The 490480-nt window shown below is 45.7% G+C and overlaps 2 protein-coding genes across 2 annotated transcripts; both read left to right on the top strand.

Annotated features, from left to right (window-relative positions):
• Window positions 1-66098: 66098 nt before the first annotated feature.
• Window positions 66099-336720, top strand: XKR6 (XK related 6; the record flags this gene model as incomplete). Its single annotated transcript, XM_082656789.1, has 3 exons — window positions 66099-66832; window positions 314909-315105; window positions 335756-336720. 3 exons carry the CDS (start codon window positions 66099-66101, stop codon window positions 336718-336720), a joined length of 1896 nt encoding a protein of 631 aa, XP_082512915.1.
• A 46554-nt stretch (window positions 336721-383274) lies between these two features.
• PINX1 (PIN2 (TERF1) interacting telomerase inhibitor 1) lies at window positions 383275-466743 on the top strand. Its single transcript, XM_082656845.1, has 7 exons — window positions 383275-383405; window positions 387681-387790; window positions 389360-389452; window positions 391194-391272; window positions 402026-402118; window positions 408169-408245; window positions 465962-466743. Exons 1-7 carry the CDS (start codon window positions 383387-383389, stop codon window positions 466433-466435), a joined length of 945 nt encoding a protein of 314 aa, XP_082512971.1. The 5' UTR covers window positions 383275-383386; the 3' UTR covers window positions 466436-466743.
• Window positions 466744-490480: the final 23737 nt, after the last annotated feature.

Here is a 490480-nt window from a genome sequence, read left to right as displayed (position 1 = left end):
GAATATTCTCCAGGATATACTGTATGTTATAACATAAAACAGGCCTTAATAAAGTTAAAATGATTAAAATAAACAAGTATGTTCTCTGACCATAATGGAATTAAATTAGAAATCAATAATAGAAAGTAAAAAAAAAAAAAAATAATAGAAAGTAATTTGGGAAACTCACAAATATGTGAAAATTAAATAACATAATCCTAAATAACCAATAGATCAAAGTATAAATAAAAATGAAAATTTTAAAATATTTTGATATGAATGAAAATGGAGATACAGCTAAGGCAGTGTCTGTAGGAAAATATATAGCTATAAATGTCTATATGAAAAAAGAACAGATCTCAAATCAATAACCTAACCTTCCATCCTAAGACACTGGAGGAATAAAGCAAACTAAAACTGAAGCAAGAAGAAGGAAGGAAATAATAAATATTACAGCAGAAATTAAAGAAATCAAGAAGACAGAAACAATAGAGAAAAATCAATAAAACCGAAAGTTTGTTATTTTAGAAGATCAACAAAATTAACAAAAATTGACAAAGAAAAAAAGAGAGAATATTCAAATTGCTAAAATCAGAATGAAAGAGTGGATATTACTACCAACCTTACATAAATAAAAAGGATTATAAAGAAAAACTATGAACAATTGTATGCCGATATATTAGATAACATATGAAATGGGCAAGTTCTTAGAAAGACACAGAGTGCTGAAAATGACTCAAGAGAAAATTTAAAAATTTGAATAGACCCATATCAAATAAAGAGATTAAATTAGTAATCAAAAACTACCCACAAAGAAAAGCTAAAGCCCAGATAGTTTCACTGGTCAATTCTACCAAACATTTAAGAAAGAATTAATAACAAATCTTCACAAACTCTTCCAAAAAATACAATAGAATACTTTCCAACTCATTCTGTGAGGCCAGCATTACCCTGATACCAAAATCAAACAAAGACATCACAAGAAAAGAAAACTACAGACGAAATTCCTTTGTGAATATCAATGCAAAAATGCACCCTCAACAAAATGCTAGCAAACCAAATCTAGCAACATATAAAAAGAATTACACACCATGACCAGGTAGGATTTATCTGAGGAATGCAAGGTTGGTTTAACACCTGGAAGTCAATTAATGTAATACACAATGTCAATAGAATAAAAAACAAAACCCACATGATTATCTCAGTAGATGCAGAAAAAGTTTTTGACAAGATCCAACACCCTTTCTTTTCTTTCTTATTTTTTAATAAATTTATTTATTTTATTTTATTTATTTTATTTTTGGCTGTGTTGGGTCTTTGTTGCTGCACACAGGCTTTTCTCTGGTTACAGCAAGCAGGGGCTACTCTTCGCTGCAGTGCACAGGCTTCTCATTGTGGTGGCTTCTCTTGTGGAGCACAGGCTGTATGCATGTGGGCTTCAGTAGTTGTGGCTCACGGGCTTAGGTGCTCCGCGGCATGTGGGATCTTCCTGGACCAGGGCTCAAACCCGTGTCCCATGCATTGGCAGGTGGATTCTTAACCACTGTGCCACCAGGGAGGCCCCAACACCCTTTCTTGATGAAAAAAAAAACCACAACAAAAAACAAACAAACAAAACCACTCAACAAACTACGCAAAGAAACTTCCTCAACCTGATAAAGGGCATCGGTGAAAAACCCACAGCTAACATCATACTTAATGGATCCAATAGATCAGGAATAATATAAAGTGTTCTTGCCACTTCTATTCAACATTGTTCAATGAAAGGTTCTAGTAAGGCAATTAGGCAATAAAACAAAATAAAATCATCCAGATTAGAAAGAAAGAAATAAAATTACATCTATTTATACTTGACATAATCTCGTATAGAGAAAATCCTAGAGAATTCACACACACACACATACACACACACAAAAAAAACCTCACAACTATTAAAACTAATAAACAAGTTCACCAGGATTGTAGGATACAAGATCAAACACACAGAAATCTTTTGTATTTCTATATGCTTGCCATGAACAATCTGAAAATAAAATAAACAATTCCATTTACAATAGCATCAAAAAATACTTAGGAATAAATTGAACAAAAGAAGTATAAAATTTGTATTCTGAAAGCTGTAAAACATTGTTGAAAGAAAGTTTTAAAGATCTAACCAAATAGAAAGAATGTCATGTTCATGGATTGAGACCTTTAATATTGTTAAAAAGGCAACATTCCCCAAAGCGATCAGGTTCAACGTAATCCCTATTGAAATCCCAGCTAGCTTCTTTGTAGAAATTGCCAATCTGGTTATAAAATTTATATGGAAATGCAAGGGACTCAGAATAATGAAGACAATCTTGAAAAAGAAGAACAAAGTTGGAGGGTTCACACTTCCTTAATTCAAATGTTACTGCAAAGCAATTGTTATCAAGACAGTGTGATATTGGCACAAGGATAGATATACAGATCAATGGAGTAGAACTGAGAGTCCAAAACTAAACTTATGTGTCTATGGTGAATTGATTTTCAGCAAGGGTGCCAAGACCATTCAGTGGGGAAAAATATACATTTATTTATTTATTTATTTATGGCCACACACTGCATGTGGGATCTTAATTCACTGACCAGGGATCGAACCTGCACCCCCTGCATTGGAAGCGTGGAGTTTTAACCACTGGACCACCAGGGAAGTGCCCAAGAATATTCTTTTAAACAAACAGTGCTAGAACAACCGGATAGACAAATGCAAAAGAATGAAGTTAGACCCTTACCTCACACCATATACAAAAATTAACTCAAAATGAATCACAGACCTGAATGGAAAAAACTAAAATTATAAAACCCTTAGAAGAAAATATAGAAGCAGAACTTCATGATATTGGATCTGGAAATGGATTCTTAGATATGACATGAAGAAAATGAACAACAACAATGAAATATAGATAAATTATGAGGCAGGAGATAGATGGGCCCCAGGCTGAACAGCTGGAGTTTTTCCCCTGTGGACAGAGACTCCATAACAACAGGATAATTGAGAGAGGAGGCTGGGCCTTGCCCAGATAAAAGATAAGAGACCACATATTTCTCATTCTCAAAGTCAAGGAGACCTTTCTGTCTATAAAGGTCCTTGGAGGTCAAAAGGGGAGTGATGTCAAGCTACCCATAGGCCTCTTCGCTGGAATCCATCTTGGGTGAGAGATGCATGTGCACACATGGGAAGGTCCTGAAATATACCAAATACGGACTCAGAACCTGTCAAACCAAAATGATTGGCCAAAGGAAATCTGGAAGAAATACTCATATAAGTGATTTAAACTACCACGAGGACACAACTCTCTGAGTCTGCCCGTGTGTCTATCCACACATACTGTACTCTTTTTCCTCCTAATAAACACTTTACTTGTTTCACTACTTTCCATCTTTGTGGGAATTCTTTTCTGCAAAGCTGAAGGGCCAGGGCCTTGTCACTGGCCAGTGGTCTAGTAGCTAGGATTCAGTGCTTTCACCGCCGTGGCCCGACCTCTATCTCTGGCCGGGAACCAAAACCCTGCTTCAAGCCACTGCAGGCTTAGGCCACCTGAGATCAATTGGACCTCATCAGAATTAAATACTTTTATGCTATAAGGGACACTATCAAGAAATTTAACAGACAAGCCACAGAATGGAAGAAAATATTAGCAAACCATATATTTGATAAGGGATTATATGCAGAATATATTTTTTAAAAACCTTTTACCAATAAAGAATAAAAAGACAATCCAATTTAAAATGATCAAGGATCTGAAAAATATCACTTCTCCGAAGATACAGAAATGGCCAAGAAGCACATAAAAATATGCTTGAAATCAGATAAATGTAAATCAAAATCACAATGAGATAATACTTAAGCTGGCTAGAGTCAAAAAGTCAGATAAGGGCTTCCCTGGTGGCACAGTGGTTGAGAGTCTGCCTGCCCATGCAGGGGACACGGGTTCATGCCCCGGTCCGGGAAGATCCCACATGCCGTGGAGTGGCTGGGCCTGTGAGCCATGGCCGCTGAGCCTGCGCGTCTGGAGCCTGTGCTCCGCAATGGGAGAAGCCACAACAGTGAGAGGCCCACGTACCACAAAAAAAAAAAACAAAACAAAACAAAAAGTCAGATAATATGTGTGAGGATATAGAGAAATTAGAATCTTCATACGTTTCTGGTTGGAATGTAAAATGGTACAACCACTTTGGAAAACATCCTGCCAGTGCCTCAGAAAACTAAACACAGAGTTACCATTTGACCCTACAATCCACTCCTACAGAAATGAAAACCTATATCCACACAAAAACTTGTATAAGAGTGTTTATAGCAGCAATATTCATACTAGCCATAAAGGTGGAAACCCAAATGTCCATCAGCTAATGAATGGATAAACAAAATGCGGTACATCCATATGTCGACTGAAAAACACCTGCACAACCTAAAAGTTGAGAATTATGTTTTATTTGCCGGACTTTCTGAGGACTCAAGCCCAGGAGGCAGCCTCTCACACGGCTCTGAGGGACTGTTCCAAAGAGGTAAGGGGGGGAGCCAGGACATATAGGGGTTTTTGCAACAAAAACCAGGTGGTCAGAACATCAAAAGATGACAGTTAATTAAAGAAAACCAGACATCCCAAGTTAATGAATTGTATGGGAAGATGCAAGAGTCTGGGCTCACTGAAACCATTCCTTTGATATGCACCTTGCACCTTAGCTATCTAGGGCAAGTCTCCTGCTCTTTCCCACCCTGAGTCCCTTCAGGGCTCACCGTAGCAGGCAGCTTTAGTGGCTGATGGCCTGATGGCTGCAGCATCTTTTGTTTTGCTGATACGACAGGCGCATTCTTAGTCCACGCGTAGGGTAGGATAGGATACTGTTTAGCCATAAAGAGGAATGAAGTACTGATACACGCTACAACATGGATAAACCTTCAAAACACCGTACTAAGTGAAAGTCACCAAAGACCACATATTATGTGATTCCATTTATAATTTGCAAGCAGCTTTTAGCAGGAAAAAGCTTTTGGCAGAAAAGAGGTGTCTGCAGGAGGCACCCCTTTGTCTTGTCACTAATCTTAAACCAGACACCCCCATGCCCTACTCATCTCTGGCCCTAGCACAGCTTTCAAATCTGTTGATTACGCAATACTTCGTCTAACTTGTTGGTTATCTCCGTAGATCAAAGAAGTAGAAATGAAAAATAAGTATGTAACAGATGACCAGATCTCTTCTCTAGCTTCCCATTCAGTAATCTCGCAGAGAAACCGTGTGAACAAGACAGCACCTAAAGAAATATCATGAGGAGTCGACAAGCCTGCGCTGAAGCCTGCACACAGCGGGGTATGAAGAGGACTCTGACCCCCTATCTCAATGATTAACTGATATTACGTCCCTATTTCCCTTTAAAAGCTTTCATGGCTGAGCAGAATCTTGAGAGGTGGTTTGGGGGGGATGTTGAGTCCACCATCTCCCCAGATTGCCAGCATTCTCATTAAAAGCACCTTTCCTTTCTACCAACATCTGTGAGTATTGATTTTGTAAGCAGCAAGCAGCGGGACCCGATTCGGTAACAAAAAGTCCAGAATAGAGAAATCTATAGAGACAGGAAATAATTTGGGTGGTTGCTTAGAGCCGGGGGTATAGGAGGACTTGGAGGCGATCGCTAAAGGATGTGGGATTTCTTTTTTGAGGTGGTAAAAATGTTCTAAAATCGATCATGATGATGGTTGCACAGCTCTGTGAATATACTAAGACCCAGTGAACCGTACAGTTTAAATGAGTGATTTGTGTGGCATGTGAATTATATCTCAACAAAACTGTTATGAGGAGAGGGAGAGAGAGGGAAAAGCTTCTGGTAAGGGCAGAGAAGCACATTAATGTAGGGTTAATGCTTAATCTGCATGAAGCCATGTTTCAGAGAATATGGTCTAAACCTCCATGTCCGGTAGAAATTTCAGAGATGATGGAAATATTCCGTGCTCTCCACTAACCACACATGACTACTGAGCAACTGAAATGTGTCTAGAGAGACTAAGGAACCGAATTTTCAAATCTGTATATGTTGGCACGATGGGTTGTTCTGTCCTAAGGAAACAAATCTCTCACCAAAGAAACTCCTGATTTTTACATGATCATACATTATGCGAAAGATTCTTACACCTAATCAGAAAAATGGAACCAGTGTACCAGTTAGCCCATACAGAAGGCCATGGCCTTCATAGGGATAACTTCATAAGACCAAAGTAATTGAATTCCAAGAGGCATTTAAATTTAAAGGTGTGAAAATGCCCAAAGTCCAGAAGGTGCCTTAAGTCACATCAGGAACTACTGTTCCGCCTAGAGCTACTCCCGTCCCCCTTTCCATGCCTCCTGCTATGGACTGAATGTGTCACCCAAATTCCCATGTTGTGCTCTAACGCCCAGTGTGATGGTATTAGAAGGTGGGCCTTTGGAAGGTGATTAGGTCGTGAGGGTGAAGCCTTCAAGAATGGGATTAGTGCTCTTATAAAAGAGACCCCAGAGAACACCCAAGTTTCTTCCACCACATGAGGTCACAGCAAAAAGGCACTGGCCATGAACCAGAAGGAGGGCCCTCACCTGACCAGGTTGCCACCCTGATCTTGGACTTCCAGCTTCCAGAAATATGTGCAGTAAGTGTCTGTTGTTTATATAAGCCACCCAGTCTGCGGTACCTTGTTATAGCAGCCCGAACAGACTAAGATACCACACAAAGGAAATTCCCCTCACCAACCTCTATAACTGTGACAGGAAATCAGGCTCTGATCCAACAACACCCTTTCTCAAAAATCGCTTACACAGATGGGTCTCTGCTGTCAACTAACACATACCCATTGGAAGCCCACCTTCAGTGAAAGAACAAGTTGTAATCTATAAACCTTGGTCATGAGCAGAGTTGGGAGCTATTTTTAAATCTAATTAAGAGCCCTTAAATTAAAAAAAAAAGTTTGTATTAAATTTATAAAACTTACAATACTAGCCAATCCATGCTGTACCAGATGTGTGAACAAATTCCAAATTACACCCCTACTACAGCTCCCAGAATTGTTGAGAAATGCACGTGGGAATCACCTGGATAGCCTGTCTCCCCAGAGCCTTAGCAAGTGCAGTTGGAAAGTCTTTCAAATTCAATACAGCTCCTATTTTGATGGTTTCTGGGAGTTACAAAGAACATAAATAAACAAGATAAAGACTCTCAAAGACTCCCCAAAGAGTAAAAACGTTGAAGAAATTATGTCAAAACACCTAACGCTTTAAACATGCTGGCCCTTTAAGAAAGGCTCTTCAGCCATGAAAAATAAAATGTCCAATTTCCGGGAGAGAGTCAAGCTGCAAATTATGTACTGTAACCACCTATATGTGTATTTCAAACAGTTTAAAGAAATCGGTCTTCTAGAAACTGAAGCATCCAACAGTTTCCTTTGTGGAAAGGGAAATCTCCAATAAGAAGACTTCAAAAGTTAACATAGTTATTAAAAGATGGATCAAAAGGTATATTTTTTCAAAGCAATGTGAATATACTTAACATCTATAGCTGTACACTTAAAAATCGTTAACATGGTTTTTAAAAAGGTATATATTACCCTAACTAGTAAAAATTTTTAAAAATTTAAAAATAATGTCTAAGTAAGTCATTAATAAAAGTGTAAAAATTATTCCTGTTGGGCTTCCCTGGTGGCGCAGTGCTTGAGAGTCCGCCTGCCAATTCAGGGGATACGGGTTCATGTCCCGGTCTGGGAAGATCCTACATGCCGCGGAGCGGCTGGGCCCGTGAGCCATGGACGCTAAGCCTGCGCATCCGGAGCCTGTGCTCCGCAACGGGAGAGGCCACAGCAGTGAGAGGCCTGCGTACCGCAAAAAAAAAAAAAAAAGTTATACATCTTCTCTCTGATTTTATCACAGTGTGCAATTTAATTTAAAGATAACAGTCTATGCAAGACTTTGAAATTATTATCCTACCACAAGCTTAACTAAATAGAATATCCTAAATTCCTTACAGTTATCAGGTTATCATTTCTTACATGAAATATTTAAGACTGTAAATATAAGCATGAGTATTTAATGAGAGTTACAACAACTAATGGCTTCATGTAAAACCCTGCAAATTATGTGAACCTATGGAATCACTCCATTTCTGCCTGGATAAGTTTTCAAGTGTTGTATTTCTCTGACAAATTTTTAATAATAACAGTGATTATATTTTTGAAATGTCAACTAAAATACATTTCCTAAGATCCCTAATTGACCTGAGACCTTTAAGTGCCAACTGAGGAAATTGGGGAGTAATCTCTGCGTATCTGGAAATTTTCCAAAGAAAGAATTTTAAATTTATAAGAGAAAGTAAAGTACATGCTCATGTGGTTTTGGCTTATGTATTCTTGTCATATAAACACATATATCTTTGTGACACTCATGAAGATAGTAAAAATCGATTATCAACATTGCCTAATAATATGCTAGGTAAGATGGATTATGTGGATAAAATTAGAGTTTCAAAAGGGTTAATTAATGTTGGCCTTTAAACATTGTTTGGGTACAAGGCCATTAGGAGCAAGGCATGGAGAAACCCTGGGGAGTAAGATGTGATGGCCCCTCAGAGCCTGCAGGGAGGGGTCCCTGCCACTGCAGTGGCAGTGGCGCAGCACCTGTACTGGTCTAGCCCTGGGGCCTCTCAGGGGAGCGTGGTGCCCACCCGGAGCACGGTACCCACTTCGTCGCAATGAATGAGTTAGCGGCACGCAGCTGATCCAGCCGAGGACTGCGCGCTCCCAGCCGCGCGCTGGCTCCTGTGCCCCGCGGTGACACGTGATGCACTGTGTGCTGTGCCTACTGCATACCCTGGGGTGTGCTCGGGCTTCTTGAAAGGTCTGCTAACGTTTGTACAAACTCGAATTCAGCTCTTGGATACTCCCCACTTTATGCAAATTCCTGATGGTGGTGGTAATATTACCTTCAGACGTCTATTAGGCTAGGGCTCCCCCCGGTGGTGCAGTGGTTAAGAATCTGCCTGACAATGCAGGGGACACAGGTCCGGGAAGATCCTACATGCCGCAGAGCAACTAAGCCTGCGAGCCACAACTACTGAGCCCACGTGCCACAACTACTGAAGCCTGTGTGCCTAAGCCTGTGATCTGCAACAAGAGAAGCCTGCACTCCGCAACAAAGAGTAGCTCCCGCTTGCCCCAACTAGAGAAAGCCCACGCGCAGCAACGAAGACCCAGTGCAGCCAAAAATAATAAATAAATAAAAATAAATAAATTTATTTTAAAAATAAAAAATAAAGTCCACAGTTTACATTAGAGGTCACTCTTTGTGTTGTACCGTCTATGGGTACAACACAACATATGACATATGTCCATCATTATTGTATAATACAGAATAGTTTCGTTGCCCTAAAAACTCCCTTCCTCTACTTTTTAGTTTAGTTTTAATTGCTCTTTCCAAGATTTAGCCCCAAATTGAGAACCTGTCGAGTTTTTTTGGAATTCCCACCATCTTTGATTTTTCCCAAAATGGCCACTAGGTGGCACCTAGACAATTCGTACACATATCCCTCTGGGCACATACACAGGCTAGAAAGGCAAGAATTAACACCTGGGTACAAACAAACTGGTGTGGAAATTGTACTAAATCTTCATTTATATACATAGTTGTCTCATCTGCAACCAGCATAACCCTAGAATATCTATAAAGGTGTGGCAAAGACATCAAGCAGCACTGCTTAGGGCCATGTGAATCGGGTCCCCTGTACTTATGGACTATGTCCTTCCAAGAGGGTGTTATTTTCACTGGGTGAAGGCACTTCCTTGTCGCAGAGCACCCCTTTACCCTGCTTCAAAGACATTAGTATAGTATGTCGTTCATTCCAGCCTGGAGAATACCTTCAGTGCATCCCACAGACACAGCTCTCTTTATGGAACAAGTTCTTTTCAGCTGTCAGGCAAGCCAATGGGGCCACTGAACAATTTTACTACCCATCTCTATATCCACATTTCCAAACTTGGAACGGTGATCCGGATTGATAGAACTGTCAAAACCAAATTGGCTAATCTAGTTTGTGAAGCTGACATGTCTCGGGTCTTTCGTCTTTCATGATCAGGAGAATTCATTCCTCTGCACGAGAAAAATACTGAATCCTTATGAAATAGCTCCTGCACGGCCTCTGCATTTTAGGATTATATCCTCTTTAGAGGACTCCACTTGGGGTAACCATACATCCTTATTTTCCCAGGACAGCCCCAGTTTATGCTTGTTGTCTGTAATGGTTAATTTTATATGTCAGCTTGACTGGGCCACAAGATGCCCAGATATTCAGTTAAATATTATTTTGGTGTGTCTATGAGGGTGTTTCTGGATGAGATTAGCATTTGAGTCTATAGACTGAGTAAAGCAGACTGCCCTTTCTAAAGTGGGTGGGTCTCATCCAATCAGTTGAAGGCCTCAACACAGCAAAAAGGTGACTAAGGCACAGTTCTCCCCCACTCTCTCTCTCTATTTCTCTCTGTCTCTCTCTGACTGTTTTGGCTGGACATCAGTCTTCTTCTGCCTTCAGACTGGAACTTACACTGTCTGCTCTCCTGGTTCTCGGGCCTTTGGATTTGAACTGAAACTACATCCCCACCAATCCTGGGTCTCCAGCTTCATGACTGCAAATTTGGGACTTCTCAACCTCCATAATAATATAAGCTAATTTATAGATAGATAGATATAGATATAGGTATATAATCCCTATTGATTTTTTTTTTCTGGTAACTATTCAGTGTAACTATTCATACCAACCCCTCATTTTACTCCCCACAGTGTCCCAGTTTGGATGAACCCTCTCAGCTGTTAGATTCTGACATTGTCCACTTTGGTAAAAGCTAGACTGAGCTGGTCAGTGTTCTCATCAGCAAGTTGCCACTATCTTGCCCCTTACCCCTCACTGAGGGCCATGCCATGAACTACAAATTGGAGACAGGAGGTACACCCAGCAAAAAGAACATTCAGATCCCAGTGAAGGACACGTTAAATCTACGCTCAGGTGCTGCAGTAACTGCACAGGGAGTAGACCCGTGAGTACCCACCAGAGAGCAAGTTAACTCTGTGTCCCAAAGTTAAGGCTCTTGAATGGCACAACCTTCCGGTTATTTAAAACCAAACCTCTTCAAGATGAATTCCGTCAGGGTGCAAGCGTAGGATCTACCAAGGTTGCTGGACCCAGATGGTCCAGAACAGAGCTGTTGTAGGTTACAGACAACCTAACAGAGGCGACACAAAAGATATTCTGTGTTTGGAGCTTTTCTGTTCTTAATATTCCATCTGCTGCTACTATCATGATATTCTCTCACTTACATCTAGTCTTAATTCTGCTCACATGTGTAATGCCTCAAATTGGGATGCCCACCCACAGATAAAAATTCATAAAAAGTGGGCATTAAATGCTAAATTCACACATGATGGTTGGACTCTATTAAAGATAATGTCAAGGACTTTCATTGACTATTGCAGTGAAGACAACTGGATATATATTTAAAAGGATGGCTCTTCAAATTTTCTAGAGGACACTGTAAGGGTTCCTGTGTATGAAAACTTTGTAGTTATCAAGCGGTTATATGTTACCCTTTACAACACTGGCCTTGACAATAAGACAACTAAGGATTACGGAGGTTAAGAATTTTGTCCACGTGCCGCAGCTAATAAAAGGCAGAACCAGGATTTGATTCAGTTCTGTCTGGCTCCCAAATCTACCAGCTATGGGCTAAACATTCCAGATCCTTCTATTTTTTCTTATAGGATGTGAGTTTGGATGCCGTTGCCATCCTGGTCACGTGCTCTGAATGTTCTTGAATAACCTCTGTCTGCTTACATTGTCCGGCCCAGAACGGATGGCACTGCTCCCTGGAATGTTCTGTGCAAAACACAGCAGCCTTCCATCACAGGCTGTTTCTGCAGGGTCCCATCCATCCCATCACCAGCTTCCCATTGACATACATCTTCCAAGTCTTTGCAGGTTATGATGCTGCTCTTAAGACATCTTCCCCACATCCTGTGCTCATTTGTGCCATTGACCTAAGTATATATAACCTTTCACACGTATCCCTGTTAAGCTTCAACTTTTTTTCTTTTTGGCTGCTCTGCATGGCATGCAGGATCTTAGTTCTCTGACCAGGGATTGAACTCGTGCCCCCTTCAGTGGAAGCTCATAGTCTTAACCATTGGATCACCACGGAAGTCCCAAGCTTCACCTTATTACTTGAGCCCAGCCTATCAACTCCGTGAGATCTTGTGGGATCCCGATTCCACCATCCAGTCACTCCCAGCTCTACCCCATCCACCAGTTTCACCAACATGTCTGTCGTGTGCTGTTCTTCCTTCACTAGTCCATGTGACATACTGACTGACCATCAGCCGTGGGTCAGCACCATTCTAGGCAGTGGGAACACGGAGACAAGAAGGCAAACCCCTGGCCTTGTGGAGTTCACGTTCTAGTGATGGAGACAATAAAGAGATTGATGACTGGTAAGGAGAATGCCAAGTACTGAGGAAAGTTATAAAGAAAAATAAACTATGATATGGGAGACAATAAAGAGATTGATGACTGGTAAGGAGAATGCCAACTACTGAGGAAAGTTATAAAGAAAAATAAAGTATGATATGGGGTTTGTGGGATGTGCCATTGTAGATCTAGTGGCCAAAGGAAGTGATGTTTGTGCAGAGTCCTGAGTGAAATAAAGGGACGAGCAGGGCAGTCATCTGGGAGAAGAGCCTTCCATGCAGAGGGAACAAAGAGCGAGTGCAGAGGTCCTGAGACAGAATGTGCTGGGCTGGTAGGGCTGGAGTGTAGGGCCCTCTCAGCCGGGGGAAGGGATTTGGATTTTATTCTGAATGAGGAGGAAAACCATGGGGGGCTCAGAGAAGACATGCAACATGGTCTGATGGATGTTTCTTTTTTGTGAAATACACATAAAATGTAACCATCTTAAGTGTACAGTTCAGTATGCTAAGGCTGTTGTCTACCATCACACCATCCACCTCCAGAACTCTCTACTTCTTGAAAAATTGAAACTCTGTATCTATTAAACAACTTCCCAGTCCCCCCACCCCTCCAGCCACTGGTGACAACCATTCTACTTTCTGTCTTTATGAATTTAACTATACTATGTACCTCATAAAAGTGGAATCTACAGTATCTGTCCTTATGTGATTGGCTTATGTCACTTAGCATAATGTCCTCAAGGTTCATCCATGTTGTAGCCTGTGTCAGAATTTCTTTTCTTTTTAAGGCTGAATAATATTCCATTGTATAAGTAGACAACAGTTTGTTTACCCATTCATCCATCGATGGACACTTGGGTTGCTTCCGCCTTTTGGCTATTGTGAATAATGTTGCTATAAACATGGATGTACAAATACATCTTTGAGTCCTGTATTCAATTCTTTTGGGTATATACCCAGAAATGGAATTACTGGATCATATGGTAATCCCACGTTTAATTATTTGAAGAACTGCCATACAGTTTTCTACAAAGGCTGCACCATTTTACATTCCCACAAGCAGTGCACAAGTGTTCTCATTTCTCCATATCCTTGTGAACACTTATTTCCTGTTTTTTTTTTTTGTTGTTGGGGGAAATATCACTTCATACCCATTAGCCACCCTAATGGGTATGAGGTGATATCTTATTGTGGTTTTGATTTGCATTTCCCTAATGAATAGTGATGTTGAGCACCTTTTCATGTACTTATTGGTTGTTTGTATGTCTTCTTTGGAGAAATGTCTATTCAAGTCCTTTGCTCAGTTTTTAATTGGATTATTTTGTTGTTGTTATTGAACTGTAGGAGTTCTTTATATATTATGGATATTAACCTTTTTCTCAGCTATATGATTTACAAATATTTTCTCCCATCCATGGGTTGTCCTTTCACTCTGTTGATTGTATATTTCAATGCACAGGTTTAGATTTTGATGTAACCCATTATCTATATTTTTTTCTTTTCTTGCCTTTGGTATGATATCCAAGAAATAGCTGATGTCATGAAGTTTTCCCCCTGTTTTCCTCTAAGAGTTTTATAGTTTTAGTTCTTGTGTTTAGGTCTTTGATTCATTTTCAATTAATTTTTTATTTTTGATATGGTGTAAGGTAAGGGTACAACTTCATGATTTGCATGTCAATATCCAGTTTCCCAACATCATTTGTTGAAAAGATTGAGTGGTCTTGGCACTTTTGTCAAAAGGCATTCGACCATATATGCAATGGTTTATTTTGCCTCTCTATTTTACTCCACTGGTCTATATGTCTGTCTTTATACCAGTACCACACTGTTTTGATTACTGTGGCTTTGTAGTAAGTTTTGAAGTGAGGAAGTGTGAGTCCTCTAGCTTTGTTCTTCTTTTTTAAGATTCTTTTAGCTATCTAGAGTCCCTTGAGATTCCATATAAATTTTGGGAGAGATTTTTCTATTTCTTCAAAAAAACACTGTTGAGATTTTGGATAGGTATCTGTAGATCACACTGGGTCATATTTAAACACTACTAAACACAACCATACAAAATTTCCAGGATGCAGCAAAAGCAGTTCTAAGAGGGAAGTTCATAGTGGTACAGGCCTTCTTAAAAAAACAAGAAAAATCCCAAATAAACAACCTAATCTAACACCTAGAAGAATTAGAAAAAGAAGAACAAAAAAAACCTAAAGTCAGCAGAAGGGAGGAAATCATAAAGATCAGAGAGGAAATAAATTAGAGATTAAAAATAATAGAAAAAAATCAATAAAACCAAGAGCTGTTTTTTTTGAGAGGATTAACAATATTGACAAACCTCTAGTTAGGCTCACCAAGAAGAAAAGAGAGAAGACCGAAACAAAATAAGAAACGAAAGAGGAGAAATAACAATTGATACTGAGGAAATATAAAATTATAAAAAGAAAATATTATAAAGTTATATGCCAACAAAATGGACAACCTAGAAGAAATGGAAAAGTTTCTAGAAACATACAGCATACCAAAACTGAGTCAAGAAGAAAAAGATGATTTGAACAGACTAATCACTAGAAGTGAAACAGAATATGTAATAAAAACAAAAAACAACTGCCTGCAAACTAAAGTCCAGGACTGAATGGCTTCACTGGGGAATTCTACCAAACATACAAAGAAGAAGTTATAGCAATCCTTATCAAATGCTTCCAAAAGATGGAAGAAGAAGGAACACTCCCATAGTCATTCTATGATGACAAAATCACCCTCATACCAAAACCAGACAAAGATAGTAGCAAAAAGAAAATTATAAGCCAATATCTTTGATGAATATAGATACAAAAATCCTTAACAAAATATTAGCAAACTGAATCTAACAACACATAAAAAGGATCATATACCATGATCAAGTCGGATTCATTCCAAGGTCACAAGGATGGTTCAACAAATCAATCAATGTGATACACCACATCAACAAAAGAAAAGACAGAAACCACATGATCATCTCAATAGAGGCAGAAAAAGCATTTGATAAAATTCAACATCCATTCATGATAAAAACCCTATGGAAGTGGGCATACAGGGAACATATCTCAACATAATAAAAGCTATTTATGACAAACCCATAGTCAATATAATACTTGACAGTGAAAAGCTGAAAGTCTTCCTGCTAAAATCTGGAACAAGACAAGGATGCCCTCTCACCATTTCTCTTCAACATAGTACTGGAATTCCTAGCCACAGCCATCAGACAAGAAAAAGAAATAAAATGTATCAAAAGTGGAAGGAAAGAGGTAAAGTTGTCATTATATGCAGATGACATGATGCTCTATATAGTAAACCCTAAAAACTCCATGCAAAAACTATTATAACTGACAAATGAATTCAGCAAGGTAGCAGGATACAAGACTAGTATACAGAAATCAGTTGCATTTCTTTACACTAACAATGAAATATCAGAAAGAGAACGTAGAAAGAAATCCCTTTTAAGATCACATTTAAAAGAATACCTAGGAATAAAACTAACCAAGGAGGTGAAAGGTTTATACACTCAGAACTATAAAACATTAATAAAGGAAACTGAAGATGATTCAAGGTAATGGAAAGATATCCATGCTCTTAGATTGGAAGAATTAATGTAGTTTAAATGGCCATACTACCCAAAGTAATCTATAGATTTAATGTAATCCCTATAAAATTACCCATCACATTTTTCACAGAGCTAGAATAAATAATCCTAAAATTTATATGGAACCACAAAAGACCCAGAATTACCAAAGCAATCCTGAGGAAAAAGAACAAAGCTAGAGGTATAACCCTTCCATTCTTCAGACAACACTGCAAAGCCACAGTAATCAAAACAGACATATAGATGAATGGAACAGAATAGAGAGCCCAGAAAGAAACCCACACACCTACAGTCAATCTTTTTTTTTTTAACATCTTTATTGGAGTATAATTGCTTTACAATGGTGTGTTAGTCTCTCAGTCAGTTAATCTTTGACAAAGGAGGCAAGAATATACAATGGAGAAAAGACAGTCTTTTCAACAAGTGGTGCTGGGAAAGTTGGACAGCTGCATATAAATCAGTGAAGTTAGAACACTCTCTCACGCCATATACAAAAATAAACTCAAAATGGCTTAAAGACCTAAATATAAGACAGGACACCATAAAACTCCTAGAAGAGAACACAGGCAAAACACTGTCTGACATAAATCATAGCAATGTTTTCTTAGGTCAGTCTCCCAAGGCAATAGAAATAAAAACAAAAATAAACAAATGGGACCTAACCTAATTTATAAGCTTTTGCACAGCAAAGGAAACCATAAACAAAACAGAAAGACAACCTATGGACTGGGAGAAATTGTTTGCAAATGATGTTACCAACAAGAGCTTAATTTCCAAAATACACAAACACCTCATACAACTCAATAACAAACAACCCAATCCAAAAAACGGCAGAAGACCTAAACAGACATTTCTCCAAAGAAGACATACAGATGGCCAATAGCCACGTGAAAAGATGCTCAACATCACTAATTATCAGAGAAATGCAAATCAAAACAACAGTGAGGTATCACCCCACACCAGTCAGAAGAGCCCATGACCTCGGTTTCCTCATCTGTAAAGTGGAGCTGGTGGTAATAACAATATCTGCTTTATAAGATTTGGGGCAGGAGGAGAGGAAAGGAGGGGGAGTTAGTTAATGGGTACGGAGTTTCAGTTTTGCAAGATGACAAGAGTTAAAATGGCTCACTTGGCAAATTCTATGTTATGTGTATTTTACCACAATTGAAAATAATTTATAAAAACCAAAAAAAAAAAAAAATTGGGAGGAGGAATAAGGAGCTCATTTCTACCTGGTACCCCTGCGCCCTTTGCCCTCTGCTGGGGCTCGTGTTCACATCATTACCTGGTAAGGGTCAGCAACTCTGCTTGCCCTCTGGGCTTCAGTTTCCTCACCCTTAAACTGAAATCACTGTGAGAATTAGAAATAAAGCGGAGACAACTGTTAGACCGTAGTCCCAGCCTTAATAAACGGTAATAGTCGTGACTAGCCTGGAATCTATCTGGGAATGGGGTTGACCCAGCCGCCGGTGACCCACACCGCAGACCTGCAGGGGTGGTATCCAGACAGCCCCTCGTTCGGGGGCGGGAACACGGCTTCCAGAGCAAACCAGAGGGGCAGAAACATTGTAGCAATGCCAACAAGAAGACAGAAATGTGGTCAGTTTCTCTCAACGGGTAAAACCTGACCAAGTTCCACGGAGCGCGGAGCATGAAATTATAACTTATTTTTGAAGCACGTGTGCAGATTTAACAAGACGCGTGTATCACTCGCGGTCGCGGTCAGAACACACTCACCGCCGGGCTTTCAACGGGTCTTCCCTCCGAGCCTGCCCCTCTAGCTCCAGGCCTAAGCTGCTAATTGTCAGTTGCTCTGAGATCCTCGCAAATACGGCCTCCTTAAATGAAGGGAAGGCTCAGGAGGGGGATGGGCCTGACCTCGGACAGGATTAGGAAACTGGACCGTGGTCTCCTCTGGCCTGAGGGCGGGAGGGCGGCGGGAAGGAGCGCGCTGCCTTGGCTGGAGCTGCCCACCCTTCCCTCCTTCTCTGAGATTCTCCTCCCAGCCCAGCACTGCTCTCCCAGCTTCTCTAAAGCAGGATCCAGTTTCCTGATAGAAAAGCCTTCCTTCCTTTCTTGAATGGCTGTCAGCAGCTGGAAGGAAATTCTTTGGGATTTAAGACCAAGGCGGACCTAGCATAATTAACACCTGGAGTGGATGGTTTTTAACACTTCCCCTTCCATATACAACAAAATTACTTTTAGTAACAATAAAATAATATTCAGTAGCTATTCAAGTTTAGAACATATTTCACATATGAACAAAATTTGCACTTGCCAATGGAAAATATTAGATATCACAGTTCTCACTCTATTTTACTGTTTAAAAAAAATTTTATTGAGATATAATTGAATATAACATTGTATTAGCTTTAGGTGTACAACCTAACAATTTGATATATGTGTATATTAAGAAATGGTCACCACAATAAGACTAGTTAACAACCATCACCACCCACAGTTACAATTCTTTTTTCTTGTGATGAGAACTTTTAAGATCCACTCTCTTAGCATCTTTCAAATATACAAAACAGTATTGTTAACTATAGTCACCATGCTGTACCTTACATGCCCAGGACTTTTTTATGCTATAGCTGGAACTGTTTTTAATTTTAAACACAACCAAAACCTCCAAGTTTGTATCATGTAGAATGGCAAAAGTGAAGTAACTCAAGGCCTGTTCCTTTGTCTTTGCAATCGCTGCATTATCATGGTTCATTTTGAACCTGCTATTTAAACAGGTGTTGGAGACAGTTGCTGCTCAAGAATTAATCAAGAATTAAACCCCAAGCTCTCAATGTTTCTGAATCAAATGGAACTTACCCTGGAAGGAAAATGCACGAAGCCGAGTCCACGGAGCAGGAACTTCAGCACAACGGGGATTTCTCTGGATTAACTTCCAGATAGGATACAATTATTAATGGATAAATAAGGAAATGTACCAAGTTGAAGCTTACATATGTATTAATAAATCACAAGCATACCTGCCAGAAGTTTAGAACTTCAAACAATGAGAGATTTATTCTTTATTTTGTGTGTGTGTGTGGAGTATTTTACCAGAATTGCTGGCACGTGGTGATCTAAAAATATGAAGTGACTTCTGGTCGGTATTATTGTGTGGAATTACAAACGATGTGTCCCTTACTGCCTGCACCAGGACAGGCGGCTTCCCCAGCTCTGCCCTTTGTTTGCAGCTGATTTAGAGAGGCAGCCTCAGTGCTGCAAGATTACACATCCGACTTCATTTAAACGAACAGTCTCGAAGTTGAGTGCTTTTATTTTAGGTATAGGACCTCTCAGCGGGGAAGGGGAAAACGAATGGAAAGTCGCTGAATCCCTTTTCTCAGATACCAGCGCTTAGGATTTTTAGAGCATGTTTTATAAACTGAGAATTTGGGAGCAACGCTGGACAACAGCTTTTTCAAGTTCCAGGACAGTGTTTGGCGCGCCCTCTGGTGGACAGTTTGAAAATAGAAAGCTCAGATACTATATAAATTAATAACAGCTTACGTTTACATTGTTTATTAAGTGCTCTGCTTCTGGCTAGGCCTTTTGCGGGCATTCTCTCATCCTTACAAATGACTATAATTAGGCATCTGATTCCAATTTTACCAATTATAGAACTAAGAGAGGCCAAGTAAATTAACTACAGCTACCCAGCTAACAAGTGGCAAAGCTGGGATTGAATCCAGTTTTGTCTCATTCCAGAGCCCGAGATGTTAACCACCATGGACTGACTTGCTACCAGCTCCACATCTTAGAGCCTGGGGGCTTGAGGAGTGCCTACCCCAAACTGTGCTTCCAGAACTATAGCTGCTTGCACAATTGTAGAAGTTTTTGATGTTCACTTAAAGGTGGTGATTGGCTCTCAAAAAATCACTGTGGCTTGGTTTGTCACTCCTTTCTTCATATATTCTCATTGCCTTTGTGTCTTAACATGTTCTGGCCAGTTCACGGCAATGGACTTTGGTGTCCAGCAATAGTAACTCTCAGACTTCAAAGAACATTAGCAATATACCTCATCTGTGAAGCCTCGGCCATCTCAGAAGCATAGAGTTGAGGCAAGCTGGTCCTGGGAGCAGGTTGGGGTCATCCAGTTTAGTGGTTTCACAAGGTGGGCATCTTGAAAACCTCTGGAGGAAGTTTTGGTTGTCACGTGTTTGGAGGGGGCTACCGATGTTTAGTGGGAGAGACACTGGATGTCCTGCAATGCCCAGAGCAGGTCACACAAGGAGTTTACCCAGGTCCCTTAAGACTTTCCAACGTCCTGCCGGACATTCTGAGCTAGAACATCTGCTTCAACTGTGTGTGATGGGATTTCAAGATCTGGGATATCTTTTCTGTGACATTTTAAAATTTTTTTATTGGAGTATAGTTGATTTAAAATGTTGTGTTAGTTTCTGCTGTACAGTAAAGTGAATCAGCTATACATATACATAGATCCACTCTTTTTTAGATTCTTTTCTCATATAGATCATTACAGAGTATTGAGTAGAGTTCCCTGTACTACACAATAGGTCTTATTAGTTATCTACATGATATATAGTAGTGTGTATGTCAGTCCCAATCTCCCAATTTATCCCTCCCCCCCCTTTTCCCCCTTGGTAACCATAAGTTTGTTTTCTACACCAGTGACTCTATTTCTGTTTTATAAATAAGTTCATTTATACCATTTTTTTAAGATACCACATGTAAGCGATATCATATGATATTTGTCTTTCCCTGTCTGACTTACTTCACTCAGGATGACAATCTCTAGGTCCATCCATGCTGCAGCAAATGGCATTATTTCATCTTTTTTTATGGCTGAGTAATATTCCATTGTATATATGTACCACATCTTCTTTATCCATTCCTCTGTTGATGGACACTTAGGTTTCTTCCATGTCCTGGCTATTGTAAATAGTGCTGCAATGTTTTCTGTGATATTTCATCCCTCCCACATCCCATGTCATCACAAGGAATTATTTTGACACTGCACTTACACATAAGGCCTGGATGATTTGCAAAGAAGTCATCCTTTCTTATTTTGCTCTGCAATCTATGACTTAGCTCGGCATCTTCTCTCTATTTAACTTAAGGTATTTTCCTCTTTCTCCTGCCATGTACAAATCAGTCAGCTCTGTTGATATTTAGCACTAACTTTTATCCCTTTGTCTAGCTGTTCTTTGACTTTCTCATTCGCTGTCCTTCTAGGAAATGAATCCTGATCTTTGACCTTTTTTTTTTGGCCGTGCTGTGAGGCTTGTGGGATCTTAGTTCCCTGACCAGAGATCGAACCCACGCCTCCTGCAGTGGAAGTGCAGGGTCTTAACCACTGGACCGCCAGGGAAGTCCCTGACTTTTCTTAAATCTAAACTTATTCATTATAAGTAGGGGCAATAAACCATTTCCTAATGTCTTGTAGTCTAGTTCTGTTAAAAATATAGTGTATTAATATAAAATTTGAAGTATAGTAAGGCCAACAGGCCAAGAGATGACTGCCATTGAAATCATAGTTTGTTACCCACAGTTCCCAAGAGGGGGTACACCACGCCATGGGGGTGGGACACACAGGGAAGCACCAGGGTGGGTCAGGAGGCAGAGGGAGCTAGGGGGAAATGTGGGCAAGAGTCTTCACTGTGGTTTCTATGGAAAAGAACAAGTGAGGCAGGGGAAGCAGGCTTAGGACTGGCTAGTCTGGATAATTTCAGTGGGCTCTGGGGCATGGGGGCTGTCCCTAGTGGTCTGGTACCTGGCTCTGGGATGATTAGGACAGGGGGATAGTGGCCTACTGGGAACGTGAGAGCCTGAGAAAGGAGGTGGCTGGGTTGTGGGCTCTGAACTGGTTGGTTTGAATTTTAAAATCCTACTCTTGGGAATTCCCTGGAGGTCCAGTGGTTAGGACTCCTGCTCTGGGGCAAGTTGCTTACTGTCTCTAGGGACAGGCTAGCAGCCCTGGGAGGCGTAGTCTCTCCAGGAGCAGCAAGGCCCCAGATGTCAAAGCATCAGAATACAGACAATAAAAGACAGGTTTAGTACACTGCCCAAGCCTTTACAGATTAAAATACATATTATTGGTTACAACGTATTCACTTGAATTTTCCACTTAAATTACAGTTAGGGCACCAGAGTGGTTTTAAAAAATTATGTCTATAGGTGGTTATAGCTACAATTTTCATTTTAGAACAGCAAAGAAGATGTTACAAATGTTTATTTCAAAGCAGGACATAGGGGACTTCCCTGGGGGCCCAAGTTCAATCCCTGGTCAGGGAACTAGATCCCACACGCATGCCGCAACTAAGAAGTCCGCAGGCCACAACGAAGATCCTGCATGTCTCAACGAAGACCCAGCGCAGCCTAAATAAATAAATATTATAAAAAACAAAACAGGACGTAGGATCGATGAGGCCAGGAGCCACAGATGTTTTACAGATGAGGAAGCTGAGGCCCGGGGATCCCAAGTGGCTCTGCTAGGGTGCACAGTGTGTTACGGGAAGGGCTGGTTCCAGGCACAATCTCCTGGTTCCCCAGGGCTTTCTTTGGCAGTAAGCAGCCTCAGTTGAGTAAAAGCTCTAGAAAGACAGTATTAACGTGCTCTGCAAATACCCTCGATAAATACCTAAGATAATGCTCTAGTGTGAAGGCCAAGTGTAAATGATGAATTACAGCAAAAACGTGCCAACAAAATCGAGTCTGCGTTTCGTCTTTTGGTAATACTGGGGGGACAGAGCACCTGTGTTCCATCTGCTGCATCCTCTCTGCTTTTTCTTGCTTCCTCTGCTTCTGTGTTGGTCAAATAGAAGCAGTGGTTCACTCTGCCTTTTTGACCCTCTTAACAGCCCGACTTCTCCATGAAGTCTTTCCTGACCAGCTAACAGTGAGACCATCATGGTCTCCCAAAAACCTCCCAGGCGTGTGAACACCCTACACCAATGCCTCCCACGTTTTCCTGCCAATCGTCTGGGGAGCCTGTGAACATGCAGAGTGGGTGTTTCTAACAAGCTCCCTGGTGAGGGCCCTGGCAAGGAGAGCACACCCAGGCCAGCAGAACTCTCAGGCGAGATCTGTGGTTTACCATCACAGGCATCTGAGCAACTTTTGAAAAATACAGCTTCCCAGCCCCACTGCAAAGCTGGATCGTCGTAATCTCTAAGAGCAGAGCCTAGAATATGAATTTTTAGAAACTCTCCAGATGACTCTGATAACTAACCAAGTTCAGAAGAACCACCTCCCTATAACAACCACCATAAAATTTTGACCTGATGTTTGTGGGTACTACACACACCTTATAACTTAATCTGAAATCGCTTTGGAAGTAAGCACCTTGCAGGCTGCTGAGAACCTAGAGTGAAAGTGATGTTTTTTTCAGGCCAGATTCCAAGAACTGTACCTTCCCACACAATTACAGGACCAAACCAGATGGGGAAATGGTCTAAAACAGTCTTGTGATGTTAATACCTTATTTACATGTATTTATACATCTCTTAAGATGATCACAGTCGTTGCCAGAACCCAAATTGAAACATTTTACTGCATCAGAATTTAAAAACTAGGGCATTGATGTATATTTCACCAGACGCTCATATTTGCATAATTATGAGTGGCCTGCAATTTCTTTCTTTTTAATATTTTATTTATATTTATTCATTTTCAGCTGCGTTGGGTCTTCGCTGCTGCACGCGGGCTTTCTCTAGTTGCGGCGAGTGGGGGCTGCTCTTCGTTGTGATGTGCAGGCTCCTCACTGTGGTGGCCTCTCTTTGTTGTGGAGCATGGGCTCTAGGCGCGTGGGCTTCAGTAGTTGTGACACACGGGCTCAGTAGTTGTGGCTCACGGGCTCTAGAGCGCAGGCTCAGTAGTTGTGGCGCATGGGCTCAGTTGCTCCGCAGCATGTGGGATCTTCCCGGACCAGGGCTCGAACCCGTGTCCCCTTCACTGGCAGGTGGATTCTTATCCACTGTGCCACCAGGGAAGCCCAGCCTGCAATTTCTTAAGTCTATCTCTGTGTCTTAGTTAAAGGCTTGAAGTAGCCCTAGCATCGGGCCCAATCTTACAGAGGGAAATGCTTTTTTTTTTTTTCATTCAGCAAACATTTATTGGCTTCTTACTTATTTGACCACTATTACACTAGGTCCTGGAAGTTAATGATAAACGAGACACAGCCCTGACTACATGACTCTTACAGTCTAGCACAGGGCTCAGCAAACTACAGCCCATGGGCCACATCCACCCTCATTTTGTAAATAAAGTTTCATCGGAACAAAGCCACACCCACTTATCTACCTGTTGTCTATGGCTGTTTTAAAAAACTAGCTTTGTTGACATCTAGTTCACATACCATGAGATTCACCCCTTTGCAGTGTACAGCTCGGTGGGTTTCAGTACATTGAGATCCTGAGGTTGCTTGCTGATACGTTCTCCCCTCCCACCAGCCCCTGGACGCCGCTCATCTATTTTCTGTCTCTATTGATTTGCTTATTCTGGACATTTCACATAAATGTAACCATACAATACACAGACCTTTGTGCCGGGCTTTTTCTCACTTAGCATCGTGTTTTCAAGGTTCATCCTTGTAGCTCATGTCGGTGCCTCTTTCTACGGCTCTCTGGCAGCTTCTGCACCGGCAGAGCTACGTAGCTGGGACAGAGCCTCCCCGGCCAGCAAAGCCTAAAATATTTGCAAACATTTATTAAATATTATCAAAGGAGTTTGTGACCCATGGGCTAATGTGGGGAAAAAAAGACATTTTAGAATCAGAGTTGGAGAAGAGTTTAGGTCAGCAAGTGCTATCCCTCACTGAATTCTGGAATCTCTTCATTGGCCCCCGCGCTGGATGTCGTAGTCTGCTGAGAGCATCTGATAGATTCTTTTTTTCTTTAATTTCTTTTTTTATTGAGGACACATTGGTTTATACCATTCTATGAGTTTCACGTGTAAAACATTATACTTCTACTTCTGTGTACACCACCGTGTGCGCACCAACAAAAATTTAGTTTTCATCCATCACAGAGGGAAATTCTTCAAACAGTCTCTTCCGCACCTCCAGAAAAGGTGGAAGAGGGTGGGAGGGAGAAGAACAGTGGAGAAAACCCCCCAAATAAGAATGCTGCTATACTCTACTCAATGCTCTGTGGTGACCTAAATGGGAAGGAAATGTATAAAAAGACTGGATATATATATATGTGTATAACTGATTCACTTTGTTGTACAGCAGAAACTAACACAACATTGTAAATCAACTATCTAATTTAAAAAAAAAAGAATGCTGCTGTAGACTGAATGTTTGTGTTCCCCTAAAATTCATATGTTGAAAGCCTAACTCCCAATGTATTTGGAGATGGGCCCTCTGGGAGGTGATTAGATCAGGAGGGTGGAGCCCTTTTCCCTCCCCGAGGTGGGGACACAGAGAAGTTGGCCATCCATGAGCCAGGAAGCGGGCTCTCACCAGACACCGAATCTGCTGGCACCTTGATCTTGGACTTCCAGCCTCCAGAACTGTGAGAAATAAATTTCTGTTGTTCAGAAGCCACCCGTCTATGGTGCTTTATTACAGCAGCCCGAATGAACTAAGACAAATGCCCCTCTGAGCTACAGAAACACTTACATTTCTTTTCCGGAAGAGCACAGTAGAGAACCGCGGTGATGGACGGTGCCTGCTGCAGACAGAGCTTACACAGTCTGACAAAGAAATAACGCTGAGGCCCGGATGCGAGGATTCAGACAGGTCCTCGGGCTGCTGAGAAAACTTTGGAAATGCCTCTGGTGGAGACTAGGAGCTCCAAAAGGCAGGGTCTTCCTTCCCGCCCAGCACGCCATATAGTGAGAGGTGCATGATGTCCTGGGGCCCAAATGTGCCCCAGAGAGACACGCCTCCAATTTCAGATGACAAATTGTAACAGGGAAGAGCTAAATTGGACTCCATGTTGGATCTGTTTCTTTGACTTTAACCTTCGCTTTTCGTTGCTTTTGTTATTATAATCACACAGAGTGGCCTGACTGGGAACCGGGCCCCTCTGCCTGAGTGTTAAGTGCCTTTGTTCCGCTCACCGGGAGACAACCTGACCCCCACTTACCAGTAAATGGCTGAAATTAACACAATTCCGCCCTCAGGCTGGCCATTCCAGGAGATGTTTTGCAAGACTGATGGCCCTTTTTACTTTACTTCCTCACCCCCTCTCCCTCTCTGATTCTGTAAAAGAAACTGGCATCCAGACCCCGATAAGATGGTTATTTGGAGACCTTAGTCTGCCATCTTCTTGGTATGCCGGCTTTCCGAATAAAGTGGTATTCGTTGCCTCGACACCCCGTCTCCGATTTACTGGCCTGGTAAGCGAGCTTGGACTCGGTAACAAATTGAGTGGGGTGGGTTGGGGTGGGGCGGTCATTAGGCTCCCCAGGGAGCTGCTGAGGACTTCACGTAGCCGGTCCCTGCGAGGGCTTGACCCCAGGCTCCACGAGGCAGGGCCGGGTCTGTTTAGTTCACCCCGTCCGCCCAGCACCCAGCACGGTGCCTGGCTCGTGGCAGCTACTCAGAGAACACTTACGACTGATGGACTAACTTGAGGGAGAAATGCGTTTTAGTTCTAGCAGTGCCTTAGCTGACACGCCTCCTCATTTCCACATTCTTCTGGCGTCGCCTTCAGAGCCACGTACTGCTTTCATGTGACTTTGAATTAAGTATGTCTTTTTACTCCGATGCTTTGACATCTGGGGCCTTGCTGACCCAGGAAGGACCCTCTCCTGCCCCCAGCGCCAGCCGGTTCTTGGGCAAAGTAAAGGAATGGAGTAGGTGCTCACCTTTCATGTGCAAACCAACCAATTCCAGCCCCCTTCCCCAGCCACGTCCTTTAACCAGCGCCCACACTCTGGGCCACTGTCCCCCTGTCCTAATCACCGGAGGCCCAGGTACCAGACAAGTAGGGACAGCTTTGGGCCCCAGAGCCCGCTGAAATAATTCAGACTGGCCTATCCTAAGCCTGCTTCCCCTGCCTTGCCTGCCCCTCTCTGTGGCAACCATGATGGCCCCTCACTCCCTCTGCCTCCGGACAGACCCTGGCGCTTCCCCGTGTGGTTCGGTGGGTGTGGCCCCCTCCTCTTGAGAACCGTGAGTCATAAACTACTGCGTCAGTGCTGAGCCTTCTCCTGACCTGTTAGCCATACCATACCCGAATCATAATAAAACCCGCATTTTAAAAGCAGACATATTGTGAAGTTGCAGGATATCAGACCCATGCACGTTCAAGTGTAGGTTCCAGGACTGCTTCCACTACGTAGAGTGAGTATCTACTGTGGATCAGAAATAGTGCAGCTTCTTGAAGCCGTGTGTGGGGCTGTCCCAGGCAGGGTTCCATCAGTGCAGCAGAGCCACTAGATTCTATATCTCGCTGTGTCTCCTACCAGGGTGCTGGTATGCAGATTGCCTGGAGAGAGAGGGGTGTGGCCCCCTGCGGCCAAGCGCAGGTGTGTTGGCTGTCTAATGTAAGAGAGATTCACATTTGGCCCTGGGGAGCAAAATTCAGACCATCTTCCTGCCCTTTGGAAATGACTTGGGCTCACAAAGCTCCTTCCCCGTTAAGCCACCTGTTCCTGTGCAGGCAGCACTGACCCCATCACAGCACCCTCTGGGAACGGGGTGGGGGAAGACAAGCACAGATGCTGATACCCTGTTGTTGCTCTGAGTAGTAGGATCCTTTGTCTCTGACCCAGAAGTCTCACGTCTCCTACCAGCAAGCAGAAAACTGGCAGGCTAACTCACTAGCTTGTGAGTAGGGTAAATCTTAGACACTCCCCCGCCCAGTTGTTGGCCCTCCCTACCCAACACCAGTCTCCTGGGTCAGGGGGAAGGGGTCTTGCTCCTCCCTCTGTCACTGTCAGTGAGGATGTTCTCCTTGAGGAGTGGCTCTATGTCCACCTCTGAAGGGACAGGTGTCAGGAGGGGTCAGAGCTGGGCTGGCTGTGCTGACCCAAAGGAAGGGTCACTGACCACTGGGCCACACAACCCACCCACCACCAAGCCAGGTGACAGAAGAAACTCCCTTGGGGCGAGCCCCGCTATGAGAGTTCCCATCACAAAATGCCACAGACTGCGTGGTTTAAATTGCGGAAATCTATTTTCTCAGTTCTGGAGCCTGGAGGTCCCAGGTCAAGGTGTTGACAACTTCAGATCCTGGTGAGAGCACTCTTCCTGGCTTGCAGACGGCCACCTTCCCGATCCGTCTTCATACAGCCTTTCCTCTGTGTGCGCACGGGGAGAAAGAGAGTGTGCCAATGTCTCTTCCTCTTTTTATTTTTATTTATCTTCTATTTTTAATTTTTTTTTTACTTTTTGGCTGTGCCACCCGGCATGTGGGATCTTAGTGCCCCGACCAGGAATGGAATCTGCGCCCCCTGCAGTGGAAGCGTGGAGTCTTAACCGCTGGACCACCAGGGAAGTCCCACTTCCTATTTTTATAAGAACACCAGCCCTACTGGATGATGGCCCCATCCTTATGACCTCATTTCACCTTAATTACCTTCCTAAAGGCCTCACCTCCAAATATAGTTGCATTGGGGGTTAGGGCTTCAACATATGAATTGGGGAGGGGGATGCAATTCAGTCCACAGTAGCCACCCAACAGCTGTGAGGTAATTCACTTACACTCATCTTAAAACATGACCAAGCATCTTTTTTTTTTTTTGACCAAGCATCTTAAAGCATCTACCTGGGGGAGGAGGAGCAAAAGGTAAACAAGGCCACAGATATTTTACTGTATTTGTCTTTATTTCATTTTTAAATTGTGGTTAAATAGACATAACCTAAAATTTACCATTTTAGTCTTTTTTTTTTTGCGGTACGCAAGCCTCTCACTGTTGTGGCCCCTCCCATTGCGGAGCACAGGCTCCGGACGCGCAGGCTCAGCGGCCATGGCTCACGGGCCCAGCCACTCCGCGGCATGTGGGATCTTCCTGGACCAGGGCACGAACCCGCGTCCCCTGCATCGGCAGGCGGACTCTCAACAACTGGGCCACCAGGAAAGCCCCATTTTAGTCATTTTTAAGTGTCCAGTTAAAATGTCATTAAGCACATTCGCCTTATGAACCATCAACGCCATCTATCCACAGAACTCTTTTCATCTTCCCAAACTGAAACTGTGCACCCATTAAAACTAGCTCCCCGTTTCCTCCTCTGTCCAACTCCTGGTAACTCTACCCTCCTCTCCGTCTCTGTGAATCTGACTTCTGTAGGACCTCATGTAAGGGGCACATACAGTATTTGTCCTTTTGTGACTAGCTGCTTTCACTTATCATAACATCCTCGTTTCACTTATGTTGTAGCCTGTATCAGAATTTCCCGCTTTTTTAAGACTGGGGTTTTATTTCTAATAACGGTGCAGCCCTGAATATATTATAGGCAGAAGAAAAGAAAACACTAAAGAAAGACAGAAGATGAGAAGGGTGAGGGTCTTGGAGGAAGGTGGGGGAGGGCAGAGGGAAGGTTTGCTTTGGAGCCAAGCAGATCTGCGTTCAAATTCTGAAATTTCTGCTGCATGATTTTTTGAGTAATTCACGTCATTCCCTCCCCCAGCTTCCTCCGATGTGAAATACAGTTAGTGATGCCCTTTGCTAGGATCACTGTGTTCGTCCCACAGAAGGGAACCCACATCTGCTGAGTATTTGCCTTGTGCCCTCCTCCATGTTTGGATCCCTGGAAAGGATTGTCTTACTTAAGGGAGGGTTTGCCCTTGTTTTCTACAGGAAGAAACAGAGGGGTAGAGAGGATATATGACCTGCCCAGGATCCCCGAAATGAGGAGAGAAAGAGCTGTCATTGGAGCCCCACATTTTCCTGGCTCCCAGCCCCCCTCCAAGGGCACCAGGCTGCCCTGTGCACCACCCTGTGAAAAGCAGGAATGTGCACCTGTGCTTTCCTTTTCCCCTGGAGGGAGAGGCACCATCCACCTGTCAAAGGGAAAGGGGAGCAGGTGGTAGTCAGCTTGAAAAAGAATGTAAGGATCCCATCACTATGGGGGGAGGGGGGAGCTTGGTAGACAGGGAGAGGCGACAGGTAGCTGCCCCAAAACCTACGAGAGGGAGTCTGGGGAGAAGGGCATCCAGGATGCAGGATTAACACCAGGAAGGCTTGTGAGACTCGGTGACAACTCCAGAAGCTGCACAGAGATCCTTGGTTAGCTGGGTTCAGTTTGCTTGGAGGTACCACATAGATGGAGTCAGTTAAGACCTTTCCAAATGCCAACGGACAGAGGATTCTGAGTAGACCCTATCCTGGGTTCATACTCCACAGGAGAGAAGTCAGGGAGGAAAGGCACAGAGCCCCTTGCTGCATGTCTGGAATATTTTCTCCAGGACAGCAGCAGGGAGCTGGCGTATGTGTGCTTTCCAACGTACATAGAGGACTTCGGGTGCTTCACACAGACATCTGCTCAACGATCTCAAGCACCTGCCAGCCATGGAGTTTCAGATGCATTTCTTATATAAGCAGAGGGGTTTTTTTATTCCTGTTACAAATCACTGAGTGACAAAAGCACAGATTCTTTCTGGGACTGGGGAATGCTGGCAGTGTTATCCCGAGGCTGCTATCTAAGGAAAACGTTCTGCTGAGGCCTGTGGACAACATGATTTCATGCGCTCATTTGTTTCACGCCCATGTTTTAAAATAATTCTTTTCAGCTGAAAATGTATCTTCACCTAACATAATAGAGGGACGTTGTGAGCAGGTTACATTCCCCAGTGACATTAGTATATGGACTGCCTGTCCTCCAGAATCCCACCCCCTCTTTCTGCTTTTCTGTCTTTTTCTGGCGCGAAGGAGGAAAATTTGAAAAGAGAATATTACCCGTATAATATACCTCTTACTCACCTCCCTTTCCCCAAACTTTTTACAGGAGAAGGTGGAGGATCTTCCTACTCAGGTCCTTACCTGTCCCCACCTCTCCATCCCCACGGGCTTTGCCCAACTCAAGCGCTTGTCTTCTCACGCCTGGATCATTACAATATCCTCACCCTCTCCTTCTGGTCCCTCGGTCTTCAGTTTTGCTTTATAATCCATCCTCCCCACTGCAACCAGAGTGATCTCTCTAAAACTGCACACTGGGTCCTGCTACTCTCCTGTTTCACCCTTCACTGACTTCCCATTGTTGCAGGATGCATCCAACCTCCTTACCAAGCCATTCACCTCTCACCCTTCACCCTCCTCCATCTCTCCACCTGGTGTCAAGCTGTTCTACTCATGGACATGGATTTTCTATCTTCCCGAAATGCTTTTGCCTTCCTTGCCCCGCTGGCAAACTCCTAGTCGCTCGCTGGGATGTGGCTCAGGCATCACTCACTCTTGGAAGTATCTCAGGTCCACCCAAGCAGAGCTGATCACTTCATCTGAGGCTCCTCCACCAAGCATGGACCTGCCCCCCGGAGTCTCCGATGTCGCCCCTGCCTGACAGAGCATCTGGCTCCCAGGACTGACCTTCCTCTTCTTCACAACTCCAGCACACCAGTCCAGTGTTTGACTCAAAGGAGACTCTTTAAAAATGTATGTTGAATTGAAGAGCTATGTTGAAGTTTGGCTGGCTGGCGGCAATGGTAAATCCTACCCTCTATGGTAATTGGAAGGGTCACTCCAATTCAACAAACACATATGGACTATTCACTCTGTGCCAGGTGTTCTTCTGGGCACTGAAGATACCCAAGTGAACAGAATATCATTCCTTCTGTTAATGAGCCTAGAGCTACTGAAGGCAAACCAGCGAGGAACATTCCTAATACACAATGCTTGTGACTGTACCAGGGGTAGGAGCAAAATACTATGCCAAAAGTCCTCAACATGGCTATACAGCCAACTCTAGGGAGTTTAAAAAAAATATGCATGATTCCAGTTATATTAAGTATCTAAAATAGTCAATCCCAGGAATTCCCTGGTGGTCCAGTGGGTGGTGCTCCACGCTCTCACTGCTGAGAGCCCAGGTTCGATCCCCGGTCAGGGAACTAAGATCCCACAAGCCATGTGGCGTGGCCAAAAAAATAAATAAAATAAAAAGTCAAACACCTAGAAGCAAAAAATGTAAAGGTAGTTGCCTGGGGGAAGAGGAAATAAGTTGCTAGTCAACATGTATCAAATTTCAATTATGCAAGGTAAGTTAGCTCTAGAGATCTGATATTTGTTGTACCTATAATTGAAATCATACAATTTGTACTCATTTCTGTGTGGCTTTTTTTTATTCAACTTTATGCTCAAGAGAGTTTTCCATGTTGCTATGTGGCGGTATTTGTTCATTCTTATCACCATAAAGTAGTCCCTAGAGTAAAACACTCATTCTCCTGTGTTCCAGTGTTTGGCTACTGTGACTCGTGCTGCTATGAACATTCTTGTGTCTTTTGGTGAATACATGTACATTTTTAAAAATAAATTTATTTATTTATTCATTTATTTAATTTTTGGCTGCATTGGGTCTTTGCTGCTGCAAGCGGGCTTTCTCTAGTTGCAGTGAGGCGGGGCTACTCTTTGTTGCGGGGCCCAGGCTTCTCATTGTGGTGGCTTCCTTGTTGCAGAGCACACGCTCTAGGCGCGCGGGCTTCAGTAGTTGTGGCTCGCAGGCTCTAGAGTGCAGGCTCAGTAGTTGTGGCACACAGGCTTAGTTGCTCTGCGGCATGTGGGATCTTCCCAGACCAGGGCTCGAACCCATGTCCCCTGCATTGGCAGGCGGATTCTTAACCACTGCGCCACCAGGGAAGCCCCATGTACATTTTTATGTAGAGTATACACCTAGCAGTAGAAATGCTGGGTTATAGATTATGTACATGTTCAGCTTTATAGATAATGTGAAATGGTTTTTTTCAAAGTGGTTGTACCAATATACACTCCTATCGACAGTCTATGAGAGTTTCAGTTCCACATCTTCTCCAGTACTTAATATGTTCTGTCTTTTTCATTTCAGCCATTCTGGTTGGGATAAGGTGGCATCTCATTTTGGTTTTAATTTGCATTTTCCTGATGGCAAATGAATTTTAGCCCTTTTCATGGGTTTATTGGCCATTTGGATGTCCTTTTTTTGAAGTGAATGTTCATGTCTTTTCTGCATTTTTTCTATTGAGTGATATTCTTATTTCTTATAGATTCATAGGATTGTTTTCTATATATTCTAGATAAGAATTTTTGTTTTGTATACATATTACAAATGTCTTCGCCCATTCTGTGAGTCACATTTGACTCTCTTATGGCGATGTTTGATGAACAGAAGTTCTTAATTTTAAAGTAATCTAATTTATCTATTTTTTTCCTTGATGGCTACTGCTTTTTGTAACCTGTTTTAAAAATCTTTATCTACTTCAAGGTCATGAAAATGTTCTCCCATTTTTTCCTAAAATCTGTGTTTTACTTTTCATGTTTAGATATTCAATCCATTGGGAATGGCTATTTTGTTTGGTGTTAGGTAAGGATCATGATTAATTTTCTCTCATATGGAGATCCAATTGATCCAGCACCATCTATTGAAAAGCTCACCTAATGATTAGAGAAACAAATCAAAATTACAATGAAGTATCACCTCACTCCAATCAGAATGGCCATCACCAAAAAGTCTACAAATAATAAATTCTAGAAATGGTGTGGAGAAAATGAAACCTCCTACAATGTTGGTGGGAATGTAAATTGGTACAGCCACTATGGAGAACAGTATGGAGGTTCCTTAAAACACTAATAATAGTTACCACATGATTCCTCAATCCCACTCCTGGGCACATATGCAGAGAAAAGCATAATAAGAAAAGGTACATGCACCCCAGTGTTCATTGCAGCGCTATTTACAATAGCCAAGACATGGAAGTGATCTAAATGTTAGATCACTTTATCCATTGATAGATGAATGGATAAAGAAGTTATGGTATATATATATACACCATTATATGGTATGTGTTATGGTATATATATACACCATATATATGGTATATATATACACCATTATGTTATGGTATATATATATTCCATTATATATATATAATGGAATATTAGTATATTATATATATTATATATCATATATTTTATATACAGTATATATTATATATGACATATCATATAACATCTAATATACAAATTATATCATATATAATATATAATATATTACACGTTGCATATTATATATAATATATCGCATAATATATAATATGCAACATATATATTATATAAAAACATATCACATATTACATATTATATCACATATATAATATATAACATATATAATGGATAATATATTATATATCATATAATATACTATGTATTGCATATCATATATAATATGCATGCCATATTATACATAACACACCATATATAATATGACACATATTATATACAATATATTGTATATTACACACTATAGTATATATCACATATTATATAATATGATATGTGATATATTATATAGTTGATATATAATGTATATCATATATGATATGTGATATATTGTATATATAATATGTGTTATATTATATATGGTGTGTTATATGTTATATATTATGTGTTATATTATATATTATATATTATATAATATTCCATTATGTATATACAATGGAATATTAGTCATAAAAACGAATGAAGTAATGCCTTTTGCAGCAACATGGATGGACCTAGAGATTATCATACTAAGTTAAGTAAGCCAGAGAAAGACAAATATTATATGATATTGCTTATATGTGGAATCTAAAAAAAACCAAAAACGATACAAATGAACTTATTTACAAAACAGAAGTAGATCCACAGACATAGAAAACAAACTTATGGTTACCAAAGGGAAAGGGGGAGGGGAGGGATAAATTGGGAGGACGGGATTAATATATACACACTACTATATATAAAATAGATAACCAACAAGGTCCTACTATATAGCACAGGGAACTATACTCAATGTTTTGTAATAAGCTATAAGGGAAAAGAATCTGAAAAAGAATATATATATATATACACACATATACATATATATGTATGTATAACTGCATCACTATGCTGTACATCTGAAAGTAACATGACATTATAAATCAACTATACTACAATTACAATAAATAAATAAATTTTTTTTAAAAAAATAAAAGATCTGGGGTTCCCTGGTGGCGCAGTGGTTGAGAGTCCGCCTGCCGATGCAGGGGACGCGGGTTCGTGCCCGGGTCTGAGAGGATCCCGCATGCCGCGGAGCGGCTCGGCCCGTGAGCCATGGCCGCTGGGCCTGCGTGTCCGGAGCCTGTGCTCCGCAGCGGGAGGGGCCACAGCAGTGAGAGGCCCGTGTACCGCAGAACAAAAAAAAAAAAAAAGAAAAAAAGAAAAGATCACCTTTCTCCACTCCACTTCAATGTCACCTTTATTGTGTCTCAGGGGACCATATATGTACAAGCCTATCTCTGGACTCTCTACTCTGTCCCAGTGGTCTACTTGTCTATTCTTGCACCAATACCATATGTGACTTAATTACTACAGATTTCAACAGGTCTTAATACCGGCAGTGTAAGCCCTCCAGCTTTCTTTTTGAAACTCCCCCTCCACCCCCACGACAAATGAGGAGCAACGCGAGATTATCCACAACCATCACTTCCACTCCACATCCCGGCTGCTGTAGACCATGGAATAAGGCAAGGGGGGAGAAGGTTCTGTTATCATCCCATTTTACCAGATGGGGAATCTAAGGCAAAGAGATGTTAAGTGACTTACCCAAACCAAAGACACAGCTCATAGGACGTCTTAGAATCTGATCTCAACAAGTCTGGCCCTTGAGTCTATATAGACTCTATTTTTATTTCTGTGATATGCTGCTTCTCAATATTAAATCTTCATTTGAAAGTTAACTTTGGCAGCAGTAGGAGGGCAGTTTGAGCCTGTGACGGGAGAAAATTCAGACAGAGAGATGACTTAGGAAAGCATCAGTGGCAAATTTCTGAAACAGAGCAACAGCAACGGGAATGGAGAAGAAGGTGTGGATTTGACCGACATCACTGAACAAGGACAAGATTTGGCAATTCACTGAGTCGCAAGACGGCTGAGAGTAGGAGGAAGAAAAGGCGGCCAATGACTAAACTCTGCCGGAAGGTTGTACTGTTTTCTTACACAGCACTTTGCTGGGGAAAGGACACGGATATACCTATGCTCAGCTTTGTAGGTGTAGGAGCCCTTGCAGTGGGCTTGGGAAGACAGGGGTTTTAAGTTACAACAATGAAAACCACTCGAAGTTCAAGTTTATGTAGTCCAGTTCCCCAAAAGTCCCTAAGTTATTTCTAAACCATGGCTCCAACCTCCCTTTCTATTTCTCTGTAGCCCCATCCTTCATTCCTTCTCATTTTTCTTTCTCCCTTATACGATTTAAATGCAGAACAGTTCAGCAATTGTTTTTTGTTTGTTTGTTCTGTTTTCTGGGTTTGTTTTTGTTCTTTTGTTTTGTTTTTTTTGGCCGTGCCACGCAGCTTGCAGGACCTTAGTTCCCCGATCAGGGATTGAGCCCTCGCCCTGGCAGTGAAAGCATGGAGTCCTAACCACTGGACCGCCAGGGAATTTCCTTTTCTTGTTTATGATGCCCCCTGGATATCAGCATCCAGTGTCAACAGGCTTATCAAAGACAGTTTCCTCTCCAAAGAGGAATTCTGGTGCCAGGTGTTAGGAGCCCGCATTTGTTACTCCATTACAGAACATCTGGTCTTTCATTATATATAAATTCGACTCTAGAGAGGTCCACCCTGGGGCCTGATGTCCTCAACTATGAACGGTTATATTCATGTGTTGACTCTGTATTTTAATTTATAAACGGAAACCTAAATACAGAGCTCTTAAACATTAGCGTGAGTTGACAATCACTTGGGGAGCTCATAGAAATGCAGGGTTTAAGGCTTCACTCTTCAAGAGTACTTTAGTAGGTTTGGAGTAAGGGCCCCAAATCTCCCTTTCTGGCATCTTATACTCAGCCCTTATCCCAGACAGTTTTGAGAAAGGTGGTTCCGGCACCCCGCTCAGAAGCAAGGCTTTGGTGGGTGTGGAAATGCTCTGGTACTCCACCCACAAGGCAGCCAGCCTGTTTCCACTGCCCAAGAACAACTGGCCTTGGATAAGCACTAGACGTAGTGGATCACTCTCCCAACAACCCTGTGGAATAGGTACTATTATTATGCCCTTTTCACAGGTGAGGAAACTGAGGCTCAGAATCCTTCACTTGCTCCAGGTTTCACAGCGAGTACTCAGCCATTCACTGACTCACTCATTCATTTCTGCACCACCGTACGCTCTGCACTGTTCTAGGTGTCAGCAGGTGACAGAACAAGAATATTAACTCAACTCCGGGCCCATGTTCTTCACCGCAATGACACTATTTCTTCCTAAACATTGTTCAGACAGCTTATAGACCGTGGAGGCTGTGTACATTGATACGGCAGAGGATGCGGGTAGGAAGGAGGCTTCATTGCACTGGGCCAGTGCCTGTGGCGACCTGTGGGCCTGCAGGGGGCATCCGTGGGTGCAGAGGCATGAGGAGGGGCCCCTCCAGTCCTCCAGGATGGTAACACCAGGAACAGCGGGACCAACTCCCACCAGAGCTGGGAGAACTGGGATTGAGGATACAGGGGGGAGTTCCTGTTCAAACCTGTCCCCCTTCTCGGAACTCCTGTCCCCCTTCCATTTCCTCTCTCTTCTTCCTTCTTCAGCCCCACCTTCCCTTTCCCATTTCTCCCTTGATCTCCTCTCCTCTGGCTCTCTTGCTAGGTGTTCCAGGAGGTCTGGGTTCCTGGGAACGTATCTCCTGGGAGGTCCCCTTCTCTGGGAGTATGTTACAGATTCGGTCCCACCCCTGGACCCCAGGACCGGTCGTAACAGGAGACACTGTGAAATTGCTCAGCCATCTCTCACCTGAGCTCCACTTGGGTTCAGGGACCACGTAGGGGGCTATGAGAGCCTGAGGGGAAATGAGGTCTCTGCCCCCAAGAGGCCAAGGACACAAAACCCAGAGGGGGAGGATGAGACGATAAAGAAAGTGGGAAAATGTTATGAAAGAGATACAAAGGGATTCCACCCAAATGCCTTCTCGATCTGTCGCCTTTTCTACATTCTTACCACCACTGCCTTGGTCTTTTGTTTAACTGGATCCTTGTTCACCTGGTTCACTGCAGGGGCCTCCTTTAGACCTGCGGGCACCAGCATCACCTGGAGGGCTTGCTGAAACACGAGAGTGGGGCCCCATGTCCAGGGTTTCTGATCCACCAGGTCTGGGTTGGGGCCTGAGAACTGGCATTTCTAACAAGCTCCAGGTGACCTGCTGTTGCCACCCAAGCACCCCACTTAGAGAATCCTCTATCTTCCCCAGCAGAACCACTTGCCGATCTGCTCTCTGCTGCCTCTGGGCCTCTGAGACTGGGCTCATGCCGTTCCTGCTCCCTGGGATGCCCTTCCTTACTCTCTGGCCACCTCCTAGCAGTCTTCAAGACTCCTTTTAGCTCTCCCTGCAACCCTTCCTCCCGTCCCTCTGCCGCCACGCAGCCCAGCACCCTCTACTTTCAGGCATCCGTCACGTGTCACACTGGCGTGTCTTCTTTGCCTTTCTGTCTGCCTCTCCCACTAGACTTCCAGCTCTCCAAGTACAGGGACTGAGGCAGGAGATAGATGGGCTCCGAGCTAGACATTTACAACTGGCCTCCTGTTCACACTTCCTGGGGTGAGAAGAAGATGGCCTCCAGCCCAGACATTCATTACCAGCCCCCTGTTTACATCTTCCGAGGCAAGAGACAAACGGGCTCTGGACTGCATATGTATGACCGGACTCCTGTCTATATTTCAAGACCCGCACTTCGATATAAGAAAACAACAACAGGAATAGGGTAGATAACTGGACACTGGACACTTTTATGGCAGGGACAGAGAGGGGCTAAACCCTGTTAAAAGATCAAGAGGTCATACATTTCCCATCCTTGGGGCAAGGGAAACATTGCACATGTGCAGAAAGGCTCCTTGGGGGTCAAAAAGGAGGGGGCACCACCCCATAATATGTGATGCTAAGGCCGTCCCATAGGCCTCTGGGCTAAAATCCATCTTGGAATAAAAGTTGCACACGCATGTTGGAGAGGGTCCTAGGGCAGGGCAGGTGTGGAAAAAGAAATCAGGTAACTGGCCAAAGGTAAACAAGGACCCGGAAGAACTGCCCTATATCAATGACTTAACCGTCTCTTTACTGAGCTTCTCCTCATTAGGGAGGATGCCCACACCCTTTCTCTCCGGGTATGCATCTCTGCCTTGCTTCTGTCTTAACTAAACAAACTGTTTCTCTATGTGCTCTCCCGCTTGTTGTTGTGCTATGTCTCTAACAATAAATTTGGTACCTGTTTTTACAGTTTTTGCCTCCGTGAGAAATGCATTTTTCACTGGGGGGCAAGAGCCAGGGGTGGTGGTGGCCAGGATTCCTGGTTTTCATCCAGGCTACCCGGGTTCAGTTCCTGGGCAGGGAAGTAAGATCTCGCTTCACGCCACCACTCACTGCTGCCTCTCCAGGACGAGAACGAGCCCAGAAGAGTGTCTTGGAATGGACACTTCATCCATGTGCCCAGACTGGTCCTCTTCTGTCCCATCTTTCTCTCCGGGCTCCCACAGTGCATGTACTCTTGTGTTTATCTGTTTATCCAGGGCACTGAGTATCAGTAACCTACAGAGCTGTGCACCACTCTCCTTCTGAAGTATCAGCCCTGAACCATTTTTGGTCCAGTCTCAGCGAGATGGGGCCCAGTGTCTGAGCCTCTGCCTTTGTGTGAATTCCCCTCCCAGCCTGCTGTCAGTTCACCTGCCTGCCACTGCAGGTCCCTTCTAGAAGCCACAGCAGATATCTTAGAATGTGCCCCTATGCTTCTGATGTGGCAGCATTTCCAAAAGCAAAGCGTATCAGCTTACTGAACCCTCTCCATCAGGCCAGCTAAACTCAGTCCTGTGGCCCTAACGAGAATGGGGATTTCAGAGAAGACGGGAGAGGTGAGCTGCACGTGTTAAAAACAAAAAAAAGGCAAAAATCTTTTCCTTAACATTTTCAGCAGCACTATAGCAGTAGGCACTATTTTAAAGTCTTGGATAATTCAATCTTAATTATATGATATGCAGAGACAGTAATAAGTTTACAAATCTGCCAGCAACACGAAACCCATATGTCTTAGAAAATGTTACCCTTTCCCTTGCTTATTGTAGGACTAGGAACTTGGGTAATTGTGAGCAATTAAGAGGGAGTGACCACATGGTGGTTCAGAGGAATCCTCCAGAGACAAGGAAGCCCGTGGAAACGAGTCTGGCTGGGTGGGTGAGGGGCACCTGAGGGCTAGAGAGGCAGCATGGAGCTCACAATTGTGGATTGATCCATCACAGCTGAATATGATCCAGAAAAGCGGGTCAGGAGAGCCAAGAGGCCTAACATGGATGCCAAGAGGCCTGTGGCAGCTTTGAGAAGGAAAGCGCTGTGGGAGAAACACAAGTGTCTCCGAGCGCCTCGAGCCTTGCTGGGTAAAGCTGGTGTGTGGACCTTGGGATCCAGCAGTTCACAGGGCTCCCAACCTGGGTCTCCACTCATCAGCCAGATGTCATTGTATAAGTTACCATGGGTGTCCCTTGGCATTGTAAGGTCCCTTGGCCCGGGTGAAAGGAGGCCCGGGGGTAAGAGAAAACATCGACCAGTATGAGGTAGGAGAGGCATTGGGACATAACGACCTCACCTGTTCTGGGAATCAACAAGAGACTCTAACTTCCTGCCCAGAAAACAATGGGGCTGAGGGGAAGGGAAAATGGGCTTAAGCTCCACAACAGACCAACCAACACCTGGCCCTGCTGCATCCTCACCAAATAAGGAATTACCCTGTATAGCAAACCACCCCCTCCCCTTGCAAGCCGCCTTCTGCTTTTACCCCAGTAAAAATCCCCCTCATCCAGTACTGGGAGCAACTTCTCTGGCCCCTTTCTCTCGGACCAGTGAACCTCGCCCGGGAGCGCTCCCTAATAAAGCTCACTTGAAGCTTTCCTTCCTTTCGCGGTGCCCTTTGTTAAGATCCGACCTTACAGGCATCTTCCTTGCAGAACAGGGTAAATACCTCCCTCTTGGGAATCATGTTGGAAGTAACTGACATAGCACACGTGCAACCACAAGCAGATGTAGGGATGCAGTTAATATCCATTCATTTCCTTCCTGGCCTCCTTTCTTCAGAAGAGGATAAAATGCTTTCTCTAAGGTCATCTGTGATTGATACATTTCCTGGCCCGTGGAAGGTACCTGGAAGGTCCCTACTGGCTCCAGGAAGAACAAATAACTGTTTCCTACTAAATCAAAAAACCAAAAGCACAGAGAGGCTAAGTAAGTTGGCAAAAGCACACAGTAAGTAGATAGTAAGCTGGACTTTAGACCTAACAGCCATCCAAATTCAGCACAGCTGAATTCAACATGAGAGAACAAAACTACAGTGCGAGGCTCTGTCCCTTCATCTTCATTCTGAGGTTGCACTATTTTACAAGAATGTTTATTTCAAAGAGGATGAAAAGAAACACCCAAAGAGCTGAAGGAGTGTGAATGCCTGATTACAGTCTTCTTTGGATAAAAAAGAAACTTTGCTTTTGTGGTATGTGTGTTTAGGCAGATTAAATTCATGTTGATTACAAACCCCAGGGTAGAAGGAAAATAAATATGTTCATAAAGACTAGGAGTTCCCAAAGGGGAGGAAGAGGAAAAACTCATTAGTTAATACCCTGATGCCAGCTGTCTTTAGGAGAATCCAGATAGATCTCACCATGGCACCCCTGTGCTCAGAGACCCTCTGTGGATGGCTCCCCATTTCCCCAGAATACCCATACTCCCATGCACGGCACTCAGGACCCTCCTATCTGAGCCCAAAATATTTTCTCTTGCACCTCCTCTTGCACCCTCTCCTAAGTCACACAGCAGAGGGCTTACTGTGCCCCGAAAACCTTCTGAGCTTTGCTGCCTGAGGGTCTTTGCCCCTCCCCTTCTTTACCTGTTGGGAAATGCTAATCAATCTTTAAAGCCCAATTGAAATAGCTAAATTCTCTCTAAGTCCTTTCCTAGCACCTTGGCAGGGAATGATTTCTTCCCCTGCAGCTCCAGAGCACTTGGTAGTTTTCTTGTTCCATTCATCGAAATCTGCCTTTTATTGAAATGACATTTATTTGTGAACGTGTCTGACTTTCCCTCTGAATCTGTAAACACCCTCTTGGTCCCCCACCCACAAGGCCCCGCACATTATAAGTGTTCAAAGAACGTTAATTGATGGAAAATGATTCCAATAGAGGCCCAGATGAATCGGGTACGGATCAGTCATGCAGTGGGGTCATGCCTTTAAAAGATACAGAAGTATAGCTATTGGCATTTGCATTTGTGCGACCCTGGCGTGACCACAGCTACTCACAGGACGTTCCGTCTGCTTTCACGCGTCTTCCTGTCTCCTTGCCGTGGGTTAGGTGGGACCATGCGCGTATTTAGCCAATGGGATACGGCCACAAGTGATTCCACTAAAGCAATGGAAAGCCCACGTGTGATCCGCCCAGGTTTTCCTCTGCTGCTGCGGTGACTGACACGGCCGTGGGGTTCAGACAGTGCAGCTACCAGATGGCAGTGCTTCCATCACCTGGACGCCTGAGCGACCCATGTGCAGCAGAGGGACGATGCACAGGTTTCAAAAATGAGAACTGAAGCTTTGTTGTGTTAAGCCGCTGGGATTTTGAGCAAAACACAAAACAAAGATGCCAATACCACCTGTAGAGTCTGTTGCGACCATGAAATGATAGCACAGAACCTGCCACAGTCTTTGCATATAGTAAATCCCTGCTCAATACTAGCTCCGTCTCCCCTTCTATTCTCCCATGTGGTGACCTTTAAACTTTCCATTAGTAGATCCAGTTATTTTGCAGAGTGGAAGTTGCGATGGAGCCCAGAACACGTGGTGTTCTGCTCTGAGTGTGGCCCAGATGAGTGGTCTCGGAGGAAACTCCAGCAGGACTGGAGGCTCTGAGCCTCCAGCATGGATGTGGAAGTGGGGAACCCAGGGGTGCCCCCAGTTTGGTATTTTGGCTTCTGGCTTGTTTGCCCTCTATTACATCATGGAAACAATGAATCCTTGCCTGGGTGGGGCAAGAGGGTGAGGCAGACAGAGGCATTTCTGGGCGTCCAGTGTGATGGACAGGGCAGAGAGCTAGGGGGCTGTGTCTGGGGTTAAGAGGTTGTGAAAAGAGGTGAGGCTTAGGAGGTTCCTGGAGAAAGAAAAGCGTCTCCTTTAATCCTATTTGTCCTGTGGGAGTTTTCCCAAGCCAGACAAAGGACATCTTATCTAACGCTCGGTCACATACAGACATCCAGGGCGGTCTTCATGTTCTCTTTATACTCTCCCACACTTGGCTGCACAGATTTTAAGAAAGACAAAGGTTGTTTTAATAGCATTAATGAGGGGTGATGGGCAAATCATAATCTTATAACCAAAACGGTTCACTCATTTGTGTCAGTTATTGAAAGCAAAGACTCTTTGGTAAGTAAAGAAGAAAAGGACTTGAAATTGCTTGCCACCCACCTCCTCCACAGGAGAGCTGTGAGCATTAATGAGGGAACATCTCAGTGCTGTGATCACCCTGGAAAGCAGCTGCTTTGCCAGTTTCAGATGTTCCTGTGACTTGCTTAGGCAGAGCTGAAGGAATGATGGGGGTGGGAGGCTGGCCACTACATGTGGTGTTTTTGTTCTGGGGCTCCCAAGTCACTTCAGAAGCAGAACCATCACTGAGAAAAAGCCCAGGGAGAATGGAGCACATATTCCGGATTCTTTTTCCCACAATGCACTTGCCTTTCTGGGGGACCCTGGTCTCCATGCGGTGCCTTGCTGTGAGTTCACGTGGCTTCAGCGGCTGGCTTTTAGACACCTTTGGAGGGACACATTCAGAACTTGCAAAAGCTTGTTGGAAACATGTAACTAAATAAATACCATTAGCATAGTAATGAAATGAAGATAAAGCATAAAAATGTTGCATCCTCTTTCTTGCCAAACAGCTTAAAATGCTTCCAAGGGAGGATTTCATTGGTGGAGAGCTGTGTGTATAACTACTGGAGTGAAGTTGGGTGGCAGAAAATAATCACAGTAATAATAACTGTCTTGTCTTTGTAAAGCAGTTTAGAACTCACAAAGCACACTCCAGGGCTTCCCTGGTGGCGCAGTGGTTGAGAGTCCGCCTGCCGATGCAGGGGACACGGGTTTGTGCCCCGGTCCGAGAGGATCCCACATGCGGCGGAGCGGCTGGGCCCGTGAGCCATGGCCGCTGAGCCTGCGCGTCCGGAGCCTGTGCTCCGCAACGGGAGAGGCCACAACGGTGAGAGGCCCGCGTACCGAAGAAGGAAAAAAAAAAAGCACACTCCATGCACTTTATCTTCTGCAGTCCTACAACGCTGAATTCAGGTAAGCAGGTGAACCTGATCGTGACTGCCTCTATGTCACAGGTGGGAACAACCACGCTCTTCAAAGTGAAAAGTCTGAGCAAAATAGCTAATAAAGTCTTCTGGTTTCAAATGCCCCCCCCAACCCCCGGCTTTTTTTGTCCTACCAAACAAAAAAAGAAATATACCAAAATAAAAAGCAAAATATACCAAGAAGAATAACAAAGACACATACTCAATGATTTAAAAGAAGGGCTTCCCTGGTGGCGCAGTGGTTTAGAGTCCGCCTGCCGATTCAGGGGACACTGGTTCGTGCCCCGGTCCGGGAAGATCCCACATGCCGCGGAGCGGCTGGGCCCGTGAGCCATGGCCGCTGAGCCTGCGCGTCCGGAGTCTGTGCTCCGCAACGGGAGAGGCCACAACAGTGAGAGGCCCGCGTACTGCAAAAAAAAAAAAAGAGAGAGAGAGAAACAATGTCAGGAGTGATGGGGAGAGGCTTTATAGAGGTGTAAGACGTGATTTTTAAACAAATTTTGTTTGTTTTTTTTGCATAAGGAAACTGGTATATTTTGGTGGAAGAGAAGAGAACACAGACTTTTTTCATGTGGTAGAAGAGAACATGGGATCTCTAGAGGCAGGAGAGAAGCTAGTGCTTTGCTAATCTGAAGATACAATGAAACCTCTCTCGGTGCCAAGAGAGGGCACTTGGATAAATTACAGTAAGTCCCCTACATACAAACCTTCAAGATGCGAACTTTCAAAGATGCCAACGTGTGTTCCATCAGCGTCAGGTGTGAGTGAAATTGCAGCCTGCCCATCGTCTCCTATTGCTGACCATCCTTCAGCTCTACCATCTCCCACCTCCTCTCCCTCTTCCAGTCAGTAACTCTTCTTAACTGTTCACTCCATGCCAGCCCCATATGCCAGCTGTTTTACTGTACGACTATATTTTTCAAAGTACTGTACTATAAGATTAAAAATGTTGTCTTTGTGTTTGTTTTGTATGTATTATTTGTGTGAAAAGTATTATAAACCTATTACAATACAGTATTATATAACCGACTGTGTTAGTTGGGTACCTGGCTAACTTTGTTGGACTTACGAACAAATTGGACTTACACACACACTCTTGGAATAGAACTCGTTCATATATAGGGAACTTACTGTAGTGGAAAAACCTCAGAGTGCATAATTAGTTTAAATTTGACTCAAGAAGCTATTAGAAACCTGCGTAAGTTTCTAAGAAGGGTTGTGACAGGAGCAAAACGCTTGAGGGAGATGATTCTGACAGCACATGAAGCCATGCAACAGGAGGAAACAGGTGTGTAATTGGGAGATGTCGTGGAGAGAGAGGTGACAGAATGCACTCCCAGGAAGACAGACAGGAGTTGCACTGGTCTTTAGAGAGGTACCTGGGGTGGAGGAAGCCGTATTGGAGATGGACAATCAGAGTCACCTATGAACCCACTTGAATGACAAAAACCTCATGCTTGGGCTTCCCTGGTGGCGCAGTGGTGGGGAGTCCGCCTGCCAATGCAGGGGACACAGGTTCGTGCCCCGGTCTGGGAAGATCCCACATGCCATGGAGCGGCTGGGCCCGTGAGCCATGGCCGCTGAGCCTGCGTGTCCGGAGCCTGTGCTCTGCAACGGGAGAGGCCACAACAGTGAGAGGCCCATGTACCGCAAGAAAAAAAAACAAAAAAACTCATGCTCTACTCCCCTGCTTTCATGCATCTCTTCAAGATTCCAGATAGACTTTCTAGGGGTTGGGTGTGTATTGGAAAAGGCACTCCAGGTGATTCTGACATCGGATACAAAAAAGGATGAAAAATAAGACCCCAGTCCCAGGAGAGTTGAGGTCTAACACATGAGTAGCTAGATAGTGAACCAGAACTGCACGATGCTGTACCATGTGGTGTGACGGAGGTATGCAGAGAAATCTCTGGAAAGTCACGTGAAGGAATGATTCATCCCACATAGAGAAGAGAAGGGTCACAAAAGGTATAGATGAGTCGTTCTCATCCCTGGCTGCACATTTCAAAACACCAGTTAAATCAGGCTCTCTGGGGTGGGACTTGGACAGTAGTATATTTTAAAAGCGCCTCAAGTGATTCTAGTGCAACTGGGGTTGAAAATAGTTGTTCGATATCAAAGTTATCCCAGCCTTTGTACAAGGAGTAGATGTTTTCTAGGTAAAAAGAGTAATGGAATTGCTAAAGGCACAGAGATATGGAAGGAGCATGTTTGGAGAATGGAGAAGAGTCTAGTGTGGCACTTTGGTGATGTGGAGGACAGACTGGAAAGGTAAGCTGGGGCTACATGGTGAAGATGCTGGCAGCAGTGACAGAGGAGAAGGAGACAAAGAGGGAGGGGGAGGAGGAAGAACATCGTCCTCAAAGTATTGGCAGCATGTTTTTCAGAAGAGTGATAAGAGAGACCCATTTTATAACAACTCTAGAGGGTGAAGATGGACAAAAAGAGACATAAGGATATCTAACTTTGTCTTAATTTCTTTGGGCCAGGGGAGCCGTTTTTGCCTGTACTATAGTTGTGATAAAGCAATGGTCATGGAGTCTTGGAAAGTATTACGCTTGATAGTCACAAAGATGAATGTCTTCATTCTCCATTACGTTATTTTTTTAGTAGAATGAAAAGTGTCGGCGCCCACGTCCCTACCAAAGTACCAAAGTGTGAGGTTTTTCTCCCTTCCCCCTCCTCTGAAGATTAGAAGTGATTTCAAGACTGCCAGTCCTTTCAAATTTAAAAAGAGGAATTTAACCCCTCTGCCCCAACCCTTGGTAACAATTTCAAGCAGTGCATTCCTATCCTACACACTTAAAGGCAGGCACTTCAAAGGCAGGCAGACAATGAGGCAGATCTTTGCCCCGGGGTCCAGGGAGTGCTACGTGGGCTTTGAGTCTTCCCTCTTCTCTGTCTTTCCCTTTCTTTCCTTGTCTTTCTAAGTGGTCTTAATATTACACTTAATATTAGCTTTTACTGAATAATTTTATTTCTATTTTGAAATTTAAAAGCTGGTGAATAAAAGTCCATATTTAACCCTTTTTAAAACCTTTCAATTAAGTTGATTTTTACATGTATGTTCTTGGATCGTGTGCTTTTCCTCTTTCCTCTCCTTCTGTGAATCCTAGTCGTTCATGCGAAGTGCACAAACACAAACAATTTCCAGATGGTAGTAAAAGTGTAATGGTGGGTAGGAACCCTGAGGACCTGAGGTTTGCAGATGCTTGATTTTATTTTTAGACTCAGATGGATTTCCTTCTTCAAGGCACCCTTCAAGTATTCATTGAACACCCACTGAATACCCACCGTAGATCAGGCCCCCTGGGTTGGGGTGGGGGACACAGTCAGTCCTTGGTCCCATCTCATCTTCCTAATAACTTTAAGATATAAGTAGGGGTGGGCTTCCCTGGTGGCGCAGTGGTTGAGAGTCCGCCTGCTGATGCAGGGTACATGGGTTCGTGCCCCGGTCCGGGAAGATCCCACATGCCGCGGAGCAGCTGGGCCCGTGAGCCATGGCCGCTGAGCCTGAGCGGCCAGAGCCTGAGCGGCCAGAGCCTGCGCGTCCGGAGCCTGTGCTCCACAACGGGAGAGGCCACAACAGTGAGAGACCTGTGACCGCAAAAAAAAAAAAAAAAAAAAAAAAAGATATAAGTAGGGTACAAGATTATTTTTACATAATGAAACCGGGGCCCAGAAGGGTTGAGGGCACAGATGGAGGCTAAACAAATGTGGATCCCAGATCATTCTATCTTTGGAGTGGTGCTCAAAGCAAATCCTTACATCATGTGACACGTCTCAATAGCACCTGAGTTACTGCGGAGGTAGTGGTAACTAATAATTTACATTACTGTAATGGAAAAAGTGACATTTCTATTATGTATTATTGTTTTGAGATTTTAAAACATGGACTGAAAAAAATGATATAACCTGGTAAAGCAATTATTTAACATAGGGAATTAAATACTTCATCCCTAACTGTTGCCTGTTGGAAAAGAACAAAATGTTTTAATAAGACACTTCAATAAATATATTTTTTAAATTTAATATTTTAATAGAACATTTTCCTCAAAAATCCTTTTATAATTACAAACCCTTAAAAAGTATTCATTGATCCAAGGACTATTAAATTCCATATGGTTTGTATTTATATTTTTAAAATTTTAAGTAATAGCACTGATAACAATGAGGATGATTTTTTATTTTCATATAACTATCTTAAAACGTTGAAGTACCTTGAAATCATTAGACACTAAAATATGAAAATTCTAGACTACAAGGAATCTTTCTGGCTTAACCCATACCAGTGTTTTATACCTTAAAAAAAAATTTTTTTTTTTACCATATCCTAAGGGATCCTGTAATTCTTTATAATCTCAACTCACTCCTGAGCTTCATTTAAAAAAAAAGCAACAGCAAAATTTCTGAGCTATTGAATAGACACATAAATAGTTACACTTTCCCATTTTACTCACTGCTATGTTCTGTTCCTTCACCATGCCATGTCTTCCTTTTTCCATTGGGTAATAGAGGCGATTCTGATAATTTCCTTAAATAAATTGAGGTAGCTAAAGTGTAATTCATTAACTTCATATTTTATGTTTTCAAAGTTGAAAGTTTACCCGTGTGGGGCTTCCCTGGTGGTGCAGTGGTTAAGAATCTGCCTGCCAGTGCAGGGGACACAGGTTCGAGCCCTGGTCCGGAAAGATCCCACATGCAGAGCAACTAAGCCCGTGCGCTACAACTATTGAGCCTGCACTCTAGATCCCGCAAGCCACAACTACTGAGTCCGTGCGCCTACAGCCCGTGCTCCGCAACAAGAGAAGCCCACTGGGTAAGGAGCTAGGGCTAGGAGCTAGCTCTTTTTGGTTTTAAGCCACAAATCACATTCACAGTCTCTTCATCCTGAATCAGACATTTTCAAATGCACATGCCATGAAAGCTGGGTTCTTATTTCTATATCTCTAGAAAAAGAGCAGCTGTATTAACTCTCTTCTCCTTTGCGAAATGCTAGCTTTCACTTCATAAATCAGAACCTTAGGAGGTTGGATTAAACATTTGAAAAGTCAGTTGGGTTGCAATTTTAAGCACATTTAAGTAAGTTAAAAATATATTTTATTATTTCTTTCTATAATAGTGAACACTAAAGATGGATGCTCTTATCAGTTGGGAAACCAGCCATGGGTATAAATGATAAATCTGTTTGTTCTGGACTTTTATGAGATTTTCCCTTCTCTTGGGAACCCAACCTTTCTGTGGTTTACCCTGTAATGTTCTTCCCTGACTTACTCTGCCCTTCTGCCCCAACCATGATTGATTGGCCCAGGAGAGGGCACCTGGAAGTAGAGCCAATGAGTCTGTTTTCTAGGGTTTTTGGCCTCAAAACAAAAGAGGTCAATTACAGTTTCTCTACTGACACAAACTATAAGATGTGAAACTTGAGACTCACAGTGGACATATTTCCCACCACTTGGATAAATCTGGTAAAACAAATAGGGATGAAAGATCTTGGATGCCTCAGGCACCAGTTGCTACACCCTTTCCCAAGTGAATTTGTAATCCTCCAGTTAGCCATCCTTGGGGATCTGCTTTTCTTTATTCCCAAGATAAAGTATTTTGATTGTGGAGGTGGGAGAGGAAAAAAGGAGGAAGGGAGATCAAGTCTTCTCTCCTTTGAGAAAATCTTCTCTGGAGGTAGTTGATTTTATTTATTTATTGAATTTTATTTTATTTTTTTTATACAGCAGGTTCTTATTAGTCATCCATTTTATATATATTAGTGTATACATGTCAATCCCAATCTCCCAGTTCATCCTACCACCCCCACCCCCACCACTATCCCCCCTGGTAGTTGGTGTTAAATCAATCTACTCATGACAATGCAGCAATCACCACAGGTGATTATTTTAAAGTTTGCAGGCTAGAGTCTGCAATCAACTGTTTACTGAGTTGTCTGCCTCCTTTTCATCAACTAATTGACCCATACCTTTGATAATAAAATCATTTTGGGTGAGGATCAGAAGACAAAAAGTATGTGTTCACGTGTGTGTCCTAGGACATCTGGAGCACAGGTGCTTCATGATTAAAATGAAACGATAGTGAGTACTTACTATGTGCTTACGTGCATTGTTCTAAGAGTTTATATGTAGCAACTCATTTAATTCTTACAATATCCTACATCAAGGTAGTTGTTGTCTTCCCCATTGTATAGTTGAAGATACTGTGGCTGAGAGAGGCTAAGTAACTTGTCCAAGGTCACACAGGTAAAATGAGTGTGGCGTCAGTATTCAAATCAAGACAGCCTTGCTTCAGAGTCCTTGCTCTTACTGCCCATGGCACATAATTTTTTATGATAGGATGCAGGATACAGTGCTTCACAGGAGTGCTTTCAAGCCCCAAGGGATCACTGGACTCCTCTTGGGGAAGGAACGTTGTTTTAGACCTGCGGCCATTACCTGCCCATGGTGGGTCATGGGCTCAAGTATGTGTTTAATCATCATCATCTGGGGCTTGTTGGAACAACCTAAGCTGGAATCCGAAAGGCATTAGCCAACTCTGTTGTCAGAAATTCTGCATTTAGGGAGTTATTAGAAGCACAAGGATTTCCTTACGCATAGTAGCCATCTAATACACAATTGATGAATAAACAAATGAGCAACAACTAGTTATAAAGACTGTCTAAATGTATAACAGGGATCTAAAACTTAATGGCCCACTTCTGAGTGGTAGGATTACAGATGATTTTCACTCTATGTTTTCAGCTTTTTAACCAAGAACGTGTAAACAGACACGTTTACCTTTTTTTAAATCAGAAAAAAAGTATGTTTTAAAAGAGGAACATTCAGAGGCAATAATGATTGTGTTGGGTTTTGTTGCATCTTTGTGCTTTATACCCCAAGGTCCAGAAATATTTCATGTGTCCTCAGTGTAAAGTTTAATATAGGTCCTCAACAAGTACTTGTTGTCATGATATTTATTAATAATATATTCCATTTCTATAAGACCCTGTCATTCTTGATTGAAAAAAATCATACAGTTAGAAAATACTAAATGGAACTCTTAGAACACTGGAATTAGAAAAAGTACAAACGCTCATGGACACGTGTATTAATTATATGTAACTAAATAGTAGTTTGAAATCCTAATTTTTTCTACATTTTTTGTATCTTTCAATTCAAGCACATCCTTCGTCACCTTAGGGAAAGGCAGAGGCAGGTAGGAAGTAGAAAGAATCTATCAAATCTCCAGGCTTGTGTTTCAAAAAGTCTAATTCATTAAGGATGATAGAGTCTGAGGTAGAGAGGGCCCTCCCAAAACCAAAAAGAAAACATTCCCATTTGGATGACAGAATCGAGGACTGGAGTGTTGGAATAGCAGAGTCCTCTCTGTCATTACCCTGGTGGGGGGGCAGGGCAAGATGTGCTTGGGACATGGGACCATGGGCACCAAGGGATCGTAGCCTTAGGGACCCAACCTGATACCCCAACATGGCTTGAAAGCAGTTGGCCTGAATGTACCCAGCCCTTCTTGGCCCGAGATAAGGCTCTTACCTCTGCATGGAAGACTGGCTGATGGTCAGAAGGAGTTACCCCAGTCTAGGCTGTTATGGCCTAAGTTGTGTCCCACACCCACATTTATATGTAAACGTAACCCCCAGTACCTCAGAGTATGACTGTATTTGGAGAGAAGGTATTAAAGAGGTAATTAAGGTAAAACAAGGTCATAGTGGTGAGCCTTAATCCAATCCTACTGGTGTCCCTATACGAAGAGGAGATTAGGACACAGACATGCACAGAGGGAAAACTTGTGAAGACATAGCAGGGAAACAACCATCTACAAGCCCAGGAGAGAGGTCCTCAGGAGAAGCCAACCCTCTTGACACTTTATTCTTGGACTTCTAGCCTCCAGAACTGTGAGACATAAATTTTTGTTGTTTAAGCCACACAGTCTGTGGCACCTTGTTATGACAGCCTGAGCAAACTAACACACACTGAGTCTACATGTGATCTCAGGACCTTATCACATCCCTGGGAGGACCACTCCAGGACGATGGAGGCAGAAAAGCTGCCAATCTTATAGGATTAGGGCTTGGAATAGAAACTCAATTGTTTAATGGAGAATAAAACCTTATTTCTTCCACACCAAAACTTGAGTTCTATGATTCAAACTTATTACTCACACTATTTTGTTTCATGTTGATTTTGCTGCATTATATTTGAGGGATCTGATTTTATTTCTACTATTTATTATTAATTCTTTTTTTTTTTTTTTTTTTTTTGCTGTACGCAGACCTCTCACTGTTGTGGCCTCTCCCGTTGTGGAGCACAGGCTCCGGACGCGCAGGCTCAGTGGCCATGGCTCATGGGCCCAGCCGCTCCGTGGCATGTGGGATCCTCCCGGACTGGGGCACAAACCCGTGTCCCCTGCATCGGCAGGCGGACTCTCAACCACTGCGCCACTAGGGAAGCCCTATTATTCATTCTTTTTAATGTGTCTCTCTTAGAACTCATTATTTTATGACCCATTGTGAAGTTGTTCGAAATCATCTAGTACATTTCTCACTTTCTTTTTTTCCAGTAAGCTAGGTTATAGGAAAATTTGTGTGAATTGTTCCAAACTGTATATATATATATATATATATATATATATATATATATATATATATATATATATATATATTCTCCATAGGAAATCTTCACAAAGAAATTCCACTATAGAGACAAGACTTGGGAGAAGGAATTGGAAACCAGATCCCCCAGTTTGCAGCTGATTCAGCTGATGGAAGGCAGAATAAACCACCAATAAATAGTGAGAACAATGGAAAAGGCTTGGAGACTTTTGTGATTTTATCAGCAGATGGCAAGTGTAATTTAATATAGACAAACTAATAATTAATTGGGGAGCAAGGAGGCCAGTCCAGTGATGTGCCTAGGCAGAAAATAATCCTCTAACACAGAGATCAAGAAAAGGATTTAGGGATTATTCTTGAAAAATCATTAAAACCCTCAGTCTAGTGCATAGTTCTGGGAACAAAAGCGAACACAGTGGTAGCAAAGAGAAAGCACAGAAACTGGAGGTGGCAACCGTTAGTTTGAAAAGGACTTTGATCTAGTCAGGAATCTCACCATGTTAGCCATTAGGATGCAAGGAGGTGACAGAAGAAGAATAAAAACTCAAGAATCAAACGTATTCACTTACATAAGAGGGACATGAACTCAAATACCTCCACGGACCAAGCAGGTGAGTAAATGTGTGAGTTGTCATGGTAAGACTTCAGGGAAGGGTGGGGACTGGGTCAGAATGGAGGGTGCTTAAAGGCTTTTAGATTCACGTATGTGAGCACGCCTCCTCCCTAATCCGAAGGTCCCTGGAGGATAGGGCTGTGTCTTACTCAGTCTTGTATCCTGCACTGCATTAAGCATAGTACTTTGCCCCATGAAGATTGGTTGAATATGTTGCAATGAAGAAGCTGCTCTATGCCATACATAGCAGAAAATGCTGCTGACAATTGCTGCGTCTGTTCCTCTCTGGCTGCTGCGTCTGAAGTTGCGCGTCTAAAAGAGCTTGTGAGTGGGCCTGAAAGCCCACTCTGTGCCTGGCTCAGCCTCACAGCACCTGATTTGCATGCAGTGTGTAAATTATTTCTGTCTCTGTTATGTATAATACTGCATTTTCTCTCTTCTGTCAGCTCCTCCCATTTAGCTCGGCCTTCCTTCATCCCAGATTTTCCCCTTTCCTTTTTTTAGCAACATAAAAAGGAATTTCTCAGTTGGTTTTTCCTTTTCTGTCTTCTCATCCTGTTTTGTTTTGCTTTGTACTCTTTCCTTTTTCTCAGTATACCTATGCTACAAAATATGGGAAACAAAAACCATCTCAATGAATTATGTCCTCAGGTTGTGTGATATTCTGGTTAGCAGAGTTTGTGTTTAACTGACATTCTACTCTTTCAAATGGCACAATCCTTTTACGGTAGGTAAGAGAAATAGGTTAACAATTAAGAAGTACATTAGGCTGATCTTAATGTTTATTTATATTTTTTGACATTCACTGATATATACAAAAAACCTATGACATATATATGTAAATTATAAAGCATAATAATAAATGAATAGCTATGAACCCACCTCTTAAGAACTAGAATGTTAAAAATACAGTTAAAGCTTTTGTATTTTACTTAGTGTTTCTTTGGCGCCTACCAGTCCTGCCTTGGGACCGTTACTTTGAGCATCAGTTACAAGTGTACGATACTCTGGATGCACAGCGTAATGCTTTTGTCAAAATATAAAATAAGGACTTGCCTGGCAGTCCAGTGGTTAAGACTCCATACGTCCAATGCAGGAGACATGGGTTCAATCCCTGGTCAGGGAACTAAGATTCCACATGCTGTGAGCACAGCCAAAAAAAAAAATGTATATACATATGTATATAATATATATATACACACACACACATATATATTATATATATAATATATATTTTTATATATGTATATTTATATATATATATGAAATAAGAGTCTGAGTTGTTCGTTGCATCTGTCTCCTCTTCTCCTTCCAGATTCCATTGCTGAGGCCCAGCCTGGAGACATTCATCTAGACCATGACACCAGCCCCTTTACTTCTCTCTCTGTCTCTGTCTTCACCCAGGGTTGAAACTGCAGCTGGATGATGGGGCAAGCCAATAGGGCAGTTGTGGATGGGGAGATTCAGTCTATTAGAGACACAAACATATTTGAACCAATTAGAAATATGGTGCCAATTAACTGAATTTTTATACAACTCTAAATAACCAGTGAAGTGTGAATTGATTCTATCTACCTGCTATATTAGTTTTCTATTGTTCTGTAACAAATTACTACAAACCGAGCAGTTTAAAACAACACACAGTTACTCTCCCACAGTTTCTTGGGGCAGGAGGTCAGGCAGAGCTTGGCTGGCTCCTCTGCTCAGCTCTCACACGGCTGTGATCAAGGCATTGGCCGGGCTGCATTCTCATCCGGAGGCTCAAATGGGGAAGGATCTGCTGCCTAGCTCAGGTTGCTGGCAGAATTTGTTTCCTTGTGGTTTTATCACTGAAGGCTGTAGCTTCTAGCTCTCCGTTAGTATGAGGCTGCTCTCCCATCCTAGAAGTCGTCTTGCCACATCCAGCCCACCAGGGGAGTCTCCAGCTTCAGCCTGATGAGATGGAGTCATATATAATGTAATGTAATCCAGAAGAGTGACATCATGTCACCTCTACCACATTCCATGGGTTAGAAGCAAGCCACAGTTCTTTCCACATTCAAAGGGATGGGATTGCACAAAAGTGTGAACACCAGGAGACAAATCCTTGAAGGTCATCTTTTAGGGTCTGTCCACTACATATGCCCAAGTAGACAGTGATTTGGAGTAGGAAAAAAAAATCCTAGTCAGCCATATATATATATATTTTAAAGTCTCTTCCCAAAGATTATGTGTGATTATAATTAACTGAAAGTTGGCTTTCCACGGAAATTTTAAAACCAAAGAATGCATTGCATAGTGCTGACTGTTTGGAAGGAGTGACTTATTTTAGTATCTAAAATGTAAATCCTTTAATGTGCTCTCCCAAAAGTTCTTTAGTTTAGAAAGTCATAAAATAGAACTGATAAATGCAAGAGAACTATATACAGAAGGAACTTTTTTGCCAATTTTTTTTTTTTTTTTTTGGTGGGCCTCTCACCGCCACGGAGCACAGGCTCTGGACGCGCAGGCCCAGTGGCCATGGCCCACGGGCCCACGTGGGATCCTCCCCCAGACCGGGGCACGAACCCGCATCCCCTGCATTGGCAGGCGGACCCTCAACCACTGCGCCACCAGGGAAGCCCCAATTTTGCCAATTTTTTAAAGGACAATTGATTCTGTTTGGGCTAGGAAAATTTAATCTGTTTATGAATATTATTTTTATCAAAAAGAATATTAGTTTCTTCCTGTCTGCACTAATAAAGGTTGAGCCAAAAAATACTGGTTTATAGAGATGCCAATTAATTCGTCAGCTTAGGATACCTGCATGTTGTCAGCTTTTGCTCTAACTTCTACACTTTCATCAAAGCTGTTGGTCTAAAACAAAAACTTAATTTTGTCATTTCTCTGAATCAAAGCCTCTGATGATTTTCCACTGCCCTATACAATCAACTTTAAAGTCTTAAACCTGACTTTTATGTATCTTCAAAAATGACTCCAGTCTACGCTTACCATCTTCCTCTTCTTTCACACTTCTACCTGCATCTGATGCTGTAGGCACACTGAAGAGTTTCAAGAGCACCAGAGCTCCTTCATGGTGCTGCCTCTGCATCTGTTACGTCCTCAACTTGGCATACGTCCATCCCCTTCTCTGGGAGTTCTAGAGATTTTGCTTTGTTCTACTAGATTCCTTGGGCAAAGTGCTTAATACTTAGTAAGTACTCAATACATATTGCTTGAATAAATGAGTCTCAGACTATTCTTATGTAAAATGAGAGATTGGATGAAATGACGGTTCCTTATGGCTCTCTTTTTAAAATAATTACACGAACTTAGACAATGTAAGAGTACATATAAATAAATGAAAATTTGTGATTGAAATTCTAAATGCTACAGGATTTCAGAGGAAGGAGGTATCATTCTGTGTTGGAATAATCAAGGACTTTTTTTTTTTTTTTTGGTACGCGGGCCTCTCACTGTTGTGGCCTCTCCTGTTGCGGAGCACAGGCTCCGGACGCACAGGCTCAGCGGCCATGGCTCACGGGCCCAGCCGCTCCGTGGCATGTGGGATCTTCCCGGACTGGGGCACGAACCAGTGTCCCCTGCATCCGCAGGCGGACTCTCAACCACTGCGCCACCAGGGAAGCCCTCAAGGACATTTTTTGCTGAAGAAGGTGGGATTTGAAACAGGTGTTGAAAGATGAGAGTGATTTTGAGCCGTTGCTAGCATGATACCTTCTTCTTGTAGGCCTTCATTAAGTTTATTGATTTGAATTTTTGAATTGAATGATAGACAAAGGGGAGGTAAATAGACTTTGTGAATGAAAAACACAACGAGATCAGAAGCTCTAGGACAGGAATGAGCCAGATATGTGTGGACAATGAGAAAATTTTCCTGATAAGGGTGTGTTCTGTTCAACAGTGAAGATCAATTTTGACTATGTAGGTTGGGAACAAGATTATGGAAGATCTGAAAACTAAGGGGTGCAGACTGAATTTTGTACTGTAGTAAATAGTGAGCTATCACATGTTTTCACAATAGCATTATAGAATTTTACGTTTGTTAGCCTGGTGATGGTAAGCAGGCTGGGTGGGAAAACAAGAGAATAAAGTCATGGAGATTAGGTAGGAAGCCTCAACTTGGATAAAAGTCATTCCTTATATTTCTTACGTCTCTTTATGATTTAGAAAGCATCCAATAAGCCTATAAGAGAACTTCTCACAACAAGCCTCAGAGGAAGGTAGGGCAGATATTAATATTCTTATCCTATATAGAACTGAGATTCAATCTGGATTTGTCCAAAGTCACAGAACTGGCCAATAGTGTTCCTGGAACTCAAACCTATTTTGTGCCTTTTTAATCTCTAAGACCAGTATTCCTGTCATTAAGAAAGAGAAATGAAAGAGGAGATATCAAAAACTGAAAATATACAACTTTATAAGGTATAATTCACATTATGTAGCAGTAAGTTGTGGCCTGAATATCAGGAAATGTAAGTCCTAATCCTTGAGTTAATGTGATCTAGTGTGACCTTAAATAAATGTCTCCTACGGCCAGCTTCCTCTTCCTCATCTGTAACATGAAGGTTGTTCACAAAATGCTCTTTAAATTCATTCTGGCTCAATGGTCTTGGAGTTTGTGAGTGAGTCATCAGCTAGGGGTCTGGATGACCAAGTGAGGCTGGTATCACGGCAGTATGAAAATTGGAGGACAGCATCAATTTGAGGGCCAGGAATGATGAAATCAGGTTTGCACATCAGGAAAAAGTTAAAGGGAGTTGTTGGCAGAATAACAGTCTTCCAGATATGGCCACATCCTTATCCCTGGAATCTGTGAACATGTTACCTTACATGCAAGAGAAATTGCAGATGTAATTAAAATAAATATTTTTTTGAGATAGGGAGGTTATCCTGGATTATCTCAGTGGGAAGAGGGAGGAAGGAGAGTCAGAGTTAGAAAAGAAGATTTAACGACAGACGCAGACGTGAAGTAATTGCTGGCTTTGAAGACGGAGGAGGGATATGAGCTGAGGAACGCAGGCAGCCTCTAGATCTAGAAGAAGCAAGGACATGGCCTCTCCCCTAGGACCTCCAGAAGGCCCACAGCCCTGCTGACACCTTGACACTCGCTGAGACCCCCTCTGGACTTTTTTTTTTTTAACGATTTATTTATTATTTATTTAATTTATTTTTGGCTGCCTTGGGTCTTAGTCGCGGCACATGGGATCTTTGTTGAGCCATGTGAGATATTTCCTTGCCGCGCGCGGGCTTCTCTCTAGTTGTGGCACACAGGCTCCAGGGCGCATGGGCTCTGTAGTTGTGGTGCGTGGGCTCTGTAGTTTGTGGCACACGGGCTCTAGTTGAGGTGCACGAGCTCAGTAGTTGTGGTGCGCGGGCTTAGTTGCCCCGCGGCATGTGGGATCTCAGTTCCCTGACCAGGGATCGAACCTGCGTCTCCTGCATTGCAAGGTGGATTCTTTACCCCTGGACCACCAGGGAAGTCCCTCCCCAACCCCGGCTCCCGGACTTATGACCTCCAGAACTGTGAGGCAATAAATCTGTGCTGGTTCAAGCCACCAAGTTTGTGATAATTTCTTACAGCAGCCTCAGGAAACAAATCCAGGGAGTGTCTAGGGAGGGAGGACTAATATTCACTGCCACCTACTGTATCCCAGGCGTTGATATCACAATAAGCTTGTGGGGGAATCAGTGTGCTCACTGTTTTATCCATCAGGAAAGTAAACCTGAGAGCGGAAGTAACTTGCCCAGGTGACACAGTAAGAGTGGGAATTCAGATTCCGGGCTGTGTGACTGACGGTTCCATCATCCAATTTCCGGTATGAAAGGCAAAGTCCACAAGAAACCTGCATGGTTGCTTAATCTCACAGTGCTGGAAAACCAGAGGAAATATGGTAAAAAATCAATGAACTAGGAGCTTGGGAATGGCGATGATCTAGCAACATTAAGATCTAGCAACATGAGGCAGGGATGGGCCAGCATCAACACTAACTCAATGGCAGGTACATTTTACACTATTTCAATTAACCGTCACAAACCATGCTATGAGGTACATTTTATTCTCCCTGTTTTTACGTCTGAGGAACTGAGGCTTAAATAAGAAACTACCTTGCCCAAAATCCTTTAACTAATGACAGAACTGGGATTTAAATACAAAGCTCACCTTTTTGACTAAAAAAAAAAACAAAACAAAAAAACCCCAAAACTTTTATTTAAAAAAAAATGAGGGGCTTACCTGGTGGTGCAGTGGTTAAGAATCTGCCTGCCAATGCAGGGGACACGGGTTCGAGCCCTGGTCCAGGAAGACCCCACATGCTGCGGAGCTACTAAGCCCGTGTGCCACAAGTACTGAGCCTGTGCTCTAGAGCCCGTGAGCCACAACTACTGAGCCCGTGTGCCTAGAGCCCGTGCTCCGCATCAAGAGAAGTCACTGCAATGAGAAGCCTGCGCACCGCAACGAAGAGCAGCCCCCGCTCGCCACAACTAGAGAAAGCCCACACGCAGCAATGAAGACCCAACGCAGCCAAAAATAAAATAAAATAATAAATTTAAAAAAAGGAAGAGCCAGAGAAAGGCATAATTTAATTAACACTTGAAAGTATATGACACACACACAACCCCCACGCCAAACTCACACGGAAGATTGTAATTGGCTTGAGGTCATGGATGTTCATATCATTATTTGCTCTCCAGGGTGCTTAAAACAGTCTTGAGTAGATTGTAGGCACCCAATGTACACTCACTAGATGGAATCTGTCAGCGGGATCGAGGGGATTCTGTATAAGGATGACTGAAAAGACTGAAACCCCGAAGTCTGGAAGGATGAAGGTTGAGATCTGATGGAACCCAAATGTAGCAGAGTCCCCGCTCCCCCTTAAAGCTTTTCTCTGTGCCTCCATCCATCACTGATTTCCTCTTTCTCCTTCCTGATTTCTCCTTCCTGATTGCCCCAAGTGCTTGGGCACTTGATCACTCAGTTTTGCACTTCATTCTGCTGCACTGATAGCAACAGCGCCTCCTGCCTCCTGTATCAACCCAACTTTCTAGTCTCCCCATCCCTCTCTCTCATCCTTGCTCTCCAGCCTGATCGCTTGTCTATGCAAATCCTTGTCTCTGCACTGCCTGATGCCCTGACTAGAGCCGGTGGAATCCCTGCCTCACACCAACCTGTATCTAGATCCTCCTTGCCCATTGCTCCAACTTTTGGGGTTAATTCTCCCTTCCCCCACAATGCCTTCTTTAACTCTTCCAGCTCTTCTCCTCCACTTCCTCTAATCCTTATAGAAATATAAGAAAATTCAAGAAGGGTTTAAGTCAATTCACAGATGGCAGAGTTCTTAAGAGACAGAAAGATTTACAAAATACTCCTCAGTGGAGCTGCTGTCCAAAAATACAGATGTGCCTACCCCTTCATTCCTACCTGTCTCTGCAACCCTGCATGTGTGTGCACACTCTGCATCCTTCAAAAATAAAACCCTCCCTCAAACAATTATTGCCTTTCTCCCATCCCTCCCATTTCTTCCTACCACTACCACCATCCTATAGGTATCACTGTAATTTTTTGGAAAAATACAAGCAAATAAGAATAGATAACCTTATCCCTTCCCCTTCCTTACAGAAAACATAGCAAGCTGTATTGTTTTGCACCTTACTCTTTTTGGAGAACAAAGTATACTGCAACTCTTTCTATATCACTAAAAAACAATAGTATAAATTTACAATATCACTGCATGTATTCTGTAGTGTAGATATGCCACAGTCTAACTAATTTAACTAGTCTCCTTTTGGATTGACACTTCATTTTTTTTCTCTCCCATCTTTTTTCTTGCTATTATAAACAATGCTAAATGAATAATCTTGGCCACATGTAATTTCTGGCATGTGCATGTTTATCTGTAGGATAAATTCCCATAAGAGGGACTGCTGTCTCAGAGGGTGATTGCATTTGCAATTTTGATAGATAGTACCTAATTCCCTTCCATAGAGGTTGTACCATTTTGTAACACCAGCAGGAGTGTGTGAGAGGGCTTGTTAAAATTTCAGTTCTTAACATCAAATATAGAAATGGAGCTTCTCAGGATAATGGGTTCTCTGTGCTTACTCTGCAGTGCTCAAAGAAGTCCTATTTCTATTGAAGACAATTGGATACGAGGAATAGATTTGATAAGGATGACATCCACCTACTGGTTGTGAGGCTTTACCTAGGCTCAAAGTAGGAAAATCTTGTGAAGAATGTAGGAAGCCCCTTTGCAATGCTTTTGCTGGGGCAAATCCTCGTGTTGGAATTCAAGCGTCCTGTCTCTCAGATGTGTATCAGCATCTTACATAATAGGGTCCCTCCAGTGACTAAACCAGTGACACTGACTTCATTTCGAGGGGCCAATAGCTGTCTGGCCCAGGGCAAGGGTAGAGTAAGTGGTTTAGGCTTTCGAGTCTAATCCATGCCTACCCTACCTCCTAAGGGTGAGACTCTGGGTGTCATGAGACTGATTCAAGCCTGTTTTCTAGACCATTAGAATGGGGACACTAATGTTCATGCCTTTTTGGACTGTTGTAAGATTAAATGGAATAATGTTTGGGATAGTGACTAACACACAACAGTATTCGACACTAACTTTCCCTCTTTACTTTCTGAAACTCACAGAGAATTGGGACAAAAACCCCAAAGTTCTCTCTAAACAGCCAAAACGTATGCCACAATTTCCATATATTAACTGTCTCACTTTACTCATAGAAGAGGCTCTAAAAATCTATTTACTGTTATTTTACATGTTATTCCAACATCTTTTGTAGTTTGGCTTCCCAGCCTATATCCGAGTGGAAATAACAGGAGCCAAAGCTGTTAACAGACTGATGAAAAGCAGAGCTTAAAAAAATTGTTATTTCGAAACAACAATAACAACAAAAGTGACCAGTAGGCCTGGGTGCCTCTTTAGCAGGCCCATAGACAGTCAGAGTCTCTTAACATAAGGCTACCTTAAGGGCAAATCATCAAGAAAGGGTTAAGTGGTGTGCTGGTAAGAAAGCAGACCAGTGGGCAATGCATTTCTTTTATTCCCTTCCCCACCCCCGGTTTACTAAAGAATTGAGATATCTCTGTAATATATCAATTGAGTTTTATGAAGATTTACATCATAAAATGTAAAGTAATGCAATGAAAGTCACTTCAAAGGGTAAATTTCAGTTACGTGAAAAATTAATTAATTCACTCATTTAACCAATATTTATAGAGTGCTCACTAAGTGTTCAGGACTGTGCTAAATGCTGCACTGGCTTGGACATCTAATTGCCCCAGAATTCTAGGTTAAAAAAAAAAAAGGACCATTCATAGCACAGTCCAAATTTATGTTAACCTTTCAATGAGTCTTCATGAGAGGTTTATTACCATTGATTTCAGTTTTAGAAACTCCTGGGTTCTACAAAGTATCCCTTCCATAAAAGGCAGAATGGTAAAATTTTTGAAACAGCAAATGTAAAGTTGAAATCACTTGACAGTCTGTGAATCTTATATATGTACTTTAAACTTCAATTGTGATAAACCTTTTTGACTTAGCCTCATTTGTCCCCGTTATATAGTGACTGTAATTTACTTAGCTAATTTCACTAGTAGATTATGTTCCTTCAGGGCACAGAGAAACAGAAAATCGTAAATATGTCATTGCTGCTTGCTCTTTTATCTCATTTCACAGGCTCACAGGCTCAAATAGAGAAAATGTATTTAAAAACAAATTAATTGCATCTATTTCCTAGAATTATTTGAAAATGCTTTCATTTATTAGAGATACCAAATCTACTGAATGATAGAATTTAAGTAACTATATGTTGGCATATGTGAACATAGCAATAACAATAATAGCAATAGTAATAATAATAATAGTTATTATTAATCCAGTGCTTACTACATATCAGGCATTGTGTTGAGAGCTTTGAATAGACTATGATCTTTAATCTGTCCAACAACTTCTTTTTAAAATAAATTTATTTGTTTTATTTATTTATTTTTGGCTGCATTGGGTCTTCGTTGCTGCTAGCGGGATTTCTCTAGTTGCGGTGAGCAGGGGCTACTTTCTGTTGTGGTGGCAGGCTTCTCACTGTGGTGGCTTCTCTTGTTGTGGAGCATGGGCTCTAGGCACACGGGCTTCAGGAGTTGTGGCACACGGGCTCAGAAGTTGTGGCTCACAGGCTCCAGAGTGCAGGCTCAGTAGTCATGGTGCACAGGCTTAGTTGCTCTGCGGCATGTGGGATCTTCCCGGACCAGGGCTCGAACCCGTGTCCCCTGCATTGGCAGGCAGATTCTTAACCACTGTGCCACCAGGGAAGCCCTGCTGAACAACTTTTCAAAGAAGCCACTGTTATATTCCCATTTATATAATGGAGGAAACTGGGATTTAAAGAGGCTAACTATCTTGTTCACTTTATTCATGTTTTAGTGGAACTGGAATCCAAACCTGGGCAGTCCTACTCTACACCTATGCCATCTTTTAAAGGTGTTATTAACTCAAATTCAGTAAAGAAAGAAGTAGTATCTCATCTAAATGCAGAGTAATCCTTACCTGCTGGCTATAAGTTTTACGCCCATAGGAACAAGGAGGCTTAAATTATAGTGTGAAGTAAAAGGATACCCTTATGTGACATGTTTCCAAAAGTAGATTTTGGATTATTTCTTCCCCCCCTCCCCCCTCAAATGGCAAAGGTAAAAATTCTCTTTGAGTACTTTCTGTAAACGTCTTTACAGGTTTTAGCTTGGCATAAATACCCATGAAACGTTGTGTACCAAAATGTGGAATCCTCACCTTGCCCTGCCACCCCCAAAATTTAACTAGGAGCTATAGTGTTAAATATTATATATCTCAAAATAATGATACTGAAAATTTCAAAGGCATCTTTCTTCCCCGAAACCTCAATGCCATACAAATATTACCTAATTTGTCCTATTTGAAGGAAAATTATTGGCATCATTAGAAGGTTTTACTGAAGAAGTAGACAGAATCAGAAAAATGAGCACAAAAATCCAGAGAGGTCAATGAGAAAATTCAGGGTTAGAAAATTTTTTCTTTTAACTCCAAAATGTTCCATTCACCTGATCAGTAACAATTGTGACCATGTAGCTTTCTCTATCTGGCTTCAAATATACTTTCACTAGAAGATCATTGTAATTCAAATCCATTCAGTGCTGCTTCACTTTTGTAAACTGTTAGTTAAGTAGTGTACCCTGCACCTATTTTAATCATATAGCACATTGATAACATTTTCACTTATTTAAAGCCATGTTTACTGACAGATCCTTAGCACCAAAAAAATTCTGAAAGGCAATTTTCACACATCCAAAAGCTTGAAGAAGTAAGTGACACAGCTTAAACCCTGGCTAGTTCTGAATTTTCCAAGTTAAGGTCACAGAATTGAAAAACTGCATACTTAAAAAAAAAGTTGGTAGAAATACATTTTAATCGTGAAGAAAATACACTCAAGGTCACAATATGCCAATTCAGTCTTCGCTGTAATTTTCAAGACCCAATCAGGCTGGTTATCACTGGATTTTTGCCTGCACTTTTCTTAAGGGAATGGTGAAAACTTTATTGCAAAAGATGGTAAAGTTATCAGTGACAAGAAAATCAGGGGGTCAACAGAGGTAAAAGAGGAGGGTTGTCTAAATAGAAGTGAGAATCAGTGTGTATGGGAATCTAAACTGACTTATACAATTTCTAAAGACCCTCAAAATAAGAAAAGGAGACAAATTTAAAAGAAAAAAATCAAAAAAGGAAAAGAAACAGCCAAAGAGGTGAGAGACAGCCATTTTGATGGGGGGGGGCGTCTAACTACACAATGAGGTCATCCTATCTCCCGGAAGTGACACGTAATCACCTGCTTTGCACTAGCTCCGCCCCTTCCCTCACAGGTCCCGCCCCTCCGCCAGCAGCCGGGAGGGTGTTAGGGGGCGTTTCTCCAGGAGGAAAGCTGTGAGCTGCGACGCTGAGGAAGGGGACCCCAAAACGTCTGGCACTGCCCCCTCCAGGGATCACTTTGGACCGCCTCACTCGGCCCAGCGGGATTCAGAAACGCCGAGGGGTCAACCTGATGGGTTTCGGGGTCAACGGAAGAGGGGAAGGGGAGCCCTGGCGGGGTGAACCCCCCGGTCCCCCGCCCAGCAGCTGAGGCACAGGAGGGCGGCCATCTTGGCCGGGAGGGTAGGGCTGGGGAGCTGCGGGCGCCGTGCGATTGGGGGGCTCGCCCGGAAGTGACGCCAACTACCCGGAAGCGGAGGGGGTTCCCTGGCCCACTCCCCCCTCGTTCGTTTGCTCCCCCGCTTCCTCCCCGCCCCCCTTCCTCTCCATTCGTTTCCCCCCCTTTCCCTGCCTTCTCCCCCCCCCCCACCCGTCCCTCCCCCCCCAACCTCCGGAGCTGGGAAGAGAGTCAAGATGGCGGCGAAATCCGATGGCGGTGGCGTGGGGGTGGGCTTCGCCCAGCTGCACAACCTGGACGAGGCGGTGGGCAGCGGCGGCGAGGAGGACGGGGAGCCCGGGGGAGGCGGCTGCGGCGGCGGCGGCGACGGCAGCGAGCCCGGCGAGAGCAGCTCGCTGCACATCTGCCACTGCTGCAACACTTCCTCGTGCTACTGGGGCTGCCGCTCCGCCTGCCTGCGCTCCCTCCTGGGCAAGAAGCCGCGCCGCAGCGCCGCCGCCGCCGACGGGGGGGACCAGCCGCTGCAGCCGCCCGGGGCCGCCGGCCGCCACCCCCCGACGCCCTCGGCCGAGCGGCCGCAGCCGCCGCAGGTGGAGCGGCCGTGGCTCGACTGCCTGTGGATCGTGCTGGCGCTGCTAGTCTTCTTCGGGGACGTGGGCACCGACCTGTGGCTTGCCCTCGACTACTACCGCAAGGGGGACTACGTCTACTTCGGGCTGACCCTCTCCTTCGTGCTGGTGCCGTCCCTGTTGGTGCAGAGCCTGAGCTTCCGCTGGTTCGTGCAGGACTACACGGGCGGCGGGCTGGGCGCCGTGGAGGGGCTCAGCAGCCGGGGCCCCCCCATGATGGGGGCCGTCTACGGCCATGGCGCGGGGGTCCCGGCCACGCCGGGGGCGCAGCGCCTCTGCCGCCTCTCCGTGTGGATCTGGCTGTCGGTCATCCACCTGCTGCAGATGGGGCAGGTGTGGAGGTAAGAGCACTGCGGGGGTGGGGGCGGGGGCGGGGGCCTGGCCAGCTGGCCCTGCAGAGGGCCCCGCGGGCGAGGCCGGAGCCCTCCGGAGTGCGCTCCGCCCTCGAGGGGCCCCGCAGGTGGGCCCCTCGGACAGGCCTGGCACGGGGTCTTGAAGGAGGGCTTTGCCACGCACTTCCCCTGGCGTCTCAAAAAAGACCATCGTGCGGTCTGGATCCCTGGCCACGCCTTTTGGCCCGGGGAGGCCCAAGTCCCGCTGTATGTCTTCATCCCTGGTTCGCACTTAGCGGAGACCCTGCCTCATCCTCCCTCTCCTCTGTCTCTGTAGATCTCTATATTCCTGTGGTCCCTTGCCCCTGTATCCCAAGGTAACCAGGCGCTAGCGCTTTTTATCTGCACTCTAGCTCGCCTCCTGGGGGAACCTTCCTTCTTCCAGCCGGTTTGCACTCGGTTTTGTGCCCCGGTGAGACACCTTCCCCTCTTTCCCCGTCTTCTCTCCGCAGTGGCCTGTGTGGGGCTCTGTGCAACTCCCCTGGCTGCCTCTCCTTTCAGTGCTCCGTTATTCCACGCCCCCTCCCCCCTTCCTGCGACCCCCATCCCCTGCAAAGGACTCCAAAGCGCTGCTCTCCTTGAAGGAAAAATGACTTTTTTTGCTGGATTAGACGTGCCCTTTTCTTAGTGACAGGTAAAATTGTATAGTATGTGATAGGTGTAAGCGTTTGTTTTTAACTCTCAACCTCCGAAAATCACTTAGCCACCTGGACATCTCTTCTGGTGGAACGTTGTTGTTGGTAGCCAGGCCAGTGCGCAGGTGATTTATGTTTACACAAGCCCCAAGCTTAGCCCTGGGGCTCTTTCCCTTCTTGTAAATTTCCCATGTGCCAGGTGAATCCCTCAAAAACCACTTGCAGATTTTTTTTTTAAAATAGCTTAACTTTCTAAACTAAGGAAATGATTTCATTAAAACGTTGGTAAATCTGTGCCCTCCAACTTAAATCAGCTTGAGTGTATTCTGCAAACAGTGAGTTGTGGGTGAGAGCGTTTGCAACAAAAAAAAAAATCTTACTGAAGAGAAATTATACAGAGCTCCTCAGGTACGTTGCTTCTGTGAGAAGACATTTTGCCTACACTGCTCAGGCACCTATTCCTAGTAGGAGATATTAGGTGCTCAGAATTTCAGTTTACTGGTATGTACTCAGGTTAACTGAAATGAAGTTCAGTGTGTTTTGAATTGTTTGTCTAGGTCTCTGTTCAGAATTTTAAATAAAAACATTTCAGAAAGCATGGGGAGGAATTAAGTCGAATCACGAAAGAACAAGAACTTTGTCCTGCAGAATTTACATGCAAATTCAGGATAGGGGACATGTGAGTGGTTCTTGATTTTTCTGGTCCTTGCAGGGTAGTTTACTGGTGTTCCTAGATTGAACCAAGCAACTTTTTTTCCTAGCTCTGTTTGTCTGAAGATAATTTATTTCCTGCTGATAGGTTTGAAAGAAGAGAAGGAATAAAATAGAAACAAAGATTATTGATTAACTTTTAGCGATTATGAGCCTAATATGGGGTCAAGGAAAATTTTGACATATGTTTTGAATTTGAAATCTAAATCTAAAAACTCCCCAGTCCATACTGAATCAAAGATAGTGTGTTTAACATAGGGGATACCTTTTTTGGTTTCTTGCAGGTTGGTAAGATGCAAAGGCATGAAGGGGAGAGGGACAAAAAGTATGGGGAGAGATTTTGAAATAGTAGTAAAATTGAACAGCATCTAATTAATAAGTAGGCTTGTACCGAAAGTCACCTATCTCTCCGTGTTAGGCGTGGAGATGTGGGCAATCAAAACCTTGGTGTCAGGTTAAAATTCCTGAGAGAATTGTTTCTAATGTAATCCATCATAGATATTTATTAGCAGTAAGCTTTTGGGACATACTGAAATCGGAGTTCTGTTTCACAGATTTTTTAGGCAGAGTAATCCCCCACTATTGACCTAAACCTTAATTGTATTTGGTAAAGTAGTAGAAGTCCCGGTTGTGGACAAACTGAAAAGTATATTTTAAATATGAATTTAGCTTTTATAATTGTTTAAAACAGCGTTGTGTATTATTTTTCCAGATTTTTATTGAACTTTCAGAGTCTGTAGTGGTAAATATATATATATATATTTTTTTTTTTTGAAAAGGTGCCTGTGATATTACTATATCTAAAGTTTTTGGTCCTTTTTCAAGATTAGAATATATGTCTAAATATTTTATGAAGTTAAGGTATTAAAAGGCATGCTAATTCATCTAAGTTATTTATTCCAACGTACTATACTTCAAAAGAAATATTTACTGAGGAAGGATTTTATTTTTTTTCAGTAAGCTTGTTTACTTGAAATACTCCAGGAGCAGAGTCTGCTCTTTAGTACCTGCTAGGCATGTGGCTTGCATGGAAATCATTCATAAGTAAAAGCTTTGGAGAAAGGTATTTATTCTTTTCTAGTTTTAATCTCTTGGCAAACTTGTCAGTGTGTATAAACATACATCATCTCAGTTTTTTCTGCAGATCTTTTGGGGTTACAGTTTGTTCCCTTAATCATATTTGCTACTTAAATTTTATTTCATGTGGTCATGTGACATAAAGGTTAGGGTCTAAGAATTTGATTTGGGCCACATTTCTAAGAAAAGATATTGGTGAAGTATGTTGTCAAAACTGATTGCATTAAACCATGAAGCGTGTCTCTTCATATGCTTTCTTTTAATGTAAAATTATTTGACTCGCGTGAACAAAAGCACAGTGCTTATTTAAGAAAAATTAGTTTCTCTTGACATTAAAGTGGTAAATTTCTATGCATGTTGCCTTTGCTATCAAGATGGAAAATACTTGACATCTCTTTCACCAAATGACTTCACAGAATGTAAGAAAATATTTTTGGCTGGGCCAGAGTTGGAGCGTGGAAGAATAGTTGCCTGTAGGATGATTTGGTTTCATGAACCTTGTTTTGCAGAGCACTACTGTGTGATTAAGGTCTGTTTAATGGATGCTTTACCTTCCCTAATTAATTACTTAACGTGGAACTTACCGTCTACCTTTATGTGCTCTGTTTTTCAGGTGCTTTTCCCAGGGATAGCGGGTCTGTGAGTCACTCATACCAGGAATAGGGGTCTCACCAGGCTTCAGTTTAGTACAATGTGGTGTTATTAGAAAGTGAGATCATTTCCTTGGAGGGTTAGAGCTTAGAAACAGGTTTGCATATTGCATTTTTGTGTGTAAATTTTTTCCTTCAGTGTATCGGCTTTTCTTTGCTTCTGTGCTACTTTTAGGGGGTGCTTAGTGTTGGCTTGGCAGTTCACTGCAGTCAAGAAGCAAGTTCTTTGACTAAAATTTCATGTAATGTCATGATGTTGTAGCCGAATCATTAATCTCCCTCTTTATGTATTTATTTTTATGGGTATGTTTTAAAGACTTAAAACTTTTAATTAAGATTAAAGCCTGAATTTTATCTGCCATTTTTAAAGTGAACGTCAGCTGTTCTTTATCTTGGGAGATGAGGTGATGGAGAAGGTTGCCTTCAAGTGAGAGGAAGGAAGCGGTGTTTCACCTGCCGTAATGGGGTCATCAGTCTGTAAACAATCTAAAGCTTTGTTGTAGCATTTTTTCCATTTCAAGACTTTGATGTAATATAGGGATACAACTCTCTAATCAGCAGCAAATGTTGCTGGGCTGGTGAAGATGCTTTTTTAACTTATCTCCCCCTACCCTCCCTCAGTGTAGGGATACTTGGAAAATTATGGGGCTTTGTTCTTACTGAATATTTTAGAATAGCGGTTCTTAACTCTGGCTGAGAATAGAACCTACTACAGCTTAAAAAATGCCTGAGCATTGCTGGACCTGCTGAGGAAGAATCCCAGGGCGGGACCCAAGCAGTCTTAGTTTTAGAAGCTCCACAGGTGATCAGATGGGCAGCCAGGCTTGAGAAGCACTTTTAGAATTGGGTTTCAGGCTTATTCCATTTCGAGATTGTTATTGGGTTTATGTTCTTAATAAATAGGATGGAACAGTCGAGAATGGAATGCTTTGGTATTGTGAAGCTTGGTTCCTGGACAACACCATAACAAAACAACTTTACCTTGGAAACATGAGTGTCTAAATACAGTACTTGGGGCTGTCTCAAGTGTATGCACTTATAGTACTCAGTGTTTTTTTCTTTGAGCCTAAGTATGGATCTTATTCTAAAAGGATTCCTAGATTCAAAGCATTCTTCAATAAATGTAGCTCACTTATCTGACTTTTATGTGATTCAAATAGCAGGTTTATGATTGTGTTGCATGTACAAGGGAAATTAATTTTGAAATGATTCTCTTAAGTAGGCTTGAGGTAAACAACGCGATTACGAGAGGTGTTGGACTAAGTGATCTGTAATGTCCCTCTAGCTCTAAGATGTTGTGATTTAGGAATGGAAATGTTACCTTTCAAATAAGAAAATTCACTCATGGGGCCAGAATACCAGCCCTAGTCACGATAAAAGATTGTATATGTGTATTTGTGTGTGTGTGTCCGTGTGTGTAGGAGACTTTATATAGTATCGGCTTATTACTGGATGAGAATCTCTATATTGTAAAAATCTTTTTTTTTTTTTCCCATTTTGGTCCATATGTTTAATGGAATTCTGGTTCAAAAGAAACTCAGTGGGATTTTTTTGAGGGGAAACTTGAGGAAAATTGATTGGAGAAAAGTAATGTGTTTGAGTAGTCAAAAAAACCTTTCAAAATTCAAAAGAAAAGTGTTGAGAAAAATGTTCCTCTGTCAAGAAGTGAATGTGCTGTAGTGTCAGTAATTAGATCAATGTGCCACTGGCAGAGGAATTAAGCAAATAGGTGTTGAAGCAGAGTAAAGAGAGAAATTGACAGGTTTGTGGGAATTTAGTAGGTAGTAAAGGTGGCATTCCTAATCAGTGAAGGAAAAAAAGATTATTTATCAAATGATATTGAGGCAATTGACTACGCAATTGGGGGAAAAATAGCTCTCTACCTTACATAAACAAAAATTCTAAAAGAATTAAAAGTGTAAACATGAAATATTAAATTGTAAAAGCACTAGAAGAAAATGTAGGATAATAATTTTATAATCGTGAAATGGGCAAGATGCTTTGACACCATCAAGGAGAAAAGGGATAAATTCAACAACATAAAGTCTCATCTAGTTACTCCCTTCCTCCTCCCCCTACCTGAAAAATCGTGGAAATACGTGATGAGTTGTGAGGGTAGAAGAGTTATATTTAGACAACGAGCTACTTACCTAAAGGAGAGCGAGTATGAAGAAAGCATCTCTGAAGATTATTTCTCATTTTTGAGTGAACAGAAACAGTAAAAACTTGACATCTATGGTGAATTTTCAAGGGAAGGTGATGAAAAAATGGCACACTTTGAGTAAAATTGCAAACAGTGCTGAAGGATAGTATTTCCAGAATGATCTAGAAACAAAACACCAAATTTGTATTGCAGAAGGCTAGCATTCCGGAAACCTAGTAGGCACATGTCAGAAATCATGAACAGTTCATTTCTGCCTTTTAACATCATTTGCTTTGCTTTTACAAACTTTATCCCTAAAGCCAATTAGTTAGCAGTATGTAATGGATAAATTCTGGAGAGTTGGCAAGATTAGGTGGGATGCAAAAAGAAATAAACTGTCTCAATTGTTGCTATTTTCATCATGGGTTGGTTTGATTTACAGTATGCTTTCTGCAAACAAGATTGTGGTTAAAACTTTACTCCTTGTGATACTCTGTTTACCTAGTTCCCAGTCAGAAATTGTGAATTTCAAAGAATTAATTTTTTTTAAATCATGAAAATATAGCCTCGTTTAAAAAGTTCACTGGCTTTTGTTTTTTGCCGAAAGACAATCCACTATTTACCACTACTGGAGATACTCAAACAAAACAAAACAAAACAAAAACGAAGAAAAACACCACAGGGCACAGCAATAGTATAAAGGGAACATTGGAGTTAAGAAATCAGGTTTATCATTCTGCAAGTTCAAAAAAATCTCTGGCCTCCATTTCCTCATATTTATCAAATAAGGAGTTAAACTAATTGATCTTTCAGGTCCCTCAATTTTAGAAAGTCTATTATGCTATAGGTATTAGCACTCCGAAGTTTTAAACAAGGAATTTCAGACTCTAGTTTGAACAATTAAAATATTTAAAAATGTGGATTTCTTAGGAACTGCTTTGAAGTCCTATCATGTATTATTTTGACTTATTAATTTAAAAAATTTTCATCACTTGTAATCACTTTGCTACCTATAGAGGCATTATGTATATATTGCTAGCTAATGTCAAAATTTATAGCAGATAAGACTTTCTGAAAAACTTGGTATCCTGGTTTATTAGCTACTTTTGGGCACTTGCAATTTCAGCTAAAATTACGTTAAGGTGTCCTTTTATAATCCTATGTTTAAAATTTTTTACTGTCAGGTTAAGCTAAAGCAATGCATATATCTAACATATATTTTGGAGGTTTTTCTGAGTCGTTTACCTAGATTAATTTCTAATTGGGGAGGAACCTCAAAATCTCCTACTGCAATTTATCGTTTGATATGTATTCTCTAACTTTGAAAAGTTAATGTTTGTAAAATTTTTTTTTTTAATGATAGCTTTTCTGTCAGTTGTGAGCTGTTTTAGGAAATGATTCTAAGTGAGTTTTTTTTGTGTTTTGTATTTTATTAGATTAAGGTATAGGTACTTTTTTGGTTTAAGTTGAATTTGGGGAAAAAACGTGATTTGCTTGAAGGATTCAGTGAATATTACTATGACAAGAACACATTTGTACATAAAATTCAGCTTTAGGTTTTTTTCTGTATGTCTAACATAGGTGGATCTTGGTATATTGCATTACTGTATTTTAATATACTTTAAAACAAATGACAGTATCCTAAGGTATTTTGTATATTGCTAACAAAAAGGGTCTTTACGAGTATATTGCTTTTATCCTGAAATATCAAACAAGTGGTTTTAAAAATAACTTTTGTATGCAATATTTTGGTCTTTTTTCTTTTTAATTGTGAGAAAGCTATTTCTGTTTTATATTGGTCATTAATATACAGAGCATGGATTATATGTCCATCAAATCATTTCTAGGAAGAAATTTGAATATTCAGTTTACAGAAAGGTAAACATATCAGTTTTCTTCACAGCATCCTGGGAAGGGAGGAAGAGTTGATAGTTATTGTTTACCCTGGCCAGATGTTCTCAAAGAATCATAGGTACATGAAGTAGAAAGTTTCTCTTTGACCATTATGTCCGCTTTTTCATTCTGTCTTAAACATACTGTACACATGAAGAAAGACGGCAGAGGTGAGGAAGACACCAAATTCATGGCTTGGAAAGCCTGGTGATAAAATAGAGCCGGCAGGAAATTAGGAACCCAGGCCCTTCCAGACAGCAGACACTTTCTGCTTTCTCTCTTTGGCTGTGTTTCTTAGAGTGGTCAGAGAACCTCTTGTATTAGGATAGGCCTGGGGCTTGTTAGAATGCAGATTTGTGGGTCTACTATGGGCTTAAAGAATCAGAACCTCAGGGAGTTGGACCAGGGAATGTGTATTTTTGCTCTCTTTATTATGGAAACTTTTAAGCATACAGGGAAATAGAGGAGTATATTGAACACCCAGTACCAACTACTTGGATTCTGTAATTAACATAGATAGCTTTATGTGTGTTTAACATGTATCATGAGGTTGCACCTCTCCATACTTTGCCTCAAATACTAAATAATTAGACTAATTCTACATAGCTGTAATACTATTATCCCATCTTAGAAAATTAATGGTAATCCCATAATTATTCCATAATTGAAGAAAATCATCTAATAGTTGTTTCACGTTCAGATTTGCTCATTTGTCGCCAACAATGTCTTTTATAGGTTTTCTCCCTCCCAACACGGCTTAATCAAAATTGCTTAATGAGCATTGCTTTTATGTTTCTTTAATGCTAGAATGATTCTTAAATTTTTCTTTTCTTCATGATGTTAACTTTTGCAGAGTCTGGGCCACTTCTCTTGTATGTTCCGTATTTTGGATTGCCTGATTGTTTCCTCCAAGTTTGATCTGCCCTCTGTATTTCGGGTAAACTTGAAGGTGCTTCTAGGGGCTTGATTATATTCAGACTACATACTGTTGTCAAAAGTACTGCTTTCCACTTCATATTTGCATCATATCACATTATAACCTGATTCATCTCACTGTTCGTGATGCTAAGTTTTATCTCTTGGTTAGGGTTCTGACTGCCAGATTCTTCTGTATAAAGGTACATTTTCCCCTTTGCAGTCAGTAAGTCACTTGTGGAGTAAGACTTTTGGCAAGGTGTCAAGGCCTATTTCCTGACAACCTTTTACCTAATAGTTTTAGTGGCCATTGAGAATCCTTGCCTGAATCAATTATGAATTGCTGGTGGGAGGTGGGATTTGTATTTTAAACAAGCTCCCTAGGCGTTCTTAGCTCTCTAAAGTTGGAGAGCCATTGCTGTACTGGAATCAGGAACTGAGAGTTAAAGAAAAAAAAAATCCGTCCTGAAGAAGTTACTATGAATCTAGGCACTGGTGGGTTTTCAGCTGGTTGTCAGTAGACAGAGTTTAAACTTCATGTTAGTTTTGGAGGAACAAATTTGAAATATGTCTCATGTGTTCTCTGTATGTAACAGCAATAACCTGATATAAGGGCTAATATAACAGGTTACAGTGTATGACTCAAAGGAGAGTGGAGGATGCATAGAAATTACTAAGGTGGAAAGGAAACAATATTAGAAATTCTTTTTTTACAAATATCTCGTTTAAATTTTTGTAAGTTTTTTTGGTGCCCATTTTCAGATGAAGAAATGGGTTTAGAGAGGTTAAGTAATCTGATAAGTCACTGGTGACTGGTGGAGGAAAGTTTTGAAGCCAGATCTCACTGACGGCAAAATATATGCAGTTTTCTATATCTCTTGTAAGGATCCGGAGCCTCTTCTCACTAATTACTTTACTTTACTTTGGGACTTCGCTGTTTTGGCTTATTGAAAGTGGAGGAATGATATTCTTGAACCACTGGGGCCTCTTCATGTACACGCTGAGGTTCTTTGAGACCTCTGATTTCAACTCTAGTGTATTAAACTCTGCAGACAAGATGCACCCATATGTTGATTCTCTGTTTACCTGTTGGAAATACCAAGAGTAGTAGCTCTTTCCTTAAGGTTATAAAGCAGTTTTCAAACTTGACTGTGCTTTGGGGTCACCTGGGGAGTCAGATATTTGGGTTTTACCATAAGAGATTATGATCCAGTAGGTCTGGGATGGGCCTTAGAATCTATTTTAAAAAGCCTGTGTTTTCAGAAAGATCCCCAAGCAGTGCACAGACAGGGATGAGAACCACATTTCTATAGGCTGATTTCTACCAATATTTACAGCGGTAGTTCTCCGGGAGAAGGAGTTTATATTAGAATCACTTGGGAATATTTTTTTGTGTGTGTGAACTTGAGCACTAGGCGTATCAGATATAGAGGGGTGGAATGAATAAAGGAAGCTCTGATGATGATTTTAATGGAACACCAGTTTTAATGGAAACAGTCTCTGATTGGACCGTACTCTTAGCTGGAATGGTTGGTGAAAGTGTGTATTAATCAAATGGTAGCTATATTTGCCATATACTGTGGCATATGGGTTATACATAAGTTTTAGAATACTGTAAAGGCATTTTACGTTAAAACTGTACAGCATATAATTGAATATTCTTTTGATTCAGAAGCTTCTTTGGAAGTTTGAAGTACTTCAAGGTCATTATTAACACAAATGATCACTGTTGGTGCTCTAAAAGTGCCAGGTTAGAGGCATTTCATTATGTTGGGAAAATTGATATTCAGTGCAGAGTGAATTTCATGTCTCAAATTTTCAGAAATGTTATATTTGTTAAAATTGGTGCCAAGGATAGGATTCCTAAAAAGAAACTGGTGAATGAAAGGGGAGAAGTGTCCTAATAGGTATTAAATAGGTGTCATTAGAGACAGGAATGAAGGAAGCAGAGAAGGAAAATGACCTAACTACATTTTGCTTGATGGATTCACGGGGAGGAATAGCTAGGGGAGGGGTTGGGAAGGGGTTTTACAGTCTTTACTTTTCCCTGTTGTAAGTTATTTAGTACAGTGGATCAACAGGGACCCCTAAACTCTACAAACACCAAAATAACATCCTTTGAGCTCCATCTAGCAATGGAGCTCAAATGTGGCAGTGGTGAGAAAACCCAGGCTCCTTGTAACTCGGAAGCTCAAGGTCAGAACCTCTAGGAGAGAATACAGCTGGCAGAGAGGGACACAGGATGTATGGGCAGGCACACCGTACACTGGATTGGATCCTCTGTGATTCTGGATAAAAATGAACAGAACTCCAAATCTGTCATTTTGCTTGGTTATAAGGAACACAGCTTTTGAGTAGTAAACTAAATAGTAGTTATAAATAGCCCTGTTATAATAGTAGTTATTAATAGCCCTGTATGTTTAGGATGCTGCCATTTTGCCTTTTGTAAGGCAGTTTTCATTAAAGCTTTCTCTGAAGGAAAAGATATGCATTCCAATAGAGAAATTATGTATTCAAAATTTAAGCAACCTCAGATGGCTTTGCTTAGACCTAGTGCGTGATGGCGCGTTTTGGGGTTGGAAGAAAAGAGAAGCTACATGAAGGACTTTTTACTCTGTTCACAAATTAAACAAAAGTTATCAAAACGAAGCTGAAGTTAAAAGCAATTACATTGTAAATTTGGAAAAATAGAGAATTACAACATGTTTGTAGCATTTGTGGACCGTATTTGTGGTTTCCACTATTTGATAGGGACCACATAATTTTTAGGTAGTTTTCAAGATGTAGTCTAGGATTAAATGAGATGGTATTTGTCAGGCATGTTACAAGATTTTGAATAGGGCCCTGTGAGATTGGAATGTGTCATTCTATTTGTTTGGCATCTGCAATTCACTCTCTCAATTCGTGGTATAATCATATCTACCATAATGTGATAGTCCTGAAAACCCTCTCATTCTGTAAAATCACACAATGCAAACAACAGGGCTGTGGGAAAAATAGGATTAAGGCTAGACTACTTAAAACCATGTGACTTTGTAACCAGAACACTAACAAAACAATGACAGTCCAAATATTAGCACCACAGTATCGGGGACATTTGCACTCAGCTTCATATCCAGATGGTTCAAGGCCTTATTTTATCCTGGGACATGCTTTTCCTTCTTTGATATGTAGATTCTTGTAGGTATTAGCTTCTACTGGAGGCCATTTTCACCAAAATTGAAGCTGTGGTCCAGGGTTTAGCCTTCATGTGTGCCCACAGCATCACTAGGTAGAGGAAAGGATAAGGAATATGGAAGACACTAAACCAGCCACCACTGCTTGTACAAAAGGAAGGTATTTTGGTAAGATTCTCACCGGTTTTCTTATTCTTGTTTTTTCCTAAGTCTTTATTATTTGTGAAAAATCTTGCCCTTGATAGCTTCAAAACATTAACATGCTGGGAAGAATCACTTACAAACCAAAACTATTTCCCCATTATACTATTGTCGTTCCCATTTTGCCAGTCATGTGTGAAATAATACATGTTACGGGAGCATGCATTGTGGCATAACTGACATGTTTTTGAATCTGTGATGGTGTCAAGATGCAGCTCTTGGAGTTGTCAAGGTTCTATTGTTTTGCGAAGTTCTAGTTTTGGAGATAGTACAGCGTTTCAAGGTTAAGTGAAAGTTATTCTTCTCATGCTTTGTTGGCCTTTATATACAATAAAGAAATGAAGAGGGGCTATTTCAATCCACTTTTAAATTTCTGCTTCTGTAACATAGTCATTGGATGGAATGAGCTAATGTCTCAATGCCACATCAGCCCTTGAACTACATGTATGGAGCAGGAATGGCTTTAAATTTTGGCCCATTTGAAATGTAGTTATAGTGAGGCTTTATATTAAAATTCATCTGAGTGTACAGTAAATGGAAAAAAGAGCAACAGTAGCCAGTTGTCAAGGAAAAAACTGATGGGTTTAACAAACACGGCTTTCAGCAATATAAACAATCTGTTTTCATAGGGTTGTTTTGTTTTGTTTTAGGATTGGGAAAATGTCCACATTAAGTCGAAGTTAGTAAAATGTGAAAGGCAGCAAATATACAATGTGTATGTTGAGTATTACAGTGTTTTTCTTCACTAACTGTAATAACAAACATTTCAGTGGCTTAACACAAGAGGTGTATTGTCTTCTGTGGGTGGTCCTGGCTGATCATGGCTTTAGCATCCTTTAGAGACTCAGCGCCCTCAGCATTCAGCCAGAGAAAGGAAAGAAAATATGGAGAAAGCACAACTGCTTCTTAAAAGCCCTGGCTTGAAGTGACTCACATCACTGGTGCTATCATCCCACAGGGAGAACAGCCCTGTGACTACGCCCATATAAACGGAAGCCGGGGGAATGTGGTCCTGCCCAGGGAACAGCTTTGTACTACAGAAGAGGGAGCTTGTGTTTTGTTGACTAGAGACTGAGGAAGAAACAATTCTCTACTTAGGTCAGGTATTCTCCGGATTAGATTGAGGGAGGGAGGGAGGGAGGGAGGGAGGGAGTGTGTGTGTGTGTGTGTGTGTGTGTGTGTGTAATGTAAATTGCTATTGATTGGAACATAAAAGAGACAATTCCTTTTAAAACTTTGATTTATATTTAATATTTTAGGATTTGCTAGCCATGTCAAGTGTCTCATTTTACTTTTTTTAAAAATCTTTATTGGAGTATAATTGCTTTACAGTGTTTTAGTTTCTGCTGTACAACAAAGTGAATCAGCTATATGTACACATATATCCCCATATCTCCTCCCTCTTGAGCCTTCCTCCCACCCTCCCTATCCCACCCCTCTAGGTCGTCACAAAGCATCGAGCTGATCTCCCTGTGCTATGCAGCAGCTTCCCACTAGCCATTTATTTTACTCTTAAAAATGTCAAAACTGTTCTTAGCCTGAGTGGCATACAAACACAGGTCAACCCTATTTTAACTGGTCAGGTGAAACAAGTAACTCTATTTAAATTAGCTTTTAAAAGTAACAACTACGTTTAATAATTTTAAGTGTGATCTGTGCTAAATATACTAAATTAAAATATAATGAAATGGTACAACTAGAGTTTTGAATAATTTTTCTTCAGATGAGATTTCATTGAGGTAAAAATGGCCTTCATAGACTAAATAAAAAGTACTGTAGCCTTGTCAGTGTTTCATGTCTTAAATAGATCATCTGGTTTAGGACAGTTTGGGATCTTGACATGTGCTCACAGAGGTTGTAACTTTAACAAAACTGTGTCCCATACTTAGGGAACTTGTTGGCTTCTATTCCCCAAATAACTGCCCCCCAAAATCACTCCTTGTTTTTTGTCTTTTAATTGTACAGGCCACCAAATAAATACGTGTGCAAAATTCATACCTAAATTTGGAGATTTACACTAAAACTTTGTTAGTAAAACTGATTGGATTCTATTTGTTTTGCGTGTTAATAATCACTGGGAATGGATTAAAATTATCTAAAAATTCCTTATAAAGGTGTTAAAGCATCTAAATATGATTTAAAGTAAAACTGAAATGTTTTCATCAAAACACGTTGATATGTTTTATAAGTTCTTCTAGAAATCATAAAATATTAAAATATAGAGACCTGTTAGTCTAGCAGTGAAGGTTTAACGGTCAACTGTTTTAAGATGCTTGTTCTGTTAATTCCAAATATGACTTAGGTTACATTTTCTGGTATTCTTTGTTTTTTGTTTTTGCCTTTTTTTTGCGGTACGCGGGCCTCTCACTGTTGTGGCCTCTCCTGTTGCGGAGCACAGGCTCCGGACGCGCAGGCTCAGCGGCCATGGCTCACGGGCGCAGCTGGTCCGCGGCATGTGGGATCTTCCCGGACTGGGGCACGAACCCGTGTCCCCTGCATTGGCAGGCGGACTCTCAACCACTGCGCCACCAGGGAAGCCCCCCATTTTCTGGTATTCTTAATTGGCTTTTAAAAAGTAGGTTGCTAAAGCATTAAAATAATAAATATACGTATTTATTTAGAGGCTATTTAATAATTAAAGTTTCTCTACATAATATTATCACCAGGTGAGACTGTACCAGGGTCTAGATGAGGATCCTTTTTTTTTCCTTACAAAGCCAAAATCTGTGACCTGTATGGCTAATACATAATTAATATCTTCTCAACTATTGTGCTTGAGAGATAAAACAGCAAATTATAATTAGAATAAAAATCAGACACTGAAACCTTTAATAGGAGCTGTATGGTGTTACAGGTCAAATACGCACTACTTGAGATAAAATTTTTTGCCTGGTTGATCTTATTAATATAATTTTAATACTTTTAATGTGTTTACTTATATTATCTGGTGCTGGCTTAGTCTTTCACTCCCAATATTGCATCTGTTGTATCCAGACAACATTGCCCAGACTACAAGCAGACGTGACTCCCCAATGTCATAAGAAGCCACTGGGTGACCCTGTCTGAGCTTGATCAAAATAATTACTGTTACGTCCAGGGATTCCAGAATGTAATACTGCTGCAGATGTTAAAATGCTTACACTGTGTTTAGAAACTTATTCCTAAGCCTTTTCAGTTTTCAATTCATAAGCCCACTTGGGTGGATGCTCCAAAATCTTACTTAGTGACATTGTAGTAATATTAATCAACACAGATTGTAGGACTTCTCAAGACCAAAGGAAAAATGAATTGCTAAACTTCACGATAGTCTTAAATAATAGTGTTTAAAAAATCCAACAGGAAAAAAAAAAAAAAAAAAAAAAAATCCAACAGGGACTTCCCTGGTGGCGCAGTGGTTAAGAAGCCACCTGCCAATGCTGGGGACACGGGTTCGATCCCTGGTCTGGGAAGATCCCACATGCCACGGAGCAACTAAGCCCATGTGTCACAACTACTGAGCCTGTGCTCTAGAGCCCATGAGCCACAGCTACTGAAGCCTGCGTGCCTAGAGCCCGAGCTCTGCAACAAGAGAAGCCACTGCAATGAGAAGCCCGCACACTGCAAGGAAGAGTAGCCCCTGCTCTCCGCAACAAGAGAAAGCCTGCGCGCAGCAATGAAGACCCAAAACAGCCAAAAAATATAAAATAAATCATTTATATAAAAAAAATATATGCAGGGCTTCCCTGGTGGCGCAGTGGTTGAGAGTCCGCCTGCCGATGCAGGGGACACGGGTGCGTGCCCCGGTCCGGGAAGATCCCACATGCCACGGAGCGGCTGGGCCCATGAGCCATGGCCGCTGAGCCTGCGCGTCCGGAGCCTGTGCTCCGCAGCGAGAGAGGCCACAGCAGTGAGAGGACCGTGTACTGAAAAAAAAAAAAAAAAAAAAAAAATATATATATATATATATATATACACACACACATATATGCACAAAAAAATTCCAACAAATAATACTTCACACTAATTAAGATGGCTCCTAACTACATCTGAAACTAGCATGATATTGTAAATCAACTATACTTCAATAAAAAAAAAGATGGCTCTTATCAAAAACCCTGAAAATAACAAGTATCGGTGAGGATGTGGAGAAATTGGGACCCTTGTGCACTGTTGCTGGGAATGCAAAATTATGTAGCCATCATGGAAGCAGAACGGTGGTTTCTCAAAAAATTGAATATAGAATTATATATGATCCAGCAATTCCACTTCTGGGTGTCTACCCTAAAGAACTGAAAACAGGAGCTTGAAGAGATTTGTACAACATGTTCATAGCAGCATGACTCATAGTAGCCAGAAGGTGGAAGCAACCCCGCTGTCCGCAGATGGATGAGTAGGTGAAATGTAGCACACATGTGTAATGGAATATTATTCAGCCTTTATAAAGGATGGATATTCTAACACATGATACAGCACTGGATGAACCTTGGTGACATTATGCTAAGTGACATAAGCTGGTAAAAAAGAAGGACAAATACTGTATGATTCTACTTTTATGAGGTAACTAGAGTAGCCACACTCAGAGAGACAGGAAGAATGGTGGTTGCCAGGCCCTGGCGGGGGGGTGATGGGAAGTTAGTTTCAGTCTGGGAAGATGAAAAGAGTTCTGTGGATGGATGGTGGTGATGGTTGCACAGCAGTGTGAATGGACTTAATGCCTCTGAACTGTGCACTTAACAATGGTTAAGATAGTAAAGTTTATGTCATGTGCATTTTATCAAAATTTTAAAAAATCAACAGACCTTTCGGATAGTTTCATTTCGTCATAGTCCTACTCACTGATTAAACACAGAAAACAAATGAACAAACAAAATCTTTTTCTCTTCCTTTCCCAGTACTGTTGTTAATTTAAAAAACAGAAGTAATATTAATTATGTCCCCACAGCCAATCCATTTGGATCAAGGCATACCTCTTTTTTTTTTAGTAAATTTATTTTTTATTTTTACTTTTGGCTGCATTGGGTCTTTGTTGCTGCACACGGGCTTTCTCTAGGTGTGTTGAGCGGGGGTTACTCTGTTGTGGTGCGTGGGCTTCTCATTGTGGTGGCTTCTCTTGTTGCAGAGCACGGGCTCTAGGTGTGTGGGCCTCAGTAGTTGCAGCACACGGGCTCAGTAGTTGTGGCACGCGAGCTCTAGAGCGCAGGCTCAGTAGTTGTGGCTCACGGGGCCAGCTGCTCTGGGGCATGTGGGATCTTTCTGGACCAGGGCTTGAACCCATGTCCCCTGCATTGGCAGGCGGATTCCCAACCACTGCGCCACCAGGGAAGCCCCAAGGCATACCTCTTACCAGTGTTCTAGCCACACTGTGCAGGTGGGCACCGGCTTCAATTGTGTTACCTAAAAATATTATTTTGAAATTGGTCCCTTCCACTTCTACGGCACAGTGCAACCGTTGTCCGGTAAGAAGTTAGTGTTCGTCTTCACAGTGATACTCATAGTCTCAGATTGGAAAATGAGAACCCAAGTGTTTTTAAATCTGAAATGACTCCAGTAAAGGATGGGTAGGTAGTATTTTAAATCAAAAGAGAGCTCTTCCGAGTTCTCTCTCCTACAGCCTGACCTGTGGTGATGAGGCACTGCCTGTAAGGAGGGCCAGAGAAGCCCAGGCCTTCAGAGCATGCCTTTTGGAGGCCAAGTGCTGGGTCTCAAGCCTGCCCTGGACCAGCTCTTAACTGGTTACAGTTATTTAACCACTCTGTTCTTGGGTTTCCTCACAGGTAAAATGGGGCTTATTTTGGGTAGAAAGATCAGGAACAGCTTTGTGGAGGAGGATATTACTACCTTACAGGGTTGTTTTGAGAATTAAGACTTAATACATGTAAAGTCTGAGGATAAAGCTTTGATACACTTACGTACTAAATGTTAGATATTAACAGCTCTTTCTACCTGGCCCACAGGATTGAAAATTGTACCAGACATTGATAAGGTTCTACCTGGCCAAATTTTCTTTCTTTATTTAACTGTATCCAACCCTCTTTCTACACGTAGAAATATGCCTTGCTTAGGTGTTCAAAGTAAATCCTCCAAATAAAAATGTGATATTGTTAAAGCAGTTTGAACTGTGTATCTATTAAATGATTGTAAGTGAAATGATTGTAAGTTCTCATTGTAAGTGAAACCAGGGAGAAAACTATAGTCACTTTGTAATTTATTTACATATTGATAAATGCTTGAATAAAAAGTGGATTGTCCATGTTCAAAAATACATTAGGTAGGCAGTCTTTTGAAACAGTCTTGTCTAAATGTCAAAACATATTATGTAGCACCCAAAAAATCTAAAATGTTTATATGAGCTTTCTTAAGGAAAAAAATGTTATTATGAAATATGCATGTATAAACTTTTGATGGATAAAGAGTTTACCACCCTTTAGTTGATAAGGAAAATATTACGTATAAATGGTGTAACTATGCAACAATTCTTTAAAATCCCCTCAGTAAAGAAAGATGTTAACCAGCCATTTTACACCCTTTCCAAACAACATTGACAGATCTTCGTTCTGTGAACCTGTCAGCAGATCAAAGACCTTCAGTGGTCCCTGTTTGTTCACAGAATGTACCCCAAACTTCTAAACCCAAAGTGCTAAGTACATGGTTCCAGAAGACTTTTCTAACCCCATATTTCATTCCCTCATTACTCCACTGTCCCATTTTCATGATGAAACATTCTTACAACACTATTTCAACCAAACTATTCTCATGCTCTTTATTGTTTGTCTCCGTGCAACCTTGTCTCTATTGCAACCTTGGAAACAGCCTTAGCAATTTGGGGAGACGTTTGCTGGTGACCGTTTCCCAGGGTCTGGTTGTTTCAGGCGGTGGTTTTGATCTCTTGCCTGGGAAATGTTACACAAACTGGAAGTATGTAGAGGTTTATTTTAGTCTGTTCTCTATGTGTGGTAGCTACAGTCCAGGTGGGAATTGGTAGATTAATAATCAGTTACTTGCTTTTCATAAAGAAGGCATCTGTCAACTTGTAGTCCAGCTGTTAACCTTAGATGTGTCTTCTCTAGCTAGATGCCTGTTCTGTGGGCGACTGGTCTCCTGTAGGCTCAGGCAGAACCAAAACCAGTCAAAAACTGGAGAATTAAAGAGCAGAGGAAGAGTTCACTTGGTACTTCAGCAACTGTCTGTAAGTGCTTTGTCTCACTCCTATTTACAGCCAAAATTACAGTAAAACTAGAAGTTTTTTGTTTGATCCAAGCTCCTCTCCCATTTCTTATTTTTTCCTAACCTCTCAGATGTTTGTACTTAAAAACTTGGTATTTTTTAAAGTGATTTCTCCACGGTTGGGATATTTTGTATCCTTTTTTTCTCAACTTCAATGTGTGTATATAACAAGTTCCTTTTTGATTGGAATTCAGGTTGTTCTCTTCCCTAACTGCCTGATGACCACATAAGTAAGACTATTTAATGAAGTTATCCATTTTTAATATACTAATTTGGGGGGCCCACTTGTAATTTTCAAAGTTTCATAATATTATATTATTAATCCTTGAGGTTGTTACAGGTCACTCGATCCCAGAGCTGATAAACTTTTGAAAGATTAGACTAGAGGCGGCTAATTCATTGTTGAGCATGTGAAATTACTGATTTGACTGGAATACATATCTGTGGTCTGTTTTTGGTAATTCTGCCTGTAATGGTGTTCATTAGGGTAACCTGTCTCTCTGTAGGACGGTTTCCTACTACTTCTGCCTGTTGGTTGGAAGACCTGGCTTCCACCTGGCCTCTGTGGCTCGGTACCCTGCTCTCTGTGCTGTAGTCAGCTCTCGCCTCTGTTATAAAACCAAGTGTGATGGGATCAGTTCTGTGTAGCTTACAGTTAAGAAGGACCTCAGACTTCAGGCTTTCTATGTCAGAGAGGCCTCAGTTGGGCAGTACCTTGGAGTGTACATTAGCCCATTGTATTAGTTTCCTCCTAAGGTTGATGTGACAAAGTGTCACCAGTGGGGTGGCTTAAAACAACAGAAATTTATTCTCAACAGTTCTGGAGACTAGAAGTCTGAAACCAGAGTGCCAGAGGGCTGTGATCCCTCTGAGACCCTGGCTAGAATCCTTCCTTGCCCCTTCCTAGCCTCTGGTGATGGCTGTCAGTCCGTGGCATTCGTTGGCTTGCAGCTGCATAACTTCGTTATCTGCCTCTGTTGTCACATGGCATCCTTCTCTCTGTGTCTGTGTCTAAATTTTCCTTTTCTTATGAGGATACCAGTCGTATTGGACTAAGGCCCAGCCTACTCTAGTATGACTCTATCTTCACTTATTACCTCTGCAACTACCCTGTTTCCAAATAAGGTCACATTCAGAGATACTGGGGTTAGTTAGGACTTCACATGTTTTTTTGGAAGACACAGTTCGACCCGTAACATCCACGATTTTTTCTTTAACCTAGTAGGTTTGGAAATTCTCTTTTGTGGTTGACCCAATGTCACTCTGACTAAAGATGAAGGCAGTTTGCCTGGGTATAGTAACCCTTCAAACAAGGAAATTACGTGTTTGTGAAAATGTGCTGTAATGAAGATTATGAAAAAGGTAAAAACTACAGCTTTGCCATGGGATAAGTGAGGGTCTTTGAGCTGGACTGTTCTGTGTGATGTTATACATCCTGTTCCAGCTAATGTCACACTGTAACAAATGGAAATACCGTGGGGCTTCCTTATGCATCACTTTAACCCTGCAGATAACGCATTTTTCTCAGTTCCGTAGTGCCATAGGCTTAGGTTTTGGAACAGATCGCTGAGTTCTCAGAGCCTTGGTTTGCCCCTCAGTGGAGTGAGAACACTACCTCCGAGGTAGGGTTTTCAAGGTTTGGATGAGTCGATGTTGGCGTAGCGTCTGGCACGCATGGCGTGCTCGCTCTGTGGGACTTGCCCTCTCCCCCTCTCCGTCTATCTTCTCATCGTCTCGGCTACGGTGAAAGTGGCTGTCAGTGGAGCAGCTGGAGTCCACCACGCTGCCAGCAGTAACATCTTGCTGCCAGTGGTGCCATACTTTGCCCAGTGTTGAGATGTCTAAGAATAGTAACCAGGAAGACGGCCAGAGGAGGCCTCTCACTCTGATCTAGAGGCTTTGCGCGGGTTTTCTTTCAGAGGGATGCTCGTGCTTTATTACGGTGCACTGATTGCTGTGGGTCTGAGTGCCAGTGGGTGCAGTGCTGTGGGTGCCTCGAGTGGACCTCATCTGCCTTCTCACCCAGATTTTTCAATAGTCCTTGGATTTTGGGGTGGCGGGGAGCACTGTGGGACAGTATCTTAATGCTTCGGAAAACAGTTTAATATGAAATTTAGCTTGACGTAATTTTAAAAAAAATACATATTTATTTTAGAAATAAAGGGACATTGTAATAAAAACACCAGTTTACCAGTATATTTGAACCATTTTTTGCCCTTTGAAGCGTCAATAACATGCTTAAGTGTTCTTTGGAGGGGAATTTATTCTTGACATAGTAAATATGTTTGATCCTCACTTATCTGTTTTGTTAGGCCATTTCCTCAGCTCACCCGCAGTTTCTGATTCTGTAAATTGGAAATGATAGTACCTATTATACTGACCTTAAAATTATTATAAGCATCAAAACAGGATATAGGCATATGCTGGTCAGTTGGACTAGGTCATTTCTCAGGTTTATTTCAACTGTGAGATGCTCCAGTTTTTTGGAGTTGGATAACTTGTAAAAGTGCTTGTGTAAAACAGTGATAATGTCCGTTTGGGAACACTCGGCACACAGGTTGGGAACTTGTAAAATGAGTTTTACACTCACAGAATAGTGTGTGAGACAATCTCTCTCAGAGGTCAGAAATTAGTATTAATTTGTCAGGCTTTAAATGCAAATCAGCATTCCTCTAATTCTTTGACAAGGATAAACTTGCAAGCCTGTACTTTTGTACTTGCATTATGCTATTTGTACAGTCAAGAAAAGATCACGAAAAATGCTGAGTAGCACGGTTGGTACTGTTGACGCTGCGGGAGGTATAGTGATGATGTTGAGGTGTCATTGGTCTGGTAGGAGAGGGAAGCATAGTGAACAGGGTTTGAAAAACCATAAGTTGCTTTCAAAGTGAAATAATTATCTTCAAGTAGATAATCAGAATAAAAAAAATTTTTTTTTTAAACCTACTACAGAGGGATCTGAGGAATAGATCTCGTAAATGCTTTCTATTTACTTTTTTTCCTCCTGTATTTTTGTAAAATAAATTTTCACTTACCTGTTTTAGAAAGGGCGTAGGGGGATCCTGATAATTCTAAATTCCTTTGGAATTTTAGTTAAATATTCTCCTATCCAGAATGTGGATTGGGGGTGTTTGAGAAAGTGGAAAGATCCTTTGGTTGTCCTTTCTCCTTTGCTTCCCTGGATCTTGAGGAACGAGTTACTGAAGGGAGCTGTGGGACTTGTCAGGAGATCTCAGGTGAGAGCTGGAATTGGAGCAGTGCTCAGGGCAGGGTCTCCACGACTTAAGGCAGTGTAACCTCTCAATGGATTAATGAGCCACCAAGGGAAGGCATGTGTGTTCTTTGCTACAGTCAGAGCCACTTTGTTCTTTGAATCAAAGGAAAGAACAGAATGTCTAATTATAATAATCTGCTAATAATTACAATATTTTGCATTCATTTTCTTTAAAAAATCTATTTGAGTAACTACTAGCCTTCAGAAGATGTTGGAAAATAGTATTTAGGCAGCAGCTGGCAGCTACTAGTGTTGGAGTCTGTGCAGTGCTCAGCTCGTAAAAGATTTCATTAGTTGGACATATACTTTGATTTCCTTATTGCCGCACAAGTACATTCTTTTGAGCAGCTGCTTTGGAAGGGAACGTACAATAAACATTTCTACACTTGTTTCAAATATGTGGGTTTTGTTGGAGTGTCACTTGCCGTCTGGTAGAGAGAGGAGTGGCTTACTAGTAGAGAGGAGTGGCTTACTCGTAGAGAGGAAGTGTCTGGAATCTCTGCATGTTCTCCTAATGCAATTTCAGGTCCCCTCTTTGTCATTCACTGAGAGGAGATCATTGACAGCTGTAGTTATTTTGTTCCCTTAGATCCTTAAGAAGAATTACATGTAGGATAGAATTTATAGAAATGTTTTGAATTGTACCTGATCAGTAGTTGTTTTAATTTGAAACTGAATTTTTTATAGTGTTTATTGAAACTTAGTATATTCTAAACAAAAAATATATTGTAAACAAGTCAGACGAAAATACTGATATCTGTAAAAAAAAGTATAAAAGAACTCCCCTCATCCCCAATCACCAACAGCAGAAAGGTGCCACATTCACCCTCCCCCCACCTTTTTTTCCCCGTGTCCCAGCAACTAACAGAGTGATATCTGAGCGGAATTCTTCGAATAGTGACTTGTGGTCGTGTCATAACCACATTGATTGCTGTTGATAAGAGCGATCACACATTAGTTCTCTGGAGGCTGCAGGGGCATTAAGGGACTGGTGGAGGTGGGTTGAATAAAGGAAAATCCTGCTTCAACAGAGAAGTGGGCAGGAAGGGTCATTGTTCAGGAACTTACTCATATTTGGAATAACCACCGTCACAACGACTGACTTATGTTGAGGGTCTCCCACGGGCAAGGCATTAAGCGCTTACATACATCTTACTGAGTCCTCACGGCAACCCTGTGAGGTGAGTACTCTTGTCCCCATTCATTTTACAGACGTGCAAATGGAAGCACAGAGACATGAGTGGCCCAGCATCAGACAGCTTAGTGACAGGTTTGAATTTAGCTAGTCTGGCTCCAGAATCACGTTCTCACAATGTTGTGCCATCTTTTGGAAACATACCTCCGTTCTCTGGAAGCTGTTATATTTTAAAATCATACCTTTTGGTCCCCAGATGAGGCAAATGGAAATTATAGATATGTTAATGACTTAAATAGCAGATGAGAAAGTTGGTATAATTAATTAAATCTATGACTTGAAACAATCCCACTCTTGCGAAGACTTGCAGGAATCCTCCTTCTGGTTTCGCTTGTTAAAGTAAATGTTTTCCCCCATGAGTCTTCTGTAGTGTTTTATTCTTGGTGTTTTTCTTTGGGGCCTGCATGCTTTCTGGCTTTTGCTCCTGCTGAGTAGGCAGACATATCTGGAGACAGCCATGGAGTAAAGGAAAAGAAAAGCTTTGCAGTTTAGAATTGATTTATGGGGAAGCTTCTTCTGTGGTTAAAAAAAAGGGAAAAAAACCCCCAAAACCCTACCCTCCTTTCTATATTAATCATCCCGTTACAGTAAATGAAACTCATTTTATTTGGGGGGCAGGCATGAATGTGTCAAAGCACTCAGAACAGGGAGGTTAGTGCCACTGTGTTAATCATGTGATCGCCATGAAAAGTTATTGTTGAGAAAATGTACTTGTGTGGATGCAAAATGTGGAGGGAAACCCCCCTGATGATGGGTAACCTGACCTAAAGTATGTGCCTTAGTGAAGGAATGGTATTTTGAGGGATGCAGCTCCTTAACCTCTGGTAATTAGTAGTGAAACAGGCAATATTTCCTGGGCTGATTTTTCTTTTTTTCGCTCAGCCATTTTTTGAATTAGCTTGGTTTCTGTATGTGTGTGTGCACATCTGTGTATGTATATACATGTCCTTAATTCTAGTACCAGCAGAATTCTTAATGGCATTTTTTTTTTCTGAGGTGCCCGGTGTTCAGTTGATTTCTTTGGTGGCCCGTACTCCAGCAAATCCTTTCTTCTTTATGCAATCTGTCCCTTCACCTGACAAAGCATGTTACATTTATGACAAAATAGACTTCAGGAACTCAAGAACAATGTATGTAAAGAGGACAAAATATTTTCTTTTTCTTTTGTTTTTTTCTTTTGTAATTTCTAAACCAGTTAGAGTCAAGAAGTCAAGGTTGCTCATCTAAATCCTTAAGTTGGAGTAGCCATTGTGAAGGGTGATAGAATAGAATATCATTTAAATTATTCAAACCTAGGAATATTTTCTAACATTGCAAAGAGTTAAAAAAACAAACAAGAGGGTTTCCCTGGCGGCGCAGTGGTTGAGAGTCCGCCTGCCGACGCAGGGGACACGGGTTCGTGCCCCGGTCCGGGAAGATCCCACATGCCACGGAGCGGCTGGGCCCGTGAGCCATGGCCGCTGAGCCTGCGCGTCTGGAACCTGTGCTCCGCAACGGGAGAGGCCACAACAGTGAGAGGCCCGCAACAAACAAACAAACAAACAAAACAAAACAAACAAACAAGAGTTGAATGTCCTGTGTGTTCAGATGCTATTGTTTTTCCCCTCTGAGATTTTGCTTTAGCACTTGAGATGATGATCAGAATGTTGACTGGCAACAGTTATTTTTAGCAGCGTTAGATATGTTGACATCATAAAATTTACCCATTTGAAGTGTTTAATTCTGTGTTTTTAGTGTATTCACAGAGTTGTACAACCATCACCACAATCTAATTTTAGAACATTTTCATCCCTCTGAAAAGAAACCCTAACGCGTTGTAGCCACTCCACCTTCTCCCTTTCCTGCAACCCCTGGGAACCGCTGACCTACTGTCTCTACAGAGTAGTTGCCTATTCTGGACATTTCATATAACTGGAATCATACAATATGTAGTTTTTTCTGAATGGCTTCTTTGACTTTTACATAGTGTCAAGGTTCATCCCTGCGGTAGCCTGTATCAGTACTTCATTCCTTCTTATGGCTGAGTAATATCCAGCTGTATGGATATACTACATTTTGTTTATCCATTTATTCGTTGATGGACATTTGGGTTGTTTCTCCTATTTGACTGTTTAACAAATAGTGCGGTTAAAATTTGTGTGCAGGTTTTTTGTGTGGGCTGTTTTTATTTCTGTTGGACATATACCTAGGAGTGGACTTGCTGGGTCCTGTGATAATTCTGTGTTTAACATTTTGTGGTATTGCATATGGTAGCAAGTTAGCACTGTATTTTTTGTTCAGTACAAGATATTATCTAATAATCAGGAGCTTAAGTCACCCTTGTTTAAGGTTACCCTAGGGTACTAGTTACTAACCCAGACCTAATATCAGATCCAACTAGAAGCTGCAGACTTCATTTTTATGTCTGTACAGGAGAAATTTTATTACACACACCTGTAAGATCACAGACTTTATTTTCTTGCTTCCTCTTTGTTTCTATATTGCAAAAATACAGTGGTAAAATACTAAACATAAAATATGCCATTTAAGATTTTTATCATTGTGGTAAAATACGCATAAAACTTACTGTTTTAACCATTTTTAAGTGTAGTTCAGTGATACTAAGTCCGTTCACAATGTTGTGTAATAATCCTCACCATCCATCTCCAGAACTTTTTCGTCTTCCCAAACAGAAGCTCTGTACCTATTCAGCAATTCCCCATTGCTTCCTTCCCAAGCCCCTGTTCTACTTTCTGTCATTGTTTGTCTATTCTAGATACCTGATAGAAGTGGGATCATACATTTGTCCTTTTGTGTCTGGCTTATTTCACTTAGCGTGTTTTTGAGGTTCATCTGTCTTGTAGCATGTATCAAAATTTCATTCCTTTTTAAAACTGGAAAATATTCCATTGTATGGATATATACCACATTTTGTTTATCTGTTCATCCGTTGATGGACATTTGGATTGTTTCCACTGTTTGGCTTTTGCAAATGATGCTGCTGTGAACACTGGTGTACAAATAACTGTTTGAGTCCCTTCTCTCACTTTTGGGTATAGGTGTGGAATTGCAGGATCATATGGTAATTCTGTGTTTAACTTTTTGAGTAACTGCCAACTGTTTTCCTCAGCAGCTGATGAACAAGCGTTCCAGTTTCTCCACATCTTTGCCAACACTTGTTACTTTCCTTGTTTTTTTCATTAAATTCATCCTGGTGGGTGTGAAGGTATCTCACTGTGATTTTGATTTACATTTCCCTAATGACTGATGATGTCGAGCTTGCTTGTTGTCCATTTGTATATCTTCTTTGGGGAAATGTCTGTTGAAGTCCTTTGCCTATTTAATTGGCTTGCTTTTCTCCCTGGCAATCACTACAGTTTCTGTTACTCTATTTTCAGTAGTGTTGTTGACTGAATAGTAGTGTTAATGTTTTTTTCCTATCAAATATTAGATTAAATAAATAGTAAGTACTACATATAAGATTTTTAAAATTTTTTATGTATTTTATTTATTTTCGGCTGCGTTGGGTCTTTGTTGCTGCACGCGGTCTTTCTCTAGTTGTGGCGAGCAGGGGCTACTCTTCTTTGCGGTGTGCGGGCTTCTCATTGTGGTGGCTTCTCCTATTGCAGAGCACGGGCTCTACACACGTGGGCTTCAGTAGTTGTGGCTCGCGGGCTCTAGAGCACAGGCTCAGTAGTTGTGGCGCATGGGCTTATTTGCTCTGCGGCATGTGGGATCTTCCTGGACCAGGGCTCGAACCCATGTCTCTTGCATTGGCAGGCGGATTCTTAACCACTGCACCACCAGGGAAGCCCAACGTATAAGATTTTAATTAGGTTTGGTGCTGTGTGATCTTTATAGCTTAAGGCCATATTTTTGTTTTTTTTTTCCCTCTGCGTAAATGCACCTCTGAAATAGCCCAAGGCAGTGGTAAATATGATTTGATTTATTGTTTTATAGTTATGCATCTACTGGCAAAACTGAAATATAGCTAGAATGTTTTTTTATCTAGTTGGTAGATAGTATGCATTTATAATCAGCTTGCAAATATGGCATCACTTGGCAAAACATTAGACAGTGACCACTGCATGTGGCTTTTGAAGACCTTACTGCCCTCTTATGTAACATGAGACAGTATAGCACAGAGTGTATTCAGAAGAAGACAAATTCTAGCATTATACATGAACTAAAAATGACCATTTGGACAAAAATTTGAGGCCCTTGGATGCAAGAATATATAATGTTCTTCTGCTCTTCTTTGTCTACTTTTGTCCCTGATCAGTCATTTTAATACTGGATTGGAATTCATTGTTAATTTTTCAGGAGTGTTACTTAGGAGTTAACTCGTTGCCTTTATTCTGAAGACTGAGTTGGAGAATAAAAATAGAAGACAGTTGGTAATAGGTTATGGTTTGTACGAAGTGAACCTGAAGCTTGCTGTGACCGTAGACGGCATGCCATCTTCCCAGCTGTGCCTCATTGCCCCTCACTTTGCTTGTCCAGGCTTCAACTTGAAATGTAATTTGGTTCAAATTCTCCACAAAAGCATAGGAGTTAGTGGGTCTGCACTTCTCTGCTTAGGATAGTAATTACCAAGGGAAAGGTTGGATTACTTACTATACATGTTGCTTCGGGGGATTTTTTTTGGACTGAAGGTATGTCCTAACCCTTTTGGCACCTCTAGTTCTTTCGTGACACATCTCCTTTGAACACTCCATTGGGGAGGTAAACAAAACTTTAATGACATTAAAATGTTTCATAAGTAAGTGATGGTGGTGATCTAGGAGCCACGTCACAGAGGTCCAAGGCTGATGTTGCTTCTAATATTTCAAATCTGACAAATGGATTTTAAGAAATAGTTGATTATGTGATTAGAGAAGAGCAGTGTAGTTAGAAACTAGTGGATAGAAAAAAAGGAGGGATCCTAAGAATGAAAGACGACCCTGACTTTTATGGCATATATGTGTGTATTTATTTACTATACTTGGGCCGTATATTCCTTATGTTTTGACGCTTGGTTTATTTGAAAGGAACAAAGCCATTATACCTGTTGAAACAGTGACTTAAAACAAGACTTTCTTGAATTTTCATTTCATTTTATTAGTTCTACTTTTCCTCTCAAACCTTTCATTTTCCCCACAGGAATCCATAGGGGAGAAGACTTAGAATAACATAAATGTAGGAGCAGTAAAAACCAAGGGGAAAAGGCTAACGACAGCTCTGAGTAGGTGCTGGGAAAAGAGGCTGAACACCAGGGATGGAGAAAAGGGAGAAGTCTAGCAAGTGCCTAGAGTAATTGCCCTCATTCTGGCACGGCTGCTATGACACACAATTGCAGAGTTTGATACTGTAAAGGATCAGAGAACTGTTGGCTCTGCTTGAGGCACTTTCAAACCTCACTCGTGCACCTGAATTGAAGTAGAAGCCTGCGGGAAGGTTGGCTTTATGGCTGTGAATAGGCCAACTCAGTAGGGGAGCAAGTAGGAAGTAGTGCTGGCTTGGTCATGCTTATTCTTCCCATTTTAGAGGGGAGATGGTAAGGGGGGACCTAAGATGAGAGACACTCCTCCAGACACTTACCTTCACGTTACCATTCAGAAGCATGTGTCTGTAACCTACCAGAACAGTGAGGCTGAGGAAGGGTTGTCTCCCCCCGCGCCTCCCCGCTCCTGGTGCCACGCAGCATGTGGGATCTGAGTTCCCAGACCAGGGATCAAAACCACCACCCCTGCAGTGGAAATGCAGAGTCTTAACCACTGGACCGCCAGGGAAGTCCCAGAGTTGTCTTTTTTATGTTTGTTTGTCCTTTTGTTTTGCATGCATTTTTCAGAGAGAGCTGGGCCAGGGACAGCAGAGAAGATTTAGAACAAAGTAAAATTTAAACCCTTCATTTAACTCTGTGACTGTGGGTACCTTGGACATCAGTGAACTCTCTCTGCCTCAGTTCCTCAACTGTGAAATGAGGTAACATAGGTAAAATAAGTGAGTTGATGTATCTAAAGTGCTGAGGCAGTGCCTAGCACAAAATAAGTACTACAGAAGTGGTGGTGCTGTCAGAGACTAAAAAAAATGAGTAACAGACCATGTGAACAACAAAATGATATGTATTCTATCCCACCTGAATAAGTACCACTACCAAATTCAGTATTCATGTATTTTGTTACTCACTATGCGTTTTTAGAGTTTCGCCCTCAGATTTTATTATGGAACTTAATTTTATCATGGATGTCTATCTCCAGTAGATGCAGGACATCGTTAGTTGTGTGACCAAGTTAAGACATGGTACATGCAGATTTGGGTGGATTTTTTGAGCTCTTTATACTAGGTGAGAACTCAGAAAATGACAGTGGAAACATAAAAAAGACAAAGTCTCTGATGTGCCAGTCACATTTTTCCTGCAACAGTAAGTTATTAGAATTAAGTGCATATGGAAATAGGCTTAGTAATACATTATCTTGGGTAATAAATGCTGTGCAATGCTTATACTTTATATGCAACTGTATTTTTAAAAGCACTGTATTTAAAAAAAACTATTTTTAAAAAAGTTTGAAAGAATGGTAATTATTAGGACTGACCCTCACAGAGTATGACTTAATGTGTTCTAACAATTTCTAAATTATTTGTTGATTTCTTGATCATTTTACATGTCCTTGGTTTTATTAGAAAATAATTTTAGGTTATGATCACTTGGCTTTGGTATGATATTGTATTAGTAAAGGGTTCTACTCTCCTTGTTTTCATGTAAGGGGAAACAAATTGGGTAAAATAAACCATTTCTCTTTAAAGAAGAGCTGTTTCCTTTTTCCTAAAGTGACATTTTTGGAGGCCCGTGGTCCAAACAGATTAGCTGGACTGAGAATGAGATCTCTGATGAATGCATAAAAATGTCTCTGAGGTCTTACATGCTTGTCCTACGGAGTTCTGCTAGGACTTGGCCATTGGATGTGACATCTAAGTAAATGGATAGTGGTTTCTGGTTCATTACAGAGTTCTTTTTCTGTATCCCAAGTGTCAGCCAGACAGACCACCTTAAAACTTTGAAGTTCAGTGTCTCACTGGGTTAATCAATAGGCCTTTTGTAATGTCTTAAAAATTTTGGAAAGTCTAAAGTCACACTTTTATATAAGCCAAAAGCAAACAAATAAAATGAGTTTCTTATATTGTAGTTTGTGGAGAAGAAAGTATGTTCTGTAAATTTTCACTGTCACAGTGTCAGTATAAAACCATTTTCAGATTCTAATTTAGCTGCCTTTAAGTGAAATTGGAAGTGAAACTATGTACTACCTGATTATAGTAAAAAAATTAGGATATTTTTCCCTTTCCACAATTGGTCAGGAGCATTCTACTTTAAGTCGTGACCTTGGTGAATCTTTATTCACCATTTAGAATGTTAAGGCCATAAAGCTTCAGAGAGTTCGGGATATCTTATGGACTAGGAGAAGGAGACATTTTTTCTGGGTTTACTATGTGGTAGGCATATATATTCCTATTTAATTTAATACAGTCCACTTGCATTACCTGCTTTTCCCTCCTTCCCTCAACTTTTTGTACCCTTAACTCTTAGATTCATTTCTCTGTTCATTCTTTTAAAACACTCTAGAGGCTTCCTTTTTTAGTTTTTTTTTACAATTAGGAAGGTTCCTGACTTGGAAAATAAAAAAAAGGACCTTTTTTTTTTTTTTCCTTTACTTTGGGCATATCACTTAATTTTTCTGAGTCACTATTTTTATATATAAAAAATGATGGAGTTGGATTACTTTTCAGATATGACATTCTGTGGAGTAGGATAAGATGAGATTGATCCTTCCGTAGTTTGCTTTCTTTTTCCTTTTCATTTATTCAGCTTCATGTATTTGCCAAGACCTGGATAACTAAGTACAATTCCTTTTTTACAAAGGCCTTTTATTCTTTACTTTCCTTCTTTGTTAGTTTAAGCCCACCAGAATTTTGAGTCACAGGTACTTGATGATATAGTTTAATAAATGTTTTACCATTATATAAATATATTAAATATTAAACTCCTGAAAGATCTGTGATAGTTTCTAAAGTGATTGACTAATCAGTAAGGTTTATTAAGGGCTTAAAATGCTCCCAACATTGTAAAGAACTGTGGGGGCCCCTGATTGTGTTTACATTATAATTGGAAGAATAAAAACATCTGAAAGAACAGTCAGGTGCTCAGTCTTGCCCTCTTGAGTAAGTGCAGTCTCAGTCTAGAGGGAGTTGTGTGCTGTGCATTATGGGAGTTGTTGGCAGTTACTGGCAGGAGAATCATGGGGTCCATCCTAACCGTGGGACTGGGTATTTTGGTTGCACTTTTCAAGATTTACAAATTTCAGATGGGCAAAAGGGTTAATGCCATCCTAGGTTTGTAGGGACATCCTGAACAAAGGCACTAGATAGGAATTAGGCTGAGGTGGGTTTAGGGGAAGGTTATGGATAACTTGGAATGTGGACACTGAGTGAGTAGACTCCTTTTGGAGTGGAAGCTGTGTCAAGGTTAACTTTAAATCCCAGCCACAGGAGTTTAGATCGGAGGTGGGTAGATCTTTGAAAGTCTGTGTTTTTAAAAATGAACATAAAGAAGGGGCCTTCTTTCTTCTAGCCTGTAGATGTTGTTGCTTGTTGACTTGATGCTTAGAGCTGCTGTAGTCATCTTATAACCCTGCGAGGGTTGTGAATTCTACGCCTCAAAGATATCTTGATTTCTTGAATTTAATTTCTCCTAGGTACTCTGCCTAGATCAGGTCCTACTGGCAGTTTTGATTTGATTTTGTGTTTTAATGAGTTTTCTTACCTTCGCTATATTCTAGTATTTTAGAATCTTATAGTTGAAAGGGTCCTTGGAGGTATTCATACCCTTAGTTTTTCAAGTAATTGTTATGTTTCTGCTGGAGCGCATGGACCTTTTTAAGACAACTCTTCCATTGGTAGATTTCATTCCTTAGGTTAAAATCTGCCTTTCCCAGCTTTATCTGGATAAGGTCTAATCCTTTTTTAATATTCCAGCCCTTCAGGTATTTGAGGACAGTCATGATGCCCTCTTCTAAATGTTCTTTTCTCAGTCTAAATATTTTACTTTCTCTTACTTCATATTTCAAGATTCCGCACCATTATTCTTGCCCATCTTTCATGTATTCTGTGTCTTAGTGAAGACCCAGAATTGAAAATAATATCCTTTTAAAACAATTACGATGTTTTTATAGCAGTAAGCAGCAGGAAACCCCTTCTTATTTGGCTTAAACAATAAGGAATTTACTGTTTTCAGTTGGGAGATGTACCTTTTCTTCATATCTGAACATTCCTGAAATTGAGACATTTTGAACATTTAGGTGAATAGCATGTCAGGGTAGTTGACAGCACCCCCCTTCCTTGATGACTTATAAAATAGTGATGCATTCTACCATTGCTGTATCTTACATTTGATGAAACATGTTATTATCTCAAATAGCAGGAGGTCTCATGGAAGAGTAGATTCACAACTGGTTATTTTTTTCACCTTGATTATATCAAGGACCCGGTGTGGCAGATAGACTTGGCTTACCCTCTCAGAGTTACAAGATGGCTGCAGAAGTTCTAAACATCAAACCTCTAATCGACAACATTTAGAGGCTAGAAGAGAGAAGGTCCCTTCTTTGTGTTCGTGTGTGTGTGTGTGTGTGTGTGTGTGTGTGTGTTCATTTTAAGAATAAGCAGAATTTCCCAAAGTACCCTTCCTAGGTCAGAACTGTCACATGCCCATTCCTAAACCAATCAATGACAAGAGTTAGAAGTTACCATTATTAGCTCAGTGGTTCTTGGTCAATGATTCTCAAACTTGTGTACACCAGAATGACCTGGAGAACTTAAACACAGATTGGTGGGCCTTATCCCGAGGTTTTTTGATTTAGTACATTTGGATTGGGGACTGAGAATTTGTATTTTTCCCAAGTTTGTGGGTGATGCCAGCCAGTGCTGCTGGTCCAGAGAGTGGAGATGGGCCCAGTCCCCCTTAAAGTGCATGGCCAGCTGATATCCAAACAAAATCAGGGTTTTGTTAGCAAGAGGTGAGGCGGGGCAGTGTGAGGTAGGCAGTTATCCATTTCTGTCACAGTCTAGATCAGCATTTCTCCTAGATGTTGTAACACTGAAGTGTGGCTGTTACTGTGTACAGAATATATTATCATTAGTAAACTAAGATTTGAGAATGACTTACTTAAATCATACGGAGTAGATCAAGTAGATTCAAGATAATGGTTGTTACTCTCTGACATACTTTCTTGATGGAGGAGAGGACAGGATGGCCATTCAGTGAGGGCACAGAGAATATACACTTTTGGTAGTATCAATATATAGTGCCTATTAATAATAGCTGACAATGATAGTTAATAGTGTATTAACTACATTTAGACATCACACTGATTCATTAGGTAGGGACTGGTAATATCCACATTTCACAAGGCAGGAACTGAGGCACAAAGAGGCTAAGTAATTTGCCTAGTGTCATAGAGCCAGTTAATAGTAGAGTGGGGCTTCAGAACCCTGCAGTTTGGCCTCACGACTCCATACTTTTAACCATATGTTCTACTGTCAGGTGGGGCCTCTGATGCGGGAAGGGGGAGGCTTGAGAGGTTTATTTTATATTTTTGGCTTGTGTCAGTATGGTGAGATTAGTGTGGTGGTAATTATTCTTTCCCTCCAGTCCTTCCTTTTCTCCTGGTTCACTTCTACCTGTGTTTGTGTAATTGATACATTTGAGCATAAGTGCAGGACTTAAAACATTGTGTTAGCAATGTCTGCCATCTATAGATTTTACAAACCTGCCTTCTTTGTCTTTTTGCACATACTGGGGAGAAAGATAGGAAAGTATAGAAAGTAGATAGGATTGAGCACAGAGACCTATGGTTAAACGCTAAGTTTTTGTTGTTTTTGTTGAATGTTATGGTGTGGAGGCTAATTATCTTCATAAGAGCAGTTTTGTTGGTCAGTCTTTATGGCAAATAATGAACTAAATACAAAGGTTTAAAGCTGCTTCAGAATTCTTGGGAAAGCTAAAGAAACTCTAGGCCAAGCTTCTAGGCACAACTCCCAAAAGCAGAGTGAAAAACTGAGCTGCCTCATTGCTTGTCATGCCCTGCTTAGCACTTTAGGCTGAAGCCCTACTGAACAACTGGCCATGTTCTCTCACTTGTAGGTCTTTGTGTAGGCTGTTCCCTTTGCCTGGTACGCTCAATCCACATTCTCTTGGCAAATGCTTCCCATCCTTCAGATCTCATTGTAAACTTTACTTAATTTTCCTGATCCTTCCGCCTTACTCTCCCTCAGACAGCCCAGTGCTCCTGCTCTGGCCCCCATTGCACCCGCTATCCCCCTGTCGTGGCACCTAAGCGTTTATTATTGTTTGTTGGTCTGTGTTTCCCCGCTCATTGTGTTGTAGTGCATTGTGATGCTTGAATGTAGAGAGTTGAATGGTTCAGATTTTAAATGTCACTAATTACACATTTGAAGCTTCATTATCAAGAAATAGATGCCAATCACTAAGTTCTAAGTTGTAATTTCTAATTTTCATAATTATAATTGACAGATTTTTGCTTTGGTTTGAGTAAAACACTCCTTATGGCATGTCTAATGTAACTTAATGGAGATCGGACAGCCGATCTGTTAGCTAATAGTTCTTTGAAGTTTGGAGACTATGAATCTGAGAAGTTTGTAATTAGGTGAAACTAGACTCTTAAAAAATAAGCTTTTTATTTTTGAATAATTTCAGGTTTACAGAAAAATTGTAAAGAAAGCACAGAGAGTTCCCATATACTCCTCACCCAGTTTCTTCCGTTGTTAACATCTTACACTATCATGGTACATTTGTCCCAACTAAGAAACCAGTGGTGTACATTACTATTAACTAAACTCCAGACTTCATTTGGATTTCACCAGTTTTCCTATTTGTATCTTCTCTCTGTTGCAGGATCCAGTCCAGGGAAGCAAATTGCATTTTGTTGTCACATCTCCTTAGTCTCCTTTGGGCCGTGACAGTTGCAATATTTCGTTGTTTTTCGTGACCCTGACAGTTTGGGGGAGTACTGGTCAGGCATTCTGTGGACCGTTCCTCAGTTTGGGTTGGTCCGATTTTTTGTCATGGTTATCCTGAGGTGATGGATTTTGGGAAAGAATACTAGATTTTTTTCAAGAAGGAGTGAAATGCCCTTCTTGACACATTGTATCGAGGGGCTCTGATGCCTACACTACATCATGGGTAAGGTTAACCTTCATCACTAGTAAGGTGGTGTTTGCCAGGTTTCTTCACTGTGACGTTACTCTTTTTCTCTTTTGCCGTTCTGTTCTTTGGAAGCAAGTCACTAAGTGGCCCACCCTCAAGGACTGTGTGAGCACATGTGCATGGGGGGATTAAGCTCCACCTCCTGGAGGGGGCAGTGATGACATGTTATTTAGAATTCTGTAAGCAAGATTTGTTTCTTCTCTCCCCGCAAATAAATATTTAGATTCATCACTGTGCAGTCACTTTGCAAGTATATTGATGACAATTTTTTTTAAAACATGTTTATTGGAGTATAATTGCTTAACAATGTTGTGTTAGTTTCTGCTGTATATTGATGACAATTTAATAGACACTTAATGGGTCTCTGCTATGTGACAGGTACTGTGCTAATTTAGGGGGAAGTATTTTTAAATTCTTTGGAGTCACATGCCTCTGTGAGAAACTGATAACTGCTATAGACTTTCTCTCCAAAAACAAAAGATATGGGAAATTTTGCATACAATTTTAGGGGTTTCACAGATCTTTGACTTCCTTTAAGACAGTCTCTGCCTTCCAGTAATTCAGTTCAGCTGAGGAGACAGGCAGGCAAGAAAATAGAATATGACGTATTGCCTGCTATCAGGGAAGTCTGAGTTAAGTGTTTTGAGAACACAGTTAAAGGAGTAGTTTTATTGGGGTGAGAGGCTGGGGAAAGTTACAGAGAGGAGATGCCATTTGAGTTTGGGCTTGAAGAATGAGAAAGTTAAATGAACAAAAGGTTGGAAAAACATTCTAAGCAGCGGGAACCCAAGGAGCAAGACCTATGCAGAAATGCATGGTGAGGATTTAGGTCTTGCCACCGTATAGCTAAAAGCGAGAGGTAGGTGGGCTAGATAAAAACTTGAAGTGGTAGGAGAAGCTCTAGCTGGGAAAGAGACTTGGGTAAGTTTCTGTTTATAAATCTTGAAATGTTTAAAAGTGTAATGGTTTTGTCCATAAATTATTTTCATCTTCAGTTTTATGGCTCAGTAATTTACTACTTCACTTGCATCATGCATATATGATTAAGGAGTGAGTAGGAGGTGAAGAAATGCAGACCACTTTCTCAAGATGTTTGGATATAAAGGGACTTGAGGAGGGAGAGAGCTAGAAGAGATCATGGGGTCCAGAGAAGTTTTATTCAAGTTGGGAGAGACTTGAATGTATTTAAATAAAAGGAAGGAGCCAGTAAAGAAGGAAAGAGGGTGATTGAAATAGGCTGCTCAAAAGGTAGCAGGGTTGATCCAACACCGAATTGACACTTGGCATCAGGAAAGAATGGGTAAATAATCTAATTTGTAATGAATGGCTTGTGTACATTGTATTTAGAACTATCGGACTTATATAAGACTTACAGTTGGCTTATAGGTAAATTTGGGCTGTGGCCTGACCTACTATCTTGCTGTTATTGTATTCATTGTGTTCATTTAATTCCTTTTCTTTGCTAGGTTCTGGTGATAGGAGAATGTATCAGAGAGTCCATGCCCTTGAACTTAGTTGAGGTCATTAAGGATATAGGACAGATATATGAAAGGATCAAACATAAATATAAAGTGAGAACTTCCACAGTTCTTCCTCATGCTTTGGGCTGTAGGCTTTGGCATTTTTTTTTCAGGGTGTGGGGAAAATGAAGTTGGGGTCTATGGTAGTTTATCTTGTTCTAAATAGTTTCTCATTTAGAAGTGAATTCAGCCGGTTCTACACTTAGTAAATCCTTGCTGGGCATTTTTCTTTTACTCTTAGATAATTTTAACTATAAACTATGAAGAGGATTAATTTTTATGGTGACCTGTTTTCTTTGTTTTAACTTAGGCCACAATGTTAATCGCTAGTTTCTAATCTCATAGATACTATTTATAAAGAAATCAGCTTCTTATGAGGGAAATTCTTCCTAAGTAAAGCATTAAAATTTAGCACATGTTTGAACATAGATTTGACCCTATGCTTAACAAAAGGAGGTTTTTTGGTTGTGGTTATAATGCCCTTTGGGCATGGTATTAATTGGCTTCAGAAATTAAAATGAAACTTCATTAGGCGGCCATTACTCTTGCATTTATATTCTTTCTGCTCTGAATCCTTAGTGAAAACATATGCTCTTTAAAGACTCAAAAATTGTATACTGGTTTTATTGTTACAAACCTGTGTAGTATTTTAATGACAAACTTTCACTTGAAAGAAACCTCTTTTGTGAGGGATTCTTGAAAAGAAATTTTAATAAGATTATATAATTAGTACTAATAATGGACTGAAGCCTTTAAGGTCAGTATAGTTTATGCTTCTAGACTCAATTCATTCAGCAAAATATGTGCAGAAGCACCGTGTACATAGCAGGGGATAAGAAAATCATGGTTTCTGTCTCAAGCTTCCTGTCGAGCGGAGACAAATTGAACAAGAGTAGTTGGTGCTGTGAGAGGTGGGTTGTCTGATTTGGGCACGTGTGGCTGTTTATTACTTCGTTTGTGCCAGCAAAGACCTCTTCGGTACTGTGAAACCTGCAGCCTGAGGGATGGGTAGAGTCTGGCGGAAGAGTGGGGGAAGGATGTATGAGGCAGAGGGCGCAGTTATGAGGGAGGGAGCGTGCCTGGGGAGAGTGGGGTTCCTGTACAAGCAGACCCAGAAGGCTGAAGTGTACGTATGCAGGGGGAGAGCAGGACATGGTGACTAGGGCCACATGGTGAGGGTCTTGTAAGGATTTTGGCTTCATCCTAAAGGCTCCAGAAGACCATTGCTGGAAGAAGATCAGGTTCTTTTATTAAGTTTTGGGGAAGATCACCCTGGAGTGGAGTGGAGCGGAGTGGAGCAGAGATTGATGGGAGGTTTGAGCAGATGTGGGGAGGCCAGTTAGCCTTGTGTAATAATAGTCTGCAAGGGGTGATGATTGGTGCTTTGTGAGAATTAAGTATTAAACTCTCTACTCTGAGAAATCACTGAAATAGGTGGAAAACTGCATACTTGTGTAAAACAAACAGCATGTGCCTCTTTTCAGAAGTGTAAAGCTTTAGATAGTGTGTATAGTTCTTGAATCTCATTTAAGGATCCTGAATTCTGCTAAAGATCTGTATCCTAAAGATAGTACACGACTCTTGTGAAGTCTTTCATTTTTTTTCCCTCGGAGGGGGCGGGTGTCCCTTGTTTATTTGATTTTTTTTAATGAAGCTTTAATGTTCAAATTATAAAGTCTTTGGTCATACTGATTTAAAAACAGATTTTTCTTTTCAGTTTTGAACGTATCTGACTACCACTCTGGAATACTTGACCCTTAATTAACTAGTAGGGCAGGGAATTCAGTCTGCCCAGATGTTAAGTAGTGCTATTTAAAATTTGGAAGCCTGAAGCAAGACAAGGCTGAGGTGACTATAGCCAAGCCAAGCAGCCTCTTTTTGAGTAATAAAATAAGCTGTTAAATGAGCGCAGTTCCAGGGAGTATGTCATGTCGAAGACTGGAGAAGCAGGTGCCAGTGGTTGGGGGCCTCAGGATGAAAACATGGGCCTGGCCAGAAGATTCTTAATTGTTTTCATCTCTTATTGCAGCTCAGATAAATACGAGACTGTGCCTGTAGAAATCGTTTGTATTCCCTATTTGTCTTTCCCTTCCAGGAGGAGTAGAAACTTTATATAGCAGGTTTATGAGAATATGATAAGAAAATTTTAGGGTTCAGTTTTGAACTTCTCTTACTGAGAAGACTTGAAGAGAAGGATTGAAGCAGTCAGTGGAGAGAAAAGAAGACAGAGGGCGTGTGCTTTCATTTTCTCTTAAAGAATGGGATGATAGGCCATATTTATAGGCAGAGAAGGAACCAGCAGAAAGGAAGAGATTACATGTACATTAGAAACTCTTTTAATTTGCAAGAAAACTGCAAAAACACACTGGCTGATACCCTCCCGGAGTTAGCCAACTGCACAGTTTGAGGGCACAGTCCCCAAGACAGCCCTTATTTCTGACACCAATTGTAAGTTCATGAGTTTTATTTTATTTATTTTTAAAATTAATTAATTATTTTTCGGGCTGCGTTGGGTCTTTGTTGCTGCGCTTGGGCTTTCTCTGGTTGGGGCGAGCGGGGGCTACTCTTCATTGCGGTGTGCGGGCTTCTCATTGCGGTGGCTTCTTCTCTTGTGGAGCACGGGCTCTAGGAGCACGGGCTCAGTAGTTGTGGCTCACGGGTGCCAGAGTGCAGGCTCGGTAGTTGTGGTGCACAGGCTTAGTTGCTCTGCGGCATGTGGGATCTTCCCGGACCAGGGCTCGAACCCATGTCCCCTGCATTGACAGGCGTATTCTTGACCACTGGGCCAGCAGGGAAGTCCCAGTTCATGAGCTTTAAATAACATGTCATTCTGAGTGATGAAATCTTGTGCCATACAGCCAGGGACACGAAGCATCCCTTTGTCCAGTGTATCCCGTCTGTTAGTCACTCAGTAGCTGTCTTGGTTATCAGACCAACTGTCGTGGTATCCCAGGGCTTATGCTCATGGGATATGACCCTTATTTTACTTTATGACCCCAAAGCGCGAGAGTAGCAATGGTGGCAATTCGGATGTACCAAAGAGAAGCCATAAAGTGCTTCCTTTAAGTGAAAAGGTGAAAATTCTCAAGGAAGGAAAAAAAATCATATGCTGAGGTCGCTAAGATCTTCAGTAAGAACAAATCTATTTGTGAAACTGTGAAGAAGAAGAAATTCATGCTGGTTTTGCTGTCACATCTTAAACTGCAAAAGTTGTGGCCACACTGCATGAGAAATACTTAGATAAGGGACTTCCCTGGTGGCACAGTGGTTAAGAATCTACCTGCCAATGCAGGGGACACAGGTTCGAGCCCTGGTCTGGGAAGAGCCCACATGCCGTGGAGCAACTAAACCCGTGCACCACAACTACTGAGCCTGCGCTCTAGAGCCCGTGAGCCACAACTACTGAGCCTGCATGCCACAACTACTGAAGCCCGCGCGCCTAGAGCCAGTGCTCTGCCACAAGAGAGGCCACTGCCATGAGAAGCCTGTGCACCTCAACGAAGAGTAGCCCCTGCTCGCTGCAACTAGAGAAAGCCCACATGCAGCATCGAAGACCCATTGCAGCCAAAAATAAAAAAAACAAAAACTATAAAAAAGAAAAGATGGAAAAGGCATTAAATTTGTACAATATTTTGAGAGAGACCACAACCATATAACTTTAATAAAAGTATATTGTTATAATTGTTCTTTTTTATTGTGTTACTGCTGTTAATCTCTTACTGTGCCTAATTTATAAATAAAACTTTAGTATGTATGTACAGGAAAAAATATTGTATATATAGGGTTCCATACTCTCCGAGTTTCAGGCATCCACTGGGGTTCTTGGAACATAACCCCTGCGGATAAGGGGGGACCACTGTGTACAGTAAACAGTACACATCTTTGTTATGGTTAAAGGAGGTAGACAGAATAAAAGAGAGGGGAAAACAATAAAGGACTTCAAGGTTGGAAGGAATTTTAAGTGATCATTCTGTTCAACTCCCTTTTTTCAGCTAGTCAGATATTCCAATTTAAGAAACAAGGTGGAATCAGGGAGGAAGTAACCCAGTATGGAGGATGTGGGTGTAGAGAAGGAAGTCCTACCTAATTAAATTCACTTTCACCTTGTTTCCTACTTTTATATGAAGGATGAAACAGCAGTGGGTTTTTGAAAGATTTAAGCATAGACATTCTGGAAATGTTTTCATCTCATTAATTTTTTATATAGTTTTTCACATTACAGAAGTGTGATACGTATTTGGTTGGCCAAAAAGTTTGGGTTTTTCCATAAGGTGTTATGGAACCCAATACTTACTTCAAAAGTAGAAGCCATTCTGGACATGAAATATACAGAGCAAAAATTTCCCATAATTTCACCCTCACAGAAATAACACTATTAGAAGTTTGTTGAGTGACCCTCTATATTATTCTTACTCACTTTTATTAAAAATGGGAGTATACTATACGTATCATGTTACAATTTGGTATTTTAACTTAACATCTTGCATGCCTTTCTGTATCAGTATATATAGCTCTGAGTATGTTAAATGTATATGTAGAATTCCATTGTGTTGTACATTGTGCCATAATATGTTAATTCCTTATTGAAAATATTTAGTTAATTTCTGATGTTTTTATGAATGCAAAAATTATACATATGAATACAAAAAGTTCTTCAGTAAACTTCTTGATACATATTTACCTTTTGTACTTGTGTTAGTATTTAGTAGGGTAAATATTTCTGTATCTCATGAAACAAACATAAAAAAACACTCTAAATAGGTACCAGTTTGCATATACTTCAAAGAAGTATTATCAGTCTTTTAATCTATTTAGTAGCCAAAATTTATATATTAATTTGTAGTCCTTGTTGAATTCAAGTGGCTTTTTTTACGTTTTCGCTCAGTGAATTTTGACAAAGTGAGTACTCCCATGTGAGCAGCCTCTAGATCAAGAAACCCGGACCACAGAAATATCCTTGGTGACCCTTTAGTCACTAAAACTGCTCTTCATCTCAACTTAAATATTCTTCTGTGTTCTTGGTTTTTTACTTACTCCATCTGTCAAGGCCTGGAAGAAGTTTATTAGAAACCTTTATTGATGGATGATTTTATGTCCATTTCTCCTTTGTAGTATTTAATGTGTAATATGCACATATTTAACTTTTTAACAGGTTCATTGAAGTATAATTGACTTACAGAAAACTACACACATTTGAAGTGTGTAATTTGATATGTTTTGAAATGTATATCCTCACCCTTGGGATCCACAATTAAGATAACCAACATATCTGTCACTGCCCATAATTTCCTTGTGCACCTTTGTAACCCCTTCCTGTCACCAAGCAACCACTGATCTGCTCTTTCACTATAGATTAGTATACCTTTTCTAGAATTTTATGTTAATGAAATTATACACTGTTTTCGTTTGTTTGGTTTCTTTTACTCAGCATAATTATATTCAGATTCATCTATGCTGTTGTGCATATTAATAGTTCATTCCTTTTATTGCCCAGAAGTATTCCATTGTAGAAACCCTAGTTTGTCTGTCCATTCATCTGTTGATGGATGCTTCGGTTGTTTCCAGTTTGGAGCTATTACAAATAAGCCATGAACATTTGTGTACAAGTCTTTGGGCTTTTACTTTAGGTGGTAAGTACCTAGTTGTGGAATGGCTAGATCATATGGGAGGTGTACGTTTAAGGTTTTAAGACATCGTTACTGTTTTCCAAAGTGGTTATACCATTTGGCATTAACATGAACTGTGTGAGGGTTACTGTTGCTTCATATCCTTGCTGGATCAGTTTGCTAGGGCTGCCATAGCCAAATACCATAAACTGAGGGACTTACACAACAGAAATTAATTTTCTCGTGGCTCTTGAGGGTGGAAGTGCAAGATCAAGGTGTTGGCAGGGTTGCTTTCTCCTGAGGTCTTTCTCTTTGGCTTGTAAATGGCTGCTCTGTGTTGCCTCTTCACATGGTCTTTTCTTTGTGGTCTTATTTTGTGTCTAAATTTCCTCTTCTTATAAGGACACAGGTCAGGTTGGATTAGAGCCCACCCTAACCTCGTTTTTAACTTAATCATCTCATTAAAGACCCATGTATTCTGAGGTACTGGGGGTTAGGGCTTCAGCTTATGAAGTTTGGGACACACAATTCAGACCATAACACTTGCCAACAGTTGGTATGATGAATTGTTGTGATTTTAGCCTTTCGAAGAGATGTGTAATGGTAGCAGTCTGCATTTCTCTAATGACTAATAATGTTGAGCATATTTTCATCTGCTTATTGCCATCCATATATCTTCTTTGGTAAAGTATCTGTTAAAATTTCATGCCCACTTTAAAAATGGGGTTGTTTGGTTTCTTACTGTTGAGTACTGAGAAATGTTTATTTTGGATACAAGTTCTTTATCACATACATGCTTTGAAAATATTTTCTCTCAGTCTCTGGCTTGTCTTCTTGTTCTTGTAACAGTATCTTCTAATGAGCAGAAGTTTTAAATTTTGATGAAGTCTCTTTTATTAATTTATTCTTTTATGGATTGTGCTTTTGGTATTGTATTTTAGAGATCTTTTCCAAATCCAGGAACACAAAGATTTTCTTATGTGTTTTCATCCAGAAGTTTTATAGTTTTAGGTTTTACATCTAGGTCTATGACCCACTTTAAGTTACTTATTGTATATAATATGAAGTATGGATCAGTCCTTTTTTTTTTTTTTTTTGTATCAACATCCAATTGTTCTAGTATCATTTGTTGACAAGGTTATTCTTTACTGAATTGCCTTTGCACCTTTGTTGAAAATCAGTTGACCATAAATGTGTGATTCTATTTCTGAGCTCTGTTCTGTTCCATTGATCTTTTTGTGTATCTTCATGCCAATACCACACTTGCTTTATTACTGTAACTTTAAAAATTAGTCTTGAAGCCTTGTACTGTAAGTCCTCAAATATTCTTCTTCCTGAAAGCTGTTTTGGCTCTTCTTGGTCCTTTGCATCTTCACATGCATTTTGGAGTCAGTTTATAAACTTCTACAAAACAGCGTGTGAGGCTTTTAATTGGGATTGTGTTGAATTTGTAGATCAGTTTGGGAAGAATTGAAATGTTAACAATATTGAACCTTCTGATCCAATAACACAGCATAGTTCGCCATTTATTTAGGTAGTTTTTAATTTCTCTCAGCATTATTTTGTTGTTTTCAGTGTAAAGTTCTTGTGTGTCTTTCATCAGATTTATCCCTAAGTATTTTATATTTTCTGATAATATTATTTAATGGTATTTTGTTAATTTCAATTTCTGTTGGTTTGTAGAAATACAATTGATTTTCATATATTGCTGTATCCTGGAACCTTGCTAAAATTAGTTTTAGTAGCTTCTTTGGTAGATTCCATGGGAATTTTCTATGTAGATGGTCATGTCAGCTACAAATAAATTTTATCTTTTCATTGTTTGTTTTGTTTCTTGGCCTTTTCAGCAAAGAAAATCATTATCTTCAGTGTTGGGAAAATTTTCTAGCACTACTCTTTTAATCTTTTTTTCTCTTTCTTTCTTTGTAGTGTCAAACTGAGCGGTTAGTATTCTAGTGTATGAACAAGGAAGGGCTCTGGAGATAAGGGCTTTTATTTCTCTTGTGGAGTCAAAATAGAAGGTAGTTGTTTGGTATATGCTCTTCCCAGTCTCTCGATGGTTTTTAGTAGTTACACTGTGTCAACATATAGCCATTAAATATTATAATCTGTCTTTTAACTTTCATTTAATCTTTGTTCTGCAAGTAACCATACAGTTAGTTGATGCTCATAGCAGTCTTTATATATGTCTTTGTAGTCATTTTAGTTTTCTAAAGCTTATTCTCTAGTAGATTACCCAGGAAGTTGTTGACAACTCTTCTTGAGTTCTTTGCATAGTGATAACTGTTCCCTTAATACTTGAAAGTCACTTTTGCTGGATATAAAATTTTTGACTTGCATTTTCTTTCCTTTAGTATCTTAATTACGTTTCTCTGTTTTCTTCTGTCATAAAATATTGCTGACAATATCAAATGATATTTTCCTCTGTGAGTCATTTGTTCTTTTTGCCTAGAAGTCCCAAAGACTTTTCTTTCAATCCAGTAATTTTTTTAAAATTTATTTTTATTTTATTTATTTATTTTTGGCTGCATTGGGTCTTTGTTGCTGCGCACGGGCTTTCTCTATTTGCGGCGTGCAGGGGCTACTCTTCGTTGAGGTGCGTGGGCTTCTCATTGTGGTGCCTTGTTGCGGAGCACGGGCTCTAGGCATGCGGGCTTCAGTAGTTGTGGCACGCGGGCTCAGTAGTTGTGGCATGCGGGCTCAGTAGTTGTGGCTTGTGAGCTCTAGAGTTCAGGCTCATTAGTTGTGGCACACGGGCTTAGTTGTTCCGCGGCATGTGGGACCTTCATGGACCAGGGCTTGAACCCGCGTCTCCTGCATTGGCAGGCGGATTTTTAACCATTGTGCCACCAGGGACGCCCAGTGTTTTTTTGAGAGTATGTCTGGTGTTGTTCGTTTGGGGTGAATAGTCTCAGATAAATGGTATGGTCTTTCGATATGTAGGTTTATATCATTTTTTATTCAGGAAAATGTTCTTGTATTATAATTTTCAGTATTTGTTCTTTTCCATTGCTTTGTTGTTGTTTTAGTTAGAGACTTCTATTTTCTGTTAGATTTTCCTTTCCTATCTTTAATATTTGTTATGTTTCTCTTGCATCCTTTTTATTTATCTGTTTTATTTCAAAAAATTTCTCTTTTTAGCCATCTGTTTCTCTTAAAAGCATTTTTGTGTTTATTTGCTCTCGTCTTCTAAAATAATGTTCATTTCTAAAATGGTGTTTTCTTTTATTTGTTGTTCTTCCTTGAGTTTTCTGAATCACCTCTTCTGTGAATTTAAAAAAGAATCTGATAGTCATTCATGCCTTGTATCATTTTGATATCTTTTATCTGGTTCTGAAATTGGGGGTGGACGTGCTTTTATTGTCTCTTGGGGATATTAGCTGTTGAATATCTTTTCTTTACAGTAATTTTGTATGGCATCTGACATCAGTAGATTCTGTTGCTCATTTTTATGTGAAGTTAGTTTTCTCCATCTCTTAGAAGGAGGATTAGTTTAGTTTGTTTTCCCCTCCTCATAGTACTCCTTCTTTTGTGGTTTTTGCACAGACAGCTTACTTTCTGAGATTTTATGGTTCCTCTCTCCCAGTTTTACCTAGACGTGTTCTTTCTTTCATCTTGTTGTCCCTGTTTTGTCCAGTTTTGATTCCACTCACTGCATTTTCTCCTCAGTGTGGGTCCTTGTCCCGGAAGGGGGGTCCTGGAGGGTCCGTTTCATTGGTCCATGGAGGCACACTGCTGCAGCCCTTTCAGACCTGCATTCACCTGCTATTGGAGTGGGCAAAACCTCTCCCTGTTTCAGCTGCTCATCTGATGTTGGTCCATTGTGCTTTCCAGTGGGCTGGAAACTCGAGGGCTGTGGGGTTTCTTCTGTTCGCCAGCCGCAGACATCCCCTTGCTTTTCTCTGCTTTCTTCGGCACAGTCATCGGTAACATGGTCTTACGGCTGCTGGTGGTTTGTCCTCGCCTGCTTGTACTGTGGAGTTGGTGAGGATTCTTGTCATTGAGTTACGTCATAAATGTTGTCTGTGAGCTTTTGGTTTTGCTACCTAAACTGCTTTTATAGTCTGTTTTTATATTTCACTTAGAGAAAATTCTACTTTTCTGTACAGAAAAATGAAGAATTTTTTGTTATTTCACAGAGAAAAGGATCTGCTTTTATGAAGTAACAGCCTTGTGAGGAAGGCCAAGAGGGTAAATTGCCAGTTAAAACATAGCAATTTGTGTTTAATATTTACGGTTAATGCATTGTTTTATTGTGAAATCACCATAGAATGGGTTAGAGTACTAATTGCTTTTATTAGTCACCAACAAGTAACTAAAAATCCAGAATGTGGCAACTAGCTGACTATATATTAGTATGTTATTGGAAATTTAAATGTGAGGTTAATTTATTATCAGCTAATAAGTGATACAGATACTTCAGTGGGAAAAAAAAGTGCTTCTTCCTTGGGATATAAGTTATTTCTTTTATATGGTTTTGCCTATTTTGAGAATAGAAAACACTTCAAGTAAAATTAGTCATTTTTGAAGACTCAGAGAACTGAGAACTTATCTAATTGTCCTCCCTATTACATCAATCCTGATTTCCCCTTTTTCATCACCTTGAAGACCCCCTTGGTTGTAATTTTGATTTTTTTTTTTTAAACTGGCAGCTTCCTGTGTTATGTAGAGCAGGGGAGGGCCTAGAAGGGAGAACTAAAATTAAATGAGATAATTCTGCTTCTTCATACCTTCTCAGTTTAATTATTTCAGTAAGAATCTGAAATCAAATATAGAATGGAAAAATGAATGTAGGAAAACCATCTGAGAACCAGTAGTATAGTTTAGACATCAAATCATAGCATTCTTTCAGTAGCAGTTTGGGTACCTGTGACATTCTATATTGAATAATTGTTTTGAATAATAAACTTGCTTGAAAAATGTAGTTTCTTTTCTTATATTAGATATATAACCAGTGTTCTGTTCCTCAAATAAAATAAATTCTAATTCTAATCCTTGGTTATTTATACTAATTGGAGAAGATGGTGGGAAAGCCGTACCTGCCGATGTTTTGACATGAGATCTGTCCTAAGTATAGGTGATTCATTGTGGGAAGTACGTGCAGGATCTCCTTATGATCCTTGCATTTATAAAATTTTTCTGGAATGGATTTTAAGGGCAGAGTTTTAGCAGGTAGTCAGTTTCTAAGGTAGAGGCAAGTGTTTTAAGAATGTTGTTTGAATGAAGTGATAAGAAGAGCCTACCTGACTGACTGCTCTTCTGTCTCGGAAGATGGAAGGGGTTGCTGCCGCCTCAGGCAGGGCAGTTAGAGAGAAGGGCTAGTGCGTTTACCGTGGGTCAAGGGAGAGTTGTTTCAAGAAATAAGATTTTGGACTTAAGTCTTATTTTTTGGTATGTTTTATATGTCAGCCTTGTTCCAGTATTTCTTTGTTAATTCTAAAGAGCTTAGAATTCTTGTACAATTCAGAAAGCCTGAGATTTAAGAGGAGAAGATAAAAAGGAAAAAAAGACTGGAAGGAGATTCAGAGCTAACCTGTTTTCTTCTTATTTCAGTTCAGCAGAATCTCTCTGCTGCTTGTGCTTTGTACATACGTTGCTCACCTTGTAGAATGGTATTTTTCCATTTAGGAAAAATATTTTTTCCTTATTCCATTTGACCCAGAAGAGCAGGTTTTAGACCTTCTCCATGCTCTCCTTTTCTTCCAGAAAACTAGGGGTGGCTGAGATATGGTGGCAGTTTGCTTGACCCTCCCCTAGAGTGGGGTAGTAGAGAACCTAGTCTTAGATAATGACTTTAAAGAGACATTTATGAAGTCTTGAGATGTGAGGGCTACTGTCTAGGTTTGAGAGAGAACTTCTCCTAACTGTTCTGGCTAGAATATGCAAATGAAGAAAGGTTTCTATTAGCCTTGACCCCCTGTAGTCTTTATAATCGTTTCTTTTTTATTATCTAGTATGTATTGGTTTCTTGGAAGAAGTAAAGCATAATTTCAGTAGACATTTCCTCCCTGCATACAGCTCTTTGAGAAAACTCCATGGTAGAATGGTGGCTCTGTTCTGCTGCCATGTAGCTGCACGGTTTAGCATGGCCATGGGTTGACTGGACTGGAGCTAGCAGCAGGGCTAATTGTGCCCTGCCCAGGTTTCAGAAATATCAGAGAGGAATGTGGAGACATTTATGTTTTTTATTTAGGTTTGAGCCTAAAGGATGCTTTTGGGGAAGTACAGGTGATTTGAGGATGAGGCTTTTTCTAGAAAATCAGGGCAAAAGGTAGGAGGCCAGGTCATGAATGACCTCATAGGCAGATTCTGTCAGTGAGGGGAAGTCATTGCTAGGTTTTAAAATAGGAGATGGCATGATCTGATTGGGTCCATGATATAATGGAAGGCATGGAGTTAGTGCTTTTCAAAGTGTGGTCCTGGCATAGCAGCATCCCATCACTGGGGTGCTTGTTAGGAATGCAGATTCTTGAGCCCACCCCGGACCTGAACCAGAATCTCTGGGGTGGGCCCAGTCATGTTGAAGTTTAAGGTCCAAGTATTACAAAAAATATGGCTCTTTGGATCAGTAGTGCTAGGAAGTAACGCTAGTTATGTACTCTGTACTCTGTTTTAGAGATTCTTTCTCCTGGGCAGTTCTTTTTTGCTCCAGTAATCCTTATTTGTACCTATAATTTCGATGAAAAAATAAAATCCAGAGACTCGATGTTGTATTAAATTGAGTGTGTATGTGTTCGGGTTCCACTTAGCAAACAGCTTTCATTTTCTATATCTTTACAGCTTTCGGCCTTTCTCTGTATTTGTTATATAGATGGGAGAAGTATACCCTCGTTCTGTTTCCTTTAGATTCTTAATCTGGATTATGCCTTTTTAGATTTCTGTGTGGAAATGTATGTGTGATTTTAGGAATTGAAGTTTACTTGAAAGATATAAGTAAGATACAAAGAAGAGAGTAGTGATTAAAATAGAGAATTGGTGGAAAACCTTTTATTGAGTTTTTCTTTTAAATTTATGAGGAGGGACAATTCCTTAGAAACATAAATTTCATGGCCTAACTAAAGGTAATAGGTAAAAATTATTTTGGAATGGTTTAATGATATAAAATACCTTCAGAAGGTAAACAGGGATTCACAGTCTTCCTTTCATCCATGTCCCTCAGCCGCTGGTTCTCTTCCCCTGAGGCAGCCAGTGTCGTTTGCCTGTACACACGCGCGTGCACACACACACACCTTTGTAAATATATTACCATTAAAGTATATTTATTTTTGCCATAAACAGTAGCATACTATACCTCTTATGATGGACAGTTACATTTTTTGAAATCTTTTGCCGTTGCTGCCGTAATATGGTAAGTGTATATGTATACCACACATGCATACACATAGCACATCTAATCTTCACACATGTGTTAATATATCTACAGAATAAGTTTCTAGAAGTCCACTAGCTGTGTCAAAGGGTATGTGCATGTGCAGTTTTGATAGCTATTGTCAAATTGCCCTCCATAAAGGCTATTTACACTAGAGCAAGGTACTAGCATGGTAGGTCTTTAAAGGGAAATTCAGGGTTTCTCTTTTCTAGTACCAGTTTGAACTCCCGCCAGCAATGTGAGGAGGTTATTTCTCCACAGCATGACCAACAGATTGTTTTGAATGTTTGCCAATGTGGTTGGTAAAAAGTAATTTTTCAGCAGAGCTTAATTGTGTATAATGTTGATCATCTTTTTATTTGTTTCTGCTCCTTTCCGATGAATTGCTGATAGCTTTTGAGTATACCTCATTTACTCAACAAATATCCTTTGAGGAACTTCTGTCTGGTACTTTGTGGGCCTGGGAGATACCAAAAGGAAAAATTTGCTGTGGGAAAAAAAAAATTTGCTGTGGGGTTAGTTTTTGTTTTTAAGACGGGAGACACTTTGAAATGAAACATGCTGAAGAAGACAAGCCAGGAAAAGAGTACCCCGGTATGCCTGAAGGTACACGAAGCGAAACGACTGGTTGATAGAGGATTTAGGGGACCAGGAAATGCCTGTTTAGTCAGAGATACATTGTGTGTGATGTCATGACATCATTTCTGGGTCTTCTGCTCAGAGTTCAGATAGTTTGACTACAGAATTTATTATTTGGGAACACATTTGTTTTTCACATGATTAGTGGTAACATTGCTGCAGTGAAGTGGAATATTAAGAAGGACTGAAGGTTCTGATGATGTTATGCTGATTCTAGTAGGTGTGTACATACATGGATCCAATGTTCTTTATAAAGGCCCCTAACTTAACTTCTCATTACCATGTCACTTTCACATTGCTTCTCACTTTGTCTGGGTGTCCCATGGCTTGTGATGGAAGGTCTACAATCTACCTTAGTCTAAAGGGGATATATATAGTATTTCATACAGGGTTCTCAATGACTGTCCTGTAGGCAAAGTGCCCAGAGCAGAGCTAGGTCAGAGCAGTTCCCAAGTAGGTAGGAATGAGAACCAGTTGCAGAGTAGCCAAAGAAAGATTTTTTTTTTAAGGACCAAGTATTAGCCATAGTGGGGAGGTCCTAGTCCCTTAGCCTAAAGAATTCCAAGGAGACCATACCATTTAGGTTCAGACTTTGAATGACCCTTTCCTTTGTATCTCAGTGCCCTTGGCACTGTCTCTGTGTAATGTCCAGGCCCTGGTTTTTGCCCCAGATCCTGATGAATCCAAGGAACATGGATGGATACTGCGAGGAGAGAAAAGAGAAACCCTGAATTTCCCTTTAAAGACCTACCATACTAGTACCTTGCTCTATTGTAAATACCATTGTAAAATGCTTGTTCTTTGGGAAACTTAAAAACTTCAGATGCAGGTCTTGACTATAAAGTGAAGAGGAACTGAATTTACATCTTTGCTTAAAAATATATCATTTTGGAAGCATTTAAAATAATTAAACTTTGAGAGTGAACAGTTTAACAGCAACCCAAAAATAAATTAAAAAGTGAAACCACCCAACAGATACAAACTACTGTGCATAAAATAGATAAGCAACAGGGATTTACTGTACAGCACAGGGAACTATATTCAATATCTTGTAATCACCTATAATGGAAAAAATCTGAAAAATATGTATAACTGAATCACTTTGCTGTACACCTGAAACTAACACAATATTGTAAATCAGCTGTATTTCAACAACAACAACAACAAAAATGACACCAGCTGCTCAGTAGTTTTACTTTATCTTAAGTGCTAAATGCTAGTCTGAAAATGACTTACTTGTCTTTTTTCTAGAAGTATATGTTTTGAATATGTAATGAGATTTCTTTTTCTGTGGCTTTGAAGAATTAATTTTACTACTTTATTGTCAGACCTTTCATGTAAGAAGTGTGATCAGGGCTTTCCCATGCAATCTGGCACAAGAATGAAGATTGACACTTAAGCTTTGTACCTCAATATCCCTTTTCCTTATCCCCTTTTATTATATATCAAGTAGATGAGATTTTTTAAAGTGAAGATTGAATTGTTTTCTCCCATTTATTGTGAACTGGCAGAAAAATGGAAAGGATCGTTCTTTGAGACAGTTGACTTGGCTGGAGGAGAGGAGAAAATATTCCTCTCTGTCTTATTTTCCTGTCCTCCTTTTCACCTCGATTTTAAAAATTAGGTGCAAATGCAAAATTCAAAAACAATAAATTTAGGATGAATTACAATTCAGGTAGAATTAAGATATTGTAATTAAGTTATATAGCATTTGACACTAAATGTACGTAAATCTTTTTTTTTTAATTAATTTATTTTTGGCTGCGTTGGGTCTTCGTTGCTGCACGCAGTGTTTTTCTAGTTGTGGCGAGTGGGGGCTACTCTTCATTGTGGTGCGCAGTCTTATCGCGGTGGCTTCTCTTGTTGTGGAACATGGGCTCTAGGTGCGCGGGCTTCAATAGTTGTGGCTCGCGGGCTGCAGGCTCAGTAGTTGTGGCGCATGGGCTTAGTTGCTCCGCGGCATGTGGGATCTTTCACGGACCAGGGCTCGAACCCGTGTCCCTTGCATTGGCAGGCGGATTCTTAACCACTGTGCCACCAGGGAAGTCCCTGTAATCTTTTTAAAAATGGTATTTTATGGTGTTTGTGTCCCGTGAATATTATTCAATTTCTAGAGTCAGTTATTAACTCTTGAAGAAGAGATGGTTTGGGCATCTAGTGGGCTTCCTGTGGAAATGGAAAGCAGATCTATATGCTTGGTAACATTTAAAGTCAGGGATGAACCACTCAAGAAATGTGTGATGATCAGATTTTTTTTTTTTTTTTTGGTGTGTGTGTTATGCGGGCCTCTCACTGCCGTGGCCTTTCCCGTTGCGGAGCACAGGCTCCGGACGCGCAGGCTCAGCGGCCATGGCTCACGGGCCCTGCCGCTCCGCGGCACGTGGGATCCTCCCGGACCGGGGCACGAACCCGTGTCACCTGCATCGGCAGGCGGACTCTCAACCACTGCGCCACCAGGGAAGCCCCAATGATCAGATATTTTTTAAAGTCCCATCAGTGGACTTTAAAAGTCACTTAAATACCTGATTTTGCAGTGATAAACCTTTTTTTAAAACCAGTATTTTCCACAAAAAGGAGAGAGTCTTTCTCTCTCTCTTCGCCCCCTCCCGCCACCCCCCAATAATATATCTTTCTAAATTGAGGAATCACTTGGCAAATGAAGAGGAAATACTCCTTGAAGGCAGAAATTTATCTTACTCTCACTTTTGAATTGTGGTATCTGTTTTAAAGCACAGGTACGATAGGAAATACTCACTAGGGTGACTGTCATTAAGGAAAGGTTAATCTGTGGTGTGCACTCTGCTGTAGAGCAGGGAAATGTGCACAACACAGGAGCTTGCTTTCAAATAGGTTACCACGAAGAGCTTCTGCATTTAGAGTGATTTAATTCTGAAGGTTAGAAGAGACCTCAGAGATCATCTAATTTAGCCAATCCTCCTAATTGTATAGACACAGCAGCTGAGACTCAGAGCATTTAAATAGCCCACGCAGGCAAAGCTGGCATTGTAGCCAGAGCTCCTCGCTTGTAGCGCACTGTACAGTGCTTGAGGGGTGGGGCAGAATCCCCCTGAAATTGACCTGTGTGCTTTTCACCTGAAAACTCTGCATTACTACCTCATAAAGCAGGGCTGGCGAGAATGGAAATTTTAGGTAATAGTAATATTTTTGAGTCATTTCATGTGTTCACTGTGCATTGAACTCCTGCAAGATACCTACATTGTGGCTTTGACTATGTTCCACAGTACGAAGTAGTCATCTTTGCACTGTTCATTCCTAATTAGTTAAAAATACTCAGTTTTATATCCTCTTGAATTAAAAAATGGTGTTTTACATTTCCAAGTAAATGGCTGTATTTAATAGCCTTTTGTTGTTATTTTCCAGTTCCCTTGCAGTTTGGCTAGCAGATTTGGTTTTTCTTGTGGAATATGTTGAGATTTTCTTCATGGCCTAATATGTGATCAGTGTTTGTGAATATTCAAATGTATATTTGGAAAGAATGTGTGTTTTCTGTTAAGTACACGTGTGTGTGTGTGTGTGTGTGTGTGTGTAAAATGTAGCTTATTGATGGGTCTTTCAAATCCTTTATGTCCTTACTTAGTTTTTGCCTGCTTCATATTTTGATTTCTCAGAAGGGTTTTGCCATAGTCTGAATGTGTCCCCCCCAGATTCTTATGTAGAAGTCTAGCCCCCAAGGTGATGGTATTAGGAGGTGGATCTTTTAGGAGATGATTAGGTCATGAGGGCAGAGCTTCCATGAATGGGATTCGTGCCCCTATAACAGAGGCACTCGAAAGCTTCCTTGCCCCGCTCTGCTATGTGAGTATGCCAGCTCTGCCCCGGGGAAGAGGGCCCTCACCTAAACATGCTGGCGTCCTGATCTCGGACTTTCAGCCTCCAAAACTGTGAGAAATAAATTTCTGTTGTTTATAAGCTCCCCATTTATCCAACTTACCCATTTTGGTATTTTGTTACAGCAACCCTAACGGACCAAATTTGTTAAAGCCTCCCTCAGTGAATGTTAATTTGCCAAGTTTTGTGATACTTTTTACCAGAGCTGTGTTGGTGGGTATATAAAATTTATTATTTTTATCTTCTTAGTGGATTATTCAATTTATTATGGAATATTCCTTTTTGTCTTGTTTATTGCTTTTTTTAAATTCTACTATGAAACTAGTACTGATACACCTATTTCTTTTGGTATATCTTTCTTCCCCATCAATTCTCTGCACAGATGAACCCTCCGTAGACCCAGCCTGGTGACAGTATAAAACCTTCTGTCCCTCTCTATCCCTCTAGTCTGCCAGCGTCTTATCCCCATCGTGTCTTACCTTTATACCACTCAAGTGTTTCTTGATTTGCTTATGGTCTGCCTCCCACTTTTGAGTGTTAGCTTTGAGAGAGCAGAGGCGGTACTTGGTCCCATCCTCCCACCCCCATCTTTGTCTTAAACATCTTGCAGAGTCCTGGCATATAGTGGGCATTTTATGAATGTTGAATGAATGAATGGGGTAATGGTTAGCATAAGAAGTGGTCAGCAGGAGGCCTTCATGAGGTTGGAGCGTCGCTGGTATGTTTAAAAGCACGATTTTGGAGGGGGTGCAGTTGTTGGTGATGGGGCTGTGCACTGACCGCAGCAGTGGGTGGCTGAGGTTAGAGGCAGAAGGGGTGACTGGAGCCCCGGACTTGAAAGGCCCGATGGCTGGGATGGGTTTTCAATGTAGGCGTTGAAACCCCTGACAGATCACAGGAGTCCTTTGGCTTTTATCGCAGGAAGGTGAAGGAAATGTTCACTCACGGGTGCTGGGCTCCCTGCACCCTTTGTGCTTCAGACTGTCTGTGGCCCTTAGTTTTGGAGGAACTCCTGGAAAGGAGGTTTTAATGTTCTCGGTCATAGTTTCTTCTTGGAACTAGAGAGGTGCTGCTCTGTTGCCTTCTGCCGGTTAATGTGGCTGCAGGAAAGTCTGAGGCCAGCCTGATTTCTTTTCCTCCTGGTGGGGATTGCTTTTTCTCCCTGCATGCTTGAAGAAGTCTTCAGTTATAGCCTGTCTTTTCCTTTCTTTTGAGTTGAGAGCATTGTATGTGAAAGAAGACGAAATGCAGCTGCGTTAGGTAATTGGCCTGTGAGCCCCCTTAATTAAATCTTAAAGTGACGAGAACTCTTGTGTTTCTGAATATTTATTCCTTTACTTGTACGAGGCTCCTGGGCATTGGCAGAGATCAGAAGAACTATTCTAGGTCTGGGCTGCGTCTTCCTGCAGTCACTCAGCTCTCCAGGCCTCCTGTTGGATGGGCTCTGATTGTGACCTGAAGTCCAGACTGGCCGTGAACCAACAATTGTATTTCAACCAAGTACAATCAACATGATTCCATTCTACAATTAATCCCTTCAGTCTGTCTAATAGGGCTCCCCAGTGTTAGAATCCGATTTTTCTCTAACAGTAAGACCTTTGGTTAGTTACACACCTTCTGAAATTGCACTCAATTGGGTTTAGAATCTAGGAGGACTTAGGACCCTAGAATTTCCTTCGGGGCTCAGAGGCGGCAGGGTATAGTGGATGGAGTATGGGCTTTGAAGTCAGCCCCACCTGAGGTCAAGCTGCAGAGGTGCCTCTGATTAATTTGATTCAGCACAAGTTGCTTGGCATAATGGGATAGTGCTTGGATGTTATGAAGAATGCAGATAATATTCGTAAACTATGTTGCACGGTACCTGCCATAGAGTTGGTTAAGTGATCATAGTTTTTATCAGTATTTTGTTAATTTGTGTAGCTGTTGCATATTGAGTTTTAAGGACATTTAAATTTGAACATGTTAAATCTAGTTAGTGCTACTTCTAGATGGCTAGTCTTATATGTTGGTTAGTGTTTTTCCTTGATGTAAGCAAATTACTGTAGTCAAACTCTAGTTTGTTAACCTGTGTTAATTGAGATTAAACTTTGAGATGGCATAATAGTTGGTCAGCTCCCTGTTTTATCTCCTGCGCACTTGGGGCTCTTTAGCTTATGGCTTTAGGAAAGTGGCCTCTTTTATCTCAGGTAATCTTTCTTCAGCCCCTCTCAATGGCAACACTCTCAAGCTCGTTTTGAGCGCAGTGTTAAATCATTGACTGGGGCACCGGGGATAATCTTACGTATGACTCATGACAAGTTAGGTCATCATAGAAGCCAAAGGAGGACAGTTTGCTGGTGTGTCTTGACTTGGAGCCTCTTCTCTCCATCCTTATAAGACTAGCTCTTCAAAATATTTTTAGCTGCCTCCCTGAGACCTGTATTCATCATTGGCCTCCCAGTCTGAGCATATCCCCTATTGGTCCTAATAGAAAAGATGGTTAATTTTTTATGCCTAGCACTTTACAAAGTATTTTTATTGTCATTATCTCAGTTAATCCTCACAACAGTCCAGTGAAGGATCTTCCTTTTACACATGAAAAGAAACCCCAGAAGTCTGCAGAGTTGAAGAGACTTGCTCCAGACCATGTGGTTTATTGAAATGACCCAACTCACCCACATACAGTGGTGTTGACACAAGGTTTTGTGTTGTCCTAAACTGCCTGAGTGAGATTCTGTTTCAAATAATATAAAATAAAATCCTGTGTGTGGGGTGTTTTTTTGGGGGGGAGGGGTGAAATTCACATAACATAAAATTAACCATTTCAGAGAGAACAGTTCAGTGGCATGTAGTATGTTCAGTGTGGAGCAGCCATTACCACTACCCAGTTCTAAAACATTTTCATTGCCCTAAAAGAAAACCTGTACCTGTTAAGTAATCACTCCCTATTTTCCCTTCCCCCAGCCCCTGGCAGCCATCAATTTACATTCTGTATCTATGAATTTACCTATTCTGAATATCTTATACAAATGTGATCTTTGTGTTTGGTTTCTTTCACTTAGCATAATGTTCTCAAGGCTCATCCCCATGCAGCATTGTATCAGTACTTCATTCCTTTTTATACCTGAATTATATTCCATTGTATGGAGTTACTGCATTTTATTTAACCATTTATCTGTTGATGGACAGTTGGGCTGTTTCCACCTTTTGGCTGTTGTGAATAGCGCTGCTGTGAACATGCATGTACATATTTCTATTCTGTTACACAGCACTTCATGCTCCTAGGTATTTACCCAGGGAAACCATATGTCCTTGAAAAGATTTGTATAGGAATGTTCATAACAGCTTTATTCATAATAGCCCAAAGTTGGAAGTATTCCGAATCTTGATTGGGGTCTTGGTTATATAGTGGATATACTCATAGAATTGAAACCTAAGATCTGTTTAATTTCACTATACATGAATTTCACTTTATTTTTAAAGAGAAAGAGAATAGGGCAACCCATGAACCTTAATTAGAAAAAAAAAATTCTGGCTGCTGTATTGTTTTAGTCTGTTTGGGCTGCTGTAATAAAGTACCACAGACTGGGTGGCTTCTGAACAACAGAAATTTGGTTCTTATAGTTCTGGAGGCTGGAAGTCCAGGATCAGGGTGGCGGCATGGTTGCGTTTTGATGAGGGTCCTCTTCCTGGTTCATAGTGGGAGCTTTTTCCTTGTGTCCTTGTTCCTTTTCCTTGTGATGGAAGGGGTGAGGGAGCTCTCTGAGGTCTTCTTTTATAAGAGCACTAACCCCCTTCGTGAGGGTTCCACCCTCAGGACCTAATCGCTTCCCAAGGGCCCCATCTACTAATACTGTCACCTTTGAGGGTTAGGATTTCAACATAATGAATTCTGGGGAGACACAAACATTTAGACCATAGCATATATTAATATAGGGGGATAAGAGTGGAAGCAGATCAGTTAGCAGTATGGCTTGGCTCAAGATGGTATCAGTGGAGCTGGTAAGTGTTCAGATTCTAGGTCTATTTTGAAGGTAGCACTAATTGGGTCTGCTGATGGAAACGATGGTGGATTCGAGGAGAAGAAAGTTGTCAGGGGTGATGCTAAGGTTTTGGATGGGATGGAGTTGCCGTATACTGAGCTGAGGAAGACTGAGGAGCAGGCTTATAGGGAAATGAGGGATTTGGTTGGGGACATGCAGAGGCACCTGCCTGACATCTAAGAGAAGGGATGGAATAGGCAGTTGTGATCTAGGAGGTGGCAGTTCAGGGCTCTGATCTAGGCTGGAATGTAAAATTTGGAGTTTTCAGCACAGATGGTGATTCAAGTCCTGAGACTGAAGGGCTTTCCCAAAGGAGTAAATGTAGACAGTGAAGCCTGAGAACTGAACCCTGAGGCACTTTTAACTTTTAGGGTTAGGGAGACGAGAGGAATCCAGCAAAGGGCAGTGAGAAGGCCTGGCCAGTAGGGTGGAAGGAAAACCAGAATACTATGGTGTCTTGAAAGTCAAGTGTGGAAAGTGTTTCATGGAAAAAGATTCATCATCTTGGCTAAATAATATGAGTACCAAGAATTGACTGTTAAATTTAGTTGCACAAAGATTACTGATGACCTTGATGAGAAGTTCCTGCCGTATGTTAAGGGCGAGCACCTGGTTGTGTGAGCTCTGGAGAAGATGGGAGGAAGGTGATTGGAGGCAGTGCGTGTGTGATGGGGAAAATTGCAGCCTGTTTGTGTGCTTATAGAAATGATCCACAGAGAGGAAAAATTTGATGAAGCAGGAGAGAGGGGAGCTAGAGCTAGAGCTGCAGCCTCAAGTTGGTAAGAGAAGGGAAGAGGCCAAAGGCTGAAGTGAAGAAATGGCAATTAACCCAGACCAACGGGAGGGAGAGGAGAGTATATGGGCAAGCCGCAAGTCATTGGGTAGAGGATGAGGGGAGATGGGTCTGTTGGTTTCTGTTTGCTGAGTGAAACAGGAAGCAACAGCTATCAGCGGAGAGTGAGGATTGGGGAAGAAAGGTTTTCAGGGTTGCAGAGAGGGAGGGTGTGAGATAATTACCTGGGAAAGTGGAATCGGTGGATTAAGGAAATGTAGTTTGATTAAGGGGCAGCTGTAAGGGGCCATTTGAAGTTAGTGGTGGAGGTTTTTCTCCTACCATGTTAAACTGTTCTTGGGCTGGCATGAAGTAGGCAGAAAGTTGGGTATTAGAGTGTTGGGTTTTTGCTAGCTGGGGTACCATTGAGATGAGAGAGGGGAGGGGCGAGAGTGTATTCAAAGGGAGTGATTACAATGATGGATTGTAAGGTCTACACTAGGACGTGAGGATCAGGACAGAGTGTGGATAATGAAAAGGTGGTAGGATCAATGAGTTGAAGGATCCATCAGGGTTGGGGAATTGTTGGCGCTGGCATCTCCAGGAGGAGGTAAGCAGCAGTCAGGACCACTGCGGTGGAGGATTCGGTGGTGGGCAAAGGGCGTTTGAAATTGAGATGACGGGAAAGGTTGCAATTGTTTGGTAATGACAGAGTTTAGGGTATGATTAATAAACTCAGTAGCTTGTTTCCATCCTTTGCATATTTCCTATTTTTAATAGGAAAAACTCAATAAAGCATTTAGATTCCCTTTTATATATTAACTTCATTCTGGCTAATTTGTCCTGTATTAATTGGTACAGTGTTAAGGCTTTAGTGATTGCTTAACCCATATTTTCTTTTCTCCTCCATTGATAAATCAAACTTCTGCCATTTTGTGTGTGAAAACTGAAATAGAAAAATGCAGTCTGATTTTAGTATGAGCTATGCATGGAAGTAGCCATGTCCTCCTTAGTTAATAGTATAGAAGTTTCAAGATAAGCTGAATTTTTCCACCAAATTTAAAATGGCTAACATAAAATCAGTGGTGAGACTACAGTACAGTAGCTCTGTGGTAGGCAGAAACATGATCTTCCAATGGTGTCACATCCTAATCCCCAGAAACTGTAAGTATGTTACCTCACGTTGCAGAATGGACTTCACAGATGTAATTAAGGATTTGGAGATGGCGTGGTTATCCTGGATTAGCTAAGTAGGGTATGTAATCTAAGGGTGCCTGACGAGTGGAAGGAGGAGGCTGGAGGGTCAGAGGCAGAAGGATTTGAAGACGCTGCACTGCGGCTGACGCTGGCTTTGAAGGTGGAGGGAGGGGCCGTGAGCCTGTGAATGCATGTGATGCAGTCTCTAGAAGTTCCCCTAGAGCCTCCAGAAGGAAGCGTTGGCCTTGAACTCAATCAGTATGACTCCAGCGTCTATAAAACAGACTAACTTGCAGGCCAGCTGAGCTTGATCATAGCCCCATGGGGTAGGGTACATTATATCTAATTAAGAAGTGGGACTGTCAGAGGGGAGTTGGTTAGTCAGATAACGGAGGCAGTTTTTAACACTGTTTATTCAAATACCAATCAGAGTAGCCCCATCTGCTGCTCAGTTGTACTAGAGCAATAACCCTGTGGTGGAGAATGACACACAAGACTGTTTACCCTGAGGTTTTTAAATATATATTAGATAACTGTTTTTAAATATATACATTAGACAATATTATATATATAATAGCTATATATAGATAATATATATATTATAAATATGTATTAGATATATTAGATATTCTTTTGCTTAGATTTCTGTGCTCACTAAACAAATGCTTGATTATGATTTGGCTTCCCGTGCTGCACGTCTACATGGAAAGAGCTCAGTGAGCAGATGATTCAATTATCTGGTTCCCTTTGATTAATATATGGGTTTCCAATATGGTTTGTCTGTGGACAGGCGTGGGTGAAAATACATTGGCCAGAGGGCTCTCATTTCTCTTGGTCCCCTTGGCTGTTGTAATTTTCACTTAACATTGCTGAATTGGTATTCTGGTTTGAGTTAGTCCGTTGAAAGTCAGTTGGTCCCTGGGAGATGGCTGTACTCGATACACTTAACGATCATTTTGCTGACCCTGTGAGGATTAGTCTCTGGACCTTGAAAATTCAACAAGCTAATCTAACCCCAGAAGGCTTGTGTGAGACATAAGATGTTTTCGCCAGGTGACATAGCCCTGCTTCTTCAAAGCTGAGAGATAAACATGAGCGAGCTTTGCTTAAATCTGAATTTCTGTAATTGAAAACCAGGAAAGAGGCAAACACGTTAGTTTTCAGAATCAAGATAATTGCAACACCTGGATAGGTTGGAAAAATAGGCCAAAAGTAAGGTGAAATACAGCATAACCAAGTGTAGAGTTTTGTACCATATCATTTTTAAAAAAACTCGAAGTGTTGGTTGTAAGAAGATAAAGTTTATTGGAAGCCAGGAGAAGGATGGTACCAGAGAAGCAACATAATGTTAGATGGTATTGATAGAAGTGTAGTATTAAGCACATGGGAGGTAATTAGCATGTTGTACTGGTACAAAACATTTTAAGAGGATCGTGGGCATTTTATAAGGGCATTGGCAAACTGCAGAGCGATCAAGATGGTAACCATGTAGATATGAAGTCATATACAGTCAGCCCTCTGTACCTGTGGGTTCTGCATCCACAGATTCAACCAATCTTGGATCTAAAATATTAGGAAAATTCCAGAAAGTTCCAAAAAGCAAAACTTGAATTTGCTGCCTACTAGCAACTATTCATATAGCATTTACATTGTATTAGGTATTATGAGTAATCTAGAGATGACTTAAAGTGTATGAGAGGATGTGCTTAGGTTATATGCAAATACTGTGCCCTTTATATAAGGGACTTGAGCATGTGCAGATTTTGGCATCCATGGGGGAGTAGGGGGGAGGGTCCTGGAACCAATCCCCCATGGATACCGAGGGACACCTGTAGACAGAAATGGGAATATTTAACCTAGAGAAGAAGTTAGGGTTGAGGAGGAGGAGGTGAACCTAATAGTGTTTTTCATATACAGAATTTGTAGTACAGTTAAGGAACAGGGATTTCTCCAGTTAGATCTAGAGGTTAGAACTAGTGCCAGTAGGTAGACATTAACTGAAAGACAAGTTTTTGATGCCATACACCCATAGCAAATGTTGGATCACCTATACATATCCCTGCCCTTCCTCCCTCCCTTCCTCCTAAAGGAACCTTGATTTTGTCTCTGTAATCTACCCTCTCTGTAGAGGTTTGTCTTTCAAGACAGGCAGACCCTAGCTTCAGAGGGGCAAATCATGATTAGTCTTAGCCAATCATGATAGACCCCTTTTCCTTATTGGTGACTGGCCAGACGTAGTTCTGGTCAGTAAGATGTGTGCCAGCAGTCTTCAGACACAAGCATTCCTCTCTGATAAAAAGATTCAGCAGGGAAGAAATAATCTTACACTGGACATTGTTATGTCTGCACGTGAAGCCTGGAATGATAGGTGCCATCCTGAGACCATAAGGAGAGCTAAACCAGTGAGCTAGTGGCTGAGTGAAAAGAAGGATGTAGCCTTGGGTGACACTGAGCCACTGAAATAACAAACCTTGGAGAGACAATGACCTCAGGACTTATTATTATTGAACAATAAAAACAGGTGAGTTATTCATATATCCTGACATTGCTGATTTTTCCTGAATTGTATAGGACCAAAATGATGCCCAACAGAGCTGCTCTGAAATGAGAAAGATTATTTTCCAAGGAAGCAGTCTTTTTGTCTTTGGAGATATTTAAGCAAAAGTTGAGTGAACATTTGATAGACTTGGGATTCCAGCACTGGTGAAAATTTGGACTAGTTGACTTTAGCTCCTTCCTAATTAAAAGATTCAGGCTTTACCGTTCTAAAAACAAAATAAGGAAGCAATCCGCAGTTCAGACAGAAGAAGTTGGGACTCACTTAGCTTCTCCATTTGGTGCCCTCTTAACTCTCCTAGCATCTCTACTGCCCTGAGGGATGAATGGGGAACATTGTTTCTCATCATTCTGGATAGCCCATGATCTGCTGCTTTATATCGATAGCTTCCAGAGGGAAGGAAATAGGACACAATTGTGTTTTAGTGTAAAAGACCTTTTCTGTTGTTTAGATGCACTGATTTATGGAGAGAAGAAAGTATCTCAGAGTAGATATTAGAAGTTTTGTTTTATTGTAGTAAAATCTTTTAGCTTAGTTTTTTTCCTTTTGGAAAATGGACCACTTACTCCAGTGTTATTACTAGAGGATGTTGTAGAGACACAATGAAATGATATAATACATTGGAAAATAGTTGTAGTGGTGGGCATTTATTAGAAATGTTTTCTGCTGTTTGAATAGTTTATGTCTTTATTAAATTGAGGCCAAAATAAGTAGCTCATTATTAAATTGATATCCCTGAATTTCAAGATGATAGTGAGAAGCTAAGTGATTTTAAAAACAGAAATGAATACAAATGACTCTACCTTTATTCATTATGGACATTATCAGAAACACTAGAGTTAAGTCCTTCTCAGTGTTTAACTGGATTGTCTTACTGTATTTTAGAAATAAAGGCAAAAGAAGGTTTTAATTCAGGTTTCAATTTCTAACATGACCCGAAGGTGGTATAGAAAGAGAGGAGTGTCCACATATTATTGTGAAGTTTCTTTTTGAACTTAGTTTTTATTTTCTCATAAAGCATGTTTGGCTTATGCTATCAGGAAAATTAATTAACATTTATGGTTACGTTGAAAAAAATGACAAGCTTCTCTTACACATTACCACAACATTTCAGAAGCTATAAGAATGACTCAAGAGTAGACAAGTTTGATTTCTGGAATTGTGACATAACTGGTAGTTTTGGGAGCTTCTCGTTTTTCTTCTCATTTTAGACTTCTGTTTCATTAACTTTCCCAAGACCCACTCTGATATTAAAACTTTTTCCTGTCCAACCCCGGATTCCTCCCTCTCCTTGCCTAACAGGATATTTTTGAACCACGGCTAACCCTGGGCACTTAGTCAATAAGGGAAAAGTTGTCTGTGGTCTTTTCTGTCCCTCTTCACGTTGCAGATTTCAGATAAAATATATAGGGCTCTTGTCTTCCTGCTCTTGGGCAGCCATATTGATCTTTCTTGGGTATTGATAGACGCCAGATCTTCTTCATGATGCCTTTCACCAAAACGTAGCAATTCTATATTTCCTGCCTACTGTGCTCCTGTCTGTTCGGTGGTGATTAATCTCATTTTCAGCCATGAACTGAGTTAATAAGATGTTTGCTTGTTAACCCTCCACCCCTTTATTTAAAAGCAAACGGACCTGGGAATGCCTGGAGATACATTTTGGCCTTGATATGCCCTGTGAATTGTGCCCTGGACGCCGGTGTCCTCTGTGGGCGCCTGCTGCACTGAGACGTGGCGCTTCTCCTGCCTTTCCCTCACCCTTGCTGCTGGGAGCAGTGCTAGTTGCCCTGCGTCCTGTCTTCAGCTCAGTACGTAGGGCTGGCTTCCTGGGCCAGCGACCTGTGCAGTTGAACAGGGCCCCGCACTTGACTTAATGTTTTCCTGTTGCCATCCTGAAATTCTTAACTTTTTTTTTTATAAGGGCCCTGCATTTTTATTATGCACTAGGCCCTGGAAATTATATAACTTTCTCATCAGTAAGCTTTGAACTCATTGCCTGCTTTCTCTCCTCCATTTGCTTCCAGCTTTCCCTGTGGGCTTTCTGTGCTGCCTCATAGCTTCTGCTCACCCCACTTACTTCACCCCCCACCCCATGTACGACTACCTCACATAGTGGAATCTGCAGGAAACATAAAGTCTGAATTACCTAGTAACTGTCTAGCTGGTATCTTTCAAGGCTACCTGTTAAGATCCTCACAGCTGTTTTTTGTTTTAACGTCTTTATTGGAGTATAATTGCTTTACAATGGTGTGTTAGTTTCTGCTTTATAACAAAGTGAATCAGTTATACATATACATATGTCCCCATATCTCTTCCCTCTTGCGTCTCCCTCCCACCCTCCCTATCCCACCCCTCTAGGTGGTCACAAAGCACCGAGCTGATCTCCCTTCGCTATGCAGCTGCTTCCCACTAGCTATCTATTCTACATTTGGTAGTGTATATATGTCCATGCCACTCTCTCACTTCATCCCAGCTTACGATTCCCCCTCCCCGTGTCCTCAAGTCCATTCTCTACGTCTGCGTCTTTATTCCTGTCCTGCCCCTAGGTTCTTCAGAACCTTTTTTTTTTAGATTCCATATATATGTCTCACAGCTGTTTTAAGGTTAGTCCCCTTGGGATCGACAATACCATTCTATTATGTTTACATTTCATTTGGGTCCTTTAAGTCCCTCACTATTAATATTTTTAGCGTTTAGCTATATACATATCTAATATTGTGTAATATAGTCTGCTTAAACCAGTCTGATTAGAAGAAAACATTTATTCAGAAATACGGAGAGAGGTGACATTATTAAGAATCTGAATACTTGCCAAGAGATCAGGCCTCCAAGCTAGTCAGCTGTGTTTGAAGGATTATGTACTATAATGTATATGAACGTACTTTGTAAACTCTACATTTTTGCCAAGTGCCAGTTTTCTTAAACATAATTGTTTATCATCCTGTGTACTGTTGATGGGAATGTAAACTAGTAGAGCCACTATGGAAAATGATGTGGTAGTTCATCAAAAAATGAAAAATAAAATTACCATATGATCCAGCAATTCCAATTCTGGGTGTATACCCAAAAGAATTGGAAGAATCTTGAAGAAGTATTTGTACACCCGTGTTCATAGTAGTGTTATTCACAGTAGACAAAAGGCGGAATCAACCAAGTGTCCATTGATAGATGAATGGATAAGCAAAATATAGTCTGTACATACGAATGAATATTATCCAACCTTAAAAAGGAAGGACACAAAAAATAAACACATGAACCTGGAGGACTTTACGCTAAGTGAAAGAAACCAGACAAAAAAGGGCAAATACTGTATGATTCTGCTTACGTGAGGTACCTATAGAGTAGTCAGATTCATAGAGACAGAAAGGAGAATGGTGGGTGTTGGAGGAAGTGGGGAAAGGGGAATGGGCAATTACTGTTTAGAGGCTGAAGAGTTTCAGACAATATGAAATGAATTGTGGAGACGGATGGTGGTGGCAGCACAACAGTATGAATATATACTTACTACTGCTGAGCTGTATACTTAAAAATGGTTAAGATGGTTAAAAAAAACTTAGTTGTAACTTTTATCTCAGGGGGAAAAAAGGAAAGTAATAATCCTCATCAAGTTGGGGAGTGAGGAGTGTGTGGAGAAACAAAAGTGTCAGAATGTTGATAGTTATTGAAAGTGAGTTGAGGGTACATGAGGATTCATGGCACTAGTCTGTTTACTTCATATACATTTGAAATTTTCTGTAGTGAAAATTTTTTAAATGGTTGCCATTCAGTTTAGAAGACCAGATTTACTCATCAGGGGATTCTAGTGGCTGCTGCAACCCTCCATAACGATGGACATTTCCAGTGATGAGAGAGGGATATGGCCGGTGAGGAATGGAACAAATTGTGAGGATTTCTGACTAGAAGGATGATGTCGCTTTTCACAGAGAAGGACATTGAAAGGGCTGTAACTTCAGAGGGCAAGAGTATCTCATAGGAAGTTAAAGTACCTGAGTCCTTCTTATTTGCTTTCCTTTTACTAGAACAGTTACTGACTGAGGCCAGGAAAACACTAAAAATTTTTATTGTGCGTTAGTGCTCTTAATAACTGTATACCTTCTTCTTATGAGCCCAGACCGGGCTGTAGTTGTTGCCTGTGTCGTTGGGAATTACAAAAAAAGAATGACACTGTAAAGTTAATAGTAAAACCGCGAATGGCCTGCACTTCATTGAACGTGGACTTGTCATAGACATCTCTGCATTAAGACAGTGTGGTTCTGTTTTCCAGCACAGGCACTTTTTTCTATTTCTGTTTCAATGCCAAACACAGGCACTTTCTTTCCCATCATGGGCAAAGTGACCACCCAGTTATAAAATGTTTCAACTATTAGTCTGATCATTTCTTTTAGATAACACAATCTCTCTTCGCAAGGCTGAAGCATCTCAAAGAGCTAGAAACCTTTTAATCTACTTCTAAGAAAACTAGACATCAGAAAGCAGAAACATTCTGATATGTGTATACACATTAAACTTCAGAATGTACAAATCCGGTCTTCTAGCCATTGTAAAACAAAGGATGAAGGAGAGGAGAATGTTTTTATCATTTACATTTGAATTTTATAGAGTTCTCACTCTTGGTTATAAAAGATACATAATGTGGGGAATTTGGTACAAGAACAATGGAAGTACATTTTGTTCGCTTTGTATAGAAAATATCTAATTAAGCTTAATTATATGATGGGCTGGTTGTGGACACAACTCAGATCATTCTGTAGACATAAAGAAAAGGCTTGCAAAGAGGTAAAACATCTACAGCTCACGGTAGAGGAAGCATATTACTTTCTAAAATAAACAGATCTTACATTTCTTTCTAGATCAGTACCAACAGTTCTAATAGAATGTGGGCAGAACCCTTAAATGTTGAACCTAAGAAACTTGACATCTTGCCCCACCTACCAGAATAAGGTGAAATTACTCGCTGCTTGTTTTCATTTACTAGAACATAAGTATGTTGATTTCCTGCTCAGATCTATAAATGTGGTGGCCATTGACTTTTAGCATTTGCTAAAATTATCAAAAATGAAAGGAATAGCATATTCTACAAAGTTTCAAAACGAATAGCCCATACATACATACATGTAAAGGGAAGCATACATACAATAACTTGCAGGATATAATGGCTAGTTGGTGGGGGATGGCATCAGCTTGTATTCTTTGTAACAGGAATCATACTTTTCAGTTAAATGTCTATTTTACCTGGATGTCTGTTATCTAATTTTAATAATTTCAGTATGGGAGAACTAGACCACTGCCATGCACCCAGCTACTGCGGTAAGCACAAATGAATGGCAGTGTAATCTGAACATGCGTTCGCAGACTGATCAAATTATATTACGGCATTTGTTTAAACGAATTTCTTGCTTGAGTTTGTACCTGTTCCATCACTGTGAGAGAGAATAAGGCATAAGATAAGGCAATTTCAAATATACTACTAATAGGGAATCTTATTAAATATGCTTGCTTTCCTGTACTGTTGTAATTAACTTTTCGTCAATGTGTTTTCTTCCAAGACTGATTTATCCACTGTGTACATTTTGAATACCTACTATGTATAAAACATTAAGCTAAATACTGAGAGAAGTGGAAGATACAAAAATCAATGACAGCTCGTGCTTTCAAACTTAGGATAGAAGTCATTTCACAAGCTGAACTGTCAGTTGAAGACTGAAAAGGTGCTACATGTTAGGAGCACATATAGAGCCTGTTAAAAGAGTGTGGGAGGAGTAGAAGTCAGGCTGCAAAGAGCTAAGGAGTTAAGGGTGAGAGATGAACACAGTCCCTGGTGCACTTAGGATAAAGCCACAGCCCTCATCGGGCCACGTGAGATGGCTGGCCTGGCTGGTGCCTGTGTGCTCTCCGTCAGGGTCTGTTGACGAACCACTCTTCTTTCTGGTCCTCCCAAGTCACGGTGTTCTCTGCTGTCCAGCGCTTTCACATATCTGGTTCCCTCTGCCTGGAATGCTACTTCTCTTGTTCTTTGCCTGGCCAGTTTCTGCTCAGCCTTTAGATCTCATGAAATGTCACTCCTTTCAAGAGACCCCGCCATTGCTGCTATGCAGTGTGTAGGACCACAAACACACAGGTCGTACGGAATGGCAGCCCAATCTAAACTAAGCCCCCCAATGATACTGTTATAGACGCCAGTGTTTTTCCTTTGTGTCAGTTAACATTTTGAATCCATAAATGTATCTGCTTATCTGTGTAAATGGAATCATAAGCTCCCTGAGGGAGGGGGCCTTGCTAATTTGTGTCCCCAGGCTCTGGTACATAGTCACTTTTCAGGAAATATTTTTGAGTGAATGAACAAATGTAGCTCACTCTTCAAATTTGGCATTTTGGCAGTAAAGAAAAAGAGGAAGAAGGACATTCTAAAGTCAGTGATGTGTTCAAGGAAATGGATCGTGCCTCAGTCTCAGGATCAGGAGATCTGAATGTGTCTGTAGGCAAAAGGAAAGGAGCCATTGGAGGGAAAACAGAAGATGTAAACGAAGGATTAAAATTCCACAGGAGCTGTGTGACAGAGGAAGAGTTAGCCTTAGAAGAAGATCCCTGTGTACCCTTAGATAAGAGAGAGAGAAGGGTTTGGAAATTGTGATCTATTAGTGAGGGCGCAAGTAAAATTAATATTAATCTGCTGATAATTTCCACAACACTTTCAATTATAGTGGCCTAACATCTAAAGAAAAATGAAGGTTGAAAATGTTCAAAATTGTGTACGTGCCAGTGGTTACGCACCATGGCTCCCAGTGAGAAGTGATGCATCGTGACTGTTAGGCCCATTTGCCGTAAACTTTTGAGGGTGGAGGGCTCCTGCAAGTGCCAGCATCTAGTCGTGCCAGGGTGGACGCGCCTCCTTGACCTGCTGAATAATTCAGGGATTCTGCCTCCGGTTAGTGCTGATTTGGAACAAATGTGAACAGGATTATAGAGTAAAGACCATTTTTAAATGGACAAATATTTTTTTTAGCATTGTTTGTTTCTCCTACCTAGGAGGCTGATTTTCTTCAGTGATGTTTTACTGGGAAGCCTGACCAGTTTCATGTATTGTTTATAATAGTGGGTATCACATAATATAGCAAGACTGTAATTAAAAAAAAAATAATTGATTTTTGGCTGCGTTGGGTCTTCATTGCTGCACGTGGGCTTTCTCTAGTTGCGGCGAGCCGGGGCTACTCTTCGTTGCGGTGCGCGGGCTTCTCGTTGCAGTGGCTTCTCGAATGTTGCAGAGCACAGGCTCTAGGCGTGTGGGGTTCGGTAGTTGTGGCACGCGGGCTCAGTAGCGGCGGCTCGGGGCTCTAGAGCGCAGGCTCTGTAGTTGTGGCGCACGGGCTTAGTTGCTCCGTGGCATGTGGGGTCTTCCCGGACCAGGGCTCGAACCCGTGTCCCCTACACTGGCAGGCAGATTCTTAAGCACTGCGCTACCAGCAAAGTCCCAAAACTGTAATTTTGAAGGAGCTGGGTTTGGAGTCTAAGATCACTGGAGAAGTCCAAAGCAACAACACACTTTTACTGGACTGGCGCCGGCTCTCGGATGGGAGGGTATGGTAAACAATCAATAACTGACTTTGAGGCACACGCACACTGAGCTATTGGATAGCCCATTAGGTCCTTAAAAGTAAACTCAAAACCTCGCAACCTGCCCCTGGTATATAGGAGTCAGGAGTGAAAGTGAACTTTGCCTGCCACAATGTGGTGTGCAGATTTAAGAACGTGAGAAGAAGCAAGCGATGGCCAGCTTCAAGAAGCACAGTGCCCAGGACCATGTTGACAGTATATATCAGGAGTGACAACTGAGTGCCTCTGTGGTCCTCAACAATTCTCACATTCACAGGGTGGCTCTCAGGACGTGACTCAAGGCTATAAATTCTTTTCCATTTTGAGAAATCAATCCATAGTCTTGAAATGCTGAAATAGGAAAGCATCCTTGAAAAACATTTTAATTGTAATTATTACATATATAACAAAAATTACTTTATAAGTAGACAGTCCTTCTCCCCATTCTTATATGTTTTAAGAGTTTCTTAGATAGCTTTTCGTAATTTTCGTGTTTTTCCCTTTCTTACTCATACTGCATGCCTTTTAAAAATTATTTTTGAAATGAACATTATATTTCTGTTCAGCAGTGTCATTTATGCACTTAGTAATACAGGTATTCCCCAGTTTTCAAAAGTTCGCTTTATGCCACTTCGTTTTTAAGAAAGTCCTACTTAGTTCCTGTTTTCACTAACCAGAAGAATTCTGAGGAGGATTTTTGCTTTTATGAAAAAAGACAGAAAGCAAAATAGGGTTCAGTGTCTGTTTTCCAACTAGCTGTGACAGAGACAGTGCACACCCAAAGCAGGTAAAGCGGCCCCACTGAGCTCCTTCCCCAGGAACTGCACTCAGCATCTCGGCATGCAGCCACCATAGCTTTGAAATGTATGAGCATCTGTGCTTTATCTCGATTTATTTTGTGCATCTGTTAGCAAGATTGCTTCCTTGCTTTATGCCATTTTGGCTTGTGAAGGGTTTCATAGGAACACTGTCCTTTCAGATAGATAGTGGGTGAAGCCTGTATATCTAGGACACCTCCCCACAGCTATATGAGATGACACATAATATTTTGGAAACAGCTTCCTTTTGACCGATGTTAGGATTGTTTTCCAGATTTTTTCTTTCATTTTTTGTATATTAATATTACTGGTGTAGTATTGTCATTATAAATAGTCTCCACGTACAAATAATTTTGCTTACATGAAAGAAGAAGTATAAAGGATCCTAGTCCCCGAAGTCAAATTTGTGGGTTTAAAGCATGTGGGTTTCTACACTTCTATAGATATTGCCATTGTTCCACAAAAATTTAGCACCAGTTTACACCTCTCCCAGTGGTAAATTTGAGCACCACATCCCCCAGATTCTTGATAATCATTCTTCATCTGTTAGTATGTTTTAATTTGCATTTCTTAAGTTTTGAGTGAATTTGAAGGTATTTTCATATGTTTACAGATCATTTTTATTTCTCAGTGAATTGTCTATAATCATTGTCCATTTTCCAGTGGATTGTCTTTTTCTTAGCAATTTGTAAAAACTGGATATTAATATTTGATGCAAATATTTACCTTGGTTTATTGTTTGTTTTTGTTTATAATTGATTTTTTGTTTGGTTTGTCTTTTGTAAAATCAATTGTAACTTCTTTTTGACTTCTAGTTTTTTTTAATCATAATTAAAGTCCTTCCTGTGTTTCAGAATTTATTTAAAAAATTTTTTAAAGTATTTTTATAGTCTCATGTTTTAACTTTAAATGTGGTATACCCAGAATTTGTTTTGGCTTAAGGAATGAAGTTAAAGATTTGGCCTTAAGTTTTCCAAATTGCTAGAATTGTCTCAATGTCATTTTTTGGAGCATTTTCCCTTCTTCCTATAGAATCCTTGAATCTGAGATTTTCTGACTGATAAATGTATTTATAGTAACATCTAAACTAAGGGACTGATTTTCATGAGAATGTATTTTACATTGGATGCTCTTGAATAGATAGGCATTGTTTTTAAAGAAGTTTGATTCTATGATTTGTTGAAATTTATTTTTTTTTAAATAAATTTATGGGCTTCCCTGGTGGCACAGTGGTTGAGAGTCCGCCTGCCGATGCAGGGAACATGGGTTCGTGCCCTGGTCCGGGAAGATCCCACATGCTGCGGAGCGGCTGGGCCTGTGAGCCATGGCCGCTGAGCCTGCGCGTCTGGAGCCTGTGCTCCGCAGCGGGAGAGGCCACAGCAGTGAGAGGACCATGTACCGCAAAAAAAAAAAAAAAATATATATATATATATATATATAATTTATTTATTTTGGCTGCATTGGGTCTTTGTTGCTGTGCGCGGGCTTTCCCTAGTTGTGGCGAGTGGGGTCTGCTCTTCGTTGTGGTGCGCAGGCTTCTCACTGCAGTGGCTTCTCTTGCTGCGGAGCATGGGCTCTAGGCACGCGGGCTTCAGTAGTTGTGGCCCATGGGCTTAGTTGCTCCATGCATGTGGGATCTTCCTGGACCAGGGCTCGAACCTGTGTCCCCTGCATTGGCAGGTGGATTCTTAACCACTGTGCCACACCAGGGAAGCCCTGTTGAAATTTATAATTAACTTACTGGCACTCAATGATTTTATTAAATGGGAGACCTCAATGTATCAGTCTTGAAGTGACAAATGGAGTTTTATGATTAATATAACAAGACTGAGTATAAAATTACTTGCCTTAATAAGCTATAAAGCATGTCTTCTGAGTATTAAAATCTCACTACTTTATCATTAAAGGTATTGACCAAAGTGAGAGTAGTGAAAATTGTGGAATTCAAAGAATAGGGTCAAATATTTGTTGTTGTTGCATTCTCTGGGTTGGATGGATTGGTTCAGGGAATATGATAGAACTGTAACTTGTATAACAAGACATACTGTGATTGAAGCAAAGGGGGGAATGAAACTGTGAACATAGTATGGATGAGGATAAAAGTTACTTAAGGGAAAGACCTGAGTTTTGGAGAGGCAGCTACTTTTCGTTTTTTTGCCAAAGAATGCTAGCAAATATGAATTGAGAAGAACTGTGGGTTCTCTTTGTTGATGTAAGACACAGATTTGGAATTTACAGATAAGTGAATGTTTAAGGCTTATAGCAAAAGTGTATCTATCAATTATTTACGTCTTCTTTGAAATTTATTGCAACTGGAAAAAGCAGGGATCTATGACATACATGATACATTGACTGTTTACAAATCAGACCAGCATGCAGTTTTCCTTGATGAAGATGTGAATGCATCACAAGATAAAACTTACAGAATCATCTTATGAACATCAGTGGGAAATGGACTTCAGAGCTCATTGATTTTGTTTTTAATATTTTCACTTGAGGCAAGCCTTAGCCTAAACCTAGATATGACTCAAAACAGTTCTTTTCTTCTTTTTTCTAAATACTTAAGTGTAAATTACAGTTTATTCCTCTAAAGTGTGGTTCTGAGACCTAGAAACTTCAGAGTCAAACCTTTTAACTTTGTACCAGTTGTCCAGATATTAAATTTAGTTGGAATTCACATGAAAAATGAAGGAAGATAAGCTAACTCAGACGTGTTTATAGACCCTTGATTTAAGACAAACATAGAGCTTAAATTGAATCATGTGTATATATTTTGATATTTTTTGGTAATGTACCATATTCCTACACAAAGAATTTCATTGGTATAGATCAAGCAGAGAAATGAAAAACATTGAACAATGTTAGTATAGACTCTAATGGTAATTTATGTATTTAATTTAATGGATATGTATGAATGGTATAAAAATTTATGAGATACTTGTCTTCATTACACTATAGTTAAGGCCAACTCTTTAAGTAGCTTTGGCAGCAGAATTTCTGATTTTAAATTGTGGCTTCAGGTGAATGAAGTACTCTTCTATTAAGTGATTTTAGTTTCTTGGCTGACATAACCTTACAAAGTAGTCTGAGATGTTTATACTTGGGGTTGAAACCACCAGTGCTCTCCAAATGAAGGATAATTAATTTTCAGGATTGATGTAGGGTTTTGAAAACACAAGCTTCACATGGGAAGAGACCGACTGGTGACTGGCGTTCACTCGCAGCATGAGCGTGGGGCTTCTGAGTGGGTTTTGTTTCCAGTCCTGCAGTCTCATTCAGCTGTCGTGTGATACATACCGATCTCCTCCTCTCATGGAAACAGCAATCCTTATTTTCTGTCCCCTTAGCATTATAGCCAAGACCCGAGACAAAAAGTTAGGAAATAAAAGGCTAGGACCCCACTCGCTGAGGTTTGGAACCATCTTCCATATTCAGCATTTGACTTCCAGTGCTTCGAAACGTTCAATATTTGTGGAATGAGTGAACGCTCACTTTGTAGAAACAGGTTAATTCTCACTTACTACTAGCATTACTGTTGGACTAGGAGTTCTAAATACACAAAAATGTGTTTCTTAGGGCCAGATCATTGTTCTGGTTCAGCGTTACACTTTACTTTCTTGCCTTGGTTTATGTGCGTAAAGAAGTGCTAAGTTGCTGTCTAACATCATTAGCTTCGTTAATGATATTGTTATATTTAACTCTGTAAGAAATAAATAAATGTTTCATAATCTCAGGAGATGAATAAAATATTACTCTTGCTTTGTTGAACCACCTTGGAATTAAATTGTCATTATTGTTATACCCAGCAAGCTGACAGGGTAAGAAGAGCACACTTTCTAAATAAGGTTGTGGTACTCTGGATGGAAATGTGTACATTTTCATTTTTCTGAGATTAATAATGCCTTCTAATATTTTACATTTTAGTGTCATGTTCAAGGTTTCATTTCATGACCATTTGTTCATTCACATGTATTTTTATTTTTAGCTCTAAGCGAAAGACATGAGGCCTAAGACTGAAATGAGGTTGTTTTGAGGCCATCTGATTTCTGGCTAGAAGGTGTGCGATCGCCTCGTCCTGAAACCACTGCAGACAGAATGGTAATGGCAAAGCCTGAGACAAAGAGAGGCCTTCATGTTTTTCCATGTCTCCTCTCCTACCCCAATTCCTTTCTTTTTAAGCTTAAAATTTTAAGTTGTGAACAAAAGGTATTAAACAACATGCTGCCATTCTAACTAAACTGGTTCAAGTGTTTAATAACAAAGGGATTAATTATATAAAACTACATATTAATTAAACCTTTTAGAGTTGTTTAAACATAACTTTAAAAAAAATGAGCTCTTGTGAGGTACTTAAGTAACAACAAAATATTTATTATACGAAAGCACCTGAGCCCATTAGGTATTTGCAGATTGAAATAATGTTTTTCCTTTGAAAACCAATACAACTTGCTCTTAACAGGGACTACGGGCTTCATAAGGTTTTCAGAGTAGGAAGTAAGGATTCTTGCCACAGCTTTGCTTTTCTGTCATAAAGAATTTTGATGTTTTATGTATGTGTGTGTTTTTTGCTTTTTACTTTTTAAAAGGTAAAGTGCCCATTAAGAATGTTAGTTGTATCAGTTAAACTCTGCTCTAATTATTACATGTATCTTAGTTCAAAATATATTTTATAGTTGAAGATAACAGCACTCTATTGTAGAAAAACATTTTTCAGGGAGTGTAGTGGCTCTCTTTATTAAGTTTATTCCAACGGACCATGTCCTGTTAAATGTGTTGATATAGCCGTGCTGATAAGGCAGTCACTATCCCTCCACCCCCCCAGAGTAGAATTTCAGTAGATTCTTTGCTCAAGTTCGAATTTTATACTAAGCCACTTTTTCAGAAGAAGTGGCTCTTCATATTATTTCATTTCCTGTACTACATGTAACAGCATTAATAGCAAAAATAATATTATAAATGTACTTATATTTAGTCTAAATTATGCATCAGTTTGTTTAATTGATGAGGTGCTGAGAAAATGAAATTGTCATCCTATTCCAGAGAGTAACGCAGAGGGCAAATTCTAAGGAACTGACAACAATAAGAATTATTATTATTTTTTTAAGTCATGCTTATTTTCATGTTCTCTTCTAGAGGCTCAGTTGTAATATAGTTCTAAACGTCACCTCATTTCCTTACAAACAGTGTTTTCTTAAAAACAGTATTACAAATAGTATTTTACTGACAGTATTTTCTCAGATGTTGAGAGTGACTTAAAATTTATAAAATATATTCTTCTTATTCATGTATGTGACTTTCTATGATAATAGACTTATTCACATGTTACGTAAATCCAGGCACTGTTTTGGTTGACTGGAGTGCAATGACTATATACCTGTGACCTCAATTTATACTTAGATAATTCAGCCTAGCCTTGTTCTAAAGAAAAGCAATGTACAATAGGTTGTTTCCTTGTTTTATCTTATCTCTTAATTTGTTGTTTTACTCTTCTTTTGGAAATGTGAACTCTGAACTCCTGATTTTCTATGGAAAAATTAAATAGGCTGGTCTAAATAGCATGGTTTTTAAGCCTGTAGTCAGAAGAATTGTTCATATAGTTCATTTTTGTGTATTAATGTTTTAATGAGAATTACTGATTATTTTTATTTTTAGAAATTCTCATTTCTTGTATTTTCCCAAACAAAATTGTTTTTCTTTTTCAAATAAAGCCTATCTAGATTGACCCTTTTTGAGCTTACAAGAACTTTGAAGGTCATCTTTCTTATTTCATGTGCTAAAAGTTAATGAAATAGAAGCACAAAGACTTTCACCACTACTAACTGGCTAAAACATAGTTTCTAAAGGTATGAGTTACATAAGAATGAAATCAGTAATTTCGTTTATGCATCTGAATGTCTGTTACCTTAATGGTAGTTTTTCAAAGAAAATAAAGACAAATCTAATACCACTTTAAAGCCTGAAGCTGTACATATGAAGATATTTTGACCCAGTAAATATTTAAATAGGTAATGTGTATGAGTATAGTTTAATATTTATTTTGTTATAAGTAAACTGCCTTGTTATTAAGGAAAACTTTAATATTAGACTTACAAGCATATAACTGTAAATGAGAAAAAAATTAACTTTAAAATGTTTTGAAAATTATAAAAGTAAATATTGACCTTTTCTAAGAAAGTCTTTTCCTTTTGACATTGTTTAATTTTTTTTCCTTTTTGTTTTTTAGGTTTGCAATTTTTTTTGGTGATGGCATGTTCAGAATCTTGGATCCCTAAGTTGAATATGTTGGAAATATTTAGGAACTCTGGAAATTGTTGTTTTTGTATATATAATGACTTTTTAGGTGAACCAATAGATTTAATAAAAAGTATATAAAAGAATAGGCATTATAATTTTGTATTTCTAAGTTAGCATGCATGTCTCAAATTCTCAGCTATCATTATTAGTGTCATACTCTGGAGACAGTTATCTTTTGAAGATTTGGGGGCTCTCATGGACCTCATATTTTTCCAGGCAGTTTATGTAATCCTCCCGTGCCAATTTGGTCAGCTTCTTTGCCTGCCTACCTTGTAGTGTAGCTTACATAGATCAGAGGTAATTTTTGATCAGGAGGAGAGAAGATAAAATAATCATCAGGTGAGTGCTCGCTTCGGCAGCACATATACTAAGATTCAAACGATACAGAGAAGATTAGCATGGCCCCTGTGCAAGGATGACATGCAAATTTGTGAAGTGTTCCATATTTTTTTATTAATTAAAAAAAATCATCAGGTGACAGTCCTAAAGGTAGTAATTACAAAACTTCAACCTGGAAATGGCCTCAACATGGTCTATATCAGAATATGCAAATTCTATCCGATATATCCAAATACATTTGTGGCAAAATGCTGCCAGTTTTCAAGTTAGATATTATTGTGTGGGACGGAAGTGCCAATGAGGAGGGAAAGGAGCTGCTCAGTTTCACCTCCTCCTCTCCCCCTGTTGTTGAGTGAATAAATTTGGAGAGGAAAATGCCAAGAGGCAGACTGTGTGAATGAAAAGGAGAAGGAACAAAACCTGACTTTCCAAGAAGGGCTATTTCCCTTAAGAAATTGAAAGTTGCCTATATTCTATGTACACTGTTCTAAAACTATAGGCTACTTTCATGTAGACCCAGAATGTGAACTAGGTCATTCTTGACCCTAGAAATGGGTGGAGATGTATTTGATAGGAGAATCAGTGCTTGGGTGACTGGAGTTCCATTATTGGTGGTTATCTTCTCTGGCCTGTTCCTGCTGGGATTAGGAACTTGAGGAACATTCTGGGTGGGTAGTTATTTTGATGGTCAAATATGATTGCCTCCCTATCGTTTTGACCAAAACTGGAGAAAGATTGATTTTTTTTTTTTAAAGACCGTATTCAGAGCAACTTGAAAAAGGATTAAAGGGAAAGGATAAGTAGAATTCAGGGAACTACAGAGATTGAGTGGTAGCTCAGTAGGATGTTAATTATTTGTTTATTGCAAGTTTTATTATTGGTAGATTATCCAGTAATACAGAAATTGGTGTAGAACAGAAGTTTTCATAACATTTCTATTAGAAGGCGTTTAGAAGCTAAATAAACTACACTGTAACCGCACCCTCCCCCCTCCTCCCTTGCTTTGCTTGGTTAAAGAGGAATTGGCTGATATATATTTAATGGCACAATGAAAACATCAGATAGATTTTTTAAAAAATCAAGTTATATTTTAATCTAAATGTGTTGCCTATTTAGCTGCTTTCCCATTACAACTGGTTTTAAAAAACTCTCTTTCTGTGGGGCTTCCCTGGTGGCGCAGTGGTTGAGAGTCCGCCTGCCGATGCAGGGGACACGGGTTCTTGCCCCGGTCCGGGAAGATCCCACATGCCGTGAAGCAGCTGGGCCCGTGACCCATGGCCGCTGGGCCTGCGCGTCTGGAGCCTGTGCTCCGCAACGGGAGAGGCCACAGCAGTAAGAGGCCCGCGTACTGCAAAATAACAAAACAAAACTCTCTTTCTGTGATACTTTTGTCAATAGAGGCGTTTCCTCTTAGCCAATTCTAGCCACAATATTGGCCGGGCCTAGGCATTTGTTATACCCTAAAGGAATTAGGCAGGAAAAAACTTGGTCCCTACTGGAATGAATATTTTAAAGATCTTCTTAGATTCTGTGAACACTGTGAGTACAAATGAAAGAGACCCAGGAGAGGGGAAAACTTAAAGAGCCTAAGAATAAAAATGATGGTGGGGATGGGGGCGGGGTGGTAAGCTCTTATATAACTAACCGAAGGTGCACTAAGGGCAGGGAATTCGTTTCCTGGAGGTTATGAGGTAGCGTGTGAAATCCCTTGGACAGGAGGCATTCCGATTTAATTTGGGTACTTCACACTGGCATGCCGTAGTATTTTAAGGATAGTGGCAGGTGATCTTGGGAAATATCAGTGCATTTACTAACAATGAGTTTGATTTTATTCTGGTATGTTATGAATGGGCATGTAGCTCAAAGATTAGCTTAATTCAAAATAAATATCTTAAATATTAGAGAAAATATTTTAAAAATGGGTTTTTCATCCCTGCTGTATAACTTTAGGAAATAATGCAGAATACTGAACATAGTAGAGAATTGATGGCATGAATATAATCAGAATTTGATGGTTGCTTTCTAGAAACTTCTAAATAAAACCTAAATCTGTTTAAAGTTGTACTACAATAGCATTTCTAGTGTGTATGTCTCATGGGAAGGTCTGTACCTTCTTGGATCACTGCACTTCACGGCCTTGCACATCGCTGTGAGGATTCAGAAATTGACTCAGTTACCCAGGGCTCATTAGATCTTTGGGTACAGTCAGTACGTAGGGGCACATAGAGAAAGTGAGCCTCGAACGATGGCTATTTGTATTTTGGAAGTTTTAAACCCCATTTTGAAAACCGGCAGAAAGCTATGGATCGTTTCCCCAACAAAACTTCCATTTCTGAGGGTGGAGGGACGGCCCTTGGTTGTCATTCAGGAAGCCCTGATCTAAAAGACCATCTTCATTTTACTTCTGACCTTGCTCCAGCTTTGTTGTCACTCTCCGTCTGTAGTTCTCTGTCACCTTTGAATGGAGCGCCAGATCCTGAAGGATGCTTACTGCCTTACCCACTGAACTGAAGCCACAGTCCAGAGCTTTGTGATGTCATGGAGCAAAAACTCTGCAAAGGGCTGCCCCAAAGGTGCAAATGGTAAGAATAGGGCCTGAGGCATGGGACAGCCCTCCTAGGTAGTACCTACCTCCTGCTGGTTTAGGGGCATTTATTTCATAGTCAGTTGAATATTAATGTTTTGTTTTTAAAAATGAGCGTATTTCTCCTAAAATTTTTAATCATTATAAAGGTGTTCTACCTAAATGTAACTTTTTTTCTCATGTTTTAGGATATCACATTCATGGTGTGAAATGTGTACTTCAAATTAACATAATGACTGGAAATTTGGGATTCTGTTATTTTGTGACTCTGAAATTTGTAGCACATTTTCAGGAAAATTGTTGAGGTTCCTAGATATTTTGTTCTTTATTCCTTTCAAGTTTCCTGCGTGTATGATTATTTCTGAATTTTATTAATCTATTTGTAACTTTAGAGAAAACTGCCTTCAGTTCATATTTTGACACAGAGGGATGCTTTGATTTATCTTATTAGAAACGTGTTTTGACAAAAAATTCCATTTGAGTGGCTCTAATCTCCATTTCGGAATCTCAGATCAACTGCTTGTTACGGCATTGATTGGGACTTTTCTGCCAAATACAGCTTCACTGAGAAGGTCATCCTTGAAAAATCAAGAAATCTGAAGGAAGTAATTTTGGGACCGGTAGAAAGATGGAAGATCATCATCAGATTACAGCACAGCACACTCTGGAAACATCTTAGACTTCACCGCTTTTGTATGTGAAACATAATTTGAATGTCTTTTATGAATTGGACCTGTAGACAGATAACATATATCTTGAATGTAAGAAAAACACAACTCTAGCCTCTAAAACACTGCCGTCAGTACAGTCGACTCTTGATCGTTCACACTGGTGGAGGGAGCCTGGGTCCTTCAGCTTAACTAAAGTCAGACGTCATGTGTTCTGATTCAAAGGTGTTTCTGGGTTCCTTTTGGAATATAGTGTTTGGACTTTTACAACATGTGCCTCCCAATTTCACCTGCCCTGAGAGAGGAGCCTGAGTTCATCTGTGCCCAGATGCTTGTTCTCTGTCCTTTTTTTTCTGTACTGTTGACCTAAATGTGGGGAAAACGTTGAGCATATAGGATTCCAAAATTGATCAGAATCTGTTAAATCTATCCCACTTCTCCTTCCCAGGTAACTTTATTCCTTTTCAGCTCTTCTAAATGTTGCCCAACTTTAGGCCCTTTGTCTTAGGTCAGGATAGAATTATAACAGCACTGTCCAGGCTTCTTCCCTCTTGTCCTGTTTTGTTCTGCCTGTGATGGGAGGTTTCCGTTGCTTTCCTCTGAAGGAGTCTACTTGTGTCCTTGCATTTCCATCTCCCTCCCTGCCTGCGGGGAAATAGAATAGATCCAGACTTAGCAATCTTGGCTCTCTAAGGTTTGCCTATAAAAGTTCATAGTATTGTATTTAAAATAGAGCTTTTTTAGCTGTGGTGTTGACAGGTGTCTACATTGGCCGTCTGTTCTGATGCTCAGCTGGGTGTGACTGTCCACTCTTTCTCTCACCACCCAGGCCTCTTGAGGCCAGGAGTGAACCCTCACCCTGCCTCAGGCACAGGATGAGCCAGAACTGACTTCTCTGTGAGCTTGCCTAGGTCCTAGAGTCATGAGTTAATGAGATAGTTGGAGAGATCCATATGTTTCCCCCAGATGCTAGTGAAACAAATCATGTGCAGAGAAAATGATCACATCAATAAGATTTTGAAAGCAAGATTCGTCCAAAAATATGCCAGATTTGAGGTTAACCCACATGAACCCACATTGACCATCCAGGTATGTCTTACTTTAAAAAATACACAAAGTAACATAACCCTTAGAAAATATTACCAAATTATCCTGACATTTTCAAAATGTGATAGTACTCTAAACGTTTTTTTCTTACAAGTAGCTTTCAGAAACACGTGCAAATGTGTTTTGTGTAAAGGAGTATATACTGTATATAATATTCTGACTCTTGCTGTAATAAAATTAAACTTGAACAGTCTCATTATTTAAAGCCTAAGAGTTTGAAATTATTGTTTTGAGTAAACTTTTACAGCATACAATACTATGTTTACTTCTCATGGAATGTACAAATATCCTTAGAAGCTGCTCTTGTGTGTTTGTTTTCTGCACATTCCACATAAAATAAAAATATTGTAAACAGGGTCCATGTCTCCAGTAAGAGTTTCCAAACTTTTGGCTGTAATTACCAAATGCTTGGGATTGGGCTGGCTGGAAATGCATATCAAGTATTTCTGTGTATGCAGCAAACTTTGTCAAAATAAAGTAGCTTTGTACTCTGAAGGAGCTTTTAGTAATGATACTTTTGTTAAATAAAATGTGTGAGTTAAAGGAAAGGAAATGAACAAAAAGATCTGTAAATGTGATGGTCTAAATAGGAGGTTTGTGACCATTTTCTGTCCAAGTTAACAGCAGTAGTAAGTCAGTAGGAACGGGGTGGAGGTGGGATTTATAGTTTGAAGGGAAAAGAAAGATCCCCATCTGGAATTAGCAGTGGTGTGGGTCAGTGTGTGTACGCTGTGACCCGTGGACCCTGAATGCAAGGTCAAGCTTCGTACTAGAAGTCTATCCTCACAGTTCCTGAATGAGCAGCAGAGGAAGGGTGTTGATCTGAGGCAAAATAGGAAAAAAAAAGCAAAGACAGTGTAAGGACTTCAAAATATTTTTTCAGTTAAAAAAAAAAAGAAATGTCCTTTAAACTTCTATGTCCTCCTGTCTACTGTATGCCCTTATTTGGTAAAAATGAAAAGCTTGCCATCCCAAGTTAGTTCTCTAAAGATATTTAAAAATTTTTGTATTGGCCTGTGAAATCGGAAGGCTGGGAGCTGCTACTTCTTGGAATGTTAATTCCAATGTTCTGTGCAGTATTAGCATATTAAGGTCCCAGTTGTTTATCCCACAACCCATAACTCATAGGACACTGATTAGGGTGCCAGAGAACAGTTTGGGAAGATGTAGATAATTACTTCAGCACTGCTGTGTCATGGGAGTCATTGTCATAACCTTATTATGGGTAGCAGTTAAAAGGATAGCTGGTATCCTGTTTCAACCAGTGGTTGTCTGGAAATCTGTCAGACAAATTGTCGGTAGTTTTGTGTGAAAATGAACTGATAATGCAAAGATCTGCTACAATACAAACTTTGAGGAAACCATTTTTACTACTTTGCAGGTGATTTTTCAACCTGTGAAATAAATAGTCATCAACATGCAGGAAATTCTACACTAATATGACCAGGAACTATGCAGTGGTTATAACATTTTTATTTCCGCTTATCTCTAATATTAAAGTTCAAGATTGAATAGTCTTGTGTGACCAGACTACTTTTATTAGTTTTAAAAGAACCGGAGAAAAGAATCCTGAAGAAGGAGAAACTAAGGATGACTCCGAGATGTGTTTGGGCCGTAGGGTGATCACCTTCATTTTCCCCCACCAGAAGGGCATTTTTCAGAAAAGTATAAGCCACACAATACCAATTTTTATGTCTCGTCTACTTATGTGCTAGCCGCTCGTGTAAGTGACATATATATATATAAAAGGTGTCAAGGAGTGAATTTCCAAGAAAGATACTGAGATTTCTTCCTTTGGCAGCTTTAAGATGAAGGTCGGTATCCTTCCTGAACAGGTGCTTGTAGGCAAGTTCGGAGGAAGTCAGTGATCTCTAGTCATGGTTTACAATACTCCAAAGTACCTCCCTTTATCTCCAGGGATGTTGCAAAATTCTCACTGAATTGCTCATTAGGGAAAGCTTGTCATATTCTACATTAAATGTTTTCCTTAGAGACTTTTTCTTAGGAGACCCAACTTTGAGTTATTAAACCCAGGGCTATGATGAGTTAGGCAGACACCTGCTTTCTGTATTCACTGGAACTTGAAAGCAAGAATGAAATTACTAAATAAGATGAAATTGGTTTGAGAGAGATTTTGGACTTCATTTGCTATGTGCTGTACGTCCGTTCCCAAGGGTGGAAAACAATCAGCAAGAGTTTTAAATTTCTCAATACTGGAAGGCACTACTTTCCCATTAAAATTTTGGATTAAATATTTTGAGCATTCTTAATTTTGTAGCAGAGAAAGAAGAATTGATTGAAACCATTTCACCTCAAATAGGACCCAAAATTTTGGTAGATCTGCAGTTTTGTATTCTGAAGAGAAAGCACACGTCTCTTATTATGGGCCTTTGATAACACAGGTGTAAGTCCGGGATTTAGTTTTTTTCTGTCATCAATATCTCAGTCTTGCTCCAAACCAAGTAACAGTTTTAGTCAAGTAATACCGCAGGAACTTTCCCTTAGGAATTAAGACTTTCTTTAGCTCTTGAGTTGCTCTCAGAGGCTCCTCCAGGCCCCATTTTGACCTTAGAAAACCACATCACAGAATGAGTTATGCAATTTTCAAAGCCCCATTTGCAGAATCTGCTAGCAAATGTTAAAATATTCACATCATTTTAGGCTAGTTTTCCCACTTTAAAAAGGGAGGGATTATTCTAAGTACCAGGCTAAAGACAGGTGAATGGGTGGTTCGTGGATCTCGTTTGGGACCTCCCCTGGTTCTTGTTGGCCCTGATTCAGCAGGACTCCACCTGGTGTCGGGGCTGAAGGCCATGGCTGGATTTTAGGAGGTCTGAGGCAGGTGTTGGAGCGTGGCTTTTCACATCTACCACCATAAGCAGTTCTTGTTTGCTTGTTTTATAACATCCTTCCAGGAAGTCATTGTAGCAAATTGTTGTTTCTCCCTGCTCCTAGATTATTTAGATTAATGTGGTTAAATTGAGATTAACAAGTAGAGTTAATTCAGTGGTTGCCATTTCCTCTAAAAAATTGCTGTCAGCTGCTGATCTAGAATTCCATCTTCCATGTCCTAAATTCTGATCAAAAAAATATCAATTTGGTCTGAGTACCGTGTAAAACCTTGTAATAGCCCTTTCTCTTGTCTTTCCATTCTTGGTCTCCTGCCCCACAGATCTTTCTCACTACCAACTTTTTGTAGTGAAGTTGATGAGCACCTTAAGGATTTGAAATTTAGAGCAAGAATCAGAGGTGATAGAAGGGAAGTGGCACAGGGATGGGTAAAAGTTCTTATTAAAGTGCAGCAAATACTGGATTAGGATACAGTTATCACTGGTTTATCAGGATGTTTTTATGGCCAAACAGCACAGAGCTGAGTACTGCACATTAACTCTTGCCTCTTCCAGTTCTGTTTTTGTCCTCATCTTCCTCCTGCTGATGGAGACTTGAATCCTCACAAATGAAATGTCTGAGCACTGGATTACCCTGGTGCCCAGCCGGGCATCAAGTGGGCAGAGTTTCTGCATCCTTAGACAGCCGAGTGAATGAAAAGGCCACGTTTCTCAACAATTGGAAGTTGTCGCTTGCCAGTCTTGTTTCCTGTTTCTCCCCACCTTTTTCAGTATGAGAGTCTCCAGCAAAATCATTTCCTCTAAAAGCTATTCCGTAGGGGATCTTGAGAAGCGCAGTACAGTTGGACATGGCACCTAAGTAAGTTATTCATTCCTCCAACATACTGGACGCTTACTGTGCTCTGGACTCTTGGGAAACAGAACACAGAAAGCGTGGAGTTTACATTCTGGCAGAAGTAAACAGACACAAGTAAATTATCACACTGTGGAATAAACAGAAAAAGAGAATGGGCTCAGGACCCTGGTGAGGGATGGAGGGGTAGGTGTCAGTTTTCAAACAGGGAGATCAGAGGAGACCTCCCTGGAAAGTGTGATTTGGGAAAGACGATGTTTGTAGTAATTGGAGCTGAGCAACAGGTTTATCATAAGGAAGAGAGAAAATATTGAAACATTTCCAACAATGGTGTATGGCTTTTCTTGCCACTCCTTGATCTATGCTAGAGGCTTGCACTGCGTCTAAGACCAGCTGTGCACATTCCTCCTTGTTTCTGCCACTGTCATTCCTTCTGCCCAGAATCTTTCCCAGGATCCAGCCCAGATGGCATCTACATGACGTTATTTGTGGAGATAGGCAAGGTCATAACAAGCTGGACTGCGTGGCAGAATCTGACACTGAGAGTCCTGAGGGCCCACTAACAAAGGTTGGGCTTTTAGAGGGGGCCCCAGGGGCCACATACTTCGCAAGGGGGTTAGAAGGACAGGCCAGGCTGAGCAAGGTCAAACTCAAGGGTGGTGAAAATGAGACAGATCATGGAGGACCCCAAATGCCACGGAGGGAGTAGGGGTTAAGTTCTACAGGCAGCAGGGGACCACTGCTGTCCTCTGGGGCTTCTCCCATGTGGGAGTTTCCACTGAGTATAGCAAAGATTCATTGGCTTTTGGGGGTTCGCAGTTTATAATCTCTGGCAAGTGAGGAATGGAGAAGAAGGTGGTTAGTAGTAATTTCCTCTTTTCCATCTCTTAGTACCTGTGTTTCCAAAAGCGTATAACTTTTTTTCTCATAAAAAGCATATGATTTGTAAAAATTTCAGCTGGCACAGAAAAATAAAAAGCAGAGTTCACCATCTCACTGCTATTAATATCCTGATCACCGTCAGTTTAGACTTCTTTCTTCTCAGGAGTATACAGTATTTGCTAACAACATCCTTTGTAATGGGTGCTCCATGCGGATATAACCAACACTATTGCTGGAAGTTTAGTGGTTTACGATTCTCATTATTCAGGTTCTTTCCAGTTTTCACCCTTATAAACTCAGTTTCAATAAATAACCTTCTGTATAGTATCTGCACTAACCCAATCATCTCCTTGGTGTAAATGATGGACAATTCCAAAAACGGGGATGCTTATAACTGAGATACAAGATATTAGGATTTTGCGCTGTAAGACGTTACCTGGGAGCAGAGTGTGTGGGCGGGGGGGGGGGCGGGTGCGTGCGTGCGAGTGCGTGTGCGTGCGTGCGTGCCTTGCGTATGCGTGCGGGCATGTGCGCATGCCTGCCCTTTCCTGTGCACTTCAGCGACGGCTTACGTCTTCAGACCTGCGTGGCGACAGCAGCAGGTGGGTTGAGGGCTGTGGCCTCTGCGTTGGGCGCGGAGGGAACCGCGTCTCGTGTCACCTCGCGGTGGGAACACCTGTGGCTCACGACGCGCGTCTGCAGCCGCTTCCAGAGCCCTGACTCGCAGGCGGCGGCCCGCAGAAGCCTTGGGTATGTAAGTGCTTAGCCCGTATCGTAGCCAGACTCGGGACTTTCTAGCTTCTTCCCATGAAGCTCCTTTGATTCCACGGTTTACCGTTCTCATTAGGCGGATGAAAGACAACACATTCTCCTAGGAAGTTGAACATTCTACCACGAAACCCCGATCTGTTTCTCAGTGTAGAAGTTTTTAGGAGGGTTAAGTTTGTTACTTTAGTTCTTTCAGGGAAATGTCCTCTCTGGAGGTGGTCGAATTGGATTACTCAGTGGGTTTTATATCTATGCCATCCTCCCCAGCCACTTCTCATCCTCAAGGTTTTTAGATGGTTCCTAGATTGAGCCATTGTGCACTAGACACAATGAGCAGAACTCAAGGAGTCCAGGACTCAGAGCCCTGTTACATGGAAGGTTTGACTTAGGTTGAAGTCATAAGGTCTATTCCCTCTTCTTAAAAATGGGTGCTACTGGGACTTCCCTGGTGGTGCAGTGGTTAAGAATCAGCCAGCCAACGCAGGGGACATGGGTTAGAGCCCTGGTCCGGGAAGATCCCACAGGCCGTGGAGCAACTAAGGCCGTGCGCCACAACTACAGAGCCTGCGCTCTAGAGCCCGTGCTCTGCAACAAGAGAAGCCACCGCAATGAGAAGCCTGTGTGCTGCAACAAATACCCAACGCAGCCAAAAATAAATAAATTTACCCAAAAAAATGGGAGCTACTTAAAAACCATAGCTATGTCACCGGTTCTGCTCATCAGCCAGCCCCGTTGGTGATTACCACTCCTTTCCATCTCAGGGCCTTTGCCCTCGCTGTTCCCTTTGCCTGGTAACGTGCCCCCAGGGGCTCACAGGGCTCCCCGCCTTGCTTCCGTTAGTTCTCTGTAAATTGTCTCCTCATCAGATGTGCAAAGCAGCGTCTCTGGTATTAGCTCCCTTATTTCCTCCTAGCAGCTATCGCAACCTGGCATGAAAAACTTGTCTCCTCCACTAAGCCATAAGCTCAGAGAGGGCAAGGTCTTTGTTTTGTTCCTGGATGTTTCCTCAAAGCTAGAACGACACCTGACATATGTTAGAAACTCAGCAAATGCATAATATTCGAAGGAGTGAATGAATGAATCCCCCACTGCTCCCACTTTGGGAGTTGTGAAGAAACTTGGAGCTTTTAAAGGCTCTGGAAGAAAGCAAAAGACATACAAAAAAAGCCCCAACTGCCGTAGAAGAGCCTCGGGGCAGGGTCTTCAGGCCGGGCGGCCTGGCCAGCAGGTCGTTCCTGCTTCCAGCCCCTTCTCTGCCTGAATGTTCCCTTGCAGCTAACAGTCCCCCAGCTGGATGGTGACTGTGCCTTTAGAAAACGTTTTAATGGATGACTACAGTCAATAGATACTTTCTGGGCAGCAGCTATGGTGCCAGGTATCGTGCTGGAGGCCAGGGTTACAAAAGTCATCTGGACAGACTCACTGAGCCTGCAGTTTTTCAGGGTGTGAGTTTGGTTGGACAAGACTGCCCTTCTGCCATCCTCACACTAAGAGAAGAGCTCTGAGGGAGGGGAGCTTTGTTCAGCGGGAGGGGGGCTGTAATGTGGAGCCAGGTGTGCATGAGGAGGTGGTGGCTGCCCGTGTGGTGTGTGGTCCTTGTGCAGGAGAAGGGCACAAGTGGGAGGAAGACAACATGCCCGGCCTCAGGGTTTGCTTTGACCCCCTACCCCACAAGCCGGAGGCCCAGGGGAGAGGGAGGAAGCTCGCAGTATGCCTGTTTCCTCCTGCGAAATTCTTAAGGCCCACCACTTTCCAGCTTAGACTTCTACAGATGAAATTCAGGAGCTAATAATGATTTTAAATATTTTTATGGATGAATGTTCTAGAAAGTTCCTAGACTAGAAAGTCTATTTAAAAATGACTTTTGAAACGATGAATTTGTATTTCTCCTCCCACTTAAGACTCAAGAGGAACAAAGAAGACTGTTCCTCCAACAATACGAATAGACTGAAATTTAAGGGAACAGGATTTCTAAGTGATTTTGCTCACTTGTTCAAGCATAAATAAATAATCAATCCTTCAACTACTCTAAAGGAGGTATCTTGAAGTTTTCTGTAAGGAATCTTTAACTGAAAAGGAACGTAGTACAAACATGCATGACCATGTAATCCAAACTGTAAGTGACTCAGAGATGAGCATGGAGACAGAATTTCTGCCCTCTAGTTAGGAAATTAGTGAAATACTGTTTTCCAGTATTTAGACATTAGAACGTTAGAACACATAAAATTCTAAGGATGAGAAGTACACATGACATTAATAGCATCAGGAAAAACCATAGACAGGTAAGAATAGGACTTCATTTTCATCCTGTCCTCTGGGTCCTCTAGATCAGCTGCCAGCTTTCAGAAATAACACCCAGCTCAGTCCTTCTGTGTGTGTGTGTGTGCGCGCGCACACACATGCACACAACTTGGGGACCTAGTTCAATTGCAAATTCGGATTCAGTGTTTCTGGAGTGGGACTTGGGATTCTGCCTTTCTAACAGGCTCGTTGGTGAAGCCAGTACAGTTGGTCCACAGATCACACAGAGTAGCAAGACTCTTGCTTACCAAGAACTTTCACAAGCATTTGTCCATGGAAACTTTGTAACTACCCTGTGAGTTGAGCAGTGCCTGTGTGACCTCCTTTTACACATAATAAGACAGGTTCCAAGAGGTAGAGTGACTAAATTTGTGTTGGAACCCAGGTTTTCTAACTCCTCATGGAACCTCTTAGGCTAGTTCTAATTTAGTTGTTGCATCGTGAATACAGAACAGGGAGGGGGTGTGGAACTAAAATACCATTTTTGGAAACCCAGTAGAGAAAATAACGTGGAATTTTATTACGACGGTGGTGTCTCCTGAGGTCTCCTGAGCGGCGCTGATGGACTAGGGGGGTATCAAGGTCATGTGTGAGTTCTTAGACTTGACATTTGTAGGCAACAAGGAGACACAAGCAGATGGTGAGCGCCCTGGTGGTGACAAACTTAACTGTCTTTGGGAAAATCGGATTTACCTTGACTAGAGGCTACCTTCCACATTCCAGATGGAAGTAGAGCTCTAGGGCTCAGTGGCGTTGATTCAAGGAGCACTGTACTTGTCACATGGGGCAAAGGATGTGCAAATCCTGTGCAAATGGTCTCAGTCTCACTCAAGATTTGCTGACAGGAAACACAGTGTCTTTATCTCAGCTAGATTTTAATTGGTCTTAAGATAACTTTCAGTGAGGTCTTGAGTATGCTTATTCTTCATATGGATTATGCTGAGAAATCACTAAATATTGTCAAACAGGGAAAGATACCTGCGTGGAAACCCATTGTGGCCTCTGTGAGCCTCGGGTCTTGGGCCCCAGCTGGCAAGAGGAGGCCGGCTGTCCCTGGGTCCATGAGACTGGAGGCCATTGACTCTCATACGGCCTTTTACTTTCATGATGACTATTTTCTAGGGAAAGCCTGCTTTATTATTGATGTTGGTCTGTCTTCCTTCCTTTTCCAAACTCTCAGGCATTTGCCACTGAGCAATCCAGTGGTAGCATAGAAAGATTTGATTTGTTTGGCATCTGTTCAGCTCGAAAACACGAGTGCCTTGATTTTGCAGTGTTCTGATGGTGTCTTGTTATAGACATAATACACGTTCACTGCAAAAGTTTTGGAGATTAAAGGAAAGTACAAAGAAAAAAAACACTATACGCCTACCACCCAGTGATAACTATTGTTACCATTTTGGTATCATTCAAGAACATGTTTTAACAAATTGACACCATTAAAGTTTTTTTTTTTTTTTTTACTATTAAGTTTTGTAACCTATTATTTCGCATAAGAATATTAGAATGATTGTTTTCCCAAATTTTGAAATATTATTTAAGAGGGTTTTTTTTTGGACTAGTTGGTATTCCATCACACAGATGTACCCAGTCATCCCTTATTGATGAACATTTAGTTTGTTTCCTGTTGTTTAATATGTTATGCTGCAAGGGAGATCCTTGTACCGAATCTTTATACACACCTCTGGTTCTTCCCTTAGGATAAATACTGAGAATTGGAATTACCAACTCTAAAGATATATTTAAAATATTTGTTAGATGATTGATGCCTCTTGATAAATATTAACAGAGCATGCCCCAGAACAGTTGTCCAATGTATACCTTTAACTAACATGCACCCTGGCTATTTTGGGGCATTGTTTTTAACTTTACCTCTTTGACCGTTGAAAAAGGTATCCTTTTGTTTTACTTTGCATATATTTGATTTTCACTAAGACTGTATTTCTTACATGTTTTTCCTTTTGTGAAATGCCTCTTAGGTCCTTGGCTCATTTTTCTCTAGGAGTTGTGTTGTTGTTGTTGTTGTTTTAATGATCCCTGAAAGCTCTGTATATTAACATATTAACCTTTGTCACTTGTACGCATATTTTCCCTCATTTGTTATTTAAATTTGTTTATAGTATCTTTCACATTTAGAAAAATTTACACTTTTACTTAGTCAAATTTTTCAATCTTTTATTTATTTATTTTTACTTTATTTATTTATTTATTTTGCGGTACGTGGGCCTCTCACTGTTGTGGCCTCTCCCGTTGCGGAGCACAGGCTCCGGTCGCGCAGGCTCAGTGGCCATGGCTCATGGGCCCAGCCGCTCTGCGGCATGTGGGATCTTCCCGGACCGGGGCACAAACCCGTGTCCTGCATCGGCAGGCGGACTCTCAACCACTGCGCCACCAGGGAAGTCCCAATCTTTTATTTTATGCTTTCTTCTGCATTTATACTTTAAAATGTCTTTGCAGTCCTGAAATAAAATGACTGAAGTTAGTTTTAATTGTAGACTTAATTGGAAGACAGTGGAATTAGGAATTGGCAGCAAGCATTTTGAGGAAAATACAACCACTAATTAAATGTGAGCTAGTTTTAACCAAATGTGTACATCAAAATCACCCATTACGGCTTTTAAAAATTTACCAGTGCCTGAGTTACACCCCAGAGCCACTGAATCTGAAGCTTAGAAAAAAGTACCTTACACAAGTCCACAGACTTAGGAGCAGAGCCAAGTCGCACATGATTCCCACCCCACCCCTTGCTTTGAGCATTAAATTTTACTAGTGTGGTGGGTGTGTTTTGTCTTACCCTTTACAGTCTGTTAATAATGAAGAGCAGAGTGCTTTCATGAAGAAGGGGATTCAGAGCAGAGTGCTGGGGAGCCCCCTACAATGTTATGACGGGTCTCTGGAAGCACCAGTCTCCCAAGTCCACATTTAGTGCACATGCATGTGATTGTGTCCAAGCTCCATGGCTGACCCACACGCTTGCCACTACAGTATGACAAGTGGACTTTTTTTTTTATTGGAAGAGATAATATATTTACAAATGTAATATATCTGAGGAATACATAGAACGTAATCTATTTGAAGAACATCTAGAATATATTAGAAGATACACTGTATTTATAAGTTATGAATGTAATACCTCACATTTATATGTTTCTTTTAACCACGATTCGTTATTCTTTGATATATGGTAGTATCTCATTTGAAATGGGGTGTAGACCTTGCAAATTAGTGATAACAACTCGGGAAAAGAAAGTCAAACCAAAAATGGCCAGTTTTATATCTCTGAACAGATTTGAATTATGCTCATAGATCAAATAGGAGTGAAAGTACACTCCTGTAGCCTGGAGTTGTCTCATTGAAAGGTTTTATAAGGAATTTGCCCACAAATCAACCTATGTTTTTTTAGTGTCCACCCCATAAGTAACATCCTGCGTTCTAAGGAGCAGCCAGTCTACCCATGGGAGGTGAGAGGAAGACACAGACCATCCTTGGCTTTGGGCCAAGAACTTGGCATCTCAGAGCCTCGGAAATGATAGTGATGATGGTGATGGTGATGATGACGATGATGATGATGGTGGTGCTGCCCCACAGGGCTGAGAGGAGGACTAGGTGGTAACTTAACTCCAGTGTCTGGCAGCTGGCAACTACCCCACTAAAGTTGGTGCTACCATCCCGCAGTCTGCTCACTGCTCCAGATGATTTGATGAAGGATATCTGGGTGTTAGGGGCAGGAGGCAGAGGGTTCCAAGGAGAGGTCCCTTTGTGTGTTTGAGTTCCCCTGATCAGTTTGAGAGAGAAATTACATATGCCCCAAACAAAAAGAGATAATATAAAGACACTGAAGTATGAAGTGCTAAATTTCATGTTACAGATGATACATTTATTATTTATAAAAAATCAAAAAAGGGAGAGACAGATGTGGCCTGAAGTACACAATTTTTAATATCATTTTCATGTATAAAATGCTTAAACCAGATCTGAATGCATCTTAGGTAATTAGAAGAAGAAGAAGAAAAGATCATGGTGCCTAAAATTTCTATCATAACTAGGAGGTTGAGAGTGTATGAGGGGATTAAGTGCTGGTGGGCGAGATCCAGTCCATGGTAGAGCTCAGGGAGCAAGGGAGGCACCGAACTTCATGCCAGAGTTTTTCCTGCATCACCATCCTTGTGCCGTGGTGGAGGCTATGGCTTGAGAGAAACGTGCAGCACAGCTGGACGCCATGGGCGTCCCGGACAGGCAGGCAGCCGGCTGGGTCTTCTGCACTGTGAGTCCCAGCGCCAGCCCCCAAGGTCTTCCTGCCTGTACTGCCTCCCGTGAGATGAGGGGACCGACTGGCTGATTTGTGTGGTCTTTAGGCCCCTTTCAGCTCTGATATTTCATGATGAAAAACCAATTTATTGATGATTGCGGGCCAGAAGAATTGAAAGAGGTTGAAAGGGATGCTGAGTTCTTTTCTGGCCGAAGTTCCTCCAGAAGTAGAGCAAAGTGAGCTTCTTGATCACCATCCAGGAGGAAGAGTATATCTTTGCACCTCTTTCTGGTTTTCTTGCTCATCTTTGCCGGGCAGGACCATGGCCAGCTCTTGGCAGATTTGTGAACTAAGCAGTTTCTCTGTCTTTTATGACCCAGGATATCCCCCATCCCTCATATCCTGGCTTCCAGGGGATACAGATCTTTACTGCCAGGGTCCCCTCCTAGCTACCCAAAACCTAGAGGGGGTCTCAAGGTCAGAGTGTTCCATGTACAAAGTCCACAGTGCTGTTTGTACAATTATTACTCTTCATTTTGCTCAACAGACGCTTATCCAATAGCTATTGTGTGCAAAGCACTGTGCTGGGCTCTTGGGCAGTATTTTTCAAACCCACTAGTGGGCTTTGACCTCAATTTAATTGGCTACAATCAGAATTCTAAAAATAAAAAATAGAATAAAATAGAAAATGTCAAAGTGCCTCACATACTGTAAGGGAGAATTATTTAATAAAACATTTGTTTCAGCTTTACATTCGTAGTGGTGTGTGTGTGTGAGTGTAATGAGTTTCAGTGGAAAATGTATTTCGACTCTGCACTGTAGTGAGAAAAGCTTACGAAACAGTGCTCTGGGCTCGCGATCCCTTATCTGCAATTCCACGTTACAAAACACGAAACTGTTTTCTTAAGTTTGGCGCAAGTTCATTTGGCAGCAAAACATGACCTAAATGCTTTAAGGGTATTTATGGTCTCTCTTTATCCCACTTCCTGTGAATATGTGTACACTTAACTGCAGAATGGAGCTGTACCTTAAACTCCAGTGGGCTGTTGTACTTACTTACTTTCCTAAGGGCCAAAAAATTCTGAACCATAGCGATTGTGGACCTGTGTAACGGATAGAACAGTTTTCATTCATTTAGCAAACGTTTATCGAATGCTTCCTGTGAGCTTGGTGTCGTGCTGGGTGTCAGGTGTGAAAGGAAGAAGAGTTTGCGTGAGACGAATTCTTGGGGAATTTCACGACCCCGTGGGTGAGATAGAGTTGGGGCCACCAGAGCTGGACTTGATTCCTCTCCTTCCACGTTCTCTCTCTCTGTCCGTTCACCCAGACCCTCAGCGGCAGGGATTCTCTGCAGGAGGCCTCGAAGTCTCCGACACCAGGGATCCCCAACCCCCGGGCCTCGGACCATTACGGGTCTGCGTCCTGTTAGGAACGGGCCGCAGAGCAGGACGGGAGCGGTGGGCGGGCGAGCGAAGCTTCATCTGCCGCTGCCCATCACTCGCATTACTGCCCGAGCCACGCCCCACACCCCTGTCCGTGGAAAAATTGTCTTGCACGAAACCGGTCCCTGGTGCCAAAAAGGTTGGGGACCGCTGTCCTGCACCACGTTTCCAACACCACTTCACGCCAGCACTTCAGCATGTTAAAAATCAGGCTGCAAACACCTTCCTCCTGTATTTCTGTATCCTTAGAAGTACCTCTGTCTCCTGCACCTGGATGCAGCCGCATCCTTGTCCTTGGCCCTGTCACCCGGTTACTGGTCAGTTTCTGTGGATTTTTTTCTGCCTGTAGCCCCTGCCTCTTTTCCCTTCCATCCATTCCCAGCACCATCTGTTGCTGCCAGAGTGGATGATTACTTCTCACCAGAAAGAGAGGATGGTCTAGAAGTGTAGCTGGGGGAAGCCAGGGTCTTAGGGTCATGAAGACCTGGGCTCAAGTTGTCCCTCTTCCCCAGTCTGGCCGAGGGGTCTCAGGCAAGTCTCACAGGACCAGTTTTCTCATCTATAAAGCGGAGGCAATGATAACAGTTTTCATGAGCTGTAGTTAGGAATTGAAGCATGTACACCAAAAACAATACTAAAAGATAAGCCACAGACTGTGTGCAGATATCTGTAGGGCATGTAACTCACAAACGGTTAGTATTCAGAACTTATAAATAACCTCCTTTAAAACAACAAGGGAAAAAGACCCTGTTTTTTTAAATGGGCAAAAGATATGAACAGAGAGTATCTAGGCAGGAAATCAAAAGACCAATAAATATATTAAATGATGTTTGATCTCATTAGCAATCCAGGAAATGCAAATTAGAAAAAAGAAATTTGGGTTCACGCCCATCATATAGCACCACACGTAGGCGCGGATGTCAAGCAACAGTGACTTGCGTTGCTGGTCCACCGTCTCAGAGAGCAAGAGAGCAAGGCCGTGGGTGCCCACCGTGCAGCAGCCCGTCACCAGGGGTGCTTTCCACAGCCTTGTTTTTGATGGCAGGAACATCAGAAATAACAAAAATATCCGTTAAAAGGAAAGAGGATAGTCCTTCAGTGGAATACTCTACAGCAGTTCTGTACTGTGCAGAACTGCATTTGTACCCTCATGGCTAAGTCTGAAGACAAATGTTGAGTGAAGAAAGCAAACACAGACTATCTACAGTACGAAACCATTTATATCACATTTTAAAACATGCCAAACAATGTTTATTTATATATTATATATAGTTACATATATATGTGTATATATTTATATGTGTGTGGGTACATATATGTATCTAGCTTATGAATAAGTGTCTATCTAGCAAAAATATTAAAATATGCTCGGGAACAATTAACAACAAATTCATGCAGTGGTTATGGAGTGGAGAAAAGTACAGAGAGGCTTTCAATTGTATGTTAAGTGATTTGTTTCTCACAAAGGAAATGAAGCTATTCATGCAGAATGTTAAGTTTTGACAAAGTTGGGTGGGTACATAAGTGTTCCTTGTATTATTCTCTTTTCTTATGTGCTTGAAATATTTCATTTTTAAAAAGCACTTAGCTCTAGCCTGGCACTCAGTGAGCATATAATAAATATTCCTTCCGTCCCATTCAGAAGGTTTCTAAGATTTCCTTTTTCCTGACTAGTCAAATTCCATTCCCTCCATCTGGCATTCCACATCAGACAAGGTCTAAACCCCCTGATGAGGCACTCTGACCCTCCACTCCTGGGTCCCAGACGATTTCTAGCCTTTACTTTAGCGCTTCCCTCATTGGACCTGCTGCCATGGGGTCCCAAGTTATGCTTGATGCTTTCCTGCCCCTTTGTCTTGGCCTGTGTGGTTTTCTTGGCAGGAGTTTCCTTGTCACTTTTCCCTAGCTATATTAACCCAACCCCCCTCCCTTCCTTCCTTCCATCCATCCATCCATTTCTCTATCCACCCACTTCCATCTATCCATTCATCTGTCCATCCATCCAGCCACCCACCTGTTCATCCATTTATTGAGCCTCTTTTATGTGCAAGGCACATAAAGCCTACCCAGATTTACTCTGCCACAAATAATCACAACTTTCACAAAAGCCCCTGAATGCCTTATACCTCTAAGATGGTGTTTATCATATTACAGTTTATTTTATTTTACCAAATTAGGCACCAAACGGCAGGTACCATCCTATTCATTTTTAACGTTTTGCACTTGTGAGCAAGTACAAAAATATGCTTATGTATTTAATATCATATACTTAATATCATTAAATATACTTGAAGAAATAAACAAATTTCAGAGTGTATGTCCAAAACGTTGAAAGCAATGTTAACATTATGGTTTAATCCTCCTTGCTCGAATCGAAGTATTTAGTGTCTTCAGCTCATTGGATTTAGTGAGCGTGTCACGCCTTCACTTCCATCTGTCACCTGAAGGAAGGAGGGACATTCTTCCTGAGCCATTCTGCCTCCACATTTACTGAGAACCCGACTCCAGGGCACCAGGCATAATCTCACCTTTCTAGGGACTTGGCATGAAGTTAGAAAAGGAAGATGGTGCCACAAAAAATTAGTAACGGGACAAGGCAGTGTGAGGTGTGGGTCAAATAAACGGTGTTGGCATCATGATCTGAATCCGTCCTTAATGAAACACCTTGTTTTATGCTTGGCTGCGTAAGACTGGTTCTGAGAGATTTATTCTTTTGCAAAGGGATCTGGGTCAGAATTATCATTTTATGTCAGATTGGGTTTCTGTAAAATCCTTTTTTTTGGCTCAAGTAGATATTTAACAACATCTTTATTATATGTAAGCTGATACACAGGTGTGGATTTGAAGTTGTCTTCTGATATCACAGTTTTATGAGGTGTGAGTCTGAAATCTTTCTGACCTCACACTGAATGGAATTTTCTTAGCACTTTTTCAAAACAGGTGTCTGTGAATTCTGAAAGCTACTAATGTTCTTTGCACCCCTTCCTTTTCCAGTACACTCCCAGGAAACGGTTTTCAGTCTAACTGTGGCTAACTTTATGTTTCCAACAACCAGTCGCAGGTTGGTTGTTTGTTTTTGTGGTTATTCTTTACCCAGGGAGGCTATTTGAAACTCAGAGTTGGAAGGAGTCTTTCCGGGACTTTGCTCTTCCCAGAAAGAAGTCTCTCCTCTGCCTTCTGTGTCAGGTTGAATCTTTCTAGTGATGGGAAACTCATCATTTCTCACTGTTGATGACCTCACTGTGGGATTAAACTCCATGCTATCTAAACGTAGTGGAGGGCTGGGCTTGCCCCAGCAGTGGTGCCCACGTAGCATTCCAGGGAGACCTTCTCCTCCTTGCAGGATTCAGGATCTGCTGGTGGATCCCAGTCTTTTAGAACAGTGGGTCTGTTGCAGCTTGTTTTGAGTCTTGGCATTAGTGGAGCCCTGACCTCAAGAATGCTGGGCCTGTTCATTTACCATTAGTGTGAATGACGCGTCTGGCCTCCGCAGTGGCAAATAATGGGATCCAACTTTGGCTGAGTGGGGGAGGGGTGGGAAGAATGAGCATGAAGGTATAGGGAGAATCTGGGTGCCTGAATACGGATTGGACAGGAGACAGATGACCAGGGAGAAGCTGCAGAGGCCCTGACAAAGTCACCCTAGCAGGAACAAGCTCTTCAGAGTTGCAGGTGTGCCCCTGGAACCTCCAGGCATCCTGCGGCCTGGTCAGCGCATCTGATTGGCTGAGACCGAGTTACGTGTCCTCTCCCCAAGGCTTGTTCCCAGCGTAGGAACTGGCTGGGGCTTTCCACCTGCAGGGTGGGCAGCGGCCACCACCTGCTACCAAGACGGCTGACACTGGAGGCTAGGGGCCCAGCCAATGGGGAGAGGGCTGCTGGACTGCCAAAAACCAACAGGGGTTCCTTTTCAGTAACAAACTTTGATGAAGTCCTGAAGTCACCATATTGAGTATGACACCGTCTAAAAAAGAAGAAAAAAAATAGTTTTCCTCTTCCCTGTTCTTTGCTTTAAGCTTTGGCATGTCTGTTTTATTGGCCAGAGAGATAAATGTGAGTTTGTAACGGAACCAGTGCCAGCTTAGCCCTGCCTAACAGGGTCCAGAGGCCGTCTGCCAAGACCAGGCCGGCGCTGGCATTAGGAGGTGTACTGCAGAACGTGATCGAGTTCCTACACGGCTGCGGGCTTCTCACTGGTACAGCACCACCCCTCCCTTACTGGGTAATCTCAAAGCGTGGGCAACATTGTTGTTGGAATTTAAGTGTTGATGTGACCTTCCTAACACTCAGAAGCGCGTTTTCTGTGTCTCTGGGTTGTGTGAGGTGGGACAGAGCCCCTAGAGACCCAGGAAACCCAGCCCCTGCTGCCCCCGCCACTTGACTGAGCCCCTCCTGCCCTGCTGCATCTTGGCATGCTTCCTGCCTCGGTTTCTGCTCTCCCCCCACCTTGCTTCTGGGCCTTCTGACCACACATCTTTCTGCTCTGGGCCTCCTAGGTATTTGATTCACCAGTTTGACCCAACAGAGAGGTCTTCACGTGGGACAGGGATGGTGACTTGGATTCTAGAAAGAGTCCAGTTCCCCAGTCTTGATTCTCTAAGGAATGTGAACATAAATAGTACATGTGCTCTTCGGCATGTGTTTAAAAGGCCATCATTGTAAATGCAACTGGGGCTTAAAAGCTTAGAGTAAGTAATGGCTTCACAGCCAGCTTGAGTGAACGCATGGGAGCTGGTTGCTGGATAGTTAATGGTCACAGTTGACTGAATGGAAGGCTCTTATAGACAGGAGTAATATTTAAACTACTGTAAGACTTGTAAGGCCCCTGAATCAAATGATGCTCCCTCAGGCTAGGGCCCCTGCTGGGCCAGGACAGCCCTTTAGTTGCAGGACTGCGATTAGTTCTGGGGCCCCAGGGGTGGGGCAGGGTAGCAGGAAGAGCACTTGGGGGTGGTAGTTTACCAGGTGGGCAGAAGAAAAATTGGTTCAGAGTCACTATCAGCCCTGCTTTAAGACAGAGATGCAGTCTGTATTCCCTCTGCTGCTTTTTCAGGGAACTGGGATTTTTTTTAAATTTTGGTTTGTCATTCTGTTTAGATGGGTGAGTTGGATTGTATCACCAGCGGACACATTGGCAATTTTCTCCTATGCCGTCCCATTCTTCTCGCCCCTGTTAACCCACCCCGCCTGCCCCGCACAATGCTGTGTGATATCGTGGAAACCACTACCCTCTGTAAAGTGGCCCTGAGGGTGCTTCCCTTTCGGGGATGTTGCTAGGACTCAGTAGGATGACATAGGTGACAAAGCATCTAGCACTGTGCCAACCACTTCAGTCATGTCTTGGGAGAAGGTGCTGATAGAGTCAGAGCAAATTGTTTTTCACATCTGAACACTGGTCCCAGACAAGTTCTCAGAGGTCAGCTCACTAAGTCCCTGTGCTGCCCTGACGGGGACACTGAGGTCCCATAGCTACTGCATGGAAGAGCGAGGACCAGCTCCCACACATCGTGTTTCCCAGCCCTTTCCCTCTTCAGTGGCGTGCAGGATCCTTTCACGAGGAGCCTCATACTTAGATGGAACATGAGACAAAGACAGAGGCTCCAGTTATGAAGGGCTTCCCTTGCATTAAAATGGTGCAAAAGCCGCTTAATTATTTTATCATTAAAATATTGCCAGATGCAGATATTGCCCGGAATCTTTTCATCTACATATTTTTCATCTTCTACACTTGAGTCTTCATTGTATGTGAGGCAGTAGTTCTTTAAAAATCAGATTCATGTGTATTTTTCTTTTGCTTTGAAATTAGAGTGGTCCCTTCATGAAATGAAGTCTTCTATGTCAAGATCTAAATCGGGAGAATAGGATCTGTCCATAAATCTGAAAATATTGTCTGGTAGCCCTCTAAGTCCTGCCACCACCGTACATTCAGGTTTAGATGGAATTCCAGGGAGGGGGGATGAAAGAGGTGGAGCTGTAGCCTTCCATGCTTGGAGCTAGAACAGTAGGATCAGCCATCCTCCAGTCTCCAGCCCCAGTAATACCAGGTGCCTCCTCAAAAAGAATGTCCCTGCAACCCCTGCTGCTGCCACCATGACAGCACACCTAATAGGCAAGGGAAGGGCAAACATGATAATAACTGCTACCATTCATTGGTCTCCTTCTATGGCCTGAGCCTTGTGCTAGCCAATTTCCTATATCATCTCCATTCATCTTCCTGACTCTATGAGACAGGTGTGAATTCCATTTTTAAGTTGAGGAAATGGAGACTCAGAGAAGTTAACCTGCCTGAAATCACAAATGTAGTAAACGGTGGAGTCGGGATTCCAAGCCAGTCTTGTCTTTCTTGAAAGGCGATGCTTCTAGAGAAACAGAGAAACAGAAGGCTTCTCTTGGTTGACCATGGTCAGGCACATACGTGGCTCCAGGTTCTGTAAACGCTGCCCTCTGAGCTTCTTAGGCAGCGGACGGACATGCCACCATTTCTTGACACTTTCAGGTAGGGTCGGGCAGCCCCACCCTTTCTCCCTGCCTGAGTCCCACTCCTCTTGCAGTTGAGTGTGACTTCCTCCCACCCTGGGCAGTGCCTGCTCTTCCCACCACCTGGGCCCGCCAGCATCTCCCACTGGATGGCAGGAAGCACATCTCATTCCCACTGTATCCCTGTAGAGCCCACTACCTAGTGAGCTTTCATAAATACAGCATCTGTTGAATGAGTAGCCAATGAGGGTGTGGCCAAGAGAAAAAAAATCGCACGGAAATGTTGAGCTGGAATGGGATTTAGAGCCTCTCTCACTTTACAGATGTGCAAGGTGTTCCCATGGATAGGGTGGGCGGAGCTGAGCCTGGCACCCAGTCTTCTCAGGACTCCCGGCACAGTGCTCGCGTCATTGCAGCCCAGTGCCCCTCCCTGGTCTCAGGCTCAGCACGTGGCTTCAGCGCCCCCAGTGCCATGGTTCTTCACTGGCTCTCTCTGTGTTGTCCTTGTTTAAAAGTACAGTGCAGAGCTATGTTTGTGCAGCAATCTGTGTGAAATCCAGATAATAGATGCTGTGGGAGTTCAGAAAGAATACGCAGCACTCCCGGCTGGGTTGGCAGAAACCTCTTCCTCCCAGTAGCCCAGGTATAATCTCCAGAGGGCGAGCTTGGGAGTCACCCAACCCCATCCCCCATCCTGCAAACCTGGGCTTCATTTTCTGGTTTGAGGGACTTTGTACTGGGTCACAGTCTCTTAGGCTAGAAGGGGAAGTCAATTTCCATTTTCCTCCATTGTCAGGAACTCAGATACAAGGAGGATGAAAGCAAGTTCCAGGTCCAAAGAAGGATAACAGCTGCACATTAATCCATGCAGCTTTCTCCGTGTCCCTGCTTACACTGGAGCCTACAGAGGCACTGATTATTTGTCGCATTCCTTTTGTCTTAAAGTCATGGTTTGACCTCCAGACTGTCTAACCTCAAGCAAAATTGTTTGTGTTTTCCTGAATTTAAACAATACCACAGTAAAAGGAACACAGTCTTCGGTTAATATTCAGCTTCTCCCTGTCCCAGGGAGCCTGCCGGCTTATGTTGATAAACAAAGTGACACTACGTGACTACCCTTTCCCTAGAGCTGTAAACACCATGAAAACCCTTCCCGTTTACCATCGGGCCACTACTCTGGTTTAATGTAAAAGACTCCACTATGGATTTAGGTTTTAGAAATGAAGGAGTTCAACTTACATTCCAGTCATGCAGGAAAAATTTCTAAAATGTTAAACACTTACACTAACGTGTAGTATGTTGGTCCTATACATAGTTTGGAAATTCATGTTGGTTATACTCTGTCTCATCAATTAAATGCAAAGACCATATTGAGAAGAGAGATTGCTGATCAGGGTGCTTTGGGCTACAGGTACAGAAAATGCACTTCAAAGTAGCCTATGTAATAAGGAAAATGTGTCATGTCATTTAACGAGAAGTCACTAGGTAATGTTACTCTAGGATTGGTTCATTCAGTAGCTCAAAGATGACATCACAGACCCAGCCTCCTTCCGTCTTATTGCTCCACCATCCTCAGAAGGTCAGGCTGGGTCCCACTGGGGCTGCAAAGTGGCTTTCAGTGATCCCAGTATAGTATTGCGATATGACAGTGGCCAGAGGAAGAAGAGAAGGTCTCTTTCCACGTGTGTCTCTTTAAGAAGTAGGAAACCTTTCCATACTTCCCGCAGTGGGCTTCCACCGTGCCTCATTGGCCAGGACCCATCATGTTACTATGCCTAAAGTTAATCCCAGGAGGGATGGAGTTGCTGAGATTTAGCAGGCACGCTGGAATCCACTCCAAACCTGATATCTGCCGCTTTCCCTGAGGGGAGGAAAATCCTCGAGATCAGAGTTCTGCTGGCAGGGAAGGAGGGGAGGAAGGAGGTGGGTGGTCAACCAACAATGGCAGCCCAAAGTGCTCTTCGTGGAGACACTGTCGCATGCCTCCTCAGAGGATAGGTTCAGCCGTCTTTGAACAGTGCAGCCCCGCCCTGATTTTACAAGATTTGGTAGGAGGAAAAGAGGCAGCTAAAGAGAAGGACTTCCAGACCCTGGAACAGAGGGTGGCGAGGGCAAGACAGAGGAGAATGAGCGTGTGTTGGGTGGAGGGTGTTCCACTTGTCCACACTTCAGCCCTGAGCGAAGGCAGACGCCTGCAGGGGGCAGCCTTGCCGCGGAGCCACTCCCTGGCGATCTCGAGGAAGGGCAGGCCCGAGCCCTGTGGGACGGGACTGGCCAAGTGACCTCCGAGGCCTCTGTTCTGTTTCAGATGTTTCTGGCGTTAAATCTTCTCAGAGGATGCAGGCAGCAGCCGCACCACTGCCTCTGTTGGTAGCGGAGCAAACTACTGCACTGACTTTTTATTTGAAGTCTCCCCTTTCACCGAGGAGGCAGCAGGATCTAGAAAGGAGATGCTATCAGAGTGGGACACCGGAGACCTGGATTATATTCCTGCCTCCCCTGGGGATTTACTTTGTAGCTGAGGTAAGTCACTTAACCTCTGCATGCGGCTTTCTAGTGTGTACAGCTCGACTTGAGGCCATTGAAAGCTTTTTACTCTTTCTGACATTTCAGAGGTGTCGGTCTCTGGTTGCCTTTATGTGGGCCGGGCAGGATATAGTGTCTTCATCCCATTAGGATCCTTTTCAGTGACTGCACTAATAAAGTGACAGGACACAGATCTGATGAGCACCTCCATGTTTGATGGCCGCCTCTGCCGAAGGCTGACAGTTACCGATAACAGCGGTAACAGCTAGCACTGCTCGAAGACCTACTGTGTGCCAGGCTTATCTGCAGCCAGGGATTTGGGCTCATTAGTGCTCAGACTTCCAGAATATTCCATAGGTCAACCGAATTAAACCTCTGTGTTTTACCTGTAGTGTGATTTTTTTTTTCTCAAATACTTTATTTACATTTAAGCAAACATTCATAAACCACCGAGGCAGTGCATTAGCACGAGTCTGGGTTAGGGACAGGCAGCGCATTCCACTGTTTTTTTTTTTTTTTTAAAAAAACACGTTTGACTTCTGCTCCTAATTCTTCCCCTGAGGGAACGTGGACAGCTGCGGTGCCCTGAGCACTTGCTGAGTGTCCTCCAGGGGACCCAGGCCCACCTGGAGACTTGGTTCCTTCTGTAGGTGCTGCTCAGTCTTCAGTGAGCATGAGAATCCCCCGGGGAGTTTGTGAAGCCCTGGGTCCCCACTGCAGACATTCTGACCCGGTAGATTTGGGGTGAGGCTCAGGTGCGTCTTCCCAGCTCCCCAGGTGATGCTGAGGCAGGACATCTGCAGATCCCAGTTTGGCAAACACCAGTCTTGCTGATGTGTAGAACACCAGCCCACGGAAGCCACCGAAAAGACCTGACAGAACAACTGGACTAGGACAAACCAACTCACTTAATTCTCCAGAGAGGTGGGCACTGATGTAAATGGCAGGGGGGCGAGAGCTGAGTCTTCTTGCCCAGCAAGGCTTCCTCTAGAGAGACAGTTTGAGCTGAGGTGGGAAGGAGTTGGGGGAAAGATGGCAGGAGGGGGAGGCCACTGCTGTCCCCAGGTCCACACCAGCAGCCCACGGGTGAGAGTCTTTGAGGAGAGGTCTTGGGTGGCTGACCTCTCTCCAGAAAAGAGGGGTTATTAGCAGCCTGACCTCTGGCAGGCTCTTTCCTGGGCACCATGCTGGGTCATTACCCACCCTGGCACCCTCCCACCCATCACTGTCCACTGCACTCTTCCACCCTTGGCCAGTATCATTCTATAAAATGAGGAAAACTAGCTCTTCTCATGGGATTGGTTTGAGGATTAATGCAGTCATCACACACACACACACCCCTTTCACATCTAACACACATGTGCTCAGGCACTCTCCCCGGGCCAGGTCCCCTGCACAGGGCTGTGGGCTCCTTGAGAGCAGGAACAGTGCAACCTGGCACCTGGCACGCAGGGCAGGCATGCCGTGAATACCCATTGAACTGAATGAACCGTGCTTGTTGCCGGGGATACAGAGACAGGAAGATGTGGCCCCTGCCCTTAAACAGCTCACCTGGCACAGGGTTGGGGGCGCGGAGGTAAACTTGTGAGGGTTGTGGGATGAGGCGAGTACTGATGCTTGTAGAGCTCTTCTGGGGTGACAGAAGGCAAGGCAGTGCCTAAGGGTCAGGAAAGCCAGAAAGGAGCGCTTGGAAGAAAGAGAAGGAGGTGACCGTGGGGACAGAGGAGAGTGGGGACGGGGCGGTGAGGCCATCCCCAGCAGAGGCAGAGCTGGGAGATGAGAAACAGTTTAGGGGTGCAGCTTGGGGCCCCAGACCCCAAAGGCTTTTTTCTCAGGCAAAGGAGATTGGGATTTGCCTCGGAGATAGATGAGGGCATCCCCTGGATTCCATTACCCGGCAGGTGCTTCGTCTCATAGGTCTAAGCCGGTGTTTCCGTAGGAGCTGACCGGTGGTGAATGGGTGAGGAAGATGAAGGGTGCTAGAGTTCTCTCCCATTCAGTGTGAGTAGCTGCCCCTTCCCTCGAAGCTGGCATCAGTCCCAATACTGACAGAAAAGGATGGAGAACCTTCTCTCAGTCTTGAGAAATAGCTAAACTGTTACTGGCAAGTGCCTCTTTGTAAAAGGGGAAAAAATAGATCCCACACATTAACTCTGAAAGCTGGTGATGTCTGGTAACTTATTTCAAACAGATTTGGACTGAATCAGAAATAACGCCAGGCTGGTGGGTGGAGCTCTAAATTTACACCTTCATCTCACCATTAAGATCCGGTAGATGTTTCATTAGTGTGAGGTGCTATGTAAACATGAAGAACTTTCTGAATAAGTATTTTCTCTTTCCCTCCCAATCAGGATATGCTCTCTCGTAAACAGTGCAATTCTTAGAGACAGGAGAGTTTTATTTTTAAATGATGATAGTGTAAATCATACCTAAATTCTGGGAAGAAGTGCTAAGTGATCCAGCGTCGAAGCAAGATAGTAGCTTCTATTTGTGCAAAGTCGAGCGCGGCTGAAATCGTATGTGGCAAATTGCTCTGAGCTCTTGAGGGCACAGTGCGCACAGATGGTGTTCCGGCCAGATTTCCATCTCCCTTGGTTTGGTAAATACTGATGGTCGAGGCCATAGTTTAATTAGGTCAGTAAGCACTGTTTGCGGGTGGACAAAACTGTAGAAAACCAGAACTGGAAGATACACTGGCAGTTAACACTGTGTAACTTATTACTCAGTGTATGTGTGGAAACTGAGGCTCAGAGAGGTCTGGGCAGGGCCACATGGTGAGACCAGGCAGAGACAGGACTAGGGAACCCCACTGAGGGCCACCTTTGCACCAGATTCCTTATTTTTTTTCTTTTGTTGTAAAAATATGTTATTAAAGGAGTTTTTTTAAAACTTATCTTCCTACCTCAAAAACTTTAAAATATAGATATGTATTACTGCATTTCTTTACAAAAATTTAAAATATGTAGTTGCAGTCATAGTAGGCATACAAATTCTGTGTTCCCCTTCTTAATTAATATAATACAAGTCACTTCCCTTTACAGTTGTGTCTTTTTTTAACATCCATTTTATTTATTTATTTGTCTGCATCGGGTCTTAGTTGCGCTACGCGGGGTCTTTGTTGAGGCGTGTGGGATCTTTCGTTGCGTTGCGGGCTCTTTGTTGTGGTGTGTGGGCTTCTCTCTAGTTGCGGCGTGCGGGTTTTCTCTCTCTAGTTGTGGCACTCAGGCTCCAGGGCGCGTGGGCTCTGTTGTTTGCAGCTCATGGGCTCTCCAGTTGAGGCGCTCGGGTTCAGTAGTTGCGACACGAGGGCTTAGTTGCCCCGAGGCATGTGGGATCTTTGTTCTCTACCAGGGATCGAAGGCGGATTGGAAGGCGGATTCTTTACCACTGGACCACCAGGGAAGTCCCAGTTGTGTGTCTTTCGTAATTACTTTTAGTTATGACAGTTTACCAGAGCGCCATTGATACTGAACATTTCCTTCTTGTTTGGCCACTTAGATTGTTTTCAGATTGTTAACGTTGACATCTAATGCGGGTGTGGACAGCTTGGTGCGTTTGGCTTTTTCACATTGAACAAGTTCCTCGCCCTCTTCCCCCATGGAAACAGCCCCAGGCCCTGAAGGGGAAGCGCATGCAGGGTGAAAGGGAAAGCTTTGACTGGGGCTTGGGGAGAGCCCACCCAGGAGCGCAGTAAAAGCACACAAATAAAGCCCGAACCCCAGTGAGGATGCCACAGCCCGTCAGATCCCACAGAGATGACATAAGAGAGGAGATGACGGTTCAGGCCTGTGTGCTCCGCTGGCCCTCGGTGGCGGGGAAGGGGGAGGAGCAGGAGGGTGGGGAGAGTGCTGTGGTCACCCCTCGCCCCCGCCCTCCAGCTGCACTTGGGGCTCCCTGCCAGCCTGGCGCGGGGGTGACGGCAGGGGCCCCCACCGGCTCTTGTAGGCAGCCAGGCGCCCCCCCGTCCACCGGCCACTGAGTCTCAAAGAGGGCGGTCCTGAGATTGGCCTCGTTCTGTGGTGGGAGCCGCGAGTTCCAGGGCAGGGGCATTCGGAGATGTCAGTCCGCCCCCTGGCTTTGTAGAAAGGGCCGGGAGCCCAGAAAGCCTTGCTCACTTGCTCCTGCTCTCGTTCATGGGAAGGCCACCCCCAGGGACCTGTTGTTATCCTTTCTGGCTTCTTCAGCTCCTTTTCAGTCCTTGAACCCTGAGTTATCAGAGTAGCAGCACGGCCCAGTCCCTGTTCAGGAAAGTGGGGTGTGTCCACTAAATCCTGGGCTTTGTCAGATCGTGGCAGAGTGTCCCAGTCCAGAGGGACTCAGGAAAGCTGGGTTGCCGAGGGCAGAAGGGAGGCTTTGGGGCCACTCTTGGAGCAGAGGGCCCTTCTTTGACCTTGTCCCAGGTTGCAGGTTGAACCCCCGTTACTTCAGCTCAGATTTTGAGATTCACCAGCCATTTGGACTGTGCCCCTTCCAACTTTGCCGGGCTCTTGCTCCTGACTTATGGTGAGGTGTGGACGGCTGGCATGTTATTATTTGAGCCCCATCCCAAGATGAGATGTTCTGGATCCCGCTTGTCAGCGAGATCTTACAGAGAGTGAGGCTGCGCTTTGCAGATGCCCCCGCAAGCAAGGCTGGACAACCTTTTCTGTGTTCAGGGCAGAAATACCCTCCTCAGATTTCCTACGCCCAGCTCTCTGCTCCTGGCCACGTGGTAGCATGTTCTGGCGGCAGAAGGAGCTGTCTGTCAGCAGAGCCCAAACTGCCCTGCTTTGACTTTTGACTCCCCTCCACCTGGGGTCCCTGGCCATTCGTTCCTTCCAGGTCTTAGCAGAGAGGGCGGGCAGGCAGGAGCATCCTTAAGTGGATTCCCTGAACTGTGCACAGCCTCTCTGGTCTGTTGGTGCCCCATCTGGCCTCGAAGGACCAGGAGCATGTGCTTATGCTGCCTTTGACTGCGGCCGTAAGGCTGCAGCCCGACTGACACTGAGGAGAACAGTGGGACTAACGCTGACTCCTAATGAACTATTGCAAAGTAAACCCCCTACTAATTAACGCACGTTAAAGCTTCTCTCTCTCCCCATTAAGCCGACAGGGCTTATTCTTGTTTACATCTTCTTTGATTGTGAGCTTCCCTTTCAACTTGATGGTCAGAACTCGGGGTAGAGAGCCGTGGGGAAAGGAGGGAAAATCCAGGCTGAGCCACGTTCCCACTGAGGGCTCACCTGAGCCTGCTGACGTGGGAATTTCTGGGATGGAGCAGCCCCAGGAGAGAAGGCAAGGCAAATGCATTTAATTTCTCATTTAAAATGCGTTAAATGCCCACAGTTTTGGTGTATGATCAAATCATATTTGAAATACACTGGACCAAACAGATTTGAGATGAACGGCTGTGCAGATAATGGACATCATTTCAAAAAAACTCTCAGCCATGCTAAGACCTTAATCAAAGGATAACCTATTTGACATTGGATCACAGAGAACTGTGTAATTCTGCCCCTGCAGGAATAGATTTATTCCATTTGAGTCATTATTGCATTAGGAAGCTTAGGTCATGCTAAAGTTACAGTCCATCTTCTGGATTTCTCGGGCACCTTCGCTTTTCTCAGTAATCTTAGTTTCCTCAGAATTTGGTCTTTTCTGCATGGAAACTATGCCGTTTTGAGGTAGATAGCCTGGAAAGTAGGGGCGACCTCTCCTGGTTCCCTGTATTACTTTTACCTAAACTTAGTCCTTTCGGCTTAACCAAAAGTTTTGCTGTGGAGGGCTTTGTCCCAAATAATCACAGACCCCTGAGTTTCCTTCATGATTATTTACCATTGATGTGTCCTTTACATTTTGTCATTTTATTATACATACCTTATTCAACGAGCCTTAGTTTCCTCCTGTGTAAAATGCGGTTGATAATATAGATCCATTCTCCTTCCCAAAGAGGTTGGCAACACAGACGGGCAAACAGAGCCTGACCGGCTGGTGTAAACTGCCGAGAACAGCCAGACACTGCTCTCATGCCGTTCCCTCTGAGTTCTTCTCTTTCTGACTAGGTTATATGCTTTCTGGGGGCGGGGGCTGTCTGTCTCCTCCCCCAAATTGTTTCCTGGCACGAGCCAATGCTCAGCAGAGACTTCTTGGCCGGCCAGCTGGACAGAAGTGGGTTGTGCAGACAGCTCTGGAGAGCAGCCAGGGAGGCTTGCAGAGCTCGTCCTCAGCACGGCAGGCTGGGGACAGACTCGACCCAGTGGCAAGCACTGCCTTTACATCTCCAAGGTTTCGATCATTACATTCTGCTGGGAGAAATAGATAAATAGTTAAACTGCTAAAATGGGCCCGATAGTCAGGTCAGTGGAATTGCAAGCGATGTCTCTTTTGACGTGTTCTGATTTCTTTTTTCCTCTTTCCTTACCTTCCTCCTAAAATCTGTCCTTTCTTATAAAGAGACAAATCCCTGATTTGGCATTTGGACGAATTGTGTGAGAAGAGACGTCTTTTTGTTAGTTTGCTTAGGAAGCTGTCTTATTGTGGGGATGAAAATGACTGGAGAGGCCGGGCTCTTCTAATTAGGCAAAGAACAAAAAAAGATGTCAATGAAAAATTGCAAGTGGGCATTTTTTCTTGCTTTTTGATGTGGGTCTCTGCAGATATATCAGGGTGTGGGAGGACGCTGATCTCAAGCGTGTGCTCTCCTTTGGGGGTATTTGGGTACCTTCTGGAATTTTTTTACCTTATTGGTTTTTTTTTCTTTTTTCTTTTTGGCCGCACCATGTGGCATGCGGGATCTTAGTTCCCCGACCAGGGATTGAACCCGTGCCCCCTGCATTGGGAGCGCAGAGTCTTAACCACTGGACCACCAGGGAAGTCCCCCTTTATTGGTTTTTTAATTACAAAATGTTACCTGGTCTTTGTAACAGAATTCAAAGATGTGTATAAAGCAAAACCACATTCTCCCCTTTCTTCCTTGCCCCTCCTCCCGCCCCAGCCTACCTTCCCCTCCGACAGGTGACAGGTGTTAACTGCTGGGGTGACGTGGACTTCCTCACTGTTTATGCTTAGTGAAACTCATATACAGAGCACAGCTTTTATTTCACAAAAATAACGTAATAAGAGACATATCACCTGCAACTTGCTTTTGTCACCGTGGACATATCTCCAGTCAGAAATACAGATCTATTCAATACTTCCTTATTTTTAAAGGCTGCATTTATTCCATTGTTCGATATAACCTGAATCAAACTGTTTGATGGTGCGGCAAAAGTATTCATTTATTTCCCTGCTGATACATATTTAGGTCGTATCTCCCTACCCCTTCCTTCTGCCATTGCCGACCAACAAGGAGAAGCTGCCCATGCACGGCTGTATACACTGGGCGTCTGCTCAGAAGTCACGTTTTCTGCCGGGGAGAAGGAGTTCTCTTCCTGTAAGCGGTGGCTGGAGATTGGCCCCCAGCCCTCGGGTCCTGCTTCCTGCCCTGGAGGAGCAGCGTGCAGGCTGCAGAATGGTTGGAGTTTTAAGGCCCACTGGTGCCCTGCTTCTCCGCCTTGCTCACTTTCCCCTGTGGTCTTGGTTCGGCCCATGGGTCCCTTTGCCTTGGCTGTCAGCTGAGGTTGGTTGGAATAGACTGCTCATGGGGATGGGGCCACCTCAAGGAGGGGATGTTTGCCTTGGGGGCTGGATGGCATCACTCTGAGATCCCACCTGCAGGGCTGGCTGAATGGGCACCCCCTTCCTCTCTCAGCATCCTTGGTGTGCCGAGAACCTCCAGATGGGCTCTTAACAGCCAACTGCTAGGACCTCCCTGGATTGCCATTGAGACCAGCCTGGACCTCTCTCCCGGGGGCGGCCTCTGTCAGGCACAGGGGACCTTGGGCCAGAGAGGCTGGGTGACTCTGCACCAGTCAGTCATGAGCGCCCATCAGTGCCGTGCCTAGTGGGCCTGCAGAGCTGGAGGAGAATAAGTAGGGGCTAATTCAGAAGACACTGAGGTGGGGACTTTTGTTAGAGAAGGTAGGTGTCAAGCCAACGGAAAGGAAGAGCCAGCACGGGGTGAGCTCAGAAGCCTGTTCCAGGAAGGGTATAGGGCGTGCAAAGGACCTGGGGCGGGGAGATCCATAGGCTGGGAAAACAGGGCAGCTCTAGGACCTGGCAACAGGACAGGGCGCTGGACAGTAAGTGAGGAACACATGCAAAGGGACCCGATGGCCAGCGTGGCGTGCCGGCAGGCCTGGGTCACTGTCAGGGCCCCAGTGCACGTCCTGCCCTGACGCATTTCTGGTGTCAGACTTCCTCTAGGATGAAACTCCTTCGTTTGGGGGTCTTGGGGGTGGAGTTAGAGAAACGCACACTGCTGGCTCTGAGGTGAGAATGCTGAGTGCTGGGGGGCTGTCAACAGTACGAGGGGGGCGGAGCTCCGGGCACAGTGGCGCCCCTGCTGCGGGGTCTCGAGGGTGGGCGTTGGGGCCACACAGGCACTGGAACAGACTGCTCGTGGGGGGCGTGCCTGGCAGAAGGAGCATGCAGCAAAGGTCCCGGGCTTGCGAGCAGGGACGGGTGTGGGGATGGTCACGAGAGCTCTCTGGGCCTCTTTTCCTCATCTGTAAGATGGTGACAGTGATCCACAGGCTCTCAGTGCTGACTGAAGTTGATGATGTTGATAAAGGCTCAGGGTGCAGAGTAAGAAATTCAGTCAGTGTCAGCTCTCCTTTCCCTCTGGAATTCCCTCCCCTACTTTATCCTTCCAAATGAAGTTTTAAAAATAGGTCTGTCTTCCCAGTAGACTCAGCAAGACTCAGTAAACCCTAGAATAGGGTACCAAGGGAGGTTGTAGAATACCTTTCCCCAGAGAGCTCTAACAACACAGCTGTCTGGGATGGCCCGGGGTCAAGATCCAGGTCAACGGTGAGGCCCTTCCAACTGAGGGTAAGTGCTCTCCTCACCCCTGCCCCCCTGCCCACCCAGATCTCACCCCTGACCCCCAGGGCCAGCTCGGGCCAGCGCACTTAGACCCTGAGGCTGTTCCCGAGCTCAGCTTCTCTCCTGTGAATCCCCTGGGGTCCTGATTCTGGGAAGCAGAAAAGGCTGAGCGTGCGAGGGTTTCCCCCTCCTGTAATTTTAGCAGCAGCAGACTCTGTTGGCGTTCACACTGACACAGATTGGAGCGGTTGCCATGGAGACCAGAATCCGTGCCCAGATTCGCTCTGGAGCTGGGAAGATGGTGCAGGGTTTCTACTTTATAGAGGCGGCTGGGGGGAAACAACCCCAGGCTCTTTCCTTGGCTGTTCTAGCTGCTTCAGCCAAAGGTGACCCAAGGAGGCCTGGGCCTGGAAAGTCCCCTCCTCCTCTGGGCCCTGCCCGGTGCACAGTGTCGCGCTGGGCCTTCACCCACCCGGGGCTGCCCATCTTCCTCCTACACTCTTTTCCTGGCATGCAGTGAGGATGAGGACGAAAGGTTTATACTGGGGGGTCTGTGGTCCCTTATCCAGAATGCTTGGGGCCATTCGTGTTTGCGATTCAGAATTTGGGGTTTTTGAAAGGTGACATGGTGCATGTGTGTATATCGCACAACTCTTGAGTGTGAGGTTCTGGGCAGCACCTCGTAATCAAACCCGTGAATGTTTCCCCAGCAAAGCACAAGAATGTGCAAGCGCATAAAGATTATAAATAACCTGTCGGTTGGGGGCAGATCTCGCCTCCAGGAATTATGAAGAAGCTGTTGGTGTTTCGAGTCTTTTAGATTTCGGAGCTGTAAATGCGAATGTAGTTCACAACTGTTTCTGCTTCGCCAGCACTTTCACATTTGTCTTCTTGTTTTATTCTCCTGCAACCCTGGGTATTACTCCATCTATTCAACAGATGATACAAGTGGGTCCTAGGATAAGGGACTTGTAAGATCACAGAAAGCGAGGACTGGTGTCGGCATTCAAACGTGGGACACGTTAAGTCCAAATTCCAGGTTCTTTCAGTTATTACCAGATTTTATGGAACTTGGTGGAGAAGCGCTTTGCTTCTGAATAACAATAACAATAATAATAATGGCACTGGGACTTCCCTGGTGGCGCAGTGGTTAAGAATCTGCCCGCCAATGCAGGGGACACGGGTTCGAGCCCTGGTTCAGGAAGACCCCACATGCCGCGGGGCAACGTAAGCCCGTGCGCCACAACTACTGATCCCACGCACCTAGAGCCCGCGCACCGCAACGAAGAGTAGCCCCCTCTCGCTGCAACTCGAGAAAGCCTGTGCGCAGCAACAAAGACCCAACGCAGCCAAAAATAAAAATAAATTTATTAAAAAAATAATAATAATGGCACTTAATTAGGAGCTAACATCGATAAAGCAGTCAGGGCAAGCTGGGTGTCGTGCAGAATGCTTTTGTGTGGCGTCCTCAAGCAGCCCTGCAACTACCCTGTGAAGGGTGCTTACACTGAGTATTTGTGTCCACCTCAAATTCATGTGTTGAAATCCTAACCCCCAAGGTGGCCATATTTGGAGGTGGGGCCTTTGGGAGGCAATTAGGTCTTGAGGGTGGAGCCCCCAATAATGGGATCAGTGTCTCTATAAAAGAGACCCCGCACAGCTCCCTCGCCCCTTCCTCCGTGTGAGGATACAGCAAAAAGACGGCCGTCTATGAACCAGGAAGCGGGTCTTGATCTTGGACTTCCAGCCTCCACGACTGTGAGAAATAAATGTGTGTTGTCTATAAGCTGCTCAGTCTGTGGGATTCTGTTATAGCAGCCTGAATGGACTAAAACAGAGGGGTGTTATTCAGCAGCGTGGTCAGCTTGGGCCTCATAGGAAGGTGACCTTTGTAGGTGGAGATGGAGTCAACCCTGTGGAGTCTGGAGGAAGAACACTGCAGGCCTGTGCTTTCCAGCATGGTAGCGGGTGGCTGTCGAGCGTGGTCGAAACGTGGCCGGTGCAAATGAGATGTGCTGTAAGTGTCCAATACACACCAGATTCCAAAGACTTAGAATGAAATTCAAGATTATGAAATAGCTCACGAATAATTTTTATATTGGTTACATATCAAAATGATAATATTTGGATATATTGAGTTAAGCGAAATTAATTTCATCTTCCAGAAGAACTTTTTAAATGTGGCTATTAGAAAATTTAAATTTACATACGTGAAATGTAAGTTTAAATTACACACGTGTGAAAACAGTTATATCTGTGGCTCGCATTTGTGGTGGACACTGCTGTGCTAGGTGGGAGCAGCCCGTGTGGTCGGGGATGAAGAGAGGGCCAGGGTGGATGGGCACAGTGGGCGAGGGAAGGGGGGCAGAGATTCATAGGATTTTGAGCAGAGAAGTGATGTGGGCCTGATGATATCCTGTTGTCTCTGCTTGAGCTGCCACAACAAAGTAACACTGACTGGGCAGCTTAAGCAACAGACTAATTCTCTCGAAGTTCTGGAGGCTGGAAGTCCAAGATCGAGGTGTCGGCAGGGTTGGTTTCTGGTGAGACCTCTCTCCTTGGCCTGTAGGTGGCCACCTCTCTGTGCCCTCACATGGCCTTTCCTCTGTGCACACATCCCTGGTGTCTCTTCCTCTTCTTATAAGGACACCAGTCGTCATGGGCTATCACCCTTACCACCTGATTTAACCTTAAGTACCTCTGCAAAGGCGCCACCTCAAGGTACAATCACATTGGGGGTTAGGGCCTCAGTACACTTGGGGGGACACATTTGGTCCACAGCACACGCTCAGCAGCCGTGTCCATTCTGCCCAGCTAGCATGAGGGAAGGTCGCTTGTGGGCAGGACCCTCCTTGGCTCTTCTCCCGTCCCCAACGTGGGTACTCGGTCAGCCCTAAAACCTCCTTTCTGCAGCTGTGGGCCCTGGACACCCCCAGAACCTTCTAGGAAGCTCTCCAGTGTGCTTCTCAAAGGAGACAACCTTACTGAGCCCCCCTCTTTGCAGACGCTCAAAGCCCAGGACCCCCTCTAACCCTCTCAGTCACCCTGAGGGGGAGCCATCATCCCCGGCGCTTCCCCGCGGTGCTTGAAGAAATGCAGCGACCTGTCCAGGGTCACACAGTGAGAGGCTGCGCTGAGGCCCCTCGGCCCCCAAGCCTGTCCTCTGGCCACTGCTCGCTGCTGCCTGGGCTTCCCGGCAGCTGGGCGTAACTTTCTACTCTTTGAAGCAACAAGAGAGTGAGACTCTCACTTGTGAAAGACTGGACTTTCTCACCCCCGTGGCTTGGGAGGCGAGGTTGCCATGGATGAGTGGACGCTCTTCTGCCCATCCACTCCTGGGCAGGTTGAGGACCCAGGTCCTGGCTGGACTTAGCCGGACCCATCCTTAGCCCACTCTGACTTTCACGGGGTGCCTGCCTGGGGCTTGGGATACTTTACTCCATTATTGTGTTTCAGCTTCAATGTATAGCTTAGAAAATTGAATCTCAGAGAGGCAGAGACCAGGTCACAAGGCCAGTGAGACTCTCACCCAGCTGCTGGTCTGATCCAGTCTGTGTCTCTTCCTGGTGTCCGTGCCACCATCACTCCTCAGCTGGTGGCGTAGAGAGCAGGCCTGTGACCTGATGGTCAGGACATCTCGGTTCAAGTCAGTTTTTACAAAAACTTAAAAAAAATTTAAATTGTAAATACACATAACAAAATTACCATCGTAGTTATTTTGAAGTGTATAGTTCAGTAGTGTTAAGTAGTTTCACATTGTTGTAAACCACCCCCCTTCTCCAGGACTCTTTAATCTTGCAAAACTGAAACTCCATACTCATTAAACACCAACTCCCTGTTTCCTCTCCCCAGCGTCTGGCAACCGTGCTTCTACCTCCTGTCTCTATGAATTTGACTACTCTAGGTACTCTGTATAAATGGAACCATATGGTATTCTGTATGTGTGCATGTGATTGGCTTCTTTTACTTAGGTTCATCCACAGTGTAGCCTGTGTCAGAATTTCCTGCGTTTTTAAGACTGAATAATATTCCATTGTGTGGATAGACCACATTATGTTTCTCCATCCGTCTCTTGATGGACGCTTGGGTTGCTTCCACCTTTTGGCTATTGTGAATAACGTCACGATAAGCATGGATGTGCAAGCGTCTCTTGGAGATCAGGTCACTTTGTTGAATTGATAAACTGGGAACAATAGCACCTGCTTCTCTTATGTACCTCCCAGGATTGTTTCGAGGATAAAGTTGTGATCGTGTATGGAGTCCTTTGTGAGTGTAAAGGACTGTCTCGTGTGGGGGCTTCATCATAGTCCTTCTCGTCACCAACCTTGACTGGCAAGAGCCAACTTTCACCAGGAGGAATCAAGCTGGGAACATTTTCCCTAATCCCAACCCTGGGAGGAAACTGACCCCGACCCTAGTAAAGCGGTCGGCTTAGAGGGCAGACTCAGGCCCAGCTTCGTTGTCTATACCCAGTCTCTGTTTATTTCTCGGATAGGATAAAGTAGGGGGAACTTGGCTCATTTCTAACCAAGGGACCCATGGCCGGTGTGGACCCATCATATTCTTCCCGGAGCAAGGCTTGACAGTGTTCCCACATCCCACCCCCAGATGCGATGGGCTACCTTGTGGGATCCCCTGAAGGGCTGGGGCAGCTTCCCCTCCCCTCCCCTCCCCACCTTGCCCAGTGCCTCGGCTTCCCAGAATGGTGCCACCGGCTGCATCCTGTGGGCCATTTGGAACCTCTCCTGTCCCGAGGCTCTGCTCCGAGTCCAGGGCTGGCCCACCGCCCTGTGGGAAAACGACTGTGGTTTCTGCCGAAGCTCCAGCGGTTTTTCCCGCCGCTCTGTCAGCCTTCCTCCCTCGTCCTGGGTCTCAGCGTTGTTGGCTCTCATCTTGCTCCCAGAAGACTGCTTCCTACAGATGCTCTAGCGTTAGAACTTCATTCCAGAACAGTTCGTTATCGCCTCACTGGGGCCTGGCATGCGGCCTCCACTTGGAAATTTCTCCTTGGGGGCCAGGGCCCCGAGGCTCACCCTGGGTAGCATATACACTTTCCGCCCATCTCCCCCAACTGGACTGTGAACTTCCTGGGCAGGGGTGGTGTCCCCAAGTGCCCAGCGGAGCTCTGGGGCATAGCACGTGCTCAGAGAGTGTTTGCCGAGGGAACGCAGGTCTAGGCTGTATTCTCCAGGGCAGGGCCTGTGAGTCAGGAATCATCTGCATTTCTTTATCCATCCCCTACATCCAGCGCAGTGCCTGGTACACAGCCAGGGCCTGGGAAGTGACTGAGTGAGTAGATGAATGCATGAATGAATCGTGAGGCCGCAAGCTCTGTCTGCTCAGGCGGGGCTGGGCAGTGCTGCAGGGCGGATCTCAGATGTTGTATCTGGCAACTGACAGTGGGCCACGGGCCGTGTGGGTGCTGCTGAGGGCGGGGAGACCCGAGGTGGGAGAAAGAGCGTAGCTCCTGCTAACCAGAGTTGTGCGTGCCCTGGCTCCGTCCTTTCTGCGGCTGCTGGAGCTGGTACACGGCAGACCTGTGGCTGTCGCCGGGAACCTCAGAGACAGGACTTTGAAAAAATGGCCCCGAGAGTAGGCAAACCTGCCTCTTTGAAGTCTTACCTTCCTGCTCAAACACCCTAAACGTCTAAAATTCCTAACCTTCCATGATGTCCCCCGAATCTATGTTTCAACACTTTTTGTTTTCCCTTCCAATTCTTTGCTTCAAACCAGCCAAAGAGACCACTGGGTGTTTTCCGTGTCTCTGGCTTGTTTCCTGGCAGCAATCCAGAACCTACTTCCTGCACTCTGGGCCTCTTGAACGGGCCGTAGAGCCCGGGCCACCTGCCCGGGAGCGGCTCCTGAGTGGCCGCTGGACAGGACTGTCCACCTCAGGGCCTGTCGTTTTACTCTGAACTCCGAGGTCCACTTCGGCCCCTCTCCATCTGCCGAGGGCCAGCGGAACAGCTTCTTGCCAAGGGTTTCTACTTCTTAATCTAGTCTCACAACCTGTGATTGAACTCGGTACAATGCGGGCCTCAGAACTTAGTGGCATCGTTTAATTCTCTGTCGTTGATGAAATTTTTGGTCTGGAAAGAAAAGCTGGCTTTGGGATTGATTTTCATCAGTTTAATTCATCTTCGGCATTGATCGGTGCCTATGTTAGGATGAAAGGCTACATCTGGGCTGTTCCAGATGGACGGGGGCTGTTATTACAGAGTGTCTCCAATTGGGGGCAGTTATGGGACACTGTCACCTTTGGGCACGTCTCCCTTTCTGCCTTGGACAGAGTCCTTCCTGTGTGGGTCTCCTCTCCCATGTTCGACTGTGGATCTTTGCAGGCAGGAGGCATCTCTGAATTACCCTTCTAACCCCGCCCCAGACCCAGCACGGTACCTGGCACAGAGCTGGCTCTCAGCCAGCATGTGTTAAGCACATTTGTTTAAACACAGCCTCCAGAATTCATTACAGTCCTTAGGTACTGCTCATCGGGAGGGAATCCCAATATTCAAATCGTGCAAGCATGCATGAATTCCGTAGGAACGGGGGTTTGGGTAAAGGTACTGGATATCAATTGCACAGCTGATGAACGATTACCCTTCTCAGGAAAACGCCGACAGGACCCTGACTTCAGACTGTGCCAGTCACAGGTTCTTGTAGCACAAGGTGGCACCGCTAGCAGGCAGCTCCTGGCACAGTCCACATATCTGACCACAGATACAACGCCTCTGCCACCAGCGTCCCCCCAGGCCACCTCCACACCCTCATGCTGTTGCCTGATAGGTGTGGCCCGCTGTCCCAGTACCCAGAGTCCCGGGGGCAGCGCGGGGCTCTGGGCAGACTTGGAGTTCCCTTCCTTCTCTCTCCCTCCAACATGAGACCTGTGCTGGACTCTTGGATCCAACCGTGTGGGGCCCACCCCAGGGACCCAGGGATCGTCAGATTCAACCCTTCTGATATGAGAAGGGGACTCTTGTGCTCAGAGGGGAGGTGACTTGGTCAAGATAACCCTGGTCCAGGTGTCTGGGATTCGAGGGAATCCAGGGAAGGATGCAAGTTCAAGCCACATATGCAGGTTTATTCTAGAACCTCGAGCTGCCACGCCATGCTCTTGCCCTTGCCCTGCTGGGACAGTCAGAGCCACCCCTCAGCAGCCGAGTGAGTCAGACACCAGCCTCCGCTGCGTCTGCGCTCCCCACCGGCCTCCGTCGGTGCCCTAAGCCACGACTTCCACAGGCCTCTCTCGTGCTTGCAGCCCTGTCCTTACACTCCCCCTGGCCTGGGGTCTTGTCCCTCTTTCCTTGCAGCTTCCGCCCACACCTGCGCAGCCCCATCTCGCTCCATGGCCTCACAGCAGCGGGAGGTGAGGGACGACTCGTAGCTCCTGCCTCTGGGAGCTGAGGGTCCAGGGAAGAGGCCACGGGAAATAGGCAAAGGCAGAGCAGAGTGACGAGCCCCAGACGGGAAGCAGGCCTGACACGGACCCAGGGAAGGGCAGTTTCATTCCACGTGGAGGCCTGGGAAGGCTCCCTGCGAGGTGCCAGCTGAACTGAGTCGTGTAGCAGGAGAACCTGCAGCGGCGGGAGAGGCAGCCCTGGTCTCACCCCGGCCTGAGGCCGCTGGAGCTGCCGGGTGTGGGGCGGCAGTGGCCAGACATCCAGACCGTGAGGACACTGCAGGCCCCAGGAGCCTGGGGGCGGGGGGACAGGAGGGCTCAGCTGGTCTTGGGGAGAAAGGACCGCCCTGCCTGAAGGGTCCTCTGTGCTGTGGCGAAGGGCGGGAGGCTCCTGCCGGGACCCTCGGCGGAAGAGAGCCCTGCAGGGAGACGGCAGCCCCCCATGTGCCTCAGTCCGTGTGGGAGGACAGGGGTCTGGGCTCTGGGGCCCTGTGTGCTCACACCTGTGGCTCAGGTGTACCTCTCGTGCTTCCCCAGGGCACTGGGGGTGGGAGGTCGGGATTTTGAAGACCTGGATGCATGTCCTCAGTGAGCCTCTCTGAGCCTCAGCTTCCTCATCGGGAAGATGGCCACATTGATTATAGAACTTCGTTTTAAAAATTGGACTGGTTGGATAGCTTTAAAGAGATTTTTGATTGTGGTAAATTCCACGTGACATAAAATGTACCATCTCAACCATTTTTAAGTGTACAGTTCAGTGACGGTATGTATATTCAGGTTGTCAGACAGCAGGTCTCCAGAAATTTTCCATCTTTCAAAACTGAAACTCTGTCCCCATTAAACAACTTCCCATTTCCCCCTTCTTCCAGCCCCTAGTAACCACCATTCTACCTTCTGTTTCTACGAATTTGACCTCTTTAGATACCTCACAGAAGTGGAATTATGCAATACAGTCGTCCCACGGTGTCTGCGGGGGATCGCTTCCAGGACCCTGTGGGTCCCAAAATCTGCAGATGCTCAAGTCCGTCATATAAAGTGTTGTGGCATTTGCATATAACCTGTGCACATCCTCCGGTGAACTAAATCGTCACTAGATTACTTACAACGATACAGTGTAAATGCTATGTAAATTGTTGTGGAACCCTCGTCATATAGAGTGTTGTGGCATTTGCATATAACCTGTGCACATCCTCCGGTGAACTAAATCGTCGCTAGATTACTTACAACGATACAGTGTAAATGCTTTGTAAATTGTTGTGGAACCCTCGGATACAAAGGGCTGATGGGGTTTGCCTTTTTGTGACCGTCTTATCTCACTTAGTATAATGTCCTCAAGATTCATCCATATTGTACTGTGTGTCGCGGTTTCCTTCTTTTTAAAGGCTGAATAATATTCCTTTGTACCTCAGTTTGTGTGTGTGTGAGGATCAACGGACTGTGTATGAGAAAGTGACGTGTAAACTCTAAAATCCGTGCATGTGTTTTAGGGGAAAAGCTCTTCCCGGAGTTGGCCTCATTAGATTGTGGGGTTTGGGGCTGACTTGAGCTGAGCCCAAGAAGTAGCAAGGAACAGAGGTAGGACCTGCAGAAAGCCACACCGTGAGCAGCATGGTCTCGTCTGGTAACTAAGAGACAGCCCGGGCAGTGTCATCCCTGTTGGATAGATGTGGAAACTGAGGCTCAGAAAGGTTAAGCCAAGTTCCCAAAGGTACAGAGCCAGCAAGTAGGTAGAACTACAAGTAGAATGCCTGTCGTCGTCAGTCCAATGCTCTGTGGCTTGTGTGCAGAAAAAATGGTTTATGTTTATACGGGACGAAAATGTCAGTGTCTTCCTAAAGATGCCATAGAAATGGAAACAGGGAAATTGAACAGAGAAATTGGAGGTTGCAAGTAGTCTGGGTACAAGGAGCAGATACTAAGGGCGGTTTTAGAAGGAGGGTCAGGGACAGAGGACTGTCCGGGATGCTGGGATGTGCCTGCCATGAGCAGAAGGCGAGAAGCAGAGAGAGCTGTTCTACAGACAAGAACAGCTACTGACTGCTGAAGATTCCACTGGAAGGACACACCAGTGGGAAATGCAGGGCGCGCTCGCAGCAGAGAAAGCCAAAGTCAGGGTGCACGTGGGGGAGTCCACACAGCCGGCAGTGTGGCACCACAGAGAGCAGGAGCAAAACGTGGGGGCAGGACGGCAGGGGCCTCGGAAATACGAGGTCCCCTCTGCCAGCTTCACTGCCGTGTTACAGCTGGATAAACAGAAGCCTGACGTTGACTTACCCAAGAACCCAGGGCTCCTGACCCCAAATTCAGTGCTCAGCCCTGGCACGTGGCCGTGTTTCCTGGGCATCTAGTATGTGCTTAGCTGCTAGAGCGTATACACAAGAGCTTACTATGTATTTTAGGCCCGCTGCTGGGAGCCAGGGGAGTGCTGTTGGAAGTGCGTGGAAGCAAGTCCAGGTTCAAGGTTGATACCAGGAATGACTTCATGGAGAAGGTGGGACTTGAGGAAGAGGCAGAGTTAGGGTGGAATGTGAGGAAGGAGGAGGTCATTCACAAGCCAGGAAGGAATAAAAACGCTTCCATTAGCTGCGGAGAGGAAAGGAGGATGTCAGCTGTGATGGTTTCTGACACCAGCATGGGCAGAGTTGAGTGGAAGCTCGAGGGAAACATTCTCAGGCAAATGTTCCCTTATGAACTGTCTTGGGACAAAGCAAAGAGGAGGAGAGCTGGTGACATCAGACTTGCACTTACAGAATCTCAAGAATGGTATCTGTATTTATAGGCTTCTATCTGTATTTATAGACTCTTTATTTTTGGGCATTAGGGAGAACATCCTGCAGCTAGCACGCCAAAGCTGTGATTTCCTAGGATGACATGAAATTTATTAAGTAAAATGCAAGTAGAGTTAAAGGAAAACAATGTAGACACGACAGCAGTTGGTGTGGCTAATCTGGTGCAAATCAAGGCCAGGGTGCCAAAGTGGCTGGGGAACACCCAATCAAAGGATAAAGTCACACTGGAGGCCGAGTCGGGTAAGATGACGAAGCCTTTGGACAGTGAAGTACACCAAGAAACTTGAGGATTACGTGATTAAAAAACATAGCTAGGAGGCAATGCTCTCTGTAACTGTAGTTAGGAAAAATCCAGCTCCGTGAACTCCCCGAATTCCCATCTTTACCATGGGTGCTGGGAAGCTTCCAGCTAAGTTCTGCACTCATATTGTGTTCATCCCCTTGAGTCTAGCTTTTAAAAGAAAGTTATAATTATCCCTCCTTCCACATATATATTCCCACTTAGCATGTCTCTTGTCTTTATGATAATGATTTTTGTTGTGTCGTATCCTTTTAGCAAATAGGCAGGAAGTGAAGAAATATTTTAAAAGTATTTCCAAGACTTTATTACAAGAATAACAAGACAGTCGTGTACGGTATGCTTCCTAATATTAACCATTGAGATCTTTGTCACCCCTCCTGTCTCCCGTTCTACTTTATCATTAACTCTACTTGCATCAGAGTTTAGGGCTCAGTTTTATGCCCAATGACAGTAAGAATCCTTGGTCTAAGGTACACAGATTCATAGATCTTATCCCTTCCTTAATTGGTTTATATTCTTTTGTAAGTTATTTTATTATTTTTGTGCCTTCTTGTGATCTATCTTTTTGGAAGTGGAAGACGTATAAATACCTGGAGAAAAAAAAGGAATGAAAGGATGGAGGATGCAAGTATTTGACATGTAGAAGGAGATCTGATAGAAGTTGATATGTATATTTCTTAAGATGGCAGAAAACGGAACGTTTAAAGAGGTAAAAGTCGAGAACGAATCCTGATGATTCTTGCAATATCCTTTTGACTAAGCAGTTTATTTTCTTCCCTACAAATTGTTATGCTTCCTTTCCTGAAAGATGGAGGGTTTTTTCTCCCCTTAGCGTGATGAGAAATTAGGACGTATGAGATCAGAGGACAATGGGCCACCACCACAGGAGATAGGGGAGTACGAGGGATAATGGCCAACTGATTTTTTAATAGTTATCTACATGTCTCGACAGAGATGAATAGGGATCGGAAGGGAAGCTTTAACTTTTCTTTCCTAGTTGGCAGATTAATGGGGAGGGAATGTGTCTCAGAGAGTGAGCGGGGTTGTGGTGGGAGGGCTAGGAAGGGGGGAAGTGCACTGAGTATGGAGGGAGCCATTTATAGGAAAAGAAATGGGAAACAGGGCAGAGCGGAGGAAGAGACTGGAGGGCGTGAGGAGGCTGCCGTGTAGGGAAGTGAAGCATGAAAGAGATCTAACCCAAAACACGGTGTAAATGGAGGGGTTGATGGGCGTCGCTATAAAAGGGAACTTTAGAAGGCTGAGAGAAATTGAGGGATGGAGCAAGGCACTCAGTAAGCTTTTTGTCAGACCCGACGGCAAGTTTGGAAGATTTTAAGGGAAATTATTAGCTCAAGGAAGAAGTTCGAAGAGAAAGAGATGCAGTCACTAATCCCTAATTGAAAAAGAATGGGGATGTCAGTTAAGTCCAAATGTCTGGCCGGAGAGCCGCTAAGGGGGAGAGTTGATCAGAGGTGATTAGTGAGTATCTGTGGCCAGGTCCACATTGCAGCTGGGGAAGGGTGGGGGATGGGCAATGTGCCCCAAATTTGCACTGAGCCAAAAGTCTCTGGGGACGTTCCTGGCGTGGCCCCTGCCCCACATGTTCAAATTGGACTCTGACTTGTACATATGCCACCCCAGCCTGACTCGCCATATACTGTGCACATAGAAGTGCTTCTGGGAGTAGGCTAATGTTGGATGCTGTAATAGATAAATGCCAGCGTGTCAGTGGCTTAACAGAATTTAAATTTATTTCTCGTCCACATAGGAGTATAGTGGGGTAATTCGTGGCAACCTTCCATGGGTGATTCAAGAACCCAGACTACTCACTCTTGTATCTTCAGGGGTGCTAGAGTCCTTCCCTTCTAGCCAGTGGATGGGGAAAAAGGATGGACAGCTACCCATGGGAGAGTTTTATGGGCCAGACCTGGAAAGGATGCTCACCTCCACACACTTCCCAAGAACTCAGTCCTGTGGCCACACCGACTGCTAAGCAGGCCGGGAAATGCAGTCTGACTGCATGCCCAGGAAGAAAGAGGGAAACATTTTTGGTAGATACATAGCTGCTTATATCATAGTATTAAAAAAAGGTTTGTTCCATAAAATAAATGAAACTCACACTTTAAGACCATGTCTCATGAGGGGAAAATTATGTTTATTCCTGTGGGATTCTTTGCTCTTTTGAAGAACTCAGTGAAATTGCCGTAAAAGAAACTCTCTATCTGTAGTGCATTTAATCAGGTGCTCGATCCCCATTTTGTTTGGGTCCTATGTTGTACCAAGCACGTAGAGGAGAGGTGGCATTGAAGAAATGACTCCTGACTCATGAAGCCGGAGACCTTGGTCTCTGCACACGTGATTTATAAATTCTTACTGGGGGATTGAGGGAGGGTGGGGCTAAGTGAAGGAACATAGAAATCAGGCATCAACCTCACTGGAGATCTGATTCTGCCTGTGAACATTTGGCTCACAGATCACATGTTCACCCCCTGGGTCTCTCAAGAAGCCCAGCAGCTCCTCCTCACCCTCCGGCCTTGGCTCCCCAGATTTCCTGGGGTACCTTAGTTGGTGTTGCTTCCTGAAACCCACACCCCAGCCGGTGGCAGGCACCTCGTATGCCCTGGGCAGAGTGCCTTTCCAGCCAGAAGGCCCCAGCCAGGTGAGGCTGGGCAGGAGTCGGGATGCAGGTGGGGAGGAGAGATGCAAGCAGCCTCTCCTCCCGCCCTGTCTCATCTCCAGATCAGATCTAACTTGCTGTCTGCTGTCAGGTCTGGTTTCTCTCAGCATCCTGGTTATCCCAGCCTGTCCCTGCCGTGAAGTCCTGTGTTTTCGGATTGCTTTCCCCTGGTGTATTAGCCTGCTGCCGTCCTGCTTTCACCCTGTTACAATTCCTGTCTGCTCTTCAGAGGGCCGAGCGCAGCTGAGGGACACAGGCCAGGGAGCTAAGGGCAGCAGCATCTAATGCCGGCTGCGTCCTCGCCTGACCCATGCACAGCGACTCAGACTCATTTTAACGGCCTCAGGTTAAGTCCTCGCTCTGCTGGCCGACAGCTGTCCTCCCGCCCTCCCTCTTCCTCTGCCCAGCCTCCTCCTCCTTCTCAGTCTATGGGCCAAGGAGGTTGAATGGGCCTACTCTGCTCTCAGCCGCCGGCTCCCCGCTAGAGGGGACTGGACTTTTAACCCTCCTTCCTCTTCTGTCCTCCCTCAGCACCCTGGACAGGGCCCTTCCAGCCCTGATAACCTTGCGTCCGCTGTGTCTCCATCTCCCGGATTGGGGCTGGAGTTCTCTAGGCAAGACAGTCTTTCAGGGTGTGTTGAGTGACAGAATTGATGAGTGGATCTGCACAGAGGGAGAGTGGGGAGAGGCTTCTCTTCACCTACCCAGACCTGGGAGTGGGCCCGATGGGCCTCGGCTTCTGCCAGACGGGACTGTCGGATGGTGGCTCCTAGTTACGTTTTTACTGGTTCAGCATTTTTTAAATGGGCTCCCCAAGTGGACTCCTATTCTGCTTTAGCCTCAGCGAAGAGTTTTCACCATCCACGGTTTGAATGTGCTCCTATAACCCAGCTGTTCCAGTCGGGAACCAGGAAACTGGCCATTTCCACCCCCTCCCCCAGGCAGCTGTTGCAGTCAGAACATGGCTTTGCACCTGACTCCAAACCCCGGCTTGGAGACTGGGGATAAGTTTTCTCCTCTTTGAGTTGTCATTTCCATATCTGTAAAACAGGGATAATCATACTTACTATTCAGCGTTGTTAGCAAGTTGGTGTCCGGATTAAAGGAGGCATTCCCTGATGGCTCATGTATTGTCACTGGAATTATTTTAAATGCTTCTCCTTGACTACAAGACATCCTCAGGGCCCAGTGCATGATGCAGTAAGTATTTATTACCAGAGAAACACCAAACTTAGCACTGGGCACAGGGTGGGTAGACAAAGAATAGTGGCAGTTCCTGCTTTTTCTGTCTCCCCCGCTAGAATGTGAGTCCCTTTGTGGGCAGAAGGTATGACCTCCTCTTTGTCATCACTTTGTAACCTCTTCAATCTGTAACAAAAACCCGAACAAACCAATAATCATACAGAAGCAAGCCCCTGGGTACTGAAAAATCCAGGGCAAGCACGAAACCACCTCTACCCTTGGAGAGCGTATGGGGAACACCCCCAAGTCATGCCCAGTTCTGGCGCCATGGAGGCCCCGCCGGCTTACAGAGAAAGCAGGAGATCTAGACACAGGCGCTGTCTGGGGAAGGTCTGTGGTAGAGCCGGTGGGAGGGGGTGGTGGAGGGGAAAGTGGAGGGCTGCCAGTATTGCCCTCTCATAGCTGTCCCTCCAAAGTCTTGCTCGCAGCCACCACCGCCCAAAGCCATTTGGAACCTGAGTGACCATCCTCACCTTTGGGATGGAAGCCAGCCCCCCTCTCCAGACCTGCGCTTAGGAGTGGACTTTGCCTGGGATTCTTCCCCTTAGTCACCCACCCCCTGCTCCCCTCCCCAAACTCTGAGCTCACCCTGGGGCTTGTGGTTGCAGGGTGGAATGGCAGCCACCATTCCATACCATGCCATCCCATACCGTACTGTACCATACCGTACCCAAAATGGGAACACTAGAAACACACTTATATCAGAATGATTTTATTTTTTGAAATGAATTTTTTCTTTTCCTGCGTGAATATTAACCCAGGCCTTATCATCTGCACCTGGGACTGTCTGAAAGGGGATTCCTGAGTTGGGGGATAAATCAGACTAGAGAGACATTTTGTGAAATGCTTAAGCTCCATCGAATCACCCACAGTGACACCACAATAGCTTAATAAAATGCCACTGTGTGCATTACCTCACTTAATCCTTAGCGCGCTTTAATAACATAGATACTGTTGTTACCACGGTCCGTGTTCTGGATGGGGTAGCACGGCTGGTTGCGGGGAGCGGGGGGACTGGACCTCGGGCCCTTGCCCGTGGGTTGGAGCGCGGGCAGGAGTGGAGATGCAGGAGAGGCAAGGGACAGGCGGCATGCTGGCCACGCCCTACCGGACGGTCCCCGGCCCCAGCCCCCGGCCCCTGACGGCCCCTCCTCCTGGGCTGGCAGCGGCTGCCGCGCGCCTGGAAGAGGAGCCGTGTTTCTCTCGCACGCAGAGCCGGGTTTGTAAACAAACACTGGGGCGGGCGCCGCCGCCCGCGCAGCAGATGGCTCTGCAGCTGCCCGCCCGGACAGTCCCCTCCCTCTCACTGCGACGCCCGCCCACGCAAGGGGCCGGCGGCGCCGCCCAGTGCCCGGGGCCCAGGGGACTCCGTCCCATCTCCTTACGAGAAGAAGCTTAAGCCAGGGACCTGTGGGATGCTCATGCTGTTTATTTCATCCATTCGTTGGTTCGTTCATTCATTCAACAAAGATCTACAGTATAATATGAAAGGACCAGTGCAGGGACCAAGGTGGTCCCTGCCTTCACCACACTGAAGTGAGACGGAGAAGTAAACAGGTCTTGCAGTGCAGCGTGGCGAGTGCTATGATAGAGTGCGAGGTCAGAGAACACTAACCTGCCATTTAATGGATCCAGGAAGGCTGCCTGGAGGAGGCGCTGTGGAGCTGAGAAAATGAGCAGCAATTAGGCAAAGTGGGAGGAGGATGGGGAAGAACTGTTCCAGAGGGAGGTAAGGGAGCTTTCCGCACATTTGCAAAGAGATCCTTAGGAGGAGGAACTAGCTTGGGAGGAGCTGGGCTTGTGCCTGAGAGCAGGAGGGAGCCAGTCAGGGTTTGATGCACAGGGCGAGACCCTTCTGGGTCTGTGTTCTCATCCCATAAAATGAGGGGATTGAACTCAGTCTGAAAGGTAGTTCCCAAACAAGGCTGGCCCTGGAGTGTCTGATAAAAAGTCAAGTTCCAGGCCGCACCCCAGACCCCTCCAATCAGAGCCTTCTGCGACAGGCTCTGCAATCTGTATTTTTAGCAGTCTCTCCAGGTGCCTCCTGGTGAAGGCTTGAGGTCTGGTGGTCTGAGGAGGTGGCAGATGTGGGGTGAGTAATCGCAGTGTTGGATGAGGGCGATCTATAGGCGATCCATGGGCAGAGTTCCGATTCTCCCAGTGCTCAGCTCCTGAGGCAAATCACAGAGCGAATGGTGTCTGTCCCTGGAGGGCATCACAGCTGGGCCAGCGCTGTGGATGAACAGGCGATAGGAGAGGGTTGGGCCCCAGCTCTCTCTCTGGGCCTCTGCTTCATCAACAGTGAAATGGGGATGATAACACCTACCGGCTTCATGGGAGGATCGGGGAGGGTCCAATATGGTAAATCAGCCCAAGGGGCCTGACCGGAGAGAATGCTCTGGCCACGTGGGCAAACTGTCAGCTTTGCCAGTGATTCTCAGATGCTTCATCTGACCTACACCTGACCGCCCGTAGGAACACACTGGCCGCTGCTCTGAGGTTCTGAGCCAGCAGGAGGACAGACTTCTTTAGGCTACACGGATGATGCTGGTACCCCCCAAAGTGCAAGAGCACTGAGCAAGCTGTCGTTCACTGAAGGAGTGCACTGAGCTCTCTCTTAAGTGTTTGTGCCTTAGGTTTACCCAGTGAGGGCACGAACGGAGGTGACCAGTAGCACCAAGGAGAAGAAAAGTATGAATGGTCTGAACCCATAAATCATACCAGGTCTCACTGTCTCACGGTTTCTGGCTACTGAGGAACAAACAGCTCTACAGTCGTGGATCTGGGTTCAGCTCTCAACTCTGCTGCATACTAGATGGGTAACCCTGGGTAGATTATTTAATGCTCTGTGCCTCAACTTCCCCACCTTTAAATAGGGGTAATAATATATGTCATAAAGTTTTAATGTAATTAACTAAAATGATGCACCCAGAGTACCTGAATCAGGGCCTGGCACTATATAAGTGCTACCTATTGTTATTAATATCTGCAGAGTAAATAACCAAATGAGAGTCAATTATCATTTAATTTACCATTTGGGGCAAAGATTCTTATCTTGCCCAGTCCCCCCCAGAATCCGTCTTCTTCTTTCTAGGCACACAGCTGGCCTGCTCAGCTAGACCACATTTCCCAGCCTCTCATGGGCACGGTGTGTCCATGAGACCAAGTTCTCATCATGGACCCTGAGCAGAATTCATGCTTGCAGCTTCCTTACGTGGGAAGGACATGTAGGCTTTCCACCCTTCCTCTCCACTGGCTGGGAAAGGCAGCAAGTATAGCAACCTTGGAAGCCATGGGTTGAGAGGGGCACAGCTGACCCATTAGCCAGTCTTGATAGGATGGCTTCTTTTTTTATTTTTTACAATAAAAAACATTTTAAGCATATATTTTAGTGGTTTTACCACTAATTCCAGAACATTTTCATCATCCCCCAGAGAAACCCTGTCCTCCTTAGCAGCCACTCCCCTTTGCTCCCCTCCCCCCAGCCCCTGACAACCACAAATCTACTTTCTGTCTCTGTGGATTTGCCTGTTACGGACATTTCGTATAAATGGAATCTTAGAATACATGGTTTTTGTGAACGGCTTCTTCCACTTGGCATAATGTTTTCAAGCTTTATCCATGTTGTAGCATGTATCAGTACTTCATTCCCTTCATGGCTGAATGCTATTCCATTGCATGCATGTACTGTATTTTGTTTATCCATTCAGCAATTGATGGGCATCTGGGTTTTTTCCACTTTTTGGCTATTATGAATAATGCTGCTGTGAACATTCTTGATGAGTTTTTGTGTGGTGGGTACAGAACTAGGAGTAGAGTTGCTGGGTCCCATGTAACTCTAGGTTTAACTTTTCAGGACCTGCCAGGCTGTTTTCCAGAGAGGCGACACCATTTTACGTTCTGATAGAACCTCTTGGAACAGAGCTGCCTATACACCTGGACTGTCACATGCAAGAGAATCCAAATCGTATTTTGTTTGAGCCGTTGCCTTTGGGGTGCCTTTGATGTAGCAGCTCAGCCGTCACCCTGATGTACCGTCCTACTGGAGCTTCCTACCCGTTGCGGGAATAAAAGGACTAGAGCAACACATTTGGCCTGGTATAAAACCTACACATGTGGAATGGTCTTGCCTTAAGGTGGGAGAATCCCACAGTCCATGCATCCATTCATTTGTCTATTCATCCATCAGAAAATTTTGAGCTCTGAAGATTTGCCAGACATTATGAACCAGGGTCCCTGCCTTCGAAGATCTCACAGTCTAGCTAGAAAGCCAGGCAGGCAGTTTGGCCACCAGGATAGACGCTGGGTGTGGAATTCAGGCAAAACTGGGTGGGGTCCAGATTCTGCCTCACTTGCTGGATGAAGGGTTCTGAGCAGGTTACTTCAGCTCTCTGAGCCTCACTTTTCCTCATCTGTAAAGTGGGGATACTAACACCTACTTGCAGGGAACTTGGGCCGGTTAAGAACAATGTGTGCTAAGTGGCAGGCATGAGCTAGTTGCTCTCAGTGGTTATTTTTAATAACCCCTCACTGTGGAGGGCACAATGGGTTCTCCTCCAGAGCTGGGGTCGGGTGGGGGGCAGGGAGCGGGATTCAAAGAGCTTCACAGGGGAGAGCATAGTGCAACTGGATCTGAGAGCTGGGGAGGGGTTTACCAGGTTGAGGGGGTGTGGGACGGGCAGAGGGGGCCACTAATGCAAAGACGGAGAAGTCTGGAAGTTCACGGCCTGGTTGGAGAACAGTTCTGAGCCTTAAGTGGGTAAAAAGCAGAGTCTACTTCCCTGCACTTCCACCCCAGCCCTGCTGCCCCTGCTGTCCAGCCCTGGCCTGGCCCTAGGGCCTCTGCGGCCTCTGCTCAGGAGGCCTCGGTTTCCCACCCCACCCCCCTCCCTTGAGCCCTCTTCTCTCCTCCCCACTCTGGAGACCCGAAACTCTGCTCATTGAGATGCGGGCTTTAATCAGAGCTTAAGACCAGTCGAACCCCCAAGGATCCTGGTTGCCTGACCTAATTTTTGAAAAATCCAGTCTCCATCCGGGTTTGGGGGCTGTCGGTGCTTTCTTACTGCACTGGGGACAAAGGAGTGGGGTTTTTCCATTCGCATGAAAATCGGGAAGATGACGATGATGTTGACAGCTGTATTAGTATTAATAAAATAATTTCCTATTGAATCACTCAGGGCGGTGGGGTGGGGAGAGCACAGTAAGAGTTAACAGGGGATCTAGACTGCGATCCTGATTCTGTGAGTCATTCTCAGCCAGTTTCCTCTTCTGAAAAATGATGGACTCATCTGGATGCACTCCCAGGGTCCCCCCACCTGACAGTCTGAGGCTCCATGCAGGGACCCTAGGCTCTGCCACCCAGCTCCCCATCACTGGGAGCACTGGTCCTGTGATGAACTCAGCCTTACCATCCCCCGGGTGACTGGGGCGAGTCCTTCACTACTCTCTGTCCTTCCCGGGAGTGGCCTGAGGATCGCAAGCAGGTGTGTGAACCAGCCCGGCCTTGCCCCCGGAATGGAGGCCGGGGGAGCATTTTCCTGGAGGAGAGTGGTCAGGCCTAGTGGGGCCTGGAGGCCCAGGGCTAATGAACCGGCTCCTTGAGCCCGAGAGCGTGTGCCCCCTCAGAAGGGCTGTGTTACTGTCATTTACTGCCTGTGCTTCGATGCTTTGACATCTGGGACCTCGCTGACCATAGAGGGAGCTCCCCTCCCAGGGATAGCCCATTCGTAGAGATAGTGAGAAGCTCACCTGCCGGTGTACTTTTCAGATACAGTCCCCGCCGCCGTCACCTCCTTTACCCAGCCCTCACATTCCAGAGCACTGTCCCCCTTCCCTAATCACCCCAGGGCCAGGTACCAGACAGCTGGGGGCAGCCCCGTGCCCAGCACGCACTGGAGTGATTCAGACTGGCTGGTCCTGAGCCTGCCTACCCTGCTTTGCCCTTCCTTCCTGCAGAAACCACAGCAGAGCCTCTTGATACACTCCCCCACTCCTGCTGCCTCCTGGCTGACCCTGGTGCTCCCCAGAGTGGTCCCTCCTATTGGATCTATGAATAATCAAGTATCTTTTCAGTGCCAGGCGTCTGTTGGAAACCCACATTTTCCAAAACACTGTATTTTAAAACATGGGCCCCCTGCAACGACGTTCACACCTTCTGAGCTTCCCGCACCTCCAAGTAGCAGAGTTCCCCTCTGGCACTCAGCTCTGTGTGAAGCCAGGCAACCTCAGGACCTCCTGGTGTCTGCTGCAGCTGTGCCAGGCCGGCCTGCACCGAGGCAGCCTTACCCGCCCATCCCTCTGGTCCAGAGGCTAAGTCACTGCGCCGTGCCAGGTGGTCCGTGTGCTAGTACCGATCTCAGGGCGATGGGATCCAACGAACGCCAAGGTATTTCTGTTTTCCTCTGTATCCTTTTCTGTGTCTTCTAAACGTCCTAAAGTGAATATACATTCCTTTCAAAATCAGGAAGAATGTTGCAGAATATTTACTCTCCCTCCACGTTTAAAGATTCATCCAGTTCGACTGAAAGACACTGCCCCCTACCAGGTACTCATGCTGTGTGCTGTTGGAACACAAATAGAATGAGGAAACCATACTCCTTGCTCTCCAGGAGCTTTCAGTCTTGGAATATTCTAGAACGGTGCATGGGAATCAAATAAGCCAGGAGGATGAAGATGGTCGTGTAGAATTAAGGCAACAAACATGTGACAAGACACAGGCAACAATTTGTTTTCTTTTTATGACCACCTCCACCCATTTTGTTCACTGCCCCACTCCCCCATCTGCCAAACAATTTTTTTTATTTGGCTCAAAGCAACGTTTTTGCTATTGGTCAAGACAGAAGTTATTTACATTGACTTGCAAAATATGAGTTTAAGAGAAATACTTAGATGTTGAAGAGGAAGGTTAGGGTTGAAATACTTACAGGAACAGTGTCATGCATGACAATAATTACAAACTACCGTAGAAGTACCCTTAAGTAACACGTGAAGAATAGCGTGAACTTCGATGTGTGAAAATTGTGAAAAAGTGTTAGCTGTATTTATGAGAAACTTCGTATGTATTTTACCCATTCATCTGTATCTGTTGCCATCTTCAAAATTTATTATGCACTGACTCTATTATGGTTCAATCAGCCCAGACAAAGCAATTTTAAAGCTGTTTTCTTTCATTTCATTCATTTAACAAGTGCTTATTGTATGTTCATTATCTGTAAGATGCTGCATGTGCTCTGGGCTGTGATTCAGATGCGGCATATGGGGAAGGGAGCTCAGAAGCAGAGAGTGATGTCTAAGGGCTTGGGCATTGGGGTCAGTCGGGCCTGGGTCCTTCCTCATTCCTCTGAGCTCGGGGACCATCACGCTGAACAAAGCTACAGTGGGCTCCTGAACCTCCCTGCCGACTCTGTGACTTGGGAATTCGCTGAACGTTCTTGCCGGTGTGACATGAAGACAGTAGAAGTTCCTACCTCATAGTGCTCTCACAAGGATGAGCTAAGATGATGTACATGAAGAGGGGTGCTTTCTGGACATGTGTCGCTTCTCGTTGTATGTTCGTTCATTCATTCATTCATCACTCAGTGGTTGAGCCCCTACTGTGTGCCAGGCCCTGTGTGGTTCACAACAGTGAACAAAACAGACAAAGATCCCTCCCTTGTAGAGCTTCCATTCTAGTGTGCAGGGGAGATGGAGAACATGAGAAATAAGTAACGTGTAGTGAGTTAGGTAGGGGCAAGTGTGATAAAGACAAATAAAGCAGGGGATGAAAGAGGGCGGGAGGGAGGATGTTACTTTTGTTTATCGTTTCATTTGGGTGGAAAACCGGGGCACAGGGAGTGGGGGTGAGTAGCAGGCAGGTGCTTGTGAGATGGGTTGGGTCTCTGGGCGCTGAGCGAGGCTTTCGAGCAGCGTGGGGCTTCAGCTCCTTGTTCCAGGCTTGAAGTGGGTGGGGCCAGGCAGTGGGGAGGCCGCAGCAGCCGTGGGAAGGGAGAGAGCAGGAGCGTGGGAACTGGGCCGCCGAGAACCAGGCCCCAGATCTGGGCTGGTGGGCACCGAAGGTGGGGGATGCCACCTTGCCTGTGGGCTCCTCGGCCGGGTCTGGGCCATCCTGGGCTGGGAGAGGTGAGGCCGGGGGTGAGCCAAGAGGGGTGATGCAGGACACAGAAAGCTTCCTCTTCCCAGCTGACCACCTGCCTGGAGCCTGGGAAGGTGAGAGGGGCAGGAAGGTAGACACAGGAGGCCGGAGGGACATGAAAAAGCGGTTAATGTCTCCCTCTTCCATTGAGAAAAGCTAGTGGGTTGCGAAGAGGAGGAATAATCCTCAGGTTTTCCCCAGATCAACAGAGGTGTTCATTGTTGCACGGGTGTGGCTGCTTCTGTGGACCACTTGGGTTCTGGAACTCAGTGGTCCCAACACCCCGTCACGGGAAAGCTGGGGTCCAACTCCGGCTGCGAGAGATGCTTTTATGAGGATGAGTCTGTCGGCGGAATTGCCTTTGGGGGAGCTGTTCGTCTCTCAGCCATGAGCCCAGTTATTTGTAGAGAAGCTGCTGCCCCCTCTTTCGCCACTTTCCCAGTGAACTCGGGGACTGTTTACCCAGCAGTTCTCAGAAGAGCCTTGTGAGCTGCTGGCAGTCGGCAGCAACTTGGTAGTTCCGCATCATGGGGAATGGAAGGGGTCTGGGGAACCAAGGAGCTTGTGGGAAATGAAAATTTCAACAGTGTAAGTAAAGAACTTCCCAGTAAACGCATAAATAAAAGGCAGGCAGTCTCCTGGGAATAGCAGTCAGGCTCAGCTGAGTTCTGCCTTCCCAGGGTTTGATGGAAGTGGCAGGAGGCCTCCTTCTGTTTTTAACAGAATCACCTCCATGTAAGGTTACTGCCTGAGCTACAGAGCAGAACTCGGGCAGGAGAGCTGTGAATGCAGGGCGGGGCCTGGAGGCGGGGCCTGGAGCTCTCAGGGAGGGTGAGCCCTCTTCCCACAAACGTCCAAACAAAAGCCCTGGATGTGCCCCCTCGGGCTGCCCTCTGGCTTTCCCCTTTCAATTTTAATTTTTTAAATTTTGTATTGTTTTTTGTCCACACCACACGGCATGCGGGATCTTAGTTCCCGGACCAGGGATTGAACCCAGGCCCCCTGCATTAGGAGCGTGGAGTCTTAACCACTGGACGTCCAGGGAAGTCCTTGGCTTTCCCCTCTCACAGAGGAGAGTGCAGGCCCGACCCCCACCCGGGCCTCTGCTAGCCCATAGGGCCTTTGCATGAATTAGGAAGCGGGCCCTGTCTTGAGTAACTCTTGTAAGTCATGTACAAGGTGGTCCAGCCCACTGCTGCCTGGGGAGCTCTCAGGGCCCGGTGGGCAGCAGCCGCGGCAGCCCCCACTTCTGGCTTCACACACAGGCCAGCAACGTCACACCCTATCCATTCCCCACCCCGCACCTTCTTTCCACCCACCACCAAGGTGAGGCAGCCATTCCATGTTGTTCTCTCAGAGGGAGCAGGAATTGGGCTTCCGGAGGGGGTAGGCAGGAGAAAGAAATGACTTCAGGTCCCTCCCGGGGCGTAGTTGGGATATGGTGCCATGACGTGGGCACGTACTAATGAGTGTTCCAGGTGGATGTATGTAGGAGGGCTCCTTCTCCTGCTGCCGTGGGACTCAGTCAGGAGGCCTGGAACCACAGTGCCCACCCACACACTCTTTAGATAACTTGGCTTATGTTTACAGTGTAAATGGCACACCACCCCAAGACATTACATCCTTGGGCAGTGCACAACCTGAACACCTGTACATGGGTGACATTTTTGTCCAGGGCACACAGCTTCATACTCAGGCCTCATGGCTTCTAATGGTCCTCAGTGGGGAGTTAGTAGTTAAGACTGAATCCCTTGAGCAGTCTTTCTCCTCCTCTGGTCCTGCTCAGCATTCAGTCTCCAGATGTTGCTTGCCTTGGACGTGGGAAAGGCCATGTCTAGTGGAAGAAGGAGGATATGGCTCCCCTCACAGTGCCTTCTTTCCTGTGGAAGGAAGTTCCATTCCCTTAAGCTGCTAACGTCACTGAAAGACGTTGATTTATAAGATATCATTGCTGGGTGCTGCCTACCCAGCAACCATGACAGTCTGTGTTCTTGGAACTTGGACCCTTTGATTCCATGTTCACTATTCCCATCCTATTTTATTTCTCATAAAACAGTAGAGAGAATTTAAAGAAGAAGAAGCATCCATCATGATTCCACCTTTGTAGCACAGTGGTGCAGCGGCTCTTTCCCTTTCCCGTGTTTCTGCCGGGGCTTGCCCGTGTGCACGTGTATTTGTGTGTGTTTGAGAATGCTTTTAAGTCACTGAATTCTAGGAAGCTGAAGGAACTAGAGAATATCTCCCGACACTCCCTGCTTAGGTGGGGTGTGGGGGGTGCCTCCTTTCTCCTGGGGTGGGATGTGTTTGTTGGAGAGAACAAAAGAAGAAAAGTGTTTTGTGGACGGGGGGTGTTTTTCTTCGCAAGGCAGAGCTAGTGAATCTTGGTCCCCGTGGGGATTCTCAGGAACAGAAGGCTAGAAACAGAGTTGATCAGTGAAAGTTGTTCCAGAGAGAGGGAGCCATTGATAAATTCCCACATGCCCAGAGGGTGGTTGGAGCTCCTATGTTTGTGGGAGCCCACGGGAGCTGGGAAGGGGAGCAGGGGGACCGGGCCGGGCTGTGGTCCTGCCTGGGAGATGCTGCCACCCGCTGCCCACTCTGCGCTGTCTAGGGATGAGGGAGAGGTCCAGCTCCCCAGAGCCAGCTTTCGTTCTAATCAGTGCAAGAGCATCAGGGATTGATCTCTGCCCGTGACTGACGGGTCCACCCAGGTCCGTGGGGGACGGCGACTCCCAGGAGAGGGAGAGGTCCCTGGAGGGCTCGGGGTTACTTAGACATCAGAGGAGCCCCACCTCCCGTCCTGCCCCTCCTTTCTTCAGAGCAGAGGAGCAGGAGGTGGTTTATCCAAGAGGACACACTGCGCCCATCCCAGGTCACTGCAGGGCAGGGGAAGGGCCAGCCGGGAGTCAGCCCCTTGGACGCCTCTGCAGGGCCCACCCCTGACTTAAAGCCTCTTCAGTGCTGCCACCAAGCTTCTAAGTCTAGACCCCAAATGGCCCTGATGGGCGAGTGACAGTTTTATCTGCGCGGGTTGAGCCCTGGGGGTGCTGGTGTGAGGGGGCAGGTAACCGGCCAGAGATCAGGCAGTGGTGCACAAGTCCCCGAAGCTCTGGTTGGGTAGGGCGGGCGCCCTTCTCGGCAGAGCCCGGGCTGGTTGTCCCAGCGGCTCTGGGTCAGGCTGGCAGCTCTCTGGGTGCAGGGAAGGGATTGCCACCGGAGGAGCTGCACATGCATGGGTGTGTACACGCACACACGCACGGGCACACACACAGGCATCATCGTTGCTGTTAGAGGTGATGGTAACATAGGTATTAACAGGGACCTTTCACCAGGCGGGTGCCTTGTACATTTTCACTCCAGTGACTGCGGCGCTGCCGTCTGAGTGGCGGCTGGATCCTCACGCTCCTGCCCCTGCCCCTGCCCCTGCCCCTGCCAGGCTTTCTCTGGCTCCCTCCACCGTCTCTCCCTCCTGTCCCTCCTTGTGCTCTCATCTGGGGCACTGAGTCCCACACCTGTTTACCTCTTGATTTGCCAGCTTTGAGGACAGAGCATGCGTCACTGGACGTGTGGATGTGACCGTGTCTCATTTGGCAGGTGCAGGGAGGGGAGGCAGTGGGGCTGAGCAAGAGGGGAAAAGGTGGAGGTGTGTGAGTGGCGAGTGGGGAGAGCGAGCCCCAGGGCCTTCCTGCACACAGGGCAGGCACACAGTCATAAATCAAAACCCGGCATCTGCTGCTGCAGGGCTGTGTGTCCCTGAGCAAGTTATAGAACCTCTCTGAGCATGTGTGAAGTGGGACTCAGGCACGCCATCCGCCTCCCCCAGGACGCTCGGGCTGGGAGGGTGAGGGCTTTGTCGGGAGCGCTGCCGTATGCCCCCTGCCTGCACGGTGCTCGGTGTGTACAGATGCTGGTCCAGGTGCTGAAAGAAGGACTCTGAAGTAGCAAGTGGAAGACAGTGGAAGCGTGCTGCCCGAGAATCAGGAAGCCGGGCTTTGGTGCTCGTGTGGTCCACGATGTTCTATTCTGGGGCTCTCCCCCCAGGGTGCTCTGGCCCTGCATTCTTCTCGCTTCCCTTCCCTCTTCTCACCTTCTAGTTCCCTGAAGGGTGTTCATAGGCAACTTACTACCCTCCATTCATTAATTCAAGAGCTGGTTATGGGGCACCTGCTAAGTGCCAGATGCTGGGGACACAAGGGTGAACAAGGCACATTCAGTCTCTGCCCGGATGAGTTTGCCTTCTAGTGGGAGCTTCTGTGGGACAGGCAGCTAATAAACAGACTCATATGCTAAATAGTTCAACTTTGCTGTAACTGCTGGGAAGCAAAGAAGCAGGAAAAGTGGATGGATGGGTAGGGAGGGTCTGCTTTGCATAGAGGCTGAGTTTCCTCACTCGTAAGACCAGAAGGGGGACTAGGTCTCACAGCTTTCTCTACCTTGCTCTGCCTGGATCAGTAGCTGGTTGGGAAGGCAGCTGGAAGGGCACCACAGGGCACTGATGGCTGGTCAAGTTTGCAGGGTTTCAGCAATGGAGATGTCTCCAGCCCTGACCAACAGCCCTCAGGGAGCCCAGAGGGCTTCCCGAAGAGAGGAAGCCTGCAGTGATTGGAGTCTCAGAAGCGAGGAACCTGGTTCATGGAGGTCCCCAAGCTTTCCCTCTGGGCCAGCCCCGGGTGTGTGAGGTGATCCTTACCGGAAACGGAGAGAAGGGAGGAGAGACAGCCAATTGTGACTCAAGGTGGGGGGGGGAACGGGTGGAGAAAACCAGAGTGAGAGCAAAGCGGGCCGGGCCGGAAGAGATGCCCTCTGCCCTCAGCACTCCTTCCTTCACTCCCTCCTCAGACAAGTACTTACCAGGCAACGTCTGTGCGCCAGGCTCCGTTGTAAGCACTGATGGTGGTGAACCAGACAGAGAAGATTTCCACCTTCATGGAGTCTCATGGGGAAGGCAATAAACAAATATAATAAATCGTTTATAATCTCTGATGATAATAAGTGCCATGGAGAAAAAAGCCAGCCTGTGGGGCTGGAGGTCAGGGGAGGGCATCTAGGCTGTGACATTTAAGTGGAGCCCTTAGTGATGGGAAAGAGCACATGAGATCTGAGAAGATCTGGGGGTGGACCTTCCAGGCAAGGGAAAAGCAAATATTAAGGTCCCAGAGTGGGAACATGCTTGGAATGTGCGAGGACCAGCAAGGAAGCCAGTGTGGCTGGAATGGAGAGCGCAGACGGGAGAGATGTAGGGATACAGAGGCAGGAGAGGACTTGGGATTTTGTGGTAAATGTAATCGGAAGTCATGGGTGGGAGGGCTTTGGCTGTGGGAGGACATATTAGTCAGGGTTTTCCAGAGACACTGAATCAATGGGATATATATAAATACAGGGAAAGATTTATTATGAGGGATTGACTCGTGCAGCTGTGGAGGCTGAGGACTCCCACAGTCAGCCATCTGCGAACTGGAGTCCCAGGAAAGCTGGTGGGGTAGTTCAGTACAGGTCCGAAGGCCTAAGATCAAGGAGCACCAGTGTCCAAGGGCAGGAGAAGATGGGTGTCCCAGCTCCAGCAGAGAGAGAGAATTCACCCTTCCTCTGCCTTTTTGTTCTATTCAGGCCCTCAATGGATTCGATGATGCCCACTACAAACCCTACCCCACAATGTGATGGTATTAGGAGGGGGGTCTTTGGGAGATGCCTAGGTCATGAGGGTGGAGCCTTCATGAATGGGATTAGTGCCCTTATGAAATGTACTACTCTCACAAGAGAACTTCCTTCCTCTCATTGCTTTCTGCCATATGAGGATGCAAACAGAAGAGGGTCCCACCAGAACCCAACCGTGCTGACACCCTGATCTTGGACTTTCAGCCTCCAGATCTATGAGAAATAAACTTCTGTAGTTTATAAGCCATGTGAGCTATGGTATCTTCGTTATAGCAGCAGTAATGGACTAAGTCACTTGGGCAGACATAGAACTTGGAGACATAAATTTGGGAGTCTTCAGTGTGTAGGTCTCTGAATGAGATCACCTAGGGAGAGAGTAAAGAGAGAGACCTGTGCTCAGGTCTGAGCTCTCCAGCATTTTGGAGGACAAGGAGAAGAGGGGGCAGCAGGGAGCCCAAGCATGGCCAGTGAGCTAGAAGAGACCTAAAAGGCTGTCTGAGAACAAAGAGAAGAAAGGCTTTCAACAGAGAGTGGCCCACTGGTTATTGCTACAAGGCCAAGTGAGATGGGTACTGAGAGTTGATCATCGGACTTGGGAAGACTAAGGTCTCTGCTGAGTTTTGGCAAGAGTGGTGTTGGTGGGAGGCGTGGACAAAAGCTTGAACGGAGAGAATGACAGGTGGTGGCAGTGGGTATTGATGGTTTCTTTGAGATGTTCTGCTCCAAGGGGAAGCTGACAAATAAGTGTGGTGGCTGGAGGAGACTGTGAGGTCCAAGGATGGTTTTAAGTTGTTTTTTTTGCGGTACGAGGGCCTCTCACTGTTGTGGCCTCTCCCATTGCGGAGCACAGGCTCCGGACACGCAGGCTTAGCGGCCATGGCTCACGGGCCCAGCTGCTCCACGGCATGTGGGATCTTCCCAGACCGGGGCACGAACCCGTGTCCCCTGCATCGGCAGGCGGACTCTCAGCCACTGCGCCACCAGGGAAGCCCCCCTTTGGGTTTTATCAGCCGGGTGTTTCCCTCGGAGCCACCCTTATGAGCCCCTGGGGGAGATGGGAGCATCCAGCACCTGCACAGGTTCCTGCCTCGCAGAGGTTGGTCTGAGTGCCCAGGCTGCTTTGTTTAGTTTCCTTCTCTCTTGTTTAGCCTCCTCCCCTCGGGTTTCCCAGTAAAGAATTGGTGGTGGTGGTGTCGGCAGATGCCAGGGGCCTGAAAGGCTTGGGTCTTCAGGCCCTGGACGGTGCTATCCTGCAGCCCCAGCGGAGTGGCCTGGGGAGGGGAGTTGGGGAGCTGGGGCGGGGGGCAGCCAGCCTCAAGCCCGAGGCTGTGTTCGCAGCATCTGGTTCTGCTTCAGGCATCCATCTCTCTACAGATAAACAGACTAACCACGCACAGCACCAGCTTAAGGAGAGCTCTGAGCCCTCTGCCCGATCGTGTCCTGAGAAACAGGGAAACAGACAGAGGTTCTGGCTGCTCACCAGACAAGAATGAAATGAGGCAGTGGGAGAAGCCAAGGGAAGATTTCATGAAGCCAGGAGGTCTGTTCTAGCCAGGAGAACTCCATATAAGACTTTTACAAGAATAAGCTGCCTCGCAGCGAGCCAGCGAACAGCGTGCCCATCCCAGGGAGGGCCTCTGAGCTCCCCAAAGCCCAGACCCACTTACCCTCCCCAGAAAAGTTTCCTGCCGCCAAGGCCAGCCACTTCTGCAGGGTGACCTCCACAGTGCCAGCCAGGGCAGCCGTGACAAGGAACCTGTCCTGACTCGTTCCCAGCAGACGCCCTGTTGATCCCATTGATAAAAGCTGGCAGCTACTGCCACTGCCGTGTGCCCGGGCAGCCAGCCAAGCCCCGCTTCCTTCACTTGACAGGCGGCCGGGCTGGGGGGAGTGTGGTAGGGAGTTACAGGGGGACTCGGGCCACGGAGGAATGGAGCAGAGGCCAAGGTCGGCCCCAGGGCTCGGCGGAGCCAGGAGTAGCTCCAGTCCCGAAGGCCATGGGCCTTGAGTGAGTCCAAGAGTAACCCAGAAAGGGAGCCCACCCCCCCGTGGCATCTTCAGCCTGAAAGGGCCCTGTGAGGACTGCCTGGATCAGTTGTTCGCAAACCTCGGGGCTCATCCGAATCCCCTGGGGTGCTTGAAAAAATACAGATTTCCCAGTTCTACCTAGAAAATCAGACACCTGGGAGTTGGCCCCAGGACTCTGTATTTTTAACACATTCCTCAGGTGTTTCTCAGGCGTGCATGCAGTCCTGGCCTGGCCTTTGGCGACCCTGAAGCTGGCTATGCCCCCGTCCAGGCACGAAGGTGGGACTCAAATGGAAGCCAGCTAGGAAAGCTACAGGACTGGACAGGAGTGCACTTCGGAACCTGCAGACTGTTCAGTTTAGCTCCCCAGCCGTCTCGTGGTGGCTGTAGGAGGGTAGATGTACAGACCAGCCCTGGCCTGGAAGGCTGGGCTTCAGGCACTGCCTGTAACTCTATCACATCACCTAGTTAATTATTGTATACACAGTGCTCAACACTCTCTGAAATTATCTTACTACTTGCTTACCTGCCTGGGCAAGTAATTAGTTGTCTGTCTGCCGCCATTGAGATTGTGTTTCCGTGGGTTCGTCTGTTTTGCTTACTGCCGTCTGCCTCATACCCAGAAACAGGCTGGCACGTCACTGGGCCTCCATTCCTGCTTGTTTGTTGATTTGAGTTATGAGGTACAGGAGGCTCTCGGGAAAACTCCCGAAACTGTTGAGGTTTTCAGGGAAGCCCCTGACGTTCCGGGTCCCATTTTCCCTCTTTAGCCCCGTGACTTCCTCAGGAGTAGAGCGGGAGGGTGTTGGGGACGATGGAGCATATCGGCTTGTCTCAGAGTCAGGACGTCCCACTAGGGCCTGGATGGGGGTGTGTTTGTTTGATTGTTTGTGTTTAAAGTGAGTCTACCTGCAAATGTCATGTGTGTCTCATGCAAGTCTACATTCAGCAGCATTCCCGGAACAGACAGACATGGCTCAGGCCCTGTCCATGAGCCAAACCACCAGGCGTGTGAAGAGATCTCTGTGGGTTTCTGCAGGTCTGAATCCACTTCATCAGAGGGACGCAGGGACACAGGCGGGCAGGGAGCGAGTAGGCAAGGCTTCCACAGAGACAGTAGTTCCTTTCCCTGACAGGGAAGAGCTGAACTTCCTCTCTGACAGATCCGCTCTAAACAGTGTGTTTTTTCAGAACTGCAGGCGAATAAAATTGAAAAACAGGGACAGAATGCTGCTTGCTGATGGCGTGTCATGACCAACTGATAAGGCTTCCAAGGTCAACCCTACCATCCATGTAGGCGCTGATTTTCCACATGACTGAGTGTCACCAGAGCAACATGTGACCTCTGGCTACTGCTTTGACCGTGGGTGTGTGTGTATGTGTGTGTGTGTGAGAGAGAGAGAGAGAGAGAGAGAGAGAGATAGAGAGACAGAGACAGAGAGACTAGAGACAGAGAGAGACAGAGACAGAAAATCACTTTGTTATTGCAGAAAAGGTAGTCCTGTTCATCGTGGTCAAGAGAACGCAGGCTTTAGGGTCCAACAGGCTTATGCTTGAGAACTTCTTAGGAAGGCAGTTAACCTCTCTAAGGACAGTTTCCTCATCTGTAAAACTGGGACTTTTACCACTAGTCATAAAGTTGTCGTAAGGTGCAGCTGAAAAAAGCATGGTTCACTTAGCAGAGTTCCTGGGACCATGTAGTTCTGTCATAGCTGCTGTTGTGGCTAGTTGTGTGTGTGTGTGTGTGTGTGTGTGTGTGTGTGTGTGTGTGGTAAAATACACACAACGTAAGAGTTACCAAATTAACCGTGTTTAAGTGCACAGCTCAGTGGCATTAGGTACATTCATATCGTTGTGCAACCATCACCACCATCCATCTCCAGAACTTTCTTATCCTCCCAAACTGAAAGTCTGTACTCAGATAACTCCCCACTTCCTTCTCCCTCCAGCCCCCATTCTGCTTTCTTATCCTCCCAAACTGAGACTCTGTACTCAGATAACTCCCCACCTCCTTCTCCCCCCAGCCCCCATTCTGCTTTCTTATTCTCCCAAACTGAAACTCTGTACTCAAATAACTCCCCACTTCCTTCTCCCCCCAGCGCCCCCCAGCCCCCATTCTGCTTTCTGTCCGTGAATCTGACCACTCCAGGTACCTCCTAGAAGTGGAATCATGCAGTATCTGTCCTTTTGCGACTGGCTTATTTCACTTAGCAGAATGTCCTCAAGGTTCATCCGTGTTGAAATGTGTCAGAATTTCCTATTTAAGGCTGAGTAATATTCCGGTGTATGTATAGACCACACTTTGTTTATCCATTCATGCATTGATGGACACATGGGTTGCTTCCACCTTTTGGCTATTGTGAATAATTCTGCTGTGAATGTGGGTGTGCAGATATCTCGCTGAGACCCTGCTCTCCATTCTTTTGGGTATATACCCGGAAGTGGGATTGCTGGATTATATGGTAATTCTTTCACTTTTTGAGGAACTGCCACATGGTTTTCTACAACAGATGCACTGTTTTACATTCTCACCAATAGTGCACAAGGGTCCCAATTCTCCGCATTCTCACCAATACTTATTTTCTGTTTGTCTGTTTTTAATAATAGTCACCCTATGGCCGTTGCCTTTTAACTTAGAAGTGTTGAGACATATTAAATGTTTCTATTCTTCCAGTTTCCTTGGTGGTGTCCACTGAGCCACACCAGCATACTGGATGTGGTGGAGACCACAGAAATTCAGTAAAGAAGGGGAACAGGAGAAGGCTGGGGGGAGCACTTCGTAATTCATCAAGAGCTAAGGATTATCTATTTTGTGGCGTGTGTAGAAGGTGGACGCCCTGTCAGAGGCGCGTCAAGTGGGCGGGGCATCGGTCTGGGAGGAAGAACTAACATGTATTAAGTTCCAGTTGGTTGTTAGGCCCAATGTGGGGCATTTACTCTTGCTAGTAACTCTGCTTGGGAGGAGGTGTTGGAAGCTGAGGCCCCGGGAAGCTGAGGCTGAGCAGGGACTCCCACGGCTGGTGAGCGGCAGAGCTGGGACTTGAATCCGGGTCCTGGGACTCCACATTAGTGCCGAGGAGGCAGCCCTCAGCCCTGGCGTTAGCGTACGATTTGGCCTTAAAACAAGTCGCGTCTCCCCCCGGGGCCTTGCCTCCCTCGTCAGTGATGTGGGGGCGGAGGGCCGCGTGAGCCCCAGGTTCTCCGCTTCTGTGAGGCTCTGCCCTCCATCTGGTCTCGGGAGGGTCCGGGCCTGGGGGCAGCTGGTCGGACGGGTGGAAGCCTTATCAGTTGGTCATGACGCGCCATCAGCAAGCAGCATCCTGTCCCTGTTTTTCAATTTTATTCGCCTGCAGTTCTGAAAAAACACACTGTTTAGAGCGGATCTGTCAGAGAGGAAGTTCAGCTATTCCCTGGCAGGAAAAGGAGCTCCTGTCTCTGTGGAAGCCTTGCCTTCTCCCTCCCTGCGTGCCTGTGTCCCTGTGTCCCCCATCCCTGCAGGACGGTGAGCGTTGAGGGCTGCACGTGTGTGTGCGGGTGTGTGTGCTGGGTGGGGAAGGCCAGCTGACAGGGAAGTCACAGTGGGGACCACCAGAGGAGCCTTCTGGACATGTCCATGGACTCTGGGCAGGCAGCGAGGGCTCTGCTTTCTGTATCAGCTGCAGACCTAGATGCTAAGTGGCCGCAGGCTGGTGGCCTCCGTCTCCCAGACCCCGTGCTTCTCCCCGTGGCTAGGATGATGGGGATGGCCAGACCAGCTGGGGCAGTCCCTGTGCGGCGCTGAGTGCTATAGATGGGTCACTTAGTCCACCCCTCCCAGGAACCAACTCTGCGAGGTAAGTAGTCATAATACCTCCCTTAGAGAGAAGCTTAGCGTAGTTAGTCCCACCGACCAGAGGAGGTAGGGGCTGGGATGGGGGTGCCTGCCCTTCCTCACCTCCTGGGGTTATTGGGACAATCAGAACTGGATGGATAGAATTAACATTTATAAGAGTGAGTTTAGGGTGGAAAATATAATGTGAAGAACAAATAAGATATTTCCATGGGGAAGCAAAGGTCTTTGGAGTTGAGGTTAGAAAGCTAATGTCTTTTAGCAAGTTGCTCATCTTCCCCAAGCCTCAGTTTCCTCATCTGTAAAATGAGAAAACCATCACCCCATGTACTTACAAGACAGAGCTGGTGGCAGGGTGATGTGAGAGAACATTTGTAGATGTGTTTGATCAGCCACAAAGCACACTCCATGCTGGCTGTGGTGACAGAGAGAGGCCTAGGGCTCAGGCCATTGGGGGTGGGGGGGGAGTTCATTCATATGGTGGAAGTTTCTGGGGCTGTCTCTGTCTATAGGAGGACGCATTCAAAGACGTACAAGATCCAGTCTCTGCCTCCAGGGGCTCTGTGGATGGCGGGCAAAGAGACCAGGACATGCATAACCAAAAATTAGCTCCTCAAGCCAGAGAGTGGGAAGTTTCTTAAAGGCAGAACTTCCGGAGAGCCCTAGGTAGGTGAAGGAAGGAGAAGTCAGGGCAGGCTGCATGGAGGAGGTGGGCAGCCTGGGAGGGGGAGGCTTGAATTCCCATTAGCAGTTTCCACGATGGCCTGCCTGGGAGACTTCCCCAACCCTGGCTTCTCATCCTTGTCCCACTGCGAGTCCTCCCACTTAGAGCGTTTGTCATTTTTCTTTTTCCCCCTTTTTCTTCAGCAGAAGTGCATTGGGCATGTATTATTTATGACAATTAAGTTAATACTTTATATTTTATAAGCTTAAATCTTTTATCGTCTCATAATGCATGGAGTCCCTGGGGAGCCAGCGTGCCCTGGGCACTCCATGGAGGTCCCACCTGAAAAGGAGCCCCTCTGGGTGGGCCTGGGCCATCCTGGGCTGGTGGGGGCACTGTGGCGCCCGGGGACCTGGCAGCGTGGAGCGCAGGCTGCGTCCACCCCTGGACTGCAACTTGGCAGCCGGGCCGCGCTCAGGCCGGGCTAGCTGGCGGGGCGGCCAGTGTCTGCCACCCACGTTCACTGAGTTCCAGAGACCCGGCAGGAGGAGGCATGTGTAGGGCCTTCTCAGGGCCCGAGTGCCAGGGGCGTCCGGCAGAGCTGCCCTACTTCTGTAACGTCAGGGGCCACGACGGGCCAACGCTGGGGACCCCGGTGTTAGTGGTAAGTGGACAAAGTGGTGCGAAGTGAAAAGGGCAGAGTGCAGGTGTGTCTCAGATGCTTCCTGTTGGTAAAGAGACGGAAATCAGACAGCGTGTTCCTCTTTGCTTGTGTGGGCATAAAGGGCTTCTACAGCGCTGGAATATGGTGCTGGCCTATGGGCCCCGGGGGCCGAGGTGGCAGGAGGGCCTTATACACACGTATGTGTAGTTTCTGTATTTATACACATAATCATGTGTGTATATATCTATTTGTATATCTATAATTTTTGGAACAGTTTGAGTATATTAAAGCCACCTTTAATGTCTTATTCCACCAATGGTGTGAAGCCCCAAGGTCTTGCCTTCCCTGGCCTGGGCCTGATGGAGGTGGGCTTGCCCTCAAGCCCCTGCCCGTCCCCCACTTCCCAGGGCTCCGGCCCTGCTCCCTCCTCTCCTGGGCGCTGACCTCCCTCACCATTCCCTCCTTCCCAGCCCTCTGCTCCTCCGCCCTGTCCTCGGGTCCTGGCCGGCTCCTGCTCTGGGACTGGTATCTTCTACCCCAACTCCCCTGCTCACTTGTCTCGTCTGGCCCAGCTGCTCAGCTGGTCTGTCCAATCCGTTTGTTCTGAGATGTTCATAGCTGATAATGATGTGTGTCCACCAGACCAGGCCCCTACCCCCAGACCGTGACAGCAGTACGTTCTCATGGGATGAAACTCGGAAAATATCAAACCTTGATTTCTGAATGACCCACAACCCCTACCCAGAGGTCATTGATTTTCACCTCTCGTTCCTTTCCTTTGTTTTGTTAACATTTGCTCGGTCAGCGTTATTTTCAAAAGCCAAGTTGATATTGTGCTCTCCCTACACTTTTCTCTTCTGCTTGTTTCCCCTGAATATTCTGTTACAAGCATTCTCCAAGTTTTTATGAACGCTTCATGAAAAACATTTCTAGAATTTATTATAGAGATGCACCGTACAGCGAACTGCTCCCTAGTTTCTAAACAGCATTTACACTCCAACAGCGGCTGGGGAAGTGGCCTCTAATTCCGATGGAAGGGACAGAATGTGCTGATGTCCGTAAAGAACCCAGAGCAGATGTCCAAGATGACACAGAGGGCCCTCATGTGTCCGCCTGACCAACACACACACCTGAATCTAGGAGGCCTCTTCAGGCCCCCAAATTCTGAGGTTTGGTTTTCTCTGTGAGAAAGCGACACATATGACCAATGATCCCCTTTAGATGGGAGGACAGGAGGCTGCTGGGGCCAGGAAGGAAGGAAGGAAGGCAGGAAGGGAGGGAGGGAGGAAAGGAGGAAGGAAGGGAGGGAGGGAGGGAGGGAGGAAAGGAAGGGAGGGAGGGAGGAAAGGAGGAAGGAAGGAAGGAAGGAAGGAAGGGAGGTGGAAGGGCAGTGGAAAGGGGGGTCTCCTTTGCCTGCCGGCTGCCCACCTTGTGCTTCTCATTGCAAAGCCTTGGCCTTTCTAAGGAACTGCCTGGGGTTACTCTTTCTTCATACTTCCTCCCCTCCCTAAACTGAGGGAGGTGGGGGACTGGCTGGAGCCAGGATGGAAAAGGTGAGTGATTGTTGAAAGGTGGGAAACCCCAGCCGTGGAGGCATGAATAATTCAGTGCATGAGCAGTTAGCAAGTTATGCTTTTAAGGAGTGAATGGGAAGCTTGTTCTGCTAACGGGCTGACATCCTTTTGCTCTTTGGAGAGCAGCTTCCCCGAGTTCCGTGGACTCCGGCGTGAGCACCCCGGTCTGCGTGCTGAGTGGGAGCACGGGCACAGGGAGGGCCTGGGACAATCGCTCATTCATTCAACAGACATGTATTCAAGCACCCGCTGTCCTGGGGGCTGTGCTGGGGAAGGGGTGAGTACAAATGAGAGTTGGCACAGATCCTTGTGGAGGACGTGTGGTCCTCAGGTGACCTCTCCTCCCCTCATACCCAGCAATCTCTTTCCTCCTGCTCACCGTGGATGAGTCTCTGCTCCAAGTGCTTTGTTGGTACCAGCCACGTCCCTGTCTGGGTTCCACTGTCCTCATCTGTAAAAGGACAGAGGCACACAGAGGTCCCTTGCGTCCTTCCAGCCCATAAACACTCGTCCCCCCCCCACAGGGGGTGTCTGGTAAGAGGGGAGGGGTGGGCTTGGCCCGACCATAGTGGTTGCAGGGCCCTCGAGGCTGCAGTTCCGCTTGGTTTCACTGGCCGGTCACTCCTTGTCACCCCAGGTCCTCAGCCTCGTTCCTTCGGTGGTGCCTGCCCCTGCCTTTTCTATCCCCACTTCGCCTCTTTTCTATTTCAAACCTGTAAGGTAGATCTGTAATGGGTTTTTGAGACTTGACTGCATTTGCATGTTTCCTCCTCTTGGCCTTTCATTGGTAGAGTGGGGTTGAGTGGTGAGCTGTTTCCTTTCTGGGCCTCTATGGCAGTTACCACCCTTCACTCTTCCTTCTGCCAAAGTCTCCTCCGGTCTCACTGGCTCCGGCTGGGCTCTGGTCCTCCCTGAGCCCGTCGCTGTGGCTGGAGCTGAGAGACCTGCCCTCCCTGGAGCGGAGAGTGTGTGTGAACTGCGAGTTGGGGTTTTGGGGCTTCCATGGTAGAGAATGGGTGAACGTAACCAGGTAGCTAAAGCCACAGAAGCCCACCTAACCCCCTCTGGCCAAACTGAACAAAGCTAGTTATTCCTCCAAATCCCTGGAGGATGAGAGCCACGCAACTCATGAAACGACTCAAATTGCTTCTCCGAGTGCCTGAAGTGTATTCTTCCTCCCTCCCCTCCATTTATTAGTGTCCCCTGCACAACAAGTATTTCCCTGCTTCCTAGTTTAATTATACTTTAAAATACCTGTGTCACCTTGGGTGAATCCCCAAACCTCACGGGGATGCGGATCCCTTATCTATAAAATGAGAGGGCTGGCCTGAATTAGTAATTTTTTTCTAACACTTTTAAAACAGAGGCATCTTTTTCTCAAATTAAATCCGACACGAAGTCCCAAAATACAAAACAGATACCAATAATGTTCTCATTAAGAAAAAGGGTCCCCACCTTAAGACTTGGAATATTCACTTTTTATCAAATCAGTAAATGAGAAAAATGGGTCCATCCAGACAACACTCATATTCGAAATTAGGGATTGTAGTTAATATATTTACACATCAGTCTTGGCATTTAATTACATCCATTGTGTGTGTGGGTGTGTGACACAGTCTTAAGAAAATCCTCATCAGCTCAAATCAGTAGTTGTAAGAGTTTTCTAACAGCTCAATTGATAATTGTTGAGCTGTTTCATCTTGAGTGAAACAGATCCAGAGACGCGATGGAGGGTATTGCATAATTGTCTTTTCACAGTAGAATCTCTAACCCATGTCCATTCATTATCACGCATGTGAATAGGATACTAATCCAGACAAAACGCCACAGAAGGCACTAACGTCATCTGTGGAATGATGAGAGCATGACGGGTTGCGTTTTATCTGAGGCTGCACATCTGCCTTTCATGCTGAGTCTGGAAGATGTTTCAAGCTTATACATGCCTGGCGTTCTCTGAGCGCAGCCCATGGGAGCCTTCGGAGTGCCCAGGCTCTTGTGTTTAACAGGGCTGGGTGTGCCCAGTTCTGTGCTCACTAAAGACCTCTACACGGCCACGGCCATGTTCCAGGGAGTTCACATATGAGGGGCTTCCGGGTCCCACTGCACAAATGTGACATAAGCCCAAGTTAATGGTATTGGTGGCCTCTGAGGTGTCCAAATTTGGCACATAACTTAGAGCGTTAAGGTTGCTTTTCTTGTGGTTTGAAAACATAGTTATATCGACTTAATGAGACTTGCCTTCAACTTCTTGAGAGCAGTGTTTCTCAGCTTTTATCGTGCGTCAGGTTTGGCGTGCCAAATTTTCAAAACGTAGCGTGCAGTCGCCTGGAGGGTCTGGTAAAGTTCAGATTCTTGGGCCGCACCCACAGCGATGTGACTCAGCAGGTCTGCGGGAGCCTGAGAATTTGCATTCTTGACCGGCTCCCGGGTGATGCTGACGCTGGCCCACAGTGAGTGGTGAGATTCTAGTTCAACAGCTTGAAAATGACCTGGTCAGAGATCTCTGTGGGGTCCTTCTTACTTTAAACACATATGACTCGCTGAGGTGGGACACAGAGGGTATTTCTCTAGGTCCCCCTCCTTTCACAATTCCAGCACAGATGACCACCTAGGAGAGCAGACTAGAAACTTTCTGAAAGTCCTGTAAGCTCTAAAATGCTCTTCTCTTTGCCAGTGAGGAAGGGGCTTTCACAGGTAACTTTCAGTCAGACACAGAGGAGCACTAGATGCAGAGTCAGACCTGCCTTTCTCCTTGCCAGGAGCTGCGGCGCTTCGAGGAGACCCCTCACCTCGCCGTGCCCAGTGTCCTCGTCTGCAGCGTCAACTGACTAATCTCCTCCTGCCTTCCGCACAGGAGGATGGATCTGAAAGTGTTTTGTATGCAGACCTACCACTGTCCGTACACCCGTGAGGAGCCCTTACTATCAATATCTGTGAAACCCTTTCTCCTGCTATTTCTGGGCAGCACGGGACACTTGAGGCCTCTGAATTCTTTCTTTTTCTCTTTTTTTGTTTGTTTGTTTTTTGCGGTACGTGGGCCTCTCACTGTTGTGGCCTCTCCCGTTGTGGAGCACAGGCTCCGGACGCGCAGGCTCAGTGGCCATGGCTCACGGGCCCAGCCGCTCCGCGGCATGTGGGATCCTCCCGGACCGGGGCACAAACCCGTGTCCCCTGCATCGGCAGGCGGACTCCCAACCACCGCGCCACCAGGGAAGCCCTGAATTCTTTCTTCATCAAGAACCCCGCGATGCGGCTCAGGTTCCAGAAGTGTAGCTGCAGAGCAGAACTCACTCTCGGGCCTCGGGGTCCCCCTCCAGGATACCCTTTGTGTGGGTGCACGGAGCCCAGCTCACCCCACATGATCCTCTGCCCCAGGGGGCGGGGTCAGACAAGCCTGTCTGGGTGCCGAGATCCGCCCTCGTGCTCCACTGCTCCTGGAGCCACACTCTGCTCAGGGCCCGAAGCAAAGGACCCCGTCGGTGACTTGGTCTCCTGGCTCCTGCGGGCTATTGAGGGGCGGGAGCGGCCGCGACTCGGGAAGATGACTCGATGGTACTGCTGATGCTGGCGGTGATGCCGATGGTGCGAGCTGGAAATGGGGTGCTACGTCATCGCTGTCATCGTCATCATCATCATCCGAGCAGCCACCAGGTTGTGGGGCTGGGCACCGGGCTGCGCGCGTCGTACTTTGTCTCTCGACCTCAGGGCAGCCCCTTAAGGTAAGTGTCATCATCCCCATTTGACAGATGAGGAGACTGAGGCTCAGAGAGGATCTGCAACTGACCCAAAGTCACACTGCTACTAATCACGTATGGATCTGAAACTCAAGAGTCTTTGGGGCACCTGCCGGTGGCCAGCACATCAGCAACGCACCCCAGGGGAAGCCTGTGTTGATTCATTGGTGCAAGGGAGCAGGCAAGGTTGGGCTGGGATATGTGGAGGTGAGCATGCTGAGGTCATTAAATGTCACACGTACACCCTTGCCATCTGTCAGCCCTGTCCCCATCAAAGGCCGGGGGACGGGGAGGTAAGAGGGTAGACAGGCCTGGCAGCCACTGGCCTCCCTGGGTGCTGGCGCCCTTAGGGGCCGGAACTCAGGGCCAAGATCGTCTCCCATCCCGTCCAGTTTTAAGCTGCCATCAAGCTGACCTCCGTAAGATGCACGCCGCCCCCTTCCTGGAAAGCCCCCTAGGGCTCCCTGTTGCGTATAAGATCAGAGCCAGGCTGCTCAGCCCAGCGTGAGGCCCGTGTCTCTGACTCGCTGGCCCTGCGCCCTGTGTGGCCCCGTCCCACCTGGAGCTTCCTCTTGTTTCCCATAAACGTCCTCAACACTTTGCCTTTTGGCCTTTGCTCATGCTTTCATCTCTGCCCTCAGTGTCCTTCTCCTTATTTAGTTTGGGCAAGTCCTCATCCTGCAAAGCTCAGTTAAATTTCCTGTGCTCCATACCGTCTTCCTTGACCTCTGAGACCCTCCAGGCTTCCTGCTTCTCTCCTCTGGACTCCCTCAGCCCCTCCTCTGTTACCCTCACCTCGCACTCACCACTTTCCCATAGTCTCCTTTCCTCCTCCGCCCAGGATGTGTGCTTGTCGAAGGTGGGAACTTTGTCTGGTTTGGTTGTGGTCCTGGACAGCGATCTGCAGACAGCTGGCACTCAGCACATCACTGTGGAAGAAATGACAGGCGATGCTAGGGTGGCAGGCACACTGCTCTTGGAATTTGAGGATCTGGGTCTAGTACTGGCTCCCTGTGTGGATCCGCGTAATTCACCCACAGAGGGAGCTTTCCGATGCAGGTGTTCTCAGACTGCTCTTGGAGCAACTCTGGTCCAGGTGGACTTTGGGGCAGGTCCTTTCTTTTTTTTTTAATTGAAGTATAGTTGACTTACAATGTTGTGTTAGTTTCTGCTATATATATATATATACACATATATATAATTTTTCATATTCTTTTCCATTACAGGTTATTACAAGATATTGAATATAGTTCTCTGTTCTATACAGTAGGACCTTGCGGTTTATCTATTTTACATATAGTAGTTTGTATGTGCTAATCCCACACTCCTAATTTATCCACTCCCCTCCCTTTCACCTTTGGTAACCATAAGTTTGTTTTGTATGTCTGTGAGTCTGTTTCTGTTTTATAAATGAATTCATTTGTATCATATTTTAGATTCCACATATAAGTGGTAGCTACCACTTATATGTGGAATCTAAAATATGATACAAATGAATTCATTTGTCTTACTCTATCTGATTTACTTCACTGAGTATTGTAATCTCTAGGTCCATCCATGTAGCTGCAAATGGCATTATTTCATTCTTTTTTTATGGCTGAGTAGCATTCCATTGTGTATATATGTACCACATCTTCTTTATCCATTCCTCTGTCGATGGACATTTAGGTTGCTTCCATGTCTTGGCTATCGTAAATAGTGCTGCAATGAGCATTGGGGTGCATGTATCTTTTCTAATTATGGTTTTCTCCAGATATATGCCCAGGAGTGCAATTGCTGGATCATATGGTAGCTCTATTTTTAGTTTTTTGAGGAACCTCCATACTGTTCTCCATAGTGGCTGCACCAATTTACATTCCCACCAACAGTGTAATAGGGTTCCCTTTTCTCCACACCCTCTCCAGCATTTATTGTTTGTGCACTTTTTAATGATGACCTTTGTGACTGGTGTGAGGTGATACCTCATTGTAGTTTTGATTTGCATCTCTCTAATAATTAGTGATGTTGAGCATCTTTTCATGTGCCTTTTGGCCATCTGTATGTCTTCTTTGGAGAAATGTCTAAGTAGGTCTTCTGACCATTTTTTGACTGGCTTTTTTGTTTTTTTGTTACTGAGTTGTATGAGCTGTTTGTACATTTTGGAAATTAAGCCCTTGTCAGTCACATCGTTTGCAAGTATTTTCTCCCATCCTGTGGGTTGTCTTTTCATTTTTTATAATAGTTTCCTTTGCTGTGCAAAAGCTTATAAGTTTGATTAGGTCCCATTTGTTTATTTTTGCTTTTATTTCTATCGTCTTGGGAGACTGACCTAAGGAAACATTGCTACGATTTATGTCAGAGAATGTTTTGCCTGTGTTCTCTTCTAGGAGTTTTATGGTGTCCTGTCTTATATTTAAGTCTTTAAGCCATTTTGAGTTTATTTTTGTGTGTGGTGTGAGGTAGTGTTCTAACTTCATTGATTTACATGCGTCTTTCCAGCTTTCCCAACACTGCTTGACGAAGAGACTTCTTTCTCCATTGCATATTTTGAGGCAGGTCCTTTCTGAGTCTGAGGGGCTAGTAGAGCTGTGAGGGGAAGAAGGGGCTATGGAGCAGTGCCCACAGTGGGTGAGGCAGGAGCCATCACCATCGTTACCATCATGATCATTATTATCACCTTCATCATCTCATCGTCACCCTCATGATTATTACCACCATTATCATCACCATCATCATCATTATTCCCGTCGTGGTCATGACCATGATCATCATTATTATCACCATTACCATCATCACCGTCATGATCATCACAGCCACCATCACCAGCAAAGCCACCACCACTCCTCAGTGCTCACTAGGGGCCATGGCTTGTACTAATGCCTCTATGGACATTGTCTCCTTCAGTCTTCTCAAGAGCCTTGTGAGGTGGGTCCCGGGAGTACAGGAGGGGCAGGGCTCAGAAGGATGCCTGGCCATGCCCTGGAGCAGACGCTGGGTGCTCGAGTCTGTGGATGGCTCAGGTGCCGAGCCATCCTGCTGCGGAATGAGCCTGCGCCTTCTCTGGTGAGCCTGGAGTGAGCATATGGGGTGCTTGCCCCTTGATATCCATTCCTTCGCCCAGCACATCTCTATTACAAGCCGTCTTCGTACCAGATGCCAGGTTTGAATTTGATCCAGGCCAACATTTTTTTTTCCATTTTCACAAAACAAAGATTTTCTTTTTCCTTTCCTCAACCTCTCCCTCCCCAACGTAAACTCCTGTGAAAATAGCACGCGTAGCTGAGCCTCAGGCCAATTTGTGTCTCGGTGCTCAGCACACACACTCCATCTTTCACACCACAAACAGCTTTGCTCGGAAGAAATATGTTTTCCCTCTGCAAAACTGCCATTTCAGGCCAACACATAGAAGGCAGAAAGAGACTACTTCACTTTTTCTTCCCCTGGAAGAACCCACCAAGATGTTGTTTTCCCTTGCTTTTTCTGGCGGGGAGATATTCTTTGACAGCTTTCGTTGCTATCTGGCTCTCAGCCCTACGTCTAGTGCCAAGTTGTGAAGGAAGCAAAGGAAAAACTAGATGAGCAAAGGCAAGATTCCCCTAGAGGGGCACCAGAACGCTGGAACTCAGGAGTTATAAGGGACCTCGTGGTAAACCCTGTCTCCTGACCCCCCACCAGGAGCTCCCTCTCAGAAGCCCTGGATGGGGATACCCCTATGGCAGGGCACGGGCTACCTGCTGGGGGTCCCGAGGTGCACTCATTCAACACACATCCTCCCACACTTTCTTCCTACAGGCTGGAGACTGGGGGCCAGGGGCTTTGGGGTTACAAAAATGAATCAGTCATGGATTCTGCCTCCATTCTTTCTAGTCTAGTAGGGAGTGAAGATTTGTATATTTATTTACTGTAACGTTGAGTAGAAATGAGATGTATTGACTGGGAAGTGTGAATAAAGTCCTAGTTTCACATGTGAGGTTCATTTTAGCCAGGGAAGTGGTGGTGGTGGGGGTTTGGGGGAGGAGCTGGCACTCAATCTGAGCGTGACTTTCCAGCGGGGTCCTTGCAGGTGCACTGGAATTGGCTGCTGTGAGCCTTGCCTTCATTTGCCCTCCCTCTTCTCCCTCGTCCAGCTCGATGTGAATCCCTCCTTGTGTGTATGGCAGGTCTTCAGGTGCTGGCGGACAGCTGCTGAGTGTTCCTGAGTCTCCACTTTTCTGGGCTTGTTTCCTGGACCCTCACAGCCTTGTGGTTCTGTTCTCATGGCCCGTCTCCATAGTGGGAGTGGAGTGGCTTCCCGAGCCAGGAGCCCCTGTGGGCCATGCTGGTCTTTGCAGGGCTTGTGTGGTCAGACCTCATCGCTCAGCAGCCTTCTAGACGCAAGAGAAACACAAACCCAAAGGAGCTATCCCATGAGACCCATGAGACCCAAGGCAAGAGTGCAGCTTGGGCCTTGGGGTCACCATGGACCAGGAGGTGGACGTCCAAAGGATCCCAGGCACCTCCCTCCGCCTGCCCCCCTCAGCATTTTCTCTTTCAGTGCCAGATTCTGTTGGGCTCAGTTTGGGTCAAGTGCTCTTCTGGTGACAGGGAGGGATCAGGGGAAGGGCCTCTGATTGGCCCAGCCTGAGTCAGTCCGTTTCTGGCCAAACCAACAGTAGCCAGTGGACAGGGTCATCTCCTCAAGGCTGGCAGGGCCCACCCCATGGTGGGGGAGGGGCGGTTAGAGAGATGGGAGGTTCACTGTGGGCCGGGGAGATGGCCGCTGGGCGTCCCCTATGCCAGCTCTGCTTTTACCAGTTGTGCCTGGGTCTCCATTTTCTAGCCTTTAAAATGGTAACAGGACCACCTACTCCATAGTGTTCTTGTAATAATTACATGGGACAGCACTCAGAGCGTTTCCATAGTCCTGGCACGTGGCTCCCATCTGTTAAACGGTAGCGACCTGTGTGCTGGATGATGGGTCTGAGGGAGGCTTTCCCTGGCTGGTCTCCCCATCCGGGGGCTTTCAGATGAGGGTATCGAAGTAGGGAGGCTTCAGCTCACACCATCCCCACCTCCACACCTTGGAGATCGTTGTTATGGCTGGTTAGCAGTCTGTGCCATGAGTCTTCTGACGTGCCCAGCAGGGCCCGCTTCCCTCCTGCCCAACAGGAGGCTGAGCCAGGGGAACCTGGTCCTGTCCTCAGAACCACAAGGACATCAACTGAGTCGTCTGCCCACACCCCCAACCCACTGCCCCGCCAGAAACATCCCTTCGACTTGCAAGGTCTCAGGTTCTAAGGGACCCTTGCAGGGGGTCATTGCTGGTGGACTGTCGTTCAGACACAAGCCATATTTCTCAAGAGGAAGGTTATATTTTACTGGGGCTTGCCACTAGAATTATTTTCTGCTTTTGAGTTGATTCGGGTATTCAGTCTGAGGATTTCTGGGTGCCTCCTCCCTGTAAAACACCCTTTTGGTGCACAGAGGACTCCGGCTACTAGGAGTTAGGCGAAAAGAAAACAATGGCTGCACAGGGTTCTGGCTTCAGGCAGTCTGGAAGGAGCAATCCCGTGAGGCCGACGTTCTCAGGACAATTGTCCTGGCATGGCTGGATTTGGGACCATTCTGGAGGACCTGTTGGCATCCAGATGGAAAGGGAAAAGGGATGAGGGCATTTCAGGCCAGGGGACGGTATGTGGAGCCAGTCGGAGAGGGAAGTGAGCCCGGCTTGGGCAGGAGAGAGAGAGGGAGCTGGCTGGGCTGGGGCGGAGGTGTGTGCAGGGTGAGCTGAGACAGGCACAGGGTGGGAGCCCGGATTACTGCAGATCGTGACTACCGAATAAAGAATGGTCTTAATTCAGCGAGCACTCGGGAGCCATAGCAGGTTGTGGAGTGACGTGTGTATGTGGCTTGGGTGTTATTATTGCTGCAGATTTGTGTGTAGGATGGACTGGTAGACCAGTTAGACCAGCGGTCCCCAACCTTTCTGGCACCAGGGACTGTATAAGACAATTCTTCCACAGACGGGGGTGTGGGGGATGGCTCAGGCGGAAATGCGAGCGATGGGGAGCAGCAGGTGAAGCTTCGCTCCCCCGCCCTCTGCTCACCTCCTGCTGTGCAGCCCGGTTCCTAACAGGCCCTGGGCCACTACTCCGGGGGCTGGGGACCCCTGAGTTAGACTATAACAATTGTTCCAAAGTGGATGGAAAATAGCTCCAACCAGCATGGTGCAGCAGGGATGAAAAGGAAAGGATTAGTCCAAGAGCAGTTTTTTATTTTTAATTTAAAAAATTTTTCTTTATTGGAGTATAGCTGATTTACAGTATTGTGTGTTTCTACTGTACAGCAAAGTGAATCAGTTACATATACATCTATCCACTCTTCTTTAGATTCTTTTCCCATAGAAGCCATTACAGAGTGTTGAGTAGAGTTCCCTGGGGTATGCAGTAGGTCTTTATTGGTTACCTATTTTATATATAGTAGTGTGTCCAAGAGAAGTTTTGAAGGGAAAATTGCGAGGTGAGAATATGAGTAAGAGGAGTTAGAGAATCTCAGGTTTCAGACAGGCAGGAGGGCAAAGGGAAGCCCACTGAGGACATGGGGGTGGGTGGCTTGGCGAGGGAGACCATGAGGTCCTTTACTTGACATGCTGAATGTCGTCGTCTACTTGGGCTGCTACAACAAAAACCATAGACGGAGGGGATTACACAACAAACGTATTTCTCATGGTTCTGGAGGCTGGGAGTCCAGGATCAGGGCGCCAGTGTAGTTGGGTTCTGGTAAGAGCCCTCCTGGTCCACAGACAGCTGCCTCTGGCTGTGTCCTAAGATGGTGGAGAGGGGCAACTCTGGCTCCGTCATCCCCTTCTAAAGGCCCTGGTCTCTCATGACCTCGTGGAACCCGAATCACCTCCCAGTCACCCACCTCCAAATCCCGTCTCATTGAGCGTTAGGGCTTCAGCACATGAATTTGGGGGGACACAGCATTTGGTCCATAACACTGAATATGAGGGGGCAGCAAGGGCCTTCTAAAGGGAGAAACGCTAAGGATGGTCAGGGTTATCAAGGGAGTTGCAGGTCCTCACACAAAGCCAGGTTGGGTATAGGACTTGGGGGGTCATCAGCCCAGAAGGAAAATTGGGGCTGCGAGGGTGCAGGGCCTGGGAGGAAGGGCCGTGGAGAGAATGGCAGAGAAACAAGGCGGGATTCTTGGGGACAGCTCGTTTAGGAGGAGAGAGCACTGCCTGTGACACAGGACTGGAGGGTCATTGAGGGCTCAGGCAGCATCTGCTGACGGCTGCCGGGGAGGCACCAGGCGCAGGCATGATTGCAGGTGAGTGAGGTGTGGTCCTGGCTCTTAAGGAGCTCACAGCTGAGAAAGATGGAGAGACACGTACCAGCAGCCTCCCAACCCAAGGCTCACTGGAGAGGGTTCAAATCCCACCACTTCCACCCAGCAGCAGGGTGACCTTGGGCAAGCCACTGGACATGTCAGAGCCTCAGTTTCTACATGTGTAAACAGGGAGAATGACAGTCCCACCCACAGGGCTGCTCTGAGGATTGATGGGCTGGTACATGGGAAGAGCTTTGCCCGGTGCCCGGCTCTTGTTAAGTGCTTGCCATTAGCATAATCATTATTAAGGAGCAACGTTATATAGTGTACTGAGTGCTAAATGCAGCCTGCAGGGGCACCTGTAAGATTGGGTAGCTGGGTAGGCAGGGAGCACAAAGCCGGAGTCCCTAGAAACAAGAAAACATGGTGTCAGCTCATCGAAGGTACTGTGGTCTCATTCCCTGCTGCTGGGAGTGCAGAAACAGTGCAGCCACTTCGGAGGACAGTTTGGCAATTTAGACAAAACTAAATATATTCTCACCATACGATCTAGCAACTGCGCTCCTTGGTATTTACCCAAAGGAACTGAAAACTTATGTTCACACAAAAACCTGCGTGTGGATGTTTATAACAGCTTTATTCATAATTGGCAAAACTTGGAAGCCACCAACATGTCTCTCAGTAGGTGAATGGGCAAATGCACTGTGGTACGTCCAGACGATGGAATATTATTCAGCAATAAAAAGAAATGAGCTCTGAAGCCACTGAAAGACATGGAGGAACCTTAAAAGCATCTTAAGGTGAAAGAAGTCAACCTGAAAAGACTACATATCGTTTGATTTCAGCTATATGAGATTCTAGGAAAGGCAAAACTATGCAGGCAGTAAAAAGACCAGTGGTTGCCAGAGGTTGGGGGGAAGGAGGGATGAATAGGTGGAACACAGGGGATTTCAAGGGGGCCGAAACTACTCTGCGTGATACTGTAATGGTGGATACATGTCATTGTACATTTGTCCAGACCCACAGAATGGACAACACCAAGAGTGACCTCTAATGCACACTGTGGACTTTGGGTGACTATGACGTGTCAGTGTAGGTTCTTCCGTGGTACCAAACGGACCACTCTGGTGGGGGATGGTGATAGTGGAGGAGGCTGTGTGTAGGGGAGCAGGGACTATTATGGGAAACCCCTGTACCTTCCATTCAGTTTCACTCTGAACCTGAACCTGCTCCATAAAACAAAGTCTGTTATTTTAAAAATAGCAAAAAGGAGTGTGGCCGTGCAGAAGGCCAGTCCTCACTTTAAATAGTGAATTGATGAAGCAGTCGTTTGAGCATTGACGGTTCAGAGACCGCAGCGTCGAGCCCGGGGGATGCAGAGAGGAGGGTGGGCCCTCAGGAGCCACTCTCATTGTGCTGATGATGCCGCACAGAGGGGGCACCATGATATAGGGGCGCGGGGAGCAGCACCTGGAAGAAGGGGGCTCCCAGCGCAGCCTCGGGGGGCTGTAACTGTGGGCCTTGAAGGCAAGAGGCACTGGACGGAGGGGTCGTTCTCAGGCTGTGCCACAGGACGGGCACTGACACCGCCCGAATGCCACGTCCTCCCTCTCCTTCCGTTCTTCCTGCACCACGTCAGGGATGCGTGAGTCCCGTGGCACAGGTGAGGAAGCCGGTGAGCCCTTGAGCCTCTGACCCAAATGAGCTGTGTGGTGTGACGTGGGCCAGTTCACCACATCTCTGAGCCTTGGTTACTTTGGCTTTAAAATGGGGCCAATGCCTGCTTTGTAGAATTGTGGTGAGAATTAAATGATGTAACAGATACGAATGTTCTAGATCTGTGCTGGCCAATAAAATATAACGTGGACCAGAAATGTGAGCCACGTTCGGGATTTTACATTTTCTGGTAGCCACATTCAAAAAAATAGAGAAGTAGGTGAAATTAATTTTAATAACATATATGTAAAATGATGTTTCACTTAATCCAGTGTGTAAAAAATTATCATTTAAATGTCATCAGCATAACATTTGTTCATGAGATAGTTACACTTTTTTTGGACTAAATCTTTGATATCTGGTGTGTGTTTAGTGCTCACAACACATCTCAGTTCGGACCAGGCACATTTCCCAGGCTCACTGGCCACGTGTGGCCAGAGGCTGCCATACTGAAGAGTGCAGCTGTTCATAAATATAGGCAGTTTATATTTCTCCCTCTACAATATCACAGTCCAGAGCTTCGCTAATCACTCATCCAGTCACAGTCTATCTAGCGTGTATTAGTATTATTAGATCAAGAGCTCTATTTCATGCACCATGATTGTATATTCATAAATTCTAACTCATGAATTCACAAACTTGCAATCACAGGCCTGTGCAAACACAGGAATTAGGCTTTTGTTCCCGAAGCAATTTGTGTTCACCTCTTTGGGAGTATTCACCAAGCTGGGCATGTGTTCAGGCTAGTGTGTGAATCACTGTCTCCCCTGACACTGCCCCAACTCTAAGCCTCTTGGAGGGAAAAGATGTGTCTCCTGCATCCCTCCATCTCCGCACCAACCCCTCCCTGCATCCAGAGTGTCTAGATCCTAGCCGGCCCAAGCAGGTTTTCAATAGGCATTTTTTGAATAGACTCCATCAACCAAAGTATCAGTTCCTTTTAGAAGTGAAGCATATTGTAAAGAAAAGGCTCTAAAGTCAGATTATGTAAAAATGTGTTGAAAGGCAGCAGGGACATCAAATGTAACCAGTGGATTGAAGTTTCTTTTCGAGTAGACGTGCGTCTGGCAGAGGTGAGTGCAGGGTGCCGGCAGATGGGTGTGTGTGCGGGAGGTGAGGCCGGAACAGAAGTGTCTGGAAATTTGTCGCAGGCATTTGAACTTTTGATGAAATGAATTCTGTCTCACCCCCTTGTGACACACTCCAATCAGCTCAAAGGTCTTATAGAAGGTGGGAGCTCCCTGTTCTCCCTGTTCATGTCAGAGCCGTCATCCGGGGACATCTGACCCCTTGACGCCTCCTGCACCTTCAGTTGCTGGTATCCACGGGGACTCAGAGACAGCCATGCTGGGGAGCAGGCTTTGATCAGCTTAGTGGTGACCGTGCAACCGGGCCAGCAATGGCTGCTACCCCACCCCAGGACATGCCTGCAGCCCCAGGGAAGGAGGGACAGCCCAGTTCTGGGCGTTCCCAGGGCTCAAAATGCCCATTCTTCGCAGCCCTCTGCTCACCTGTACTGTCTCTTTGAGAAGCATTCGTTCTACACTCTCTTCCACATTCTAAGGGCCGCCATGGGGGCCAGCAGAAGCGGCACCTGCCAGCAGGTAGTGGAAATGTGGGAGGGCACCTCATAGAAGCCTGGGTCATTTGGCCTCATGGACAGAGGTGGGATAGTCCTGGCAGGAATGAAATCCTGGTGAGCAAGGCATGAGGCGGGGCTGAGGACAGCCACATACGTGGTGTACGTTGGTTCGTTAATCCCAGTAACAAATTTCTACTACCAGTTATCGAATGTTTATTATGTACCAGACACGTTGCTAAGCACCTTACATGGATTACGTCCTCTGATCCTTGGCGCATCCCTGCAATAAGGTTCTGTTGTGTTCCTGTTTCACTGATGAGGAGACAGACTCAAGGTAACTTGTCTCAGGTCACCCAGATGGGCAGCTTTGGGTGATGGGGGGCAAGGGGACAGGGATCAACAGCCCAATGAAAAATGGTGAACATTTGGATGGAGAGTCAGAATACACACACACACACACACACACACACACACACACAAAATCTCTTAATAGGCATGTTGTCTGCAACAAGGCAACAATAATTTATCAACATTTCATGAAATCTCTGGGAGAGGGAATTCCTGAACCACTTCCGTGGAGCAAAGGGTGGAAACTGGAAATTAATGGTACGTGATCTTTCATGACTACTTTAAGATGTGTAAACGTGTTTGGTAGAGGACTGTGTGTGCGGCAATGTGTTTATTGTAATGTAGGTGAAGATATAGTCATGAGGACTTTCCCAGGTTTGATTGCAATCATGATTCACCCTGTAAGCTTTTAAGTTCCCCTTCTGCAAATGTTCCCACCTGCCCAACCCACCTAGCTGGGGAAAGACGATTACCTCAGTAGTGAAAGAAGGTCTAGAGTGACAGGCAGGCCTGAGGAGGGGAGCAGTGCCTCTCCAGGTGATGCAGAGGCAGGGGAGAAATTCTCAGTGGAGGAAGGCTGTCTGTGGAGGGGGCACCTTTGGGAAACGGTAACTGAAAGAAAAGCAGCTCTGAAAGAGACTGAAGGCATCTTCTCTGGGTGTGGGTTTCCTCCCCCCCAATAGAGCTGGGGTGGCCTAGAAGCTCTTTATGCCCCTCCTGCCGCTCCCATCCCCAAGGGACCATCTTAGATTCTAAGACAGAAAGCATCTCTTTAGAAAGTAATCACCGCCGGCTGACATCACATGCCCATCCACCGCAGCCGCCTGCCCCAGCCTAGGACCCGCATCCCCTGCCCCCTGCAGTGTTTTTCAAACTGGGGCCTATGGAGCATCAGATGCCTTGGGGGGGCCTGTGAGGCACCCCAGCCACCCGCCGGGAAAGAGCGGGGTGGGTCAGGGGTCTGCAGGTGATTCTGGCACGCGCTGGGTCTGAGAGCAGCGCCCCCCAGTGGCGGCCAGGGCGGGACTCGGGGCGGGGGTGGTGGTGGTGGTTGCTGCGCGACCCGGGGAAACGTGCCGCCACCAGCGCTGTCCTCTCCGCCCCGGCACTTTCTCACCACCACCCTGACTCACTGATTGAGACAAGTTCCTGCCCCTGTTTGTTGTTCAGCACGTCAGAAGCTGAGTCTGAGCCTTCGGTCTGGAGTTTGAACAAACTGGAGCTGTACTGTCAGCGCCGACGCGGTGCGCCAGTGGAGAGGGAGTGGAGGAGCGGCGCTTCCCTCCCTGGGGCCTGGCGATGCAGGAGCTTTGGGTTAGAGATGCCTGGCTGCCGCCCTAGGACACTGAGGATGTTTAAGGGGTGTCTGATGAAGTAAATATTAATTAAATATTAAGAACAAATATAGAAATGGAAATGATTGCTCTATTTTTGTAGGCTGTGTGGTATAGTTGAAAAAACTCAGGCTTTAGGGATAAAAAAACTCTTTGTTCTACCACTTAACCACTGAGGAGCCTTGGGACAAATAACCCCTTTGAGCTTCAGTTTTTGCATCTGTAAAAGGGGAATAATCAACCTTAATTGTGTTGTAAGGACTAGAGAAGAAAACAGGTGGAAGCATGTCAGTCCTCCTCTGCTTCCACTGCCCACTTCATCCCTTGATTGATGACTCAGTCTGGCATTTTGATGCCCAGTCTTTGTCCCATACACTGTATCCAGGACCTGACTTCTGGCATTTGTCTAATGTCGTCATGTGCTCTTGCACTTGGAGTGGACCTTGCCTTGTGGACTCTTCTTATCTGCAAGCGTTTTGGCTCATTGATCGCAGAGGACAAAAACCCGAGTCCACAGTGAAAAGTGCCGCTCCTCCTAACGATGGCCATGGTAACCTGGGCAGACGGTGGGCTTGGCATGACCTGCAGGCCTTTCTCAGGAGTGCTCATGGGAGCACTGTTCTGCAGTCCCTTTTTCTAGACTTGTGCTTTTGGCCACCGACTGTCTGTTCCATGCATAATCACACGAGTAAGAAGGGTTAGATTCTCTAAGAGAGGGACCATTCTGTCTAGGACACACTGCCTGGACAGGGCAGGGGCTGCTTTGGTTACATTTCTTTAAAAGTTCCCCAGTGGGCTGTAGGCTCCTCAAGGCCAGTGCTTTGTTTCTTTTCTTCGTTTTCTGCAGTGTCCAGACCAGTGTTCAGCCGGAGGCAGGGGCTACGTAAATGCTGTTGCGGACACAGAAGCAGTTGGTCAGGGTTATTTATTTGCTTGAGACTCTGTTGTGTCTTCTCTCAGAGGCTGCAGTGTCTTAGGACACAGAATCTCCAGGCTGAGTTTGTAAGACAGCCTCTTTCCCAAGGAAGCTGTTATATGGAGGTTGGTTAAGGCCTGGGGAGACCAGGGCTTGACGTGTCTTAAAGCCAAGCGTTTGTCCACTAGGCTCCCTTGGGTCCTTTATAAAATGTTAGCTTGAATCCTCCCGTCCCACCGGCAGATCTCATCATGGTCCTAAGTAGCTCACCTTTACATAGTACCCACTGCGTGCCAGCCACTGTTCTAAGCACCCCATATATATTAACTCTTCAGATCCTCACAGCAGTCCTGTAGGACAGCTACCCTTATTAGTCCCATTTTACAGATGAGAAAACTGACACACAGAGAGGCCAGCTACCCGCTTAAGGTCATACAGCAAATTTTGGGGAAGAATACTTTTGTAAAAGTCTTGAAAATGTAAACTAAATCCTCATATTAGGAATAAGTACAAAGTTGGCCTGAGAAACTAGCCCGTAAATGCCAATCAAGGGCTCCTTGGCTGGGATTGCACGGACCAAGGGAGGGGAAGGAGTCCCTTAGGGGCTGGAACATTCCTCTCTCGGAAGCACCCAAAGGGCTTCTCCCTGTCAAAGCCATACCTCATAACACTTCACAGGCTGCAAGCACATGGCAGTTGTCTTCTCGTCTGATTCTCACAAACACCCTACGAAGCGCAGGCAGAACCGTTGCCGTTTTACAGGGGAGGTCACAAGGAGCTTAGCGCAGGGCTAGGTACAGAGTAGGGACTCAGTTCTTACTTGTTGAATTAATTCTTGAATGAGCTGATACTTGGACGACTGGACGATGGATGAGCTTCTGTGAGGATGGAGGAATGGCAGGGGAATGGGCTGGGGTCTCTGTGTGGAGGTGGGGGGGCACACACAGTTGCCTTTGGGGACCTGTTAGAAGACAGAGTCTGCCATGAATCACACAGGCTTGAGTGTATCTGTCACCCCCAAAGGCAAACACGCGGCTTTGTTTATTTTCATGTCCCTCTACTTCTCGGGGGTCAAGCATAGGGCCAAAGTTAAAGGCAGGGTTTAACTTCCTGCGTTAAACTGCATTAAGCGGGGCCAGTCCCCGTCTCCCCCAAGAGCCCAAGCTCAAGTGCCAAGACCTTTACGTGAAGTCCCCTCTTCCTGTCCCCAGCCCGGAAGTCCCCGTGTTGCAAGAGTCAGGGCAGATGCAAGCCCTTCTGAGACAGGCCAGGGGACTGGGGCTGGGCAGCGGGAACGTGGCTCATTGTGTCCTGTCATCTGCTCTGATTGGGCCTGGCTCTTCCCTGAGAGGCAGCCATGCCCCGCCTTGGGGAGGAGAGCCATCATCCCTCCTCACCATTGATTTCTTAGTGGTTGCTCCTCCACTATTTATGCTTCAGCCCAGCTGGGAAGTGAGCACCACGACCTCTGATCGTATTTCCCTTTTCTCGGTTCAAGCTTAGAAGGAAGTGAAGCATCCGCGGAGGTTACAGCTTCTGAGCCCCACGGGTGCCCAATCAATGCTCATACTCCTAGCCGAAGGTTGGAACCAATTAACTACGTTAGCCTCGCCTCCAAGAGCTCTGTGTGCAGGCTCAGCTGGGGCCTCTCGGGGTTGCAGCCACAGCCTCGGCCAGCTGTGTCCTGGGGGCCAGAGCCTGCTGCCACCTGCTTAAGGCCCCACCACTCGGTGGGATCCGTGCCCTGGGGCTGGGACTGGGTATAGCTGGAGCACCATGCATGCATTCTTGCAGCCCATTTCCCGAGTCTCTTGCCACCTTTGACTAATGCCAGGGAGCCCTGTCTCCACCCCCAGAAGAGAATGCCCAGCGGCCCACCTCCCCTCAGGCAGCTGCAGCTCTGGAAAGCTGGGATGGAGGCAGTGCCACTTCACTGGGTCTGGAAGTCCCCGGGTGAGGGATCTATGTGTGAGCGTGGAATGACGGTCCGACCGAGGTCTCCTCATTTATCTTCGGTGGAGGTCTTCAAAGCCTGCCTAGAGAGGAGAGAGAGGGTGAACCAGTGCCATGCAGTTCCCGTTCACTTTGGCCCTGTGCTAGGCCCCCTGAGAAGCAGAGGGACACAAAAATAAACAAAACCATGTGTTTGCCTTTGGGGGTGACAGATACACTCAAGTCTGTGTGATTCATGGCAGACTGTCTTCTAATAGGTCCCAAAAATGCAACCAGGAAGAAGGAAAGGGGGATGAAATTTTAACTGGGGATAAGAGAGGGGCCGAGGGCCTGAGGAATGGGGCTGAGCCTTGAGGCTGAGGACGACTTGAGAAAGTGACTGTGCAGTGAAGCCCAGGCAGATGGTCAGCTGAAGACAAGCATGGCAGCTGGAGACCCTTTGGGAAGCAGGAAGCAGTCTGCTGAGGCTGTGGCATGGGGCGGGGAACAGCAAGTGTGGTCACTAGGTAGCCTGTGAGAGATTTAAAAGGGGGGCTGAGGCCAGGGTGAGGAGTTGGTTTGAATCTTCTTTCTCGGCACTGGGGAGCTATGGAATGTTTGAGGCAGGAGAGTAATGGGCCACGTGTCAGGAAGAGTATTTTGGTGCTGTGAGCATGGGTGTGTAACTCTGATAAGAATGATAACCTTTGACAAATAAGCGTGCATCTCTCCCAAGTGTATTTGTGAAGGATACACATGTGTTATGACCTGGAATAGTGGAAAGTCCTGGTTTTTCCACAGACAAACTGGATGGTAGATCTCAGCTCCTGCCTTCATGTGCTTTGTCCCCCTCCCTCTGGAGACCCGCATCTTATGGAGAGAAATACCAGCCTAGAGTCCCCGTGGTGGAGGCATCTGTCATTGGTCTCCCGCTCCCTACCGCTGCCCCCACCCCGGGTTCGTGCAGGGGGGGAGGGCCCTGAGATGCCGCCTGACACACACCTCTGCAGGTGAGCAGCTGTGCCCAGGCATTCCGTTCAGGAGCAATTTAGACATCCAGGTCTCAGGAGCAATTTAGACATCCAGGTCTCATCCGGAAAGACAGGTATGAACCGGGCTCCTTGCGGTCACCATGGTAACCGGTCACACGTCTCAGCTGGTGGCAGGAAGGGAAGGAGCCAGGAGCTGAGTCACCCTGAGGGGGAGGCCATGCCTGGATGGGGGTGAGGGGATTAAAGTCAGACAGATGGAGGGCCTGCTGACAGCAGTGCAACCCTGTGACATCCGGAGCTTCTCCAGTAGGAGGGCCGATTAACTCTCGGATTGTCATGTGTCCATAGTTTGAAGAGCTGGCCCAGAGGCCTGGGGACAGGTCTAGCAGAGGGCACAGGAACAGAAGAAATAAGCTGGTGGTCAGGGCCTCTCTCAACCTGGCATCAGCCGACCTTCTCCTCTTCTCTTGGACGCTGTCTACTACCCACCATCACCTTAGGGAACTGTGATCCGGTCCCACCAATCTGCTTCCCATCCCGGGAAAGATGGGGCACCCACTCCTATGGGTGCATCCTGGTGCATCTGCCTGAAAGGCCATTTCTTCTGGAAACTCCCAACCCTCTCTTCAAGACCCAGGTCAAATGCCTTCCCTCCAGTGTTTCATAATTCTCCATCCTTAACCTCTCCCAGGGCACCTGTCACATGGAGTTACTGTGGGGGGGTCTGATGCCCACCGGAATGTCAGCCCCCAGTGAGCAGGCACATGCCCTGTCGGTCTCTGGGTGACAGGACCCGACAGTGTGTGCCTACAGTGGGCTCAGCGGGTGCTGGTTAACAGAACAGATGAATTAGTGTGGTGATGTTGGTAGGCAAGCCTGGCAGAATCGGAGCTGTGCCCAAACAATCTGCAAGCAGAACTTGGGTTTCCAGTCTAAGCTGCTACTGTGGTTAGTTAGAAAGGGGCATAAAGCACTTTACAGTTTGCACAGCTTATGCAGCCGGAATGCTGCAGCTTCATTTCTATTAAGCAGGTTGTGAAAGCCTGGGTGCTGTCCTGGGCAAACTGGGGTCCTGGGTTGTCCCTTCAGTATACATTCGTATCTCTATCTGTCCCTCGATCTATCTATCTATCTATCTATCTCTCTATCAATCATCTGAAAGGTGACTTGCTCAGGATTTGGGCGCTGGAGGGTCTGAGAGAAGGTGGAAACTAGGAAGAAACTGGGAAACTAGAGGAAGAGAAGGGTAGATTGGCTCTGGGCCTTCTGGGCTCGGGAAGAGATGAGGTGGTGGGTAGGAACGATGTGCTGTTTCCGAGCTAAGGTGTGGAAGAGAGGGGGCACCGGTGGGGCTCGGACGCCGGCCGCAGAAGGCTAAGACGTGGGGACGAGGGTTCCAGGGGAATGATGCCATGCACGGCCGTGACAAGGGAGGCGGGGGCTCTCGAACGCCCCCGCCGAGGGCTCCGCGCATCCGCAGCCAGACCCCGGGAAGCGCTCTCGGGACGCGAACTGGGACTTCCTGGTAACAGCCCTGGCGACACCGGGCAGGAGTGTGCAGGCAAAGGCGACGGGCGCCGAGCGGAGCCGGGAGGAAGGTGGCGGGCTCCCGGGCGGAGGGGCTCGGGAGCGAGCGGGATGCTCGCGCCGCGCGCGCACACTCACCCGGGGTAGCCAGCTTGGGCGCGCGACGTCACCAGCGGCCGCGGCGCTGACTTGCTTGTGCGGACCGCAGACTCTCCCCACCGGGGCGGGGTACGAAGGGGACGCGGTGGGGGCGGAGGAACGTCCCACCTGGGAATTGGGCTCTTTGTGGAGCCTCTCTCCCTTTCCCCGCCTCCGGGGCGCGAGCCCCTCGGAGGCCCGGCTGCGTGGAGTCTGAGGAGGTGCCCGGAGGAGGGCGCGTGGGGCGGACGGCGCAGGGCGCAGGGGGCGAGGCCAGTGGGCTGGGGCGGGATGTGTGTGTGTGAAGCAGGAAGGGCAGGATGTTGGCGACGGATCCGCTGAGAGTCCCGAGTGTCCAAGTTCCTCTGGCCTCCCCATTTGCTGCCGGCCCCGCAGCCCGAGATGTAGCGGGAGAGGCCAGAGTCGGCAGGGTTGCGCTGCCACCCACCAGCGCCCAGCTGGCTCTCAGAGCCGGTCAGTTTCCCCCCTTCCTCTCTCCTGCCTTTCCTCACTCCTCCCCCTCATTCCCTTCGTCTGCCTCCTCCCCCCGCCTCCCCAGCTTTCTCTGCCCCCTCCTTCCTTCTGGTTCTGAGCTCAGCCAGTCTCTGGAGGGCCTGGCAGTGGGTCTCAGGTTATCCAGCCCTGCAGCCTGCCTGAGGCTGGAGAAACCCGGCACCACCTGGCCTGGCCCATTCCCAGCTTCAAAGACACTCAACAGGGAGACATCCGTCTTTGCCAGACCTGACTGAGTTTCTTTGCCAGCTGCTTCCACGCCTTCCCACCGCCAACCCCCCATTAGGTACTCCTCTCTAATGTGGTGGGGTTTCTAGCAGGTGTGGGAGTTACGGGGCAAAGAACGGCAAAGAAGCCCCTCGTCCATTTAGAGATGTCCGTGTTACTATAAAGACCCCCCACCCTTCCTAAATCCAAAATCTGGACAAAGGAGGAGTGACCCTTTTCACAGATAGTTGGGCATTCTGGATAAATAAGGTGCAGCAGGAGGGGATTTGAGAGCCATGCCAGGAGAAACTGGGGGGAGGTTGAAACTGGAACTAAGGGGATTTGGATTACCTCCAAAAAGAAAAAGTGTATCGCTTTGTGCATTTCCCCAGAGTGAACACACCCAGGGAGACAGCACCTAGATCAGGCTGTTACCTGTGCCTGAGAAGTGCCCCACGTCTTCTTTCTAGCCCCAAACCCAGGGTACTCCTGGTCCTGGCTTCTCTCATCGTAGGTTCTTTTTGTCTATTCTAGAAGTCTATAGGAACGAAGTCATACAGTATGTACTTTTCAGGCCTGGCTTCTTTGGCTCAACATTCTGTGTGTGTTTGGGGAGGGGGGGCGGGGTGCCCATGTTTGACTGTGGTTGCAGGTGTTTTGGAATTTGGATGTCCTTCCTAACAGGACAGATTGTTTTTCCATCCAAGAGAGTGGAGGGGCTGCAGGGGGCGTCTTTCTTGTCTTGGATTCATCTTTCTGGGGGCTTTTTCTCACTATCCCCTGGGGCTTTCTTCTGCAGGAATCAACTTTCCTGTTGCCCACAGGGTAGAGGCTTTACCCAAGATTCCTGCTGAACAGCCCACAATCCTGACACCTAAGTTTCTCCTGGCAAATTTCCGTTCCTTTCTGCAGGAAGGGCTTTGGGCTGAGACTAAAACTGGAAAAGTGATCCTGAAAGAGATGTTCAGGTGAAGCTGTGTTCTTAGAGGCTCCAGGAGGGAACCAGTGTGGGAGCGGGGAGGGCTCCAACCTTCACTGAAGCATTTGCAGGGGCCAGTGTGTAATTAGTACCCCTAGGAGCCCGCAGGGGAGTTTCCTGCCTTCAAGGAAAGAATATTTGCAGGCCTACACAGGTTAACAGCTTCCCTTTAAATATTTTCCTTTTGTGGTTAGCTCCGTGCCTGCTTTTGAAAACGTGGTCATTTTTGAAAACAAGAATCAATTCTCCCAGAAGGGTTGTGAAGGGCTGCTACACTCCTTGGAAGCCTTTTCTTTCTCATGCATAATAAAGATTGAGATTAGGAAGGCAGGACACATGCTTAGGGGCTCTGAAAATATGGATTATGCAAATGAGCTATTTAAGGACCTTTAAAAATGCTCACCCGGTCCCAGAGTATTTACTGGCTGTTAGAAAATGGGGATTGTCTAAATGGGCATTGGGGGACCTTTAAGCGCTCAGATTATGATGGATCTGGAGAGCCGAACAAATCCCTTCTGGCCCGTTAGGCCTGTCTGCTGGGTGAGGAAAGGCATGGCTGGGCAAAGCTGAGGTTTCATGCCGTGGCCGGGGATGGGTTGGGGGTCTGTCCTGCCGGCCTGGATGTTGGAGGAGGAGGAGAACGGACGCTGGAGGAGTTGGGTGGCCTCACAGGGAGCCCTCCGCATGCGTGGCTTGGGTACAGGTGGGCTGGAAGACAGAGCCATGGACAGGGTGACTCCAGAGGTTCTTCTGTGGCCCCCAGACTTCATAAAGCAGATCCCTACTCCTTAAGGAACCTTCTGAAGTGCGTTTTGATTTTTGTTGAACTCATTCTGCCAAGCAAAGGCAGAGCACCCATGTAAATGTGCGAGCACTGGTTTCCATATGCGTTGTGGGGACTGCTCTGTCTGCACTAGTTCTGGGTTAATGGGTGGTGTTGGTTCCCATCAGCAGCACAGCTTCGGGGCCAGATCTAGGCACTGTGGCATCACAGAAGGGGGCCAGATATTAAAGGATCTCTCTTGATGGATCTGTGGCGACAAATTGCTGGTGTGAAAGTCAGTCCTTCGCTGTCTGGAGCCTGCCTCTGCCAGGCAGACCCAGACAGAGCCCTCGGGCAGGAGTATGCATCTCCAATAAATACACACGGCCTTGTTTCCTGATGCGTCACTTTTGTGGCCTTATGAGTCTGTATCCCAAGAGGTCACTTTGCGAGATGCTGTGGTAAATCCTTCTCGTCCCCTTCCTGTCCCACAGACCCCCTTTCCTCTGCTCCTCCTTGACCGAGAGACTCCTAGAAAGCCTCATGGTAGGTAAGGTCAGTCTCCTCAGTCTCCTCCCTCTGCATTTACCTACAACGGCTATCAGGAGACGTTGGGCAGGTCCTTAACTTCTCTGAGCCTTGTTGTCTTTCTCCACACAGCAGAGGTACTGATGGTACCTGCCCTCGAGGGTCATTTGAGGATTAAATGCCTGCTGTGGAGCAATACATGCTAGCTTGGAAGCCCAGGTTCCCACTGACTTGGCGCCCAACCTGCTGTGTGACCTTGGGAAATTCACTTCCCTCTCTGGGCTTTTTTTTATCTTCAAGCTGAGGGAAAGGGTGGTCTACAGATATGTAAGGACTCTTATAGCTCTTATAAGCCCAGATACTGCAACTCAGCAAGGCACCACCTCTTTCCTGGGGGCCAAGGGTTGTCAGAAAGGCCTTGGATGAAGGATGCTCTGGGAGTGCAGACGATTATTAGAATAGAATTGCATTTATTACAGCAGTTGATTAGACATGGCCTGACATGAGGCAAAATGTATTCGTTTGTGGTTGTTAATGAGCTGCTAATGTATTTACAGTGCGTTCCTGGGGAGCGCTATTGACACCAAGAGAAAAGAGGGACACTAGATTGGAGGAGAAGGAGTGAATGGGCGGGGGGAGGCACATAAGCTGGGTAGGTGGTGCGAGGGTGGAAGACAAGTTGAGGGAAGGGGGTGTCTTTTCCATTGTCTACGTTTCTCCAGTTCTTCTCCCTCCCCGGTGGTCCTGGAAACCCTTAGGTAGACTATGAGTGTAGTTTGGGGCTACTGTCAGTAATATTGATAATAATAATAATAGCAGCAGGAACAACCACCCTAATAATGGACAGCCACTCACAGCTATTGAGTTCCTATTATGTGCAAATGGTGTTGTGAAGACTTTACATTTATTAAGTCATATCATCCTTCTTAGGAAATAGGGGCCATTATTATCCCCATTTCACAGATGAGAAAATAGAGGCCTGGAGAGGTTTAGTAACTTGGCAGGTAAAATTTATCTGCATGGCAGTTCTCCAGCAGCTGAGATCCTATAGAGGCTTGGGCCATGGCCTTCTCATGTGTCACCATGCCGGCAGTCAGGGTTGGGGTATTGGGGTGTGATGGGGGGTCCTGGGACCTGGAATGTCAGGCCAGGGGTGGCTCCTGTGGGGCTGGCCCTAGCCATAGTTGAATCCCTTCACCATGTGCTCTGATAGGGGCTTCAAGGCCCTGCCCACCATGTTCCAGATCCTCCCCACCAGGGTCATTAATGAGCGTGAAGATCGCTAAGGCTCTTGTCACTGGCATCTGGTGGTCCTGAAGCGGGCAGCATGGTGCCCGGCACGAGCGTGCCTGAACTGTTTTGTCGCACACGTAGGGATAGTGTGCTGCTCCCATGGTACCAGTGCGGCCCCTCAGCGGCCCCTCAACTGGGCGCTTCTTGCCTTCCAGCCTCAATTTACCCTTTGCCTCGGCTGCTTCCTCCACCTGGAATGTTCTTCCCCTGCCACTCTCACTGCCAGCCACCCTCACTCCCTCCTTCAGATCGTTACTCAAATATCTCATCCAGGCCTTTCCCTCCCTCTGGCTCCAGGTATTCCCTGTCCCCTCTGCTTTATTCTCCTCCCTACACTTAACTGCCATGCGTATCAATTATTTATTTATTATCTCCTTCCCAGTTAGATTGTAAATTCCGTGAGGCTGCCGTCTGTGTACCCTTGTTCTCTGCTGTATCCTTAGCAGCCAGGACAGGCCTGGCACTTAATAGAAGCGCCACGAATATTTGGTGAGTGAATGAATGAATGGGCAGATACAGAAATGAATGCAGACTTTCAGGACCCTCCTCATCCCGGTGCCCACCTGCTTTCCCGTCTCATCCCCTGTGCACCTGTGTCCTTCTGGCGAAGGCACCTTTGCACTGTGGCTGCAGGACAGGATGCTGCCCCCTCCCGGGGCCCCGCCTGCCCCCTGCCTGGGAAGGCTCTCTGGTATCCCCCGAGGCTCCCACTTCCTTTCTCTTGGTTCCTGTGGTGTCCCCCACTTGCTTGTGTGTTGGCACTTTTGTCATTGTATTGTTGTAATGGCTTGTTTCCATGCCGGTCTCTCCCAGTAAAGGGGAGCTTCCCTGAAAGGACTGTGGTTTTGGTTTTTGGGAAGGAACCTGAGTTTTGAGCCAGGGTTCAAATCCCAGCTCTGCTAGTGACTGCTGTAGGACTTTGGCAAGTCACTTAACTGTTCTGAGCCTCAGTTTTCTCATCTGTCAAATAGGGATAATGGTCTTGACTTGATAAGGTTGCTGAGAAATGTGAGACAATGTATACAGTGTCCTTAGTAAAATGCATGGTGTGTGGTAGGCAGGGCGTGGCTTAACAGGGGGTTGGAGTGAAAAATGACCACATCGCTCAAGCCAGGTTTCAGCTCCCACTCTGGTGGGAAGCTTCTGCTCTTCGACCTCCTGGGAATGTCTGGTTTAAATTTGTGTCAGTGTCATGAAAGAAAAAAAGGGAAGGAGGGGGCCACTGTTTTAGACTAAAGGACAATAAAGAGGCCTGACAATAAAATGGAATACATGAGCCTTGATATTGGGCCAAGAAAAACGTTATAAAGGACATTTTGGGGAAAACTGGAAATTTTAAATATGGGTTAATTATTTGCTGTTATTGAATCTTAAATATATTTCTTGGTTGGGACTTAAAAAAGGAATGTTTAATGAGTGCAGATTGTGTGCTAGGCATTATGAAAACATTCTACACATGTTTCATCACCCCCATGAGGTAGTTATTATTATCCCATTTTATAACGTGGAACTGAGGCTTAGGGAGGGGAAATCATTTTCCCAAAGTTACACCACTATTAAGTGCCTGGGACCAGTTATTATTATTATATTTTAATAAACGTTTAATTTCAGAACAGTTTTAGATTTACAGAATTATTGCAAAGGTGTTACAGAGAGTTCCCATATACCCCATACCCAGTTTGTCCTGTTATTAACACTTCACATTAGTGTGGAACATTTGTCACAATTGATGAACCAATATTGATACATTATTATTAACTAAAGTCCATACTTTATTCACATTACCTTAGTTTTCTCTAATGTCCTTTTTCTCTTCCAGGATCCCACCCAGGGCACCACATTACATTTAGTCATCATGTCTCCTCAGACTTGTCTAGACCGACAGCTTCTCAGACTTGTTTTTGGTGACCTTGACAGTTTTGAGGAATGCTGGTCAGGCATTTTATAGAATGACTGGGACCAATTCTGAACCCAAATTTGTCTTACTCCATAACTCATGCTATTTCCATCAGGCCCTATCTCATTTCATGGAGAGAGAGAGAGAGAGAGAGAGAGAGAGAGAGAGAGAGAGAGAGATATTACCCTGGAGCAATTTGCCAGAGGCTGTGGAGCTCTGGAATAGGACCAGCCCACATCCACTGACTTGAAGACAGGTGTAAATCGGGGCCTGGTTCCATGTCTGTGCTAACGAACCCCTTACACAATTTTAGACAACAGTTTAAGAGGAATAATCCTTCAGGCCTTTGCTCTTTATGAGCTCGAAGGTCCTTGTGCACGTAAGCCGGTGTCCCTCAGCTTGGGGAGCCCCCCGGGGCCTGCTGTGGCTGCTGGCGGTGGGGGTGATTGGAGCAGCTTGGCCTGTGGCTCACCCAGGGCTCCCGGCAGCACCTCAGCCCAGACAGACAGGCTGCGTCCGGCGTGGAGCCCCAGTGGCCTGAGGACAGGAAGTGGCGAGGGGCGCCTCGCTGAGGAAGAGGGAATCAAAGCCCTGGGGTAGTTCGCAGGGTTTCCGTGGGCTGCCTGAGAGCCTGCGCCAGCCTTTGGCCTTTGGGTGCACACCGGAGCCGAGTGGGCGACAAGCCCTTAGTGGTGGGGGATGTTGTGGAGGGCCGGGCGAAAGGGAGTGGGCTCAATTCTGTAGACAGCAGGAGCCACTGAGGGTGTTTGAGCAGGACGGCCGCCGTGAGAGCGACATGCGAGCGTGGTTAAACCAGGCCGCTTCTCCCCAGGTGCATCACAGTGCGTGTAGGAACCGCGCGGCAGGACCTGGTTGGTGCAGGGCTGCATCGTCCTGCTCCCTGGGTGAATGCAACGGTCAGAAATGCACTTCAGTCTCTGAATAAGGCAGACACGTGCTCCGCTCTCTTCTCTCCCAGGCAGAGCCCACTCAGCCCTGGTTGCTTTGCTCTTGGGCCCTGCACAGCCCAGCTCTGCCATCTGTCCCTATGATCTCAAGCTCCTTGCCTGCCGGTTGCCTCATTCACCTGAGTTTTGCCTCTTCTGCCTCTAGGGAAGGGGAGCAAGGGCGTCTAAAAGGAAGGCAGGGCCTTCAAAGACGGCCCTCTGGTACCCCTGGTGCAGACGTGGCCACCCTTGCATCCACAACGAGTAGATGAGATCCGGGTGGACTTTTTTCCTTTTGTTTTGTTTCCTGCTTCTTTGACCGAGTGTGCTTTGTTTAGGGGAAAGGAAGAGCTGGCTGCATCAGCCCATCTTCCTCTGTGGGTTTGGTATAATCTGTTCTGCGCGCAAGTCATCAATATTGAGGGCAATGATGCTGATAGCTGGGTGGAAAGTACAGCTTTATTAACAGTCAACAGCTTTATTTCTTTGTGCATGTAGAAGGCTGCAGGGGAGGTGTGACCTGATGGAAGGGAAATATTGGCTTTCAGGCGTCAGATGACCATCGGGATCACATCCCAGTGTGCCAGACCCACAGAAGCTGTCGCGTTAGCTCTTGGTCTTGAGGCAGGCACAGAATAACCAACGTAAGGTGCATTTGGCGGCAGGAACAGAATAACAAACGAGCAGAGGCTTAATGACAAAGGCATTTAATTATCTTACATAACAGAATGCTGGAGATGGGCATTTCTAAGAATGGTCTGCAGTTCAAAAATATTAGGAGGTTGGACCCTTGTCTCTGCGACTCTCCTAGCCTGTCCCTCATGCTCCTAAATTGGCTGCCACAGCTCCAAGCATCAGAGCAGCATCCCAAGCTGGATCTAAGGGGGCAGGTATAAAATGAACCTTTTCCTTAGCAGCTCTTTCCTCTTACTGAGGAGCAAAATCCTAACTAGAAGCCACCTAGCAGGGTTCTTCTAAGGGTTCATTGGCCAGAATTTTGTCATATATCTACTTCTACACTAATCGCCGGAAAAGGGATACAGGATTAATTGCTTGACTTAAACCAATCATGTTCATCCCCTGGGTTAGGGGAGGAGCCTACTTTCTCCACTTTGCAGCCAGATCAGAGATGAGCTTCTGTAAACTAAGGGAGAAGAGGGAGATGGCTGCTAGATGGGTAACGTGCAGAGGCAGCCGCAGAAAACCCCGTATCCAGCTGGGCAGGGATGTCTGTTCTGTAATGTCTTCAGGGGAAGAAATCCTACAGGTTCTGTTGGTATTGTACGGCCAGGCTCTCTTGTGACCTCTGAGCATTTACACTGTGCTCTGTGTCCTCTGCTTGGAACACCAAACTCCACTCCCCTGGGGCTGGCCTGCATGAGTCTGCAGGCCCCAAGCTCGCAGAGGAGTCCCGTTTAACTCAGCTCCTGTGTCCCTCTGCCGTGTCCCCAGCACTCTGCACATCCACGGATGCCTTGCTCCGTACCACTTGGTGGCTTATCTTTCTGTCTCCCAACACAGAATGTACATTCTGGGAAGACAGATAGAGTATCTTGGTCACACTGGTGTCTCCAGTGACTGGCTCTGTCGCAGGCATCCAACATACAGGTAAGGAGTGAACAATGAAAATTGTGATACTGTTCCTTCTGCCCCAGTTTCCCCCAGGTGGGCACTGAATGAATGAATGAATCAAAGTCCCGCTGCCAAGGCCGCTTCACTGGCTCTCCTCCTTCTGTTTTTTCCTCCCCAGCATGTTTCTCATCCCACTCCCTAGTGAATCCATCATTCCATCAATCTGTCTTGCATATTTTTCTTCCTCCTCTCTTTAATTGAAAACATTTCTTATTATAAGTTATAGTGTCCGTTGTAGAAACTGAGAAACACAGATATGCGGAGGAAGAAAATAAAATGTAATCTCAGGGCTTCCCTGGTGGCACAGTGGTTGAGAGTCTGCCTGCCGATGCAGGGGTCACGGGTTCGTGCCCCGGTCCGGGAAGATCCCACGTGCCGCGGAGCGGCTGGACCTGTGAGCCATGGCCGCTGGGCCTGAGCATCGGAGCCTGTGCTCCGCAACGGGAGAGGCCACAACAGTGAGAGGCCCGCGTACCACAAAAAAAAAAAAAAAAACAAAGTAATCTCATGGTTCAGAAATAACCACTGTTAACACTTTGATTCATATCTTTTAATATTTGGGCTAGCATATACATATATGTTTAAAAGTAGGATTAGGGGGACTTCCCTGGCGGTCCAGTGGTTAGGACTCCACGCTTCCACTGCAGGGGGCACGGGTTTGATCCCTGGTCAGGGAACTATCCCACAAGCTGCATGGTGCAGCCAAAAAAAAAAAAAAATTAGGATTATAACATAACATGTGTTTTTCCTTAACCAACATGTTACAGCGTATTTCTGTGTTAATGCATGCCCATATCATCATTTTTTATTGTGGTAAAATACACGTGATATAAAATTTACCATCTTAACCTTTTTTTTTTTTTTTTTTGCGGTATGCGGGCCTCTCACTGCTGTGGCCTCTCCCGTTGCGGAGCACAGGCTCCGGACGCGCAGGCTCAGCGGCCATGGCTCACGGGCCCAGCCGCTCCGTGGCATATGGGATCTTCCCGGACCGGGGTACAAACCCGCGTCCCCTGCATCGGCAGGCGGACCCTCAACCACTGCGCCACCAGGGAAGCCCCATCTTAACCATTTTTAAGGCTACGATTTAATGCTGATAAGTACATTCATATTGTGCTCCCATCAGCACCATCCAGCTCCAGAACTTTCCCATCATCCCAAACTGAAACTCTGTCCCATTAAAAACTAATTCCCTCTTCTGCCCTCCTCCCAGCCCCTGGCAACCACCATTCTACTTTCCATGTCTATAAATCTGACTCCCCCAGGTCCCTCGTGTAAGTGGAATCATACAGTATTTATCCATTTGTGTCTGGCTCATTCCATTTAGCATAATGTCCTCAAGGTTCATCCACGTGTCAGAATTGCCTTCCTTTTTAAAGCTGAGTGGTAGTCTACTGTATGGTTAGACCACATGTGGTTTATCCATTCATCCATCCACGGACACTTGGGTTGCTTCCACCTTTTGGCTGTTGTGAATACCGCGGCTGTGAACACAGGCGTACAAATATCTGTTTGAGTCCCTGCCTTCACTTCTTTGGGATGAATACCTGGAGGATGAATTGCTGGATGCTACACATCACCGTGATTAATGACAGCAGAGCATTCCATTGTGTGGATTAGCAACAGGTTCACTGGAGCAGTTCTCTGTTCCTAGCCTGGTAAGCAGTTGCCACTTTTTATAAACATCAGACTCATAAACATCCTTGTCAATATATCTTCACCCCGCAGTGAACTTTTTAAAGTAGATTTGAGCATTTCACTGCCCTGGCCTAAGACTCGAGGTTTCCTCCTAACACACAGGCTTACCTCCATTTCAGCGGCTCAGGGGGTGCGGCCCTCGCATCCTGGTCCCAGCTGACACTACTCTCGCTCACCCACTCATTACTCACTCCTGCAGTGTTCCAGGACTGCTGTGCCCTGATCGCCCAGCATCCTTCCCAGTCTCCTTGGAACACATGGCCATCACTCTTTCCACCAGGACTCGAGAGCCCTCCCAAGGTTCACCTCGACTATATCCTCGCCTGTGAACTCCTGGCTCGCCATCACAGCAGAATTAACCAAAGCTCCTTGCCTATGTCTGTTAGAACATTTATTACATGTTAACGTAACTATTTGTTGATGGAGGTAGCCTGGAGGGCAAAAGAGGGAAAGTTTTGCAGTCTAGCAGACCTGCTCCAGAATCCAAGTTCTTATAGTACCACTTTGGGCAGGCTGTGTGCCTTCCCTGAGCCCCACTTTGCTCATTTGTAAGATGGGGATTATAATTCCTACTTCAAAAGGAATATTTGAGCATTAAAGATGAAGAATGTAATCCACAGTGCTGACACAGATTAGGTATTAGAGTATTAGTATCAGGACGGTAGCTATGATGGCAAGGCTGTTGATGGTCATATGGTATTGATGTTGGCGATGATGACAGAGATGATGGTGGTGCTGTTAATGGTGGTGATGATGACGGTGGTGATTCTGGTGGTGGTGATGATGAGGGTGGTGATGACGAGGGTGGTGATGACGACAGGGTGATGATGATGGTGGTGGTGATGAAAATTGGTGGTGATGATGACAGGGCGATGATGAGGGTGGTGATGGGAGTAGTGATGAGGGTGGTGATGATGGTGGTGGTGGTGATGATAATGGTAGTGATGATGACGGTGGTGATTCTGGTGGTGGTGATGCTGGTGGTGACGATGAGGGTGGTGATGACGACCGGGCGATGATGAGGGCGTTGATGATGGTGGTGGTGGTGACAACGAGGATAATGCTGTACTCGTCCTTCTGTTAGAATGTGATCACTACTTGGGCAGGGGCTGTGCAGCTTCATCTCTGCTTCCTCAGTGTCTTGCATAGAGCAAATACATAGTAAAAAGTACATCAGTTACTTCAGGGCTGATTTGCTTTGCCGGGGGCTGTGGTACCCTTCCCGAATTAACCTGTTCAGTCCCAGCCGAGCCTCCTTGGGGTCCTCCCTGGCTGTGAATGTTGTGAGCTGAGGCAGCACAGGGGGTAGAGCCTCCACCTTGGAGCTACAGAGTTGGGGTCTACCCTCAGCACTGTCCTTAACCGGGCCAGTCACCTCCCTTTTCTGGCCTTTAGAGCCCCCATGAGGCCCTCCCGTTCAAACCCCTGGTTTCCATCCAGAAGTGACTTGCTCTGTAACTGTGCCCAGATTATTCCCACAAATGAGTTTTCCATCCCAGCTGGAGTAGGCACCAGCACCTGAGGATGGAGACTGCGTCCCGCTTCCCTTTTGCCTCCTTTTCCTGGCACTCCAGGTGCCCAGCGTGCTACTCACATCTTGGCGCTGAGGGTGGTGGGGCTGAGTGGGAGGCCACAGCACTCACAGTCCCTGAACTCACATGTCCACCGTGGCCTGGGCTGTCCCGTGGTCACCGGTGGGGAGAGCCGTTAGTTGTCACCGGTGCGTCACCTGTCAGGGACGGTGCTGGGTGGGAGGGGAGACAGCCTCTGGGATGTGGACGGTTCCTACACCTCCGTCCTTTCCACTTGCTACTGATACTGGACAGTGTGTATTCTCTGCCATTCTTTTCTCCTACCTTCTTCCCCTGGCAATGGAAAGAACTGCAAGCACTGTGAGCATTTGGTCTTGGTAAGGATTCTTTTTTTTTTTTTTAACATCTTTATTGGAGCATAATTGCTTTACAATGGTGTGTTAGTTTCTGCTTTATAACAAAGTGAATCAGCTATACATATACATATATCCCCATATCCCCTCCCTTTTGCGTCTCCCTCCCACCCCTCTAGGTGGACACAAAGCACCGAGCTGATCTCCCTGTGCTATGTGGCTGCTTCCCACCAGTTGAAGGTTTTACATTTGGTAGTATGTATAAGTCCGTGCCACTCTCTCACTTTATCCCAGCTTACCCTTCCCCCTGGCCGTGTCCTCAAGTCCATTCTCTAGTAGGTCTGCCTCTTCTTTGTAAGGATTCTGAAACCGCTGTGCATGTGCACTGAGTGATTCTTCCCCCAGCAAGCTCCGTCTAAGAGGGAAGATCCTATGTGGACACAGTAATTTCCAGACAAAGAAAGAGGCCCGCAGGTAAATTACTTTGGAGTTCAGAAGGGAGGGTCTTGGAGGAGGATGGTGCTGGCCACCCAGGACAGGGGCAGGGGAGGCATTCCTGGCCTCTAAGACTTGCACAAAGTGTACAGAGGAGGAGGTGGTTTGAAGTGATTTGTGCTTTCCGGGCAGGAGCCCGGAATAAGTCTGCATTTGGGGGAACCCACATAAGGAACAACATGGATTTATCCGTCCACTAGAGAAGAAGGGCAGAGTCATCCTTATAATCCCAGAGGTCTGACTAGGAAACAAGGTCTGTTGGAAGGACGTGCTGTGAGGAACAGGGGCTGATGAGAGAGCGAGTGGGGACTGGGGCAGCCTGACGTGCCCAGGGCCAGGGCGCCTGGAAGTCCCAGCCCTGGGTGGGCAGGCCTCGGGCTGAGCCGCTTGCCCCTGACTGGTGGTGAGCGGCCTGCAGGGGCTGCTCTGGTGACCTGTGGGGACAGGAAGTCCGCCTTTACCTTGTCCCAGCTCCTCTTCAGCACACGGGCTCTCTCTTTGCGCCCCTTTCCTAACTCCGAGATGGGCAGTGGCAGCAGCCCTTCATCCCTGCAGCTGCCTGATGCAGGGGGACCCGGAAGCAGTGTCTGAGTGGGCCTGGCTGGCCCAGAATTGGCATCTGGGGGCCGTCTCTAGGAAGCAGAGGAGACTTTCTCTTTTTCTTTTTTTCTTTATTAATTTTTACTGACGTCTCGTTGCTTTACAATGCTGTGTTAGTTTCTGCTGTACAGCAAAGTGAATCAGTTATACATATACATCTATACCCTCTGTTTTGGATTTCCTTCCCATTTAGGTCACCACAGAGCACTGAGTAGAGTTCCCTGTGCTCTACAGTAGGTTCTCGTTAGTTTTCTGTTTTATACATAGTAGTGTGTATATGTCAGTCCCAATCTCCCGATTCATCCCACCACCCCCTTCCCCCTTGGTATCCATATGTTTGTTCTCTATGTCTGTGTCTCTATTTCTGCTTTGCAGATAAGTTCATCTGTACCATTTTTCTAGATTCCACATATAAGCGATATTATACGATGTTTGTTTTTCTTTCTGACTTACTTCACTCTATGACAGTCTCTAGGTCTACCCACGAGAGGAGACTTTTTCTTTACACAGTAGACAAATTGCTGCTCAATTGGAATCAAGTATCACTGCTGTGAGATAATAGTTTAAATATATGAGAACCAAGGCTCTGCGCCTCCCTAGCTGTCTACCTCAGCTTCTATTTGCGGGAGCCTCAGGGCAGTGCGTTATAAGAGGCCGCTTCCTAACTGGGTGACCCTGAGCAGGTGACTTTTAATCCTCTGACCCTCAGTTTCCCCATCAAAAATGGGATTCTTCCTTCACAGGATTGTTTTTGAATAAGAATAGAAAATATATGTGTGGCATCTAACATTTAGCCTATGATCAATAAGCATTAGCTCTGTTTCTTATTTCCCATATGCTAAATCATTAGAGAAAGCCAGCAACTATTCTGTTGTTTCCTCCCCCTAAATCCAGATTTCAGATACGTATAGAGTTTCTTTAAAGTTGGGGCACGGGGTGGGGGGACTTCCCTGGTGGCTCAGTGGTTAAGAATCCGCCCGCCAATGCAGGGGACACGGTTTGGAGCCCTGGTCCGGGAAGATCCCACATGCCGCGGAGCAGCTAAGCCCGTGCGCCACAACTACTGAGCCCGTGTGCCTAGAGCCTGTGCTCTGCAACAAGAGAAGCCACCACAATGAGAAGCCCGCGCACCACAACGAAGAGCAGCCCCTGCTCAACACAACTAGAGAAAGCCCACGTGCAGCAACAAAATCTCAATGCAGCCAAAAAAAAGTTGGGGGAGGGGTGCACCTTCCTAAGCAGAAAGGCAAAGGCTTGAGGGCTTGAAATAGCCGAGAGAATCTCTAGGAAAGAATAATTATGCTCTAAAACATATATGTCTATCCAAATGCAGCTGTGTGTTCAGCGAGGAAGAAAACGATATGTCGTGATGCACTGTTTCTCACTGAGACACCATTTCAGCCTTGTGCGCTGCTTAGCTGCAGTGACCTTGTTTCTTCACCTGAGGGCACCAGGGCAGTAAGGCTGCATGTGGGCTCTGCTCCTGCTCTTTCACGCAGAGCTTCAAACACGCCTCTTGGCTTGACTCTGGGGAAAATCACTTCACCTCAGTCAGTCTGTTTTCTCATCTGTAACTGGAGCGTGTTGGGTTAGGTGTTCCCTGAGGTTCCTCCGAGGACAGAGCTTTCTGCTTGTCCTCACAGATGGACATGTCTATTAACTAAACCCATGGAAGGGTCAGACAGTTTCCTCTCTCGTATTTCTCTGAATCCTCTGAATTGTCCGTTTATAAGCCACACGAGAGTTCTCTAGGTTGGCCTTAAATCTTGGGGTCCTGGGAGAAGACTTCCTGACCCTGCCCATGACTTGCATAGTGGCCTGGAGCTGAGCATCTCCTGCTGTCCCAGGAGTGACTGATGGGGCTCCGTCTACACACGTTGATTCCCTTGCACCCCCGTCCGCAGGAGGAAGGCTAGTTACTTTGAAGCTTCCTCTCAACTCATTTATACCAACCAAACCAGGTGTAGAACAAGACTCATTTCTCCGTCTCCTTGGGCTACCTCACTGTTTGGTCAAATATGGCAAACAGCATTTTTTCAGAACTTTAAATTAATTTTGTCATCTAGGAAGAGACTGTTTGCCCCCCATGATGGTGGCCCAACTCTTCTCTTTTGAAACAAGAAAAGGCCGTCGATTTCTTTAAGCATTTTTGTTCTGGAAATGAAAAAGCATAAATAAAGAGAAAGCGCTCACTGATAAGTCCTCTGCCCAGAAACAATCTGTCAACGTTTTGCCTAGCTTTATTTTCATGTTTTCATTCACATTACTGAGATCACACTGTAAATACAATCTGCATGCTGGTTTTTTCTCTTAACATCATGTTATGAGTGTTTTCTCATGTCAGTAAAATAGAACTTGAGTGCTTGCACACGACTTCATAGAAGAGATGAATCATAAGTTAGCCATTTCCTCAAGGTTGGATGTTGAACTTGCCTCCGGTTTCATAAATGATGCTATGAACTAACTGAAATTTCCCTGACTTACTGTTACCTAAGTGTGTTTGAAAGAGTAAGACAGCTGGGCTTAGGAAGGGGAAGAAAAGCGTTTCTGTTACCTTCCAGTCGTGGAGTGTAGGGTACCCTGTACTTTACGTTTATTCTTTTCTAAAATAATTAATTAATTAATTTACTGGCTGTGTTGGGTCTTTGTTGCTGCAGGCCGGCTTTCTCTAGTTGCGGTGAGTGGGGGCTACTCTTTGTTGCGGTGTGTGGGCTTCTCATTGCGGTGGCTTCTCTTGTTGCCGAGCATGGGCTCTAGGCGTGCGGGCTTCAGCAGTTGTGGCATGCGGGCTCAGTAGTTGTGGCACGTGGGCTCAGTAGTTGTGGCTCATGGGCTCTAGAGCGCAGGCTCAATAGTTGTGGAGCACAGGCTTAGTTGCTCCGCGGCATGTAGGATCTTCCTGGACCAGGGCTTGAACCCGTGTCCCCTGCATTGACAGGTGGATTCTTAACCACTGCGCCACCAAGGAAGCCCCTGTGTTTATTCTTAGAATGATCATGGGAGCCAGGTTTTACGGATGGGAAACTGAGACTGCGAGAGATTTAGGAATTTGACTGTCAAGTCATGCAGCTAGTTAGCAGCTGTGTGGGATTTGACCTTGAGCTTGTCTGCCTGCAGAGCTGCCTTCTCCCTTGCTGCCATACTGCTTGGAGGCAGAAGGAGCAGAGTCTGTGGGGTCTGGGCTGCAGGGAGCTGATGGGCCCACCACCAAGGGGTGTTGAGATCTTAGCTGTTGGGGTGCTTGTCTGCGAGGGTCCAGGAGACCTGTAGCCCCGGGGGCAGTGGAGGAAGTGAGTGCCCAGCTTGATGAGCTGGGGAAAGTCAATCCACGGGGGTGTAGGGCTGAGGATCCGCCAAGGTTTCCAGCCTGCTTTGCAGAAAAGCAGCCCAGGTCCCTGCATCTTCAGCTTCTGCTCCTGTCCACCACTTTCCTCTACCACTCCTAGTAAATCTGAATCACAGTGTTTGGCTTTGTACTCATAAATTTTAAGTGGAGTTCTAACCAGGCCTGTCAGTAAGATGGAGAAGGGCGGGTGAGGAGAACTGAATTCTAGGAATCTGGACTATTTTTAAACACATCCTTGTTATTCTAGATCTTGCAGGTCATTGGTACCAGAGAAGAATTTTGCAGACCTGACAGCTGGTGTTAAAACAATTAGGCTCAAAATAACAACCAAGGGATGTGTGTGTGTGTGTGTGTGTGTGTGTGTGTGTGTGTGTGTGTGTGGCACCACACTTCCTCGTTCTCCTCCTTGAATCGTGGGGAAGCTTTCCTAGGCATGTCTTGAGTGGGGCCAGCTGGGTTGGTGGGAGGATGGGTGATTTGGGGAGTGAGCTCCGGACTGTGCTTTGGGGGAAGGTGGTGACAACCCCTCTGTCGCACACACAGATGTCACCCCAGACCTGCGCTCCCCTCCCTGGCCTCAGCCTTCTCTCCCATAAACTGCAGGGCAGGGTGGGGAGGCGGGTAGTTAGGACCTCTCTAAATTCCCCTTCATCTCTAGATCTGGATCCTGTGATTGGGACCACAAATGCCTCTTGGCATGCTATTTTATGGTCACTGTGGGTCCCTTTCCAGTCGTCCCCGACATTCTGCTCTGAGAGTCTATGGCTTGGCCTCTTGTTAACAGGAATTCTCTTGGGGGCGGGGGGCAAGAGACAGCTTTGTCTAGCTCCTTATCCTTCATGGCCTCCATCATTATCTGGACACAACGTATCTTTTATTTTCATTTTCCCCAGCACTTCCCAGGGTTCTCCAGAGAAACAGAACCAATAAAAATAGAGATAGAGACAGAGTCAGAGAGAGAGTTATTATACAGAATTGGCTCACACAGGTATGGAGGCTGATGAGCCACAAAGTCTGTAGCTGGTAAGCTGGAGACCCAGGAGGGCTGACGTGTAATTCCAGTCTGAGTCTGAAGGCCCAGGAGCTGGTGGTGTAGTTGGCAGTCTGGCAAGCTGAAGACCTGAAGAGCTGATGTTTCAGTGTGAGTCTGAAGATGGGAAAAAAGTCATCCCAGTTCAAAGGCTGTCAAGCAGGAAGAATTCTCTCTTATTTGGGGAAGGGTCAGTCTTTTTCTTCTATTCAGGCCTTCACCTGATTGGAGGAGGCCCACCCACATTAGGAAGAGCAATCTGTTTTACTCAGTCTACTGATTCAAATGCTAATTTCACCCGGGAACACCCAACATAATGTTTGACCAAATGTCTGGGCCCCCATGGCCCAGTCAGCTGACACATACAATTAACCATCACACCACCCAATATTCTTTACCCAGCCATACTCTCATGGCTTTTCATGCCCCCCTGCAGATGTTCATGTCCATAGGCCATTGCATGTGCTATCCCCTCCCCCTGGAATGGCCTCCTCTCCGTAACTCTCTTCTGTAAGAAGAAATTCTACCCATGGTGCCTTAATTATTTGTTTAAATGGTAACTCACCAGCTAGAAGGAGAGAACAGGGTTTGTGATATTCTGAGGTGGCTGAAAGCATAGACTCTGGGTTCAGAGCCTGGCTCTTCTGCTTGCTGGCTGTTCTGGCTTTGGGTTAATTTGTGCTCCATCTTCTTGATCTGCACAGTGGAGATTATAATAGTACTTCCTTCCTGGGGTTGCTGTGAGGATTGAGGGAGCTAAAACATGCAAAGCTCTTGGAACGGCATCTGACTCACAGAAAAGATGAGATACTTATAGGTCATATTGTTGTTGTTGCTGCAGTCCCTGGGCTAAGCAGGTGCCTGACATATACTGGATGCCCCGTGAGTCTTTGTTGAGTGGAGTCATTTACAATAAAGTATATATAGAAAATATGAAAGTCAGTACAGATGTTGTGGTCTGAGAGAAAAACTATGAAGACATGGGGTGTCTTCCTTGGAGAAAAAGTGCATATGATTAGAAAGGTCATGGTGAGTGCCTGTGTGTGTGTGCGTGTGTGTGCGCGCGTGCGTGCATCTGTCTGGCTGGTGGGGAAGGACTTTGCTTATTTCTCTCCCCCTCCCCTAAGGCCAGTCCTTTTCTCATGGACAGAAGTTGTCTTTACACAACCACATATGCACGATTCTGTTGACACCGCCTCTGCGTACAGAAGACAAAAAGCTAAGAAAATGGGGATGGGTGGGTGTCATGTTTTATTCTTCTTCAAAGAGGAAAATTGCAGAGGAAACCTGTAATTGGGAAAATTTTATTTCTTGCTCTCAGCAGAGTAGAGATGTGTTCCGTTCCTTCACACTTAACTTCCGCCGCATACGAAGCACGTAAGAAAAAAGTAGAGTGTATAGAAAAGCAACTCAAAGCCTCTCCTCACATTAGCTGGAGGCCATCAGAAAATATTGTCAGGAGAGGACAGAAATCACTGACAAAGGAGGAGAGTGAGCTTTGGAGCTTTGGAACTTTGGAGACACAGCTATGGTGAAGCTTAGTGTGCTCACTGGTCCCCTCACCCCCGGAAGTGCCCCTCAGTAGACCAGAGAGAATCACAGTGAGTTACAAAGGTATATTTTAGTCAATATCTATGGAAAATATTATTGATCTGAGAAGTTGATAGTAGATAATGATGACCAAAGAAAAACATTAAATTTTCTAGGCATTGCTTCCTTTAAAAGTTCTCTCTCCATTTAGATTTATGTGCACCTGAAGCATAGAATCCCAGAACTTAGTCCTGAAGGAGTTTTTGAGAGGATCTGTTTCAACCTCCGTGATCATGTAGGTAAGGAAACTGAGGCCCAAGAGGGTGACTCACCTGAGGACACATGGCCGGTGTAAATTGCAAATCTTTCATTGATCCATCACGTTCACCCAGTCCTCAGCTGACTGTGTTCAGCGAAGAGACGAGATATTGTCAAAAAGTTTCCAACACTTGGGGCTTCCCTGGTGGCGCAGTGGTTGGGAGTCCACCTGCCAATGCAGGGGATGCGGGTTTGAGCCCTGGCCCGGGAAGATCCCACATGCCATGGAGCAACTAAGCCCGTGCGCCACAACTACTGAGCCTGCACTCTAGAGCCCGCAAGCCACAACTACTGAAGCCTGCATGCTTAGAGCCCGTGCTCCACAACAAGAGAAGCCACCGCAATGAGAAGCCCGTGCACCACAATGAAGAGTGGCCCCTGCTTGCAGCAACTAGAGAAAATCCACACGCAGCAACAAAGACCCAACTCAGCCAAAAATAAATAAATAAATAAATAAATTTATAAAAAAAGATTCCAACACTTGGAGCCAAACCAAGTCGGGGAGGGTATGAGATTTGTGGGTAATTGATGAATGGCGTGCGAATGTGCACAGATGCGTAACCTCTCCAGACGTCACCAAACAATAGAATAATATGCTGATTCCTAATCACTGGGACCCTGTCGTGATGGTCCAGCAGTATTGCCCCCAGCACCATTAGTCACAGTGAACACCAGCCTAGGCGGAGAACTCACTCTGGAACAAACTAACTTTTGTCCAGTTTATAGGCTGTGTTGGTTAATTTTATATGCCAAATTGCCTAGGCTAAATGGTGCCCAGACAACTGGTAAAACATTGTTTCTGGGTGTGTCTGCGAGGGTGTTTCCAGAGGACACTAGTATTTGAATTGGTGAACTGAGTAAAGCAGATGGCCCTCCCCAGTGTGGGGAGGCCCCATCCCGTCCACTAAGGGCTCCAATAGAACAAAAAGGCAGAGGAAAGGCAAATTCACTCTCTGTTGAGCCGAGACCTCCATCTTCTCCTGCCCTTGGACATCAGCACCCTCGGGTTCTCAGGCCTTTGGACTCGGACTGAAGGAATTACACCACTGGCTTTCCTCGTTCTCCAGTTTGCAGGCAACAGATCACGGGACTTCTCGGTCTCTGTAACCATGTGAGACAATCCCCTCTTCTGTATCTCTACCTATGTCCTACTGGTCTGTTTTCTCTGGAGAACGCTGGCTAGTACATAGACATAATTCCACCAGATCTTCACAACTACCCAGGCAGTAGGTAGAGTGAGTCATCCCCTACCCCAGACCCAGTCACAGAGCTCAGCCCCCTGCCCTGCTGCATCTCTGAATATCATCCAGGCTGGAACGAAAGTCATTCCCATGAGTGTCTCACGAGGTAGCTCGGATTTGTGGTAGACATGAGGGGAGAGAGAAAGATTGGAGCAAATGCAGATTAAAGCTCCCAGCCCAACTCAGTCCTGGCCATGCAGTCGTGTCCTGATCTCATTGGTACTGATATTCCCATGAAGTTCCTTGAAGCCTGACAGTTCCTTGAAGCCCGGCATCGAATGTAAACATGTAGGTCATTGTGCGTAGCTGTCTTATCCTGCAGAGAGTGGCCACTGCTACTCTAGGATTCTCAGCAGGTGACTGACCCCCACTAAAAAGACTGGAGACCCCGTCTGGGGGTGCAGTATTTTGGTGGTGATGTGAGGGGGGGAGGTAGCCCTTTCCTTGGGATGTGGGGACCTTAAGGCCCTCAACAGTAGGACCAATCATGAGGAAGCATCTTGAGAAAATCCCGAGGATATTGATCATGGGGGACATGGGTTGCCCCCAGAGCCTGTCTTTGAAGGAACTAGATGTTGACTGGGAGGACCTTGCTGGGGCCGACCTGCTCGCCATACCTGGAGGAGGGGCCGCACCCCTGGTGGGCTTATTGCTCTCACATTTGTAGCATCCCCCTTGAAGGAGGCTCCCCTTCCTCCGGTAATTTCACCCTCTGCTATGCTATAGCCTCCAGTTGGGCAGCTTTCCTGATTTCTGGCTCAGCCTCGCGAATTAACACACCAAATTTAATAGCTCACAAATTGATTTTTCTGATCTCCTGCCTCTTACCAGCATACACTGGTAGCAAAGACAAAAATGCTTTCTTGTCTATACATCTTGCGTGGTCTCTGCTTGATGAGGCAGGTGGCTTCTTACAATGTGGGTCTAGCCTAAGTCCCCCTTGTTGCGGAATTTTCTCAGACAATGCTGTCTGAATACAAGGGAGACCTTGCCACCAGACTGGTGAATGTAGCTCAGGGGTTGAACGTACCTCTTAAACTGGCCTTGGCAAAGATGTGACTTGTGATAAAAGAAGTTTGTTTCTGTACATCACCATTTTCTTTTCCCTACCCCTTTGCTTTTTTTCTGTCCTTTTCCTGGGCTAAGAGGGAGGAAGACATCATGAGCTTTGGGATTAGACAGATTTTTATTTGCATTCTGCCTCTACCATTTATTAGTTCTCGAGCTCAATTTACCAAAGTCCTCTGAGTTAGTTTCTTTATCTGTAAAATGGGTATGATTTTTCTCTTTTCTAGCTGTTCTGCTGATTAAATGGAGTAATACATGTGTAAGTGGAGGATAGGTACTTAATAAATATGTCTCCTTCATCCTCTGAGGCACCTGCATATGGAGATAATGTGGAAGTAACACACAGGTCGTTTCTAACTCTAATCGTTGAGCCTAGCTTCCAGATTTGGTTCTTAGAGTAATGGTGACCTTGTGACCAGGCTGAGGACAGTCAACTCATGGGGCGCCCCCCTCCACCTTCCATGTGGCATGGAGTCTCCTGCAGGTTTCCCACAAATCCTGAACTTTGAGCCCAAGACCTGCAGTTGAGTCCTGCCTGGGAAGCATCAAACTCCAAGAGGCTTAGCCGAGTGCCACCCTCAGGAGCAAGCCAGGAACCAGGCCTGGGGAACTGGCCCAGTGAGGACAATGCAGTCACTCAAAAGAACAGTGTCTGGAGGTGTATGACAAGCTCAGGCTGGAGTCAGATCGGTGCGGATTTCCCTGGAGCTCCCAGGTTGTGATGTTGGTGGGTGGCCACGTTGCATCATGGGTGCTTAGAGAGGGACCTCAGCTCCCAGCTAGGGGTTGAGGTCAGGGCCCAGGGGCTGGCAGGGCTTTCAGGTGCCCAGCCAAGGAGAATGCAGTTTCTAGTGTTTCTGGCTGCAGCAGATGAGTGGAATACCACGCGGGATCTAGGCCACATGATGGGGGCCGACCCAGGCTGGGTGAGCACAGGGGTTTGCTGAGCTCAGACTTCACCCCAGATGCAGTCCTGCCAGCTTGGGGTGGCTTGAGGCTGCAGATGTGCAGCTTGTGTAGGGCTGAGTGGGGTGGGGAGCCCGAGACCCCCTTTGCAAGAGCCTGGCTTTTGGATGATTGAAACTCCAATGGAAGCATTCCAAAGGACCACAGAGGAGGAGCCCCAGGGTGTGTGAATGGGTTAGGAGTCAGGTGGGCTGGGGGCAGGGCTGCTCCATGACTACAGGACTCCAGGCCAGGGATGGGCTCAGGCTGAGGCAAGGAGGGAGGAGTGCAGCAGGGGGAAGACTCAGGGGGCAGCCACTCGGCCTCCCACCTCCTCTGCAGCCCCTTCTACCCTCCCTGCGTCAGGAGCTTCAGTTGCAGGGGTACCTGCTCCTGGAACCTGAGCTTTGAGGTGTGTCCCCCCTGAAGACTCAGGCCCCTCACAGCTCACCCTCGACCGGCTGGGCCGGGGCCTCCTCCCCCACGTCAACAGCTCTTTCTCTCCTTCCTTCCTTTTATGACGTCACCTCTCGCCACTGCCCTCACACCCCGTCCCCTCCTGCTGTCTGTTCCTCTGCCTCCTGACTGCAGGGCTGCCGCGAGTGGTAGGTGCTGATTAAGATGGATGGGTTCGTAAGAGGCGTTCAACGTGACTAGAATAAAAAGCACCACAGCCTCGCCTGGACGCCAGGGCGTACGGCCAGAAAGTAGCATCACTCGGGAGATGAGTTTACGACTGCAGCTTGTCCTTAAAATAGCATGTGCCCCTCCACGTTCCACTTTGGTTTCTATTTATATAAATGTAGATACGCACACGTTGACATTTTTAAACAGAATCTTTTCTCGATTTCCCGCCTACCCTCTTCTCTTCCTCCTTATTTGTTAAGAGAGAACGGCACCAATTTTTAAAAGAAGTGTAAGGATCCAAGGTCACTGGGGAAAGGTGACATCCTCCAACCTTCTGAGGTGGTGTTCAGCTCCAGGTCAGCATGAGGGTAGCACCATTCAGGAACTTAGGGGAGCTGAGCTTGAGATCACCATCTCCATTTGGCAATGCTCTCCCAGGGGCTGTGGGTGTGCCCCAAAGACCAGTCCCAGCATCAGCCATCCTCTTGGAGACTTGCTCTCCAGATACAGAATTGACTTGCTTGACACACAGTGGCTGCTTGGTTAGCAAGATGGAGGAGGTCAGGACACCTGTTCAAGGTCGTGTGGAAGTGGAGGCTTCCCTCCCAGGTCCTTCCTCCTGATGTCCAACCTAGGCCTCACTTTATGTTGGGAACAAGAGGGATGAGAGTTCCCTTTAACACGTCAGATGTATTTTAAAGGTTCACAGACTGCTACTCACTCAAAGTTGAACCCCGAGTTTCGAGTTTCTCAGTATTCAAAGAAATCGAGACCTTGTTTATGGACAGTGCCACTGAATTATCAAGAGAAGCACACCTGCCCCTCTAGGCAAGGAGGGAGCATTAGGAGCTGGTTAGACTCAAGATCCCCAGCATACAATCGGAGGGGTGGGCTAGATGAATTCTTCATTCTAATCAGTAGCCACTAAAATCTGTTGGTCTGTGGGGTGTGTGTGTGTGTGTGTGTGTGTGTTTATGGTTAAATGCAGCTATAGAATTTACCACCATCTATTAATTTTTTTGGTGAGCTCTTTGATAAATAATTGATAGCTGAACAGCAACAGGCTGGGAGATGATGATATCATCACTCTGCTATTTATAGATCTCCATCCCCTGAAGAGTGCAGATCTTGATATTTAGATTGTGAAGGCCTGTGGGTAGGACTCCTGCCCAGTTCTGTGCTTCCTGCTGTACCCATCATATGGCTGTCTCATGATATCCGTTGTCAACCACCTGTTTATAAACAGGAAGCTGAAATATGGAGCCAAGATCTAAATGGAGACTGGAATTACCCAGTTCTATTTTCCCACTAGGCTTTACTATATCTATCTATATCTATATCTGTATATGTATGTATGCATATATTTGGCAGCAAAACCAGAGAAGAACAGTGTTTGAACCAATTCCAATCTAGCTGTATGGTCAGGAATAAAAAGAAAAATGCTATCTTACACAGGATGAGGAAAGAAAGTTGAGTCAATAGAGATAGATACTGAAGATAAATTACTGAAGACAGTAATCCTGCAACTCTACCTTTAATGAAGTTTAGACTAGAAACCATGATTCTACTCTGGTCTGGGTCTAGAGGTTCACTGACTGCTCACTCAAGTCCATAGAAAACCTTTCTGGAACCTGGGTCATTCTTTGTGTGGAAGGCCCCTTAGAGTCTGCTTTTATGTTGATTTGAATGGTTGTTTTGCTGCAAATTGGGACCTGTAGCAATCCTGAGGACCCAGAAAAGATAGACTCATCTTGTTCAGATCTTAACATCCAAATTAATCTTGAAATAGAACGTGCTTCTTTGAACCCCCTGAATCAGAATGATCCCCAGGCTAGTCTGTGAGGAAGAGGGTCAAGGAAGAACTAACTAGAACTTTCAAGGGGAAAGGGGACGGCAACTTCAGCTAGGACAAATCTTTGAACTCTGAGAACAAGAGTGAGCTACAGTGGGTTGTGACCATGGACAGCTCCTGTTTGGACCAGAGAAGGCTTTTCAGAACCATGGTCAGCAACTCCTGGTGTGAGAACAGCGGTAAACTATTCTGCATCTGCTCCGCACTGTCTCCCAGCCACACTGGCTTGTGACCGTGGACAGCTACTGGGTGGGTGGGTGGGGAGTGAGGGCACAGAGCAGATTTTTCAGAACCATGGCCAGAGGTAGCCCCACCCTAAAAGCCCCTGGATACCTCCATTGTACTGGAGCAATTCTTTGCTAACACTGCATTGAAAATTACTGTGTGTATAACCACTACCCATCCAGATACCAGGCTGTTGCAAAACTTAATGTGTGTGTGTGTGTGTGTGTGTGTGTGTGTGTGCGCGCGTGTATAAAGGGTCTGTCACCTTTACAACCCCTCATGTGAGGTGGGGAGTATCATGACCTCAATCAGCATTTTACAAGGAATGCCACTGCTTTCTAGGAGAGAATGATAACCTCCTGTAGATCACATTGTGCAATGGTGACCATAACCTGATTTCCCAGTTTGTGATCTTCTGTGTAGATCATCTGATCACATGAATACTGACTGATCAAGACTGAATCATGACATTTCATCTGATGCCATCACATGTAACAAACAGAAGTTAGTGAAAAGATACCAAGAGGGAGGGACTGGCTTGGCTACGTTGTTTCTCACATAATCTCTGCCAGACCACTTCCCATTCATAAGGAAGCACTTTTTTCTAATAGTCTGTAAGCTAGACAGGATATTTACATGTGTATTTTACATGTGCATCATTACAATATTATTAATAATACTTTTTCAGCACCACCTATGTGCTAAGCACTATTCTAAATGTTTTACATGCATGATCTCATTAATTTTCATAACTTCAGTTCTGTGAGATACCGATATTGGCTCACTTTATGGATAATTTAAGACTAAAACCGAGAGGCTAAGCAACTACTAAATGTTACCTATCCATCAGATGGTGGAGCCAGGATTTGAACCTATGCTTCCAGCCACTCTGCTATATTGAGAGCTGTTATTTTAGCCTCCTCTCTCTTCCCTGTGACTTCTTTCAACTACTGAAATGGATTTGGTGTTTAGAATTATGTCTAATGTAGATATTGGTGATCTCATGTCTCACATGCTTTGTGATTTTGGCTTAGCCAAGTTTCAGCTAACTTGTACGTCCAGTTGTAAGTCATTGTGTAGTGACCCCTCTGGCTATCTTGTTTTTATCACAGACAGTTCAACCAAAGGAATGATAAGAAAAGTATTAACCCATGTACAATTTTTGTCAGACTTGATGGTTCACTATTCATTTCCCTTATTCCAAGCAAATGAGTCAATTATTCACTCTTTCTGTTTAACCACTGGGTTCTCTGGGTGGTTGCACTCACCTGGATATTGGCCCTGTTGGGCATTACCCAACTCCCTATATAATATAACCTTCATGGAGCCCAGGCCCCTTACTAGGCTGTAGTCTAGTCTGTTTCTTGGTACTTAACACAGGTAATTGTGTTGAATCAACAGAAGAATGTAGCTGGGTCCCAGTGGTGTTCAGTGACTGTCAGGACTGAATCTCATTGCCAATGTCAAGTAAATCCTTCATGTCCAGGCTGGTGTCCTCTGTCTCTTTTGTGAGTCATCAAGAATGCTGTGACTTTTTGTCCTCGGAAAACACTCCACAAGTCACTGAACGGAAGGGTAACTTTGCAACTTCAGTCCACAGCAGGGCCTGTGGCAGATTGTAGACCTTAAATTCAGAGAGCCACGGTTCTCTTTTGTTTTCTTTTGCAAGTTTGTTTTGTGAAGAATTGGGACGAGTAACTCTCTCTGACCTCTTTTCTTCCTTTGGCATCCTAGGTTGGGGCCAATTTCTGTGACTGTGATACATGTTACACCTCTTGGCTCTGAGTTACTGATGGACCTCAGAACAGGCCCAGATCGTTCCCCTTTGTATGTAATATGCAATGAATTCTATACAGTCCACTCCTCAGCAGCTCCCGTGTCTGTGTGCGCCTTGCATGGAAAAGCAGAAAAGGGTTGGGGGGAAATGGAATTGAGCTTAGAGTCCCTGCTCCTTCAGATTGTGGGTGACACTTGCATGACAATGGGGTTCTCAGCTCTCCGGGAAATGATGGTGGTGTCTATAGGTCTACATAATGTCTATAAGGCCTGTTGGGGATTTCCAAACAATGCAAAGCAAAAGGTTCCAAAGGAGACCAAGATTCACCGAACAAAATCACTGGATGTCTCAGAGAGAATGGCTGGGCGTATTCATCTACTTGCTTATTCAGCACAAATTTTCTGGGCACCTCTTTCGTGCCAGGAGCTGTGCTAGGTGATGGGGAGTCAGCAGCAAACAAAACAGATTAAAAGCCCATGCTCTCGGGCTTCCCTGGTGATGCAGTGGTTGAGAGTCCGCTTGCCGATGCAGGGGACGCGGGTTCGTGCCCCGGTCCGGGAGGATCCCACATGCCGCGGAGCGGCTGGGCCCGTGAGCCATGGCCGCTGAGCCTGCGCGTCCGGAGTCTGTGCCCCGCAACGGGAGAGGCCACAACAGTGAGAGGCCCGCGTACTGGCCCGCGTACCGCAAAAAAAAAACAACCCCCCCCATGCTCTCATGGAACTTATATTCTAGAGGGGAGTCAGATAATAGATAAAATAACTAAGAAAAATGTTAGACAGTGACAAGGAACAAAAAGCAGGGGATTCATATGTGAAGTATTGTTGGAGGGAGTGCTGAAATTTTAGATGGGATGGCCAGAGAAAGCCCCATTGAGAAATTGACTTAACTAGTATTTTAGTGGAAAAATTTAAATACACTCCAAAGTAGAGAAGACAGCATCACTCACTTCGTGTACCCGTGACCCAGAGAAGGTGGTTCTCGAGTAAACACCTGAGAGTAGTGAGGAGTGAAGCATGCAGATGTTGGGGAAGGAGTGTTGCAGGTTCCTTCAAGGCCCTGAGACAGGAGCTTGCCTAGAATGTTTGGGGAGCAGCAAGAGGCCATTCGGGCTGGATGGGGGAAGAGGACAAGGGAAGGTAGTGGGAGATGATGTCAGAGAGGAAATCGAGCCCATATCATTGGAGAGGAGGGGGGTCTTGGGAGCCATAGTAAGGACTTTGGATTTTTTTAGAAAACTATATTGTGACCACCTAGAGGGGTGGGATAAGGAGGGTGGGAGGGAAACGCAAGAGGGAGGGGATATGGGGATATATGTATACGTATAGCTGATTCACTTTGTTATACAGCAGAAACTAACCCACCATTGTAAAGCAATTATACTCCAATAAAGATATTAAAAAAAAATAAAAATGTACACCATGTTGTACATTAGATACTCAGACCTTATTCATCTTACAGCTGAAAGTTCGTACCATTTTACCAACTTCACCCTCTTTCCCCCACTCCCTAGTCCCTGGCAACCACTATTCTACTTTGTTTCTATGAGTTTTATCTTAATTCTTAATTTTAATATTAAGATTCCACATATAAGTGAGATCATGCAGTATTTGTCTTTCTCTGCTGGCTTGTTTCACTTAGCATAATGCCCTCAAGGTCCATCCATGCTGTCACAGATGGTAAAATTTCCTCTTTTCTCATGGCTGGGTAATGTGACATTGTGTATATACTCACCACATTTTGCTTATCCGTGTATTTGTTGATGGACACTTAGATTGTTTCCATATCTTGGCTATGGTGAATAATGCTGCAGTGAACATGGGGCGGGTACAAATATTTCTTTGAGGTAGTGATTTCATTTCCTTTGGACATATTCCCAGAAGTGGGATTACTGGATGGTATGGTAGCTCTAGTTTTAATTTTTTGAGAAACCCCCATACTGTTTTCCATAGTGGCTGTGCCAATCTACGTTCCCACAAACATTGCACAAGGGCTCCTTTTTCTCCACATCCTCGCCAACACTTGTTATTTATTTGTTGTCTTATTTTATTTTTAAAAATTTTTTTGTGGTACGCAGGCCTCTCACTGCTGTGGCCTCTCCCGTTGCGGAGCACAGGCTCCGGACGCGCAGGCTCAGCAGCCATGGCTCACGGGCCCAGCCGCTCCGCGGCATATGGGATCTTCCCGGACCGGGGCACGAACCTGTGTCCCCTGCATCAGCAGGCGGACTCTCAACCACTGCGCCACCAGGGAAGCCCTATTTGTTGTCTTTTTGATAATAGTCTTTCTAACAGGTGAGGTGATAGGTCACTGTGGTTTTGATTTCCATTTCCCTGACGAATAGTGATGTTGAGCATCTTTTCATATACCTGTTGGCCACTAGAATATCTTCTTTGTAAAATTGTCTATTCAGTTCCTCTTCCCATTTTAAAATCAGATTGTTGTTATTTGTTTTGTTTTGCTCTTGAGTTGTATGTGTTCTTTACCTACTTTAAATATTAATCCCTTATCAGATTTATGCTTTGAAAAATTTTTTTCCCATTCCATAGTTTGCCTTTTCATTTTGTTGCTGGTTTCCTTTACTGTGCAGAAGTAAGGTATTTGTATTTTGAAGTAAGGTCTCTGGATTTTGATCTGAGTAAAACAGGGAGTCGTAGATTTTTGAGGAGAGAAGAGACAGGACGATTTACCTTTTAACAGGATCCCTCTCATTTCAGTGAAGACAGACTCTGAGGACAAGGGTAGCAGTTCTTTCCTGCAGGCAGTCATCCAGGTGAAAGAGAAGGGGATTGGATTAAGGCAGTCACATGAGGACTGGTGAGAAGTGGTTAAAATATGAAGATATATTTGAAGTCTACAATAGTAATAATAGATTGGATGTGGGTGGTGTGAGAGAAAAAAGTCAAGGCTGACTCCAGGGTTTGGGGCCTGAACAGGCGGAAGGATGGGTTTCCCCGTTTCCTCAGCTGTAAATTGGTGCTACTTGCTGCTGCTGCTCTTATCAGATGGATCATTGAGAGACTTTGAGTGAACTGATGAACTAGTGATGCCGCTTGAGATTCCTCGGACAGAAGGCACCTCTTCAGGACATAGTATTGTGGCACCTAATTGTTCACCTATACCCATATGTGTTTCTCTGTCATATTTTGGAGTTTCTTAACGATTTAAAGCTGCTTAAACATTTCTTTCTTAATACATAGGGAGTGTTTATAGATTACTATATATCATGCACTCAGCTAAGCCCATCACATACATTTCATTTAATCCTTAAAGCAAACCTGTGAAAAAGATCTTAGTTAGTATCATTACTTTATAGATAAGAAAACTGAAAAGAGGTGAGATTAAAAGGAATACTGCCATATACACACTGCTATATTTAAAACAGATAACCAACAAGATCCTACTGTATAGCACAGGGAACTCTGCACAGTATTCTATAATCACCTAAATGGGAAAAGAATTTGAAAACGACAAGTTTATGTATAACTGAATCACTTTGCTGTGCACCTGAAACTAACACAACATTGTTAATCAACTGTGCTCCAATATAAAATAAATAAATATCTTGCCATATTTGCTTTATTTATCTAAAAATAAAAAAATTTAAAAAGGAATATTACCCACATTCACTCAGCTCATATGTGGTAGAGCTGCAATTTAAGCCCAGGTGTGTCTAATTGTAAAGCTTTTTCTCTTTAACCGTTCAGTCTGCTGCCTCCCATTTCCTTTTCTTTCTCAAAAACCACAAACCTCAGGGCTGCCCTGGTGGCGCAGTGGTTGAGAGTCCGCTTGCCGATGCAGGGCACATGGGTTCGTGCCCCGGTCTGGGAAGATCCTACATGCTGCGAAGAGGCTGGGCCCGTGAGCCATGGCCGCTGAGCCTGCGCGTCCGGAGCCTGTGCTCCGCAGCGGGAGAAGCTACAACAGTGAAAGGCCCGCGTACTGCAAAAAAGCAAACAAAAAAAAACCCCCACAAGTCCCTCTCTTGTTGATCAGAGTTCAACCACCTCTTTGTAGCAGAATCAGTTTTTAAAGCTTCTCCATAGTACCAAGATTTTGAAATATAAAGATGATCGTGGTCCTTTTATCTTTAATATGAGTTACAAAATTTTTCCCAGTTGGTTGTTTGCCTTGATTTTATGGTATTTTTGTTTCATGAAAAAATTTATTTAAAGAAATCACAGTTAGAGATCCTTTTTATGGTGTGGGGCATAATGTCATATTTAGCAAGGCTGTCTGAATGATGAGATTATAAAGTATTTTCCTAATTCTAATATAATTTCATTTTATGTTTAAATATTTGATCAATCTGAAATTTACTTGTTGTATGTTGTGAAGCAGTATCCACTTTTCACTTTTCCAGAAGTCTAGTGATCTGTGTTACCATCATTTATTGAACAATCCCTCTGCATCCCCAATTGACTTGAAATAAACGCCACCCTTGTGGCCATATATCCCAATATGCTTTTCAGTCAATGTCTGGCCTTTCTAATCTATTCAGTGGATCTGTCTGTATCTTAAGTGTCAGGACTACACTGTTTTAACTATTATGTAGCTTTGTAATATTTTTTAGCTATTAGTAGTCTCTTCTTATTACTCCTATTTTTTCAGAAATTTCCTAAGTATTCTTTATGTTTATTTTTCCATGTGAATTTGAGAACCTGCTCATCTAGGTAATCTGTTGGTATTTTTATTGGAGTCAAGTTAAGTTTTCAGATTAACTTAGGGAGAATTTAAAATTTTTTGCGATGTTGGGACTTCCTGTCCAAGGGCACAGGTCGCCTTTCCATTTGTTTAAGTCATAGTCGAGCTTTCATATTTTCTTCATACACATTTCCTGGTGTGTATTTTGTCTTTTGTGTTACTATTATATGGTACTTTCTTTCATTCACTGGTTGTTTTCATTTGGAAAGCTGGTAATTACTGCTTATTAATACTGTAGTCAACAACCTAGTTGGATTCCTTTACTTATCAGTTGATTCTCTGGCGTTTTCACCTGAAAATAGTAATGGTTCTACCTCCTCCTTTCCAGTTTTTATATTTCTTTCTTTCTCTGTCTCTAGCTTGAGTTCACTAGTACCTTTGGACCAATGCTAAAAATTTGTATTGCTAATAGACATTCCTGGGATACTTGTAATGTTTCCCAGATAAGCATGATACAGCCTTTTGAGTTGAGAGGTGTGTGTGTGTGTGTGTGTGTGTGTGTGTGTGTGTGTGTGTGTGTGTGATTGTGTATGCAAGTTAAGAATTTTATTGTAGTTTAAGATAAAGAGTTTTATTTTGATTGAGAATGGATATAGAATTTTATAAAATGCCCTCAGTGTCTATGGAGATGATCATATAATTTTTCTCTCTTGATCCATTAGTATGGAAAGTTATGGTAATAGACCTCCTAACACATCCCTACGTTTGTGGGCTACATGACTCGTCTGAGACAATGTCTTTCTTTTACTGTCCTGCTGGATTCTGTGTGCTAATATTTTATTTAAGAGTTTGCAATGTTTCTAAGTAAGATTGGTCTATAGTTTTATTTATGTTTTTGTCTTTCTGGTTTTGTTGTCAGCGATATACTGGTATTATCTGAAAAAAATTAATAAGCTTTCCTTCTTTTTCTGTGTTCTAGAACAGTTTAAATAGCATGGCAGCTGTCTGTTTCTTAAGGATGAGATAGAATTTTCTATAAAACCAGTTAGGCCCAGTTCTTTTTAGTACGTTCAGCTCTGTAACAACTTTCTTTCTATGATAATTATTTTCCTTACCTCTTCTATCTTTCTCAAGATTGGTTTTGGTAATTTGCACATTTCTATAAAATAATTCATTTCATTCAGGTTTGCAGATTTAGCTGGGTAGAATGGAGCAAATAAGTCTTAAATGTTTCCTTTAATAACTTCTGTGATCATTTCCCCATCCCATTTCTTATTTTGTGCATTTGTGCTTTCTTCCCTTCTTCTCTTGATTATGATAGCTAGCAATTTATTTTATTTTTTCTCAAAGAAGCAGTTCTTGAATTCATATACCATTTAAAAAATTGTTGATTCATTAATTCTTTATCAATATTAATTCTGCTTTTACTTTGCTTAGGTTTATTTTAGTACATTATTTTCTTCTCCAGATCCATCTCAGAGCTTACATTTGCACAATACTATTTACAAATTGCAAGACATATTCATATATATTCTTTCATCTGATTCTTACGAACCTATAAGGTAATTGGCCTGCACCCCCATTGGACAGATAAGAAAACAGGCGTAGGGAAGTTAAATGGCTTGCCCAAGGTCACACAGCTGGAAAGGAGCAGAAATGGGGTCCAGATGGGGCCACCCCTCCCCAGGGGTCTTTTCCCAGCCTGTCGTTCCTCCCCAGGGGCTCTTTTCGCACCGTGTCCTTGGACCTGCAGTCACGCCGCCCCCCACCAATACTTTCCCGTCATTGTGCCGAACTCCACCCTCCTTCCGCCACCTCAGCATCTGCAGGTGAAGATCACAGCGTGCGGAGGGGTTGAGAAATGCCAGGGGCTCTAATTCCAGCCACAAATCAGTTTCTTATTCTTTTCTTCACTTGCACCCAAATCCCTCCCTGTAAGCTCATGAAACTGACTCCAGAAGGATCTCTCCTGGACTCTGGCCTTTTCCCCAATACTAACTTGACAGCGAATAGAACATTTTCCATATTTTTCTCTTCATCACAACAGAGCCGCTAAAATTCCTTCTCAGCCTTGGGGGGTGGATCAAACACAGGTTCAGGGCCCACGTATGGAGGCACAGAGCAGCAGAGGTAGGAGAGGCGGGTGCTTGTAAAGAGCGCCGCGCGTCCCGTCTCACAGAGGTGGGGCGGCACCTGGGGAGCGGCGGCACCTGGGGAGCGGGTGTGCCTGTCACTTTTGCACACATTGTACAAAGGCATCTTAGACAGGGGAGCCGGGACACAGGGGACATCTCCCCAGACTCCCTTCTTTCTTGTAAAAGTAAACGTTTCGTTTGCTCTCTTGGAGATGATTTTCAACTGGGAGAAATCAAAGGGAAAGTGCAGTTCTCACTGTATCTTTTATTTATCTTTGCTCTGCTGCCACATATTAATTTTGCCACCTGCCATTTGCCTTTGAAAAAGAGCTGATCAGAGAGACATCATAAAGAGTTGAGTTGACATGTGCAGACTTCACGGCGACAAAATGATTGCATCTCCACTTGAAGGTCCTTTACTCGTGGCAGCCTTGCCGTGGGGCAGCAACTAAGGCTTCTGTGTTGACTGTGGCCTTAAGTGCACGAAAGTTTGTTTGGATGGGATGAGCCTTACTCTGTATAGGCTTAGCAGCTAGCCTTATTCCAAGCCAGAGCTTTTCCTAAACAATTAGTCTTTGGAATAAAAGCACAATTCATGGATTTACCCATTTTTTCATTAGCCATCCTTTGGCTTTGAGATTTGACATCTCTACATAATAATAGGTCCTATTATTAACCATGAAATGGTAGCAGTTCCACTGGAGAAAGAAGGAATAATCAAAGAAAGACTTAAACTAGAGCATGAAGGATTAAACTTAGTTATAAGGAAGAAATTGCTAGACACGGAGATAGTCAGCCACTGGAACAAGTTATAGAAGGTAGCTGGGCAATGTCACTGCCTGGACATCTTTAAAAGAAACGGTGTTATATTTTATTACTTGGGAAAGTATAGTCAATGCTAAATTGGGAGGTTTATTCTAGATCCCCTGTGCCTGTAATCTAGAAATTTTTAGATTTAGGGTTAAAAATGGTAGACTCTCTCCTCCTCTTAAACTATTGATACTTCTATCCAATCCCCCTGCCAGTGGGGTTCAGCAAGACCTGGGCTCTTCCTGAAACCCCTTCATCCCTTCGCAAAGCCTTCCTCCTCCTCACCCTCATGTCTGATCTGTCACCAGGGCTTGCTGGCTCTTAGAAATGTCTCCTCTTCTTGGTTGGTCCTCCTTTGCTGTGCCTGCCGGTTCCGTGCTGTGCCTTGATTCAGAGCACGCCAGGCCCACCTGCAATACTGCCATGGATCCCAAACCGCATGGACGATTGATGGAATTGATCCTTCCATAGGAGCTCTTAATGATTTCACTCTCAGAAAATTGATTTACTTCCTGTGTCTGCACTCAGACGCACATCCACGAGCGCACGGGTCTATCTCCAGGTTTGCGGTTTGTGCATGAGCTGTGGCTCTGCTCTTTACTCGTGCATCCTCTTACCTGGGCCTACCTGACAGTGGATGAACAGTAGCAGATGACAAAGGTTTTGGGGGCAAATGGGATAGGAATTTAAAGGTGAAAAAAGTATCTGCATTCATCTGGTATTTTCTCCCTATGAACTTACTTTTAGGACTGGCTCTAGTCCCTCCAGCCTCAAGGTGGCTAGAGCAACCTTTTGTAGAGGACCTGGCTGGCTGGGGAGGAGACTGTCAGGGGGATTGGGTCTGACATGGTGACACTGCTGCCTCTTCTCATTGGGAGTCACCTGGGCTCCAGACAGTCCCCTCAGGAACCAGGAACACGCTGGCTGCTGGGTGGGGCTGAATGTACCTGGGGCCACCAGGTCTCCTGCACCTGTCATGTTCCTTTTTCTGCAAGTACAAAGGAACATCCATTAGTTTCCTTTATCTGTTACTTCAGCAAATGCGTATTGAGCCCCACGGGGCCCTGCAGGGGTTGGGGGGACGGGGTGAGCGGGCCTCAGCCCTTCAAGGAGCCCTTCCTGGTGGGAGAGGGTGGGAAGAGGGGCAGAGTCAGGTACGCTCCCCCGGGAGACCCGCAGGGGAGGACGAGCTCTTTTCCAGCTGGGGATTCAGAGACACTGCCGAGAGGAGGTTGAAGATGGGGCTGGGTCCTGATACTCAGAGGGGACTTCGACAGGAGGAGGGGAGTGGCGGAAGTTCCAGGCCAGGGGAAGGTCAGAGGGCTGGGTGTAGAGGTGGGAGCCCCGGCCGGGGCTGGGCATGGCGGCAGGGTGATTCGCCCAAAGGGGACCTTCTGTGTGGGGTGAGAGCTGTGGCTGGGAAGGTAGCAGGACGATGTTTGGGAGGCCTGAAATGTCCAGCTGAGGAGTGTGGCCTTGCCCATAGGCCATGGGAGCCCCCTGATTTCATAGTGGCAGAACAAGGCTGTACACCAACCTTTGGGGGGTCGGGGGGTCGGGGGAGAGTTGTCCAGCTACCTCTGGGGCCGGGGAGGGTGGCCGGTGGCCACGGCCCCGCAGCTGCACCAGTGCGCTGAGCCTGGGGCGCTGATTTGGGGTGGGGAGGCCTCAGCAGTCTGTGGATGTGGGCGTATCCACGGGCGCTGAGGATGAGCGCCTTTGTCAAAGCGAAGAAGCGATGCAGAGAAGAGAGGAGGGCCCAGGACAGAGCTGGGCAGGCAGGGCAAGAGCAGCCCGTTTCCTTCTGTGTTAGGGTCAGAGGCTAACACTGCAGCTCACGTAGCCACCGCAAGCAGGGTGCCTGGGGTGCCGCGCTCTCTTTCTTTGGAAGAGAATGCATGAGTCCCTAATAAGCTCATCAAATACACCTATTTCCTATTAAATCAAGCTTTAATAAATTGTTCAAACCACCCCCCCATATTACATGCATTATTTAATTTGTTTGAGATGGAGTATATTTCCCAGGATGTATAAATCCATGGAAATTTATTAAGTTTTGACAAGAGTTATTGAAAGTTACATTACGTTTTTCAAATTAGCACATGTTGGAGGGCATAAAAATTATTAATTAATGCATAACATTAAGTACCAATAAATTGCATGGTGTATTTATGAGCTCTCTTTGAAGGTCATTAAATATGCATATCAGGCAATAAATCTATTCTCTCCTATAAATCTGTTCTGAATTGGGGCGAGTTATGGTTTGGGTGGTAGTGGGGGAGAGGTGGGCGTCACTGGATGTCCCTGGGGTGCCAGGTGGTCCACGGGAACAAGGGACCAGTCTCCTTCGTTTCCATCACTCCCTCTAATGGAATGGGAAGCAGGCTCAAGTCGGTGGGCCCTTTAGGTTTCAGATGTGGAGTCAGAAGAGCAAAAATCTGGAAGTTGGAGAGATGCAGGCGACAGTTTCTGCCCCCAAAAGCTGTGTCTTCAGTCATCACCTGCACCACTCTCAGCTGCTGCAATAAGAGCTGCCATTAGTTAAGGGCCTGCTGTGTGTTCTCATGGCACTTTTCAAGAACTCACGCACCTCAGCCTAACCCAACCGCGGAGGTTAAGTGCCTTTCCTAAGTAACTCGCTCATTCCAAAGCCCTGCCTCCCCATCCCAGAGCCTGCCTCCGTCACAGACCCTCAGAGACAGAGGGACTCCAGCCGTCATGCCTTCTTCTGAGAGTGGTGACAAAAGCGATGATTATTCGGGGTGCACAAGCGCAGCCGTCCTGGTGCTGTGACGGCTGTTGGTGACGATTGGCTGTGTTTGTGTAGGATCAGTTGTTACATATTTTGAGTCACATCCAGGGTTGTCATGTAGTCTGCTCCCAGATTCCCCCAATGATGGGGGCCTCACCCCCTCCCAAGGCCCGCGGACAGACTGCTTGTATCATTAGAGACGCTCTTCTTTCTTACCCTGCGCAGCAGGTTAGATCATTTCTCTGGTCGGTCTTCACGTGTCTTCTTCCGGCGGTCACCAGAGGGCAGTGTGGGCCGGGGCGGAGACCGGAGGCAAGGGTTCTAGACTCTGCTCTACCACTGGTCAGCCAGGTCACTCTCCCCGGGCTCCGTCTTAGTCAAACGAGAGTGCTGGCCCGGACAACCTCCGTGGTGCCAGCCAGCCTTGGGAGGCCGTGAGACTGCTCCTAATGGGAGCTTCCAAGAGACGAGGTCTCACGGCAGAAGCACAGGGTCCTGGATGTGAGCTCAGAAAACCTTACTAGCTTTGTGATCTCGGGCAGGTCACTTGACCGTTGACGTCTGTTGCATTTGGGGGGCATCCTTAGACGCTAGTAGTCATTCAGCGTTTCGTGGCCCAGGCCTCAGGAAGGTGGTGGGCTGAGTGACACAAGCAGAGGAGTCGTCACTGCCTGGGGTCTTCGAGCTCAGACACTTGATGGCGTGTGTGCTCAGACTCCCTGTGTCCACACACCCGTTCCTCACTCAGGTGGGTCCTCACGTAAACTGGCTCTCGGTGGCTTTCGGGGGGGCCACGTCGGTTTGGGAGGGATTGAAGCAAAGGTGTCTTAGGTAGCCTGCTGTGAGAGTGAGACAGAGGGCTAGAGACAGAAACAGAGGCAGAGACCAGGAGTGAGAAAGTCGGTGGGTGAGCCGCTTAGGAATAGGGGCCGCTGAGCCGCTTCAGTGGCTCTGTGACGCGCGCTCATTCAGCAAACGTTTGTTGGGCCTCCCATGCCAGGCCTGAGAACGCAGAGGAAAAGGCACAGTTTCCGCTGCTGCTCAGCCTGGACTGGAGTTGGCCCTCCTGGGGCAGCTGTCCCCTCCTGTCCCCCTGTGCTCACTGCTGGGCGCCTCGTGGACACTGCTAACCGCTTGCTGGATGAACGAGAACAGGACAGTGTCCAGAGAGCAGCTGGCCGTCGGGTGGGGATGGCCTGAGTGCACGTTCATTGCCCTGCCAGACCAGGTGGGATGCACGGTGGTCACCTGCCGGCTCCTCTGGCTCTCGGGTCCCCGACCAGCATGTGGACCTGGACCAGCTGCCATTCGAGGCCCCCTGCGGCCTCCCCATGGCAGCTTCCCATGTGCGGATCCCCTCGTTACACGGATGATAGAGGACGATGTGGGCCCTTCCCTTCTACCCTCTCATCCGACAAGTGCATTTTGCCATTCCTGACCTCATAGATCCTCCCACAATGTGGGGGCAACTTCCGGTGCTTCCCTGTTCCTCATGAAGGAGACTCAGAGACTGAGTGGATAGCCTGTGTGACCCAGCGGGGCTTTGAACCTAAGTCTCCCAGCGGGACGTGGTGGAGGCAGTGAGGCCTGAGCAGAGACCATCGGCTTGCCCTCATCTCCCAGCTGGGATTTGCATCCCGGCCTCCTGACTCTCCCCGACCAGGGCTCCTACAGGGGCTGTGCCTCCCTGTCTTGAAAAGCTCGTGGACCGGATTCTTTGCCTTTTCTCCAGCCCACAGAGGAAGGGTGGGCTGAGCAGAGAGCTTTTCCTCCTTCCAGCCGTGCGCCCGGATTGGGCTGGTGGCCAGGGCGTGGGAACACTCCCCAGGGGGAAGGCGCCAGGTCCTGCCCTCTCAGGGCATGAAGGGTGGGAACACATTGCTTCGCTGTGTCTGCTTCTCAGTGCAGCTTTATTTGAACCTGCCGTTTCAGAGAGCTGGGGGATCTGCCGGAGTTGCTTTCTTTCCTGGGCAGCTGTCGGCTGACACTGCTGCGCTTTTCCTCCTGGAAGAAACAGGTCTGTGGCTCCTCGTGAGTGTGAGGTCATGTCAGCCACACCCCTCTGCAGCCCTCTGTCGGGGCAGCTCAGGGGCTCTTGGCCAGCACGTGGCTACTGGTCCTCTCTGGTCCCCTGTAGCTGTTGACCCACCTGTGGGAGGCTTGCTCAGGTCAGGATGGGACCACTTGACGGAGGAAGAAACTGAGGCTCAGAGAGGCTAGGCAGCCCCCCACTCAGGTCACCTGCCACCAAGTGGCAAAGCTGGGTTTTGAACCCAAGTGCTGTTTTAAAATTTTTATTTTTTAAATTGTGGTAAAATATACATAAAATGTGCCATTTTAACCACATGTCAATGTACAGTTCTATGACATTAAGTACCTTCACACGGTTGTGTCATCAGCCCCGTCCATCTCCAGGAGTCACCTACTCAATGGAAACTCTTGTACACACTAAGCAATAACGCCCCATCAGTCTCAGTCAGCCCAGGCTGCTGTAACAAAAAAAATAGACTGGGTGCTTTAAGCAACAGACATTTACTTCTCACAGTTCTGGAAGCTGGGAAGTTCAAGATCAGGGTGCCAGCAGATTTGGTTCCTGGCGAGGGCTCTCTTCCTGGCTTGCAGGCGGCCGTGTTCTTGCTGTGCCTTTCCATGGCCCTTCCTCAGTGTGTTCACGGAGGGAGAGAGAGCTCTCCTCCTCTTCTTTTAAGGGCACTAATCTCATCATGAAGACCCCACCCTCATGACCTCATCTAGACCTAGTCACCTCTCAAAGGCCCCACCTTTTAATACCATCGCATTGGTGGCTAGGGCTTCAGCATATAAATTTAGGGGAACAAACACCATCTCCCCTCCCCCCATGGACCCTGATGCGCTGACATTGAATCCTGTGCTCTTTCCTCTGTTGCTTGGTACAGATGGAGCCTCTTTGCACGGAAGCAGCTCTTGGAGAAGAAATAGAATCTCACTAAGGTGACATTTCTTGGCGAGAGGGAGAAGTGCAGAACGAGGCTGAAAGTGAGACCATTTTCTAGGCACCCTAGATGGCAATCCAGCTCTTCACCTGGCACCTCTCCCTCACCAAAGCTGGGGATGGGGGTGAAATAAATAATTTTTCCAGCAAAGGTCCGAGCCCAGGATGTGGCTGGGCTGCCCTGTGACCAGGGTCTGGCAGGGCATGTGGTCCACGTTTCGGGCTGAGGAGGGGGACCCTGGCCTCTCCTGTGATATCTTCCTCCCCCAAGCTGGTGGTCACCACTCTGTGCTGCCCATGCGCTATTTTGAAGAGAAACGCAGGAGAGGATCCAGCAACACTGGTCCCACTGGGTGACTGTGGGAAGGTGCTGTCCTCTGTGTCCATCCATCTTCCTATCAGTAGGAGGCCTTGCTCATTCCACACTCCTAAGGAGACGTGTTTCACTCTAATTCCTGGCTTATCTGTTAAAGTTAGAAACATACAGCACAGTGTTCTCTTAAGACTAACATATCACAGTCCACTAGCATCCGTGGAGCCCCAGCTAGCTGCCAGGCCCTTCCTGAAATACCTTCTCCTCCCTCCTGCCCTACTGTCTCACAGTGGCCACTGGGACATAACACGAAGCACCACTGGGCAGTTGGAAAGATAAGAATTCCAATTTGGCTTTATCATTCACTCACTGTGTGACCTTAAGCAAATGGCTTCACCTCTCTGAGCTTCAATTTCCTACTTGTAAACAAAACAAAACAAAAAAAGGAATGATGGTAATATCCAGAAAATGGAGATCCCATTTGGAAAGCACCTAGCCATGGTACCAACACAAAGTGGGCACTCAAGAAATACCAGTAGCCTTACACCTTCCCTGGGCCTCAGTTTTCTCATCAATGAAGTGGGAATTTCAGAGGGAGTTTGGAAAGACTGAATGAAGAGTGTGTGGGAAGTCTGGTACACTGAGGCTTAGCTAATATCACTCCTTCCTCCCTTTGCAGTTTGGAGCCCAGCAGACACGGATCCTAAAAGTAGGGGATGCTTTGCAGGCTTTCTGGGCAGTGGGCATTTCGATGACTGTCCTGGGAGGCATGGCGCCTGTAGTGTGTTCCTCCTCCACCATGGTTTTGTTACCGCTTGGTGGTGTTCACCGAGATACTGGGACATCCATGGCAGTTAGTAAGGGGTAACTTTAAAGTATTCGCTTAGAACATGGGTCAAGTTCATTCTTTCAGAATAAGTGTTCCGTCCATTCCTGTTAATTGGATCTCTGGTCCTGTGATGTGTGTTCTCAAGGAATACTTCTGCGTGATGTACAGTAATACCCTCCTGATCCAGAAGAATCTAATCTGAAGCTTCATCTATTAGGCATGTTCTCAAGGAATGAGAAAGAGCAAAACTACTACTGAATGACCAAATTAACTGCTACAAACTCCATGTACAAAAACTTAGGAAGCTTCCTCCCAGAGGTGCCAGGCTTTCCCTTGGGACTTACAGAGTGTGACTCTTGGCATAGTTCTCTTTTAAGTTGTGTGTGTGTGTGTGTGTGTGTGTGTGTGTGTGTGTGTGGTAAAATACACATAACATGAAATGTACTACTTTAACCTTTTTTTTTTTAACTTTAACCATTTTTAAGTGTACAGTTCAGTGACATGGAAGACATTCACTGTTGTGTAGCCATCACCACTATCCAGGTCCAGAATTTTTTCATCTTCCCAAACTGAAACTGTACCTAACTCCCTATTCCTCCCTCCTCCAGCCCCTGGAAACCCCCATTTTACTTTCTGTCTCTATGAATTTGACTACTTTAGGTAACTCCTAAAAGTGGAATCATACAGTATTTGGTCTTTTGTCACTGGCTTGTTTCACTTAGCGTAATGTCCTCAAGATTCATCCATGTAGCATGTGTCGGAATTTCCTTCCTTTTTAAGGCTGAATAACACCCTGTTGTGTGGATGGACCACATTTAATTAATTGGTCTGTCACTCCCAGTGCAGTTTTAACGAACTTGCTCTCTTCCCTCTGTGCTGATACATCCCAAGACCATATGACTTGACAATAACCAGTGGTCCCTTTAGAGTTTACAAAGCACTTTTACGTGTATGTTCTGTCCATCTCCTATCTACTCTGTAAGGCAGATAGAAGGAGGTTAAGTAATTTGCTCAAAGTTCTACGTTAGTAATTAGCAAACCACATACTCAAACTCCATCTAATGTCAAACTCCAAATTCCATGTTATGTCTCCTAGAAAGCTCTGTTCTGCTGAGGCCGGGCTCATATTCAAAATATTGAACAAACGGTGAGGCACAGCCATCAGCTGATCTCCTCAGGAGGGAGGTCGCCCCGAGGCCCCTGCTGTGCCAGGATGAACCCTAGGGCAATCAGGGGCAGGGGTGCTCAGGGTGTTCCAACCAATGGCTAATCGGTGCAGGAATATTTAACAAATACTTCAGGTCCATGGTCCGGAGGCGCGTCACTGATTGTCACTCCTGGGATTGGGTTCTAGTGGGATTTACAGAGGTGGAGGGAGTGTTGTAAGAAGGGGCTGATAAATCCATTTTTGGAAATCAAGACCGGAAAATGTGCCCCGAGAAGTGCTTCCTTCGAATCTGTCACCCAGTGCAAGAAGTGACGCAACTGCTTCTTTTTTTTAACTTCATTTGCTACTGAAGTATAGTTGATTTACAATGTTGTGTCAATCTCTGCTGTGCAGCAAAGTGAAGATACTCCCACCCCTCTGTGCACAGCAGGACTATTCACAATAGCCAAGACATGGAAACAACCAAAATGTCCATCGACAGAGGAATGGATAAAGAAGATGTGGTACATAGATACAATGGAATTCTACTCAGCCATAAAAAAGAACGAAATAATGCCATTTGCTGCAGCATGGATGGACTTAGAGAGTCTCATACTGAGTGAAGTCAGACAGAGAAAGGCAGATATCATATGATATCATGTATATGTGGAATCTAAACTATGACACAAATGAACCTATCTACAAAACAGAACCAGACTCTCAGACACAGAGAGCAGACTTGTGGTTGCCAAGGGGTCGGGGGCAGGGAAGGGCTGGGAGTTTGGGGTTCGCAGACAGGAATGTTTCTGATTGGGTGACTTATTCCCACGGTGGGCTCCATGCTGGCGCAGGGTCTGAGCAAGAGCACATGGGATGCCGGGCCGGGGGGGCGGGCAGCCAGCACCCCGACGTGAATGTGGCTGGCACACGTCCCTCCCCGTTTGGGACCTCAGCTTCCCCACTGGCAAGAGGGGGTATCGCCAGGGTCCCCAGAGAAGAATGTGGAAGTGTTAGGAATACTGGGCAGGGGGACCTTGACTTGGGTCCCTTTTAGTCCCAAACCACTGACTAATTTTAGGAGGTTGCTTACCTTTTCTTGGCCCAAGAGAAGGTCTCTTTCAATTTTCACAGTCTACGACTCTCTGAAATATTTATCCCTACTCAATTCCAAAATGTATTAAGCCTGCTCACAATTGTACAGGAAAGTTAAAAGAATACAGAATAAAATCCCAGTTACAAGAGACCAAAGAGGAGATGGGCCAGGGTGCCTGAGTTGAATGAGGCTACGGTTGAGAGCTCCGTTTATCTCTGAGCTTTCCGGCAGCTGAGGCAAAAAGGGAAACATATCACACTCTCTGATCCAAGGGTGCTTCAGATTTTCCTTAAGAGGGAGAGACATCTTCCTGGCACTGAAGGGGTTTATTACCCGAGTCCTCATATCAAAGGCCGAAGCAACAAGGTCTGGCTGAAATTTTGTTACAAATGGACAGCTTTCATTTTGCTCCCTCATAAAACCTGAGGGCAAAGACCTTAAATTTTATCCCAGGGAAGGCCTTTCTATAGTTAAAATAATGAACTCTATGTATGTGACCTGACTTAAAACTGAGGCCTAACAAATGAATTAATAATCCGTCTTGATGAGGGCCAGCACTGAGAATCTACAGGAATGAGCAGTTAACAGACAGTATCTTGCAAACATCAGCGTCTCGGTGAGTTTGGGGCAATTCTGAGTCCCGGTCATTTTGTGTTTATATTCTCTGGGGTGGGCCTGTTATGTTGTTAGTCTGCAACTCTGTGCCTTGGCACCAGGCAGCACAGGTACGTGCTGACACTCCATAAATATTTGTGGAATCATATGTTAGGTTCCAGACAAGGATTCAGGCCACAGAATATCTGAGAGCATGTTTGGTTCGATGCCCTCGTTTTACAGACAGGAGTCTGAGGCGCGGAGGGCGTCTCGACCCGCTGGGATCACGCTGTTATCCAACGTGGTGGGTTCGGGTCCAGCACACAGGCTTCGTCCCCCAGGCCCCGCTCAGCTCTGTGTTGCTGCCAAAGCCTGGCACCCTGACCTTTTAGGATGGCAGTCGCTTTTGTACAATCCGGGAACGTGTCCCGCTCCCTCCTGCTTGACTCAGAGGGAGACCATTCATCTACTAATCGATACAATCCAAACCTGGTTTGTGTAGTAAACCTATTTTACAGATGAGTAAACTGAGGCTCAGAGAAGACAAATGCTTTGTTCGTGGATCATGCTTCCAGTAGGTATGGGCGGAGGGGTGTCCCTAGATCAGTGGAACTTACACTTGATTGTACACACCAATCACTCAGGGGTCTCTTCGGAATGCAGATCCTGGTTCAGGAGATGTAGGGCCTGAGAGTCTGCATTTCTAACCAGCTCCTGGGTGATGCTGACACCGCTGGTCCCAAGACCACGCTTGTGTAGAACCACCTAGACCGGTGGTTCTCAGGCTTGCCTGTGCATTGTAATCACCTGGGGAGCTCTGAACACGAAGGGGCCTGTACCCCACCCCCCGAGATCAGCGTGCAGCCTGAGCACAGGAAGTGTTCCCTGGGTGATTCTAATGTGCAGTGAACGGTTAAGAACTGCTGCCCTAGCCCAGCGCTTCTCAAAACGTCAGGGTGCATCAGAATCGCCTGGAGGGCTCGCTCAAACCCAGATTCTTGAGCCCCGCCCCCAGAGATGCTATTCTCGAGGTTCTGAGAGCAGGGCCTGAGAACTCGCGTGCCTAACGGATGTCTAGGCGGTGCCAACCGTGCTGGTAGAGGCCTGTGCTCTGAGTGGCAAGGTTGTGCCCGCCAGCGTCTCAAAGGGTGGTCCCTGGGTGAGCAGCACCTTTGGGAACTTGTTAGAAATGCAGATTCTCGGGCCCCACCCCAGACACACTGAATCCGAAACTCTGGGGGTGGGGCCCAGCAGTCTGTATTTTAGCAGCCCTCTCCTCACCCGCCAGGCAATACTGATGCACTCTGAAGTTTGAGAGCCCCCGCTGTAGACCTTTAGGCATCACTGCACCTGAAAAGGATCCCGGCTCCATCTGCCCAGCTTGGGCTGAAAGGTGAGCTTGGTGCCCTGGAGGAAGCCTAGTACTCGGGATGCGGAAGATGATTCTTTGGTTCCCAGGGAGCCAGGCGGCCCACACCTGCTGGGCGTGAGACAGCACCACATGGAAATCAGAAGTGCCTCTGCTTGGCCCAGACCAGATGCATCACAAGCTTCTCTCCATCGTCTGAACTGTCAGAAGCAAGAACATCTGTTAAATTGTTCTCACTTTCATGTTCTGTGCGGAGTAAGAGTTAAATTGCCAAATGCTGTCAGACAGCCTTCTGTTGCCCCGGCAACACCCTGCAGCTGCTGGAGAGGGAGAGATGGTGCTTTCAGGCCCCAAGCCCTCACTCCCCCATGTCTCAAGTGAGCTGTTTGTTGTCCTGGTTTTCCTTCTGGAAAGAGCGTAATCCAGAACGGCTCCCACAGGGCCCCTGAGTGCCTGCGATTATCCTGTAAAATGACCAGAAAGCCAGAAGGATAGCCATATTCTTGTATTCTTCCTCCCTGCGTCCATACAGCAAATTATCCGTGTGCACAGGCGCTGTGCTAGGTGCCAGCGGTCCACAGCGAGCCCGGCAGCTTCTCGTGTAGGAGTGTCTGTGGGCCCTCAGAGCCCTCAGGGACCACGGTGCTTAGGGAGGGGTGTGTGTCATGATTGTTTTCCTGCCCCGAACGTGGGAAATCTGGGGTCCTGTGACTGGGAACTGTGCCTCCACCTGTGCCTTTGTGCCTCTGGGGCTGAGCTCCGGCCCTGAGCAAGGCTGTGTCTTCAGGACAGACCTGGGGGTTCAGTGTGCTCAGTCCTGCAGAGCTGAGAAGACCGGTGTCCTGGGAGCCCCCTCCGGAGGCCGTGGGGTGGAGGGTTCAGAGAATCAGCCACTCATGTCTCCCACAACTGCCTCTCCATGCAGGCTGTCTCCTGGGACACATAGATGCAGCCCTGCACCGGGGAGGTTAGTTGGGACAGTGAATGCAGCCCAGGCACCCAGGAGAAGGTTCTCAGAGTTCACAGACCGCAGGTGGTACGCTGGGCTGATGCCTGAGGGCTGGGGACGCCCTCCCGTCTGTGGATTCTGGGTGGCTGGGATGCCCCACCTGGGGTACCAGGCACACTGGGCTCTTCCACCACTACTGACTCTGCAGCCACTGAAGGTTGGGGGTGGGAGCGTAGCAGGAGATGGTGGAATTCTAAGATCGACTGCGTCTCTGCTCTGTGCCACTCACTGTGCTGGATGGTTCACACACTGCGCACAGCCACCCTCTGAGCGGGTACTACGTTGCCCATTACAGAGACACAGAAACGAAGGCTTAGAGAGGGGTCCAGTAGCTTCCCCAGTGGCACGTGGCTGTGAGCTAGGAGGTGAATTCCCGACTGACCTCAACGTTCATTTTCTACTCATTTCATTCACTGAATGAATGATTAAGAGCCTACTTTGCACCAGGCACTGTGGTAGGTGCTGGGGATTCACACCAAGCAGAACTCCCTGCCCTCGTGCCGTGATATCCTAGTGAGGGCAGACTGACAGTAAACAGGTACCTAAGTGAAGTCGTGGGAATAGGAGAGATAGTAAAGATGGCTTGGAGAAAAGTAAAGCAGAAAAGGGGACGAGGAGTGTTTGGCGGGGGCTGGGGGGTGGGGGGCAGGGAGCTGCGCTTTGAAATGGGGTGGTCGGGAGAGGCCTCGCTGATACACAGGCCTGAAGGGGAGAGCTGTGTGTGCCTCTGGGGAAAGAGTGTTGCAGGCAGAGAGAGCAGGTAGTGCAAAGACCCTGAGGCAGGAGCAGGCTTGAGAGCACCTGTGGGACTAAAGCCAAATGAGTGAGGGGGAGAGGTGGGCAAGGACACGAGGAAGCAGGGGGCTTTTGTTGAGTCCGTGGCCGTGTGCCTCTGAGTGAGTAGGAGGCTGTACTGGGTATTCAGTCTACCGTAGGGGCCCAGGGTGGTTGCGGGGGGACCAGTGAGGATGCCCAGGTTCAAAGGGCAGTCGTTACTTAGAAATTCAGACAGGGGCCAAAACAGATCCTATCTGCTTCAACAACAGGATATATCAGCTTAAATATAGGGGAGCAGGGGAGATAAGTGCTATTGCACCAAATCCCCTTGCAGGTTCCAAAGAGGCAAAATATAAAAAGAAATAATAATACACGTGCACCCTCCAGAGAAAGTCCTCCCTGGCCCACAGCTTCAGAAGGAGGCAGTGAAGCCCTTCTCCCTCTTAGAGCACCAGGGGGCATCCCTCTGAGGGTTGCTACAGCCGAACTCCCAACCCCTCAGTGGCAAATTGGGCTGAAGAGAGAGTTGGGGGGCTGTAGAAATGTAGCAGGAGACTGCGTCACCCAAAGCGGGTTGAGGAACTGAGTCGCACTGGGCGATTTAATAACCTCTCCACCGTATGATAATATTATGCTTCGGAAAACAGCATGTAAGCCTACTTATGGTTTGCATTTTCTTACCTCTTAAAAAAGATTGAAAATATGTCCCCTCTGTGCTCTCAGAAGGTACCCCCTGCTCGCCACTCGGGCACCAACCCCCGACCACCAGAAGTGAAAGTGGCAGTTAAACCAAGATCCTTCGTTGTACTTCAGAGAGCAGTGCAGGCAGGGCAGCACTTAAGGGAGAAGGTGCTTGACACTCTCCCCTGAATAAAAGGTACCGCTTTTACTCTAGAAAGGTGGTGTGTAATTAGACATGCATTTGTATCTGATGAGTGAGAAATGCCCCCATTTTATCACCAGTGAAATAACTATTCTTGTGGCCCTTGGCATGATGAGAGGTCCCAGCCACAGTCCCTGGCCTTCCTTCTTTCTCTCGAGACACCCACACCCTCACGTTAAAAAAGTGAAAAGAGGCAACTCGGAGAACACATTTCCTGTTTTCCAGCCCCCTGGGCCAGGGTGATCCTGATGGTACGCTGGAGCCGTTTCCATCCTCCATCCAGGTGGGTCCCTGTGCATGAGGTTCTGCCCGAAGGGGCAGTCTTGAAATTCTCCTGGGTTTCTTCATTTATTCGCTCATCGGAGGTTTCCTGTTTCTCCCTCCACGTGTCAGCGGTGTCTGCATTCCGGCTCATAGCGAGTCCCACCCCTGACTCCTGTTTCTGCCGCCGGCCCCGGCCAGGCTGGTAGGAAGTCACACGGCTTTCGGTCTAAAAGCCGTTCTGTGTCATGACGTCTGTCCTCCCTACTGCCCACCGTCACTCACACCACTGCCCTCTCTTGTCTAGAATGTGGCCAAGAGCCAATTGGCTACCCCGTGGCACCCAGCTTCCCCGCTGGTGGGCACACAAAAGACAGAGCCAGCTTCTTAACTAGTAGATTGGATCTTGCCACTTTGCCGTTTAAATCTTATCATTCTAAAGCCTTCCCTTTTTACTTAGGAAAAAACCCACCTTCTTGTGGGGGCTCATGGGTCACCTCTGCTTTCCTCTCTGACCTCGTGTCATGGTGTTTGCTGTCCCCTGCTCACCGTGCCTCAGCCATTCCGGGGACCTGGGCCCTCACCCTGCCCTCTGCCCGCAGCGTTCTTGCCCTGGACCTCAGGTCTCAGGACACGTGTCCCTTCCTCAGAGAGACCTTCTTATTGGTCAGTCCAACCTGGGCACGCCCAGGCATTCCCTGTCACATGGCCCTAGTTTTGTTCTCTTGATGCCAGCTGTATCCCAAGCGCCTAGAGCAACTCCTGCTGTGTATCAGGCTCTTAAATACTATTTGTTGAAGGTGTGAGTGGTTAAATGGTTGAGGGAGTGAGAGTGAGTGAAAATTCAGGCCTTGGGACGTGACGCGGCTTTGATGTCAGACCCGAAATTCTGATTCTCTGTGACCTTGGACACATCCTTTGACACCTCTGAGCCTCTGCTTCCTTATCTGTAAATGGAGAACAACCCTCCCTCGCTGGACTATTTTGGGGATCAAATCAGATAACCATGCCTCAGTGGCAGACCCATGGTGGAAATTCACAAGATTTCTTTCCCTTCCCCTCCAGCAGAGGTGCAGGGTTACTCCCTGATCAAAGGAAAGGCCTCAGCTCACGCTCTAATCTGCTTCTCTCCTGCCTTTGGGAGCATGTGAATCCTTTCCCCGGGACTGGGCTGTCAAGGGTATGCCTCTAATACTGCGTGATAGTCATGGGTTAATGGGTTTGAGGCTTCCCTTGACATCCTGGAAACTATACCTGGACCCACCTCCCTGGGAAGAGATCTGTGTGTACTCCCCATCAGGAGGCAGCCTGGACCTCGGGCAGGTTGAAGACAGGGCCCAGACGACGTGAGGTGAGCAGGGCGCCAGGGCACAAAGTAAGGAGGCCGTCACTCTTGGGGCTGTGCAAGGGCAGGGTCGCACCTGAGAGCGGGGGACACCTTGAATTCTCTCCCTTCACCCCTCATGGCTCCAGCCATTTGTTTGGAAGGGACCCTGAGAAGGACCTCCCACCCATTCCTGCCCCTGGAACGCGGGGTATCCAGCTCCGTAGACGGTTGACTCTTCTGTGTCTTCCTCCTGTCTTCTCTGAACTGGGTGGTACGGACTGAAGGCTTGTGTCCCCCCGCAAAAGTCATGTGTCGAAGCACTAACTCCTAAGGCAATGGCATCCTGATTTGGGAGGTAATGAGGTTTAAGTGAGACCATGAGGGTGGGGCCCCTGTGACGGGATTGTGTCCTTATAAGAAGAGGAGGAGACCAGAGCTCTGTTTCTCCACCGTGTGAGGACACAGTGAGAAGGTCGCCATCTGCAAGCCAGGAGGGGAGCCCTCACCAAGACCTGAGCCTGCTGGCACCTTGATCTTGGACTTCCCAGCCTCCAGAATGTGAGAAATGATGTCTGTCTGTTGTTTAAGTGCTCCCCGCAACTGCAGTCTACGGTATTTGGTTAGAGCAGTCCCAGCTGATGGAGACGGTGGGCAAGACCGGTCTCCCTATAATGTCGATCCATTGCTCCCTGCCCTCTGGGGTCACAGGGGACAGGGGGCAGCAGAGGGAGCCCAGTTCCTCTGTCATTTCTGCAGTCTCCATGCCAAGCTCACTGCAGAGGGGTGAGAGGAGAGGCACCGGAGGAACCCTTCAGCCATCCTGGAGGGTGGGGAAAGCCACGTGGACTGTCCTTATCCCTGCGTGAGTCCACGTGCAGGAGCCCCAGAGCAAGTGGAGCCCAGGGTGAGCAGGCAAGGTGGTCAGAACTCAGGGTATCAGCACCCCACTTCTGGCAGCAGGAGCCCTGGAGAGGGGTGTCCTCCGGCCTCCGGGAAGTTTGGGGCCCCTTCTTGGGCTTAATGTTTTCCCGTTGAAGCATAGACGTGTCTTTTGCACAGAAGGAGGGACCCGTTTCCCAAAGCAGGTGCTGCTTCCAGGCCTGGCTGCCCAGCCCTCAGGGCAGGATGCCCACAGCACAGTCATCATTCCTGACGCCTCCCCTGTGTCCCGTCTCCAGGGACTCTCAGACTTGGTGTTACTTTCTCAGCTGCGCGCCTCGTGCCTTGTGGGATAGAGACGAAGGAGTGAGTCAGCCCGTGCAAAGATGAGAAATTGCAGCTGAAACGGTACCGCCTTTGTCAGCTAGTGACCGGCCTGCTTCTCCATCTGGAAATGGAGAACGGGGGTGGGAGTGGCCTCAGCTCTTCCCACCCCTGCTTCTGCGACTCTCACCCCTGACAGCAGCGGGCACGCCCCTTCCCAGGTGACAGACGTCTCCGAAACTGCCCGTCCTGCCAATGGATATTCGTGTCTTGGGATGACCCCCGCCCAGAATAACTCTCCGTGGGCCCTTCTGGGAGAATGGTGTCACCCACCAGGCAGCTCATTGTCACTTTTGATGTAACCACGTGAAGCACAGTGAAAACCAAGATGAACGTCCTAATCACATAATTACATTAGTGCCGGCTCCAAAGAGTCAGCAGGCTCCCCGAGTCCCAGGGTTCGGTCCCGTTTCCCAGGCTCCTCACAGATGGCACGTATAGAACATTCCTTTTCCAGACGACTTGCCTTGGTTATCATCCAGGCAGGGGAACTGAATCTCATGGAAGGGCTGTGCAGAGTCCACTTGGAGACTATTTTGAGATTCAGGGGTTAGATAAGCAGGGGCTAAGAGCCATTTAGATCTCTAGCCTGACGCAAATGAGGGAAACTGAGGCCCAGAAAGGGCGAGTGACTTACCCAAGGTCACACAGCACATCCCTGGACCAACGGACTTTACAAATCACCATGATTTCTTCCACTTGTTTTGGTCTAGTACATATAGGAAACGTCTGTGTTTAATTACGAATCTAACTATAATAACTTTTTTTTAGCAGTTAAAAAATCAGCTTAAAAAAAGAACAATCTACTGGGGTTCATTCTGAGATTAGGTATACTTGTCGGCTCTTCATGTGGTTTAGTTCAAGTTTCTGGACCAAACACGACCAATTCTGATCTGAATGGATTTCCTCAGTCTCCAGTTCGGCTGGTTCGGAGGAGGGAAGGAGAGGCCTGCCCTGGGTTGGGGTGAAGGTCCCCCTTGGCGAGCCCCATCCTACCCTGGCAGTGGGACTGGACGCCAGGGAGGGATGGAAACACGCCACGGAGGGAGAGTGGGCCTCGGCAGGTGGAGTCTCCATCTGTCCAGCCGCCCGTCTCATCTCTTCTTCCTGTCAGTGACTGTGGCATCGGTACCCCAGGGCCTGCCTGTCTGTCTCCTGGGAGGCCGCCAGACGTTAACACTTAATCCCTCAGTCGCTGGGAGCCTGTCACTGCCAAGGGGGAGTGAGCGGGGTAGGGGACACGCAGGGGACCTCAGGTCTGCTTCTGGAAGCTCCCTTCAGGCCTGCGATGCCCAGCTGAGTGGAAGGACCTGTCTGGAGGGAATGGGGTCTTCCTTCCCATGGGGACGCAGCTGTGAGAGAGGCCTCACCTGTACCCAAGAAGCTGAAGGCAGTTTAATTGCAAATTCTGGTCCAGTCTCTCTCCCCACCCGCCAGTGGGGTGGAGGTGGTGCGGGAGATGCAGAGGGGGCAGCGGCCACTTTGTGGCGGATTTTGGCCGTGGCCCCTTTCTTTGGCCCCTGCTGCTTTCTCCTGGGAAGCCCCCTGCCTGGCTGAGAACCCCTCACCCCCTGGGGCTTGCCTGGCCTCTCGGCGCCAAGGTGGGAAGAGCTGTCCTTCCAGTGGTGTGTGCACATCACTGCCTGAGTGTCCCTCCTGCCCTCAGGTGAGCTCTCTGCCCCTTGGGAGATGTCTCCTTCGAGTGTGGGGCAGGCTCGCTCCTGCCTCGTAGAAAGGGTAGAGCTGGCGCCCCAGGGCCAAGAAGATGGACCCCAAGTCAGGGCTAGAGGCGTGACAAGCTGCCACCCAGCCAGGTGGGTGGTGCAGAAAGTAAAGGGGAGTGAAGGCAAGCCAGTGACCACTGGGTTGAGGGGGGTGATCTGTCCCCCAGGCCCCAGAGGAAGGTTCTGCAGCTTTCCTTTCCAGCCGGAGGCAAATTGTGAGAGTAACATGGTAGCCAGCTCTCCTGCCCGCCCCCTTCCCCCCCATAGCGCCTGACCCCAGAAGAGGACCCGTGAGAGGAGGCAGAAGACGGCAGAGAAATGCAGGCCGGGAGCTAGGAGACCTGGGCTGCATCACAGCCAGGCTCTTCTCTTGGAGCCTCAGTTTTCTTTGTCTGCAAAGGAATTGGTTGGATTTCTGCCCCTTCTGCCTCTAACTCTCTGTTGTTCTTACAAAGCAAGACAGGATATGCTACCTCCTTTGGCTTAAGTCAAAGGAATGACTGTCTTAACAGCAGGAAGGGGGCCGGAATTTGAACCCCTGAGTTCAGAGCCCCTTCACCCACATTCTGCACCCACCCACCTCCTTGCCAGACGACCACAGGGCCGGCACTCGCCCAGAAACCGTCAGCTGAAGGAACAAACAGAGATGCCCCTTCTCTATGGACGGTCCTAGGACTCCATTAGTTTGCCAGGACTTCATGACAAAGTGCCACAGACCGGGGACTTAAACAACAAGAACTTATCTTCTCATCGTTCCAGAGGCTGGAAGCCTGAGATCAGGTGCCAGCAGGGCTGGTTTCTGCTGAAGCCTCTCTTCCTGGCTCGTGAATGGCTGCCTGCTCCCTGTGTCCTCACGCGGCCCTCTGTCTGGTCCGGGTGAGCACAGAGGGCGAGATCGCTGGTGTCTCCTCCTCTTCTTATAAGGACTCCAGTCCCATCAGGTTAGGGACCTCATTGAACCTTAACCACCTCCTTCATTGCCCTGCCTTCAGATGCGGTGGGGGTGAGGGCTTCGACATATGAATCGGGGGCGGGAGGACACAGCTCAGTCCCTGACAGCCGCCTCCTTGCTGTGTCCTCACATGGTCACCCCTTAGTCTGTGTGTTACCTGTGTCCTAATCTCCTCTTCTTACAAGGACACCTGTCACATTGGATTAAGGTCCACTCCTATGGCCTCATTTTACCTTAATTTCCTCTTTAAAGATCTTATCTGCAAATATACTCACAGTCAGAGGGGTTAGGACTTCAATATACACAGTTTAGCTCATAACAGAGTCCTAGGCAGACATTTCTGGGAGTGACTTCCCTGTAAACAGGGTGACAGTACTCCAGGGTGATGATGATGATGGACGGGGCTGCGGGGAGGTAGCAGGAGCAGGGAGCCACGTGGCTAAGGAGGGTGATCTTGGAGACGCCAGAAGACCAGCCTGGGCTGCTGTGCCTGACCTCAGGTCTTGGTAGGTGAGAGTCAGTGAGGCAACCTCACGGCCTCGGTGTTCTCATCTGTAGCAGGGGAATGATGAAGCCCACCTTGCCTGTGTCACAGACACACAGGAAACGGGACAGTATGATGCGCTGCGTACACTGGTTGCTCTGTCTGCTTGGGGGAAACACGTGTCTTTTGGGTTCAAGGACGAATTTTTGTGGCTGGTCAGATGGACTCTTCTCTACAGAAAGGTGGCTTTGGAGCGAGGCAAGGCCATTCTTCGCATAGAAGGAAGGATGGGGGGAGGCGGGGGACATGGCCCATGCTGCGACGACGGGAACCCTTTGGGACGCCAGGAGCCATCATTCCTTTTATTTGAAACATTCCTCTCCCTTGTTTGGAGGGATAGTACCTTAAGCCACTGTCATCTTAGTGTGAATTAGCTTGATCATTTTCTCTTCTGTGACAAAAGGAATTTGAAGAACACGAGTCCCGACTCTGGGCTAAGGGGGGTGGGCCGGGAATGAGGAGATGGGCTCCCGGCTGGCCCCTGTGGGCTCCTGCAGGGGTTCCAGGAGCCTTGCTAAGCTGCGTCAGTGGGGAACTTGGGCAGCAGTGATCCAACGAGCTGCGAGAGACCCGCTTGAACAACGGGGTGACTTTTCCAGTGCTTTCCCGGGGGCGATCCACCGCTGATCCATCCATTGATTTAACCAAGACTCATTCATTCATTCACGCACAGAAATTAACCGAGCACCAGCCGCGAGCCTGGCCCCGTGTGGCCCAGTCCTTGCTCTAGGAGCTCACGTTCTCATGAAGGAGGCAAAGGAAAAGCAAAACAAGCAACACAAAATTACAAGTACGATAGAGTGTGCTGAGCGCCACGGTGACAGGTGCCGGGGCGGGAGGGGAACAGAGAGGGTGCCACACACTCCCCAGGGGAGCGGAGGGGAGGGGAGGAATCGGACAATTCCCAGAAGGGATGTTGGGGCTGGGTATTGAATAATGAGGAGTGAAAGGGAGAAGGGCAACCCAGGAGGCCACAGAGCGTGAACAAGGGAGTGAGGAAGGGTTTGGCCCTGGACGTGTTGAGGAGGGTGTCTTGGGATGGCCAGGAGGGAGGTGCTGGGGCAGGTGGCTCAGGAGTCAGGAGCCCACTTCCTCTCTGGGACTGCGGGGGGGACGGGACAGGGGAGTCTCAGCCACCCCAGCCCGACCTTGCTGGCCTGCTGGGCCTGTCGTTCTCAGACAGCTGTGGCATCAGTGCCGGGCTCTGCCCAGTGGGACCCTCTGCAGGGCCAGGAGGGGCAGGGAGGTCTCACCCAGCGCTCGTGAGGTCCAGGCAGTGCGAATCCAGTGAAAGCTGCTGACTGACAGCTGCGAGAGACTAGCACCCAAATGGGGGGCCTGTAGCACCGACCTGGTCACCCCGTTCAGCCAGCATCAGCCAGAGCTGCTGGGTCCCTGCCAGGGTCTGGGCTGGCTGCCGCAGGGTCACAAGCATGGGAGACGGGGCCACTAAGCTCCTGGAGCTTATAGCTGCTGGCCCAGGGATGGTACTAGATGCAGAGTGATGGGCACAGTGACCCCATGCAGTCCCTGTCCCGGGCCCCTTTCACTGTGAGAAGGACCATGGATCTGTGGAGGGCTGGGCCCAGCATCTTGGCCCCACCCTCTTGCCCAGGGGCCAAGGGAATCACTGCACGGCCACTGTGCCCCTCCCAGCATTTTGACAAGTTATCCACATTGAAATGAACATGCAGGACTGCATGGAAAGAGGAGGTGGCCAGCGGGGGCAGAGACCAGGAGCTCATCCTGCCTCTGTCACACTGAACCTTGGACAAGCCTCTTTGAACCCCAGTTCCTTCTCTATAGAAGGGGAGCCCCAGACTAGCTCACTCCATGTCTGGCATCTCTCTGGGTGTCTGTCAGGGAAACAGGAGCCACACGGCTCGGGTTCCCCTCCCAACTCTGCCACCTACCACTTGTGTGACCTTAGGCAAGTTATCTGACTTCCTTGTGCCTCAGTTTCTTCATCTGTAAAGTGGGACTATGATAGAACCTATCTCACAGGTCACGTTAAGTGAATTAATACACACAAGGCACTTAGACCTGCATCTGACATAGGTCTCCACTCAATAAATGTTAGAAGGCAGAGAGAGAGTGAGAGAGACAATCTTGAAAAAGAATGACAAAGCTGGAGTAATTAAACTTCCTGTTTTCCAACCTTACTACAAAGCTATAGTAAACAAAATAGTGGTGCTGTCATAAAGGCAGACATGTAGGTCAATGGAACAGAATTGTCCAGAAATAAATCCTTACATTTATGTGCAGTTGATATTTGTCAAGGGTTCCAAGACAGTTAAATGCGGAGAGAATATTCTTTTCAGCAAATGGTGCTGGGACAGCCAGCTCTCTACAAGCAAAAGAATGAACTTGGGCCTTACTTTACATCTTACATAAAGACCAACTTCAGTGGGTCATCGGCCTAAACATAAGAGCTATAACTATAATACTCTCAGAAGAAGCCACAGAAATAAATCTTCATGGCCTGGGGTTAGGCAAAACCTTCTTAGACGTGACACCAAAAGCACAAGTGACAAAAGAAAAAATAGACAAATTGGACTTCATCAAAATTAAAAACTTTTGTGCTTCAGAGGACATCGTCAAGAAAGTGAAAAGACAAGCTACAGGATGGGAGAAGATATTTGCAAATCATATATCTGATAAGGGACTAGTCTCCAGATTACACAGAGAACTTTTACAAATCAGTAATAAAGAGATGAATAAGCCAATTAATAAAGGACAAAAGATCTGAATGAACATTTTGCCAAAGAAGATATACAAATGGCCAATAAGCATATGAAAAGATACTCAACATCATTAGTCATTAGGGAAATTCAAGTGAAAATCACAAGATACCACTTCACACCCATGAGGATGACTAAAATTAAAGACAGCTAATAACAAACGTTGACAAGGATATGGAGAAATTAGAGCCCTCCTGCATTGCTGGTGGGAATGTAAAATGGTGCAGCCACTCTGGAAAATTGTCTGGCAGTTCCGCAAAAAGTTAAACCTAGAGTTACTATATGACCCAGCAATTCCACTCCTAGTTCTGTACCCAAGAGAACTGAAAACACATGTCCACACAAACATTTGTACATGAATGTTCACAGTAGCATTGTTCATAATAACCAAAAAGTGGAAACAACCCAAATGTCCATCAACCAATATATGGATAAACAAAGGGTAGTATATCCATGTAATGGAATATTATTCAGTAATAGAGAGGACTAGAGTACTGACACATGCTACAGTGTGGCTGGACCTTGAAAACAGTGTGCTACGTGAGAGAAGCCAGACACCGAGGGACACATATTACATGATTCGATGTATAGGAAGTGCCCTGGGTAGGCAAAGCCATAGAGACAGAAAGTAGACTAGTGCTTGCCAGCTGCTGTGGTATGAGGGGTGGGGAGTGAGTGATATTGGGTCTGGAATTTCTTTCTGGGGTGATGGAAATGTTCTGCAATTAGGTAGCAGTGTTGGGCTGGCCTGGAGGCAGGTGGGGCTGAGGCACGGGGTGGGAGCTCTGGAAAGGCCTGAGACTGGCTCACAGAGGCAGTGGGAGGCCATGCTGGGGACCTGTGCTGAGCCCAGAGGAGAAAGACACACCTGTACATCTGGCCCTTCTCCTTCCCAGCCACCCAGTCCCAGTTCCAATTCACGCTGAAGCTGATCCCAGTTTCTTAGGGGCTGGATGCCCACTCCTCGCTCTGACCCCCTCCCTGGGCTCAGGCTCCCCACACCCAGCTCAGTTTGGTAAGGAGGAAACCTCGTCCCTCCAGTGAGCTCCCCACCAAGGCCCCCTACCATGCACGGCCCATTTCACGCTGGACCAAGCAACAGTGGACCGTGGAGGGGCACAGGGCTCCTGGACATCCCAGCACGTGCAGATGTCCATCGGGGTCCCCTGCCCAGGAGGCGCTCGACAGCCTCCTCCCTGAGGACGTCACCCGAGCAGGGAGCACAGGTCGGGCTGCATGTCCCCAGGGGAAGGTCAGTTCTGGTCCCAAATGCCATTGATGGCCAGTAGATATGGAGTGAGATGAGGGGCGGTAAAGGCCACGTGGCCAGGCTTCTCATTTTACAGGTGAGGACACTGGGGTCCTGAGAGGTCGAGGGACTTGTGTAAGGAGGTGGAGAGACCGGGTCACAAAGATCAGAAGGGAACAGTGCGATGTGTAATACACAAGAAGCTACTACTGTTATTGGGCACTAAAACCAAGTTCCTCGGTGATGATCCCCAGGTCATCCCGTCTCCCCGCATGCCTGCCCAGCCTGCAGACCCGCCGCGTTCCTGCAGCCCCTGCCCAAGCCCGTTCCCGTCTCGGAGTTGTGGACCATCTGTTCCTTCTGCATGGCTGGGCCCCTGGCTCCACGCCTGCGCACACGCACCCACGCGCATTCCGCCGTCTCTATCCCGGGGCTTTGTTCGCGCCAGGCACTTACCACCCCGGGGATGATGTTACATAATTATTTGCTCCTTTGTTTATTGTCTGCCTCCACCTGGAACATGAGTTCAAGGGCTGGGGCCTGAGATGCCGTGTTCTCCAGGCTTCCCGAGTACCTGGTACGAGGGACTGCGCAGGGTAGCTGTCCCTGGGGAAGCTGGTGGACTCTGGTTGGGTAGCTCGTGGCGGTTTTGAAGACACCATCACAGGGAGACAGTAGAGCATGCTGCTTTGGTTCTGGGGCTGAATCCCAGCTCTTCCATCCTTGCTGTGTTACCTTGGGCAGGTAACATACCATCTCTGGGTCAACCTCAGATTGCTCATGTATAGAATACCACAATAACAGTACCTGCCTGATGGGGCAGCTAGCTATGAGGGCTGTGTAAGGTGGCCCATGAGAAACTTCTAGCAAACTGCCTGCCTTGTAGAAAACGTCCAACAATTACTCATGGGCAACCTTGGGAGGGGAATGGTTTGGCCTGCGAGCGAAGGGTCTGTGGTGCCGTTCAGCTGTATCATACGCTTTTGCATCTCAAATTCTGTTCAGGATGTGCTGAGGTATGAATTAATGAATAATTAAGCATTCTCTGTCTGAGGCTAGGCTTTATAGTCTTGTTACATATTCTTAGACCGAGACTTGTACGGACGTATCACTTCCTTCATTTGCACCTGCAGGAAATCAAAAGCGAAGCCACAAGAGACCCTTATCCCCATTTCATGGATGACGCGATTGGTGCTTAAGATGTTGACGTGATTCTGGCCATCTCAGGCCTGGTCAGTGGGGATGACAGAAAAGGCCTGGGCCCCTGGGCCCTGTTGCAGCCACCCTCTGCCCTGCCTGGGGCTGCTGGCCCAGGGAGGATGCTCTACTCTCACAGGCTCCTAGGAGGGGCGCTTGCTGCGTCCTGGTCTCGGGAGCCCCTGGGGGCTGAGGCATCTGAGACTGGGCTGAGAGGGTGCCCTGTGCCACACTGGCTTCAGGGGGCACCCTGTTAGCAGGGCCTAGAGGGTCTGGGGACTGAGAGCAAAGAGAAGCCCCCATACTACCCACTGGCCAGGCCGAGACCGCCTGCAGGAGGCAGCGGAATCCCACCCTCCCCCGCTCAGAAGCCGTTCCTCTCTCTCAGCATTGGCCTCCTCTGGTCCCAGCCACCCCCTCCCCATCCATCCTACCGTCTGTCCGTCCGTCCATCCATCCATCCATCCATGGGCTAGGGAGGATGGCAAGGTGAGAACAACCCAGCTCGTGACCTCAGAAGGCTCCCAATTTCAGCCCCATTAGAAAGATCCAGGAGAGGGCCATGGTGGAGGAACCGTAAGCTCAGCCTGTGCGCCCTGGGTCAAGGCAGGCGACACTGGGAAAGGGGCTTGTGGCTGTAGAATTGGTCCCTTTGGTAGCTGAGGTTCCGCCCAGACTTCACTTCCTCCTGGAACCTTCCTCACTCGCCCACATTGGGTTAGGAGCTCCTCTTCTGTGCTCAGAGCCCCTCCTGCTTCAGGGTACAGTCCGTAGCCTCTGGCCCTTGACTCTGTGTCGTTGGATGAGTTATTTATGCCCATGTGTTTCAGTTTCTTCATCTGCAAAGTGGGGGTAACAATAGATGCGCCGTGTTCAGTAGCATCGTTCCACTTAGCCTTAGGTGCCCTTGCCTGTCTCCCTGCTGGATGGGAGCTCCTTTGGGGCCCGATTGCACCTGGCTCTGTGTCCAGCACGTGGGAGGCCTCCTGAACTCCTGTCAGGTGACTGTTCCATGAACGACATGCCCTCCCGGCCACAAGAGCAAGAGGTCAGAGCCGCAGGGAGGGGACTGGGCCCAGGGCTGGGCCCCCGCACTTACAGCCTGTGCCCTGTGCTGCTGGGGGCCACCGCCTTCTGCCCTGACTGCAGGGGAGACTCCAGACCACTCCTGGCTGGAACCTTAAGAAGGTGACGAGGAAAGGTCAGTGCAGGTGTGTCGGAGGGAGCGGCGAGTGTACACAAACAGAGAGAGAAACCAGAGAGCCATTGTATTGTTTATTATTCTTCTTAAGCCCCGTCTGGTGTGGGCCTGAGAGGTAGTGCCACTGCCTGAAAGCAGGGGATCTGGTGAGATGGACCCAGAAAGCGCCCCCCACCCCCCGCAGCAGGTGATCTGAGCTCAAGGCCAGACGCTGCCTCCCAGCCCACCCTCCCCCAGCCCAGGTGGAAACGGCCAGCTCTCAGCCTGCCTACATGTATGAGGTGTTGCCCCGCCTCTGTGGCCTCGTCCCAGGCACTGCAGCCGTCACCAAGATGGGCCCGGCCCCCTGCAGGCCATGGAGCAGTTAGAGAGAGTCTGCACGGCTGCCCCCTTGGACGTGGAGATCCGGAAAGAAGTTAGAAATGATCGTTCAGCTCTTTACGGATGGGGAGGCTGGGGTCGGGTAAGGGGGACAGAGCCCCTTGCCAGGCTCTAAAGCCAGTCACCTGCAGAGGCAGCCCTGGCTGCCGGGCGTCCTTTCAGCCCAGTGCTCTTCCTACATCCCCTGTGTCCCCAGCAGCTCACTGGGACACCGTCGCGGAGAGAGCAGCACGAGTGTGGGCTCACACAGCGAACTCTGGCCTGGGTGCCCTCTCTCGTGTCTGACTTTGGCGGCCTCCCGGGGAGGCTGGACTGCCCAGGGCGTTGGTAAGAGAGCTGGGCTTGGGCATCACCTGGAGATGGCCTCTAAGATGTGGAAACGTCACTGGCCTCACTCCTGGTGCAGTGCAAACTCGACTAAATGTCACCTTCTATTCCTATTTCTAGCCTGCTTCCCTGAAAATCTCCAGGAAGCAGCACACGTGATGTTGTCTGGCTTCCCAGAGTGGGGATGGGGACCTGAATACAGAAGTGGGCTTGGAGGGGCAGAGGCTGCTCTCCCGGGCAGCCCTGAGCCTCTCCCATGCAGGAGAGTAGCCTGCAGGGGGGTTTGGGGGGGGTGTCCAAGAGGAGATGGCCCAGGTCCTCCAGGGTGACCACTGATCTGGAAAGATCTCTGGGAAGCAGACCAGGCCCTACGAGGCCTGTGAGGTCAAGGTAGTGCCAGGGCCTGAGAGTTCATCTGGTCTTACCTGCTCATTTCACTGAGAAGGAAACACGGGGGAGGAACGTCCCCAAGGCCACAGAGCCAGGACATGGTGGCAGCAGGACACAGTAGAAGAGCCTTGAAGCCAGGGTCAAACCCATCAGTGAGTGGCCCCATGGCTTCCTCCTCGACCCATCCCTCACCCTCCAAGGGCAGCATTCACAGCTGGAAGGCAGTTTCCGGAGCCTAAACCACTAACCATGCCCGACACTGGTGCAGAGATTGTATCTCCCGTGGGTCAGAGAGGCAGCATGATGCAGAGGAAGGACACGGGGACTCGGGCTGGGTCCCCCGTGCCTGGCGCAGTGCCTGGCGTGCAAGAGGGGTGTACATCTGGGAGGGGGCTGGATTGCAGCAGTGAAGCCCTCCTGAGAGTCTGAAAGGGACAAGTTCAGGGCACATGAAAGGACAAGACGGCCCACAAGGAGAATAAGCCCCAAGAGGTAGTATCAGGAAACCAGAACACCTCCTTGAACGTTTCAGATAAATTCGTTTGCCGCAGACCCAGTATGGGCTAGAAAAGGGGCGCTGGGACATGCTAGCCACACCCTGCACGAGAGGCTTATGACAAAGGCACGGGCGTGGCCTCCTGCCAAGTGCCCAGGGTTCCTCAGGGCCGCTGCCCTGGGGCAGGCTCATGTTTATATGTTGATCGCGTGATTCAGAGCTCCAACCGAGGTGCATGTGGCTTTACTGCGGGCCACTGGATCCCCGTCAAGGTCATGAGGTACTTTGTCTTGTTTTCGTTTTCAATTTTTAAATTAATTTCTTTTGGAGTCTAGCTGCTTTACAATGTTGTGTTAGTTTCTACTGTACAGCAAGATGAATCAGCTATACATATTCGTACGTATGCGTCTTCTTTGGATTTCCTTCCCGTTTAGGTCTCCACAGTGCATTAAGTAGAGCTCCCCGTGCCATACAGTATGTTCTCATTCGTTGTCTATTTTATACATAGCATCAATAGTGTGTATGTGTCAATCCCGATCTCCCAGTTCCTCCCACCTCCCTTCCCCCTTGGTATCCATACATTTGTTCTCTACGTCTGTGTCTCTGTTTCTGCTTTGCAAATAAGATCCTCTATACCATTTTGCTAGATTCCACACATATGCGTTAATATACGATTTTTGCCTTGGTTGTGAGGTACTTTGAACACACACTAATGTGTCCTTTTTTGGGTGGAGCCGACCTCCTCCCAAACTGCTCAGGCAGCTGGGTGTGGACCGGCTGCCTCGGATCGAGCAAATCCGCTGCACCAGGATGCAGGCAGAGCAGCACGGGCTGGGCCGTGGTCAGAGTCTTCAGTTCTAGTCTGGGGGAAGGTGAAACGGGCTTTCCCACGGTGGGCACTGCAGTGGTTCCAACTCAAAGCAGAAAAGCACAAGGGCGGCGCCAGTGATGGGCTTGCTCTCTTGGTTGGAAAGAGTCTGTGCCAGCTGGAGAGAGGAATGCAGTCACGCATTCATCCAGGACTGGGGACTCAGCTGGCCAGAGAGGGAGGCTTGAAGACAACTTAGGGGTGGGGGGAAGAAGAACAGGAGAGAGGGCCCCAGGTTCTGCCACTGCTGCTCCCGGAGGATCCAGGCTGACCTGAGCTTTGAGAAGAGGGGGGCTTTCCTTACACCTGCCCCGCAAGGTTGGACTATAAACTTCCTAGAGGACAAGGATTTTACTAGCAGCCTGCCCAGTCGCTTCATGCATTCATGAGACAAACACCAAGTGCCCACCGAGTGTCTGACAGTGTGCCATGCACCAGGTATGCAAAGATAAACCCAAACTGCAAAACTTTGGTCTTGGGCTTCCCTGGTGGCTCCGTGGTTAAGAATCCGCCTGTCAATGCAGGGGACACGGGTTCGAGCCCTGGTCTGGGAAGATCCCACATACCGCGGAGCAACTAAGCCCGTGCACCACAACTACTGAGCCTGCGCTCTGGAGCCCGCGAGCCATAACTACTGAGCCCATGTGCCACAACTACTGAAGCCCACGTGCCTAGAGCCCATGCTCCACAACAAGAGAAGCTACTGCAATGAGAAGCCCGTGCACCGCAACGAAGAGTAGCCCCCGCTCGGCAACAGACCCAACACAGCCAAAAAATAAAGAAAAAACAAGCAAAAAACCCCCCAAACGCGTTGGTCTCTGTCCTTCTGGGAGTTTATAAGGGGGAACAAAAAGCATTTCTCCAACATGTAGGTTTGCAAAGGTGTTTTGATTTTTTAAATCAGGTTTCTTGCAGAGTCTCAGAGAAGGAGCAGTAGCCCAGGCCCCACTGTGCCGGTGGGAAAATGAGGCTGGTGGGGAAGTTTCCACCCACGTTCTGCTGTGCTGAGCCCTGGGGTGTTGAGGGATGCTTAGGCCACCTTGCCACCAAGACCCTATATCCAGGAAGACTACCAGTGGTACCCACTGCAGCCACCTCCCTTCCCTGAAGCTTTGTGGAGCTTTTCTCTGCTATCTCCCCTGGGCCCGGCAAAGCCATGCCATTTCACGCCTGCTTTCTCGGATGCGTGCCCCAAGCCGGCCACCACTGCTCAGCTGATGTCAGATGCTGGAGAGAAGGGCTAAAAATAGCTCCGATTTGATGTGCTGCTCTCGGGGGCTGAGCTGGCAGCTGGCCCCTCCATCTTTCCTACACGCTGAAGGCATCTCAGCTGGAGTTGGGGGGGTGGGCGGGAATGTGAGGTGGGGAATCAGAGGGGCTTCCGGGCCAGCCTGGCAGTGGAAGGTTGCAGAGTCCATTCTCAGACTCAGAAAGAGCCCATGGCCCACAGCCAGGGCTGCATTGGTGCACTGTTCCTGCTGTGCCAGCTTGGGGGCCCCTTGAGCCACCCAGACCTGCATTTGGGTGGTTTGAGGGGGTCCTCGGCTAGGACTTGTGTATGAACACACACATGTGTGCCCAAGTGGACACTGGGTACACCGCGCTGCGCCTACGATAAATTGAGAGGACACTTGCAGCCCCTGTGCTCCGTGAGTTGCGAACCTCTGCCATCTGACAGCCCCGTAGCTTTGCTTCTCTCTGAAACTGTCCAGAGAGGGGCAAAAAACCTGCCTCGTTGTAACTTATCCCGTCAGGCTGGTTGGTAAGTTATCTCTTGTCTCCAACCCAAATCCTTCCTGATTTAATTGTGCTCCTTGCACCCATTCGGGTCGTCTGCCTCGGGGAACATGTATTTTACGTATTTGAAGGTAGTGTTGCAGGCATCTCTTTGGTCAAATGAGACCGTCAGAGTAGGGGACAAATTCACCTTAGCGCCTCTGATTTGATGTTTACTATGGTGGGCTGGGGGCAGCGGCTGTACAGACGTCCCTCCTGGGGGTTAAGATCTGGCTGGAGACGCATCTCTGTACGTAAGTGACTCCAGTACAGCGTGGGCTGCGAGGAGAGCTGTAACAGGGGAGGGGAGGGGTTCTAGGGGTGGAAAACAGGCGTGTAGCACAGCCAAACAAATCGAGGCTGAAATTTGGCTTTCCAACTTGGCATGCCATTTAACCCCTCTGAGCCTCAGTTTTCTGATGTGTAAAATGGGGCTAATAATCTAATTCATAGAATTGTGGAAAGAAGTAAGTGAACTGAGGAGAGAGGGAATGAGAGAAAGATAAGGAACAGGAGAGTATAGTGTTCTGGGTTGGAAGCACCCTCTCTGAGTCCAGCAGCCTGGTACGAGTCTCGGTAGTGGCGTCCTCAGGTGCTTCAGTTTCTTCATCTGTACATGACTGTAAGGTTCTCATGTTAAATGACTTAATACATGTAGAGAGTTTACACTGTGTCTGGTTTGTAGGGAGAACCCAGTAAATGGAAGCTATTACTATACTGAGGACCCAGTATAAGGGGAGGATGGGAGGGAAATACTTGGACGTAGGCATGGGGTAAGGCACGTGGGGAGAGCTGGGCCTGGCCCAGGGGTGGCTGCTTGGGCATGGAAACAACAGAAGCAAAGACACAGAGATGGGCACATGCTGGGAAGGTCTGGGATGGGAGGGCCATCACGTGTGGCCAGGGGTCGGGGGCAGGTGTGGGGCGGGGGAAGGCAGGAGACTGGCCTGGCTGCACAGCCAATAGGGAGCCACCCAGGTTACTGAGTCCAGGTTAGCCTTGATTTCCTCATCTGTAACATGGGAATGGCGATGATAATAACCTGGCAGATGCTTGCAAGCTGAACCCTGATCCTGTCTGCGACAGCTCGGATGCTGGTGCCCCTGAGATCTGTGATGGTCTGGAAGAGCTTGAAGGACTTTTCTCTATCCTGACCTGGGACCACAGGGAACAGCCGCGGGGGTTCCTACCTGGGCACAGAATCTACGTCATGCAGGTGGGAGCACAACCTTTTTGACATAGCAGCCTTGGAGACCCCGTTAACGCCTGGTGACCCAGCTCAGCAGTCCTCAGCGGGTGACAAGCCCCAGACTGACAAGGTTCCTGCACAAGCCCCATGTAGCCCGGGACCCTGAAACCTCCCCCACCCCCCTTTTGGGCCACTTTCTTCTACAGCCACTGCATGGCCACCTGGCCCTAGATCCCTGGGATGTGGTCAGCAATGGAATGGACACAAGGGGGGAGCTCCTTCACCCCTCAAAAGATGGACCAGATGAGAGTGCAGATCACACAACATCACAGTAGCCCTCAGTGCCTTTGCTGCAACCACAAGTCAGGATTCCCGAATCAATCAGGCACAGGTGGAGGTGAAGCGGGACAAGTGTGAACAGGGCTGGGGGCTGCGCACGTTCAGATGTCAGTGAACCCTCGGGTGCTTCGGTGGCAGCTGGCCCAGCTCTGTCCTTGGTGTCGGGGGCAGGATGCTGTCTGACTGGTAGCTGCAGTGCCCCGTCCTCTCTAGGGTGGGTTCCCAGCTACCAGGAAGTGATGCGCGTTTGGCTTTCCTCTGTGCCTGCTGTGATGACAGCGGATGGTCGGGGCAGGCAGGGACCCACCCCCTCAGGGATCTGGGGTTGGATCATGTTGACACAGGGATGTGATCATGGGCTACAGGTGTCTCTACAGGTGGAGCCCTGGACGTGTGCAGTGTGTTCGTGTGCGTGGTGGTTGGTGCATGTGTGTCTGTGTGGTGTTTGTGTGGAGTGTTCATGTAGGTGGTGTGTGTGTGGCTGTGAGAGTGTGTTCCACGCCCACCCAGGATAAGGGTCCAATGCCCCTGGAGGTGTGGCTGCTTATATTGAAATACAACAAAAATATAGAGGTATTTTTAAAATTGAAGCATAGTTGACTTACAACATTATATTCGTTTCAGGTATATAGAAGAGTAATTTGATATCTTTATAGATTATACTCTGAACAGAGTAATTATAAAGTATTGACAGTATTCCCTGTGCTGAGCGTTGCGTCCTTGTGATGCAAGGGGCTCTTAATCCCCTTCACCTATCTTGCCCCTCCTGTCCCCTTAAGGGAGCTAATTTAAGTGGTAGGTATGTTTTTAAATTTCAATTTCCAATTGTTCATTAGTAGTCTACAGAAATATATTTAATTTTTATATGCTGACCTTGTATCATGAGACTTTGCTTAACTTGCCAATTAGTTCTAGGAGCTTTTTGTGTATATTTCTTGGGATTTTCTATCTAGACAATCATGTCATTTACAAATAGGGACAGTTTTATTTCGTTCCTTGCAGTTTGTATATACTTTCTTTTTCCTGATTTATTGTACTGACTGGGACTTCTAGTATGATGTTGAATAGGGGTGAGCTTAGACATTTTTGCCTTATTCCTGATCTCAAGAGGAAAGAAATCAGTCTTTTTATCATTAAGTGTGATATTAACTGTTAATTTTTTTTTTTCTTTTGGCCTCACTGCATGGCATGCAGGATCTTAGTTCCCTGCCCAGGGATCAAACCCACACCCCCTGCGGTGGAAGCGCGGAGTCCTAACCACTGGACCACCAGGGAATTCCCTGTTAATTTTTATAGCTATCCTTCATCTATGTCAGGTTAAGGAAGTTCTTTTCTATTTCTAGTTTGCTGAGAGTTTAAAAACAGAATGGATGTTGAATTCTGTCAGATGCTTTCTTTCTGCATCAGTTAATGTGATATGTGGTTTTTCTTGTTAATATCATTGATTACATTTATTGATTTCTGAATATAGAATCAGCCTTACATTTCCAAGATAAACTCCAGTTGGCTATGGAATATCATTCTTTCTGTATATCACTGGATTTGTTTTGCTAGTATTTTGTTGAAGATATTTGCACCTATGTTTATAAGGGATATTATCTGTAGTTTTATTTTCTTGTATGTGTCTGGCTTTGATAGAGTAATGCTGACTTCATAAAGTGAACAGAGAAGTGTTCTTTCCTCTTTTATTTTTTTTGGGGAAAAAAGTGTGTAGAATCGGGCTAGTTCTACTTTAAATGTTTGGTAGACTACTTTTTTTCTTAAAGCGAATTCTCTAAGCTTCAGGCCCCACAAAACCTAGACTCAGTCCTGTTTGGGGCTTTGAGGATGAGTTGCTGTCCACAATCGGAGATTTCAAAATGCTGCTTCAGGGGCCTATAGGTCCAGACAGGTGAAATTATTCAGCCTCCTGCTTTTGCAGAAATCACTCATTTCCCTTAGATTTAGGCAGAGCTATAGCTGACTCCCAATGGGGTAACACGATTTGGGCAAGACCTCTGATTCGCCTGAACCATGACTGACTGTGTGACTTTGGGGAAATCACTTATCCTCTCTGAGTCTCAGATGAACCAACGGGAAAAAGATGACAAATGTGTCTCCTTCACAGAGCTGCTATAAAAGTGAAAATGTGCTCAAAAAACTATAGAGAGTTCTCCTGGAGGTATAAGGAACTTTAAACAGTTCCATGGTTTACAAAGTAAGGGGAGGATACAGACTTGGAAGGAGAATAGAGTGGACGGAAGGAAAGACAGGAGGAGAGCCCCTTTGGGGGGGGGGCATCTATTTGCTCAGCCTGTCCTAGGGTCCTACTCTGGGCCAGGCATTGTATAGATGAGGACACTGAGGCTCCCTGAGGGTAGGAGATGTTCCCCAAGGCAACCCAGCCAGTGACAGACCTGGAAGAGAGCCCAGGTGTTGGGGGCAAACAGTGATTTTCCACTGGAGTGAAGGGAGCAAGTTGGACCAAGTTTAAAAGAGAAGGGACAACTGGTCTACCTCTGAGGGGGCGTGTGGGTAGGAGTTGAAAAGCACTGGCCCCAAAGCAGACTGCTGGGCTTGAAGCCCTCCTCAACCCCTTACTTAGCTGGGTAGACTGAAGCACATTTCTCAACCTCAGTGCTTCCGTTTACCATATGTTGAAGTGAGGGTAATAGTGCATCTACCCCATACATTTGTTGGAAGGATTAAATGAGCTAATAAGTACAAAATGCTCAGAACAGTGCCCGGTACATATATATGAGCGCCACATAAACAGGGGTATTATCTGTAAAGATGCTAGGCCATCCTTAAGGCTCTAAGAAGCCACAGAAGGATGGAGTTAACGAAAGGTAGGCAGAAGCTTAGAGGTCCTCCCGTCCGCCCTCTGTTTTGGATGAATCCAGCAGGCCCGGCCTCGGGGGTGACTCGCCCAAGGTCGTGCAGCCCTGCAGACCATAGGCCAGGCCCAGCTTTCCTGAGTCCTCACTCCATGGGGACACGCTGTACCCCTGCTTTTAGATCCGTGCGTTTCATGATTCTTAGGAGAGAATGGTGTGACAGGAGGCTACACAAAATCCAGGCGGAAGCAATTCAGGAGGAGGAGAGTTGCGTGTCTTCTCTCCCGCACTACCTTTCCCGGGGGAGGTGAGCTTTCTGGAACCTGCCAGGGAAGGGGAGAAGGTAAGGGAGCAGCAACCCACCGTGTGTCGCCTGCAGATGCCGGGCTTTCCCATGGGGACTCGTCACACCTGGGCCTGCCCCCAGGCCTCGCCTGCTGCCCCCTGCACCCCAACGCTGCCATCGCGTCGGAAGGTGCAGGCCTTAGGGGGCCGCTAGCTGGGGATGAGATCAGTGCGCGGAGCAGCCTTCCTGCGTGGCTTAGGGTCTGGCGCCACCTTGTGGCCACGGGCCAAGGCTGTCTTTGCACAGGGGCTGAAGGCTTAGCAGGAGGCCGCTGGCTGGGCGGGCGGAGAGATCACCTAGACCCACTGTGGACTTTACAAGGTCTACTGGGAACCCAAGGACTTAAGGATAGAAGAGAGGGGTGCAGGAGCCAGAGGGGGTGGAATAGGCCGAAGGCCCTTGATAGGGAATTTTGAACTGGACTCTGATTTAGCTCCTCCTCCACGGTGGGTGACTGTGTGAGCTGGTGTCCCTGCGAGGCAGGATTTCCAGTTTGGGTCTTGGACTCGATCCCAGTGCACTCTGGGCTCCTAGCATCTGTTTGCTCATCGGTGGGGAGAGGCTCTGGCTTTGTCCACTCCCACCCTCATCTACTCCCATATTTGGGGATGTTCTCACAGAGGAAATGCAAGCTTGGTTTCTCTGGCAGGTGTTACGGTTGAACCAGCATTTCTGGGCTCGTTGTCTTCCACTGCACTGGCCAAGATGGGCAGAGGGGCTTGTGGCTCGGGGAACATGGGGATGGCGGGGCGGATCGAGTTGCTCCCTCTGCCCTGGTAGGGCAGACCTAGGTGAACCTGAGAGTCGCTGTTACCGTGGCCTGGGACCTGGAAGCATAGGCTTGGCTCTGCTACATAATCATTCCTCCACCTTGAGCCACCTTCTGAGTCTAGGAGAGGTAGAGGCTGTGGTCCGAGTGCACCCCTGAGAGAATATGGATTTGTGGTCTGGCCCCTGTGGGAGTCTGTGGCCCACAGTACTGTGCGTTGCAGGTGCCGCATCTGGGCAGAGCTGAGGTTTGGAGCACAGAGACCACAGCTGACCTGGGAGACCCATGGCACCAAGGCTCCGCCGGCCACAGGGCGGTTCTGGGTGCTGGTGTGGAGCCTCTGGACCCGAAGCCCTGCTTCATCACCTTCACCTGTGCGCCTCGTCCCCCACTGCTCTGCCTCCCGGGCCATCATCCAATCTGATTAATCTGACCCTCCCCTCTGCCCTAGATTCAGAGTCGGACTTCCCAGCGCCTCCCAACTACTTGTGACCACAGGTCCTTAGGGCCAGCCTCCCACCCAGGCTCTTCCTACTGCCACCTCATCTAGTTGGTCTTCTCTTTCAGGCCCCAAATTCTGATGTAGCTTCCCTCTCCTTTGTCTCTTTCTCTTTCCATTCTCTCCTGCAGAGCTCTGTCTGTCTCTCTGTCTCTTCTCTCTGTGTGTCTGTCTCTGTCTCCCTCTCTGTCTCTCCATCTCTGTTTCTGTGTCTCTCTGTCCTTGTCTCCGACTTTGTCTCTTTCTTTCTCTCTGTTCCTCTGTCTTTCTGTTTCTGTCTCTCCCTATCTCTCTGTCTCTGTCTCTCTGTGTCTCTCTGTCTCTGTATCGCTCTATGTCTCTATGTGTGTCTCTCTGTCTCTGTGTGTCTCTCTGTCTCTGTCTCTCTCTGTGTCTCTCTGTCTCTGTCTCTCCATGTGTCTCTCTGTCTCTCTGTCTCTCTGTGTGTCTCTCTGTCTCTGTCTCTCCATGTGTCTCTCTGTCTCTCTGTCTCTCTGTGTGTCTCTCTGTCTCTCTGTGTGTCTCTCTGTCTCTGTCTCTGTGTCTCCCTGTGTGTCTCTGTCTCTCTGTCTCTGTCTCTCTGTGTGTCTGTCTCTGTGTGTCTGTCTCTGTGTCTCTCTGTCTCTGTCTCTCTGTGTGTCTCTGTCTCTCTGTGTGCCTCTCTGTCTCTCTGTCTCTGTGTCTCTCTGTCTCTCTGTGTGCCTCTCTGTGTCTCTGTCTCTGTGTCTCTCTGTCTCTGTCTCTCTGTGTCTCTCTGTCTCTGTCTCTCTGTGTCTCTCTGTCTCTGTGTCTCTGTGTCTCTCTGTCTCTGTGTCTCCCTGTGTGTCTCTGTCTCTCTGTCTTTGTCTCTCTGTGTGTCTGTCTCTGTGTCTCTGTCTCTGTGTCTCTCTGTCTCTGTCTCTGTGTCTCTCTGTCTCTGTGTCTCCCTGTGTGTCTCTGTCTCTCTGTCTCTGTCTCTCTGTGTGTCTGTCTCTGTGTCTCTGTCTCTGTGTCTCTCTGTCTCTGTCTCTGTGTCTCTCTGTCTCTGTCTCTCTGTGTGTCTGTCTCTTTCTGTGTGCCTCTCTGTGTGCCTCTCTGTGTCTCTGTCTCTGTGTCTCTCTGTCTCTGTCTCTCTGTGTCTCTCTGTCTCTGTGTCTCCCTGTGTGTCTCTGTCTCTCTGTCTCTGTCTCTCTGTGTGTCTGTCTCTGTGTGTCTGTCTCTGTGTCTCTCTGTCTCTGTCTCTGTGTCTCTCTGTCTCTGTCTCTCTGTGTGTCTCTGTCTCTGTCTTTCTGTGTGCCTCTCTGTGTGCCTCTCTGTGTCTCTGTCTCTGTGTCTCTCTGTCTCTGTGTCTCTCTGTCTCTGTCTCTCTGTGTGTCTCTGTCTCTCTGTGTGCCTCTCTGTCTCTCTGTCTCTGTGTCTCTCTGTCTCTGTCTCTCTGTGTGCCTCTCTGTGTCTCTGTCTCTGTGTCTCTGTCTCTGTCTCTCTGTGTCTCTCTGTCTCTGTCTCTCTGTGTCTCTCCGTCTCTGTGTCTCTCTGTCTCTGTGTCTCCCTGTGTGTCTCTGTCTCTCTGTCTTTGTCTCTCTGTGTGTCTGTCTCTGTGTCTCTGTCTCTGTGTCTCTCTGTCTCTGTCTCTGTGTCTCTCTGTCTCTGTCTGTGTGCCTCTCTGTGTCTCTGTCTCTGTGTCTCTCTGTCTCTGTCTCTCTGTGTCTCTCTGTCTCTGTCTCTCTGTGTGCCTCTGTCTCTGTGTCTCTCCATCTCTGTGTCTCTGTGTCTCTGTGTCTCCCTGTGTGTCTCTGTCTCTCTGTCTCTCTGTGTGTCTGTCTCTGTGTCTCTGTCTCTGTGTCTCTCTGTCTCTGTGTCTCTCTGTCTCTGTCTCTCTGTGTGTCTCTGTCTCTCTGTGTGCCTCTCTGTCTCTGTGTCTCTCTGTCTCTCTCTGTGTCTCTCTATCTCTGTGTCACCCTGTGTCTCTCTGTCTCTGTCTCTCTGTGTGTCTCTCTGTCTCTGTCTCTCTGTGTGCCTCTCTGTCTCTGTGTCTCTCTGTCCCTGTGTCTCTGTCTCTCTGTGTCTCTCTGTCTCTGTCTCTCAGTGACCCCATAGCTTTACGGGTCAGGTACAACAACCTCCCTGCCCCTAGCCCCTCCCCTGGTCCTTTGATTTTGGGAACTTACAGATGGAGGCTCAGAGAGAGGCAATGACTCGTGGGAAGTGGCGCAGCCAATAAATGACAGAACCTGGAACGGAACGGAATTCAGGGCCCTTTTTCACTTCAGAGCCTCAGTTTCCCCAGGTGTTAAATGATGACAACCAGACCTGCCCCACAGGGCACGGCGGGGCCTCCGGAAGATGCCCGGCCTGCAGTGCCTGGCGAGGCTGGCGCCCCCGGCCTCTCCACGCTGGCCCCGGCACCGTCCCCGCTGCAGTGCCTCCCTCCCCTTAGTTTTCTGCAGGGTTGTTCTCCACTCACTCCAGGGAGTGTATGTGCAGAAAATAAGGTGTCCGTCCCAGCCCCCCGGGTGGGTCTTTTCAGAGATCCCATCCCTTAAAGGCTCTCAGGAATCTAGAGAAGCAGCCGTCAGGTGTTCGTCAGGTGTCGGATGGGCTCGCCGTCACCAGCACGTGTGGTTCAGGTCACACCGATGGTTCAGGTGGGCTGCTTTGTGTCCCGATGCCCACTCTGGGGGACCCAGATGCCCACTCTGGGGGCCCACTCGTTCCTCTGTGGGTCCAGTACACGCTTAGCGCACAGGAGGGAGGCCCACTGTTTTGGACCTGGAGAGGGCATCAATTACAGTTTTAAATTATTTTACAAATGTATGTTTTTGCGTCTTTGCCTCTAAAGCATGGGCTTCTCTAACGTCGATGCAAGGTTCTTGGGCAACACCCACTTCTTCCTTTGCTCCCAGGGGGTGGGAGGTATAGAGCCCCTGCCTGTGAGCCTCTCAGGAATCCGGTGTAAACGTGGGCATGAGCTGCCTTCGCCGTGTTGTGACAGTGCTGCCCTGCAGGAGTCTGAGCACTGGGGGCAGGAGTCTTCCTTCTGCATCCACAGCCACTGGGGACATGGCGTGAACACAAACAAGCTCAGGTGTCCGTGAGAGACAGAGAAGACACGAGAAGGGGGCGTGGGGAGAGAGACCGGGCGGTGGGACAGGAGGGGCGGGCAGGACCCCATGAGCCGAGGGAGGGGCTCGGAGTTTATTCTGAACGTGACGGGAAGACACGGGAGTGTTGAAAGAAGGTGGTGACGTGATTGCATTTGTGATTTTCACAAAGCACCTTGGCTACTGTGCAAAGAATGGGTTGTTCTGGGGCAAGAGTGGACCCTGGGAGACCAGTTAGGAGGCTTCTGCTTCGATCCAGGAGAGATGGTGGTGGCGGGGACCAGGCTGGCGGTGGTGATGGGGACAGAGAGAAGGGACCGTCCAGCAGCCCCAAGTAGGCCCCTGACGGTGCTTGAGGACAGTGGGGACTCTGTAGGGGGGTCGACCATGCTCTCAACCTCTGTGATTCTGGCTCGGCCGTTTAAAAGACACAATGATATACATTCCCAGGGGGCGGCCAGGGGCGCAAGTGTGGCTCTGTCCTGTTGTCTGTGGCCTCAGTTTATATGCGTATTCTTGATCCTAACTAGGCCCGCAAAGTGTGCCTTCTGAACCCTGCTTTTGTCCCGGCACTGCCGGCTCCTCTGGGCCTGGCCTGGCCCCAGAGACGGCTGGCTGGCTTGGATGCTACCTTCCATCCTCCCCTTGACTGTGGCTTGGAGACAAGCTTCCGAAGTTTAGGTGACAGTGAGGCAGGCCTGGGGCTTTCTCATGTGGACCTGGATACGTGCCCAGCACGCGGATTATCTCCCTAATCTTCCCACCAGCCGTGTGATGCTGTGATTCTGCCGTGTGAAAGAAGAGTAACGAGGACACAGAGCTGGGTAATTAGTCCAAGGTCCCACAGTGAGCAGATGACAGAGCCGGGATTTGAACCCAGAGCCTGTGCTCTCTGCCTGCACCTGCTCCCTTTGCCCCTTGTCCCTCCCGGGTGGAGTGGGCTCAGTGGTTTGTGTGACTGAGTCTTGGGCTATACCTGGATAGAGGCTCCATTGCAGGCCATCCCTAGTGTAGAGCGGGGCACGCACGAGCTTTGGTGTCCAGCAGCCTGGGGCCGCCTCCTGGTTGCTCCGCCATCGGGTCTGGAGCCTGGGCAAGTGAGTCCCGCCTGTCTGTCCTACGTGGGAACTACACCTGCCTGTCGCCTGGGACCCAGGCAACATGCAGTCGCCAGCCAACCAATGATACTTAGTAGGAGCTTCATAAATGCTAATTCCCTTCCCTCCTCCTCCAGAGACGTGAAAACCCTGCAGGAAGGTTCCCCCTGGGACCCGGAACTTCGGCCAGCCCACCTGCTCCCTGAGCTCACCTGTGGTGCTTCCCTGGCAGGCCTGTGAGATCACCTGGTCCCACTCTTCCATTTCTTATTTTACAGATGAGCAAAGTGAGGCCAGAGAGGGGACAACTTGCCTGGGACCCGTTCCCTGGCCTGCCCCCACCCCACCCCACCCCGAAGCCTCAGCACCCCGTCTGTGGTCCGGCAGAACCCCTGGAGCTGGTCCAAGCACCCGGAAAACCTCAGCGCCAAGGAGGGGATGCTAGTCTGTGGGGACGGCCTGACCCTCCCACAGCTCCCACGCCGACCCACGCTCTCTGTGTTCTGTCCCGTCTCTCGGCAGGTATATCCGCACCATGTACCTGGGGATTCAGAGCCAGCGGCAGAAGGAACACCAGCGACGCTTCTACTGGGCTATGATGTACGAATATGCAGACGTTAACATGCTGCGCCTCCTGGAGACCTTCCTGGAAAGCGCCCCCCAACTGGTGCTACAGCTCTGCATAATGATCCAGAAGAGCCGCGCCGAGACGCTGCCCTGTGAGTCCCCTCCCCCTCCCCGGGGCTGGGGGCGTCGCCCTGACCCCGAGTCCTCACTCCCCCGCACAGGACTTCTGCGCCCCTGCGTGCGAGCCTGCCCCGCCGTCATGTGAGCAGAGGAGAGCCGGGTCTCCGTGTCCCTGGAGCAGCAGGGCGGAGGGCCCTAGTCTCCCAATCCTGGGGGGGGGAGAGGCCCCTTATCTTGGCGCTGGCCTGAGCCACGGTGTTTGCACACATGCGGGCTATGGGGAAGATGCCTTAGCCGAGAGGCATTAGCAGTGTTAGACGTTTGTAAGCTGTGGTGCTCCTGCTTTAGACCCACGTATAAAAGGTAGAAGCCCCACTTATAAAACAGGCTCGAAGCTCTGTTCTAGGTAGATGCGGATGGGGGTCCAGAGCCCAGCGTGCCCCGCCCACTGGCCGCACCTCCCCACTCCTGGCCATTGTGGCCCCAGATGGTCTCGGAGCGCCCAGGGCCCGGTCTGGACACTGGTCTCTACAGCAGCGGGAAGCCTCTGGGGGCCACCTGACTGCCCACCTGACTTTCCACATTGGCCTCCTCTGGTAAAGGTGGAGTCTCACCCCAGGTCGCCAATGTCAGGGCAGACCCCAGGTCAGACCAGCCTGCAAGTGTCATTGTCGTGTCAGAGCCCATTTCAGCAGGGCTGGAGCTCCAGCAGGGGAGAAGGTCTAGGGTGACGAGGGGCTGGAGATCACAGCACTTGGGGGGCCCTGGGGACGTTTTGCCTGGGGAGGACTTGAGCTATGTGAATTTCACCATTTGAAGGGATGTCAGGGAAGGATGATGCTCCAAAGGGTCTGGAGGGAGCTGCAGGGAGACCGTTATCGATTCTACATGTGGGAGACGTTTCAAACAGCAGGAGCCGTCCAGGGATGGAAAGACTCTCAGGAAGTAGAGAGCTTCCCGTCGTGAGGAATAATCAAGCAGGACTGTTGCTGCAGGGACTCAGCCCAGAGGTTCCTGACTCGAGAGGGCTCGAGCATGTGTGATCTGGAGTAGCAAGGCAGCTGGGGCAGAGGGTCTGTTCGCCATGCCCACCTCTCCCTGGCCAGTGGGGCCTGCTGGCCTCCTGGGTCCTCACCTCTGGGCCCACAGCTCCCCAGCTGCTCCAGCGGGCCCTGGGTCCCACCAAGTTCATGAATGAGCACCTGTAGGGGGGGCTTTCCAGCGGGATACCCCCTTGCCCCACGTGGCCCCAAGCTCTGGCCTTTCATTGAACCTCTATGCCTCTTTGGTATAACGGGGGAGATGACAACCGTACCTAATTTGGGGGGAATGCAATGATATTCGGCACGTAGAACACTTTGTTACCCAGCTCTGCAGGCATCTAAGGGGGTGTGTTTCGCATTGCCAGGGAAGTGGCATGGGCACAATCCTGGGTGACCCCCCATCTTCTGCCCCGTGGGTCATGCTGCCCCAGCTGCCTTGCTGAGCCCACTCTTTCTGTGATCACTGCTCAGGTTAGAAATGCAGAGAGGCTGGATGTGAAGTCCGCAGAGAGGAAACTCGAGGGGCAGCCGATGTTGCTTCCTAGGGGTCCTCCTGACATGGGAGCCCAGGCGGCCCATGTCAGCAAAGGCTAAGGGGCCGCTGGGCGAGCCTTTGTCAGCAGGAGCCTGGGAGTGACAAGAGCCAGGCTACTTTGGCCTGGGGAAGCACTCCCTGGCTCTTCTGCCCACATGCCTGTCTTTTCATGCCAGCGGCTCAGAGGTTGGGGGAGCACTTCCCCACGTGTTTGGTGAATGGAATAGTTATTTCTTGAAATAGACGTGCACAGTTAAATACATTTGGGGGCTGCTGGGCCTGACAGAGGTCAGTGGCAATCTTTGCTGTTGGGCTGTGAGTCCCCAGGATGAGGGTCTGCAGGGCTGGCTGGGGTGATGGGAAGGAAGGAAACCGGCCGTCACTGTCATGGAGCATAGACTGTAAGCTCTTGGCATGTTCCTTTTTCCTTTTTTAAAAAATATCAACCCTTTAATTAATTTATTTATTTGGGGGGCACATCGTGCGGGATGTGAGATCTTAGTTCCCCGACCAGGGATTGAACCCGTGCCCGCTGCAGTGGAAGCACAGAGTCTTAACCACTGGAGCCAGAGAAGTCCCATGTTCCTCTTTCTTAACTTCTAGAATATCTGCTCATCACTGGACCCTTGTGTTATGGTGGTAGATGCCTTCCCTCTCTTTTCCCATAAAAAGCTGCATGAAATGTATGCCCTTTAAAGAAAACCATTTTAAATAGTAGAAATTGGAGGAGAGGAGACAAAGTCTGTGAACTTGGAAGGGACGTGTTGGCGACGTGGACTCTGTGAGTTCTTAGAGGACCGTGGCCTGGAAAGATGGGGTGACTCCGCCTGCTGCTGGACAGCTGTGTGACCTTCAGCAAGTGACCGAGCCTTTCTGTTCCTCAGTTTTCTCGTTTCTGAAATGGGGATAATATTGGTACCTACCACAGAGGGTTGTTCTGAGCATTTTTGACGTGATGAATGTCAAGGGCCTCGGGCCGCATCTGGTCATTTTGTGGTTGGTGATGGTCGAGCTCTTACTGCAGATACACTTTCTGAATTGGACCACGAGTTACTAGTGAGATCATGGCTAACTGGCCTTGTTTGGTGGGCTTTTGGTGACATCTGTCCACTCTATACCGTTAATGCTAGTAGATGGCTAGAAAGATCACTATTGCTGTAATAGGTGAGTTTTCCATGGATCTTGTCCAATGCCAACCTCTTCCACTTTTGCCAGCTATCCACCTTTTATTCCTCTTTTATCACTGGGTTAGCAGTACAGTATTTGGCCTGCAAGATGGATTTGTATCCAATTTACCCACAAAACCAGACTCAAGTCAAAAGATAATATTGGGTTAGCCAAAAAGTTCGTTCGGGTTTTTCCGTAACACCTTAAGGAATCTTACGTAAAAACCCAAACGAACTTTTTGGCTAACCCAATAGTAACAGTAATAATAAATCATGGAAATCTTATGCTAGAGTCATTTGGGTACTTCAGTGGGGTCTTACTTAAATCTGCTGTCTTGAAAGTTTAAATAAAGATATAAAAGGGGCATGTTATCTGATATGCCACTTACACTAGTAGTGAGTCTTTTGTCTGCTGAAAGCTTCACGAGGCTTCTAGGCTGTGACAGAGTTTGGAAAGCAGTCCTGAATAGTGAGAAAAGCCCGACAGAGCTGTGTATAAATTCCACCTCCACCATTTATTGGCTTTACGACACGGGGCACGTTAATTTCCTAACTGGGCTTCTTCATCTGTAAAGTGGGCATAATAACTGCTTTTGGGTGGTGGTGAAGGTCTAACGAGCTGCACGTACCCCTCTACAGCACCTTGGCTGGCGTATTAGGGGCACTTGATACAGTCTGCCGTTCAACAAGATGCATTAAGTCAGGAGCCGTACTACGTGCTGAGGGTAACAGGGAACAGATGTGGTCCGGGCCCTCATGAATCTTCCATTCTCTCTTGGGAGACATAACAGAAACAGCTAGACAGCTAGCACGCTGTGGGAAGTGCCTTAAGCAAACAGTCAGGGTGCCAAGACCACAGTACACGGGGTGGGGTGTGGAGAGAGCTTATTTGAGCAGGAATGTCAGAGGAAGCCTCTGCAGAGAGTTGACATTTCAGCTGAGCATAAACACTGAGGAGCCAGCTATGGGAGAAGCAGATACAGCCTTCCAGGCAGAGGGGACGGCATGCGTAGAGAGAGGCCCTGAGATAGGAAACGCCTGGCTTGCTCTAGAAAATGAAAGGACTCAGCACAGCTGGAGGTTGGCAGTGTGGGGAAGGAGAGTGATGTGCGGAGGATGGAGGGGAAGGCAGGGGCCTGGCAGCTTGGGTTTATACCAGGTGCCGCGGGGAGGGTTATGTAGGAAGTCTTTTAAAGAAGATGCCCTCTCCTGCTGTGCAGGGAGGAAAACAAGAGCTGAGCCAGGAACGCCGGTTAGAGGCAGCGGTGGAGGTCCAGGGGTGAAACGATGGGGTTGGAGTGTTTGGGGGTGGAAGCCAAGTGCACGGGCTGGAGGGCTGCTCTGGAGTGGAAATCAACAAGACTTAGCAGGCCTGGTGCAGGCAGTGATAGAAGGAGGGCTGGGGGTTTCTAACAGGGTATGCTGTTAGAAATCCCCTCTACGGGGACTGGGTCAAGGGTTCGTAGCTCTGTCACCTTTCCTGGCTTTTTGGGTTTTCTGACCCTCCCACGTGAACATCGGCAGGGCTGGCGAGCGCCACTGGCGACACCCACACAGCACCTGAGCCTGCCTTTTGGGGTTGAGCTCACCGTGAGGAGTTATCCGCCTTACAGGGCTCTGATGACCACTCGCCCGTGGCCTCACGACCCCACTTGTCAGGCACCTGCTCTGCTGTAGGCAAGATGCTGCGTCAGGAACGGGTTTGCGAAGATACCTACCCTTCGGTAGGTGTTCTTAAACACCAAGCCCTTAAGCATTGGTTTTCTTTTAAACGAACGTTGAGCTCTGAGATACAAATAGGCCTCTTGTCTTTCCATCCCTTTGGTGTTAACCTCTCTGATAGTTTCCTTCTTCCTTAACCTCACTTGTCAGCTCCGCTTACATCAGAAGCCCGCCAGTGGCGTGCACCTCAGCTTCACGTTTGCTCCTTTCTCCGGCAAGAGAGTGCTGCAGAGAGGCAGGTGTTCGTCCAGTTTCTCTGCTCCCGCCTGTACCTTTTTCTTCAGCTGCCACCCCAGGAGCTCTTCCTCCTTCCCCGAGTGAGGACGAAAGTCATCCCAATCAGCTCCCTCTCCGGGCTTCCTCTCCGGATCAGGTTTCCATTCTGCGTGAGGGCTAGGCTTCCAGGTTCCGGTTCTCAGGGGAGCGAAGGCCAGGGTCTGCTTCTCGGCTGTGGGCTTGGTTAAACGGCCCTCCCTGCCTTCCCCTCCCCACAGTGAAAGACGTCCATGTTTCTCCCCTTGGGAGATTTCTTTTCTGTAGTGTGAAAAATGCTGTCCTGTCTCTCCAGTCCCGCTCATATGGACATTAGCTGTTACCCTCCAAAGCTGGGACACAAAAGTTGGCTACTTGATCATTTAGGATTTTGGTTACACTGAGGTGAAGCTGCCACCCAGAAAGTGAGGGTGGTCTGGTTGTGTGGCCCATGACCACAGACCTGTGTTCTATACCAGACCTGGGAATTTCCTACTCAACTTTCCTCATTACCAAGGAGTAAACTTTGTTACTGAAACAACCATTTCACTGCATCAAACACCATCAGATAATGAATCACCTTGAGCAGAGTTATGGGGGGTTTCGGTGCCCCCTGATCCCCTATGGTGTGAGACACTGCCTGAGTTAATCCTGGTGGAGTAGCCCCCTTCTCCCTGACTCCCCCTGGCCCTCACCCCCACCCCGTGCTGAGCTGGAGCTGCTAGCTCTGAGAGATGCTCTGGGGTTTCAGACCAGGTTGGTACCACGATCTTCCACCCTCGGATCTCAGCTCCAGGCTGCTCATGCCAGTTCTCGGTCTTAGCCTCCAGGATAGATAAAGGAGAAGATGTGCACTTCCCTGTTCATGCCCTTCCCCTGGCTGTCTTGCATCTTCACCCGTACCTGCAGTGAAGAGGGACACGCCTTCCTTCTCCCCCCAGAACACAGACTCGGCCTCTCTCGTTTCCCCAGGGTACGAACTCTCCCCAGCTCTGTTTCTGTCTCCTTCTGAGAAGCTGCCCCTCCTTCTTGCCCATCAGATACCCGCTTGGCGTCTACACACAGGGTGCCCTGAACAGCCAACTCCAGCTCCCAGTTCTGCTTCAGCTCCCAGTGGCTTCTTGTCAAACAGAACATTAAAACCTCACACTTCTAAACAGAGTTTGCAAGGATATTAAACAGAGACATCACTTTTGGTGCGTCAAAAAGAGAGGAGAGTTCTTTTTTTTCAACTGTGATAAGAACACATGTAAGATCTACCCTCTTAACAAATTTTAAGTGTAAAAGAAAAGGCAGTATGTACGTATGAGGGAGCGTTCTTAAAGCAGCAGAAAACGTTTGAGAGAGGCAGGCTAAATCAATTTCACTACAGTTAACACAGATGAAATAACCATCGGCCACCTGAAAATGCTTGTGCATGAAACGTTGGGACAAAGCCAGTGGGGCTTCTCGGGGGAGGCGCCGAGTGCTGCCAGTTCAGAAGCCTTAGCCGTAACTGTAACGGGGCCACTTAGTCAGTAACTGTTTATTAAGCACCTACTATGCACCAAGCATGGTTCTAGGCACTGGGGACAGATATGAGCAATAAACAAAACAGACAGAAAGCCCTGCTCTCATGGAGCTTGCATTTCTTGTAGGGAGAGACAGACAACGAACAAAACAGCTATTAGAAAATGGTAGGTACTCAGCAGAGCTCTAAAGCTGGGAAGAGAGAGGGGCGGGGCAGCAGAGCCGTGTCAGCCTTCAACAGTGTTGCAGGAAGGTCTCCCAGTCTTCAATGGGGTGGCAGGAAGGGGACCTCTGAGCAAAGATATGAAGGAGGGAGGGAGCCAGCCCACAGATCTCTGGAGGTGAGTGTACCAGAGGAGGGGACAGCCAAGGGCAAGGCCTTGGGCTAAGAAAGTGACTCCAGTGTTTGGGGAGCAGCCAGGAGGCTGGGAAGGTGGGTGTGTCGTGCCTGGGCTCAGCCCTGCCCCGGGGGTCCTGCCAGCAGAGCATCTCTTCCTCTTCTGCTTTGTTAAAAAATTTTAAACTGCTTTATTGAGATACACTTTACATACCATAAAATTCACCCACTTGAAGTGTACGATTCAATGGCTGTTAGCGTATCCGCGGAGTTGTCACCATCACCACGACCAATCTCAGAACAGTTTCATTGCCCCACAGAGACACGTCACCCTTCTTAGATTTGCTCTCCTGTCTCCCACCCCGCAACTTTCCTGCACAGGGAGGCAGGCAGCTGAAGGAGCCCTGGGTCCTGAGTCCACTGTGCTAGAACGTGGCAAGGGATGCTGGGAAAATCTCTCCCATCTCATCTCTGAGCCTGAGTAATATGAGTAAGGGCAGGAGGGACTCCTGAAGTCCTTTCAGTCTGGCAGGCTGTGACTGTAAGGAAGAGAAAAGTGGGGGAATCTGAGCAAGAATCGGACAGGAGCAATGTTTAATTATTAGGCTAGACATTCACATTAGAGGCAATCGCAAACTCAAGGTCTCGTGGGAACTCCCAGCTCCAGGAAAGACGGCAATTAAGTGATCTTCAAAAGATCTTTTCTATTTCTTAAGATTTCCACGGAAAGAAGGCCTACAGATTTCATGAATGATGTCTTCCTGTGTCACACATCTCTCACTCCTGGGGAGTGGGTGGAATGGAAGAGACCCTGAGAAGGAAATGGGGGAGTCCCTGTAAGCTGTTCTCCTTCCTGTCTGAGCCTCGCCTTCTTCATCTGTAAAAATAAAAAAGGGATCCTTTCCATTCTAGACACAATTGGAGGTGTTAGGTGGGTCAGGACAACAAGAGGAGTCCTAGGGGTGAGGCAGTCACTCCCTGGCCAACCTGGAGTGACGTTTGGGTCTGACGCTGACCAGCGGAGAGCTGAGTCCTCTCTCAATTCCAGGCCCTCTTATGTGTTCAGACCCCACGTGCCCCAGGCTGCCAGACCCTGGGGTTCAGGAGCCTGCCCGCTGTAATACCTGCCCACCTGTGACCGCGTGGAGCTCATCCCCATCTCCTGCTGTTCTTGGGGACCCCATCATTCCCTTCACCCCCCCACCCTGCCCCAGTAATAACCAAGTACCTTGAGGCCTTCTCTGCTTGTCCCTCCGGTAGTCTCCTGAGACTGTCGCCTAGAAGAAAAGGTGCTGCCTCCTGTTTTGAGTGGTAACAGGTGTGGACCTGGCTTCACACTCTGATCTGCACTTAGAAGCTGCATCAGTCCCATAAGGCCCTTAGCCTCTTTGAGCCTCGGGGTTCTCGTTTGTAAACCATGCGTCGTAACTCCTGCCTCAGAGGGGTTTTGTCAGGAGCAAGTGAAATACATTTGTCTGTGTCACAGAGGGGGCCTCCTGGCAATCACCCATCCGAGGCCCGCTTTGCTGCCCTGCTCAGCGAGGCTCTGGCTGGGCGACGTCACCTGCTTGGCAGCTCTGCTCCCTTCGCCAGGCTGCTCGCCTGAGCTGCTGTGGAGCTCAACAGCGGTCTGAGAGCCCTCCGCAGCCTCCTGACACAGCCCCTTCCAGGGCTCCAGGGGCCGTTCCTCCTGTAACCAGGCCAGGACCGTGGAGAGTGCTGGTTCTAGCCCAACACAGTGCCGAGGGCGCAGCAGCAGCAGCGAGGTCAGCCTGCGATGGCCAGTCTCGCGCTTCTGTCCCCCCCATTTCTCCCGCTTCTCCCTCCTCCCCACCCTCAGTCCCTGGTGCAGAAGTGGGCGGTGCCCCTGCCCTTGGCCCAAGCCGTTCTCCTCCCAGGATTTCTCTTGTGGTGGTCAGATCGTGCGGTGACCTGTCAGGGAGACACAGAGCCGGTTGGCTGGAGGAGCAGTTCGCGGGGGAGGAGGGGGGATGTGACAGGAGAAAAGGTGGGAACTCCAGCTGTGGGCGCTGGCTTCTAGCCACCCCCCTTGCCCGTTAATTTGACTGGGATCTCTGACACATCACTTAACCTCTCTGAGCCTCGGTTTCTCCTTTTTAAGTTGGGAATAATCGTACCTGCCGTAATCTACTCAGAGGGGATGGGTGGGGACCCTGTGAGATTAGAGGGGAAGCCACCTGGGGACTAGGGGTAAGAGTTACACATGCAGTTACTTTGTGTCTCGGGTGAGGGAATGACTTTGGGGTTTAGATTAAATTACATCATTGTAGCTTAGAATCCCAGCAGGACCCTCATCTCCCCCCACTTACAAACCTGGAATCCCAGGGCCCTGCAAGGTGAGATTGAGCTGGAGATGCTCTTGCCCCCGGCTGCAGGCCTGCTTCTCTCTTGGGAAGGCATGATTGCATGAGAAAATCCGTTAGGTTAGGCCTTTGTCAAAATAGTATAGGTATGGGCTTCCCTGGCGGGGCAGTGGTTGAGAGTCCGCCTGCCGATGCAGGAGATGTGGGTTCGTGCCCCGGTCCGGGAAGATCCCACATGCCACGGAGCGGCTAGGCCCGTGAGCCATGGCCGCTGAGCCTGCGCGTCCGGAGCCTGTGCTCCGCAACAGGAGAGGCCGCAACAGTGAGAGGCCCGCGTACCGCAAAAAAAATAAAATGTTATAGGTAAGTCTGACGGTCAACGATAATACATCACACAGGCTCCCTGAAACACATCTGCACTGAGCACGCCTGGCCCTGTGCTAGCCTCTGGGGGAACAGAGGTGAGCCAGGCAGGCAGGTCTCTGCCCTTCGGGGGCCTACATCTTAGTGGAGACAGGCAATAACGAGTAACACATGAATAATACCATTTCAAATATAATTGAGTCTATATACGTGTGTACGGGGGAATAGGACATGTAGGCACACCTTTATTGCCATAGGATACTGTATATGTACACCCTATATATTCACCACGTATGTACATCGTACTATACACATTCTCTGTCTCTGTCTCTCTCTATATATATATACACTATATATAGATATATAAATATATAGTATAGTATGTGAGTACGTCAAAGATGTACATATATCAAATATACATTGAATATTCCAAATCCATGTTTTTACGCATGGGTCACGAACAATAAACTAAGGCCCAGTCTGCTTGTACCAAAGCCCATGCTTTCCAGGGCATCGCACGGCCTCTGTTAAAATGCAGTCCGTCTGGGAGCATCAGGGCATTGAGACTGGTTGGCTGTTTGCTCCTCAGTGAGGGTGGATTTGCTGGAACTTTCCAGGGATAGCAGACGGATTTCTTCACAGTGTGCTTCAGGCCCACCAGGATCCAGGCGTCTGCGAGGCTTGTGCCAGACCAGCTGAGTGGCTGACATTTGTTCTAGACTCTCTAAAGTTTGCCTTTACCTAGTTGGCTGTGAAGATGGTATTTCAATAGCTCTGACAGCATCTTAGAAAGAAGAGGCAACCGAATCAGAGGGCTGGGTTTAGCTTTCCTCCTGCCCGGTCCTTTAAATACCAGTGTTTGACCTTGAAGCTCCTTGAGAGGGGGGCTGTTGCCTTCCCCCATGTTCCCAGAGTGACCGTCAGCTCGTGGTCAGCCGCTCAGAAGAGACTCCTTGTCTAGGTATCAGACCGCAGAGATGCTGTTCTCATGACCTCTCCCAAGGTCACTGGTCTGCGCCCCAGGGGCCTCTTTCAGGATATTGAGCAGTTCTCAGGAGGAACTCTAGAAAGCCTGAATCTCCAGCTGCTTGACACATGCAGGTTCACAGTTTGTTTGTAACTTGAGAACATTGAGGAAATAGGAATAGGAACCCCGTCACAGGGTTTCTCATTCTCAGCGCTAGTATATCTGGGGCCAAATCATTCTTTGCTTGTGTATTGGGGAGCTGTCCTGTGCTCTGCAGAATATTTAGCAATATCCCTGGTTCCTACCCACTAGATGCCCACAGCGCCCTCACCCCGAGCTGTGACAACCAAGAAAGTCTGCCAGATGTCCTGGGGGTGGGGGGCGATGGGGGAACGTAACATTCCCATTGAGGACCTTTGCCCTGCTATTAAATGGGTGACTGTGGGTGGTGTCAGCTGAACATGGCCCCTCAGGATGTCCACTTCCTAATCCCCTGAGCCTATACGTGGCACTTTATGCAAAAGGGACTATGCAGGTGTGATTGACTTAAGGATTTTGAGATGGGAGCTTATTCTGGGTTATCCAGTTGTATCTGATATAATCAGAGGGGTCCTTATAAGAAGGAGACAGAGGATCAGAGGGACAGAAGGCGATGTGACAAATGGAAGAGTTGAAGATGCTACCCTGCTGGCTTTGAAGAGGAGGGGAGGGGCCGTGAGCCAGGGGATGCAGGGAATGCAGCTGTGGGCGCTGCAAAAGGCAGGGAAGCAGATTTTCTCCTGGAGCCTCTACAGAGTGAGCCCAAACCTCTGACACCTCGGATTGGGACCAATGAACCCCATTTCAGACTCTGACTTCCGAACTGTCAGCTAATAAATCTGTGCTGTTTCAAGCCACTAAGTTGGCGATAATTCGTTACAGCAGCCATAGGACACTGATATAGCGGGGAAGGTGACACTTGACAGCAGGGTGGCAGAATCTATCCTGGTTCCAGAGCACACACTCAGAACCACGGTGCTCTCCTGCCTCTGTAAGTGCGTTAATATCACCAGGTCCTGACCACGGGCCTGGGAGCAGGGCCCAGACACAGCGGTCTTGGGCACCATGAGTGGGGGCTTGGATTTGAGCCCATGGGACAAGGGAATTCCTGGAGGCTTTTTAGCCTTGTAACCCCAGGCCATGGGGGACTTTGGAGCTGGAGATACTGGGTTTGAAGCTCCCTCTCCAACAGTTTGCTAATGTTGTAACTGTTTAAAAGACAGGTTTTGTTGTTATTTAGGCGTCTCAAGGGCAACAGATCAGGAGACAACTGCCATTGAAAAGATCGCTTGTTACTCAGAGATCCCAAGGGGAGAGGGCATGCCACACCATGGGGTGGGGGGCCACCTGGGGAAGCACCAGTGTCCATCAGCAGGCAGAGGGAGTGAGGGGAAAATGTGGGCAAGAGCCTTTATTGTGGTTTCCCAGGGAAGGAATGAGTGAGGCAGGGGAAGCAGGCTTAGCATAGGCTAGTCTGAATAATTTCAGGAGGCTCTGGGGCACAGCGCTGTCCCTAGTTGTCTGGTACCTGGCCCTGGGGTGATTAGGACAGGGGGATAGTGGCCCAGAGTGTCAGAGCCCAATAGAGGAGGTGTGCGTTCCGGACTGGTTGGTTTGCCTATGAAGAGCACTTGTGGTTTGCTGTTTTGAGGAATTTGCTAAACCTGGGAGGGGCGGTCCCTCCAGGATCCACAAGACCCCACAAGGCAAACCATCAGAATAAAAGGACAGGCTTCGTGCAGAAACTAGACAGATCCTTTTACCTCTGTGCGCCTTGGTCTCCTCTCCTATAAAATGGGACACCAGTAGACACTTCAGGGGATTACTGTGAGGATGAAACGAAATAACTTAGGCAGAGTATCTGGCATAATGCCTGATGCATTGGGAACATTCACTGAACGTTATTCCTCTTCATCTCCGTCTTCTACCCTCAAGGTTTTCTTCTAAAGGACACAGGCATAAATGAAGGCTCCCGGGGAATTCCCCTTTCCCCGGGGGAAAATGGCGTGAGGGGAGATGGCTGGTGGGTCACAGACCCCTTTCCCTATGGGCCCCTTTGAGAATCAGAGGACAGCTGTGGACGGTCTCGTGAGAAAAATACCCCCACGGTTTTGCACATAGTTTCAGAAGGACCTGACCAATTGCTGCACTGCCCTTGGGGGCTCACATGCATCATGGTACCTACGAACTTAAGGAAAAGGGGAATGAGTAAGAGAGAAAGTGTATGGAGGTGGTGGGAGATGCCAAGGTGGGAAACGAAGCCTGGAAGGTGGGGGAGGCATTGGGGGGTTGCAGTTTTCAGTGTGCTGGCCAGCGATGGCCTGGCTGAGAGGCCGAGCTCTGGTAAAGGCCTTAGTGAGGTGACACTTGGGGACCTGGGGAAGGGCCCCCAAGGTGGAGGACAGAGCCAGCGCACATGCCCTGAGGCGGGACTGCGCCTGGACCACGTGGGACAGAGGGGGAGCGAGGGGCTGGCGTGAGGCGACCCTGGAGCAGGAAGGGGCCGTCTCATGTAGGGCCCAGGATGAAGGTCTGGTGCCATGAGAGGGACTTAGGTTTGAGGCCATCGGAGAAGGCAGGTGGTGAAGGGCGTGGGTGGGGACGCCATGGCATACCCTTGTACCTCCAGGCAGTGTCGCGAGGGGCCCTACAGGCCGTATAAGGCCACGCATTAACCTGAGCGAAGCGGTGTGTGAGTAGGCGGGCTGGCCGTGCCGGGTTAGAGGCCAGAACCACTTCCCTGGCTGAAAACAACTTTGGTTCATTTCTTGCTGGTGCGCGTCTATCACAGGTCACTGCGGCGGGGGTGAGGGAGCATGCCCTTCCTCCTGGATGTGACACACACATGCGTCTGCTCACGTGCCAGTGGCTGGGACAGGTCACGGGCACAGCTGAGTTCAGCAGGGCGGGAAGGCATAGCCTCCCTGGGAAAAGGTTGAAAGTCAGGCACCGTTGACAGACTGCCTGGGAGGCCACGAGGAGAGACGTGCCTCAGCTTAGTCACTTTGGTGGAATTGCGAGTGGCCTGTCGGGACGAGGGCGGATGCAGGGAAACCCACTAGGAGGTCCTCCCAACAATCTGGGCAAGAGAGATGAAAAAGAGGCGTCACCAGCTCTGCACTTACTGGCAGGCTCAGGGAGGGGCCTCCAGGGGGGGTCCTCGGCTTTGCAGGCCTACAGATTGGCCACCGGTGCTCACAGAGATGATCAGAGGGGCTCGATTACCAAATTGATAAGAAATTGATGTATAAACCTGAATGCTAATTCCTTCACTTATGAACGGGGATGGGAAGACATGCCCTTCCAGTGATTCAAAAGAGAATCTGAGTTTTGGAGTTAGGTAGCCTGTGTTCAAATCCCGGTTCTGTGATTTCTTAACTACTTGATCTGGAAAAGCGGCTTAGACCGTGAGCCTTCATTTCTGCATCTTAAAATCAGCCTCAGGTACATTTATAGGGAAGAATGATCCGGTTAATGGGTGTCACGGCGTAGAGTCTGGGCCAAGGTAGCTGTTCAGTAGAGGGGGTATTATTGTTATGGAAACTTATTAGAGATTAGCAGGTGACATAATGAGCCTGAATTCAGAGTCAATGAAGAGATTTGTCACAGAAACCATGGTAAGACATGCTCTGTAACGGAGACTCCTGCTGTGGTGGCCCGATTTGAATTCTGTCCCCCGTGGACCATCTCCCTGACATTAAGGAGCATGTGAAGGTATAATTCCTCAGATGTCAGCTCTCCTGAATTATTCCAGTCCTCCCTTCCTTCCTATGTTTACACCATGCCACCCTGACTGGCCTTGGGTTTTTTCAGGTTGCCTCAGCCACCGGTGTGTCTGTCCTGAGGGTTACATCCACAGGGATGGATGCCATCTTTTATTATGACCCTTCCTAAAGGTCAGTCTGGAAATGTCAGGAGTGTCTTAAGGTGACCCCATGTGGTAACCTCACGTGGGGATCACACTCTCTCCAAATGGGACTAAAATGAATATGTCAGTGCTTGCAAAAGTCTACAGCTCAAAGAAAACTGTTAGACCTTAAATTATTTACTGAGGATGTATTTTCAGTGTAAGTTGAAAAAAGAGATTGATTTCTTTGTTGCTACCACATCAGACTCACAGAATATAATTCTGACTGATCGCCAGGCAGTGCGTCTGATTCGCTTAGAAGTGTGGAGTAGGAATGTGGAGGAGAACATTATGAGGCTCCTCTAATTGGCAACGATGTTCAGCAAGTGTAAGGGGTGTGCTGGTAAATGCTTAACAACCAGTTCTTAGCAGGGTTGGAAGGAACCCTAATTTGTAGCATTTGCCAATTTCTGTGGTGTAAATATTCCCACCACACCTATTTCAGGCCTCTCACATGACATCAGCCAGCCCACAAAATTCCTGCCAATTTGACAACTGGATCTCGGAAGCCAGGATGACTGGCCCCAGCACACAGACCGTGAGTGAGGAGTGAGATAATCCCAGGGGTCGGTGGTCGCACTCTTGCTTACTCCTGTGTAACCTTGGCCAAGTTACTTGACGTCTCTGAGCCTGGTTCACAGATGGCATCCTTGAGGCTGGTTTCCTTTCCCTGGTGGCCCGGGTAGGAAAGTACCTTTGTATCATCACTCCCTTGCTGTGTCTCCTGGGTGGAGGTTAGTACAGGAGACAGGCAGTGATGCTTAGAGAGCTGTGCCCACAGCTGCCTTATCTTTTTTTCTGAGAGCATTTCTAAGCACAGACTGGGCTTTTTTAAAATGTAGGAAGATGAGTGAAGTTTGATGGGTGGAAAGAGAAGAATTGCCCGTCTAATAGGAGCTCAATCTGGAGAAAATAGACAGTGGAAATTAGACAAGCAGGTGGTGGAGTTCCCCCAAACCTTAGCTTCAGTGGTACAAGGAGGGAGGAGGTGAGGGCTGAGAGAGGCAGATGTTGACCTTGACGTGTGGATAGACAAATAGCAACTTGAGCCTGTTTCTTGGTTTGGGGAATCTCTGGGGGACCCGCCCATGGGGGTACAAAGCCATATAAATCAGGTGAGTCACAACGGGAGTGTGGCCACATCCACATCTCTTAAATTCAGATTCAGTCTCCTCACCTGTAAAACGAGGATAACAGCCCAGCAGGGAAAGGATGCCATAACTGGGGACTAGCTAATGGTCAAGTGTGAAAGACAGAGTAAATCCAAATGACAGATGGCAGAGTCAGGGGGAGATGCATGGACCCAGTCCTCTGAATGCCACCCTTAGGAATTGGTCGTCAACCTCACCGAGAGCTCTCTGTTGTGACTCGGGGGTCAGGAGTGAAGGGAGGTGGGAGAGTTAAGGGAGCAAGGAGGTGACCCTCGAGAAGGTTGCAGAAGAGGCGGGAGAGGTGGGATCTCACGGCAGAGGGTGCAGGGTCCAGGGGGCTGTTCTTTGTAAGCTGGCGGCGCTTGCCCACGGAGACACGCTGATAGGAGGGAGCTGGGAGCTAGGAGTCTGCACGGCTGACTCTTCTGCGCCTGCTCTGCTCTGCTCAGCGCCCCATCCAGTCCCTCCTCCTCGAGTGTTTTCCAGTGTGTGATTTAGCGGTGGGACCAGAAGGGAGCTCTTTGTGGCAGAAGGGAGAACAGGGCAGCTGGTGACAGGGCCGGGCATTCACCGCCCCCGCTCTGGGAAACAAAGTCCAGCAGTGGACCCCACTCGCCCAGGCTCACAAACAGCCTTGGGGCCAATCCAGGTGCTCCCGCGGCTTCTCAGAGACTCCTTGAACCCGCGTGCAGCATTCCCCCGGCGAGACTGTCTCGCGATTTGGTTTCTCCTCAAGTCCCCTTTCTGGCTCCCATTCACTGGCCCCCAGTGCCGCTCTGCTCTGGTCCATCTGGGTCATGGCCCTGCTTCTTCTTGCCAGACTGCAGCCTCCCTACCTCACCCTGATGACGGCCCTCCTGCCGCCCTGGTCCCTTCCACGGCATCACACCTTTCCTCCTGGTTCCTCCACTTCATCTGCTCCCCACCCCTCTCTGATTTTAGGGTCCCGATCTTCCCCCAGACACCCTGTCACTCTGTCTGCTTCTCACGTGGTGGGACATCCACACTCATTTTTTGCTTTGCTCCCCAACTGGCAACAGTTCAACTGACAGTGACCCTTGGATATTGCAGGGACACCACCAAACTGGTGGTGATGGTGACTTCCCAGAGGACTGGCCCTCCTTGGTCAAGGGCCTCCAACTGCAGGGTGCAGCCCCTCATGCTCTTGCTCCGTTGGTCATAAGGTGTGGACATCCTGTTTCCGGAAACCTTAGCCCCTGGGTCTGGTGATCAGAGCCCCAAGGCCCCTGTCCCAAGCCTTTCTCAGGGGGTGGCCCCCACGAGGCTCTGGCTTAGTGACCTCCCAGATGGTGGGGCTGAACTTGATTCACCCAGTGGGCCAGCTGCAATCCCCCTTTCCTGGTCTGCAGCAGGAAAAGAGAGCAAGCCGTGAAGGTCACTGCCCAGAACTCGTCACAGCCGAACGTGGAGTGTTTTACAATTTCCAGTCTGATCTTTGCAACGCAGAAAATGATGGAGCTGTAAGTGAGAGGAATCATAAATGTGCCCAGGCCTGTCTGGGAATTTCACTGGGGGCCACGAGGCTGCTTCCACAGCCGCTTGCTGTGGTCTTGGGGTCTTGGCCAGGATAATGCATTGACTTTTGGGTTGACCTCGGGCCAGACAGAAATCTTCCAAGTGAGCCACTGCAGGAGGAAAACCCTGCACTTCCTCCCTCTGTAATAATATACGCTGCAGGCCTTTGAAGATTAATCACTTAACAGAGGGAACGTGATCTCAGTTAATTCTGCTGGAGTCATCTCTTTCTTTGTGGCTTGAACGTTACTTTCCTGAGCAAAGTGGAAGAGAATTCAGATTTGGTTTTTAGCTCCATATTCAGGGCCCTCTCTCAGATACCTGTAGGTACTACACCTCCCATCCACTCTTGGCAAAAGATTCAAATCCTTTACACCCAGAGGGCCCAGTCCCTTCTGAGACCAAATCTGGAGGGTCCATTTAGTACAGTGGCTACTTTCAAGGCCGTGGAGTCTGAGTTTCAATTCCAATTCTACTTCTTGATAGAAGTATGATTTTTGAAAAATATCTTGTTCATCAAAAAAATGGAATTGGAACACTGTATCCAATATCACAGACTAGGTGGCTAAAACAACAGAAATTTATTGTCTCACAGCTCTGGAGGCTGGAAGTCCAAGATCACGTGTCGGCAGGGTTGATTTCTCCTGAGGCTTCTCTCCTTGACTTGCAAACGGCCGTCTTCTTGCTGTGTCCTCACGTGGTCTTTCCTCTGTGAGCACATCCCAGGCATCTCTGTGGGCCCAAATGATCTCTTCTCATAAGGACAATAGTGATTAGGGTGGATTAGGGCCACCCTAATGATCTCATGTTACCTTAATTGCCTCTTTAAAGGCCCTATCTCCAAATGCGGTCACATAGTAAGGTCCTGGGGGTTAGGGCTTCAACATAAGAATTTGGGGGTGGGAGAGGTGGGGACATTGCCCATAACAAGTACCTACATCACAGGGTTCTTCTAAATAAGATACATGCTCAGTGAATCATGGTGTGTAGTTTCTCTGGGGTAGCCTCTGTTTCCTGTTGGATGTGTGGGTTTGAAGTGGGTGGTCTGTGAAGCTCCAGAGGATATAACGTTTGGCGATCTACAACTTCACCATGTCGGGAGCAGATGAGGCAGAGAGGTAAGATGGGGGCTGGACATCAGCCAGCCCACAGGCCCCCGGCCAAGTGTCAGCTCTCAGTCCTCCACGTGACTGTCTCCCGAGCCCCCCTTGTAATTTAGCAGTGATGTCTTATGACGTTTGCGGAACATTCATACCACATCCTAGAGAGAACTTCCAGAAGCGCTGACCGTGGTCCGAGGCAGTGTGTGCATCGGCTTAGAGGGGAGTGATTTCTGCAGTACCCTGAAACCACAGGCATGGATCTGGAAGTGGCGTAGGTGACCCAGAAGATAGATTGACGATGAAGGATTGAATTTCGCTTCACCAATGTGGTCAGTGGACGTTTGAATTCCTCTTTGCTCATTTTGGGCATGGATGGGGCTACCATCACAGCACACCGAACAATGAAATCAGGACGGTGACAGCAGAGGGGCTGTCCTGCTTCTGCACCCCAAGTTTGTTCAAGAGCACACTCAGAGTTAGACTGGATTAGACCACGCTTCGGCAAAAGCTAACTTCTTACTTCACGAGCTTGTGCTTTTCTGCAAACAGGGGAAGTAGTACCTTTTGCTTGATTAGAAGAAACAGAAAAATCAAGCCTTCTTTCCATCCAGCTGCTGTAGAGATCCCCCTGATCACTGAGGGTCGGTAGCACCTCTGAGATGTATCACTTTTAGCATCAAGAAATGGGTTCACCAGGAGAGGGGTAATGCCGCAAAGAAGCTTTCCAAGGATGCTCCAGTGTTGGCAATAAGCCTGGCCCAGACGATCAAGATGACTGCACGTTCCCTGCCGTCCAGAAACCTACAGCCTAAATCACGTGACTCCCAAGGGAACCCATTCCCCTCCCTGCCCCAGCCTCAAAAGAACACGAACACAGGGGGCTCTGAAAGGTCAGCATAGCCACTGTGACATGGTCGCAAGAGACCACATGGCTTCAGCAGAGGCTGGTGGAAATGCCCTGTGTGTACAAAGGGCAAAGCAGCACACACATAAGTATTGTGTTCAGAACTTTCCAGAAAAGTGAGAGGAAAATCACCAGGTGTTTTCAAGACTGGCTTCTATGGAGAAATTGGGATTGTTTCTTCCCTGTTTATTTTCCACATTGGCTGTGATTCTTGCAAAAGCAACACATACTCATTGTCACAGTTAACCTTCCAGGCTTTTTCTGTGCTCTGCCAGCACACTGGTTTTTGGCATCAGACTCTAATGTTCTGCAAGCTGCAGACCGGTGCATCTCCCTGAAATGTCGGAAGGGAGGTGCCGCGTGGGCTGGGTGGGGAAGGACAAATGCATGGGGCGGGGGGGAGGGAGCGACAGAGGACTTTGATCCTTCACTGAGGGTCAAGTGGAGAGGTGAGGAGGGGCCGGGGAAAGACCAACAGAAGGCTGGAGCTCTGGGCCAGCTTCATGGGTCTCTTGATGAACGAGGCTCCTGGGTCTGACCTTTGGCCTTAGGAGAGAAAACGACCAGGTCACTTTGATGTCAGCCTGGAAGAACGCTGTAGGGGAATCGTGCTCTGGGGTGAAGGTGGGGACTTTGATTAGGAGATGGTGGCCCATGGGGTAGTATTCAGGGCTCCAGCTGAATTTAGCTGCATTTAATTCTGAAATCTGGGGAGAGAAGAAAAACAAAAGAGGCACTAGACGGACTGAGTGGAGATAGTGCTTGAAGGAGCAGAGGGGCAAGGGGGTCTTGCTCCAGAGGAGATGGTATGACGATGCCTGACTTCATGATTGCCTGCTCATGGGTGGATTTGGAGAGACTCCAGCCACTGTTATTGTGTTTAGATTGATTGAGTTACAAATATCACATAGGCAGCGTCATAAATAAAATTGCTCTACCGTCCGTTGGGATCAGACACATTCACTTGCTCGTTGAGGAGACATGTAGGTAATGACGTGCAGAGGCCTTGGAGAGCTCACCGGGCTAGGGAGGGGAAAGGCATCCCCAAAGCCCAAGTTACACTGCTCATTGCAGGACAGAAGCAGAGAAGGACAGGGCCTCACCAGTCAAGGCCTCAGGGAACCTTGAGCAGTGGCTGATTGGAGAAGGCAACAAGGAACGTGGGGAGACCACGAGAGACAAGAGTGAATGCGAAAGCAGTCAGAGAAACACAGGCTATCCCCGGTCCTTGATCAGGGTGGCCTTAGGGAGTGGATGGGGAAATGCTAGATAGAAGATCCCCTTAAGGGCTCCTTGGCCTTGAGCGAGCTGGCGAGAAGGGGAAGGGTGACTCCAAAGCCTTCTCAAAGTAGAACAGTTGTGCAACTTGGGGCGTTAGCAAGCTCTCGGTCTTCACAATCGGTGATCCCGTCTGCTGGCTGCTCTGAGAGCACAGCCTGGTAGTGACAAGGACGCCGACCCCGCCGTGAGCTTATGATCTCTTACAATAGAACACGTGGGGTCCCTCCCACAGCAGAGGTGATGAGCCAGCACAGCGGTCCTGGCTCTCCAGCCCCTTGGCAGGGCACGCCAACCTCAGCTTCACTCTTGAGCCGTGGGTCTCCAGAAGTTCTGGACCGGGTCGTTGACACTGAAGCTAGATTTCACAAGCTGTCAGCTTAGGGGGCAGCCATGGCCTCCAAGTTCGGGTCCTGATTTTGTGTTTCTTTCTCCCTCCTCCTTTAGATCGTGGTGTGTGTGGGCGTCTCCTCGGCTGGCAGCCCTGCTGTGCCCGGCGGTTGAGGTCCACGGTTTTGACTGTGTGGGTTTGTGTCTTTCCGGCAGGTGTCTCCTCTGTGACTTCCCTGATGTCCCTGGCTTGGGTGCTAGCCTCCTATCACAAGCTGCTGCGGGACTCCAGGGACGACAAGAAGAGTATGAGCTACAGAGGGGCCCTCATCCACCTCTTCTGGCGCCTCTTCACCATCTCATCCAGAGTTCTCTCTTTTGCCCTCTTTGCTTCCATCTTCCAGCTCTACTTCGGGATCTTCGTGGTGGTTCACTGGTGTGCCATGGCCTTCTGGATTATCCATGGCGGAACAGACTTCTGCATGTCCAAGTGGGAGGAGATCCTCTTCAACATGGTGGTAGGGATCGTGTACATTTTCTGCTGGTTTAACGTCAAGGAAGGGCGGACTCGATATCGAATGTTTGCATATTATACGATAGTCTTGACCGAGAATGCTGCCTTGACGTTCCTTTGGTATTTTTACAGAGACCCGGAGACCACTGACTCCTTTGCGGTGCCAGCACTGTGTTGTGTCTTTATTAGCTTTGTGGCTGGGATTGCACTGATGCTCTTATACTATGGTGTGCTGCATCCCACGGGGCCGCGAGTTAAGATCTTGGCCAGCTCCTGTTGTGCCGAGCTGCTCTGGGGCATCCCTTTGCCCCCCGATGTTGAGCCCATGGCGCCTCAGACCCCTGGGTACCGGGGGACCCAGGTCACGCCTACCAGAGCCGTAACGGAACAACAGGAGGATCTCACGGCTGACACTTGCTTGCCCGTTTTCCAAGTGAGACCCATGGGGCCCTCTACCCCGTTGGGGCGTCCTTACCTCCCAGAAGGGCCCCTCATTAAGATTGACATGCCAAGAAAGAGATACCCAGCTTGGGATGCTCATTTTGTAGACAGGAGATTGAGAAGGACTATTAACATTCTGCAGTATGTCACCCCCGCCGCGGTAGGCATTCGGTATCGAGATGGACCGCTCCTTTACGAGTTGCTACAGTATGAGTCTTCACTCTAAGAGCATCTTGACCCAAGTTGAGAAGGGGACCTTAAGTTTGGTTTGCGGTAAACGCCGCTTGCAAGAAATATAACTCCTCCCTTCCTTCAATACACAGAACTACCACCACCACTACCACCACCACCACCAATGCTACAAAAAACAAAAAGAAAATAAGTCACAACCCCTTCAGATAAGCTTTCTTTCCAGTCGCTGTATGTATACAAAGATATTCTCTATGTTTTGTAAGTAAAAACAAAAAGAAAACCTTTCTTTTGTTTTTTACACATAAGTAACAGTATTGAAAAAAAAATCCCACACTATGGTTCATACGGTGGAGAAGAAGGAGTTGTCTCCACTCCAAAAGAAAAACAAAGTTTTATACCTTTACACCAAGTGTAGGTCATTTACGGGATTGGTGCTGATTGAAAGAACAAAACAAAACAAACACAAACAAACAAACAAACAAAACCTTCAACTGCCTTATGCCCTTAGGTGCTGAGTTTCATTAAGTACTGTCACGTTTTCTCATGCAAAACTCTCTGGTGATATTTGCACTGGGAGAGGGAAAATTAAACAATCAAATGAAACCAATCTAGAAACGGATCAAAAACCAACCAACCAATAAAACGTAAAGCAATCATTCTTCCTATCTGATGATTTGTATTGAAGAAAACAAATTGACCAAAAGCAAAAGCATAGAAACCCCTCCCTCTTTTTGGTTTCTCTCCCCCTTCTCCCATCCCTGCCCCCAACTTCTCAGCCCCTTCTCGGAGCCAAAGGGCCATTTGAAATTCAGATGGTTGGAAAAGCTCCTTGAAGGCTGATTAGGTGCCATTTTAGCGTTCACCTATTAAGAATCACATTTGTTTCCTGGTGAAAAAGCAAAACAGAACAAAACAAAAACCACCCTAATAATTCGCTAAGAAAAGGAAATTCTAAAGCAAATTAAAGGAGATTTCCATATATGTAATCAAAGAGAATCAGTAATAATAAAACTCAGCATAGTAGCAAAAAGAATGACATCAATTTAAAGGCACAATACTTAATCAGTGACTGGCAAAAATGATTTGTTCTGTCATTTTAAGGCCGTGAAAGGTATACATTTATCCCATGTGATATTGTGTAAGGCCTCTTCTGTTTCCATTTGGTGGGAAGCCTTAAATTGATCTGGAAAGAATTCTTCATTTTTCGTTTGTGCTTTTTAAAAATAGTAACACAAAGAGGAAAATTAGAACATAAAAAATAAGTTCAATTGTAATAACTGACCCATTTCAAAGACTGTTTGGTGCTTCTGTCTTTCACCATTGTGGTTGGCTGAGTTATTCAGCTCACTCGGTGCATCTGGGTTGAGTGGGAAATTCTGTGTGTGTCGTGTGTGTGTGTGTGTGTGTGTGTGTGTGTGTGCGCGCCCAGAGCACACATATGTGTGTGTGTGTGTGTGTGTGTGTGTGTGTGTGTGTGTGTGTGTGTGTGTCTGCTGCAAGGTCTTGCCAGAAATGTAGAAAAAACAATATATGACCGACTCTGGGTATTGCTGAGGTGGAGTGTAAGGGGCTGGGAAGTGGGGAGCAGGGGGAGGGGATGTTGCTTTACCTTGAGCCCCTTTAAGATGGCAAGAGTCACACCAGCAGCATACTCTGGGTCTTAGAGACCATGTCATTTGGGTGAAGATTTGATTCAATTATTTATGTCCTCATTGTACCAAGTTGAATTTCTGGAGGTGTTGCGAGTATGTTCAACCATTTTTTAAATGTTATTTTTCAAAGTATTGCTCTTGTAAGGAATATTCTGTTCTAGGGCATCGTTTCAATCCCATCTTATCTCTACTTGGGCACAAAAAAAAAAAAAAAAAAAGGAAAAGAAAAAAATCACAAAAAGAAAAAAAATCTCCACAAAAAAGGTATATATATATAAGTCTCTCTATATATACACACAATATTTTTAAGTAAAAATACTGTTAGTCTTTGTTGTGTGTAGCGGCGATTTTTTTTCTTAATTCCAGATATAACTGTTTAGGGTGCAAGACCTCACTTTGAGCTACTCTTAAGAGAAGTTCAAAAACTGAGGAATTTTTTTTTTTATGTTTGTGGGGTTCTTTTAAAAATATATATTATTCAAAGAGGTTTCTCCTTTCCTCCCTTCATCGTTTATCTAAACCTGTAAAAAACAAACAAAGCAAAACAGAAAACCCCACAAATTTTAAATTTCAGTTGGGTTGTAAAACTGGATTCTCCTTTCTCTGTTCAGACCCCTTTGATTTCCTTGATTATTACTAAATTTGCAGTGCCGTCCTGCCCCCTCCCTCCCCGACGTGGCTGTCCCCTCGGGTTCTCCCTGGCAGCAGGACGGAGGGCAGAGGGCAGGAGGGCATGTCCAGGAAGCACTCCGCACAGAGCACACCCAGGCCTGCTGAGGACCAGCCCTGCTGGCCTGTCCCCACCCCTCTGAGGGCTGGGGCCCCTTGGCGATTAATTGGGAGTTCCAATCTGGTCAGAGGTGCTTTTCCTTTTTATTCTGCTTCCCTACCAAGGGCTTATTAGCTCATGGCTTACTCTGCAGAGGCTGGAGAAGGTGAGGCCATTTGAGTGGGGTCCATCCTGTGCATCCCTCTGGGACCTCGGCCACTCAGACTTGTTTGTTCTTAGATTTAGTTCCTTTCTCTTTTTCATTTCGACGCAGTCACGGACTTTAATTTGCCACCTCTGTTTTACTAATACACGTTCAGTGTGCACGCGTGCGTGCGTGTGTTTACACGCAACCGAGAAAACTGCTGACGTCCGTTGACCTGGAGCGCCAAAAGTCGGGGTGACTCAGGGAGGGCTCTCTGGAGCCTTAGCTACTGGGAACAGAGTTGAAGACCACAGGATGTTTCAGGAAGCCTTTCTTTCCACCTGCATTGGACTGGGCTCCACAGGACTCAGGCAGGAGGGTGCCCTGCTCGCCTGACATGCTATTCCCCACTCCCTTCATCGTGCCGCAGCCTTTCCTAAGGATGAAAATACGCATCTATGAGCAGCAGCAGGGAAGTCCGGTTCTGCAAAGAGACAGGAAAAGGAACAAAAGTCAAGAAAGAAGTAAAGAACATGGGAGGGTGGGAGGGAGGAGGGAAACTTAAAGTTTTCATCTGTCCTCTTACCCGATGAGAGGTGGTGGCCTCAGCCCACCCCAGGAATCCCATGTTAATCAGCATTTGCCTGACCCCTGACAAACCCTTAAGGGCGTTGAGGCACCAGCTCGTGCTGCCCCATCTGCTCCCCAAGGGAACGCTTAAGATGTTTAAAAAAAACAACTCTCTGGGCCCACTTCTTGCCCAGAAATTCCTGATGAAAACTAATTAACAAGCTCCAAAATTTAGTTCTGGTAGGAGATAAGCATACTGTACCAGGAGCTAGAGAATAAAATAGGAAACTAACTTTCCTTATTGCATCCCCATCAGATATGCCCACAATCCCCCACAGAAAATCTGGCCCTTCTTTTCATTCTCAGAAAAGAATGAAGAACAAAGATGGTGGCATCTCTAAAATCAGGCTGATTTTGTTAGCATCGTTTCTGTAAGCTCTTTTTCTCCCTTGCTCAGTAGGTCTGCCTCTTCTCTGGGCCCCTGCATGAAACCTCAGTCCCCTCAGACGGCATCAAGGCGGTGTCCCCTGAGCTCACTGTCACAGGCCTGTGACATCCCACACCAGAGCTAAGAGGACTTAAATTCAGCAGATGAGCCCCAATGACCTTACCCACCCCCAGAGGTTCTCATTTCTCCAACACATTCCTCCACTCTGTCTCCAGAAGGTTCCCCTTGTTCTGCGGGGTCAGACTTGTCCCAGCAGGCAGGGGGCCGGGAGTGCTGTGGAGGGCAGGCTCCATCTCTGTTGGTGGTACATGCTGCCGGCATGTCCCTCTTCAGTCAAGAAAGACAATACTTTCTTACGGCCCAGGGGGGCCCCTTCATCCCTCCCAGATCCCCCAAACCCCACCTCCCCAGGCACAAAGTCACCCCAGACACCCAGAGGCCTAACCCATCCCCTCAATAGCCACAGCCCCTTTGAGTCCCAGGGTGGTTTAAAAGAGTACAAACACCTGTCTGGACCGTGGTCCTGAGGGTGGACCACAGACATCAGACCCTGTCCCGATAGGAGCCTTATTCTCAGGAAGAAAAATCTATAGGTTCTTAAAAAGCATCGAATGACATCATTTCCCCCATTCTCCCTCTCCTTTTATCCCCTCCCATACGGTCACAGGGGCAGAAGAAGGGGTTTCCGGTGCCGATCTTGTCCAGAGGCCCTCTGAACAGGCGTGGCCTCACTGTATGCACCGAGACTCCCCTCACGGTGTTGACAGGCCCTCTGCTGGAGGCATACTTCCTCTTTCCCCTTCTGTTCTGCTCCTTGCTCCTGGGGGTTGGGAGAGCTCTAAGGAGCCCCAGGCCCTAATGGCCCCAGACCGTAGCAAAATTTTGTTTCTCCGTTACCTAGGAACAGAGGGAAGAGGAGAACAACAGTGCGCCCGCTCAGAGCCTTTGGGCTGGAGGAAAGGGTGTCAGGCCCTAAATTGAAGGGGGCTGGGGCGTCTTCTACACACAGCTTCCACACCCTCCTGCTGCTGGCTCTCAGCTGGGGAGGAGGGGTCGGTTCCCTAGCATTCGCTTGGCCCACATGATGGCATTGTCTTTGCCAAGGAAAGTGGCTTCTTACTCAAAGTGAGCCCTTTTGAGGCCTCTGAGGTATGATGACAGCAGCTGGGGGGGGGGGGTGTCTTCGTGAAGGGCACACTCCTTGTGTACATTCATTTGATTTTCTCATCAAAAAACTAAAATCTGTTATTTCCTCACCAAAAATATTAAAATAACACTACCAGATTTGGCATGGGGAAGGGGTCTGTATCTGGAGAGTGGGAAGAGAAGATGGCTTATTGCAATGACTTTCCCCTGATTCCAGTGATATTCCCAGTATAGACCAGAAAATGGCCAGGGAAATCTCGAAGAGCTCAGGGGAGACCGGGAAGAGCCTCCGCATGAGGGGAAAGGGGAGGACGCACAGGGCAGACTCATCCCCAGGGCCTGCATCTGCCTTAGACGTAGCAGCTCTGCTCATTTCGTTCTCAGACATTGATCGAGTACTAGATTCTGTCTGGCAGCCTTCCTCGTGAAGCACACACGGGTGTCCTATAGGAAGTGAATCTAAGTCAACATCCACTCCTTTTCTTAAAGCCCAGATGTGCATGAAATCCCTTCATCCAACACCGGCCACTGTTGTACGAACATTACAGTCACACACACGGCACAGAAACAAACATTCCATCCAGATAAGCCACATTCCGTTCTCATCCACAGCTTGACCTCCTGGACATGGAAATTGCAGTGGTCAGCCTATCGCAGGCTACAAAACCATAAGCTCGTAAGAGGACTGTCCCAGAGGATCTGAAATCAGTGTTTCCCTGTCCCAGTTGCAAAGCCTGTGAAAAGGCCATCCTGCCTTCTCAGAGATCTTTTTCGAAGCGTCTCCCTGGGGGAAAAAGATGATGCTTAGTCTCATTTCCTGCAGTGGCAACCTAAGCCTCTTTCTCACCTATCCTGAGCTATTTTAAAGGTTTCATTTCTTGCCTGAAACACTGCATCTTATGCTATTGGCCAAATATCAAAAGACAAAGGCACTGCCTTGATCTACCTGCAGCTTTATTCCTCTGCCTGCCTCTTTCTGTCTGCCTTACTTGACTCTCCCGGGCACCATCTGCTTCTTCCCCTCCTCCTGGGAAGGAGCTGTGCCTTCTTATCCTCTGTACCTTTCCGCGTAGTGGCTGGCAGGACAAGGCTGGTGTGTGTTGGAGCCAAAGGTTGGGAGTCCTATTCATGGCAGCTCCTGAGGGCAGCAGACGGACGCCGTGGGAGTTCCCCCTGCACACAGCCAACACTTTGTGTCAAGGGCTAAGAATAGACCAAATGGGAAATGAGCAGGCAGGACCTCAGGGGCTCCTGCCCTGGTGTGCCCCATCCCATGCAGAACGGTACGCACGCCCCAATGGGAGCTGCCTGCCCTTGCCAACCCCTAACACGAATCGCAAGACTCCACACGGGAAACTGAAGTCAGTCAGCTCACTCATGCTCGTCCAGGAGGGTCTACTCCTAAAATACATCCTCAGACCAAGGAGAACAAAGGAATAATTTCCTTTGGATATAGTGCCAAGTGGTCACCCAGCAAACATCTCTCTAGAAGCGGCCTTTGGCCATTTGACATGGTGGGTACAGACACCTGGTCACCTAGTAGATGAACTCCCTTGGTCGATTTCTCCATCCTCACCATAGCTCAGGGGTCCTCGGGCTAGAGTGGGGCTGGGAGATTTGTGTCAGCTGTAGACCTCCTAGAAGCTCATCTTTAGACCCAGAAAGATCAGGAAATATCACAGGCTGATTCAGGGTCCCCACTGTGATCGTGGATAACTCACTTCACCTCTCGGTGCCTTGGTTTCTCCATCTGTAAAGTGGAGAGAAAGAAGGCCAGCTTCTTTCCTGCTCAGGGATGCTGTGAGGATTCAGTCATTATTGCCTGTAGCGGAGGCATCATATAAGGAATAGTGGTGGCCTCGTTACTTGGGAAGAGGAACCACAGAAAGGTAGCGTGTTTTCTGGGTGCGGGGCCACCTGGAAGCTCCCAGGACAAGCAGCACGGCTGGACAGGGAAAAGTCTCACATACCCGTAGTTCGTAGATACTGCACAGCACTGTGAACCCAGCACAGTGGGACTCCGGTTAGGCAACCGGCAGTCCCCTGGCTCAAGCCGGCCCCTCGTAGTTCTAAAACCAAATGTCCTGATGTTAATTTTTCCTAAGTATTGGAGAATATAGGGACGGATCAGTTTGAAAACTGAGATTCATTAAGCTTTGGGCAGACAAGAGGATGGGTGAATTTATTTGGAGATCGTTTTTAAGGTGGTTGAAAGCTCTTTAGGAAATAGCTCTCGCTTTTGTTCTTCCTTACAATCTTTTTCAACATTGAGGCTCCTCATCAAACGGACTGGCCTTCTCTTTGCCTCTCTGCAGAATACAGAAACAAAACTTCGTTGTTGTTGTTTTTTTAAATCCCTTCAGCCAAAATGTGGGTCCCAATGTTGGGTTTTAATCATTCCCTGGTGTGCTTTGAGTGGAGCCTGCAGGCAAAGATTCAGAGACAAACAGGGGTTGCTGGATATATCACTAATGGTTTTTATCCAAATCCGGGTATTTTTTTCCCTCATCATTTGAATTGGAAACGTTCAGTTGAGTTTTTCTTTCCTTTTTTTCTTTTTTTTTCCTTTTTACTATGGGGTGGCTATTATCAATTCAACTACTAAGATACCATTTGAGCAAGAAAGCAGACCTATCCTAAGGACCTCCATGTATGATACTTCTTAGGGTCTAAACCAGAGTGAGGGCAGGTGGGAGCAGTGGAGAACGACACCAGCACTCTGGGAGGGCCAGCTGTAACACTGATTTTCTGTTGGCTCTGAGAACCTTCTTGGAGAGGAAAATTCTAGAAGCTTCACCAGTTGTAGCTCAGTCAATCTGGCTCTGGCTCTGGTCCTTTCCTGGGAGTTCAGGTGTATTCTCATGTAAAAATTCTCACCCGAAAAAAACAGAAAACAAAAAAAGGCACCTCCTGAACCTGTCCTAAAGGTCCAGGTACTGCTGCAAATCCTCCTCTGCTCTTTGTGCAGCTCTGACGAGAGCTCCTTTCCCACCTGCTCTGACTCTGCTCTCCAAAGTTAATATTATTGTTTTGACAGCACAAGGGACCAGATCATAGTTTGGAATTCAATAATGACTTCTGTTTGATTTTGTATCTGATCGTTCTGTGGATAGGCCAAATCGTGCTGGGATTATTTCTTTCCACAAGCATTTCTGATGGTAGCCAGAGGAAGGAATAAATGAGACGTCCATTCTCATCGGCACTCCTCTTTTGACCGGGATGGATGGCGGACGAACTGTATGGCATTTATGAACAAGGACTTCGAAGTCGGCCACGTGGAGCCACAGAGAACAAAATGACTCAGTAGATGTGCAGGAAGAGTGATAAAGAAGAAGAGGGTTCCCAGAAGTATGTGGAAAGAAAATGGCGGCCACCATCTAATCGCTACTTCCTACGCACTCTGGGGCAGAAATACCAAGGCATATTCTTTTCAAAAGGAGGAAATTGATTTTATGGAGTGACGTATTTAAGCATTATTGTTTCAGTAAAGGGTCAGAGAAAGCATCTATGGGAAGGAAAGGCATGCCCTCATGAACAGATCATGTCATTGGAAGTAAAAACCCAGGACTCTATCCTTCTGCAGACCTAAGTGAAGTCACTCTTGGGGCCAAATTCTCTTTCTGTAAAATGAGAAGAGTATTACTTACTTACCTCACAGGGGTGTTGTGAGGATAAAGTCATTAATGTCTGGGAAAGCACTCTGAGGATAAAAGTATCACTATTGTCAAGTTTGCTTCCTATTTAAAATCCTTTTAAACATTCATTGAGCACCTGTTGCGTGCAAGGCACCACCTGGGTGCCGTGGAGAAAGGGGAAGACGAGCTAGCTCCCTTTCTCTTTTTTGATTAACGAATATTTTAAAACAATACAAGAGGACAGAATTAACAGAGTTTTCTCAATATGGGTCAGGAAAGATGTTCTCTGTCTTTCTACCCCAAAAAGGCTACTCTCCTTTTTTTCCCAAGTATTTGGGCAAGAAGGGAGAGCTATAAATCTTCCATCAGAGAATGCTCTTCTGAGAAGCAAACAAATGTTGGTTACCCTTCTCCCTTTGGGGGTCAGTGAGCGTGTGCTGTGACCAGCAGATGAGGTTCCATTGTTTCCGTCATACCTCCGGGCTCAGCGTCAGTTTACCATAGCCTCCATCTTCTCTCTCCAGACCCAGAAGACGGTTGCTTATGCTGTGCTGGAATAGCTGGGTGCTTTTTGGTCGGTTTGTGTCCTTGGAGAGTCTGGTACACTGTTGTTTGCTGGAAAGTCTTGGCTTCCAAAGACAAGGGTCTTCGCTAGAAAACAAATCAAAACATGTGACTGCCTTTTTTCCTTTGGTGGTGGCAGCAGGGTGGGGGGATTTTGAGTTCCTTAGCTGCCCCACATAAGATGAAACCTTTTTAAATTTCACATTTGTTTTTCCATGTGCGAAGTTCTTCCCTTCCAAAACACACTCAAGGAATCAAGTCTGGATTCTGAAATAATCTAAAATATAGCACATCTCAATTTATTTCTCCAGTGCTGTGCCCAAGGTTCACTCGTTTCTAAAAGAGCCAAAACCACCGACTGAGCTAAGCAGGTTGGAAATCTAGCCCCAAATCAAAGCTTCTGGAAGTGCCCACAGTCCCCTATAGTTTTAGGAATGCTCTTTCAGTACCACTAGGGCTGTCTCCCAGAATCCTCAGAAATCTTCGTGCCCCAGAAAGCCATCCTCAGAGCTCAGCGGGGCTTCCTCTGTGTCTTAGAACCAGAGTGAAACCACCTGTTACTCTGAAAAGTATGATATGATGCCAGTCTTTAGGGAAAGAGGAGAATTACTTTCTCTGCCTTTCAGAGGGAAGAGGGAACAAAGAGAAAGGGAAGGTTATTAGGTTTGAAACGTGGCTCTTCTGTGGCTGAGAAAAGATGTGGGACTCAGTGGTCCACAGTGGTCCCCTCTACCTTGGATGTGGGATTGGGGGATCCCCGTGTGAGTTCCTTCAGGAACCCAAGGTAGTACAGGGGCTCTGGGTCCTTTCCTTCCGACCCAGGACCTGAGGAAAGGATGTCTTCAGCTTTGGCGCTGCCTGGCCCCAGAGCATCTTGCGCTCCGCGGCCGTCTCTCTGCCCTTCTCTAGCCTGTGCTCTCCTGACAGCTCCCAAAGCCCGGCGTTGATTCCAAAGGGCCTTCTTTCCACGAGGCCAGTCCTTACGCGCACACAGCTTCCGGGTGGGGCCGCTTGTCCAGACTCAGCCCCTTCAGCCTCTCCCTGGCCTGGATGCCTCCACCGATGCGTGCTTCCGCTAACTGCGCAGGACTCCGAGCTGTGGCCCCAGCCTCTTCGCGGGCCAGCCTGCCTGAGGTCAAGGACAGGCTCCCTCTCTTCCTTCATTTAAATACATACGCCTTTAAAAGGCACGGCCCTGGGTCCCAGCAGAGACGCGCGCGAGCTGGAGGGTGGGAGAGAGGGGCTGATTATGTTACTTAAACAGCCCGGGACACTCTCCAATAACTTAGGAGGCCAACTTGGGCCTCCAAGTGAAAATACAAGTTTTCTCAGTCCCTGGGCTATCTAGGGCATCCTCTCATCAAAATAACAAAAAGCCTTTGTGGAAGTGATTGCCCACAGCTCGGTAGGGGCCCCTCCAACCTCACAGGGGACGCTGTCTTCCTCCTTACCGAGGGCTTCATTTTTATTTGTTTGGAATTATAGTGATTATGAAATGCTTGAGAGAGAGAGTGGACACATAAGCTGTGAGGTGATCTGAGATTTTGAGATTGTGGTGAATTGGGCAGAAGTGAGGGTCCTGATTGAAGTCCGTGATCATATAACTGCATTGTAAGCTTCTTAATCACGTCGAGATACATAAATAGGCCAATCTTGGGCATGTATACGTATATATATATACACAGACACGTGTGTCTGTGTATATATATGCGCACACACACGCGCGCGCACACACACACACACACACACACACATATTTGTATATGTCATTTTCTTAAAGGGCTTAAAAAGTTGCTCTAACAGAGTATTTTGATGTTAGGGCTCTTGCCGGACTTGAAATAGACCCAGCCTAGATGGGCTTTTCTTTCTCCCTGGCCGGGGCCGTGAAGGCTCCCCTGGGCTGGGATGTGCCTGCTTCTGCTACACCTGGGACGGGTAGCAGGTCTCCAGAGCAACGCGGAGACTCCGGGCTGCAGCTCACTGAGGAGCTCCCCACTTTTGAGAATTCAGATCACACCTAGGAACTCTGATCGTTAGCACGGTGGTCCTCAGAGCGGAAGGAGAGGGAGGCACAGGTGGACAAGGAAGGTGGGAAGTTACTGCTTGGAGCCCAGGCAGCATTAGATGTCCTTCGGCCACCAGCGTCTCCGGCCACTGAAACTCACGCCTGACGGGTGTGGTCGTGCAGTATGAGTATCTGCAGACGGCGTGAGGCTGCCTAGTGAAGCCCCCAGCGACTCGGGGAATGTGACCCCCTTCCTGGCGACTCTAACAGAGACATTTCAGAGCAATCGCCCTTAGGAGGCAGAACCGACTTCAGAACCGGGCCACATCCCTCCCCAATGCAGTGACAGTCACAAGTCTGGGGGCAGACCTGGGAAGAAACAGGTGTACATGGAGTGGAAAAGTCATTCGAATTCCCTCCCTCTCAGGTGACAGGATGCACGTGACCCAAAGTGCCAGGGGATGTGGCGATGCTGGAAGGGTCCTTCCACAGAGGGGAAAAGAGCTTTGGGAGTTACCAGGAGGGAAAAGGTGCTGAACTTGTGCTTTGCGTCACAAGCCTCTCTTGACCTGCATCCTATTCTGAGGTTTCTCCTCTGACCGGAAGAGTGAGGGAAGCCAGGGGCGGAGCCATGTCCTAATGTTTGGGATCCAGACAAGAGCTGCCACCCAAAACACCTGTGTCAGGTGGGAGAAAAACCACAGGGTCTGAACAAGACCCCTGGAAACCTTTTCAAGCCCACTCCAGAGGAGCAGCTTTTGGGGTCCCCTCCCCTGACCTGTCACATGTGCACGTCTGTGCCTCCCAACCCCCGGTGGTGTGGCACGCTGCCAGCTGCTGCAGACCACCACGCCAGGAGCATGCGTGACACCTCCTCCCCCAGTTTTTTGTCCCTTTATCCCCAGCACCAGTCCCCAGTGTATAGTAGTTCCATTATCTTTTTCCCTGCATGGACTCTCGTGACAAGACGTGTTTCCAAGAAGGCTCTTTTCTATTGGTGTTACAGGGAGGGAGATGCGGAGGTGGGACCCAGGAATGTGGGAGTACCATCCTGGAGGGACGAATGTGGCTTTTTTCTTTTACTTAAAAAAAAAATGTGCACATTCGAAGAAAATACATGAGCAGGAAAGGAAAGGGAGGGAGGGAGCAAAGGAAGGAGGGAGGGAAGAGAAGGAAGGAGGGAGGGAGGGAGAGAAGAGGAGAGAGGGCAAAGACAGAAAGAGAAATAGACTCTCATCAAGTCCCTGCCATCTCTCAGCATCTGCAGGTCGTCACTGTGGTTTGGCAGCTGCTGGAGCTTCTCAGCGTTCCGATTCCGTGTACGCCTGGCAGACAGGCCACAGAATCGTGGCTCTGGCCTTGCTGAGCTCACCCTGCAGGGATGCTTGGGCGCCTCTGGGCTCACCTGGTCACTGGCTCTCCCAACCCATCTGCCTGGTGAGGGGAGGCTGCCTGCAGGGTCAAAAGGCTGGGATCCAATCTCTCTTCCCCAGATAATGGTTAATTTTTAGGACGTTTCCTGACAGTTGCTTAGTTTTTCTGGGATACTTTTCTACCAATCATTCTTCCAATTTTAACCCCAATGAAGCTGATGACTTGCTAACTGACTCTTTATAGAGCAAAGCTATTTGAAATTCTCAGGTAGTTCAAAGCTTTGAGTGCATAATATTTGTAATTTTCCCTAAAGGGCTAACACAATATTCTCTTCACTACTCTTGAGTGTGAGCTGGGTCTGAGAAACTGGTTTGGATGTGTATTTGAGGGTTTGAAGGAAGCAGAGTCATAAACACCGTTCATTTTGAGATTCCACCTATTGCTGCCCCCATCCCCCCACTGAACAAATGATCAGACACGCACCTATAAAAGGAACGTTCTAGAACTTGGCAATTCCAATCGGATGATAAGTGCCCTAGTCTCTCTTGTTTTGCCGAGGTGGGAGTTTGCTGCGGGAGCTTTAGTCATCCTTCTGAGACTCGCCCTTGCATCCCGCTGGGAATCTTTTCTTCCTCCCTTCTCCTGTATCTCATCTTCATCATCAGTTCCTCCGTTTCATGAAGCAGCTGGGTGACTAAATACAGCTTCCACCGCTCAGACCATGCCTTCCTTTACTCTTGAGTTTGCTGGTGTTAAAGATAACTTACAGTGAACTCTAGGCTGAAGGTTAAGCCTATCAGCTGAACCTCCCACATACAGCAGGTTTATGGCCACCTTGCTGTTGACAAAATTCTCAACCTAAGGGAATGTAAATGAGCCTATTTGTAGCCCCTTCTCTCCTGAGCAGCTCTATGTGGAAGTGCCTTAGCCAGAGGTGCGGGACGGCTAAGGAGGTACCCTTGCCCTTTATCACACCTGACCTGCACAGGTACTGCTTATGGGAAGCCTGTGTTACAGGCCAAGGAGAATCCTTATGTCTTTGGCTGATAACCTAGGCTGCCTAATTAATGGACCCCTTTGGATGGAAAAGGAAGCTCTTAAAACTTGATTTAATTTCATTGAACTGAGCACCTGTTGTATGCACAACACAGTCCTGGCCCATGGGTGATGCAGCAAGAGAGGAAAAACAGTGCCTGGAACTGTGGAAGGTGTAAAGGCTAAGAATGGCATTCCACCTGTCTTAACGGGGCAGTGTAAAGACTCCCAGTAGGAAATCAGTGTGATCTTAGACCAATGATTTAGCCTCTCCAGTCATCAATTTCTTTGTTTCCAAAAAGTTCCTTTTGGCTCTAACACACTCTGGCCACTATGACTCAGCTGGAAACTCAAAGCACTCCACCAGAAGGCGGGCTGATAAATACATAGAGATGCAGAGCGAACGCTGAGCCCCTCCAGCCGAGGCAGCACTTGACTCTGAGAGTAAGAGGAGACCTCTGAGCTGGGCCCATCAGTATTTCCCTTCTCCAGAGCTACAGACCAACGGATCGCCTGGCCCTTGGTCTCGTTTAGGGACACATGTGGGTTTCCCTTCTCTCTGCCGTCTCTGCTGGCCGGCAGCGGCAGGAGAAGCTGGGGAGGCTGGGGGCGGGGCCAGTCCTCCCTGTCCTGGCAGCTCAGCACTGCACGTTCCTGTCCAGACTCTACCCGCTGTGGTTGCTGGGACTGTGGTCAGGACGCCAGTGACCTTGAGTCAATGGAGAGGCAGGGGCTTGGAGGGCAGCAGTGCATTTCTTGTCTAGAAGGAAGTTTGAGGAACCCCTGGAAGGAACAGATGGGCAGAGACCGTTCTCCTGAAGCCATGGGCAGACTGACTCCCAAACAGCCAAGTCTGTTACTGCAGGAGGCATGTGGGTGGAAAAGAGCTTGAAAGGAGACGTGGGGGCAGGGGCAGGTGGTGTGTCCAGGTGGCTTCTCTCTGTCCCAGGAAGGTGCTAGAAGAGGCCCTTTACAAACAGAGGTTTCTTCTGTCAAAAGCCTTTTGGTTGTCCCTTGTTGTCCATGCCCCCAAAGTAGGTTTGGATAAATAATTCAAATTGCTGGAAGGTGGTAGGAATAATTCATTTTTCCTCATACTGAAATGGGAGTATCAATTTCAGTATAGACAAGCATCAGAATTTGAACACCAACTTAGGCAAAACAACAACAAAAAACCAACCCCAATTCAAGAAACCAGAAGGAAAAGCAATAGTTCAATTTAAATACGCATGCCACTGAGACTGCTGTGTCAGACTCCCTCTGAGCAGGATCCTGTGTTGTCACATTGACTAGGGTTTAGGAAGAAGGGTCCCTGCAAGCCTTTTCTTTTTTCTTTTTTCTTTTTTTTTTTTTTTTGCGGTACGCGAGCCTCTCACTGTTGTGGCTTCTCCTGTTGCGGAGCACAGGCTCCGGACGCGCAGGCTCAGCGGCCATGACTCACGGGCCTGGCACGTGGGATCTTCCCGGACCGGGGCACGAACCCCTGTCCCCTGCATCGGCAGGCAGACTGTCAACCACTGCGCCACCAGGGAAGCCCCCTGCAAGCCTTTTGATCCTGGTCTCAGGCGCCCCCATCCTGTCACCGTGGGCTTAGACAGCAAGTCCCGGGAGCCTTGCAAGTCACACCAGCATGCCCAGTCGGCTTTCCTTCTTCCAACCCAGACCAGGTGCGAGGGAAGGAAAGTGGCTGGTGAGGAAGGCTCTGCCCCCCTCACCCCACGTCCAGACCTTTCTGCAGCAACCTCGTGTGGAGTGTGGCCCTCGCCTGGAACGAGAAACATACGAAGGGCTATTTCAAGGCCGGCAAGTCACTAATAAAAATTAAGATGCCATTTACCATGCACTCTGCAGTCCGCCCCCTCTTCTTTTCTGGTTCGTCAGTGGCACACGTCATTCTCGGTGCTCCGAATGGCCAACGACTTCCCGTTTTCTTGGCCAGACTATAAGGATGGAGTAGTTCTAATGTTGATTTTAAGCCAACACTCATGGTTCTCAGCGATGTGGACAGGTGTGGACATCTCTCTGTCCTCATTAATCTAGAGCCGGTGCTATTTGTGGCTAACAGTGCCTACGGATGTAATTCCTTCATTTTCTCTCTTTTTCTTCCTAATGCGTTATACCACCAAGGAATCATATCAGAAAGACAGATGTCCGTGGAGGACTTTCCTTAGCACAAGATTTTGGTTCTTATTCTCACTTTTTTAGGAGGTATTGGTTTCTAGTGTCTCAGTAACCGCCCCCCCCCCACCCCCGGCTTCTTTTAAAAAATGGAAACGTTTTCCTTTTCTATTAGCCAAAAAAATTTCACTAAAAAGAACCACATCAGGCTCTTTCTTCCCTCTCTCCCTGGTGAGTTGAAATGGACAGGTGTACCTGAGTTGGGATCATTTTTGAATCACTTGCCCCAGGGTTCTTCTAAAGATGAAAGATTTTTCTTTTCACCTACCACGGCGAGGTCAGGGCGATGACGACAAACAATTTAACTTCTCGAAACCTTGTGGTGCCTTTTCTCGTGGTGCTTCTCTCATGTAACTCCAGACAAGGCAGCCACCTGCAGCAAACAGCAATGCCAGTGCTTTTCCTTGGTATCGTGTGCCCGTGCAGTAAAAGACTTAACGTATACATGTATAAATAGATATATAGAGATATCACTATAGTTATATAATTATATAATTGAGGTTCTGATGCAGCTTTGATGGGAGTTGATCATTCCTCTGCAAAAAAAATCGACACTACTCAACTGGAACTCACAGCTCTGGGGAGAGAGTTTTGACTTCCGGGAAGGACACCAACAAACGAGATGGGTTACTCCTGTGATGAGTTTTCTTCTCCTTTCTTGTGAAAGTTGCTGTCTCCATAACATGGAATGTTTGCTAAGGGAGCAAAGAGCAGCTTCTTTTGAACTTCCTTTGGTGCTGATATTTTTAAAATTGTTTGTTTGTTTTGCTTCCTCATCAGTGGCCAAAAAGCTGCTTTTCCAAAATCTCAACTCACCAATCAGAGGTGACAGGGGACAGTCTGGGAATAAGAGGCTAGATGTTGGGGATCCCCGACTCTGTGACTTAATCCAGACGGTTTCCTCTGTGACCTGCATACGTCTCCCAGGCTCTGTTCCCTCATCTAAAATAGACATCGTATTTCCTTACCTCATGGGGAAGGGTAACTTCAAAGGATGCATCTGTGGCACTCAAACGTGAAAGCATTATTAATTTGGAGACGGCAACTTGACATGTTTTTAAGATTTTGTTTGTATGTTGCTAAGATTTTGATCCTGGGGTTTTGCTTTGTCCCCCTCCTGCTTCTCCATCTCCACCACATTGTATGCCCTCCCTTTGGCAATACCTATGAAAATCGTGTAACTGATAGACCTCACCTAAAGGGGTGGGTAGTGCTAATTTCTCCCAAGGAAACAACGTCACTAACACTGTATAAGGTGCTAGAATCAAACCTCATTTTATAGACTTTGGTTCTTAGAGAAAAACAAAACATGCAGAATTCTTTCTGTGAAGCCTTACTATAGATTGTTATAGCCAATTGTTTATCCAAAAAGAGAGAGAGAATAGAAGATAAAGATAAGATGCAGTGATTCTGTATAAAATGTAACTAAAAGACCTTTGCTATTTCCTATATTGATGTAAACTATCTCATATATGTGGGTGTGTGTGTGTGTATATATATATATATATATATATATATATATATATATATATATATGCTTGAGGCAGATAGAAAGAATGAAAAAGTGTAACGTATGTTCATCTTTATTCTAATTTTCGGTTGGTTCACAACTTTTAGGACATGAGCAAGAGAGGTTTATGGTAGGATGAGATAAGGGATGCCCAGTATGATATAGGAAATAACTCTTATTTCTGTTCTGTTCTATATGCTATTAGAAGGAGTTTGGCTGAATGAGAGGACAGGAAAATCAATTAAAACAGAGACGTGCTTTCTAAATGTTCTGAGCATCGACGTTAGACTTCGGTGTTGTTTCCTCCTTATTCTAAGGTTTCTGATAGCACTGTAAAACACGTCTGCCGCCTAAGGTGTTAACAAATAATGTTTACCTCAAGAAAGCTTAAAAAAAGAGGCAGTTGTCTCCCCCCATCTCTTAGAAAGCAGTGAACCCCTAGGCAAAATGTGAGGCCTTTCCACAGAAGTTCAATAAGAGAATAGAACCATTTCTGGTGCTTTCCTCAGTGCCCCCATTCTCACCCGCCCCTTCCTTTGCTAAAGAGAGAAATAACCCAAAAGATGAGTTTTGACAGGAAATGGGGTTAGGCTGTAGCAAAAGTGTATCGATGAATACAGACTTTGCCCAGAACAAGTGTTGTGGGGTCCTTTTAAGTACGGCTGTGTAATTCAGGTGTTTAGTGCTAGCATGTGTGTGTGTGTGTACTGTATATATGCTTCAATGGATGAAATGTTTGATGGACAGAGAAAAATACCATAAACAGACATGAACAGAAAAAAAAATTATCAAATGCTATTTTATCAGACGACGCACTTGTTCACCTTGATGAGAAGCCACTGTTTCACAACTATGCAATCCCTCCCGCCTTCACCTCCACTCTCCACCTCCCGCACAGATTTTCCTTTGTACCAGAACCACAGTATCCACCCCCTGGTTCAAGGTGAGCGTGCTACAGTGATTCTTTTCCTAAATTTAAGAGCTCCCGAGAAAAATTTTCCTTTTCTTTCATTTTCAATGATTCAATGTAACCCTGTTTGGTTCTATAAGTGAACTGATGTGTATTTTTATGTTTCGGTTACATGTTTACAAACTGGTTTCCATCCTCTTCTTGATTCAAAATAATTATTTTCTTTATAAAGTGTAACTTTTATAGGAAGTTTGGGGGATGTGTTGACTTAACGCAAGAAAAGAATTTGGCTTAAGTGGAACAATGAGCGTGTGACCTCGGGGGTTGGGGGTGGGGCGGGGAAATTTTGTGGACCTGCAGCTAAATTAGCACCTACACCTTGGTCCTGAATAGAGACGCTGGCGGGGGAGCCGGCTACTCTGGGCAGGATTTGACCTGGGGATTTTTATTTCCTTATGTGTGGTCCTCTATATGGAGTAACCTATCCCAGAGGGTGAACTCATATGTCCTACCCAGCTTTATACCAGCCTCATCCTTCCCACCTACCATCCCTCTGCACTCTACCCAGTGCCAAATCCCAGTTCCCTGCCTTTGCGCTGCTTCCTGCTGATCCTTCTCCTCCCCTGGCAGCCACTGACTGGGGTTATTGCATCTGCTTTCAATGTAAAAGATAGACATAAAGAAAGTCTCCAAGAACCTGACCTCTAAAGCGCTGAGGAAGTCAGTCCTCCGTTGGCATGTCATTTGAGGGTATTTGCAACACACTCTTAGCTACAGGGAAGAGCGGGTCCAGGTTCATTTACAAACTACCCAGCTTGGCCAAGCCCATCTTCACGAGGTGTTAAAAAGGAGTCGCTGGGAAGAAGAGAGTTCCCGAGGTTAGACAAAGCACAACTTAGGCAGGGGCAGCCCTGCACACAGAAGTCAGGTCCTCTACTTCTCTGGTTGTCTGCACAAGTCTGAGTTTTGCACACGGTTTACAAATCTTGCACAAGGTGGCCGAGCCATCCGAGACAGTTTTCAAAAGATAAATTCAGACACTGCCTAACTGCTCCGGCACAACCTGCTTCCGCTCCACGGCTGGTGGGAGCTCGGATGGAGTTCCTCTGGAATGAAAAAGGTCGGTTCTTTGACAAGAGTGCATTTTCTCTGTCAGCCTCATTCCTTGCCTGCTCATCCGACACATATTCTTAGTGACTCAGGGGATCTTACTTAAGTGCTGTGCATTTGCTTTCTGTCCTGTTCCATAGGTCACACCTGCTAAGACCCATCCCAGGAAGTTATCACTCACTCTTTCTCGTTTCCTCCTGAAAAGGAGTTCTCTTACCCTTGGAGGTACCATTCGAGACACTTTTAGGTCTATCAGACACAGACCCAGGAGCCTCTACCAGAAGCCAGCTTGTCTTTACAGCTCAGAAAACATCAAGGGAATCAGCTCCAGGATACTAGGAGATTTCTCAACTCCTGTCCTTGCTTAAAAAGTGGCTGGGGGGGCTTCCCTGGTGGCACAGTGGTTGGGAGTCCGCCTGCTGATGCAGGGGACATGGGTTCGTGCCCCGGTCTGGGAAGATCCCACGTGCCGCGGAGCGGCCGGGCCCGTGAGCCATGGCCGCTGAGCCTGCGCGTCCGGAGCCTGTGCTCCGCAACGGGAGAGGCCACAACAGTGAGAGGCCCGTGTACCGCAAAAAAAAAGTGGCTGGGGGCTGGTGGGGCCCTGTCAACGTTGTGACCCCACTCTGCTCCTGCCTGCCCAACCAAGCTCAGTCCCTGGTACCAGCCTAGAGGCCCCGGAGGCTCTGGGTCTTCCAAGAAGTTCAGAGTTCAGGGCCAACAACAAAGGTAAAGGGTGGAAGTGGTCTCCATCTCCACTCCTCAACCAGGGCCGAGTCAGAGCGTCCAGTACCTCTTTGGAGCTGTGACAACCTGCCTCTTTGGGAAGGGACATGCCCACATCTGGGGGCTGTGGCATCCTTGAGTTTCCGCCAGAAATCTAGACCCAGGGATTGTGCCTGTCTGGAGGTGGCAATTCACCTGCAGCACGAACAGAACGTTTGCCGAGGAGAGCCCTCCCCCTCAGAGGGGATGAATCCTGCTGTGGGGTGGGGGCTGATCCTCTGTCAGGTGGGCTCTGGCCATCGACTGGCACCTGAGACCCTGAGGGGCCCAGAGGTATAGAGTTCCAGATGCCACGACGCCAGAGAAGTCAGGCGCAGCCCAGAGCCCACCTGGCAGTGGAGGAGGAGTCCCGTCAGAGATGTTGTGTGTACTTCTCTGGGGGAGGGGACAGTTGCTTTAGAGGAAAGGAGTATTTAGGACTCCTGGAGTCTCAGGAACATCGAGGGTGTCAGAGCAAGACCAGCGTGACCTGCACAGGTGACGTCAGCCCTTTGGGAGGTTGGGAGAAGTCAGATGCAGCTAACATTAACTGAGGCCAACGATGACGAAGGCTTTGTCCCAGTGCCTTCATACAATGATCTCACCTAAATCCTTCTGATACTCTGGCAAGGTGAGAAACCCCACCCATTTTACAAATGAGGAAACTGAGGCTTGGGGAGCTTCTGTGATTGCACAGGGTCCCGTGGTCATCCAGGGGTCCAGCTGGGGGTCAGACCCGGATCTTTGGTCCCATTGGTCTTCCAGGCTCCCCCTCGTGCCATTTCCCAACAGTTCACAAAGGCCAGGTAGCTCAGAGTGCCTGGTAGGTACAGCTTGGGGCTAGGGCTGTCTTGACATTTTTGTTTCCTTGCAGATGGCCATAGAAGCTGGAGAAGTGTGAGGTTTTAGGGGACTAAAAGCTTAGTGACGTTTTATGAAATAGGGTATCCCCATGGAAAAGGACACCTGTTTTCCATGTGAGTCCTTGGAGAGCTCCTCCTGCAAATGCTGTGAGATGTCTATTTTGGTGTCCTGAGAACTTTTGTATCTCCTTCTTTAGGGTTTTGTAGTGGTGGGTTTTGTGTGTCTGATCTTGAAAGGTGAGATGACTTCCGGACAAGTGGATTATTTCTCTAAGGATCCCGTAGAAGAGTTGAACAGTTGGAATTAGGACAGAATCAGAAATTTAAGCTTCATGGGATAAATTTTGAGAAGGTTTTTAAAGATACTGGCTATGACATGACAGAGGGAAGGAGAATTCTAGACAGGAAACTCCCCATGCAAGGCTGGAGCAGGGAGCAGCCTGGGAACCTACATCGTCTTCCTGTCCCCACATCCTGGGCCAGTCAGTTGCCTTCTGTGAGCCTCGGTTTCCTCATCTCTGAAACACGGGTGAGCTTGGTGACCACCGTGATGGGTCCCAACCAGAAAGGTAAGAAAATAGCGAGACAGGCAAATGCATTTGTGAACGTCTTGACAACTGAACTGATCCATTGGGATTTGGGATGATAGCTGTTGGGACCTACGGTAAGTTCTTAAGCCAGGGGATGAAATGACCAACATGAAACTACTCAGCTTAAGAAAGTGATTTTCACTGTCATGTGAACTGATTAAGGGAGAAAAACAAGATAAATGAGAGAGGAGGGGAACCCGGGAGAGGAAAGGGGCAGGAAAGGGCAGAATAGAGAGAGTTGGAGGAGGGGAGAGAAGAACCCTACGTGCTGTTTCCCCACAAACATAGGTCAGCCTCCTGCTTCATACGTTTGATTACAGTTATGTCAGCTTGATGCCAACTGGGTGTGCGCACACGTGCACACACACACACACACACACACACACACACGCTTAATCCTGCTATAGTCACAGCAGTTACCCACGAGAAAAATCCCTCAATCCTTGGGCAGAGCTCGGGCTTCTTCAGAGCACAAAGGAGCAATGGAATCTCGGGGTTTGAAGGAGACTCAGACACCACCTAATTTTTGTTTGTCCGCACAGTCATAGACAAAATGATATCAATTTTTTCTCAAGGCCTCCGAGGTAAAAACTCTTTGCCTTCGCTCCCTAGTGAATGCCTGTGGTCAGACAGTCTGCCCTTGTAATGACTCCAATGCTGTCTGTTTCTCACCAGACTGATTCCTTTTGCTTTGGGTCTCCGAGGGGACAGGGAATCTAGTCTCTGGATTACTGAGCCCTCGGCCTCCCCTTCCCAGGGAACTCCTGGAGGGCAAGACTGGGAATCAATTGAGAAGGATGGTCATAAGCTCACCTTGTCTTTGCCTCCTGAAATTATGTGAAATTCAGATAGATTGTGCCACTCCCTCACAACCTACTGGCCCAGCCGTGCTGGAGACAGCGGTCCACTTTGCTGTGACTCAGTTTTCACACATCCTCAGACAGATTGTTTTTAGTTCCTCTCCCGCTGGGTCCTGCCACTGTATTATTCCTTCTCAGGATAATGTTTTATGTTCAAAATTCACATGTGACTCTTGCCTTGAGATGTACCTAGGAAGACAGAAGGAGGCTCCTGGGTATGGTCTGGGGGGAAAATGTAGGGTCTTTAAAGCTCTTACAACACCGTGGACACCTTCCCTTCTTCCCCAAACCGTTCTCTTGGTGCATTTTCTAAAAACGCAATCCAGCCTGGGTGATGCCCTCCACGTGCCAGGCGCTGTGCCAGGCGCTGGGGAGGTAGAGGGGAAAGAGGGTCTCTTAGGGTATCCACAGTCCAGCAGGGGAGAAAGAAGACCCACAGGCAAACGGGACTGTGCAGTCAGCACTCTGATTCTGGAGAACAGGGCCTGGCCGGGCCTGGCGTGGGTTGACTTCAAGCTTCCCTGGTGTGCACTTGCTCGGGTACCAGCCTTCCCACCCTGTCCCCTCCCCCATCCTGCCATTCTCCCAAACTCACCAGGCATTCTTCTTGGACCCCTCTGTCTTCCCTCTTGCTTGAGCTGACCTGTTCCCAGCTATTTCCCGGTAGAGCAAATCCCAACCAAAGCAGGATCACCTCCTGAGTCAAAATAACTATTGAATAGTCTGAGGAAGTTTGATTCAATTCCACTCTTAGGCCCATCGGTATCTCTGAGCCTCACTTCCTCTGCACTTTCTCTAGGGTCTCTGGGGCATTTGAGTCACTGGCAACAAACTCAAGTTTCTCCTTGGCTTGCTGGTTGGAGCCCCTTAGATCTCCATCTGCACTTTTCTGAGCTGACCCTTCCTTGGCATTTCATGGTTCCGTCCTCCTATCGGTTGCCTCAATCAGCCAGGTGTCCTCTCCTGGTCCCTTTCCCTCACTCCATCCTCCTCCCATTCAAGACATCAGACAAGGACGGAGTTGGTTTTTTCATCAGCTACCACTGCCTGACAGTGCATTTTACAGTGAAAATGCATTTATAGTAAAAACTGAGGCTGAAGATGGCCTTCTTCGTGGCCTTTTAAGCTCTCCATCGGAAAGACTGTGAATGGAAATGACAAAGGGAAAGGGACAATCCCAGCAACCCAAACCAGTAGGTGCTTCTGACCTCACCCACTAGGAGAGCAGGTGATCCTAGGAAGGTAAAGTCATGCCAGAGACTTCAGGGCTAGATTGATGTCCAGCTGTTCCCAGGCACGTGTCAAGGGCCCTCAGAGGCTAGCGGTCCCTGGCACAGTGGCTGCAGAGGTGAGGATGCATCTACAGACCCTTACTGTCATCCCCCAAGCGCTGAGCTCCCAAGGCTGCCGCAACCCCCCCCCCGCAGGGATACAAAGGAGAGCCCTGTGGGACAGGTTACTCCAATTACATAGGTGAAAATTATATATATATATATATATATAAATATATAATTATATATATTTTCCTGGGCACAAAAGCAAAAACAAAAACTTTATTACACCAGGGCTTTTAATTGAACACGTCTGATTCCCTGACTTAAAAATATTTTTCTTTTCATCTTGAAGCAGGTGTTTTTTCAATGGGGCTTATTTTTGGGTTTGAGATCACTGGGCTTCTCGCCCTGTGAATCCGTGCTTGCTGCTGTGTTGAAAATCCGTACATTGGTGACCGCAGTATTAAGCCAGATTGGAACTCTTTAGTCTCCTCCATCTGTAAGTGTTATGTATCTACCTCATTATGAGTTTTTTGGTTTCCTGTGCTTTCGTGTTGTGTACGACGTCAGAGGTGAAATGTAGATAAAAATATATATATATAAAAATATATATTTTTTGCTTTGCAATAAAGTTCAAAGCTATAACACAGACTCTTCATGACATGTCATAGCCTTTTATTGTGCTCTATCCTCTTAGTTGTGAACTGTCCTGGGAGCCCTTTCGCCTATTCACTAGAGTCAATATTATTGTTTGTGATCTGATGAATTATTCTGATTATTTTAACGGTACTTTTTTGACACGTTGAATAAGACACTAGGATTCTTGAACAGCTCTTGGTTCCAAAGGTGCTTTATTTCTGTGGACTCATGTGATCAAATGGAAGGCAAGCGTCTCTGCAGACTTGAATCTTCCAGATAGAAGTATCGATCTCGATGCCGTTGGGTTTAGAACAAAAGGTTTGTGCGTAGGGGGAAAAAGGAAACATTGGTTTGGCTTAGACTTCTTGAAGCTTTCAATGTTGATTTATGTCCAACTTCGGTTTTTTCATTTCGATCTCTCGGCATGGAACATGGTACCCACTGACTCCCTAGCATCCTCACCTGAGTTGGCAGCTTTCAACTTCTTGATTCGCCGTTTTCTCTCGGTCGATTTTATGTGTTGTGCTGTTTGGTGGTCAAGTGCCCTGTGCCCAGCCCTTACATATTCTCCAAACCTTGTGAAACCCTCTTCCATACCATGTGTTCAGAGGGATGGCGATCTGGAAACATTTGTAGTCTGCAAGCCAGCGATGCCATAAAGACCCAAGTTCTTCAGAAGAATCCTGACCAATTACAGGACAGGGCGAAGGGATCTTGAATAGAAATCGCAAGGTGGACTGTCTGCAATTGATTCCCTTCTTCTGTAATTTGAACAGAATGACTTTCCTTTAACTAAGCAACTTAGTTCGTGAGCCCTAGATACTCTGTATGGTTCAGTTACCCTTGTTTTTCTGCATCTTTTGCCAAAATCTGGAAGACATTTCTCAGCTTCAACGGGATAAAGAAAGGTCTACACGTTAAAGATCCTTTAAAATGTTACTTGAGTGAACATGTGTTTTTATCCCCCAGCTCCAGAGAGCTAGGGAAGAGTTGTAATCGAAGCGGGGGAGAATCATTTCTACACGTGCAGTGTTTTCCCTTAAAGTACTTACGATGACTACAAAAAAGAAAAATGCTTACAATTCAATTTCATAGTATGTTCCATTTTCCTCCTGTTTTGTTTTCTTCTGAAGATCATAAAGAATTGCTTGTGTGTATTAAGAAGAGACATTTTCATTTGTATTTGGGGAGGTTTGCTTTTCTCCTTAACAATGCTGAACCGGCTTTTAAACAACTCTGGCTAGGTTATACTTTGCCTGTTCTCAGCTGTTTCTCTCTTTTAATAGTATAATGGTCTGTGTATCAGTCGAAATGCAGATAAAATATGTACTGAAGTTGGAACACACTGGTGTTGACCTGAAGGGGGAAAAAATCTAATGATAAATATATATTTATCTATCTATATATATCTATATGTAGGTGAGTGGAAATATATGATATATTCGCACACCCACACACAAAACACACACATAGGCACAATGACAGTATACTTCCAAAGTTGGTTTTTGGTTCTGAGGAATTTGCCACCTCACTGAGCTTTCCAAGATTCCCAAATTTCTTTTGAAATAATTGTTTAAGAAAGGTTTTGCTTTGTGTTTTAGGTACTAGAAAGCACAATCCTAATTATTCCCTGTTCTTTTGGGGACATAACTATTGTAGATTCAGAGGAGCCCATTTTTAGGTGAGTTTCTATGGGATCCTTTCTTGTACCACCACCTTCCAGCCCACCCAATGCCAGAAGAAAGTTACCTACAGAGCCATCCATACCGTCTTATCTTTGCTCTGTCTTTCCACTCATCTCAGGTCCCCAGTTTTCCCACAGGGGAGGCCTTGTTTGCTGGAGACCCTTCTGAAGTTTGGACACTGGGCTGACTTCTCTCTCCATGTAGGTTCTGGGCATTTCCACACTTGGTGTCACCTTTCCTGGATGACCAGACCCGTTGTACCTCCAGATCTCTACAGGACACAGCTAACTAGGAGGTTCCAGGGTGAACAGAAGGAACTTCTTGCTGCAGCTGGGGTAGGTGTGTTTGTAGTCCTACCTGTAGCACCAGGTTTCGTCTGTTTCTTACAGAGCAAGGATCCAAATGGACCAGACGCTATAGGTGAGGGCGTGATGCGACTTCTGATCCAGACCAGCCAGTTTTGTCCACGTAGTGTCCCACTGCTGGCTCCCAAGCAAAGCTCCCTTGGTGGAGAGGGGATTCCCAACATGACAGAGCGAGCCTGGGAACAGGGGAAAGGGCACTGAGCTTCACCTCATTGTGAAAAGGTATTTTCTTCTCTGCCCTTCGTTTTCTGTCCAGAGACCTTGTGTCTGCGTGGCGGGTTGGTCTTTGGTCTTGACGTCGTTGTTGGGTCGTTGTGGGAAGTTTCTGTACTGTCGTGAGGACGCTGTCCATTTTCTTTCATTGTGACTAGTCTGGGTGTTTCTCCATCCCTGTGAAGGGAGAGGGCGCTGTCCTGGGATGTGATGGTTCTAGAGAGAGAAGCTTGCAGCCCTGCTTACCGTTGTTCGTTGCTCCTGAACCTCCGGGGTAATCTCCAACTTGGAATCCACTTCTGACTCTTTGGCTGCTTTCTAGGTGGGCTGTTGTGAGACAAGGGCAGCTTCTGTGCCTGAGATACTTTGAAATTGCTTTGAAATTCGAGGTGGGAAGTGTATTTCAGTGGGATGTGGCAGATGATTTAAGGATTTCTCTTACCTTGAATTTGAAGTATGGTACAGCAGTGGTAGAGACTTGTTGACCTTGGACCACTGGGTCTGCCACACACTGACGCTCCTTGCGAGGACAAGGTGGTGGACGATGAACTGACTTCACCGCACTGGAGCTTTCCTGCCAGACAGTATTCCCACTTCAAATTCAGTCAGTCACCTGGCTCTCAAATATTTCTTGAACACCTACTATGCCAAGTGCAGGGCTAGGGCAGAAGGGGCTCCAAAGAGAAAACAAACCTCAAGGAATTAAATATGAGAGGGAAGAAACGTGCATAAATAAGTATAATACAGTGAAAAACAGAGCCCTAAGAGAGTGCACGATGCTAGGGGCACCTCAAATGGGAAGCAGGGTTTCCAAGCAGCGATATAGGAGGAGACTTTAAAAAGACTGGGATTTGAGTTGGGTTTTGGAGGCTCCGTAGGATGCCTGAAGATGGGTGAGTTGAGTTGACTGTGCCTACAGTCATGTGACGTCATTCATTCGAGACGTTGCCTGCCTTCTGATGAGAAAGCAAGACAATTTCCAGCAATGTCACCGTCTGTTAACATTCACCCAACCTCGTTGAAAGAATAGTCCTTCAAGCTGCAACCGGTTTCTCTGCAGTTGGTAATGTGATTCAGAGAATGGCTTTCCCTTGTCGCTAAACCCTCTCCCTCCTCGAAGGCTTCACGGAGCTCCCAGAGCCGGGCTTGTGGGTGCTCATGTGTGTTCACGTGCACATCTTGGCTCAAAGTTTAGTTCCCTGCAGCTTTGGTCTGTTTAAAACCCATTCCTCTGGTCCACCCAGTGCGGTGGAAGCCAGAGGAATGAGGCCTTCAAGTGGTGGTGATGTGCGTATCTCCGCAGGTGAGGGCGAATCAGGGGATTGGAGGGTGTCCGTTGACCATTCCAGGTTTGAATTAAGGCCAAAGGGGAGGAAGGCTTGAATGATGAATGGGATTTCTGAAAGCCCAAAGCTGCCCATGAGACACAGAAGAGCCCGGTCTCTGTTTCTTAATGAGGTTTCAGTTCAATCCTGCTCAGGCCAACCTTCCAGAATATTTGAGACCACTGCAGCCTCCCAGAGGGACTCAGGCCTGCAGACCTCAGCCAGCTCTGGGTGCTCCCTGTAGCAGCTGGTCACTATGGGCACAGCATATCCTAAGGGGGTCTGAGTCTTTGGGATCTGGGGAAGGGCCCAGTTTCTTCTATAATTAATGCGGTGGTTCTGGGCCTTTCCAGATACCACGAAAAGAGTATCGATGAAAAGGAGGCCAAGAAAAATTGGGGTTTGTCCGACCCTTTCCCCAGTGGCGCCCAGTTCCTTCAGCCTTACACACAGATTACCCCACAGTTTCTTCGGCTTAATTTCATGTTCTGAGAGTAAATAACAAAAGACATTCAGACACTGGATGAGAGATGCAAGGCACAAAGAAGCAGGGTAAGCGTGAGACCCTACCCACTGATGGGTCCCTTCCTGGAATTCATGTTTCCCATTCGGAGTGGCCTGGCCTTTGGTACAGACCTCAGATTCTCAGCATGTCTAAGTGGACATGCAGGGGTGGATGTTCTGAACATTAGACCCTGTTAATAGAATACATGGGCTTGGCCCTCTAATTGGAATCCCCTGATTTCCTTGGTCTGGTTCATTATAGTCATTCCCTCTTTAACCTCCGTAAAATAAGTCTTTGCTGCCAGTCCATGGCCTGGACTCTTTCTAGAATGAGAGGGATGATGACCCCCTGCATCCCTGAGGCTGACAGACTAAACGTATCAGCCTAGCATCCATCCAGAAAAGGTGGGCTGCTACTTTGCACAAGTTATTTTTAAAGAATGAGTTAATAGTGACCTTATTATCTGCGGGAACCTGATGTAGGGCTTTATTTTACAGAGGAGGAAAGAGACATAGGGGTTTGAATGATTTGCCCAACTTCCCTTGGTTAATGAAACACAAACCACGACGTGGGCTCAGGTGTGTTGACTGAAAAGGCGTGCACCCCTACTTAAACTGCTGGGGTCATCCTACCTTTCTTTCCTTCTTGCTGCCTAATGGGACTCTGAGGGTCCACCCTACAGTGAGACGTTTATCTAAGCCTGTAACAACCCAAACGGCTTGACTTGGGTATAAACAACTCCTACTGAAATGGGCAAAGAGTAGGGCCCCTGCTACTCTATCAGGGTACAAGGCCCCTGATACTCAAGGTATCAGCTTGAGTCGACATATGGGAAAGAAACCCTTTCCCTGATTTCCAGCGGTGCTCTGGAAAAAAAAAAAAAGGGCCTAAACAACATATTTTTAAGTCAATAGGTGTTCCTCTGATTTCTCCCGAGGGCCTTATTGATCAGGATCCACCCGTGTTGTAGAGAAGAAATCAGGGCATTGAGTGTCACCATTATCTTTCGGAGCCCAAGCTGCTAAAAAAAATAAAACAAAACAAAAAATGCAGACAGCAAAGCTCTGCCTTCAACAAGAGCTCCTGCCTCCAGAAGGACTGCCCCACAGACCCGGGACAACCCTGGCTCTAACTCTGCTTCAGGAAGCTTGTGAAGACCTGGCTTGGCCTCACCCCGGCTGTCAAAGCTGCAGCAATCTGTCCTGATGTGAAGGAGAGCCCCTTCTTTGAGAACCAAGGGCTCAGGACTCTTGACTCACGGCCAGTCTGTTCATTCTCTTCATAATTTAGTCTCCTTATTTACTCACTCACCCTTCAACCAGAAAGTATCCCAGGCATTGGACTAGGCCCTGTCCTCAAGTAATTCACAGTCTGGGCGGGGAACTAAAACCTGTACATCGAGGGCTGAAAGGTAAGCCTGAAAGTGATGAGTCCAGATACAGCTCTCTGAGGTCTAACGGGGAGGAGATGACATGGGTGTTGTCAGCTCTTTGCCTCCACCTGTCTTTCTGAAAGACCGCTGAGCCTTCCTCGTGGGTGGCACACTTTGGATTTGGGACCTTAACACAATGTGTCCCCTACTCTTCCTCTCCTTTCCCTAAAAGTAACCCCCAGTGTGCACCAATATATTGGTTCCCTTGACCACCATTTTTAGCAGATGCCTCTTGTAAGATCACCAGGACCCCTGCTCAAAAGCGATGCTCTCTTGGGAAAAATGGCTTGACCAGAAAGAAGAGACAGAGACAGGAGAGAAATGAGAAGATTCCCCTTTCCCGAAGATAGATTGCTCTAGAAAGAAGACAGGTTGCTTCATCCATAATCATGTTAGCCTTGACCTGGAGCTTTAAAAGGGATGCAGATGAGGAATTCAGGAAAGGATTCTTAGTTTGGGTTTCTATAATAAAATAACATAGACTGGGGGTGGGGGGTTGCTTAAACAACAAACATTTATTTCTCACCGTTCAGGGGGCTGGAAAGTCCAAGATCAAGGTGTCATAGGTCTGGTGTCCGGTGAGAGGTCTCTTCCTAGTTTGCAGATGGCTGCCTTCTTGCTGTGTCCTCACGTGGCAGAAAGAGAGAGCTCTGGTCTCTTCCTCCTCTTATAAGGGCACTAATCTCATCATGGAGGCTCTACCCTCATGACCTCATCTAAACCCAATGATCTCTCAAGGACTCCACCTCCAAATACCATCACATTAAGAATTAGGACTTCAACATTCAGTCCAAGGGACCTCTTTCCTGCCTTGCCTCCAGGAGATGTGAAACTCAACATTCCTACCCCATTCTAGCTGTTGTTCTTAGCCATCATTTCTTCATGTCCACGAGCACATACCTCCATCCTGAGTTTATGGGCTTACAAGGTGTAGGTTCTGCAATATGCTATGAACGTGTACATGGGTTACAGAGAACAAGAGAGAAGGCTATTCCCTTAGGAAGAGCCACGAGAGAAACGAGGCGCAATCGCATGACTGTATCAGTCAGCTAACCTTCTAAGGTTCCCTGTGAAATACAAAGCCCTGGGCTGGTCCCCACAAAACACTCCCGATGCCCCTTTAGGCCAACGAAGAATTGTCATTAATTCCTCTTAAGAATGATCCTTTTGGGGGCACGGTTCTGTTCTCATGGTGAATGCTGAGGTATGTCTTGAGGTCAAGACATATAATGATAATGAGGTCTGCATTATCAAAAGAGTTTTTGAAGTCAAGACTCATCACACTTATTGCATCCATCACTAACCAGGTGCCCATCTCTAAAATATTACATATTAATCTCCAAGTAAGTTCATTTTAAAGCCACAGATTATTCAATAGGTGGTGGGTTTTTTTTTTTTTTAAGTCCTCGATGTTTAACAGTGATGAGAAATAGTGGACTTTTAAAAGTTATTGTTAATTCCTTAATCTCCTAGTTCAGTTCAGCCAACTGGACCACTATAAGCCTGTCAGTAGTTTATCCAGTTGCTCTAAGCATGGCTGGGTGAGAGCAGGGTAGAAGGACTTCTGTGGCAGAAACACAGATTGTTTAGGAAGATGTGCTGTTACATCACAGGGCCAAGGAGAGCTGTGCTCCAGCCCCATCTCCCCTCCAAGCAGGGTCCCGCTTCCCTGCAATCCATATGCAGAAGCAGGGCCACCGGAGTCACCACCAACCCACTGAATCAGCTCAAGGACAGTTTCTCTCCTGCCAAATGAAGACGACACTCCCTAAGGTCCCTTCCCATCCTAAAATTCTGTTATCAATACACCCACTCACTCAACAAATGTCTGTGAAGCTCTTAATTGTCTCCAGACTGTGAACTAAAATACCCCAGGGGAAAAAAGGTAGCTTTTCCTTTTAAACTCATCCTCATGTTTATAAGAACCTAGGAGATCTTCCTTAAATGGAATGTAAACATCTCCGAAATCAATTCAACTATATTTCTCTTGCTTTAAAAGAAAAGATGAAGCCAACTTCTCACCGTCTTAATAAACATACTCAAAATATGTATCTTGAAGGTAAAAAACATTTTGTTTCCCTCAATCCCTCTTCTGGTGTGGTTGTCAAACAGTTTAAGTGTATTGGGCTAACGACCAGAGCATCTGCTCGTCGTGAGAGGAGAATCAGCCGTATTGGAGGTGCAGAGATTACTGACCACCCCACTTCCCCCACCACTGTCCCCGGGATGATGGTACCTATGCTGCAACACCACTCCTGGAAATCTCTTTCAGCCAGGGCAGCTCCACAATTAATGGTAAATAGTACGAAATAGTCCCAGGAACCCAAAACAGGGCGTCACAGCCCAGTTTTGTACATTTTCACCAGGCTTCACGTTTGCCTGGGGACAGCAGTAGGAACTCAGCACAGAGGGATCTTGGAGCATTTCTTTCGCCTTCAAGCCACACTACATATCATTTCATTCCCTAACTTCATCCTGTCCCTTCGCTCGTGTAAATACACCTGTGATCACAAATCCTCAAATGATATTTCAGTGGCCAACTGCCAGATTAGAAACACACCACTTGGAGAGAGCAGATCTAGCCGGGCAGAGCTTCTGGAATTTAGCTCAGGAAGAACGCAGGCGTTTGCTGAGGCCATTCGGGCAAAGCAGCTTGCACCTTTGAAAAGTCCTCCACTGGAGGGGAGACCTATGGTCAGCGGTCCCTGTAGACCGCAGCTGGCTTGGAGGTAACTAGCCCCTTAGTGGCACCCAGAGCTGTGAGCAGAGGGCTTGTTTGGAGTCCCACCACCTCTGTACACCAGAGGACCAGGCTGTGGGCTGTATTTCGAGTCAGAGCTGGGGGATGAGCACAGAGAATGTTTCTAGAGCAACTGCTTTGCTAGAACAGGTCGGGTTGGGTAGTGAACTCTGGGTAGGCTGGGTAAGAAACGGGATCGGGGAGCCTAGGAAGGCGCAGGGTCTCTTATGGCCAAAGGGATAAGGATGCGTGAGCATCTTATGCTAAAAACGATGGACACACATACAGGGTCTGCCTGATTCCACAACCCCTAGGGTCAGAACAAGCCAGGGAGGTGTGCTGGGGGAAGCCTCGTGCTTCAGCTGCGCATGGCGGTCCACTTCCCCGCTGGGGAGCAGAGCCAGAGCCGTGCGGAGGCGCTGGGCCTGCAGGGTCTGGTGGAGCTCTCTTTTCTTGAGGAACGTAGCAAAATGTGCAGAGCAAGCCCAGATTTCCTCCAGTGACCAGATCACAACCAAACAGTTGAGTGCAGCACCTCACACTCTATTTCGAAGGTAGAGGACGGAGGAATGTGTGCTGCTTCCCTTTCTCGGGGATGTGGGTGTGAGTAAAGGGGTCGCTCACCTACGCAGGTCACTCGTGTGAGGCAGGTAGATTCCGCCACCCGGGCCACATCCCAGGGGGATGGGAGACTGGGCTGCCCACCACTTATGCAGGACTGGCGGATGCCAGGCCCTGAGTGACAGCCTTGGCTGTCGAAAACTGTCCCTTTTAATTTCAACAAACCTGGGAAGAGTTTGTCCACTGAGTTAGGAAGAATTCAGAGCGAGTTCTGTGTGGGTCTGGGCTCGAGGATGAGGCTCGAGACGGGCTGGGAGGAACAGGGGCTCTGCGTGGCCCCCGCAGGCTTCTGGCTTGATGTCTGTGCCCAGGGCTGCCAACATCCGCCCGCTCCCCTTGGAACGGAGACAAGGGCTCTTTGAAGCTTTCCAGGGTGTCTTGCATCTCCTGACCCAGGCCGACTGTTGGTTCTAGAGTGGAAAAGCATGATTCCTCACTACCCTTCCTTCTTCTCCTCTCCCACAGCATGAACGTGAAGGCTGTCGCCTTGTCACTTCATTTAGCCAGCGGCCCTCTTTGGGCCACTTGCCCACCTCCCAAAGGCAGGCTCTGGGGCAACGGTGGCTCTTCCTCTGAGATATGATTTGCGGTTCTTGACTCCTTCCTCTGCATCCTTTCCAGAACTGGCTCTGAGAGTGGCCTTGACGAGGGCCGTCCTTTTGCCAGACGAAAGCTCCTCAGTCCCTGCCCCCCCCGGCCCCCCAGCCCTTCTTAGCAGTTCCGTTGTCCTTTCCTGGGGGGCGATTCTTGATGGTACAAGGCCGTGACCTCCATCACGGTTTCCTTTGACCCCGTGAGGTGGTGCTGCTTCCTTTCCCAGCAGCCTGGGATGGGGGGTGTGGAGCGGGACTGAAGCACAAAGCAGCATTGCCCGAGGAGGCTCATGCTGAAACAATTCTTTTTATTTTTAAGTACAATGGGAAAGCTCAGTGACGCGGGAAACTCCCTTCAGATGCTCTGCCCTTCAGCCCCAGATTTCCAGTCCTTTTCTTGTTGGAATTTTAATACCATCCGTTTCTTTCTCTTTTTTTCAACGGAGGAAGAAACTCACGCTAATGAGTTGCGCAAAGGACACCATCTTTCGTTACAGTTCGAAGGGGTGAAAGCCCGGTGAACTGTGTTTCTGTTGAGACATCCTTTTCTTGTGCTGGGTTGATTTCAGACTGGTGCATCCTCACTTATCAGGGACCTCTGATTCCAGCAGAGCAAAATCAGCTACTTACTCTAGTTACTGTAAGCAGACACATAACTTTTACTGTAATTTGAAAACACCTTGCACTGTAATGGTTTAAAAACAAACAGACACACGAAAAGCAAATCTTATCGAAACTGATTTTGTATTTTTGATTACATCTGAATTTTCACATTTTTGTATCTAACCGTGACCATGGTAGTGCTTCCATAGCTTGTGTTCAAGGTCTTGTTTCTTTCCAGGTTGAATTCTTAGGATCGTGTTGACGCCAAATGTTTCAGGGGCAGGACTGGGGCCTGGCTAGCAGGCCTGTCAGTGGGTTGTGCGCTCCCTCCACCAGATCACCAGCTGGCACGGGGAGCTTGGGGACCCAGTGAGCCGACGTCGCATTCCACTGCGTGAATTCCCACAGACAGCTCATATCTCCAACTAATCTAAGGCCAACGGTTTTGGCCAAACCTTTGCCAAGGACTCTCGAAACTCAGCTGCCCCGACCCCTGCACTACCCAGCTTCTTGGGTAAGGGAGGACATTTTTAAAACAAAACTTGTGAAATTAATTTGTGATTATGGTTTTTTTTTTTTTTTCTTCTCGCTGGAAACGTGCTGGGAACCAGACAGCATGATGTCAATCGCTCTTTCTGCTTTTCCAAACCAATACACCTGTTGTGCACTTTTGCTTCTTAGTGAAGAAAATTCTAGACACAGACCTAACTATGAACTCTCTTCCTCCTGTACTTCTGATTAGCAATTCTCCCTATGTATTCCTAACTTGTTGAAGTGTTTTCCTTCTTAGCATTGCTTCTCATATTTTTACTTTATTTTTTTTTTACTGAACAGCAACAAACCCACCAAGGAACAAATAATCTCTTTCTCTTTTCCTCTCTTTCTCTCTCTGATGTGTAATGTTGTGTTGTCCAGATTCTGTATAAAAATATGTATATGATATATCTGATACCTGGCAGCCACTGGCTGTTACTTTAACCAATATAATTAACAACAAAAAAAAATGCATATTGTTGGTGTTTGATTTTTTTACAAAAAAAAAAACAACCTAGTTAAGATGTCTGTGTATTTTTGCATGGTTAAAATGTACTTAGTGCATTGAGAAATGTCGTGGAGGTACTCAGTGAAAAGGCCGGTTTACTTTTTTGATTCTAACGATGATTGGTTGTTGACCAGACTATTCCCTATGATGTCCGTCTTTAATTTAGCATAATTCTATTTACAACTTGTTTTATGACTCGAGATTCAGCATAGTGTATCTATCTATCTCTATTGTATTTACTGTTCCTTAAAACCAGGTGGTGGAAGTTCACGTCATTTGGCACAGATGTCTCCATTGCTGATTTCTGATGAGTTGTGTTCCGTTTCATTTGCTGTACAGTCCAGATCTGAAGCACCCCCAGCCCAACAGACAAAGGCTGTCATCTCTCCTTCCAGAGGTCTGTTCCTCTGAGCAGTACTGTGGTTTTCCCTCGCCATGGAACATCTATTTTTGTTTCCAAACCAAGTTATGTAAAGGAAGAGAAAAGGACAGGGAGTTAAGCAGAAATCTACAAATTATTTATATTTTATACATAAGAGAACATATATTATAGATAAATAGACAGGTAGACAGACTTTAAATGTGAATGAAGCAGAAAGGCAATGGAAGATATCAAGAGAGAGAGAGAGAGAGAGAGAATGAGAATGAGAGAGGGAGAGAGACAGGGGCCCTGGGTTCTCCTGCCAGGTGTGTCACTAGATCAGTATGAGAGCTGCAGAAAAACTGTTTGTCCTTGCTGTGCCTCAGTTTCCCCAGATGTAAGATGAGGAAGGGCAGTGTTTGGGGTGGGACGAGGGGAGGCAACTACAGTTTCCTGAATCTTCAGTGCACTTACAGCAAGAGTGGTCTTTACCTAAGAGATGTGACTGCCGTGTGTCTGGAGACCATGCTGGTAGCATCCTCTCTCCTCCTCAGGACATCTAGGCCTGTTCAGGGGAAAGACGTGTCTTAAAAGGCACGAGCCACCCTGGTTTGGCACTACCCTGGCTTCTGAAGTCTTCTCTTCTGTGAGGTGGCTCCTGCCCAGCTTGGAAGGAGGTGGGATTGGTAGGCAATATCTCTGGTGAATGGAATTGACTTTCTGTCCCCTGGAATCCTATCTTTTCTCTAATCGAGTCAAAATCACAGGCTTGCTTTTCCCCGAGCACACAAGGAGATTGCTGCTCTATTTTTTCCCACCAAAAACTGATAGACTCTCCCTACCCTGCTAGGAAACAACATGCACAGTTGGTATTAGAAGCACCTGTATTTCCAGCATTTGTGGTTTTGCAGACGTTGGTCTTTTGGCAGAAAAATTCAACTGTCTCCAAATGGGCCTTTCCTTCCACCTCAGATCTAGAGACACAGCCAGTTCTCTGAGGTCTTCAGGCTTCTTGGCTTTGCAGTGAAATATCAGTCCTGACAGGCAACCAGGTGGAAACAAGCGCTTACTGCTCTTTTCACTCTTCTGAGTGGAGACCTCAGAGCTCAGTTGCTTGTCATGGGCACTTCATCCTGTTGGGACGTACGTGACCGTGAGCACCGAGCCCATTACTGACCATTGCCATGGACATCTTTCAGGATATATTGACATTTTCATTAGGTTGAGTAGCACTTGCTACACTCCCTCAGAGTCAAGGTTGACCGCATAGTGGCAAGATGAGGAAACTCCAGTCCAGAGAGAGGAAGTAATTTTCTCAAAGGAACACAGTTAGAAATTTACATCAGATCCCCAAGGCGATGCTCGTTTGTCCCTCTCCTGACTTATAAGCGGTAGCTCAGAGACCTTCTTTTAATTTGTGAAATTCAGATGATATTTCCCAAACCGTCATGTTTTATATAAGTTTCTGGGGAAGAAATGCATCTATTTTCTCAGTTACTGTGGGCAATGTGAACACACACATAGACACACGCCCTCTCCAAACCCAGCCCCCTGTAAACCAAGTTAAGAAGCTTAGGGTATTGAATAAAAAATGAGCTGATATCTTATTTAACCTATATTTTGAGGGACAAGGAAGAACAATGAGAGTAAGAAATAGCAGAATTGAAATCTATAACTTACTAAGTCTCTTGCCAGAACAGATTTTTCTAGATAATCGGAGGGGTCTGTCCATCCACCCAGGCACCCCATCTCTCCTTCAGCCATTACAACTTTCCTGGACATCTTCCATGCCCAAGGCATGTCATCTCTCTATGAGAACATTCCACAGTTTCTTTTAGCTGTTTCGGGAAGCCCACACGTTTAAAATCCAGGCTCATGTTCATAATTCTTACTATAAATTCCTTCTGTTTTTTGGTTTTCTTTTTTCAATCTCACCTCTCTCTGCTAACTTTCATCTCAGCTGAGCCACCAGAACCCAAAGCGTGGTTTCCTTGTGCAGAATGATGGACCCGGAACTTTCCTGGGTGTTATTCTTCTAAAATTGGTGCAGGTCTTCTGACCTCACCTTCTCCCTGTTGGGAACTTGGAACTGCCTGGCTTTTATGGCCTGATTTCCTTTGGGAATACACCCTTTGAGGTGTGTCCTCATAAGCTTACAAGGATGTATCTAGAACATTTTTAATTTTCAAACTAAAGTCTACAACTTGCTACCGAGGCCCCTTGGTTCCCTACCCGTGTCATCACTGTGAGAAGAGCCCCGTCTCCTGTCTCCCTTTCCCAAGCCTCCACTTCTTAAAAGTCTTTTTCTTATTAAATGGATGAATGTCTTTGATTCCAATTAGATTACAGTGCTCTTTCTCTAAAGAGATCGAGTAACCTGGGTTGAAGATTTTTAAAGGGATTTATTCCCTTCAATGGCTGCCATACCAGCCTTTACACCTCTACCCCCCCACCCCCCCACCCCCCCAACCCCCGTCGTAAGTGTGACACTCCCCTCCCCCTACCGGGCCCTCAGTCAGGCTCCAGAGAAAACTGCACACGGCCAGGAGCTCAGGAAGGACATTCAGTGCCCTTCCTGGTGGTGGTTCCCTTGAGAAGCAGCTACAGTGACTGCTTTGTCCCAGGAAACCTTAGGGGACAGTGTTTCCCTTTGAAATGCTGGGACCAAAGAGAGCCTTCACAGAAAGCGCCACTGGTGGCTTTATGGGAGAAGGGTACTTGCCATTATTATTATGTTCTTAGGGCTAATTGGCAGGATTTAAACCCAAAAAACAAAAAAACCCCTGCTTCTCAGTGTGGTAAGAGCAGAGCTCAAGAACCTGACATTGATTTAAGTATGTCAATCCAGCCCATGTATCTTGATCCCTGCAGAAAGAACGCTGGGTTCTAGTACCGGTACTGCCTGAACTCCCCATGTGATTTTGGGTGCTTAACCACTGGGTTCTGTCTGGAAAATGAGGGATTAAGTTAGAGAACGTCCAAGGGGCCTTGTTTTGTATTGTGAGTAATTTCAAAACATATATTTAAACACAAATGAAAACAGAATTGTACAGTGAATTCCCACAGAACTCCCCATGGGCTTCAACAATGATCAACTCCTGACCAGTCTTGTTTCATCTGTACCCTCACAGCTCGATGATCACATTGACTTTATTATAGATTTGTTATTATAATCCTTGGATTCCTGGAAGAAATGGTACCCATTTTGCTTAGGACCAAAATCATACGGCTTCCACAAGAGAAAAGTCAGGCGGGGCACTGGCCCCCCAGACGGCATTTCTCGTTCTGCACATCGGGTCCCCATGAATGCCCCCTTTTGAGGGGGTGCTGAGTAATCGGATCACAGCTGCCACCGTGTCCAAGTCATTGCATCCTCGGGCCCAGGCGTCTCACGGAGAGCTCTGGCGTTAGGCTGTAACCTAGTGCTGCAGGAGCGAGGGGACATTGCCTTGTTTACTGACCTCACATTTGCTGGGGTGAGTAGCTGTACCTTTTAGCAACTGCCTGAGAGTCAGTTCTTCAATTCTAGGCCTCAGCAGTCAAATCACCCTGCGTGTTGCCAGCAGCCTGCCCAGAATGGAGGCAACTGTTAAGGTTCATCCTTCCCGTAGCATGTCAAGGTCTATTTCCTTCACTCCAGAGCAAGGGCAAAGGAAAAGATTCTTCCATCTGTTCTGTTCAGTCTTCTGTACGTTTCCCTGTGAGTGGATTCAGGTCAAAGGAGCTTCTTTCACTCCCCTGAGGACCCAGACATGAGCTCACAAACCTTCCCAGGACCTCACATTCCCATGGACTTCATAGCCGTCATTCCATCTGATGTAGGGGGAACATTTCTGAACCCTGAAGGGCTAGTCCTGTTCTCCAGCTGAGCATAGGTCTCACTGGGGCATTCGAACATCAGGCCTTGCTTTCCAGGACGCACGGTGTTCAAGGCCACTGGGATGGGCCAGATGGTCTGCGGCCAAGGACTTGCCCTAACTCTGCGTGAACCTTGGTGCTTCCACTTTTCACTCAACAGCCGGGTGACCATAGCTTGCCCTCCTGAGAGGACCTCAGGAAAGAGAGTCTGGAGAAAGGAAACTTGGGTCAAGTTGCCCAAAGCCAGGGATGAGCCTTCTTTTCCATGGAGCTTCCAAAGGGCAAGCCCTCCGCTACCGCGTACTATAGATTCAGAGCTTTGTGAGCTGAGACCTCCCGTGCTTGGGGCGGGAAGGTAGCCGAGGAGAAAGGGACTCTTTCTCACCTTTTGTTTGCCTTCAATCTGGCTGAATTTAGCTGCCCTTAACTTCTAGTTTGCTGAAGTCCTTATTGCCTTAACAGCCACCTAAGACGGGAACCAGAGGAGGAAGCCCCTTCCGTGGCATTCATTGAAGCCCCACACCCGTCCCCGTCTCCCCCATGCTGCTGTGCCTGAAAAGAGTCCCAGCCCTGTCCCCAAAGCACTGGGTTAGCCTCTTGCTGAGACAGAAACGTTCCCAGGCTGAGGGCAAACCCAGAACTGCTCAGGTGGGGAGACTACCCTGCCCCACAGCAGCCACTGTTTCCATCCTGCCCACTTGCTTTGCTTCAGGTCTGGACTCATGCTCTCAGCGCCAACACTTGCTCCAGAGACCCTCCACACCCCCATTCTCAGAGGCGTTCCTGAAGACCGTCCAGACTTTCTGTTCTCCTGTACATCCTACCACCTCCACCTCAGCATACTCCTTCAGCCTCTCCACCAAGCTCTTTAAAACGAAAGGCAGCTGCTGTCTTCCCGTGGACAATACTGAATGTATCTACTGTTAAGTGCAGACCATGTAGAGAAGTGGCCGGGTTCATCAAAAAGAGGGTTTTTGTAAAGCCTGTTTATTTTTTTAAGTCGGTTTTGAGCATTTCTATTTTATCACCCTTCACATGGTTTTGGGGAACCCAAATTGTATCAAGGTCTCATGCCAAAACAAGCCAAAAGTTGTTTTCTTTACCTTTTTCCTCCATGCACCATGATTTAAATGATTGTTTCAGTGTCATTTTAAATGTTTTCTTGTGACATGTACTGACGATAAAAGTCATCTTGACAAAAAAAAAAAAAGATTTATACATGAATCAGAAAGTATTTATTTCAATTTTGTACCTTTCCATTTTAATACATTATAATGTATTGACTCAACTGAGATATATAAACAGTTCATTTTAATAACATGTGTGTACGTGTGCCTTTTCCTTTGTTCATGGAGGGGGAGGGACAGATGAGTGTGGAGTGGAAAACTCTGGGTGCTTACTGGCAGCAGTGTAAGCTGAGGTGGCCTCTGACTGGACCAAAGGCTTCTCAGAAGCAGCTGGCAACCCCCAGGAGAGGAAGAGACCTTACAGGGGGCGGGGGGAGGTCAGTGGGTGGGCCCTTCAGGCCCTGGCCACCTCCTGATACGCTGATACCACCCCCCCTCTCCAGGTAGGAAAAACCCCAGACCCCAGGCTACTGGCTCTTGGAGTCCGAATGCAGGCTGGCAATCAAAAGTTAGGATACGGGGCCATGTAGGGGACAAAAATTCTCCCTAAAATTGTGTTTACCTGCTTTGCTAAATGGTTTCATCAAAGGCAATGTAGAAGACCCTTTCCAGCTACATGGAGAACATGAGTCTAGAATGTCAGGGTCTTCCCTGTGCCGTATGGATTTGCACTTGGGGGTCTGTGATTCTGGGCCCTCTTTTCTGTGTTGCTCGTAAAGACAAGTTCGGCTGTCTTGGTCCCTAGCAGTTGGAGTTGGGTGAGGGGCTAACTGGGTGAACCACTGTCAAGTTCCTACTTGCTGACCACACACACACACACACACACACACACACACACACACACACGACACTCTACTCCCAACACACCACCCATCAGCCCCAGGCCCCCTAGCAAGTGCTGCTGAGGCCGGTTAGACTCACTTCTTCTGTGCCCTGCCCCGTCCCTCAGCTTTTCCACCTCGCTTTCTTCCTTCCAGCTCCTTCTTTAGCTTCCTGTGTGGTCTGGGCCTGGTCTGATCGCCTCTGTCCCCAGATTTCAGTCCATGCATTTGACTTGTGGTCCCATGAAGACCTTGAGTGCCACAGGAAGGGAGCGCTCAACCCAGGACTGGGAGCGCCTTGCACACGATATCACTATACAACGAAAATAGTGACAACACCAAATGCTGGAGAGGCTGCAGAGAAAACAGAGCACTCATACACCGTGGATGGGAAAGTGAAATGGGGCAGCAACTCTGGAAAACATTCTGTCAGTTTCTGGGAATTCCCCGGTGTCCAGTGGTTAGGACTTAGCACTTTCATGGCTGGGGCCCCGGGTTCAATCCCTGGTCGGGGAGCTAAGATTCTGCAAGCCACGTGGCTGCGTGGCCAAAAAAAAAAAAAAAGTTTTGTCACTTTCTTACAAATTTAAACATGAATTACCCGATGACTCAGCAATTGTACTCTTGCGCATTTATTGCAAGGCAATGGTTTTTATGTTCACACACGGGAATGTTTGTAATAATAGTTCAGAACTGGAAACAGCCCAGATATCCTACAACAGGTGGATGATGAAACAGTGATACATCCATACCTGGGAATGCTGCTCAGCAATAAAGAAGGTACAGACTGTTACACATGCGACAACTTGGATGAATCTACAGAGACTGAGACCATAGATGGCTGGCCTGCCCGCAAATACTGCAGATGTCATTTTAATCAGAAGAGAGTTGCAAAGCCATATGACTGACGTCTTCGCATTTGAAGCTTCCCTCTCAGATATCTAGAAATTTCCACAGAGTTGTGTCACAGGCCAATGCCAGGCAGGGCTGCCCGAATGGAGCCAGACAGGTGGTCGTGGTGTCTGAGCACCTGGGGCAGGAGAGGTCCTCAAGAAATCAGGGACCAGAAAACCAAAGAAAGTCGAGCCAGGATCAAGAAGTGGGAGCCTGGAGGTCAAAGATCCCCCAAAGGGAGAAATTCAGAAGTAGGAGCTGGAAAGCCACAGAGAATCAAGGTTGAGGGGAGTCTGAAGTAACATGGACTCGTGGCAGAGCCCCCAGGTCCACAGGGTCCGCTGCTGTACCGCTGGGCATCATTCCCAACGGTTCCCTCTTCGTCTGTCTCTGCCTCAGGAACATGCTAAAAGTGTCCAGTGGTTTCCAAAATGTTGACAGATTACTGTCACCTGTGCCCGTGACAGGTTTCTAGTGTGTCTTGGATTGAGTGGATAAGATGGGATTAAATTTCCAGGCAAGATATTTATGTCTGTTCCACAAGACAACACTTCTATAGGGAGCATGCATATTAATACATAGGATATATATATATTTAAACTATTGTGATATAATAAAGAAGTAACGTGTTATTATGATTTAAAAGTTCTGATGATATACAAATATGTATTGCAGAAAATGAAAAGTCTTCCATAATTCCTTTCCCCACTCCCCTGAAAATGCCAGTATTAAGAGTTTGGAATATAGTCTCCCCCAGTTTTTCCATGCATATGCTAACTGTATATGTATGTATATATAGACTATTATATATACTTTTTATTTTTTAAAGTGGAATTTTAAAAAATGGGGTTCCTACAGCTTTGCGAATGGTATTATTTACTTAATGGTATCTCTCATAACAAAGTTTTTTAAAAGAGATCAAATGTGAATGAACTCTGTGTAAGTAAAAGGTGACCCTAAAACACTTATAGAGATTTCCCTAAAGTAAGATGGTGGCCTTGGTGTGCAGTTAAAAAACAAAACTGTGTGCACTCAAATGCAGACAGAGCCATTTCTCGAGTTCCTTCTCCATGCCAGACACTGTCCTCCAGTACTTCAGAACTTCGTTTAAGACATTCATTAAATCACTTCATTTAATCAGCACCACAACCCTTTGAGGCAGGTACCAGCATTATTCTTATCAGCTAGATGTGGAAAATGATGCACAGGACATTTAGTGAGCTGCCCAAGGTCAACAACTGGTACTCGGTAGGAGATGAGAGAGGACCATGAAGAATAAGGATGGGGCAGATTCGACCCAAGACCTGCCCGTAATTCTCAGGGTAAACAGCCATGGCTGCCTGCAGTGTTATATTGCTGTAGCCCACAAGGTGTCCTCATGTGTTTTCTACCTAATCCTCCCAGCAACCCCATGGGATAGCAGATGAGGAATCAGAGAGCAGACATAACTTGCAGGTGTCAGAGCCAGATCTGAACTCTGTAACTTTGGAGCCCATTCTGTTAATTACTGCACCAAGGAAAATCATGGTGGGGGGGACAGACCACGTGGACATAGCTCCCTGGGCTGTGCACTGCTTACCCAGAGAGCAGCAGAAGCCGGAAGGAAGATGCCAGAGGGGTCAGGGAGAGCCACAGTGAGGCTCGGGGAACCTCCTAGGGGATCCCAGGGTGTCCATCATCACTGCCATGGTGCAGTCCCTGCCTGATATGATGCTTTCCCACCCTCAGGACAGGGGTCCTCGGCCAGCAGCTCAGGTCTGGAAACCCTCTCACGTGGTGACCAAGTCAGCCCATCCTCCTTCATCATCCAACTCCAACCCTGTGTCTACGCATTCCCTTTGCAGGCATCTCCCTGCCCCCATCCCCCATCACCCTCCCCACTACCACCTACAGTCCTAAAACTATCTCAAGACAAGGAGACTGAAGTGTCACCACCTTGCTCCAAAACTAGAGAAGGCTAACCTGAGACAATAAAGAAAACGATCATAAGGCAGTCAGGAAATCAGATTTTTTTCCCTTTGATGTCATTAGGTGATTTGATCTCTGGACACGATGTTCCATTGTTGAGCTTTACAGATTTTGTGGAGGCTAAAGCTTGAAGTCATAACATTTTTTTTCCTTCGGTACGCGGGCCTCTCACTGTTTTGGCCTCTCCCGTTGCGGAGCACAGGCTCCGGACGCGCAGGCTCAGCGGCCATGGCGGGCCCAGCTGCTCCGCGGCATGCGGGATCTTCCCGGACTGGGGCACGAACCCGTGTCCCCTGCATCGGCAGGTGGACTCTCAACCACTGCGCCACCAGGGAAGCCCTGAAGTCATAACATTTTGATAGGGAGGATCAACAGAGGAGCAATTGCAGGCCAGAACTGCTGTCGGGGAGCCGGGAGGTGTTCCTGGACTAGGGTCAAGAGAGAGTCTTCCCTGCACAAAGCAGTTGGCTAGGGTTTGTCTTCCTATTTGAGCTTTGACAACAGACAAAGACTGCAAGAGAGGACAAGATAAACTACTCGGGAGGCCTGGAGGATGAGAGTCCTGAGTTGGCATTCACTGGCTTGTCGACTTAAGAGAAACAGTATCAGCGACACATTCCCCTACTCAGAGGCATAAGCAACAGAAATGGGGTGGAGCAAAACCAGACACCCCCCGCCCCCTCCCCCAGGATGGGCAAATAAATCTCAGCAAGACATCAAGCATCCATTTCTAGGGTACTGGATCTCAGGGTGGGTAGGTGCTTCTCAACTTGTGTTCCTTGTGGGGCCTGAGGAAGATTCGGTGAGGACCGCAGGAGAAATCCTCCAGGGAGAGATGAGCCTTCCACTCTCTGGGTAACAGCAACCGGATTGGATTAAAGTAATTCTCTGAAAGTCTTTTAGATTTGGAAATAATCTGAGATCATCCTTTTTTCATAGATTGAAACAGTGATATCAAAAGAGGTGAAATGACTTGCCCAAGGACTCACCCCAAGCCGGTAGCAGAATTTAGGCTCTGTCATGTTCTCTGACTGCTCCCCTCCCCTCCCCCACCCCACCCCAGCCCTGCATTGTGTGCCACTGGTGCCTCTTTAGGAATGAGCTAAATTCAACTGGCAAGATTCAGCTTTATTTCTTTTATAGATAAACTGTTAGTGACATATCTGGAATAGAATATAAAGATGTAATGCAACACATTAAGAATTCCTTTCTGTGACTGCACAGAATGTGTGGCTAGCTTTTACAATTGTACGCATGTGAACGGTGTGGGGATGGGAGGGATGGACATGAGACTTACCAGAGCTACAGAAAAGAAGGAGGGCTTCCCCAGTGGCCCAGTGGTTAAGAATCCGCCTGCCAATGCAGGGGACACGGGTTCGAGCCCTGGTCCGGGAAGATCCCACGTGCCGCGGAGCAACTAAGCCCGTGCGCCACAACTACTGTGCCTGTGCTCTAGAGCCTGCGAGCCACAACTACTGAAGTCCATGTGCCTAGAGCCCGTGCTCCGCAACAGGAGAAGCCACCGCAATGAGACGCCCGCGCACCGCAACGAAGAGCAGACCCCGCTCGCCGCAACTAGAGAAAGCCGGCCTGCAGCAACGAAGACCCAACGCAGCCAAAAATAAACAAATTTAGTAAAAAAAAAAAAAAAAAAAAAAAGAAGGAGTAATCATCGGTCCCTGATATTGGTCTTTACTTGCCCGAAGGCAGGGGAATAGCATAGATGACTTACCTAAATACCTTCTTAGTTCAGTTCTTTGAAATATTTTGAAAGCGTTTATCACCATCACTTTATAAAGTGTTCTTCATAAAGCACTTTTCTTGAACAGGAAAAAAGAAAAGAGTATATTTTAACCCTGAGTTCACTCATACCTTTGGTTGTTTAATGGCCTGCTACACAAAGTAAGCCCATCATCATCCACGTCCTTGGAAGCTTGTTAGAAATGCAGAATCTCTGGCCCCATCCCAGACCTGCTGAACCAGAAACTGCATTTTTAACAAGATCCCCAGGTGATTCACCCAAACATTAAAGTTTGAGAAGTCCTGCTCTATGCGGGTCTGCCATGAGACTGAAGAATAAGATGGAATGTCTTACACTGAATCACCTTATTTTTAAAAGTGCAATATCTACTCCCAGCTGACAATTTTAAAATATCAAGATTCTGTAATAAAAAAAAACTCCAAACTTAATAACAGCTCTTTTTAGTGGATGATCCTTATAGATATTTCATAGACACACGGAATGCTGGAGTTGGAACAAACCTTGGAAACCGCTGGTCTACCCAGCATCCACCCAAACGCATTCCCAGGCTTCCCGCGCCCCGCCCACTCGCTGCCGCGCGGTCCGGGAGCGGGTCGCGCCTCACTGACGTCAGCAGCGCGCGCCCTCGCCGCTGCAATTTGCCGGGCTTGCGAGGCTCGTGGTTCTAGCTTCTCCGCGAGACCGTCGAGCGGTATCCACCGTCGCTCAGGTCCCGAGGCCCGCGGTGTCACAGGGTCGGCGACATGTCGATGCTGGCTGAGCGTGAGTGTTGGGCTCGGAGGCCCGACCGGGCGCGAGGGTGAAGGTTCCGGGTGACGCGGCGGCCGGACCGAGTGGCGGTGGGCACCGGTCGCCGGCGCACGGTGGGCCGGGGGATGCGGGGGGCCGGGGTCCCGGACGCCCTGCTCGGCTTGCCCTGGCTGCCGCGGAGATTTCCCAGCCCAGCCTTCCCCGAAAGTTAGCTGCGGTCTGCTGGTGAGAGACTGCGAGTGCCCACTTGGGACGCTTGTTCTCACGTTCAGACCTGAGCACGCGAGTGGTGGGTTCGAATGGGGGTCCGGACACCGGTTGTGGGAACCCGGACTGGCTCTTTCACTTCCCCGGGCCTCAGCTTCCTCTGGTTAAAAAGAGGCGGTTGGGCCAGCAGAATCTCTTCAGGCAGTGAAATCCCGTTCTTGAAAGTGTATTGAATCAAGAAAAAGAAAAGCAAAGGGGTTAGAAGCATCAAACACAAGAAGTTAGCGTTTTTTAGGGGAGGCGGGGTTAATGAGTGATTATAAGTAAGACAGTGGCGGTTTTGACTTTAGTATTTGAATTACTAACACTCTACTATGGAAGGAATGTCGGCCTCAACGCCCCACCCTGCCTCAGTTTGCCTTTGACATTTCCCATCACTTTGTGAAGTTCGTTAATTCCCTCCCTCTGGAGAGGCTGTTTAACTTCTGAACGATACCTGTAGCTAAGGCTGCCGGCCACCAGATGGCAGTCGTGCCTTGGTCCTGAAAAGCCGGCCGGTATCTTTGAAAGTGTCTGGTGAGCGAGGAGCAGAAACAACTGCTAAATTTTAACAGACCCAACAGACGCTACACAGGGATTCCATGAAATAAATGCTGTCGGCATCCTCTAAGGGGGTGGAGGAATGGGAACACAAAACGGAGTGGGTAAGGCACCATTCACATTTTACAGGGGCAGAAATTGAGGTTCAGAGGAAAATAATTCACCCCAAGGTCATTGAGGTAGAAAGTGACAAAATTGATCTAGTTATCGCTATATCTTTACGTTCTTGTCACCAGGGTCAGCAGATTTCTATTGTTTTTTAAACAGGGACTTAAAGGAAGGAGTGTGTTTTAGAGTGTGACCCTGTGGGCTCTATATTTCTTCATCTGTGTAACCAGTGTGGCTAAGATTTCTTGTGGTTTTAATATTCTTTGATGTATGCTTAGTTCAGCGTGCACTTGGGGACATTAGCCCTGGCTCTGCTATTCGTTTATGTTTCTTTCCCTGATCAGTTTCTCTGGGGCTATTAAAAACTTCTTTGATTATGTTCATTACTAGGTTGGCTTAAATCAATGAGATGGTGAATGTGAAAATAGTTCAAAGTATGAAATGATATACAGATGTGAAGTGCCATCTGTGGACATCAGCAACTCAAGCTGCATAATTTCATGAGAATATTTTCTGTTCTCTTCCCACCATGACTCCAAAATTTCAAATCTTTGACATTAATAGTATATAATATTTTGTGTTTTTTTAAACAATTTACTAAATTAATGTCAGTGGCATCCCTTATGATTAGATATTTGGGACTGGTGTTCTTATGATAGAAATGAGAAAATAGAAGCATAGAAAAGTCCCAGTCTGCCATTTCACTACCTAGCAGTTATTTTCTCTGATAGTTTATAAAATTGGGATAATTCTGTAGGTACAGTTTTATAACCTACTTTTTTCCCCTAATTAATCTTAGTGAACATTTTCACTTCAGTAAGTATGCTAATTTCCTTTGTTTTCTCTTGCCATATGGGCTATATTTTGTTTTCTTTCATCTTCTCCACAGTCACTTATCCCATTTTTAAAATCTAGTAGTTTGCTTTGTTTCTCAAAAACATTTTTTTATCCTGCATTTCTCTAGTTATCAAATATTATTTTATTGGTTCTCCCCTATGTAAGGTAAGAAATCTCACTTATATAAACGTAAGAGAAGAATTTCATTTATCACTGTCACTTTTCAGTCCTTATTTAATTCAGTCTTAGACCCATATTTTATCAAGATACTACTTTTTTTCATAGACTCTTTTCAAGACCAGTTTTTGACACTTGCAGTTATTACATTTTCTAATCAAATGACAACACGATAGTTAATGGATTTCATTGCATTAAGATTTTATGCTGCAGTTTCTGTAACCTTGAATATGTCTTGAATAATATTTTAATAAGAATATATGAATGATATTTTTTGAGGTCTTGAATATCTGAAAGTGTCTTGGGGCAAAGAAAAAAAAAAATTCTGTCCCTGGCTCTCGGAACTCAGCACACTTTTCAGAGTAAGCTGAATCCTGGCATAAACCTTGTGGTATTAGGCCTGACAGCTGTTGTGTGCAGGGCTGTTTATTGGGGTTACCCTGGAAGTATCCTATTAGATCTCCATGTAGGAGGAGTCCCTGCTAGAGGATGGTTACCCCCGCCCCCCCGCCGTCATCCCAAAGAGTAATTGTGCAGATTCAGGGCACTCTACCCTGAGCGGAGTAGCTGCCCTACTCCGCTGGTTGAGGCTACCTGCCATTTCCCTGGGGAAGAGGAGCTGACCTCGCTGCCTCTCCAGTCTTGTGTCAGCATTAGAGTCTGCTGTATAGACGTTTGTGACATAAACTGTATGCCGTCTTTGTTGCAGAGGGTGAGTGCAGTCATTCTCAAAAATGTTTCCTTCATACGAGCCCCAGTCAGAGACCCTTGGCAGACACTACAGTAGAGACATGAACTCTGACACACACCAGGAAGCAGCCTTACAGAGAGAGAGCCTTGGTTAACAAGGCCCATCTTGTATGCTGTTCATTAGCTGAGTATTTACTAGATAAGTGGTAACTTAGTCACATGTAGCATTTTGGGGTCACCTTTTTTCTGCAAAGCACTCTAAATTGGAGCCCAACTCATTTTTCTTTGTAAGTAGTCTTTTTCTGCCTGCATGCTTAGTAAAGGTTTACTTATTTTTGCTAGGGTGTGGATAGTTACAGATCTATTGATTTTACATGCAGTACACTGAGCCTCTCTGACTGGAGGCTGTTATTTTTGTACTCGTTAGGAGACTGCCACGGCGTGAGCAGCTGTTGACAGTGAGATACTCTGCTTCCGTTGGTGCAGTAGGTGAATGATGATGACACCTGACCTCCGAATTCCCCGCTTGGCCACAGTTTACTTTTGGGTTTCATATGCTTGTTTAATAAACTTTTGGAGTTCTTTCTCTCTGCCATAATTGTCCTTAAAACTATAGCGATAAACTTGAGTTTCTAATGGTCAGTTATTTATATATATTAAAAAAAAACTTGTAGGGACTCAAAGCAGTTCCTCAATTCAGTTATCTTCCTTCTTCTTTTTTTTATCTTTCCCCTTTTCTTGTCTCCTTTCTTCAGCCTCCCCTCCTTTTTCCTTTCTCAGTCATTCATACATTCATTCATGTTTTTCCTGAATGCTTGCTGTGGGCAAAGTGTTTTTCACTTCTTGCAGTGAAGCATAGGAAAGAATAAGACATGGATGTGAGCCTTAAGGAGATTATGGCATAATAGCAAACATAAGAGATGGATAGAAACAGCCATAATACAGAAGAATGTTAATTAAATGACAAAAAAAAGCAGCAGGTAATTTACTGTGTGAGTTCAGAAAAGGGGTCATACGGCTTTAGGGCATTTCTGTGAGAAGGGACGATTAGTATCTGTAGGTTGCATGGAGGGTGACTCTCCCCAAGATCATGACTCGTATGCTGTGAATTAAAAATATAAGCTTTGGAGTTGGTAGGACCTTGGTTTGTATAAAGACTCTGTTTTTTGCTTGGGGGCATTAGGAACATTCTTTCTGTAGGCCTCGGATTTTCTCATCTGAAAAGTGCAGATCTCTCCTCATTGGGTTACTGTGAAAATTGAACCTGAGAATATATGGATGGCATTTGGCACTTAACGTATGTCTGTGATGACTGCTGCTGGTGATAGTGACACTGGTGTCACAGGTGCCTTAGGTTGCTGCCAGTTGCTGAATTGGAAGGCCCAGCTGATGGTACCTCATGTGTTTCGATTTGTCACATTGGGGGGAATATTTTTATTTTAATCTTATAAGGTCAGTTTGTATGTTCAGAATATACAGTTATTGGGGAAACCAGGATAAATGATCCAAGCTGATACTATCCATTGGATGCCAATCTGTATCTAATAAAACATAATGTTTGTTGTATTTATGCAAGTATCGTGTGTATGCATTAGGTATGTGTGTACTTGTGAGGTATTCTCCAGGTTTGAAAGATAAGTTGCTAATGAGATAATTTGTCATTTACAGGTCGGCGGAAGCAGAAGTGGGCTGTGGATCCAAGAAACACTGCGTGGAGTAATGATGACTCCAAGTTTGGCCAGAGGATGCTAGAGAAGATGGGGTGGTCTAAAGGAAAGGTATCTTGGGGAAGAGCAAAGAAATTGGAGGCAGGCAGAGAGATTTCAGATCAGGAGAATACATCTTCCTTAGGAGACTGGGAGAAATTATTTTGGATCAATAAGTGATTTTGGAGAAATAATTAAATTATAATGACCTTGTGATGATAGAGTTAGAACTGAACACAAACGTCAGCTGTCTTTGTTTATTGTTTAGCCTGCTGTGATTTTCATAAATGGTGCCTTTTAATGAGTTGCGTTTGGAATCATACTTAACCATCAGAGTTTCATGTTGCTTAGAGTAAGATTTTATTCACCCTTAAAGCTAGACTACGCATTTTCTCCTTTGTCTCACATTCCCTTTATTCCTGACTCACGTAGGACTTCTGCTGATACCTCTGCACTTAAACGGTTCTTGTCAAGGTCTTTAAAGATCTTGCTGAATCCAGTGGATCCTTTTTTGTTCTCACATTACTTTATCCCTTAGCAGCACTGGACATAATTGACTTGAAATACCACTGTCTTGGCTTCCACAATACTGCCCTCTCTCCCGGTTTTTCGTTCTCCGTTACCAGCCACTGCTAAATTTTTGTTGCTGGCTCTTCCGCCTCTAGACGTTTGAGCTTTGGAATTCCTTGCGGTTCAGCCCTAGTCCCTTCTCTGTCCTCATCTCAAGTAGATCATTTTTATTATAAAACTCTTGATTCCCCCCCGCCCCCCACAAATCTTTTTCTTCCCAAGTTTTCCCCATTTTTGCAAATAGCACCCTATCACCTTACCCAAACCAGAAACCTGGGAGTCGTGCTTGATTCCTTGACCTCTCTCACTTCCCGAATCCCCAGCCATTATTCCTCTCTATCCGGGGCCCCATCCTGGACCAACCACCGCCATTGCTTGCCCTGATCAACGCAGCAGCCTCTCAGCTGCCTCCCTGACTCCCTTCTTTTCCTCCTCTGGGCCATTTGCCATACAGCAGCCTTAATGAGCTTTTAAAATACAGAAATTAGATCATGTCATCCTTTGCTTAAAAGTTCGGTGGTTTCCCATTGTTTTAAAAAATAATACCCAAATTCTCCCCATAGCTTCCAAGGTCCTTAAGGCCTGGCCCCTTTGTATCACCTTATTTTTTCTCCATCCACTGTGCTGGAGCCACTTGGGTGCCATTTAGTACACCAGGCGCTCTGGGACTCTTTACAAATGAGGGTTAGTGATGCGGGGGACTTGGGGTCCCCTTCCTCAGTGTTGTTTTGTAAAATTATTTAATGGAAAGCACCATAGACTTTAATGCCTCTGATGGGCTTCTGTTAGTTTGGCAGTAGCACTCTGCTTTTGAGCATCAGAGGAAGGATGTTCTCCTTAGTGTTTCCATGGTCCTTGAAGTGGGTCACAGGTTGCAGGATTGGCATTCATTATTGTAAGTGCATCCTTGATATTACAGAATCTTGTAAGAATCCATTAGACTGTGTCCTCTTTGAGGACAAGGATAATGCCTCCTAGATGTTTAGTGATTAATCAAACAGTTGATGAAGGAAGAGAGGTATTTTTATACCTGATAAAAATGCTAACTCTCTTTGTGTTTAATCTCCACAGGGTTTAGGGGCTCAGGAGCAAGGAGCCACAGATCATATTAAAGTTCAAGTTAAAAATAACCACCTGGGACTAGGAGCCACGATCAATAATGAAGTGAGCAACAGTGTCTGCTGGGGGTTTTCCTTGCATAATTGATATTTTTGTCAGTGTAAAAAATTTAATCCAGTCAAATTGATCAGTTTTAAGCTGTTCAAGCGTGTATCATACATGTTTTCAATAACTAAGGAGCCCATAACTAAGCTGCTGGGCATCTGTAACGTGTCATCGTTTTGCCTCATTGCCCTATGGGATTCTTTACTTGCTTATGCATAAGAGATCCAAAGTAGCTTTATTGCTGAACTTTGCAAAAAGTGTTCTTTTTAAAGAAATATTCATTTCAGGACAGAGAGGAATTTTCATCTTTACCTGCGTTATAATATTAGCTTATATTGTTAAAATTGATGGCATTTCATTTTGGAAATACTGAAAGAAAGTGGTATTCTTTTCCTGTCCCGTTGTCTGTTTCTGACTGTTGGTGTATAGCACGTGAATTTATTCACATTTCCCCTTAAAACACTGACACTTTGAAAATATGACCCTGTAATTAAAAGTTCATGGCTTACCCTGCCTTTCATTTTCAGTATCATTGCTCACTGTAGAAAGGATCTAAACCGAAAGCTTTGTTCTTACATTTCTGCAGCCAACAGAATCTGGTAGGAAATCTGGGGAATTACTTTAGGTAAACTGGGTTACATTGCTTAGTTCAATAGGTCAGAGTAGTGGACTGGAGCAGCTAAAATTGTTTGGGCTAACAGCTAAAATCTTAAACCACTAAAGGAAGAGTTTAACATATACATGTTGTCAAATCATCATGTTGTACACCTAAAACTAATATAATGTTATATGTCAACTATATCTCAATACACTTGAAAAAAGGGGCAGGGGAGTGTTCTATTTCTGAGGACAAAATCCAAGACCAGTACTTCAAAATGTTTGGAATGTCACACACTTACTAGACGGAATGTTTAGCAATATCGTCTATTTTCATCAATTAATAAACACACCTTGGACAATTTTAAAAAAAAGAATTTATGTAAGGTTGATTTTGAAGGTAGTTTTGAAGAGGTGGATATACAGATATACTTAACTTTTTAGGAGAAGCATTGCCCGGTAAACCTATTCAATATACCTTAACCTTAAGCATTCTTTAAAAAGTACGCATGAGGCAAGTTCCCGAATTGAAAGCCTGCTCCCCACAGGTTGATATTGTTTTGGAGATGTTCATTCTCTTTTAAAGCTAGGTCGTCTTTGTTACGATGAGCTTATTAACTGAGCCCCTTATAAATGGGTGCTGATTGATTCAGGGAAGCTGGAGTCCTTCTTCCTCCGGTCCGCACTGCTGTTTTCTGAAATTGGGGTGGATGCAAGCAAGCAGAATTGGGCAAAATATTTTCAGCTCAGATGAGCAAAGAAGAGAGCCCTCAAATCTGTCACTGCTTTTTTCCTTTGACCTACATAATTTTCCCATAGTGAAAAAAAAGATATTTTATTTTGCTTTATTTTAACATTTAGCACACAGGTTGCCTGTTGTTTATTTGACTGTAAGTTGACTTGATAAGTCATCTACATTTGAAGTCAGGGCTTAAGCTTCCAAGCTCCTCATTTTTAATAATGATATAGATAAATTACATTTCAAATTATACTGTTTCTTTCTCATTCAAATTTATAAAATAATATTTTGGTGAAACATTTAAAAATTCACATTAACTACCAGATTTCCCTGATTCCAGTATATATCTATCGCAGCTTAGGTAGACTACAGGCTTGTCTCTAATTGAGTTTTCGGTATTTTCAGGACAGCTGGATTGCTCATCAGGATGATTTTAACCAGCTTCTGGCCGAACTGAACACTTGCCATGGGCAGGAAACAGCAGGTAAGGAAACTTTGCTTTTTATCCATTGGCTTGTAGAAGACGTAATCTCGATCTCAGATGCTTTTGTCAACTCTTTTTTACTGTAAGCATCCTATATCTGAAAGTTAATCGATTGTAGCTCTCACAAATAGTCATTTCTGTTTATGTTTTAGGGGTATTCTTATTGAATTAACCTTAGTCATAAGCAAACACGTTTTTCCCCATTACGAGTTTGAGAATGATAAGGTAAAGCTTTTATTCAGTTTACATTTCTCTGTTGCCTTTCCCTTATCCCAGCCTGACGATGTCCGGGGTCCCGCAGTTCCGGCCTTGGCCCTCTCTCATCTTTCCTTGGCCCTGACTCTCTTCTTACGCCCTCCAGTCTCATGGGGCGATGTGTGGTGACCACTGCCGCACTTCCCTCTACTCCTTCACCCTCTCTCCTGAACGCCCTGCTCAGTGTCTGCATTCAGGGTGTCGTCGACTCCTGGCACCTAGCAGGTCCAGACTCCAGTTCTGTACCTCCCCCACCTGCACCCTGCAAACTGTTTGACACCTGTAGCCCACAGCCTGTTTTCTCCACCATCTTCCCTATTTCAGTTGATGTCAACTTCATCCTTCCAGCTGTTCCAGCCAAAGAACTTTTTCCACTAGGAAATTTTGTTGGTTCTACCTTTACAATATATTCAGACCCTGACTGCTCCATGTCACCTGCACGGTAACCAGATGGTCTGAGCAGCTGTTATCTCTTGTCTGGATTATTGCAGGAGCCTCTAAAGCCGGTCTTCTCAGCCACGGCACTGCTGATGTTTTGGGCTAGATAATTCTTTGCTGTGAGGCATGTCGTGTGCATTTTAGGATGATTGGCAGCATCCCTGACCTCTACCCGCAAGGTGCCACTAGCACCCCCTCCCCCTAGTTGTCGCCACCGAAAATATCTCCAGATAGTGCCAAGTGTCCCCTGGGCAGAATGCCCTGGCAGGGAGCTGCTGCTCTGAATTGATCTTTCTCCATCCACGCGCAGACTCCTCCAGCGTGTCTCAGCCCAACAGCCAGAGTGATTCTTTTAAAATGTAAGTCCGTTTGTGCTGCTCAGGATAAAAGCCGAAGCCCCTGCAGCGGACTCGCAGCCTTACACAATATGGACCCTCTCTGACTTTGTCTCCTACCCTCCCCCTTCTTACCAGTTCCATCCTGACCACACCGACTCCTGTACTGGTTTCTGAATACACCAAGCGTGCTCCTGCCTTGGGGTTTCGCACTGGCTCCTCCTTCTCTCTAGAACACTCTTCCCCCAGATAGCTTCTGTGCACCTTCTCAACAAGGTCCACACTCAGTTGCCAACTTAAAACTGCATCCTGTTCCTTAGTTCCGTTTTTGGAAGTCAATTGAAAATTGGTAAGAAATAGCAGCATGAGAATATTATTGAGAAACGTGTAGTAAGGAAAATGAGAAGAACCAGCTAAGAGTGCGGGGTCAGGGGACAGGGCAGGGAATCGCTGCACTTTTTGTTAACAGCTTTGTTGAGGTGTAATTCACATGCCTACCATTCACCCATTTACAGTGTGCAGTTTAGCAGCTTTTAGTATATTCAGAGTTGTCACCAGAACCAATTATGAAACATTTCATCACCCCCAAAAGAGACTCTGTACCCAGTAGTATTCATTCCCCACTTCCCCCAGCCCCCCTAGGCAACCATTGATTTACTTTCTGACTCTAAAGATTTGCCTATTCTGAAATCAAAACTGCAATGAGGTATCACCCCACACCGGTCAGAATGGCCATCATCAGAAACTCTACAAACGGTAAATGCTAGAGAGGGTGTGGAGAAAAGGCAACCCTCTTGCACTGTTGGTGGGAATGTAAATGGATACAGCCACTATGGAGAAGAGTATGGAGGTTCCTTAAAAAACTAAAAATAGAACTACCATATGACCCAGCAATCCCACTACTGGGTATATACCTGAGAAAACCATAATTCAAAAAGAGTCATGTACCACAATGTTCATTGCAGCTCTATTTACAATAGCCAGGACATGGAAGCAACCTAAGTGTCCATCGACTGATGAATGGATAAAGAAGCTGTGGTACTTATATACAATGGAATAGTACTCAGCCATAAAAGGAACGAAATTGAGTTATTTGTAGTGAGGTGGATGGACCTAGAGTCTCATACAGAGTGAAGTAAGTCAGAAAGAGAAAAACAAATACCGTATGCTAACACACGTATATGGAATCTAAAAAAAAAAAGTTTCTGAAGAAACTAGGGGCAGGACAGGAATAAAGACGCAGATGTAGAGAATGGACTTAACATGGGGAGGGGGAAGGGGAAGCTGGGACGAAGTGAGAGAGTGGCATGGACATATATACACTACCAAATGGAAAATAGATAGCTAGTGGGAAGCAGCCACGTAGCACAGGGAGATCAGCTCGGTGCTTAGTGACCACCTAGAGGGGTGGGAGGGAGACGCAAAAGGGAGGGGATATGGGGATATATGTATACGTATAGCTGATTCACTTTGTTATAAAGCAGAAAGTAACACACCATTGTAAAGCAATCATACTCCAATAAAGATGTTAAAAAAAGAAGATTTGCCTATTCTGGACATTTCATATAAATGGAATCTTGCAACATGGGTCTTTTGTGACTGGTTTCTTTCACTTAGCATAATATTTTCAAGGTTCATCCTTGTTATAGCATGTATCAGTACTTCACTCCTTTTTATTGCCACATAGTAGTCCACTGTATGGATATTCTACAGTTTGTCTGTTCATCAGTTGAAGGACATTGGGTTGTTTTCACTTTTTGTCTATCTTGAATAATGCAGCTTTGAACATTAACTTACAAGTTTTTGTGTGTACATATATTTTAATTTCTCTTGGGTTTATACTTAGAATGGAATTGCTGGGTGATACCAGCAGTGTATGAGGGTTTTAATTTTTCTGCATCTCAGCCAACACTTTCTATTATCTGTCTTTTTGATTATGGCCATGCTAGTTGGTGGGAGTGGTGTATCTAATTGTGGTTTTGATTGGCATTTCTATAATGGCTAATGATGCTCAGCATCTTTTCACATGATTATTGACCATTTGTGTGTCTTCTTTGAAGAAATATCTATTCAGATTTTTTGCCCATTTTTAAGCTGTGCTATGTGTCTTTATGGTTGACTTGTAAGGATTTTTAATATATACCAGGTACAAGTCTTTTATCAGACATATGATTTGCAAATATTTTCTCCAGTTCTGTGGGTTGTCATTTCACTTTGTTGAGGGTATTATTTGAAGACTAAGGATACAGAAATAGATAAAAAGACTCATCCCCCCTCTGAAGAAACTTCAAATCTAGTGTGAGAGAAAGAAACGAAGTAAATACCAAAATAACTAGATCTCCCAATTTTTTTTCAGTTCCTGAATAGTTGAGAGAGAGTAGCAAAGATAGGAGGGATTTATTTGAAAACTTATCCAAATCTCTTTGTTTCCTAAGCTTTTTCTTTCCCGTCAGGTATTCATAAGTTTGCATTATTGATGACTTTAGGTGGCTTCTAACACACAGGTTTGGATACTGAATGTGCTGTTGGGTTTCATAAAGTAGACAGCTGAAGAAAGTGTAGCCCATAGATTAGAAGGTAGTATCCGTAATGCAGGCGTGAGAGGCGAAAAGATGGAGATATGGAACAGCAGTTTAGATGGGGGAAAAAGTGAGAAAATCTAATATCTAATAAAAGTTCAGCAGCACAAGAAGAGAGAGGATGGAACAGAGGCAAAATTTAAGGAGATAGGGGCTTCCCTGGTGGCGCAGTGGTTGAGAATCCGCCTGCCAGTGCAGGGGACACAGGTTCAATCCCTGGTCTGGGGAGATCCCACATGCCGCGGAGCAGCTAAGCCCGTGTACCGCAACTACTGAGCCTGCGCTCTAGAGCCCATGAGCCACACCTACTGAGCCTGCGTACTGCAATTACTGAAGCCCGTGGGCCTAGAGCCCGTGCTCCACAACAAGAGAAGCCACCACAGTAAGAAGCTGCTCACCGCAACTAAGAGTAGCCCCCGCTCACTGCAACTAGAGAAAGCCCATGTGCAGCAATGAAGACCCAACACAGCCAAAAATAAATAACTAAAATAAAGTTTAAAAAAAAAGAGTTCTGACTGAATGGTACTTTGAAAAAAAAAATTTAAGGAGATAAGGGCTGAAGACTGTCTAGAACTGGTGATAAAGCAAATCCACAGATTAAGAAAATTGAGAGAATCCATGCAGATTACATTAAAAGTCTCTACTCGCAAATGTAATAACAGATGTGACAACATAGCATCATGGCAGGACAGCATACACACACACACACAAAAGAGAGAGAAGATTCTTAATGCAGCCAGAGACAATATACTTATTATCTTCAAAGAAGCAACAGTTATATATGAAAGCAGAGTTCTTAACAATGGGAGCCAAAGACATTGGAGTAATATATTGAGGGAAATATAACTGGCAACCTAGACTTTTACATTCAGCAAATATATCTTTCAAGAATAAATTTTCAGACAAAAAGTTTACCATCAGTAGGCCATAAATAAAGGCAATTTCCAAGGACGTACATCCTTCAGTCAGAAGGAAAGAATACTTAAAACACTATCTGTAGTATCCCCAAACTGGCAATAACCCAGATGTCCGCCAACAATAGAACGAAAAGTAGACTGCCACATTTGTAAATACAAAGAAATGAAGAATAAAGTACAGTTACATGTGAGAGTATAGGGCAGGGTTTGGCAGACTTTCCACAAAGGGCCAGATAGAGATATTCTGCAGACCAAAGCGTCTCTGTCACAACTGCTTGGCTATTGGAGTATGAAAGCAGCAAGAGATGATATATAAACAAATGGATGTGGCCATGTTCCCATAGAACTTTATTTACAAAAGTAGGTGGTGGGCCGGATTTGGTCCACAGGCTGTAGTTTGCTTCTGGTGTCGAAGACTCTCATTAACTCAATGTTGACTGAAAGAAGTGGGACACGTAACATGCAGTGTGATTCCACTTACATAGAACTTCAAATGGAATGCAGAAATATGATATTTAGGTACTAGACTTGGGTGGTAAAGTTATTTTGTTACTTTGTTAAAACAAAGTTATTTTGTTATAACTTTTGTTATAAAGTTACTCGTAGTAGAAATGAGTACTCTACTGTGAAAGTCACAACAGTGATTACCTTTGGGGAGGGGGAGGGGTTTGGGATTGAGAAGGGGCTCATGGGGAACTCCTGGGCTGTTATTCTTGTTCTGTTTCTTGACCCAGTTGGTAGTTACACAGGTATGTGAGTACATTGTGCTTTAGGCACTGTCTATGGCTATTACCCCCTCTCCCCCCAGAATGGTTAAAACCAGAACGAAAAGTAAGGGGAGGGTGGTTATCCCCAAAATCATGGTAATGGTTACTGTTAGGACAGTGGTTCTCAACTGGGGATGATTTTGCCTCCCATGGGATATTTCACAATATCTGTGGACATTTTTGGTGATCACAACTGGGGGGATGTTACTGACATTGATCGGGAGAGGCTGGAGATGCAGCACAGCTGTGTCTCTCCTCCTTGCCCTGAACAAATTATTCAGCCCAAAATGCAGTAGCTCCGAGGCTGAGAACCCCTGTTACAGAAGGAAGAGGCACAGGGGTGCAGGATGCTTCTAGATGCAGGTAGTGTTCTGCTTCTAACCCTGGAGGTGGTAACGAGGGGTTTGCTTTATAACTAATTGTACAGACTTCAAGTACTCCTACGTGTGGTGATGTTTGTGGTGATAAAAGATTCCTGAAAATTGCATGGGCCCTTTTCTGGAGGTAAAACATGGCAAGTGTAATTTATGTCATGTTAAACCTGTAATGAAGGTTAACTAAAGAGTACAGCTGCAACAATTTGAGTATCAGGAATCAATGTCTACCTTAATGAAAATCTGATGTTGTATAATGGCCATCACTTTTCGTAAACAGGTTCAGTGACATGATTAAGGTGTCAGACTTGAGGTGGCCTTTCCTGTGACCATCGTCATGGAGGCAGAAGCTCTTGAGTTTGGGTTCTTTTACCTAGAGGCATTCACAGGTTCATTTTTTAAAAAAATAAATTTATTTTATTTTTATTTATTATTTTTGGCTGTGTTGGGTCTTCGTTGCTACACACGGGCTTTCTCTAGTTGCGGCGAGTGGGGTCTCTGTTGCGGTGCGCGGGCTTCTCAATGTGGTGGCTTCGCTTGTTGCGGAGCATGGGTTCTAAGCGCGTGGGCTTCAGTAGATGCAGCACGTGGGCTCAGTATTTGTGGCTCACGGGCTCTAGAGCACAGGCTCAGTAGTTGTGGCACACGGGCTTAGTTGCTCTGTGGCATGTGGGATCTTCCCGGACCAGGGCTCGAACCCGTGTCCCCTGCATTGGCAGGCGGATTCTTAACCACCGCGCCACCAGGGAAGCCCCACACGTTCATTCTTGAACAGGGAAAATTCTCACCTTGTTTGGTATCATAACTTTCTCCTTTGATGTACTGAGTTAGAGAATACTTTGTAACTTTTCAAGTGATAGGGTTGCCCAGAAATTATCACACCAGGATTCCATAGAGGAAGGAGCTATGAGATTCATTTTTGGAGCTGTGGAAAAGAGAAAGCAGATTTTTGAGCAGTTTGCTTTTGAGATTTGACAGTGATAGCTGGAAAGTTACTTTTTTCCAATTTGATGTTATCTTGATTACTGTTTGCTAACTGAGAAATGCCATTGTAATAGGCATGAAAACCCTGGTTCGGGACAGGTCCCTTTGTGCTGATTGCCCAGGCTGAGCACAATCACTGCAGCTGGGCCTTCCTGATGGATTCCCGCAAGGGCGGTCAGGGAAGTGTTGAAAGTGACTCGGGGAAGCCTGTGTTATTTGTCAGGAAGGTGGCGAGGGCACAACAGACTCCAGGTGGTGGTGCCTGTCAGTGTGCAGCCCCATCCACAGGTTCACCTGTGCAGGCTGAGTCTTTTTCTGCGTGAGCCATAGAAGTGTAGTAAATCATTAACTGAGTTACTGATCTATAGGTTAACTTCCACCTCAAGACCACTAGAGGGTGCTGCACCCCTGCGGTAGGGACAGGGCTGTTAGCTCTGCCTCCGTCTCACTCAGTGCAGTCCAGCCTTTAGAATAGTCCTTTAACAGAAAAGCTGGCCCGGAAATGGATCAGGAGAGCTGAGATTATTTTTCTGCCAAGTCATCTTTGGTAAATACAGTATCTTCATCCAAATGAATTTTTGGTTTTATTACTTGAATTAAAGCTGACAAGCAGATGACACGATAACCTAGTAACATATTTTTCTGGTATAATAATATTTTTAGCTCCTTAAGATTGCTTACCGAATCAACACAGTTTGCCTTTCAACTAAACAAATTCTATACTATTCTCTTCGTAGAATCTTGCAAAGGTTCTAGAAATAACCCTTATTCCTTTGTGGGACACAAAAATCTCTATATTCTTTAAAATTTCATTTTTAAAAATTATCCTGTCTCAATTAGTTACTCCCAGACTCATTTCAGCTTTTTGATAGACTGATCTCATGGTTTAAGAAATGCTTTTTACTTCTGTCAGGTATCTTGTCCCTGTGATTTTAAATATTTTGGAAATAAACTGGGATGCTGATAACCTGTCATCCACAGAGGTGTGGTTTAGGACAGGGATCTTCAAACTGTTTTGCTCCCAGGGCTCCTGAGGGAATTTCGAAAACCAGTATACCCTATCTCACAGTTTTAGATCGACGTCTATAATGTTTTTAATCACAGCTTTAAATAGCTACAAAGAATATAATACCTGCCTATTGGGAAAATTGGCATTTTAAAATAAAAGCATCCCGTCAGTCCCAGATGTATCCAGTGGATGTTAAATCCCAGAGCAATTTGATATCCATGGTCATCTCTTTAGAAATAGAAAAGTAAGTCCTTTAATATTCAGAGATATTATGTTTCCTAGTTTCTTTTCCTCTGAAATATTTCCCTTGTATATATCCCATAATACGTTAATATATTTTTTTTGCTTGAACTTTGAAAAATTCATTACCCTGTCACGTTTCTCCACTACAAAACAAATACATATAAATTTTGGGTTTATTTCTCATAGCCCCAAGGCCTAAGGGTAAATACTTTTACTTTGGATTAGGTTGTCTTTATTAATTAGTAGATTGTAATGCACAAAACCAGGAAATAATAAATTTTGATAAATAATTATTAGAACAGTAAAACCTTTTTGGAAGTGCTGGGTTTGCGGCTTTGAATAAAGGACGCCTCCGTGACACCAGTCCTGTGGCTTGTTCCTTATTGATCCTGGTGAGAGGAGAGCTGTGCTCCCCTTGTGTAAAGTGGGAGGAGGACGCAGGGGAGAAGCAAAGAAGGAGGACCAGACTGATGCATCCACACAGAACAGAGCAGCTTTAGGAAAGCGTGTGTGTGGACAGCCAGGTAGAAACTGCTCCCCTAGGACGTGTCCGGGCTCGGGTTTGCTCTGGAAAGGCTGTGTGCTCGGAAGGTGACGAAGCTCCCAGGAGGTTCTCACGTCCCCAGAAGTGTGAGCGCAGCTCCGCTGGCACACAGTGTGGAGGTTAAGGATGTGTGCTCTCATGCAGATCTTCCTGGGTTCCAGTTCCGTCATAGCCACCGCCTTGATGGACCTTATTTTAGCCCTCTTGCTTCAGTGCCCTGTGAAGTCGGTTTATTAGTCCTAGCAGCTACCTTCCAGGGCGGTTGCCGAGATGGAATGCGGGATGGCACAGAAAGCTTACAGCCCAGCGCCTGGTGCTTCATAAGCCTTCAGTGGGTAAAAGCCACTTCAAGCTGGTACTGTGCTTGGTAGTTTGTGTTTGGAACATCAAAATTGAGACTGTTGGGCTTCCCTGGTGGCGCAGTGGTTGAGAGTCCGCCTGCCGATGCAGGGGACACGGGTTCGTGCCCCGGTCCGGGAAGATCCCACATGCCGTGGAGCGGCTGGGCCCGTGAGCCATGGCATCTGAGCCTGCACGTCCGGAGCCTGTGCTCCGCAACGGGAGAGGCTGCGGCAGTGAGAGGCCCGTGTACCGCTAAAAAAAAAAAAAAAAAAATTGAGACTGTTATGTGCTATGTAAAGTGTTTGGCCACAGAAAAGAGCAGAAAGTTTCCTGGTGGGATGTTTTTGAAAAAGTCCCAAGCTGATCTTGGGAAGTGACCGCGGAGGAGAATGTTTCAGGTTGTTGATGTGATTAAGCTGTGCTAGGCATTGTCTGAAAGCTTGAAACATCTCCCTTAACATTGTTCAGAGCCTTGCTATGTAATTTACACTTTGCTTTTGAAATGACTAATTTTCTGGGAGGGATTACCCTTAGCTAATGTGTTTAATGGACATGTGCTTGTTTTGCTTCACTACTAAGGTGAAAATTTCCTTTTTTCTCCTTTCTCTAACCTCGTATTTATATTTCCTTATGACATAACAATAGGAAAATTCAGTCTCTTTTCTACCTATGATGTGCTTTTTCTGCTACCTAAACTTGACAAATAGATAAAGATGAGGGAACACAGGCAGCTACTGAGATTCCTGTCACTGGCTCTCACCCCAGATCTACGTGCTCTGATATTTCAGGCAAAGGACTAAGAATGCTTTCTGGCTCACGTTTTCCTGTTTTGTCAAAGGAGTAACCACATGAGTTTATTCCTCAATGGTTTGTTTTTGTTGTTGCTTTTGTCCTGAAAGGCGAGCCTCCAGTGAAATCTGGGGTTTGAGGCGGTGGCTCAGTGCCAGCTCTGCGCCTTCACGCTCTACCTGATTAGCATCTCTGATCTGTTTTTGATTATCATTAATCTATCTTACCTTTATTCACGTTTTAAAAGAACTTTTTATTTGGAAACAATTATAGACTTACAGGAAATTGCAAAAATAGTAGTAGAAAGAGTCCTGAATACCATTCACCCAGTTTCCCCCAACGGTGACATCCAAGGTAGCCGTAGCATAACATCAAAACTAGGAAATTGACACTCATGTTGACTATTAACTAGAACGCAGACCTTATTCAGTTTTCACTATTTTTTTTTAGCCTTCATTCATTTGTGTGTGTGTACGTGTGTGTGTGTAGTTCTGTACAATTTTATCACATGTATAGATTCATGTAGCCACCACCACAATCAAGATACGGAATTGCTTCATCACCACAAAAGAGCTGCCTCATAATGCCTTTTTGTATTTACACCCACCTTCTACCCCTCCAACCTCCAAACTCCACTTTCATCTTTGTCCCTAGAAACCTTTCATCTGTTCTCCATCTCTGTAGTTTTGTCATTTCAAGAATGTTGTAGTCTAAGTGGATCATATAGTATGTAGATTGACCTTTTCATTTAAGCATAATGCCCTTGAAGTCCATCTAGGTTGTTGCACAGTATCAACAGCTCCTTCCTCTTTATTGCGGAGTCGTGTTCCCATATAAGGGAGTACCAGAATTTGCTCAGCCATTCACCCATTGAAGGAATTTTGGGTTAATTCCAGTATTTTACTATCACAGATAAAGCTGTCATGAACATTCATGTGGAGGTTTTTTGTGTGAACAGAAGTTTTCATTTCTCTTCTTCCAGGATGTTATAAACTTATGGAGAATAGCCCTGCCGGATCCATGGTACACAGTTTAAGAATATTTCTGATCATTTTTAGAGTTCAGTAATAAATAATGGGTCTCATAGGATTTTATTTAAATAAGACTGTGTCACTGTAAGAGAATGAGAATGGAATGCAGAGAGTTTAATGTAATGCTTTTCATGCTTTTTTAAAAGACTCCTCAGACAACAAGGAAAAGAAATCTTTCAGCCTTGAAGAGAAGTCCAAAATCTCCAAAAACCGTGTTCATTATATGAAATTCACAAAAGGTAAAATGAAGCGTTTCTTTACTTGTTTGAAATCTCTGTGTTCACACTGGATTTCTTAAAGCATTTTTAGCTCTTCGCTAGCATCACTTGTTTTACTTACAAAATGGGGAAGGAGGGCCGCGCTGACTGGATTGATCTGAAGCAGCGCTGACGTTTCAGCTCTTGCTGTGAGTCACCGGGGGTCTTGTTAGGATGCAGATGCAGACTCATTCGTTCTGAGGTGGGCCCCAGGTTCGGCTTTAGACTGTGTACGAGTCCTTTGGTAAAAAGCTGAGTGTGGAAGCTAACTTGCTGTTTAGAAGAGAAAAGGAACTTTATGTGGCTAGATCAGAAAATTTTAATTTATCGCTCAACATTTTTATTTACATTTTCCTGTTTTTCAGAGCTTAACGTTGGTGTTGAACAGCTCCTAAAATGTGCCAATTTAGAGAATTATGCGCCATGTTGAGATCTCCAGTATGAGAAATCTCACTCCCGAGTTGACTCTTCTATTATTCCACACCGTTTCTGTGTTTCATGCAGTGTTAACTTAGGTGTTCCATGGTCATTGCAAAAATGGTGTTAGAAAACATGTCTTCCTTCATCACCACCTCCCCACTCCCCAGTGCTGTACCTACACGGTCAGTCGTGGGTGCAGGTGTCCTATTTCACCACTAGGTGGCAGTCTTGTATTGGAAAGAAACCATTTAACTTGAACTCATCAACTCCCCAGATGTTTTCCCATGGAACAGTGTTGTGTACTAAGTGTACTTTTCAGGCACAAAACGTTATTTATTACATTAATATACTTAAAGTGTAAGTATGATAACTATGTTATCTAGTCACCATTTGATGGTTCGTCTATGGGAGAGTGGCTGTATGTTTCTACCTCTGTATGCCAGGAAAAGCACGGGTCTTTGCTTTAGTCTCGTTGGCATGATTGGGAATTCCCTGACATCTAGAACCCTGCTGAATAGCAATGGGCACTGGAATTCTCACTACTCTAAACTGTTAATGGTGGCTCTCATTTGGAGCCAGGACCCCAAAAGGTAGACTGGGTTTGGTTTGAGGGAGGGCTCATGGCAGAGCTGAAGGGAGGAGAGAGCCGATTGGGTTCGGGGACGCGTGCAGGGAGAGACTGGGGTTCCCCTTCCCTGTCCCGGCAGGTATGGCTTGTCTGGCTCGTCGTGTTAGCCTCTCTTCTTTCTGTCAGGGTAGAAGCTTCTTTGTCGTTCTCCCGTATGGCTTCTGAGCAGGGTTCCTCTCCACCCCTGACCTGCTGCAGGACAGAAAGCAATCCTTGTTGGCCCCTGTGTCCTTGTCGGGAGAGGCTAAATGGTCACTTAATACCCATCCCCTTAGGGAAAAAAAAAATAGTTACAGCAGGAGGGGTGCTGAGCACAAATGAAATTAAAAGTGCGCTGTGACTTTTGGGTAGTACAGCAGTCTTTTAAGCTCTGACTTTTGAGAATAGAATCTTCTCATTTTCCTTTTGTACCTGACTACATGCATAATTTCATCTGAAGCATTTGCCGAAGCTGGGATAAAACTGTTTAATCTAATGGATGCCGGGAGTATCTCCTTTCTGTTTCTAGTTAAGCCACCCCCTTGCCAGGTGACCCTATCAACCTGCTTGGTTTGTTGTGCTTTCCTTTTCTCTCTTTTAAAATGAGGTTTGCTTATTTATTAGCCTTGTTTGGGGAGCAGGGGGCATTGGTATGTAGGGAGGGTAATTCAACATATATTGTAAGAAAGGTAGCAGAGAAGATTGAGTGGAAAATAGAGGAATTGCAGATTGGGAATAAATAGGAAAGATAGAGGGAGGCAGAAATCCAGGTAGTGAGGAAAATACTCATTTACTGTCCATCTCAGCAATCCACAGTGAAAGTTAATTTTTATTTACTTATTTATTTATTTTTAATTTTATTTATTTGGCCGTGTGGCGCGGCATGTGGGATCTTAGTTCCCTGACCAGGGATTGAACCCATGCCCCCTGCAGTGGAAGCGCCTCCATGCTGGACCGCTGGACCGCCAGGGAAGTCCCCAAACGTTTATTTTAAAGTTCTTCAACTTACTGAAAGAAATCTTTCCTTGTAGAGCAGCTGTTGTCACTGGATGTGAATGATAACCTCTCAGTTTCCTCCAAGAAGGACTATCTTAGGCCACAGGAAACTGGATTCTGGCCATGACTGTCTCACACAAATCACTCAACCTCCTCCCCTCTTTTAGCCTCAGTTTCCATTTTTGTGAAATGAAAGATTTTTAAGTCATTGTTGAGTTCTAAAATAGGTTGTGCTTTAGAACTTACCAGAAATGATGCTGTTGTGTGGACATTTTGATGTCCACAGCATAGTGGATGATAAGGAGTTTTGCCCATGGGTATGCTCGTAGTACAGTAACTAACCCACTTGTTTAATGAGGATGATTCATACTGTAACTCCATCTATGGTCCAGGAAACTAAAACATGGAAAGACGGCATTTTATTTAGCTTGGTGTGAAGAGTGAAGATAAAGATTACAGTAGCAAATAGCATTGTAAAATTTGTTACTGCCTAAATATTGGCTGTAGCATTTTAGTTCTGATACATAATTATTCCTTTCTTTAGTCCTAAATTTATAATTTAAATTTGACGTCATTTATTACATAATTTCAAAATGTTAGTTTCATCCATATTTGTTTAAAAGCCTAACTTCAGCAGTGGTTTCTTTTAATTTGAAAAATATTTGGCAAGGCCATATCTGCAGAGAAAAAGCAATAGGGAAAATATAAATTTCTCCAAAGCCGTTTTCGAGGTTTTTAGTATTATACAGTGAGAAGTTGTCCAGAGAGCATTGCTTGTTGCTCCCAGTCATGCAGTGGGTGGGTGGAAGGTTGTGTACACTGTACTTGTGTGGCTTCACTGTGGTAATTTATTCAGGCTTCTCATTCCTGTGACAACTTGTGATACTTCACTCCTTAAACAAGGAGACTACACTCAGAGTGCGTGTCCGTGTGGTCGGCTCCTGGTCTGGAGGCGGACTGTAGTGTCCTGGCCCAGCTGGCCCCCTGCTGTCAGGCTCGGGTGATGGGTGTTCCGCTTCCTCTTCAGGCTCTGGCTCTTCTGACATTTAACTGTGAAGTAGCACCACTGCAGGCTTTTAAAAAGTTCTGGCTGTCTTCTTATTGGTTGTGAGGGTCTCACTTATTTTACCCCCTGCTCTGATTCTCTCAGGTTTCCTGATTTTCTCACATTATTACCCTTTCAGTGAAGTTTTCTTAATCTTCTGTCCTAGGCTTATTATCAGTCCTATGTGTTTTCACTAAAAAACAAAATCAAAATATAATATCATTTGTTTTATCCTTCTTGATTGGGGAATGCAAATAAATTTTCTAAGCAAGTGAAGCTACCTCCGTAACCCTTCAGTGTTTCTTATTTAACGAACGTATTTCTCAAACCTGCATTTCCTTACCCTTGCCCCTTTACTCTGAGTAGAAGAACTCAGTTTTCTGAGTCCTGGATATAATACAGTTTTCGCCTTAGCACTTGTTGGGGTGACTTTTGTCCTTAAACTAAGAGGTTCCAAATTTCCATGATTATCAAGTTCTTACGTTTATTTTTTATCATTTTATTTGCTTCCCATATGGACTTCTTGGTGTTGTAAGGGTGTCTGGCTGCGGTCATGTTCCTCTCTTCCCATTTGCTGCGCTGATAGACAGGAACACCCGATAATCCTCATGATTAGAAAAACAGCTAAAATGATCCTAAATAAACTGCTGTTCTCTGAAAGGATCAGATCATCCCTTCATGGACTTCGTTACATCAGCTTGGCTACTAGAACCTTTTTTCCTCGGTTCTTGAAATGATATGGACGGTTGAAGACTGGTAGATAAATAAACCAAATCCAGGCAGATAACATATACTTCCTATTCTGTTCAGGTTTTTGACTGTCATTTTCTCTGAGACAAGTTTATCAACAGTATTTGCTATGATTTGACCGTCATTCAGAACTGAGGCCAATAACTTTCAAACTCATTTTTAATATGTATATTTTATTCAAAACTGGCCATAATTTTATAACATTTGTAAACTATTCAGCCAGGACCATTAACTAATAACTATTTCAACATCACTTCCATCTTCACAGTTTTATCTACCTTTAAGTTCCTTTCCATTGGTCTCTGTTAATTCTTCTCTGTGTTTTGTTTTCCAGATCAAATCCAGGGCAAGGCCTGTAACAATCCTGGTTTCTACATTTACTTAAGTGAACTTTGCTAAAGGGTAGACATTTCTGATACGAGAACCCATCACCAAAACTTTAGAAACACTTGCGCCTTCATTGGTACATTCTTTACTAGCTTGACAGCTTTCCCTTTGATTCTAGATTTGTTTTTCATCACTGCGTGTTCATGTTTTGACATCCTGTTTTAGAATTGTCATCTTGCATGTACCCTCCCTTCCTTAACCCCTGCAGCATTCCTTTTAGTTCAGTTGCTGTAAAAGGGATTGTCATTTGCATTTCTTTTAGGGTATCTGTTCCATTTCAGGAGCTAGCTTAGGGATGGGTGGCTGCCACGTAGTTTGAACTCAGTACAACTCCTTTTTCTGAACTAGAAACTGCCACCCGAACGTGCTCTGCCGTGCAGAATGGGTTCTGCTGAGGGCAAAGCTTGGAATAGATCTCAGACCTCATGAACGTTGTCCACTTCTCCCCACCAGTTTTATTCCCTACTTTTCTGGTTCATTTTCTGAGTTCCCATCTGGGATAGGCTTCATTTTGCTCTTGAGTAGCTTTCCTTTGGGGTCTTCTGTCTGGATTCTACGTAATAGCCAGGTAGAACCAGGAAGCTTCATTTATTTCCAGCTCAGGAAGAGAGGCGAGAGCAGCACAGAGCCACGCACGAGCCTGTCCTGGCAGGAACAGGTTGCACTGACTGGACCCATGAGTCTGGTACTGCAGCCTAGGAAACTGGTTTTGGCGCCTGGTTTTGCATTAAATCGAAGGGTGTTTGTTTTTTTAATTTCATGGAGTCACTAAGCAATATCATATTTGAATGCCCCAGTGATAGTCAGTGAACTAGAACCCTTCTGGGTCATGACGGTACTTTGCCAAGTCAGTTTGCTGCAGGAAACCAAGAAGATAAGTGGGTCTGTGACAGTGGAGCTCAGGCTTCCAACGCAGAACAAAGACTCTGGTGTCTAACCCAGAGCCTCACTCCCCCGGAGCCTCAAGACTTTATATGTAGTAGTTACATTTTAGAATACATTTACCGTGAAGTTGACAAATGGGACTAGATTTGGTCCACTGCTCACAGGGTATTATTGGTAGAAGTGGAAATTCCGTAGAAGTGAATTTTAAATTAGTAGGTTTGTGGGTTTGAAATTAAGTTAAAGAGTTTAGGGTTTTTAATAAGAATCAAGGATCCTTTGGACACTGTTTTTGCCAGAAGCCATTTAATTTCCGACTCTTATTATGTATCCCTTTATTTAAAAAAGATATAGCTATTACAGTAAAAAAATTTAAAGAGAAAAATCTGAAACCCTTTCACCCTAATGCAATGAATTTTATTTGCATTTATTAAAAAAAATCATTCATTCAATTAATTATTGAGCTTCTATGTGTCACATGCAGTACGTTCTCATTCCTGTGCTCATTTGGGGTTTTGGAGCTACGTTTCTTAGCAGCGTTTTTTTTATCCTGCATTTCATAATCCTAAGTAGGTAGCTCATGTCTCCTTGAAGTAAACAGGATCTGTTTTCTAAGTGGGGAGCCCAGAGGCCCAGAAATCATACCTTGAAGGCATACCAGTAGTAGAGCTGCTGTAGAATTGAGCTTTCCTCTCCATCTCCATGCTCAGGGCTGTTTCTAACATTAAGAGAAAGTCAAGGGTTCTGGTTCACTTATTTGATTTTTAAGTGATTTTTAAATTTATTTAATTGCAGTAATCTGTGAAGGGGAAACAGAAGGTCAGTAGTTTACAAAATTGTTTATTTCTTTTCCAAAACCCATCTTGCTTTCAGGAGTTTCATGGTTTATATTTGTATTCCTTATTTTAGAAAGAATATATTACTGAAGGTGTCATGTTTTTCTAGGGAAGGATCTCTCATCTCGGAGCCAAACAGATCTTGACTGCATTTTTGGGAAAAGACAGAATAAGAAGACTCCCGAGGTATTAAGCCACATACGATTGATTTTTCAACTGTGTATAGAACTATGTATATTTATTATTCATAGCACTTTCCAGGCAAAGTTACCAAAAAAACCTTCTAGAGGCTTCATACAAAGGCTGAATGGTATCCTCTGAATAGTAATACTTGATAGATGATATGTATTTTAAGGAACTTTAAAAAGAATGTGTGTTCTCTGGGCTTTTTTCCCTCCTGGTGTGAGGACTAGACTAACCTCCGGGAAGAACGCCTGTTGCTGATGGATTCAAAGGGGTCAGCGTCTCCCGGCTGCACGAGAGAGGGAGGCGCTCGCTGCAGGCAGCCATTTTGCTCGCTTTGCTCAGAGCGCGTAGCTCTCTCTGGAGCATGGCTGTGGGGAAGACCGTCAGACTCACGCTCAGTCCTGGGCTCTTCCACCTGAAAAGCGTTTTGAGACCGTGTTGGATCGGCATGGAGAATCTGGAAGGGATTTAGATGTGGTATTTCCTCCATTGTACAATATTGTTTGTTTCAAAACTAGAAGACAAGAATCGAGTGACTAAACTGCACCCTGAATGGGGTGCATCCGTAATTCATGATCCTAACTATTAAATTGGGCTTTGTAATACAGCACAGAGTTCTTTGTGCCATTTCCAACTGTAAGACACAGCCCTGGATGTCGTTTGCATATCAAAATATTAGGATTCTTAGAATATGCATTTCTGGAGATAATGGGATAAAAATATTTAAAATTGATCTTGTTGATATGTATGAAAATCTGAAATATATGGTTGCTCTCACTAGCTATGGTAACTATCACTCAGCTAATCTGATGTGTCATACTCACGTTCCTTTATTGGTTCCTAGTCAAGGCCCTGATGACTACAGAGCAAAAAAGACGTGTTTCATTTATTTCTGACATTTCTCCAGACTGTCAGAAAATTTTCCAGGATGGTAGCTATTTGTTACTTAATATAATTTTCAAAGACTTCAGAATTACCAGTTATTGGAAATTTTGTTTGGTGACTTCTTTTGTAGGTTAGGACCAAACTCCTAGTCTTTCAGCACTTTTCTGCCCCCGCATGTGTAGCCATGAGGACAGAGGAGGGAGGCCTGGGCCCTGGGGCCTGCTGAGCCCTGCTGAGCGGCACTTCCTGCAGCTCGACTGAGTTACGTACAGGCAGGTGGGTCATTAGGGAGGGAGCGTCCCGAGTTCAGGCTGCACTGGATGCTTCATTCACAGGAGGCTGTTGAAAAGAGCCGGGGTCATCAGACAACCCAGCTTCTGGTCACACCTCTGCTCCGCCCCTCCCTGGTTCCTGTGGGATGTGGATTAGGCCCTCTGCCTGGTTCACCAAGGACTTCCGCCCCTGGCTTATCTCAGTTTTCCCCTCCTTCCAGCGTCCTCAGTACCCTCAGGGATGCTCTCTGAGCCTCTGCTCTGCCCTAACAACCCCGCCTGGCCACACCCTGCGCCTTGACCTCAGTGCCTCGCCCCTCCCTGGGTCCCCGGGGACTGTCTTTCTGTCCCAGCTCTCCCAGTCGTGCATTCCCACTGCACCGGCTTTTCTGAATCCTTGCCTTGGATTACTTGATTCTCCCTGCTGCCAGCCTTCATTGCCCCCAGCCTGCGTCCTCTCTCTCCAGCATCCTCTTTGAAATTGTACAGTTGAACAGATCGGGGAAGGAAATATTACTTATGGGCTTCTGGTAGAATTTTAAAAGAATTTATGTGGTAAGCACAGGAAAGCTTTTTGTTATAGGAGATGAGAGGTTTCTCATCCTCTGATCGCCGTCTATTTGAGGGCTTACTGGTGTGGGATGCCATAAGGTTTTTCAGCACTGTGCGGTACTTGACTTTTTGGCGGTATAGTCATTTATGATCTGGTTAAAGCGAGCTGTTCCCCTGTATTTGAGGAGTTCCAGAAACAGTTCCCTAGTACTAGCCCAGGGAAAATCTATTTTGGTACACTTGGTGTGGAGAAGACCAACCTTGATATAATTCTGTGTTTTGTGCAAGAATGATATCCAGGCGCATCTTCATCTCTCATTCTGCTGATGCAGTTAAGGTCCTGCTTGGTGGAGAGGCTGTGTTCTATCAAGGTGCAGCTCCTGCTCTAGAGCTGTGCTTCTGCACCACGGTTGCCCAAGAATGGGCTGAGGAGCTTTAAAAAAGCTGCTCTTGTCAGGGTCCCACCCCAGATCAGTGAAATCCAAAGTCTGGATTAGGGTTTGGGCATCAGCACGTAAGAAAAAGAGAGAGCCCTTTTGTGTTTTTTTTTTAATTAAAAGAAAAGATATCCTACCCAGGTGATTCAGGTGTTTATTCTGCCATGTAATGAGGAATAAGGCTTGAGAACCACTAGTAGAGGCCCTGACGGGTAACTCTGCAGGTGGAGCTTGGCTGTAGTGTCAGGACTATTGCCTAGAGCAGGGCTTCTCAATCCTCATGTGTACACAAATCCTCTGGGACTTTTGTTAAGCTGTGGGTTCTGTTTCACAAGGGCTGGGTGGGACCTGAATTCTGCATTTCTGAGGAGCTCCCGGGCGATGCCGCTGCCGCTGGTGGCACTGCCGCATGTGCCGCAGGGAGTGCATGGGGCCTCTGCAGTGTTTTGTTTTGTTTTTAACATCTCTATTGGAGTATAATTGCCTTACAGTGGTGTGTTAGTTTCTGCTGTATAACAAAGTGAATCAACTATACGTATACATATATCCCCATATCTCTTCCCTCTTGCGTCTCCCTCCCTCCCACCCTCCCTATCCCACCCCTCTAGGTGGTCACAAAGCACCGAGCTGATCTCCCTGTGCTATGCAGCTGCTTCCCACTAGCTATCTATTTTACGTTTGTTAGTGTATATATGTCCATGCCACTCTCTCGCTTCGTCCCAGCTTACCCTTCCCCCTCCCCATATCCTCAAGTCCATTCTCTAGTAGGTCTGTGTCTTTATTCCCGTCCTGCCCCTAGGTTCTTCGTGACCTTCTTTTTTTTAGATTCCATATATATGTGTTAGCATACAGTATTTGTTTTTTCTTTCTGACTTCACTCTGTATGATAGACTCTAGGTCCATCCACCTCACTACAAATAACTCAATTTCGTTTCTTTTATCTCTGCAGTATTTTACATTTGACACACACCTGCATGTGTATATGTACTTAAATCTAATCACATTTTTTCGGCACCAAATAAAACACCTGTCTGTAAAGCGGTCACTTTTAAATTTGTCTTTTACACACATATGGATTTTCATATATTGAGTTCGCTTTTATTGAGGCATACCTGTACCTTCGTTGTTGCTAAGTAAACCGTTGCTAAGAAACCTTACCATGTTAATTACAACAGCCCTTCTAGCTGAGGGCTGGAGTCCTTTGATCAGATCTGTTTGAAAACACCACCTCTTTTGGCTCCAGTGTTCAGCTGGAAGGAATATTGCTTTGTTTTACTCCCTTGACCCCCATAGCAACATTGGCCTCAAGTCAATCTTTGGCATTACCGAGGCCAAGGCGCTGCTGGAGGTCAGATTCTGGAGTCTCAGAAACCGTGGTGGTATGAAATGTTAAAGTGGTAGCACCTCTCTGGGTGCTTTGGATAAGGTGCTGATACTGATCCTGTCTTTGCATCTAGGTTTAAAGAACCTTGGGCGTTGTCCACATCGGGCTTGGGGAGCATCATACCTCTCACATGAAGCGCAACCCGCTGATTTCTACACCCCCTGGCTGTTACGATAATAGAAATTACAGCTTTATTAAGCATTTGTGTGCCAGACACTGTGCTAGACACTTATTTCTCTATTTAATCCTCATAGCTATCTTATGAAGTAGGCATCATTATCGACCTTCTTGCAGAGAGGCTCAGAAAGGTTTGTTACCAAGCTCCGAAGTGGCACAGATGGGATTGAAATCCAGGTCCCTCTGACTCCAAAGCCAGTGCTTTTTCCCCTATACCACACTACTACCAATGTTAATTAACTTTTGTTGTGTTTAAAAAAAAAAAAATCTGCATTTTAATGATCTAGTTATGATGTAGAAATTTTATTTGAGATTTTGCCAGAGACATAAATAGTTAATATTTTAACAGAACTTTGTGGAAAAATGATTCTCGTTTTGCTGAAAATAATAGTTTAAGTTTCAAAACGTCACTACCTTGCCTTCAATCAGAGTTGAACTGTTAGGGGTTTGGAAGCATATTACCAAATGCCTGGGCCAGCTTTGGGAACATTTTACTTTGTCATTGGAGCTGTAGGCAGGCTGAATTAAGAACAAGCTAGCTTGAGTTCCTGGAGCATAGGTACCATGTTACTTGTGTATTTTCTGGTCTCTCAAATGAACTGAATGATCTAAATACACATACACGTACACACACATATATCCCCAGAACATTAGCAGCCCTCAATTAATACGTCATGAGGTTTTTTTGCTTTTTGTTTTTTTAAAACTTTTAATTTTGAAATAATTATAGATTCACAGGAAGTTGCAAAGATAGTACAGAGGGGTTACATCTTATTAACTATCATACAAGATGAAAACTAGGAAACTGATGTTGGTGCGATCTGTGTGTAGTTCTGTGCCGTGTCATCACGTTTGTGGATCCTGTAACCACTGTCGAATTCAGATGCAGAACTGTTCCCTCACCACGAACGTCTCCCTCATGCTGGCCCCATTTATAGTCACATTCCCTCTACCACAGTTCCTCCCCCCAGCAATCACTGTTGCTAACTGAATTGTCTGATCTGAAATAGAATATCATGTATATGGCTCATTGGATCTCCACGGTCTGATGCTGAGTCTGCTCATCAGTAATGATCAATACCCAGGTTTTTAAGGGCTGATTGTAGTTTCAGTGACCTGCCTCCTGCACTTTTCCATGCTAGATTTTATGTCTTCTGTCTCATGGGTCTTTCGAGAACGCCTTGTAGAATCAGATCATTTGATGTCTCTAAAGCCCAAGGTTATCGGTTAAGTCATTTACTTTAGTAATTCTGGAAGTATATCAAACCGTAAAGTGATATATAAATATAGGGTGTATCATAATGTGACAGGTTTGCCATCTGTAATGTGTCAGCATGGGAGAGCTCCTTGGGCAGTGTCTTGGGGTACACTCATTATGGGGAGGTTGGTGAACTCTTTTAAATTGCATAAAGAATTTGTGTGTGGGTCTGTCTGCATGTGTGTTTGAATATATAAAGTCCAGTGCTTTCATCTGATTTTCACAGGAGTCCTTGAACCCTAAAGAAACTTAAAATCCAGGACTATGCATAAAAACAAAACAAAACAAACCCTTCCCAATCCAAAAAAGAAATCACTTAAAACGAAAATTTTCTTTGTGAGGGTAGTACGAGTTATAATATGTAGAAATAAAAAGAGATTCACATCAAAACAAAACAACAACCCAAGCTAAACTCAAGATGTCCAGGACACGTTTAGGAAGTTTAAATTACGCCTTCTATTCTGTCTCTGACCTTTATACATTTAATGAAGAAATCGATCCACTGTATTTTTTTTTTTTTTTTTTTTTGCGGTACACGGGCCTCCCACTGCCACAGCCCCTCCCGTTGCGGAGCACAGGCTCCAGACGCACAGGCCCAGCGGCCATGGCTCACAGGCCCAGCCGCTCCGCGGCATGTGGGATCCTCCTGGACCAGGGCACGAACCTGTGACCCCTGCATCGGCAGGCGGACTCCCAACCACTGCGCCACCAGGCAAGCCTGATCCACTGTATTTTTACATGTGGACTTTCTCATCTATCACATACACTGGACAATGACCTACTTAAAGAGAGAGGACTTATGCTGTGCTTGTTCCTGGGTCCCCAGTGTGTGATCTGTTCAGTGCTTGGCACACGGTAGGGATTCAGTAAATTGAAATTTCATTGTACTTCTGTTTTTAAAAAAATAGACTTGTTACCCATCTTAAAAATCATGGCTTGTATAGCTTTACGGTTGATATTTGAAGTATTTTTTTCTTTTTGAAATGTTTTGATCGGTAAATAACTCCCTCTTCTCTGAGAACAGGAAAATTCCATCAACTAATTTCAATCCAATGCCAAGCGTAATCCACTAGTGTCCTTAGTAGATTTTTGAGGAAGGATTATTGAATGAATGTTTGCTTATGCCATTTTATGTTTTTAAAAATCAAGCCTGTTTGCCAGAAATTGGTTTTCCAACATTGCATTTCACTCTGGAATAGTTTTTCACAGGCTTGACTGTTTTTCATTGCGGTAGAAGTTAAAGCCTTCCTGTCTCTTCAGGGACTACACTCTGACTATATTCATGGGAAGACGGTAACTCTGGATTGGAGTACGCCTGAACTGGAGATGTATGCGCTTCCTACGGAGACAAGGAAATGATTGAATATGTTGAATTGAAATTACTAGGGCCCCATGAGACCTGCAGCGGGTACTTGTGCTGGCCAGTGCCTGCTGGGAGTTAGAGGCGTGTGTGTGTGTGTGTGTGTGTGTGTGTGTGTGTGTGTGTCTTTTCTCACTTGGTTGCAAGTTGAAGTTGGAGATACTGAAAAACAAATTCTGTTAGTTCCTATCTTGTTGAACTTCCTGATACTCCTTTTTTTTTTTCCCTTCTCTCATTTTTTCCCTCCCCCACCTTCCCAGTTTCCTTCCTCTATCCAGCTTGTTTCCTGATTCAGCCTTATCACTAGAGAAAATACTCCTAAACCATAGCGAGGACTGAGAGTGTGTTACCAGCATTTCTACTTTGTTTCTCTAAACAACACACTTCTGGCATAGGCTTTGGGCCACATAATTGTCAATTTCTTCACCTTTATAACCTGACTGAATTAGAAACCATGTATTTCTTATGTTCTCTCAGGATACCCAGCTAATGATCACTTGCCGTGCATTCCTCTGATAGCTTTCGCTTTTTGAACCAAAGCATGACTTCATTGTGGTTTGTGTCCCTTTCTCATTAATCATCACCAATCCCCTTTCCCGTATCTTGCTGACTGTCAAATCTGAAAACTAACTTCCAAGCAGACTCTTCTCTTTTGGGTGGTTGAATTCATGGGGTATTTTAGGCCAGTCTTTCTTCTAGTTCTATAGACTACCCTAAAGAACTCAGAGGGGAAGATCACTGGGAAAAGAAGTCTCTCTCTCTCTCTCTCTCTTTTTTTTTTTTTAATTTTTTACTTGAAACACCTTTGAAATGAAGGCTGTTTCTCACTGGTTCTGAATTTTCATGTTCGTAACCCGTATTTGTGAACTGGGTTGAGTTTTGTAAATGGCTTACCAGATGTGGGCTCTTATATTTGAATGTCCCCACTTCCTGCAAACCTCTGTCACTCTGCCTCACCCAGATCTGCATCACCATTCGAAAGGTGAGCAGCCTTCTAGCCTAGTGCTTGCTTAAGGTAATCTTACGATGAAGAGCCTTTTAGTCAGAGGTAAATTTAAACTAAGCCCACAAACAAGCTAAATAATACATTTATATATAATACTATATAAATAATACTAATAAATAACATTATTTTTAATAATGTAACTGTTATAATAACATAATGTATTTATTAATACTAATAAATAACACTATATAAATAATACATTTATATAGTTTGTTTTTTGCCAGCAATGATGACGTCGGTAATTCTTGTCAGCATGTGTATTTTTTTTTTTTTTGGCTGCGCCACATGACATGCAGGATCTTAGTTCCCGGACCAGGGATCGAACCCATGCCCCCTGCAGTGGGAGCACGGAGACTTAACCACTGGGAAGTCCCAAGTGTTTTGACCACTGATAACAGAATCAAGATTCAAAATAATCTCTCTAAGCTGGGACATTTGGCCAAAACTAAATAGATGAAATTTTGTGAAGATATGTAAAGTCTCATTTAATCCTTGGAAAGAACTAATCTGGTAGCAGTTGAATGAGAATTACCTTAGAGCCTGGGACATGTAACCTGACCACAAGTTTAACCTAAGCAAAATATGCAGTGTGGCAACTGTCCTGAATGCAGGCTTGGGCTGCTGCTTTAGAAGCAGCTGAAAGCAGCAGGTGTTTGGAGTGTTTTCTGTACTGGTGACTGTATTTGAACTGTTCTGTTCAAGCCTGGGTCCCATATTTTATAAGAATGTGTTCAGAGCATGGCATTAGGGACAGAGGTATCTGGAAAGCATGTTATACACAGGAACAATTAGATGAGCAGTTAGGAAATTCTGCCTGGACTACAGAGAGATCCTGACTTCGAACTTTTGAATGGTTTCACGGGTCCTCTAGGAAAGGAACAGATTTGTTTGGTAAACTTCAGAGGAGGAACTAGTACCGATGGATGAAATTCACAGAAAGATTTCTACTCAGAGAAGGGAGGCAGCATGGGCCGACAGAGCTGGCCAGCTGGATAGGATGTACCTCGTGGTTAATTTCCTGGAGGGACTCCTGTAATAGGTGAGAGTCTGAACTACGTGCATGTGAGCTCTTCCAAGTCTAAGGTTCTCTGATTCTGGAGGAAGGAGAACACGTGAAATACTCACATTTGAAAAGGCACTTGACTTGAAGTTTTACATTTTCCTAGACTACAAAGGAAAGAACATTACCTGATTCCTCTCCCTTATTCTCATGTACTTGGGCAGTTTTGACTTTATCTACTTATGGTCTTTATCCAGGAGATGAATGTGAAAAGTGTTTGATGTGTTCAAATACGAAATTAACTAATAGTGAGGTAAAATAGCAAGTTGTCCTAGAGATTCAAGACTTAAAAGAGTTACTAGAAATGGCGAGTGTCAAGGTGAAGGTATCCTGTCGAGACAGTTGTTGTGGGTATCCCCATTTTATCTGTCAACTTCATGTTCTTGTTTATAAAATGAGAGTGTTGAATTATATGTTCTTGTAGTAGATTCTGTTTTCCAAAGGCGGCCTCAGTGATGCCTCGCATTCCACATACTCTTCTAGATTGACCCCTGCTGGTTTCTCATCAGGAGATGGAGCCCGGTCCCCTCTGCTTCCATGTGGGCAGGCTTGTGACTTGCGTGTAGCGGTGGGGATTTGTGCGACCTTTGAGGCTTCGTCAGCTAAAATTCTTTCTCTCGAAGCCTTCAGCCTGCATGTAAGCAGCCCAGCTGCCATGAGCCCCCAGATTGTCAGAAAGCCCAGAGCCCAAAGTAGCCTGCATGGAGAGGCCGTGACGTGGAGAGTGATGCGGGTACCCAAGTCTACACAAAGAGCAAGAAGTGCCTGGCCAGCCCCCTGCTATGCCAGCTCTAATCCCTTTTTGACAGTAGCCACGTTAGAGACCCCGGGCAGACCCAGCCAGCCAGGCTTTTCCTCGAATTGCTGGCCCAAAGAAATAGTGTGCTAATGAAATGGTTTTTCTTGTTTTAAGCTGTTCCTTTGGCGGGGGCGGGGGGCGGGTGGGGGTTATCTAGATAACTGAAATGGCTCTTCTAGGACCCGTCGTTCTATGGTTCTGTGATTATCCATTGATGGTAAGCCTGGTAGAATTATCTTAACCAAGAGACGGAGGAAATGATGTCATCTAATGAAATGTTCTTTCTCTGGTTTCTTCTAAAGGGAGGTTCATTAAGTGGAATATAGTATTGAGAATAGACACTTCAGAGTTTCATAAACCTATACTTGAGCCCATGAGTAGTTTGAAGACTGTGTGATTTAGGGTAAGTTATTTAACCTCTCTGAGTCTCAGCTTCTTCCTTCATAAAATGGGGATGATAACATATCTAGCAAAGATGAAATAACAAGCCATGTAAAGCTCTTAGCAAAGTCCCTAGCATATAGTAAGTGCCCAATGCATCTGAGTTGCTGCTGCTAAGAGCACTGTCATCACTGGAATTAACACACACAAAGTTATGATGGTGAGTAATAACTTCCACTGAATGCTTAGAAATGTGAACATTTTAATCCAGTGTACATAGTCACATGCCGACTGACATTTACTGTAAATGTACCGACTAAACCCACTCATTGCCAATGAGTCCTTCCTTAAATTTCTCTAGCAGAGAGGCTTTTGTTGTCATTTTGCCATTACAGCCATTAGAGAGGACTTCTTAGCACATCAATTCTGTTTCAATTAACATTTAAAATAGGTAATGACTAAGGTGGTAATCTTCCTTCTAATATGATGTCCTGTACAATTTGGGGGAGAGGTATAGGCATTTGTTTAGAGTGTAAAGAACTCATTGCTTTTAAAAAATGAAAGAAAACTGAAATGGAAGCTTTTTATTGTCATCGTTTATTGAGTATCCATGGAGATGATGGGAGTGAAGTTAACAAAATGTTCAAAATGCATTTCGTGCCGTCGCTAGTCCCAAAAGATTTATAGTGTTTTAGTACCTTTGGAGTCTGTTTGTTTATATAAGGATAATGGATCCCAAGGACAGAAAGACCCTTAGGATCATCTAGTTTATGCCCCTGTACCCAGCAGGACTGTTTCTGTCATCATCCTGCAAATCGGTCTGTTTGTATTAGCAGTAGAAAGGGAAAACATTTTTAATGTGAATTTCAGAGATTAAGTGAGATAGAAAAAATGTTCCCATTTAAAGAGGGTGTGGACAGTACAGATTATCTAGAGAGGTCCTAGAAAATTTCACTTTTGCAGACATTTACCAGTAGAATCAAATGCCTAAGAGAATTGAGGGACAGTCTATTTAAGAGGTATCAGGACGCCATTATCCTATCCTTTCTTTTCACTGAAATCCATCTAAGCAACATAAACATCCTTGGAGATATGAAAACTAAGACAAAATAGTAAATAGTTTACCAAGGATATTAAGTTTTGAACCAACATGATTCTTTGTACCTAGTGTGACCTTTACTTACTGAGACACAAAAGGTACTCTCTTACAGGTTATGTATAGTTCTGTTTTCTTCTCTTCCACAGAAAGTATAGTTTCTTGGTACTTATTAATGGAAAAGCAGGAAAAACTTCAAAGTTATAAACATTTAACCATTCTGTAATTATTTATTGAGTACCTAGTGTGTCCCAGTCATTACTCTGATTGCTGAAGCTACAGGACAATAGGACTCGGCTCCTTCGCAGAATTCATGGTCCTCTGCTAGAGGAGATGGCCATATAAACACCTTGACCATGATGTAAAGTTACCTGTGAGAATCTAATACATAGAATCTTTTCTAGAGTATTTTTCCCAGAGCAGCTTGAGTGATCTTTTGAAAATGGGATTGAGATCATGTCACTACTTTGTTCAGAACCCTCCCAAGTTTCCCTGTCACACTCAGAGTAAAAGTCCAGTCCTTACAGTGGCCTGAAGTCCCGCGTGACCACACCCACACCTGGCGGCTCTCACACGCGCTCTCACAGTCGCTGCCATGCTCACCTCTGGTTCTCCCTGCCTGCTCTGCTCTTGTCACTCTGGCTTCCTTGCTGTTCCTCCAGTGGTTCAGGAGTGTTCCTGCCTTAAGTTTCAGTACTTGGCGGCTCCTCTGCATGGACTGTTTGCCCCCTACCTACTTCACGTTTTTGTGCAAATGTCATCTCACTTGGCCTTCCTGGTTTTACCCTGTTTATAGCTGGAAACACAAACAATAACAACAAAAAACCCTGACACTCCTGTACCATCTCCTTTGCTTTATTTTTCTCCATAGCAGGAATCCGAGATTCACAAAATAGTAACAGTGATGGCGGAGGTGGTAAATCCTCTTCAGGACAAATGAGACGCGTTTGTGATCTCATCTGACACAGACTGCTGGTTTGTAATCAAGTGCTCTTTGCACAGCAGAGACTGGCTGCTTAGACCCGTCTTGTTGAGTGTGCTCAGCAGTGTGCTAAGCATGGTTAAGATGTGCTTCCTGTCTCCTGGATATGTGAATACTCACATCTGTCCTCTGTAGGAACTCATATTCCGCTGATATTTGAATGTCTACTTCTCCGTGCTTTGGTGCCTGTCAGGGGCGTGGAGAAGGGTAAGAAGCTTAGAGAACTTGGAGCACAGTGGGCAGCTGCCTGACTGCGGTGAGGTCGGTGTATAAATAGTGCCTTCGATCAGGTTCCTCGCTAGCCTCCTCTAATTCAGAGTGCAGGTGAAATCGTTCCAAGTGAGGAAGAAGCATTGCAGAGCTAAGTTTTCTATTGAGCACAGCTTTTGATAAAAGCAAGAAGAGCTAGATATTGACTTTTTGGTGCCTGTTCTATCAGTGGTCTGTTAATCAACAGAGAATAAATTATTGCTCTTCAGAAACAGGAAAGGATCCCCCTTGGCTTGAACGGGTTTCCACCTTTCTTTTCTTTGTTTTTTTCTCTTTATTGGTAGAGGATCTTTCCTCCAGCCATTTGCTCCTTGGGGGTTTTGTTAAGGACTGAAGGGAAACTGAAGGGAGCTCTTTTGATTTATCTTCTATCCTTTCCTTTTGGTCACTCCACAGGGTAAAATAGCCGAGTTGGCTTTAATGTGTCGCCATTAGAGACCAAACATTAGCTGGAATAAACCATCATGCCTCACAATGAAAAATGTCCCCTGATTGGCTAATTAATCAGTCAAAGGGGAATGACATGGCTCTTGGCTTGAGGGACTCTGCTGGAGAGAAACAGGCTGTTGATAAATGGTTTTCCAACAAATTCATATATCAAGGAAACTTAGTCATTTTTTAACTATAGTTTGTGTGACTGCAATTTTTTCCAACTTTCCCTTTTCTGCTGCTCTTGCTGTTTAGGCTGCGTTTTTTGTTGTTGTTGATAGAAAAATATAGGATTTTAGGTATGAGAAAATAAATGCCTTCTCCTTACTCATGTCTGTTAGTCTGATTGGTTTTGATTGTCTAGGTTTATCAGTAGGTGAAAGAAAATCAGATAGCTTTTTCCAAAATTATGGATTATAAATTTTCCTGGCTTACTTCAAAGTTAAGGTCTTCAGATTTTAGTCCACACTGTCTAAATTTGAATCCCGGTTCCATCAGTTGCTAGCAGTGAGACACTGGGCAGGTTACGTAACCTCTCTGTGCTTTAATTTCCTCATCTTTAAAACGGAGATAATAATAGTTTCACCTAATAAAATTGTGAAAATTAAGTGATACCATCTATAAAGCATTTGGAACAGTTCCAGCACAGTGTGATTACTCATTAAATATTCATTGTTATTTTTTAATCAAAGTAATATATGTACATAGATTTAAAAAATTAAGCTGCCCTAAACATCACGAAAAGCAGCATTCATCTTTTGTACCCCTTGCCTCCTTACCTCCTAAGCCTGCTTCCTACAGCACCTTCATTTCTTACATGGTATCTTGTGGGGTATCTATAGGGCAATTATCTTATGGTATTTATCTTCATATTTAAAGCACATATCTTGCATTGACTTTCTTGATGTGTTAGTCTAACATTACCTGGACTTTTATTTTGGTAGGTTAGGATTTAGGCCTTTTACCATTCAAAATACTGATGTATTATACTTATTAGTTATTTTAGTGTTTGGTGTTTATATTTTTATGACTATGTAAATATTGTTCACTGCTAAGCCAAGTAGTGTACCATAACTATATTTCCTTTTACAATTTTGTGTTGTTTTCTGGTGGGGAACGAAAGGCGTAACCATGTAATTCTCCCCGTGCCCTCTACTAGCCACGTCATATAAAACTTGCTGCAGTGTCACACGTGTCTGATAATCTGTCAGCTCAGTCTTTTCCCCGGAAGTCCGCCCTCCTCGGACTCTTTCTGCCCGCTCACTCTGGACTGCTTGTTGGGTTTGCTCTGCGCTGTCATCCTAGACATTCCCCTCCACTTTGCTCCTGTTACCTCCTCTGTCCTGCATCCTGCGTCTGTCTCCTCACTCACCTTCCAGCAGCTTTCTGGGAAGGCATGCAGTTCTGAAGATCTCTGTCATAATGCCATGGCAGATTGTGTGGGTATACAATTCTGGACTGAAAATCATTTTCTTTCAGAATTTTGAAGGCATTGCTCTAGTGTCTTCTGATATCCGTTGGTGCTGTTCTTATTTCTATCCATGACATATATCTGTTTTCTGTTTTCTCTTATTTCTATCCATGACATATATCTTATTTCTATCCATGACATATATCTGTTTCCATATATATGATATATGGATCTCATATATCCAGAGAAAACAGGATCTTCTTATCCTGGGATTTATAAAATCTTGTGGAAATGTGAGTTGTTGGACATTTTTATTCACCAGACACACTTGATAGGCCTCCCAATGTGAAGTTTCATGTTCTATCAGTTCTAGAAAATTACCTTTTATTGATTCTTTGATTATTTTTTCCCCTTTGTTTTTTCTGGAATCATTAGTTATGTGGTGGACATCTTGGGTTATTCCTCAGATTTTTCTTATCTTTTGTCTCCTGTTTTTCTATATTTTCTACTTTTGGGGAGATTTTCTTAGTTTTATCTTCCAACATTTCTATTAAAATTTTAAGTGTTATGCTCATATTTTTAATTGCCCAGAGCTATTTTTCATCATCTGGCTGTCCCTTTATTTTTAAATAGCATCTTGTTCTTGTTTCATGGATATAATATATTCCCTTGTCTCTGAATGCATTATGTTATGAGATTTACAGGTGGTTTTTCTTTTTCCCCCGAGCTCCTTTTCTCTTTTGGTTTTGGTTTGTTTCTTTCCTGCTGGAGCGTTTCCCCACAGCCTGACGTTCCTTTGCTGTCTGTGCTGATTTCAGAGTCAGTGAGCAAATGTTGAGAGCTGCTCAGGCAGCACCGCTCAGCTGGTGAGTTGTGCTGTGCGGAGTGGTCACGGCAACTTGGCTTTTTCCTTGGGGAACCCCCAGATGTCAGAATTTTTGCAGGTCTTTTTTTCAGTGGATTCAGTTTCTCTAGAAGGCACTCTTGCTTGGGGAACATGGGTGGAGGTCATTCCATATGTGCTCTGGCCTCCCCCTTCTTGGGCGGCTGTCTCAACCTGCCGTCCAGCTGCAACCTAGCGGAGCTTCTGTGTAGCAGAGCCTCTCAAGTTGAGTCTTACCAAAGATTAAACCTTTTATCTCCTCACACATTTTTATTTTAGAGGGAAGAATCTCTATTCCCCATTCCATAAGAGGATAGGGATATTCAGCTCATAGTTACTAAAGGAAAGAAGGTTAGAAACACTAAGATCCAAGCGTTTCACAACAAAAGGAAAATTTGTTCAAAATTTAACAACTCTTTTTTCTCATCCATCAGTTCCAAATTGTAAACTGTTCTGTCTCAAAAGACTTGGGCAGGGGTGTTGTTTTCAAATCCTGACCCTAGTTTTATTCCAATTTTAAAACAAAAAACAAAAGCTTACCCTATTTGCTATTCAGATTTACTTCCTTATGTGAGGCGTCTGGAAATAACCTAAAATTTAGATTGCCCCGGGCCTCTCCTGTGGGCCTCCCCTCCCTCCTCTTCTTTCTCCACTCCCTCATCCTCATCCTCATCCTCATGAGTGTCTCCTACTCAAGCCATTAGAACGTGAGCCTGATGAGACTGCAGAAGCCCCCACTTTGAAGTGAAGGAGGTTGTGTATTTGTCGTTACCCTCCTTTCCTTCAGCTCTAATATTCGTTCTTCCTGTGAATTTAAGCGCAAGTCATTCGCTGCACGCCTCAGTTGTCTACAGTGTGTCATGGAAGCATGCAGTTCCTAATTCAGCCCATAGAAATGTGTGAGTGGGTTGCAGAAGGTACTCTGAGCATGCAGAAGTGCACTGTTGTTGCTGTGAGCCCGGTGTGGAAGCCATTTGGGCTCATTCCTGTAGGCAGAGGGAAGCCATGGGTCACGTGTCTGCCACTGGCTCCATTTTCCTCTCCCACAGAAAGAGTGCAAGGTGCTCTACCAGGCGAGATGGGCCTCACCTGCTGCAGGTGTGCCTTTCTTAGAATTACAGTTGCTCTGTTGGGAAAGATGAGTGGAAACTAGTATGATGTTGAAGTGGAAAGAGTCACGAACTGAGTGACAGGAGTATTTCGTCTTTAGTCTTAGATCTCTCTTGGCAGTCACACTTGTGACTCCGAGCCAAGCCTTTAACTTCTCTGGTCCTGAGTTTTAGAGTGAGGCATCAGCGGGGTCACTCCAGGTGAGAATGACGATGAGTGAATGAAACACATACCCGAAGTCGCAGGGAAAAATGTAAGAGCGTGAAGCATCTTTTTCATCATTGTGCATCTTATTTACCCTGCATAGTTGAATAGTGGACTTGAGTATGATATTTGATTTCTTTCTTTCCTTTTACCTTCATATCCCTTGAGACCATCACCAGCTCCTGTTGATTTTGTATGTTTAACATACCTACCGCATTCATCCTGCTTTTCCATGTTTACCGATGTCCTGATCGTTATTACCCCTGAATTTCTCTCGGAACTGGTCTCCCTGACCCCAATTTTTCCTTTTTTCAGCGTGTCCTATTATCATCAGTTTCCTCAGAATCTCTCTCTTGTAGTGTTACTGTCCTGCTCAGTCATCGCCAACATCACACACACACACACACACACACACACACACACACGCCCTTAAACACCCGCACCCCAGACCCTCCACCACGTTGCCGTGCTCTGTCTTCCCAGTGCTAACGCCTGTTGCCCCACGCTGCAGATCTCCCCCAGGACGGTTCCAGCCAGCCCCAGGCAGCCTTTGTCCTACATCTTTGTTTCCCCACATCACTGCCTCTTCTTCCATTGCCCTCGCCTGGTCCACTCTGCCTGTCCGAGTCCTTCCAGTGCAGTTCAAGTCCTGCTTCCCACCACTGAGGAAGGAAGAGGAGGCACACATAGTTGTTCTACTGAGCAGCCACTGGAATTAAAGTCCTGGCTCGTTGACGGCTTCAGCAGATTTTTACTAAATGCCTCTGTGCCAGGCACTGTTCTTGGCTCTAGGGATGCAGCAGTAACGAAGCAGACGGGAGTCCCTGCCCTCGGGGGGCCTGCGTCATAGTTATACCTTCATGAAGGGGTTCCTCTCCGCAGCCTCTTGCTTCACCCAGCTCTGCGTCCGTCTGAATTTGCTCTCCACGTGTGCTGCCTCAGTGTGCTACCTCTTCATTACGCTTCTAATAGTGTCTGTCTGACTTTTCTACCTTAGATGGCGGCCGTGACTTGTGTCCATTCACAGGCCCTGGCCCAGTGTCTTTAATAGTTGCTCACTAAGAAACTAGGTAACTGTGAGTTAGACAGATTGAACTTTTTTAATACTCATGGGAATCCAAATGTATTGTTTTAATTGCAGGTTAATTTTCCTGCTTCTTAATTGAAAAGTACATATAAGCATTGTTAAGTTTCTGGTTACTGCTTTAAAATTACATTAGCAAAGAACAAAGGAATGATGTAATGATGTGGCAGAACCTCGTTAACTGTTGATAAGAATATTGAGAGTTCACCAATTTTTATATAGATCTGAAAGTTTTCATAATACAAAATTTGTTGGGGAACCTACTAATTATAATATTCTTTAACATTTATTTAGCTCTGCTCAAAGAATGGTTCAGTTATTTCATGTGGTGCGTTCACAATGTCATGGTCATTCTTCAAGTGCAAAGTTGTTAGTTCCCAGTTTTTGTCATAACGTGTCCTAGTTGGCTCCTCCCTTAAATCCTTTCAATAAGTCTTCTTGTCATCTATGTTAATATTAATAGAAATCAAGGATGGAAGCTGGAGGTGAGAGGGAATAAAGGTGGATGAAAGATGCCTTCCACAAGAGAATAGATATTTTGATTCTTTTGCAGAATGTAATTCCCCTGTTCTGTGAGCACTTCCTCCCCCCCATACCTAGAGGTCTGCTATGTTCCTTACTTATGGTTCATCTGCTTGATTGTGTGGGACAGAGTTGAGGCGTGGAAACAGTAGAGTTCTTGGTTCCTCCTGGGCCCACTGTCCTCTGTCTACTCGTGCCTGCTTGGGAAATCTAGATCTGGGAGTAGCAAGCAGGAAGGAAGATTTAGGAATGTAGGGTAACTCATAGGTTTTTGTCATCATTTGGGTTCTGGCAAAGGGACTGCAGTCCCAGAATGGGAACAAGTTCAAAAAATGGTGGTTTTATCATCGGACTTAGGAATGGAATGCAAAGCTCTTCCAAGCCTGGAATATCCAAATTAGATTGGTGTTCCACGAGTGAAAGTTGTTTTCATAGTGAAGTTTACCCTTGTACGTGGAGCAAGAAGTTCTGAGGGAATTGTCTTTGGTGCGTGAGGAACACACTGCGTAAAGTCTCAGAGGTTTGTTTCAGCAGTCCAGGTGACCCAGGCATTGTCAACTCCCTGAGCTTATTCCTGAAGTTGTTCCGTGTGCTCCTGGGGAGGGAGTTCCTTGGACTGTATGTGATGGGATTTATGACTTGTATGTCCTTTACTTCCCTTTCACGCTGGAGGGACAGTGCCATAAGTTGGCTACATTTCAATGGCTCCCTTGCATGATACGATGTTTTCTTTACCAGTTTCAGTCTGTGACCAGCAGAGTCTCTCATGGGGCAATGATGAAATCCATGGTCAATGATAGAAATGCTTTTGTCTGGCTAGTAGTTAGGATTCTTGAGACACTGATCACAAGCTCAAAGCATCCAGGATTGGGTTGGAATGATAACAGTTGTTCTATTTATTAGATGGGGGCTTGGCACAGTTCAGTGAGTATTGATTGTTTTAAAAGCCGGAAGTCTTAGGTGCAAGTCCCAGTTCTGTCACTTAACCCTCAGTGCGACTTTGAGCAAGTTGTAGGGTTTTAGAACTGAAAGGGACCATCTAGGTCCTCCCTTGACTTGAGGTCCATAGAGGTTGAGTGCAACCACAGGCGGGGTGAAAGGGTTCCATTCTTCACTTCTGGTTGAGGGACCACACTGCTATCTGGCCACTTACCTGCTCTGTGCTTCTGCTTCCTCACCTGGACAGTATGGATGAAACAGTGTGTGTGTGAATGCATTTTGGAGACTCATTAAAACGTAAAGCAAATGTAAAGAGTGTCATTATCTTTGAAATGGTAGGAAGTAAGTACAGGCAAATAACCTGGATCGTATTTATTTTCGCCTACTTTAGTATATGAGAAATTGAGTTTGAGGTGCAGTTTTGTAAGTCTTCAGTGGAAATCCATCCCGTTTCTTTATTTATCCCCACCTTCTCTCTCTGCAGGATTAATCTGTGATATTAGGAAGAATTCACCTAAGTTTTTATATGTTCTAGCATTCTATTTTTAGTAGCAGTGTACACATGAAACGTATTTGTCCCTGTCTTGCTGAGCTCGTGATAATAAAATGTAGAGCTGAAAAGACCTATGACAAGGATCCAGCAAGGTGGCGACTACCTAAACTTAGAGTCTGCTGTGCAGAAAGGAGAGTTGGGTGGGTTTATTGTCCCTGCTAAGCTAGCGCCTCAGTAAGTGCTGTGACTGGAGGCCGTGGGGAGGCGAGGCGAGAGAGTCGTGTAACCTTAGGCATTTGTACTTTATCATCAACCAGCTCGTGTAGATAAACTCCATTCTATTGTTTTAGTTAACCGTGACTAACAGAAACCCAGTTTACTCATAACAGCACTTGCAGTAAAAGAACCGCAAAATAATTATCGTTGACATTGTGTAGAACCCTGTGGTGACATCCAAATGCATCAAGGTGGTTTAGCAACAGGGTCACCCTTAAATTGGCTGCTTCGTTCACACATTTGCCATGTCAAAGCAGTCATGAAACCTCAAGGCTCGTACCAAATAACAGACTCTTCCTAGGTAATGTCCCTGTGCCCAAGGTCTCACTTTGTGGAAGTGACCAGTGTAGATAGAAAAAAGTAATTTAAACTAAGAAGAACAAAAGTCTTAAAGAACAGAAGTAACGGACGGTAAACGGTGTAGGAGAGTGGGCGGCATGCGGGCTTGCTGCAGACCTGGTCTCAGTCTTGACTCGGCCCTGTGAGTGCTACCACCTTAGACAGGAATTTTACTAGCTTTCCAGGAGTCGTAGTGACAGATAGCCCAGCAACGTTTTCCTAGACCCTAGTTTGGAGCACGTTCCCTGTTCAGCTTTGTTGGAGGTCACCCTAACTTGGAAAAAACCCTGTTTTTCCCGATAAAATTTCTAAGATCCGTGTTCAAGTCCGTAGGCCTTAAACATTGTACTCTGACTCCCTGTCAGCTGAGTTCTTATCCCATGGACCCTGGCTGCTTGCTCGGATGCCAGGCCCCTTTACTCAGACGCATGCAGACACGCATGTTTTGTCCACTGCGCCCAAACTGAGAGTGGCAGTGGGTGATACTAGACAGCTGTGGGCTTGTTGCCCACTTGGCTTTGGCCCAAGTATCTGTGCTGTTCCCTGCATACTTCCTCTAGGTTAGGCCACTTACCTGTCATTTCAGACTCTATCAAAGACGGACTTTCATAAGCCAGGCAGATGCAGTGGGAATGAACTGGAATCTTTTATGGCAGCTACAGAACACAGAGTAAGGTGAATAGCAGAGCCAGACTGGAGAAAAATGAAAAAGAGCAGACAGGTCCGTTCGTCTCCCCAGCAACTGTCAGGCCTCTGGGGCCTGAAGGGGACTGTTCATCCTGTAACGTAAAAGCAACAACGACGAAGTGCTTCAGGCGTGAACACACATTTTGAAGTCTTGTCAGTTTTACTGAAACTGTCTTACATTGATAACATATTCAAGTATAGTTAATAGTATAAAACATAAGTGCAGGTCTGTCAGACATGTAACTGGGCCTACCATTTTCTGTAGTTTTTTTCTTCTGTCCAAATAGAATAGATTACGACTGCACTGAAATTAAAAAGTGGACAAAAGTAGAAAACCTTTCTGTAAATATTGAAGTTTATTCAAATACATTTTAAATATCATGCTGCACTTAATCATTTTTCTAAGAAAATAGGAAGAGCCCTCATCTCTTATTTTCTGTAGAAGTGTGTTTAGGTGTGAGCTCTTACTTTCCTGCAATTCATATGACGGAAGGAGCAAGTTTTCTTACAAAGAGAGCAGAAAGTGATGTGCTGGCAAAACATGTACCTCAGGCATCATAGATAATCCCTAACCAAGTTAACAGGCAAGGAGAGGGGAGGGCTTTTCCCCATTAGGGCAAGCCTTTTTTCTCACCACTGGTATTGAAGATTTGGGTGATGATTGTTGTTCTAATATCAAATACTTGCTTCTTGTGCACAATTTGGGAAAACCGAGTATTTTCTGAAAAGCTGACACTAGGAGGCGCTACTAAGCAGTGATTTAGTCACTGCTTCCCATTCTCAATTCCAGGTCTTAAGAGGCAGAAGAGTCACCTAGTGAGCTTGTTAAAAATGCATATTGTAGATTGGCTGGCCTCTAGAAATAATTATTTTTTAACAGGCCCCTAGATAACTGCAGTTTCAGAAACACTGACTAGGTCATTAGACTTGAAAGAATTTACCTTTCTGAAATTAGGGTGGTCTTCCCCCTTTGAGAGAGTTGCAAAAGCAATTGATGAGGCTATGGAAGGATTTCGGTTTCCAGCAGCTTGCTGCCAAAGGAATTTTCCTAAGTACGCACCGGTATACAGCTTTTGAATCTCCTGGTTGACTTCATAATCAGGAGTCCTAGCTGTAAGCTTGAGTGATACCAAGAAGTTGTATCTTTTCTCCTTTTTAGTAATTTCTGTTTTATGTTTTCTTTTATGTATATATCAATTGAAAGTATACCTTCATATTGACTTTTCCTTTTTTAACCATGTGCTAGTTAAAAACTGGTAAAAATAGTATGTAGCCACAATACCTCGTTCACCAGTTATGTTTAGGGCAAATGGATGTGGAGGGTATGGAAGTCAACTTTCAGTAACTCCTTGGGGCTGCCCATCGTACTTCTCTCAGTATTTGAGCCGCACACATATGCACATACTTTAGTGGGCATTAAAACCTTTACCCAGATCACATGTACTCTGGGAGAAGTTAAGTTTTCCAAAAATTTGGCTGACCAATTTATTCAAAAAAAGCCTACCTACCTATGTCTTATAGTCATCTCAGAAGCACATCCATTGCTAGGGTAAATCCAGAGTGGACTCTGTCTCACCATCTATTCTTCATTTTTAGTATAGCTTTTACTCATGAGAAATCAAGGCAACTACTTCATATTTTCTCAGCTTAAAAATACTTGCTTTGGGTTCTGAATCAGGATGGCAAGTAGGAAGATCCTGAGCTCACCTCCTCCCATGGACACACCAATACTACAACTACATATAGAACAACTATCTCTGAGAACGACCTGAAGACTAGCAGAGCAGATTTCCTGCAACTAAGGATGTAAAGAAGAGGCCACATTGAGATGGGTAGGAGGGACAGAGATGTGGTCTAGTCAGAATCCACCCGCCTGACTTATGGGTGTGATGACCCATAAGCTGAAGGGATATCACAACCGTGCAGGTCCCCCATGAGGAGCAACTGGTCCGAGCCCCACGTAGGGCTCCCCAGCCTGGGGAACCTGAAGTTGGGAAGACGAACCCCCATAACATGGCTTTGAAAATCAATGGGTCTAATGTCCAGGAGAGCTGGAGGGCTGTAGGAAACCGAGACTCTGCTCTTACAGGGCTTATGTATGATTCACTCACTCTGAATCCCAGCACAGAGGCAATAGATTGAAAAGTGCCTGGCTCATTGAAAAGTGCTCATACAAGAAGGAGATTCATTGATAATTTTAGGGCTCTGCTGGGGGGACAGGGATCTGGTTGAATTTCCTCCAGGGACAGAAGTGCTAGTGCCTTTTTTTTGTTTTTTTTAAATTCTTCTTCCACCCATCGGGGCTAGCACTGATGGGTGCCATTTCTGTCACTATCCAACAACCTAGCTAACACAGTATGCTCCACCCCAGCATTCCCTTGAATGCTGCCTGCCCCACCCCAGCCAGCCCCTCCAAAGCAGTTCCTACCCTGCCTCACTTGGCAGGTCACCTCGGCTAGCGCTGGCACCCCTCCAAAGCAGCTCCCACTTTGCAGGGCCAGCCTTGCACACCAGTACACCCACAGCAGTCCGCAGCCAGGCTTCGCAGACAGCCAGGCTGGAGGCCAGCCCCACCAGTCGGTATGCCCATAGCAGTCGTGGCCCAACTGTAGCAGGAAGATTGCAGCCCACGTGGGATATACCCCTGGAGCACCTAGCTTTAGTGACCAGGATGATTGCGCCACTGGGCCCCACAGGACACCTACACAAAGCCACTCTTTCAAGACCAGGAGACATGGCTGATATACCTAATACATAGAAACAGCACAGACAGGTAAAATGAGGAGACTAAACGAAACAACAGGGCAAAACCTCACAAAAAGAACAAAACGCAACAGAGATACAAAATTTACCAGATAGAGTTTACGATAATCGTCATAAAGATGCACTCTGAACTCAGGAGAAGAATGGATGAACTCAGTGAGAACTGCAACAAAGAGATAAAAAATATAAAAAAGAACCAATTGGACCTGAAGACTATAATAAGTGAAATGAAAAACACACTGGCAGGAATCAACAGCAGATTAGAGGATGCAGACGAATGGATCAGCAATCTGGAAGACAGGGTAATAGAAGTCACCTAATGGGAACAGCAAAAAGAAAAGAGAATTTAAAAAACTGAGGATAGTTTAAGGGAACCCTGGGACAACATCAAGCATACTAGCATTTGCTCTATAGGAGTCCCAGAAAGAGAAGAGAGAGAGGAAGGGACAGAAAACCTGTATGAAGGGATAATGGTTGAAAACTTTCCTAACCTGGCTAAGGAAATAGACATCCAAGTCCAGGAAGCACAGAGTTCCCAAAATTAGGTGAGCTCAAAGAGACCCACTGTCAGACACATTGTAATTAAAATGTCAAAAGTTAATGACAAAGAGAGACTCTTAAAAGCAGCAAGAGAAAAACAACTAGATACATACAAGGGAACCCATATAAGACTGTCATCTGGTTTTACAGCCAAAACTTGACAGGCCAGAAGGGACTGGCATGATGTATTCAAAGTGCTGAAGGAAAAATACTTGCAACCAAGAATACTCTACCCAGCAAGGGTATCATTCAGAATTGAAGGGGAGATAATAAAGCTTCCCAGACAAGCAAAAGCTGAACTTTAACTTTTAACTCCTTTAGTTCATCACCAATAAACTGGTCTTGCAAGAAATGTTAGAAGGATTTCTTTAAATGAAAAAGAAAAAGTCATAACTAGAAACAAGAAAATTATGAAAGGAAAAAATCTCACTAATAAAGGCAAACATATGGTAAAGGTAGCAGATCAACCACCTATAAGGCTAGTATGAAGGTTAAAAGACAGCAAAATCATCTATATCTAAAGTAAATGGTTAAGTTTTACACAAAATAAAAAGATGTAAAATATGACATGAAAAACATAAAATGTGGGGCAGGGGAGAAAAAATATAGTGCTTTTAGAATGTGCTCAAAATTAAGCAACCAGCAACTTAAAATAGACTGCTGTATACATAGGTTGTCATATATGAACATCATGGTAACCCCAAATCAAAAACCTGTAACACATACACAAAAAAATAAAGAGAAAGGAATACAAACATAACACTAAAAATAGTCGTCAAAGCACAAGGAAAGAAGAGAAGAAAGGAATAAAAACTCCAAAAACAGAAAACAGTGAACAAAATAGCAATAACTACATACCTATCCATAACTACTTTAAATGTAAATGCACTAAATGCTCCAATCAAAAGACATAGAGTGGCTGAATGGGTAAAACAAACAAACAAAAAAACCCACCAAGACCCATATATATGCTGCCTACAACAGACTCACTTTAGATCTAAAGACACACACAGGCTGAAAGTGAGGGGATGGAAAAAAGATACACCATGCAAATGGAATATGTCACACAAAATAGATTTTAAAACAAAGACTGTAATGAGAGACAAAAGCATTACATAATGATAAAAGGATCAATCCAACCAGAGGATATAACACTTTTAAATATATACACACACCCAACATAGGAGCAGTTAAATACATAAAGCAGATACTTACAGACATAAAGGGAGAAATTGACAATAACACAATAATAGTACGGATTTTTAACACTCTACTTACATCAGTGGATAGATCATCCAGACAGAAAATTAATGGAACGCTGGCCTTAAACAAAACATTAGACCAGATGGACTTAATATATATATAATAATATATATACATATATATGTATGTGTGTGTGTGTGTGTGTGTATATATATATATATACACACACATATATGTGTGTGTATATATATATATATATATGAGAGGGAGAGAGAGAGAGAGAACATTCCATCTGAAAGCAGCAGAATACACATTCTTTTCAAGTGTATATGGAATATCCTCCAGAATAGATCACATGTTAGGTCACAAAACAAGTCTCAGTTACTATAAGAAGATTGAAATAATATCAGGTATCTTTTTCAACCACAATGATATGAAACTAGAAACCAATTTCAGGGGAAAAAGAAAACTGGAAAAAACATAAACACATGTAGTCTAAACAGCATGCTTCTAAACAACCAATGAGTCAATGAAGACATTAAAGAGCAGATTAAAAAAATACCTTGAGACAAATAAAAACGGAAACACAACATTCCAAAATCTATGGGGTGCAGCAAAAGCAGTCCTAAGTGGGACGTTTCAAGTGATACAGGCGTACCTGAGGGAAGAAGAAAAATCTCAAATAAACCACCTAACCTTGCACCTAAAGGAACTAGAAATAGAAAAACAAACAAAGCCCAAAGTTAGTAGAAGGAAGGAAATAATAAAGATCAGAGTGGACATAAATGAAATAGAGACTTAAAAAACAATAGAGGGCTTCCCTGGTGGTGCAGTGGTTGAGAATCCACCTGCCAGTGCAGGGGACATGGGTTCGAGCCCTGGTCAGGGAAGATCCCACATGCCCAGAGAAACTAAGCCTGTGCGCCACAACTACTGAGCCTGTGCTGTGGAGCATGTGAGCCACAACTACTGAGCCCACGTGCTGCAACTACTGAAGCCTGCGCACCTAGAGCCCATGCTCCGCAGCAAGAGAAGCCACCGCAATGAGAAGCCTGCGCACTGCAACCAAGAGTAGCCCCCACTCTCCACAACTAGAGAAAGCCCGCGCGCAGCAACAAAGACCCTACACAGCCAAAAATAAATAAATAAAATAAATAAATTTTTAAAGACCAATAGAAAAGATCAATGAAACTAAAAAATTGAATCAGTAATCAAAAGACTCCCAACAGACAAAAGTCTAGGACCAGACAGCTTCACAGATGAATTCTACCAAACATTTAAAGAAGAGTTAATACCTATTCTGCCCAAAAAATTGAAGAGGAAGAAACGCTTCCAGACTCACTCTATGAGGCCAGCATTACCCTGATATCAACAGATAAAGACATTACAAAAAAACATAATAATGAACATAGCTGCAAAAATCCTCAACAAAATATTAGCAAACCAAATTCAATAGTACATTAAAGAATCCATACACCACAATCAAGTGAGATTTATCCCACGGGTGCAAGGATGATTCAGTATCTTCAAATCAATCAATGTGATATACCACATTAATGCAATGAAGGATAAAAGCATATGATCATCTCACTGATGCAGAAAAATTATTTGATAAAATTCAACATCCTTTATGATACAACTTCAACAAAGTAGGTATAGAGGGAACATACCTCAACATAAAAAAGGCCATGTGTGACATACCCACAGCTAACGTAATACTCAGTGGTGAAAAGCTAAAAACTTTTCCTATAAGATCAGGAATAAGACAAGGATACCCATTATATCACCACTTTTATTCAACATAGTACTAGAAGTCCTAGCCACAGCAGTTAGGCAAGAAAAAGGAATAAAAGGCATCCAGATTGGAAAGGAAGAAGTAAAACTGTCACTATTGCAGATGACATGATACTATATGTAGAACACCCTAATGACTCCACCAAAAGCTATTAGAAGTAATAAATAAATTCAGGAAAGTTGCGAGATACAAAATCAATATACAGAAACCTGTTGCATTTCTTTTTTAAAAAAATTATTTATTTATTTATTTTTGGCTGCGTTCGGTCTTCATTGCCGCACGTGGGCTTTCTCTAGCTCTGGTGAGTGGGGGCTACTCTTCGTTGAGGTGCGCAGGCTTCTCATTGTCATGGCTTCTCTTGTTGCGGAACATGGGCTCTAGGCACGTGGGCTTCAGTAGTTGTGGCGCCCTGGCTTAGTTGCTCCGTGGCATGTGGGAATCTTCCCAGACTAGGGCTTAAACCCATGTCCCCTGCCTTGACAGGCATATTCTTAACCACTGTGCCACCAGGGAAGCCCACCTGTTGCATTTCTGTACACTAACAATGAACTATGAGGAAGAGAAATTAAGAAAACAGTCCTATTTATAATTGCACCGATAAGAATAAAATACCTAGGAATAAATTTAACCAAGGCGGTGAAAGATCTATAGTCTGAAAACTATAAAACACTGATGAAAGAAACTGAAGACAATACAAATAAATGGAAAGGTATCCTGTGCTCGTGGATTGGAACAATTAATATTATTAGAGTGTTCATACCACCCAAAGCAATCTATAGATTGAATGCAATCCCTAGCAAAATACTAATGGTATTTTTCACAGAACTGTAACTAGTAATCCTAAAATTTCTGTGTAACTACAAAAGACCCCGAATGGATAAAACAATCTTAGGAAAGAAGAACAAAGCTGGAGGTATCATTCTCCCTGATTTCAGCCATACTACAAAACTATATTACTAGAGTAATCAAAACCAGGATGGTACTGGCACAAACATAGACATATAGATCAATGGAACAGAGTAGAGAACCCAGAAACAAACCCATGTTTATATGGTCAATTAATATATGACAAAGGAGCCAAGATTATACAGTGAGGAAAAGACAGTCTCTTCAATAAACAGTGTTGGGAAAATTGGTCAGCTATATGCAAAAGAATCACACTGGACTACTTTCTCACACCAGAAACAAAAATAAACTCAAAATGGATTAAAGACCTAAATGTAAGACCTAAAATCATAAAGCTTCTGGAAGAAAACATAGGCAGTATGCTCTTTGGCATCAGTCTTAGCAACCCTTTTGGGGTATGTCTCCTCAGGCAAGGGAAATACAAGCAGAAATAAACTATATCAAACTAAAAAGCCTTTGCACAGTGAAGGAAACTATCAACAAAGCAAAAAGGCTGCCTGTTGAATTGGAGAAGATATTTGCAAATGATTTATCCAGTAAGGGGTCAATATCCCCAATATACAAAGAACTCATACAACTTAACATAAACAAGCAAACAAACAAATAAACAACACACTTAAAAAATGGGCAGAGGACCTGAATACACATTTTTCCAAAGAAGACCTACTGAAGGCCAACAGGCACATGAAAAGATGCTCAACATCACTAATCATCAGGGAAGCGCAAATCAAAACCACACTGAGATGTCACCCCACACCTGTCAAATGGCTGTTATCAAAAAGACAACAAATAAGAAGTGTTTGTGAGGATGTAGAGAAAAGGGAACCCTCGTGCACTGTTGGTGGGAACGTAAATTGGTGCAACCACTGTGGAGAACAGTATGAAGATTCCTCAAAAAATTAAAAATAGAGGTACCATACAATCCAGCACTTCCACTCCTGAGTGTTTATCTGAAGAAACCAAAACCACTAATTTGAAAAGATATATTCACCCCTATGTTCACTGCAGCATTATTCACAATAGCCAAGGTATGGAAGCAACCTGAGTGTCCATCAATGATAGATGAGTGGATAAAGATGTGGTATCTATTCACTTTGGAATACTACTCAGCCATAAAAAGACTGAAATCTTGCCATTTGCAACAACAGTGAGGGTATTATGCTAAGTGGAATAAATCAGACACAGATAAATACTGCACGATTTCACTTATATGTGAAATCTAAAACATGAAAAATAAATGAACCAAAAAACAGAAACAGACTCATAGATACAGAGAACAAACTGGTGGTTGCTAGAGAGGAGAGTTGTTGGGGGATTGGGCAAAGTAGGTGAGGGAGATTAAGAGGTACAAACCGCCAGTTATAGAATAAGTCACAGCATAAGGAATATGGTCAATAATATTGTAATAACTTTGTTTAGTGACAGGTTGTTCCTAGACTTATCGTAGTGATCAATTTGTAACGTGTATAAATGTGGAATCACTGTGTGGTACACCTGAAACTAATACAATATTGAATGTCTGCTACACTTTAATAAAAAATTACTTGTTTTTATTTCTGACTAAGTAAAGTAGCAGTTGTTTTGGGTTAATCCATCATTTAGAACTAAACACATTGTAGGAAGACTGAGATTTTTCCAACACGTGTTAATGAAGATTTCTTCTCTCCATCAGAAACTGAAAGGATGTTAGTTGCTGTTGTACCATTTTGTAATTACCAAATGTTTAAAGAAATTTATTAATTTCTTTATGACTGGAAGTATGCTATTAGTTTTCTTTTTCCTCAGTTTAACTAGAAATTGCCAAAAGATGGCTTTGGAGCTTTTTGTCATGATGATGAAGCGCTAGGAATACAAGTGAATTTCAGACATCTCTGGTCCCAGCCATCTGTGCTTAGATTTTTTTTTTCTACATCTCTGATTCAGAGGTTCTTTTTTTATTTTGAATAAAATAATTGTGTATTAATACTCCCAGACTACAATAATGTACATGACTCAGACTTTGTTTGTCTTTAGAAGGTTTTTGTTGTTGTTGTTGATTTTGGATAACAACTATATTGCCTCCTGTAACCACGTGTTCAAAACTTTCACTGAGAACAGTAGAACCACTGTTGACCAGTTCAAGCTCTCCCTGGCAGGTTTGAGCTAAATGCAGAAGGTCCATGCTGTTAAACTGGAGCCTTTTTATTAGACAGGGAGTCGTTCAACAACAACAATAATAACAATGCCATATTTCTTATGGGGCTTTTGGTTTAGAGAGTACCGTCTCGACATTGTTTCATTCTACATCATTAGATACCAACCCTGAGAGGTAGGCAAGGCAGGTGTTAAATATGAGGAAGAGGGCTTCCCTGGGGGCACAGTGGTTGAGAGGAGAGTCCGCCTGCCGATGCAGGGGACACGGGTTCGTGCCCCGGTCCAGGAGGATCCCACACGCCGCGGAGCGGCTGGGCCCGTGAGCCATGGCCGCCGAGCCTGCGCGTCCGGAGCCTGTGCTCCGCAACGGGAGAGGCCACAACAGTGAGAGGCCCGCGTACCGCAAAAAAAAAAAAAAAAAAAAAAATGAGGAAGATTCAGAGGTTCAGTGACCTGGTTGAGGATTCAAACCAGTGTGAGGACCTGTGCTGTAAAGCAGGTGTCTGGATTTCAACTCAGCAGCAGCCTTGCTGCAGTTCTGCCGTCCTGTGCTATAGATTGACGTAGGGGAGCTGTGCTGAAGTCGGGGGATACAGAGACTGGATCAGCTTTAGTTCAAGCCTTGATGCTGTTTCTTCTCATTGGTTCTTACTGTCAGCATTGCTGTAGGGCAGGGTTTCCCAAAAGGTATTCCCTATAGCACTAGATGGTGTTAATAGATGTTGAGGGCGGAAGGGAGGGCTGGGGGTTGATGATTGTCATGTCACATGTTTGAATACAGTTGGGAAACACCTGATGAAACATATAATTATAAAGCAAGTTTTGTTTTTTTTTTTTTACTGCACCCTTCTTAGAGTTTTTTATGTGGTAATGGACATGGTGTATCTTCCAAGCTTCTCTGACTTATTTGACTGTGGACGCCTCTTTTTGAAAAACCACCTATTTATGCCTCTTAAAACAAACTGAGGAACACTGCTCTAGTAGGCAGAGTAACAGATTTTTATAATCTATCTGAAGTTAACAAGTTAGTTTTCTAGGTCTTCCTATGTCCTAAACATTTTATGTTTTAAAGAAAATGTATTACCAGAATAAAACTAAACAAATAGAACAGCAGTGTCCAAGCCATGCCTCATCAGCTGTGTCTTCAGTATAACAGAGAACTATTGTCATTTCTTTTCCCATTCTGTTCTCTGGAATGTGATTTGATGGGCAAGTGACTATTAGGATGGAGGCTAGAATATAAGGTAGAAAAGTTCTGACTCATCAGATTCTTATAGATTATCTCCACTCTGGTTGAAATTAACCAAATCAAAATTCCTGTCAGCTCCACTTGGCCCAGTGGACACCAGTGTCCCTCACCTGGCTAGGGTCTTTGACTTCAGATGGGCGCCCTCCTCCTCAGGCTGCCCTCTACCTGGTTTTTGCACATAGTTTCGTAGAAGCCTTTCTTACCAGAGCAAGCAAGCTGCTTCATGCATTCAGTGGTTATTGGATGTGCTTTTCTCACCATTATTACCTGCAGCCCTAGACACCTTCCATCTCATTCTTACTTGAGTCCACTGTTTCTCCAAATCTCTGAGCTCTTTCACCACTTGGCATCCAAATTCTTCAGCAAGTTCTCTTCATGAAATACCTTTACCTTTCTTCTGTGGGGATAATAGTTTTGCTTAAACCATGCCAGGCAATTGAAGGAGTCACTTCATTTTATTCACCCTTACAAATTCTGTGTTCCGGAACTTCCCTGGTAGCGCAGTTGTTAAGAATCTGCCTGCCAACGCAGGGGACACGGGTTTGAGCTGTGCTCCGGGAAGATCCCACATGCCGTGGAGCAACTAAGCCACAACTTAGTTGCGCCACAACTACTGAGCCTGCGCTCTAGAGCCCACGAGCCGCAACTACTGAGCCTGCGCTGTAGAGCCCACGAGCCACAACTACTGAGCCTTCATGCCTAGAGCCCGTGCTCCACAACAAGAGAAGCCACCGCAGTGAAAAGCCCGCACACCACAACGAAGAGTAGCCCCTGCTCGCCGCAACTAGAGAAAGCCCGAGTGCAGCAACGAAGACCCAACGCAGCCAAAAATTAATTAATTTAAAAAAAAGCTGTCACAAGCATTAAAAAAAGAAAATTATGTGTTCAGTTGAAAGGGAAGGATGCTAAGGTAGCATGAAAAGGATTCAAATGATTTTTGTGGGTAGGGGCCTTTTGGTTGTTTTTTGATGACTATCATAATATTTCGAATTCCCTATCATAGATTTTAATTTTTTAAAATGGGAGATCACTTTAACTTTACCTATTTAGGTAATATAGTATTCTTTGAGAGTCTTGGATTTTTTTTTATAAGTAGTGACTATAAAGTATGTCATGAAGTTACAAGGTAAAGACTTTCTTTTACTTAAGGTGACATTGATTGTTGAACATTTTTGTTGGCACCTTTAGAAAGGACCCTTTCTGCCTCATTGATTATAGCAGCTAAGAAAGACTGCATGGGAGTGAGCCAAGTCCTTCGTCTGTAACCAGGTCAGGGGAATTCTATGACTTACTTGGCTGACGTGGAGGCTTGATAACCCTTAGCCATGTAGGTCTGGTGATTTTTCTTTCTTTGATATTAGCACTTTACCCAGTCCAAGTGATTTTTGCTGTTGTTGTTGTTGAGTGAATTAATATTAGAATTTTTCACTGTTAAAATCAAGAAACTTCTGAATTTTCTGATTCTCTAAATGAATACCCACTTTCTAAGTGGGCATAACGTTGACCCTCTTTAAATATTTGGAAAGGTGTGATGTGTTTATTTCTGACTTCCACCTCCTTTATCACTGTTTCTCTTCTTCAGTAATGTTAAATTTCGCATTCTGACATGGACAAGGAAGTTTGCCCTGAATAAATACAGTAAATAAATGGTCTTTCTCTTCCTGGCAAGAATTCAGAGCACTTTGTTTTTGATGTCACACACACACAAAAATGCCATCTTAAAAATATTGGTGCACTTGGATTTTAGTTTTAAATTCTACAAGTCTAATTTGAATGCATATATTATTTTCCCACTCATTTAAAAGTGATAATAGGCAAAAGGTTTGATGCTTTTTACTTTGCAATATTGTTTCAGCCTTAAGCAAATGTATAACAAAGCTACTTCTTGTGAGAAAACAAAAGTTCCTTTTCTTCTTGGTTAAAGGAGGTGTTTGTGTGAATGTTTACAGAATCTATATATTTTTAAATATATTTGTAATTGCAAATTTTAATTGGTGATAAATTACCAATCAGTGAGCATTGGTAACTTTAGTTCTTATGAGTCCATTCCTAGAAATACCTCCTCATTGCCCTTCCATAGCATTCTCATTTTTGAAGAGAAAAATCAATGAAGAGAGGTATTATATTACTTGACAAACAACTGCTAGGCAACGAGCAAATGCATTTTTTAACAGTTTACATTTGTTCAGATTCCTAAATCTTTGAATGTAGTTTTCTTATAAAAAAGCTATGTGGGCAGCGTAGCTTCCCACACACCCATTTGAATTATTTTGCTCCTTGCTTGAATGTGTTAATAGATATCTGTTAATAGATATCCATTACAATAATGTTTGTTTTAAGTTTATCTTAAGTTAAATCTCCACAGGTAATAAGGAGTATACTAAAATGGTCTTAAGTGTTACCATGATTTGTTATAACAACGTTCATTAACTATATTCATGTTGCTGCTTTGACAGAGATCCCTGAGGCTAAATGACTTGTAAACTCTCGCTACTTTTATTTTTGAAAATAGACTCCTTTTTGTTTGGTTATTGAGACTAATGACCTTTCGTTATAAAAATTAAAACAGGTGCCTACGTTCCACTGGACCCGTGTGTTCTTCTTTTAGCATTAGCCCATTAGAAGCTTTTGAGTGGGAAAATAGCGCAAGACATTTGAACAAACCGGGCTCAGGAGCATAACTCTTGGCTCAGAAAACTCTTGTGTCATAAATAATAATTTGGTTTGAAACTTTTTGTAGACCAGCTAATAGAGGATTATATAGACAATATGCTCATTAAAATAGTTTAGGGAATGCAGACACTAGTAGATACATATTTGAGGGCAGGAACTACTCAAGCTTACGCTTCTAGAAGCTCCTGAAGGCAGATCTCTATCCCTAGCAAAGTCCTAGCACATAGTAGGCACTCAGCAGATGTTACAAGGGTTGGAAGACTGAGTGCACTGAGAGCCACAGCCAGGGGAGCATGATTTGGGAAGAAGACAGTGTGGAACGGAGCTGGGAGTCCGAGTGGAGAGTCAGCATCCACGTGGGTGTGGGAGATGCCTACCTGGGGAAGAGGTTGAGTTGTAATGTATAATTACAACTGTAAGTAATACATGTTATGATATAAGTAATATCACAGGTTATAACTATATCATATGTATGTGTGATGTGTATACACACATGCACACACAACATAGAATGCCGTTTGTTGCTAATCAGAGTCATGTACACTATAGGCCATATATCTCACATTAAAGCAATCCTATCCTGTCCCTTAATTCAGCGGTCCCCAACCTTTTTGGCACCAGGGACTGGTTTCGTGGAAGACAATTTTTCCATTGGTGGGGGGCGTGGTTCAGGCAGTAATGAGAGCAATGGGGAGCGGCAGATGAAGCCTCGCTCGCTCGCCCACTGCTCACCTCCTGCTGTGCGGCCCGGACCGGTACCAGTCCGCAGCCCTGGGGTTGGGGGCCCCTGCCTTAATTAGTGCCTTTTTTCTACTACAGTCACCTGTTGATAAACTGTTAGTCTGAAGATCTTAAAATTATCGTCAAACCTGCAAGAGTCCCTTTTCTGCATATGGTGCGCCATTTGCAAATCTCTCATAAATTCAATCACTCAGATTATTTTACTGTGAATATGCTTTACTTCCTTCATTAATCATGAACAGTTCTTGAGTGTGTGCTGTGTGCCAGGCGCTCTTCAGTGCAGTGGGCTAGAAGACAAGGCTTCCCAGACAACCCCGTGCAGACACGTGCCGGGAACTTAGACCATAGTGTCTGCATGCATTTGGAAGCAACTGAGGGATTTAAGGCATAGAAGGGGCATGATTATTTTTGCAATTTAGAAAGATCCTTTGGCTGCAGGAAATATGGAAGTAAGAATGATGGCAGGAGGAGGAGGCAATAGGCAGTTCATTGAAGAGGCTGTTGTTCCAGAGAGGCATGGAAAGCCTGAGCCAAGGTTGTGGCAGAGAGCTGGAGCGACAGGAACAGATTGGAGTGATACCAGGGGGTGGGGTGGATGCCCCAGGACTCAGGGTCTGACTCGGCTTAGGCAGCCGCATGAGTGGATGGTAGTGTGGCTCCCTGGGCTGAGGAATGCCGAGGGAGGAGCAGTTCCGTGTGTGCTGATCAATTCAGCAGTGAAGTACCAGCTTGCAAAATGTGCACGTCGTCCTGGGCCTTCCCTGCAGTCACACTTTTTAACTTTGTTCCCACTCGCTGTATATTCACTTGCCTCTCATTTCATTGCTGTTTCTATTAATTGGTCTTTTTCACGCTTCACCTGATGCTGTGAGGTCCTCTTTTTGTGGACCTATCCACGTCTGCCAAAGCCTTTCTTCCCTGGAGCCGTGTCTTCCTGATAAGCCTCCTTCGTTGTAATTTGGCTACTTTCTCCTGTCACTTCATGTGATTGAAGGCCTTTTTTCTTGGGTCTCATTAGAATCCCCGTAGACAGGAGCTGGTGGGTTTGGCGGGGAGGAAGCTTGAGAGAGGCATAGGGACCATCTGGAGATGAAAGGGATGAAGCAAGGAGCTGGGCGAGTGGCAGAGGGAACTCAGAAAATGCCTCCTGGGACCGGTTCAGAGTCAAGGGCCACACCTGCCACTTGGCACGACAGCAGTCTGCCCTAAGTGCAATTATCCTGGAGGAAAGAGCACTCTGCCCTAAGCTTGTGGGGGTTTTTCTGTTTGTGTGTGTGTGTAAATTTCAGATGACTTTTTTATTATAAAAGCAGTAAATATTCGCTGTAGAAAAACTATTGCCTATAGGTATGCATTAAGAAGAAGAAGAAAGCCATGATCCAAACACCCAGCGGTAACCATAATTAAACCTTGGGGTGTGGAGGACCGTGCGTGTGCTAGAGATGGTGTCCACCACTTCCTGGCCGTCTCAAAAGCAGGATCACCGTGTACATGCTGTGGTGCACCTTTTTAAAAATTCGCACGTTTTGTCCCTTCAGGAGCTTGCGTTTTTAGCTCTGCCGCGGAGCCTGAGGAACGTGCTGCTTATGGGCCCCAAGCTCCCTGGCTGTGCTCTGAAGGCACCTCGCTGGACCGCTGCTCTCTTGACAGCGGAGGGAGCTCATCCGGCCTGCCTCCCCACCTTGCTGGCCCTCTGTTCTTCTCTTTGCCTAGCATCCCCTCAGTCCTGCTTGTCAGCTATGGAGAAGATAGGCTTTTTCACTCCCCCAGCATGTTTTGATGGCCTAAAAGTTGCCTGGTAATGGAGGGAAAGAAGGAGCTGGCTGGAAGGGGTGAGGCTGGCAGGAAGCCGTCCTGGGCTGGGCCCCTTTAACGAGCCCACGAGCAGTTTCCATTCCCCGCCTCCACCTTCATCCTGTGCTCTTCTCTACCCCTCATCCTGCTTTTCCCAGTCTCCTCAGTTCCCTGGTATTACATAATATTCCTGTTAGGCTCAGTTCCTGTTTTGCTAGCAAGAGGAATTGTGACTCTTTCAGGGAAAAACCCTGTTCTAACATTAGCAGTGGCTCTTGGTGGCCAATCCATGATCTCATATGGGAAACACACCGCTTTGCTGGCTTCTGTGTTCCCGTCCGAGTCAGTGCACAGATGGGATTACCTTTCTGCCTTGGTTGGGTTCCCCTCTGCCTTGTCCCTTCTGTGGGAGCCCGAGGTGGTATCTCTTAGGATAATGGAACTGCCAGCTTCAGTCCAGCCAGTTAGTGATCACTTTCACTCATGAGTAGGTGCCTTGGGTTACTCACTACACTCCGGAGACAGTTCTAATATACTGGCAGACAAGACGTACATTCACTTCTTAAAACATTTTATTATGGAAAACTTAAAATGTAGGGAAAGTAGAGAGAATAGTAAGGGTCCCCACCTATCTGTTCCCAGCTCAACAATGATCAGTTCAAGGGCCAATATTATGTCAGCTGTACTCCACCCACTTTCTCTCCAATTATTGAAGCAATTCCTAGACATCATATCACTCTATCTTGTTATCTGATTTTAGCATTTCATTATACATCCCTAAAAGGTAAGGACTCTTAAACACACCATCCCAGTGCCGTTATCATACCTGAAGAATGAACCACAATTCCTGAATGTCATCAAATCCAGTCAGTGTTCAAGTTTTCCCAGTTGCCTCTTAATTTTTTAGTTTGTGTGTGTGTGTTTGAATCAGGATCCTAAGAAGATTTGTATATTGCAATTAATTGATAGTCTTTTAGACTCTTTTAACCTATAAGTTCCAATTACTCCTCTCTTTTTTCCTTGCAGTTTATTGTTGAAGAAACCTTGAATTTCTTGTCTTATAGGATTTTCCATACTCTGGATTTTGTTGATTTCATCTTCATACATCCTTTAATACATTTAATACATTCACTTTTTAAACCCTACAATGAATCCTTTTATAACATAAATTACCATCCCTGCTGAGACCCCTCTTTTTTTTTTAATTTATCTATTTATTTATTCATTCATTTATTTTATTTTTGGCTGCGTTGGGTCTTCGTTGCTGCGCACGGGCTTTCTCTAGTGGGGCTACTCTTCGTTGCGGTGTGTGGGCTTCTCAATGCAGTGGCTTCTCTTGTTGTGGAGCACGAGCTCTAGGCGTGCAGGCTTCAGTAGTTGTGGCTCGCGGGCTCTAGAGCGCAGGCTCAGTAGTTATGGCGCAGGGACTTAGTTCCTCTGCAGCATGTGGGATCTTCCCGGACCAGGGCTCGAACCCGTGTCTCCTGCATTGGCAGGCGGATTCTTAACCACTGCACCACAAGGGAAGCCCTGAGACCCCTCTTTTATCATTTAGGAGCCCCTTGCCTGGCTTTTACCAGGTAAATGGTTCCTGCCTTCATGTAACTCACAATGTACTCACAAAGACAGTAGTTAATATTGTAAGCTCTTCCAAAGTATTAACGTCCAGTAACAAATATTATAAAGCATAATGTCAAATGTAGGCATCCCTGTTATAACACAATATATGTGTTCTTGAAAAATGTTACATTTTGCAAAATGCCATGTTAAGAATGATAGAGCTTGTGGGGAAAATCGGGTAAGAGGTAAACTGCTAAAACCTATGCAGTTTTGTAACCAAGACGACACACGTTGCCTGCCTCGCCACACCACCTCTTTCTCTCTCTGACACACACACACACACACACACACACACACACACACACACGCACACGCACACGCACACACACACACACAGTTGCCTCATGAGATAATTCACTCAGACCAGGAAGACTAGCTTGGGGGATCTTTAAAATGCTCAAAAACAGTAGAATGAACACATTGGCTTATAGGTGGTGAGTTACTAAGGACGGAAGTGGAGCTCTGAGCTGTGGGGACGCCATTAAGGTTGGTTCCCTGGGAAGCAGACCTTCAAATGGACATTAATTAGCATGAAGGAAATGTATTGGGAGGTGCTTCTGGAGTCTTAGCTGGGAGGGGTGCCCGGGGGGAGGAATCAGGATCGGGCACGTGGAGAAGTTGGGCTGCCATGATGTAGTCACAAGTCCTCTGCTGACTCCACAGGGACCTCTTCAGAATCGCCCCAAATCTTTGCAGGATGCTGGGCCTTCACGGCCCTGCAGTGACCACTAGTCACTAGGGCCAGGCCCCTGCCCGCCGGGAATGGGAGTGTGACCTTACGCCAGGTGGCTGCTCCCAGAGAGGACTGACCCAGGAGCAAACGCTTCAGTCCTGAAGGGCGGGTCTGGGGATACAGCACAGCAGTTGCTGCCAGAGCTAGTTTTAGTTTTCTGAAAATAGAGCGGAAAGGGTCCTGCCTGAGCAACAGCCAAACTGAGAGGTTTGGGGTTTTCTTCCTTTCCTTCGGGGAGTATGTTTCTACACACACTGCCCTGGCTCCCCTGGCCTAGGAAAAATCACACAACTTCCATGTTTTACTATGACTATTCCCCTGTTTACCTGTAGCAGATGAGCCGCTTGGTGTTACAGAAAGAGATGCTGTCACGCTACAAACTATGCGAAAGAAGAGTAAAGGAATAATATCAGGGCCTCTTCACTTTTTCATTGACCTCAGAAAGTGTCGCCATTCACAGACGTGGCCTTGGCAGTTAATTGTCAGGCTTAGTGGCCCTGAGAAATTCACCTAAAATGTAAGGCTCTTGCCATGGTTGCACATGATAAATTGTACCTAACTTAGGCATCCTCTCCCACCAGATGTCACATCACAGACTTACAATGGTTAGTTACTACAGAACATCAGAGGAACTGAGAAAGTAGTCATTTCTCTGGCCATCAAAACACTGCTGACTAATTCCTTTCAGTGACTCTTCAAATACATTGACAAGGCAACAAGTGATGAAGGATAGTTCTGAAGCATGACAGGGCATTTTGGATTAATGAAAATGTGAAAAAATGACTAGGATCATGAACTCCAAATAGTTTTCTAACAAGTGCTTAGACTCATTTTATGTAACCTAGATTCAGTGAGGTTTCTGTTTCTATAGACAGGGAAGCTATTTTACCTAAGTATAATCTGAACATTTCAGGTCCTGTGGAATCTGTGCACCTTCAGAGATAAAATGGATGGCCTAATCTTGCTGCTGACCGTGTCCTAGTTCTGACATGTTAGCCATACAAAATCCCTTCATCTCCTAGCAATAGACCCAGCCCAGAAATTTTAGGCAACCAATCCTACCATCTTCAATTTGATTTCCCTGGCAACAAATTGGAACACTTGTCTAGCTAAGGAGGAAAGAGCTATTCACAGTACATTGCTTGTTCCTCTTAGGATGCATTACTCCATCCTCACATGGCAAGTGTGTACCCACATATATAGAGAGATGTAGATAGACATATACCACAGCATGCACTCATAAATTGGGTACTTAAAAATTGATCTTCCAACACTGGTTTGTTCAGTGTTGTGAAAAGTATTTGCATTTAAGATTTTCTTTCATTTCTTATTTATGTGTGGGGTTTAAGAACCTTTGTTCCATAGGTAAAAAACAGCTTCAACCCCAGCTTATTGTTTAAACTGTTCCAGTGGGATTGCTTTGATAAGAACTAATTATAATTAGTACAGCAAATATTTATAAATGAGCATTCCTAAATATCTTGAAGCCACCTGAAAGCATTTCTTTTAAGAAATTTAACTAAGTATTTATCTTAGCCTTAGGAGTTCTTTGTAATTTAGACTATTTTGTAATTAAGTCATCTGGATAATTGATCACTGAAACACTATTGGATAGAGCTTAAGAATCTTGTCTTTTGTAGACTTTGGTTGTAAAGTAAAGTATTAAGGAGGATTCTGATTTGTTTATTTGCTAGGCCATAGAGATAATGTGAGAAGCTTAAACCCAGCCCTAAATTAGTAAGATTTCACTAGTAGCTCTAGGTGTAGTTTAGTATAGTTCTCAATGTTTATCAGTCATTAAATTGTAATCCTAAGTAATTCCACTGGATTCACATTATAACAGCCAAAAATTTCTATTTAAAACTCAATCTTTAACCTAAAGCTTTACAGGAATTTTCCAGGTAATTTTTTTCCTCCATAAGATGTAAATGATAAATAAGTTCTCTGTGTTTATTGGGAGTCAGCATGCTGGTAGGTCTTTCTGTTAGTCAGGGTTCTGTTACTTCTTATCTGAAGCCCCGTGAGCCACGAGCAGGAAGTTCACTGGGAGTTTTATTTCTTTGAACAGCGCTCAGCCTCTGCAAACAGCACAAGGCCAAAGTGTTTGGGTTTTGTTTTGTCATCTGGTGTCCTTTGACAAGTTTATCTTTTCTGCATCAGAAGGTGTCGTTTTAAGCATCGTAGTAGCAGTAGTGACAGCCAGCCTGCAGTCACTTGTGTCCCCTGACCTTTGTCCAGGACTCCTTTTATAATTCTCATTCCAACTCTTAAAATCATATGGAGGATCTCAGTCTTACTTGACTGGTTTTGAAGCATTTTCTGGGCCTGAACTTTAAATAGCTTTTTTTAAAATATATATATATAAATTTATTTTAATTTTGGCTGCTTTGGGTCTTCTTTGCTGCGCACGGGCTTTCTCTAGTGGCGGCGAGCGGGGGCTACTCTTCGTTGTGGTGCGCGGGCTTTTCATTGCGGTGGCTTCTCTTGTTGAGGAGAGCGGGCTCTAGGTGTGTGGGCTTCAGTAGTTGCAGCACATGGGCTCAGTAGTTGTGGCTCACGGGCTCTAGAGCACAGGCTCAGTATTTGTGGCCCATGGGCTTAGTTGCTCCGCGGCATGTGGGATCTTCCCAGACCAGGGATCGAACCTGTGTCCCCTACGTTGGCAGGCGGATTCTTAACCACTGTGCCACCAGGGAAGTCCCTTACATAGCTTTTAACAAGTACTTAAATTTATTTTATGTCTTGATTTTAGTGACCTAGATTTAGTGGGATTTCTATTTCTCAAACAGAAAAGCTGACCTGGGGAAGGTACTTTACCTAAGAACAATCTGAACAGTCATGTCAGTGCCCTTTCTAAAAGGAAGGTAGCTTTTATAGGAAATTGTTGAGGAGACTTTGGAAATCAGTGCAGTTAATTTATTCCTGCGTATCACTGGAACCTGTAAATAGAGTATCAGCTTTAGATATTCATCTAATTCTTATTCCAAAGTTGTTAAAGTTTCATATTGGAAATTGTTTAGCTGCTTACTTTGTGATCCTAAGAAAAGCTTTTTTAAAAATGTATGATGTACTTTTTAAACAGTGACGTTCTTCATTTAGTTAAAGCAATTATTTAATTTGAGATTATCACCCTCATGCCCATCCCATCCCTTCCTCCCTGTTAAGATGATAATTACATTTTTAGGGAGTCAAAAGCATAGCATTTGTATTATTCTGTTTTTTAATGGACCCCAATTACTAGATCCTGTAGTTTAGGCTGTAGAACAGGCTATATAACTATATAACAGGCTATATATAAAGAGGCTCGAGGCTTGGTCACGACTCCCTGCAGTGTCATCTATCATTATTTCATCATTCTTCTTCTGAGTAATGTTATTTTAATTGCTTTCTTCGTTTCTAGTTCCCCTGATCCAGACCCTTCCAATTCCTTTTTCTTCTTAACTCAGATGTTTCTCCTTGCCATCCAAGAGCATTGTTGAATGACAAATGATTAAACGAATAAGACACAACCCATTTTCACAGTCTAGTTGGGAAGTCAGAGATGTGCAGAATCAACTGGAGCAAAGGCCTCGAGTGCTGTGCAAGAGGTCTGGGGACATACGTGATGTAGTGATGAATTCAGCTTGCAGAGATTAAAGCAGGTAACGTATGTGTGTCGTCTTAAAGGAGTAGCAGTTGCCAGGTTGAAAGGCCTTGCAAGGAGAAAAGAAAACCATACCCACAAAGACAGATCCTTGAAAAAGCAAAGGGCCTCTGGGGAGCAGCAAGCACATTTATAGGGCTAGACTGTAAAGGTGGGTAGAGACGGGCAAGCACCCCATACACTTATACACTTCTCCCCCCTGTGTTACTATAAATAAATCCCAGAAATCATAACATTTCACCCACGAACACTTCAGTACTTCAGAACATATCTCTAAAAGGTACTTCAGGACATATCCCTAAAAGATAAAGGACTTTTTAAAAATGTATAACTCCAAGACAATTATTATACTCTGTAAAACTTGGTAAAAATTGCATACTATCATCAGTAAGTGTTCAGAGTTTCAATTTTCATAAATGTCATCAATTTTAGTTTTCTTTACAGTTTCTTTGTTTGAGTCAGGCTCTAAGTAAGGTTCACATATGATTGGTTGATGTATCTCTAAGTTTCTTTCAATCTGTAGATTCCCTCTCCATATCTCTTTCTTTTCCTCTCTAATTTTTAGAATGAAATTTAGAATAGAGATTTTCACATATCTACTATTTGATTACCTAGGGGTAATAAATAAGTAATATTTTGTTTATTTCCTCTATTTACCAGTTTTCAAATGGAAGAGCTTCTTTAGCGTTCTCTGAAAGGGACCAGTGAGTTTTCCTTTTCTGTATCACTCATGGATTGAAATATATTTATGTTCCAATGTGTTGCATCTGTCATGTTTATTTTTTATTTTTTGCGGTACGCAGGCCTCTCACTGTTGTGGCCTCTCCCGCTGCGGAGCACAGGCTCCGGACGCACAGGCTCAGCAGCCATGGCTCACGGGCCCAGCCGCTCTGCGGCATGTGGGATCTTCCCGGACTGGGGCACGAACCCGTGTCCCCTGCATCGGCAGGCGGACTCTCAACCACTGCGCCACCAGGGAAGCCCTGTCATCTTTATTTTTTATGATGAAATTTTCCATCTGCCCAGTGAGAACCTCTTCAGGTTGGTTCCTAAATTCTTTTGACGTGACCCTAAATGGTATTTGATCACTCCTTCTACCTGGTATAAGATTTTTCAGACCCACCTTGTACATTTGCTGCCCCAGATTTGGAGTCATCCATTTCTCCCCGGTTCCTTTTTGTGGTAAATGATATTTAGAGGCCAAATCTAGGCAGTAGGGTTCCTCACTGCTACTAAGCTGGTCTTTGTTCCTGGGCCTTAGAACACTGATAGAACTGTAATTTTTTTTAATGATAAAGTATATTATGAGTCTATATTCATATTGCTTTTTCAAATTCAGGACCACAAGACTTAACCTCATTAATCTTTTATCTTTATTTATCCACAGTAAGATTCTTAGAATCTATCAATTCTAGAAATAAAAAGCATTAAAATATCACGTTACTCATTTGCTTATTTCCCATTGTATGTACTGTAGTCACAGAATAACATCTATAATTTGATTATAAAAAAAAAGTACATTGAGGGGTTTTTAAAAAAAGCGTTTTTTTGCCAATTCTTCTTGTCCTTAGGGTATATCCCATTAGGTTATGTACAGTCAAATTACAGTGTTTTAAAGTCATTTGGAATTTTCTTCTGTGAAAGGATTCAAGCAACTGGTTGCAAAGTCAGGTTCATTTTTTTTTTTAAGAAATTGCCTTCATAAATTTTAATTGTGTTATATGTACATTGATTCCTGATTATGTTCTCCATTTTTATTCTCTTGATTATTTTGTAAATTATTCACTGCTGTAATTTGAACTTTGCACAGACTTTTACACGGAACCCGATTTCCAGATCTTTCTTCTTTACTTGGTTATCCCACTGGTCAGACCGTGCGGCTCTTACTGCTTGCACGTAATCCCAAGGAGAAAATATGGTTATATTGTAGGCAGTCTTTAACCTCGATACCTACATACTTGAAATGATTTAGGACATATTATTTCTCTGCCAACGTCTATTCCAAGGTGGAAGAGTGATTTTTCTGACTAAGCCTGGGAACAGATATTCCCATTTCAATAATGGGATAGCTAAGGAAGAGCTCGCCTTTTCTCCCAAAGTCACCTAGCAGACTGGTTGTTCATAACGGAATGCTTACCTGGTCCTCTTTTCACCTCCCTACCGGGTATCTGCCATTTTTGGTAAAAGCTCACCCCCTTAGACAGGCCAAGGTAGATCAAAGATTTAGGAGAACTACTCATTTTATCCAGATCATGGCAGTGTCTGTGTGAGCAGACCGTCTCAGAGTAGGTTCAGCATAACTATGCTAATTCCATGGGGTGGCCGGGGATGTTATACCCCAAAGGGTTCCAAAGTGAAATAAGTCTTGGAAATTCTGAAATTTAACAACTACCGATCTCTCAGATGATGGTGTGCATTATGAACTGAAGGGAGGAATAGCACAGGTTTGTTTCTCAGGCTCACTTAACTATGAATCCATCCCAGTTTGTCATCAGGCGACATGTTGTGCTGGAAAATAAGCCTCCTTCTAGATTTCCCTTTACAGGACATAGGCAGGACAGAGGAACATGTTAACCCATGTCACAGGGATCCACTCTGCAGAATTCAGATTCTGAGAGAATTCTGTGGGACACACGGCTTGGTTCCATCAGCAAGAACTTGAAAAAACAAAAAAGACAGGGGGTGGGAACCTATAGTCTGAAAGAGACAGGAGACATATCAACCAATCACAATATATGAACCTTATTAGGAAACAGATTCAAATGAATTATAATAAGAAATAACTTAAAAGTCAATAAAGTCAATGTGAACACAGACTAGATACTTAGTGATGTTAAGGGATTTTTGTTAAATTTTTTATGTGATAATATAGTTGTGGATTTTTCTTAGAGCTGTTGTCTTTTAGAGATACATACTGAAATACTTATAAAGTATATGATACTTTTGATTTGCTTTGAACTAATACGAGTAGAGATGGTTATAATGGTGATGGTTGTTGTGATAAATTTTGAAGCTGGGTAATGGGTACGTTGTGTTCATTATACTAGTTTATCTGCTTTTCCTTATATTTGAAAATTTACATGATAAAAACATTTTAAAAAGAAGACTGCCAGGACTTCCTTGGTGGTCCTGTGGTTAAGAATCCACCTTCCAGTGCAGGGGACGTGGGTTCGATCCCTGGTCGGGGAACTAAAATCCTGTGCACCACAACCTGCATGCCACAACAAAAATCCCACAGCTGCAACTAAGACCCAACACAGCCAAATAAATAAAATTAAGTACATTACTTAAAAAAAAGAAGAAGACGACTGCCAAATCTGTATCACTTTCACATGAGTTCCTTAGAAATCACCGAGGCCATAACTGATTTAAATTACCTTGCTCAGTTTAGCCCAGTTTAGCTGCTCCAGCAGCCTTGTTCCCCAAAGAGGTCATCAGTGACATCCTCCTATGTTTGGAAGAGTATCTCAAAGCCTTGCTTGTTTCTTTGCGATACGGAAATGGAGTGGTTAGTGGCCCCAGAAAACACTGGTTGTCTGAATGGAGGCACGTGTGCCTGTAGGAAGCATTCTCTCTGCAGCCTCTGGTTTATAGGCCCCTGGCTGGAACATCGACAAGCAGATCGGACTTGTGCTACGTGCCCGGGAGCCAGTAGCACAAAGCAGTTAGGGGCAGGGCTCAAAGCAAGGAAGGTGGTGGTGCATTCCAACCAGAAAGGAAGTTCTTGTAAAAACTTCTGTCCCTGTTGCTGCAGTTTTAGCAAAATGAGATGTAAAATTTGTGTTTTTTTTAAAAAGACAGTTTTATTTGAGCCAAACCAAAACCATTTTAAGGTATGTTAAAAACCTCACCTCTTTTCTTCATTCTACACCCCTTCCTACCTCCCTCCCTCCAATCCCCAAGCTGCTCACCACCCAGCCCCCCTTAGGCTAGTTTGTTGCCAGTCATGGTGCTGTCCACTCTGGAAAGTAGCAGGAAGAGCTGATAAGGTGCTGAGGACAGAAATCTCTGGTCTTATCTCTGTCTAGCACACGGTGCCGAGAGTGCATCCTTTTCCTGTCCTCAGACAAGAGACATAAACCGACCATCTCCTGGAAGCAAGGACTTCAAACAGGGCTTGGGGGCCTGCCTCTACTTTCTGTAAGGCCAGAAAGGAGAAAGTGGGTCATTGCTTTTTTTGGAGGTTGTTTTAGTAGCAGTAAAAATGTATGTTGTCTTCTAGACCAACAAACATAACTTCATAATAAGACATGAATTAAAAGAGCAGAAGAAAAGAAAAAGAAGCAAGGGCTGAGGGCAAGGGCTACCAAAACAACCAGAGCTGTAAGTCACTGGGCTGTTTTGTTTGGTTAGACTTTCTGTAGGTTTGCCCGAAAGGATTAGATTTGGCTTTTTGTTTGTTGACAGATCAAGCAAATGGTTTTAAGAGCTTTTGTGATAAGAAAACATTGATACCTAGATGGCCCAGTGTTGGAGGAGAAGAGTGAAATATTGGTTCATTTTTCCTTCTGCCCCTCTGTTATGGCAGGAAAGCAGAAATAACATTCTCTCCCAGATTTTCATCCTGCGATGTAATGAAAATAAGATGAAGAGGAACCTTCCTTTGGGTTTTAGCGCAGCTGGTGGCTGGTGAGGTGATACTTTGCTTCTTACGCTATAGTCTGGAGTGACCGTGGTAGGGACACCGGTGACATGGGTGTAGGCGTTACCATCTCCCTCTGGGTCCTCCTTGGAGCCTCACCAGGTAGACCCAGAAGAGTCAGTCAACCTCAACTTCATCCTCAGTCATCTGGATCCTCATAAAGATCCAGTTTGCAACATAAAACTACAGTATAGAAGAGACCAGGCTTGGTGCTTTGTTACCACTTTTGGAAGACGTTCATCATTGGCCAGTGCTCACAAACAGCCAATTGTTAGAATTCCAAAAGTTAATGACACCTTAAGAATTGTGCTTATTATATAATAGTAAAGGTCCAATTTTATTCTTGCAAGTTTCTTAGTCTCCTGTCACTGAGTGCTGTGAAATTATCTAGGCTACAGTGAATGTTAGAATTATAATGGACCTTAACAACATAGCTGTTGCTTTTCAAACTGTATTCCGTAAAGCCCCGAGAGTTCGTCAAAGATGCCTTGGGGGCCTTACTAAGGGAGAGGAGGGTCAGGACATGAGCTTTGGGTTCCCCCAACGCCACCTCAACCACTGTTCCCCTGGTATATTACACATTGGCCTTCTGTTTAAGATTTCGTCTGGAGAAACACACGCACTGCTAAAACCATGTTTGAAAAAAGTCACTGAGTAGCCCTCCTTCCTTGTTTTGCAAACGATTTGCTTTGAGGCCCAGAAAGTACAGTGACTTGTCCAAGATCACACATTCTCTCAGATGTGAGTCAGATTTCTTGACACCCAGGTCATGGCCGTTTCTACTACACTGAACTTAGCACCTTTCTTACTTTCCTTTGAGTATTTTATACCAGTGCCACTCAAAAGTATCGTCCACAGGCCAGCCCGTGACAGGACAGAAATTGAGAGTAAGCATTTAGAAACTTTTATAGTAGTGTGATTAATTTTTAGAAATTGGAACTTGTGTTTTATATATCTTTTTGAAATTTTGTTTTCTAATTTTTTTTTTTTAACAAAAATCTTGGCCCACAATAGATAGGAGATTTTAAAAAGAAAAATAATTGGCCCTTCACCCCTGGTAGTTTGGGAAGCACTGTGATGCAGGGCATTGAATCTCCACAGAGGTTGAGCCAGTTATGGGCTGCAAACAAGAGGCAGGTCTTGCTTTAAGGAACTTTTTTGGATTTTGAGCAGGTAAGGAGGCAATATTACTTGTTCTTTTTCCTTAATATGTTTCTTGCTTATAAAATAAAATTATAGCTTGCATGAAACTAAGAGATGATATATTTAAATATATATGATAATAATATATGAGAATTATCTATTTAATAGCAGTAATAATTTTAATTTTTATGAACTCTTTGGAATTGTAATCTCAGTTTAATTGGTTAGAGGTTTTGTTGAATGGAGTTGTATTGTAGTTGGTTTTCTTGTTTAGTTTCTGTCTATTCTAAAAAATAAATTCTCCTGTTGCATTTTTTTAAAAAATTTTATTGTGGCAAGAACACTTACATGAGATCTACCCAGACCTTTTTATAATTTTTTTTTTTTTAACTGTGTGTGCCTCCCACAGATGGGAGCTCCTGTCTGGGCCCCGGCCCTGGTCAAGTAAACAGTAGCTGCTGGAGCTGCTCAGTGGTTGTTTATGAAGGACTGGATGGCCACGACTTTGGACCTCAGCCTCCTCAAGATCTTATTTTTTTTGTATAATTTACTTTTATTACACGACTCAGTGATTTCAGGATTTTATCTAATTATTCTTACTAACTTAAATATCCTTTAAACAGAGAATTATTTTGCCCTACCAAATTTACTCCTAGAAGTATTTTTTAAATATTTGTTACTTTAGTTTCTGGTCAGTTAAAAAGAGGTCTATATAACGATTAATCCCATATAGTATACAGGAGCTGAGGGAGAGGACTTTAGTAATAACTTCATTCACCTGAATTAATTTACCCTTCTCTTCTTATTCCAAATAACTATTCATACTCTATTCCTTGTTTCAGAATAGTACGGTCTCTAAAATCTTCAAAAGATGCTATGCTTTCTATAATAAGGAGCCTAAATTTGAGTCGTTAATGATTCCTAAGTGATTTTCAAGTCAGTGGAGTAAAGGTGGAAGAGACAGGCCCTTCGTCAGCCTCTGCTTCTGCTTTTGGAGGCTCAGGCATTAGGCTTCAACTACTTACAGAAGCTTTTTGTCCTGTCTCCAGAGAGCAGGGAACAGAACCAGTTGACCTAGAATCATAAACGATAGCCAGTTTGGATTATTTTTAGGCTTCAATCAAAGAAATTGGTACCTGTGTCACATTGATCATTTCTAGCTTTGGAGGAGCCTCGTTTATCTTGTAACAGCCAGTGTGTTGTGAAATGTTGTCACATGGATCACTGCAACTTTCCAGGCCTTAAGACTGTTGAGGGAGGCAGGAAACCTGCTCCTTTTTTCTTTTCCCTCTCTTTCCCCAGAGGCTGTATGACTCTTGTCAGTAGCTCTGATGTCAGTTACTTGAGAGAGGTTGTTGCCATAGAGAACCATCCCTTTAAAACATGTTTATGTTGGCTTTTCGTAATGAGTGGTAATTTGAGCAGCTGATGAGGCAAGTGGAAAAAAGAAAATGAACAGCTTTGTTAGCACTGGCCTTCCTACGAGGCATTTGGCATTATTTGTAGTTCTTTGCTGTTGTTCAGGGAAAAGCAAGATATTCTGTCCCTTCCAGTCCCCTCGTTATCTTCTCTGAGCTGTCCAGTTCATTTATCTGAGTCTGTAAATTCCAGGCAGGGTTCTAATGCCTAACGTTAGAGAGGTATCTGCCTGCTTACAGTGGGTTGAGAGTTCTCTTTGATGTCAGATCACTTCGTAAGCAAACTTCGTCCTTGTCTGCCAGAAATCAAACGGCAGATGGCAGCCCTCTCTACCCCTCACTAGCATAATTCAGTAAGTTAACAAGAGACTGAGATTGAGAACTTCATCAAAACCCAGAGCCCTCCAACCAACTCCGTGTGTGTGTGTATATACTTCACATGCATCTAACATTTCCAAAAAGCAGACTATATTTCATAATAAATTTTATTCATTCAGCAAATATTTACATAGCATCTGTTATGTTTACTTATATACTAGAGAGAAAACAAATTTTTCTTACTGATGAAATTCAAAACTTTATTTATGGACACTGATATTTGAAATTCACATAGTTTTCATGTCATGAAATAGTCTTCCTTTGATTCTCTCCCCCTCCCTCCCCCCATTTAAAATGTAAAAACCATTCTGATCGGCAGCAGCCGGATTTGGCCCTCGGGGCATGTGCCAGCCAGAGAGCCCTCCTGGAACCCCTGCACAGGTCCTGGGTTCCTAGAACCTGTTTGCATGAGCATACACACACTGTACACATGTACACACTCACGTAAAGTTAAGAGTTGCTGTGTAGTTCTAGTTCTGTTGTTGTATTTTTTAATTTTTAACCCCTCTTCGAATCAAAACTTCCCGTCAGTCAGTGGAGTCTTGTATTTGTTTTTAACTCTTGTGATGCTTGCTAATCCTGCAAGTGATTGTGTTTCCCAGGCAGATTCCATGCGGCTGGTTATTTCTGAGACTTTGTGTGTTTATCCTAACTCCACATGTGAGTGAGTGAATGATATCTTGAAAAAAACACCAGATTTTACCCCTGAGTAAACTTCTTGTGAGTGCAAACATAGCTCATTGTCAGTGAAACAGTGTTTTCAATCATGTGGAAACCAAAAAGCTACCATAGAAAGCAAGAGAAGAAATGCTGACATAGTCGCACAGTCTCTGCTCTATGACCAACATGTTGATCGCTCCTTGCTTAACCTCTGGAGGCAAACCATTCTGATGACTCGCGGGAATGCGCAGCTTCCCAGGTTGTGTGATGAGCTCAAGATAACATGTAGGCTGCACCTTAACAACCTGCTGCCGGGGGCTTCTCGTGGAACTTGATCCACCTGTTTGTCTTCTCAGAGTCATCTCCTGACTTTGCCTTGGATGTACTCTAGAACTCGCTTGCTTTCCAGCCTCTTCTCTTGATGGCGAGAACAGTCACAACCCGCGCATGTCACCTTATGGCTGATGTTCAGCCCGCCCCACATCATGCATGTGATAGTTCCATAAAACACAGCACCCCATTTTCCCGATTTACCTAATCTTCCAGAAGGTGACGTGATGACATGTGGAATAATAGACCAGAAGAGACATGTATGGATCGTTTGACTGAGCTGTTCATCGCTCAGGGCCACAGGGAGTGATGGGCTGATCACACTAAAAGGCACTGGGATGCACCTGCAGAAGTTAGCGGAGCGATTTGCACTGGGAGGCAAGGTGGCATCTGATTAGAAGGGTGTGGTTTCATCTGGGTGGGAAGACTGTCCACTGCAAAATGCTGATTCTCTCTTTGCTTGCCACCCTTCCAAGCCCCTTCTAGTCTTGAGCCCCGCCTGGCACGCAGAGGAACCTGTGCTGACAAATACAAAGCTTCTGGTTCAGTGAGGGGGTGGGAGTGCTTCCCAGCCTGGATCTGCCTGGGGCTGGTGTCTTCTGTGCTTTCCTGGAGCGCTCACCATGTGTTTGTTCTTCATTAGAGGCTGTGCTGAACCCAAATGAAATAGGCATGATTTCTGCCCTCAAGGAACTTAAAAATTCCTTGGGAAGATGCTTAGAAAGCAAATTATACAAAACCAGAAAGTACAAGTAACCAATTGCTAGTCACAGGAGTAACCAAGGGAGGTTGTTCACAGGGGACCAGCTTCTTGAAGGAGGCAGCTTTGCACTTGATCTTTAAGGGAGTGACGCATACAACTGTGTATGAAGAATCTGGAAGAGCGTCGCGGGGAGCATCACAGGCGACCGCGGCAGTGCCTTCGGCTCCCTCTGTTGGCGAAGGGTTTTGTGCTCACATGTCCTGGCACCCCCTCACCTCAGCACTGCCCCCATCTTGACGGGCTTCATACCTGAAATGGCTTCATACCTGAATTCATCGCTGTCCTAAGTGGATGGGCGCAATTTCTGCCTCCCAGGAGACATCAAGACATAACTTGTGTTTGTCAGAGCTGTCCTGCCGGAAAGTTTAGAGAAGATGCAAGTGTTCTTTCAAACTACTCACTTGCCAAGCTTTCTTAACTCTTCACAGACTAATGCAGCACAAGCTGATGACACAGGCTGGGCTGGAAGTGTGCATTTGTTCATCACAGGCAGTAGTTCTCAGAGCTAATGACCCTGTTGCTAAGTCCATTACCCTTGAGCTCTGGCTGTCTGCTTTTTCTTTCAATGAGAAAGTTCATTGAAGGGTTACTGTTGCAGCCTGTGTCGCAACGTGGAAATCAAAAGGCTTCAATCATCTTGTCACTTAAGATCGGCAGTGACATATGAGAAAGGCTGGTGAGCTAAAGCGTTGTGCCTTTGAAAGCTCATCCTGGACTGTATGCTTATCATAACTGATAAGATTTTATGCTTGTGGTGCATCTGCCCCAAACACCTCCCTGAATTCTCTATCCAAACTGCTGTGATCCCTGCCCCAAAAGTTACTAACCACATTCTTCTGAGAATAGTAAAGAGAATCCTCTATATTTGGGCAATTCACTGTTAATCCATCTCAGTAGACATGGTTGAATGACACCGAGGACTGGGAACCCAGAAGAGCTTGAGCAGACAGCTCACTGAGCTGCAAAGCCTCTAGGCAGAGTACCTAAAAGAAGCGAAGAACAAGCCCATGACATTCTGTAGCCATTTGAGAAAAGGCGACATGCATCTTTCAGGCACCTGAGATGATTATGGTATATGATAGCTAATTTCTTAAGTGTCTCTCTCTGCAAGGTCTTGTGTCCTTTGCATCCAACTCTTCCCGCCCCCCGCCCCTACCCCATTTGTAATTCAGAATGGCCAGAGATAGGTTGAGGCCTTAAGATTCTCCAGCTCTAATTATAAAACTCTTGGGCTTCCCTGGTGGCGCAGTGGTTGAGAGTCTGCCTGCCGATGCAGGGGACACGGGTTTGTGCCCCGGTCCGGGAGGATCCCACATGCCGCGGAGCGGCTGGGCCCGTGAGCCATGGCCGCTGAGCCTGCGCGTCCGGAGCCTGTGCTCCGCAACAGGAGAGGCCACAACAGTGAGAGGCCCGCGTACCGCAAACAAACAAACAAAAAAACAACAACTCTTAAGCCTGGTTTCAGGCTATTTTTTTATTTATATGAATTGCAAACTAGATAATAGAGTTTTTTTCTATTTAGAAAGTAGTATCTATTTCTTGTGGCCTTTTTTTCGACCTGAAGTTTTAGCATCAGTTAACTTCTGCCTCATAAAGTTGAGCATGGACCAATTGATATATACTTAAGTGTTGGGATGATTTCTGAAGAGAGAAACAGTGACAAGTGGGTCTGTGTGATGCAGGCCGGAAGTTGGGATGCTGGCGTGGAGGGCGTGGAGGGAGGACGGGCTCTGCACCTGGCAGCCTTGGGCCAAATCCTACTTCTGCCAGTTCCCACCGTCAGGCCTTCTGAATATTAAGTGCTTTGAGGTTCGGTTTCTACCCCTGTCAAGGTGAGGTGACACACGATAATAAGTGATTGCCACACTGAAGGCATTCAAGAAATGATAGCCGCTTTCTTCAGTGCACCGGGCTGCGGGCACTCTGGGTCAAGTCTCCACACATGATGGAGGGAGTAGTCCCGCCGGGCTCTTCTGGCTTTAAGCCACTGAGGCTCTGTGAGCTGGGGAGCAGTCCTCCTGGGTTCTGACCCTCAGAGTGTTTATTGGTTGGGGTAGAAATTAAGGCCCTTGCTGTCACTTGGGAAAATCCATCGTCAAATGTTTTTTTAAACACAGGCTGTACACTCATAGGTTCTGAAAGAAATGAGAACACTGTGGGGTTTTCTGAGGCAGACAAGATTGACCCATGAAACAGTGTTTTAGAACAACACAGACTATTTCATTTTATATTTTTAAAATGGTAGCTTTTAAAATATATGGAAAATAATTCAAGATTCTCAATGTAGCTTTGGATCTTTCTTTTTAATTAACAAAAAGGGAGGTAGAGTAGTGGATATATTACAAATTTAGGGAGAGGTCTTTTAAACTGTTTCGTTGTTTCCCTTACCGTTTCTCCTCATTGACCGAACTGTGTCTTTGGAAAGCTTCTTCGTCTTAGGTGCACTGCATGGCCTCGGATATGCACAGCTGCAGGCGACATGTCCCTTCCCCAGCTGAGTGAGGAGACCAGTGAACTGACGGGACATCAAGGCCAACAGAAAGGCTGGAGGTTCTACAGAGAGACCCCTACCTAGCTCCTACTATAGAGACTCTATCCCTCACTGTCCCCAGGGGAAAGCCTGACTGTCCTTGCGTATGCTGTGACTGGACAGCTATTTTATCTCTTGGCATTCAAGCAGGACTTAAGGAATCTTAGACTGTAGAGGCATGAAGCTGAGGGAGAGCTTGCCAGGTCATTCGTTCCAGAAACCCATCACATTTCCGCTTCCATCCGGATATTGGTATTTTCCATTGGTATTTTCCCGACTCTCTGCCTCTTGAGAACACAAATTTTTAGGGTATGTAAAGGATCAGTGGAGACTTTCAAGCCAAGGTATCTAAAAAGAGAACCTTCAAAACCTTAAGTACAAAATGGGAATTTATTATCATTTTAAAAGTTCCAGCTTCTTACTACCTTTCTTAGAAATATTAGGATGATTTCCAGGACTTAGGTTTAAAATAGATTCATATTCCAGTTAGTAGTCACCCCAGTTTTTTGCTTTTATTGATTTTAGCTTCTAATATATAGTGTCAGTTCTTTTAAATGAATGCTTACAAATTATTCATTGCAAAATAGTATTTGGCCCTTTCTGTTCTCCTAAGTAGTATTACTAGATGTGCTCTCCCGCTGTATGCTCTCTTACAGGTGGTGTAAAATATTCTCTGTGGATGGACTTGTAGGTGCATTGCTGTCACTCCTGCATCTTGGCCTGACAGTTGGGGTGACAGTGGTCTATGAGCTGAGCTCACCTGCTACCTGCTTATAGAGCCTCACTATCCCTCCTCTGCTGTCTGGTGTCACAGAGGAATGGCCAGCCCAAATGTCATTTCATAGTTCAGTAAATTTTAGACTTTCAGGTCTAATTTAACCTACTTATTTGACTTGATTAGTAACTGAGACCCAGAGAGGTTATGGGATTTATCTAAGGCTCTCCATTAGTTAATAGCAGGAATTGGAATTTTAAAAGAAAAGGTTTCCTAAATCCCTAAGCTTAAATCAAATGTTCGGTAAGATCATTAGTTAACCATACCTCCCTTGCTAGTATTTTGTATGGAACAGGAAGTTTTCAAGTTATTTGTAAATTTATTTTACTAGATTTTAGAACACTGTTAGCAAATTGGGATCCTCAAAGTTTATGAAGCAGTGAAAGTCACATTTGGTATTACAGATTTTTTATTTTTTGGTGGGGGGGTTGCATTATGCGTTTAGTGGAAATGTGGGAAGAAGCGAGTTTGTTGCTATTTCAGAGTACTAAAAAGTTGCCGGTGCTTTTCTCAGTACTTGTTTACTTTGAAGAAGAGACCAGATATGAAAAGTATTCATTTTCTTAAAAAAGTGTATATTGTTCACATTCATGCATTCATGGCTGAGAATATAGAAACAGGGATTGTAATCACTGTAGTAAAACTGGGTTTATGATTTATAAAGTCATGAAATATGAGACCTGGGCTTTGCTTCTACAGCAGTCAGGTCTGCAACCTATTCCTCCTTTGTTGCCATGGTTTTCAAAACAGGTACATTCCTGGAGTGTGGGAGGCTGCCCACCACTCTCCCCTGCAAGTCATTGTTTCGCCTCCACTTCCCTTGGGTGCTGGCATCTCTCTGGCTTGTCTCCACGCCCCGCTGAGCTTGGTGTGCAGTGGCCCATGATTATTAAAATCCTTATCACCAGAGGACTTGATTACGAGCAGAGTTATTTTCTAGGATTAGAAAGACCCGCAGAGTTCAACAAGTGACTCAAAAATGATCTTGTGTTTTCTAGTAATTAAAAGTGTGATTAATACCAGTACTTAGTTCCTGTGATTTAACTGTTAAAAGCAGGAATTCAGAAGGTAATAAACAGGTGAACAAGGTAAGGAGCCATAGGATATGACTCGAATTTGAGTTCCTAGGACACAGATACACTCCAGAGGAGGTGGCCCACGTAAGACAAACTCCTCTCATACTGTGAAGCTAAGTGAGACCTATTTTATGTAAACAGGCCTGCTTCATGGAGACTTGCCGTGTGTGGCTGTGTGCCGTTACTAAACGGAAGGCAAGACCTTTCTCGTCCATCAGGCGGGGATTGGCTGGGATCAGGAGAGGCTTGAGAAGATTTTTCATCCTGCTGTGCAAAATTTCAGCTCTTTTTCAACATTTGAGGAACAAAAAGACAAAATGACCTTGTGTTTTTGGCTCCTGTGGCAGCTATTTTAAAATTTTTCTCAAAATTACCTCGTGGGATTCCAGCCCAAACTGAATATTGATAGATAACATTTAAAAAGCTCATTTGGTTTATTCCACATGTTCTGCATTTTACCTTTTGAAATTTAAGAAACTGACTACGTGATTTTGTGGTTTTAGCCCTGAGTAAAATAAGGTTTGTGCTGATTAGATAAGCTGTGATGTTGTTGGTAAGGTACCCTTTGGGGAGAGCTTGCTGGGTCAGCGGCCATTCAGAGCCCAATTGCCCACTGATATAATACTGATTCAGCCGAAATTTCAGACGGGACGCAACTTTGATCCCACTGAGCCGGGTTTTGAGTGCTGCTGTAACAAGAAAATACCTTGTCCAGTTATATGTGTGGTTGTAATAAAGTTAGCTGCACAAGCAGAGCTTTGCCCGCCCAGTTCAGAATAATTTGCAGACTCCTAATTTGGAAACTGATTTATTCAGAAAACTGTTTTCCCACCTCATGAAAGGGTCGGACCACCCATCTCGTCCTGTGTGAATAAGTGAATGTGAAGGGAGAAGCCAGGTAATTATGAAAACCTAAGTTTAGTGTATTTGTTTAAGGGCTTGATTATTTTAAAAGACTGTGGGCAGAATTATTCCAGACACTGACCTTACCTAAAGCACAGTCCTTATATGCTTCCATTTGAAGGTGCTTCCTTTTTCACGCACACCTTTTCATCTCCCTACTGCCAGCCAGCCACAACCTATATGGTGTGATAGCAGCATTTGATTTTTTATCCCAGCCTATTAAGTTAGCATTTTTGTTTTCCTCTTCTCAAGCCTTCTCGAGCCTTACAACTGAGTGTATTCATGTAAAATTAAAATGTAAACCACACTTAATCCCGGCGGTTATGAGTGAGTAATTCCTCCATTTAGAAGCAGACGGACACAGCCATGGGTGTCTAGTTCACAGCAGTGGGGGGGGGGGGGCGTCTCATGTCTCCCACCCCCAGCTGAGGGCAGAGGGCACCCCAGCTCTCCTGTTCCTTCCGGGAGGAAGGGGGCACACGGGCCCTTCCAGCCCCGGTGCCTCCTCTCTCGAGCGGCCAGAGGGCCATGCTCTGGACACACCAGGGTTGAGGCTGGCACGTGGCTCCTGGTTTAGCAGGGGCTCCCATATACGCGTGGCGTCTGAGCTTGTGGGTCAGGGCGCAAAGGCCTGTGTATCCACAGCGAGACTAAGTAGGTGTCTGACGACACCCCAGAGCTCCGGGCTTTTAGGGTCCTTGTTTCTGATGGAGACTCTGGGAACTTCGTTGCCATTTATAAGGTTGTTGCCAAGGGGCCATTCTGTCAGAATGGCGTCCAGGTGACTCACCATCTACCTTGTGAAGTTAGCCTCCGACTCCCCGGCCTCCCACCCCGTACGGCCCTCAGCTGGTGCGCGTGGCCACTGCATTCCGCACCGTGCGGCTCAGCTCTACCCGACAGCCGGCAAGGGGTCCAGGGGGAGCCCGGCCCCCCAGCCACGCGGGCTCCGGGCGGTGGTGAGTGACTAGCTGATGCGTAACCGGTGTTACTCTTCTCCCCACCTCAGGGCCAGCCCAGTCCCGACGCTGCAGAGGGGACTGACGTCTCCCCCATGATCACCAGTGCCTTCACCATCCGCGAGTACTTTGCCAGGCGCATGGCGGAGCGCAAGAGTAAGGTGCAGGGCACGGCCGTGGGGCCAGAGGCTTCAGAGACCCCAGTGGAAAGGAAAGCAGGGAAGAAAAGAAAGAAAGAGGGGAAAGATAAAAGCGTGGAGAATTGCACCCACCCCAAGGCCAAGAAGAAGAGAGACCAAGTTGAGTGGCAGCTGGGAGACCCACGCTGGGACGAGAATTCTGGTGCTGCTTCTGAGGGTGAAGAAGGTTGCGTGGCGCCACTCGATGACCGGGACCCTCCCTCGAGGCCCAGAAACAGGAAAGAAAAGAAAAGGGGACAGAAGCAAGCTGAGACAGCAGAGGACGGTACGCTGGATGAAACACCAGTGAAAAAGAAGAGGAAAAAGAAGAAAGGTTCCAAATAAATTCTCTGGAGCCAGGGCCTCCCAGCTTCTCAGCTGTCAGGGCGCTGCTGGGGCAAACTCCCTGGCCCGACGGCAGAGCCGGTTCACTCCGCGAGCCGCGCGCAGCCTCGGACACGCCCGGCCCTGCTGCATCTCGCCCTCACGCTTTCCCAAATCGGATTCCCAGAACTTCTTAGTGTCCCAAATCATGGCTCTCAGAAACAAATACATTTCTTTCTTAGACTCTGAGTCCACCGTATTTATTCCCCTTCATGTGAGTACATCGTTATGTGCACGTGCTTGTGTGTGTAGGTCTCTCACAGTCTGTATTTGCTCTTGATTTCTTTCAGTAACAGTGAACTGTGCTTCCTGCTGAAGGACTCGGTCTAATTAAAGGATTAAGAGGCAATAGTTGGCATTCAGATAGCTCTTTTTGTTCTATAGCCAACCGTATGTTTCTGCCAAGTTGCTTTTATATCATTACATTCCCAAATCAGAGAGTTGTTTTGGTCTGGTTTGGTTTGGTTCTGATGGGGAATTTGTTTTAATGCCGTCTTTTCCACTAAGCAGTGGCAGCCGTGTATTTTGAGGAGTTTGAGCTGACGGTGGGGGCAGTTTAACTTCCCAGCGCTCTCACAGGAGCCCTCTTGCGGTTCCTCAGCGAGAGTCGGTGGTCGGATACATTTCCATTAGGTGTCCTCAAGGACAGGTGCCCTAGAGTGGACTCCTCCTTAACGGTGACCGTCAGGGGATCCTCAGGAAGTTGAAAGAAAAACTGAGACTCTAAGCTTATGAAATTACTTTCATCTAGACTGGAACTGCCTTGTGAAAGCTCCTAAAAGTATAAATATCACATAAAGAGTAAAAGACACCTTCAGTCCTGCTCCCACCAGATGGTGTCACCTCCTGGGTTTATACTGCCTCTGCCATCCCGTGGCGTGTCTCCCCGTGTGCAGCGTAAACCCTCCCCACGCGGTTTCCCCGGAAAACTGCAGACACCTTCACACCCTCTTTGGGACACAGAATGCAAAAGAAAGCACATGTTTAAGATTTAGAGGTCCAGCACTGTGGTTTCCTCTCTTCTGCTGTCTTTGTTCTCTTGACCTCTCCTTCCTTTTCTTTTTCATCCTTTCCCCCTTTTACTCCATCTTCCTTGCTCCCCCCCCCACCCCCCAGATTTTCAGTTCCCAGTTTTCTCTTACCCCTTGCTGGCTGCCTGCTCCGGTCCTGCAGACCTTTCGGGAACTCTGAGGATGTGGTACAAGGGCGGGTCGTGTGCTGCCTTCCACCTGATTTATAGATGCTCCTGGGTAACAGTAACGAAAACTCACTACCACCTGATGAGCTTTTGCCCTGGATTTTAACCCTCGGGGTCACACATTAGAAATGAAGCATGGCCCCAAGTTTCTTAAAACTGAGAAAATATATGAAGAATGTTTGATTTTAGTCTCCTAAGAATTCCGAATGGTGCTAGTTGTTTAAAAGGATACACACGCACACACCCCACAGAGAAAATTCGTATGAATTCAGAGCCTGAGTTGTAGTGTCTGAGTTTATTGTGGCCCTCAGAGTTTAGAATCCCAGGCAATGTCCAGTCTAATAAAGCACCAAAGATTTTTAAAGTCACTTTTCTTCACAGAGGGCACATGCCAAGTTATCTGTGCTTGTCCTATCTTGTATATGAAACTAGAGTTCCAAAAGAAGTAGAGTTCCAGAAGGGAGTTCCAGAAAGAAACTAGAGTTCCAGAAGGGAGTTCCAGAAAGAAACTAGAGTTCCAGAAGGGAGTGGGTATGTATGAAACCTAAAGAGAATTATCTTTATTTATATATAGATATAGATATATGGATATATATTAGACTGGGGTAGGGTTTTTTGCCTTTTCATTTACTTTTAACTTCATTTGCCAGTAAAAATGAGAGCCAGGAGGATATGCTGAATTGTATGCAAGGGAAGGAAACAAATGGGCATTTAGGGAGCAGGGAGCTGCATCTCGGCCAGGTGGGGTGAAGTGGGCAGTGGGAAGACCAGAGGAGGGAGGTGCTCAGGGGTGCTCTCAGAGTTGGGAACCCAAGGCAGTCGCATCGCGAGACTGTTGCAGTGCGACTCTCATGGAGAGCACCTGTAGACCGTGGCAATTATTATATTAAAGCATCGCAGAAAGAACTGAATGATTTTAATAATCGAGTGGGTAGCCTGAGAAAAAGGTACACGCTCAGCAAAGAGCAGACATCGTGACCATTTGCTTTGAATAACACAGAATATTTCCTCTAGAAATGCTCAGCTTTCATTTTTCCCAAGTGTCTCCTTTTCAGGCCACTTAGTTTTCTGAATCAAAGTGGAATTTAGAACAATGAAATGTATGCTCTCTGGACACTTGAATTTCATAGGCATGATATTTTAAAAATTGTTAACATATGAGCCCTATTTTTTGCCTTAATTTATTTCACTCGGTGAAAATGTATTAATTCTGTAGTCATCAGTGCTTTTCTTGGCATCCTTCAGTTTTAAGAGGGAAAGTAGGTTCCCAGGAAAAGATTTGTCCCATGAAGAGGTGCTTAAATGTTGTCTTGTAGTGCCCTTCTTTTGTTTTCTGTTAATTGTAATAGAAAATAATTATCACTCTATGCTGTTTTACGTGCCCGGCCCTGTTCCGAGCACTTTAAATAAATCAACTCGTTTAGTCTTCAGACAACCCAGTAAGATAACCATTATTGTTTATCCCCTTTTACAGATAAACTCTGCTTTATAAAAGGACCTCTTTTGATTTTTATCACTAGGTTTATGCTGCTCCCAGGGAACCAGCAATGCTCTAGTCTCCTCTCTGCCCTGGCCACACGCCCGCACTGCTTTATTTAGTCCTCACCCTTGTGACGTCACCTGTCTTTAGCAAGATTTTCTGTGGCTGTTGCTCTTCACATGCCATTGTTACATTTAAATGAGAATATATTTGAAAGCAGCTGGCAAACTGTGAAGAGTTTTGCAGTTAACTTGAGTTAGTATTGTTGATACGAACTGTTGAAAATGCTTTCTAACACCGCATGTTAGAAATTCTTGATGAGTTTTCCTTTCCAGTGTGGTCAAGAGGTTGGTGGGAAATTGTTTAAGTAACTCAGCTTCATAAGGCCTGTTTGCCAGTCTACGAAACAAAGACAGAATTTCTTCCAATTTGTAGAAAATACTGATCCTTCTGAAAGGTGAAAGCAAAACCAGCATTTGTTCTATACCACAGTGCCTATCCCTGCTTCTCTCCTCACCTGCTGCTGACCCTGGCAGGAGCAAGCCGGGACCTGTTTTTTGTTTTGTTTTGTTTTGTTTTTTAGGAACAGCATCAAAGAAATGTTTCAGCACCGTCTCCCCGAGCGATCTCAGCCTCTGGACCAGCAAGCAGCGCCGTACTTAGATTTGAGTAAGAACTTCCCCACTGTCACCCTGTTTGTCTTTCGGGTTCTGCAGCCACTGCAGTTCAGAGCCTGTTGCGCTGGCTTGTGAGGCTGGGGAGGTCAGATCGCTGCTCTGATATCTGACTTTATAGTGCTCAGTTATTAGTGAGCAAATTAGTATGTCCTAATAAAGAGGATGACTAGACTCCTTGTATGAAAGTACGCTCTCCAGTTAGGAGACACTGAATACACTCAAACGACATGCACAAAGCCCATAGGGACAGGGCCGGGGAGGCCGAGAGAGGCGCATGCAGGGCAGGGTAGCTGGGACAGGGGGCGTTCCGGTTGCTGGGGCCCTGAGGCTGCCTGCAGGGCGTGGGCTAAAGCACGCATGCCTACCGTGTGCTTTCCTCCGACCTGTGCTGAGCTTATTTATATAAGCATTAGCAGTCAACTTTTAAGGAAAACTACAGTGAATTATTTGACCAAAGGAAGAATTTGGTAATGAGTTACATCTCAAATTTTCTGTTGGTATTTCCTATATTGCGTTTCCTTAGAGCAAAGTACATGGTTGCCGAAAGACATTTATTTGTTCTAAGAACATTTATTGAGCTGCAACTTCAGGCGGAGCCCAGGCCAATTCAGGACGGGGAAACAAATCCACTATAGGGTCTACCCACCCTCAAGACCTACTAACTCGTGCCATTGAGAATGGGCCGCTGTGCCCTGGGACGCTCTCTGTGGGACATACCTGGGACCTGGCTGCGTCTACAAGGGCTAGACGGTGTTGCATCTCCTTCAGCTTTTGTGCGGGTGTTAATCAAGTTGGGTGGTAAGCTGTGAGACATTCTGTGCTCACTCATTTGACTTGAACCTGAGGAATGACTTTCTACTAAAATCTCCCTATTAACAGGATTTCTAAGTCTGTGATACATAAGCAGAGTTAATGTGCACATTCCTCCATATAGAGTAAATTAAAAATGTGTTTTGCGTAAGTGGGGCGTGTGAGAAAGATAGACCCCAGCTTCTCTCTCTCATCCTCCCCTCCCCCCTCATCCCTCCTGCTACCAGCACATCGGCTGAGGGAACCAGGTGTGGAAGTTCTAGGAGGGGTGGCCTTCAGGTAGCCTCACATCACCTAGCAACCAGGACACCCTTTGAACATAGATGGAACAAACAGCTATTGACACACATTTGTTAAGGAAATGGAAAATGGCTGAAGGCAAACCCCAACTCCAGCCTTCAGAACTTGGGGAAATGAGGGTGTGAGAACTCCAGGGGCGATGTCCAGCACCTTAGCTGGTGGAAGCATCCCCTTCTCCCTCGTCCTCGTGGCTTCCCCCCGCGAGGGGCTTCATTCCAGGCTGTCTCCGTCTTCCGCCTTCTCCTAGACTCCCTAGAACTCCCTTCCTGAGTGTCCTTTCGTGAATACCCCTGGCCCTTCCTCCTACTACTGTCAACTAAGCATGAGAAGGAGGCAGGAGGTCTTTGAAGGTTTCGGCCTCACTCTGTTCTCTCTCTCCGTTCCCTGTACATATGTATTCATGGCTGACATTTCTGCTCATTTCTGGACGAGTCTTAGCGCTGTGTCTCTGTCCCTCACCAGTCAGTCTCAAGCCAGGTGATGTTTTCATCCGGCATCTCCAGCCAGCCATCCCGAGGGCCCCTCAAATTCAGTGGGTCTGGAAGGAATTCTGGTTCACCCTTCCCAGGCCACCTTCCGTACCCTGTTACTGCTGTGTGTACCCCGTGCTCTCAGCCCTCTGACTTTAGCATCTGTGGTTGTTTGTAATAATTCAACCTGATTAAGTGACCATCGTCAGTGTCCTAGGTGAGTCATCGCCCCATGGGGCTCACAGCTTAGCGCGCCCTCCCTCCTGCCCCCTCGGCCTGGCTCGTGGCCTGGCTCTCCCTTCCATTCTTCCAGTTCACTCTGTAATACACCCTCCCGGACCCTTGCACCCACTGCCTCGAGGGTCCCCCACCCTGGCCTGCAGTCTCTTGTTATTGCCCATGACTGGCTCTTCTCTATCCCCGCCCCCTCTCTTCTGCTGGGTGTCTTCTTCACCTACTGGCCTTCAAGGCCTGCCTTCGATGCCATCAACGTTCTCCAGCCTTTTCTCATCAGCCCCCAGAAGCAATCTCTCCTTCTTGCGAATTTTCATAGCGCTTTCTGACTCAGAGTCTACCCTGTAATAGAACTTTGGGGTGTATCATTTTCCCCATGCAGGTCGAGGGCCTCTGGAGGTGGAGTAACTCTTTGTATCCCTAGAGCACCCAGGACAATGCCTTGCACACAGCAGGTGCAGGAGCACCCTTAAATGAAGGAGCAAACGAACCGAAGGCCTGAAGTGTATCCCAAGACCAAGATGACTAACCAGGGCTGCGCGGCTGTGGCCCCGGCCCCGCTTGGAGGTCCTTCTGATTCTCAGCACGAGAACCCGTATGTGTGAGACCTCCTCGCCCAGCCTGAGGGCTCAATCGTGAATTCCTCCCCACTCCGCCTGTACCTTCCGTGTGACTGTCACCCTGCCACTGGGAGCTCGGATGACCCCCTCCCAGGGCCCCATTTTCAAGACTCCCTTCCTCAAGTGGCGGCGGTAGGATTAAATGGAAAAAGGACCCAGCGAAACACCTGACAGAAAGCCCTCAATGCATTTCCTCTCCTCCTCCAAGCACAAGAGGAGAAATGAGAGTAAGTGCTGCCTATACAAAGCGGAGACCCCGGACGCGGGAAGGCGCTGGCGTCCCCGCCCTCCCAGTGCCCCCTGTCACCGGGGCTCCCGAACCACTTCTGTGCTCGTGCTCGAGGCCGACCAGCTCCAGGGTGCAGCACAGGAAGGCGTGGCCAGGTCATCCTGAAGACACCAGAGTCCCAGGAGGGCTTAGGGCTCCCCACTGGGAGGTGAGCTGCGAGCTGGGCCCTGGGGCAGGTCAGGTGTGGTCACATTGACTCAGACTTCTCAGGTGACAGGCTCTGGGACCCTGCCCTCCCTGGGTCTCCTTGGTGGCCCAAGTCAAGCAAGTTGTTGCAATTTGGCCTGGAGGGATTACAAAATCCTGCCGTGATGGGGCGAGGCGCTGCCAATCTGAGATAAACTATGTTAGCTGCGCCGGCAGAGGGGGAACAAAGGGGGGACAAACGTACTCAGGCTTCCAAACCGGAGGATCCCTCCAGACATTCATCCCTGAGACCAGTGATCCTGCTCGCCTCAGCCTCAGCCTGTAAGGGCTGCAGTATTACATTCCTTGCTTTGTAGATGAAGAAATAGGCTCAGAGTTTCTAAGTACCTGGACCAAGGTCACCAGTTCATAGAGCAGCGGATGGAACGGTGTCTCCCCAGCCCTAACCCGTTTTTGATCCTGGAAAGGTGATGGATACTACGTTCGAGTTTTGTTTTGAATAGTTGAATTTATTCTGCTCAAGGTGTGCTTTAGTCCATTTGGGGACGGAAGGTGCCTCCCTAGCCCCTGCCGGGTGATTCACCAGTAAGGGGAGAGTTGTACTTACTCTGAGGCAGAGTATTGTCACATGTGCCCACTTCGTCTTCCCACAGACCTGAAGCAGCAGGGGCTAGGAATGCAGATATGACGAAGACACGGCCCCAGCCCTCAGGAAGCTCATCGTGCAGTGAACTGTGTCACAAAGGTTGGAAAAACTAAGCCGTATGATTCATTTGGATAGTCACAATCTTATGTATCCAAATGCAGAAGGAAGTTGTCAAGAGATTTTGCAGGCCAAGGAATGCTCATTTGCTGTGCATGGGCAGCAGGACCCCTGTGAATGAAGGCATGAGTGTGACAGTTCAAAGTCAAAGGAGCTGCTTAGTGCCAGAGGACTTTATCAGAGAGGTGATATCCTTGAAGTCCCTTTGCTGGGATTTTGTGTTTTGAATTTTGCTTCATGGATCATGGAGTTTTAGAACCGGAAGGAACTTTAGAAATTTCACTAGGAAGATGCAAGTCAGAGCAGTGATGTGGTGCAGAACCACCCCAGGCAGAAGGGAAGGCACTGGATGACTTCCTGGGTCCTCTGCCAGTCCCTGGGCCAGGGCCATCTCCTGGCTGGCTCCTGAGAGGACACTCCACCCCGACTCCACTGGTCATGACACTTTGTGAGTCTTGACCCTCAGGGGTCCCAGTCACCTCTTTCCTTACCCTCGTGTTTGACCAGGATGGTCGAAAGAGTTTATCATAAATGGCTGAGAATGGCTGATACGTGTACCTCATTATCAGTTATTAATGACATCCTTCATTAAGCTGGATGCTTTGTGATTATTTTAACATTTATTTTCAGAACAACCTACAGATAATTATGATTACCCTGATTCTGGGTATGGAAAAAATGAGTTTCTGCTTGATTGACATTTTTGCAAGGTCCGACAGCTAGTCAGCACCCAGACCAGCCCTGGGGCCCACATCTGCCCGACTGGAAAGCCCCCGCTGTCTCCTCTGCGTTACAGAGCCTCCTAGCTCTCCCTGAGGATCGCTGTGTGAACATGTTTGGGAAGGAGGAGCACAACATATTCATGATTCCAGATTTAGCTCAGCAGCCGCCTGCGTCCCTGACCACTCTCGGTCTGGGCTACGTAGCGTCCCTCTCCTGTGCTCCTTTGGAGCCTTTTCCTAAACTTATCACAGAATAAGCTTTGTCCCTCTGTATCCCCAACACCTAATCCTGTGCCTATCCCCTAACACGTATTTAAGAAATATTTTTTAATAAATAAATAATGGAATCAATGAGTAAATGAAAATTGTTTCCTCTTATTCCACATTTCTGTGTATCTTGGGGCAGTGGGCACCTGTAGCCCAAAGAAATCTGTGCCTAGCACTCAATTTTGTACTTTTAAAGTCAGACTGATTCCAATGTAATTTACAAACAGTAAATTCACCAATTTTAAGTGCGCCATTTGATGAGCTTTGAGAAGTGGATACAGTGTGTCATCATCACAACTATTGTGATTAGAACATTTCCATCAACCAGTAAGTTTCCTTGTGCTCTTTTGCAGTCAGTTCCCTCCCCCCGTGCCCTGGCCCCCTGGCAACACTGATCTGCCTTCTATCATTGTAGCTTTATTTTTTCTAGAATTTCATGTAAGTGGAATCATTTCAACTTAGCATAATGCTCTTGAGATTCAACAGTGTTATTGTATTTGTCAGTGGTTCATTTTTATTACTAGATAAATTACATTTTGTGGAGAGACCACCGTTTATCTATCACATGAATATTTGGGTTTTTTGCAGTCATGTACTCTTGTACGTAAAACTGCTGTGAACCTTTCAAGTACAAATTCTTATTTGGATATATACTTCCATTTCTCGTAGAGAAATACCTAGGAGTGGAATGGCCAGGGCATATGATCATAGGTTGCTTAACTTAGAAACTGCCGAGCAGTTTTCCAAAGCTGCCACGTTGCATCCTCACTAGCTGTTCGTGAGGCTTCCGTGTGTCCCACATCCTCACGGACACTTAGTATTCTCATATCTTTTAAATTTTAGTCATTCTAATGGATGTATAAGATTATCTCATTGTGGTTTTAATTTGCACAGTCCCCTGATAACTAATAATGTTGAGCATCTTTTCAGATGCTTATTGGCATTCTTATATCTTCTTTTGTAAAGTGTCCAAATTCTTCGCCTACCCCTTCATTGCATTTTACTCAATATTGAGTTGTAAAATGATTGTCTACATAGAAAACCTCTAGGAATCTTCCCCCCAAATCTCCTTGAACTGATAAGTGAGTTTAACAAGCTCACAGGGTACAAGGGCGACACACAATTATATTTTTTATACTTTAATGAACTATTGGAAATAGAAATTAAAAACACAATAGTATATTCAGTCACTCAGAAGAATTAAATACTGGGGACGTCAGCAAGGTGGCAGACTAGGAAGATCCAGGCCCTAGTTCTCCCACAATAACATCAAATAAACAACTATATGCTAACCAAAATAACATTTAGAAGCTCTGGAAACCAGCAGAGATCTGCAGAAACCAAGTGAACACTCAGTCAAGAAGAAGCTTCACTCAGGATGGTAGAAGGTTTTGTGATGCCTTTACTTGCCCTCGTTCCACCCCCCACCATGCAGTCAAGAGGAAGTGGCCCGATCTTCATTTCTGTCCCTTGGACCAGAAAGAGTTGAGTGGAAATTGTTAACATTCTAGCCTATCTGTGGGCTGCCCAAGGGACTGGTATCTTTCTTCCTGATTCAGAACTCAGGGAACAGCAGCAAAGTTTGGATCTTAGTCTGGAAGCCATGGAAGGAACTGGTGGGCACCTTGGCATGTGAAACTGCAGGGGAACCACAGGTCCACAGGTGCCTGGGGGCAAAAGATTGTGGGCAGAGGAATACACAGAACATCTAAGACCCTGAGAAAAAGCTGGAGTGAGACTCTTTGGGAAATAAATACATTTATTATTTTTTAATTAAATTTTATTTTTTTTATACAGCAGGTTCTTATTAGTTATTTTATACATATTAGTGTGTATATGTCAATCCCAATCTCCCAGTTCATCCCACCACCACCCCACCCCCTGCCGCTTTCCCCCCTTGGTGTCCATACGTTTGTTCTCTACATCTGTGTCTCTATTTCTGCCCTGCAAACAGGTTCATCTGTACCATTTTTCTAGATTCCACATATGTGTGTTAATATACGGTATTTGTTTTTGTCTTTCTGACTTACTTCACTCTGTCTGACAGTCTCTAGGTCCACCCACATCTCTACAAATGACCCAATTTCGTTCCCTTTTAAGGCTGAGTAATATTCCACTGTATATATGTACCACATCTTCTTTATCCACTCATCTGTTGATGGGCATCTAGGTTGCTTCCATGACCTGGCTATTGTAAGTAATGCTGCAATGAACATTGGGGTGCATGTGTCCTTTTGAATTATGGCTTTCTCAGGGTATATGCCCTGCAGTGGGATTGCTGGGTCATATGGTAGTTCTATTTTTAGTTTTTTAAGGAACCTCCATACTGTTCTCCATAGTGGCTATATCAGTTTACATTCCCACCAACAGTGCAAGAGGGTTCTCTTTTCTCCACACCCTCTCCAGCATTTGTTGTTTGTAGATTTTCTGATGATGCCCACCCTAACTGGTGTGAGGTGATACCTCATTGTAGTTTTGATTTGCATTTCTCTTATAGTGGTGTTGAGCAGCTTTTCATGTGCCTCTTGGCCATCGGTATGTCTTCTTTGGAGAAATGTCTATTTAGGTCTTCTGCCCATTTTTTGATTGGGTTGTTTGGTTTTTTAACATTGAGCTGCATGAGCTGTTTATATATTTTGGAGATTAATCCTTTGTCAGTTGCTTCATTTGCAAATAATTTCTCCCATTCTGAGGGTTGTCTTTTCGTCTTGTTTATAGTTTCCTTTGCTGTGCAAAAGCTTTTAAGTTTCATTAGGTCTAGGAAATAAATACATTTAGAAGCAGCCAGGGGAAGGGGGTGGGCGGGGGCAGGGGTGGTTGAGAGCATATACACACAGGCACAGCATATATACAGACAGGATATATTTCCAGAAAAGACCTTAGAAGCTCTTAAGCCTTCACCTTGTGCTGATCTCCAGGCTCAGGGACCTGCTAATTAGTAAACGTCTCCCATGCCAGTCTGCAAAGACTGGTAGAGTGGCTGTTTTTTCAAATGCCTGGTTTTCAATAAAAGATCACAAGGCATGCAAAGAAATAGGGAAACATGGCCCATTCAAAGGAACAAAATAAATCTCCAGAAACAATCTCTGAAGAAACACACGCAGTGGACATGAGAGACAAAAAGCTATAAGCATACAGACAAGTACGTTACAACAACCGTCTTACATATGCTCAAAGAACTAAAGGAAATTAGGAAAACTACATGTGAACAAGGCAACGATATAAAAATGAGCAAAACAGAAAATTCCAGGATGAAAAATAATGAAATTTTCACAAGAGGGATTCAACAGCACATTCAAAGAGGCAAAAGAGGGCTTCCCTGGTGGCGCAGTGATTAAGAATCCGCCTGCCAATGCAGGGGACATGGGTTTGAGCCCTGGTCCAGGAAGATCCCACATGCCATGGAGCAACTAAGCCCGTGCGCCACAACTACTGAGCCTGAGCTCTAGAGCCTGCGAGCCACAAGTACTGAACCCACATGCCACAACTACTGAGGCCCACGCACCGAGAGCCCATGCTCCACAACAAGAGAAGCCACCACAGTGAGAAGCCTGATCACCTCAATGAAGAGTAGCCCCCGCTTGCCGCAACTAGAGAAAGCCCACACGCAGCAATGAAGACCCAGCACAGCCAAAAATAAATAAATAAAATAAATAATTTTTTTTAATTAAAAAAAACCAAATAGGCGGAAGAAAATCAGTGAACTTGAAGGCTGGACATTTGAAATTATCAAGTCTGAGAAGAAAAAAAGAAAAAAAAGGAAGAAAAATGAGCAGAGCCTAAGAGACTCGTGGGACAGAACAAGCAGACCAGTATAAGAATCATGGGAGTTCCAGAAGGAGAAGAAAGAAAAGGGGCACGGAGAATATTTGAAGAAATAATTGCTGAAAACATGTCAAATTTAGGGAAATATACAGATATAAATTCAATAAGCTTAACAAACTCCAAGTGGGATAAACCCAAGAGACTCACACCAAGACACATTATCATCAAAGTGTTGAAAGCCAAAGGTAGAGAATCTTGAAAGCCGCGAGAGAAAAATGACATCACATTGATCATCACAAATGATCCCCAATAAGACTATCAGTAGATTTCTCAGCAGAAAACCTGAAGGCCAGAAAGCAATAAGATGACGTATTTTAAATGCTGGAGGAAAAAACCTTCAAGTTGCAATACAAGGACACTAGAGAATATGTCTATACTCTCATATGAAAATAAATGGTTTTCTAGTAAAGGTAAATACTTAGACAAATAGAAAAAAAAGTATAGTAATTTTGGTTTGTAACTCCAATTTTTGTTTTCTACAGTCTTTTAAGAGAAATTAATTAATATAAATCTATGTTAATGGATATTCAATATATAATGATGTAAGTTGTGACATCAGTAACACAGAGTGAGGGGAGTGGAGCTGTAAAGGAATAGAGGTTTTATATGTGGTTGAAATTAAGTTGGTATCAATTTAAGGTAGATTGTCATGACTTTAGGATGGTGTATCTAATTCCCATGATAACCACAAAGAAAACATCTATGGACTATACAAAAAAAAATGAGAAGAGAATAAAAATGTGTCACTACAAAAAGTCAGCTGAACACAAAGGAAAGCAGTAATGGAGGAAATGGACAAAAAAGCTATAAGCATACAGAAAATAAATGGCAAAAGTGTTCTTATATCAGTAACTAGTTGAAAAGTAAATGGGTTAAACTTCTCAATCAAAAGACATAGAATGGGAGAATGGACAAAAAAAAATAGTATCCAACTATAAGAGGCACTAGATTTTTTAGATATAAGGATCATAGGTTGAAAGTGAACAGATGGAAATGTATAATAGAAAGAAGCTATTTCAACATACTAAAGGCCACATATGAAAAAGCCATAGCCAACATGATACTCAGTGGAGAAAGACTGAAAGCTTTTCCTCCAAGATCAGGAACAATTCAGTGATGCCCACTCTCACCATTTCTATTCAACATAAGACTGGAAGTTATAGCCAGAGAATTTTAGAAAAAAAAAAATTAATAAAAGCTATCCAAATTCCAAAGGAAGAAGTAAAACTACCTTTGTTCACAGATGATATTATCTTATATACAGAAAACCATAAGATTACACACATACCAAAAAAAAAAAAAAACTGTTAGAACTAATAAATTCAGCAAAGTTGAAAAATCAACACACAAAAATCAGTTGCATTTCTATACACTAACAATGAACAATCCAAAGAGGACATTGAGGAAAATTCTCATTTAAAATAGCATCAAAAAGAATAAAATAGGAATAAACTTAACCCAGCAGGCTAAAACTTGTACACTGAAAACTACAAAATATTGCTGAAAGAAATTAAAGAAGACAAATAACTGGAAAGACAGCCTATGTTTATGAATTGGAAGACTCAATATTGTTAAGATGTTAATAACTACCCCAAACGATCTACAGATTCAATGAAATCTTGGTCATAATCGCAATGAGAGATTTTTGCAGAAATAGAAAAATACATCCTAAAATTCATATGGAAACTTAAGGGACTTCAAATAGTCAAAACAATCCTGAAAAGAACAAATTTGAAAGTCTCACATTTCCTGATTTCAAAACTTGCTACCAAGTTCTGGTAACCAAAATTGTGTGGTATTGGCATAAAGACAGGCATATAAACCAATGGAAGAAATATAGAGCCTGGAAATAAGCCTTCAGGTATATGGGCAAATGATTTTCAACAAGGGTGCCAAGACCATTAAATGGGGAAAGGACAGTCTTTTCAACAAATGGTGTTGGAAAAACTGGATGTCCACATGCAAAACAATAAAGTTGGACCATTGCCTTATACCATAAACAAAAATAACAAAAGGGATCAAAGACCTAAATGTAGTGACTAAAACTATAAAACTCTCAGAAGGAAACACAGGGGCAAAATTGGATTTGACACTGGATTTGACAATGATTTCTTGGATTGACGTCATAAGCACAGGCAACAAAGGAGAAAATAGATTAAGTTGCACTTCATCAAAATTAAAAATTTTCGTGTGGCAAGGAACATTATAAACAGTGAAATGCAACCCACAGAACGGGAGAAAGTATTTGCAAATCATATAGCTAATAAAAGATTGATATCCAGAATATATAAAGAATTACACCTCAATAGCCAAACACATCTCTATTAACAAATGCTCAAAGGACTTGAATAGACATTTCTCCAAGGAAGATATACAAATGGCCAATAAGCACAGGAAAAGATGCTCCACATCACTAGTCATTAGGGAAATTCAAATTATATGCAAGATACCATTTCACACCTACTAGGATGGCTGTTATAAAAAAGAAAGGAAAAACAACAGTAGCAACAACCATAAAGTTACAAGTGTTGCAAGGATGTGCAGCAATCAGACTGTTCATTCCAGTCTCTCCTCCTTTGGATAATTTCTGAAGAGAAGCCCCGTGTAATTCGTATTCTTGCTGCTCTACTGGTAGGACAATTTTTCCTCTGGCTTCTATCAGGATTTTTTCTTTGTCTGATTTTCTGCCGTTTGAATATGATGTGCCCAGGTGTAGTTCTTCTGGCGTTTTCCTATCTGGTGTTCTCTGAATTTCCTGAAAATGTGGCTTGGGGATTATTATTATTGCTTTCAATATTTCTTCCGTTCTTTCCTGTCTTCTCCTTCTGGTGCACGGGAACATGCATAATTTCCGTTACATATATGCTACACCTTCTGTAGTTGTCCCACCATTCTTGAATACACTGTTTCAAATCTTTTGTCCTTTTTCTCTTTGCTTTTTCAGTTTGAGACGTTTCTATTGACATATCCTCAGACTCACTGGCTCTTTGCTGTGTGCAGTCTACAGTGAACCCATAAAGGCATTCAATTCTGTGACAGTGCTTTTGATTTTGAGCATTTCTTTTCTATACTTTCTTAGGATTCCCATCTCTCTGTTTACATTACCCATCTGTTCTTGCATGTTGTCTAGTTTTTCCACTAGAGCCCTTAGCATATTAATCATAGATTTTTTTTTTTTTTTGGGCCTCGCCACGTGGCTTGCAGGGACATTCGTTCCCCAGCCAGGGATCCAACCCATGCCCCCCTGCAGTGGAAGCGCAGAGTCCTAACCACTGGGCCGCCAGGGAAGTCCCAATCATAGTTATTTTAAATCCCCAATCTGATAATGTCAGCATCCCTGTCATATCTGAATTTGGTTCTGATGCTTGCTCTTTCTTTTCAAACTGTGTTTTTGCCCTTTCGTATAATATAACAAGACTGCCCCCCACGAGACACAGACACTTCAGACAGCAGTTGCAAGCCCAGGTTATCACCTGTGCTTCTGACCAACAAATTACAGATCAGAGTTTCCAACAACCCTCTCCTTGGGTTTGATTAAATTGCTAGAGTGTTCACAGAACTCAGGGAAACTCTTACTTACGTTTACCAGGTTATTAAAGCATATGATAAAGGATGCATATGAATAGCCAGATGAAGAGATACATAGGTGAGGTCTGGGAGGGTCCCCAGCGCAGGAACTTTTGTCCCCATGAAGCTGGAGTGCATCCCCCTCCTGGTGTGGATGTGCTCACCCACATGAACACTGTGCTTTGGGGATTTTATGGAGGCTTCCTCATGTAGGCATGAACAATTAATAACTCTATTTTCAGCCCTTTTCCCTTCTCTAGAGGATGGAGGGTGGGGCTGAAAATTCCAAGCTTCTAATTGTGGTTTAGTCTTTCTGGTGACCAGCCCCCATCCCGATGCCCACCCAGAGTCACCTCAATAGAACAAAAGATGCCCCTAGTGCTCTTATCACTTAGGAATTTACAAGGGCTCGAGGAACTCTGTGCCAGGAACCAGAGGCAGAGACCAATATATATTTTCTATTATCTCACATCCTGTGGCCTAATTCTCTGATGGATCTAAGAAGAGTTGTTGATTTTCAGTTTGTTCATCTCTTTGCTTGTTGTTAGAATGTGACTGATAACTTCTAAACCCCTTCCATGACAAACTGGAAACCAGCATTCCCATTCTTTTACTTTGAATTCATCTGTGTCTTTGTGTTTAAAGTGGATTTCTTATAGTCGCCATATAGTTGAGTCTTGCTTTTGTATCCAATCTGACAATCTCTGCCTTTTAAATGGAGTATTTAGACCATGCTTAATGTGATCATTGCTTATGTGATCATTGCTTAATGTGATCATTGACATGGTTGGGTTTTAATCTAACATCTTACTCTTTGTTTTCTATTTGTCCCATCTGTTTTTTGTTTCTTTTTTCCTCTTTTCCTGTCTTGTATAAATTGGATTAATTGATTTTTTATGATACAGTACTATCTACATTAATAGTCTATTAATTCATTTTTTAAAAATTGGTTGCTCCAGGGTTTACAATATTTATCTTTAATTGATCGAAGTCTACCATTAGATAATGTAATACCACTTCACATATGGAACAAGAACCTTACAAGTATATTTTCATTTCCCTCCTCATGGTCTTTGTGCTATTTTATCGTAACATTTTACTTCTACATATGTTATAAATTCCATAATATATTGTTTTTATTTCTTTTTTTTTTTTGGCTTGAAACAATTATCTTTCAAAGAGGTTTTTAAAAATAGAGAAAAAAAAAAGTCTTTTCTACTTACCCGTGTGTTACCATTTCTTTATGTGGATCCAAATTTCCATTTGGTTTCACTTTCCTTTGTGATAGGACTTCCTTCAGCATTTTTCATAGTGCTAGTCTACTGATAATGACCTCACTAAGCTTCTGCATGTCTGAAAAGTTTTTATTTTACCTTCATTTTAAAAGATATTCTGGCTGGGTACAGAATTCTAGGTTCAGAGTTTTAAATTTTTTCTTCCAGTGTTTTTAAAAATGTTATTCTGGATTGCATGGTTTCAAGCACAAAGTCTACTGTCATTCTTATCTTTGTTCCTCTGTATGTAATGTGTCCATTTTCCTCTGGTTGATTTTTAGATTTTCAGAAATTTGATTATCTTGTGCCTTTATGTGGTTTTCTTATGTTTTGTCTGGTTAGAGATGGTTGAGATTTTTGAATCAGTGGGTTTATAGTTTCCATTAACTTTGGGAAATTTTCAGCCATTATAGGTTCAGATGTATATTCTGATCCCTCCATTTCTTCTGGAAGTTCAATTACTTTTATGACAGGCCACTCAATACTGTCTCACAGTTGTTGCTTCTCTATTTTCTGTTTTTTTTCTCTCTGCTTTTCATTGTGAATATTTGTCTCGTGTTCACTAACATTTTCTTCCGTAATGTCTAGTCTGATGTTAATCTTAGCTAGTGTATTTTACATTCCAAATATTGTACATTTCAACTTTAAAATTTTGATTTTGGTCTTTTTAAGATCTTTTCATCCTTTCCCCATCATGTTCTTGTTTTTCTCTACCTTCTTGAACATATGGAGTGTATTTAAAACAGCTCTTTTAACATCCTTATCTGCTAGTTCCATTATCATTTCTGGTTCTATTTCTATTGACCGTTTTTTTCATCCTGGTTATGCACTGTATTTTTCTGTGATGTTTTTCCCCCAAAAGCCAATACTCTTCTGAGGACACTACCCGATGTACCATGTATTAGGACATTTTTCCACCCTGGCTGGTAGTAACAGAAACTCCTTCTTTGAAAGAAACTCTTTCAAAAACTTTTTTTCCAGTGTTTTTTCCGCAGCCTTGGTATTTTTTTTTCACACATGTGCATATGAGTACTCAGCCCAAGATTCAAGGAGACCCTTCTGCAAATACCTGAGGCTCTCCCTCTCGGCAGGCCCCTCTTCTTTGCTTTGTCCTCCCTGAATTCAGAACACTGTCTCCTCAACACAGCAAGACCACTAGTCTCTGTTTCAGTTTCTCTTCCCTGTGCTGTGACCTGGAAACTTTGTCCAGACAGGGAGCAGGGGAGCTTACTGGGTTCACCTCGTTTGTTTCTCGTTTCCAGGATTATTGTTCTACATCGTGTACAATGTCTGAAAACTTTTGTTTCATATATTTTATCTAGTTCTGTGTTGGTTCAAGGTAGGAAGAGAAATCAGATCCCTGTTTCTCCAGCAGAAGTGGAAGTTTCTATAATTGAAAAGGTGACTTTCTTAAGTGCTATTGGTCGTTTGGATCCAGGCTCATTTCCTTCAAGCCCTACATCTTGTGGAGAATTAAGCGATGAATGGGCGTCCTTGAGAGAGCCTTGGAATGAGTACTGTTTTGCCACTCACTAGCTGTCGTTTCATTTCTGTGGGCCTTAGTTCCTCATCTACAAAACTAGGGTAAGAATGAAATTACTATTACCCTATTTCTACTATTTTCTTTGGGGGAGCTTTGAAAAACCTTTTGAAGGAAGAGCATTGTGTAATGTATGTGGGAGGAAGGCGTGAAGAAGAAGGTGACACACTTCTTTGCCTTGACATTGGCCTTCGGGAGGGAAGGAGTACTGTTATGAGTTACTTAGTTTCTTATCAGTTTTAAACCTCTGATCTTCTCACCACCACCCTCTCACACATACACACACATCATGGTAGTTTGAAGACATGGCCACAATTCCTTGATACTCCCCATATTGAGAATTGGGGATCTATGTTCTTTCCCCTTCAATCTGGCCAGGCTTCTGACTGCTTTGACCAATAGAGTATTGGTAACGACAGAGTAGAGGTGATGCCATGTGATCTCTGAGGCTAAGTCATAAAATACCATAAAGCTTTTGCTTTGTTTGTGGAACACTCATTCTTGGAGCTGAGCTGACAGGTAAGATATAAACCTCCTGTAAGGCCGCCATGCTAAGAGGAAGACAAAATAATATGGAAAAGCCATGGATAGACACTTCGGCTAATAGTCCCAGCTTAGCCCAGCCTTTGAGTCATCCTAGCCTTGGTGTCAGACATATGGGTGAAGAAGCTTCCAGATGGTTCCAGCTTCTGGCCATTCGAGTTACTCTGAGCCATTCGTGTCTTTCCAGCTGACACCTCAGACATCATGAAGCAGACACCCTTGCTGTACACTGTCAAATTCCTGCCAAATTCCTATGTTCAGAGTCACTGAACATAGTAACAGTGGTTGCTTGCACTGCTGCGTTTGGGGTGGTCTGTCACACAGCCATAGGTAACTAGAGCACATCTCTTCCCTGATCCCTGTCAGATACCAGCAGAAATGCAGGGTGAATGGTTCAAGGACCAATTTAAACAGGTAGTCTAAGTGATGTTGAATGAGGGGCGTGTTTCCCAGTGAAGGCTTCATAAAGGGACATCTAACACTGCTGAGACATCCCAACTTTCTGAATATAAATCCAGGAGCTCTTGAATGGGGTCCCCCCATGAGCTGCTGTGGGCAACTCCCTTTGACACTCGTGGGGAGTGAGGCTATTGAAGTCAGCCCTCGTGTTGCCCAACTAGCCAGCCCACTGTGTGCTGTCCCCTTGTGTCCTCCCTCACTCCCTCCCTTCTCTTTTCCCTCCATCTTTCCTCTTTTATTGAGTGCCCATTACATGCCACACATTATTTTAGGTTCCGGGGTGTGAAAGCTGAGTGTATGTTAACCATGTCTCTTATTGTCTGTGTGCTGATGCTTTGACACCTGGGGCCCTGCTGACTCTGGAGGGGCCGCCCCTCCCAGGGCCAGCTACTTCCCAGAGCAGTAAACACCTTGCTGGCTAGTGCACTTCTCAGGTATAAACCCCCACCCTAAACACCTCCTTTAAGGAGCGCTTGCACTCTGGGCCACTATCCTCCAGTCCTAATCACCCCAAGGCCAGTTACCAGACAACCAGGAACAGCCCCTGTACCCCAGAGACCACCCACATTATTCAGCCTTGCCAGTCCTAAGCCCGATTTGCCTCCCTCCCTCGTTCCTTCCTGAGGAACCCGTAATAAAATCTCTTGCCCAGTCTCCCCGCCCCCAGTGCTTCCCCACGTGGCCCCCATGGTGTCGTGTGCCCTGCTTTCAATGGCAATTGACTCCTTGTCTGTTGGCCTTACCATGCCTCACATTTTCTCTTCATATACTACGTTTTAAGACACAATGACACCCAGTCCCTGCCCTAAAGGAACTTAAAAGTTAGTGGTAGTGGGAGCCTTAGCCCAGTAGGGCTGGCAGCATTCTGTTTCGTGCTGTGCGCACTGCTTACGCAGGTGTGGTCACCTGTGAAATCTCCGCCATCACGCACGCCTGCGCACTTCTCTGTGGGCACACTGTACTTCAATGAACATCTGATTAAAAAAACAAAACGTAAGATAGTGGTAGCTTGAAATCTGCCCATTAAAGCAGTCTCATAAGCCAAACAAGTATCCTTGGTTTCTCACAGCAGAATTGTTGGCCGATGACAGAGTGATCCGTGATGAGATCGCTATCAGTCCTGCCTCACGTCACTCATTATCCTGACGTGTGTGCACCTCGGCTCAGAAAAGACTTACTTTCCATTTTGTATTATTTACAGGCGGTTTCTAGTCAAGTTCTCTTCTTCCTCTTAGGCATCTGGAAAGAAGAGGCAATAGGATTAAAGAGGTCAAGCATATGTCCTTAAACCAACTCTTAGTTTTTCTTGTCATCTGTTGGTTTTTCCATTTAAATTTGTCAGAATTTAACTTCTGACCAATTAAGTAAAGATTGTTTCAGTGCAGTAATCCTGCACACGTGCTCCCTTACAGAAGGAAATCTGATCGTTGTTCAGAGTGGAGCGAGAGAAAATTAATGTAGCAAAGGTTTGTTCTTGGCTTGGAACTCTCCTGGCCCTCAGGGCTAGGAGGAAGCAAACACAAATCCCAGGATGAGCAGAGCTTACGTCGGTGCTGTCCTCGGTGTACACACAGCAGAGGCAAGCCCGTCATTGGTTCACTGGGCCTCCGAGGCTCTCTACCCTGTGCACTGGCTAAGAGCTCAGATGTGCTCAGCCAGTAGTGGCAGATGGGACTGGACTTATGTCTTCTGGCTCTAAGTCAGGATCCATCCAGCATTCGCTGGGAGACATGACTGATCAGAGACGAGCACACACATGTAGAGGGGGCATTCTATGGTAACCAGAAAGCCTGATCTGGGGAACTTGGGTTTCTCTACCCCAGTGTTTTGTTACTATAAAGTCCCTCTTACAAAAGAGTTTTGATGTTGCCAGGGGGTCTACACTACCCATGCTCAGAAGCAATGTCATCTGAAAATCCTATTCCTTTCCCCCTAGTCCCCTGTAGAAGAGCTGTTAAACCTAGGACACTGTGAAACTCTGTCCAGGTGTCCTTGTGTCCACTCAGGTAGGCCCTCAGATATATCTTAAATCTCTGAATTATTCTGAATCTGAGACCTTGACGAATTTCTCCTAAATGACTATGGAGAGATTTCTGTTGCTTGAAAGAGAGGAACTCCACTTCTTGGAGGGAAGCCAGGCACGGGGCCGGGTGGGGTGCATGGAGGGGAGAGGAGAGGGCAGTCAGCAGGCCTGGATGAGGTCTCCTGGCTCTCCAGCATGCACCTTACCCGTGGCCAACAGGGTTTACCCATTTGCTTTTCACCTTACCTTGAACTTCCAGTGCCCTTTGGATGAGGAAAGGTCCAGTGGGACTTGAGCGATGGGTCTGGAAGGGCACACAAGCAGGGGGAGACGCAGCAGCTGGTTAGAAGCCCTTCTCTCTGGCGTGGGGCTCTGCTTTGAGCTGGAAGCTGACCCGGGGTAGCCCCGGAATGGGGAAGCAGAGACCTGAGGACGAGAGATGCGTATTCAGGTCTCTGCTGTGCCACCTGCCTCATCTGGGAACTGGCTTACTACTACAGCCTGGGCCGCCCAATCCACAGAGGGTTGTACAGAGGCAAGAATGAGCTGGGAATGACCTTTGCAAAGACTGTCAGTCGAGTACAGATAAATCAGTGTGAGCAAAGGTGATTGCGGTGATGGTGATTTCAGCCACCAGCCAGATGTGAGGGACAAAAAGCACCAGCAGACCATGTGCACAAAACCGTTGCAGAGAGGAGGGCTGGGAGCCACGGCACCTCCAGCCTGGCACAGCTGCCAGCACTTGGTCTTGCGCAGGGCTCCAGTGCCAGGGGCCAAGGCTGGAATCGGTTCGAGGCAGGAATGTGTGCCCTACTCCCTTCTTTCTCCTTCCCCTAGAATCACCGAAACTCTTCAGTTTGGAATAGAGTAAGGAAAGCTCCTCACGGAGAAAGTTTTGTGGGCTCGACCCTATTAATTTTATATTTAGAATTCCATCCATTCATTACGTTACTATATTTCACAGTTATTTAAGTGTACGAGGTTCTTTCACAAACACCACATCAGTAATCCTGTATTATCCCCATTTTACTGGTGAAGAAACCGAGGCTGAGATCAGCTGAATGAATGATCATCACACTGCTAGAAACTTGAAGCAACCGGTTTCTGACTTCAAGTCCTGTGTTCCTGTAAACCCTGTTCAGTGAACTACAGACCTAAATGAAGGTGGGAGGGAGGGGAGAGATGGGGGAAGGGAGGAGAGAGGGGGGAGATTAGAAAGGGAAGGGGGGAGGGAGGGAAGGAGGGGAGCAGAGAAGTACAGAAGGAGGAAAGGGAAAAAGCAAAGGAAAGAAAAAAGTCGTTTGAGAAAGAGAGCAGCGTTCACACAATACACACCGCAAGAGTAAGATTCAGTCTGTGAGCAGGCAAGGCCCACTGTGCCCCCGAATCGTCACACGCGGACCCGCCGCTCTACCCCCATCCCATCCCGCTGCGGGTCCAAGCACCGCAGCCCCATACGTTTCGACCCTTCTCGGCACGGTTGCTCTCTAATTCACCGCGCAGAGTCTCCACTGATGAGCCTCTACCAGCAACTGGCCGCGGTCCAGGGCCCAGCGCTGGCCAGGCAGGTGTTGGGGATGCCTCGGAGGACGCCAGCACTGACCCTCTCGCTCAGGCCTCCGAGCCCCGGGCTTTGGGGACACTTGAGGTCTATGCGGAGCTCGGCGGACTGAAGGTCGCAGTGACCCAGCATCCCTGAGCGCCGCCCGCACCAGGGCGCGCTTGCATAAAGTTGCCCAGGTGAATCAGTGCAAGTGAGTGAAGAAATAAAGGAATGGAGCGAGAGAGAGAGCCCGGTTCCCTTGTGCACACAGCTCACGTGCTCGGGGCGAAGCCCGTGCTGGCGATGTGGAGTTTAACACCCAGGTCCTACACAAGCCAGGCTCGCGCGCGCTCTCCGGACGAAATGCAAGACATTATTATTGGAGACAACAATCACAACATGTATTCTCTTTGTCCCCGCCCCCGCTGTTTTCTCCATCTTTGCTGTCGGACTCTGGAATCCAACTGGACCGCTCTGCGCTCCCCGGCGCCCGCGCAGCTTCCTAACCTGGCTCCTGGGGGCGGCCCCACAGCGCGCACGCTCTGTTCTGGAACCGCTCACGGAGGGCGCCAGGGGCTGCGAGCCGGGAAGGGGACGCCCACGGCCGGCAAGGGGGCGCTGTCCCCAGAGGCCTCTGACCCTGCGGAGCATCGTCCCGCCCTGGAGCGACGGTGAGGTTAGAAAGGGTAGCAGTCGGTTCCTTCCAGGGGCCCTGGGCTGCCGCGCAAATACCCCTGCGGGGATCCCTTCTCTCCCCCAACAACGAGCTGCACCCCCGGCCGGGCGCGGCCCTAGTTCCCCGCGGTTCCCGGAGCATTCTGGTCTGGGGATTTTTCTTAAGGAATTTTTGGCAGAGGGGTTCAACACGGGAAACGGCCTAGGCTTCCCAAAGTAGGGAAGTCAGCCTAGACCGCGGACACATTCTCTCCGCAAATCACCCCCTTCCCGCCGGATCCCCGGTGCCAGCCAGCCCCGCCCGCTCCACCTCGGGTTCCAAGATGCTTTCCCGGCTCCCGACACCCACTTTCCAGCCAGCGCTGCGCCGCGCCCCGCGCCCCTCGCTGGTCACCCTCGGCCCGCGAGAGCGGCGGGTGGAGGGCCCAGGCCTAGGGTGCTGCTTCTAGGTCCTGGCTGTAAGGGAGAGGGAAACTACTCAGTCTGTTCTCTGTGAAGTCCGGGGCTCTGGAGGTTGAAAGTGGGACTTAAAAACGGAGAAGTTGCACTTCTCCACCCACTTGGCCGGTCTTAGCCGTGG

The sequence above is a fragment of the Grampus griseus genome (genome assembly GCF_964374135.1).
Source record: "Grampus griseus genome assembly, chromosome: 6".
In the NCBI taxonomy this organism is placed as follows: Eukaryota; Metazoa; Chordata; class Mammalia; order Artiodactyla; family Delphinidae; genus Grampus; species Grampus griseus.
Note: the sequence above shows the minus strand (reverse complement) of the source record. Positions and strands in the feature narration are given on the sequence as shown.

Excerpts from the sequence above, each read along its gene's own strand:
- PINX1 (XM_082656845.1), top strand. Across the intron at positions 389,453-391,193 it reads GAGCCACGATCAATAATGAA|GACAGCTGGATTGCTCATCA; the intron begins GTGAGCAACAGT and ends CGGTATTTTCAG. Across the intron at positions 402,119-408,168 it reads TTATATGAAATTCACAAAAG|GGAAGGATCTCTCATCTCGG; the intron begins GTAAAATGAAGC and ends ATGTTTTTCTAG.